The sequence below is a fragment of the Triturus cristatus genome, chromosome 10, assembly GCF_964204655.1.
Source record: "Triturus cristatus chromosome 10, aTriCri1.1, whole genome shotgun sequence".
In the NCBI taxonomy this organism is placed as follows: domain Eukaryota; kingdom Metazoa; phylum Chordata; class Amphibia; order Caudata; family Salamandridae; genus Triturus; species Triturus cristatus.
In genome coordinates, this window is record NC_140593.1 from 144,747,659 (window position 1) to 145,324,374 (window position 576,716).

At 45.7% G+C, this 576,716-nt stretch overlaps 1 long non-coding RNA gene across 2 annotated transcripts; it reads left to right on the forward strand.

The window, feature by feature from the left end:
- The first annotated feature begins 394,351 nt into the window (after positions 1 to 394,351).
- Positions 394,352 to 413,078, forward strand: LOC146789052 (uncharacterized). 2 transcript variants are annotated; one of them, XR_014970021.1, is made up of 4 exons: positions 394,352 to 394,485; positions 407,929 to 408,015; positions 412,611 to 412,692; positions 413,027 to 413,052. It is a non-coding gene; the product is annotated as an uncharacterized LOC146789052 (long non-coding RNA). The 2 variants fall into 2 exon arrangements; XR_014970020.1 differs by lacking the exon at positions 407,929 to 408,015 and having other exon boundaries at positions 413,027 to 413,078.
- The last annotated feature ends 163,638 nt before the right edge of the window (positions 413,079 to 576,716 follow it).

Consider the following 576,716-nt stretch of genomic DNA (forward strand, 5'->3'; position numbering starts at 1 on the left):
CCACATCTCCCAGGTCACCTGGCCTGGCACCTGGACCTCTGGCGCAACAACAGCATCTCATCCAATGGCAGTCTCTGCCACATGGACTTGCTGGTCACAGTCTGACCAATGATGACCAACACTGTGCCCTGGACTCTGATGACTTCCAATGCCAAGGATACCATCTCCCCCTGTGAACTTTGAATTCTATTCCCCCGGTAGAGCACCTTAGCACATCTACCAAAAGACTCACCCCACCAAAAATAAAATCTTATTTGTCTTCACATGAGATGTTGCTGTCATTTGGCATTATTCAACGACATATGTGTGTGGAAATGTCTAACTATGCCTGAGTGTTGAACTAACTCCAGCCATCCATACCCTCGGATCAGAGTCTGATACAGGACACGCATGGGTCAGTCTCAAGGTATCATACAATGTCGGCATGGAGCACAACATTCACCTGTGATGGCCTCTGGCTGCTGAGGGGGTGCTTGCTAAACTGTGCGGAGAGACCTATTTGGGAGATTCCCATCAAGGCGTAGAGGTCATGGCTCATGTGGAGGTACCCGGGGAGGGAGTCCCAGGTATGTCTGGCCAGGTGGGAGAACAATGTCCTGTATGCTGGAGTACGGTGGATGGGAAGAACGGTGGCCAGGGCAAGGTTGGATGCACGGAGATGGCCCAACGGGATCTAGGATGACAGACGTACAAGGTTGGTGTGGGGTCGGGTTTGTGGACTGCCTCCTGAGTGTGGGTGGGGAGTGTGGAGGTCATCCTGCAGCAGACAGTGATCCATTGCAGCTATCTATGGTGGACGGTGAGGTGTCTGGGGCGCAGGGTGTTGAAGCTGAGGTGTGCAGATGGAAGTGGACCAGTTTCCTGGGAGTTTGGATGTACTTTCTCCGTAGAGGGCAGGGCAGTATTTGAGACGGATGTTGTCATGGACCTGGGGGATGGTCTGTCTTTACCTGGAGTGGATCTATCTGTGGATCATGTGCATAATGCAGAGGGTGTTGCAGCATGAGGTACAGATGCTGTGGACTAGCATGGCATATGTGAGCGAGCCAAACATGATGCACACCATCTTGTGTGTGTGTTGCCACTGGGTGCTTGTGCAGGGCTCTTGCGGGTGGGACACAGGCACTTGACCCAGCTGAAAGGGGATAATCCTCAGATGCTCACCTCAGCCCTGTCCAAGTCCAGCCTCAGGTGGCTCGTGTTCAGCCATTCATCAATGGATCTCATGCATACTTGAATGATGGAACTGCCAATGTCTGTGTCTTTGTTGAGGGTGAGGAGCACCTGGCTGTCAATGGCATACGAGCTGATGATGAGGTGCTGTGCGCATGTGATGGTGGAGAGGGGGGTCCTGGACACTCTGTAGATTGACATGCTGAGAGATGATACCTGTGCCATGTCCCAGACGATGACACCATACTACATGCTGAAGCCTTGAGTCCCACTCCCATGCCCTTGCTGGGGTACAGAGCCTGTGGGGAGTATTAGGGACGTGACCTGGTTGGTGTGACAGCGCCTGGAAGGCGGGGCAGCGCAGTGTAGGCAGTTGGAGTTGCACACTCAGCATGCAAAGGTGTCGTGTGTGTGCCCAGTGTATGTCTGACAGCAGGCGTTAGATGTGCGGATGGACATAGCTTGGAGTGTGGCTGATACATCAGACTGTAGTGTGATGTGGGTTATGCAAGGACAGGATCGTGGTGCAATGTGCACCTTGCATGTGCTGATGGTTCAGCCTTTGGCACCGCGTGGCGGCAACAGTGGCATAGACAAGCTGAGGACAGCCAAATGAATGGGTGGAGGGAGGAAGTGAGGAGCATCTTGGAGGCGTGTCTGTTGCCAAATCTGGATACTCCATGGGTCCTTGCTGCAGGGGCTGCAGCAGCAGGCGGCATCTCCTTGCAAAATGACAGATTTTGCACACAAAGACTAGGATGTCAGAAGGACAACTGCAACAGCCGCGTGTGGAAAGTAAGGAGTGTCCATTGTCACATGGCACACCCAGAGACAATGCATGCACAATCACCAAAGAAGCATGACACCGGATCATGAAACAGAAGGCCGATCTGCGCACAGGAGGCACACCCTCAGCAGCTGTTGATGGCCCATTGTGTGGACCAACATGCCAAAATACATACACGACCATGTACTACATGCCCAATAGGGAGCCCAATCCATGAGCTACTGCATGCATGTTGCTAAACTACACATGGACTCCTATGCACAATCTTCCACAACTATGCCAGATATGCCGCATGCAAAGTGGCAAGAGACCTGCATTGACAGAGATGCGGCACCTTGGAGAGTGACGAACACCTTTATTACACAGCCTCACACTAATGCAAATGCATCCATTGGAACAGACTCACAGGTCATTTGGCTGACCATGTGTGACCTACACTGGACACCCCCTTCAACACACAGATGTGGTAAATCCTACTGAGCTGGCACACAAGCGAAGGGGTTGAGCCTAACACCCCTTGCTGCACACGGAGGGTCTGAAATTCCCCATTGAGCCTCATATGGGGATGTCCCACACTATGTCCCCCATTAGCATCCCGTATGTGCCTGAGGGACGTTATACACACATTGATGCCTTCATCAGAATCCACAAACCATGACAGATGACTGTCAGGAAGGGTGACTATCAATTCATGGGAGCCATGCAACACGTCATGTGGCCCATGGTGAGTCGACATGTATGCATGGTAACACTACATGCACAGGAGCAGTTCCCACATATCACCCACAAAATGCCTTGCTGCACTTCTTACCCAAAATGACTTTTCACCATGTCTGTGCATGTATCTTCGATCCAGCACACATTGCAATACTCATGAGGAATAGCAGGAGGGCAATGATGACATGAGCAGACGACAGCCGCAAGAACCTGGGGAGGACAGACACACAACAAGTCAGTGAAGAGCTAGTAATCTGCAGACATGTACATGTACTCTACAGGAATGATGTTGTCACCATGCTCTTAATAAATTTAGTGTCCCAGCTAAAATGTGTGGACTGACATCATCACTTGAATGACACATCAGAACACACCTCCAAGTCACTTAGCACACAGTCAGCTCGACACACACATTGCAACACATGCCACACAAGGCTCAAAGCGTGCACACTCAGACACACGGACTCACCATCATGAGAAGAAGTTGCGGCTAAGCTGACTCCGGATGTCCTCATCCTCATCCTCACTTGCCCCGTGCCCGAGCCCTTCATCCTCCACGAGTGGATGATCCTGCTCATCCGGACCAAGGATGAGTGGCACGGCCTTCTCCACTGCCATGTTGTGCTGCATGCAGCACACAATGAAGATTTTGCAGGCCTTCACCGGGGCATATAGGAGGGCGCCGCCGGTCTTGTGGGGGCACCGGAATCTGCTCTTCAGGAGTCCAAACGTCCTCTCAATCACGCGCCTCGTCTGCCCATGGGTGTCGTTGTACCGGTGTTCTGCGGCTGTTCTGGGGTTGCGGAGAGGCGTCATCAGCCATGGCATGTTGGGATAGCCAGAGTCCCCTACATGGAAACATGTGAAGAAGTGGGTCAGGAGATGCCGTAAGATACAAAGATAGCGCTGAACACAGGACCAACAGAGTATACCCACCAACAAGACATGCTTGTTCCCCGTGCAGCTGCAGCATCATTTCTGGCACCCTGCTATGCCTCATGATGTATGCATCGTGTGCGGACCCTGGAAAATGGGCACAGACATGGGAAATCAGCATGTTAGCAAGACACACCACAAGGGCATTAATGGAGTGGTAATGTTTTCTGTTTCTATAGGCTACCTCCTGTGCCTGTGGTGGTACCAAAGCCACATGTGTCCCATCAATGGCCCCAATTACATGAGGCATCCCTCCCAGGGCATAGAACTCACCCTTGATACCTGTCAACTGCTCACGAGTGGGGAAATGGATGAAGTCATCCAGGTGCACCAACATGGCTTCTATAACATCATGCAGGACACGGCTGAACATTGTCTGGGACATGCCACCGACATCAGCTATGGTCAATTGAAACGTGCCGGTGGCAAAAAAATGTAGGGCTGCCATCACCTTCATCTTGGGGGTCAGAGCTGTAGGATACCTGTCTAGTGGTTGGAGGTGTGGTGCAAGCCGGCGGGTCAAGTCCTCTATCAACTCTTGGGAGAAGCGGTATCTGCGTATGCAGTCATGTTCACGCATGGTATCCAGGTCTGGCATTCGTCTGGGGAGAGGCGGTGCCCTGCAGAGATTTGGAAGGAATAACGAAGAGTGAGTACATTACCACAACAATTTCACTGAGGTGAGCCCATGTTCAACAGCTAATACACATCTGCTTAATACAGAGTCTGTGCTGTGCAATACATCCAGGACACGTAGGCCAGCCAGGTGATACTCCTACGAAGAGCCAGCCACAATAGTTGCATGGCAATGTTGACGTGACATGCCATTAAAATAGCTGTGGGCCAGTGTAAGTGAAAAGCCAGACACATTACATGAGTGACAGACATCCACATATCAGCATTTGAAGGATGTCATCTCATACAGACAGCTGGCGGGAGTCTAGACGCACAGGTCACATGTAATCTTGAAAAGGACAGATGACACACATTTCCATGAAGGGGGACATGTCAAAAACTGATGACGCAGACATTGAGAGAATGCAGATATTGCCTCATGTCAGGAAGTCATCTTCGAACCATCATGACACATGTAACGTGTGAGTCCACATGTGGCATGGTGTGCGTAGATGTGTGTCATGCACATATGCACACAGACACATGTTGGATGCTGCAACAGCAGATGGATTTGACGGAACACCAACGGAAAGCTCATGGGAACACATGACACACACTTGACATAGTCACATCGTGGCACGCTGGGAGTCACATGTCAGGTGTAATTATCCATGTATCTGGCATCAGGGGACAGTTGCGGGTGTTGCTGACTGTGCCATACCAGTGATGCAGTGTTTGACACGTGTGTCCTACATGCACACATGTGCAAAGTGTGAATGGGAAGTGTGCCATGTAGTGCCCCATCACACATGACATGTGTAAACAGCTCATCACACATCTATTGTGCCACAACATGAGGAGACAAGTGCCACATCACTGCCTGACACACCTAGGCCCTGCACATGAAGGACTGCACTGACAATGACTTGATGTACAGCCTTGTGCGAGTCTGACGCCTCCATTCCTTTCGTGTGCGCCTCCTATCACCAGTGTAAGCTGTGAAAGGCAGTACACACGCTCTGAGGGCGTGTGTAGGGCCCGTACTCACATGTGTACGGCCCGCACACGCGTGAGTACGGCCCGTATCACTAGGACCTACGGTAACCCCAACTATAGTGATCGGCACGTACTCACGCACGTACGGCCCGTACACGCGTGAGTACGTGCCGATCACTATAGTTGGGAGTACCGTAGGTCCTAGTGATACGGGCCGTACTCACGTGTGTACGGCCCGTATCACTAGGACCTACGGTAACCCCAACTATAGTGATACGGCCCGTATCACTAGGACCTACGGTACCCCCAACTATAGTGATCGGCACGTACTCACGCGTGTACGGCCCGTACACGCGTGAGTACGGCCCGTATCACTATAGTTGGGGTTACCGTAGGTCCTAGTGATACGGGCCGTACTCACGCGTGTACGGGCCGTACACGCGTGAGTACGGCCCGTATCACTATAGTTGGGGTTACTGTAGGTCCTAGTGATACGGGCCGTACTCACGCGTGTACGGCCCGTACACGCGTGAGTACGGCCCGTATCACTATAGTTGGGGTTACCGTAGGTCCTAGTGATACGGGTCGTACTCACGCGTGTACGGGCCGTACACGCGTGAGTACGGCCCGTATCACTATAGTTGGGGTTACCGTAGGTCCTAGTGATACGGGCCATACTCACGCGTGTAGGGCCCGTACACGCGTGAGTATGGCCCGTATCACTGTAGTGATGGTGCCCTAGGGGTACGTGTGAAACGCGCCGTACCTGTGTGGGGATTTAAGTATTACAATGGGGACACATGAGGGACAAGTATTAGGGCCTAAATGCATGCTGGTTGTCATGGATACCGAGTTTCACATTCAAAATTTAACATCATGTGGTCTGGAAAAATCAGTTGGCCACATTTAACATTGTTGCAAAGTGGTTGTTGACTTGACATGATGCTGCAAAATCGAAAGATGCGAAGGCTGTCACTGGTGTATGTTTAAAGGGATTGGAGGAAACGTAGGATGCAAATGAGTCTGACCAATCACTCTGTCCTCCTGTAAATGAAATAGGCCAGCAAGGCAGATATAAGGCAGCCAGAACCCATGAGAGGGCACTTGCCTGCACAACATGTCAGTCGATACCACTGCTGCTGTATTGTCTCCCTCTGGCACCATGTCAAGGACTGTGGAGAGGGCCCAGCCTTTCACCCAGGAGGAGAACCAGGCCCTGCTGGATGTGATCCTCCCACAGTACCCCATGCTGTATGGTCGACCAGGGGAGCAGGTGAGTGCTGACTCCACTACCTTTGCCTGTGCACCTTTCTTGTGTCTGTCACTTCTGGCATTGTGGCCAGGTGTGACAGACATGCAATGTTGGTTGGAGTGGGTCCCGGGGGGGGGTGGCTTATGTCTCTCATGCAGGGCTTGATGTAGTTCATGTGTGCACTCCTCACTTGCATTGTGCTTACTGTGACATTCACTGCATAGTGCATGGCACATTCCGCCAGCCTAATCCTCTTGGGCATTCTTGTTCTATTGTCCTGCGGTGATTCAGTGGTCACCCCGGTGTGACAGGTGACTGCACCCACAGATGTGTGTGAGAGTTGAGTGGAGCTGTGGTGAGAGTGGTGAGAGTGTCCAAATGATGTGTACGCCCCCTGGACATTGATGTGTGTGAATGTTTCTTGTCATGTGGGTGTGTGTCTATGTGGAGTGTTGCACCACAGCTGCATGGAGGAGGCAACTGCTCAATCCATCTGATGTGTAAAGTAAGCCGTGCTGTGTGTCTGACTTGCTGAGCTAGCCCCACACCTGTGACCCCCCTGGCAAGTGGCACATGTGCAGAGTGAGGTGTGCATCCGCTGTTGGCAATGGCAGGTGATTGATGTGTGCCAGTGTGTGTCTGTGTACTCTGCTGAGGTTTTGTCAGTGGCCTGGGGCATGTGACTGAATTTCGGTGCTGTCCATCAGCTTTGTGTTGCTTGGGATGCATAGTGTGTGCCATGATCAGGGATGATTCTTTCGCACCCCTCATGCCACCTGTGCACTTACTATGCCATGTTGTGCATTGGTGCGCCCACAGTGGAAAAAGTCCCTATGACTAAGGTGCTATTACTTGCCAGCATACTATGCCCTGTTCAACAGATCAAAGATGTTCAAATGTGTGTCTCTGTGACATGGTGCAGGTGTAGTGATGTTGTCCCACTTTGTCATACACACAGGTATCCCCCTACCACAAGGGGAAGATCTGGTAGGATGCCGTCAAGGCCATGCAATCGGTGGAGGGTCGCAGGCGGCGCCTGCCACAAGTGAGGAAGAGATGGCAGGACATCCGGTGCTGGACCCGGAGGATCGCCCGGGTCATGCTGAAGGAGGAGGAGCCTCGCAAGCATGGCGGGCGCCGGCGCCTGACCCACCAGATGCGGCGTGTCCTGGCGGTGGTCTTCCCTGACCTGGATGGGCGGATACGGGAGTTACAGCAGCAGGAAGGGGGTAGGTACCTGTGTGTTTGTTGTGTGTCGCCAGCTTTTGGATCTGCTCAGTCGCCTGGATACACTGCCAGGCCATATATGTGCAGTGCATATCCTGTTCCCCAAAGTCAACCTGTGCTGTTCTTCCTCCCTTCCCCTCCTTGACATGTGTTACCTGGTCTGTGTGCCATCACTATTGCACATGGTCATCTAGGCTGCCAGTTTATCAAGGTGCACACTGCTTTCAGCATCATGTGTGGGGGTGGTCTGCCTGTGCCCTGTCCTGTTCGGTCTTTTGGGGGTGCTTAATTGTTGGCACTGATGCTGAGTCTCAACATAGGAGTGTGAGGGTTCAAATGAACAGACTTGCAGCATGCATTACCAATGTTGTGGCCTCAGACATGATGTGCATGAGTGGGACATATGCTTAGTGCCGGGACGGTTGCTCCTGTAACAGTCAGCTCATTCAAGGACCATGGAGCAGTGTGCACACTACAGTCCCCTGACACAGCCTACCCTCCTACTCATGTGTGTCATCCAACACTGTGCACATTCACTGTGGGTACATCATGGCTCTGCCTCTGTGGTATTGTTCCCTGGCCTAGGTAGTATTTTTCACATGTGTGATAAATTTGTCCACTGGACAGGGATACACCAGTTTGCTTGTGCATACTCACACTGGGCAGTGCCTGTGTGGCTATTCACAACAATCTGTTGATGTTTGTTTGTGACCAATATGTTTTGCCAGCCCTACAAGGTGATGTCGTGCTAATGAAGCTAGTTTTCAAGCAGAGTTATTGTAACCCTGAATAAGAGGTTTAACTTCTTGATCGGTATCAGTCACATTGACTCAGGTATGGGTGGGTGTGTGCCGGAGGGGCGTACATGTTCAACCCTGATGTTTCATTGCCAGTTCTGACTTGTGTGTGATGAGTCGCAGTACAGAAAGTCATCGTGCAGTGCCCCCATGATGTTGGCCAGTGCTTAATGTTCGTGCGTCATTGCCAGTGTCAGTTTTTGACAATCATGTATCCTGGTTGTGCATTTTTGCCACCTGTGTGTGGTTCAGATGCTACACAGTTGTGACTTTGTGTGCTGACATCTGTGGGTACATTCTGGCTTGCCATGAGGGGGAACCCACAGTACAGCTAGGCTTTTTTGCTAAACAATTGCAGGCCCATTAGCTTATGCATTGTCCTGGGTGTGGACATGTGTGCCACTCCAGATGACAGTTAGTAGGTCATATGTGTATCCAACTGTGTGATCAGGTGACGGATAGCCATGTGACAAATGACATTATTCAAGTTGTTACTCAAAGAAAAGGTCCATTGGCACTTACTACACCTGTCAACATGTCTCAATGTTTCATATGCGTGACCTTGTTGTTTTGTTGTGAAGGACAATGATGTGCCTGCATGACAGATGTCTCCCAAGGAAGTGCACAAGACACCACCTTTACACTTTCCAGGGACACGCTGGCACATTTTAAAGTAAGGCACAGTTTGAACAAAACTTGATTGGAGTTCATACATATACATCTTCCCACAGTGTGCTAGCATTTGGGTTAGTCCTTGCTTGTTGCTGATACCAACTTACGAGTGTCAAGTCATCCAGACCACCCTGGTGCCATGTATATGTACTTACTGATACGCCATTTCTGCCTAACAGTGGCTGATTTGAATGAGTCTGGCAGCTCAGACAATGACTGTGTACATGTAGTTTGGTGTGCACCTCCTTGTGTGACTTCTGCTATACAGACACATGTGTGTTGTGTTCACAGAGTGCCACATTCACACATGCTAGACATGTCCATTATGTAAAGGGTTGTGATTCTCCAGGAGTCACAATGTATTGCTTTGGGGTGTCAAAAGTAATCACAGGTCTCTGAGTGTGGGGACACCTTCTGCATTGGCATGTGGTATTCGTCCTTGGTTGCGACAATACTGTTTGTTTCACAGTGAACAAGAGGTGGCATGCCTTGATAGTCTCGCTGTGCTCAACTGATCCCAGACACTAGCTTCTCATGATCTTGTGATTTCAAGTTATTTGCTGTTGTGTCCTAATTTTCTTTTTATCCAAGTGGCATGGTGGGTCAACCACCTGGGGAGTGCAGGGCTTACATATGTGGGGTGTATCCTAGATGTTACTAATGATGCCTTTCCTGATATGCAGTGTTGCCTATTTTGTTTGGACTCATGTGTCAGATGTATACAGGTGACTGATTTTTTCCTATCTCTTCACCTTGCCCACAGCATCATCGGAGGACACCGAGGGAGACACCGGCACGGACGTGGAGGAGGGATCGAGCAGTGGTGCCACCACTGCTGAGGAGTCGGTGGAATCTAGTGGCACGGAGGGCGAGGGGAGTGAGGCGGAGGACCTGCCCAGTACCAACACTGACTACGAGGCTGACAAGTCCGAGGCTGAACTCCCTGAGGGGGCGGAGGCTGCTCCAACAGCTGGCAGCAGCACTTCATCCGTATCCGCCCCCTCCATTCCCATCACCGCCCTCCCACTTGCTCAGGTCCCTTCTGTCCGTGCTAGGCCACACCGTGTCTCCTTCGTGCCAGGCACCGCACCCCCTGCTCCTGTCCCCCCTGCTGCCCTCATTGCAGAGTCTGTGGACATTCAGCGGCAGTTGCAGGTTGGCCAGACATCGATGCTGAATGTCCTCCATGGCCACACCAGACTGCTGACACAGATGGTGTCGTACATGGAGGGCATGTCATCAGCAATTTCTGACCAACGGATGTTGCTGAGGTCCATGGACTCTTCACTGACGGCAGCAGTGAGTCTCCTGCAGCGCTTTGTCCCCCCCACCACTGCACCATCCACACTTCCCACTCCCATGCCTGTCCCAAGCACACCCAGACATTCCCAAGCACGCACCCCACCAGACACAGACAGCACACCAACACATAAGGGCAAGTGCACACCTCCTCGCACGCACACTCAGGGGGAAGAACGCACACTCACTGGGTCTGGGGCACACAGGCATGCACGCAGCCACTGTCCGAGTCGGCATGCCTCACTACCCAGTCCCTCCAATGGCACTCCCCTCGGCTCCCCTGCCACACAATCTGACAAGGAGGGCTACTTGGCTGTGCTGGACCTCAGCCCCACTGTCTCACCAGCCCGCAAACGGGCATGGCACTCCACGGGTAGGGGAGTTGAGTCCCCCCCTGTCCACCCCCTCCCCCAGTAGCGCTGCACCCCAGCCCTCCGACCGCCCCCCTCCTTTGAGCCTGTGGTTTCTTCGGGTGCAGGGGATACGCTGGACGACCTGGCAAAAGTGTGCAGCGCCGAGCTCACTTCCACATTTGGCGCTGCCCCACCCCCTGTGGTGAAGGCGTCCGTCCCTGCACCCACCACACCTACCCTTACACCTCCTGTCCCTGCGGTGCCTGGTCCTTCCCCACATGATGCCCCCCCAGTCGACGAACCTGCGGGTTCTAATTTGCAGGCAAGCTAGGGGAGACGCGTGGCCATGTGTCCCCCCCAAGGACTTCTGATCTGGACTGGCCATTGGCCTTTGTAAATAGTGTCCTTTATTTATTTGTCTTTTAATGCCGAATAAAGCATTTTCTTTTTCGTTTGAACACTATTGCATTTCAGGTATTGATGTGGGTGCTGATGCTCCAGGAGTTGGGGTTGTGGGCATGTGTTATGTTTCAGGGAAATGTTGTAGTCTGATGCTCATGGGGTGGGCCATGTTATCTGCGTGCCATCACAAGATCTCTGCAAAGAATCTTTGGTCGTGTGTGCTATTTGTGTTTGGAGACATTGTCCCAAGGAGTGTTCCTTCCTCTGTGGCACCTGACATCTTCCCTGCAGGGAGTTGCACAATTGTTGTGCTGACCTGTGTCTACATTTCCTTTGTTGGTGACGGATCCCTTCAACTTTGGCCATGCCTGCTCAGCAATGTCTCCGGCTGCATCGTCTGTGCCATCCTTGCTAGTCACTGTACTTGTGTATTGAGTATGTTGCCATGCCATCATGGAGAAATTGTCCCTTTTCCGCACTGTGCATGTGTGTAATCCCAGCCTAGCACACATATGGTACTTGTTCTGCAGGGTATTTGGGCACCTGACTCACAATTGCGGGCATTGTATCTGTGGGAACTCCACCCAATTCCTTCCATGAGAGAAAACATCTTGGTGGCTGTCCCAGCACCTGTACATTCCTATCAGTCATGGGATGTGTGTGACAGTGTGTGTTCCCTTTGGCTCTCTTAGTTTAGTAGGCATTGACCTGACTATACAGTCTTGTGGCATGATCTCTGTGTGTGTATTGTGCTGCATCCACCAGGGGTGGGTATGCATGTGTCGTTTGACTGATTTTTTCCTGTCTCTTCACCTTGCCCACAGCATCATCGGAGGACACCGAGGGAGACACCGGCACGGACGTGGAGGAGGGATCGAGCAGTGGTGCCACCACTGCTGAGGAGTCGATGGAATCTAGTGGCACGGAGGGTGAGGGGAGTGAGGCGGAGGACCTGCCCAGTACCAACATTGACTACGAGGCAGACGGGTCCGAGGCTGAGCTCCCAGAGGGGGCGGAGGCTGCTCCCACAGCTGAAAGCAGCAGTACATCTCTCGTCGCCCCCTCCATTCCCATCACCGCCCTCCCACTTGCTCGGGTCCCTTCTGTCCGTGCTAGGCGACCACATGTCTCCTTCTGCCAGGCACCGCACCCCCTGCCCCTGTCCCCCCTTCTGCCCTCCCTGCCGAGTCTGTGGACATTCAGCGGCAGTTGCAAGTTGGGCAGACATCGATCCTGACTGTCCTCCATGGCCACACCAGACTGCTGACCCAGATGGTGTCGTACATGGAGGGCATGTCATCAGCGATGTCTGACCAACGGAGGTTGCTGAGGTCCCTGTACTCGACACTGACGGCAGTAGCGAATCACCTGCAGCGCTGCGTCCCCCCTACCCCTGCACCATCCACAAGTCCCACAACCATGCCTGTCCCAGGCACACCAAGACATCCACACACAAACACCCCACCAGACAGTAGCAGCACACCACCACATAAGGGCAAGCGCACACCTCCTGACATGCACACTCAGGGGGAAGCAGGCACACCCACTGGGTCTGGGGCACACAGGCAGGCACGCAGCCACAGTCCTCGGCCACATGACTCACTCCCCAGTCCCTCTGATCTCACTCCCCTTGTGCCCCCTGCCCCAGATTTGGAGAAGGAGGCCCACTTTGCTGGGCTGGGCCTCAGCCCCACTAGTTCACCTGGACGCAAACGGTCAAGGCACTCCACGGGTAGGGGAGTTAAGTCCCCCAGCACGTCCACCACCTCCCCCAGTAGTGCTGCAACCCATCCCTCCGACCCCCCCCCTCCTTGGGGCCTGTTGTTTCTCCGGGTGCAGGGGAGACGCTTGAAGAACTGGCAGAAGTGTGCAGCGCCGAGCTCGCCTCCACCTTTGGCGCTGCCCCACCCCCTGTGGTGGAGTCGTCCGTCCCTGCACCCACCACACCTACCCTTCCCCCTCCTGTACCTGCGGTGCCTGGTCCTTCCCCACATGATGCCCCCCCCCAGTCAACAACACAGTCTTGTGATGTGCAGGCAAGCTAGGGGAGACGCAAGGCCATGTGTCCCCCCCCAAGGACTGATGATATGGACTGGCCATTGGCCTTTGTGAATAGTCTCGTTTACACATTCTTATTTTCATGCTGAATAAAGCATTTTCTTTTTCGTTTGTAAAGTCTTGCATTTCAGGTATTGATGTTGATGCTGATGCTACAGGAGTTGGGGTTGTGGGCATGTGTTATGTTTCAGGGACATGTTGTACTCTGCTGCTCATGGGGTGGACCCTGGAATCTGCGTGCCATCACAAGGTCTCTGCAAAGATTCTTTGTCATGTTTGCTCTTTGTGTTTGGAGACATTGTCCCAAGGAGTGTTCTTTCCTCTGTGTCACCTGACATCTCCCCTGCAGAGAGTTGCACAATTGTTGTGTTGCCCTGTGTCTACATGTCCTTTGTTGGTGATGGATCCCTTCAACTCTGGCCATGCCTGCTCAGCAATGTGTCCGGCTGCATAGTCTGTGCCATCCTTGGTACTCACTGTACTTGTGTATAGAGTGTTTTGCCATGCCTTCATGGAGACATTGTCACATTTCCGCACAATGTATGTGTGTAATCCCAGCCTAGTACACATATGGTACTTGTCTTGCTGGGTATTTGAACACCTGACTCACAATTGTGGCCTTTGTATCTGTGGGAACTCCACCAGATTCCTTCCGTGACAGACAACATCTTGGTGGCTAGCCCAGCACCTGAACATTCCTATCAGTCCTGGGATGTGCGTGTCAGTGTGTGTTCTCTTTGGCTTTCTTAGTTTATTAGGCAGTGGCATGACTATACAATCTTATGGCATGATCTCAGTGTGTGTATTGTGCTGCATCCGCCAGGGGTGGTTATGCATGTGTTATTTGTCCTCACACTCACATGTGGTGTGTCATGCAGTGGGGGAAAGACATCCATCCTCCTGGGAGTGGGACACGGCTGTCAGTGATGTGTTGTTATGGCACTATCATCATTGTCCTCAGTTAAGGATACGTACATTCATCTATGGAGCTGTGGTCATCTGATAATGATGTACACCACCCCCCCATATCTGTGTCCACTGCTGGGAGTACTCTGCACCCACACCCATGTCTCTGTCCACTGCTGGGAGTCCTGTGCACCCACCCCCATGGCTCTGTCCAGTGGTGGTATTCCTCTGCACCCACCCCCATGGCTCTGTCCACTGCTGGGAGTCCTCTGCACCCACCCCTCATATGTCTGGGCACTGCTGGGAGTCATAGGATCCCACCCCTCATATGTCTGGGCACTGCTGGGAGTCCTCTGCACCCACCCCTCATATGTCTGGGCACTGCTGGGAGTGATAGGCACCCACCCCTCATATGTCTGGGCACTGCTGGGAGTGATAGGCACCCACCCCTCATATGTCTGGGCACTGCTGGTATTCCTCTGCACCCACCCGCCCTTGCTGTGGTACACTGCTGTCCTGGCCATACACCACACCCAATTTAAGGCTGATGTGCTGCACCAAGCCGTACACCTGCATCCGTGGCGTGTGTACGCCTTGTATCCATCATGTAATGGGGCTGTAGGGGTACGCGTGGTACGGCCCGTACCCATGCTCTGGGGGCGTGGGAACAGTCCGTACACGCGTACCCCTACATCACCACTACAATGGTGGTACGGCCCGTACCCACGCTCTGGGGGGCGTGTGTAAGGTGTTTTTCCCGTGTATGAGTCGGACGGAGAAAACGCTCCGTACGACCATTTGTACCTGGGTTTTACCGGATCGGAATCGGCACCAAAATGTTAATTACATATGAGAAATACCTACAAATATTTTATAAAATAAAAAATAAACTTCAAATAAATATTTTTAACTAGAACATATTTACAAACAAAAACATTAATTATTACACACTTTTATTTATTTTATTTCCTACCCTATAACACCACACAAATAACAATCCTCATCTACATTTAGAAAATGTACTTCCATAATTAACATCATTAATTACCAATTAAAGAAATAGTATTCAAAAAATAAAACTAATAAAAATTAATTATCTTCCCGCACTTTAACCCTATAATCCCCACAACACACAGCTAAAACTAAACTGTAAAAAATTAATTGCACAATTAAAACTTATTTTCAAATTGAAAACTATTCCTACTAAACTAATTCAAAAGTAAGTTACATTTATTTAATACCCACCCTTTACCCCTTTAAAAGTAAAAACCACACAAAAAAACAATTACCCTAAATAAATATCAATTAATTAATTAATATTAATTAACAACTATGTATTAATTAATTAAACACCAATTACTTCCCAACATTTACCACTATAAATCCCACAACAGACACCTAAACGTAATTACACAATTTCCATATTTAATTTGCAATTAATTAATATTAATTACCATCTAATTATTCATTAATTAAACATAAATTACTTCCCACCCTTTACCCCTCTAAACCACACAACCCACACCTAAAATTAATTACACAATTACCATAATTAATTTTAAATAAATTAATTAATATCAAGTAACTATTTATTAATTCATCAAAAATAAATTACTTACCACCTTTTACCCCTATAAACTCCACAACCGCACCTAAACTTAATTACACAATTCCCATAATAATTTTTAAATAAATTAAATAATATCAATTAATAACTAATTATTAATTAATCAAAAATAAATGACTGTACACAATTAACACTATAAAATCTCAATTAAATAAATATTAATAAACAAAAAATAATCATTAATTTAATAAAAATAAATTACTTCCCACCCTATTCCCCTATAAACCCACGACCTGCTACTGAACTAAACAAGCATTTGCGAAATTATAAGCTCTTGGCATTGTAAATGGCAGTACCTTTTATTTATCTGTTTTCAAAACCAACACATAGATAAAAGGTTTGTCATTTACAATGCCAGTAGCTCAATACCACTGCAGGAGAGAGACACGTAGAGCTCCGCCAGTGCGCCTCGATTTTACCCTAGTATTCTTGTACTGGAACGAGCATCTCAGTCCACTCTTGCAACACTCCTACCATTCCATTATTGAAACAAGAACACCGTACTATCCGAGTGCTGAAGACTCACTGTCTGCTCTGTGAGTGTCCCTCAATGCTGAGCCATGCTATTTTACTTCTGAGGATAATTCACAGCTCTACCAGTGTGACTCAATCCTAATCTGCGCCACCCCTGCCATGCCACAAAGACCCACACGCAGCTCCCCCAGTGCATCTCAATCCTGGATTGCAGCCCCCCCATTTGATTCCAGCACTGAGACCACACACTGCTCTTCTAATGCAGCTCCTTCCAAACGTACACCCCTGCCGTTCCCTCACATACAGCTCTCCAAGTGTACCTGCAGCTCTGAACCCACACGCTCCTCTTCCAATACACCCCACTCCTAACTTACACCACCCCCTCCATTCCACCCAGATCACATACAGCTACCCCAGTCTACCTGAAGCTCTGAGACTCACACTGCTCCTCCAATGCACCTCCTTCCTAACTTACACCACACCTGCCATTCCATCACATTCAGAGCCCCAGTGTACCTGGGGCTCTGACCCCAGACACTGCTCTTTCGAGGCACCTCACGCCTAACATAACCCACCCCTGCCATTCCATCACATACAGCTTCCCTAGTGTACCTGTAGCTCTGAGACCACACGTTGCTCTCCAAATGCACCTCCTTCCTAACTTAAACCACCCCCTCCATTCCACCCAGATCACATACAGCTCCCCCAGTCTGCCTGCAGCTCTGAGACCACACTCTGCTCCTCCAATGCACCTCCTTCCTAACTTACACCAGCCCGCCATTCCATAACATACAGCTCCCCTAGTGTACCTGCAGCTCTGACCCCACATGCTGCTCCTCCAATGCACCTCCTTCCTAACTTACACCACACCTGCCATTCCATCACATACAGTGCCCCAGTGTACCTGCGGCTCTGACCCCACACACTGCTCTTTCGAGGCACCTCACTCCTAACTTACCCCACCCCTGCCATTCGATCACATACAGCTCCCCTAGTGTACCTGCAGCTATGAGACCACACGCTGCTCCCCAAATGCACCTCCTTCCTAACTTACACCACCCTCTACATTCCACCTAGATCACATACAGCTCCCCCAGTGTACCTGCATCTCTAAACCCAAACACTGCTCTTCCAAAGCACCTCACGCCTAACTTACACTACCCCCTCCATTCCACCCAGATCACATACAGCTCCCCCAGTCTACCTACAAATCGGACCCCATACGCTGCTCCTCCAATGCACCACCTTCCAAACTTACCCCACCCCGCCATTCCATCACAAAGAGCTCCCCCAGCGTGTTATCTCAAAGTGCAGCTTTGAGATAACATGCTGCTCTTTCGAGGCACCTCCTTCCTAACTTCACCACCCCTGTCATTTCATCACATACAGCTCCCTCAGTGCACCTGCAACTCTGAGACAACACGCTGCTTTTCCAATGCACCTCCTTTCAAACTTACCCCACCCCGCCATTCCATCACATACAGCGCCAATGGTGCCTTTATAAAGCGCCACAAAACATGACCTCACTGTAAGGCACATAGCTGCCTTCCTGCTAAAGGTGTTGTACTTTAAGACACAGTAAAGTAACCGTTCTTAGGACTTAAAATAAGTTCAAATCCTTACCCAGACGAGCCTTACCTGTTCTCCTTGGCGACGATGTGCCTGTCTCTCTGTTACAGGGATTTCTTTGCGCCTGATGCACAGATGTAACTCTTTGGGTGCAGGGGCTCCTCAGTGCCCCGATGCGCAGGTCTATTTCTTAGGGTGCAAGGGCTCCTTGGCAGTCAGTGCTCACAGCTCCGGGGCGGGGGTTGGGCACTCACAAAGCACCTCTCTGCTCCACTGAGCCTCACAGAAGGAGAGGTGCTGCAGCCTGCAGAGAAGCCCGGCCCAGCCCCCGGTTCCTGCTTCTGCCGAAGAAGGAACCAGCCGGAGGTAGTAAGTGCCTACGTCTGTGTCTTGTGAGAACCCACACGGATGAGCCTTGTCACAGAGCGCCTCTCTGCTACACCCAAGGGTGCATGATAAAGTGCTATACAAATAGTCTTAGCGTAACATAATAGATATGGCCGGATGTTAGAGGAGGTCTCTAGCACAGCAGCAGTCTACACTCTTTTGCCATGGGGCCCAGACAGGGCAGGAGGTCTCTAAGAGTGAAGTAGTCTGCACTCTTTTTAGCATGGGGGCCACACAGGGCAGAATGGTAAAAGAGGTATGTAGGGGAGAATCAGCCTGCCCTCTCTTATAGAGCTTAGAGAGTGCAGGGTGGTACAGGAGGTATGTGGCAGTCCTGGCAGCTGAGACAGGGCATGATGTAGAGGGGATCTGTGGGATATGCCACGGTGGCGGGGGGGGGAGTCCATTAGCACGAGATGGAGTGGAAGGGAGGTGTCAAGGAAAGATGTAACCTGCTCTATGCATGGCAAGGGGGTGCAGGAGATCCTGTGAGGCCTCTCCTCTCTTTTACCCGTGGAGTACAGAAAGGGCATGACAAGGGGGTGCAGAAAATCTTGCGGGATCTCTGTTGCTATCTTTTACCCATGGATAACAGACAGGATTTGTCAATAAAGTACACGGGAGATCTACACGGGAGATCTGGCCCCACCTCTCCCCTTTACACACGGCAGACAAACAGACCATGGCAAGAGCTATACGAGGGGGGCTCCCCTCAGTGCGCTGAGCACAGCGCCCCCTCCCCGCACAGACACAGGCTCCCTCAGCCGGCTCACCAGCACTCCCCTCCCTGTGACGAGCACAGCCCCAAAGCTCCTCTTAGTGCGGTGAGCACAGCCCCATAGCTCCCCTCAGTGCGGTGAGCACAGCTCCCTCCCCTCACAGACACAGGCTCCCTCAGCCGGCTCACCACCGCTCCCCCCGGTCACCAGTGCCCTCCCTGCCTGGGGAGAGAGCAGCGTCACACCTGCCCTTCACCTCTCACCTACTTGGCAGAGCTGCCATAACACCGCAGGCAGCGGGGCGGGGCCCTACAGATGGAAACCGGTGCAGAATAAAATGAGGCTTCGAGGGGGTCAGGGAGGGCCTCCTACAGGACACGGCACTGGTGAAACCCCCAGAACCGGACACCGTGCTCCTGGCAGGAGGTCACGAGTCACAATACCTTGTTTGTTGTTCCAGCTCTGCCCGTACCTGCCTGAATCATTACAAATTAAAGACCCGAACCTGAAAACTGCACTGCCCTGGTCGACCGAGGCTGCATTCTGTATACACAACTTCTCCCTTTTCACATGCGTGTGCGAATAGTTTGACTTTCTGTAACTTGTGCGCCCCATGCTCCCAGCTGCTTATTTATGAGACGCAAGTAATGTGCTTCCGAGTTGGGACTCCAGAAGAGACGGTTTTATGACTGAGGCCCTTACAGCTCTGAACACTTCCAATAGTGAACATGGGAGCAGGGCGCTTGTGCTCCGATCTGATGGCACGGGTGAAATGCGGTGTCTTTAGAGGGTGGCTCATGAGTATTGTGCCCGCTCATCCTAGGACTCTAAACATCCCTATCAGCCCCACCCAGAGCCGGAGTGTGGTGATGTGATACAGTCAGAGGCCTGTCGGAATTACATGATGTCATCCAGAGTGTTAGCTAATCCTATGTTCTGATTGTGCTGGCTGTGGCAGTTGCTACCTCTGCCTTGGCTGTATCAGGGACGGCTCTCTTCACTCCCGGATAAACTGCAGCAGAAACCTACAACCGTGTATTTCCTTTTCATTTCACTGGCGACAGAAGATGGGATGCGACTCTGCTCTGCCTAGTGACATTGGACCGGAGGTATTTTCTACTTGTACCCCAGCGGCACGACAGTGAGTACATTTTATTATCATTTTCCTCACCAAGGCATACGTTCAAGAAAAAAGGCACCCGTCCACACAAAAAGAAATTGGGAAAGAAAGAGAGCCATGCCCTTCCATTTACTACTGTGCTTCTTCTATGCCGTGTTTCCTACAACCGTGTATTTCCTCTTCATTTCACTGAGTTTGCTGCGATAGCGCCCTGGCCGGTAAGACATGTTACCCCTCACTGCTACTGGTGAACTGAGCTCTGTGCCTGCCTGCCACCAACCAATCACAGATCCGACTGCAACCACACTGCCTTCATGCTCCAGGCGTGAAGGCAGCGTGGTTGCAGGAAGCCTGGAGCATTGGCTCGTGTGCTTCACGGCTGTTGTGAAGACTTCTTATCTGCATGTTAAAATAAACAAGGAGATAAGAAAAGTCTTCATGACAGCCGCAAAGCAGGCGAGCCAGTCTGGGTGGGCTGGCCAAAAAAGCGAAAAGGAGGCACCCTGGAAACCTTATGTCCAATGGCAGCGCATCGTTTAACATAAACGGTGACGCAAGCCAATGGGAATAAGGAGCGGGGCTTCAAGCCCTTTTCAGAAAGTACTCATCTGCAATAAATCTCGCCGAGCGAGCTGGGCATGTGTGCAGCAATGCTAGGTGAGACCTGAAAAACGCAAAATTCTATTAAAATAAAATTAATAACTACTAAAAATGTAACACATATATGAAAAAATATAAACAATTCTTATACAAAAATAATACATCACATGCATTTAAAATATATACCAAAATACATAACTCTAATTAAACAATCGATATTTTAAACAACTATTTTTTGCAAACGATCTTAATCACTTCTATATTTTTAAAATCGATATTTCTTACCTTAAATGAATATTCTTGGCCATGATGTTCTTGCTGTCAATATTTCTCACTCCAGATATTTAGAACTCAATATTTCTGTAAGTCGACATTTAAAACTCGATTTTTTGTCTGCACACCCCTACAGATTATCACCACGAATTGGAAAGATTCTACAAAAATTTCTTTCATTGGTTGGTGGAATTTATTATGTCATTATCATAGATTGGACCGTGCATACACTACCTATTCCTTTATTAATTCAAAAGGATCTACTTTGGTTACCACTTACGTCTTTCTTATACAGACAAACTTTAACAAGTCAATCGTGTTGCTTTTTTTGGAAATGTTGCTGTTGCTTATCATATGCTTTTCCTTCTTTCCTTCCCTTACCCCTTTCCTTTTCTCCTTCTCCCTTTTTCTTTCTTCTTCTTCCTATAAAAATTAAAATGCATTCACTTAGGTAAATGTCTATTTTTTCAATTCACACTATATGCTTTTAATGGATCAGTTTATGCAAAGTTATCCCTTGCTGATTTTATATTTAGATAATTCTCATTTATTGTTAATAGAGTTATTGACTGATCTTATTCTATTTGTTCATTTCGCTTGAATTGAATGCTTGTCTATTTGGCCTTATTGCTATACTTACACAATCTTAATAAAGTAACCTAAACAACAACAAAAATGATATTCAGAGCCACCTTAACTTTCTACCAGTAACTTCCATACTACCCTCTACCAGCAACACGAAATCTCCATTCATGAACCGATCAGACAACTCTGATCATCTACAGCAGATTACTATCAAAATGGAAGAAGCCACTGAATCTATGCAGACCACACCATTGCCAAAGAACAATGGGTGTATTGGAATTGTCTGACACATCTATCACACTCCATTACTCTCCACTCACTGGCTTGTGCAAATCATGGATTTCTCAGTACCTACCTAGTCATAGGTTTTAGGGACCACAGAGTGGTTGTGAGGCTGTAGCTCTGGAATAGGCTAGTCGTCATGGAATTCCTTTATGCTGGGTTCAGGCATGTCCATCCACAGGAGTCGGAGGTGTAGTTCGTTCAGGGATATAACACATTAGACTGTTGTGAAAAGTGTGGTGAATGTAGAAATAAGGCAATTTTAGTTCGATGATGGCTACTTTTAGGTAAGCCTATCAAATATGTCAAACTCATGTAGGTAGGAGCAATCATAGCACGAGGTAAGGCTGCTACCTTAAGATTACCGCACTAGGTCATGTGAAATTACCAGATCTCAAAACGGCTATCTCATCTCCTTTCATCTTGATGTCAGCCCTCAGTGGTGTCAAATAACAAGAAAAGACCTAAAAACGGCTATTACATCTCACAGTAGATGTCAGCACTAGATGGTGCCAAATTAGGCCAAAAAACAGCTCCTTCATCTCAACATAACATTTTAATATTAAGTGGTGGCAAATTACAGGAAAGGGTATGAAAATATCTATCTTATCTCATCATAGCATAAAATGTCAGCACTAACTGTTGTCAGATAACAGACTGTAACACATCAGCAGTTCACTAATATTACTGTGAATAACATCTGAGACACTGTAATTTCTCATATGTTTGGTCACAATCTGTTTAGTAATTATTTAAGGTCATCACGGCAAGACTATCAGGGGGCTCCCCTGAAAGGCTGTGGCCCTGGACCAAAGCCCACTTTGGCCATGCCTTAAAACGTCTCTGAAGTCTACAAGCATGACATGTGCTGTCAGGTGATTGTGAAAGCACACATCGTGCTTGTAGACTTACTGCATTTCATTTGTTAATAGAGCATGGCACACAATATGCCCCGGTGTGAGCAAGAGGACGGTGTTCCCCGAAACGCATTACTGGAATAAAATCAAAGCCTGAATAAATCTCCTGAGGGAGTATGATTACTCTGTGGATCTAAAAAAACACCTGTGCCCGGTAAGCTTTGCCGGGACTTGCTCCATATACCATGGGATGAGTGGGGCAGAAGAGGCACAGTGTTTGAATTATATATATATATATATATATTCACTGAAAAAACCCTGGGTTTCACACACGTTATAGTTAGGAATTAGCATTTAAAAAACCTTAGAAATTCAGTGAAAAAACCATAGGTTTCACACACGTTATAGTTAGGAATTAGCATTTAAAAAACCTTAGAAATTCAGTGAAAAAACCATAGGTTTCACACATGTTATAGTTAGCTGGACATTTTACTCGTAAAAAACCAATGAAATTCCCCCGTTATAGTTAGTTCAGCTAACTATAACTCGCGCGCCCGCAATGCACTGCTGATGACGTCACATATTACATCACTCATGACATGGTCAGTGACATCACTCATGACATCACTGATGACATCTCAAATGACATCACTGATGACATCACTGATGACATCATCCAGTGAATGTGTGTTTTTCTGAAAATTAAATATGTTTTATATATGTATATCTCAAGGTCGATGGAAGAATAAATGGGTATATTACTGTCTAAATGGATGATTTCTTTTTGAAAAATTTATTGTGTAACTGACTGATTAAGTGTATCATAGTGAATACATGGCTTAGTGAGTAATGTTTAAATATGTAAATATCTGTATCAGTCTCTCACTTTGTGTATAAGTGGCTGCATGAGTTGGTGAGTAGCTACATGGGTGTCTATATAGGTTATTAGTTGGTTTTTTGAGTATTAGTCTGAGTGTCTGCATGGTTCGGTGGGGGGTATGACGTAGTGCATAGGTGCATGAATGAGTGACTCACTGTTTGTATGTGTTGAACAGAGCATGTGTGCAGGACTGCATGGGTGGATGAGTGTGTGTATGGGTGTGTTAGTGAGTGAATGACTGTATCAATAATGTCTTTATGAGTAACTACATATGTTTTAAACTAGTATATGTGACTATTGGTGTATATAAGTGAGTATATGTGAGAGTGAGAGATTGAAAGAGTTCCTGTATGAATAAGTATGTATTTCTATAAGTGATTGTTTAAAAGACTAAGTATGTGTAAGTTTCCGTAGAAGTAAGTGTGGTGGTGTGTGTATAACTGTATATGCAAGTAAATGTATGTTTGATTCTTTATTAGCATGAGTGACTATGTGTGTGAGTAGCTCTATGGATGAGTGGCATTGTGTAACAGGATGTATAGGTGTATGAGTACATATGATAAGTGAGTACATGTATGAGTGACTGTAGAGGGCTGTTGGTGAATGAGTGGATGTGTATGTGGATCTTAGAATTACTGAAGAGGTTGTTGTAACTGTTATTGGTATGTCCATTGTTTTGAAAATTGTAGTCTCTATTTTTGAATGTGTGTATCAAAGGTTATATTAGGGGAAGAGGAGGTCTGCCACTCTTTCACAAGGATGATGTCATCAGTGATGTCATCAGTGATGTCATTTGAGATGTCATCAGTGATGTCATGAGTGATGTCACTGACCATGTCATGAGTGATGTAATATGTGACGTCATCAGCAGTGCATTGCGGGCGCGTGAGTTATAGTTAGCTGAACTAACTATAACGGGGGAATTTCATTGGTTTTTTACGAGTAAAATGTCCAGCTAACTATAACATGTGTGAAACCTATGGTTTTTTCACTGAATTTCTAAGGTTTTTTAAATGCTAATTCCTAACTATAACATGTGTGAAACCTATGGTTTTTTCACTGAATTTCTAAGGTTTTTTAAATGCTAATTCCTAACTATAACGTGTGTGAAACCCATGGTTTTTTCAGTGAATTTGCAAGGTTTTTTAAATGCTAATTTTTTTTTTTCTTCTATTTTTTTTAAACATATATTTTTTTTAATTTTCTTACCTTTTATAAAGACTATGGTTAAATTTTTAAAATTCTTTAATATGTTTTTTTTAAATATATTTTACAAAATAAACAGGTAAAATTTATTAGCAATACATTTTTTCCTTTTATTTTTTTTTTTTTTTTAGTACGCGTACCGTAAGCTTACGGTAAGCGTACGGTTTACGCAACGCCCGTATTTTTTCTACGCTGCTTGCGTATAGTTACGCAATTTGCGTAGCCGCGCGTACTCCGCGTGGGACGCGTGCGCGCGTACGCTACACGCGCACGTTACGCGGAAGTGTCGGGTAGTGACTGTTATGCGCATGCGCGCAAGCGCGTGTCTTTTTTACGCGCATGCGCACTTTTGCCGTAAGCGTACCGTAAGCGTACCGTAAGCGTACGGTAGGTCATGTGATCATGAAACACAACTTTTGATTGGTTGAAACTACTTTCAGTTCTAGAACTCTCCTACACCACACCCATTCCTCTCATTTCTGCTTGTGATCCCTTAGGAGAAGGAGCTGGGTTGTCTTTGTGATACGATGGCAGAACAGCAGAGCTCTTCTGAGAGTGAGGCTAGCACTAGCAGCACTACCTTGAGGCAGAGAGCGAGGAAACAAAAGCCCTCTTATGTATGGGATTATTTTACTTTTCCTGAAGGCCAGCAAAAGGTAAATGCACCTTTAGTTACTTGTAAGCTGTGTAAGCGTGTACTTTCAAGAGGTAATCCTGACAAGAAGTATTCCTTTGAGAATCATACCATGAAGAGACACCTCAAGGATGTACACAGAAGGACACATGCTCGACTTTTTGGAGGTAACTCTTCAGAAAGTCAACCAAGCACATCCACAGCAGCTCAGCCTGGACCATCATCTGCAGGGCTGACTCCTTCTTCTGCAGGTCAGGTGAGCCCTTCATTTGTGGGGGGAGCATCTCCTTTTGCTGGCCCTCTGGAAATTAACCCTCGGTTTGCGAGGGTTGATATTCGATGCGCCTCTTGTCATGATCTAATTTGTCATAGGGAGACCAGTGTTTCCCTAGTGAACAACAAAATAGATCAGCACACTTGTCGCTTTGACTAATTTTCCCAGTCTTTCTTTCCTCTGTCCCTGCATGAACACAACGGCTCTTTTAAGAGCCAACCTTATCTTTCATCTTTTTTTTACATATGTTTTTTAAAAACTTTTTTTTTTTTTTTTTTACCGTACGCGTACGGTACGCGTAATTTTTTTTAATTTTTTTTTTAAAAACACTAAAAATCAATTATCACATTACAAGGTCCTTGAGAGACTACAATTATTATTATTGACTTACCATACCCACTCAAAAAAATATTTATTCATTTGTTTTAAAAAAAAATTGCTTGAAAAATGGTTCTAGTTTTCGAAATTTTTCTATATCAATCTGAAAAAAAAGAAAAAAGTATTAATATTTTTAAAACATTTTATAATACAGTACACATATTTATATATTTTTCAAAAAATATTTTTGCCTTATTTTTGCTGTTTTCAGAATATATTGCATTTCACTATAAATTGTGAAAGCAATTGCATTCATCATTTTACAGCGGGCAAAAAAAAATAACAATCTCAAAGATTGTATTAAAAAAGCCCAGAATCTCTTTTTACTTAAACTTAACATTATAGAAATGCATAATATTCTAAAAAAATATCATCTAATACCAATACTTATTTCTTTAAAATACCGTCTGATATGTTTGTTTCAGAAGTATAATCACAATATTATATCTCAAATAACTTCACAATACATCTGATTCCATTTCCTTTAGGCCAAATAGTAATTTTAAAATTTTTTGGGGAATAAATTTCCAACGGTAATCCAATAAAATTCTAAAGTTTAATTTGCCCAGATCTCACCGATTCTCTGTAACATTTTGGTTCACGAAAATTTTTTGAATAATTTATTAAGTCCACAATAGAATTGGTTACTTTTCCGCATGGCCAAATATTAATTTTTAAAATCATTTTTGAAAAAATTTCCAATGGCACTCCAATAACATTCCAAAATTTAAATTGTACAGATGTTACCGATTATCTCTAAATTATTGGTTTTTGAAAGTTTCATTAAAAATTAAAAAAGTCCACATTACAATTGGTTATCTTTCCATTAGGCCAAATGATAATTTAAAAAATCTTTTTTTTACAAAATTCCAATGGTAATCCAGTAAAATGGTAAAATTATTTTGTCCAGATCTTGCCAAATCTCTCTAAAATTTAGGTTTCAGGAAGATTAGATAGGAATTTGCTAAATCAAAAGGCAAACGTTGTTTGAAAATCAATTGGGAATCATTACACAGTGTCCAGCCTTTTTCACATTTAAGATAAACTGTGTAATGTCCAGAAGTAACAGTAGGTCCATCATGGAAAATTATTGCAAAAGTTACAAAAGTTTTTCCTGAAATTGATAATTGCTGTCCTGTAAACTTCTTTATTAAAGTATCCAATTTTGAACCATCAGCTCTACATCGTTGCATCATTAAAATTACATACTGTCCGTATTCCGTTAAAATTAATGTTGAAAACATGTCAGATTTACACTCACCGCATTTCATGCTATGATTAGCATCTTTAACTAATTTTGCAAAAGTGACTGTTTTACTCTCTGGCAATGTCAAATAAATAAACCTTTCATTATCAACATTAGAGCCACATATATTATAACAGTTTTCACAACTATGTTCCCATTTATAAGAGAGACCAAACATATTTTCAATGGGAACCCCTTCTTCTTCCAGTACCTGAAGAAAATACATCAAAAATTTGTGTGCATCTTGCTGTTCATTTTGAGAAAACTGTGTTCGTCCTGAACATATATCTAAAAGTTTTCTAATTTCAGTAGCACTTTCTATTTGAGTTTTATCTTTACTCAGCTTTTGAAAAAGGAGACTCAGCTCAGAACAGAATCTTTTTCCCTGATTTACTATTATCTGCTCTTGCAAACTTTCCAGATAAAATGCAACATTCAGCACTACATTTGCGTAGCAGTTGACACCAGAGCTATTTTCAAAATGACATCCTACAACCTGTTCTTCATTTTCCTTTTTCTTTTTGCTTGCAATTACATCACTCCTCTTTTTTTTCCTCTTCTCTACATCTTCATTACAGATATTCTCATTTTTTCTTTTACGAGAAACTACACGTTTCTCCAACACAGGATACTGACCTAAATGAGGAGCATAGCTTCTTCTTAATCTATTATACTCCTTTACACAGTTTGTATCAGCACTAACTTTTGAATCATCAAAGTCTATCATGAATAAACCTGATAATGTTTTCACTCGTGACAAAGCAACATATGCCATACCTTCTTTGAACACAGTTGAACCAATGTTCACAAATGCACAATCTACAGTCAATCCTTGAGACTTGTGAATAGTTACAGCATATGCTAGAGAAAACGGAAACTGCTTCCTACGTACATATAAGTCTTTCACAAGCATGAAACGAACTGTACAACGACAAATATCTTTAACTTCTTCTATCTGATCAAATTTTATTTTTAAACATTCAATTCCATCTTTTTTCTGATAATTAATAAAACCCACAACTCTTCCCATAGCTCCATTAACTAAACCTTTTTCAACATCCAAATTTCTTCTTAAAAATACTCTACAGTTCATGCAAACATATAGATTTTTTTCTAATCCAGCTGTTTTGGAGATGTTCTTCTCTAGTGAGTCCAATTTATTTTTCAGTTTGCCTGTTACTGTGACAGTAATTCTTCCATCCTCAATTTTGTCCACTGCTTCCAATTTCCTGATCTCTTCCTTTTCCAATTTCAAAAGCTCCTCATTAAATATTGAGCATTCACGTAGAGTTGGCATTAAGCAGATGACACTTTTGTTTTCTGCAATATTCTTGTATATTTTCTCTGCAACTATTTCTTCCTTTGGAAATAAATTATGTAGCAGCCGACTTTGTAATGCTTTTTTGCCAACTTCTGTGAGTAGTCCAATTCTGATATCTTTCAGAATACTTCCATATTCTTCATCGCTTGCTTGCCTCATATTAGTAGTAAGTTCCTTGTACTCAAAGAAGGACCAAATATTTGTATTTCCGATGCTTCCTAATGACTTCTTCGTGTCTTCATGTGTGACAGTATTAAACACTGGTTGTCCTTTAACTGGAGTAAGTTGCAAAAGATCTCCAAAAACTATGACGTGTTTTCCACCAAATAACATGTCATAGTCTGTCTTCAAAATTTGCTGCATTCTTAAATGCACAAAGGCAAGCATTAAGTTTGATACCATGCTCACCTCATCAATAATGAGAACTTGCATCTTCTTCAATATTCTTGAAACTTCCAAGGATGCTTCTCCAGTTAGCTTGTTGTATTGTATTTTGTTCTCATGCTCCACTGGTAACATTAGCAAACGATGTAAAGTGATTCCTTTTATGTTATATGCTGCTAACCCAGTTGGAGCAGTAACCACACAAGACAAAGTAGAATCTGTTTTTTGCTGTAGGTAGCTTCTGATGACTTTTATAAGGAAACTTTTTCCAGTTCCAGCTTGTCCGCTTACATACATCCTGATTGGATGAAATGATGTGCATGAGCACTCTTTTTTTTCATGTAGAAATCCGTGATCAATTTTGTTTTTGATCTCTTCATAAATTTGTTGCTGCTCTTGATTCAGTTGTCTTTCCAAATTTTCTAAGTCTATAAATTCTTCTTGAGCTTGATTCATAGCCGTTTCCACTTCATTCATGGCTATTGATGCTTCATTTTCAACGATTGGTTGTCCTAGGGGATCTTGACTGAGTGTTCCTGAACTTTGGCTGTCCTGAGAACTGTCTCTAGCTATTTCTGCTGCAATTGTACTTTCCTGTTCAATTTCTTCATTTAACATTTGCAGATAAGTTGAGAATGTACTGCATTGTATGCTGTCTTTGCAAGCATTAAAAGAATCTTCATAGCTTTGAAATTCTCCCAGTAGTTCATCCTCTGTACGCCATGGTTTAAACAACTGTAAAAGAGCCAAGTAGTAAAATTCCTTCTTGTCAGTAGTGTCGCAACTCAGCTTCCTGTGATTTATCAAACTTCCTTTTGTTTGCTTCACCAAACATCCTTCTTCACCAACGACTTTATATTTTCCATTGTTGATGTCGTCTGCGGCTTTCCGTGAATAAATGTAGTTCTGCAGCACTTCATAGAGACACATGTTCTCCAGATGTTGACTTCTCTTGGGATAATAAGTGTCCAACATGTTTGATTTCAAAATATCTGTACTTTCTGGGTCATTCTCGGCCAAATATTCAATTTCTCCTACAGATTTCAGTACCCGATTTCTCATTGCTGCAAGGCCTAAACTTGCCCAAATTATTCTTCTTGACTTCGAGTAGAGACTTGCAGAAGATAACCTATCTGAACATTCGTAGGATCCAATTTCTCGATGCGATAACATCTTCAAACTGAAACTGTACAGCTTCTTACTGACAGTCTTCTCGTGAGAAATCTCTTCCCACATTTCCTTCAATTCTGTTTTTTCTGATTTCGTAATGTAAGACGTTACATATCGAGCAACAGCAATGGAATTGTCAGCTACATACTGTATATCCATGTTAGCGTTCCACATGGATAAAATGACTGGGTTGTAGTCATTTATATTTTTTGATTCTTCTTTTCTTTTAAGGTTGTAGGTATTCTTAGGTGATTTTCTTCTATTAGTATGTCTCACAGCTGACATAAAACTGTTAACTCTTCCATTTGAAAGAACAGGTCTAGGAAATCCAAATCGACATTTAGGTGCCGATCACGATCCGGTAAAAAATGTCCCCGTACGACTCGTATCGGGTCTTTTTACCGTACGAATCGTACAAGTGCCGTACGAACTGGCAATCACGAATTGCATGGTAAAAAGTCCATACGAACCGCACTGGGAATATTTCCCCACACGTCCTCGGGTCGGAAAATGTGTCCGACACGTCCTCGTACGATTCACCGTACAAACGTGAAAGGTGAACTCCGACCGGGGAATCACGATCCATCCCGGGCGTCCGAATGTACAACCGTATGGTGAAAAGACCGTCCGCACCGAACTCCCATAACAACCATGGAGACGTCCAAACAGGTGCCCGGTACGTGCCGTACCCCCCCAGCCCCCGTAGGTACGGGCCGACCCCCCCCCAGCCCCCGTAGGTACGCGCCGACCCCCCCCCCAGCCCCCGTAGGTACGCGCCGACCCCCCCCCCAGCCCCCGTAGGAACGCGCCGACCCCCCCCCAGCCCCCGTAGGTACGGGCCGACCCCCCCCCAGCCCCCGTAGGTACGCGCCGACCCCCCCTGTGTGTACACCCGTGTACGGTGCGTACCCCCCGTGTACGCTCGAGTCGAACCCCCCCATGTACGCTCGAGTCGTACCCCCACCCGTGTATGTACGGTGCGTACCCCCCCGTGTACGCTCGAGTCGGACCCCCCCGTGTACGCTCGAGTCGAACCCCCCCGTGTACGCTCGAGTCGGACCCCCCCGTGTACGCTCGAGTCGAACCCCCCCGTGTACGCTCGAGTCGTACCCCCACCCGTGTATGTACGGTGCGTACCCCCCGTGTACGCTCGAGTCGGACCCCCCTGTGTACGCTCGAGTCGAACCCCCCCGTGTACGCTCGAGTTGGACCCCCCCGTGTACGCTCGAGTCGTACCCCCACCCGTGTATGTACGGTGCGTACCCCCAGCGCGTAGCGCTGGGGGTACGCACCGTACATACACGGGTGGGGGTACGACTCGAGCGTACACGGGGGGGTCCGACTCGAGCGTACACGGGGGGGTTCGACTCGAGCGTACACGGGGGGGTTCGACTTGAGCGTACACGGGGGGTACGCACCGTACACGGGTGTACACACAGGGGGGGTCGGCGCGTACCTACGGGGGCTGGGGGGCGGTCGACCCGTACCTACGGGGGCTGGGGGGGGGGTCGGCGCGTACCTACGGGGGCTGGGGGGGGGTCGGCCCGTACCTACGGGGGCTGGGGGGGGTCGGCGCGTACCAACGGGGGCTGGGGGGGGGTCGGCGCGTACCTACGGGGGCTGGGGGGGGGTCGGCGCGTACCGGGCCACCTACTCTTGTCGGTTCGCGCCGTACTTCGCTTTTGCGGCACTTTTTGGGTGCCGTGAAAATATTGCCGTCCGGACTGCTGTCGGTTCGAATCGTAATTCCTGGTTCGTGAAACGCTGCCTGAAAGCGTCCCGACGTCACGTCGCAGCATTCCCGGATCACATTCGTATGTATATTTTCGTCGGTCGGTGTTTTTTACGATTCGTACGGAAATGGTGTTTCCGTGCGAATCGTAATTCCATGTTTGTAAACTTTTACAACCGGGTACGAGTCGGACGGGGAATTCGCTCCGACCGACGGTTCGTACGCGGTTTTTAACGGATCGTAATCGGCACCTTAGTGTAGTATTTTTCTTTGCTCTTGTATTTCCGTCGACAGTCTTTTCCACACCGATGACTTTGGAAACGTAAAACTTGCTCCTTTAACTTTTTCTCTTCTGTGCTTTTTGGTATAGCACATGTTGCATATTCTTCAATGTAAGATAACACTGCTTCATCAGTATCTGTTCCAAACTTTGGGGCATCCTTGATCCACAACAGCATATGAATATGAGGAGCACCTCTTGCCTGGTACTCTTTTCTCCAAAAGAAATCCACTACTTCTCCAAGAGGTGGATTTTTTTTATTGCAGATGAAGGACATCATAGCCTCAAATCTATGATTGAAATATCTGCAAACATTAACCGGATCCAATGAGCACAGTTCTACTGCTGTCTTGTATTCGATGTTTTTAATGTTTGAATTTGCCTCTCGTAGAAAATCCAGTAAATCATCCCAAGCGTACTCCGCACAGCTTAGGGTAACGAACCATGTTGGTGTTCCTAAATTCCGTAACATGCATTTTAATTCACCATGGCGTCGGTACCAATATTCATTTGTCCCACGCTGACAAGCCATCAGATTGATAAATTGTGTTTCCAAATGATCATCTCGGTGCTGCACTTTCTCCATAAAATCCTTAGCAGACACATTTTGTAAATGTACTCCACTTTTTAAAATGTGATTTACTGCATAAGACAGTGCAGACAAGTCGCTTTCAAATAAAAGATGGAACAAATAAGGAATACTTTGTCGAAATCTGGGATCTTCAGCATATAGTCTTGTAGTCCGATACTCAGAAGCTGGAATCTGTTCTGGACGTTCATCGTATCGTCCTCCTTTTCCTTTAGGAAACAGCTGGGGAAAACATCGAGCTTCCAAGCTCTCCTCCCATACACTCACGGGAGTCCCTTTTGCTTTCTTCATCTGAAAGAGATCGATATTGTCTCCCATAACTTCTTTTGAATGAAGAGGATGTATGCTAAAATGTTCATAAATTTCTTCTTTTTTTGACTTGTCCACTTTTTCAATTTGTCCAGTTGGTGTTTCTGTGTCTTCTTGTAAATCTTCTTCTTCTTCTTCTTCTATATAAATTGATTCATACCATTTGTTATTCCTTTTCAAATACAAATTTGCTCTTTGTACTTTCCGTACATCTACCAGCTCCTGCCAAATCTTCTTATTCTTTGTAGGTACACCATTAACCAGAATAACTAATGGTTCAGTTTCCAAAGTATCCGCATCAATAGTTTCCATATTTTTTTTTAAATCCAAGGGCAAATACACCACTCTACCTTTTAAACCTCTCAGTAAATCAGAAGGAGGTAATTTACCAGTTTTGGGCTCCATACGTACTATGGTCTGGAACGGATGAACACATTGAATAAGTATAGACTCATAAGTATTTAATTCAGAAAGTTCAGCAGGAATAGCATCCAATTCTAAATTATTATGTACAGCTCTGGTCGGCATTCTATTTTCTTCTAACTTGTTGTAACAGTATTTACAAATACGCTGAACTTCACCCAATTCAAAACAATTTTCAAGAAATATATATGTGGCAAAATCCTTCCACTTATAATTATCTTCATTTTCACTCTTTCTGTACAGATCAACATACCTGGTTTGTTTTCTATAATGAGTTCTGCGGCAACAAATACAAGTAATATTTGGTCTTTCATTAGAGATTTTTTCAAATTTTGTTATGTGATCATTAAATGTCTTACTTACAAATGGTTGTACATTCTCTTCCACTTCTTCCTCATTTAGTGTGTCCTTCTCTGCACTGTTTTGTTCAGGACCAAAGTAACAAAACTGAATTTCATCAACAACCTTCTCTACATCTGATACCGTTCCTCGGAACAGAGCCCTATTCAATTCATTTAACTTTATTGCTGGACTTTTAGCAAAATACAACCGTCTCACAAACTTTCTCATTTCAGTATGATGAACAGCCAGCATCCTAAAATGATGGAAAACACTATTGCACACTTTTCTAGATAGACAAGCCAGAGAATGACCCTGCAAACCAGTATTCTCTCTCACTCTGCATGGATCCAGACTTTGAAGCACCTTAATCTTCTGTTTTATACTTTTTTTACTATATTCTCTTAGAAACTCTCGAAATTTGTCAATAGATTCCTGACGCACAGTACAAATACTACTACAATTCCAAGTGTACACTGGGGCTTTAGGACGTCTCCTCATTGCCTCATCTGCCATCACTTGTACCTCATCTCTTGTAACCATTATCTCCTTCTCCATTATGCAACCATTTTTTACTTCGTATGAACGACCTCTGGTGTCAACTGCATGCAGCAAACTATTACTTTGAAAATAGCTTTCTTCATTAAAAAAAGGTTCACTACTTGAACTATGCATCCACTTGCCTAAAAACACTTTACAAAAGTTTGTTCTGTTCACTACTCTTTTCCTTTTGCTATGTGATTTCAGTACATTAACCATTTTGTCTAATGTACGCATCCTATTCAAAATTAATATGAATAGTTTCCTTTTTAATTCTAATGCCTTTGCTGCAATGGCTTCTATTTCTTTTTTTCTTTTATAAAACTTTGTCTTTTTCTTATATTTCTTCACATCCTTCATCAAATTAGACATAACTCTTCTCTGAAACATTTTTCTACGTATCTCTTTAAACGCTGTTTTTCTATTTATATAAATCTTTTCAGTTGCTGAAGGTATATTTGCATTAACTAAATTGTTAATTTTTTCCTCTCCTTTTTTTTTAAAAACATCCTTTCGAGTACAGACATTTTGTACATTTTTCATTCTTTTGAATATATTTTTAAGAAATTGTTTTTTGTGCTTACCAGAAGATTGTTTCTTTTTCCCAACATCAGCATCTTCTACTAACTTTGGTCCTCTAGTTGTCTTCAAATATAGGTTTTTTTTAGCGTTTTTTGAACTCTGGATTTTGTAGGCATCTTAAATTTTGTTCACTGCTCTTCAGCAATACCTGAAAAAAACTAAAAAAAAAATTCCTTTATTTTATTTAAATATATTACTACATTTCTTTTCACAATAGTCACAAAACGAAATTTCTTTGCCAATTTGAATGCACACTTACTGCTCTTTTTTTTTGGCAAGTGAAAATCACTTTTACAGACTGACACATTATGAAACCACTTTTCAGATTTTTTAAAAAGCCCATGTACAGACTGCTACACTCCAGCAAGGGCAACCAGCCTTAGTGATGCTGAATGTATTTGCATTACAGACTGAAACCTCAAAACCCCACTCGCTTCTAAATACTGTGCATGATTATACATGGAAAGGAGCTGGGTGTGTGCTAAGAGTCTGCTTCTGCACCAAAAAAATCGCTCCCCCTTTTTCATACTAATGCAACTGTGAAATCACCAGAGCAAAACGCAATAAATCTCTGCCTGTAATTCCTATTTGCACACAGAGTCATGTTTTCACATTAGTCCCAAAACGAAATTTCTTTTCCAATTTGAATGCACACTTACTACTCTTTTTTTTTGGCAAGTGAAAATCACTTTTACAGACTGACACATTATGAAACCACTTTTCTGTTTTTTTAAAAAGCCCATGTCCAGACTGCTTTTTCAGACCACCACCATGTGTATCCTCGGTGACTACCTACACTCCAGCAAGGGCAACCAGCCTTAGTGATGCTGAATGTATTTGCATTACAGACTGAAACCTGAAAACCCCACTCGCTTCTAAATACTGTGCATGATTATACATGGAAAGGAGCTGGGTGTGTGCTAAGAGTCTGCTTCTTCCCCCAAAAAATCGCTCCCCCTTTTTCCTACTAATGCAACTGTGAAATCACCAGAGCAAAACGCAATAAATCTCTGCCTGTAATTCCTATTTCCACACAGAGTCATGTTTTCACATTAGTCCCAAAACGAAATTTCTTTGCCAATTTGAATGCACACTTACTGCTCTTTTTTTTTGGCAAGTTAAAATCACTTTTACAGACTGACACATTATGAAACCACTTTTCAGTTTTTTTAAAAAGCCCATGTCCAAACTGCTTTTTCAGACCACCACCATGTGTAACCTGGGTGGCTGCCTACATTCCAGCAAGGGCAACCAGCCTTAGTGATGCTGAATGTATTTGCATTACAGACTGAAACCTGAAAACCCCACTCGCTTGTAAATACTGTGCATGATTATACATGGCAAGCAGCTGGGTGTGTGCTAAGAGTCTGCTTCTGCACCAAAAAATCGCTCCCCCTTTTTCCTACTAATGCAACTGTGAAATCACCAGAGCAAAACGCAATAAATCTCTGCCTGTAATTCCTATTTCCACACAGAGTCATGTTGTCACATTAGTCCCAAAACGAAATTTCTTTGCCAATTTGAATGCACACTTACTGCTCTTTTTTTTTGGCAAGTTAAAATCACTTTTACAGACTGACACATTATGAAACCACTTTTCAGTTTTTTTAAAAAGCCCATGTCCAAACTGCTTTTTCAAACCACCACCATGTGTAACCTGGGTGGCTGCCTACATTCCAGCAAGGGCAACCAGCCTTAGTGATGCTGAATGTATTTGCATTACAGACTGAAACCTGAAAACCCCACTCGCTTGTAAATACTGTGCATGATTATACATGGCAAGCAGCTGGGTGTGTGCTAAGAGTCTGCTTCTTCCCCCAAAAAATCGCTCCCCCTTTTTCCTACTAATGCAACTGTGAAATCACCAGAGCAAAACGCAATAAATCTCTGCCTGTAATTCCTATTTCCACACAGAGTCATGTTTTCACATTAGTCCCAAAACGAAATTTCTTTGCCAATTTGAATGCACACTTACTGCTCTTTTTTTTTGGCAAGTTAAAATCACTTTTACAGACTGACACATTATGAAACCACTTTTCAGTTTTTTTAAAAAGCCCATGTCCAGACTGCTTTTTCAGACCACCACCATGTGTATCCTCGGTGACTACCTACACTCCAGCAAGGGCAACCAGCCTTAGTGATGCTGAATGTATTTGCATTACAGACTGAAACCTGAAAACCCCACTCGCTTCTAAATACTGTGCATGATTATACATGGAAAGGAGCTGGGTGTGTGCTAAGAGTCTGCTTCTTCCCCCAAAAAATCGCTCCCCCTTTTTCCTACTAATGCAACTGTGAAATCACCAGAGCAAAACGCAATAAATCTCTGCCTGTAATTCCTATTTCCACACAGAGTCATGTTTTCACATTAGTCCCAAAACGAAATTTCTTTGCCAATTTGAATGCACACTTACTGCTCTTTTTTTTTGGCAAGTTAAAATCACTTTTACAGACTGACACATTATGAAACCACTTTTCAGTTTTTTTAAAAAGCCCATGTCCAAACTGCTTTTTCAGACCACCACCATGTGTAACCTGGGTGGCTGCCTACATTCCAGCAAGGGCAACCAGCCTTAGTGATGCTGAATGTATTTGCATTACAGACTGAAACCTGAAAACCCCACTCGCTTGTAAATACTGTGCATGATTATACATGGCAAGCAGCTGGGTGTGTGCTAAGAGTCTGCTTCTGCACCAAAAAATCGCTCCCCCTTTTTCCTACTAATGCAACTGTGAAATCACCAGAGCAAAACGCAATAAATCTCTGCCTGTAATTCCTATTTCCACACAGAGTCATGTTTTCACATTAGTCCCAAAACGAAATTTCTTTGCCAATTTGAATGCACACTTACTGCTCTTTTTTTTTGGCAAGTTAAAATCACTTTTACAGACTGACACATTATGAAACCACTTTTCAGTTTTTTTAAAAAGCCCATGTCCAAACTGCTTTTTCAAACCACCACCATGTGTAACCTGGGTGGCTGCCTACATTCCAGCAAGGGCAACCAGCCTTAGTGATGCTGAATGTATTTGCATTACAGACTGAAACCTGAAAACCCCACTCGCTTGTAAATACTGTGCATGATTATACATGGCAAGCAGCTGGGTGTGTGCTAAGAGTCTGCTTCTTCCCCCAAAAAATCGCTCCCCCTTTTTCCTACTAATGCAACTGTGAAATCACCAGAGCAAAACGCAATAAATCTCTGCCTGTAATTCCTATTTCCACACAGAGTCATGTTTTCACATTAGTCCCAAAATGAAATTTCTTTGCCAATTTGAATGCACACTTACTGCTCTTTTTTTTTGGCAAGTTAAAATCACTTTTACAGACTGACACATTATGAAACCACTTTTCAGTTTTTTTAAAAAGCCCATGTCCAAACTGCTTTTTCAAACCACCACCATGTGTAACCTGGGTGGCTGCCTACATTCCAGCAAGGGCAACCAGCCTTAGTGATGCTGAATGTATTTGCATTACAGACTGAAACCTGAAAACCCCACTCGCTTGTAAATACTGTGCATGATTATACATGGCAAGCAGCTGGGTGTGTGCTAAGAGTCTGCTTCTTCCCCCAAAAAATCGCTCCCCCTTTTTCCTACTAATGCAACTGTGAAATCACCAGAGAAAAACGCAATAAATCTCTGCCTGTAATTCCTATTTCCACACAGAGTCATGTTTTCACATTAGTCCCAAAACGAAATTTCTTTGCCAATTTGAATGCACACTTACTGCTCTTTTTTTTTGGCAAGTTAAAATCACTTTTACAGACTGACACATTATGAAACCACTTTTCAGTTTTTTTAAAAAGCCCATGTCCAAACTGCTTTTTCAGACCACCACCATGTGTAACCTGGGTGGCTGCCTACATTCCAGCAAGGGCAACCAGCCTTAGTGATGCTGAATGTATTTGCATTACAGACTGAAACCTGAAAACCCCACTCGCTTGTAAATACTGTGCATGATTATACATGGCAAGCAGCTGGGTGTGTGCTAAGAGTCTGCTTCTTCCCCCAAAAAATCGCTCCCCCTTTTTCCTACTAATGCAACTGTGAAATCACCAGAGAAAAACGCAATAAATCTCTGCCTGTAATTCCTATTTCCACACAGAGTCATGTTTTCACATTAGTCCCAAAACGAAATTTCTTTGCCAATTTGAAAGCACACTTACTGCTCTTTTTTTTTGGCAAGTGAAAATCACTTTTACAGACTGACACATTATGAATCCACTTTTTTGATTTTTTTAAATGCACATGTCCAAACTGCTTTTTCAGACCACCACCATGTGTAACCTGGGTGGCTGCCTACATTCCAGCAAGGGCAACCAGCCTTAGTGATGCTGAATGTATTTGCATTACTGAGTCCAACCTCAAACCCTTAAACTATTCTTTTTTTTTCCAGTACACCTTAATTTATCGTGAAAACATAGTCCATATTATTTTACATGTTCCTCACATTAAAATTTCTCCCAAAACAGAAAATGATAAACGCAACTTCAACAAAAGGATTTCCATTTCTATTATTCATTTCTTAATTTACCATATACATCTCCTCTCAAACTCTAACCTCACCTTTAAAATTAGTTAGTTGTGAAAGAAATGTGGCACTCAAACAGCAGATTAGCAGAGCCAGGATCTCAGAGCTATACACCTCTCTCCTCTCAGCAGAACCAGATAATGGCAAACTTTCCCTCTATTTTTCCACACATATACATGTAAGTTTCAAATCTCAGTGCTTCCCCCTTTTTTTCAAATGTAATCACACATTTCTATTGGTTGAAAACCAACCCTTTTCCAAAAGTACCCTGCCCCCAACTTGACTTCTGCCTAGTACCCTTCCCCCAACTTGACTTCTGCCTGCTACCATAGCAACAGCTCATGGAACACTGCTGTGTGGAGTTAGGTCAGAAGTTCGCCACACAATGTTTCAATTCCACAGAACAAGAGTGCTTGACTTTTCAAACCTAACAGCAAATCCATAGTACTGTTCTTTGGTAACACATTTTTTTGTACCAATACAAAACATGCTTCTATTAATTTACACATACAGCCTAGTTTTTATTCTAGAATGGTATGAAACAGCCAATCAGTTCTTTTTGTTTTGAAAAAAATATGTATGCCTCCATTTCCAAACTGTCTTTCTTTTCATATTGCCATTCTACTGAAAGACACCTCCTGAGTGCATCCAGTTCTCCTTTGAAGATGTTCACAGTGTGGATTGTAGGGCACAGCTATGTCTTCTGGAGTAAAAAGTTTGCAGAGAAAACAGGTATGGTGAGAGACCTTGCTTTGCCAAATGTAGACATTAAATGGATTGGTCAGAGAGGGTTAAAGTGGCACCAATTGATGCCATTGGTGAAATCCTTCATGCAAATCCAACACCCTGACCTCATAATAGTGCACTGTGGTGGCAATGACCTAGGCACTTTGACTGGGGTAGGTCTGGAAATGCTTATGAAGGACACCTTTGCACAACTGTTTTCACTTTTCCCTAAAACTGCCTTTGTGTTTTCCAACATATGCCAAAGGCAAAAATGGAACTGGTCCAATCATTTCTGTCCGCAGATTGACAAAGCAAGAAAGCACGTCAACAAATCTGTTTCTGCTTTCCTCCGTGACTATGGTATGGGTGCCATTTACCACAACAACTTGCGTTATGACATGCAAGACATATATAGAGGAGATGGCGTGCACTTCAATGATGAAGGGAACAGAGTCTTCCTCTTGAACCTTAGACTCTGCATCGGTACTTACTTGTAGGTACCACTTAAAAATCACTTCATAAACACAACGGCTCTTTTTAGAGCCCCCTAATATCTAAACACTTAAATCTGCATTTCGTTTCTTTTTTAAATTTTTTTTTTACCGCACGCTTACCGTAAGCTTACCGTACGCGTACCCCGTGATTTTTTTTAAAATCCATAAATGTTTTCTTTGTACTTTTCTGTCCTTCTTTGACCCCCTCACAAATGTAAGGGGGTCTGTAACTCTCCTCCTTGCCCCCTTTTCTTGTTTTCACTCTTTTTTTTCTGAGTGAAACACACAAAATGGCGGCCGCCGCTTCCTGGTTTCGACCGATTCGAATGTTTACTAAGATCCAACAGCCAATCAGAATCGCGCTCGCGCACGCCACCGTACGCATACGGTAAGCTTACGGTACGCGTACCGTAAGCTGGCTCAGATATATATATTGATTTAAAGGCTATTTTCTCAGAATCTACTGAACAGATTTACACCAAACCTACAAAAGGCACTTCCTTGACCTAGGGACTACCTCTCTACCAAATTTCTAGTAATTCTGTTCAGCCGTTCGGGTTGTAGCCCTGTCTAAAGGTCCTATGGAAAAATGCATGGGAAAAACGCGTTTTGGGACCCCCCTTTTATCTCAGCCCCCGCTTGACGAATCCCCCCGAGACTTTCAGGGTAGGAGCGGAGCGTAGCGCCCCACCTATTTTTAGAAATTCGCGAGGATTCATCAACCGGCGCCAAAGTTATTCAAAATAGAATGTTGCGGATTTCCTATGGAAAAGGGGTCCTAACTATAACTACCTACTGGCGACCGCCAGTAGGTAATATATATATATATATATATATATATATATATATGTGTATATATATATATATATATTCACTGAAAAAACCATAGGTTTCACACATGTTATAGTTAGCTGGACATTTTACTGATAAAAAACCAATGAAATTCCCCCGTTATAGTTACTGCAGGCAACTATAACTCACGCGACCGCAATCCTCTGCTGATGCTAATACTGTATTTAGACACTTATTTGCCCATGTCTTCTTCCATTAAATTTTAGCTTTACATATATTACAAATATTTTTTTTTCATAAAGACACATATGTCATCAGCAGAAGATTGCGGTCGCGTGAGTTATAGTTGCCTGCAGTAACTATAACGGGGGAATTTCATTGGTTTTTTATCAGTAAAATGTCCAGCTAACTATAACATGTGTGAAACCTATGGTTTTTTCAGTGAATTTGCAAGGTTTTTTAAATGCTAAGTTACTTTACGCCATTCGTGGCGTGCGCGCCCAGTTAACGCAGTTCGTTCCGTGCACGCACGGTGCGCTTCGCGCACCGTGCGCGCACAGTGAGCACACGGTGCGCTTCGTGCACCGCGCGCCCACTTTACGCAGTTAGTGCCGTGCACGCACAGTGGTCACGCGGTGCGCTGCGCGCACCGCGTGCCCACGTTAAGCGGGATGGGCCATGTACGCACGATGCGCTTCGCGCACCGTGCGCACATGGGGGACATATTTTCCGCATCTTTGTGAAATGTATTCTTTGTTAACTTCTTAGCTGTCATATGCCATGCACAAATGGTGCCCTTCGGGCACAATTTGCACACGGGGTGGGGAGAATGTGGATAATTTTTTTTTTTTTTTAATTTTTACCGTACGCGTACGGTAAGCGTAATCGGCGATTTTCCGAAAAAAAAATATTTTTTTTTTTGGGCTTGGGGGTTGTTTGGGGACCCCTGTATCAATGCTGGGTGGTTAGGATCTCATGAAACTGCCTCTTTACACATTTTTGGGGTTCGTTTTTGCTGCCCAACTCAGGAAGCGAGAGAGAAAATGGCGGCCGCCGCTTCCTGGTTTCGACCGATTCGAATGTTTACTAAGATCTAAGAGCCAATCAGAATCGCGCTCGCGCACGCCACCGTACGCGTACGGTAAGCGTACCGTAAGCGCACCGTAAGCTGGCTCAGATATATATATTGATTTAAAGGCTATTTTCTCAGAATCTACTGAACAGATTTACACCAAACCTACAAAAGGCACTTCCTTGACCTGGGGACTACCTCTCTGCCAAATTTCATTAAATTCTGTTCAGCCGTTCGGGCTGTAGCCCTGTCTAAAGGTCCTATGGAAAAATGCATGGGAAAAACTCGTTTTGGGACCCCCCTTTTATCTCAGCCCCCGCTTGACGAATCCCCCCGAGACTTTCAGGGTAGGAGCGGAGCGTAGCGCCCCACCTATTTTGAAAACTTTGCGAGGATTCGTCGACCGGCGCCAAAGTTATTCAAAATAGAATGTTGCGGATTTCCTATGGAAACGTGGTCCTAACTATAACTACCTACTGGCGACCGCCAGTAGGTAATATATAAACAACAACGCATCCATCACCTTTTGTGACACAAAACAGGCCCACCAACAGTGCTCAGTTTCAAGTTCTTTTTATTGGCACCGCAACAGCAGAACGCGTTTCAACTCTAAGCGAGTCTTAATCATCTGCTCATGAGGAAATCATTGTTAAACGGGACTTTTGCTTGTAACATCGTTGGTACTTGACCTTACCTCTTGTCCTTCTACACTGTTGTTGTAAGAACATTTAAATATTGAATGAGTAACCACCCCCCTCATGAGCAGATGATTAAGACTCGCTTAGAGTTGAAACGCTTTCTGCTGTTGCGGTGCCAATAAAAAGAACTTTAAATTGAGCACTGTTGGTGGGCCTGTTTTGTGTCACAAAAGGTGATGGATGCGTTGTCGTTTGGATATTAAGGGAGTGACGTTCCCTACAGGCCCCGACCCGACCCGACCCGACAGGATGGGCATTTCCTTTCGTCACATATCGTTTGGAATTTATTATGTGAGATGCCCTCCGGCTAAATCTGATTGATGGACGGAGTGTTTCACGGAAGGGCTACACAGCCCGCCTGGCATGATGGAAAGCTTTTGGAGAAAGCCAGGGTTTGCTGAGGCAATTGTGCCTTGCACGCAGTGGTTAACAATTACAGATGGCACAAGCACAAAGGAACTGTGAGTAATTGCAGCCGTTTGAGAGGAGTGGTTATGACGTGAACTTTTTACTTTTTGCCACAAATGGAATTGAATCCTGTGAAGGCATGAAAAAGCATTGAATTACCAAGTGTACTAAAGGTCATATAAACGAGCTATCAGTGACTTTGAAAGGACGTGGTTTACATTTTGCATAACAAAGCATTATGGGCAATGTGGTCCTGTGAGCTTAATAAATCTAAAACAGTGATTTACGAACAAGGATGCAAGTACTATTAAGTATGAATTTATGAAATAGAACATCAAAGTATTTGAAACCAACACTGTTTTCACTTTTGAGTGTGAGGAAAACATTGTTAAACGGGACTTTTGCTTGTAACATCGTAGGTACTTGACCTTACCTCTTATCCTTCTACACTGTTGTTGTAAGAACATTTAAATATTGAATGAGTAACCACCCCCTCATGAGCAGATGATTAAGACTCGCTTAGAGTTGAAACGCGTTCTGCTGTTGCGGTGCCAATAAAAAGAACTTGAAATTGAGCACTGTTGGAGGGCCTGTTTCGTGTCACAAAAGGTGATGGATGCGTTGTCGTTTGGATATTAAGGGAGTGACGTTCCCTACAGGCCCCGACCCGACAGGATGGGCATTTCCTTTCGTCACATATCGTTTGGACTATATATATATATATATATATATATATATATATATATATATATATATACATGTATATATAAAAATATATATTTCACCAACTGTTGCTTCGTTAGGAGCCGGGGACCTGAGCAGGGCGGCCAGTGTTTCGGAACAAAGTTTTCCGATACATAAACACCCACACCTTCTCCTTTGTTCTTGGCAAGAAATACACTGGCTCAGGCTGTGTGTACAAACTGGTTTATTCCATGAAACATACAGGCAAGAGGCTCACACTCCCTACGCGTTTCAGCTCAGCAAGCCTTGGTCACGGGAAAAGTCTCTCTATTTTGAAAATGCCCACATGGTTTTTAAAAGGCAGGCCGTATTTCCTCTTGAGGGCAAGCATGGGAAAAGTAACTTCAGGTGAGTAGCGTTATTCAGAATATTGCTCCAATGTTCTACGCTAAACAACCATGCTTGTAATTATTTCCCATTGCGCAAAATAATGTTCTGTTGGAGCAATATTTTGAATAACGCTACTAGGAACATTTCCATTTGCTGGGTGTTGTGTTAAAACGAAGGTTCAAAATGAAATGTACAAAGCTGAAATTGCATATGGGGCCATTTAAGAGATTTGAGAGCCGGGGATATATGATCGAAGCGTTTGCAGTCCGTGATGAGCCTGGCAGCAAGGTTGAGCACAGCTTTGATTGGCGCTAGGTGTACTTTGGGGATTCCATTAAGGATGGCATTACCATAATCAATACGTGACAGAACAAGCGACTGAACTACGAGTTTGAAATCATCGGTGGGTATGAATGGTTTAATTTTCTTGAGGTAACGGAGAGTGAAGAGGGCTCCTTTGGCAGAGTTTTTGATGTGAACATTAAGGGTTAGGGTGTTGTCGATAGTGATGCCCAGAGATTTGACGGAGTTGGACAGGGTGAGTGAGCAACTGAGTGCATTGAGGTCAGGGATCCATGATTGAACGGGTAGAGGGTTATTTTTGGGGGAGAAGAGAATGATTTCGATTTTGTTAGGGTTGAGTTTGAGATGATTGGAATGGAACCAGGTTTGGATCTTGGTAAGGGTGTTGTTCAGGTGTAAGATGTCAGCATGAGTTTTAATCTTGTAATAGATTTGGGTGTCATCGGCGTAGAGGTGGTAATTTATGCCTCCTTGGTTAAGAATGAGGGTGAGGGGTTCCATAAAGAGGTTAAAGAGGGAGGGAGAGAGAATAGATCCTTGGGGGACTCCAAGGGAGAGAGGAGTGGGGGTAGAGAGACAGTTTTGAATTTTGATTTGCTGAGCACGGTGTTGTAGATAGGAGATGAACCATTTGTAGGCGGTGCCATTAAGGCCGAAACGGGTCCTAAGCACATTAAGTAGGGCTGAATGGTTGACTGTATCGAATGCTGTGGAGAGATCAAGAAGGATAAGAAGGCATGTCTCGCCATTGTCAAGTGATTGATGGATGTCATCTATGACATTGAGCATTGCCGTTTCGGTGCTGCAGCCTTTTCTGAAGCCAGATTGAAAGGGGTCAAGAAGGTTGAAATTTTCTATGTGTTTGTCTAGTTGTAGTAGGACACATTTTTCAAGTACCTTTGAGAGAAGGGGGGGGGGTTAGTGATGGGGCGGAGATTATTTAGGTCATTGGGGTCAGCATTGGGGTTTTTGATTATGGGCGAGATTTGACCAAGCTGAAGGGAGGAGGGGACACAGCCCGTGGAGAGAGAGGTGTTGATGATTTTGGTCCAGAATGGGGTGATGATGTGCTTAAGGGCAGGGACAAGGTTGGAGGGTATTGGGTCTTTTGTGTGGGAGGACGGTTTTAGATTGCCAATTATATTGAGGACTTCAAGCTCAGTGACCGGGAGAAAGTTGAGCAAGGAGGCATTGTTCTTAAGTTGAGATTTAGGGGAGTTGGTTACTGGAGATGTGGTAGGTGAGAGGCCTGTGGAGTGGTGGGGGGTATGGAAATAGGCGGGTGAGGAGTCTCGCAGGGGAGCGGTAGGATAGAGGGCAGAGGAGAGAGTGTGTCGTCTTGAAGGGGGGATGTGGAGTAGGCAATAGAGGTGAGGACCGGATTGGATTGGGAGTTGGAGGATAGTTGTGTGGGAAGGACGGATTGGTCAATTTTGGCAATTTTTTCCCCGGGAAGAAGTGGGCAATTTCTTCACATCTGTCTGATGAGGCTGTCATATTTGGAGGTGCGGGGGAAGTTTGGTTTTGGATGATTTTGAAGAGTTCCCTGGGTCTGTTTTTGGCACAGTCAAGTTGAGTGTGGAAGAAGGATGCCTTTTCCTTGAGGATGTGTTTTTTGTACGTGGATCTGGCATGTCCGAGAAGTGCAAGATGGGAGGGTGAGGGATGGTGTCTACAGGTTCTCTCCGACAGTCTGAGTGCCCGTCTCTCATTATTTATCTCTGTATTAAACCAAGAGTTAGAGGGGGTGTTTCTTTGGTTTTTGAGTTTAGGCGGGGCTAGTTGGTCAAGAATATCTGTAACAGTATTGTTAAATAGTTCAGTGAGCTAATTCGCATTTTGGGAGGGGGGAATGAGAAGAAGTTGAGCTTGGAGTTTCGATTGTAGAACTCCTGGGGGGATGCCTTTTAGGTTTCTGGTCAATTTCTTAGGTCTGGTAGTTTTAGGGGCAGGGAGGTTTGCTGAGGTAGCAATGGTGAAGAGTATAAGGTGATGGTCGGACCAGTCAGTGGGGACGATATTGGTAACGGAAGTCAGATCATCGTTGGACAGAATTACGTCAAGTATGGATCCTTTAGTGTGAGTTGGAGATTGGCAGAGTTGTTTGAGTTCGTTGATTTCAAGTGTAGTGAGGAGGGAGATGGTGGGGTCATTGGTATCATTCCAATGGAGGTTAAGATCCCTAAGAAAGAGATTTTTTGAGTTGGATAATGCTGATTGCGCCAGTAGATCAGATAAGTCCTCAATGAAGGGCGGTGGTGGTCCCGGGGGGCGATAGATGTTGTGTAGACGAATTGGGCGGGAGTTTTGAGTTAACAGTTCTGCTTCCAGGTATTCGCATGAGGAGTAGCCTGGGTTAGTGATAAGGGAAATCTGAAGTTCCTTTTTGAAGATAATGGCTAGCCCATTCCTTCAACTCTGTTAGGTCTGTCTTTTCTAAGAATAGAGTATCCCGGGGGGGAGAGAAGGTCAAGTATGCTCGTTGAGTGGTCATTTAGCCAGGTTTCAGTGAGGAATGCAATATCAATGGATTCACTCAGGATGGTTTCCGAGATTTCCGTGGCGTGTAGGACCTCGGAGCGACAGTTAACTAGCATGCATTTCAGTGGTGTGGGGTTGGGTATGGAGGGTGGGCAAGAGTGGATCAGCGAAAGATGAGGTGGTGGTCTGGGGAAGCGGGGGAGGAGGGGGTTCTATTTGTCCCTATGATAATAGGGATGGGGCAAAAGGGAGTGGAGAGTTGGTGGTTGGCAGATTAGTAAGGTAGGAGTTACATAGGTCGGCATGGTCGGACGGGGAGAGATTGTTCGAGGTGCGGAGAGGTCTATGCTTACGGCATCGGAGAGGGAGTGATCTCCAAAGGTTGTGTTTGTTATTGGGGATGTTTGAGGGAGGGAGGATGGTGGTATTATGGTGAGGGAGGGTTCTGGTGCTGTGGACAAAGAAGTTTTTTCTGAGTTGGGCAAATTCCGTAGTTAAATTAGATAGTTCACATTCAATGTTGTGTAGGATCTGGGCAATTGAGGAGAGGGGAGGTATCGGGAGTGCGTGGTCTGAGTTATTTGCAGAGGGTGGACTAATGTGAGAGGGGGGAGATGTGGTAGATGGTGTGGGGTGAGCGGTGACGGGGCTGGGAGGAGTGAGGGGTTCGGAAGTTGAAGTAGGTAGGACGAGTACAGTGTTGTGTAGGCTTGGGGTAGTCCAGGTACAGGGAAGAGATGAAGGGGTGTGGGAGGTGGGAGGAAACAGGTGTGGGGATAGGGAGTGGTCGTGATTAGTTGCGGATGGAGGCCTACTGTGTGAGGGGGGAGATAGGGTAGTAGGTATGGAGTGATGGCTGGCGGATCTGTTAAGTGAGAGTGGAGGGGTTAGGTTAAACAGGGGGCAGAAATCTGCAGGTGATGTGGTCAGAGAGGATAAAAGGGCATGAAGCGAGTGAGAAACTAATATATTGGTGTGATGGGGATGTGTGATTATTGAGGGTTGGGGTGAGGGGGTGTGAGGGAGATGGGTGTTTATTGGGGGTTGAGGTGGGGGGTTGGGGAGTTGGGTAGGTAGAGCCTGAGGGGGATGGGTAGAGGGGAAGGGGAGGAGCAGAGAGTGTATGGGATTGGTAGGGGTAGGGGGTGAGGAGTTGTGATAGGTGATTGCAGGGAAAAGACGGTGGAGTAAGTGAGTGGTTGGGTCAGGGGGAGGGAGGTTTGGGGGACAGGGGGAGGGCGGGTCATGGGAAGGGAATGATAAGTAGGTGACAGGAGTTTGGGGCTACCGTTATTCAAGGAGGGGTCCGAGGAGTAAGGGTTAGGGGGAGAGAGAGAGATAAGTGGGGGATGAGAAGTAGGTAATTGGGGATGGGGTAGTCGTTATCAATAGAGGGGTCAAGGGAGGGAGATTGTGAGGTCAATTTTTGGAGGTTGAGAGTGGAGGTAGAGTGGGGGGAGGGGGAGGAAGAGGTTTGAGGGGTTCTGTTAATTTGGGGAGGAGGAGTGTTATGCGCTGAATGGTTAAGGAGGAGAGACATAGTGCTAAAGTGGTATTCAAAGATAGAGAGGTGGGAAGGCGAGGCTTGTATAAGGATATTACCTGTTTTGAAGATGGAGATATCAATATCACCTTGAAAGGCTGGAGAGGGAGCGGTGGATATTTTAAATCCATATGGGATATTGATTGATTTAGAGATAGGGAGGTGTTGGAGGAAGATGCTCTTCCATTTGGAAGGGCATTTGGAGTAGAAGATGTAGTTGGTAATAATGGGGTAGGTGAGGCTGAGGTAGTTATCGACAATGAGTGTAAAGGAGGAGGGACTAACAAGCCTCAAACCAATCAGAAGGCAGCATTTAAGACAAAAACCAATGGGCAGAGAGTGGGCGGAGCTTCCACGAAGCTTCCACACTACAGTGTATACTGCATGCCTCGCAAAGCGATAGCAGCACCTCCGTGCTGCATCGCTAGGCGAGACCTAAATAGGCTCCATGGTACATAGACGTAGAAAAGTTTCCAGTGATTTTAGAATACACATATACTTAAACCAAAAACATTGCTATATACAAATGTAACTGCAATTTCAATGTGACATACTTCATCCTGTTGGTTCAATAATAATATCATCGATTAAAATAAACTTATTAATAAACTATCAGGAAGTTACAACTACGGTATGTCAATAAAGTTTAGTCTGCATATCTATCAGTGAACAATCAACTGTAAATTACGTTAAGCCGCTTTTACAGTATAGTAAAACTTATTGCAATTTCATGATCTATTGCAATACATTCCTTGCTGACCATATTAGCGATGATAGTCAGTCACCTTCTCAACCGTGGTAATACATTATTCAGCCATGATAATATGATGTTCACAATAAATGAAAATTATTTTAAATAACGTTTAAATCAACAACGACTTTCATCAGATTCATGTATATACACATTGAATAGAAAGCAAACTGCAATATCCAACACCTAATCCTATGCGGGATGAGTTTAGCGACCATCATGTAACACCATATTTCGTTGGTGCCATGCAATTAGTGACAAGTGCCATATCACACATTCCTACTACAAGAATTACAAATGTTCCTATACAATTCACTCATTAATAGGGATCAACACCTTATCTGGAGTCAATTCAATTGTATTCGGATGGAGACATGAAGCACTATATGTCATGCAAAGAAATTAGTGGGACTGTGGTGAGTGAGCCTCCTTCACAGTGTCTAGAGCAAAGTAGAAAAAAACAGAATGGTCACAAGGTATCACTGAATTATTGAGTGGTACCTATAATGCTTGAGCACTAATATGACACCTTTTAGCAAAGATGCCTGAATAGGAATCTATTGTTCACTGTTACTGGTTTCAACCCAATGCTCCACATTAAAATTGTAATAATATAATGTTAATAAGAAAAATTAAAAAACAGGTGAAAGTTTTAGATGATGCACAGCTCCGCTTTGACATAAGAGGATTTTTAACAACCTATGTGTGTGGCAAGCTCCTCGCCCCCATTCAGACCTTTAGGTGTTTTACAATCCAAATCAATAATGTATTTAGATTCAAGGATCCTGAGATTCTTCTCTCTGTCTCCCCCTCTTATGTGCCTGGGAATTATATCAATACCATAGAATTGGAGACAGCTATTGTTGCTCCTGTGCCTCTCTGCGAAATGTCGGGCCAAAGGATAATTATAATCAAGGTTGGTTATAGCCTGAAGATTTTGTAATATTCTCATCTTTAGTGGTAGTTTTGTGCTGCCCACGTACTGGAGGCCACAAGGGCACTCCAGCACGTAGACAGCAAAGTGAGTGTTGCAGTTCATAGGATGTTTTATCAATTTGATTTCTCCTGCACCTGCCAAAAACTCTTTACAGATTTTACCATTGTGGCACGCTTTACACGTGCCACATGTGATAAACCCAGTCAGCGCTTTGAGCCAATTAGATTTGGTACCGTCTTGGAGATAGCTGTGCACTAACCGGTCTTTCAAGGACTTTGCTAATTTATAAGTCACTTGTGGGCTAAGTCCTACATGTTTCCCTATTATGGGACCTGCTACTAGCAGATTCCAGTGGGTTTTCATTGTTTTTTTGAGTACCCATGCACCCCTGCTGAAACTCGTTATTATTCTTGGGGTGTTCCTACCTTCACATTTATAATTCCTAGTGGACCTGCTGGATGGATCAAATAACAAATCATTCTGATTTTTATCCTGTACTTTTTCTTTCGCTTTCTGTAAGACCTTTTTATACCCTCTATCCTCAAAACGAGTCATGATGATTTGCTGTTCCCCCTGAAAATCCTCATTAGTACTGCAATTGCAGCGAGCCCGCAGCAACTCCCCATAGGGGATACTTTGTACTAGGGGAATAAGGTGATGGCTAGCCGCATGTAGAACGGTATTGCCGGCTGTCTCTTTGCAAAACAGTCGGGTTGTGATCTTTCCCTGTTTGATCTCAACTGCTATGTCTAAGAATTCACAATAGTTGGGGCTTACCGAATGTGTGAATTTGAGTTTTAGATTATTATCTCCCAGCTTTTCAATGAACTCGTTTGTAAGGGTTTCTGGTCCATCCCAAATAAGGAATAAGCCATCTATATACCTGACCCATATAAGTATGTGGTCAGTATATCTTTCAAAGGTTTCTGTCCAGACAGTTTGCTCCTCCCATCAGCCTAGGAATAAGTTTGCTAGACTGGGGGCGAAACAGGTGCCCATTGCGGTGCCTGACCGCTGTCGGTAAACTGATTTCTCAAAAAGAAAAATATTCTGACGTCGGCAGAAAATCATAATTTCCTCAAGCATCTTATTATGCTGCCAGTATTCAATATGTCTGCTCTTCAAGAAATACATACATGCTGCTACACCCAAAGTTTGTTCTATACACGTGTACAGAGAGAAAATATCTAGCGCTATCATATGATACCCCTACTCCCACTGAACATCATGTATTCTGTGCAGAAAGTCAGAGCTGTCCTTACAATATGATCTCAGATTTAGGACAAATTTAGAGAGAAACAAGTCAAAGAAGATTGAGGTGTTCTCCAATAATCCTCCATTTGAGGAGACTATCGGTCGCCCTGGTGGAGAAGTGGCATTCTTCTGGATTTTTGGCAGAAAATATACACACGGCATACGTGGGTTCTCTGTTCTCAGGAATTTGTATTGATCTGCATCCAACAATCCCTGATGGTACCACTTTCGCAAAAAAACTGATATTCCTGTATAGTTCGTCTGTATATTTCCCAGTTGATCAGTTCATAACAGGTTTCATCAGACAGCTGTCTCATTGCCTCTGCTCTGTAGTCGGTTAGGTCCATGACAACAACATTGCCCCCCTTATCGGAGGGCTTGATCACAATGCTGGTATCTTTCTCAAAGCCATTTATTGCTGTCCTTTAACTTTTTGATAGGTTGTCATTTCTGGGCCTACTTGTTACTTTCCGCATCTTTTTCAAGTCAGTTATGACTGCTGAGCTATAGGCTTCGATGTTATCATAAGGTATGTTAGGGTTATACTTTGATTTTAATTTTAATTTGCGATGGTTGATACGACTGGTAGTCACACCACAGGACTCCATTACTAGATGAATATTGTCTTCTTTGCTATTAATTTCCAACTCATATATGTCCTGTAACAACTCTGTATCTTGTACTTGTAGATCAGTATTGTTGGCACTGTTGCATAGGTCAAATTGATAAAACATCCTATCACCTGCAACAGTGACTTTGCTGTCTGCGCGCTGGAGTGCCCTAGTGGCCTCCAGTACGTGGGCAGCACAAAACTACCACTAAAGATGAATACATTACAGCATCTTCGGGTTATAACCAACCGTGATCCAGTAAGCACCACACAGATGGATTGCAGAGAGGTGGTCTGATGCCACGCCCCTTTTTACACCACTCTGCAAGCGCGCCTCTTGACGCACTGCTAGTGGGGCGATGAGGTCCTCTTGTGTCCTAAGGACCTCAGGACACAAGTGGACTTCATCTCCCGAGCAGCAGTGCGCCAGGAGCTGCGTTTGCCTCAGACCACTCTCAGCAATCCAGGTATGTGGGACTTACTGGAGGTACCTGGTGGGCTAGTTGGCCCCCAGGGACCCTCAGTATTCAAGGGGACTTAATCCCCCAACTTAGAACGTGCCAGGAGGGGCATTTGCAGAGGGGTGGAGAAAGGCGGTGGGGCCTGTGTCCAGCATTTAGCAATCACACTATCTGGGACATACTGGAGTTATCAGGTAGGCTAGTTGGACCCTAACCCCCCCCCCAGCATAGAAGGGGACTGTAATCCCCATCCAAGAGCACGCCAGGAAGTGTGTTTGTGGAGTGGTGGGGAAAGGGGGCGTGGCCTGCTATGCCAAGTTAGCAATCCTGCTGTGCAGGACTTACTGGAGGTAATAGGAGGGGTATTTGACCCCCAAGGTTGTCCTTTGGGGCCAACTACCCCTCTTGTTACCTCCAGTAAGTGCCACACAGTAGGATTGCTAAGATGTCATAGCAGGCCATGCCCCCCTTTCTCCACCACTCTGCAAATGTGCCTCCTGGCAGACTACGGGATAGGAGATGAAGTCCAATTTACTCCTGAGGGACTTTGGGGACCTAGAAGCCCTCCTGGTGATGCCATCAGTGATGTCATTTGAGATGTCATCAGTGATGTCATCAGTGATGTCACCGAACATGTCATGAATGATGTAATATGTGATGTCATCAGCAGTGCATTGCGGGGGCGCGAGTTATATTCAGCTGATCTAATTATAACGGCTGAATTTCTCTGGTTTTGTACAAGTGAAATGTCCAACTAACTATAACGTCCCTGAAACCTATGGCTTTTTCTGTGAATTTCAAAAGTCCCTTAAATGCTCATTTCTAACTATAACGTCCCTGAAACCTATTTTTTTCAGTGAATATATATATATGTATATGTGTGTGTATATATATATATATATATATATATATATATATATATATATATATATATTATCTACTAGCGGTCGCCAGTAGATAGTTATAGTTAGGACCCTGTTTCCATAGGAAATCCGCAACATTCTATTTGGAATAACTTTGGCGCCGGTCGATGAATCCTCGCGAAATTTTCAAAATAGGTGGGGCGCTACGCTCCGCTCCTACCCTGAAAGTCTCGGGGGGATTCGTCAAGCGGGGGCTGAGAAAAAAGGGGGGTCCCAAAACGCGTTTTTCCCATGCATTTTTCCATAGGACCTTTAGACACAGCTACAGCCCGAACGGCTGAACAGAGTTACTTGAAATTTGGCAGAGAGGTAGTCCTCAGGTCAAGGAAGTGCCTTTTGTAGGTCTGGTGTAAATCTGTTCAGTAGTTCCTCAGAAAATAGCATTTAAATCAATATATATATGTGGGCGGAGCCTAACCACACATCTCATCCTGAGATCTGATTGGCTGTCAGCACTTCATCCAAGAAGTGTTGGCAGCCATCTTGGGACCAATATACATGATAGCACCTCATTAAAAAGCATTGCAGTTAATAGAAGATTTTAAGACTTTAGTTACATTATAAATCATTTGTTGATGGTACCATACTCATTTTAGGAATTGTGGTATGTTCTAAGGTGATTTCACCATGTGAAAAAGCCTTCTGCTGGGATATCATGATTGAGAGAAAAATATTTTCTCATGCTTTTACCACAGAGGTTTGGAAGGTGATCTATAAGCTAAACTGAGAGCTTATTTTCTGTAAATTCACATTATCTTTCTCAGTCATGTGAGAATGAAGTCTGACATTCTCAGTAAAACATGTACATCCAACAAGGGCAGAGACTGTCAGTTGATTCCTTTGTGTTCTACTGCAGCTTTCCAGAGTGTTCCAAAGAACTACTAGAGCGCTAACCGTCCTACTTATGATAAATGTATGGCACACCTGAAGCCCTCTTGCTTGGATTAAAGTGGTAACTCTTAAAACATTTAATTTAAAAAGGAACAAAATGAGGTGGTTCATTTTTCCATAAAAAGTATGATTAGTGCTGCAGAAAGAAAAATTAGGGCACATTTCGAGTGACTTCTCAAATCCTGGCATGCAGACTGAAACATGCACTTTCAATACCAGCAGCAGTTTTCCCTGGTGAGCAGTAGCTTTACTACAGTGATCTAATGAGCAAAAAGAGTGCTAACATTCTGATTTTATGGCAAATGTGTGACACATTTGAATGCCTTCTTGATGGAATCAAAGTAAAAAACTGAAAGTATTTCCTACTGAGGAGACTGCAGTAAATGAGGAAATTAGGAAACTTCATAACAAATAAGTCTCCCAAGATGGCCACCAGAGACAAAAGAGCCCAAATGTAGCCCAAATATCACCCAGATGTAGCCCAAGTATAGCCCAATGACAGAATGTCCAAGAATGTTCTTAAAAACAACTAGAGCACTTACTGTCTTCATTATGACAAAAGTATGGCACACCTGAAGCCATCTTGATTGGAATAAACTGGTAACACTTAAAACATTTAATTTAAAAAGGAACACAATGAGGGGGTTCATTTTGCCATAGAAATTATGATTAATGCTGAAGAAAGAAAATGAGGGCACATTTTGAGTGACTTCTCAAATCCTCTTCTATTTCATTAAAAAATTCTGACATGCAGACTGAAACATGCACTTTTAATACCAGGAGCAGACTTCCATGGTGAGCAGTAGTTTTACTACAGTGATCTAATGAGCAACTAGAGTGCTAACATTCAGAATTCATGGCAAATGTGTGACATATCTGAATACCTTCATGATGGAATCAAAGTAAAAAACTGAAAGCATTTCCGACTGAGGAGACTGCAGTACATGAGGAAATTAGGAAACTTCATAACAAATAAATCTCCCAAGATGGCCACCGGAGACAAAAGAGCCCAAATGTAGCCCAAAATCACCCAGATATAGCCCAAATATAGCCCAATGACAGAAGTGTGCAAAACACTTATTATTTTGTGTTTTTGCAGTGTTATATAGTGCAGACTTGTCAGGTATTGGAGTGCTTTACATGAGCATTGGTTACATCACACAAGAACAAATTCATTTTGGTTGTAGACATGGGGAGACTAAGTGATTTGACCAGAATCACAGAATGTCGAGCTGAAGCAGAAACTTCAACCTGGTTCCCCAGTTGCAAAGTCTGCAGTTCTGGAAGTAACACCACATCCTCTCCCCTAAGTGCAACATTTAATCAAGTTGTCAACTAGATAAAAAAACATAAAGATAACAAATAATTTAAAAGTGCTTTGTCGCTATTTGAAAACTCAGAAAATATGTCCTTATTTTAGTCTTTTAGAGCACTAACCATAATTGTGATGCCAATAAGACCCTCTCATATATGTAATTTCTAAAGGAATGCTCTAGGTATTACAGTTTTGATTACATCAAGATGATGTCAGGCGCTCCACACTTTTGTAATAAATATAGAATGTTAGCAATCTAGTTGTTCATTAGGATACTGTTGAGAGGCAGAGGCCAGGGGCACGGACTCTGAAAATTGAAGGCAGGTAGGAGGGTGCAAAGGCAACAATTTAACCACACTGAGCAGGCAGGAAGGGCCGTGGAAGCACAACAGACTATGGAGGGCAGTGGAAAGGGGGGCAGGGGCAACAAACCAACAATAAAGGACTTGCAAGAGAGGCTGTTGGAGGGAAGATCTATTACGGGTCAAGGAAGCTAGGGGCGGTCCCCAGAGCCCCGGGAGCCACCACAGAACTGAGCAGGAGAGTGAGTCAGGGACAAAGGGGCACCTTAATTTGAGCCGGGGTGCCTAGGAACGCTTGCTCCAAAAATGAAGAAAACAGACATATGAGACATGGAATTGGAGGCAGAATACAATGGCAGTTTAATGAGAAGATGCAACTTCAAAGAAACCGCAGAATAGAGACCTAAAGTACAAAATACAGAATCCAGATAATCATACAGCTGTCATGATATTCTCTGTATCTCAATTAATGGACTGACAGAGAGAGAGAGAAAACACATCTATAAATGCATCATGAGAAACAAGTTACACCAAGGAAAATGTTACCTAGGGACACTCACATTTACTCTTAGAGCAAGCATTCCTGCAATTACAATACAACATCTTTTAAATGCAAAAGTAAAGAGAACAATGGTTAAACATAACATGACATTTCATATAGGTAAAATAGAATAAGATACTTCAAGCAAAGCTGAGCAAGACATTTTAAGCAAAGGAAGACAAGAGCTCCCAGTTCTTGGGGAAAACCAGCACAGCCTGTTAACCTACATACAGACGGCGAGGTTGTCCGTCGATATCTGTGGGTGCTCCCTTTTTATATCATTTTGTGGGCTCCTTTGCACGCTACATCTACCTACGTATGCTACCCAAAAGCTTCGTCTGCAGATTTTACCAGACATTTCGTCATTTACCCACTTAATGCTGACAATGGACTGGGTGAAAAGGTCAGTCTCTCAGGCCAATCGCTTATCGTAAGTTCCATAGAGCAAGCAGAAAATAATGGGTATTGTACAGGAATTCAATATATTCATGTATAAAATCTCCTCAGTTCTCCTAACTTGACGCTCTGCGGTTGCCACTTCCTTAAAAGCGGGAAACCTGCCCAGGAAGCAAGTACCAGTCCAGGATGCAGCCTACTGTATGTCGACAGCTTCAGGGGGATGTTGAACTTTGATACCGAGCACGGAGCACTCGGGTAGGGTGGGGGCTACTAGTTTGGAGCAGAAGGCCTCGCAGACCTGCCTTCAGACTGCTATACACTAAAATTGCAGAGCTATGGTCAATTTAACAAAGAGGCCTACATATTGAACAGAAGGGCCTACACAGGGGTTTAATGCTGGCTGAGTGGTAAGGATGTCTCAGGATAATTATATAGCAACACAGGACCCGCTGGTCAATTTAATACGGCCTACAAATGCGGCTGGCAGGGCAAGGACAAGGGTCTCATACTTCAGGTGTGGACAGAACGGGCCAGGGGCCCCCTGTGATACAAAATCTACCCTCCTTTAAGGCTGTGGCAATGTAATAGACCATTGTGGGCAGAAGGAAGAGGCAATGGTAGTACAACCATACATGCCAACAGACCCGATTCAGCCAGGAAACGTCCAATGTTTTTAAGCTCAAATGGGCTTTATTTGATCTGTCTCCTGTCTACAATATCCTCTTTTTCAATGTAACTCAAAGGGGAAAATCAATACCCCAGTTTTTTTTCAAAATCTCCCTTTTACCAAGTTCAAAATGTTCGCAAGTATGGTACATTGGATCATGGAAGGAAATGGGATAGGGACATGGACTTGGATAACAGAGGACAGGAGAGACATGGAGAGGTGCACCAAACTGACCCTGCAGGGCAGGCATCAGGGTTTGCAGCAGCACAATACACCACACAGGGCATGCAGGACGGGAGTGCAGCACAACAATCCATAGAAAGCAAGAGGGAGGGGACAGGACCATGCACATGGACAACAGAGAACAGAGGGGCAAGAGGCAATGGTAGCTAGATGACCATAATGGACAGACAGGAGAGAAGGCTGCAGCATAACAGACCATAAAGGGCAGGAGGGACGGATCAGGGGCATTACAATGGAACAGACAAGCCAGGAGGGAGGGAGTAGGGGTCTGCACATGTAAACAGAGGGCTGGGGGCAAGGGGGCAGGGCAGGAGCAGCAAGATGGCCATGGAGGTCAGGCAGGATGGGCACTAGAAGCAAGACACAACATGAAGAGCAACAGTGAGACTGTGATGGCATACACACAGACCATGGAGGGAAGGTGGGAGGGGGTCAGGGGCAGCTAACTGACCACACAGGGAAGGTGGGAGGGGCCATGGCAGCACAGAAGACCATGCATGGCAAGTGGAAGGGTTAGTGGCAGCACAATGACTATGATGGGCAAGAAGGAGGGTGCAGGGGCATGCACAAAGGACGATGGAGGATAGAAGGGAGGGTCAGGACCTGTGCACAGACAAGAAAGTTCAGGGGAAGGGGCCTCACAACAGACCACACGGGGCAGGCAGGAGGAGCAGTTGCAGCACAACAGACCAGGGAGGGCAGAAGGGTGTGGCAGTACAATGGACCATGTAGGACAGGAGGAAGAGGATAGAGGCATGGCATGTGGACAGGCAGGGTGGAGGTGGCAGGGACAGGTTACAGTCATCTGACAATGCTAGGCAGGTGGGAGGGGAGTGGCAGCTCAACAGAACACTCAGAGTAGATAGGAGTGGCAGGTCCATGGGACATGGTGGGCAAAAAGGATGGAGCAGGGGCATGCACAAAGACATCGGAGGGCAGGGGGAAGGAGAATAGGGGCAGCAAGCTAAGCACAGAGTTTAAGCAGGAGGTCAATGATGGGGCATAGAATTGGGCAATGGAGGGCAGGAGGAGTGGACTGGTACATCATACTAAATTGAGGGCAGTGGCAGCACATCAGACCATGCATGGCAGGAGGGAGGAGGCTAGTCCATGGATTCACACAACAGAGGATAGGGAGGAGGGGGATGGGGCAGCAAGCTAACTGTTCAGAGAAGGCGGGTATTAGAAACTTTATTGTTTTTAAAACATTTTGTCTGTGCAAACTACTTAAAATATGAACAAGTATGCAGCATAATCTCACTTTTATTCAGGAAGAAGAAGACGTTAGTGACTGTGACTCCGGGCTCACTTGGCAAAAACACCCCCTGACCCTCCACCCCCTATCGCAAAATGTAATGCCCGTGAAAAGGGTAGGTGAACACAGTGTTATATAGAACATAGTCCTGAGAGCACGATTGAAAATGAAAACTAGATATAGTGTATGGTATAAACTATGCACCTAAAAGTGTGATATAAGATGAACCAGGCGTGAAATATAATATGCAATACATTGTGCGCAATGACAGATTCATTGGAGAGCGCGAGATAGCACAGGCACTAGCGTGTGCTATGCGATATGCGCCTTGGAGTGTAATATGCACAGGGCAGTGTTGTGTAACCTAACTAGTCTCTAAAGTTGTAATATAAAATATGTGCTGGGGAGTGTAACATTGCATATGCACTGTGACAAAGATATGGATCCCAAATTGTAATATGTATGGCATAGCACTGTGCGTTATAACATAGGCATCGAGGAAGGCACGTTAGATGGGGCAATATAACCCGTGCGAAGACAAGTGTGGCATGACATTTTCACGGGGTGGTGTTACAGTGCACATGGGCTAGAGAGTGTCATAGCATATGCACTAGCTAGTGGAATACAATACAGAGAGGTGTGTGGCACTCGGCAGGCAATGGTGGGTGTAACACAGCATTGGGCTCTGTCAGGAGCGCGCTGTGACTCGCAAGTGATGTTCGTCCCCTTTCCAGAGAGTAAAATAAAAAGTATTACACATCCGGCAGTGGATGTGTGTTTTATTAACTGTGAGGGGGGTTTCTTGCATAGTTTTGGTCGAATTTTTGTCGAATCCCCTTTGAATGGCTTGGTGTGCATGTGTATTAAATGTGCCCGTCAATAGCTACCCATGTTTGTATAAATAAACGACAAGGGTGTCTACCGGGATTAGGCACGGTAGAGCATCAGACATGTCAGAGCTTCACTAGTGGTGTAAATACATTCCACGTGGATTAATTGCATGCATAGTCGCCTTTTAATGAATATCACGCAAATCGTCATGGTGATAGGTACGTACGGTTTGTCCAGCATGTCCTAGGTGTGTCTATAAATATATATTTTTTAAAAACAATAAAAAACAGTGGCCGGCCCTGGGGATTGGGGTCAAAAAAATATAATTAGGAGACAGGCCCTGGGGGATGGGGTCATCAGGGCCAATAAATTAGAATAAGAAGGGGAACCACACAGCCCCCCTTCTTAAAAAAATAAAATAAATAAAAGACTGGCATTGTGCCGGAGGCCATGCCCCCTCCATGCAGCACTCTGCAAACGCGCCCCCAACAGGCATCTCCAGTATGCGCCAGGGAGCTGCGCTGCAGACAGGTGTTCTGAGGCCAAGCCCCTTTTTACACCTCTCTGCAACGCAGCTCTGTGGCGCTTACTGGAGGTACCTAGTGGTCTAGTGTGACCCTAGGGACCCTTAGGATACAAGGGGACTTAATCTCTCAATTTAGAACAGCCACAGGGCGCGTTTACACAGTGGTGAAGGGAGGGGACGGGGCCTGAGGTGACGTGTGCAAACACGCACCATGGCACGTTTTAAATTGGGGATATAATTTCCCTTCAATACTGAGGGCCCCTGGGGGCTAACTAGCCCACCAAGTGCTTCCAGTAAGCGCCACTGAGCTGCATTGCAGAGAGGTGGTCCAGGCCGTGCCACTTTTTACACCTCTCTGCAACGCAGCTCTGTGGCACTTACTGGAGGTACCTAGTGGGCTAGTTGGACCCTAGGGACCCTCAGGACTCAAATGAACTTAATCTCCCAACTAAAAACGGACACAGGGCGTGTTTACACAATGGTGAAAGGAGGGGACGGGGCCTGAGTTAACGTGTGCAAAAACGCCCTGTGGCCTGTTTTAAGAGGTAGTTTTAATACCCATGCCCTATTATATACTAGGGGCTTATAGAGGAGGTAAGGCTAATCACAGGGGGACCCCAACGCATAATGTTCCCTAGTGTATGTAGGTGTTTTCACTGTATTCTAAGTGTCTTTTAACATAGCACTGGCTCTAGGACTGGTTAGTCAGACTCAGTTACCACCAGTATCCGTCTGAAAAAGTTGAGGGTACAGGATGATTTTGCAACAAGGCTTCTTTCTGCTCTTCTTTTTGTTCTTTCTGCACGTTATCCTTCTTCCTGCACTTATCTTCGTATTTGAGGACTTCTGTTGCTTCTTTCTGCACTTCTTTTGTTTCTTTCTGTGCATTTTTTCTTCTTTCTTCACATGTCCTATCTCTGTAGGCATAGTTAGAAATTAGCATTTAAAAAACCTTTGAAATTAACAGAAAAAACCATAGGTTTCAGGCACGTTATAGTTAGGAATTAGCATTTAAAAAACCTCAGAAATTCACTGAAAAAACCATAGGTTTCAGGGGTGTTATAGTTAGCTGGACTTTTCACTTGTACAAAACCATTGAAATTCCCCCGTTATAGTTAGTTCAGCTAACTATAACTCGCGCGCCCGCAATGCACTGCTGATGACGTCACATATTACATCACTCATGACATGGTCAGTGACATCACTCATGACATCACTGATGACATCTCAAATGACATCACTGATGACGTCACTGATGACATCATCCTTGTGATAGAGTGGCAGACCTCCTCTCGCCCTAATATAACCTTTGATACACACATTCAAAAATAGAGACTAAAATTTTCAAAACAATGGACATAACAATACCAGTTACAACAACCTCTTCAGTAATTCTAAGATCCACATACACATCCACTCATTCACCAACAGTCCAATACAGTCACTCATACATGTACTCACTCATCATATGTACTCATACACCTATACATCCTGTTACACAATGCCACTCATCCATAGTTACTCACACACATAGTCACTCATGCTAATAAAGAATCAAACATACATTTACTTGCATATACAGTTATACACACACCACCACACTTACTTCTACGGAAACTTACACATACTTAGTCTTTTAAACAATCACTTATAGAAACACATACTTATTCATACAGGAACTCTTTCAATCTCTCACTCTCACATATACTCACATATATACACCAATAGTCACATATACTAGTTTAAAACATATGTAGTTACTCATAAAGACACTATTGAGACAGTCATTCACTCACTAACACACCCATACACACACTCATCCACCCATACAGTCCTGCACACATACTGTGTTCAACACATACAAACAGTGAGTCACTCATTCATGCACCTATGCACTACGTAATACCCCCACCGAACCATGCAGACACTCAGACTGATACTCAAAAAACCAACTAATAACCTATATAGACACCCATGTAGCTACTCACCAACCCATGCAGCCACTTATACACAAAGTGAGAGACTGATACAGATATTTACATATTTAAACATTACTCACTAAGCCATGTATTCACTATGATACACTTAATCAGTCAGTTACACAATCAATTTTTCAAAAACAAATCATCCATTTAGACACTTATATACCCATTTATTCTTCCATCGACCTTGAGATATACATATATGAAACATATTTAATTTTCAGAATAACACACATTCACTGGATGATGTCATCAGTGATGTCATTTGAGATGTCATCAGTGATGTCATGAGTGATGTCACTGACCATGTCATGAGTGATGTAATATGTGACGTCATCAGCAGTGCATTGCGGGCGCGCGAGTTATAGTTAGCTGAACTAACTATAACGGGGGAATTTCAATGGTTTTGTACAAGTGAAAAGTCCAGCTAACTATAACACCCCTGAAACCTATGGTTTTTTCAGTGAATATATATATAGATAGATATATATATTACCTACTGGCGGTCGCCAGTAGGTAGTTATAGCACCTATTTTCCATAGGAAATCCGCAACATTCTATTCCCAATAAGTCGGGCGCCGGTTGATGAATTTTACAAACTTTTGGCCAGCTCCGGTCCGCTTGTATCCTTAAAGTCTTGGGGTGATTCGTCAAGCGGGCGCCGAGAAAAAAGGGGGTCCCAAAACGCGTTTTCCCTATGCATTTTCCCATAGGACCTTTAGCCGCAGCTACAGCCCGAACTGCTGAACGGAATTACACCAAATTTGGCAAAGAGGTAGTCCTCAGTTCAGACTCATGCCTTTTGCTTAAATGGTGTCAATCTGTTGAGTAGTTCCTGAGAAAATTACAGTTAAAAGTACATATATATCTATGGTCTCGGAGGATCCGCGCACCCTATGCGCACCCTGAGCGCACCCTCTGCGCGCACCCTCCCGATCACGCTCTGAATGCTAATTGGCTATCAAGTGATTGTCAACATTCGAAACCAGGACTCCCAGGACCCCTTTTTTTTTAAAAATGGCAAAATGCGCTGGGTGCGCTGATCCCTTTAATAATTAGCCCCCGGGGGGGCCAAATCCCGGGGGCAAAAACCGTAAAATTTAATGGGGTGCCCAGGGGGGCGCCCCAGCCCTGGGGCCCGCTACCCTCCGGGGCTACAAAATAAATGGGTGAGGGGGCTCAACGGACCCCCCAAGCCCCAGGGACCACCACCTGCCAGGGTTTTATTTATTGAGAGAGGGGGCTGTGTGGCCCCCAGGGCCGGCTCCTGCACTGTCCTGGGGTACCCACACCCAGGACACTGTTGTTTGCTATGAGAGGGCAGGAGTCTCCCGCCCTCCCATAGCAAACTTCGTTTGGATTTTGAAAGAGACAGCAGGGAAACCTGCTCTCTCTTTCAAAATCCAAACCATATTGCTTTTCCACACGGGGAGCTGCACGTCAGCAGCTCCCCGTGTGGAAAAGCAATGCCGGCTCCCGAAGGACGCGGGGAGCCGGCTGGGACCGTGGGGGCGTTGGGGCTCCCCCCACGGCCCCCAATGTTTTTTTATAAGCCCCGGGGATGGGGTCCCCGGGGATAATAAAAATTAGTGATAGGGGCTCTTTTTTTTTACGGTAAAATTAGGAGTCGCGCATCCAGCGCGGCTCTCAGTGTGTCCCCCTGGTGTGCACGCGTTGGGTGCACGACTCCTATCGTGTTGGGTGCACGATTCCTCTCGCGTAGGGTGCGCGATTCCTAGCGAGTTGGGTGCGCGACTCCAAGCAAATAAAAAATGAAATTCTTTTGAGATAAACATCAAGCTTATGTGTTTCATTCTTGAGTGGCTCTAAAAAGAGCCGTTGTGTTCATTGAGAGTTGTTGGTACTTATAAGTAAGCACCTATACAGAGTCTAAAGTTGTTTAGGAAGACTCTGTTACCGTCATCAGTAAAATGTACACCATCTCTCCTATAGATGTCTTGCATATGAAAACGCAGATTTTTGTTGTAAATGGACCCCATTCTATAGTCTCGGAGAAAAGCAGAAACAGATTTATTCACATGTTTCCTAGCTTTCTCAATCTGTGGACAAAAATGATTGGACCAGTTCCATTTCTGCCTTTGGCATATGTTAGAATAGACAAAGGCAGTTTGGGGGAAAAGTGAAATCAATTCTGCAAAGGTGTCCTTGATAAGCATTTCCAGACCTACCCTAGTCAAAGTGCCTAGGTCATTGCCACCACAGTGCACAATTATGAGGTCAGGGTGTTGGAGATGCAAAAAGGATTTTACCAATGGCATCAATTGGTGCCACTTTAACCCTCTCTGTCCAATGAAAATATAGCTGTGTCACACAATCCGCACTCTAAGCATCTTGAAGGGAGGTCTGGATGCCCTCAGATGGTCCCTGTAAATGAAATGGCAGTTGGAAAAGTAAGATTTTTCTAAAATGGTGGATAAGGTGCAGTTTTGAAAAAAGAAAAGAAATGATTGGTTTTTTGACAACATTCTACACTGAAAACTAGGGTGCATGTTTTTGTTTTTTAAACGCATGATTCTTATTGGTTAACAAAAACTGATTGAAAGGAACATTATATAGGATAAGCTGATATGTTGAAAAGTCAAGCACACTTGCTGTTTTGATTAGCAACATTGTGTGCTGAACTTGTGACCTGTGTGCTCAGCTAAGTGTTCCATGAACTGTTTCTATGGTAACAGGCAGAAGGCAGATTGGGGGTAGGGTTCAAATTTATGTCATTTGGAAAGGGTTGAAATGTGTAACCAATAGAAATGTGTGTTTGATTTTGAATAAATGTGGGAAGGAATGTGATTTGGTGTTTACATGTATGCAAAATGAGAGGGAAACATTGCCATTCTTTGGTTTTGCTGACAGGTGCACAGTGCAAAGATTCTGGATAAGAAACTCTGGTGTGTGACTGACATACTTCTTAATCTACAAAACAACTTGAAAGGTGAGTTTTTTAATTGTGAGGGGGTATATGTGGTCCATTTTGATTTTAATCACACAAATGTATTTCTCCTGCTAAAGTGCAGGGAGTACTTTTTTGTGTGTAGAATCTTATTGTCAGTGTGTGTGCATTTAGAAACCATCCTGTGATAAGCATTTGTGTTTTTCATGTGTTTGCAGACAGATAACTGTGCTGTTTTCATGTTTTGGTAGAATTAGAAACCATTCATTGTTTATGTATTTGCAAAATGAGTCACGTTTCTACACTAAAATGCAATACTCCTTCTAGATTATGAAATGTGTTTTGGTAAAATGCAAGGGATAATGTTGTTTGTCTAGAATCACACAGTGAGTCTGTGTGCATTTAGGAATCATTTTGAGAGAAACATTTTGGTACTAATGTGTAGTAGAAAACTTTGTGCAATGGGTGCAGTCACCTTACATCTTGTAGACTAGTAAATGTATTTTTGTAAATTGCAAAGGATAGTGTTGTTTGTTTAGAATCACACAGTGAGTCTGTGTGCATCTAGGAATCATTCTGATAGAAGCATTCTATACAAATGTGTAGTAGAAATTTCTGTGGAATGTGTGTAGTCACCTTATGTCTTGTAGACTACTAAATGTGTTTTGGTAAAATGCAAGGGATAGTGTTGCTTGTCTAGAATCACACTGGAGTCTGTGTGCATTTGCGCAACCATTGTGAGAGAAGAATTTGGTTACATCAGGTATTTGCTGAGAGATAACAGTTTTAAAATCGGTTATGTTGTCAAGTTTTAGTAGTATTAGAAGCCAGTCATTGCTTATGCATTCACAAAATGAGTCAGGCTTTCATAGTAGTGTGCAGTATTGAAATATGTAGAATCTCTGCAGTCACTTCAGCCCTTCCACACTAATGAATGTGTTTTGGTAAAGTACAAGGAATAGTGCTGTTTGTCTAGAATCACACTGTGAGTCTGTGTGCATTTGGGAACCAATGTGAGAGAAGCATTTGGGTGTTTCATGTTTTTGCAGACACATAAGTGCTTAAAAACCCATCCTGTTCTTACATTTTGGTAGAAATAGAAACCATTTATTGTTTATGTGTTTGTAAAATGAGTCAGGCTTATACACTAATGAGCAGTAGTAAAATATGTGGAATGTGTGCAGTCACATTACCTCTTCAAGAATAGTAAATGTGTTTTTGTAAAATCCAAGGGATACTGTTTGTTTTCTAGAATCACACTGTGAGTCTGTGTGCATTTAGAAACTGTACTAAGAGAAGGATTTGGGTATTTCATGTGTTTGCAGACACATAACTGCTTAAAAACCTATCCTGTTCTCATACTTTGGTAGAATTAGAAACCAGTCATTAGTTAGGTATTTGTAAAAAGAGTCAATTATGTGCAGTAGTACAATATGTGGATTGTGTGTACTCTGTTTACCAATTCCGGACAAGAAAATGTGATTTGGTAATATGCATGGGATAGTGTTTGCTGTCTAGAATCACACTGAGAGTCTGTATGCTTTTAGGAACCATGTAGAGAGAAGGTTTTGGGTACTTTATGTCTTTGCATACACATAACTGCTTAAAAAACTCTAATCATTTAGTCAGTACCCAAGTACTCATACACTGATCCAGGCCTTAGCACATGGATTGATTCAGACGCCAATCCACTATGCATGTAGGCCTCTACCCCAGTCAGTATTCATACAGTTCCCGCAAACACCCTGTCACTCCCTTTACACTCCTCCAGTGACTCATTCAGCACCATGTACTAATCCATTTACTGCGCCAAAAAACAAACACTTATAAATTCATCCAGGCACTCTCCTTGCAATACTCTAAACATTCAGTCAGTACCCAAGTACTAATGGAGTGAGGCAGGCCTTAGCACATGAATTGATTCAAACGCCTATCCACTATGGATGCAGGCCTCTAACCACCTACACAAGAGAAGTGTGGCTCAATGATTAGAGCGGCAGACCCTGATGCAGAGGTCTAGCCCGGGACCAGGGTTCAATTCCCCGCCTCGGTGGGTCTTGGGCTCAAAAATTCCACGGACCTGATAATTCTCGCCTCGGTGCCATTCCAATCATGGAGTCCCACTCTGCAACTCTGGGCAATAGCTTGCTTAATCTCCACAACGGCCCCCACAACGCTAAGGATGCCTGGCCTCCACCTTGGGTGTGCCCAGGAGTGGACGCCTCACAGGGAAAGCCAGGATGGGTTCCACAGCGGTATTCGTACAAGCGCCTTGAGACCCTTGCGGGTGAGTAGTGTGCTATACAAGTATCAATTTACATTTACATTTACAATTGTCTTTAACACATTCAATTGCCCAGTCAGTATCTATATTCTCCAATAAACACCCTGTCAGTCCCCTTGCACACCTTCAGTGACTCATCCAGCACCTTCTACTAATCTATTCACTGTGCCAAAACCCCAAAACTTAAAAGATTCACCCAGGCACTCTCCTTGCAGTACTCTAATGATTCAGTCAGTACCCAAGTACTCATGCAGTGACCCAGGCCTTAGCCCATGGACTGTTTCAAACATCTATCCACTATGCATGCAGGCTTCTAACCACCTACACACTTGTCTTTCACACCTGCAATACCCCAGACAGTATTCATATAGTTCCTGCAAACACCCTGTCACTCCCCTTACACTCCTCCAGTGACTCATTCAGCACCATGTAGTAATCCATTTACTGCACCAAAACCCAAACACTTAGAAATTCACCCAGGCACTCTCCTTGCAATACTCTAAACATTCAGTTAGTATCCAAGTACTAATGGAGTGAGGCAGGCCTTAGCACATGGATTGACTCAAACGCCTATCCACTATGCATGCAGGCCTCTAACCACCTACACAATTATCTTTAACACCTTCAATTGCCCAGTCAGTATCTATATTCTCCAATAAACACCCTGTCAGTCCCCTTGCACACCTTCAGTGACTCATCCAGCACCTTCTACTAATCTATTCACTGTGCCAAAACCCCAAAACGTAAAAGATTCACCCAGGCACTCTCCTTGCAGTACTCTAATGATTCAGTCAGTACCCAAGTACTCATGCAGTGACCCAGGCCTTAGCCCATGGACTGTTTCAAACATCTATGCACTATGCATGCAGGCTTCTAACCACCTACCCACTTGTCTTTCACACCGTCAATACCCCAGTCAGTATTCATACAGTTCCCGCAAACACCCTGTCACTTCCCTTACACTCCTCCAGTGACTCATTCAGCACCATGTAGTAATCCATTCACTGCGCCAAAACCCAAACACTTATAAATTCACCCAGGCCCTCTCCTTGCAATACTCTAAACATTCAGTCCAATACCCAAGTACTAATGGAGTGAGGCAGGCCTTAGCACATGGATTGATTCAAACGCCTATCCACTATGCATGGAGGCCTCTAACCACCTACACAATTGTCTTTCACTCCTTCAATTGACTAGTCAGTATCTGTATACTTCAATAAACACCCTGTCACTCACCTTGCACACCTCCAGTGACTCATCCAGCACCATGTACTAATCTATTCACTGCGCCAAAACCGAAAAACGTAAAAGTTTCACCCAGGCACTCTCCTAGCAGTACTCTAATGATTCAGTCAGTACCCAGGTACTCATGCCGTAGTATCCAAGTACTAATGGAGTGAGGCAGGCCTTAGCACATGGATTGACTCAAACGCCTATCCACTATGCATGCAGGCCTCTAACCACCTACACAATTATCTTTAACACCTTCAATTGCCCAGTCAGTATCTATATTCTCCAATAAACACCCTGTCAGTCCCCTTGCACACCTTCAGTGACTCATCCAGCACCTTCTACTAATCTATTCACTGTGCCAAAACCCCAAAACGTAAAAGATTCACCCAGGCACTCTCCTTGCAGTACTCTAATGATTCAGTCAGTACCCAAGTACTCATGCAGTGACCCAGGCCTTAGCACATGGACTGCTTCAAACGTCTATCCACTATGCATGCAGGCCTCTAACCACCTACACACTTGTCTTTTACACCATCAATACCCCAGTCAGTATTCATACAGTTCCTGTAAACACCCTGTCACTCCCCTTACACTCCTCCAGTGATTTATTAAGCACCATGTAGTAATCCATTTACTGCACCAAAAAGCAAACACTTATAAATTCATCCAGGCACTCTCCTTGCAATACTCTAAACATTCAGTCAGTACCCAAGAACTAATGAAGTGAGGCAGGCCTTAGCACATGGATTGACTCAAACGCCTATCCACTATGCATGCAGGCCTCTAACCACCTACACAATTGTCTTTAACACCTTCAATTGCCTAGTCAGTATCTATATACTCCAATAAACACCCTGTCAGTCCCCTTGCACACCTTCAGTGACTCATCCAGCACCTTGTACTAATCTATTCACTGTGTCAAAACCCAAAAACTTAAAAGTTTCACCCAGGCAGTCTCCTGGCAGTACTCTAATGATTCAGTCAGTACCCAGGTACTCATGCAGCGAGCCATGCCTTAGCACATGGACTGCTTCAAACGTCTATCCACTATGCATGCAGGCCTCTAACCACCTACACATTTGTCTTTCACACCATCAATTGCCCATTCAGTATTCAGGCAGTTCCCGCAAACACCCTGTCACTCCCCTTACACTTCTCCAGTGATCCATTCAGCACCATGTACTAATCCATTCACTGCGCCAAAACCCAACCAGTAATAAATTCACCCAAGCACTCTCCTTGTAGTACTCTAATGATTCAGTCAGTACTGAGGTACTTATGTAGTGAACCCAGCCTTAGCACATACACTGCTTCAAACGTCTATGCACTATGCATGCAGGCTTCTAACCACCTACACACTTGTCTTTCACACCGTCAATACCCCAGTCAGTATTCATACAGTTCCCGCAAACACCCTGTCACTTCCCTTACACTCCTCCAGTGACTCATTCAGCACCATGTAGTAATCCATTCACTGCGCCAAAACCCAAACACTTATAAATTCACCCAGGCCCTCTCCTTGCAATACTCTAAACATTCAGTAAATACTCAAGTACTAATGGAGTGAGGCAGGCCTTAGCACATGGATTGATTCAAATACCTATCCACTATGCATGGAGGCCTCTAACCACCTACACAATTGTCTTTCACTCCTTCAATTGACTAATCAGTATCTGTATACTTCAATAAACACCCTGTCACTCACCTTGCACTCCTCCAGTGACTCATTCAGCACCATGTAGTAATCCATTCACTGCGCCAAAACCCAAACACTTATAAATTGAGTGAGGCAGACCTTAGCACATGGATTGATTCAAACACCTATCCACTATGCATGCAGGCCTCTAACCACCTACACACTTGTCTTTTACACCATCAATACCCCAGTCAGTATTCATACAGTTCCTGTAAACACCCTGTCACTCCCCTTACACTCCTCCAGTGGTTTATTAAGCACCATGTAGTAATCTATTTACTGCGCCAAAAAGCAAACACTTATAAATTCATCCAGGCACTCTCCTTGCAATACTCTAAACATTCAGTCAGTACCCAAGTACTAATGAAGTGAGGCAGGCCTTAGCACATGGATTGATTCAAACGCCTATCCACCATGCATACAGGCCTCTAACCACCTACACACTTGTCTTTCACACCTTCAATACCCCATTCAGTATTCATACAGTTCCTTCAAACACCCTGTCACTCCCCTTACACTTCTCCAGTGACCCATTCAACATCATGTACTAATCCATTGACTGCACCAAAACCCAACCACTTATAAATTCACCGAGGCACTCTCCTTGTAGTGCTGTAATGATTCAGTCAGTACCCAGGTACTTATGTAGTGAACCCGGCCTTAGCACATTGAGTACTTCGAACGGCTATCCACTATGCATGCAGGCCTCTAACGACCTACACAATTGTCTTTCACACCTTCAATTGCCCAGTCAGTATCTATAAACTCCAATAAACACCCTGCCACTCCCCTTGCACACCTCCAGTGACTCATCCGGCACCATGTACTAATCCATTGACTGCGCCAAAACCCAAACCCTTAAAAGATTCATCCAGGCACTCTCCTTGCAGTACTCTAATGTTTCAGTTAGTACCCAGGTACTCATGCAGTGAACCATGCCTTTCCACAAGGACTGCTTGAAATAACTATCCACTAAGCATGTAGTGGTCTAACCACTTTCACACTTGTGCTTCAGGCCTACAGTTCCACAGTCACTATACATACACTCCAGCAAACACACTGTGACTGCTGTTGCAAACCCATAGTGAGTCTTTCAGTACCATGTAGTAATCTATTCAGTAAAGTAAAACTCAAACAACTATGAATTCACCCAGTGTCTCTCCTTATAGTACTGTAATCATTCAGTCAGTAAGCATGTAACCTTTCAGTGAGGCAGGCTTTAGGGCATGAACTGCTTCAAAGTAGTATGCACTATGCATGTAGTGGTCTAACCACCTTCACACTTGTGCTTCAGGCCTATAATTTCTTAGTCACTATTTATATAAAATGTGTTTGTATAGTAATAGAAAAGTATAATTTATAAAGATATTAATATACATTTATTTGTGATTAATTTTTACAAATACTGTTCATTACCATTAAAATAGAGAAATAATGCCAGACAAAGTAAGAAAAAGAAAAGAACAGAAAAGGGACAGTTACTTGAAGAAAAATCAACCACAAGTATTGAATGAACAACATAATGTGGCTAAAAAGAAAAAATCTTCTGGTAAGATCACAAAGAAATGTATTAAAAATGTTTGTAGGACCAGACAGAATGTACAGAATGCTGAAATCTCTGAGAATGCTTCAACTAGAAAAAATACTCAAAATAATAGGAAAAGCAAAAAAGCAAATGGACAGTCAAAGGACACGAAGTATGGTAAAAGAAGACAAAATCAGTATAAAGAAGTACGCAAAAAATTATTTTACAAAAGAGTAGTACATAATTTGCTGAAAGATACGAAGAAATTAAAAAAGAGAGCTCTATTTTATAAAAAGAAGAAGCATATTGAAACCATTGTTGAAAAGGCTTTTGAAGTAAAAAGGAAACTATTCATTTTAGTATTAAACAGAATGCGATCACTAGATAAACCAATCCATTTAATGAAGGCCAAAAGTAAGAGGAAAAGAGCAATTAACAGAACACATTTTTGTGATGTTTTTTGGGTGAATGGAAACACAGTTCAAGATCAGAGCCTTTCTTTAATGAAGAGAGTTATTTACAGAGCAATAATTTATTGCATGCAGTTGACACCAGTGGTCGAGGTTATGAGGTTAGAAATGGTTGTCCAATTGACAAAGAGAAAATGGGTCAAAGAAATGCAGTAGAAGTGATAGCTGATGAAGTTCTAGGGAGACGTCCTAAAGACCCTGTGTACACTTGGGATTGCAGTAGTATTTGCAGTGAACGACAAGAATCTATTGATAAATTATGCAATTTCTTACGAGCATATAGTAAAAAAAAGTGTTAAACAAAAGTTTAAGGTGTTGCAAGGACTAGACCCTTGCAGAGTGAGAAAAAATACTGGTTTGCAAGGTCATTCTCTGGCTTGTCTTTCTAGGAAAGTTTGTCAAAGTGTTTTTCACCATTTCAGGATGTTGGCAGTACATCAAACTCAAATGCAGAAGTTAGTGAGAAGATTGTATTATGCAAAAAGTCCAGCACTAAAGTTAAATGAGTTGAACAGTGCTCTTTTTCGTGGGTCAGTATCAGATGTGAAGAAGGTTTGTGATGATATTGAGTTTTGTTACTTGGGTCCTCAGCAAGAGAGTGCAGAAACTGACACATAAATAGAACAAAATGTTGAAGACAATGTAGAACCCATGATTACAAAAGATTTTGAAGATCAAATCACAAAGTTTAAGGTGATTTCAGGTGAAAGACGAAATGTTTCTTGTATTTGTTGTCAGCGAACTCACTATAAAAATCAGACTAGGAGTGTCAATCTGTATTTAAAAAGTGAAACAGAAAATAATGATAAGTGGAAGGAATTTGCAACTTATTTGTTGGTAGAGGATTGTTTTGATTTGGTTTCTGACCAGCGCATTTGCAAATATTGTTATACCAAATTAGATGAGAATAAAATGCCTGCTAGAGCTGTTCATAATAATCTAGAGTTGGTTGCTATTCCTCCAGATCTGATAGATTTAAATACCTATGAGTCTATTCTCATTCAATGTGTGCACCCCTTTCAGGCTATTGTTCGTATGGAGCCTAAAACAGGTAAATTGCCTCCATCAGATTTACAAAGAGGATTAAAAGGAAGAGTTGTGTATTTACCGTTAGATTTAAAGAAAAACATTGAAGCTATTGGTGTAGAACGTGCAGAAAATGAACCACTAGTTATTCTAGTTAATGGTGTTCCTACTAAGAATAAGAAAATCTGGCAAGAGTTAGTGGATGTTAGAAAAGTGCAAAAGGCAACATTGTATATGATAAAAAATAATGAGTACTATAGAAATGTGTTTGTAGGAGAAGAAGAAATAGATTTAGCAGAAGATACTGAAACGTCAAGTGGACAAATTGAAAAAGTGGACATGTCCAGATGTGAAGAAATCTATGAACATTACAGTGTACAGCCACTTCATTCCAAAGAAGTGATGGGGAATACGATTGAGGTATTCCAAATGAAAAAAGGCAAAAGGAAGTCCCATGAGTGTATAGGAAGAGAGCTTGGAAGCTCGTTGTTTCCCGCAGTTGTTTCCAACAGGAAAAGGTGGACGATATGATGAACGTCCTGTGCAGATTCCTGCATCTGAATATTGGACAACAAGATTATATGCAGAAGATCCAAGATTTCGAAAATGTATCCCTTATATGTTTCATCTTCTGTTTGAAAGTGACTTGTCTGGACTTTCATATGCAGTAAATCACATTTTAAAAACTGGAATGCATCTGCAAAATGTAACTGTAGAGGATTTTATGGATAAAGTGCATCAGAGAGATGATCATTTAGAATCTCAGTTGATTAATCTGATGGCATGTCAGCGTGGGACTAATGAATATTGGTACCGTCGTCATGGAGAACTGAAATGTATGCTACGGAACTTAGGAACACCTACATGGTTCCTTACGCTAAGCTGTGCTGAGTACGCTTGGGATGATTTACTTGAATTTCTTCGAGAGGCAAATTCCAATATAAAAAATATTGAATACAAGACACCTGGAGAATTGTGCTCGTTGGATCCTGTTAATGTATGCAGATATTTCAATCATAGATTTGAAGCTATGATGTCTTTCATCTGCAATAAAAAGAATCCTCCTCTTGGAGAAGTTGTGGATTTCTTTTGGAGAAAGGAGTATCAAGCAAGAGGTGCTCCTCATATACACATGTTGTTATGGATCAAGGACGCCCCCAAATTTGGAACAGATTCAGATGACGCTGTTTTGTCTTTCATTGAAGAATATGCCACATGTGCTGTACCCAATAGCAGAGAAGATAAAAACTTAAAACAACAAGTCTTACGATTCCAAAGCCATAGATGTGGAAAATACTGTAGACGAAAGTACAAGTCTAAGGATAAGTTCTATACCAAATGTCGTTTTGCATTTCCACGTCCTGTATCATCCAAAGGAAGAGTGAACAGTTTTATGTCAGCTATGCGACATACCATCACAAGAAAGTCTCAGAAAAATACCTACAACTTAAGAAGAAGCGAAGAGTCAAAATACATAAATGACTACAATCCAGTTATTTTATCCATGTGGAACGCTAACATGGATATTCAGTATGTTGCGGACAATTCCATTGCTGTTGCTCGATATGTAACATCCTACATTACTAAATCAGAAAAGATGGAATTGAAAGAAATGTGGGAAGAGATTTCTCACGAGAAGACTCTAAGTAAGAAATTATACAGTTTCAGTTTGAAGATGTTATCGCATCGAGTAATTGGAGCATATGAATGCTCAGATCGGTTATCATCTGCAAGTCTATACTCCAAAAGTAGAAGAATCATTTGGGTGAGTCTAGGTCTTGCAGCAATGCGAAATCGGGTAATGAAATCTGTTCAGGAAATTGAATATTTAGCAGAAAAAGAACCAGAAAGTACAGATATTTTGAAAACGAATATGTTGGACACATATTACCCAAACAGAAGTCATCATCTTGAGAACATGTGTCTCTATGAAGTGCTGCAAAACTACACTTTTAAACGGAATACTACAGAGAACATCAATGATGGAAAATATGAAGTCATTGGTTACGAAGGATGTTTGGTGAAACAAAGGAAAGGAAACTTGATTAATCACAGGAAGCTGAGTTGCGACACTGCTGATAAAAGGGAATTTTACTATTTAGCCCTTTTGCAAATGTTCAAACTGTGGCGTTCAGAACTGGAATTACTTGGAGATTTTCAGAGCTATGAAGATTCATTTAATGCTTGTAAAGATAGCATACAATGCAGTGCTTTTGCAAATTATGTGAAAATGTTGAATGATGAAATTGATCAAGAAGCTAGAATTGCAGCTGAGATTGCTAGAGACAGTTCTCAAGACAGTCAAAGTTCTGCTGCACTGAGTCAAGATCAACTAGGACAACCAGTTGTTAAAAATGAAGCAGCAATTGCCATGAATGAGGTGGAAACAGCAATACATCAAGCTCAAGAAGATGTAATGGAGTTAGGAAACTTGGAAGAACAACTAAACGTTGAACAGAAACAAATATATCAGCAAGTGAGACAACAGATTGACCATGGATTACTTCATGAAAAGAAAGAGTGCTCATGCACATCATTTCAACCTATCCGAATGTATGTGAGTGGACAAGCTGGAACAGGAAAAAGTTTCTTAATTAAAGTAATTACAAGTTATCTACAGAAAACAACTGAGTCGCATTTGTCTTGTGTTGTCGCTGCTCCAACTGGGTTGGCAGCACATAACATTAAAGGAATTACTTTACATCATTTACTAATGCTACCAGTAGAGCATGAGAACAAATTGGAATACCACAAGCTATCTGGAGAAGCTTGTTGTGAAGTTTCAAGAGTCCTGAAGAAAATGAAACTTCTCATTATTGATGAGGTAAGCATGGTCTCAAACTTAATGCTTGCCTTTGTGCATTTAAGAATGCAGCAAATTCTTAAAACAGAGTTTGATGTGTTATTTGGAGGAAAACACGTCATAGTTTTTGGAGATCTACTGCAACTGACTCCTGTAAAAGGACAACCAGTATTTAAAACACTTGTGCATGAGGACACCAGACAGTTTCTGGGTAGTGTTGGAAATGTGAACATTTGGTCATATTTTGAATACAAAGAACTGACGAAAAATATGTGACAGGCAAATGATGCTGAATATGGAAGTATTCTTCAAGATATAAGAATTGGACTTCTGACAGAAGATGGCAAACAAGCTTTGCAGAGTCGATTACTTTCCAATTTGTTTCCAAATGAAAATGTAGTTCCTGAGAAAATATACATGAAAATTGCAGAAAATAAATCTGTAATCTGGTTAATGCCAACACTGCGCGAGTGTTCTATATTCAACGAAGAACTATTGAAACTGGAAAATGAAGAAATTATAAAAATGGAAGCCATCGATAAACTAGAGCATGAAGGAATCACTATTATTTTGATGGGAAAATTGAAAACAAAACTGGATTCTTTAGAAAAAAGATATCTAAAACGGCTGGTTTAGAAAAGAATCTATATGCGGGTAATTTTAAGGTGTCATTTGGATGTAGAAAAAGGTTTAGTTAATGGAGCAATGGGTAAAGTTGTGGATTTTGTTAATTATCAGAAAACAGATGGAATTTAATTTTTAAAAATTAAATTTTATAATATTGAAGAAGTTAAAGAAATTGGTTGTTGTTCAGTTCGTTTTTTGCTTGTTAAAGATTTATATGTCCAAAGGAAACAATTTCCATTTTCTCTGGCATACGCAGTGACTATTCATAAATCTCAAGGATTAAGTGTAGACAGTGCATTGGTGAATATTGGATGTACTGTGTTTAAAGAGGGTATGGCATATGTTGCTTTGTCGCGAGTCAGAACATTATCTGGTTTGTTTTTGATTGATTTTGATGACACAAAGGTTACTGCAGATGCAAACTGTGTAAAAGAGTATAATAGGTTAAGAAGAGCGTATGCTCCCAATTTAGGTCAATATCCTGTATTTGAAAAGCGTGTGGTTGTTCGAAAAAGAAGGTATGAGAATATCTGTATTGACGGTGTAGAGAAGGGAAAAAAACAAGGTCATGTTGTCATTGCAAGCAAAAAGAAAAAGGACACTTTTGAAGAGATTGTTGGTTATCAGTTTGCAAATAGTTCAGGTGTCAACTGCTATGCTAATGTAGTGGTCAATGTTGTTTTTTATCTTGAAGGTTTGCAACAACAAATTATGCAGAATCGGGAAAAAAGATTTTGTTCCTTGTTGCATTCTGTTTATGAAAAATTGAGAACTGATATAAGTAAAATACAAACTGTTTCTGATGTTCGTAATCTTTTGGATGTCTGCTCTGGTTCTACACAATTTACGGAAAATATCCAACAAGATGCTCAGGAATTTCTAATGTATATGCTTACCGTTTTTGAAAATGAAGGTGTAGAAGTAAAAAATATTTTTGGCCTTTGTTACAAATGGGAACATCATTGTGAAAATTGTATGTATACATCTAGCACTAATGTAGACACTGAAAGATTTCTATATTTAACACTACCGGACTGTAAATCAGTGTCTTTCAATAAATTAGTTAAAACTGCAAATCAAAACATGGAGTGTAGCCAATGTAAATCAGAAATGTTATCAACATTATTTTTACAAAGATATGGACAATATATAATTTTAATGATGCAACGTTGTACAGCTGTAGGAAGAAAATTGGACACTTTAATAAAACATTTTGTAGCAACACAACTATCAATATCAGGAAGGACTATTGTAGCAGTTGCAATAATTTTCCATGATGGTCCTTCCACAACATCTGGACATTACACTGCCTATCTAAAATGTGACAAAGGCTGGACACTTTGTAATGATGCCCAGTTGGTTTTCAAACAACGTTTGCCTAGTGAATTATCAAATTCCTACCTAATATTTTTAAAGCCAAAGTTTTAGGAAGATAATTCAGCCTCTGAGGAATTTATTATTAGAATTTAATAGAATTACCATCGGACAATTTACATAAAAAACTGTGCAAAAATACCATTTGGCCTCAAGGAAAGGTATATGTTTGAATTATGGACTTTCTTAGCAGTAAGCATTTTATATATGTGTGATTTGTATTTTCTGGTATTTTACTGAGAATAGATTGTTGTTGTTTTTTAAACAATCTTTTTGATTGGTTTTTTTTTTACCCACTGTTATGTGATGAGTATGATTGAAATCACTATTTCTAGTGAAATTCAATATATTCTGAGAACAGCAAAAAAGGCAAACAAATTACTTTGTTTAAATTATTCTGTGTTGTTAAAAATTTATTATTACATGTTATAACTATTTTTTCTTTTCTATCACAGATCCTAATTCTAAAATAGCAATTTACCCGAATTTACATTACAAAAAACATCTGAAAAAAATGTGTACCATTTTTTATTTCTATTACTGTGAAGGTAAGTTTAAGTATTAATATGCACAATGGGCAGATCTGCAAGAAGCTACAAAGTTTGTATACGTTTTTCAAAACACCCTGTTTATACCTATGTAGTTTTGGAATGTCCCTGTCATAGGATATCATGTGACCTGCAAAAAAGCAGATTTGAGTGGTTCATAATATTTCCCATTGAACCTATTGAAGGACCGCAATGATTTCAATCATTCTTCTTTGAGCATCTTTGCAGACAAAACTCTGTGCTTACCTCCTATCATTCACAAGCAATTTTCCAAACAGAAACATATCACTTTTTGTAACATAGTTATAGCGCAAGACACTCTTTCATATTTACAAAGAGAGGAAAAGGCACTCTGTGTACCTTTTCTTCTCCATGTAAATACGACCTCATCATGCACATCACTTTGCGTTGAAAGGGCGTTCTATAAGTGTTGCTGTGCGTGATTGCACAGAATACTCATAGAACAAGAGACATCTCCAGATTTACCAATAATCATAAATCTGGACGTGTGTGAATGCTGCACCATTCTCCAATTGGTGTAGCAAGGCACAACAAGGAGAATTGTTTTCATTTCTCCTCATTTTTTATCTTTCAATACATGCTACAATGCTCAGCATACATTGAAGGAGAAAAATGCCTTTACTGACTGTTTTTGGGCAGGAAGGTGTGTCTTCCTGCACAAAAACAAACTCCACATGACACAGATATCCTTGCACCATGGTGCAAGGGTGCCTGTGTCACCACATGGCTGCAGTTTAAGCAGCCGTGCAGAGAGAAGCATAAACTGCAACATATTTATGTACATATGTTGCATCCCTGTGCTTCGGAAGTACCACAGCACACTGCAGTTAAAGAGGTTACTGTGTGATGCTGCAGCACTTCCACATAGTTCTGCACTTATACATTCACCATACACTACTAATGCATTTGTTCAGTCAATTATGCACTACACATACATTCATCTAAACTTTCACACACTAACATAGCTCTTTTTTTAAACCAGAAAAGTTAGTTCTGACAATAACTTTTTTCTTTCTTCTTTTTTCCTTTATATTTTTTTTTGTTGATTTTGGTTTTTTTTAAATAAAGGAAAAAACAGAACTGGAGTAACAAAACAATGAACTTCAGGGCAAAAAAGAATTATCTAACAACGATGGTTCTATTGCAACCTGCAAATTAAATCTATAGATTGCTCTCCGTAGCATAGGATTGCATTACACTTCAAGCAGTGCACTTTGAGTGTTGCAAACTGAGGACGTATGTCCAGGTGTTGTTCAGATGGATCCGTGCCAGAAGTACATGGTTGTGATGCTTGTGAAGGTGCTGGAAGAACTCTCATTCTTCGGCACTCTTCACGTGCCAGGTTTACTGGATGCATAGTTTTAAGATGTTTCTTCATGCTGGCTGTACCAAATGAGTACTTCTTTGCCGGATCTCCACGGGACAGCACTCTCTGACATATTTTGCATGTCACTTTGGTGGCATTTGTCTTAGTTTGTCCCTCTGGGAAAGTAAAACATTTCCAAACAACAGATGAATATCTTTCTGGGCGTGGTGGTTCAGCCAAAAATTAATCTTCTGATAAATGTTCAGATGCTGGTGATGCCTGCTGCCCTGAAGTCATTGTTTCTCAAATGAAGTTTGAACTAAGTGTCAACTTAGCCAAAAAAAGTTCTTCTAAGCACAGAGATGCTCCTCCAAAGAAGGTCTAAGAAGAATCATTGAAATGGGTGGGGTCTTTCAATAGTTAGAATAGGAAGTCTAATGAACCAATCAAATCTCTTTTTTTCAGGTCACATGGGATTCGCGCACACTGCGCATAGGCAGCACGCACCGAGTGCGAATTCGCGAAATTGCATTTAAAAGTAATATAGGTTGATTAAAAGTATAAATATATTAATTTTATGAGTAGCTTAGATTATGTCTTGCCTTTATATTTATATGAAATACATATATATATGTTTTTTGACATTTAAAATATTTCGCGGGAATCATGCACCCACCGCGTCAAACACGTATATGACGTTTCGCAGAAGTGCGCAAGTGTTGTGTAACATATTACGTATGTGTCGCGTATGCACTTGGAGCCGCGTACCGGTCTCATAGCAATCGCGCACGAAAATACATACCCAACGCACACCCTATGCGGATCCTACACAACAATCGTAAAATGGCGACTATGTTCCATGCAGGGATCGAGAAAGGTACGCATTGGGTGAGCAACTCCAAAAAATAATTGAAAAAAAAATAAATAATAACAAAATATTAACAATATAGTTTAAAAATATAAAACAATTAATAAAAAAATAGAGTTAAAAAAAATTACAAATATTTTTTTAAAACATTTCATTAAAAACATGCAATATATATATTGTTTTAATATGTAGAAAAAAAACCTTTAAAAAATGATGAAAAACAGTATAAAAAACATAAATAAAGCAATTGATACACTGAAAAATAAAGATTTAGAAATCCTATGAAATTCAGTAAAAAACATTAGGTTAGAGATAAGTTATAGATAGGAATTAGCATTTAAAAAATCTTTGAGATTCACTTAAAAAACCATAGGTTTCAGGTATGTTATAGTTAGGAATTAGCATTTAAAAAACCTTTGAAATTCACTGAAAAAACCATAGGTTTCAGGCACGTTATAGTTAGGAATTAGCATTTAAAAAACCATAGAAATTCACTGAAAAAAACCATAGGTTTCAGGGGCGTTATAGTTAGCTGGACATATCCCTCGTACAAAACCATTGAAATTCCCCCGTTATAGTTAGTTCAGCAAACTATAACTCGCGCCCCCGCAATGCACTGCTGATGACATCACATATTACATCACTCATGACATGGTCAGTGACATCACTGATGACATCACTGATGACATCTCAAATGATATCACTGATGACATCATCCATATGATAATTTGATGCTTCTTCTCACACCTTTGATACACCCACTCTAAATTACATACTGCCATTCTCAAAACCATAGACACTCCAACACCAATAAGTACATACCCACTCACTTATTCTTAGGTCTACACACACATCCACTCACTCACCCGTACAGTCACTCATACTTATGGTCACTCAGTACAGGATTATCATATGCACTCATACACCTATATAGACACTCACACACTGTCACTCATCCATAGAGGTACTCAGACACCTTCTCAGTCATGCAAATAATTAATCACACTGCCATTTACTCAGTTATACACACACTAGCTCAATTACTCATACAAAAACTAGCACATTCTTACGCTCTTATAAAATCAATGATACAAGCATACACTCATCCATATAGCCACTCTCACAATCACACACTCTCGCTTATAGCCATTTATGTACTCCAACACACATACATACTGCCTTTCACATATTTAGCTAATCACACATGTACCACTGAAAAATACATTCACTCAATAACACAACCATACACACACTCACCCACCCATACAGTCCATCACAGATGCACTCTTGAAACCATGCACCCAGTGAATCACCCACTCACATATCTATGCACAGAGTCACACACACCCCACCCACACAAACACTCAGGCACCCATACAGATACTCAGACAACCAATCTATAACCCATATAGACAATCATGTAGCTATTTGCAAACCCATGCAGCCGCTTACACACCAGCAGACAGACTGATACAGACATTCACACAGTTTAGTCACTAACCCATGCATTCAGTAAGATACGTTTAATCACTCACTTATAGAGTCAGTCACGCACCTACAAAATCATCCATTCACACACTTATACACCCACTCATTCTTCAATATGCCTTTCCCTGTATATAATAAACATATTTAAACTTTACAGAAACACACAGACACTGGATGATGTCATCAGTGATGTCATCAGTGATGTTACTGACCATGTCATGAGTGATGTAATATGTGACGTCATCAGCAGTACATTACGGGGGCGCGAGTTATAGTTAGCTGAACTAACTATAACGGGGGAATTTCAATGGTTTTGTACAAGGGAAATGTCCAGCTAACTATAACACCCCTGAAACCTATGGTTTTTTCAGTGAATATAATATATATATACATATACATATATTGTCTGCCAAGGCTCATTTGAGGGCTTAAAATAACAGTTATTGTAAGTGCATCCATTTGTGGACTAATTTTCGGAACCTCATTTCACATAATGCAGTGCACAGTATCATCGGATCTGCCCAACCAGGGGCGTGCCATTTTGCGTCATAGATGGTGGAAAGGAGACCGCAATGCACTTACCTTCGTTCGTCAGCCTCTGAGGAAGAAGTATAAACTTTGAAACGCATCAGGCTTTTAAAGACGAGGCAGCTGTTTTAATGAATCGGCAAACGATACTGCGTCCATACCGATTAAAGGCTAGATACAGCAAGCTGGTGTCTCGAGTGCTGTTTAACTGAGGGGCAACCTTGTGAGCTTTAACATATATACAAATATATATATATGTATATATATATATATATATATATAAATCTCCAGGATGGCTACAGGCGAGGCCGCACTCTACAGACAGTTTGCAGTAACATTTAAGTAGGTCAGGCTGTCCACTGCATTCAAATTAATTATCAGCTCTTTTGTCTTATATATATATATATATTCACTGAAAAAACCATAGGTTTCACACATGTTATAGTTAGCTGGACATTTCACTCGTAAAAAACCATTGAAATTCCCCCGTTATAGTTAGTGCAGGCAACTATAACTCACGCGACCGCAATCCTCTGCTGATGACATATGTGTCTTTATGAAAAAAAAATATTTGTAATATATGTATAGCTAAAATTTAATGGAAGAAGACATGGGCAAATAAGTGTCTAAATACAGTATTAGCATCAGCAGAGGATTGCGGTCGCGTGAGTTATAGTTGCCTGCACTAACTATAACGGGGGAATTTCAATGTTTTTTTACGAGTGAAATGTCCAGCTAACTATAACATGTGTGAAACCTATGGTTTTTTCAGTGAATTTGCAAGGTTTTTTAAATGCTAATTCCTAACTATAACGTGTGTGAAACCTATGGTTTTTTCAGTGAATTTGTACGGTTTTTTAAATGCTAAGTTACTTTACGCCGTTCGTGGCGTGCGCGCCCACTTCACGCAGTTCGTTCCGTGTGCGCACCGCGCGCCCACTTTACGCAGTTAGTGCCGTGCACGCACGGTGGGCACGCGGTGCGCTACGCGCACCGCGTGCCCACGTTACGCTGAATGGGCCATGTACGCACAATGCGCTTCGCGCACCGTCCGCACACGGAGGACATATTATGCGCTTCGTTGTGAAAGGTTATTTATTAAGTGTCCACTCCTTGGTAGCATGGCAAAGCAGTTAGGCTTATCCCAGAGGCAATGTGTAAAGCGTTTGTGCGACACACTCACACCAGAGACACCATAAATACACCACAAAAGAGACACCTCACCGTAGTATATAAAAATACGTATCTGTGTTGCATATAAACATAGTCCAATACCACGTAAATCAATAATCACTTTGCCAAGTGGGCCATTGTCATAAAATCACAGTTAGTGCAATAAGATAAAGACTTATATGGTGCACACGTCCTAAAAACACCATCCCTGGACATCATATGCAGATCCCGGCTTGATACCCGTTATGTTTAAGCAAGGCATCAATCAATCAATCAATCATAGGTTTTTTGAGTGCAGCTACTCACTCAAGAGGGTCTCAAGGTGCTGGGGGGAGGGTGGGAGTGCAGGTCCAGGATGTTCAAGGAGATCCATCGCAGAGCTAGGTCTTAAAGTCTTTTGTGAACTTGGAGAGTGTTGGCGTTTGTCGGAGGTGGAGCGGGAGGGTGTTCCATGCCTTGTACAGGAGAAGGAACGACCTCCTGTTTTAGTTTTCCCGATGCGAGGCACCATAGGTTTTGTGGAGGGCTTTGTGGGTGTGGGTGGGAACCTTGAAGGTGATTCTCTTCTCGATGGGGAGCCAATGTAGTGTATGCAGGTGTTTGGTGATGTGGCAGTGACGTGGTAGGTTGAGGACAAGTCTGGGGGGGCGGCATGTTGGATGTTCCGGAGTTAACGTGTGAGGTTCTTGTTGATTTCTGCATAGAGAGTGATGCCATAGTCGAGTCTGCTGCTGAAAAGCGCATGGGTGACAGTCTTTCTGTGTTCGAGGGGGATCCATTTGAAGGTCTTTCAGAGGAGTCAGAGGATATGAAAACAGGAGGATAAGACAGCGTTGATTTGGCAGTCCATTTTGAGTTCAGAATCCAGCATGATTCCAAAGTTGAATGCATGGTCCGTGGAGGTGGGCGGGTTCCCGAGGGCGGGGAACCACCAGGTGTCATTCCAGGCATCGGGGTGTTGGCATATGATGAGCGCTTTGGTTTTGTACGTGTTGAGTTGTAGACAGCTGCTCTTCATCCACTTGGCGACTGCTTCCATTCCTTCTTGAAAGTTATGTTTGGGTACGTTGGGTTAGTTGGAAAGAGAGAGGATGAGTTATGTGTCATCTGCGTAGGATACAATGTTGAGTCAGTGGGATCAGATGATGGGGCGAGCGGGGCCATGTAGATGTTGAACAGGGTGGGGCTGATTAAGGATCCTTGGGGAACTCCGCAGGTGATTGGTGTGGGCTCCGAGAGCAAGGGAGGGAGTCTGACCCACTACGTCCTGACGGAGTGGAATGAGCAAATCCAGTTGAGGGCCTTGTCCAGGATCCCTGCGTTGTGGAGTCTGCATGCTAGGGTGTGGTGAGAACCTGTGTCGAAGGCTGCAGAGAGGTCCATAAAATGACATAAATCATAACATTTCAATACGGAGACTGACCTTTTGGGGAGTTTCGATGTAGAGTCACTCTACACATGCATCCCGCAAGAAGAAACCTTGGAAGCGATCAGGGGCCTTTTAGACACCAGTGATATTGACACCATTACACCTACTTACTTTATTATGGAATGTGCCAGGCTGGCCATGAGGGAGTATTTTTTCAAATTCGAAGAAAATCTATATCTTCAAACCTCAGGAACATCTATGGGCAGCATTTTTGCACCAAGCCTGGCCAATCTGTATGTTCATCTTTTTGAACAGAAAAGTGTGTTGAACATCTGTAACCCCTTTTTGGAACAAATCCTGGTGTGGAAAAGATACATAGATGACATCTTTGTAGTGTGGCATGGGACAGTGGCAACGCTTTTAGATTTCCATTCCTGGCTCAACTCTCAGAACAATTTCTTAAGGTTCACAGTCATCTATGATAAGACCACACTACCCTGTCTTGACATCTCAATTTGTCCCACATCAGGAAAATTGGGGAGTGACCTGTACAAGAAGCCTCAATCTAAGAACTCATTACTTAGTTTTGAGAGCCATCATCCGAAGTCTCTTCGGGAGAACTTACCTGTTGGATAGTTCTTACGAATTTGGCGCAACTGCTCTGAAAGGGAGAATTTTGAACGCCATTCGGAAGAACTGTCAAAACATCTCAAAGACAGGAAATATCCCAAACATTTGGTTAAACAGGCCTGGAAAAGAGCAGCCAACAATAATCGGGATGCACTTTTGGAACCTCCTCTACCTAAACCGCCGCTCACAAGAATAACTTCGGATAGGTGAGTGAGGCTGACAGTCTTTTATGTATTTTCCTTCAGGTCTGTTTTTGCCATCTGCATCACTCGACATACTTTTGCACTTTAACTATGACCTATATCCAATATACAACACAGTTGTGGGCTGACGCCCGTTTAGTCCTTGCTGACATAAACTGACCTCTAGAATGACCTTTTGACGTTAAGTACAATTGCTCGTTTGAGCTTTAAGTTTGATTCTAAATAGCTTCAATGTCGCGAAGTCACGTCTGTGCCTGACCGATAATAAAGCATTATTTAAATTTCATCTTCACATACTTCTTCAAGGGCACCTGTTACTGTTCTGCTTTGGTTTATAATATGTGCATTATGAGAAATAATGTCATCAAATCCGCATTATTGGTACTTGTGTTCTGACTTTTGACACAATTGTATTGTAGTGCGGTGCCTCATTAACCTGAGCAGATGCCAGGTGAGGCGAGGTGCATACCCGCAGTATATCGGGTAAGTACTTTTACAATAATTATAGAACACAACGCTTTGGTGTTAAGATACATTATGAGTTTGGTGCATAAAGGGTAAAAATTTCCATATGCTTAGTTGATCCTGAAGTGATGTTTTAGTAATCATGAATTGGATTTTCTGTGAGTGCTTTTCTGTTTGATTGCCTCTAGGTTTCTTTCCGGAATCACTCTCTGCTCATTCCCTTCGGGACTTTCAGAAGTGGTCAGGTTGTACCGTTACAAAATTAATTTGTGTTTGTTAAATATATTCACACTTTTTTGCAGTAGCTTATCCCATGGTCCTGACGAAAGCCCGGATTCGAACATCCATGGGCTGAAACATGTAGATCTGTTTTCTTTGCAGCTATTTTTTCAAGCTGTATAAGCGCTGTTTTTACCTTGGCATCGAGGCAGCGTCTTATTAAAATACTTTTGGGCCTTGATAGCCAATTTTAAACAGCACTTTTCCTTTTCACACTATCACCAGCACTGCAAGCATCACCCCATCGAAATAATATATGCTTCTCTCATACAAATGATATGGTTATTTACTCTGGGACTTATCTACAACCACGATCTACAACTCTTAGTAGTAAGTGGTTTACCGACAATTCCCGGTTCCCAGATGATGAAGCAAGCCACACTTGGTGTGGGTGATGGGAATCATTTTCTAATAATTTTGTATCGTTATGTATAACTTAGAAACGTTTATCAGTTAGTCCATTTTGTTTTTCCAGTCACAGGAGGATCATACAGACTTACAGTTTATTTGGTGTATCATAAATCATAACATCACTGCATAAAATGCAGATTATACAAAAAAATAATCACTGCTTTTTTTGAGGAGGACTGCAAAAATTAAGGCCATCCACAAATTAAATATATTCAATACCAGCATTTTTTGTCTATGCAAGACAATATGTTGTATTTGCTCATTTGGGACCGTTTAATTGAGCCATATTAAAAAAACAAGGTACTACCATTAAGACTACATCAGTGATATAATATTCAAGTATGGCCGCCGAAATAACAGTATTCAAACTGAAATGGCTGTAGTCCTTCCTTGTTTGCCATGATTATATTCTTCAATAGGATTAGTTTAAATGATTTTTAAATGCATGTAATTAACATTTCAGTGTTGATTCTACGAGCATTGAGGAAGGCATCTCGCCAAAACGCTTCTTCTCATTGTAATAAATGTCTTATAATACTCCGTGAGTGCTCCGTGATTGATTTGGAGAGAAATGTACATGAGTCCACCCCCTCACGATAATGGAGGCACCCGCCTTAGAATTCAGCAGTTCCTGGTGGCACTCGTTTTGGAAAACAAATATAAACATATATATATATATATATATATATATGACCTCAACTCCTTGAATTATTTTGTGGTGGCAGCTATTCCCAAATCACGCAGAGGGGGCGACCATGAGAAAGCTCTTCGACAGATAGAGTCTAAAATGATCTTGGAGCTAGACAGTAAATTCCTATATGGTTTAAATAAAATGGAGGATCTGCACCATTTCTTATAGCTATCAGTATTCCATATGACTCTAGTATCCGTTGTGTTTTCCAAGTGTTTTTTAAGGATTTTTATGAATAAATTCCAGTTCCGGCAGCGGCTGTCCCTTTTTTAATTGAATTCAATTTAAATTGGATTTTATTCAGTTTTAATTGGATCAAATTAATTAAGGCCCGCAAGTGTTGCGCATATTTTGTAATAGAAAATACGTTTTTATGGTGGTACACGTTTTGCACTGGCACTTTAGCATTGTATGTTATTTGCACATGGCACTACCACTTTAGCACTTAGCACTTTTAGAATTCCTGTCAAAGAAGCCTAGGGGAATTCATCCCAACATATAAGAGGAGGAAAGAGGGCTCTTGTGGATTCATCCAATAACACCAAATGCAGACATAAATGGCAGACAATATAGAAATATTGTATGGTTTCCTTTTTAACAGAGAGTTAATGTTTACAGGATAAGCTATGATAAGCGGCACATATATACTATGGTTCACAAACAATTTTTGTGACATTATATATATGGGGTTTGATTACCCTTCAGGGATGGTTACACATATATTGAAATATATGATCAGTGGATTGCGTTTGCACATAGCAGCAATGAATGTGTATTTTTCAAATGAAAATAACTTACACGTTGCATTTTGTTTTCCTGTTTATTTCAGAGGTGCCATAAACATGCATTTATAATGTCTTTAACTGTGAATAAGCCTCCTCCCAAAACAAGAGGGAAAATATAAAAGAAAAAAAGATTCTGTACCCGATTAAATAAGTTGCTAGTATGTTCACTATGTCTATCAAATGTGTTTCATCACGTGGTTTTTGCATTTAAAAAAGATGGCGTTTTACTCTTATGACTGTGTGATCAAGGGCAAGTGGTGCCTGAAACACGTAATCTGAGGGGAAAAAGTAAATAAATTATTAATTGCCTATATTTTCCGGTGATTCGTGGTCCTTTGTTGGCGTAAAGTGACTGATTCAGTCGACGGAGAACCTTCCAGGTTTATATATATATATATATATATATATAAGAAATAATCCCCAATCAAATCCGATTAAGGCAAGAGCACTCGTCAGCATGGGGGTTCTCTCGTTTATTGCGTAGGTTACATCAGGCTATGGATAAACAGGAACGCGTTTCGGCAGACAAGCTGCCTTTCTCAACCTGAAGTGCGACATATTGGTTGTTGTATTTAAAACAAATATTCATTGAAACAGAATATGCACTACATTGCGCAGCGATTGGGTACAGATAAGCATGTGGGCTGATGACCAAACATTCTCTAAACAAAGCATAATCACAGTTATTTCGAAAACTGCAACAGTGAAAAATCCTTCAAACTAAATTGATTACTGGATTGTTTTCAACCTGTGCTAATCCGTGTTTATGCCCTTCAGTTCATGTTGTTTAGAGAAAGACTCCCAGCATGCCTTATTCAACTGTCAGCAAAACCCGGACTGGATTTCATACACGTCCTTTAGCTGCAGCCAAGGGCATCCTCATAATGACTTTAAAATCCAAAGACACGCATTTGTCAAGTTCACATTATTTCATTTTAAGCACAGTTGCCCACCTTCTTGCTTCATTAACTCCTTACAAGTGCATGCGTCTTCGAGGGCAGCCTGCTTTTTTTCTCAGAGATGCTCTCACATTGTTTAGTGAAAGATTAATGGCGGCAACTTCTTAAAGCTAAAAATCCATATGTCCAATGTAACTGACCTCGATAAGCAACAGTACGGACCCACGAGACCACCGCTCTCTTGGCCAGTGCCATCAGCGGTGTCCAGCTCCACAATACGAGCGGTTATACCTGGGTGATATATATATGACCTACTGGCGGTCGCTAGTAGGTAGATATAGTTAGGACCTATTTTCCATAGGAAATCCGCAACATTCTATTTGGAATAACGTTGGCGCCGATTGACGAATCTTAGCAAAATTTTCCAAACTTTTGGCCAGCTCCCGTCCGCTCCTATCCTGCAAATTCCACGGTGATTCGTCAAGCAGGGGCCGAGAAAAAAGGGGGGTCCCAAAACACGTTTTTCCAATGCATTTTCCCATAGGACCTGTTGACGCAGCTACAGCCCAAACTGCTGAACGGAATTACACAAACTTTGGCAAAGAGGTAGTCCTCAGTTCAGACTTGTGCCTTTTGCTTAAATGGTGTAAATCCGTTCAGTAGTTCCTGAGAAAATCAAAAGTAAAATCAAAGATATATCAATGGCCTCGGAGGATCCGCGCACCCTCCCCGCACCCAGCGCGCACCCTGCCGTGCACGAGCTGTATTCTAATTGGCTGTCAACACTCGAGATCAGGAAGTGTTGGCAGCCATCTTGTGCCTCGGTAGAACCGAGGCACAAGAAACCTAAGAAACAAACGCAAAAAACGCAAAAAGGAGGCAGGGTAGAAACACCCTGACCCCCTAGGCCTGCTCAGGGGGTCCCACAAGGACCCCAGGGCCAAACAAAGAATAAAAAAAAAAAAGAAAAATTGGCGAGATTTGCGCACCCTGCGCGAATTTCGTCCGAAAATAAAAATAAAATTCAGCGCGGGCTCCCGCGCTGAATATTCTAATTTGCTCCCGGGGGCCAAATCCCGGGGGCATAATTAAAAAAAAAAGTGTTGGGGGGTCCCAATCCTCCCCACACTGCCCCGGGGGCCGCCACCCCCGGGGCTCGAAGATTGTATAGCCCCGGGGACCGCTACCCCCGGGGCTTCGTTAACATAGGTGGGGGGGCTCGCACCCCCAGCCCCGGGGACTGCCACCCCCCGGGGCTTAAAAAATTTGATGTGGGGGGGCTCTCAGGCCCCCCCAGCCCCGGGGACCGCCACCCCCCTGGGCCAACTTGTACATGTTGGAGGGGGGCCGTGCGGCCCCCCTCCTGGAGCCTTGTATTGGCCCTGGGGACTGCCACCCCCCAGGGCCGGCTCCTGCAGTGTCCCGGGGTGACCGCCCCCGGGACACTGCTGTTTGCAATGACAGGGCGGGAGCCTCGCGGCTCCCACTCTGCCATTGCAAACTGCTTTGCTTCATTGAAGCGAAAGCAGGGAAACCTGCTCTCACTTCAATGAAGCAAAACCTGCTCTCACCTCAATGAAGCAAAGCAGATTGCTTTTCCACATGGGGAGCAGCATGTTAGCTGCTCCCCATGTGGAAAAGCAATGCCGGCACCCGCAGGAGGCGGGGAGCCGGCTGGGACCGTGGGGGGATTGGGGCCCTAGGGGACCTCTCGATTGAAGAGGACTTAATCCCCAATTTAAAACGTGCTACGGGGCGCGTTTGCACAGTGGTGAAGGCAGGGGGCGGGGCCTGAGGTGATACTGTTCAAACACGCCCTGTGGCGCGTTTTAAGTTGGGGAATTCATTCCTCTTCAATCCAGAGGTCCCCTAGGGGCCAACTAGCCCACCAGGTACCTCCAGGAAGCGCCACGGAGCTGCGTTGCAGAGTGTTGTAAAAAGGGGCGTGGCCTCTGAACATCTCTCTGCAACGCAGCTCCCTGACGCATACTGGAGGTACCTGGTGGGCTTGTTGGCCCCCAGGGGACCGCAGGATTGAAGAGGAATTAATTCCCCAACTCAAAACGCGCCACAGGGCGTCTTTGCACATGTCACCTCAGGCCTCGCCCCCTTCCTTTACCGTTGTACAAATATTCCTCTAAAATCAGCTGAACTACGAATTCCGATTTACTCACCTGTTATCAGGAGAGAACCCAGGGCTGCATCTTTTAGACCAGCACTGACCCTGAAAAGTAATTCTAAGCGTACTTACCAGTAACTTGTATTTCCTTCCATAGGAATCCATTGTGTGGTTTTCACCAGAAAAGTTTCTAAGTGTCTATTTTTGAAACGTACAAAAATTCCTCTAAAATCAGCCGAACTAGGAATTCCAATTTACTCACCTGTTATCGGGAGAGAACCCAGGGCTGCATCTTTTAGCCCAGCACTGACCCTGAAAAGTAATTCTAAGCGTACTTACCAGTAACTTGTATTTCCTTCCATAGGAATCCATTGTGTGGTTTTCACCAGAAAAGTTTCTAAGTGTCTATTTTTGAAACGTACAAAAATTCCTCTAAAATCAGCCGAACTACGAATTCCGATTTACTCACCTGTTTCAGGAGAGAACCCAGGGCTGCATCTTTTAGCCCAGCACTGAACCTGAAAAGTAATTCTAAGCGTACTTACCAATAACTTGTATTTCCTTCCATAGGAATCCATTGTGTGGTTTTCGCCAGAAAATTTTCTAAGTGTCTATTTTCACAAACTAAAAAGATTCCTAAAAAATCGTCTGTATGACTTAAACACATTCTTTCAACTGTTTACAGGAGATTGGCCAGTGCTGGATCCAGGATCCACCACTGAGTAAGAAAAAGTAACAATAACACTACTTACCTACTAAGTGAATTTTTTGCCATAGGATAACATTGGTGATTCTAAGTGTCAACTTTGAAAATACAATAATATTCCTTACAAATCACTACTGTAACCAAAAGGCTTTTACTCAACTGTTTACAGGAGATGTCCAAGGACTGAATCTAGGATCCAGTCCTCTGGTTAAAAAAGTAATCCATAAAGTAACTAATTGCATTTGACTAGAAATTCACATTGAGCTCAATGTTGCATTGTGTTTGAAATTGTGTTGCCCATTGCAACAACTGTAACTTCTGTACTTAAAAGTCTATTGCCTATTTGCAAAGTATTTAAACTAAAGTAATTCATTCTGAGAAAGTATATTTTGTATTGTAATGTATAATGTATAAATATCTAAAAATGAACAGTTTACAAAATGTAGTAAATCAGTATCAAAATAGTCAGTATAACAATTAATACATTAAAAAATTTCATTTACAAAACCTTTGAAATTCACTGAAAAAACCATAGGTTTCAGGCCTGATATAGTTAGGAATTAGCATTAAAAAAACCTTTGAAATTCACTGAAAAAACCATAGGTTTCAGGGGTGTTATAGCTAGCTGGACATTTCACTCGAACAAAATCATTGAAATTCTTCCGATATAGTTAGTTGTACTAACTACATCTCGCGCGCCCGCAATCCACTGCTGAAGAAGTCACATATTACATCATTCATGACATGGTCAGTGACATCACTGATGGCATCTCAAATGACATCACTGATGACATCATCCACGTGACAATCAGATACACCTCATCATACACTAGTATAACCTTTCATCACTCACTGTAAAATACAGAGTGCCAGATTTAAAACCATTGACACACCAATACAAGTTTCTAAACACCCACTCAGTGATTCCTAGATCTATACACACATGTAATCACTTACCTATAGATTCACTCATACATGCTGTCAATGATCAATAGAACACTATCAAATATACTTATACACCTACATCGACATTACACACCAGGACACATCCTAATCACTTATGAAGTCATCCTACTCACTTATGCAAACAATGGATCATACTTACTTTTACTTAACTATACACTTATAAAAACACCACTTCATCTATTCATATAGATAATAACTCATACTTAGGTGCCGATTACGATCCGGTAAAAACCGGGTACGAACCGTCGGTCGGAGCGTTTTCTCCGTCCGACTCGTGCCCGGTTGTACAACTTTACAAACATGGAATTACGATTCGCACGGAAACACTATTTCCGTACGAATCGTAAAAAACACCGACCGACGAAAATATACATACGAATGAGATCCGGGAATGCTGCGACGTGACGTCGGGACGCTGTCAGGCAGCGTTTCACGACCCAGGAAGTACGATTCGAACCGACAGCAGTCCGGACGGCAATATTTTCACGGCACCCAAAAAGTGCCGGAAAAGCAAAGTACGCCGCGAAATGATCAGAGTAGGTGGCCCGGTACGCGCTGTACCCCCCCAGCCCCCGCATGTACGTGCCGACCCCCCCAGCCCCCACATGTACGCGCCGACCCCCCCAGCCCCCGCATGTACGCGCCGACCCCCCCCAGCCCCCGCATGTACGCGCAGACCCCCCCAGCCCCTGCATGTACGCGCCGACCCCCCCCCCAGCCCCCGCATGTACGCGCCGACCCCCCCAGGCCCCGCATGTACGCGCCGACCCCCCCCAGCCCCCATACGTTCGAGTCGTACCCCCCCAGCCCCCGTACATTCGAGTCATACCCCCCCAGCCCCCGTACGTTCGAGTCGTACCCCCACCTGTGTATGTACACCCGTGTACGTGTCGAACCCCCCGTGTATGTACACCCGTGTACATTCGAGTCGTACCCCCCGTGTATGTACACCCGTGTACGTGTCGAACCCCCCCGTGTATGTACACCTGTGTACGTTCGAGTCGTACCCCCACCCGTGCATGTACACCTGTGTACGTGTCAAACTCCCCCTGTGTATGTGCACCCGTTTACATTCGAGTCGTACCCCCTCGTGTATGTACACCCGTGTACGTGTCGAACCCCCGTGTATGTACACCCGTGTATGTGTCGAACCCCCCCGTGTATGTACACCCGTGTGTACATACACATAGCGCTGGGGGTACGCACCGTACATACACGGGTGGGGGTACGACTCGAACGTACACGGGTGTACATACACGGGGGGTTCGACATGTACACGGGTGTACATACATGGGGGGGTTCGACACATACACGGGTGTACATACACGGGGGGTACGACTCAAACGTACACGGGGGTTCGACACGTACACGGGTGTACATACATGGGGGTTCGACATGTACACGGGTGTACATACACGGGGGGTTCGACATGTACACGGGTGTACATACACGGGGGGGGTATGACTCGAACGTACACAGGTGTACATACATGGGGGGTTCGACACGTACACGGGTGTACATACACGGGGGGGTACGACTCGAACGTACACGGGTGTACATACACGGGGGGTTCGACACGTACACTGGTGTACATACACGGGGGGGTTCGACACGTACACGGGTCTACATACATGGGGGGGTACGACTCGAACGTACATGGGTGTACATACACGGGGGTTCGACACGTACACGGGTGTACATACACGGGGGGTACGACTCGAACATACACGGGTGTACATACACGGGGGGTTCGACACGTACACGGGTGTACATACACGGGGGGTACGACTCGTATGTACAGGGGCTGGGGGGGGTCGGCGCGTACATGCGGGGGCTGGGGGGGGTCGGCGCGTACATGCGGGGGCTGGGGGGGGTCGGCACGTATGCGGGCACATGTCTCCATGGTTGCAATGGGAGTTCGGTGCGGACGGTGTTTTTACCATACGTTTGTAACGTCGGACGCACGGGATGGATCGTGATTACGCGGTCGGACTTCACTTTTCACATTTGTACGGTAAATCGTCCGAGGACGTGTCGGACACATTTTCCGACCCGAGGACGTGTGGGGAATGATTCCCAATGCGATTCGTATGGACTTTTTCCCATGCGAATCGTAATTGGCAGTTTGTATGGCACTTGTACGATTCGTACGGTAAAAAGACCGGATACGAGTCGTACGGGGAATTTTTTTACCGGATCGTGATCGGCACCCAAGTGTGTTATAAAAACACTATGACAAGTATACAGTTATCCATACAGTCACTCATACAATCACTGAGTCTTATGTATACTTATTTATATACAACAACTGACACATAGACTGGCTTTTATTTTTCTAGTTTGTTGGACATGTACCATTGAGACATATATTTGCTCATCGCCACACCCATAAAGATATTCACTCACACAAACAACTGTTATAACATGCAGTTTTAACTTCATATACCTACTGAATCAACTATTCACACATCTTTGGGCAGTCACACACCCCCCACCGAACCACACACACATTCACTCTCCCATACAAATTCTCAGTTAACTAATCACTAAATAATATAGACTTTCACGTAGCTAGTAACCAACTAGTGCAGCAGTTTACACAACAACTGATAAAGTGATACAGATATTCACACAGTTTAGTCACTATCCAATATATTTAGTGAGACACTATAAATTAGTCAAGTAAACAGTCAATCACACTGCTACTAAAGCCTCCATCCAGATATTTTTATTTATATATCCACTCATTCTTCAATGCAAATTGCTAGATATATAATACATATTTAAATAACGAACCAAACCACATTCAATGGATGATGTCATCAGTGATGTCATTGGTGATGTCATTTGAGATGTCATCAGTGACGTCACTGACCATGTCATGAATGATGTAATATGTGACATCATCAGCAGTGGATTGCGGGCGCGCGAGATGTAGTTAGTACAACTATATCGGAAGAATTTCAATGGTTTTGTTCGAGTGAAATGTCCAGCTAGCTATAACACCCCTGAAACCTATTGTTTTTTCAGTGAATTTCTAAGGTTTTTTAAATGCTAATTCCTAACTATATCAGGCCTGAAACCTATGTTTTTTTCAGTGAATATATATATAGATATAGATATATATACATATCGTTAGAAACGGGGTCTCTAGTTGGCAGGGGTTTGTACCCTAGCCCAAGTAGGGACCGCCGGTTCCGTCAGGGTGGGTCTCAAAGTACCCTAGACCACCCTCTGGTAGCTAGGCGCAGAGCAGGTAGGCTTAGCTGAAGAAGCAATGTGTAAAGTATTTGTGTAAGCCCCACCCACCATGACACAGTCAAGCACCACAAACAGACACTACACCAGTTGTTTATAAAAATATAATTATCTTTATCTCAATTCTGGCACGGTCAACAATAAAGTAAAATTCAGTTTTTTAGTAAAGATGGTTTTTAAATTGTGTGTTTGAAAATGCCACTTTTAGAAAGTAGGAATTTTCATGTTTAACCATCCTGTTTGCCTCTGCTGGGTTGTCGATTGACTGTCAAAGCCAGTCAAAGGAGTGACAGGGGCTGGGGATGTGTGTTCACTGTAGACAGCTTCTTGGGTGGTTGAGGTGTGTCCTGCCTTTCCTAGATGAGTCGAGGCTGGGCTGAATAGACCTGGGCTGCATTTAGAGTAGTGGGAGGAGATTTCCTTGCACCTGATAGGCCTGGACTACCTTACACAATGCTGTCTCTCCCTCCTGCAAGGAAGCTGGACCAGAGAGGCCAGAACTGGTTTGGCCTAAGCACAGAGACTCTCTGACACAAGAGAACAAAGGAAAAGGCTGTAGCAATATTTGGGCCCAGACCATAGAACTTCAGAACTCTTTTGGACCAAGAAACCTGCCAAGAAGAATATCTGGAGAAGCTGTGAGGAGTAATTACACTTTGCTGTGTGCTTTGCCGTGTTGGTCTGCAGTGGCTGCTTCTGTCTTGGGCAGAGAAAGGACTGGACGGAACTTTCTGCAACTTCTATGAGGTAGAGCTTGCCCCCTGTTCAAGAAGCCTCAGGAACAGCAAAAACTTCAAGTTTATCTACTATCAGCACTGGGAACTGTGTGTTTTGTGCTGCAACAGAAGAAAAATATATATCTATATAAATATATATATACACACATATAATCACACATATATATATGCACACATACACATATACAGGCACACATATATGCTCATATATATGCACACATACAGATATATGCACATATATATGCGCACAAACATAGATCACACATATATGCACACATACACATATATATGCACACAGAAATATATGCATACAGATATAAAAACACATATGTATATGCACACACATATATATGCACATACATATATATATTCACTTAAAAAACCATAGGTTTCACACACGTTATAGTTAGGAATTAGCATTTAAAAAACCTTGCAAATTCACTTAAAAAAACATAGGTTTCACACATGTTATAGTTAGCTGGACATTTCCCTGTAAAAAACAATGAAATTCCCCTGTTATAGTTAGTGCAGGCAACTATAACTCACGCGACCGCAATCCTCTGCTGGTGACGTCAGATATTACATCACTGTATTTAGACTAGGCCTGGGCGAAAATTTCATTCCGTTCGCGGAAATTGCGATAATTTGACATTTTTGCGTTCCGCGGAGAGCGCGAAAATGTCAAAATTTCCGGTTTCCGCAGCTTGGCGATAATTTGTTTCTTGCTCGCGCTGTAAAATAATACATTCTCGAGCGCGCGTGATCGCCTTACCTGAATCCCTGCGTTCGCCGACAAGTTTTCTTGATCCGGTCGCGTTCTCCATGAGATGTTGTATTGTTTTTAGCCATTTGCGCTGTCTCGCGACAGTTCGCGCCCGCAGTGACGTCATGCGTCGCGCGATCACCTCTTTCTTCTCGCGATCATGCACCGCGAGACAACTCAAAACAAGATGGCCGCGCCCGCAAGCAACCACATGGGTAAGTTGGCAACCCGCAACCATGCAGAAAATCTTGCGAACATGCGGGAAAAAAACTTCCGCATCTTCGCGATATTTTCGCTTGTTTGCGATAATTTTAAACATTTTCGCGATAATTTGCAAAAGTTAATTTCGCAAATTCCGCCCACCCCTAATTTAGACACCTATTTACCCATGTCTTCTTCCATTAATCTTTAGCTATACATATATTACAAATATTTATTTTTCAGAAAGACACATATGTAATCAGTGATGTAATATCTGACGTCATCAGCAGAGGATTGCGGTCTCGTGAGTTATAGTTGCCTGCACTAACTATAACGGGGGAATTTCATTGGTTTTTTACGAGGGAAATGTCCAGCTAACTATAACATGTGTGAAACCTATGGTTTTTTAAGTGAATTTGCAAGGTTTTTTAAATGCTAATTCCTAACTATAACGTGTGTGAAACCTGTGGTTTTTTATGTGAATTTTTACGTTTTTGTAAATGCTAAGTTATGTATTTATTAATATATTTTTTTTTTCAGGTTTTTCACCGTGCGCGCACCTTGTGCGCACGGTGCGCTTCGCGCACCGTGCGCGCTCTGTGGGCATTCAGTGCGCTTCGCGCACCGAACACCCACGATGCGTTGTGCGTGCCTTGCGCGTACGGTGCGCGCACCTCGCGCTTTTTCGAAAAAAAAAACCAAAGTTTTTTTCACCCTTGGGGGTCCTTCAGTGACCCCCTGACAAAGGCTAGGGGGTCAGGAACTGTCCACCCTTCCCCCTTTTCACGTTCTCCACCTTTGTTTTTCACTGCCTCAGACTGCGAGAGACAAAATGGCGGCCGACACTTCCTGATTTCGACCGATTCGAATGTTTACTGACATCTAACAACCAATCAGAATTGCGCTCGCGCATGTCACTGTGCGCGTACGGTATGCTTACCGTACGCGCACGGTGCGCGCCTATAGATATTTATGTACTTTTAACTGCAATTTTCTCAGGAACTACTGAACAGATTGACTCCAGATATCCAAAAGGCACATCCCTGACCTGAGGACTACCTCTTTGCCAAATTTCAAGTAATTCTGTTCAGCCGTTCGGGCTGTACCTTGGACTAAAGGTCCCTATGGAAAAATTCATGGGGAAAACGCGTTTTGGGACCCCCCTTTTTTCTCAGCCCCCGCTTGACGAATCCCCCCAAGACTTTCAGGGTAGGAGCTGAGCGGAGCGCCCCACCTATTTCGAAAATTTCACATGGATTCGTCAACCGGCGCCAAAGTTATTCAAAATAGAATTTTCAGATTTCCAATGGAAACACGGTCCTAACTATAACTATCTACTGGCGACCGCCAGTAGATAATATGCACACACATATATGCACACACACATATCCACACAGATATATATATATGCACACATATATGCACACATACATATATGCATAGATATGCACAAATACATATATATCTGCACACACATATATATGCACACATATATATACACATACATATATATGCACATATATATGCAGTTATATATGCACACATACATATAATCACATATATATATGCACACATATAAAGGCACACATATATGCACACACATATATATGCACACATATATGCACACATGCATTCATATACACAAACACATATATTGGCACACATATATGCACACACATATATATGCACATATATATGCACACATATATATGCACACATATATATGCACATATATGTGCTCACAAACATATAATCACACATATATATGCACACAGACATATATGCACACATATATGCAAACACACATGTATAGGCACACATATATGCCCATGCATATATATGCCCACACATATATATGCACACATATATAGCCACACATACATATATATGTGCATATATTCGCACAAACATATAATCACACATATATATGCATACATATACATATATCCTTGACTTCCACCTCGCCACTGGATTCTCCACACAACGAAAACGGACCATGGTAATTTGTGCTTCAATGTTTATTTAGTGCACAGTCGCCATTACGCGTTTCAGCTCCACCTGAGCCTTGATCACATGACATAGAACAGTTGTACGATTGGTGTTTATAAAGTGACGAGGGCTGATGTGGCGTACCATGTGTGCAAAATCGCAATGGACATAGAAAACATTCAAAACATGGATATCTTGCTGTTATTCTACTCAATGTATATTAGACCAAGAGAAATAAAAGGAATACAAGTTCATATTAGCTTAGAATACATAAAATAGCAACAAAATTGATTATAAATATAAATACATTATTTGGAGTCACTACCTCTGAGATTTAAACACATAATACTACCTTCGGTTCAGAAAACTTCTGAAAACACACCTATTCCCCTGATCCCCGTTTTTTTTTTTCTCTTCTCTCCCTCACACTTCACCCTCTCGACTGTCCTGGTCTTAGCGCTGGGATACTTACGGGTTACTATGCGCTCTACAAAACCCTATTAATAATAATAATAATAAGTATCTGGTCATAGGTGATCGTACTACCTCTTAATATAGTGTAATCTCAGTCCATGTTACTTTTATAATTTCTGTATAATACATCAGTTTGCAGCACATGGTCACAATAGACTTTTATCCTTTGTCAGTCTTACATTGTTACACATTTTGTCCTGAATGTCAACATTGCTAGTCAAAAAAGTGCTATAGTGCAAAGTGTGAAATTGTGTATAAAGTTATGCACACATATATGCACACATACATATGTATGCACACACACATACATATATATGCACATATTTATCTGCACACAAACATATAATCACACATATATATGCACACATACACATATATATGCACAAATTTATGAACACATACACATATGTACACATTTTCACATATACATATACATGCACACACACATATAGATGCACACATACATATATATGCATATGTATGCAGACATATACATGCACATACATATGCACACACACATATATATGCACACATACACATATGTAAGCACAAATATATATGCACGCATACACATTTATAAGCACACATTTATGCACACACACGTATATATGCCCATATATATATATGCACAAATAAATATGCACACATATATGTGTGCTTCCAACAACGAAGATAAATATTAACTGCCTCATGTCAGCCGACGTGGTACGAGCACGGGAGGCGGCGGCCATGGAGATGTTCTCCGACAACCTCCCAGTGATTAGGGGTGCAAAAGACAATACACATTACAGCCCACATGATACTAATTCTGTAAAGGAAATATTTTAAGAAACTTGAGAAAAAAATGAAATCTGAGCAAAATAAGTGGTGGGAGTCAAGGTCACTACAACGCTATAACGTTGTGGGAAGAATCCCTAGGGGGCTAAGAATTCTTACAGCCCCTAGTTATGATGAACCCAATCCAGATCTAAGGCGTGAATGGGCTGAATGTAATCTCGATTCATCAAGAAAATTAACATTCATTCTAATCAAATATGCAGACATCGATAGGGCGAGAATACTCACGGAAATTGATTAAATCAATGAAGAGTTAGATAAATTAAATCAAAAGGAGGAACAAACAAAATTACGTAACGAGATGATGGTCTGACTCAGGAAGAAGGAAGATAAAATTAAAGAAAGAAAGGCGTTCAAGTTTCAGAGGAATAAGAATGATTATGAACTGCGTCAGATTTTCACATTTGCTAAACGATATGATGCCATAAGAGAATCCAAATTCCAACCCACTGAGGGGTCGACAGCCATGTCAATAAGACACAGTGGACAACACCTAATACATCGCAATCGGATGCAAGCTCGGCGGGTAGCAGCAAATCAGATTCAGAGATGCGCAATATGGGAAGTACAAAACAGCAACCAAAACCGTCACTGGGGGAAGAGCTTAATTTTTTATGCTACGAAGAAGGCAAACACTTCGACCGAGGCCTCCAAAAAAGAACGGAGAACAATCAACAACCACAGGCGGAGGCAAAGGCGTAAGGCAAGCACAAGGCGATCCAGAACAAAACAGGAAAAGAGGCAGGGGATACTGGCAGAACAAATAAAGGATGGTGAAAAAATAAACAACACAATAGTGAACATTGCCAATATTAAGCTGTCCAAAGAGGAGACAAACATATTGAGCCTGGGACTTTCATACGTCCCAGGGACAAATTTTGATTATGCTGCCGCCAGACTAGATGTGTATCAGGGAGTAAGGAAATTGAAGCTAAAATAACATCATATGGTAACCAAATCACAAACAGAACAAAGTCAACAAATACCGTTTGATGGACATTTACACCCAAATCTATCCCAATCTGATACACCATTACTTAGGGCGATGCAAGAACTATGTGATGAGAATGTAGGTCAACAAAGTGGTGATGATACAACATCCAGTAGCAGAGGAATTGGCAATATACCTATACCAAGGCAACATACTCCATTTAAACCCAAGTCCTCATTCAACCCTATCACTGTTCGTGGTTCAATATATATTCTTCATGAGACTGTCATCTCTCAAATAAAAATATTAAACAAAACTGTACAATCAACGGACAAAAGTAACAAAAAGAACAATCAACAGTACAGGAACTTAATCACTAAATTACAAAATAACAATAGTATTGTCATTCGTAACAGTGACAAAGGGGGAAACATCGTGATTTGGCCACAGGAAAACTACAAAAAATAAGCTTTTAACCAGCTAAATGATCGAACATGTTACAGTCGTAGCAGCGCATCCAGTCTAAAAGCCACATACAAACAATTTTACATTAAACTCTCTATGTGGAAAAGTGCAAATTTGATCAATGTGGATGAATATAAATATCTAAAAAAGGAAAATCCGGCAACTCTCCCTCTGTATTCCATCCTGAAAATTCACAAAGATGCAAAGAACCCTCCTGGGCGGCCCATCATTTCAGCCCGAGAGGGGCTACTGGAACATACCACAAAATACGTGGACTATTATTTACAAGATTTTGTTAAGGACCTAACATCATATGTTAAGGACACTAGTGACTTTTTTAAGGAAAATCTCAAACTTTGTCTGGCAGGAGAACTTTCTACTCATGGCTCTAGACGTGACATCGCTATCTACCAGTATTGAACATACCGATGGTATCAGAGCAGTGGAATATTATTTGGCTCGTAGACCCTGCCAGTACAGGGAACATAGCGAGATGCTCATTGAGATGATTACATTTTGTTTATATAACAATATCTTTATGTTCAACAGTCAATTGTACCAACAAACCAGGGGAGTAGCCATGGGGGCCAGCTTCTCACCCAGTTATGCCTGCCTGCATATGGGCAGGTGGGAGGAGCTGGTCCTCATGGAATCGCACAATCAATATATGAACAACAAAGTTAAAATGTGGCTACGCTACATTGAATATTTTGTTTGTAGTGCGGCAAGGGACAGCAGAGCAAGCGACTGAATTTGTCAATGCCATTAATACCAACACTATTAATCTACACTTTACAGCAACCATCAGTCAAACTAGTGTCGAGTTCTTGGATACCCAAGTTTATATTAACAACAACAAAATAGAAACCCGGTTATTTAGGAAAAAAACTGGGGAAATTCTACTCTCCGCGCAAGTAGTTCACACCCAAAGCATCTAATCAACAGCATTCCCAAGGGGAGATGCTACTTCTTAGATGCATATGCAGCAACAATGATGATCTAATAGCGCAAGAGGAGAGTAGAATTAGATTTGAACAAAGAGGTTATTCTACAAAGGTTCTCAAGAAAGCAATAACTAAATCCATGTTGCCAACTAGGGAAGAAGCACTTAGGGAAAAACAAAAAGACACACTAACTGATATAAATAACAGCAATATTGAGAGAGACCTAGATAGTAATGAATTCAGATTTATAATGAGATATAATAAACAACAGAAGTCCCTACACAGGATCATCCAACAAAATTGGCCATTGGTACTAAATGACCCGTTGATTGGAGCCCTGCTACCGCAGAGGGTGTCCATCACCTATAGCAAAGCACCCTCTATGAGAGACAGATTAGTCAAGACCAGTCCAGAAGTCATTGAAAACAGTAGCTGGCTTCAAACTAACAAAGGGTTTTACAAGTGTAAAACTTTGCAAGGCATGTTCCCATGGTGTCAATTAAAGCACTTACAGCACGCCCTTTAGTGATAAGGAATTCAAGATCTCCAAATTATTAACCTGCAAGACAGAATTTGCTGTCTACGTGCTGTTGTGCCCATGTGGCCTACAGTAAATAGCCAGCACTAAATTGCAGGTACACAAGCGGGTTTTGAAGCACTTACGTGCCACCACTAACCAGGATAACACATATCCAGTGGAGCGCCATTTCAGGGAGAGACACAATTCCAACAATTCCAACCTGAAATATTATGTGATAGATGTGGTCCCCCCAAGTAGAAGAGGATGTGATAGGGAAAACAAGCTGAGAAAACTGGAAACAAGATACATCTTACAGCTGTATTCCAAACCCCACGGGGGTTAAACGCAACAGAGGACTTGCACACCTGCTTAACTTAATTGATGGCATAACAGAAAAATATGACCAATAGATCGTTATTTAGGGTCATGCCAATGTTTTATCTCTTGAGTAGTGATTTTAGCAATCTATTTATTCAGTGGTAATTTTAGAGCGTTTTAATTGCGCAAAATATAATTGGTGTATGTATTTATTTATTGATTGTTATATATTTTTTAGTCTTACTGATATTTATTTGATATATTTATTTATTTATGCATACATGCATCATCTTGCACATAACGCCTATTACCAAATCGATTTATCAAATTATTATAATGTTGGATTCTTCAATCACACCAAAGGTACAATACTTTGATGCCAGACACTCTTATTACCCTATCAACAGTGTAACAAATGTTCTTCCTCAGAATGACATCTAACTTAAGCTACTTCTAAAACTAAATAACAGAATTGGTAGAAATGAGACACTGTCATTACCACACAAGTTTTTTATGAGTATTTATTTTTAAGCACTATTTCACTTTTTCTGCACTTAGCACTTTATTATGCATCATGCACGGACATTGAACTCAGAAATGCATGAGTAATGAGATTTTGTTCACTTGCAAGGATTGATCCCAATATTTTGCAGGATTTCATGTACACAGTAGAGAATTATAGGGTATGTAACCTACATTATCTACAGATTCTAGCCAAAGTGAACATTAAAAAGAAGGGTGATGAGCCTTAATACATGTAAACAATTACATCTCATGCTAAAAAGTCAATTGAATACAGCTATTTCAGTTACTAAACTTCAATGAAATATATATATATATATCGTTTCAATGACAGCAGTTTACAAATTGTGAATTATCTATGTTCATGCTTTTCTGTCACATGATGCAATTAACGATGCACCGGTCACTTTAAATTTTGCACATTTCGATCTTGCCACTGGCATGTGATTAAGGCTCAGACGAGCTGAAACGCGTAATAGCGACAAAGGAGGAATAAAATAATCTGATAGCACTAATTTGGGTCTGTGTCCGTACTTGGATGTATCCTGTTTGTGGCGGAGAAGCAACTAATATATATGCGCTTATATATATATATGCACTTATATGTATGTGTGCATATATATGTATGTGTGCATATGTGGGCATTTGTCCATATATGTGTGCATATATAGATATGTATATGTGTGCATATGTATGTATGTATATGTGTGTATATATATATATGTATGTGGGCATTTATATGTGCATATATATGTGTGCATAGATATGTATGTGTCTGTATATATATATGTGTATGTGTGTGTGTCTGCATATATAAGCACATACATATATATGCACACACATATATGCAAACATACATGCACACATATATATGCAGACTTACTTATATATGCACACATATATATATACACACACATCTATTGGCGAACACACATATATGCACACATACATATACACCTATATCTGTGCACATATACACATATGAATGCACACGTATATGCACACATTTATGCACACATACACATAAAAGCATACATATACACACATACATATATATGCACATTTACATATACATACACACACATATATATGTGAACACACACATATGCACACATATATATATATGCACACATATATGTACACATACATATGTGCACATATATGAACACATACATTTATATATGCACACGCTTATATATGCACACATATATGCACACATAAATATATATGCACACATATATATATATACAAACACAAATATGTATGTAAACAAACATATATGTGCATATACATATTTTCTTGGATTCCCTCACCTCCTTCGTTTTCACGGCGAAAGTCACGCCACCACAGCAGGGTGAGTTTCAAATTTCATTTATTTAAACACCATTGTGCAATTGTGCAAGAATTAGGACGGCCTTCGCGTTTCGGCTACCATTAGCCTTCTACTGGACCATAGAGTCCCCAACGTCTAGACAATATTTAAAGTGCTATGTGCTATTACCCTTGTTTGCGTTTACTATAGTTAAAACACTAGACTGTTAACCTCAACATGATAACATGGTACTAGTCTGTCGCCATTTATCCTCTTTCACTGTGAAGTACATTCAAAGAGTATAAAGTGCTAGTGCAATATATTCACCTGAAATATTTGAATCGCCATTTTTACATTTTTACATTCTTATAATATGCATCCAACTAATAATTAATCAAGGTACTGGTAAGAAAAAGTTTAAAAAGTGTAAGAAAATTACAAAAATTACAATTTCTTAAAAACTTCGTCCAATCGTGCCATTATTTGACATTCTTTTTCCCCTTAGCTCCACTTTAGTTATTTTCGGTGTGTCAATCATGCAACTTTATCGACCTACGTTGTTGTAAAGTACCTTCAAAAAGACAGTGCATTTTGACATTTCTCTCTCTTATATGGAGCAATTTTAGATGGACGCATTTTACTAGTCCCAATATTCACAGTTCAATTTACAATACCTGAATTAGCAATGACTCTAATATCGTACTTTCAATGGTTACCCTAATTTTGAAGTTCTTACTGTATATCCAAGTTTCTCACAACCATCATTTAGATCTTAATAAGTTCCTACATTTTATCTAGTTATCATAATGGATAATAAATAATGTATCCTCTTCTTTGTAAAGTACATACCCAGATCTGTAGGTAGGGAACTTGAAAATCCATTGCTTAATATCTATATATTAGTTGTTCCACAATTTCATTTAACAATACCGGAAGTATACATTCAATAATTCTTTACATAAGGGTACAGTTCATTAAATTCATGCTACACGTTGTTCTTAAAATATTTTCTACATGATCTTAATAATCCACTTATTAATCTGTCATGTCCAATGTCCAAGTTAAACAAGGAAATTCATTGATGTATATTTACAAGAAAATTCGTCCAGCAGAAAGGAGTTATTTCATATTAAAATCCAAAACAGATCAGATGCAGTTTTTCTCGACTTTCTAATATTTACAGATGTACAAATAATTCTGCATCAAGATTGTGTCCGTGTGGATATTCCGTACCCATCGCTAGTATTAATCTAGATTCCATTTTACGCAATTTTAGGGTTCGGTCACCACCTCTCTCTGCAGGTTTCACAATTCTGATTCCAGAATATTTCAGTTGACTACTATTACTTTGATGGTATTCGTTAAAGTGTTTTGCCATTGGATAGTTCGGATCTTTATTTTTTATGGCATGTAGATGTTGCAAAATCCGTAACTTTAGTTTATTGATTGTGCTACCCACATAGTATTTACAAGGACACACTAATCTATAGACCACATATATTTTGACTCACATGTAATGTGATCAAAGATTTTTTCTGTTTTGCCATTTTGTAGTTCATAGTTCGTTATATTGGAGCCATGTTCACATGCGCGACATTTTGCACACTTCCAGAACCCCGGTGTATTTAGCCATGAGATCTTTTTTGGCTCTCTTTTCTCAAGATGGTTTTGAGTTAAGATGTCTCTTAAAGAAGCTGTTTTCCGATAGGTTATACTGGGATGAGGTGTTAAGCTCTCTTTCAGGGTGTCATCTAGTCGGAAAATTTCCCAATTCCTGCTTATCACTTTTTTGAGATCTCCACTTTGATCATTAAAATCCATGATTAGACGTGTTGTACTGTCTATTGTATCCTCTTTACCATCTGGTTTCCTTTTTAAAGGTACTAGGAGATCAGTTTGTATTTTCAATTTGACCCTGGATTTTGCATTCATGATCACTTCCAGCAGATACCCTCTCTCAAAGAAACGACAACTCATCTCTTCAATTTCAAGCTCTAGATCTTTAATTTCTGAGCAATTTCTTTTCGCCCTTAGCATCTCACCATAGGTTATGCTCCATTTCAAGTTCGATGGATGCCCACTATTGGCATGTAATATACTATTACATGAAGTCGGTTTTCGATGCATTTTGGTGCATATCCTGTCGTTCTTGACTTCCACATCCAGAAAGATGATGCTGGTGTCACTTATTGCAGATGTGAAGTTTAAGTTGTAGTCATTTACTTCGAGAGAGTCAATGAAAGCTTGCATGTATGCACTAGGCCTGGGCAAAAATTTCGTTCCGTTCGCGGAAATTGCGATAATTTGACATTTTCGCGTTCCGCGGAGAGCGCGAAAATGTCAAAATTTCCGCTTTCCGCAGCTTGGCGATAATTTGTTTCTTGCTCGCGCTGTAAAATAATACATTCTCGCGCGCGATCGCCTTACCTGAATCCCTGCGTTCGCCGACAAGTTTTCTTGATCCGGTCGCGTTCTCCATGAGATGTTGGATTGTTTTTAGCCATTTGCGCTGTCTCGCGACAGTTCGCGCCCGCAGTGACGTCATGCATCACGCGATCACGTCTTTCTTCTCGCGATCATGCACCGCGAGACAACTCAAAACAAGATGGCCGCGCCCGCGAGCAACCACATGGGTAAGTTGGCGACCCGCAACCATGCAGAAAATCTCGCGAACATGCGGGAAAAAAAATTCCGCATCTTCGCGATATTTCCGCTTGTTTGCGATAATTTTAAACATTTTCGAAAGTGGATTTCGCAAATTCCGCCCACCCCTAGTATGCACGGTTCCCGTCCCATTTGACGAAAAGATCGTCAATGAAACAACACCAAGTTTTATTTTGGAATGTTTTTTCCTTTCTTTTTCCAAAGTCTCTGTTTCCCATACGGCCATTAGGTTGGGGCAAAAGATGTCCCCATTGCCGTGCCTTGTTTCTGCAAATAAAGGTCACCCAGGAAGAGGAAGACATTGTGTTGCAAACAATAGGTTAACATGTCTACTAACATGGCAGTGTGTTCCGGATGATTGATCGATCGCAGTTGTAGGAATTGTTTTACAGATTTTATTCCATCCTCATGCCTTATTGAGGTATATAACAAAGAGACATCTATCGTTGCCATTAATAGTCCTGTTTTCCATACAATTGTACTGATTTTGTTTAGGAAGTTCATGGTATCTCTTAAATAAGAGGGCAGACTGGTCACATAGTTTATCAGGAAGATATCCACGAATCTAGATGTTGTTTCTAAAAGTAATCCTATAGAGCTGACTATTGGCCTTCCAGGTGGCTTGTGGATTGCTTTATGCACTTTCGGCAGAAAGTAAATAGTCGCTTTAATGGGGTGATCTGTTTTTAAGTAGAGATATTCGTCAAAATCAATTAAGCCCCTTTACTTCCATCCAAGTAACATTGAATTATATTCATTCATCCAGGGGAGGAGCCTAGCGCGTGACCAAGATGGCCGCGTGAGCCCGGAGCTCCTGAGACCCGCGCTCCCTCCGGCAAATATCCTGTGACGAATCCTGTCTTTCACACCCGGAATATTGAAGGCGAACCGTTGCTGAGGTGATTGTCGCTGTCCGGACTGAAATCGCCCACCGGACGCCGAAGTTGTGCCACACGGAAGGTCGCGGCCTGCTCCCCGGAAGATGCCCGGGGCTTGCGCTGGCACGGTGCCCGAACACTAATTGAACAACAGCGGCTGAGTGTGGGGCGAGCCATCGGAAGGACGGTGTCATCACTTTCACTTTCACTTTCCTGATTTCATCGCGCCCTGGCTTGGGAGTGCGCCGCGCCGGCCATTTGTCGCACTGTCTTCTCTGGATGGGCAAGGGTATTGCTCTCGGCTGCGGATCACGATGTCAACCAAATCGGAAGCCGAAAAACAGAAGCCCAAGAGCACCAGGCGGGGAGGGTACACCCAAACCAACAACATGGACCGTTATGCCCATCAGAAGGAGTCGCCGGGCGGCTCGGGTCGGCCACTGGAAGCCCTGAAGGACGGTCTACCCCCCGCTACGGAACCAACCCTCCAGGACGTTATGGGTGCCATTGAGGGGATGCAGGCCTCTATCGGGCGGCAATTCGAGACCTTGGCACACAAAGTGGACACCATCTCGATCGACGTTAACTTGATTCGGGCAGACCTGGGGAAAACCAATGAACGGGTTCAATCCCTGGACCTTAAAACTTCTGGCCTCCTGGGTGATGTCTCCGACCTGCAGCTGGAAGTCCGCAACTTGAGGTCCGCGAACGACCTCTTTGCCCGACGGTTGGAGGACTTTGAAGGCCGGGCACGGCGCAATAACGTGCGCATTCTTTGGGTCCCGGAAAACTCGGAGGAACAGTCTGTGGACCTGTTCGTGGAGGACTTGGTGGTTAACCATCTGGCGCCCAAAGGCCTCAGTAAGTTCTTTACTGTTGAACGGGCCCACAGAGTCCCTGGTGGGAGGCCCAAGGTGGGGGCCCCTCCGAGACCGATTGTCGCAAGGATCTTTAATTTCAGGGACCGGGACGCCATTCTACAAGCATCAAGAGTGTCCGGCCCGACGGCCTTCCAGAACACCACTGTGAACTTTTACCCCGACTTTACTCAGGCGGTGCAGAAGCAGAGGCAGAGCTTCCTGGCGGTTAAGAGAAGGCTTAGAGGGATGGAATTGAAGTACGCCATGCTCTTCCCAGCCAGACTGCGCGTGGTGTATGAAGAGCGGACTTTCTTTTTTGATTCACCGGACATGGCTGGAGAATGGCTGGACACATTGCCCCAGCGACGGGCCGGCGGGGAGCATGCTGGTGGAGCAGAAGGTGGTGGTGTGGATCAGGAATGAGGACTCTGGTGCAAGATTATTTTGACTTTGCCCCGGACAGTGACTCGCAGTTTTTGGTTTCTCCGGGAGTGTAGTAACCCGGGGGGTGGCGGGGGTATGAAGGGAGCTTTCACCTCCTCTGGGTTTCTTTTTGTAGATTAGTCTTAGAATAGGGCGACAGGCACACTGCAAGTTGGGGGGGCTTTTCAAGCTTACGCAGGGGTGCAGGGTGGGGGGTGGACTGGGACTGTTGGGATGGTTGTTGTTGGGTTTTGTTTTGCAAGGCGTAGTGATGCAAGCTTCTGTAGCTCAAGTGCGGTTCTTCGGGGGGGGTGGCGGTCTCCTTACATTTCGGGATGGGGGGTAGGGGCTTAAAGGTACTCAGTTGGAATGTTAATGGCTTAGGGGATCGCATTAAGCGAGGGATCGTTCTGCAATTCTTGAAGCGATGTTCCCCTGATATAGTTCTACTGCAAGAGACGCACTTGATAGGCAACATGTGCTACGCGCTCAACAGGAAGGGCTATGAATTTGTCGCGCACTCGGGGTTCTCCTCGGGCTCCAGAGGGGCTGGAATACTTGTCAGGGCCTCACTGCCATTTGAGGTTGATTCCACCATTGTTGATGAAAGGGGGCGATTTGCGGCTGTGGCGGGGAGGTGGGAGGGCAGGACGCTGGTCCTGGTCTCTGTGTATGTCCCTCCTGGGCTGCAGCCCTCCACGTTTGAGGACCTGGGGAGGGCTCTGCTGGATCTTCCAGAAGGGATGTTGGTGGTGGGTGGAGATTTTAATGCGGTTGGCTCCGGATTGCTTGATAGACACCCACCTAGGAGCACTGGGGGGGCGCAGAAATGGCTTACGGATTTCGTGGATACTCTTGGTCTGGTTGACTGTTGGAGACTGCTGCATCCCACTCAGCGACAATACACCTTTCACTCAGGGGCGCACGGCAGTCTCTCCAGAATTGATTATGTACTTACTTTGGCTGCACACGCCTCCTTTGTGTCTGAGGCTAGGCACATGGCTAGGGGTATTTCGGACCATTCGCCGGTGTGGATCTGTATGGATGTTGGTCGAGAGATGGGGGTAGGGTGGCCCCGATTAACCCCTGGTATCTCCGTGACCCTAGGACTCGTAGCGCTGTACTGAAGGCGGTCGATCGCTACTTCCAGGAAAACCTAGGCTCGGTCGCGTCTGCGGTGTCCTTGTGGGAAGCGTTCAAAACTGTGCTGAGGGGAGAGGCCCTTTCCTTGATAACGGCGGCCAAGCGTCGGAGGGATGCGGAGGTTGTACAGCTCGAGGCGGAGATAGCGGCACTAGAGTTGGCCTTGGAGGGGGAAGTTCTGGCAACAACGCTGCACAAATTGAGCCTTAAGCAGTCGGAGTATAAGGCCCTGGTGACGGACGCGGCCAAAGCCCTGAGTAGGGAGCAGCAGGGGCGACTGTACGATGTTGGGGACAAGGCCGGGAAATTAAAAGCGTGGCTGGATAAAAAAGAGCGGGCTAACCGTGTTGTGCCAGAACTGGTGCATTCCGTTCACTGCGCCCGGGCAAGTCCTCGGGCCCGAACGGTCTGCCAATTGAGTTCTATAAACTCAGTCCGGACAAGATTGCTCCGCATCTGCGAGCTATGTTTGTGGAGGCGCGAGAAATGGGATGCCTTCCCTTTGACCAACGTCTGGCGACAATTGTGGTCATACACAAAGACGGCAAGCCCAGAAATAAATGCAGCTCCTATAGGCCGATTTTGCTACTTAATGCCGAGCCGAAAATCCTTGCTAAAATACTGGCCAACCGCTTGATTAGGGTGATTGGGGACCTGATCCACCCGGACCAATCCGGTTTCATCCCGCATCGTAACACTGCGTTGAACCTTAGGCGCATCCACGGCGTGCTCGCGCGGACGGGGACGCTGCAGGAGTCGACCGTTGTGGCTGCACTCGACGCCACGATGGCCTTTGACATGGTAGAGTGGGCATATCTGTGGGAGGCACTTGCAAAATTCGGCTTTGGGCCTGGCTTTGTTGGCTGGGTGAGATTACTATATGAAGGACCCTTGGCCAAAGTCGCGGTCAATGGTAGGGCGTCCTGTCCGTTCGAGCTGGGGAGGGGCACCAGGCAGGGTTGTCCCCTGTCGCCGTTGTTGTTTGCTCTTGCCCTTGAACCGCTGGCGGCATGGATAAGATGGCACCCGGACATAAGGGGGATCCGATGGTCACCAGATCATGAGGACCGCATCTCTCTTTATGCCGACGACATTTTGCTATACCTCACCTCCCCTAGGAAGTCTCTCATGGTAGTCTGTGACGTTTTGGCCTCTTTTGGTAGGAACTCGGGTCTCACCATTAACTGGGGTAAGTCGTACCTGTATGCCCTGTATGGAGACGTCCCTGTTCTCCCGCGGAATTGTTCGATCCAGATCGCCCGGGATGGCTTTTTGTATCTAGGGATCTATATCTCCGCCGATCCGATTGTTCGGTATGAGAGAAACCTGCTCCCTCCATTGACGCGCTTGCGGCGGGATGTGGCGGGTTGGCGGCGGCTGCCGCTTTCCCTCCTGGGCCGGGACGCGCTGTTCAAAATGATGTCTCTTCCCCGCTTTCTTTATGCCCTGCAGAATACTCTGGAGCTGGTCCCGGCCAGCTATTTTCGGGAGGTTGAGAGCCTCCAGTGCTCGCTGCTGTGGGAGGGCCGACCGCGTATAGCTATCGCAAAACTGACCCTTCCGTGGTACGATGGGGGTATCGCGCTTCCTGACATCAGGCGATACTACTGGGCCACCCAGTTAAGTGCTATCAACCACGGCGTCTACGGACCGGCGCTGAGCCCCGGCTTTGCTATGGACCGATGGTTGCTGCGCGGGGGTAATTACTTTAGAGCACTCTACTCCAGGTCGATGGATGGGTCCCTCACGGGACCGACCAAGACAGCGGTACACGTGTGGAAGGCTGTTACGAACTCGCTGGGTTGGAAGGATAGGCTTACCCGCGCCACTCCGTTGTTTGATTCCGATGTGTTGGGGAAACTTTGGCACACGAAGGGGTTTGAGAAATGGGATCTGATTGGGATTTCCAGAGTGGGGGATCTTCTTGTTAAGGGACGAGTGAAATCGTTTGATGAGCTACGGACGGAGTACGATCTGGAGGCTACGGAATATTTCCGGTACGCACAGGTGCGCCACGCTCTGTGGTCCGTCCTCGTCGAGGGGGAGGCTGTGCCCGAGTCCTCTCCTTTTGAGGATCGGATTCTGGATGGCCATATGCCGGAGAGTACAATCTCCTTAATCTATAAGAAGCTTGTTAACGTCCGGACCGACCTCCTCCTCGGGGTGCGTGATCAGTGGACTAGGGACGGTCTTGAACTGGATGATGAGGACTGGCAGTATGCCATTTCCTCTCCTAAGGAGGTCGCGATCCCGGCACGGCTAAGGCTAGTGCAGCTTAAGATACTTCATAGAGTCTATGTCACGGGCCCCCGACTGATTCATATGGGTTTCTCCGAGGATGGTTTGTGTAAGAGGGGCTGCAGGATGGTGGGCACTTTCTTACATATCATATGGGAATGTGGTGTGATTGCGGAGTTCTGGAAGTGAATTCATGTAGTGATGCAGGAGATCACGGGATTTGCACTGTTGCCAGAGGCACGGCGCTGTCTTTTGAATGTCTGGGGTCCTACTGACTATGATGCTGCGCAGACTCAATGGGTGACCCTGGGAAATATGGTGGCGAAGCGTGATATTGCGCGACTGTGGGGCTCTCAGAGACCTCCCGCTGTGGAAGCATGGATGGAAAATATGGACTGGAGCATGTTTAGGGAGAAGACGGCGTACTGTGCCCGGGGGCGGCCTAAGAAATGGCATAAGATATGGGGGCGATGGAACCAGTATAGGGGGGATATATGTCTGCCCCCGGCCACTGAACCGTTGGAGGAGCACCTTTCCCCCTAGCCTTCCTTCCAACTTGGGATTACTATGAGGATATTACGTTAGATTGCTAGTGCCTCTGCTTCTCCCTCATCCGCCCGATCGGTGGTTATGTTCTGTGTTTGAGAATGGGGCTGCGCTCCCACCGGGAACTTGCACATGTTTATTGGGTACACTGCCTTGCTTGTGTTATTTATTTTAGGTTGTTCTAAAAAAAGGAACCTTTGTCTTTTCCTGCACCAGAGCTATGGACACTTCCATGTGTTGTCCTTACTTGGCTGCCGAACTTCCGGGATGTCGGCTGAATAGCTGTGTTCCAGACTGATATAAATAAAGGTTTTTAAAAAAAAAAAATATTCATTCATCCAGATTTCAGTTGGATCATATTGAAGTATCTCATAATGGTCGTTTGTCTCTCCTCTCGGCTACTAACTCCTAGTGGTTGATACAATAGCAGGTTACGGCGTGCCCCTGCTTCTCTCACGCTGCTTCCGCCGCTTTAATATATATGCGCATATAATTGCACACCCAAATATATATGCACACATACGTATATATGCACATATATATATGCAGACATACCTATATATGCACATATATATATACCAGTATATATGCACAAATACACATACATAAGCATATATATGCACACATACATATATATGCACACATATATACACACAAACATATATATGCACACACATGCATGCACACACACATATACAAACACATATATACGCATACATGCATATATATGCTAACACATATATATGCACACATATATATGCACACACATATACATACACATATGCACACACACATATACAAACACATATATAGGCACACATACATATATATGCTAACACATATATATGTAGACACATATATATGCATATATATATGCACCCATATATGCACACATACAAATATATCCAAATATATGACCAAAACCATTCGTAGCAGGATCTCCACAGTTGTGGAGGGTTCTCCATACTGTAGCTTCCCATTATATAGATCAAGCCACGACTGCGGAGCCTCCAACTCGAGTGCATAGGCTCTTTGTGAATCGGGGCATTAATTTCTATGCCAACCAATACATGCAAGAGAGAAACTGTTATTATGCTTGGTGACCAGAAAGTGAGAAAGTTTGCCAACTAGATAACAGTTAATCATTGTGAGGTACGGAAAACTATTCTTAAAAATATATGGAAATTTTAAAAATGATAAAAATAAATAATATTTATAAATCATAAAAACTTTACATAACCTAATTTAGAAATTGAAATTTCATAATTTCAGTTCGAAAGAGCCTGTCGGCATTGAACCCTAACAGCCAGAGTGTAAACCCTACATAGAAGTTGCAAATAGATGCTACTAGTTTGCAAGATGTCCTCAACATCTATCCATCTTTGTGGTGTGTCTGAAATTCCAATCTGTTTTCAGCCTGTGTAAGTAGGTCCTGAAGTGTACTTCCTGTACTCTGCTCCCAGACCCAGGAGGATCAAAGAGACACTTGTGCATCATGTAAAGCTGACATTATGTAGGTCAGAACCCCAGTGAAATGTCTAGGAACATTTTCACAAATATGTCTGCCAGATAAATAAGTAAAGCGAATGTCAGTACAGCAGACTGCATTACAAATCAGAGATTTGGATGTGTTTCTAAACAATTAGGGTGCTTGTCGAAGAAGATTCAGAAAACCAAATATCAATTGTATTTGTGTCATCAGGGTCATGTAAGGTTTGAGTCAGTTTGTACTGAAAATATAAACAATGTCACACAAACACCATAGTTAGAGTGTGTGTTATGTAAAACTATGCAGTTCTATGGAATTAATGAAGTGTACAATTAAACTTAAAACAAATTCCAGGTTAGGGTTTGCACATTGTCCGCTGAGAGGTTGAATGAAATGTCTGTTATTATCATCAAAACTGATTTGCATCATGATGTAACAGAAATGGGGAAATGTGATTACATTTTAAGAACAATTTCTATTTTTGTGCAGTTGAGACTCAACTCACTTAGATACGTTTGGACTCAGCAAAAATCTTGTTTATTCAATTGAAGCTTATGCCAATCAGTCAATTATTTTAGGATATTGCTATCTGTGGAACATTATGACAAATATTGACAATATAAAAATGCATTAGACATTTTAGAAAAATTGATAAAAGCTGTTAACACATTTAAACATTGAAGAACACCACATAACCAATAGAAGTGCTTCGCCAATGTGTCTTAGCTGATCAATGACAATGATAGGAAGTTGACAAGTGGAAAATATATAAGGGGACAGATTGCATCAAATAGCCTATAGATCTGCCCTGCAATTTATTATCTACTGATAGTTATAGTTAGGACCGTGTTTCCATAGGAAATCTCAAAATTCTATTTTGAATAACTTTGGCGCCGGTTGACGAATCTTCGTGAAATTTTCAAAACTAATGGGGCGCTCCGCTCGACTCCTACCCTGAAAGTCTCAGGGGGATTCGTCAAGCGGGGGCCGAGAAAGAAGGGGGGTCCCAAAACGCATTTCCCCATGCATTTTCTCATAGGACCTTTAGTCGAAGGTACAGCCCGAACGGCTGAACAGAATTACTTGAAATTTGTCAGAGAGGTAGTCCTCAGGTCAGGGATGTGCCTTTTGTATATATGGAGTCAATCTGTTCAGTAGTTCCAGAGAAAATTGCAGTAAAAAGCACATACATATCTATAGCCACGCACCGTGCGCGCACGGTGCGCGCGCCCTAACGTGCGCGAGGGTAATTCTGATTGGTTGTTACATGTCAGTCAATGTTCGAATCGGTCGAAATCAGGAAGTGTCGGCCGCCATTTTGTTTGTTTTCAGTGCGAGAGTGGAAAAGGAAGGTGGCGAACATGAAAAGGGGGCAGGGTAGAGAGTTCCTGACCCCTAGCCTTTGTCAGGGGGTCCCTGAAGGACCCCGAAGGCAGAAAAAAACATTTACATTTTTTTTTATTAATCTCGGGGGTGCGCGCACCGTGCGCGCACGGTGAAAAACCATTAAAAAAAAATACGTAGTTTATTGAAAAATAAATATATAAAAAAAAAAATAATACATACAGAACTTAGCATTTAAAAAACCATACGCATTCACTGAAAAAACCATAGGTTTCACACACGTTATAGTTAGGTGGATATTTCACTCGTAAAAAACCAATGAAATTACCCCGTTATAGTTAGTTCAGATAACTATAACTCGCGCGACCGCCACTCTATCGCAAGGATGATGTCATCAGTGATGTCGAGAGTGATGCCACTGACCATGTCATGAGTGATGTAATATGTGACGTCAAGAGCAGAGGATTGAGGGCGCGCGAGTTATAGTTATCTGAACTAACTATAACGGGGGAATTTCATTGGTTTTTTACGAGTGAAATATCCACCTAACTATAACATGTGTGAAACCTATGGTTTTTTTAAGTGAATATATGTATATATATATATATATATAAATATATAAATATATATATATACATCGTGTGAGCAAGACACATTGGGTGTCGAAACGCGTATTTTGAAGAAAATAAAGAGCTGACCTCTGAGCGTGCGTTATCTTTGGTTTTTTGGATACTTACGCAACCGGCTTTGGGTTCGCCGGTAAACGCACCACCTGGCAAGGGACTGATCCCGGAAGGACCCGAGTTTGTTTATTTATATATATATATATATATATATATACCTGTTGTTGCATACTCTGGTAAATCTCTTTCTCCAAGTAATCCATATTCACTTTTATCTAGCTATGAGAGCGGGATAATAGTGTTAGGACAAAATAAAGTGGTACCCGAAGGTGGCCCATTCAATAAATTTATTTTAAAAAGTGTAAGTAATTTGAAGCAACTGTTAGAAAAAACAGTTTCGAAAATACTTCAAAAACGTTTTTCAGAAAAATGAAATTTTAAAGGAATAATATTCTTTTCAATACATATTACTAAATGTATTTAGGAATCATATATAACATTATAGGTCACAATTTGCGTAATAAAGTGATATGCCGAAAGTATAGAGACGGAAATACAAGAACAAAACAAAAAATATTTAAACAGAGCGAAAAAATCATGTAAATCTCACACAATGCGCATAGAAACTAAACATATGCGTCACAAAAGGAACACATTTTGCAGTCGTTAATAGAACTCCCCAAATTCACTGATAATATAGCCGAGGGTAGGAAATATACTCAGTCAAAATAATTTAACATACTGAGATTAATCAGAACTGTTTAAATGGAGTCTAATTATTTCTCTTTGGCCAAAAGGGCTTTCACTACTGGTATTTACCTACCACTGGCCTTGTTTCTGCTGGTCCAGAGCTTATCCCAAAGATCCTTGAACGATCTGCAGATTTAAAGCAGGCACCAATGACTTGGCAAGAGAATCAGTCAATCTTTGGAGTCCTTCAATTCACTGGCAGAGTTCCTGCTCCACCAAACGCGTCAAACTTTAGATGCATGGAAGCTGCTGGGTTTCTGCCACTGGTGGTCATTTTTCACCAGGGGTCCATCTGCCATGCGGCTACTGTGCCACAGTAGCAGAGCTCTGCCCTTTTGTTCGAGGCTACCATCACTGATGTTTCCTAGCCAGAACTGCCGTGCGAGTCATCCTGGTTCCAGGCAGGAAATTGGATAAATGTCCCTGACGAGCAGAAAGAAAACTACTGGCGCATCAGGAATATTTCATTTTTGGTCTGCAGAACGAAATGCCTGCTAGTGTGAGACAGGAACACGTTTTTGTGGGTATTTTCAGCATACAACATTACCTGCAAATTCGAGTAACTGTAATTGCTGCTGTGGAAATTCCACCATGCTGCAGAATTTCATAGTGATACAATTTCAGTTGTATGGATACATTCTACTATTCACAATTGTGTGAAACAAGAATTAGATTGTGTCTGCATAGATTATATTTTGCACACACAAGGAGCACCGAGATGAAAAAAAATATTTAGGAGTTTGGCCTGTAGTTTCAGATGGAAAACATAAAGGTGTGTCATGTTTTAGATGCAGTCTACTGAGTTTGATTGTTTGTTAGGCAAACATTTAGTAAAATCCAACAGTTGTCTTTGTGTTTAGCAGAAGTTTCTGCAGACTATCACAGCAAATAGAAATCCACTCAGTGTGACACAGGAGAATACTTTGTTGAGGAATATTTACTAAAATGTAAAATATGGTCATATCAAAAATCTGAATAATTAGAGAATCCGTGTGGGAATTGCTCTGTAGAATGTTTTTGTGAGATTAGCTTTAAAAATTAATGAACATTCTAATTTGTGGTATATTGGCAGAAAAATATATGTACGTCTACTGGTGGAGAGTGACATACAAGCACACATTGGCTAAAGGCAAAAATATTTTCAGTTTAAAAAAAACATGCATTTCTATAGTATTTCTTGACACTGAAGGGAACTACTTTGTGTATGGATGTGCTCTTTGTGAAAGCGCAGCATGACATAACTCACTCACAGTAAACTCAGCCAAATGCCGGAGTGGGATGACCCATCGCCCCATGATGCAAGCTGTAGTGGATGGGAGAAAAATGTGACTGACACAACAATAGAATAATGGATGAAGTCTGGCTGAACACATCACATAGAGACTTCGCGAGCCAAGCGGCGATAAATACAGCATTTATTTACTGAAGTACAAAGTAATACACGAGGACCCCACACACTGCCTGTCCTCATGTATCAGACGACCAATGAAGTCTGGGCACCCGGTGTGGGACAGCATCGCGGGCCATAAGGCAGTAACATAAAAGGAAACATAGCAATTAGAATTCATTTACTTTTGACAAGTGAGTTAACTCTGCAAAGCTGGAGCTCGCTCGCTCATACCAAGTTCTTAAAGGTACTGCGCGTGCCATACATTACTGCAATGTCTTATGGTAAAAAACCTATCCCTTTTTGAAAAAAACAAAGCTAAATATTTTGTATTAAAAATATATATATATAACATAAAAATATCTAAAATAAACATAATAACACAATATTTACATCTCTATATCTATTATTTTCTTTGGTAAGATGTAAAGTAATCCTTAAATTTAGAAGGCATAGTAGTATTACGTCAAGCACTGGTGTTACTGGATGTAATTCAATCATTAGATTGTTCAGGAACAATGTCTGTACCAGGTTGCCTTTGTGTAAGTAACAAGTCATTTGCATTATCAATCTGAGATGACTCTAGACTGTCAGTTAAGTGCTCTTGAGTTGATTCTCACCAAGTGCTTTCAAGAGAGTAATTGTTGTCATCATAGCCTTGCACAGCTTGAATTTTGGTTGCCTGCCCCTGGGTAATCTTGACCTTTATAAATAGTGAGCTTTAAGACCCTCTTTCAAAACAAACTGATTATGAAAATTTCGATAAATCCTTCTTGGCCTTAGTGGATTTTTTTTACCAAAACCAAATCCCCTGCTTTCAATGTTAATTCTTTGACATGGTGTGTTTTGTCAAAATGTTTTGTAACCTGACTCTGCAGTGCTTCAACTCTGGATACAAAAGTCTGAAAGTTAGGAGTGCTCTTTTCTCTCACCCAGTCAGGACAAACTGAAGCCCTCAGAATGCTTTTGCGTAACATCATAAATGGGGACATACCTGTTGTAATGTGTGGAGTTACTAGATATGGCCAAACTTTCTCCCTGAGAAAAGGTTCGACCTCCTTCATGCGTGCTGATGTAAAATGGGTGTGTTGTCTGTAACAATTTCTATGGGTGCTCCTTCTAAATCAAAAATTATTTTCAAAACTTGATTATAGCATCATAGTTGGGAACACAGTTAAAACGAAAGTACACCCTTTTTGAAAAATAATCATTTAAAATTATCATGTAGCTTTTGCTGATAGGCAATAACTCAAATGAACCCACATAATCAAGTGCCACTTTTTGCCAAGCTTCCTCCGGAAGAAGGACCATATGAATAGGTGACTCATTTACCTTCCAGTGCTTATTAGATACCAAGCAGGTGGTGCAAATATCAATAAACTTAGAAATTGAGCTTCCAATGCAGGCCACCAATAATTATTTTTTATATATTTGCATGTGCGACTGACTCCTAACTGGCCCTTGTGTGCCTCCTTAATAATATAATCTCTGATACTGACAGGATGCTCACACACTAGGACCCCTTCAACAACCAATAGATCCTCTGAAAACTGTACAAACGGTCTCAAAGAGGCCTCAACATTTCTTTCCTTTGGCCAACCTTCTTTCATGAATTTGAAAACAGATTGTAACATGGCATCCTGTTTAACATTTTTCTAACCACTGTTTATGTGTAATCACTCTTTTGTTATGCAATATATCCTCCACAAAAGCAATCACATTTTCATTATCTTGAAGTGTGTTGGATTTTCCACTTCTGATGGGTAACCTGGAGAGACAGTCTGCTCTTGTGTTTTCGACCCAAGATATGTATTTCACCATAAAATTACATTCTTGCAGCTTTGAAAACAATCTGACCAATCGTGATGATGCTTCCCTGAACCATTGCCGATCAACAAGTAGAGCAATGGTTGATGGTCTGTACATAGATCAAAATGGGATCATCAAATGAATTCTTGAATCTTTCCACTGCCCAACAGCATGCCAGTGCCTCTTGCTCAATAGTGCTATAATTGGCTTCTGCTCTACTGAGAGAGCGAGAGACTAAGGCAATGGTGTGTTCTTTGTCCTGACATAACTGTGAAAACACACCCCCCAAACCAACTAGACTGGCATAAACAGTTAAGATACACTTCCTACAAATGGAGTTAAATCTGGCACTGAATTAATGAGATTCTTCACTTTCTGAAAAGCTTCTTGCACCTCATCAGACCATCTTTCTTGATTAAATTCCTCAAGGGCTGCACAATAAAAGCATAACCTTGCCCAAACATTAAATAGTATTCACTTAGCCCGATAAAGGAGCGAAGTGTGTCTTTGTCACAGGGAGGATGTGAAACTTCAATAGTTTTAATCAATGACAATTTTGGAGAAATACCATTGAGAATGTGATAAAGTGTCATAAGTAGTCAATGTTTTCTGCTAAAAATGTGCATTTATCTGTGCAAAGAGTGACATCAGACTCTTTAAATTTAGTGAAAACTGTTTCAAGAGTGTGATTATGTTCAGGTGAAGAGTTTGCAAAAATCTGCACATTGTATTGTATTGTATGGAATTCTTGTATAGCGCAGCTGTCACCCAACGGGTATCCTGGCGCTTAAAGACCATGATGAAATTAGGACAGTGAGAACCGACTGAGCTCTTAATCAGGAGACTTACTTCCTATTCCTGGCAAATAGCCAGGTCTTAAGGCTCTTCCTGAAGCCCATCAGGGAGTCGGCTTGACTGATGTTTTGATGTAACTCATTCCAGAGACATGCTGCTGCTGTACCGAAGGCCCTGCCTCCCATCCTGGCCATCTTAACCCTAGCAATAGAAACCAGGCTTTGACTGGTAGATCGAAGAGGTCTTTTGGGCTCATACCAAGAGAATATCTCTCGCAGGGCTATCGGGCCTATATTATGTAAAGCCCTATATACCATGCATAGAGACTTAAAGCTAATTCTGTCTCTGATGGGCAACAAGTGAAGGTCCCTAAGAGCCAGTGTAGCAGAAGAGCAGCGCTGTCTATCAAGAGCCAATTTGGCCGCCATAGACTGGACTCTTTGCAGCCCCTGCAGGATGTATTGAGGGGCACCCAAATACAGGGAGTTGCAGTAGTCCAGTCTGCTCAGGATTATACTTCTAACCACTAAGGGTCCAGCCACTCTGGGTAGAAGAGGGAGAATTTGCTGAAGGGCTCTTAACAAGACAAAGCATATGCTGATTATTTTATTGGCCTGAGATTGCATCTGAAGGTCCTCATCCACCATAACACCCAGGTTGCGAACCGTTTTTGTTGCCACTATAGGATCCTCCTCCGGCCTGAGCCTAAATTCGCCCAATAGGGGTTTGGACCTTCTTGCTGCGGAATAATACAGCAGCTCTGTCTTCCCCTCATTGAACTGTAAGGAGTTAGCCTTCAGCCAATTCGAAACCTGGCCCATACACGCCTGGAAGATGTTCATAGGCACCGCGTGCTTTCCTTCCAAGGAGAAAAGCAGTTGAGTGTCATCGGCGTAATTGACCAGGTCGATCCCATAAGATTTTATAATAGGGATCAGAGGGCGTAGATAGACATTAAAGAGGATCGGACTGATTGTCGAACCCTGAGGCACTCCATAACAGACCGGAGACCTCGGGGAGGCAAATGGCGCCATGGTTACCACCTGTTGTCTATTTGACAGATAGGATTGCAGCCACTTCAGAGCACAGACACTCACCCCCAGCCTTTCCAGTCTTGTGATCAGTACTGCGTGATTTACTGTGTCGAAGGCGGCCGACATATCCAGTAACACCAACACAGGGATATAGGTCGAAAGTTGGCTGGTATTGATGGATCTAGAGATGGCTTCTTCAACAGGGTGGTTACCACTGCCTGCTTCCAAACCTCAGGAACTACTCCTTCGCTCAGGGATTGGCAGCATATTTGTCGCAACCATGGAAATAACTCAGGACCATACTCACATCATCTTGAAACGTTTGTCCTCCACACACACCCTGCAATAGGTTATCCATGAGGAGGTGAAAGAGAGTAGCTGCTGAACCCAATCCAAAAGGGAGTCTGCAAAACTTAAATGCTGCAAAAGGAGTTACAAAGGTAGTTAACTCTTGGAACCTTTCATCTAATAGGATCTGGTGGTAAGCTGATTTGAGATCCAAAAGCCTGAAAGAAGTATAGAGTCTCCAATGTTTGCAAGTAAGTCTTTTTTCTCTGTCCTCATAAATGACATAGGCAGGAGGCAGAGACACTGGGAGCGACATGAAAGTGCAGAACAAAAGCCGATGATGGAAATTGTCTCCTTGTATCACCTCCTTCAAACCATTGTAGGGGACTTTATGACACACGTCACTATCCTCCTCGACTGTTGAAGCCTGTCTTAATCCTTGAACTTTATGGGTGCGCTAGTACCATATGTTTACAGAACTGGCCACCAGGGACTTCAAATAAACCTGCAGTGTTACATTTAACTTGTCTCAGTATTAGAAAGTTGGGTTCAGACATTTTCTTTTTTTTAATGAACCATTAAAGCAGTCCAACCTCCCAATATGTTTAGCATAAGAAGGTGGAATAGCAGAAAATCACTTTGTACAAATTTCTCTTCGTGTGATATTTATCAGAATAAAAATCAGTCGGACACAGGATTTCCCTAATTTGCGAGAGAGCCTCCCATCATCTAAAATCCCCCAAATAATAAAGTCCAGGCTTACAGGTAAGTAAGTTTTGAACTTTGGGCAGAAGATGGCAATCAACCACAATGTTCATGTTGAGAGTGCACAGATCACCGCACAAGTGAATCTCTGCATTCTTTTTGCGCTCAATTACAATGGGATTTACCCATTTAAAGAAGTCAGTAGGTTTGAGAATGTCATCTACAAATAACTTCTCGAATAGCTTTTTCAAATCAGCTCTAACACTTAAGGGAACAGTTCCTGCTTTGTGTGTAATAGGTATAGCATGCCTCTTTAACTTAATTTTGTGCACATATTTCTAAATGAGCCCAATCTTACCAGAAAACATTTCAGGAAATCTTTTAATATTATCTCCAGTGGGATTAAAAACATCAGTAGTGAGTAAAGATACATTTTCTACCCTGACAGATGGATTAGCACCAGGCACAAGCATAAGACCAAGGGCCATATTCACAACGACTTATCTCCGATTTATCACCACCTTAACGCAACAAAAGAAGAGATAAATTTAAAACCCCATTCACAAGCAGGTGCAAACCGCAGACAACGCCAGCATTCCCACGATAACTGACCCAAAATCTAACACCACGGCGGACACCACCAACTAACACTAATGAGATGCAGAGTAAGCATTCCCGTGCAAAAACACATGAAAAAACAACAACACCACTTTCACAACGAACTGACAAAACTGCGAAGCGAACCAAAAACTGGCGATAACCCGTGTTGTCCGCAGGTTTTTAACACCTGCCTCAAGCAGGTGTAAAAACAGACGCCTACCTGCAGTAGGCAACGGAGCCATACCCAAGGACCAAATGACGCCATGGAGCTACTCTACATGCAGCTCAGAGCCCCAAGAGGGCCACAACACCCACAGCCACCAACCCCTGGACCACCACCACCCCCAGGACCCACTGCCCCCCCGGACCACCACAGAGGCAGTGCAGAGTTAGACAGCGGACCTACCGAAAACGCACCACTCTCACAGACCTAACGCCAGCGGAAGTCATTGCCCACTGCCCACTACAGGCTCAAAAGGTCAACCATCCTCCGCATCATCAATCAATCAATCATAGGCATTTATAGAGCGCTCTACTCACCCGGAGGGTCTCAAGGCGCTGCATCATGACCCATATCGCCCCCAGGCTGACGGTCCCAACACAGCGGAGAACCAACATCCCACCTCAGACAAAGCTGCTGGCTGTGCTGCACCTGTTGGCCTCTGGGACATTACAACCAACAACTGCCAGAGACGGAGGGGTCTCACAGCCAGCCCTATCAAAGTTCATCACACATGTCCTGGATGCCATCATCAGCTTCATACCTCAGTACCTTCACTTCCCCAACACTGCGCAGGAACAGCTGGAGATAAAGCTGGAGATAAAGAAAGGCTTATACGCCCGGCTGTGTTGGGTGCAATTGACTGCACACATGTCCCACTTGTGCCCCCTGCGGATACTGCACAGCACTACCGCAACAGAAAGCACATGCATTCCATCAATGTGCAGGCAATAGTGGACCACCAGGGACTCTTCACCAATGTCGTCGCCAACTACCCAGGCAGTGTGCACGATTCCTTCATCTTCCGACAGTCCTTCATCAACCAGCGCTTCCAGGATGGCACATATGGAACGGGACTGCTCATTGGTAAGTACCAAATCAACACAACTCACATCCCACAGCCACCAACACACAAAGCACATCAGTGTAGATGCACACGTGCCCAAGCCACATTCGACATATCAGACTACACGACCACCTACAAGACATGACTACACCACTCCATGGTAATCCAGGGCTACACCCTGAGGGCTGGCTTATGCTTACCCAACACACAGCCAGCACATGCGTCACTGAATTTGTGGGCCTGCCATCACATCCTGACGAACAAAGTATTGACTCTTTTCTCCCTGCACTGTCACAGGAGATCAAGGATATTCACTTTGCCGTTGGATGATGACACTCCTCCAAGACCCGAACACACCCGCCCAGAGGCAGTACAATGCTGCCCACATGCACACCAGGGGCATCGTGGAACGCCCATTTGGCATGTTGAAGTCACGTTTCAGGTGCCTGGACGGCACAGGTGGCAAGCTCCTGTACAGCCCGGACATCGTGTGCAAGATGATCGTTGCATGTTGTATGTTGCACAACATCTGTGTTCGCACCAGGGTCCATAGATCCCAGTTCCAGAGGTACCGAACGATGATGATGGTGAGGGGGAAGGTGAGCCACATCCCACTGCAGCTGCTGCTGGAATGGCCCGTAGGAGCTCCATCATTGACACCTACCTCTCATGAGCACGTCACATTGTGTCGGGCCTTTGGCAATCATGGGACTGTAGTAGCTGTCCAATTGCACTGCATGTGTGGATTAAACATTTTTGCAGGTTAACGTTTGGAATTGTGCATTGTCATGTTACATATCCCTGGGGTGACAGATGTGATTTGCCTGGTTGTGCACATTTTGCGGTCCAGGTGTGTCCTGTGTTCAGTTGTGGAGGGGTTGCTGTTTGTACCATGATGTTGTTAATGTCAAGGTGCACTTCTGCTTATGTGCGTATGCTGCACGCTGGGTGTGTTGCTCCAGTGGGTCAAATTTGCCTGCCACTGGTCTCTTTCATGCGGTGTGCCTGCTGGTTCTGTCCTTCCACGGTGCTTGGATGTTGTGGTGTGCATGTTGTCCTCTGCAGTTGGCCAGGGTGCATCCGTGGTACTCCACTGTTGCTGTATTTTGTTCAGTGGCATTTTCAGTATGATGTTCTTGTGCTTGTTCACGCATTGCACGTGAGTATTGCTGCCCTCGCACTGCTTATCCCTGCTTTCCTCATCGCGGAAGGGCTCATCGCAGGTTTTCTGGTGTTATGGTTTTTGTTTTTATATCCGTCGGGGTGGTCGTATTGCGGACATTGTCCACGCTATCTGGTGCCTATCACATGGTACTGCCTTGTTGTGAATTCCACGTTAACACAGGGTTATTTTCCCACGATAGGCTGCGATATCGAAAGTTGTGTTACGCTACTCTTCCGGTAGTTATCACACGTTCTTGTGAATATGGCCCCAAGTTTTGCAAGGTCTTGCAATATTTCTACCCTTGGCTGCAAAGTAGATTTTAATTGACGTTGACCTGCCAAGACAAGACACGGTGTCTATGGAAAACCCAACCATATCGACATCCAGATCACCAGAAGCTTTAGGATGCCTGGTGTGCTTAGGATAACATTACACCCCCACTGTTGGTAGAATATGTGCCCCTGAGTCACAGATCATGTTAAGAGTTAATTTTGAACCTAGAGTTACCTGACATAAAGGTTCCTTAATTTAGTTAGTAGACAAGGAGTCAATGTCCTGGAAATATCGTCGCCCTTTTCTGAGCTCCGTCGTGGCTGCAGGAGAAAGTCAGCCCGACACCAGTTAAATGCGGACACCAGCCATCAACTTAATGGAGAAGGACTTCTGATCGTACCGCTTTATGCAGGTTTAATCAGCTAAGCGCCGCAAAACATTTTCTCTCCTGACAGGAATGTTACACCCGACATTTTAAATAATCCCTGCACGATTCTGACTGTAAACAGCTGCTAAAAACAAGCGGTTTACAATAGCATGACACTAAATAGCCAAATATTTTAATATTGTTTCTGCTATTTTACATGTGCTCAGGAACAAAAATGTTTATTTGTTAAAAAGTTCCAAATTCTCATTGTTATGTTTCCTCATGATTTCAACTTAGTGTCAATTAAATTGCAGCTTCCATATAATGCATGTTATAAAGCTCCTACTTCTTTCCCTTTTGCATATGGGAAGAACAAGAGGTTTGAGACACCTCTCCTCAAATATTACTACCCCCTCGGATAATTTTTCACTTGATACTGACAATCCATTCTCTGTGCTTGCAAACAGTATAGAGAGTCATACTCAAGACTATGCTACTTCATCCACCCCATCACCCATTGGAACTATTATTGCTATCAATAAAATGGCTCCCAAACAAAACCCCACTTCTACACCGGCTACCAAGAGAGTTTAAAAAGACCCTCGATCTCCCATCAAACCATCCAATGTTATTTGAATGGAGCTCTTGTTTGAGGGATCAGTGCCCTTAAACCCTATATGGAAGAAACCAACAATAAAAGTGCAAATATTAAATTATAACTGGTCACTTATGGATCATAGAGGTTCTGATGTGGAGCAAAGAGTTAGTGACCTTGAAGATACTGTACATACTCTTCACAAGTTACAATCTGAGGTGTCACAGTTGCAAAAACACACTGAGGAGCTAGAAAAATAGGTAGAAGGAACAATCTTCTTATCTATGGATTCACAGAGGGGGTCGAAGGCACAGACCCCATTTCATTGTTCCAAACCCTTCTACCTAAACTTTTGAACCTTCCTGATTCTCCATTATTGAATATACAACGTGCACACAGATTGGGTCATTGTTCTCGGCCTCTTCCTCATCACACAAATATAGAGGAGTTATCATCTACTTCTTAGAATAAGTTATCAAGGCTGCTAAAGCCAAGGGTCAAATTCCCTGGTCTGGATTGCAATTGTTCTGAGCACAAGACTTTGCTAAAGCCACAGTAGATCAAAGAATATGATTTTTAGACATGAGACCAGCTCTTTGATCCTTAAACACTTGATTCGGTCTTTTTCATCCCGGATTGTTTAAAGTAACTTATAGGAATAAAATTACAACATATGAGGGTCACTCCCTGTTACAACTTTTTATTGATGGCTGCAGAATAGAAGTGATGGATATCTCAAAATTTGCTCCAACCTGATATTTAATGTTTTATTATTTAATATGATTCCTTTTGATAAATCTCTTCTGATAAATTAATTACATTTCATTATCTATTGTGTCTCATGTTTCCATCTTTATTATGTACATTGTTTCTGCTAATTTTTACTTTTATCCTCTCATTTCTAGTACTATGTTTCATATCTGCCCGGAAGATTAGGTCATTATTGTTTTATGTGATTTGATCCTCCCCTTGTTGACTGTGTCGTGGTTCCAATCGCATCATCTTCCTTATGTAGCATCACCACCCTCATTTTTTTGTATGTTTAATAGGTATGCTCTTTTTGTTATTCTTTTATGTTTTCTGTCCCTCTCTTATCCTTCTTCTTTCCAGTTCTCACTGTATCAGCCTTTCTTTGTCTGTGTATACTTCCAATATCTTAATCTTTTACTCTTATTGTTACTTACCTTCCTGTCTCAAGGTTCACTTATTCTTTTCTTTCTTCATTCTATTAATGGTAAAGTTGATCATTGAGTTGCATCGCTTTACATCAAAAATCATATTTATATTAATATTCATTATTTTTCAATGGAAATGTTTCATGTCCGATCTTATCTCCTAGTCCTAATTTTCTGTCTTACAAATTTATTGTTATCTTTCTTATTTACATAACTGCACTATATGCATATAAAAGTCATTTTGGAGAATTTTTTATAACTTATTTCAACAATTTTTATTACTTTAAATATAGTCACTTGTAATGTTAAGGGGCTTGGCTCACCAATTAAACGACAAAGAGTACTTACACACTTAGCCCAATTAGATGTAGATGTTGCTTTATTACAGGATTCGCATGTTGTAGATAAAGAGGTACAAAAATGTGTTTGTACTTGGGTGGGATATGCTTTCTCATTACCAGGGACAGTTAAATGCAATGGTGTGGTTATCTTATCCTTGTAAAAAAAAAACCTTAGCCCTTAATGTGTTACCACAAGAACTAGACACTGAAGGTTGATGACTTCTGTTAAATATAACCATCAATAACATTCCAATTACAATTTTTTATGTTTATACTCCCACCCATCGACAAATCATTATGGCCCATCATTACTAATACATTGATGTCTAGAACAGATGAAAATTCAATTTTTGGAGGAGACTGTAATCTGGTAATGGACCCTTTTTTAGATCGATCTTCTAAAAGTACTTTTGTTCCTACTTCCATACATAAACAATTAATTGCAGCCATCAAACAAAGGGGCCATATAGACTCATGGCGCCTCAGCAATCCATGCCTTCAGGAATTTGCCTTCTTTTCCCCAGTTCCTTCCTCACAATCAGGTTAGATTTGTGTCCAAAATTCTTTCTCAACACATGTTATCTGCAAACATTGGAACCATCTTAATTTCAGATCATGACACAGTCACTTTAGACTTGGATTTCGTTCCTGTCACTCCCAAAGGAAAGCGTTGGCATTTTAATACTTCCCTTCTATGAGATGCACTCAGTGTTTTCAAGATTTTTATGAATTCTTCCTCTGGTATGAATCCCTGTAAATCTCTTTTAAAACAGTTTGGGTCTCCTTTAAAACTGCTTCAAGAGATTTCATTCTTTCCTATGTTTCCACCAAAATGAAAGCGGCTATGAAGAAGGTCTTAGACATTGGGAAAAAATATTACATCATTTGAACAATCCTATTTCTCATCCAAGTCCAAGTCAAGTTTAGATAAATTAATCAAAGTTAAATTCCAATGTAACAAAATATCTTCAGACCATGCTGCTTCTTATCTACTTAATTCAAGTGCCAAATATTATGGGGGTCAGAATAAAGCAGGCAATCATTTAGTAAATTAGCTCAAAGTAAAACAAGAATGAACTAAAATTAAAACAATATTGTGTAATGGCAAGTCTCCAGTATTTAAAGAGAATGATATTTTAGCAGAATTTTCTGAATATTACTTAACTCTGTTTAATCCAGAAAATCATCCCTCGTATTTGGAAATTGAATGTTACCTAACCTCTATTCATAAAGAATTTGATCCTAATATAGACTTGTCCTCTCTTTGTAATGATATTCCTCTTTAAGATATTCACACAGCAATCAATTCTAATAAAAAGGTAAGGATTCTGGTCCAGATGGCTTCCCTATTGAATATTATATACATTTCTCTGAAAATGTTAATCCCTAAATTACATAGAATTTTTACATTATTTTCTATTTCGGAATCAGCTTTGGACACCTTTCAAGATGCTTTAATTTATCTCTATCCTAAAGAGAATAAAGACCCTAAATTATGTAAAATTCGACTATAAAATGTTTACCAAAATCTTTGCTCTCCATTTAGATTCCTTCCTACTAAATATATTGGTAAAGAACAAACTGGTTTTGGTAAAGGCAGACATCTCTCCGATAACACTAGAGTCCTTTTAAACATTTTAAGTAAATCCAAAACCTTTTTGCGCTCATTAGCAGCCATAACTCTAGATGCAGAGAAACCTTTTGATCCGATCCAAGGGAGCTTTCTATTTTTCACTCTTTCTTGGTTTGTATTTTGACAAATGTTAATTAAACTAATCTCTCCTCTATATTTCTCTCCTAAAACATCAGTTTTTGTTAATTGTTTTATTTCTTCTTCTTTTTCTTTAAATGGAGGAGTCAGACAGGGCTGTCCTTTTTCCCCACTTCTCTTCATTCTTGTATTTGAACCTTTTTTGGCCAAAATTAGTCAAAATGAGAACATACAGGGTTTTAAATATAAAAATGTGCACATCAAATGTTTACGCTGATGATATTATTTGCATATGTCTTCTCCTCTTTCCTCATTGAAACCTCTTTTAGACACATTATATGATTTTGCAATACTTTCGGGTTATAAACTCAATGCTGACAAATGTGAAATTCTTCCACTTAATAAATTGTGTTTTACGCATGATATTTTATCCTCAAATACTTTTGGGAATCTGAAAAAAATAAAATATTTACGTCTATCATTCACTACTTCAGTTAAAGACACTGTCTAAATCAATGCTACTAGTCGTATTTTAACCCTAAATATCCTTACATCATGATGGAATCCATTATTCCTTCCATGGTCGGGTAGGCTGGGTTCTACGAAGATGATATTGGTTTCCAATAATCCTTTTTTATCTCTCTACAATCCCAATCCAAATCCCATTTCAGCTTTCAAAAAAATATACTCTATTTTAATGTTTTTCTTATGGAATAATAAAAAACCTTTTATGTCTCTCAATCAACTTCAGAGTAAAAAACAAACAACAGGTGTAAACTTCCCAAATTTTCAAGCTTATCACAAGCCATCTTTTTAAAGCACTCAATCCATCACTACAATAGACACTGTACACATGAACAGCCCTTATGGGAACAATTACAATTGGCATTCAGTAAACCATTTTCTTGTTCAGAGTTTTTGTCGTTTATCCAAAGATCTCAATCCAGGACAATCGCTATCTTAAAAAATGCATGTAGACTATTGCTACCCATCTTTATTTCTAACCTTTATACCCTAGATCAATTTCTTCAGTCTTCTATCTGGCACAATATACATGGTAAAATTAATAATAAGCTGATCTTTTGGAAATCTTGGAGAGAAAGGTTTGTTATGGATTCAACAATTAATGCATAACCATTTCCCTATCACTTTCGCACAGGATCAATCTTTATTTAAGTTTGCTTATTCATATAAACTCAAACATTAAATTGTAAGCTCAACAATCTCCGGAGCCTATACTTCCCTGCATCTCATCAATATCTAACCTTTCATCTCTACAAACTTTGTTACTAACATCTCCCTCCAAAATATAATCTCAGTTTACCTCCATTTTGGAACCTACACAAAAGACACCACTGGAATTACTCTGGGAAGCAGACTTACAAACTTCATTTTTGATTTCCTTCTGGAATAAAATATGGCTAAAGATCCGCACAACCTGTCATGCTGCTAATGCTACACAAACATTGTTTTTCATCTACAACTGATTAATTACCCCAAATGCTTTGCATACATTTAATACCATCATTCCATCAGCATGTTGAGCATGTCACCTCTTCAACTTCACTTTAAAACATATGATTTATCAGTGCTTGCATACCTATCAGTTCTGGCTTCAAGTCTGGTCACCAATTAATTATATTTTTCATACACATATTCCTTTCTCCTTAACAAACTCCTTTTTAGGTAGCCTTTGGGAAACTTGGAACAATTGTGATTTTAATATACAAATTGTAGACTTTTTAATGCTGTTGCAATTCAACAAATAGCAAAACAATGAACAAATGCAATGAATATCTCCTATCACGAAAAGTGGTATGGCATTTGTTACAATCATAGATTGGATAGAAGCTATGTCACCCCAATATCCATGGCAATTATGAGAGAAACTCTTTGGTCACCAGTAACAAAATTTTGAATTCCTCTGCCTCAATGTTAATTTACAACATCCCCTTACTGTAAAAGTTTCAAAACCCTTTAGCTTTTCCTTTTATTTAGCTGAGTTCATATTAAATGTAATCCTTTGTTTCATTCATTTATTTGTACCATTATTTTACATATTTTGTGCTACCCTTAATTCAGTGGTATTATACTGTTTATTCAAAATGACAAACTTGTTCTAAATGTTCCACCTCTCTCCCCACTTCCTGATTTCTTTCCATAAGTTTCATATAATGTTATACAACCTTGTAGGATATTTCAATGTATTTAATACATAATTGCTTTGTTGTGCTGTAATGGTTATTAATATCTTATCTGATTTACCTCTCTTTAAAAAAAAAATGTATTTTATAAACTTAAAAAAACACTGTGTACTATAACTTTTACCAAATCAGCAAACACTGTGAAAGTGACCTAATTTCTTTCACTTATTGCATCATTTACCTACTGTTGAACATTGCATATAATTGCTTAAATGGGATTTAGATCCTCACTTGAAACAAAAAGTGTTAGTATTATGTTGAATAATCTTAAAGATGTTGCCCTTAATTTGTACAGTATCAACATGTACAGAATACCCCACAGCATTAACAATTGGAGAAGATGTCCTGAGCCATCATGCGACTGGAGATTCTTGAATATTCAATGCTTTTGGCCTGATCAACAACCTCTAAAAATAGAGAATCTCTGCGTCTGAGTAGTCTTTCTTGTATCTCTTTTGAACAACAGCTATACGCAAACTTATCTCGAATGTATTAGTCAATGGACACGCCAAAATTGCATGTAGCAGCTAATGCTCTTAATGTTAATATGAATTCTTCACAAGTTTCATCAGTTGTTTGTTTCTTATTGAAAAAATTAAATAATTCCAACAGAATGCTAAGTTGTTCTGAGAATTCACCCTAAGTCTTGTAACTGCTTCTGAGTACTCGTTATAATCTGCAGATTATCAAGATGTGGCATCAGCTGAAGGAAATTTATCAAAAACTTGCTGCCCCTCTTTTCACAAATGACTAAATAAAATAGCAGCCTGTCTTTTTTAGGATCAAAGCCATCTGCGCCAACTGCATATAACTAGTTCTCAAAAGATCTTAACCAAGCATTTGACTTAATCAAAGGCTTGCCAGGAAGTTGAATCAGTGGTGGCTGGTGTCTTTTGAAAGTGGTGAGTGTAAAAGTTCAAGATAAGTGTTCTGTGGTGAGCGACCTTAGTGGGCCCAACCGTAATAAGGGGGACACAGGGAGGTTTCTCCCCAGGAAATATTTTAAACTGAGTGACCAAATGGTGCATTTTCAAGCCAATTTGAGAAAGCAAGAAGGTTAATAAAGCAAATGTAGTTTGGACATCATTAGGGCACAAGAGAATATGGGGCCAGATTTATCAAAAAAGCATTTTGCGATTCCCAAATAGCGATTTTTACCGAATCGCTATCTGGTAAATAAAAGAAAGGGACATGACAGCAGCGATTAAAGATCTCTATACCACCATGCAGAGGGAGTATGCCTCCAAACGACGCAAAAAGCACCACCTATTTAGCCGTTTGGATGGATACACAAAGACAGTTAACCGTCTGAGCAATGCCACAGCTGTCCTGTCCAGACGCACTGTGTGCATGCAGGTGGAAATGGCCCACTGCAGTCATGATGTTGCCAGGAGATTGGTGCAGGGCACCACTGCTGTTGAATAGCTACAGACAGCTACTATAGCTGGGACAAGTATACTGGGTGCAGGGGACAGTGAGGAGGCATCCAGCCTCAGCAGCATTACTGCACCAGTGACTGAGCCCAGACGGCGGAGTGCAAGGCAAGTTACGGCATCCGAGGCCTCATCAAAGGAGGCCAGTGTACACAATAACTGCTCTAGTGCTGTGCGTGGCCGTAAAAAGTAGCCAGTGGTGTGACACAGGCATGCCAATGGGTGAGGTAACCCATTGCATATGATGATCAGTGCTGAATGTTGTGCATGGTCAGTATTAATGCCATGTTGAACACACAAGAAATTGACGGCTGTGTGCACACAGTTTACCTGATGTCAAGGTGAATAAAAACAGAGTTGAACAAAAGTCATGTGGTGCATTGTCTCATCTTTACTCACCTAGAAATTGTTGCGTGTTATTTCATCACGTCTCTGTCTGCCATCTGCTGCACCTACCCCACCTGCTGCTCTACGAGGTGGATGTGGTTCATCCTCTTCATCAGACTCTGAATCTGTGAGGTCCAATGGTATGCCATTGGTTGTTGCTAGGCTGTGCAGCATGGCACAAGTGGCCTCAATTTTGCAACAGATCTCTAGCCTATACTACAGTGCACCTCCACTTTTGTGTAGGCAGCTGAACCTTCTCTTCAGTAGGCCGAATGTCGGCTCTATGACATTGCCCATCGACTTATGTGCAGCATTGTATCTCCTTTCACTCTGAGTTGCAGGATTAAGGTATGGTGCGAGTATGAAGGAGCGCACAGCATATGCACTGTCACCTACAGGATGAAAAAAAGGAACAAAGAACAGGAGTTCACCCGTTTTCCCAGCAGAGACCGGGCAATAGTTATAACAGAACAACAACGTCTCAGCTGGATATCATTTTTAGAAGGAACAAATATTTTAGTGATATAAATCACAGAGGGAAGGGCAAAAAGGAAAGGGAGACCTAGCCCTCTCCTGACTAATGGCGCGTCTACTCAAGAATTATTTAAACCCTACTTCCTCTTTCCTCTTTGCCCTTACAGCACACTTTAAAACTATGACCATAGTCCTGATGATGGCCTGAAACCAACCAGGCTGAAACGCCGTCGACAAAACCCAGCAAAGAACTTTTTGGCTTATTTGTGGTCATTGAGAAAAAAATGTGTTCATAACAGATTGTATATTATTATCCCTTCGACCACATTGTTATTATCTTAATTTGCGCCGTTCACGCTGTTTTTTCACTCATTGTATCACTGCGCCGTTCACTATCACTAGCACGCTCAGTGTTCACCTATGTGTGTTTTTGGTCATTTGTACTTTTATTGTACTGTAGTGCTGTAAAAACTACCTACAATATACATTTCTTTTCTATTTTCCTTTGGTCTCCCTTTCCTTTTTGCCCTTCCCTCTGTGATTTATATCACTAAAATATTTGTTCCTTCTAAAAATGACCTACAGGATGAAAGGCAAGAGATTATTCACAGTCCTATTTCTACAGATCCAAGGAGTCTATCAGAGTGTTACATGCATTTACCTAGCAGATGTCCTTCGCCAAATTCACCCCCAGTGAGAAATTTCTATATTCCACTGTGTCTGAAAATGAATGAATCGTGCGTACTACCAGGATATTTGGCTACTATGTCAGTTATTATGTGTGAGGCATTACAAATGACCTGAATGTTGAGTGAATGAAAAGATTTCCTGTTCCTAAACACAGACTCATTAGCTGAGGGTAGACAGATGGCTACATGTGTCCCATCAATGCACCCAATTACATGTGGGAATTGGGCTATCTGGTAGTAATGCAATTTGGTTTGCTGCAATACCTGATGTGTAGTGGGAAATCTGTTGGAATGGTGTATCCTCTGGATCATTGCATCCAAGAAAGCATTTAAGAAGCGTGAAACGCAACTTTGCTCCTACTGTAGCTATCACCCCCTGGTAGCTCTCTGATGCTTGTAGGTGCAGTGAACCTAGGACCTGCACATGTGTGGGAATGGCTTGGGTCCTGCGGGTCTGATGCTCCAGTATTAGATGTAGATCAGCTATCAGGTCTAGAATTGCTGCTACTATATTTGTAATGGATTTCTTCCTCTGTCTGCTGAAACAGGGTTATGTGTACTCTGTAAATGCGTTCCTGTCTCCTCCTTCTCTGTGCTGCTGCTTGAATATGCATCCTCATCGCTACGACATGCAGCGCTGCCATTGTGAAACATTCTGAGGCCCTCTGGGCCGGTTTAAATAGTTTGCACCTGGTTACCACCTGACTTGAGTTGGTGGTAATTTGCACGTGCAAAATTGCGAATTTTGGTTCATTCGCAATAGCTTTCATACATTGGATAAGGCCATTTGACGTTCGCAAACGGACGATTTTTGCAAATCGCACTGTTTGCGATCGCAAAATAGCTTATCTGCCCCATGACCCTGTAACGCGTGACACAGGCTGATACTACTTTACATATTATGGAGCCTCTGGTTGTGTTTTAATAAGAACACCTCTGTATTCCGAGAGCATCCACTGTCCTATCATAAGGTAGCATACGAAACCCATGTAACGGAGGTTCAAATGGCAGCCGGCCGTGCAGGTGGGACCATAGGGAGAAAACATTTACTAGGCTGCACTGTGAGCGAGAGAGAATGGCCTTCTGGCATGGTTTCCTTCAGAAAAGTCTTGAAAACCCTCCTCTTCAAGCAATGATGCATCAAAGGTGCCATGCATCTTCTAACTTGTCACCTAGGAGTGGGTGTGCGGGGAGGATACATGAGAGAGTGAGAGGGAGGGAGTTAGAGAGAGGGGCAGGCAGATAGACAGTGAGACAGAGGAGCAGTGTGAGTGTGAGAGAGGGAGAGAAAAAAGAGAACGAGATAATGATAGAAGAGAGAAAGCAGAGGGAGGACAGAGGAGGGGGGTAACTGGTGGGAGAGAGGAGGGTCTGGACTCAGAGATAAATACAGAAGTAGAGAGGGACACACAGAAAGAGAACGTCTGAGCGAGGGAGGGAGAGTGGAAGAGAGAGTGTGAGAGAGGGAGAGAGAGAGAGGGAGAGAGTTGGAGAGTGGAAGAGAGGGAAAGTGGAAGAGAGAGAGAGAGAGAGAGAGTGGAAGATAGTGTGAGAGAGGGAAGGAGTAGAAGAGATTCTGAGCGAGGGAGGGAGAGTGGAAGAGAGAGTGTGAGAGAGGGAGAGTGTTGGAGAGTGGAAGAGAGAGAGAGAGAGAGAGTGGAAGATAGTGTGAGAGAGTGAAGGAGTAGAAGAGATTCTGAGCGAGGGAGGGAGAGTGGAAGCAATTGTGTGAGAGAGGGAGAGAATGGGTCAGAGCCCGAGACATTAAGCACTGTTCTCCTGGCCACAATGCTTACTTTAGCTCAAGGACAAGTGCGTTGACAGCAGGAAGACTTCCTTGATCACAGGGTGAGATGTTGTTCTCTGCTCGTGTCTTTGTGCACAGAGCCTCTTGTATGGGAAGGTTAGAAGCGCTGTAATGCCGCAGTGCGAGTGTAAGAGCTCTCCTGATGAGTGGAAGCAGCGCTCTAAAAGCTGCTATCACGAGGCCACACAGCCCCTCCCTGTCCGGAGATGTGAAGCAGCACTGAGGGGGCTCTGCAGCGTGTGCTGTGTCCTTCAGCTGCACAGTGTGGCTTGTCCAGGATAACAATGCGCTGTGTCTCCATCGCCTGCCGTTTAAATACTCGGTGGTGGTTCCATACAATTATGGCCGCGACATCTAACATTCCGAGCTGTTGCTGTCTTTGCACAGCTGTGCGTTGCAGGGCAGTCTTTGTACTGCTCTGGGACTGCTGTACTAACGCGCTGCAGTGCAAGGTGCCCATTCAGTGGTATTTGCAATAATAGCGCCTCATGTCTACTACCGAGGCAGGACCCCCTCTGCGAACCCCTTCGGATGTCTGTGAGTGCATTGGGGACCAGCACTTATTTTGCTCATCAACTCTGACTGCGAGCAAGAGAGGGGAAAGCAACAAAGGGGGAAGAAGTGGGAAGAGAAAGACAGGAAAATAGTTGCAAGGGTAGAAAATAGGAACCTGAAAGTGGCACGGAGATTCTGATAGCGGATGGAAGAGCCATAAGGTACATTTAGGTCTACCCCGCCTTGGTATGGGGTGTGCCAACATTTCAAAGCACGAACCGCGGGTGCCAATATCCCTAAGCTGTTTGTTTACTAAAGATGTAGGGGCAGATTTACAAGCCCTTTGCGCCACTATTGCGTCACTTTTAACATGGGGAAAGTGACGCAAAAGTGGCGCAAGGGGCTTGTAAAATCTGCCCCGTAGGATCTATAGAGTTACAGAGCCTCAATTTGCAATCATGGAACCCATAAATTCTAGCTCGGTCCACCCGTCTCTCTGGCTTTCCTTTCTGAGTATGAGTTCAGCGCTATGAGACCTACGGGTGAAATATACGCTTAATAAATACCAAATACATACATACATAAATGGGGAAATGCAATAATTACTATTCGTGGAAGAGAACATAACTACATTTTACAACCACGGAGTAGAACTTGTTGCACTAATCGTGCCTGGGGGTATTGTAAGTCTTCACAGGAGGTGGAAGTAGTGCGCACTATACTGAATTTTATGATGACACATCACAAGAGAAGTTACAATTATTAGTGCATTTTAAAATAAACATTACGAGGATTAGTGAATTTAAAATGAGAAAACCTTCAATAACGGGGATACTATTAAGGAAACCTCGTAAAACATGCACTTCAGACCTTTGCTTAATCTGTGTGTTTTATATTAAACGACAATTGCATTTTATATGTGATACATTAAAAAGCTCTGGGTGCAATTTCTCAAGGCTACATTTTTTACATTTAATGTGAGACTGATAATAGGCAATTTTAATATCTTTAATTGTTTTAGACAGTGCATTGTTTTATGTATTTTATTAATAAAAATGCAATTTAAAGATATACTGGTCAAAATGAAAAATAAAGTAAATTGATTGGTTGATTTGTAAGCCACTTTGGAATCATGAGCAAACTCACATTCCAGAAAAGAATGTCATGGAGAGTCTGTGCAATGAACAAAGAGTAAACGGCTATTGACCACCAGCCAGTCAGCACGTGGTCACAGTTACTTTTAATTCTCCATGCACAGTCACTGCGCATGTCATGTTCAGCTTTCCCAATAGCCGGAAAAGCTGTGTAAAGAATGTCACAGTTTCTTAGAAAATATAAATGTGCAACATGTGCTTAATTCTGGGAAATGTAACCTTACCGAGTCAAACAGGCCAGTGTTGAATAGGACGTGGAAATAAATGGATTTGCTGGGGCAGATTTACAAGAAACTAACGCAGCGCGGTGCTGCAAGTCATTTGGCTGCGCTGCATTAGTTTTGAAGCACAGGGTTGCGACATATTTACAACAATATGTCCCATCTCTGTGCTTCCCCCTGAGGTGGCGCACAAAATGCTGCCATGCGCCGGCGCCGGCACCCTTGCTCCATGGTGCAAAGATGCCTGCGTCGTGGGGAGATTGTTTTTGTTCAGGAAGGGGCACCTTCCTGCACAAAAACAATCATTTCAGGTGATTTCCTCTTCCAATGTGTGCTGTAGAATGCAGCACGCATTGAAAGAGGAAAAAAACTTGGAGAAATTAAAATATTTCTCCTTGTTGCACTTCGCTAGGCCACCCCTAGGGTAGCGTAGCATTCTGACGCATTTTCCAGATTTACGTTTTCTCGTAAATCTGGAAATGCAGCAGTGGACATGGGTGTTGCGTGGGAACACCCGCAGCAACACCCATGTCACGCCCCTAACACACAAAGTGTTGCGTGAAAAGGGGCGATATTTACAAGCACAGGTAAAGTCACGCAGGGTGACTTTACCTGTGTTTGTAAATATCACTCAGCAGGCTGCACCACTGGTGCATCACACAACGTGATACACCGCGGGTGCAAGGGGCTTGTAAATCTGACCCCATGTTTTCAAATCACTGTTGCTATGCTGCTGTCAGAAAACCGAGCTGCTGTTTTCAGGTTAGTGCAGCAGAAAGCGCCCCTGTGGCTTTCTTTCTGCTGCCTCTGGAGCACATCGAGAACTTATTGCGATATATTACAATGAAATAAGAGAAACTGCATGCTGGAATTAGAGTCTGTTAATACAGACCACACCTCAGTTGGATCGACCAAAGACCTGTAGACATCGGTTCAGAGCCCAGTGGAGCTTGAAGTATGAGAGAGAATATTGTGTTATCATACAGTTCTTCGTAACGCACTCAGTCATGCAAACTCGACCGACAGGTCATCGCATATTTTAATAGTGAGAGTGGAACTCTCTGAGGCATCTGTAGTGTCCTCATGTGGGAGTGCATCATTACATCTCCCCCCCTGCAAACAAAAAAAAATAGAAACAACAAAAGAAAAGACAGTTTCAACCTTACAGTTCTTCAACCAGGCGAGATGGTTTCTTAATGGTCCGCTTGGGGCGTGATTGATGATCAGTACTGCCTCGCTCATGTTCGCCAGTGATTTCCATCAGCGCCTGACTGCAGCGGGGCAGTGTCTCTGGTTCTCTTTTCTCAACTCGCAGTTCAGTCATTAGTTCCTTGACATTCGGGCTGCACTTCTTGAAGTATATCACATTCCTGGTAACTCGTCTTCCGTCAGTTTCCGCAGTGATCATAGTTCCTCTCTGTTGCACCACTTTCAGTGGAGTTTCGTGATATCTGCAGTCAGTCTTTCGGTGTTGCTCTTGTCGCGCGAACACCCAATCTCCTTCTCGGATCTCAGTGGGAGAGGCATGTCGCCGTTCATCCGCGTAGTCCTTCATTTTCTCTTTCTTCAGCCTGTCTGTGGCTGCAATCTCCTCATGGTCAGAGTCGGGGTATTGTTCACTCTCGGGGACACCTATCATTGGTAGTCTAGTGCGCGCGGGCCGTCCTAGCATGAAGGTGGCTGGACACTTGCCCGTGGTGGAGTGGGGTGTGTTTCGATAGGCTCTTAGTACCTCGTTCAGTGCTGTCTGGATGCTCTTTAGAGTGAGTTCCGCCTGTTGTATTGCTTTCTTGATCGTGGACATGAAACGTTCAATCATTCCGTTCGCCTGGGGCCATAGTGGTGTGATCTTCTGGTGTTTAAAGTTGAGGTGTTGGGCAAAGTCGGCGAAGTCGTGGCTGTTGAATGGGGGCCCGTTGTCGGATTTCACCACTTGAGGAATGCCCCACGCAGCAAAGACTTCCAAGGTATTGATATGGCGCTGGATGCTTTCGTGGATGTGCATAGTTGTGCAATGGGGAATCTGGGATATTCGTCCATGATGACCAACACATATTGGCCTGACTTGAATGGCCCAAAGAAATCAATGGCAACGTGTTGCCAGACGCCCTCCGGTAGTGGAGACATTTGTAGCGGTGCAGGGGGATCTGGACGGCTCACCAGTTGACATTATGGGCAGTCCTTCAGTGTTGTTTCCACCATTTGGTCCAGTGTTGGAAACCAGACTCTTTCGCGGAGTGCTCTTTTCATTGCTACTATGTTCCGGTGTCCTTCATGTGCTAGGTTTATGACCCCTTGTCTTAGTTGGGGCATGGGCGTTCCCGTGCAACCAACCATGTATTTTGAAACAGACCCAGATTTAATAAAGACAGGACTAGAGACCAGAAAATGCGGGGTTTGAGTCAAAATGGTGCGCCCGACCTATGAGAGGCGTAACAAGGAGTGATATCTTAATTTCTCTGTGGTTCGTCCTCATTGTGTTGAATGAAAAGTTAGTAAATCCAGGCCTGGAACTCCAAGGTCTAAACCCCCCTGCATAATCATAATTTACACCTTTTCGGGGTTAAATTTGAGGCAACTGTGCCCCATCTATTCTCACACTGCCACCATTACTTGTTGGAAACATACTGCAACAACCTCCAGATCCTCAAATTATTTAGAATAGCATTGGTTTCCTCCACATGTATAGAAAAGTGCACTCCATTGAGAAGATGAGCCAAGGCAGCTGCTCAGTGTCGATGACGCAAATGCTGTGGGCAAGAGAGAGAAGATTGTGCAACACCTCGTGCAACTGTGCAAATCTCTGAAATACGGAAGAAAAAATGTATGGCATTTTTTGACAAAGTCATATTCAATGAAACCATACAGCATCCCAGTCCCCTGTAGACAGCTAACTATGGGGCTGGTTAGGATGGTGGGCGGACTTTCATCCGCCCACCATTCTATCCTAAATGGGACTGCCCGACAGGCTGTCGGCGGTCTCGCCAGAGGCATTACAATGCGACCGCCACCACGGCAATGCCTATGTTCTGCATTGCGGCGGGTGCTGATGGCTGCAAAAAGGGGACACTTAACATATTCCATTCAGTGCCTGCCACATGGTGCAGGGATATGTAGGGGTGCCCCCCAAAACCCATGCTGAGGGCCAGGTGGGAAGACAGGCGGGTTAACCACCATGAAAAGGCGGGCGGATAGGGACATTGTAATCCCTAAGGTGGTGCCATTGTAGGGAATACAACCCCCTCCGCATCAACCAGCCGCCCACCATTGTAATATGGCGGGAGGAGGAACATGGTTTCCGATGGCGATGAGACTGCCACTGACGGGCTGTGGGTGGCAGTCCGACCGTCATTGTAATCAGCCTCTAAGATTTGCCTGCAGAAATCATCATTGACCGGGTAAGACAGGGCACTCTAGGGCTGGGTTGACCTGGAAAGTATGGAAACACCCATGTGAATTTGTGGATTTCCCAACATTTTTTCAGAAAAATTTCCACCCTGGAAAGGATTACAGACTTTAAAAATAAAAAATCTTTATTTTGGTTGTTGTGTGATTGCATATAACAAACTGCAATGGGGGCGCAATCTCGCACCTAAAATAAATACACAATAATGGAGAAGGTGAGTGTACACATACACAATAATGGAGAAGGTGAGTGTACACAGGCAACCTTGAACAAAGGGCAAGCTTATGGCAACAATGCATTGTTTCAGCAGGAATGATTACAGAATTAATCCTATCAAGGGCAGGATTCTGGGCCAGATGTACTACGTTTTTTTGCATTCGCAATGGGCCGATTTACATAAGTTTGCGACAAAATACCGATTCGATATTTGGAAGAGGTATGTTTAGGGCATCCTTTCCAAACACCGAATTGGAATGGTATGTATTAATGTTTTGTGACATAATTCCATTTGCAAAACATTCATACTTTAACGACTACAAATATGTGGTGATAGCCCATTTGCAAACAGGAAAGGGTTACAAGGAATTGCCTTTGGGACCCCCTTCCCATTTGTGAATGCAAATAAAAGTTTGCTTAAGAAGAGGGACTATTGCATCATCTTAAACAAACAAAACCAAGGGAACATACACTAGGATTGCACAAATCTCCCATTTCAACAGCCTGTAACACAATCCTGACGGCACTCCAAGTAGCAATAACTCCGGACGACCCCCCTGACATTCCCAATACCAACTAACTTAGCCCACACGTAGGTCATAATACGACCTGAAAACAGTGTTGTCTGGAACATGTAGCACACATCACACACCTTAGACCTGCATGTAGTATTATGATAACATGTTTGGCCAATCTAAACTTGTGAAAATGGCAGTTTTGTTGCAGACACGGACCGCCTCTCCCCACCCCAGCCCACCCTGCTTTCCCCTCCTTCTTCACCATTTGTTGTTATAAGTTCTGCTGTTATATAAACGGTTGTTTGATCACCAACCTTGACAATATAGCATGGCCGAAAGGAGTCATTAGAAATATATCTAATGAAAAAAGATATGTCCAAATAAAACACCTGTAATATGTTTATAATTGAGATGATATCATGTCGTGATAAATATTATCTGTGTGCTGTATTGTATGTCAGATATTATGATGTATGGATCTGGATTGTGTATATGCTATCTGCTTACATACCAGTGTACTGCCAAACATAATCTGACTCCTGAAAATGCCAACTGGGTCTGCAAGTATTGCGTATGCTTGCAACATATACAAATTATATCAAAAATCTAATAAACAGATCAAACAAAAAGCAACAAAAACAAACAAAGAAACTTTTCTTTTCGAATGTAGCCTCTTTTCCATCCAGGGAAATGGGCTGCATTTTAAAAAAAATCGCTTTATTAAAAAGCAATCACAGACAAGGTGGTCTGCTGACCCCAGGAGGCCACCATTCCTGTGATGGCTGCGATTCATAGTGGGTCGCAATTTGCGACCTACAGCATTAATACTCATGAGGTACGTCAAATTACAACCCACTAGGAATTGGTAATTTTCAAACTGACATATTAGTACATAGGTCAGTTTGCAAATTACTACACTGGTCGCAAAAATACTGATCGCAAAGTTCTTAGTACATCTGGAACTATATCTCTTTCCTGGTGGGTATGGGTACTGGATACCCCAAAAGCCAATCGCTGAAAGGAAAATATGTTAAACTATGACGAGCCTGCAATTACAAACATGGAAAGGCTTTTTCTGTTTGTACACTTTCACACTCTGTACCATTACACATGTAGAAAGCCCTTCAAATGATTAGAATTCGGAATTCATAAATCTTTTCTAGGAAGCCTGTGCTGTTGCAGGTTTCCGAGGGAGTTCGTGGAAAATTGCATGATTTCTAGCAATCCATTAATGCGCACCCAAGAGAGCTAGCAAACCTGGAGTGCAGATTTACAACCTGCTTTGAAAGTCAGCACCACAGAGAGTAATTAGCTCTGCTCATATTAAGTTAGTACACTTCAATGGCCCTCATTCATGTCACAGAGCATAGAAACCTTACGTCTCAGAAGTTCAGTTTATTGGATTTCGAAATGGCACTTGTAAAGGGCCTGTAAATTATATGCTATTAGTGGGCTTGCAGCACTAATTGTGGCAACCACTACAGAAGCACTTTAAAACATCTCTGAGGTCTGCCATTGCAGACTATAGTTCAGTTTTAAAATTCCATTTTGACCTGGCAAAACAACCCTTTTGGCAAGCCTAAACCTTCCTTCTTAATACTTATGTCACCCTTAAGGTAGGCCCTAGCAAGTCATAGGGCAGGGTGCATGGTATTTAAAAAGTAGGACATGTGGGTTTAAGATTTGCATGTCCTGGTACTAAAACTCATTACTTTGAGGCCAGTCTTCCTATTGGCTAACACTAGGTTACCTTCTTACAGTTAATAAGTGCTAACTTTGTATTCGGAGTAGTTAGAGATATGCTAGTTAGACTAAAATTAGTTGCAAATTAACTTTACATCCTTTTTGATGATAAAGTCACAATTCTAAAAATTCCACTTTTAGAAAATTGGAATTTTCGTACCCTAACCACTTGTGCCTTCTGCCAGTGTCCTTGGTCACATGATTGTAAATGGCTCCAGCACACACAAAATGTTAATGTTAGTATGTATTTATAAAGCGCTCGTACGCCGGGTTGGCTTCATGGCTCTGGCAGACATCATGACAAGGCAGCAGAAGCTAAACCTGAGTAAACAGCCAGGTTTTTAGGAGTTTCCTAAATGGAAGAAGATCAGTGCACGTGCGAAGCTCAAGAGGGAGGGAATTCCACAACTTGGGTGCAAGAGTGGCAAACCTGCGGCCTCCAAGACGGGCCCTCTTGAAGTTCGGACTAGTAAGAAACGAGAGGTGAGAGGATCTTAAGTCACGAGTGGGGGAGTACCTGAGTATAATGTTGTTGATAAATTCCGGACTGGTACCGTGTAGAGCCTTGAAAATAAGGCAGCCGGTTTTGAAAACACAGCGACGTGACACCGGAAGCCAGTGTAATTTCCTCAGCAGAGGAGAGGCAGGTTGCCATTTAGGTTGGTGGTAAATCAAACGGGCCGCCTGATTTTGGACCAACTGAAGGCGTTTGAACAGATAATGGGCATTCCCAGGTAGACCGAGTTGGAATAGTCTAAGTGAGATAGCACAGTAGAGATCATAGCTTGGACCAAGGCTTCATGAGTAAGAAAGCGATGAATTTTCCTAATTTTTCGCAGTTGGTAAAAGCACTTGGACACCACTGCTCCAACCTGGGCTTTTAAGGATAGACCACTTATCCAGAAGTACCCCCAGAGTCTTGGCGGAGCTAGAGGGGATGGGAGCTGGGCCGAGTACAGGAGGCCAATATTGGGGGCCCCAGTGTTTAAGGCTGTCCCCGGTAAGGACCACTTCCGTTTTTCCTGGGTTTAGTTTCAGGTGACTCAGATCCATCCAAGTTTGGATGAACAACATAGTCTCCTGGAACTCCGTGACGGAGTCATTAGACCCGTCAACCCTGAGAAGAAGCTGCAGGTCATCAGCATAGTTGAGAACTAGTACCTTTCTTTTTTTCAAAGATTTAATCAGAGGGGACATATAGATGTTAAACAAGTGAGGGGAAAGGGCCGAGCCCCGAGGCACCCCACAAGTAGTGGCGTGAAAGTCAGAAGAGAATTGGCCGAGGCGCACTGCTTGAGAGCGGTCCCTCAGAAAAGAGGAAATCCATTGGGCCGCTGTACCTGAGACTCCCATCCCCCGACACGGTCGACCAAGATGTTATGGTCGACCGTGTCAAAGGCCGCAGACAGGTCCAGCAGGACCAAAGCACCAGGACACCCTTTATCTGCGAAATCCCGTAGGCTATCCATGGCTGACAGGATCATGGCTTCGGTAGAATGTGCGGGACGAAAACCTGCCTGATGGGAGTCCAGATGTTTATACATCACTAAAAAATTGGAAAGACATTTTGCTACGTAACTCTCCAAACTTTGGCCAAAAAAGGCAACAGAGATATAGGACGATAATTGGCGAGGAGTGCCGGATCGGCACCCAGCTTTTTCAAGAGGGGGACCACTGTGGCTTTTTTAAAAGCTAGTGGAACTATGCCCGATGTAATGGATTTGTTCAATAAGGCAAGGGCCGGGCCAGGATGGATCGCAAGGCACTCTTTCAAAATATGGGGTGAGCAACAGTCTGCGGGAGCACCTGACTTAATATCCATTAAAAGAGACTGAAAGGTCTCTTCACTGATCGGAGGGAAACTATTGAGGGTGTTGTTGTCACACAACTGAGCCGGGGCATTCTGCTGAGGGGGATGAGAAGGTATACTGGTTTTTATTAGGATTATCTTATCAATAAAATAATCATTCAGGGAGTCACATAATTCCTGGGAAGGTGCGGTCTTTCTTAGTGTGCGTTCAGGATTGAAGAGTTCATCTATAACCGAAAATATAATTTTAGAGTTATGATTGGATTTTAGGATGCGATCAGAAAAAAAGGTAGTTTTAGCTGTCAAAATGTTTTTCCTGTAGTCTTTATGCGCCATAATATACTGGGATCTTTTTTCAGGGGAGTATTGGTGGCGCAATTGTCTCTCCAATTGACGTAAAGTCAATTTCTGAGCTTTAAGATCATCCGTAAACCATCTGTTGGTTTCCGTCCGACGCAGTAATTTGACTCTCTTAAAAGGAGCGTGTTTATCACTGGCCTCAGTAAGCCACCTAGATACCTTATTTTCCAGAATATTAACATCAGAATGATGTAGAACTGGAATTGAGTCTGCTAATGTATTGTAAAATTCTTCTTTTTTAATAAGGTTCCATTTCCTGACCATGCCCCCTCCCTGTGCTTTAATTAACGGAGGGGCAGATCTTATGATTTGAAATTTCAGTAGATGGTGATCAGACCAAATACAAGGTAACACAGAAGGGATGGTGATGTTCAAATTGGTAGCCCAGATTTGGTCCAAGATTCGGCCCTTGGCATGAGTTGGAGATGGGACATACTGAGATAAATTGAGGTTTTTAAGTAAGTCAGACATCTCTGCAGAATGCGGTCCTTCATTAGCGTCTCCATACCAGTAATTAAAGTCTCCGATCAGGAGAACCCTGGCATGTTCAGTGACTAGCGTAGCTATCTGTTCACTAAGAGCCAGTGGGAAGGAAGGCATCGGTTTAGGTAGTCTATACAATAGGACACAGGCCAAGGAATCATTAGCTGATTCCAGCTTAATCACTATGTTATCGGGGGGCGTGGCCGAGCCGAGCCGCAAGACGGCCGCCATGTAACGGCGCTCTGCCGGCCGAACTAATCATCCGTAAACCCATCCGTGTGCTGCTTCCTTTCCTGTGTGGCAGAGCTGCGGCGGGAACTGCCTGAGTGCTGAGGACCCGGCGACAGCTTTCGCGGGCGCAATCGGCGGCGGCGTTCCGAGACTGCGGCCCTCGTCGTATCGGCGACCTGTGCATGTCGCGCTGGGCGGCCGCACACACTATGCGAGTTCCCGGTCGCGGGCCGCAGATCTGGCGGGCGAGGAGGCGCTGCTGCGGAGCGTGACGGGGGCAGGACTGTGCCGCCGTGAACTGCCGGAGTGGTGCGGCGGGACCCCTGGTGGACTGTGAACTGGCCAACTCGCACCGGTGGCGGAGAAGAGTGGCGGAGAGCGCTGCGGGCTGTTGAGGCCTGGAGAGCGGAGACGCGCCCTGACCTGCTGCACTGGCTGACTCGCTGAGTGGTGCATGCTGAGCCCCTGAGGTGAGAGCCGGACAACTCCTGATGGTGTGTGGCGCCAGATTGCAAGTAAAATTGTGGCCCTCCTGGGGAGTGTCGGACTGAGTGAGGCGGTGAAGGTGAGGTGGCTGCAACAAGGGGTCGGAGAGACGTGCCCGTGGAAAGTGCCCAGATGCCACAGAATCAACGCGTAACTGCCTAGGTCGACGGAGCCGGCCCCTGCCTGCAGGCGGAGCGCGCTGGTGTCCTGGTGGGCCTGGCTGTCTCGGAGCGGCCTGTACCCACGGCGGGGGCTGCGGTGGCGGCCCGGAGCGGGGGGGCTCAGGAACCTGCCAGTCCTGCGGATCCAAACGCGGGCCAGATATTAAATTGTCTCATCGGTGCCCCCCCCTGGGGCCCCCACCGTGTCTCCCCCATAGAACAATGGGGAAACCGGATGCCAAGCAGCCGAAGCTGCATTTCGAGCGACGCAGTGCCCGGAACATGGAGGTGGAGACAACGTCCCAGACGGTGGTCCCCGAAACACAGATGGACCCCACGCAAGAGGACGACATAAAGAATATGTTTCGCGATCTAAAAGGCTGCCTCAAGGAAATAGACAACAAACTGGATTCCATGGCTCTGCGCATATCTCACACAAAGTTGACCAACATGAGGAGCGGCTGGCGGCAGCGGAGACGCGGATTGCTGAGTGTGAGGAGGGCAACAGTGACACCCGGGAAAAACTGTTGCGCATGGATAAGGTCCTGGAAGTAATACGTGGACGTAACGAAGATTTGGAAGCCCGCTCCCGCAGAAATAACATACGTATTATTGGAATTGCGGAGTCCACAAATATTGGAGCAGTTCGTGGAGGGCATGTTCCGTGACTTGTTTGGTGCGGACCTGTCGGCCATGTTTTTGGTCGAGCGCGCACACCGTACGCTGGGCCCGCGCCCGGTGCCGGGGGCGCCGCCACGCCCGATACTTGCCCGAGTTCTAAATTATAGGGACCGAGACACTATACTGAGGCTATCCCGGGAAAAAGGCGAACTCACCTTCCAAAACATGGCTATCTCCTTATACCCTGACTTTACACAAGCTGTGCAATCTGCAAGACGTAAATTCATGCCGGCCAAAAAGATCTTTCAAAAAGTGGGGACCAAGTACGCCATGTTATACCCTGCCAAGTTGAGGATTCAGTTTAAGGGGAAGCCGATGATCTTCACAGAGGCGAAAGAGGCGCTGAAATTTGCACGACAGGCAGAGCGGTCGCACCGGGAGCCGCGTGATGGCCGAGGGACCCCCCCGGCTAGCCAGCTGAGTGACAATGAGTAGAACAGTAAACCATTCTGAGGGCTATGACTGTCTGCGACGCCCAAAAGACGCCCTACGGCTTTGTTGTTAAGTATACACCATTTCATTCTTGATAATGTCTTGGGGCCTGAGATGGGTAGGGGGCACAAAGCTGGGCCAATGGAGGAGGTTAGCCACGGGGCAGAGACTATTTTTGACTTGTTGCTGACTACCCATACCGAGCTGGCCGGGGCGTTGGGCATGTCCTGCTGCAATCAGGCATTTTGCAACTACAGGAGCCAGGTAATGTTCGGCCACCCTGTCACTTTAAGACAGGGGAGGGTGCCGGTGACCCCACGCCCTCGAAGGGATGATTCCCACGATATTGTTTAAGGAGGATTGTTGTTTGTGTTGTTTGGGGGGGGGTGATGGATCTCAACCTGATTGGGGGGTTGGAGTGGGAGGAGGGGGGGTACGTTTTTTGTTGTTTTGTATTTATGTACTGCGGCACTCTATCACACAACTCATTGATAGGACATCACTGTCCCCGACCGTCTATATGCTGCTGCTGGGGGCGGGCCATGCTGCAATAGGGCTCCCACCACATGCCCCACCTGCTGAGCTAAAGGTAGACATACAGCCGCGTAGGACACATCTTCATACGTCTCTCTGACTGCGCTGCGCTGCCTGACATGGAATATTCGCGGTTTAAATGACCACCGCAAGATCCGGCTGACCCACGCACACTTGACCAGACACCACATTGACATATGTCTCTTACAGGAGACCCACCTGCTGCGGAGGGCGGGGGAGAGTCTCAGACATGCCCGATGGGGTGAAATCCACACTTCTGGCTACTCCAGCTATTCCCGGGGAGTGGCCATATTGATTCGTAAGGGCCTACCATGGCAAACATTGAAGGTGCACGACGACCCCGAGGGGCGATTTATATTATTGTTGGGGCGCTTATTTCACACGCAGGTGATAATTATCAACACTTATGGCCCTAACACGGACGACCCAGGTTTTTTCCGGAATGTTTGGCTTAAAGCACAGTCATTGGGCGAGGGGGCATACATCTGGGGCGGAGATTTCAATGCTGTGCTTTCGCTGGAATTAGACAGGGAGGGGGCTGCCCGCACACACCACCCACAAACGGCAGGTCTTCTTCGAGGCCTGATGGAGGAATATAATCTGCTGGATTCGTGGCGGATATTGCACCCCGCGGTGAGGGAGGGCACCTGTTTCACACCGCACAGAGGAGCCTGGTCCAGATTGGACTTTTGGCTATTGACCCCATATGTGCATGCCTGGGTGTCTGAGGTTTATCACCGGGCGCGCACCCTCTCAGACCACTCCCCGGTTGTGTTGGTGCTGCAGGTCCCCAAACCCTACATTCCACCCTTCACATGGAGACTGCCGGCGCAAGCCTTGTTAGACCAGGTGTTCCGGGAGGATATACACCAGCACATCCTCGATTATTTCGAAATTAACATGAACTCGGTGCCATCGCTGGGCACCTTGTGGGACCCGTTCAAGGTGGTTATCAGGGGCCACTGTATTGCGGGGCAAGCCCGAGTACTGAAGGATATTAGGAACACGCTCCAGGGGCTGGAGAAACGCCTACACACCCTGGAAGTGCAATATTGCTCTGACCCCTCGGCGGCCACGCTAGCTGAGACGCGTACCAAGCTGACGGAATACCAAACAGAGGCGGATAGGGAGCTTAAATGTTTACATAAACATGCGGCGGCCCGCCGGTATGGTGAGGGGGATCGCCCGGGCAGAACACTCGCAAATTTGTTACGATCGCAAAGAAATTCCTCCTATATCTCCTCAGTCGAAACGGCGCAAGGCAGCCTTGCACACACCCCCCCAGAAATTTTGGGAACGTTTCGGACATTCTATAAAGACCTGTACAGATCTCAGGGAGTTCCTACATCGGAGGACCTGTCCGACTACCTGGACACGGTACAATTGATCTGGTTTGATGCGCACCAAAAAGGATATTTCGATCTCCCTTTTACGGTAGAAGATGTCAAGCAAGCAATAGTGTCCTTGGCAGCCGGAAAAGCGCCAGGACCAGATGTCCTACCAGCGCAATTCTATAAGGAATACGCTGACCTCCTGGCACCCAGGCTGTTGGCCGTGTACGCGGAGGCAGTGGAGGCGGGATTGCTCCCAGCGACAATGAGAGAGGCAATCGTCATTACTCTTTTAAAGCCAGACAAGAATGCCCAAAAATGCGACTCCTATAGGCCACTGTTCCTAATCAACACGGATGCGAAAATATTCGCCAAAATGCTCGCCACACGGTTGCAGACGGTGCTGCCATTCATGACACGCCCAGATCAGTCGGGATTCGTGCCGGGCCGCTCCACGTCCCACAACCTCCAAACCCTGTTTGGGGTACTGCACTATTTGGCCCCGCATGTAAAAGCCGCTGCGGTGCTACTGGACGCCACAAAAGCGTTTGATTCCCTGGAGTGGGGATTCCTGTTCCCGCTACTGCAACGCATGGGGATAAGTGAATCCTTTATTCGCTATATCAGATTACTCTACACTACAATTTCTGCCAGAGTACGGGTAAACGGGCTTATCTCTGAGCCCTTTGACATTGGCACAGGCACGCGGCAGGGTTGCCCCCTGTCGCCCCTGCTCTTTGCGATCGCCACCGAGCCACTGGCTGCACGGTTCAGACAGCACCACGCGGCCAGGGGCATCGGGTTCTCGTCCCGGGCGCTGACCATCTCTATGTATGCTGATGACATCACACTCTATGTGGTTGATCCACATGAAAATCTCTCCCCCATGACGAGAGAGTTGATGCGCTATGGCCTGCTGTCGGGGGTAACTATCAACTGGGAGAAATTGGTCATTTTGCCCCTGACGACTGGGACGCACCGCTTTACTCCGGACTGCCCGCTGGAGTGGGCGAACGGTCCGGTGCGCTACCTAGGGATATGGGTTAGCACTGACATGCAGGAATTGTGGACCGAAAACTATGGGCGAGCTGAGATGGGTTGAGGAAAAGGTGAGCCGCTGGAAGCAATTGCCCCTTTCTCTAGCTGGGCGAATAGCTGTGGCCAAAATTGTCATACTGCCCAAGCTACTGTATCTATTTGCCAATATCCCACTGCCCCTGACCGCACATTTTCTGAACCAAGTGCGCTCGCAGATGATAGAACTGGCGTGGGGCATGGGGGGCATGGGCATGTGGGGCGTGGGGGGCAGCCGAGGGTGGCCTGGGAGACCCTTACTCTTCAACAGCGACAGGGTGGAATGGCGGCGCCGGACTTCACGCTATATGCCTACTGCGCACAGGCGCAGTTTTTACACTACTGCGTACACCCCACGCCATTTCAGCCGCATGTGGCGATAGAGATGGATAGGGTTGCCCCGCTACCGCTAAACACGGCCCTGTACGCACCACACAAGAGGAGATGCAAAGACATTGACACTGTACACGCAATTAAGTGGGCCTGGGACGGGCTGCGTCGCCGAGCCAAGTTGGACCTTCTTTATACCAAGTCGGTGCCACTGCGCGGGAATCCCATGTGACCCCCGCTGCAAACCATGAAAACCGGGGAACGCGCAACGACACATGGCCTTAATACTGGGGGGGACCTCTTCCCGGGCGATACCCTTATCACGCCGGAACAGATGTGTGGTGCGGAGGCTCCGACGATGCTCGACACATTGCTCTATTATCAGCTTCGCCACACATGTCAAAAGCTGTTTCCTACTTTTCCGGTGCCGCCACCGGACCTGTTGGCCCTTGAAAATGTGCTCCGAGTGGAATCGGGGCGTAAACTGGTGTCCCCATTGTACAGTAGCATGCAGAGTAATCACCCAATAGTGGTCCCAACGGCGCGATGTCTGTGGGGGGCGGAACTGGGCGCCAAACTCGCTGACGATCATTGGGATATGTGCTGTAGACTGCTTGAGACCCTTTACCCTAACTATAGACTCTGGCTGATACATTTTAAATACATACATATGGTGTACCGTACTCCGAGCCGCCTCCATCCGATGGGCTTGAGGGACACAGACAATTGCTGGTGTTGTAGTGCGCCTGGCGCCGCATTCTTACATAGGGCGTGGGAGTGTCCCACGTTGGCCTCATTCTGGGCCAGGGTAATGGAGCTGGTGTGTGCAATCACTGGCCTACTGATCCCATGCACTCCGCAGACTACACTACTGGGGATCTTGCACATGGTCAAGCCTAAACACCGTAAACTGCCGGCCATACTAATTTTGCATGCCAAAAGGCAGGTTGCGATGCACTGGGGAGCGCATACATCACCTACTGTTAGGGATGGATTAAAAGCGTGGTATACTGACAGACACAACTTGCTTTATATTGGGAGCTCTTGCCAATGCGCTCACGGCCAAAGGACATATGGGAACCATTCACACACTGGTTGGCTCAAACTACGATTCAAGCATTGTAAAACAGTGATGTACACTGATGATAGCCGGGGAGGGACGGGAGCCGGGTAGATCATGGGGTGTTGAGGTCATCGACTGTGGTGGGATTGGTTTGCGGGGTGGGGGGGGCAGAGATGGGGGGACCATGCAGGACTTACCGAGCAATGACGGGTTGGCCCTTAGTCCTCCTATTGCTATTGTTGTATTGGTGGGTGACTGTGTTGTCACTAAAATATTTTATTCATACTGCAGAGGATTGTATTCATTTTGTTGTTGAAAATGCAAATAAAAAGAATATTAAAAAAAAAATCACTATGTTATCCGTGTCTGCAAGAGGTAGACAAGTCAGAGAGCAGAAAGTGAGGTCAGAGTGGATAATGGCAGCCACACCACCACCTGACTTGCCTGGGCCTCTATTGGCCGAGATAATGTAGTAGTCAGGGGGGAGTGCTGCCAGTATATCCGGGGCAGAATCATCGGTGAGCCATGTCTCGGTCAAAAGCAGGACATCAGGTTTGTCCATAATCAGGAGAGAAAGATATCCAGCTGATGTTTCACCAAAGAACGAGTGTTAAGGTAATAAAATGACAAAGGAATGGCTCTATGCGTAGTCTGAGTAAGGGAGTACAGATTACAGTGCGTGGTAGGCAGAAGCTCCGGAAAACTATTACGTGCAATGAATAAATTGTTAGCAATTAGGATAGAAGAAACCTTACTAGCAAATTGGCCGTACATGTTATGCATCGCCTTCAATGTCTCAGGCGGATAAGTTATGGTCCGACCGGAGTGGCTGGCCCCTGGGTCCGGAGGGGCGCGGATGGGCGCAGACGGGCTTGCCTTTAGCGCGCCTACGGCGCGCTATCAGCGCGCCCGCTGCGCGAGCGCGAAGACATCCACAATTTATCCCCCCGTCGTGAGTGCGTCTACAACGCTGTCCGGGCCCTCACCCAATATGGCTGCCAAGTTAACGTAGGCGTCTGCCTCCGTCTCTGCCTCCGTCTCCAGAACACCGCGACGAGCGATGCAGGATCCGACAGTGAGGCAGGGCAGCGAATGCTGCGTGAGGTAAGCCCCGGTGAGTGCAGGTTTAAAAACAAAGTAAGCAGAACAGAATTCAGAGAATAACAGTGTATTAAAAAGCAAACTCCCGGCTTCCGCCTCAGGAGTCAGTCTGGGTGCTCCTGACATCAGCCTTTTGTCACCACAGACAATTTGGAGCCTTGACAGTGGAAGGAAAGACTTTCTAGAACCAGATTGGGGAGTGACCAAGGTGCCCCCCCACACACAAAGGCAATAAATATTGGACCCTCAGAACCACTCCAGTAAACTCATGGACCTGTGGAAGATTCAGAAGAACTCCCCTTCTGCCAGAAGCACTGCCCTGCTGCCCTGCTGCTGAAAGGACTGCTTCACTGCTGTCTGAAGAAAGAAGACTGGACCTGCACCTTGAAGCCGGGATCACCAGAGTGACTGCGATAGGTGGATAGCCACCTGTGTGAGCTACAGTGGCATAACAAGCTCATGAGACCTTAAACCCTTCTTCTTTTCCCTTCTGGACTTAGTCCTAACCCACCAAGTGGTGCCCTCCAGGACCTGGACCCTTGGGTGTGGTGTTGGTAGCACTCCTCCTGCCTAACCCTAAAAGTTGGGTCTCTGTATTTTTTCCCCAAAAACCTACCTTGAGAACAGACAGAAGATTGGTACATACCTGCCAGCAGATTTACCCAATGTGTATCTCTGGTCACCTGACTTTGCGGTAGCTCCCACTATGTTCTTCTCTGAAGCACCAACTCCTTTTCAGCAGGACCTCTTGACAAAGGTATCTGGCCTTGTGATGCCCTCTCCAGCGACAGCCTGTAGCTTCACCCTGCTGAAGGAATCCGACATCCAAAAAATCATCTAAGTCCAAAGGTAAAAATATCAAGAGAGGCCTCATATAGCAGCTTCCGACAACAACTCCTCCTCTTCAAACATCGTCTGCGGCCTTGAACTACTGAAGACTCTATCCCCTCCAAGAATTTTTAAAGAATTTTTCTAAGCCTGAAGGTTAGCCAAGATCAAGCCCATCCATCAAGTGTAGCTGACCAACATACTACCACGGTGGTGGCATTTTGACCTTTTAGATGCTAGATTTCCCCCCCAAAAAATATTGATTCATACCTCCTGTTCTACTGATTTAGTTTGTTTTGAGATAATTTGATCTATAAAAATGTACTCTAGTTTTCTAAATTAGTTTGGGATTTTTCTTGCAATGTGTTTTCACTTCATCACTGTTTGTTTAAAATACTTTACACATTGCCTTTAAGTTCATCTTGACTGCTTTTCTGCAAAGCTACTAGTGAGTTAAGCACAGGTTAATTTACTGTTTTTGGGGTTCACTCTGACAAGGATTGTGGTTGTTTCTTGAAAAGTGCTAGCAATCCCCTCCACCAATAACGCATTTAAGTATTTCATTTAATTTTATTTATTTCATGACTCAGTTAATTAAAACTATACATGAAGGTTAGGAACACATCAAATAACCCAGCATATGGTTAGGAAGTTAGAAAATATTAGATCCAAATCGCTACAATTAATGCACAGTTTGAATCACTCCTAGCAAACTGCTATAAAAAGATGGTACAGTCCGAGTGTCATCTCTTTGAAAGTGCAAGTGGTAACTAACAAAGTTGTTAGAGTACAATTTATAGATTTGAGGCAACATAATATAAAGGAATCCATACCAGCTTCCACCCCCAAAATTTCCTACACAGCCTTCCATTCATCCTTTTACCCACTCATGTATCCTTCCTTTTATCCACCCATCCTTTCACCCACTCATCCATCCATCCATCCTTTCACCCACTCAGGCATCGATGCCTCCATTCTTCTATCCCTATTATATCAGCCCATCTTTCTTTCCTCTTTTTAGAATTAATTATGAGCTTGTTTCTGCCCAGTTGCAGACGGAGATGCTCATAAAGAGCCCCACCCCCTGCTCTAGCTCTTAAAGTGGGGGTTCACAACACCCTTACAGGTAAATGAGCATTAAGGAGACGGTACAATTGAGAGTGGTATAAGAATACTAAGAAGAGAGTACCATGAGAGATGTGCATGGACATCAAGGCCAAAGTACAAATGAGAGTAAAATAAACATGAAGGAGAGAGTGAGTACAAATGACAGGTAAATGTACATCAAGGAGAGAGTACAAATAGGAGAGGTTCATGCATATCAAGGGGAAGGTGCAATTAGAGAGGCACATGAACATCAAGGAGATGGTACAAATGAGAGAGGTATATGAATATCAGTGAGAGACTACAATTGGGAGAGGTACATGAACATCAAGGGGAAGGTGCAATGAGAGAGGTACATGACCAGCAAGGGCATAGTCCAAATGGGAGAGTACAAGGCGAAAGGTACATAAAAATCAAGAACAGAGTACAAATGACAGGTATATGGGGATTACTGACACAATATCAAATCCATAAATATTGTGATACCAAAATATTGTGTCAAAATATTGATCACAAAAATATCTACAAAAAAACATCTTTTCACACTAATATCGAAAACTATATACACAAATATTGTTTTGAACAATATATGTAGTTTGGATAAGTAACACTTAAATATTTTAAAATATAACATTATTATAATGTAAATTAAATATATGTAAATAATATTTATAAATATATATAAATATTTACTAAATTACCCAAACCCACACACATATATAAAAAAGTGTGTATGTTTATATACACATATACAGTAGAAAACTATTTAAAAAAATATGAATTGTAATTTATATTTTTATAATGGTGTTTAAATTTACCAATATAACAACTATATATATATCCATTCATATTATGACTAAGGCGTAAATGCGTAATGGCGGATGACTAAACAAGCATAACTAAATATTGCACAAAGTGTCTACTTCAATCCTTTGGAGTTACAAGATTGCAGGAGAATATATATATATATATGACCTTATGACACATTGTTTCACGCACCTAGCACTTTAAAAGTTGTCCTTCCTGAAAGCGTCATGTGATCAAGGCCTCTTGCAGGCTGAAACGTGTCATGGTGAACAGACGGGTCCAAAAATAAAGAAGTAATTTCTGCACAGATTCTGGGTCTGCATCGTCAATACACTGAGGACTGCAGTGGCGAGAACTCTTATATTTTATTTTTTTGACTTTCCAATACATATGGGAAATTGTATTCTTATAAAATGTATAAACAATGTAGAAATGTATTCATACAAACACCAGTATGTCTTTCATGTCTATCAATGAATATGTTGCACTTGCACTTTAAAAATGGGTAATTCCGTGACGTATGATCAGGTGATCAAGGCCGCTTGGACGACCGAAACGCGTCCTGACACAGAGAAAATAAAATAATGCTGTACACAGTTGGTCTACGCTGGTGATTTCCGCGTGCTAAGCGGGTGAATATCGCGAGTTGCTGATATATATATATATATATATATATATATATATATATATATATATATATATTTTTTTTTTTTGCAACAAATGACACTCGCACTCAGGAACCTTGCAAGTGTTTTATTCTTCACAGAGTACCCTTCTGTTACACCGACGCGTTTCAGCCATGTCGGCCTTGTTCACGGTAGGTGACACCATATCCTGTTGCAATTTAAAGCATTTCCTATGCAACGTAATACGCCCCATAGACTTCTGGGAGCTGTAGTTTACACATTTTATAAGTTTTTTTAAGTTTTTTTAACACGAATAAGGTTTTATGATGAACACCTTGTAACAGTAAAAATCAAATCAATTCAATTTCCCAAATCAACAATAAAGCATTTGGACATTTGTTAATTTCTACAATAATTGTTTGAAAAAGAGTAGATTGCCCAATGTCAATTGAAGTAAACGATATGACTTAAGGAATGGTATTTACAATGTATACTGTCTGGATGTTCCTGTTCTATAGTAGCAAGATTCTAGAACATGTAAAAATGGCAACAGGATATGGTGTCACCTACCGTGAACAAGGCCGACATGGCTGAAACGCGTCGGTGTAACAGAAGGGTACTCTGTGAAGAATAAAACACTTGCAAGGTTCCTGAGTGCGAGTGTCATTTGTTGCAAAATTGATTCTTGGCCGCTGGCTTGGCCCAACACTCGCACCCGCTGCTGAGCGATCCGAATTCAAGCCGCATTGCAGTATATATATATATATATATATATATATATATATATATATATATATATATATATATATATATATATATATATATATATAAATTGACAAAGACTTTTTGCTGAAACTCGTCATTTATTAGCACAATAAACCAATGTGCTATCCTCTGGTGCGCCGCATCCTTTATTTCTTAATTGGAATTGGATTTATACATCATATATACAGATATATATATATATATTTATTTGTATATATATATATATATATATATATCATGCCAAGGTGCCTCTGAACATAAGGACGCCACTCCGCTGGTGAAAGTTTGCAAAACCATTTATTTTCAGAAGCTGCACATTATGTCTGGTTTCTTAAAGCCTCCCCCGACGCGTTTCAAAGCTCCTGCTTCTTCCTCATGGGGCAATAGGCAGCACGTGACGGATTTAACCACAGCTGTCATTTATAGTCCGTTAATTGCGTACTCTCTCCGGTGAGGTATGCTGGGGGCTGTAGTCCAATTTTCACCCTTCAGTGGGGTCCGTGCATGTGCCATAATTGGTGCCTTTAAACTCTTTTTGCAGCCCTCCAGTGGGCTCCAGGCATCATCTGCAGCAACCCAATTTAAAATTCACCAGCGCTGTAAACAGGCAGAGCAATCCCCGCCATACAGTCCCGTTGCGGTAATTCCTGCCGGGTGGTGCATCCTCCGCGGCTGAGGCCGCCGCGTCAAACATCATGCCAAGGTGCCTCTGAACATAAGGACGCCACTCCGCTGGTGAAAGTTTGCAAAACCATTTATTTTCAGAAGCTGCACATTATGTCTGGTTTCTTAAAGCCTCCCCCGACGCGTTTCAAAGCTCCTGCTTCTTCCTCATGGGGCAATAGGCAGCACGTGACGGATTTAACCACAGCTGTCATTTATAGTCCGTTAATTGCGTACTCTCTCCGGTGAGGTATGCTGGGGGCTGTAGTCCAATTTTCACCCTTCAGTGGGGTCCGTGCATGTGCCATAATTGGTGCCTTTAAACTCTTTTTGCAGCCCTCCAGTGGGCTCCAGGCATCATCTGCAGCAACCCAATTTAAAATTCACCAGCGCTGTAAACAGGCAGAGCAATCCCCGCCATACAGTCCCGTTGCGGTAATTCCTGCCGGGTGGTGCATCCTCCGCGGCTGAGGCCGCCGCGTCAAACATCATGCCAAGGTGCCTCTGAACATAAGGACGCCACTCCGCTGGTGAAAGTTTGCAAAACCATTTATTTTCAGAAGCTGCACATTATGTCTGGTTTCTTAAAGCCTCCCCCGACGCGTTTCAAAGCTCCTGCTTCTTCCTCATGGGGCAATAGGCAGCACGTGACGGATTTAACCACAGCTGTCATTTATAGTCCGTTAATTGCGTACTCTCTCCGGTGAGGTATGCTGGGGGCTGTAGTCCAATTTTCACCCTTCAGTGGGGTCCGTGCATGTGCCATAATTGGTGCCTTTAAACTCTTTTTGCAGCCCTCCAGTGGGCTCCAGGCATCATCTGCAGCAACCCAATTTAAAATTCACCAGCGCTGTAAACAGGCAGAGCAATCCCCGCCATACAGTCCCGTTGCGGTAATTCCTGCCGGGTGGTGCATCCTCCGCGGCTGAGGCCGCCGCGTCAAACATCATGCCAAGGTGCCTCTGAACATAAGGACGCCACTCCGCTGGTGAAAGTTTGCAAAACCATTTATTTTCAGAAGCTGCACATTATGTCTGGTTTCTTAAAGCCTCCCCCGACGCGTTTCAAAGCTCCTGCTTCTTCCTCATGGGGCAATAGGCAGCACATGACGGATTTAACCACAGCTGTCATTTATAGTCCGTTAATTGCGTACTCTCTCCGGTGAGGTATGCTGGGGGCTGTAGTCCAATTTTCACCCTTCAGTGGGGTCCGTGCATGTGCCATAATTGGTGCCTTTAAACTTTTTTTGCAGCCCTCCAGTGGGCTCCAGGCATCATCTGCAGCAACCCAATTTAAAATTCACCAGCGCTGTAAACAGGCAGAGCAATCCCCGCCATACAGTCCCGTTGCGGTAATTCCTGCCGGGTGGTGCATCCTCCGCGGCTGAGGCCGCCGCGTCAAACATCATGCCAAGGTGCCTCTGAACATAAGGACGCCACTCCGCTGGTGAAAGTTTGCAAAACCATTTATTTTCAGAAGCTGCACATTATGTCATTAAAGAGTTTAAAGGCACCAATTATGGCACATGCACGGACCCCACTGAAGGGTGAAAATTGGACTACAGCCCCCAGCATACCTCACCGGAGAGAGTACGCAATTAACGGACTATAAATGACAGCTGTGGTTAAATCCGTCACGTGCTGCCTATTGCCCCATGAGGAAGAAGCAGGAGCTTTGAAACGCGTCGGGGGAGGCTTTAAGAAACCAGACATAATGTGCAGCTTCTGAAAATAAATGGTTTTGCAAACTTTCACCAGCGGAGTGGCGTCCTTATGTTCAGAGGCACCTTGGCATGATGTTTGACGCGGCGGCCTCAGCCGCGGAGGGTGCACCACCCGGCAGGAATTACCGCAACGGGACTGTATGGCGGGGATTGCTCTGCCTGTTTACAGCGCTGGTGAATTTTAAATTGGGTTGCTGCAGATGATGCCTGGAGCCCACTGGAGGGCTGCAAAAAGAGTTTAAAGGCACCAATTATGGCACATGCACGGACCCCACTGAAGGGTGAAAATTGGACTACAGCCCCCAGCATACCTCACCGGAGAGAGTACGCAATTAACGGACTATAAATGACAGCTGTGGTTAAATCCGTCACGTGCTGCCTATTGCCCCATGAGGAAGAAGCAGGAGCTTTGAAACGCGTCGGGGGAGGCTTTAAGAAACCAGACATAATGTGCAGCTTCTGAAAATAAATGGTTTTGCAAACTTTCACCAGCGGAGTGGCGTCCTTATGTTCAGAGGCACCTTGGCATGATATATATATATATATATATATATATATATATAGCGAGAGAGAGAGAGAGAGAGAGAGAGAGATAGATAGATAGATAGATAGATAGATAGATAGATAGATAGATAGATAGATAGATAGATAGATAGATAGATAGATAGATAGATAGATAGATAGATAGATAGATAGATAGATAGATAGATAGATAGATAGATAGATAGATAGATAGATATTTAATCAATAATAATAAAAAATACAACTCTATAAATAATACATAAACTGTTCCCACTCCAATGTATGCAACAGTACAGAAAGTGTTAGACTCAGGAGGGGTGAAATGTACTATTTCTTCTCCAGCCTGTGCAACTGTAGGGAAAGCGTTGGACTCAGGAGGAGTTAAATTTACTATTCTCACTCCAGTCTGTGCAACAGTAGGGAAAGCATTGGGCTCAGAAGGGTGAACATTACTGTTCCCACTCCAGTCAGTGCAGCAGTAGGGAAAGTGTTGGACTCAGGAGTGGTAAAATGGTAAAATGTACTATTTCCACTCCAGTCTGTGCAACTTTAGGAATTGGGTTGGTCTCAGAAGGGGTAAAAATTATTATTCCCACTTCTGTTGGTGCAACAGTGGGGAAAGCGTTAGATTGCAGAGGGGTACAATTTACTATTCTCACTCTAGTCTGTGCAACAGTAGGGAAAGCGTTGGACGAAGAAGGAGTAAAATTTACTATGCCCACTCCAGACTGTGCAACAGTAGAGAGAGAGTAGTTCACTTCAAACAAATAACAAATTTTAGCAACTCTATTAAATAACAAAAAATGTAAATATTTAAATGTAAAAATGATGGGCCCGATTAAGATGTCGTGCAGACTGCCACCAACAGGCTGTCAGTAGCGGGCCGCCCGACATCCAGGGCTGCAGTCCGGCTGTCGGATTACGATGCCGGCAGTCGGAGTGCTGCGGGTGGGGGGAAAGACCCCCAGAGATCCTGTCGGGGTGGCAGTTGGATAAGTAATCCCTGAATGGTGGTGGTGCCTGCACAAGCACTGACATCAGGATTGATGTCCCTTTCCCTTTGCCTTTTCATGGCGGTCAAACCGCTATGAAAAATGGCAGATGCTAAGTGAGTTTGGGGGCCCCTATCAGGGCCCCCGTCGCCCCTGGGCCTCCGCTATGGGGCCCAAGGGGCACCCGTGGTGCCCCCAAACATCCATTTACCCTGTGTCAGGCACCATATGGTGCCTGGCACACGGTACAGGGATGTTTCTAAACATGCCTTTTTGAATTGAGGCTTGTGCTGCAGACCTTTACTGGGCTGCAGCACAAGCCTAAATGCAAAAGAGCATGCTTCTGACCGCCTACACGGCGGTCGAATCATTATTCGGAGGTCAGGACTGCCGCCTACTTGTCGGGCGGTCCTGACCCTGAAAAATGGCGGTCTGACATCATAATCAGCCCCTATATATCTAAATTTTAACAAAAGTTAAAAAAATTACATATTTATTACAATGTTTAACAATTATTATAAATTAAAACAAATAATACTAATGTAATTAAAATACCAGAATATGGGACCGCATTCTCCAGCCCCGTTGGATGTGGTTGGATCGCCAAAGGTCTCATCAGAAGCGGTCGGTCAGACCGCCGTATTATGATGCATCCAGCATGTACTCTGACCAACCGCTGTTAGACCACTGACTTCGACAGCCTTTCTCTGACTGCCCAGTTGGCAGTCGTTGAGAAACAGCAGCCAAGGGAGATCCGACTGCCATCTGGATTACGATGTGGGTTTCCAACGGCCCGACCGAGGCAGTCCAACCATCTGCCTTGAATCATCAGAAAGATAGGAAAAGGGTTGAACACTCCACGATTCCCCTTCTCCCTGGTGGTCTCTGGCGTGTATCCCACCCTCCAAGTCCCGCCCTTCACCTCAGAAGCTGGACCTTGAAGTAGACGGTCCAGTGGGTGGCATTATCTACATAAGTCTGCATGTGGCATGTATCCCATTTGACTGGACCATGTACATATCACCAGACTCCAGCATGAGGGTACATGGTGCACAAAGTATGTCCCCACATGTTTCACACAAGTGTGTACAACTGCCCATTTCCTGTTCATTTGTACCCACTTGCAGCCACGAGTCCGGGGAGTGGGGCACCGCTGATGATTAGACCTCCACGGTAGCAGTGGCTGCATCGTTATATAGCAGTTGGAACTGTCCCCGCCTCGGCGGTCAAGATTGGAGGGCAGTTTGGCGGTCAGATGGGAGGTCCAACCTACATCCTAATCAGGACCTATATTCTCACAATAATACCAACCAATAAATAAAATGTAATTGTAATTAAAAAGGATAAGACAATTAACATATAACATAATAAATAACACAATTTGTAACAAACAAATACATATTTTTACATTTATTATTACTTAAATAACTTCCCACCCTATACCTCTACAAACTAAACAAAACACACCTAAAATATAACTTAACAAATATGATAATCTCACAATTTACATAATTATCAATTGAATAATGAATAGAAAATTAATAAGTACTTATCAATAAATTATTTTTTAATTAACTTCCCAACCTGTGCCCCTGAAAACCCAACAATTCACACCCAAAATATATCGTACATTTCGATACCTGGGGGTCTATATTACGCTGGACCCGGTGGCCTGCTACGAGCGAAATTTGCTTCCCCCCCTCCAGCGCTTGAAGGAGGACGTCGCGCGCTGGCGGCGCTTGCCGCTTTCGCCGCTCGGCCGGGCGGCATTGTTCAAGATGATGTCATTGCCGCGCTTTCTGTACGCTCTCCAGAACACTATGGACTTGGTCCCGGCGCGCTACTTCCGTGAGGTGGAAAGCTTACAGCGCCGTCTGTTTTGGGACGGGAGGCCGCGTATAGCCCTGGCAAAATTGACGCTCCCGTGGTACGACGGAGGGATTGCCCTCCCGGATATTAAGCGGTATTACTGGGCCTCCCAGTTAGCTGCAATTAATCACGGCTTCTATGGGCCCGCCCTAAACCCGGCATTTGAAATGGACAAAATGCTCCTGCCCGGTGGCGACTACAATCGAGCGCTCTACACTAGCGTGCCCGATTCCCGCTTGACGGGACCCACGCGTGTCATGGTGCGAGTATGGCACGCGGCTAATGCAGCTATGGGATGGAAGGACCGTTTGACCCGGGCGTCACCGTTGTATGCGTCGGAGAGGCTGGGCTCTTTGTGGACCTCGAAGGGCTTCGAGAGGTGGGACATGATAGGCATCAGTACAGTGGGAGATCTCTGGACGAGGGGAGGATTCAAAACATTCGAGACGCTGCAGGCGGAGTTTCAGCTGTAGGGCAGTGAATACTTTCGCTACCTGCAGGTCCGTCACGCACTGGGTTCCGTCTTCCCAGACGTGGCCTCCATCCCGGAGTCCTGCTAGATGGCCACGTTCCGGACAGCACGATCTCCCTCATTTACAAGAAATTGATAAATGACCGCTCGGGCTTACTGACTGGCCTCCGCGAGGCTTGGGTTGCCGATGGGCTGGAGTTGGACGACGAGGACTGGATTTCCGCGGTGGCCTCTCCGAAGGAGGTGGCCATCCCGGCTCGCCTTCGCTTCGTCCAGCTTAAGATACTCCACCGGGTGTATATGACGGGGCCAAGGCTTCTGCGTATGGGCTATGCCGAGGATGGATTGTGTAAGCGTGGGTGTGGTGCTTTGGCGACTTTTTTGCACATTCTGTGGGAATGTCCGAGGGTGGAGCGATTCTGGCGTGGTGTGCATGAGGTCCTGCGAGCGGTTACGCATGTCGCGCTGTTGCCTGAAGCGAGGAGATGCTTGCTGAATGTGTGGGAACCGACCGATTACTCGGTTCCGCAGACGCGATGGGTGACTCTGGGATATATGATAGCTAAACGTGACATCGCTCAACTGTGGGGATCCCAGAGGCCCCCGGCGGTGTCGGCCTGGAAAGAACACATGGATTGGTGCATGTTCCGAGAAAAGGTGGTGTATGTGGCGCGGGGTAAGCCTGGGGCATGGGTGAAGATATGGGGCTCCTGGAACGCCTACCGCGGGGGTATTTGCGAGCCGCCGTTGTTGCCTCCCACTTCACCAGCTCCATCCCCCTAGTTGACCCCCTCCCTCAGCCCCGGGCACATTGTTCTCCCAGTCCCGGATCTGTTTCCCTTCCCCTCTCTGGATTTCTTTGGATGGTTGGGGTCCCCCACTTGAGGAGCACGTGTCGTCATTTTCGATCGCGGGTTGCCTTGCGGGTGTGGTTTTATGTTGTTGTGTTGTATAAAACGAAACCGTATTGTGGGCTCAGAGTCATGTGGCCTACGTTGTTGATACCTCCTGCTTTATCGTCTCTGCAAAGTCAAGTGCCTTATTGTATGTATGTCATTTGCTTCTGTCACTTTAGCGGCCGGCCGGAAGGTTGTAGGCCCATACCTGTATATATTTGAGATTGCAATAAACGGTTTCAAAAAAAAAAAAAAAAAAAAATATATCGTACAAATTATAACAATTACACAATTTACAAATGTATCAATTAAATAATTAATAATAATCAACGAAGAAAATATTCATTATATTTAATTAACTTCCCACCCTTTACCCCTACAAACCTAACAACCTGCACCTGACATATAACTTACAAAATATCTTAATTTAAAACAAATCTTAGTTACTCAATTTAAATAATTAGATACCAATTAATAATAATTAACTCATAATTAAGTAATCATATTTTAATAACTTCCCACCCTGTACCCCTACAAAAACAACAACCTGCACTTGATATATAACTTACAAAATATCTTAATTACACCAATCTACATAATTAACTATCAATTAAATAATTGTTATCAGTTTAACATTAATTATTATAATTATTTACCTTCTCACCCTTTATGCCTACAAACCCCACAACCTGCACTAAAAATATAAATTACAAGTGTAATCAATTACACAATTTACAAAATTACTTATCCAGTAAACAATCAATAATAAGTCAAAATTGATTATTAATTCATTAGAATTAATTTACTTCCCACCCTGTACCCCGACAAATCCCACAACCCGCTACAACACTAAAAATTACAATAAACAATTACATTAAATGTAAAAACAACTACAAACTTACAATCCATATTTAAAAACATTCACAATAATTATACAAACAATTCATCTCATATACAATTAAAATATGAACTAAAATACATCAAAGTAATTAAAAAACAATATTAACAATGATATTTTTGCAAATAATATATACAACATAAATATTTTTGACAATGATATTAACAACAGATATTTTTGTAAATGATATTAACAACATAGATATTTTTGACAATGATATTTCTTACCTTCGAAAATCGAAATTCATGTCAACTATATTCCTGCATCACAATATTTGTGGATCACGATATTAAACACTTTTGATATTTCTACATCTCAATATTTTGTCCCAATACTGTAAATGAACATCAAGGAGAGAGTACAAATGGGAGAGGTCCATCAACATCATGAACAGAGTGCAAATGAGAAAGTTACATGAACATCATTGAGAGTACAAACGACAGGTAAATGAACATCGACGAGAGTACAAATGAAGATTAGTTTACATAAATATTGATAGAAAAGGAGTTGGAGAGTAGCAAAATGTTTAAGGACAATATATTAGTATTTAGTGTGATTACAATTCGGGTATTTAGACTAGAAATATTCTGTCACATATTATAAGTGAGGAGTATGGTCTTTTTTGATGTGTGGAGTAGAATTGCAGACTCCTGGTTCGTTACCAGAGATGGGTCTGGCATTTATGCTTTAGTTTTTTGAGAAGGTGGGGTCTAGCAAAACTTATGCGTGGATGTGATGTTTCAGGGGCTTCTTTCTTATCTCCTGCGTTTCAGTGCTAGACCAATGGTTTTTTTTAACTTTATACTTTGTAGGTGAGGCATGCTTTTTTAAAGGAGTAGCAATGCATGCTTTAATGTGCAGCCACTGATGAGAGGATTTGGGTTGATGTGATCAGCTGCTTGTAGGATAACTCGTGACGAAATAAGCTAGACATTTTGCAGTCCCATCAAGAGAGATGTAAATCAGTACAGGAGATGACTCAGCTTCAGCATCTGTTCTAAAGTCACAGCCAGAAAGGACCCATCTGAGGTTTATGATTTTTGACAAGTGCAATCTCACCTTCTTAGCCATGGTTTGGATACGGATCTTAAGATCAATGTTCATATCTAGGTTGAAACCAATGGAGTTTGCTGAAGTGTAGTTTTAGGAGGAGTAGTACTGACATCAATTAGTATATTTTGCCAGAAAACCTTTGAGTTATTAGGATTTCGAATGAGAAGGAATTCTGCCTTGGGTGCATTGAATTCGAGGTGATTTTGATTTGTCCAGTTTTCTAATTGTTGTAAGCAATATTTGAGAGGGAGCATGAAGTCATGGGGGACAACATCGTGGTCTGGCATTAGCCAAGAATATTTGAGGTCATCAGAATCACACATACCACATACATATACGAACTTTCCAGCCAGTCTTCTTCATCCATTTGTTGTTATTGTGGCATTCACATTCTTCTTCTGCTGAATACAACATACAGCATGGGTCAATGGGTCAGCCCACGTCAGCCACTGGCTAACTTCACTGTGAGTGACAGAAATCTGTCCTTTCACAAGAAGCACATTCACATACAAAGTAGCTCCCTTAAGTGACAGAAAGTAACTATGGCAATATGCGTGTTTTGAGATGAAAAAAAATCTTGATTCTGTCCAATTTCTTGAAATTGTTGAGATCCCAGCAGTAAACATTACAAAACAAAATAAGAATTGAAAAAACGAAAAAGTATCCAACTCCGGATGTATCGGCTTTACCAGTGCTTGCTAGATTTACCTGGAAGTTGACCACATAATGATGCAAACAGACACAGTGTTTGGACAGTATTTCTTGCCCACCCCTCAAATCTCAACATGTAGGTTAAAAAGAATTACATTTACGTGGCTTAACTCAGAGCAACATAAAAGTAAGCTTTCTTTTAAAAAAGTCACATGATTGAATGCAGAGAGAGTGCTTCCGTCACTGACACAAATTCACAAGTAATTATCCTTACTTACATTTACTGTTAACAAAGATCTGCTGCCTAATAGCAATTTAGCCACTACCAAAATGACTAAATGGTTTAATAGCTAACAAGGTCTCTCAGTAGTGGAGAGAGATATATTTCATATAAGGGAATATGGCTACACAGTGTGCGCTTATTGAGTGCACCCTTGAAAATCTAGCTTGGGAAAATGGAATTCAATAAACCCTTTGGAATGGTCAGCGAACATCAAAGCCATTATGCAAAACATTTTCAGGAGAAGCGCATATTAAGATGTGCAAGGAGAATTTACATTCAAACAAATAAAAATAACTTTAAGACCAATATTTTGTGCAAAATGATCACTGGTCAAGATTTGTATCTCGACTGGAGGTACCCAACCTTCACGAGACCATTCTTTGCCACACATAAGGTAAGGGGTTGTTGTATTGTCCTGTGGGAGAATGCTGTTCAACATTCTCCAGGGAATGTTGGGGAGCATTCCCAGGCTCGTGGTGGGAGCCGGCAGGGTTGGGTGACTGTTGGGTGCTGGCCGGCAGCTCCCTCTTTGTTCGCTGTATCTTAACAAACATAAAAGTGATTTTACACACCTACCTCGTGCGGAGACAGATCATTTCAGGGGTCTTACCACTGGGTCGATACTCAAGTAGGTGGAGTGATTTGCAATTTTGCTCATAAGTCATGGAAAGAGGTGAATCTCGTTTCCATTTTCTGGCCTTAAGCTCTTGAAGTCAGTTTTCTGTTGGCCGCTAAGCACAAACGGGTATTTAATTGACTGCCTTAATCACACTGGCCTCAACTTAGTCAAGAGTTTTAACCAACTGGTGCAGTGTGGATTTTATTGTATTGTGAGTTAAATGCAATATTTTGGTCTAGAGCAGATGAACAATATCCTAAGTTTCTAATACTGCTACATTAAACTTTCCATCAGCTGTGACTTTTAGGTGTTGACTGATTGACATTTGATCCCAAAAAAACATAGACAAAGATAAATATTCAATCAAATATAGCATGCTACAACGCATGCTTTTACATCGCGTTCCATAACAACAAGGTTGTTACAATGCCCCGTTGTTATAACGCCTTGCCATTGCATCGCAAGTCATTAGATCGACTTGCACTAGATGGTGCTCCAACATTAGGAATGGTATAATTTACTAATCCAAATCCACCCGGCGCAACAGTAGGGAAGGCGTTGGAGCGCCATCTAGTGCAACAACGGGTCATTGTAACAACCACAGGGCATATCAACAAGGCCCGGCGTTAAAATTATCGCCGCTTTTGTGCCCGCTTTCGGGCGAAAAAGCAGCAATAATTCTAACGCCCTATCAGCATGGACACGCTATCGCTAACAAATGTTCTCCCTATCAACAAGGGATTCGCTAACCCGCCTAGCGACATTAAAAGCAGCGCTAACCGGCATATCGCCGGTTTCTTACACCTGCTAATTTTCCGACTTAGCCATCTTCATCATGGTAGGTGGATTGTCATGCTAAATCCACATCTCCCTTATCTACAATGTTTTTCCTAACGCTCATTATTATCGCTGGTATTCCTGCGATATCGTCTCTTTTCGCTGCTTTTGCCGGTATTTCTATTGCCTTGGCATTGCGCGTTGCTGATAGTGCGCTAACCGGGTGATAGAATCTGACGATAGACGGCGTTAGGATTTTGCACGCTAAACGCGGCCAGCGATAATTATCGCTGCAGCTTGATGATATGCCCCCACGTTGTTACGGAACGCGATGTAAGTTCGTTTGAAAGTTTGGTAAAGGTTACTTTTCAAACTCTTCTAGCAAAACCATACAGCTTGTAAGAACTACTCAAAAGGGCAAATGTGTGGAAAACGGCTAAAAGTACCCAATGGTTAATCAAAATGTAAATTGATTAGACGTATTACTTTTACCATAACTTGACCTGGTGGTCAGGTTGGAATGTTCTTCGCAGTTGTTTTGGTTTTGTTTGTGGTTTTCTTCTGCTTTTATGGTGATTTTTCCTGCCTGACGTGTGTGAATTGCAGGCCTGGCGCAGCTTATTGCTGATTTTTTCATCGCGGTTGGGTCCATCAACACTTTTTTCACTTTCGGCTTTAGATTTTTATCGCCGCCCGGTAATTTTATCGTGGACATTTGACGCATTATCGGGAAACTATAGCATGTTACCGCAGTGTTGAGAATACGACGTTAACACGGAGATATTTTCCCGCGATAGAAAGCGATATGAAAAATTGCGTTAACCTATTTTGGCGATGATAATTGCACGTTCTTGAGAATATCCCCCATAGTTTCTTTTTGGTGTGGCCACTAGCGGATAGGGAACAGGCGGGCCACAGACATACGCAGACCTTTTCCTCACTATGAGGCCAGCTTGCTGAAACTCATGACCTATGGGTGTGGAGGACAAAGCTGATAGTGTCCCTCCGTTCCATAAACATAAGAGGGACATTTGAAAATATGAGTTTATGTTTTAATATATATGTTCCTGCATCAGCAGAAGTGCACCAACTGTAGCTGGGTTTTCATGTGAGCTGCTGTAATTGTTGGCTATCTGAGGGGTGATTGTTAGTCTACTGCCTGTCAGTAGTGTCAAAACTGTTGTCTGTCTTCCACTCGAAATCCTGAGCCAGTTAGGCATGGGTACAGTGGTGGCATGGACCGACCAGATGCCTGGTCTACTGAGAACATCCCCTTCATCTATTCATTTTCACTGCTCAGGATTGCTTGTCGATTTCTCTCAATGGTCTCCATGTGGACATGTGGCAGCGGCTCACAGCCAATGAGTCAGAAAGGGGTGGCAAGAGATTCCCATGACTTTGGGTACGTTTACCTGTGACACAGACCCAGTGCTGTCTCAGAGCACATCATTCGTGGGAGAATCCACTTCATCTTCATTCTACAATCCCTTGCAGCGTGCCATCGGGTCCTTCCCTGGGCAGACTCTAAAGCTGGTAACTCTTTGCTCATAGACAGCGGTTTCTGTAAAGTGCAGCACATAAGAGCATCCTGAGCTCTTCTTTATGAAGTTGCATGCTGCCGCCAATGTGTAAATGCTTATACTCTGTGAACCTTGTTTAAAGTCTGGCCCCATTATCCCTTTGTTTGGTATTTTTTTTTAAAACAAACATAACTGAGGTGACTAAAGCCTCTCAGCCCCACTGGTCCCAGTCCCACTGCAGCTGCTGAGTTTTTAATAGCTGCACTCCTGTACTAATCTGAAAGAATTGGCTTTCTAAGGGCCAGCTGTACGACGCCCAAAATATCGCCTTGCAAATTGCGAGTATTTTGCGACTCACTATTTGCGAGGCACTATTTTGGATGTTCAACAGTGTGTAACACACTGTTAGCAATTCCCAATAGGGTCGCAAATTGAGAGGCTCATGAATATTAATGAGCCTCTCGCAATTTGTGACCCCATTGGGAATGGCAAGCTCTCCCATGTTTGGTGGCCTGCTGCGCTCAGCAGACCACCATGTCTGGGACTGCTTTTAAATAAAGCAGTTTTTTTTTAAACTGCAGACCGTTCTCCTTAAAGGAAAACGGGATGCATTAAAAAAAAAAAATGAAACGCTATTTTAGTATGGTACACACCCCTATTGGTTTTTGCATGGGCAAACGGGTTCGCAAACCCGTTTGCGCATCCAAAAACCGTTGCACATCTGGCCCTAAGTGTTTCCCGTTGTTGGCACATAACATGGGCCAACTCTCTTGGCATTGGCGGCAGTGGCTCAACTGAGGACTAGTGGTGAGCTCATGAGCACGGTTTGGGGTAGCGCTGAGTTGGTACTGCCACTGTCCCCAGAGGTGGTGATGAGACTGTGGTAAGTTTGAATGTCCCCAGAGCGGGTTTGCAGCACCACCTGGTTGGAGGGAACCAAGAACTGTTGCCCATCCAAGGTCTGTGCATACAATAGGATAGTGGTGCCAGCACCGCCCAGGTGCTGGTGCAGCTCCCCTCCAGTGCTCATGCTCAGGATCTGCAAACCCTGCACTGTGTCCATGGGCGGGGAAGCAAACTGGTTTGATGGCGGCTGCCATGCATGCAGCAAGGGCAGTGGAGGCAACCGCACTCTCCTGCTCCTTCTGCCAGTACTGCGACTGCTCCTCATCACCGCACTCGCCACAGGACAACTCCCTCAGGATTTCAGCCGACACAGTGATCGAGTGTGTTGTCTCTGAGCTGTCGTCCCTGTCTAAAGCAGCTTCCATGAGTGCGGCAGCAAAATGGTCTCATGCACACAAGGGAGGGAATGAGGAAGTCTGGGTGCGGACTTCTCTGTTAGTGGATGGTTACAATATGGTGATGGGAGTATGTTTCCTCTGAGCCGCCGTCCCTGTCCTAAGCATCGTTCATGACTGCTGTATCGGAATGGGCTAGCGCACACCAGGAGATGAATGCAGAAGCCTGGGTGTGGGCATCTGTGTCTGTGGACTTTTAATAAAGGTTTGCGGGCACCACAGCCTGATTTTAAGACAGGCAGTGTAAGAGGTGGTAAGGACAGAAACCAAACAAAAAATTAAATATTAACTCAGGGCAGCTGCCCAAGTATCCCAGCCAAACAAAGAAAGAGACTTACAGCTATTGGCATTGCAAGCGGGTGCTATGCTGAAACAAAGCACGGTGCCAGTGAATATTAACTCGGGACAGCTGCCCGAGTAGCGCAGCCAAACAAAGAACGAGACTTACAGCTATTAGAGTGCAAGCGGCGCCCTGCTGAAACAAAGTGCGGTGCCATTGTTCTAAACATGAAAGTGGGCTTCATGCTGAAGCATAAAGTGCTGTGTCAGTGTATATAAAAGTTATGCATTATGCGCTGCGGCTCGTGAAGCTAGTGCAGTGTTGATAACATATCACTATCAGGAAATAACAGAAGTAGTCCCTAAAGGAACACATAAACACCTAAGTGTAAGTAAACTGTAGTTGGCCAGTGCTCCTCGGCATAAAACAGAAACGATGTATCAGAGCACCAACCAATCAGGAGCCAGGAAAAAAGTGCAACACAGGAGTGAACCAATAGCAAGCAGCAGATGGGATTCACTCAGTAGAGTGATTACAGCAAGTCTTCCAGCCTAGGCTCGGCCTAAGAACGGCATTAGACAGGCACTGACATGAGTCAGAAGGGCACAGTGAGACAGCAGGTCTTCCAGCCAAAGTTGAACCGAAGCAGAAGGGAGATGCCTGGGCACCTACTGGGCATGCTTGGGGCAATTCCCATAACACGGCCCTGATGCCTAAACATCCTGACACGGTCCTTCACAATATTCTGTGTTGAGAATCTTATAGTCCTCTGGATAAATATATGTTTTCTTTGCCTGTATGAGATTTTGTAGAGTCACTGGTAGCCTGCAGATGAGGTGAGTGGGGTGGATTAGGAATGAGCTACAGGCGTATACCTTTTGGCTACTGTAGTGGAGTTCACTTCACTAATTCAGCAAACAAATACAATTTGCATGATATATCACTTGAGGCGCCTTCCACGTTTTTCAGTGACACCCTTCTGCTCTAGATCATGCCCCACGAGGTTCAGCACATGTGTAGTGACGTTTGCATTTGCAATTAGCATTTGCGTTGTTACTGATTCATGAAAACCCAGGCCCAGATTTATGAGCTTTGGCGCAGGGCATCGCAGCAGGTCACCTTGCTGCGCTGTGTCACAAGGAAAGGGCAGGGATGTGCCATATCTATGCAATACAGCGTATTCCTGTCCTTTCCCACTGCACTGGCACCGTTTTGGCTGCCTAGCACCAATGCAGGCATCCTTGCACCATGGTGCAAGAGCGTCTGAGTTGAAGGCTGGATTGTTTTATTGCAGGAAGGACACCTTCCTGCACAAAAACAATCCTGGAAGGCTTTTTCCTCTTTCTATGTGTGCTGCAGAATGTATGAGAGGCGTTTTTCAATGTGTGATGCAGAATGCAGCACACATTGAAATAAGAAAAAACACCTCTCATAAATATGCCCCCAACACGGTAATTCTAACACTATTAGTAAACCTGATAGTTATGTTTCCGCCTACTCACCCGTGAAAACATACCGGTGCTGATTCTTTACAGGCCACTGAGGTGGTAGTGGCATTACTGCTGACATGTTTTGGAAGAAATTACCACAGTATTCTTAATCGGTGTTATACTTGGCCAGGCAACCAAGCAAACTCAACACAAGACAGTCATAAAATGAACATTCAGACAAAAACTTTCCATCAGAAAAGCCAAACTGCTACAGTCTTCACTTAGGAGGCCCTCCCTGCTTCCTGACTCTTATGATAAATATGTGAATTCGTTAATTTATTTCTGAGAAAATTGACAGAATGTGTGAACGCCTTAAATAATTTTCTTGCATGCTGAGATATGTTCCAGAATGTTTTTTTTCTCTAGTTCTCCCCCTTGAATCTCATTGCCTAATCCTTTCATCACATCCACTCTAACTGATAAAGCGGTTTCTACTTCAACTTTAAATCTCCAGCCACCTCTTATCTCTTCCCTTTCCTAAAACAGATCTGTAGATTTGCTTGAATTCAGAGACAATCACCCAAGCTGCACCTTTTAGGTAATCTACTAGAAAAGGCGCCGCTTTCCACTCCCAAAATCACACTGCGTCTCATAATCTCCTGCGTCGCTGTCAATCATGTTTCCGACCCGGATGTGACGTGGGGACCGCAGATCTTCAGGTAGTAGATGACGTTCTAAGCCTACATAGGGTGACTGCATAAGTCAGCCAAGGAGCATTTGAAAGGACCTTATGCACGTCAATCCCATCAGCCTGCACCGGTTTTATCAGTATAGTCCTGGACTGGTTCAGCCCTTTTATAACAGACAAATGACAGTTCATTCATCACTCTGTCTTTGCAACCCTGTCTGTCTCAGTCCTTCTTTCTGCCCTTCTCTAATTCTTTCTTTCTTTCTTTCTTTCTTTCTTTCTTTCTTTCTTTCTTTCTTTCTTTCTTTCTTTCTTTCTTTCTTTTCCTCCTTCCTTTCTTTCGTGTCTTCCTCTTTCTTATACTTACTTGTTTCCCTCTTTTGTTCATTTTTTCTTGTCTTCCTCTTTCGTTCTGTTAGTGTCCAGTCTTACTTTACTGCGAGCCTTGTTCTGCAATGTTACTCATGCAATTATCTATTTCTTAGAACCCTTTCTTGCCTTTCCCTGTGTCTTGTCCCTTTATTCTGCTACTCTGGCTCTATACCCTCTTTCTTATAACTTGGCCATGCTTTACACTGATTCCTGCACCTGTATTATGTTGCTCTTGCTCCGGTCGTTTTATCCTCTTTAGGGCCCGATTCACAAACTACATTTTGTAGTACATAAAGTAATACTACGGAGATGCTAGTCATGTACTACAAAAAGCAATTCACTAACCTATGGCTGGAGACCACCAACCTTTTTCTGTGCAGAGAACTAGTAGAAAATGTGGAAGGGACGGGGAAGTGGTGGAAAAATGGGGAATAATTGCTAATAAATGTGAGAGGTTTAGGGAAATTTAAAGAAGGGTTTGGGATGGACCAGGTTTGGTCAGTATACCGCCCACCAAAGTCTACCCCGCTTTTCTACGACCTTTTCGGACCCATCATGTCGGACCTGTGTACCCGATACACGAAAATCTTGGTGACAGGAGATTTTAATTTGCATTGGGATAACCCCCACCGGGACTTGGCCACACGACAATTGGATATTATGATGACCGCCCTGAGTTTTACACAATTTGTCGACACTCCCACACACATTAAAGGCCATATTCTTGACCTTGTGTGGACGACAGACACAAATGTCACTCTTAAAGATGTTACTCACTGCATATGGTCAGATCACCATCTAGTCTCTTGTAAGATACCCATTGATGGCCATATACATATTACATCATCAGAAACCAGGAGTACCCGTAAATGGACCGATGTTGATTTAATGGCCTTAACTAAGGTACTACTGCCATTGATTCAATCCTCAAATTTGAATCAATCCTCAAATTTGGAACGTAGTCTGGACCAAGAATATACGGGTCTAATACAGAGCCTGGCCCAGGCCATCGACCAAATAGCGCCAGTAAAAACACAGCTGATAAGGGGTGCTGGTAAGGGGGCTCCCTGGTTCACGCCTTTATTAAGGGAACATAAAAGAAAGCTCAGAGCCTTGGAAAGGGGTTGGAGGAAAACCAAGCAAGACACAGCTAGAAACCTCTACAAAGCCTCCCTTAATTCTTATAAAAAGCTTACCGCTCTAGCTAAAGCGGAATATTATGAGTCCCGGCTAAATAAGGCAGCCAACATTCAGAAAGAGACTTTTAAAATCCTGTCAGAGCTAAGCAAAAAATCTGACAATTCCAAGTCCCCTATAGACTGTAACTCCTTTCAGGCGTACTTTCTAGAAAAAGTGAAGGCCATCATCACGGAAATAAAGAGTGGGTTGTTAAACGGAACTGCCACAACTTCAACCTCGCATAATCTAGCTGGCTGTACTATTACAGCATTTCCAGAGCTGGATGAGTTGAGTCTGGAGAAACTGATGGGAAAAACTAAATCTGGCTCTCCAGCGGATCCGTGCCCACCCAGCGTCTTTCGTGTAGCCCGTCCTCTATTGGAGAAATGTATCATGTCTCTCCTCAATAGATCTCTGGAAACAGGGTATATACCGGTGGAATTCAAGGAGGCACGTGTAAGGCCACTGCTGAAGAAACCCGGTGCGGATCCTGCAGTGCTAAAGAACTACAGGCCTATTTCCCAACTGCCTTTCCTCTCCAAAATACTTGAACAACATGTATTAAAATCCCTGTCCCTGTATCTGGAATCTCACCACCTACTCCATGAGCGGCAGGCAGGATTTCGAGCTCATCACAGCACCGAGTTGGTGATGCTCTCGGTGCTGGATGAATTAAGAGGCATGGCTGACCATAAGAAACCGAGCGCCCTGATTCTGTTAGATCTATCAGCGGCGTTCGATACGGTCAGTCATGCCTTGCTTTTGGAGAGATTGAGAGACTTTGGGATCAAAGGTCTGGCCTTTAAGTGGTTGCAATCCTTCCTTTTGGGAAGAACGCAAAGGATACAACTGGGGGAACACACATCTGAGGTGGGGACCCTGGAATGTGGGGTGCCACAGGGCTCTGCCCTATCCCCACTGTTATTTAATATCTACCTACAACCGCTGATTGCATCACTGGCCAGTAGGGGCTGCAGAGTCTTTAACTACGCGGACGACACTCAGCTGTTGCTGAGTGTCGATAATTCAAGTACCGCACAACTCAATGCTCAGAACATATTGAGGTACACTGTGCAATGGATGACTGGAAACCTATTAAAGATCAATCCAGACAAGACCGAGGTATTGGTGATTCCTTCTACCGCCTCACCCTGGAGTGACCTCTATTGGCCAGCTGAGTTGGGCCCTGCTCCAAAACCAAGCATGAACGTAAAGAGTTTGGGGATCAAACTGGATTGCGACTTGTCAATGGCCAGTCAAATTTCATCTGTGGTGGGGAGCTGTACAAACATCATCCGACAGCTACGAAAGTTAACCCCGGTCCTCTCCCAGTCAATGATGCGCTCAATTGTAGCAGCAACTGTCATCTCAAGGATAGACTACGGAAACGCTCTCTACCTTGGCCTACCCAAAACTCTTACTAACAGGCTGCAGGTCGTGATGAATGATGCTGCACGACTAATTTTTAGACTCCCAAGGAGAACTAAGGCCTCTCCCCTGTTACACAGCTTGCATTGGCTCCCCATTAAAGAGCGCGTGGAATTTAAAAACTTATGCACAGCTCATAAGGCAATCTATGGTCAGGCACCAGCTTACATCACTGAGCGTCTGGCGGTGTACAGTCCAGTGAGAACACTTAGATCCTCAGACTCTCAGCTTTTGGTCTGCCCCCGTTACAAACTTGTAACTAAGGGAGGAAGAGCCTTCTCTGTATTAGTCCCTCAGCTATGGAACACACTGCCTGAGGTGATGCGCAGGGAGGGGAATCTTCTGCGATTTAGAAGGACGCTAAAAACATTGCTGTTTAAAAGAACCCTGGAAGTAAATTAGATCAAAAAGTGCCTCTCATTCTGTGTTTGCCGAGTTTGTTGTCTGTCACCATCAATTTCCGCGCGCCTAGAGACCTGTAGGTGATTGGGTGCGATATAAACCCAAAATAACAATAACAATAACAATAACAATAACTGCACAAATGGCTTGTCTGATAGGTCAGTGAATGGACCAGTTTTTTTTAGGTTTGTGGGCCTGTTTTATGGTCTGCTCAGCTGGTTTGTACTACTGATTTCCCTGATATTCCCTCAAACATTCTCTGCAGCATGCAAACTCCCATACCGTGCAAAACTCCTATTCAACATGTCTTTGTGAGTTCAAAACTGCCTTATTTGCAAATGTGGACCATCGTTTCAGCTATCTCGTTCACTAATTGTAACCACTTTTATTTTGGTGCCCGGGCCTATTTATTGTCCCAGTCCAACCCAATGAGAGACATAATAATACAAAACACACACCAACTAAAGAGTAAGACCATTCCCATTCACACAATACGCATCTAAAATTACTACATCCCTAAAAGAGTCAAAGCAGGCTCAAATGTACTCCAGTCAAGCACCATGGATGGTCATCCACTGGTACTGCAGCATACTCAATATCGATAACGGTGGCAAGGGATTAAAGAGCACACCACAGGAACTAATGTTAACAAGATTACATTATTTTGACATTTAACATTTTTAATCTATATTTAATACATACTATACATGCACACACACACACGTAAAATATTCACTGAAGAAACCGAAGGGTAAAGTGACATTATAGTGAGGGAAAAATGTTACTTAAAACGTCACATTTTAAACTCTAAAAACAATTGAAATTCACCAGATATATTTAACTCAAGGAACTATACCTCGCACCCCCACCATGCACAGCGCTGTCATCTATGATGTCATTTCAGATGTCATCAGTGATGTTGGAAATTATATGATAGAACATGTCATGAGTGATGTAATATTCAAGGTCATAAGCGGTGGATGGTAAAGTCCTACAAAACTATATTTGTGTGTGTGTGTGTGTGTGTGTGCATATACATATATATATTCAATAAAAAAATACAAAAGTTAAAGCTTATTTATTGTAGGAAAACTTAAAGACACCAACCTCCAAATGAAGAAAGCTCTCACTCAGGATTTAAGATTGCGGAAGGAATAATTATTTAATGTGCAAACAAAACTGATGCGTTTCGGCTGTCAGACGGCCTTGTTCACATGGCCCCGAACAGGGCCATCTGATGGCTGAAACGCATCAGTTTAGTTAGCAAATTAATATTTTTCTTTTTATTATATATATATATATATATATATATATATATATAATATACATATATATATATATCCAAATCTCAAAACCAAAATTACGTGCGCTCTCAGTAGAAATCGGTAAACACACAGATATTGGTTCAAAGTGTTTATTTCACACAACGCGTTTCGGCGGACAGCCTTGTTCACGTGTGAATGTGTAACCAATAGCAGTCTTTAAATATCATTTACACCATTCTCATGTACATAGTCAAAATAGACAAAGGGATTACACAGGCTAATACAATTCGTTCTCATTTGGCGGCCATCTTAAAGAAGAGACTTTCAACCAAAGACTTATACCTAAATGGATGGAAGTTGTAATATGTTGTATTCTATACAGTGTAATATATAGATATTGGTAAATGTCTCATCCTTTCTGCGCTAGGAAAATTGCCCGTTGCGCATAAAATATATGTTACCAGCTGAGAAAATCCGGCCGCCATCTTGGAATGGTTACGGTCCTCATAAATGGTGTGCATTTCTCTATTTTTATGTCAACATGCATATATTTTGTAAACTACAATATGAGCACATACCATAAAAGTCATCCCAAGGAAAACGATATTGACCCAAAACAACTGAAAGCATAAATGTAGTGCGATCATTGTATGTCGTAATCCCATGTACCATATTTGAAATTTAGTACATGTCCCATATGAGATACAATATCTGTACACTAACCATTTTATATCTGTTACCCAAATTACACAAAAACAACTGCAGACCGCCAGGACGCCCTATTGTTTCTTCAATAGGAAGTGTTAGTGAACATATTTCCAAATATGTTGATCACTTCCTGGGAGAATTTGTGTTACAACTACCCAGCTATTTGAGAGACACCAAAGATTTTCTCTGTAAAATCGAAAATCTGGTGTGGGAGCCAAATTTTCTTCTCGTTGTCCTGGATGTGCAGTCCTTGTACACAATAATTGATCATGCACAAGGACTAGAAGCATGTGAATATTTCCTGCAACTGAGACCTTTGAGATATTGAGATCATAGTCGCATGATAATGGAGATGATTAATTTCTGTTTACAAAATAACATCTTTTCCATGGCGCCCTCTACAGGCAGGTGAATGGTACTGCCATGGGTTCTTGCTTTGCTCCCAGTTTTGCCAATCTGTTCATGGGCTACTGGGAGCAAAAAATCTTTACTAGTATCACCCTTAAAGATGATCTTCAGAAAGTCATCATGTGGCGTCGCTACATTGATGACTTATTTATCATCTTGAATGGCCATAGGGCGGATAGACAAACTTAATGCTAACAACTGTAAGGTTGTTTTAACAGGCAGCATCAGTGCCACGAAAATTGATTTTCTTGATGTGGGTCTTGAAGTGCAATATGGGAAGGTGTGTACCACTCTCTTTCGTAAAGCCACAGCACGAAACAGTGTCCTACATGCCCTCAGCAGCCACCCGGAAGCACTCAAGTGGAGTATACCTTATGGGGAGCTGCTGAGGGCTAAAAGGAATTGCAACTGTCCGGAAACTTACTCTAAGGAGAGAGATAACATCATTGACAGATTTCTGATTAGAGGCTACCCCACATGGGTCCTTAAGAAAGCAAGGGATCGTGCAGAAGGGGTGGCTAGAGTTGATACCTTACGAGATAAAACTGAAGGTGATGATGATGAGGCAAAGACAGGGACTCGTATGATCCTCACGTACAACTCAGACATATTGTTTCCAGACATTGGAATATTCTAAAATCAGATAACATACTGGGTACTTTGATTACAGAGAGACCTTCTATAACTTATAGGAGGGGCAGGAACATTAGAGATTTGGTTGTGAGAAATTATATTACTGACTATCCCACTGTTGCTGATCATGGCCTCAAGGGATTTTTTCCTTGCGGCCATTGTAAAGCATGCAGATATAGCAAATTCAAGGGTACTCTTGAATACAGAGTTATATCCCAAAAAATTACTCAGTTTCTAACATGCAGTACTAGTTTTGTCATCTATGCTATTGAGTGTACGTGCAAACTCTGGTATATTGGTAGCACGACCTGGGTCTTAGAACATCTAAGAGCGATAACTAATAATGACCCCAAATATCCGGTCGCTCGACATTTCAATGAACGTCACTTTTCTAATGTGGCGGACATGAGTTATTTGATCCGTGAACACATCCCAAAAAACCCTAGAGTTGGTGACAGGGTATTAGTTTTAAGACAACGTGAATCTAAGTATATCATAGATTTCCAAACTAAGACCCCGGGAGGGCTGAATATGGATGAGGAACTGTCGATACATCTCAGATTGGGATCTTAGCTACACAATAAAACTATGATACTGTTCTATTACTTAATCTTGTAACAGTATATTGGAATCAGATTTTCTAGGTATGGATATGTGGCTATCTTGTCAAGAGAAAGAGAAGCATTGTTTTTAATTTATGCAATTTTTCTGCCTCCTCATTAGATGTACTGTAGATTTGTTTTACATTTCACGGTTTTAATGCTATTTTATGTCTCACATTTTTTACAGGAGAGAAGGAAGGGGCCCCTTCACATGTTTGCATCGGCACGGGCATCCTACCCTTTTTCTCCGATTTGCTTCGCACCTCTACACATCTCTTCACTTCATGTATCTTTTTTTAGCAGTTTGCTTTATTATATACTACACCAGCCATATATTTGTTTGATATCTGTGATGGTCTTTAACCCGATCAGAGATAGACTGTTTTTTACTTAAATCAGCGTATTTTCTAAATATTGTGTCTAATGTTGATTGAAATAGGAGCATTTGCTCCCCCAGTCTGCCAAAGCACATAGTTTTAATATGCTGCATGCTGATTGGGTTTATGTGACAAGCCTATTTTAGGCAGCATCATATGCTCCGATCATCACCTGGAGATAGAAAAGATACAATGGAAATGTTATTGCTTCATTTCGTCTTTAATGGGATGCATATTGGATGATTTCAATTGAGTAGGGTTAATACCATTGGTCATATGGCAAAATCAAATCTTTTGATATGTACAGATATTGTATCTCATATGGGACATGAACTAAATTTCAAATAAGGTACATGGGATTACCACATACAATGATCGCACTACATTTAGGCTTTCAGTTGTTTTGGGTCAATATCGTTTTTCTTGGGATGACTTTTATGGTATGTGCTCATATTGTAGTTTACAAAATATATGCATGTTGATATAAAAATAGAGAAATGCACACCATTTATGAGGACCGTAACCATTCCAAGATGGCGGCCGGATTTTTTCAGCTGGTAACATATATTTTATGCGCAACGGGCAATTTTCCTAGCGCAGAAAGGATGAAACATTTACCAATATCTATATATTACACTGTATAGAATACAACATATTACAACTTCCATCCATTTAGGTGTAAGTCTTTGGTTGAAAGTCTCTTCTTTAAGATGGCCGCCACATGAGAACGAGTTGTATTAGCCTGTGTAAGCCCTTTGTCTATTTTGACTATGTACATGAGAATGGTGTAAATGATATTTAAAGACTGCTATTGGTTACACATTCACACGTGAACAAGGCTGTCCGCCGAAACGCGTTGTGTGAAATCAATCAATCAATCAATCAATTAGAGATGCTCTGATAGGTGCTAAAAAGAGTTTCGGCAGACCGCAAATAGTTGCACTGCCGTATTCTAGTCTGGAGATGACAAGTGCTTGCACCGCCAATTTAAAGTCATCTTGGGGAAGGAAGGGTTTGAGTTTTCTTAGGATGCTAAGTTGGAAGTTTGCTCCTTTGGTCGATGATATAGGGGCATATGTATCATCATCTCCATTTGCGATTCTCAAGTAGCGATTTTTTGAGAATCGCTATTTGAGAATTGCAAAACGGGATGTATTTAAAAAATCGCACAAATGTTGCGATTTCTTAAAATTCCTTAATTGCGATTAGCAAATTGCGAAATCGCAATTAAGGAATACCTTCCCATTCATTCCTATGGGCCAGGAGGCCCATAGCAAAGAATGGGAAGTCCTTCTCAATTTGTGATTCGCTATTTGCTAATCGCAAATTGAGAATATTTTCAAAGGTGCAAGGGTGTCACGATGACACCCTGATGCACCCCTGAAATCGGCATGTGTGCACATATGGCGCACATACATGCCCTAAGGGCATGTATGTGCACCACATGGCACTTTGAAATATGCAAAAAAGTGCATATTTCAAAGAAATCGCAACTTACCACCAACTTGAAGTTGGTGGTAATTTGCGATTTCTTAAGGAGAAATCGCACAACTTGGGTGCGTGTTACATTGCAATTAAGAAATCGCAATTTGCGATTTCTTGAATGCTTACGCAAACTTAAGAAATCGCAAATTTAGCGATTCCTTAAGATTGCGAGGCTGGAATGCCTCATACAGCTCCTTTTGCGATTTTGTATTCGCAAACGCTGTTCTTTTGCGATTCGCAGCGTTTGCGAATACAAAATCCTTTGATACATATGCCCCCTGATGTGGTCTTGCATGTTTAGGTTTTTTTCTAGCACAACTCCCAGTGATTTAGTGGAGTCCACGATGTGAGGTGTGCAGTTGAGGGCGGTGAGGTGACAGAGAAATGTCACCACAGTGGAGGTTTGCCTAGCGGGTGCAATGAGGAGGAATTCCACCTTGAGGGCATTTAATTTGAGATGGTTGGAGGTTAGCCTGTTCAGGGTTTTAAGAAGGTTTCCGTTGAGAGATTTGATAAGATAAAAATATTATTGAGCGTTATTATTTAAAAACAATCAATATTTATGAATTTAAAAATATATCTTCATTATTTTCCTATTTAATATACATTTCATTTAATGGGTTAATAAGCTGTAAAATGCTATTTTGTTATTTACTGGTCAATAATGGATTTAGTAAATAATTTACATTTACAATATACGTTAAAATGTCTGTAATTATTTAAAAAAATAACAATACAATTTCCTTAACTTCCCTATACTTTCCCATAGAGGGAGCTCCACTAAAAGGTGAAAGGTTAAAAGTAGTAACTGTACACTCATAAATTCTGTTGTAGGAGGCTCCTCCGCTTCAAGAGTGAATCCCCACATAATTGAATAACAAACATGTGGAAAGTTACACCTATACTGAGTAATTACACACTTGCGTAAATAAACATATGCATCTTCACCTTTGTGAGTCAGGCCCTTTCAGTTTGTGTTAAACCTTTTATGATTACCAGAGGGTGCCAGTGACGAGCATTCATTTCCCCACTTCAAAAATGTTTTTTAGATTTCTCCTTGGGCTCTGTGACAATACTTGTTACTTACCTCCTTTTTATCTCTTTTAGTTATGGGCAGAACCATGGAGTGTGCAAACTATCATTTTGGAATATCTTTGGGAAAGAGAGACAGCAATGAGATATAAAAGCAGGAATGATTTACACCTACAAGCCAAAAGTGCCTCAAAATGGACCTCACATTGCTAAAGTCAAAGCAACCTTTTTTGAAAGAACACAGAACAATGATGGCTGCTTGTTGACAATGCAACATCTCACTTGTGCAGTAAATCAAAGGAAGCTCGGCATAATGTTCATACCAGACCCCCACTAGGTGAGGCAACAAATAGAATTTTGACAAGGGCTATTCCTGGTAGGGTGTGGTTAGCCCACCCAATAAATTCAAGCAGCCCATTAGCATACAGGCTACTGGGGAAAAGCAAGTACTGATCTATCTATATATACCGACATACTCAATTGATGATTCCCATTTGGCATGTATTTAATGGCCTGTTTAGCAGATAACCCAGTCATATGGTTTTTCAACTTCAATATTCTGTGAGATTCTTGGGACGGTCACCTTGTGTGGTCTGAAAGAATAGCAAGCTTTTCAGAGCCTTAACAAGCTGGAAAATGCTGCCCTTAACAACTGTAATGACAGGTTCACTTTGTAAAGTATGCCTGGCCTCTTTCCTTGCTATTCTGCTTTGGTGTTGGACTATTCTTAAGGTTCTGGGCTACCCAAGAAGATCTCTTCTGCGTTGGCACCAGCCAGCACCCAGATCTATGTATAGACACTATTAGATTGAGAAATGTTTCCTTCATCCAGGAGTAAATAAGGTCCAGGCCCTTTGTGATGTTTTTCAGGGCTTTAGATTGACTTCCCAGTCAGAAGTAATACTGGGTATTGCTAGAATTCATCTGGGATTAGAAGTGATATTTCTCAATGATCAGTGGCAGCGGGTTCCTCAGACTTTGAACAGTACCTGATGGAGCAACTAGCAGTGCGCTGAATTTGACAATAAGAACTCTTACTGTTAAAAATACATCGCATATGGGGGCGTGGCTTGCGCGCCGCTACGGGATGGCGGTTTGCGCTTGAGCTCCGTGACGAGTGAGGGCCGTAGGAGGATTTTATGCTGCTTCGCAGTGCCCCACACCTGCTGAACGTTGGACTCATGCTTTTGAAGTTGTAGTGTGCTGCTTGAGAGACTTTTCTGCTCTCTGTCACTGCCGGTGACTATATTTATGTCGTTTTATGGTGGTGCTCGGTGTTTACACGAGCGGCCGCCATTTTGTTTTTTCTTTTTTCCTCACTGAAGTAGCTGGCTGTTCTCCATAACACGACGGCGTTTTTCACATGACCTGGCCAGGAATGAGGATAAACAGGTGCTGGTGACTATTTCCTTATTTATAAAGTGTATTTTGGATTTCTCTCTTTCCTCATTTACATTGCTGCCTACGGTGAGAGCAGTTTGGATTTTACTCTACCATACCTCTCTTCAGAGCACCTTCAATTCCGTTGTATGGCGCTTCTATGATTGATGATACCCTGCTTCTTGATTTTACTTTTTTTCGGATGACGTCTTTTTGATATCTGCAGGGCATGGTATTTTTGTGATGGATATTCTCTGCTTTGTCATGTAAGCCCGCCATTATTATTATCCTGGATTGATTGCTGACAGTGCGCTTTCCACTTTTTGCGCATTTCTGTTTTACATATAGTGTATACTAGTTTCCTCTGGCTTTTTCCTTCCCTTCATTTCTCTGAAGTAGGGTATTTTGCTCCCGCTGTGGCTGTGGGCTCTATGGCTGCGAATATGGGCTTGTCACCAAATGCTAAAGACGCCAAAGATTCTAAAGCTTCTCTTAAAAGGTCCAAACAAGTGTCGCCTACACCTGAGGCTGCTCAAAAAGACACCAATTCCACTCTTGAGACTATTCTGACACGCCTTAATGATGTTCATGCAATTGCGCAGTCTACTAAGACTAACACAGATTTGTTGCAAGTGGAGGTGTCAGCCATCAGGAATGATTTCAAAGCTTTGTCCCTTCGTGTTTCAGCCACAGAAACACGTATTAGTGGTGCAGAAGACACTATGTAAAGCAATCTAGGTCTCTTTGCCAGTTTGAGCGCTCAATGGCGGCATTGCGGAGGGATCTCACTGAACAAGAAGATCGTAATCGCAGATCCAATATGCGCATTTTTGGTCTTCCAGAGGAAGCTGAGAAAGATGCACCCTCTATGATTGATTTCTTATATAAATGGATTCCTTCTACGCTGCAAATTTCTTTCCAAAGAGACTTTGAGTTGGAACGGGCACACCGGGTTCCCACCTTTCGATCTAAATCAGCCACGCAACCAAGAGCGATAATTTTTAAGCCACTGCACCATCAACATACGAAACAAATTCTGGCTCATATGCGAAAGGTTAAAGTTGTCTCATGGAATGGCCATCGCATTTCAATTTCTCAGGACTTTGCCAGAGACACGGTAATAAGGAGGAAAGGTTTTCTTAATCTCCAGAAGCGTCTCTCTGAGATGAATATCCCCTTCTCTTTTTCTGGTCCTTCAAAATTCCGCATTACTTTCAAAGGTCGCTCTAGAATTTTCGATGAACCTGCGGATTTGGCCTCGTTTTTGGATAATCAGATGGAACTGCAGATGGATCTTCAAATGGAAGCCTCGCGTGATCCTGGTCCCTCTGGCACCTGATGTGGTTTCATATAACTGCAATGAATTTTCTCTTTTCCAGATCTATTAAGTCTGTCTTTTTTAGATCTGCATGGTGGTCTTACTGTCCACTGTTGTTGGTGTGCTTTTGCTGTGTTTTTGTGCGTGGCTTTGTAAGCTTTGTAAGCTATGTGATGGGCTGTGTTCTTTTCTCCTTTTCCTTATCTGTTCTACCTTCATATCTTTATGTTGTAGTGGACCATTATCTCCGATATCTCTCCTTTTTGTATTTTCTATTATTTCGTAGTATTATTGCTTCATAGGTTTTCCTCACTCTTGCTTGTTGTTTTGTTGTCCATGTCAGGTTTCGGATCTTTTTATCTCACTTTATGACTTCTTTTATTTCCTTAGAATTTTTGTGTAGACTTGGTCTTCCTTTCTCTCTGACTCCAATTATTGTTACTTCCATTGCCGTATTTTTATTTGGTCTGTTCGCGTGTTGTTTTTCTCTGGTGTTCTGTTTCCATGGAGTACGTCATTGAGTATTAAATGTTAATATTTTCTGGATAGGTTATATAATCTGCTCATAGATACTTATTAATTGCTATATATAGAGTTCATTTTAATTGCTGTACAGAAATTTTTATATCTATTTTATTGATATATCACTGATTGGTTTGCTTACTTATTATTATTAATTGCCTCTCTTTACTAGTTCTAATTATTTATGTATATTGCATTTTAGAATCTCATGTTTTTTGCTTCTATGGTTATATGTTTACGATATTCTTATCTCTTTAAGTTAAACTAGTATAACAAGTTTTATATATTTGTGGATGGTCAACTAGATGTCTGTCCTTAGATTTTACATATTTAAATATTTATTTGTTTCTTATATTTATCTTCCATAAGAGCTTCATTGATTATTTTTTATGGATTACTTACATAAATGGCCTCATAGATACTTATTAATTGTTGTATATAGAGTTAATTCTAATTTCTGTATTGTTATCTTTTATATCTATTTTATTGCTATATCATTGATTGATTTCTGTATTTATTATTATTAACTGCCTCTCTTTACTAGTTCTAAATTCATATTGGTATATTGCACTTTATAGTCTCAGGTTTTTTACTTCTATGGTTCTATATTTATGATATTCTTCCTCTTTGAATTACATTAGTATAACAGGTTTTATATATTTACGGACAGTCAACTAGATGTCTATCTTTAGATTTTATATATTTAAATATATACTTGTTTCTTCTATTTCTCTGCCAGAGGGCTTCCTTGATTGTTATAACGGTTCAGTTATTTCATGCCTTCCTGCTTTGATTTCTTTTCTCATTGGTATATACATGTCGCCTTTATAGTCTTATATGATGAATTATTTTTAGAATGCTATAATTAATGCTAGTTCATATTTCAGACATTTCTCTTTCTTAAATAAGTATAATCAGTTATGTATTGTATTGGGGCCTTTTATGCTGATTGCATTAATTCCTCGTGATGGTCTCCTTGCTCATCTTCCCATGTTCCCCCTAGTATGAATTTGGTCTCTTTCAGACCTTTCTTGTTGGTTCTTCTCTTTCCTCTTCTTTCTACTTTCCTTCTTTCTTTTTTCTCTTCTTTCTCTTTTTCTCTTCGGATTTCCTCTTTGGATTCTCCCTGTTTCGTGTTGTTGGCTAGTGTGTGGGGGTGCATTTCTATGGTTGTTGTACATTCTCTATCATTTTTGGAGCTTCATTTTTCCCTATTATTGGTTCTATGTCTGGATTGAATATACTTTCCCTTAATATGAAAGGATTAAATCACCCAGTTAAAAGGTCAAAGATATTAGACTACTGCAAATCTCTTTCTTCGGATCTAGTCCTTTTTCAAGAGACGAAGGTCTCTGCCAGAGAGGCGCTTTTTTTGAAGAAAGATTGGGTTGCTGATGTCGCTTGTTCAGATGCTTGTGGCAAAAGAAATGGGGTAATTACTTTAGTTTCTAAACATTCTGGTTTGTCTATTGTTTCCTCTGAACAGGATACGGAGGGCCGTTGGTTATTATCTAAGTTGTCTGATGGTAATATTGATCTCTTTGTCATGAATATTTATGCCCCTAACAAGGGTGATCCGTCTTTTTGGAAAGCAATCACCAAAAAGCTAAATGACACACCTCATTCTGGTAATCTGATTGTAGGTGGGGACTTTAATCTACCAATGGATCCCATTTTAGATAGGAATTCTGCCTTTCATTTTCGTCCTCCTAAATCACATCAACGAATGATTAATATGTGCTCTATTATCCATCTGCAGGATGTCTGGCGTCTTCATAATCCCACTGGCAGTGATTTCTCCTTTTTTTCTTCCCCCCATTCGTCTTTTTCGCGCATTGATTATCTTTTGGTTCATTCATCTCTTGTTCAATCTTCTTCATCTCTGCTTATTCATCCTATTTTGATTTCAGACCATGCAGCGGTGACTTTCACACTTTTGTCTTTTGCCCCTAGAGCGAGATCTCGATCTTAGAGACTCAACACAGAAATCCTACATGATGTTTCCCAGGTTCGAGAGTTTTCCAATGATATTGAGACGTTTCTCCTTGAGAATATCGGTTCAGTCGACTCCCCTGTTGTTCTCTGGTACTCTTTTAAATGCACTTTCCGTGGTCAGATCATCAAATGTATGTCAAGGAGGAACGCTGCCATTAGAAAGGAACTCACTGACTTAGCAGCTGAGATTAAAAGTCAGGAATCTCTTTTTCGACAATCCAAAGATAAATCTTGCCTACAATCTATTAAGAATTTAAAATATACATACAATACTATAGTCACTAAGAGAGCTCATATAGGTCTTCAGGCTCAGAAATCTAAGAAGTTGTTGTTAAAAAACCGTGCTATCAAGATGCTTGCAGCTACATTAAAGTTCCAGGAATCTTCTTATAAATCTTCCCAAATTTCTTCTATTAATGACCATTTTGGTAAGAAAAAGTTTCAGACTGAAGAAATTCTTGAGGTCTTTCGAGATTTTTATAATAATTTATATACCCCCTCTAATCAATCTTCTTTTGAACAATGCCAAGAGTTCTTAAAAACAGTTCCTGTGAAAACTGTATCGGAGGATGATAATAACTCTTTGAATGGCCCGATTACCTCTGATGAAATTATTTCTGCAATTAAAGCTACTCGCTCCGGTAAAGCTCCAGGTCCTGATGGATATCCTATTTTGTTTTATAAAACCTTTTTATCTGTGATTGTGCCGCATCTTCAATCTGTCTTTGATGCTTTTATTAAAGATGCTTCTGTGGCTGGTTCTGCTGCTGATGCTACTTTTGTAGTAATCCCCAAAGAAGGAAAAGATCATTCGGACCCCAAAAATGTTCACCCTATTTCCCTTCTTAACATGGAAGCTAAGATTTTTGCTAAAATCTTAGCTAAACGCTTAGAATCCTTTATTCCGCAATTGGTTCATCCTTCCCAAACAGGGTTTGTAAAGGGTCGTCTTGCACGTGATAATATTCGGACTTTTTGTCACATTCTTGGTTCAGCCAAGCGATCCAATCTTCCGGCGGCGGCCTTGTCCCTTGATGCTGAAAAGGCCTTTGATAAGGTCTCTTGGCCTTTTTTACGAGCGGTTTTATGTGCTCACAATCTTGGTGATTCCTTTTTTCGTATGGCTATGTCTCTTTATTCCCGTCCTAGAGCTAACATAAGAGTAAATGGAGCTACGTCGTCCTTTTTCAATCTTCGCCAGGGTACTAGGCAAGGGTGCCCCTTGTCTCCTCTTTTATTTTTGTTATCCATTGATCCTCTTCTCAGAATGATTGATTTACATCCAGACATTAAGGGGTTCTCTTTTGGGTCTCATCAGATAAAAACAGCTGCGTATGCGGATGATGTTCTTATTTTCTCTGATGATATTGCACTGGCCATCCCTGTTGTCTCTGATACGATTTCTCTCTTCTCGAAGGTTTCAGGATATACCCTGAACAAAGATAAGACAGAGATGTTCCCCTTAAATGCTTATTGTTTTTCTTCTCATATGGGTTCGGCGGGTTTTAAGTGGCAATCTAAGCAACTAAAATATCTGGGTATTTATTTTTGTTCCACCCTTTATGCTACGGCTACTTATAATGAATCTCAAACTATTCTTAAGGTGCGACGTCTTTTAGAAACTTGGTCTCCGAAACATATTTCATGGTGGGGTCGATTGCAGACTCTTAAAATGATGATAAAACCTATTATTAATTTTGTTTCCTCTATGCTTCCGGTAAAGCTCTCTGATTCCTTTTTTCACGAGCTTGACATACTTACTTCCAAATTTTTATGGAATGATAAAAGAGCTAGAATTGCTTATAAATTCTTACGGAAATCTTTTGATCTGCGAGGCTGTAATCTTCCTGATTGGGGGAAATATCAAACTGCTTTCCTGGCGTCTCAAGGTGCTCTTTGGTTTTCTTCTCCCTCTACTCATGTTCCATCTTGGTTGCTAATTGAACAAGAATTGGCCTCCCCTCTGCCGACGGCTTCTTTTTTTAACCGCGAGTACCCTTTCTATTCCATTCTCTTGATCTATTATTTTAGACACTATTGCTGCGATTCGCAAGGTTGATTAGAAAGTGGCAACTCCACTGCATAAAACTAGATGGTCGTCTATTTGGCACAATTCTAGAATCAAAATTAATATTGAGCCACAGTTGATGTCTTATTGGACTGGGAAAGGTATCTCGCTTGTTAAACATCTCTATGACTCCAATAATGATCCTTTCCCTTTCTCTTCCCTAGCTCAACAATTTGCTTTATCAAATTTAGACTTCTATACCTTTCTTAAGATTAAGGTAGCTTGCTAAAATGCACCTTCACCCCTCGTCCCCTACGATTACGCTTTTTCAATTATGGATCAGGTCTGGTCATGTAGCGTCCAGGATTTACAAATTCTTATCGTCCTCTACACTTCTTTCCCAAACGGTCGCACAGCAAAAATGGCTACATCATTTTGATCATAGTGTTACCGATCATATTTCTTCAGAAACATGGCAAGACATTGGTAAACTTTCTCTTCGTAGCAAAATTGCCCCTTCATTAATGCAGTCTAAGTTTTTCTCTATTAATCTTCTTCATTGGACTCCCATTCGTTTGTATTCGTTGAATCTCAAAGAGGATAATTTATGTTGGAGTTGTAGGCTTTTACCAGGTGATTTTCAGCATATGTTCTTTGATTGTTCCCTTCTCCAACCCTTTTGGAATTTAATACACAAACACCTCATGATTATCTTTAACATTGAGTTTCAACTCTCTTTTCCATTAATTATATTAGGACCGTTGGCGGCCCCGGTCCCTTTGCCTTTAGACTCCATGGAATTACAATTGTTGGATCTGTTATTGACTGTTGCAGTCAAAGTTATTCTCATGGAGTGGAAATCCTTTTCTTCTGTCTCTTACCATACTTGGTGGGCTTGGGTTTCCTTTTTACGAAGTGCTCATACGTCAGTTGATCATGCTCATCTCTCTCCGTCTATATCTGCTGGTGTTTGGAAAGCCTTGGATACGTACATGGACCTGGTTTCAGAGGGGTTGGTGGATCAATATCCTTTTGATTTGTCTGGTTAATGCTGTCTGGTTACTGTTGTCTTCTGTGTCGGATGAATTCTTTGGAAATCTTCTCCTCTTCCTTCACTCCTCCCTGTCTTTCTTTCTCTTTCTTCATCTCTTTCCTACTTTCTCCGTCTTTTCTTCCTTCCTTTCTTTCTTCCTCTTATCTCTATTTTGCTATCTGATGGTGATACTCTTTATAATAATGATTGCTAATGGTGTATTTCTTCTGATTTAATTTCATTTTATCATATTGTTTATCCTTGTCTGATATCAATTGTGTCACTTTGGCTTGTATCTTATGTCCTTATTTACTCCTTTAAATTAATAAAATTCTTTTGAAATCAAAAAAAAAAAATCCATTGCATATTACTGCTGAAAATAGGCCTTGTTTACCTGTAGACAAATATACAAAATGTAAAAAACTGTTAAAAGTGAATATATTCGAAGGTTGATATTTAAACATTAGATTAGTCAATACACAGAGATTCTTCTCAGAGCTGGGTCCAGAACCTGCTTCTTGGTTTTCAGTGTAATGTAGATGATAATAAAACATGTGCCCAAAATGCAAAGAAATAAGCACTGGCTGCTCCATTTTAAGATTTACACTTCTTACTCGAGTTACAGAAAGTTTCTGGATCTGCATTTACTAGAGTGCCGTGGGGAATTGTTGCTGACATGCCAGCAGTACGTTCCCACACTAGTAGAGAAAACTAAGCAGGAGTGGGAAGATAAAACACATTTTTTAGTTAGATTGGCCACATTTTTAAAAATAACACTAGCACAGATTAATAGCCGCAGTTAAAAAGCCCTGGATCTTATGTATGGTTTGGGAGAGTGGGACCTCCAGCCCTGCAAAACTCAACACCCCCCACCGCGTTCATTGGTGGGGAAATACTGGGTTACCGTCAGTGGAGCCTCAACTGGCTCCGCCCAAAGATATTCGTGCGCGGTCCATCTGCCATAGGACCATAGCGCGGTCACCACTCCCTCGTTAGGGCATGGCGACTATGACTGAATTTTCCTGCCCATGACTGTCATGCAAGGCAGTGAAAATGCGAAATGGCCAGAGCGCTCAAGGAAAACCCTTCCTACATGATGGGCATGTTTGTTTTTTTGGTGTGCCGTTAGCCAAGGTTTATTGTTTTACCCCAAAAAATCTGAATAAAATATACATACATATAAATGATGTATAGTGAGGCTTTCAGTCAGTTCTCTTCCACCATTGGTCTGGTGCAGTGTCCTTCACATGTCACTCAACTCTCTACGAAATTTACAGCATAGGGAAATTGGTCAGCCTCCTTCAGCCATTGGCTCACCTCACGGTGAGTGACAGCGTTTGTGCCTATGCACAGTGTAGTCATCCCCACAATAAGTAGTGCCCTTCAGTGCTAGAGCTGCTGTGGCATAATTTCCCTTTGTTAACATTTAATGCTGTCACAGACTCATATTAACTGCATCAGTGAAGCCTCAGCTGTGGAAGCAGCTAGGCTGACTTTTTCCCACCAATGCAGTTTGTTTGTCAGCGCTTCTGAAACAGCGATGATTCCTTTTTCAGTTATCTTCTTGGTAGAGTCCCTTAGGGCACCGAGCATATGTTTGCAGTGTACCAACACAGCCGGATTTGTAAGTCTAGTCCCATTGAGTCCCCCTTGGGTACTGAAATACTGATCTCTTATAATAATACCATGTTTGTCCTTCTTTTGTCTTTACACAATCCTGCCCATCTGGTATTCATATATCCCACCATAGCCTCGGATGCTTTTGTTCATTGCACCACCAGGTAGAACATCCCAATGATCCTGTGTAATTAGATTTACCTTGTTATATTTTAATTAGGTGTTTTTCATATTCATTTCATGGGCTTTGGTTCATGCTTTGCATTTTACATGACGCTTTATATTTTGAGCACCGCAATCATGACTCTTAGCTTCTCTGTGGCCAGCACCCTCTGAAATCCTGCCTACGAGCTATTCAGGATGCATTGAACCAGAAAGTAAAGTTGATCCTAGACATTTTTAGCCATGGGCAAAGTGGCCAACTGCCCAGGGCTCCCACCTTCCAAGAGCTCTCTTGGGAAAATGAACTTACTCTCTATTTGACCACTCTCTATTCTATTCCTCTAATTTAAAGTCTCTCCCTCTCTCCCTCTCCACATGTCTCTACATCTGACTCCGTCTCTCTTTACCCAGTGCTATTAGAAGGATTTTAAGGGTTCTGGGCAAGACATATTACAACTGTTTTTGTGTGAACCTGTTAAACTTTAGCATGTTATTTAGAATTATTTGCCATCATGCGGGCTTGAATTAGAATGCAATAGGTAAAAAAATGCAAATTAGTTCCATACAAAGGCCCCCAAAATATGCCTTGCCCGGAATCTCCCAGATCCTTACAATGACAATTAATCTGATATGGCTCTGTTTAAAGATATACTCAATCAGATCTCTTGCAGAGATACAGCCCTGCTAAATATGTTTTATTAGAACATTGGAACGTTGGAAGCTTCATTGAAAACAATGGAGTAGCTCTGGTCTTATATTGGCTGGTATAAGCCCGGAGCTCCAACATTCAAATGCTTCTTTGTGGCTGTGAACAAAGGCTTCAGGGAGCCTGAGGGGATTTCAATCCCCTCGCGCTCCCTGAAGCCTTTGTTTAATTTGTTAGAACATTCTGACCTCTAGTGGCAGAATGTTCTCATAGCCTTGTAGTCCTTCGTAGCAGGGCTATACCGGCTACTAAAGTCCCGCTGCCTTGTTAAAGTCCTAAGCCGGCTGCAGCGGGCCTTTAATAGCCGGTATAGCCCGCTACGGCGGGGTATATTATAGCCTTACAGCACGCTGCTGAGGGCTATACCGATTGTTAAAGGCCCTGAACCGGAGATGTAATGAGGGAGAGGGCCTTTAAGAACCAGTATAGCCCGAGGCAGAAGGGCTATAAGGTTATTAGAACATTCACCCACTGAGGGTAGAATGTTTTAAATTAAAAAGGGAGAGAACATGAAGACAGCATTGGAATGTTGAAGCTCAGGCCTTCTACCAGCCAACATAAGCCCGAAGCCACTTCATTGTCTTCAATGGAGCTCTCAACCTTCCAATGTTCTAATGCTGATTGCACCACTGTGCGGCCCTCTATGCTTTTGTGATGAATCCATTGCTGTCCTTCGCGGAAGCGTGTGATGTTGTGTGATGTTCAGCAAGCTTCCTTTACTCAGAGTCTGATGCTCAAGAGTATGTTAGTCAGAGTATGTTGTGCAGTGGAGACAGAAAAACATTTCCTCGAAGTCTTCACAGCATTGACAGTTTCATAATGTTACTTCGAAAACTACTCCTCACCCATATTGTGATGATGTGTGAGGCTGAATGAAGCCAAATGAGCCGTCTAGAAGTTGAGTTAACGCTGTTGTTAGGGGTTTGCTGTTATTTACTTATTTATTTGAAACTTTACGTAGCGCAAACCCACTCAAGTCAGCATGTGGGCACTTTACATTTGGGTTTGGAACAAAACTACAAACTTTGCAAGAGCTACACCAAGGACAGTCTTTATGCATATTTACATTATCAAGTAGGACTTTACAATGCTTGATTGTCATTTTTGACAAGATTTTATATGTGCATTGGACCAAGAACACATACACATTTCATCATAGTAAATATGGAAGTCACCTGAGCCTGGTTTGAATTATTTGACTCCAACAGTTTACAGACACCTGTGAATTTGCAGAAGATAGCGTCACCATCGCCTGCTTAAGGGACGGTTCACTATTAACTTAAGGGGCTTGCTTTATCAATTAGTTAATAATTCAGCCATTTGTGTAAAATAGAGCAGAAGAGGAAGGTGCACCAGTAAAAAGTCCAAGTTCAAACAATATTTTTGAAGTATTCTTTTAATTTTCTTGTAAAAGGGACTCGCAGCCAACGCGTTTCGTTCCACACTGGAACTTCTTCAAGGCTGAAAACATGCAACATAACCACATTTAAATAACAGCAACACCACAGAACATCACATAACACAACAATATATTCTATCTGGTAGTTGATTAGTTCAGATCTACCAGAGACGAAAGAGTACATCAATTGATAAAAGTTGCTGAAAAAAGAGAAGACAAAACAGAAAAGAAGTCCAATTTAACAAAAATAACAACATTACAACATTTATATCATAACAAAATATACAGTACAAGACAATATTTATTTCACATATATCATATACCATAAAAATACTGCATACACGTATATATACAAAAAGTTGGGACATCGTCAGCACCGGTATTAAGGTACCTATCCCTAATGTGTGACTGTGAGGAATTGATTTATATATAAGGCAAGAAATCATTCCCCAAAAAGTGACCATGAACTAATATACAAGTAGTGAGAGAGAAAGAAAAGAAAAGGGGGGGAGGGAAGAGAGAAATAAAAAAGGGGAGGAAAAAGAGAAAAAATGGATGAAAAGAAAAAAGGAGAAAAAAGAAGAAAGAAAAAATGAAAGAAAGACCAAAGAAAAGGAGGGGAAAGAGGTGGGACGCAACGGGGAAAGACGGGGAAGGAAAGCGAACGAATGTGTGTGGGAAAGAGTTAAAACCCAGTAAAAGTAGTCATCTGATAAGAAAAAATATAAGAAAAAAAGGAAAAACATTGACAAACTGGCTACTGTAGGAACAAACCATATAATAAACAAAGCAGTGTGAAGGTATCCCACATGTGTGGGGTAATAAATATGAATTATGACAAAAACGAAAACAACCCAATATCACAAATATCACAAATACGACGTACTAGTAGTGTCTCACAGTAATAGGCGTGGACTTACCAAAGGTAAAAAAACAATGTGGCTTCGTCTAAAATTCGAGTTGGAAACAGGAGAGAACACCGCGACAGCGTGGGTAGCTGTAAATGGTGACCAAAATGATCAGAATAACGGCTCCGTGATAAGAGCACACAAGTTTCAATGGGTTCCAATACTCTAAATAGAAAAGTATAACATGAATTAAAACGCTGTTTGCACCTATGGGCTAACACCAGTTATTTTAATATATATATGGTGCAAGTAACCGATAATAGATTAAATATGTAAACAAAAACTTCAAGGGGGTCCGCCCACACAAATCTTATCGAACCGTGCCACAGTAATAAGACACATTTATGAATGTATAATACAAAAAGGTACACAAAGTCTCAAGTGCTGGAGAGCAAGTAGCATGCCGAAAGTAAAGAGTTTTATTTAATTCATTTTGCTGTTCCCTCTTTTCATCGTCATTATGGCATACGTTGTGCCGCTTTGAGATGTATGTTGGATATGTTCTCCTAACTGGCATTGCGTGGTGCACACAGCAGGCGCTTGGGTGCTTATTTTGTATAAAACTCTTTACTTTCGGCATGCTACTTGCTCTCCAGCAATTGACCTGAGAGCACAGTTGGAACTCCGTTTTTTTGCAAAAAAAAAAAATATATATATATATATATATATATATATATATATATATATATATATATGTATATATATGTATATATATTATCTACTGGCGGTCGCCAGTAGATAGTTATAGTTAGGACCCTGTTTCCATAGGAAATCCGCAACATTCTATTTGGAATAACTTTGGCGCCGGTTGACGAATCCTCGCGAAATTTTCAAAATAGGTGGGGCGCTACGCTCCGCTCCTACCCTGAAAGTCTCGGGGGGATTCGTCAAGCGGGGGCTGAGATAAAAGGGGGGTCCCAAAACGCATTTTTCCCATGCATTTTTCCATAGGACCTTTAGACACAGCTACAGCCCGAACGGCTGAGCAGAGTTACTTGAAATTTGGCAGAGAGGTAGTCCTCATGTCAAGGAAGTGCCTTTTGTAGGTCTGGTGTAAATCTGTTCAGTAGTTCCTGAGAAAATAGCATTTAAATCAATATATATATCTGTGGCAGCTTACGGTGCGCTTACCGTGCGCTTACGGTAAGCTTACCGTACGCGTACGGTGACGTGCGCGAGCGCGATTCTGATTGGCCGTTAGATCTTACTAAACATTCGAATCGGTCGAAACCAGGAAGCGGCGGCCGCCATTTTCTCTCTCACACTCTGAGCGGGGGAGGAAAAGCAAAGGCAAAAAACATGTAAAGGGACTGTTTAGACAGCTCCTAACCACCTAACCTTGATGAATGTGTCCCCAAAGAACCCCCAAGGCCAAAAATTCATTTTTTATTTTTTATGAAAAATCGCCGATTACGCTTACCGTACGCGTACGGTAAAAAAACTTTTTTTAAAAACTAAATATCCACACTTTCCCCACCCCGTGTGCTAATGGTGCCCGCAGGGCACCATTTATGCATGGCTTACATTATACCAGAAAATAAAAAAACTTACCTTTCACAACGAAGCGCATAATATGTCCTCCGTGTGCGCACGGTGCACGAAGCGCATCGTGCGTACATGGCCCACTCACGGGACTAACTGCGTAAAGTGGGCGCGCGGTGCGCGAAGCGCACCGTGCGCGCACGGAACGAACTGCGTTAAATGGGCGCGCACGCCACGAATGGCGTAAAGTAACTTAGCATTTAAAAAACCGTACAAATTCACTGAAAAAACCATAGGTTTCACACACGTTATAGTTAGGAATTAGCATTTAAAAAACCTTGCAAATTCAGTGAAAAAACCATAGGTTTCACACATGTTATAGTTAGCTGGACATTTTACTGATAAAAAACCAATGAAATTCCCCCGTTATAGTTAGTGCAGGCAACTATAACTCACGCGACTGCAATCCTCTGCTGATGACATATGTGTCTTTATGAAAAAAAAATATTTGTAATATATGTATAGCTAAAATTTAATGGAAGAAGACATGGGCAAATAATTGTCTAAATACAGTATTAGCATCAGCAGAGGATTGCGGTCGCGTGAGTTATAGTTGCCTGCACTAACTATAACGGGGGAATTTCATTGGTTTTTTATCAGTAAAATGTCCAGCTAACTATAACATGTGTGAAACCTATGGTTTTTTCACTGAATATATATATATATATATATATATATATTCAATGAAAAAACCATAGGTTTCACAAATGTTATAGTTAGCTGGACATTTCGCTCGTAAAAAACCAATGAAATTCCCCCGTTATAGTTAGTTCAGCTAACTATAACTCGCGCGCCCGCAATGCACTGCTGATGACGTCACATATTACATCACTCATGACATGGTCAGTGACATCACTCATGACATCACTGATGACATCTCAAATGACATCACTGATGACATCATCCAGTGAATGTGTGTTTTTCTGAAAATTACATATGTTTTATATATGTATATCTCAAGGTTGATGGAAGAATAAATGGGTACATAAGTGTCTAAATGGATGATTTGTTTTTGAAAAATTGATTGTATAACTAACTGATTAAGTGTATCTTAGTGAATACATGGCTTAGTGAGTAATGTTTAAATATGTAAATATCTGTATCAGTCTCTCACTTTGTGTATAAGTGGCTGCATGGGTTGGTGAGTAGCTACATGAGTGTCTATATCGGTTATTAGTTGGTTTTTGAGTATCAGTATAAGTGTCTGATGTCTGTATGGTTTGGTGGGGGGTATTACGTAGTGCATAGGTGCATGAATGAGTGACTCACTGTTTGTATGTGTTGAAGACAGCATGTGTGCAGGACTGTGTGGGTGGATGAGTGTGTGTATGGGTGTGTTAGTGAGTGAATGACTGTCTCAATAGTGCCTTTATGAGTAACTACATATGTTTTAAACTAGTATATGTGACTATTGGTGTATATAAGTGAGTATATGTGAGAGTGAGAGATTGAAAGAGTTCCTGTATGAATAAGTATGTGTTTCTATAAGTGATTGTTTAAAAGACTAAGTAAGTGTAAGTTTCCGTAGAAGTAAGTGTGGTGGTGTGTGTATAACTGTATATGCAAGTAAATGGATGTTTGATTCTTTATTAGCATGAGTGACTATGTGTGTGAGTAACTCTATGGATGAGTGGCGTTGTGTAACAGGATGTATAGGTGTATGAGTACATATGATGAGTGAGTACATGTATGAGTGACTGTATAGGACTGTTGGTGAATGAGTGGATGTGTATGTGGATCTTAGAATTACTGAATAGGTTGTTGTAACTGGTATTGGTATGTCCATTGTTTTGAAAATTTTAGTTTCTATTTTTGAATGTGTGTATCAAAGGTTATATTAAGGTGAGAGGAGGTCTGCCAATCTATCACAAGGATGATGTCATCAGTGATGTCATTTGAGATGTCATCAGTGATGTCATGAGTGATGTCACTGACCATGTCATGAGTGATGTAATATGTGACGTCATCAGCAGTGTATTGCGGGCGCGCGAGTTATAGTTAGTTGAACTAACTATAACGGGGTAATTTCATTGGTTTTTTACGAGCGAAATGTCCAGCTAACTATAACATTTGTGAAACCTATGGTTTTTTCATTGAATTTCCAAGGTTTTTTAAATGCTAATTCCTAACTATAACGTGTGTGAAACCTATGGTTTTTTCAGTGAATTTGCAAGGTTTTTTAAAAGCTCATTTCTAAATATAACGCGTGTGAAAGCTATATTTTTTTGTGTTTTTGCATGGTTTTTTGAATTTTATTTCCTAACTATAATGTGTGTGAAACGTATGATTTTTTATTGATTTTTTTTCTTTTTTACATCATTTTTTTCCATTTAATTTTTCCCTTTAAACACTATTCTACCTATGTATATATTCATGGTTTTAATTCATTCTTCAATTTATAAAGATTCACCTTTTTTAAATTATTGGATATAGTTGTATAACATGGTTAATATCTTCAACAAACCTTTTTTTTTTATGTCTTTCCCCAAAAAATGTTTACCGTGCGCGTACGGTAAGCTTACCGTAAGCGCACGGTTCGCTTTATGTACGGTGAGCGTACGTAATATTTCTACTCTGTTTGCGTATGCTTACGCAATTTGCGTAGGCGTCCGTACTTCCTACGCGATGCATAAGCGCATGCTTTACACACGCACGCGCGCGCGCACGTTACGCAGAAGTGTTCGAGCGTGCCTGTAATGCGCATGCGCGCGTGCGCGTGTCTTTCTTACGCGCATGCGTACTTTTACTGTACGCGCTCGGTAAGCTTAACGTGCGCGTACGGTTGGTCATGTGATCAAGAAACAACACTTTTGATTGGTTTAAACTACTTTCAGTTCTAGAATCTTCCTACACCACACCCATTCCCATCATTACTGCTTGTGATTTCTTAGGAGAAGGAGCTGAATTGTCTTTGGGATACAATGGCAGAGCAGCAGACCTCTTCTGAGAGTGAGCAGGGCAGCAGCATCATCAGGCAGAGAAGGAGGAAACAAAATAATTCTTTTGTTTTGGAGTATTTTACTTTTCCAGAGGGGAAGAAAAAGGTAAATGCTCCATTAGTCACCTGCTCACTTTGTGAGCGTGTCTTATCTAGAGGTAACCCAAGGAAGAAGTATTCCTTTGGTAACCACACTATGGTGAGACACATTAGGGATAAACATCCCAGGACGTTTGCTCGACATTCTGAAGCAAAAATCCTTCAGAAAGTCACCCGAGCACACCCGCAGAAGCTCAGCCGAGTACATCTTCGGCAGCTCAGCTGAGCCCTTCCTCTGCGGTGGGAGTATCACCCTCTTCTGCTCGTCTGGAAATGAACCCTCGATTTCTGAGAGTTCAAATGAGGTGCACCAGATGTTATGGTCTAATTGTTCATGGGGAGACCAGTGTTTCCCTAATAAACAATAAGATAGACCAGCACATCTGTAGTACTTATTAATATTCCCATTCTTTCTTTCCTCTGTCCCTGTATTAACACAACGGCTCTTTTAAGAGCCAACCTTACCTCACAACTTTTTTTTAAATTTATTTTCTTTTTATTTATTTTTTTACTGTGCGCGTACGGTACGCGCATTTTTTTTTTTTAAACAAAAAAAAATTTTTTTTTACCCTACAAGGTCCTTGAGGGAGTACAACGGAAATGAGAAAAGCAGAGAGAGGAGAAGTGAAAAAAAGGGAGCATGAAAATAAATGTGTAATAAATACAGAAATTTCACACTTACCTGACCCAAAAAATAAAATATTTATTATAAATGCTTCATTTAAATTGCTAGAAAAAACGTTTTTAAAAAAAAAAAAAAATTATTCTCAATCTGAAAAAAAGGAAAAAGTATTAATATTTAATAATACATTTTAGAATACACTACACATAATTTCCTTTTTGAAATTTTTTTTGCTGTTTTCAGAATATATTGAATTTCACTGTGAATCAACAGAGTCTTCCTCTTGAACTTTAGACTCTGCATCGGTACTTACTTGTAGGTACCGAAAAACACTTCATAAACACAACGGCTCTTTTTAGAGCCCCCTAATATCTAAACACTTAAATTTGTTTTTTACTTCTATTTTTTTAATGTATTTCTTTCTGCCATACCGTACGCGCACCCCGCGATTTAAAAAAAAAAAAATTAAATGTATTTTTCTTACTTTTGTGACCTTCTTGGACCCCCTGACAAACGCTAGGGGGTCTGCAACTCTCTTCGTTGCCCCCTTTCCACGTTCTCCTCCTTTGTTTATCAGTGTGAGACACACAAAATGGCGGCCGACACTTCCTGATTTCGACCGATTCGAATGTTTACAGTCATGTAACCACCAATCAGAATTAAGCTCGCGCACGGCACCGTGCGCGTACGGTAAGCTTACCGTACGCGCTTGGAGCGCGCTTATAGATATATATATTGATTTAAATGCTATTTTCTCAGGAAATACTGACCAGATTTACACCAGACCTGCAAAAGGCACATCCCTGACCTGAGGACTACCTCTCTGCCAAATTTCATGTAATTCTGTTCAGCCGTTCGGGCTGTTGCTTGGACTAAAGGTCCTATGGAAAAATGCATGGGGAAAACGCGTTTTGGGACCCCCCCTTTTTCTCAGCCCCCGCTTGATGAATCCCCCCGAGACTTTCAGGGAAGGAGCGGAGCGCCCCACCTATTTTGAAAATTTCGCCAGGATTCGTCAACCGGCGCCAAAGTTATTCAAAATAGAATGTTGCGGATTTCCTATGGAAACACGGTCCTAACTATAACTATCTACTGGCGACCGCCAGTAGATAATATATATATATGTATATATATATATATATATATATATATATACATATATATAGATATATATATGTATATATATATGTATATTCATATTGCAGATGTTTGCAAAAAATAAATAATAAAAAAATGAACTCCAGACAAGGCCAAACCAATTGGCCTTGCCAATGCTTGTTTTTTTCTTTAGAGAAAACAAACTCCCCTTTGAGAGGTTGTTTTCTCTAAACAAAGAAGGTTTCCAAGCAGGTGCTTTAAGCATTACATCCCTCGCTAAACCTGATGTGTTTTGAGGCGTGTCACGGTGGCTCGCTTAATGTCTTTTATGTGTGTAGGTGTATTAATTGGATCTTGAATGCAATGGTCCACACATTCTTTTTTCTCACCATTATAAAGGAGCATAATTTATAAAGCATTAAATATTTGCAAAATGTCTGTGGATAACTTCTGTGCTTTAACCATGAATTTGAGCTGGTAAAGATTTGTTTGCAATCTGAGCCATTGATATCCACACATCAAATTGAAAATGCAAGGAGTGAAAACTACAGAATACAAGTATGATAGCAGATCTTAAAGCCCTCTTTACTCTCTCTTCCTGATTCTATCTCCATACCCCTGACACGCGACGTGGTAAGGGCAGAGTCAATGATACTAGAGAGTAAGCCAGGGACATCAGCTGCTACCCCTGGCTGCCCTCGATGGACGCTCACGCCTTGATGCCTTCCACTTATCGAGATGTAAATATGTTCCCAGATGACTTTGTCTCATCATTAACAGCAGATTCTAGTTCTTGGATTTAATACTGCAACCACATGAATTCTGGATGCCGTTGTCATGGTTCTCCTCAAACGATTTATTTGGATGAAATTTTTTGACTATTAAAAGTTTTTAAAAGGCAGTGCTTAATTTGAGCCAGTGGTTTGCAGGGCTCAGCACCGGCACTTAATTGTCAACACAAAAGCTTGTGACAGTCTGCCACATGGGGGCGATGTCTTGCTAATTTTGAGATGACTACAACAACAGCTAATTATTATTAAATATACATTAAAATTAAAATTACTATTACCTGCCCCCAAGTCATTCTTATGGCTTTGGAAGCCTGAAATAGACCGAATTGCCACACTTGTAGGAGTGCGATGGTTAGAAGTTGTGTCGTTTCTATAATTGGCAGCATGGCAGCAATGTGTGTTGCAAGCTGCAGTGGCCGCCTGACGAGAGCACCTGCATTAATTTATTTTACAAATTAAGCACTGGAAAGGGTACACTCGGCTGGGATATGGTGTCCTGAATGACATTGTGTGATATGGGAAATAACATGCCCAAATGGAACAGCGTAGAAGCTTTAGAATTCACAGGTATTCCTCCTACATTAGGGACATTTTAAGTCACATTGATCTGCATTTTTTACACACTCAGCAAAACTTTGCATAAATACTTTTTAACTGTAATTGGAATTTATGCATTGTGCTTTATTGGCATTTTATTTACAATTGGCCCAAGTAGTTGATCAAGAACTGGAGTAGCAACATATGGATTTAGGTTTTTTGGTGCATGCTACTGATGCAGTTTTACACAGTTTGGGACTGTATTTGATGTACATGTGTTGCTGAGTCAGACAATGTTTAAAATTCAGAAGTTTCAAATTGCGTAAAAGGCACTGAATCAGAGCAGTGGCTCTTACCCTGGGGTCCACCGACCCTCGTGGGTCCACTGCACCTTTTCGGAGGATCTTTGACTGTTTAGAAAATTAAAAAATATTAGCAGGTTAATAAAGGTTATATATAAGAAACAAAAGGATCCACCCTTTAGTAGATGTATGATCGTGTTCTCCCAGACTAAATGTGTTTCCTACAATGGTGGGAAAACACACAGCTTTGTTTAAATACCCCTCACACTCCAAAAAGACCCTTGGTGTCATGCTTCATCATTGGGGTCTTCCCGCCCGCTGCGGGACGGGTCGAGCTAGGACCTACGACTACGCGGGATCACTGATTTTTTTTTTAACACTATGGGGTCTATTAGGATGGCGGTCGGTAAAGCACTCCAACCGCCATGGTAGCGGGAAAGTATGCTCGGCTGGCGAAATTTTAACACCGCTGCGATGTCCAAAAAGGCACGTCCAGCATATCCCTGCACTGCGTGACAAGCACTGCACAGTGCCTGCCACCTGGTACAGGGACATGTAGGGGGGTATCATGGGTATCCCCCCAGTGCACCCACACCCCCCCAAACTCATTGTGGGCCCGCAATGGGCCCCAGGAGACATTCTCCGCATGCCTTTCCATGGCTGTTCCACCGCCGTGGAAATGCTGGCTACCGCCGGCATCATAGTCATGCCGGCGGAGCCTGGCCCTGCACGGCCCCATTTTAGCTCCGCACGCCAGGCAAGCGTGCTGACTGCTACTGGCGGAAAAGTGCCGGGTGGAAAATTTCACCGCCGTGGTCATCACCGCCATGCTAATGGGACCGGCGGTTTTCTGGGTTGCAATCGCGGGCGGATGACAGCCGCCGGCCTTGCGGTTGCCACTGCTGGCTCAGCGGTGGCCATCAGACCGACATCCTAATAGACCCCAATGTGTGGTGTAGGAATGTGAGTGGAAGGGTCAGAAGTGAGTGAAAGAGTGATTATAAGTTAAAAAACGGTTCGACTGAGCCGCGGGGAGGCAGTATCCAGGAGAGGCAGTGAGCTTGCCATTTGTGTGACTATAGGCACTCCTTCCCACCCGTTCAAAGGCTCATGGGGTATAACCTCTTTTCAGGGAACATTTAGTCATGTAGTATACCTAATGGGGTATTGTATACTGTGCATGTTTAATTGGCATGTGCACCACGTAGGTTTGACTACATGTATATACACTTCTTTTGACATTTTCCTTATATTACATTTGAGTGTAGAAGGGATCCTTTTGGACCTGATGAAGAAGCCAGGGGAGGGCTTCGAAACATATTGACATAGGAGAGACTGCTAATCATAGCAAAGTACCTCCAACTCATTCCCCACTTTTAACAATACCAGCTCAAAGGAACATTAAAGTTTTTTTTTCCATACAGCCAGGTATTTTTTAACTTATAATCACTCTTTCACTCACTCCAGACCCTTCAACTCACATTCCTACACCACACATACGGGTCCATTAGGATGGCGGGTGGACTTCAGTCCACCCGCCACCCTAGCGGTGCTGGGACCGGCCGCCAGTGGTGTGGCGGTCCCGCACCGCTAATTAGGTTGCGACCACCACCGTGGCGGTCGCATCCCGCATATACATTGTGGCAGGCGGTACTGTGAGCAGCACCCGCCACAATGTTGTAAAGGCATGTTGTGCATTGGCATGCACAACGTGACAGGCACCGCGCGGTGCCTGCCACCTTGTGTATGCCAATGTAGGGGGGTACCATGGCTACCCCCAAGTGCATCCCCCCACCCCCTGCCCCCTGAGGGCCCACAACGGGCCCTCAAAGCGATTCCCTCATGCCTTTCCACGGCGGAGTCTCCACCATGGAAAGGCATGAAACCGCCAATATCCTAATATGGAAGCACCGCCACCATATTATGGGCCGTTTCCGCCCGATAGACAATTGTGACGATTATGATGTAGGTCTGAGTAGCCTCCGACGAACATGATCACGGAATCGGGACCGACCAATCTCTGGTCGGTAGTCCCAACCGATCTCTGGTCGGCAGTCCCAACCACATAATTACGATGCGACTGCACAAGGTGTGGTTGCATACTCCCATTTCCCTATGGGAGCCTGGCCATAAACCGGGCGTAGCACAATCTCCCATAGAGAAATGGGAGATTGTGTTTATCCCTGCACCATGGGGGGCCTGCCACGCGGTGCAGGAATGAACCGGGGGGCACCACAGATACCTGCTAGGCCCAAACCGGAGGCCGCAAGGAGAAGGCGGCCCTGCTAGGGGCCCCAAAACTTACTTTCTGACAGGCTTTCCATTTCGGAAAGCACAGCATGGAAAGCCTGTTGGAAACCGAGCATCGTAATCCCAACGGCGGATTACGGGCCGGTCTCCGACTGGCCGACGGACTCAAGGAGCCCCTCGGAATCCAGCCAAAATGACCGGCCAGTTTCAATTCAAAACGTCCAGATTGCAAATTAGGAGGTTGAAATTGAAACCGTCGATGTCGATTGGAAAGCCTCTGACCACAGGTCGGAGGCTCTCTGACCGACTTAGAAATAGGCCCCAGTATGTACAACTTGCCTCACTGGCAAACCAAAATTCTGCAAGCAAACCTCATAAGCAGCCTCAAGGACCCTCTCCATGAGGTAGTAAGGATTCTTGGAATGTAACAGGGACATGTACAGTGAACGTGAGTAAAAACCTGGAGCTATGTAATGTCTGCATTTCTTAGACTGCATAGCTGCAAACCACCCACTGTCATGTGTGACACTTTCCGCTAGTCCTGGCATTTTGGCCAACATTGCATTAGAAAAAAGCCCCAAACATGAGTTAATAGCAACCAGCGTACAAAGAACGGTTGACTGAAATCCATCAGGTTGTGTGCAGCTAGAGGACCTCCCATACATAAACAGCAGCAAGGTATGGGTGCATGTCCACAACTTCACGATAATTGAGAGGTTTATCCCAAAAACTTACGTAGATGGGGTTTTGCAAGAAGGAAATCCAACTTAAGTTGGATTTCTTTCTTGCAAAAACCCATCTTTGTAACTATATGCTTTTGTATTTTTTTGCTAAAAATAAAAAATACAAAGGTCCTCATTTAAAAAATGTTTATGCATGGCAGCGCAGCAAGGCTTCCTGCTGCGCTGCCCTGCGTCAAAATAAAAGGGCAGGAATGCGCCGTATGTACAAGATACGTTGCATTCCTGTCTTTCTCCCATGCACCGGTGCACAAGATCAGCAATGCGCCAGCACAGACACCCTTGCGTCATTTTGCAAGGGTGCCTGCACTGAGGGGGTAATTGTTTTTGTGCAGGAAGGGGCACCTTCCTGCACAAAAACAATAAACTAAAGGCATTTCCTCTTTCTATGAGTGCTGCAGAACGCAGCAAGCGTAGAAGAAGGAAAAAATGAGGAGAAATAAAAGTATTTCGGGGCATATCGGCAGCAACCGGCGATAAATATCGTTAAGCCCTCTTAGCGCTAGGATAATTATTGACGGCTAGCGTGGATTTTTATCGCTGAGATAGCGTGCTATTAGCAACGCTTATCTCAAAAGCGCTAAAAATCCTAGCGCTAACTGCCAAACGTGAGATTATCGCTGGAAACCCAGAGATAATCCCACGAAGTTTGGCGATAGCTTGCTGATAGGCGTCACATACTTAGCCATGATATCCACCTTACATAGGATATCATGGCTAAGTCAGTTTCAAAGCAGGGTTTAAAGAAAGTAGCGATAACAGAGGTTATCGCTACTTTTCTAGTCGCTATGCCGCTTTGCGTGAGGCTTGATAATAGGAGAAATGTCGCTTAGTGACATTTCTCCCGTTATCCTGGGGAGGAACGCCCACTTTGCATCTCATTAGAGATGCAAAGATGGGCATTAGGAATTCAGGCGCTAAGGCAAGGTTTCACGCGATAGCGTGGCCTTGTAATATAGCGATAAAATTATCGCCCCTTTTCGGCCGAAAACGGCCGCAAAAGCGGCGATAATTTTATATCGCCTCCTTGTAGATATGCCCCTTCTCCTTTTTGTGCTCTCACCCTGGGGAGGTGTAGGATTGCGACGCATTCCCATTCTCACAAAATATAGTACATCTGGGAATGCATCAAGTTCCATGGATGTTGCGAGGGAACACCCACATCAACATCCATGAAACACCCCTTGCGTGAAAAGGATACATATTTACAAGGCCATGAAAAGTCACGCAGGGTGGTTTTACGTGACCTTGTCAAATAATAGCAGGCGCACTGCGCCGCCGGCGCGTCAATACAAGTGACGTACCGGCGGCGCACTGGGCTACTGTCTTTGCAATTGGATTTACCAGCAAAAAATGTTTTGGAATAAAAACTAATCTAGACCCATAACTAGACATCGAGTCAAAACTTTGCAATTGCACAATTGATGGACTTCGCCTAGATCAGCCAGTGGGATCAAAGTGTTGCCTGTCCGTGGTCATTTGCCTTCCTTCCTTTGCCCTGACCAGTCTGAAGTGAGAAACCCCCATTGCAAGAATAGATAGAGCTGACAGTCCCTATAAATGCCAGACTCTGCAGCTGCGCTGCTAACTTTAATGGGATTCTGTTCTCCGAGGGGATAAACACAAGTGCTTAATTTGGCTGCCAGTGATTCTTGTCGCCCACCGGAGAGTCACAGGTGTTTGGAATTGACTCCGAGTGGTGCAAAGATTGCTTATCTCACAGGAAAGGACACAGAGTTTGGTAGCAGACCTGGCCTAGCGGTCATCACCATGCATCTCCCAGACATACCACCTGGCAGGCCGATTCACAAAATATCACTGGTACATGTCCTTGGTGGTAAGTAAGGCTGTATTCGTGGTGCAAACACCTTTTTACCACGGTTTCTGCAAAGCTGGTTTGTGAGGGTTGCAGTTTGTGACAAGAACATGAGAGCATATTCAAGCAGACAGACCCAGCTGCAGCAGAACAACATAACACCATATTGCAACTACAGACCAATAACAGGTATGTTCACATCGATCCAGTACAAAATAACAACAGAATGAAACAATGGCAAAAAACCAAATACACACCAAAATAGCATAACACATAGAACCAAAGAAATGCAACCGAACAACAAGATGACAGCACAAACGCAATTCAATAATGCAACATAATACTACTCAATAGAACAAATGTGCAATTATGCTGTTAGTTTGTGTTGTATTGCAGTGTGGTGTTATTGTGTTGTGCTGTGGTTTTGCTTTTGTTCTGTTTTGTTGAGTTTTGTTTCTTTGTGTCACTTTGCTACACAGTTGTGAACGTCTGTTTTTGTATTTATATATTCTAATGGTGATATTTTGGGTCATAACGATGCGTTTCTGTGCTGCCCTCTTGTGTTCTGTTTTTAGGTTGGTTTTCTGTGGTGTTCTGTTACCTGTTGCAGTTTGTAGTGTTGGTGTGCTTTTATGTTGCTGATGATATGTTTTTGTGTTGCAATAATGAATTATTGTACTTTGATAGTTGTGTCGCATTCAGTTCTGTGTTGCTGTGTTGTGACTCGTTATGCTTTTGAAGTGTTTTTATTGAGGTTTATGTTGTGTCATTGTGCTTTGTTGTGTTCTACTATGCTCTTACTTTTAAGACATCCATAAATGCTGCTACATTTCCTGACAAAAGCAACAGATTAATGTAAAGTTCGAGTGACACACAACTATTTGCCACTGTCTAATGTGATAAACTTTTGCTGCTCCTGTTCTTCAACTATTTAAGTCACCAGTCTTCCCAAATCGACGGCAAAGTCCAAAGGATGTGGCCCTAAATGTTTTCTGTACCTTTATTTCTCTGTACGTTTTGTCCTGCCTCTCATACTCAGACTGTTTGAAACTATAGGGCCTGATTACGATGTCGGTCGGAGTTGCCTCCGACCAACATCATTGCGGATGTGTAACCGACTGGCGTCAGGTTTGCGGCACCGACACCGCAATTAGGAAGCGACCGCACATGGTGCGGTCGCAAACTTCCATTTTTGCGCAGTGGGCCGAAACCGCCCGCAGCACAAGCTCCCATTGAGAAATTGAAGTTTTGAAACATCCCTGCACCGTGTGGCACCCCTTCACAGGCATGTGAATGGGGGCACTATAGGTTCCCCCCAGGGCCACAAGCAGAGGGCCAGGAGGGCCCTGCTAGAGGCCCCCAAAGGCACTTTGTGACAGCAGCTCCATGTGATTATGATGCCTTTCCGACTGGCCATCAGACTCCTTGAGCCCGTCGGAACCGAGTCAGATTCCCCGGCCGGTTTAAACTCCGACCGCCGTCATTGTAACATGGTGTTCGGAGTTTAAACCTACAATGTCGGTCCTAAAGCCTCCGACTAGAGGTCGAACGCTTTCTGACCTTTCTGACCGACATTATAATTAGGCTTATTGTGTGCTTGTATAACGCAACTCTGCTGTGCAGTAAGAGAAGAAGGTTGGAAGTCCAAGATATAGTTCACCTAAGATGACTCAGTGAGTTAACACTCACTGCTGACATCACAAGTGGTCTGTAGGTCAAACATTTGAATACCGACAAGGCCCACTCATCATTCCACCCATTTTTCGAGGTTGCTAAATTGATTTCTGTAACATTGTACCTTTAAAGTGCTTAGGAACATATGAAATAATGTATGAAAAACAAGTTATTACTAATGCACCCAGGCCAACAAAAATACAAATAGAACAATACGTATGTAATCAAATATGCCCTCAGAAACATCCCTTAATCAACAAATAAGTCACGTTCGGCCATCCACAGATACGCAGACAGCTAAAACCGGCACACAAACAATACATATGCAACCAAACGTACAGACATAGACAACACACAGTCAGGCACACATGCATGGGACAGTAGAGGACTTCACACAGTGGGATGATGGACAGATGGATAAGACATCTGTAGGCAGCCATGTCCACAAAAACCAGCACACCTACGGACACCCATCCACATAGAGCAAAAGAAATGCAGGCACCTATAGAAGCAGACTAACAGGTATACAGGTGCACACTTTCACAGGCAATGTTCAAAGGTATGGCTTTAAAGGAAAGCTGTATAGTAATGTGAAGAATTACAAGTAAATAGCATTGGAATAGAAATGTAGTTGTGTAAAAGCAAAGAACTGTAGCATACTCTTGGTATAGGTTAAAAAGTCAGGTAACGGTTGCACTGTCAGGCCAGACCTAAAAATCCATATAAATTAATCACTGCCCTCCTCCCATCTGTGCTGCTGCCAGAGAAAAACGACATAAATTATCTAGTTATCTAAGACACTTTACTATCATTCCAATGCCATGTGTGTGCCCCTGAAAGTTCGAGCTCAGGCAACTGGATAGATAAATAAAATGATAACAGCTGTGTGGAGGACAAGCACTTTTTTGTGGATGCACACAACCTCTGCCCTATAAAAAAATGTACTCCTGGCTTCCAACATGTGGGCGGGACTAAAGCCCCTCTGTAGGGTTGGGCACATAATTACCTGGTGACAGCTTCACTGTCAAGCCAGGCCATAATAATAGACATGCAGCCACACATGTACAGAAACTAAAAGGTATACAATTATCCATATATGCAGATATAAAAGCACCAATGCACAGCGGCCAATCAGTTCACAGATAAATCTGCGTACAGAAATAAACGTAGTCATGTTCAAAGAATAACAACTTACAATTACGGACCAGTGCTCAGTATCAGAGGCTAAAAGACCAGGATGGGCTGAAATTCACCATATGACTAGTTGAGAATTATGAATCTATATCTTCTGTACTTAGGTGTTATCTGTGCTTAATTTGAGGGGGGGGGGTCCCCCCCAAAAAAACCTTGATACACAGTAAGAGAGAGAAAAACATTAAAGCAGGAAAGAAGGAGAAATAGGCTGAAAAAGAGTGACGAAAGGAGAAAGCAAGGATAAAAAAAGAACCTACAAAAGTGGTATAAAGAGGCAGATAGTGTCTGGTAGTGGATAAATGAGGCACGAGGTGGAATCAAGACTGCACAGCCTTGGTGATCAGCACCCCAATCTTCGATAGTGCCAGCCACCGGTCTTTGAGCAAATCTCTGGGCCTTAGCAATGTTCTTTTACAAATTAAGCAAAGGGTGTTGTACCTCCCAGGTATTGCCTCTCTTGTGAGTTACATGCAGATTGTTTGTTGTTGTGAGGACTTTTACAAAACTCGTTCATTGAAACATTCAATGTTCAAGGCATACTTTGGATCAGAGCTTGTAAATGTATTTTTGAGCTGGTGCAGCAACAACCAGTATGTAGTGTCTGTGTCATGGGCACTCAAAATGTATTTGATAATGTTAGGATGATTGCAGACCTTGGTGCACATTATTAGGACTATATGTGTCCGCTGTATTGTGTATTATATGTGTTAACATAGGCATGCTAGACCTGACAATCAAGCTTTCAAATACATCTGAGTTTCCTTGCTTTAGTCTATGCAATCCAGCATAATGTTTGTGTGTGCAACACTGCCACATATCTTCTCTTCTACATTGATGGAGCCAAATGAGAATGTTCTATATTCCAGCTAAATGTTGCAAGGTGATGCTTTAAAGCAGGACTTCTGTTTTCGTGCTAATGGGGGTTTAAAAAAATGTAATAACAACTAACGATTCAGACCTTACTTTATATGAACACATTGGGGCATATTTAGAAGCCCCTATCACCACCGGAGCGTCATCCTTTTTCGAACGCTCTGGTGGCGTAGCACCATTTTCAATATTTACAAGGTGGCGCAAAGCCACTTAGCATGGTTCAACGTCACCTGTATATATGCCCCTTTCCGCCACAGTCCTCTGCGGCAAAGGGGCGTGCAATGGGTTTTTTCTATGGGTGTTCCACCGCAATACCCTTTGATTTTTGATGCTGCCCCAGGTTTATAAGGAGGTGTAAATCTGTGGCAGCGCCAAAAACTGACGTCATGCACGATCAGGCTTTAGGATGGCACGCAATGCGAAATGCCTTTATTTCTCCTTATGGTACAAGGGTGCCTGCATTGGCGCTAGGCAGCTAATTTTAGCACCAGTGCTACGGAAAACACATGGGCATGCCGTATTGTAGTACATATGGTGCATCCCTGCGTTTTGAAAATGTCGGGCCGCTGCGCAGCCCGGTTTGGCGCAGCGCCACGCTCTGACATTTTCTAGTAAAAATGCCTCATTGTTATCAGCTTGATGTTGAAAGCACAAGTCTCCTAGTGAGGAAGGGCCCACCTGCTATATAGAAACACTAACAAGAAAAAGGTGTAGGAACTCTCTCTAGTTTGAGAGGGACAGACAAAAATCATTTGTTGGGTAGCACTTTGTCAAGGCTGCCAAATGAGGACATACATGTCTGCTGGCATGAGGTCATATGACTCTGGAACAAACTGCAAAATAAAAATAATATGATCCCAAAAGGCAACTATGGAGATTTAGATTAACCATATTTAGCATTTATATTTTATTCCCTCTAATAATACGACTTGTGTTTAGTTATTCATTATTTTGGTGATACTTTTTATTCACATGATTTCCATAGGGTAAGCACCAATTCATTCTAATTATTTAAAACACCACTTTTTCTGTGTGTAATGAGTCTGAGGATTCAGGGTGGGGTCCCTATTGTTACCCCAGAAGACTAAAAGGTCTGTTGGACTCTAAGCACAATCGCTTCTCTGTAACCACAACTCAGAGAATAGGGATGAAAATATCTGCCCATTTTCCATTTGTCTGTGGAGACAAAATCTGCTTTTGAAGGCTAAGGAAACTAGGTGTGCGGCCCCAAAAGCGAGGAGTTCATGATAGTTGTTTTCTGGGATGATCATTCAAGTGGCTCATGTGATGGCCTTGCCTGGGGCGCAATCCCTTCCATGTCACAATGCATTCTCATACGCTTCCTTCCTCGCCATATTTCCTCAATGTGGTGGTCATTGTAGCATCTTTCCCAGCCCTGGAGCATACAAGTAGATTTATGCCACACGGGAGCTGTGGTTAAGCATTACTTTATTCTTCGGCATTCACTCATATACTGAGCATTACATCACACTTACCGTAACTGCACCTTAACATCTCCCAGCATATCAGGTAGTTCTTGTTCAGGGTTTACCCCAGAACCACGAAGGTCCTAGTGCATATAAAAATATGCTACATCTCCTCTTTTGTTAAATAGAAAGTGGCAGACATCATTAAAAACCACATCTCCTCAATGAGTCTGTGAGGTGCTCACACTTGTCTGCTGTCTCGGGTGATTAGAGGTGATCAAGGTCCACTTTGATCGGGCAATGGCAACACAGGCTCAGACGCTTGATCCATACCTGTGGGCGGGGTCGCCTCAATCTTGGTTTCAGGAGTTGACAAGTGTCAAGATAGGTGTTTAAAGTGCAATGAGTCCCGCGTGATGGATTTTCCAGGACGATGGGCTGTCACTATGTTAAACATAACATCTCTTCACTGAGTTTGTGAGGTGCTCGCACGTGTCTGCTGGCTCGTACAATCCGAGGTGCTCGAGGTCCACTTTGATCGGGCAACAGTGACACAGGCTCAGATTCTTGAGCCATACCTGTGGGCGGGGTCGACTCACTCATGGTTTCAGGAGTCGACAAGTGTCAAGGTAGGTGTTTAAAGTGTAATGTGTCCTGATTGATGGATTTTCCAGGACGATGGACTGTCACTATGTGTCCCATGCACGCCACAACCTGCAGAGGGTCAGAGCAGCAGTTTTCCTCTTTTGTCTCTGTTTGATCAGTACCCAGTGTCTTTTGTCAAAGACTGTCTCCTGGGCATCTGCGTACGTTTTCATTTTTCTTTACCGAGTCGCTTCGGTGGCTCAAACATTTTCAGTATTCTCTGATCGACCCGGGGTCCATTGAGGTAGTTTTGTTCTAATGGCTCTTCCAAATAGCAAGGTAGATGGACTTTCACAAGTTGTGGAGTGAGGAGTTGATCAATAGGCCCAGAGGGCCTGGCACATGTCTTAGTTCAGTTTGATTCCCTGCATGAATGCTCTTTGAATGACCCTCCTGAGGATGCCCATGTATCGCTCAAGTAGACCATTGACTGGGGGCCAGAGAGATGTACTCTTTTGGTGTTTGATGTTGAGTCGGAAAAGAAATTCTTTCAACTCTTTGCTAATAAAGGGCGGGACATTATAAGATTTGAAGATCTCTGGGATACCCCAGGTTTCAAACATGTGATCAAGCCATTCTATGACTTTTTCATGGATTGTTGAAAACAAGGTTTCCACCTAAGAAAAGCACGAATATTCATTGATGACCACCATGAGATGGTTTCCATTTGCTAAAGGCCCAAAGAGGTCAGCTGCAACTCTCTCCCAGTCATGGGCAGGAAGGTCAGACATTGTCACTCAGTGCTACATCAGCTTGGGCGACAAACGATTGCAAATGTAGCACGCTTTCAGCTTTCTCGCATCACTCATCTAGTCGAGGGAACCTCACTCGATCTCTTAAGGCTCTTTTAGTGGCTACAATACCATGATGTCCTTCATAGGCCAGCTCAATGACCAGCTGCCTTAGGCTCTCAGGTATGATGATTCTTGAGTCTCTTAATATTTCACCTTCTTGGGTTACTGCTAACTCTTCCTGTACATTTTTGAACTTTTTGGAATTTAACATCATCGTCAAGGGGCTGGGTACTTTTCGCCATTATTACATTGTAATCAGGTCTTTGATGATGGTAATGTCTTTGTCTCTTTTGGTAGCAGCAATGATTTGTTCCACAGGCAGAGCCAACGGTGTGCTGGACCGCAGAATAAAATTGAGATATTCCTCGGCCGTCCTGGATGTCGAACTGTGACGATGTAGCTGCACTCATGAAAAGTAATTTGTCAGGTTGTAATCCTTCCAAGGTTTGAGTACAATCACCTAGTCATACTCTTGCAGTCTTAACCCCCAACTCTCAATGTGAGAGGACATCATAGCCTTGGGGTTTCGAAAGATGGTGAGCAACACCTAGTGATCCGTGATGATGGTGAATCATTTTCCACAGAGAATACATGAAAAGGTTTGCAGTCCTACACCACAGCCAGACTCTCCTTCTCTGGCTGAGAATAGACACGTTCTGTTTCAGACAGACTTCGACTGGCATAAGCCACAATGAATCTCTAAGCATTCGGGTGGCCGTTGTGTTGAACGGGAATTCGCCCCAGCCTCACTGGGCTCGCAACAACTGTTATGTCGGTATGTAACTTGGGGTTGAAGTAGGCCATTTCAGGTGCATTCTCAATTGTATATTTTATTTCTTTGAAACTTTGGTCACATTCAGGAGACCACTGAAACAGGACATTTCACATTAGAAAGTCTCTTAAAGGGGTACTCACTGTAGCAAAGTTGCAAATCCATCTTGAGCAATAGCTGACCATGCCTAGAAAGGATTGCAGCATGGTAAGATCCTGAAGGGGCAAGTGGATGACAGTGCTTGCATCTTGTCGGGTCTGGAGTCATTCCTTCATCAGAGAATTGGTGCCCAAAAAACGTGTGTTTGGTTTTGTGAAAATCACACTTTGCTGCATTCAGAGTGAGACCTACATCAGTAAGTAACTGACACACTTGTAAGGGCTTTGCTGTGTTCTTTCTGTATTTTCCCAATTTTCACTGCAATTGAAGCAAGTGTAACAGCTTGGACAACTCAGTAAATAACATCCTCAAATAGCTCAGTAGCCAAAGATACTCCAAAACTCAGTCTCTTCTAAAAGTAGTAATATAACTGCAGTTCTTTTCCAGCTGTAGTTAATGATATCAACATATTCAAGTCAAGCCGGACAAAAGACTTTGGCTCCGTTCAATTGCATGATCATGTCCGCTATGTGTGGACTAGGTTGTCTCTCTCTCTGAATTGCTTTGTTTGATTTTCTTGAGTTTTCCAAGTTCCATGGATAGCAACGATAATCGGCTTGTGATCTCAGTCCGAGTACAGAGGTTGTGGTTGTGACATGATATTGATCGACACACCATTGGTTGACCATTCACCTTCAATGTGATTTTCCGACAGTGTCGAAATGAAGTTTGTCGCTTTGTTTGGTGAGTTTTCTGTGAGCTGTGATCTTCTTTACAGGCAGCTAACCTCACATGTGTAGACTGTCCTTTGGTAGATATCCTCAGCGCACACCCATCTTCTTCACTGGTACTCGGTAGTGACGTTGCAGAACCTTTGTATGAAGGACTTGATGACGATTGATTTTGCTTGGTTTCTACTTCTCATAGCTGATATTTCTTTTTGGTTTTGTAGGCATGGTGAGAGTGCTTCTGGAAAGTTCTCATGTCCATCTTCTCTGTCTGTCACTCATGACACACTCGATTTTTCCTTGGCTCGGCACACAGTTATGAAAAAGCTCTTTTTCCCACAACCTTTGTAGACTTGTCCTAGGGCTGGACATTTACCTTCATGGGGAAATGAAAACCCACTTCAGGAGGATAGCGTTCCTTTATTTGAAGAAGTCGGCTTACATGCATCTTGTTTATGCTTGTGCTTGCTTTTCATTATCAGTGCTGATTCATTGTGTGCTGTTCCTGCTTCCATGTCAGCAGCTTGTCGTTGCTAGTTCTTCTGCTCTCACAGCCATCAGCGTTTTCTCTAAATGTGTGTTTCCCGCAACATGCTCTCTCCCTAAAAAAATCTAAAAGCAGCCATCGATGACTGAAGCACATGGCTTCTTCGTCAGTGAAGTCACAGAACTTACAATGTTTAATGAGTGCATCAAGTCTTTCAACAAACTCATACATTTATTCACCAACCTATTTTCGTGCTTAGTTGAAAATGTACCATTCATAATTGGCATACGGCATTGGATTAAACTTGGCTTCGAGCACTTCTTTTAATTTTCGATATGATGTTGCATCAGTCTGTGAAGCTTTGTTCAGCACTTCTTTTACTTTATCACCTGCAAGTTTTTTCAAATATTTGTCTATCTTCTTGTCATCTTTTTCCTCTAGCACATCTATGAAGTCATCTAATGTCTTGATCCACGCATCACACCTGGTGCCAGAGTTCTGCTCCTTAGAAGTGTCGAAAGGTGACAGTGGCTTTCGGAACACAGCTGCATGGTATTTCCCTTTTGCTGCCATTGTGTTTGCACGTGCCATTATGGTGATCGCAGTGCGGCATCTGTCTCAACCACCTCACCGGTGGTTTTGGCAGGCATCTGAATATGGTCCTCTGCAGGGTCTTTGATTCTTTCTGCAGCCATGTATGCACTGGAGCAGTGCTTTGACTCCACATGTGCTGGTCGCAGACTTTATTGCATCGATTCTGGGCATATGTGGCATGCTCGAGTATATTGCAAACTCTGGAAGAGCAGTCTTGTTTTTCAGGAACGTATCCCCTACTCGTTGCCATTTGTAGCATCTTCTCTAGCCCTGGAGTATGCACATAGATTACACCACACAGGAGTTGCGGTTAAGGATTACTTTATTCTCCAACATCCACTTGTACACTGCGCATTACATCATACTTCCCATTACCACACCCTAACATCTCCCTGCATATCATATAGTTCCTGTTCAGGGTCCACCCCAGAACCACGAGGGTCCTTGAGCGCATTACATTAATATACTACAGACACCAAACGTTGACTAACGGGAAAGGTTTTCTGGGTAAATGGCATCTCCCATTTCATATTCCCCATATTCGCTCATCTGAATTCACGTTATGCCCGTTAGGTATTTCGAAAAATAACACTCACAAGAGACCTACAAGGTAAACAAGGCAATACATTGCCCAAAGTGTCCTCAAAACAAAACAAGCTCCTTAAATGGTGATGTGTCTGTGGGGGACAGGTTGATGGAAGAGGAGAATAACAAGATGTAATGGCTAGCTCTTGGTAAAGACTTGCATCTTTAGCCCTCCTATCCTGTCCCACCAATCTTGAAGCAAACTGAGAAAAGTCGCGAAAATATAAAAATACCAATGACTGGCCAAAATTACTGGTAATGAACTATTGCACATCCCTGGATTATTCAGTGCTGATATGTATCGTGAGAGCATATTGCCTGTTGAGCATATCTCAAGAGGGCCTCATTTACAGGTTTTTGATAAAGGGTCACTCTGTTGCACTGCCCTGCGTCAAAAGGAAAGGGCATATTTCTATTTCTATGTGTGCCGCACAATGCAGCGCACAGAGAAAGAGGAAAAAACGAAGAGAAATAAAGTTATTTCTCCTTGTTACGCCAATCCTCGGGAGGCGCACGGTTTTGACACATTCCTAGATTTAGCTATATTGCAAATCTGGGAATGTGTCAAAATCCATGGGTGATGCATGGGAACACCCACTGCAATGACCACAGCACGCCTCCCTGACTCAGTATGAGGCAACGCAGTGACTTGCACTGCGTTACCTTATACCAAATCTACGAGGTTATGAAAAGTCACGCAGGGTGGATTTGTGTGGCCTCGTAGATATGACTGAGAGGCCTGCGCCACTGGAGCGTCATAAACAGTGATGCTCTGGTGGCCCAGTCCTCTTGTAAATGAAGCCGTAAATATGTTTGCCCAGATCTTGTGTTTTTAACCAGAAAAGAGATGCAAAAACGTCCAAACAGGGCTGATCCTAGTGCGTGATACTATGCAATGGGGAAAAGCTATCCAGACACAGAATTGTGTTATTCTTCATTATAGACCTGGCTTAGCAGTTTGGGCTGGACTGTTCCCATGAGACACAGGGTCAAGACTTATTTTCATATGGCTGGGTCTGAACTGGGGTGGCGAAGTGAGCTAAAGAACAAGGATGGATTCAACCCAGATCTGTGACTGGGGGTGAGTATCTGAAACGTTTCAGTGCTCCGTCCATCATCTCCTTGTGTTACCATTCTTTATTGTAGTCCCTATTCCGAGAGGTTTAACACACGCATTCACCACCTGCTTTGAAGATGTGGTAAATATGAGTGGGGCTTCTGTGCGAAGGATAGTCCTGTGATGTGTTGCACCCCTTTGCCCGAGAAGAATGTTGGCAAGGACTGGGGAACCAGGGTGGGGGATTGGTGCAGTCCAGGCATCATGTGATTTTACTGGCCTGAACTACCAGCGGGTAAAATCAGGTCTAGTGTTCCCGCACCCGGGTGTGGGAACACCAGGCCAGTTATTGAGATGCTCTCTCAGTGCCATGAAACTTTGTCCACAATTGCTGTCACAATGCATTAGAACATTTACATGGTAAACGACTGTACAAGTGGCTAACTACTGACAGGAACAGAAGGTAACCTTGAAATGCTTTATACCTGCTTGAGGGAACTCAAACAACTGACACATTTCATTGTGATTTGCAGGATGAGGGAGAACTGCCCTGTACCACCTCCTCTTCTTTGCGAAGAATCTCAATGTTGACATTGTGAGCTGCAATAGCATTTGAAACTCGCAATTTGCTTTTGATGAATTGGGTTATGTCTGTTTTTAACCCTCGCACTTTGCCGACATTGGGCTTTGTACGGATGAAAATCATGTAATACAGAGAGGAAACTGTTCCTTTACCAATTATTTGCTCACAGCAACTGTTGTTTACTTTGGTTTGGTGCTTATCTTGAGCTTATCATAATGAACAAAACAACACTGGTGGAATGTGTCAATTTCACTGCATCACATCCTGGTCCGGCTTCCTCGTCCCAGCCCTTTCTGTCAGAGAATCTGTTTCTACCTTCAAACATTGCTTATCTATTCAAGTATAAACACAAACAAACTACAAAGATGGTTTCCTTCCACTTCCTGTTCTTGTATACAATGGAATGATTAATCACTAACTTCCTGTTTCATTTTCAGCTCGTCGCATTTGTATGCCTATCCTATGAGAACACATAATATATGAAATCATCATATTACGATGACTATGGTCTTGTTTTTGCAGGCCATGGTTTGGTAAATTTTATATTTGGTAAGGTCTTGCTGAGAAAACTGGAGCATTTATAAAACACAATGCTATTTTGGCCCTTCTGTAGAAGGCCTTCAGGATCTTAATCCTCAGTGATCAAGCCTGGAACCTGCATCTTCGGTTCTCCTCTCTAGATAGTGTATTTACAAAGGACTTTGACTCTCGGTCTGCAGGTTAAGTCTCCAGGTACTGCTGTTGGTACGGCGGGCGGTGCTAGCCTGATGCTAGAGTGTCAATTACCTTTTATCGTGGTGCGCCCCAGCGTGTGAAACAGCTGGAGCTCGACTTGGTGGTTTCATTCGTGACCATGCTCTGTACTAAGCACATAGCTCAGCAGTGGAATTGATCTACCACAGTGATTCACAGGTATGAGCAGGGCCACTGAAAATATGTGGCAGAGAAGGAACAAATTATGTGGCACAGTTGACTAAATTATGCAGCAAGAAAAGTCGAATTGTGCAGCGTAATGCAGCACATTTTGTGATAGTATTACTTCATTGTTTTGTCATTTTTACTTTTTGCCTTCACAGAGCTTGCGCTGTGCTTGTGTAATCTATTGTATTAAATATAACTTAAAAGGAGCTTACATCCTGCCTTCCCTTCGCTTCTTATTGGTCTATGTGCTTGTCATTTTTAGGTCTCGCCTAGGCAGCGCATTCGCTGTCTCTCTGAGAAATCAAGTAATCTATATGTTGGGTGAAACTCCGCCTATTGCCGGGTAATATCTCCTGCTGCTCGCCATTTGTTTAACGTTGGCATACCTCTTGTTAGCTGGGTTTTTACTGGCTGTTGATCCGATAATGACTGCTGTTTAGTCCGAAAGCAGCAGCACCTAACTACTGTTTTCGTCCGCTTTTGTGTTTGATGTGTGTTTGAGGGGAACTTTCTTTTACGTTTTTTGCAGCCCCGCATGCTGAGTTGCAGTTAATATAGGTGGTAAACAACAGCAGCCATGCGCATTTATATTCTTTATGCGCGTGTCAATATTGCAGCTTTATTTACAGCAGCGCGTCAGCGGGACTTGCAATGCTTAATCGTGCTCAATGACAGCTGTGTGCATTTTTTTTTATTCAACACACGGCTCGCCCCACCCCACCGCCCATGCGCTGCTTCTTGTTTTGAATTACCAACAGCCAGAGGGAGCAGCATGCCATGCTATTTAGTTTTAACATCAACAATCCATTACAGAGGTACACGGAGAGATTAAGAGATTTGGCAAGCAATATGGTATATTATGCCTACCTCCAAAAAATGAACCCTATTTGCCAGCTTCAAGGGCTACCGCTCTTGCCACATCCTCTCCTCTCAAGAAGAATATAGAAGATGGCTGGCACTCCTTTGAAACACACAAGTATAATACATTTCCATTATGCGTTCCAAAGCAGCGCCGGCCATCTTGTTTTCGGCTGCTGCACCCGAATTCTATAAGCGCTTGCAGATGGTGCCTGAAAACGGCGGGTGCAATTTTGAGCTCAGCACACATTTCATTGATGCAAACAGCATGACGCTTACAAACACTAGTCATGCTTGTTTCTGGTTTGAGTAGTAGTGGCATGTTCTTGTTTGGTCAGCATTGTAGCAGGAAGGTGGAATCATTTTCTCATCCCTGCCGGCCCCATTCACACTGCCCGTTTTTTGTCACCCGGTGAGCACCTTTTCAGGAAGCATGCATTCTAACAGTATCCTCGCCGTGCTTTAATCATGTCCGTTTCAGTTCAGTGCACAGAGGGTTTTTTATTCTTGGGTAATACCGATCTTTTCTAAATGATGCCAGGTGAACCCACAAGAGGCTGGAATGTTTCTCAGGGAGCTGACACACACACACACACCGCCATTACATTCGGAGGCACAGATTTTGAAACGTTAAGTATGAGCGCTGCAATACTGTACATCTAGTTAGTTCATTCTTATACACCAATGGGACATCACGTTACATTTCTTATTTAAGATCTTGACATAGCATTCATGTGAGGATCTTAAGCACAGAGTGGCAGGACGCCTAACAACAAAGAAATAACAGTGAACAAACAAATATCTCATAAGAACAGGAGTTTAGTCTCTAGAAAGATATTAGTATCTTTTTAGTGCAGACAGAGAAAGACCCAATCAACAGGGAAGCAAGGAGATACGCATGTGTCTGTATACAACTGTATTGTACATGGCAGCGTTTACTCAAGGAAGCTGCTGAGTGTATTGTTTGATTGGGATTAAACTGTACCGGGGAAGAGCTGAGACAGCTAGGGCACAGTTTTAATAATTAGTGTTTACTAAGTCCCAAATCGTGCCATATCCACACTTCACTACTGCTTTGGTTTTTTTCTTTTCATTTCAACCAAACGTTCCTCACATTATTCTTGTTGAAGTTACTTTAGCTGGTCCCATAAATCCCACAGTTTACAATAAATTTAGGGTATCATTTGTAGAAAACCCTCACATCCTGGATACTTCTATTGCAGTTTTTGCAAACTGTCCAATTGCAATACACAAATCATCATAAGGTGCCTCATGCAGCCTAAAATAGTACATATAAAGCTCCTCACTGCAAATAAAGTTAACAATTTCAACCTAGCAGCTAAATATATCTATATATAAACTGAGTCTCGGCTTAACCTATTGTAATAAAATATGTCTTGTCATTTGATAGCTGCAAAGTTGAAAGGGCCCTTATTTTCTGAAGACAAACATAGAAAGGTATATAAGCATAATCCATCATGTTGAGCTTATTTTTACTTTTTTTTAAAAGAGAAACTCTTTTCATTACTGCACTACTAGTAACTTTACTCAACTTAACTCATGTTATCGCTCCGGGGTAGCTTGCTCCATATTCCTGCATATAGGTTGATTATTAATGGGTGCCTTTGCGTGCAAGGAGTTTATTTATTGTTGCAAATAAAAAAGCAAAAGTAAAAAGCATAGTCATTTTCAACGCCAACAGCTCTACCTTTAACAAATGCGAGACCTATTGCATTGCAAATCCTTGTTTATTTTCCTCCTTTCTATTGGTTGTAGGCTTCTTTTCCTGTGTTCCTTCTGTGTGTTTTTTCTTACCAGACTCCTGTGGCCCAAGTACTCATTCTCATCCACCCCTTATCCGTTCAATGGGTGAAACTTCTTTAAATGGATTGCTGCACAGCATTTATTGCTGTCGGGGACAGTTGAGAGCCAGATCCTCCAGCTTGTTCATCCTCATCCAATCAGCACTTTGCCCCGCCCCTCCACTCTCTATGGTTGTGGAACCTTTCTTGTGTCCCACATCATTGCTTCTCCCCTACCCCATTGTTCTCTGGTCCCGTACCACACCATTCATTGCTTGTTTATAACACGTTGGTAAACATCGGGGCACATATTTTCACATTAGCATTATTGACTATGGTTTGGCCATATGGAGTCTGTTGTTTAGTTTCATGGTTCCATCGTGCACCAGCACTATAAATACATCAAGTATGCACATTAGCTCACTACTCGTTTAGCAGCAATCTGAACATTACAGGTAATTGCTGTCATTCTGGTCATGCCAGCATTTAAAGTTACTCAAACTCGTAGTCAGACGTATGTTTTATAGGGTTCATTCATTTGTTGTCTCCAGGTATCACCTGGGTTATTGTTGGTTTCCATGGGGGTTTAAGCGTGTACTGGGCAAAATTGGCTGTGTCCATTTTCCACGCTGCACTGTTGGCAGCAAAGGTGTTTCAAATGTTTTGCTTGGTTACTCTCGGTATTCTTGTCTGCCGGTTTATTTATCACAACTCAGGTGTTTATGTATTATGTTGTAGCGAGCATCATATAATTTCTTCGCTGTTTTATTTCTTGCATCATTGTTCATTACGTGAGTATGGTAGTTTTTTTAGCCACTACTGTTGCATGCTGGTACTTGTAGTATGTTATTGTGTACAAGTCAGCACTGATGGGGGTCTTGCCCACGCCACTGTTGTAGACTTACTGGTTTGAAAATGTAATGAATATGGGACTCGATATCTGACATGCATGTTTGGTTGGTACACTGGTGGCACTTTTCTTTTCAGTTTCTTAGCTTTTTCCATTCTGTTAAGCACTGTACGTCATACGAATTTGGCATACACTCACACTTGCACATTTTAAATTCGCATGTATCACTGGTTTGCCCATGGTGGCTTTTGCATATATCTCAATCTGCACTTTTTGTATGATTTTTACTCCACATTGGCATCAATAGGATGTGTATGCTGATGTTTAAACTCTGCCTCCCTTCACTCATGTTAGCCACGAACACCACTTATGTTGAAAGGTTGCCTTAACGCTGAAGATGTCCAGACACCAAAGTGTGTGACTTTGTTGTTCTCGATACCACAACCACACCAGGTGCCTTAAGGCTCTGTATTCTATGGTGGAATTAAAATTAGTTGAATAAAAAGCATGTTACGGCACTGCTATGTTACATGTTTTTTATTTAATTTATTTTTGGGGCACTTTTATATAGCTCCCAGATTAACCAAAGGTACAGAAGCGCTGTTTATTACCACCTGTTACTTCATACAAGCTCACAGGTAACTAATCACCTCCACATTTAAACCTGCTTTTCACAATTTTATTTTAGGGTCAGTTTACATAGCGGCATCATCACCCGAAGGTAGATACAGGAGCTCTTTATATTACCACCAGTTACTGCACAATATATTGCCTTTCTCAATAAACAAGACATAACACTTATACAGAGTTTCTTTAACTTATATTGCACAACTGCTCAACAAACCAAAGCTGTTTATTTTAGCATCTCTGATTTGCCACTTACTATGTTTGTTTTAGCAGCTGCAGGGCGCTGCACACCTCTTATGATTTGTCAGCAGTGTGGGGAGTCTTTATTTTCTTCATCGCATGTACGGATAGAATTAAAGCTTAGTGTGGATTTAATGGCGCCAAATCAGAATAAATTATACTCAAAAGAGATGGTGCAGAGTGTCTAAGTTAAATACTGATTTAGCTTCTCTTACTTGCTTGACCCCTGCATGCCCGGTCAGCCTGTCGAGAAAGGCAGGGGCCGGCATCGGACATGCCACTGATATGGCGGTCGAGCCAGCCCCTGATGACGCCACCGTGAGGTGGGCCAGGCCGCCCACGGTTGTGACGTGGCGGGCTCGCCTCCCTTACCCATTGGCTGGTCAGCGCGTGCCCCTGAAGTGAAAGGAATCACTTCCGGGTCACGCATTGCCGAAACGCCAGCGTGCTGGTTAGAACCGGCTCCCGGCGCAAAAAATGAATAAAATGCTGGGGAGCGGCGAGGACGGCCTCTTTTCTCGCTGCCCCCACAGCTGCTAGGAAGCGTAGCTCCTCGGGCCTTGCTAGGAGGCCCTAATCAATTTCACCCACCCACCATCCCCTAAAGCAGAGGTTTTTTGAATTTTTGTATGTTTATAGTGGTTTTCATTTTGACAGGTAATTGTTTTATAGTGCTATCCCTTGGTTGGCGGTAAAGTCATGATAGGTTAGCTTAAATTTAAGGTCCTTAATGGGCTGCGCCATTCTTTAATGGGGATTCCCGAGGGGGAGGGACAAGTGGTCTCTCATAGAACTCCAGGGGCAGTTACAGCCGGTTGGCTGGAAGGGTGTGGGGGGAAGGGAGTTACGCTTTCCGATAGGCTGGTTGGCCACCCTGAACGCACACAAGGGCGCAAGTAAACTGTGCATAACTGCAAGGACCCCTTATGGAGATAATCGGTGGGGCGTAGGGGGTGCTCGGCGGGGAAGTACCCTCCCGGTCAGTGAACAGGTGCCCTTGCGCATGGGCACTCCGGTTGGAGTGCGGGCATAGTTTGTTCAGGATCTGGGGCCAGTCTTTGACCTTGCCGTAGTCTCAAACAGGGATACGCAGAAAGACAATTGTAGTGATCAAGTCCACGCAGGTAGGTGTGGTTCAAGAGGATTTATTCAGGTTAGTTACAAGATCAGTAATACAGTCCCACCAGGAGCAGCCAGCACGGTGCTCAGCCCTTCTCCAACTGTGGTTTCCAGAGACCAACATTCTATATTACATTATTCTTACAGTGTTCCACTGGTGGAGCAATGGATGACATAAACTACAATATAGCTAGAATATAACATATCCTCTTTTCTTCCAAAAGAGAAAACAGAAAAGAACAGCATAGTAGACTAGAAAGCAAACAGAAGCTAGATGAACAGAAAAGCGTAGAGAGAACCAGAGAGAGACAAGAAGAGCCATAAAGGAAACAATGGAAATATGAAAAACAGATAAAGATAATCCATTAACCATCCTCCCTTCTCTATATAACAGAAGAAAAGAAAAATAAAGAGAGAACTAGAGAGAGACAGGAAGAGCAATAAAGGAAACAATGGAAAAATGAAAAACAGATAAAGATAATCCATTAACCATCCTCCCTTCTCTATATAACAGAAGAAACGAAAAATAAAGAGAGAAACCATCAATGACTAACTTCTGCACACCCACTGGCCAGGTAAGTATGCGAGAGGGCAACCCACATCAGGAGGAAACAAGACGACAGAGAAGAAGAGGGATGTACTCATACTTCTCCATAAACTTTAGAAGAAAGAATCAAAAAAAGAGAACACCACAGGGCTATAGTGTTGAAAACGAAGCAAGAAGCAATAAAAAAACAAACGCCCAGTGTAACGTAACCCATGCACAATGGTGACTGAAACCATACACCCACCAAGGGTAAACATTTGCTTGTGCATGGGCAACATCGAGTGGAGGTAAAGCAATGTGCACTGTTACAATAAAAAAAACATAACCCACACTAGACACCTTAAGAAAGGTAAGAACATGCACTGTAGTGTCGGTATAAGTCATGTAATGTAATGTCCATGTAAGTACGCACCTCGACTGGAGGTCATATGTTATGCACAAGAGAATGGGAGAGACCCAACAGACACACCTCCGGGGAGGTCAAGAGATTGTGCATTGTAGATGCGGGACAACAGTCCGCACAACACCTCGTGTAATTGAAGATTAGGAATGCGGGTCAGCAGCCTTGCATCGTGCGAACCTTGAGGTAAAAGTGTGCACCGAAACAAAAGAGACAAACCTCGTGAAGAGGTCAATGTTGTGCACAAGAGTAGCGGGAATACAATCCACGTGAAACACCCCGTAAAGAGGTAAAAACATTGTGCACTGTTACGAATGGGTGAAGGACCCATAAACAAAACCCTAGCCACCCTACATAGGGTGACAAAACAAAAAAAAACAACGACCCTGGATGAGTGTCTGTTGTTGTGCACTGTAGTGATAGGGAGAATATGAGGACTGAAACCTAGATGCAAAAAAAACAATGTGCACAGTAACAAGCGGAACAAAACCCCAACCCCTTATGAAGGTACAGAAATTGTGCACGCGGTGATAGAGACTGTGGCCCATCACCAAACCTTATAAAATACAGAACTAGGAAAGAGGGACTAAAACCCAAATTCCAGCTCCTGAAACAAAGGACGGAGCGTATGCTCCCATGTACGGAGTAAACCCATAACGGAAAATGAAACCTCAGCATACATAAACGTGTAGAAGGCATGTTATACAATACATGCCCTGTGTAGGTTTTACAAAACAAAATGTCACTGGTGTGCCTGTCACCGTGGTAGGAACAGGCAGACAAAACCGGACCCATCAGGACAACTTTGGGATGATGAAACTGATCCACAACGGAACCACTGGCAGCAATATACCAACATCTCCTTTCTATGTAAATATCCTCTATATCGACAATATTGTTCCTGGGGCATTATGACCGCTTGCCGATCTCAAGGCAGCACTGCTGACAGTAATCCTCAAATGTACGTAGACAGCAAAGAGTATCTTCAAAAGTTGAACGTTTCCCAGGAAGAGAGTGAAAGTCCATACTTCACCATGTTGCTGCGTCACGACGTGACCGGAGGATCATGTTGTTGAAACTTTATTGACATGGTTGAAAAACAACATGGTTGAAACGGGCGGCTACTTGGTTGGCAACATGAAGCTTCGACAAACTAAAAATTGCAGGACGCAATAAAGAGACTGCGCCGGATGACTAGTGGCAACTGCGTGCGCCAAACGTTCTCCAGAACATGAAACGAGAAGAGTTTGCATGCGGCATGACGGAGGCATAGCAGGTGAGGAGAGACCGTGCTCGTTGAATGAGTGTGTGCGATGGGGCTCGTGCGATGCTCGTGCAGTGATGTTCAAATGGCAGTGGTTCAACTGCCATGTCGCAGTGCCAACCCCAAAGAGGCATCCAAAAAAACCAAAAATGCCACTGCTCACCTGATAGCATGTAGTCTCAGTCACTCCCACAGTAACACATGCCAGTTTACAAAAGACGTTGCACCACACACGACAGGTCACTCCAGTAAATCCTTTGGGGAAGCAGATAGGCTCACGTGTGGTGCAGCTTCCTCCAGATTAAGTTGAATTATTCAAGATCAAACAGCCAAACTGTCGACAATTTTGGAAAAGCACACCCTGTTGTGACCGTGGGAAGTATTTACATCCCACAGGAGACACTGTAGAAATAGTTGAGATGCAGTAGGGATAGCAGACCAGTTCAAGTAACAGAAATGTTTCTTGGTGACTGCCCAGGCACTCCCCAGGCAGATGCTCTTAAGACAGCTGAGGCAGGCAGTTGAAACTGAGTTCTTTAAACACTGTAGGGACAGGAAGAACAGACCTTTTGAAATGCTGTGGGAACAGCATGCAGAGACTTGACGTGCGTAGAGACTGGAACTGGCACTGTTGCGTAGAGGGCGACCGATGGGAGGTCACTGGTGGGGCTGATGTGTGCCAGAAGTTGAGTAAATGCAGCTGTAGACAGAGGAGTTGGTGTAGCTTGAAAGTAGGTACTCCAGACTTTAAATTGAAGGCCTCAGAGGTAGCAGACGCAGATTCTTTGGTTCAACTCGTCACCATAAAATTGTAGGGCTCAAGTCCACGCAGGTAGGTGTGGTTCAAGAGATTCTATATTACATCATTCTACAGTGTTCCACTGGTGGAGCAAGGGATGACATAAACTACAATATAGCTAGGATATAACAATAATGTATTTGTGTTGAATGCTTAGCTTAGAATAGGAATGTCTATGTATTAGAAATATGTTAAGGATACCAAACAAGACATATGTACCTATCAATGTAACAGACTGGACTTTCTGCATATTGTGTACATAATGTATATAAAAATGTTATGATTATTAAATGTTTAATAAATACGGCTGGGGTTAACGACCCCTAATCCAAACCCCTTGTGATAATTGAGTTGTTGCTGTAGGGGAAGATGGGAGGTGAGCAACTTTGGAACCAGGAAGTGGGCCATCAACTAGGGGAGTATGTCAAAGCAAGAGGGGGTCTAGGCCGTAACTGGCCATAATGGTGGTGTGCTTACAGAGCTCCTTCCAAATGTTCTTTTTAAGATGTAGGAAATGGGTCTTTCACTGCCTGCATTTTTTTATTTTTCTTACAAAGGTAAGGGGGTTAATAAGTGGTATCCTATTCCTCGTGGGAGAGGGCATGTTTTGCACCACCCAAAATATTGTCCAGACCAGACATATTGTGTTCTGCACAATCTACTGCCTGTCTCAATAAACAAGTCAAAGCACGTTAACGGAGTTTCAGTAACTGTTCTTGTACAAATGCTCACCAAGCTACAACTTACAATAAAAAACAGCTTATTATTAATCACATAGGCGAAACCTAATGCATTTACCAATGCTTGTTACACTTGTTAACACTGTCTGAGCATTGATTGCACCTCATTAGTACCAGTTTAACACCCAAATATAGCATTAAGCAACATATAGCTGACCAGTCGTACTTTGCAAAGGGACCTCCACTGTGTGGCAACACATGTTGCTGCGTTTTTTGTAACTTTTGAACCATTTGTGCTAGAAATATTCTTTGTTAACATATGCAAATTATGCAGCATATGATGGATTATGTGGAAAATGCAGCAAATCTACAACTGTGCGAGAAGCGTCGGGCCGCACAATCACATAATTCCAGTGGTCCTAAGTTACCTGTGCTGTTGCAGAGCCTGTGCTGTTTCAGCTGTGTGCCCAGAAGAGCAGCGAGAGTGCTGTTTTCATGCTGGTCATTTTCTCCCGCCTTTGTCCACGGCTTTCTATATTGCTTATAAGTATCTGATGATTCTCATCCAGCTTAACCCTACCTTTACTGGGATTTCCTAAGGTCCCATTGCTTGGGACTTGCTGTCTTAGTTCCACTTGTACTACACATAAGAGGGAGAGAAGAGGGAGAATAGAAGGGGACTAATCCTCCTCAAACTCAAGCTATACCCAAATTAGACCCAACGTTGTTCCTTTTCCAGGAGTCTTCACACTTCATATTCTCGGGTATATGTTCATATGGTGGGTTTCAACGACAACATAACTTGGAGGCAATTTACACTTTAGGCTGTAGATAACACCTTTCGTCATATAGAACATCTCATATTATGCTCAACAATTTCCTGAAATACAGTGCTTGTAAGGGTCTAATCAACAATCTTTTTACTCATCACAATATGATGTACATTTAATTGTTTACACATCATGATCATGAATATTTGATTTCAATTATCAGATTTACCCCCTTTTAACGTTTTATGAGGGATCACTACTTAAAACTCTCTGACAACAACCACCTAGCAGAATATTGTAATTAACATCAAGTAGACTAGCTATACAAATGGGAATACACTCTAGGAAGTGGTCCCATAGAGATCCACCATCTTTGCTGGATACGCGATCTAGTAGTCCAGTTCCCGGCATCCGTCGTGGTATGCGCTCACGCACAGTGTTTGGAAACCCAGAAACGATTGCTTAAATGGTCAGGGATCGAGCAAGTGCATTAAGACGCAGGCACGGATGACGGTAATCTCAGGTTAATGGGCAAGGTGGGGACTTTAATGATGTAAAGCCGGCATAGCCACATAGACCTACATTTTGCAAGCATGAGAGAAGGACTCTATTGCTAAAATGCTTTCCTCTTTGTTTATATGCACATACAGAGTGTGACTACAGGCTCACCTCACATCTGTGGACCTATGGAGCACTATAAAGTGTTTCTACATAAATGTATTGTGCAGCATGTGTGTGGACTGATGTATGTGAGTGGTTGATCACAAGGGCAATGTTCTATGTGAATCTTAGAAGTGCTCACTTGTTTACTGAATATAGCGCCTACTGGACGATCCCGCCATTATACCTAAACGAGCACGTGCTGGATACCGCATGGTGCTTAAGCCAATAGCTAGAATCAATATTTAAAATTATGGCGTTTTATTTCCACACCTGCCATGGGGCACACATCAATCTTCCCAGTGTCCTGGGACTATTGGGACTAAACCTTCTCTATATTGTTTACAAATACAATGGAATAAGTACCAGAAACTGATAGCCCTTGATGAAGACGTATGTACTCCTTGGCTAAATATAAGGGAAGTCTCAGTTAAAATAGGAATGGGTGAATTATGGACGTCACCAGCACAGATAACTAAAGTAGATTCTCAGAAAGTGAAACAAATGTACTGGGTGGAAGTGATGCAACAAACTTGGAGAGTTCACCTGGAGGGGAGTATATCTGGATTGTTTTTTAACTTTCAAATGCACACCAAGGTTGGAGCCCTCTATGGATGGAATCTACCCCTACCAGGCAAAATGTTTATATGTGCAATATAGATGTGGTCTGAGAGTTCATACCTCAAAGTGTTCTAACATACCTTCCAAGTCTAAATATTGCCCAAGCTGTGCACAGGTTGTTGAGACGGAAGTACATTTTCTGTTCTATTGTCCTCTTTATATGAGAGCATGTAAGAAATGGATAATTGCTATCTGAAGACTTATGGGGGTGAGGCACTATTTGGAGGCTGCAAGGATTTTAAAAAGTGATTCAAGAGAACAAATAGTCTTTACGGTCTCCATGTTTCTCTATTGTGTTTGGAACCAAAGAAACTAGGCCCTAATTAACTCAAAACTCTGATTATTGATTAAGCTAGTCATGTCAATAACACCTAATAGTTGGATGTTCTCATGTACACTATATGGAACTGTTTGTCTATTCCATTTGTCAACCAATCAATTAGTTGAGATGAAATTAGTACTTTTGTAGAAATCAATTTACTTGATGCATATGTATGATTGTTTTATTTGATGTTAAATTTGACAGTATTGATTTGAGATGCTAATAGACTTATCCTCAGTTTTTTATTGAAATTCTAGTTTTTAATACTTGCTAACTGGAGGATTTTTTAAACATTTATCACATGTAATCGCTATGAAATTTTAAAACTTTTATGACTCGATAGCCAAAATAAAGGGTATGTGTAAATTTGGAACATTGGTTGGAACATGTTTTGCTATGGGTACGGTACATAGACGACATCTTCGTGCTGTGGCAGGGCACGGAGAATGAAGTCGAGCGGTTTATGAAAGATATAAATGACAACGCACTGAACCTAACTTTCACCGGAAATTATAGCAAAACATGTATAGACTTTCTGGATATCAGGGTAAAGGTGAATAAAGGGAAATTGGAGACAACAATTTTCCGGAAAACGACCGCAGGGAATACAATCCTACACGCAGATAGTGCCCATCCAGCCCCACTTATTAGGAGCATTCCTTTTGGAGAGTTCTACCGAGCTCGCCGAGCATGCAGTAATGATGAAGAATATCTAATCATTGAAGGGGAGATGACTGAAAGATTTGTACAAAGAGGGTACTTATCGAGTGTGATTAAGAAGGCCGCTTTAAAAGCAAGAAAAATAAATAGGAGAAATGCATTATTTGAAGCCTCGAAAACAAGTAGGAGATTGAATAGTAAAGATGGTACGAACAATTGTAGGTTTATAACCACATTTAATACAAGCCATGTAGAAGTTCGGAAAATTCTGAGCAAACATTGGCATCTGATCAAATGTGACTCCGTACTAGGCCCTATGATGAAGAAACATCCAGATATTACATTTCGCAAGTCTAAGTCATTGAAGAACAGAATAGTTAACAGTGAATTCACAGAACGAAAGAAACAGGGACAAACAAGCTGGTTAAGTAAAGTGGGGTTTTTTAAATGTTTTAAATGTAAGGCGTGTCAACACGGAGTGAATTGCACGCAATTTGAAACTAGCTTTGGTAAAATTATAAAAATCAAAGGATATCTAACATGTAGATCAAGTTTTGTAGTATATCAACTTCAGTGCCCTTGCAAAAAGATTTATATAGGGAGCACCACTTTACCAGTTTTTAAACGAGTCCTTCAGCATAGAAGAGCAATAGTAAATAAGGATAGAACATATCCTATTGCTAGACACTTTGAGAGATATCATCAGAGTAATCCTGAGGGACTGAAGTACAGTTGTATAGCAGAAATCCCTAGGAAGAAACGAGGAGGAGACAGGGAAAGGGACCTCAGAAAATTAGAAACCTACTATATACTGGAATTCGACTGAAAAGAACCCTATGGACTCAATGTGGATGAGGATCTGTTTACGTGTCTCTGAGAAAGAGGAATGAAGAATGAGAAATGTAAATTGTTAAATGAATAATGAATTGATATCTACTGTAGTGAGAAGTTAGTCATTGCCTGTGGAAGAAAGTGCCGTAAAAGCAAGATTCGTTTTTAATTTTTGAGAAAGGAAAGGGTAGAACAGAGAAAAAATTTTATCCATCCTTTTCTTAAAAAACATTTTTTTAAAGGAAGCTCAATGAGGGACTGAGGAAAAGGAGTGGAATTAGATTATAGTTGTGGAAATAAAACCCCCCCCTTTTTTTGAAAAATAAACCCTTTTTTGTTTACATAAGCACTTGCACTTTGTAGCCAGAAGGAATATAAAAGGTTACGTGATTAAAACGGTGGCTGCCTTAGTAGTGTTTAAATTCTGAAATCTTTTGCATAAGCACTTGCATAGTGTAATGATTTCAGAATACTGGCTTATATAAGCACCTGCACTTTGTAACCAAGAGATATGTGAATGGTTTAAACAAAGGTTGCTTTAGTACTGTTTGAATTCAGGAATTGTTTACATATGCACTTGCACTTTGTAACGATTATAGAAAGTCTAGTTTACAGAAGCACTTGCACTTTATAACTAAAAGAAGTATATTAATAATGGTTTGTTATTGAAATTTAACATTGGCCAAAAAATCTTTTAATAATAGTTTTATTTCTCAACTAGCCCTTGGTCTTTTGTAAATAATGCACTTGCACTTTATAATAGAAATAATTAAGTGTTTATCACTTTCAAGGGAGAGTTTGAGATACTATAAAACTAAAAGGTATTATTTATGTAACAAATGATTGTTTTTTAGCACTTGCATAAAGCAAAACACAACATTTAAGCCACTCCAAAATGGCGCTGCATTCGATTATGAAACAAAGGTGAATGCACATACCATGTGAATCAGTCCCTTGTCGCTGTCTAAATGTTTTTTTAAAACCAATCGCAAACGAAAAAGCAATGTCGTGAGCAAGGTAGCGTGAGGCTACCGAAACGCTTTGACAAAGCGTCTCGTTGGAATAAAGGAGACCCGTTTGAAAAGAATCCTTTGGTGTGCTGCGTGATTTCTTTGGAAAGAAGCAATCAGATATCTAATATATATATATATATATATATATATATATATATATATATATATATATATATATATATTCACTGAAAAAACCATAGGTTTCGGGGGCATTATAGTTAGCTGGACATTTCCCTCGTACAAAACCCTAGAAATTCCCCCGTTATAGTTAGTTCAGCTAACTATAACTCGCACCCCCGCAATGCACTGCTGATGACGTCACATATTACATCACTCATGACATGGTCAGTGACATCACTCATGACATCACTGATGACATCTCAAATGACATCACTGATGACATCACTGATGACGTCATTAATGTGATAAATTAGTGCATCTTCCCACCAGGGCCGGACTGGGAACCAAAACCGGCCCTGGCAAAGTGCTCGCCCCCCCCCTCCCGGGGCTGGGGGGGTGCCACCGAGCTCTTTGCCAGGGCCGGTTTTCGGCCGATTTAGTTACAGGGCCGATTTTGCAGCATTGCTGCAAAAACGGCCCTCTAACAAAAACGGCCCCCAGGGGCCCAAAACCGGCCCCCACCGGTGCGGCGCACCGGGGAATTGCCCGGTGCCCGCTACGGCCTGTCCGGGCCTGCTTCCCACACCCTTTGATATACTCAATCAAAATTTCAGACGTCCATTCTCAAAACCATAGATACTCCAATACCAATAACTACATACCCACTCATTGACTCTTAGATCTACACACACATCCACTCACTCACCTGTACAGTCACTCATACTTACAGTCACTCAGTACAGGACTATCATATGCATTTATACACCTACATAGATACTCACACACCACTAATCATCCATAGAGGTACTCTCACACCTAGTCAGTCATGCAAATAATTAATCACACTCCCATTTACTCACCTATGCAGTAATACACACACAAGTTCACTTACTCATAAAAATAGTACCACATTCTTACGCTCTTATACAATCACTGATACAAACACACACTCATCCATACAGCCACTCTCACAATCACACACTCTCACATATACCCACTTATATACTCTCACACACATATATACTGCCTTTCACATATGTAGTTAGTCACACATGTACCACTGAGATATACATTCAATCACTAACACACCCATACATACACTCACCCAACCAACCAGTCCATCACAGATGCACTCTTAAAACCATGCACCCATAGAATCACCCACTCACACATGTATGCACAGAGTCACACACACCCCACCCACACAAACACTCAGAGACCCATACAGATACTCAGACAACCAATCAATAACCCATAGAGACACTCATTTAGCTATTCACAAAACCATGCAGCCGCTTATACACCAACAGACAAACAGATACAGACATTCACACAGTTTACTCACTAGTCTGCAGTAAGATACGTTTAATGACTCACTTATAGAGTCAGTCATGCACCTACTAAATCATCCATTCATACACTTATACACCCACTCATTCTTCCATAGGTTTTTCCCTATATATATATTAAACATATTTTAACTTTACAGAAACACACACTCACTGGATGACGTCATCAGTGATGTCATCAGTGATGTCATTTGAGATGTCATCAATGATGTCATGAGTGATGTCACTGACCATGTCATGAGTGATGTAATATGTGACGTCATCAGCAGTGCATTGCGGGGGCGCGAGTTATAATTAGCTAAATAACTATAATGGGGGAATTTCTAGGGTTTTGTACGAGGGAAATGTCCAGCTTACTATATCGCCCCTGAAACCTATGGTTTTTTCAGTGAATTTCTAAGGTTTTTTAAATGCCAATTCCTAACTATAACGCCCCTGAAACCTTTGGTTTTTTCAGTGAATTTCAAAGGTTTTTTAAATGCCAATTCCTAACTATAACGCCCCTGAAACCTTTGGTTTTTTCAGTGAATTTCAAAGGTTTTTTAAATGCCAATTCCTAACTATAACGCCCCTGAAACCTTTGGTTTTTTCAGTGAATTTCAAAGGTTTTTTAAATGCTAATTCCTAACTATATCAGGCCTGAAACCTATGGTTTTTTCTGTGAATTTCAAAGATTTTTAAATGCTAATTCCTATCTTTAACTTATCTCTGAAGATATCATGTTTAATGATTTTGATTGGATTTCTATATTTTTCAAATTCAGTGTGTCAATTTCATTAATTTTTTTTTTAAAATACTTTTTTATCACCATTTTTTAAACTTATTTTTCAATTAATTCTTTTAAAAATTAAAAAATATTATTTGAATTTAATGGGTTTTTCAAACATATTTGTTTATATTTTTCAAAATATTTTTTTAACTATATGTTCAAAACTTTATTTTATATATTTTTTTCCATGTTTTTGGATCCGCGCACCCTATGCGTTAGCATCCGCGCATGGTATGCGTTGGGTACATGTTTAGTGCGCGATCGCAATGCGACCGGTACGCGACTCCCAGCCTCTATGCGACACGTTCGATGTACGTAACGCGACGTTTACACGCTTCCGCGATGCGTCATCTGCGTCTATGACGTGGTAGGTGCGCGGATCCCGCGAAATATTTAACATTTTAAAAAACATATATATATGTATTTCATGTGAATATTAATTGAAGACAAACTCTAAAGTAGTCTTAAAACTAATATATTTTTACATCTAATCCTATAATGTTTTTTAATTCAATTTCGCGGATGCGCGCTGGTTGCTGGTTGCGGGCTGCGTCAGCGCAGGGTGCGCGGATCCCATGTGACCTGCAAAAAAAGAGATTTGATTGGTTCATTACACTTCCTATTCTAACTATTGAAAGACCCCACCCATTTCAATCATTCTTTGAGCTTCTTTGGAGGAACATCTCACACCTTAGAACTAGAAGAAACTTTTTGGGGAAGATTTCCACAGCTGCAATTTTTCTGAAGACAATGGCTTCTGCACAGCAGCCACCATCAGAATCAGACCATTCGTCCGATGAGGAATTTGTTGTGGAACCTCCAAGCCCAGAAAGATACACCTCTGTGGTGTGGAATTTTTTTTCCTTACCAGAAGGACAAAATAAAACTAATTCAACGAAAGTGACATGTAAAATATGTCAAAGAGTGCTTTCCAGAGGAGATCCAACAAAAAAATACTCTTGTGGGACTGCAAGTATGTTAAAACACCTGAAGACTCTGCATCCCGTGAACCTGGCCAAGCAGGAATGCAGAAGACTCCGACAGCAGCCTCAGTCAGCAGTGGCAAGCACTTCTGCAGCATCACCATCAAGCACTCACCCGGACATACGTCCAGAATTTGGAAAACTAAAAATTAGTTGCATTAAATGCAACAAACTACTATGTTACGGCGAGCAGTCAATTGAACTAATTTTTTGCAGAAGTTGACTGTTTTCTTCCTGTTGTCTTTTTTTTCCTTTTGAAAAAAACAAAAAAATAACAAAATTGTTCCAAAAAGTACAAATAAATTAAAAAAGAAAAAAGAAGAAAAAAAAAGTTCTTGTAAGAACTAACTTTCCTGGTTTAAAAAAGAGCTAAATTTCTTTGTTAGTGTGTGAAAGTTTAGATGAATGTATGTGTAGTACGTAATTGACTGAATGAATGCATTAGTAGTGTATGGTGAATGTATGAGTGCAGAACTAGGAGGAAGTGCTGCAGCATCACACAGTAACCTCTTTAACTGCAGTGTGCTGCAGTACTTCCGAAGCACAGGGATGCAACATATGTACATAAATATGTTGCAAATCTATGCTTCTCTCTGCACAGCTGCTTAAACAGCAGCCATGTGGTGACACAGGCACCCTTGCACCATAGTGCAAGGATATCTGTGTCATGTGCTGTTTGTTTTTTCTACAGGAAGACACACCTTCCTGCACAAAAACAATGAGAAAATGCATTTTTCTCCTTCAATGTATGCTGAACATTTCAGCATGCATTGAAGATATAAAAATGTGGAGAAATTAAAACAATTCTCCTTGTTGTGCTTTCCTACACCAACTTTAGAATGGTGCACCATTCACACACATATCGAGATTTATGATTTCTGATAAATCTAGACATGTGTCTTGTTCTATGAGTATTAAGTGCAATCATGCACAACAACACTTATAGAACACCCTTTCAACACAAAGTGGTCTGCATGATGAGGTTGTATTTACATGGAGTATAAAAAGTGCACAGAGTGCCTTTTCCTCTCTTTGTAAATATGAAAGAGTATCTTACACATTAACTATGTTACAAAAAGTGACATATTTCCGCTTTTAAAATTCCTTGCGAATGATAAAAGGTAAGCACAGAGTTTTGTCTGCAAAGATGTTCAAAGAAGAATGATTGAAATAATTGCGGTCCTTCAATAGCTAAAATGGGAAATATTATGAACCCCTCAAATCTCTTTTTTTGCAGGTCACATGATATCTGATTATGGTCTGATTTCAAAACTACATAGGTATAAACAGAGTGTTTTTAGAAACATGTTTCAACTTTGTAGCTTCTTGCAGACCTCCTCATTTTGCATATTGAGACTTAGTTAAACTTACCTTCACAGTAATAGGAATAAAAAATGGTATACATTTTTTTCACAATGTCATTCCAATCTGAATTCATAAAAATTGCTTATTTTAAAATTTGGATCTGTGAAAGAAAAGGGAAAAAAAATTATAACATGTAAGAATACTTTTTTACAACACAGCATAATTTCCACAAAGTAATTTTTTTGCCTTTTTTGTTGTTCTCAGAATATATTATATTTCACTAAAGATAGTGATTTCAATCGTACTCATCACTTAACAGCGGGCAAAAAAAAACAATCTCAAAGATTGTTAAAAAAAAAAACAACATGCTATTCTCAACAAAATAAAACAAGATACAAATCACAGATATATAAAATGCAGACAGCTAACAAAATTGTATAAGTTTAACTTATAAAAACTGTAAATGTTGTCGCTTTAAAATATTCACCGAATCTAAGGATGAATTTTTGGAGGATGCACCACATCCACAACGTTTTCCTTCAGTGGTGTGAAAATGTTTTACTTTTCACGAGGGGCAAACAAAGACCAATGCCACCTTCGTCACGTACAAGATTTGCAAAAGAGTTCTGTTGTGCGGGGATCCTAACAAAAAATACTCCTGCGGCACGGCAAGTATGATGAAACACCTAAGGACCCTTCATCCAAACAATCTTGTACGAGAAGAGTGCAAACAGATGAGAAACACTCCTGTTCTGTATCTGTAAAAAAGAATCACAAATAAATGTATATTAATAACTTTCAAATTTATACTATTCCATTACTGTACAAACACATTTTATATAAAAACTGACTAAGAAACTATAGCCCTGAACCACAAGAGTGACGATCGTTAAAACTAGGGGTGGGAGGAATTTGCGAAATTCACTTCCGCAAATTATCGCGAAAAAGTTAAAAATCTCCGCAAACACGCGGAAATATCGCGAAGATGCGGAAGTTTTTTTCCCGCCCGTTCGTGGTATTTTCTGCGTGGTCGCGGCTCGCCAACTTACCCATGCGGTTGCTCGCGGGCGCGGCCATCTTGTTTTCACTTGTCTCGCGGTGCATGATCGCGAGAAGAAAGACGTGATCGCGCGACGCATGACGTTACTGCGGGCGCGAACTGTCACGAGACAGCGCAAATGGCTACCAACAATCCAACATCTCGTGGAGAACGCGACCGGATCGGGAAAACTTGTCGGCGAGCGCGGGGATTCAGGTAAGGCGATCGCGCGCACGAGAGAATGTATTATTTTACAGCACGGGCAAGAAACAAATTATCGCTCAGCTGCGGAATGCGGAATTTTTGACATTTTCGCGCTTTCCGCGGAACGCGAAAATGGCAAATTATCGCAATTTCTGCGAACGGAACGGAATTTTGGCGCAGGCCTAGTTAAAACACTACATGCATAGTGCATACTACTTTGAAGCAGTTCATGCCCTAAAGCCTACCTCACTAAAAGACTACATGCTAACTGACTAAATGATTACAGTACTATAAGGAGACACACTGGGTGAGTGACAGGGTGTTTGCTAGAAGTGTATGAATACTAACTAGGGAATTGAAGGTGTGAAAGACAACTGTGTAGGTGGTTAGAGGACTGCATCCATACTGGATAGGCATTTAAAGCAGTCCCTGTGCTAAGGCCTGGCTCACTGCATGAGTACTTGGGTACTGACTGAATGATTAGAGTACAGCAAGGAGAGTGCCTAGGTGAATTTATAAGTGGTAGGCTTTTCGCACAGGGAATGGATTAGTGCTTGGTACTGAATGGGTCACTAGAGGAGTGCAAAGGGAGTGACAGGATGTTTGCTGGACTGTGTGGATACTGACTAGGGAATTGAAAGTGTTAAAGACAAGTGTCTAGGTGGTTAGAAGGCTGCATACATAGTGGCTAGGGGTTTGAAGCAGTCCATGTGCTAAGGCCTGGCTCAGTGCATGAATACTTAGGCACTGACTGAATGATTAGAGTACTGCAAAGATAGTATCTTGGTGAATTTATAAGTGTTTGGGTTTTGGCACAGTGAATAGATTAGTACATGGTGCTGAATGGTTCACTAGAGGACTGCAAAGGGAGTTACAGGGTGTTTCCTGGAAGTGTATGGATACAAACTAGCGAATTGAAAATGTGAAAGACAAGTGTATAGTATGTTAGAAGACTGCATGCATACTACATAGACATTTGAAGCAATCTATGTGGTAATGTATGGTTCACAACATGAGTACTTGGAAACTGACTAAATCATCAGACTACTGCTAGGTTAGTGCCTGGGTAAAACGTTTAAATTTTCAGTTCTGGCACAGTGAAGAGAATAGTACATGGTACTGCACTTTAGTGTCAAACCCTGACTCATTTTATCAATGCATAAGCAAAGAATAGCTTCTACAGCTACTAAAACTTGACAACATGACCGATTTTAAAACAGTTATCTGTCATCAAATACACTATGTTACCAAATGCTTCTCTCACAATCCTTACCCAAATGTACACAGACTCACAGTGTAATTTTAGACAAGCAACACTATCCCTAGCAGTTTACCAAAACTCATTCACTAGTCTAGAAGAGGTAATGGTACTGCACACAATCTACATATTTAAGTACAGCACATTAGTGTCAAAGCATGACTCATTTAATCAACGCATAAGCAAAGACTGGCTTCTAATGCTACTAAAACTTGACAACATTACAGGTTTTAAAAGAGTTATTTGCTAAAAAATACACGATGTTACCCAATGCTTCTCTCACAGTGGTTCCCAAATGCACACAGACTCACAGTGTGATTCTAGACAACAACCACTATACCTAGGAGTTTACCAAAAATCATTCACTACTGTGGAACTGATAAGGGAACTGCACACAATCTACATATTTCAGGACTGCACTTTTGTGTCAAAGCCTGACTCATTTAATCAAAGCATAAGCAAAAACTGGCTTCTAATTCTACTAAAACTTGACAACATGACAGGTTTTAAAACAATTATCTGTCAGCAAATACACAACGTTACCAAATGCTTCTCTCACAGTGGTTCCCAAATGCACACAGACTCACAGTGTGATTCTAGACAAGCAACACTATCCCTAGCAGCTTACCAAAACTCATTCACTACTGTGGAAGGGGTAAGGGGACTGCACACAATCTCTATATCTCAGTACTGCACTTTAGTGTCAATGCCTGACTCATTTTATCAATGCATAAGCAAAGACTGGCTTCTAATGCTACTAAAACTTGACAACATGACAGGTTTTAAAAGAGTTATCTGTCAGCAAATACATGATGTTACCAAATGCTTCTCTCACAGTGGTTCCCAAATGCACAAATACTCACTGTGTGATTCTAGACAAACAACACTATCCCTTCCACTATACCAAAACACATTTCTTCATCTAGAAGGAGTACTACATTTTAGTATAGAAACATAACTCATTTCACAAATTCATAAACAATTCTAATTCTACCAAAATATAAAAACAGCACATTATCTGTCTGCAAACACATGAAAAACACAAATGCTTATCACAGAATGGTTTCTACATGCACACACACTGTCAATAAGATTGTAGAGAAAAAAAGTACTCCCTACACTTTAGCAGCAGAAACACATTAGTCTGATTAAAATCAAAATAGTCTACATACATCCCCTCACAATTAAATAACTCACCTTTCAAGTTGTTTTGTAGATTAAGAAGTATATCAGTCACACACCAGATTTTCTTTTACAGAATCTCTGCACTGTGCACCTCTCAGCAAAAACAAAGAATGGAAACGTTTTCCTTTCATTTTCCACACATATACATGTAAACATCAAATCACAATCCTTCACACATAAACTCAAAAGCAAACACACATTTCTATTGGTTAAACATTTCAACCCTTTCCAACTGAAATACATTTCAACCCTTCCCCCAATCTGCCTTCTGCCTGTTACCATAGAAACAGGTCATGAAACACTGCACTGAGCACACAGGTCACAAGTTCAGCACACAATGTTGCTAAACAAGACAGGAAGTGTGCTTGACTTTTCAACACATCAGCTTATCATATATAATGTTCCTTACAATCTGTTTTTCTTAACCAATAAGAATCATACCTTTAAAAAACTGAAATATACACCCTACCTTTCAGTGTAGAAAGTAGTCATACAACCAATGATTTCTTGTCTTTTAAAAAAAAAAAAATCCGTGGATCCGCGCACCCAACGCGAGAGAATCCAAGCACCCAACGTGATAGGATGCGCGCACCGTGCGCGCATTACGCCGTTTTTTTAAAAAAGGGGGCCCCAGGGGGTCCTTCTAGGACCCCCTAAGCACCTCTAGAGGGTCAGAGTATTTCCACTCTGCCCCCTTTATATGTTTTACACACTTATTCCCCTTGCTTCTTCAGCCTCGCTTCTACCGAGGCAGAAAATGGCCGCCAACAGTTCCTGGTTTCGAATGTAGACAGACACTCGACAGCCAATTAGCATTCAGCGCGCGATCGGGAGGGTGCGCACTCGGTTCGGGGAGGGTGCGCTTACGGTGTGGGTAGGGTCCGCGGATCCTCCCCGGCCATAGATATTTATGTACTTTTAACTCTATATTTTCTCAGTTACTACTGAACGGATTCACACCATTTATGCAAAAGGCACGAGTCTGAACTGAGGACTACCTCTTTGCCAAATTTGGTGTCATTGCGTTCAGCAGTTCGGGCTGTAGCTGCGTCAACAGGTCCTATGGGCAATTGCATGGGGAAAATGCGTTTTGGGACCCCCCATTTTTCTCGGCCCCGGCTTTACGAATCACCACAAAACTTTCAGGGTAGGAGCGGAGCGGAGCTGGCCAAAAGTTTGGAAAATTTCGTGAGGATTTATCAACCAGCACCAGACTTATTGGGAATAGAATGTTGCAGATTTCCTATGGAAAATAGGTCCTAACTATAACTATCTACTGGCGACCCATTAGCTGCTGAGTTGGAAGTGATGATAGATGAAATCATCTGAGTTGAGCCACAGTTATTTGGCACCATGGTCCAACAGACCTCACAGTCACAGAGAGCAAAAATGTGGGAGCGGATTGTCAAAAAGGTGAATGCCCATTCACCTACCTTGCGCAGAAAGGAGGATATCCGGAACCGGTATTATGACGTTCGCAGGAGGGTAAAGAGGCTCATTGCCAGAGAACATGCCCTGAGCACCAAGAGTGGCGGGGACGTCATAAACCGGTGCATTTCACCACCTGGGAGGTGAAGGTGCGGGACCTCCTCCCACAGGAGGCCATAACTGGATTAGCTGGAATACCAGAAACTGGTGAGTACATGTGTAAATAGTCTAAAATTAACTAAAATACACAAACACAGACATCACTGCAAGACATCTTGAATGTAACTTTGTACTCACTGTCATGGAACCCTGGAACATGCTTGCCTATTTGTTCTGGGTGGGAGGAGGAGTGGAAGCAATGACTACTGCCACCAGCACACACTAGTCACATACACACCCCCAGTCCCAAAAGAACACACCTGTCACTATGCTGTCCCTGAGAGTGAATGTAAATTCCATGTCAAGATGGCTACACAGGGCCATCATGTACGAAATTCATAAAAATTTACCGCCAGTCCTTGGCCTACCCACACAACTACAGACCATAACCTTAACTGTACATTACACACACTAACAAGTAAAGATCAGTCACATGTGCTCTCAATGTGCATGCTACAAATGTGTGTGGAGGACAGGACACACTCTAATTAGCAGTCACACCACATAACACAAAACACACACAGATAAACACACATCAGGGACAATGCCCACGGACAGTAGATGTGAGGTGTAATGCAAGATGGCTGACACTCATGCGTTGTGTCATGTGCACAAGGCATTGTTGTGTCTTGCATTGTAATTCAACCTCAGTCAGCGGTGTCAGCATACTTGTAAACTACCACCCTCACTGTCATTGATCACCTGACAAAGATGAGTAAGCTGGTCTGTTTGCCATTAGAAAGTGGGGTAGAACTCAACACAGCCTAACTCAAGCACTAAACACACTGTACCTTACAGCTCTGACCATGAAAAGGCAAATGACCATCCCTGGGAAACCTCTCTGTCCATGGAGAACAAGTAGAATTACATGAAGTGATCATGTGCAAAAGTATGCAGTAACAAAATGTACTACAGCAAGATATTCACATGTGTGCAAAGTGATGAGAAATATCAACACAAACATGTCTCCTCACATTGCATACGTTCACAAACAATGCAAAAACAACACAAGCATAACAACAACCATGTTGTGACATAGCAGAACTTCACAATGCAAAGCATCACACAAACTCGCTGTAGGCTCTGCACAGGAGTACAAACCTCATACTATTTACAAGTCCAGTGTGGGCAACATTAGGGAATGTCAGATCATACTTTTATCACATAATACAACAACTCATGTTAGTGACTCCCCTACTGCATGTCAATGTAATGACCTGTGTTTCAATGGACTGCCATGTAACAATGCATTTGTCAGAAGAAATGCGTTGCTATTGCATTCGAGGTTACACATGTGATGTCATTGATTGTTCACATCAACACATACATCCCAGCAAATTCATCAAATGCTGACACATATCCAGGAGAGTGAGTTTGCATGTCACCTCAGCAATGTAACAGTGACAAACATTCACAAAGGCAAGCACAGATGCCCAATCCCTGCTAAACATTAGATTTGTTACAGTATGTATGTCATAGTGAAAACACTGATGTGTGAAATAACAACACACCTGGCTCATGCACAGTGTGACACTTGCCAATCAATTGCTACCAAAAGTCAAGGATGACAATACATGCGCATTGATGCTGGACATGCTCAGTAAAGTACATGTCTCCAAAATCACAATGTTCGATTAACAAATATCTCAGTGTCTGTGACGATTGATGAGTAGAAAAAAGAAGGAAATGCTACATTATCCACAATATCTTTACATTTGTCTGCGTATGACACCATAACATCAGAAAATAGACAACTAACATTGTGTCTCTCTACTACCCACAGGTACTCCAGAACAGAGGGCATCATCTGGAGAAGATTTTGAGTACACCAGAAGCTCCAGCACAACGTCAGACACTGGGACCTCCAGTGGGGATGACTCTCACAGCTGTGTGATGGGAACCAACCTGGCACCTCCGGTGTGGGTCAGCATGTGGCACCAGTATGATCAGCAGTTCCAGCAACCACTCCTGCAAAATCCATTAACATCCAGATGGCCCAGATCCCCACGGACACACCCAGGCAACAAAACCCTGGTAGCACAGCAAGACAGCCCTATCTGGATTTGGCAGGAGATAAAAGCCCTGTCAACAATGAAGGAGGACAGGAGCTGTCAGTGCGGCAACGCCAGGCAATGTCTGTGCGGGTAGGGTAAGGCGTGGTGTGAGGGTGCGTGGTGGGAATTCATGTCCCACAGCTGGTGTCGGAGGTCAAGCTGACCCCGAGTTAGAACGCATTTTTGACGTATATCGCGAATGCATCGGAGACTTTGGCCAAGTTGTCAGGTTCCTCAGGGACATAAAACATCAGCAGGCTGCACATTTCGACCAGATGGACAACCATATTGATCGTGTGGACCAACACATGGACCATGTGGAACAGCACAGGGACCGTATGCACCAACACATGGACCGTATGGAGTCCAACCGGTCTCACTGTGGTCGGAAGAATTTTCATCAGACAACATTTCCAACTCCTCTATGAACTGTGATTTCAAATTTTGGAATGCAATCACCTTTAACTGTTAGATTTGTTCACATGCACATTAATACATTCATATTCACACAATCCCTGTGTCATCTGTGAATTATACACTGTATCCACTTTTCAAATCATGATCAGTATCACCTGGCACTGTCTCCCAATGAGGTGCAAGGGTTCTGTGGGAGGGATTCTTCTCATACAGAAGTATGCACAACAAAATAGGCCGTTGTTGAAGGATGGTTGGACATCAGTTGCACATCAGAACACACAATCCAAAGACCCACTACCTCTAGTGTCTCCAGTGTCTCATTAGCTCAACAAAACATACAGAAGATACTCAATGATTCTACCACCCACTACCCAGTACTACCAACATATCAGAGCCAAGGTAGCAATGCACACATTCACGCTCACTCACTCAAGTTCAAGAATTTACGTTTGAGAAAGAACAGTCTATGTCTGTTGTCCTACAATGCAGTATACGAGCACGCACCCGCTGCAGAATACATGATTCTCAAACAATATACATTTTCATATTTGAATAGAATACTAAAGGAGAAATGTGTTTACATCATCAGTGTGGAAATCACCACCCTCCCTGTGATGGTGACATGTTCATCAAACTATTGTAGAACTCTGTGGAAATACAGGTTAACCGCTCACCTCCGAAAAAAAGGAGCACTGGTTACCGCATACGCACAGCACAGCACTGGTGCGTAGATGTAAATCTTCCATCTGTGTAGATGATTCCCCAGTGTGTCAATGCAATGCAAGTATTCCACTTATGTGTTAAAAAGTGTAGCATTTCATGGCTAAACTATACGTGCTGACTAGATCTTCCATTACAAAGAGTTTGTTCTCTAACCTTGTGACACAGCGCTTCAACAGTACCAAAATGATCTCATGTGGACTCAAAGGCATCTTGCTCACCAATCATAGAAAGAATGTGTGCTAAAATGTCAGACACAAAGCTAAAATGTAAGCTTGGCTCCGGTTAATTTAGCATAATCCAGCATGATCCTAGGGACCAACTAACAATTCAACTCCCGTCTTATGAAGAAATGTCACATGACACATACCAGAGATCGACACGCAAGGTCACCACAACACACATAGCACATACAACATTCAAACATTGCACACACTGTTGTCAAATTAAACCATTGATCCGCACAAAGACCTTTGTTTAATGAAATGAACACCATGGCATAAAAACAGGATATAAACGATTGCAACATTTGTGGAAACAGACATGGCAAACATCAATGAGTGTAACAGGTATATTACACAGGCAAAAGCTCTGCTCAACCCAAAAGCAAACTGATTACAGTTCCAAGTATTCAAATAAACAAAACAAATGAAAAATCTGACCAAAATGATTGTCTGTCATAGAGTACTGGTCCAAATTGAAATTCCATTGTGGAACAGCATTGTGTGTACCCACACAACAGCCAAAGGAGCCTGTGAAGGAGAGACATAGTACAAGCTAGGAGTAATTTCAAAAATGTAGTGGTGACCATCATAACTAAACATACACAGTACAACAACAATGACCATGTAAATTGGCATACACACGCACGTATCACAACATATTGTCCTACATACACACATAACGCTTCGGGAAAGGCATTATCAAATATATTTGCATACTTACACTCATGTAAAAAAGTTGTAAATGCGATGTCTCCTGACATCCACCTCCTCTCCCTCCTCCTCCTCGTCACTGGCAACGTGCCCCAGGCCTGGATCCTCCCATGATGGAGGCCGTTGGTCCCTGTCAGACTGGATGAGTGGTAGCTTATTCCTCACAGCCTTGTTGTGAAGCATGCAGCACACTATTATGATCTTGCACACCTTATCTGGGGAATATTGAATGGCACCTCCTGTCCGGTCCAGGCAGCGAAATCTGGTCTTCAACAGCCCAAATGTGCGCTCAATCACACGCCTGGTCTGCCCATGTGCCCCGTTGTAACGGACATCAGCTGGTGTGACCGGGTTCCTGAGTGGTGTCCGCAAACAGGGCATGTCGGGGTCTCCAGATTCTCCTACAGGTTAACAATTATAAATGATCATCAGAGCAAACACTGGGTACAACATGACAGACAATGAACACACAACTGAAAATGACAACATGACTCACCGACAAGCCATGCACGCTCATTCCTGAGCTGGGACATCAGCTGGGGTATCCGCCTCATCCTCATTATGTATGCCTCGTGTGCGGATCCCGGGAAACGCACACATACATGGGAGATGATCTGGTCCGCCAGACATACCACAAGGGCATTGATTGAAAGTGTTTACGATTTCTGTAAACCTGTTCATGGAACTTCAACATGGCCTCACACACATCCCGAAGCACTCTACTAAACATCGTCTGTGATATCCCACCAGCATCAGCGACAGTAAACTGGAACAATCCAGTGGCAAAAAAATGTAGTGCCGCCACCACCTTCACCCTGGGGGTCAGGGCAAAGGGATATGTGCGTCCAGGTTGAAAGTGTGGTCTGTCAATTCCAAAATGAATGCCCTTGTGAACCTGTATTTCCTCATGCACTCACACTCCACCATGGTTGCAAGATCCAGGAAGGGTCTGTGGACATTTTGTCCCCTGCGGAACACATGACAGAGTATGTTCACATATTACTCTCTAATTTAGACATCAAGTAATTCTGATTCAAAATATCGCTTTACACTTAAAATGATGACACAGTGAAGTCAGATGTCTGAGGTTGAGATAATCCAAAAATTACAGCTATGTGAGCATGAACAGGCACTCAATTATGTCATGTATGATCAAAGAATACAGTTTTGTACGACACGGGTGACTATTGCATGGACGCGTGAGCCAAATCCTGACCGAGCCGGAGTGACCGATTGCATGCCCAATACAGTGTTGTATGACGCGGGTGACTATTGCATGGACCCAAGAGCCAAATCCTGTCTGAGCCGGACTGACAGATTACATGCCAAATACAGTGTTGTACGACGCGGGGGACTATTGCATGGACACGTGAGCCAAATCCTGACCGAGCCAGACTGACAGATTGCATGCCCAATACAGTGTTGTACGACGTGGTTGAGTTTCCGAAGTACGCCTCTGCAACATCCTGACCGATCCAGACGCACTTATTGTATGTTGGTCGTCATGGTGACAGACGCGCATTTTGCATTGTGCACGATTCGCGTTTGGTACGAGTCGGTTCTGTTTTGAAACAAATGTATCAAAAACATAGTTATTTTGAACGTTGCGGTAGGCGTGTCCGATTCGTGCTATCTCATGGATTGGTCTAATTCATAGTATACGAACGACTCTGACCTATCGGTTTTGACACATGGGACAGAATAGGCCCCCGCAGCACATATATAAGGTTGTCTCTTCCCCTGAGAGATCACTTGCCTGCTCTACATGCTCCAGCTTGACCTCTCTCTGCTACCACTGCTGCTGTCGGTCTGTATCCTCTGTCACCAATTATGGCACATACTGTGGAGAGGGCCCCAGCCTTCACAGAGGAGGAGAACCAAGCCCTGCTGGACAGCCTCCTTCCACAGTACAGCAAGCTGTATGGGAAACCAGGGGCGCAGGTGAGTGTGCAGTCCACATCCTCTCTCATTGTGCATGTTGTCTGACTAGCACTAATGGCATTGTGTGCACCAGTGGATAGCATGCTCACTGAGTAGTTGTTACCCACAAAGTGTGTAGCTACCTGTAGTGAACAGGTACTGTGCTTGAAAAGTGTTGTTTGAAAAGGTGAAAATACACAGGCACTAGGTCTATGTTGTTTATGCATGAGAAGTGTCCATCACCATAGTTTCACAACCTGTGTAAATTTGATGCCCTTGTGAAGACTACATGTATATTTAACTGTGTGATGCACAAACAGGTTGCATGTGTGGTTATGGCATTTTCACTTTGTCATCCTCACAGGTTGATGCCCATCAGAAACAGGAAATCTGGCCGACCATTGCCCGGGCAGTTAAATCTGTGGGGGTCCACAGGCGGCGCATCCACAACTGCCAGAAGAGGTGGCAGGACCTACGTGGCTGAACCATTGCTAGAGTCCAGCTGAAGCTGTCACCTCCTCGCAGGAGGGGCGGACACCGGACCCTGACCCCCACATGCGCAGGATTCTGACAGTGGTCTTCCCAGACCTGGATGGGCTGTTAAAGACCAGACAGCAGCAAGGAGGGGGTAAGTGCATGCCTTGTCTGCGAACTGTGTCTAACATGATCTTTGCATTCCTTCAGCCTGGTTACGCTACCACAGTTTGTCTGTCTGCTTGAACTAGAATCATGTGCATTAATTCTGTAATGGCCCTTCCTCATCTGATACACAGGTGTGTCCCTTTCAGTCAGTGACATGTCTCACTTGGGGGGAGGGTTCTGTTGTCCAAGGTTGATGTGGGTACCGGCATCTGCTACCGGCAGAATGTATTTGCCTTCATGAGTGAGGGAATTTATTGACATGTATCTGCACATTGACAGATTTATGACATGCACTCTGTGGGGGCCATAAATACGTGCCCTAGTTGATGCTCTGCCTCGCTATATGTGTCTGGGGTGTATCCCAAACACGCATGCAGCAGGTGGGACAATGTTGTGGGCTCTGAAGTATGAACATCAAGTGTGTCACACATGCATGGACACATGCCTACTGTTCAGGCTAAGCCCATGTTGCACATGGACCAGGTCAGGTATGCCTACTCGGGACATGGATTACACTCAGTTCTCCTAATCATGTGTGTAAAAGTAAATTTAATGCATTGTGCTATGTGCAATCAGGTGTCAGCCTCTGTCTCATTGTGGAGTTGGCTAGCTTTTTAAACTCCTGGGGTGTCAAATATGTTAGGGTGGGCAGCCAGCTGACATGTGGCTGTTGGATCTTCACAATGGGGTCAAACATAGGTGTGTAATCACTTGACTGTGCCTTATGGTGTATCCGAATTTTAAGTGCAGGCTGCTATACTTCATTGTCATCAGACTGTGATGGGATCATGTTGATAGATTTGTGCTTGCTGTCACTCTACTGTGGCATTTGTATGACGTGGGATCATCAGTAGCCTCAAGATGTGGGTAGCAGTGGGGCAACATGTGCACTTGAAAGATGCAGTGCTTATATTTCCCACAGATACATGATTGAGATACAGTGCATACTGTTGATTTTGGGATGCACTGCCCCTGTGACAGAAGGCAGCAATGACTGATTACTCGGACTGCGCTGTAGCATGGTATTTCATTTGCAATAGTGTATCCTGCAGTGATGGAAGTTGTCCTGGATCCACTCAATTGTGGCATCGTCCAGCAATACATGAGCACATCAAGGTGTCTCGTGATGGAAGCATATCCATATTACTGAAAATGTCATTGGCCATCCCTTATCCTGACACATGTACAAAGTCAGTGGCAGGAGATGGTATATGTGTATACTGACACATTTCCATCACAAATCCTGCAGTCCAGACAACTGTCTATGTGGTGCTTGTGTGCACATATGAGTAGTGTCTGGCTACATGCACCAGACTGATGTCTCCATGGACAGGTAGGATATGAGGGGCATGGTTTACTGGCAGACTGACATGTGTGTTTTACAAATATGTGTCAGCACTTAACATGATATACTGCAAATGATGCACAAACGTGTGCTGTAATGTGCTGTACTGACTGTGATGTGTGATGTCAATACAGGTGACTGATGTTTATCTGTTTACCCTGTTGATTTGCAGTTACACCTACGGACACTGGAGGAGACAGTTCCACGGACCATGAGGATCTGCAGACACAGACAGGGTCCGCTGCAGAGGATTTGGAAGGAGCCAGTGGCATGGAGGGTGAGGAGAGCCACACCGAGGAGACCGCAGCTGCAACCACCTCGGATGAGGAACACAGCTGCTTCAGTGTTGACTCTGTTGTGGATGCAGGTGTCATCAGACCCAAGACAACAACTAGCAAGTCTGGCCCCACCACCATCTCCACCCTCCCATCTGCTCCCATCCCAGATGTCCGTGGAGGCTCCCATGTAAGGGAGCATGTCTCCGTCGTGCCAGGCACCGCACCCCCTGCCCCTGTCTCCACTGCTGTCCTGAGTGTGGAGTCTGTAGACTTACTTACACAGATCCATGTAGGGCAGACATCAATACTGAGTGTCCTCCATTCTCACACCAGCCTGTTGACCCAACTGGTGGCCTACATGGAGGGCATCTCAGCTAACATGTCTGCCCTACATTGGACCATTCAGTCCATGGCCTCGAGACAGATGGCAGCAGTGTCCCTCCTCCAACAGGCCCACACCATTGCTACCCCTGCCACATCCACAGTCATCACTCCCCTGCCTGGCCAATAGACACACACCCGCACATGCAGGCACCGCTTCAGCCAAAAGCAGCACACAGACATGCAAGCCAAAATCTAGATCCACAAGCACGCACACTCGGGGGACTGATGGCACACACACAGGGGATGGGCCAAAGACACACATACAGGCATCCACAAGCACTCCGCATTCCTCAGGTGCCTCTCCCTCCAAAACACCTTCCCTTGCCTCACCTACTACCCCCACTTCCAAGCAGCTCTTCCTCTGTGACCATGGCCTCTTCCCCATAGACTCATCTGCTCCAAATTACATGGGGAAGAGGAAGTCACCACAAACAGAAGGGAGTTCCCCTGCCAAACGGACACCCTCCCTCAGGCGCACAAACACTGAGGACCCCATCTGCAAGTCTCCCCGGACCAGGAAGGGAAAGACACCACCTAAAACACAAACTTCCACCTCACACTCTCCATTCTGCAGCCCCCATGACACCAATACATAGGTCCTACAGCCATTCCCTGCACCAGGTTCCCCCACACACACATACCACATCCCCAAGATGCTTAGGCCCTCCCCCCTTCCACATGCACTTCCACCCCCACCTCACATGCTCAGCCTGTTCCTGCCACTGGTGTGGAGACCGTGTCTCCCCCCTCTGTCCTGCCCACCTCATCTGAACCCCATTTCACTCCTCTTGATGTTGGCACTGCAGTAGGAGGCACATCCCCCCGTCTGACTTGGGCACTGCAGTTGAGAGCCCGTCCACCACATCTGTCCTGCACACTGCAGTGGTGCAGGAAAACACCACATCTGACATGTGCCCAGCAGTGGTGACGGCGCACACTGTGTCAAACCCCTCCACTGCAGTTGCTGGTGTCACTCCTGCACCCACCACACCTCCCCTGCCCCATTCTCCTGTCCCCTGATCCTGTCCCTATGGTGCCTGGCCTGCCACTATGTAAGCCCCTCCAAGGGGTGAGATGTCCCTGGTCCATAGCAGTGCAGGTAATCAATGGGTGACATGTTGTCACATGTCACCCTAGTAGGACTCTTTGAAGGACTGGCCATTGGCCTTTTTGCATCGTGGCATGAACATTTATAAATATTTTATAGCTAAATAAAGCCATCTTTTGTTATCCAGTAGTGTTGCATCTAATGTACATGATGTTGATGATGTGTATCATGAACTTGCTGTTGTAATGGTGTCTGTGTTTGTGCATCTGCATCTGCACCACTGCACTCTTATATCTTTTCTGGGCCATTGGCAGTATGTTTATTGAAGGTTTTACCCTTGTGTCCCTGCGTCTCCTGGCTCTTCAACCTGCACATTCATCATGTTTGGTATCGCCCATTGCTGACATGGTATGGAACTAATTCACTTAACATCTGCAGTCTCCACAGTATTCCTTAGTATGTGTGTATGTTGGTGTAGATATGTGTGTATACATCATGGTGCTCACTTTGCGCATCGTCTAACTGTACACTGGAGTCATTGTCAGGGATCATGGCCATTGCTTGTCTGCACATGGCATAGGGTGTTCTTGTGGTCCAAGGCAATATTTGCCTCACAAAATCAATGTTTGTATGTGACACAACCACTACATTCCCACAACATTGCGTGTGCAATTTGGACACAGAATCATGCATGCTGTTTTGAAGATGCTGCTATTTTGATGTACACAATGACCTTTTGGTCACTGTGGTGCTGGGGGGTTTCTGTACCTTTACCACAAATGTCATTAGATGCTGGATTTTTGAACGACACAATCACCTTTCGCTCACTGTAGTGATGGGGGGTTTAGATCCCATTACCACAATGATCATGAGATGCAGGAATTTCGAGCCCCACAAGCACCTTTTGCTCAATGTAGTGATGGGAGGTTTAGACCCCATTACCACAATGATCAGTGGATGCAGGAATTTTGAACCCCACAATCATCCTTTTGATCACTGTAGTGATGGAGGGTTTAGACTCCATTACCACAATGATCAGTAGATGCAGGATATTAGTGACACACATTGACATTTTGGGCACACATGTGTTGTGAGTCACATTGTATGTTCACTGCCACAATCTGTTTTGTGAGCATTTTTCACATACAAACATGCAATGTTGCAGAGATGGTAGAGGAGGTGGTTTGCTTAGTCACCCTATGTGTGTGTATCCTGGTGTTTATGGGCATCCTGCCCCCTATAAGTGTGGATGGTCATATTGATAGGCATCCACCCCCCTATGAGGTGGACAATACTGGGAGTGATAGGCATCCACCCCCATATGGGGTGGACAATACTGGGTGTGATAGGCATCCCCCCTGTGGGGTGGACAATACTGGGAGTGATAGGCATCCACCCCCCTGTGGGGTGGACAATACTGGGTGTGATAGGCATCCACCCCCCTGTGGGCTGGACAATACTGGCAGTGATAGGCATACACCCCCCTGTGGGCTGGACAATACTGGGAATGATAAGCATCCACCCCCCTGTGGGGTGGACAATACTGGGAGTGATAGGCATCCACCCCCCTGTGGGGTGGACAATACTGGGAGTGATAGGCATCCACCCCCCTATGGTGGTGTTTCATTTTGTGTACTCGTGACATGTTGGGGTGTGGTAGGTGTCTGACTTACCTTCTGCATCGTGCGCGTCGGTAACGATGGACGTACAGTATAGGGAAGACATGCGCAATTGGATACATGGCTGCTCCGTCTCGTACCCGTTGATCGTGTTCTGGCGTGACTCGGAACTTTCATACGCCTCATCCGGATGCTGTTACGTGCTGGAGGTGGCGCCCTGTACAACACGTATTGTAAACGCATCGTATTTGTGTATCCGGAAACTGGTTAGGATGAGCCTCCGTACGACTCGATTTCTGTGTTTCCTGAGCCTGTTCGCTACTGACATAGTGCACTAATCGGAGCGAACGATTCGGTCGGGCATTTGCCTGTTATACGCATCGTACTTGCTCGTTTGTAGAAAAAAGCTCCGGATACAAATTTTTAGCGACATCGGAATCGACCCCTTAGTTGTTGCTCTCCGTTCCTGTATAAAACATGACTGCAAGGCATTATGGTTTTCGACAGGAGAAGAGCACTGAAACTGCTCTGATCAATGCCACTGAGGAAATCAGAACGGTGATGGACAAAGGGGGGACAGCAACACTGGTCCTCCTCGATTCATCAGCCGCATTTGACACTGTGGACCATAATTTGTTGCAACAGCGGCTGGAATCGATGGGGGTCCAGGGAATGGCCTACTTTCTGAAGGAAAGGAGATTAACAGTCACAATAGACAGTTTTCAATCAGAGCCATATGTTTTACCCTGTGGAGTCCCTCAGGGATTTTCCTTGAGTCGAACTCTTTTTAATATATATGTCGCGGAACTCGCCCCTTTGATTCAAAAATTTGGTTTCAGTCTGAAGTCCAATGCTGGCGACACCCAGATAGTCGTGGCAGCATATAGGAAACAAGCTTCGCCCACCCTATAGTTTCAGAACTGTATGAGAGAAGTAAACAGATTGATGGGAATGCATTGTATGAAGCTCAACTCTGAAAAGACCAAGGTCATAATCTTCGGTAATCTTCGACCTAGATGGGACAATCTTTGGTGGCTGGCAGAGAAGGGTGAGGCACCCAATCCTATGCAAAAGGCCAAAAATGTAGGGGTGTGGATTGATGCCACACTAGCACTATCACATCAGACTAACGCTATCATCTCCGCCTCCCACTTCCTGATAAAAAAACTGAAGAAAATCCTGCCATACATTCCTACGGATTCCAGAAAGTTGGTGGTTACTGCACTGGTTCAATCAAAACTGAACTATTGCAATGGTCTCTACCTTGGTATGCAAAAGCAATATCAAAAACAACTTCAGAGGATTCAAAATACAGCTGCTTGACTGCTGGGAAACATCTCCAAATATGGCTCAATGTTCAAGGAGATTCGCAGACTTCACTGGCTCCCGGTGACTCAGCGAATTAGGTTTAAATCTCTCTGTTTAGCATACAAGGCTCTGAACAACACAGGACCTTTTTCTCTTAGAAATCCCCTTGTCTGGTATCAACCATCCAGACAGTTGTGGTCCACAGGCGCAAGACTGATGAAAGTGCCAAGAATACGAACCACAGATTAGGGCGGCCGTAGTTTATCTTCTGGTACCGCAAAACTGTGGAATACGCTACCGGTCGAGTTCAGAGGGGCTGCCTCCCTCACCATTTTCAGAAAAAAGTTAAAAACATGGCTATTCCAGAACTGATCCCCTGGTGGTGAATACTGCATTCATAGCGCCAAGACACCTTTGGGTATTCGCGCGCTCAACAAGTCTCATTAACATTAATATTAACATTAACATTACTTTAACTAGCTTTTTGATCGTGAATCCCCTACTATGGCACCCCACTCCCTGCACCAATTAACACTTCTCGGGCAGTCCCACGGCAGGGCTAATTTACAGAATCATTTCCCCATTAGAGGGCATGGGTTGAGGGGCTTGCTTAGTGATTCTACCCATGCATATTGAATATCATAAAGGCAAAACCTAAGTGAGATGACTTTGGTTTTCTAGCACTTGCCAACTCATCAAGATGTATGATTGGCAAACATTCTTCAAATTTGAATGCACCTATGTCAATCACGATATCTACAAGACCTTATTAGTAGAGGGAGCTGTATTCAATATATAGTAGTCCCGCTATTCACAATATTCTGTGACCAACACGATGCCATGTGACTAATTTTACTATGCCTTCAGCATGACTTCTGAACCACCCGAATATAGTGTAAGAAGTGTGCAACTGTGTTTTTCCACATGTTCTCCTTTAATGTGTTCTGTGCTTGCACGTGTTTCGTTTTGCAGTGGTTTGACGTGCCTTACTTTATAGCTTTGGTGTGCTGTGCAGCATGACTACATATGTGTAAAAAAAAAGTCATTAAAAACAAATACCAGTCAGATATAGTAGAGGAGCTGTCTTGCCAGTCGGTTACTCCCACTGATTCCTCCCACTGGCTAAATGACTTTCTAATTTGCTATTTGAAAATAATACTGTTATTGCCATTCACAGTCCTCCACCTATCAACCTCGTGGTACACTCGTTATGTTTTTAGGTTCTTGAAATAAAGTACTCTTACTCAAGGTTAGAGCCGTAGGTCTCATTTTTTCGCATGGCATGACTGCTTACACAAGCAGGGACGCTTACAACCCTGCTGAAGGCCCCAGACCCATGTGGGCCGAAACATGTTGACCTTACAAAGGGTTTTTTGAGACATAGATATTCAACTTTAAACCTACATTCTGATTTTAGTTATGTCTAGGATACCCTCCTATTATTCATGGGGTATACCTCAAAACATTTTTATCTCTCACCCTTTTGATCACTGCCACAAATCCAACTACGATTTGATAAGAACTCCCACTATTTTTTCTTGTTTGAGTCGTTCCTGGTTGTACCATCATACCAGGGTGTGGATATGTGCCAATGATGTAGCATGCCACTATTAAGTGGGTGAGACATCTATTCCAAAGTCTTTGGCTCTACCCCGTGACCGTCTGTACTGGTAAGTTTTTCCTAACTGCCATTGTGTGATTGCGATAGTTTTCTTTCACTGCCATACACAGCTCTAAACATGACAATTGGCACCGAAGGTGAAACTCGCCCAGCCATCACCACGCTCACTGTACATTGGAACGTGCATCCCTGTCTGCCAGCTATGATCCTGCAGAGTGCTTCAGGAGCACTTCCTGAGGCCCGCCCGCCACCAAGCTGGTTTCTCAGGCAGGCGAGAGTTCACTTCTGCTGAGAAGTGTTCGACTGCTGTTGAGTGCTTCCTGACCAGGCAGCCTCCCTGGACTACTCCTTGATGTGCCACTCCCTCATGTATGCTCCCTCATGCCGCCTTGCATGTCCAGAAGCCAGACGTCAGTGTGAGGTGGATCCCCAGAGGTGTATCAAGGGGCAATCAATGTGTATTCCCAGGGACACATGCCAAAGGGAGCCGTACGCATGCTGGCAAAATACAACTCTGTAGCGGTGAGGGCAGTAAGAAAAAGTGTGCACTGGTGTACAGTCCCAGAAATGTGGTAATTGCTCTAGTTACGCTCTACTCTCTGTGGTCCCACCACCCCAGGGCCACTTACAACAAAGCTGCAATATATACAAAAGGAACGTGCAGTTCATAGATACTTCAAAAGCAAGATGCTTGTTAATTGTCCAGTTTCAAATCACTCACAAAGAAAGTCTTCAGGGAGTCTTTTGTTGTATTTTCAATTCCTTGCTTATTTTGTAGCCCATTATTTCATCCAGAAAAAATCAATCAATACAATACAGCCAACGTGTTTTCTCCTAAGTAGACATCATCAGGGCTGCACCTTGCCGCGTCTCCTTTTACGCATATCTGTCTTCGGCCGATCTGCCTGTTCCCAACTACAAAATAAACAAAGAATTGAGAATACAACAATAAGACTCCCTGAAGACTTTCTTTGTGCATGAATTGAAACTGGACATTGAACAAGCATCTCGCTGTTGAAGTATCTATGAACTGCACGCTCCTTTTGTATATGTTGTAGCACGCTGGCAAGACTTCACATTGCCCTGCAGTGCCTTTCAAATTACGTGAGTGATTGCCACACTGTTTCCTTTGTTTAGTTGCTTTCCTCCCACCTCCCAGTTGAACACTTTTTCTACAGTACCCAGCCAGGCAAGTCACACCTTGAGCTTTATTGACACCACTTGCCCAGGTATCCATCTGCGGTATCAGCGTCCTGCGAGTTTGTGTCCAGCAGCGCACGGTCCAGCAGCATGGCTCAGGAGAGAGGGGTTAAATACAACACAACAGTCTTCCTAAAACCGCTGCCTTCTTTTGACACAACAAAAAATCTGAATATTGATGCTAGATGGGCTGCATGGCTTGAAACATTTGATGACTTTATTCATTAGCTAGAAGAAAAGAATGATGGGAAAATAATCAGGTATCTCAAGAACCTGACTGGGGACAGGGTCAAGGATATCTTAAACAAACTCACAGGAGGGGATACAACCTCTTACCTAAAAGTCAAAGAAGCACTTGCCAAAAAGGTCGATTCTACGTCAAATGTTGACTATGAGTTCTCCATCTTCCATTAAGCTCGTCAGCAGATGGATGAAACGATGGATGAGTTTGTGGAAAGACTTTAAATCCTCATCAAACATTGCAAATTTAGTGACTTAAATGATGAAGAAGCCATGCACCAAAGAATGATAGATGGGTGTCTGTCTGACTCATTCCAAATACACATGCTCCATGAAACTCTCAGCCTTGACAAGATTCTAGTAGCCACCAGGGCAGAAGAGGGAGCAGAGTGTTAAGGAACTGCCATGGGAGCAGGGTCCACTCACTATGAAATGATCCTTGCAATGAGGAGCCACCCCAAGAATGGTTCTGACAAACACAAGGTTCTACCCAATAAAATGAAGAAATCACGTTACTGATGTAGGCTCTCGTTTCCCCATGATGGCCAATGTCCAGCACTAGAATACATTTGCAAAGCATGTGGAAAAGAGAATAATTTCAAAGTGGTATGTCAGGCTTGTGAGAATTAAAGCAAGCTTGAAATGCAAAAGGAAGCACAAACAAAGGACGTCCGGAGATCTTGCAGCAATTTTAATGAGAAATGAGAACATGTGCGGCAAGTCGAGTATAACTTCGGCCAAAAGTCTTCCACATCTTCGTATAGCGTATCGTTGGTGCCCCTTTCAAGTGAGAGTGAGAAATTTGATTTTTATTGTTTTATATAGTGCGAACAAGACCCTTTCAGGTGACAGAACGCTTTACCTGAAAGAACAAAGGAAATTATTATACAAATAGTGGCAATGCATAAACATGGTATAGAGCATGAAGAACAATAATTACAAGCGCAAATGGTAGAAGTGGGGATGAGAACAAAATGATTGGACATAATACTAGGTCGGGCAAAGACCGATAGGTAAGAGAGAGGTGTATAGATGTCAGCTAGACGCAGGAGAAAAAGTAGTGCTATATTCAAGGTGATGGGTAATGATGTCACCAGAGTCAATGACAAAACAGGCAGGGAAGAGTCACTCCTACAGAAAGGAAGGTAAGACCTCAGAGTGAGAGGACATTGGTGGATAGTAGAATCTTTACTTCATTTATGAAGAGGGTTGTGAATGGGTTGCTTCTGATCTCAGGAGGGAGAGAGTCCCAGAAGTTGGGGGCAATTCCGGAGTAGAATCTGTTGTAGGTTTTTTTTCTTAACTTTTTGTGGCTTCAGCAGTGAAGAGATTGTGTTTCTTGAAGGTCTGTTTCCATCCGATAGTGTCAATTTCTGGGTTAGATAGGAGAAAGTATTGTGGTGCAGCACTTTATGGGTTATACGTGCAATTTTAAGATGAATCCTAGCCTCGTAGGGTATCCATTCAGTGTTTGAAGGTCAACAGTGATATGATCAAGTTTTTCTGATCCAGTGATGAGCCTAATTGCTGCATTCAGGGTAGCCTTCAGAGGTGCAAGTTAGATTTTCGGTAGGCCCAGGAGGGCAGCGCTACCATAATCTAATTTCAATAATAAAGAGTTTGAACCACTGTTTCGAGGTCTGACAAGGGGAGGAAAGGTTAGCTCCTCTGGTGGTGGCACTGAGGTGTTTTTGCATGGAGAGGACTTTGTCCAAGGTTATACCTAGGGATTTAGTAGAGTCAATGATTTGTGGGGTACAGTTTAAGGCCATAAGTTGTGAGAGCCAGTCCTTGATATTAGGGGTGTTGGTGGGTGGTGAGATCAGTAAGAACTCCGTTTTGAGGGCATTGAGTTTAAGGTGGCTAAGAGTCAGCCAATTCTGAGTTTCTGCCACGGTGTTAAAGAGGATATTGATATCATCAGGAGAGGCGATTTTCACGTAGAGTTGCATATCTTCCACATACATGTGGTAGGAAAAACAGGCGAGTTTGAGGATTTCAGTTAGAGACTCCAAATGTGGATTAAACAATGTCGAGGAGAGAGTAGAGCCTTGGGGTAAGCCCAACAACACTGGTGACTTTTCGTAAAAAGAGTGGTTGATTAAGATGTGCTGAAATCTGTGGTGAAGGAAAGAGGAGAACCATTTTAGCACAGTACCAGAAAGACCTATCCTGTGTTCTAGAAGGTTCAAAAAGGCATTATGATTAACAGAGTCAATTGCCGCTGACAGATGAAGTAGGATAAGTAGGCAAGATTCATGATGGTCGAGTGAGTGAAGGGCATCATGGACAATGTGGACCAGGGCAGTTTTGGTGCTATGACCCGGACGGAAACCAGATTGAAATTCATTGAGGAGTTGGAATTGCTCAATATGATTGCAAAGCTGTAAGTGCACACATTTTTCTAAGAAAACAAAAATTGAAGCATAAACACAGTCTATTCAGTCCATGAGGTATGGTCATGTTCATCTGTACAATTAGTCTTTTTACCGGTGCTTGCTTCAGAAAAACAGCTGACACGTGTTTCATCACAAACGTGACTTTTTCAAGGCTTGCAGGTATAGGGTACTCTCCATACGGAATGTGTCCCAGTCCAAAGAATTATTTCCTAGAGCCTGTTGAGGTTCTTGTTGAACCTCAACAGACTCTAGGAAGTCTTTGCCAGACAGGAGCTTATTAAGGACTCCGTCCACCGACTATTGTACTTGGGGATGCTGTCTACATTATTTCAGTATTGGCACCGGAATTGGAATCACTTCTACTGTTTATCGACTACCACATTTCTGCAGCACGGAACAAATAGTGATTCTGGCTATATTTAATAAGAATTCCTAAATTACATTGTTCTAGCTACTAGACTGGAGAAGAATAAACATTGCCCTGTCTATATGGAGCATCTGAAATAATTTGTTGGACTGAGACACATACCGTATGGAGAGTACCCTATACCTGAAAGCTTTGAAAAAGTCATGTTTGTGACTAAACACATATCGGCTGTTTTTCTGACGCAAGCACCTGTAAAAAAGATGGATTGTACAGATGAACATGACCATACCTTATGTGCTGTATAAACCGTGTTTCTATTTGAATTTTGGTTGTGTTTGAACTACACAATTGTTTAAGTACATAGTGAGTGCTTGGGTTGCCAATCATAATAATACTGTAGACGGTTGGGGTCTCTGGCCCATAACTGTAATAAACACCTTTGGTAGTAGAGTATTGCCAAAGCCATGAACACCATAATCAACAAACTTAATGATAATTTTACCAATACCCACCATTTACATTGTGTGTTTTATGAGGTGCGAATAATAAACCACTACACCTTGTATTTAGTGCTAAAAGAATTCTAAGAGTTTAGCGAAGGTTGGGATTATGGAGAGATGGCGGTAATTGTTGGGGTCAGACTGTTCAGAGTTGGGTTTTTTTTTAGAATAGGATTAACCTGACCACTTTTGAGGCAATCATGTAAGGAGCCTTGAGTGAGTGAGGCACTGAAGATCGTGGTCCATAATGGCAGTAGGAGGTGGATGGACTTTTTAAGGAAATTGAATGGAAGGGGGTCATTGAAGTGGTTGGAGTATTTCAAAGAGATCAATAGATTTAGAATGTCATTTTCATCGAAGATTTTAAAGCTGGACCAGGCAGTGTTGTTTTTGGATGAGCAAGGTGGATGTCTTGAGCATCCTTCCTGATCGTGTGGGGGGGATGTACGGAGGGTTCAGATAGTAGGAGCTGAATAGCCTTCTGGATATCATTGGTGATAAGCCTGGTTTTCTCAGCAAAAAAGGAGGCATAGGTCTCACAGTTAGGTAGTGTTTTATTGTCTGAGGAAGGGGGATTGCTTTTGCAGTTCATCTGGTGTCTGATGTTTGATGTTGCTGTGTGTAGTTGATTTTGGAATAAAGCTGCTTTGGAGTTCCTGATGTGCCTATTGTAGGCACTCCATCTTTGTCGTAGCAGTTTGAGGTTGGACAGGGATGGGGTATGTATCCATGCTCTTTCTGCGAGTCTGAGGTGTCAGGGGTCCTCTTCAGTAGATGTTTATTGATGATGATGACAAATGCACCAGATTCGAATGAACTCAACACAGTAGAGCAGCTATGAGCAACCAGCATCAATGTTGATATCGAAGATGTAAGACACATGAGACAAAAGAAAGCTACAAACAAATATCCCCTGCTTTAATTGAAATTAAACAATCAATCCATACCCTTTATTATCGACAGCGGAGCCTCCATTAACATCATTTCAGTAGACAAATTCAGAGAAATCACTCCAACCCCGACCCTCACTCCCTCGGACATACAAATATACACTTGGGCTTGGTCCAAGCTATTGCAGAGTCAAGAATCCTTCAGAGCAGCACAAGAAAATGTCAGCTCAAGTGACAAGTCATGTTTTGGAGGGAGCAACATCAAGTGTCTGCCTCCTCAGCTTTGCAGCAACAGCTGAAATGGGAACAATTTTTATTAACTATCACATTCACACTGATCCAGACAACGCTCACAAACTCCCATCAGTGAAAACTGAAAGGTATCAAAGTACAACGGCACATTAATTAGAACGTTTTCCCAGTCCCAGTCCCCATTGATGAGTTGGTTTTCATCTACAAAAGACATGAGAAAAGGAAATAACAACCCTTCTAAAACTTGACATCAGGACCCACTCCGTGGGTCTTGCCAATAGTTGCAGTGCTGAAACAACACAACAAAGCAGAGGTGTGTATTTGTGTTGACATGCATCAACCGAATCGAGCAATAGAATGTGAAAGGCACCCAAGGCCTCAGTTAGCTGGCATGATAGCACAGCTCAATGGCGCCAGAGAATTTTCTAAGCCTAACTTGAACAAGGGATATCATCTTCTGGAACTAGAATTGAATTGTAGGTACATCACCACATTCTTGACATGTAGATCTAGTCAGGTGCAAAAGACTGAGTTTTGGTGTCTCCTCAGCAGCTGGAATCTTTCAAGATGTTATTCGCAGTGTCATCCAACCTGTACCAAAGGCATTTAATTACAGCAATAACATTCTAATATTTGGGAGCATCAGATGGGAACATGTCAAGGTGCTTCTAAAGGTATGTCAGCTGCTCACCAATGTAGGCCTCGCATTAAATATCAACAAATGGGAGTTCTGTATGACGAGACTCAAGTTCTTCGGACATATATTCTTGGGGAGTTGCATGACCCCAAACCCTGACAAAGGGAAGGTGCTTTCGGAAACCTAGCCGCCATAAGATGTGAGCATGCTGCGATCTTTTCTGGGCATGGCCCACACTGAATGCCCCATTACGTGAACTAACAAAACAAAACGTGAAATTTCATCAAAACAGCCATTGAAAAGATAACCGTGGGTGCACACCCGGTATGATTAGGAGACATTTTAAGGAATTCCTGACTCCCTTGGGAGTCGAGCATCAATGAAGCACACCATAATGGCCTCTTACCAACTGCGTTGCTGAACGTTTCATGGGCACTCTCAAAAGAACAGTGCACAGAGCTGCAGCGGAGGGGAAGGACCTAAGCCATGCACTGTGTCAAGTCCTCAGAGCCTCTCACTCGACTCCTCATTCGACGACAGGAGAAAGTCCTGCCACACTCATGTTCGGCTGAGCATATCAAACAAATATTCCTGAATGGATTGAAAACAAGCATTGGCATAGCCAATAGGTCTCGCCTTTGGGACCTTATAAGTGTTTAGCCATGCAACAGTTGCATAACTAAATACTTATAAGGTCCCAAAAGCTAGAGCTATTGGCTATGCGATCAAACAACAAAGGGGCCGTGCAGCCGCGAAAGTGAAAGTAATCGCGATCAAGCACGGCGCGCGCGCCGGCGCACATGCACTGTAGCTCTAGGCAGGCCTGGTAGCACTTTTTGGAGCCCTCTCAAAAAGTCTTGCCAGACGAGACCTAAAAAGCCAGTGGATGTGAAAAGACTTTATAACACTGATGCTCGTAATGCAGTGAAGATGAAGATATATTGCATTGGCAAAGGAGACTCTGTGCTTCTCAGGCAAAGACAGAAGACAAACACCCCTTTTGCAGAAGATCCGCTGCATGTAGTGGGGAGAAAAGGACACATGGTCACAGCAGCAAAGACCGTAAAATCCGTCATTTGAGATGTGTGTCATTTCAAGCTGATAGGATACTCTGTTCTGTGGAGCCATCTGGGTCCTCCAAGAGAAAGTCCACCTCAAGCACTCACGCCTCCTGTCCACGTGCCAGTGGACCCCCACGAGGCCAAGACCTCATCAAATAATCACCATGTGGTCTGGACGGCATGTGCGCTCACCTTGTAGACGGATTGAAGAAATGTGATTGCTCGTGCTTTAGTTGTTCTGCTACTTAGATAACTCAGGGGGAGGGGGGGGGGGGGTGTAATATCCGAGTGTTAGGACCCTGCAGAGCAGACTCACCCAGCTCAGGATGGGAAGGAGGTCCCAGCTGGATGTGGTCAGGCCGGGGGAAAAGCAAAGTGGTGTAGAGGGATAGAAAACAGGAACGCTGGGATACATGTAGATGGCAGTAAAAAGTGTCCCCACCTGACCCGTTGTGTCTAGTTTTCTTTCACTGCCACACACCACTCTCGATAGCACACCTGTGGCAGGCACTGTGAGCGCCTTGCACTACCCTCAGCCTCCACTCCAGGGCTCGCAGTCATCTCCCCTTATAAACACCTCCAGGTGACTTGTATGCCGTATACAAGAGTAATATGCTACACACAAAAAATACAAAATCACAACATCCTGGAAATAGCTAACACTCTAATGGAGTGTGAAATTAAGTAAAACATGAAATATTAACAGGAACTAAATCCCTGACATGGATTACCATCAGGGCCGGACTAGACCGCACGCAGAGACGTTGTAAGGCATGGCCAAAGTAGGTTCCGGCCCAGGGACCAAAGCCTTTCAGGGGGGCCCCTGGTTGAGCCAGCTCTGTTCCTCACAGAATCTTGCCGTAATGACCTTGAATAATCCTTAAACAGACTGTTTTGAATACCAGTTTCTGTTCATTTATTTTCACCGTGGGTGATGAGTGAGAATCGATTACAGACGTTGCGGAAAAATGTTTCATGCAACATCCATACAAAAAGTTTCTTTTAGATCAAACAGGCCATCACTTGTGTGAAATGGGAGGGAGTCACAGAGATTATTTGCAGCAATATTGGTGAGCTGCTGCTACGTTACAATAGTGATAAACACACGTCACTGTCCCTGAATATTAGATGTAGACACATTAAGAATTTGGACAAGTGTGCCAGTAAACTGACCAGGCCAAAGAGCACATGAAAGAGCTGAAATTGGATCATATATTCAAATCTATTCAGAACAAAGGCCCCCAAAATAAGTTTGGTCAGGACCCACAAAATCCTTAAGAGGTCCCTGTCTAGAGGGCTCTTTGGCAGTGCCCAAGGGGCTGGTCTGACAGATCAGTGTGTGGGCCACTTTTTTTTAGCAGTTTGTGGCCCTGTGTTATGCCTGCTGGGTCGGATTTTGCTGTTGATTTCCCTGATATTACCACAAACATTGCCTGCAGCAAACACACATGTATGCAGTCTCCCATACCTTGCAGAGAACTCATACAGTGAGTCTCTACCATTTAAAAACTGGCCTGATTTGCAAATGCGGGCCACTTTTTTAGCTATCTGGTTCGCTGAGGGGTGGCACTTTTATTTTGGTGCCCAGGCCTGTTTTTGTTCCGGTCTGACCATGATTACAATAACGTTTTTTACAATAATTGCTCAGAAATTGTCAGTGTTTTTACAAACAAACTTAAGGACATGAATGTAGGGCCCGATAGGGACCAGTTTTAATGTCCGTTTTAAATTACTACCAGGTCTGAAACCAGGAGGGACACGGCCCACCTAAAGCCCTTACGTCCACTCTCTGTCTAATTTGGTCATAAACAATCTTAGTAATGCTAATGTTCTGCTTAACTTCAACACTTACACTTAGCAAGTTCACAAAGCAAGTTACAGTCCTTGCCAGGAGTTGTAATCTATTAGTTTGAGTGTGGACAGCTTTCATCCTGCTCTCCGGCCTGTAACATGTTCTATACCGCCTAGTATCTCGCCTCAAGGCGCTCGTGGACCGGTGGTTACGGCCTTCTCCAAAGCTCTAGAGAAGTGCTGCACATTTCAGTCTGGTGGCCAAGACTTCCTGTCAGTCAGGACCCAGTGTGTGGTAAAAGTTGTTTGATCACAAGGTGCATCAAAGGTCTCTGACCTGGAAAGGCAAGGATGTTTCCCATTCCTGCTTTTTAGTGTATTCACCAAGAAGTGGAGTGCCTCAACTCAGATGTGCTAGTTCAATGCTGCTGTTTGCAGGACTCTGTTGGCCTCAGGGAATTCATTCTTGCTTTTACAATGCTTTCTTTGGGACTGAAGGTCTGTATATAGATTTTTTCAGTGTCCTTATTGGATCTAGGCAGGTCTGACTTTCATCCTTCCAAGGCCACTTTTCAAGGCCTATCTGTGGGTTGTTATTTTCCACATGTGGTTGGCACCTTGTAACTGTAGTGACGTGAGAGTATGTGAGTTAGGACTCATGCGGTTCCGGGTGGACAAGGTGTGGTTATTAACGGTTATGACGTAATCAAGAGAGCAGAGTGTGATTGTGTGCTGAGCCATAAAGATGTACAATCCAGAGTTTACTTTGTATGCTACTGGGCTGGGGAGGATGCTGCACAGTGGCGGCCACCACAAAACTCAAGTGGGGGGGTGAGGGAGAGTGGGACGGGACGGCGGATTAGGGAAATAAATATAATTTATTTTTAAAACGAACCTGTTCTGACGCTTCCGGCCATCTCGGTGCTCCTCTTCTCACCAGATGGTGTGCCAGCAGTCCCTTGGACATCAGCAGAGGCTCCCCACTCAATCCCACCGCTGCTCTCAATAGCATGAGAGCAACACCAGGATTGGTCTGAGCTGCTTGGTTTGCATCTCAGACAGTGCCTGGGAGTCCGTGCTGTTTCTCTAACCCAGCTGTGCAACACAGCTGAGTTGGAGAAACCGAAGTGCGCATGACAGTTTGGCTGGCCAAACCGTCATGCGCACTTAGTGTGCACTACTCCTCCCCTGCTGGATGTGTTGACACCCAATCCATGCCACGCTACGCCCTGACTTGGCTGGCACTAGAGTGAAATGGGGAAAATAAAATGAAAATGAAACCAATTTAACATCATTTTATTTTTTTCCCATTTCCCTCAGCTGGCTCTCAGTGGAGGGGGGAGGAGGGGTGCTCGTCCACCATTGTTCTTCACACATCCCTGGCTCAGACTTTGGCCTATATTTTCTCTGGAGAGATTCCCATTTGTGGTCCGCACCTCATACCTGCAAAGTGCCACTTCAATGGTGCCCCACGCTCTTTGGTGAGTCAGCTGTTTTGCCTGCTTCTGACCAGCCTCTGCATCACTGAGGGCCCAGTGGTTAATGTCTCAGACACTCAGCCTTGAGGATACGGGTTCAGGATACGCTGTTGCTACAGTCATATGTCTGTTGACTGGCTCTTCATGCACAAAATCCTTCAGTGTTTTACAATACCCTCTCCTTTCTTTACCTTGTTCCTGTCCCTTGCTGGTCCAGGGTCTCTCTTGCACTGCATGCAGTTGTTGATTGTGCTTTGTTCTCTGGAACACCGTATAGTTACATCTCTTATCTCCCTGGCCTTAAATTGTACATATGTAAGAACTGTAATGCATTTGAGTATTGTAAATGCAGTTGTTTACTTTCTAATTGATATACAGCTTCTGGTTACTACCCAACTGGCTACGCCCTTTAAATACCTATTCATACATAAGTGATTAAAATATAGCACCACCATCCCTGACATGAACTTCAGTTCCATCAGGTTGAACATGATAGCGCTCACAAGTTGGTGTTGCTCCTTTTCTTCAGATCTTTGGGAGATTCATCTTCTGTGTTGTCTCCTAGGTCTTGTGATTATGCAGTGGTGTTATCCTGGTCTTCTGTCCCTTGCTGGTGGCTGGTGTGGTTCTCCTATGGTCTGTGTGTATGGGATAGTCTTGTCACTGGTTCCGCTGCTTGCCGGCTTTTGCTGCTGTTATTCCACAGAGCCAGGTTTTGGGGGGTTTCTGGCTTTGGCTTGGTTCCTCCTATCTTAGAGCATAGGATGGTCTGATCATTTGGAGCCATTCTACCATGCCTGGAGCAGTTTTTTCTCTGCTGTCTCCCTACAATTAGCATCTCAATGGTTCAACTGAACGTTGGTTTTTGTTGCAATTTAAGTGTTGGGGGTACTGGGTACTGTATTCTGCATTCTTCGTTGGATTGGCTGCAGGTACCTGGGACTGGCTCTCTGAATTCCATAATGAGGGCTAGCATTGGCTGCCTTTTGGAATATTTTACCTCCTAATGAACTGTTAGATTCAGGTGACCTAAAATAGTTCTTGATAAAGGTTCTTTTCTTTGTAGCTATTTTCTCAAGCAGAAGAATTGGAAAGTTAAGTTCTCTTTAATGTACAGAACTTTTTCTACGATTTCTTTCAGATAAAGTGATTCTGAGAAAAACCCCACGTTTTTGCCTAATATTCTTTGAACATTTCACTTTTTGCAAGATTTAGTCCTGCCCATGCGCTAATCTTCTCCCTCCTCTCCAGAGGAGGTGTCCATGCATTCCTTGAACACGCATAGGACACTGACAAATTCATTGGCCAGGACTACCACCTTTAGGAAGGTGGCGCTGTTGTTTGTGGCTTTTGGTTTGGCAAGTAAAGGTCTATGTCCTTCAACTATTGACCTTAAGTAGATGGCTGAAACAGACAATCTTGATGGCCAATGAGAAGGAGGGCAAGGAACTGTAAGGTTCAGTACAAGGGAGGTCCATCAGGGGTACAGCTGCTTCCTTGGCGAAAGTGCAAGGAGACACTATGAAAGATATTTGTTTACCCACTGCTTGGCTAACCCCACATGTATGTATGACTCTATTACCTTTAGGTGAGAGGTGGTGTGTCTGTGAACTTTGGCCAAGGAGTTCTTTATTCAATGGTGGTTGACAGTTAATAGTTGTAAAAAGAACAATTGATGGGCAGAATGCAGAACAATGTCATACATTCACCCCAATACTGAGAACAGGGCCTAAATCCATCATTTGTTTGCTCCCCATGCCATTCTAGTGTGAATCCAGCCTTATGCAAATCAGTCCTGACACTGTGCCCAATGTTAACAGTCCAGCCCGAACTGCCAGGACAGGTCCTCGTTGGACTAGAAACAAGCATCCTAGGACTGGTTTCGGGGTTTCACCCATCATCTGCCAGGATAGCTTGACTCCAGTGGCATGGAAAGCAGGGGACCCAGGTCTGGGCATACCCGTCCCACTCGGGGTGACAAATGCAAAAAGAACAATTGATGGACAATATGCAGCACAATGTCATACATTCACCCCAGTACAGAGATCTGGGCCTAAATCCATCGTTTTTTTGATCCCCATGCAAGTCCAGTTTGAAGCCAACCACATGCAAATCAGTTTTGACCCTGCGCCTAATGGGGTTAATAGTTGACTTTACGAATTAAACTTGGGTGGTGCAGGACCTACGATAGAGTTTTGTTTGATTTTTTTTTTTTCGCTTCCTCATTACAGCGTGTGTACGTTCTTGAAGTTCTTCTGAAGAAAGGATTGGGAAAAGGAAGCCAGACAAGGAGGTACTGACCTGGTTACTTACTACGAATCTTCATTACTCTGAATTCAAGTCCTCCTCCTCCCAGTCCAAGGCTGGCCAACCATTCCTATCCTTAGGCCAGTCTGGCTGCAACAAAACATTATTTATAGATATGGTATTTGACATAATAATGTCAGGGAGATGAATCCTCCCCATCTCTTTATACAGGAAGGGAAAGAAGCCAGGTTTGCTTTTCTTCGGTGTATTTACTTGGATACATGAACAATGTCTGCCAGTAGAGACAGAGGGCCTCACTTCAAGGTCCTTGCGTCGCAGGGACGTCACTTTTAGTGATGGTCCAGTAGAGCACACTGCAGGGACATATCTACATGGCCATATAAAGCCACCCTGCGTGGCTTTTCCTGCCTTTGGAGATATGGACTAAGGCAACGCAGCACAAGTCGCTGCGTTGCCTCACCCTGCATTTGGCACATTCCCAGATTTACGAGATTCCATACACTTGGGAATGCGTCAAAAGACTACGCCTCCCTGGGGTGGCGTAGGAGAGGTGCAACAAGGAGAAATAACATTCTTTTTCGTTCCTCTTTCTATGCGTGCTGCATTTTACAGCATAAATAGAGGAAATCGCCTCCATTGACTGTTTTGTGCAGGAAGGTGTCCCTTCCAGTGCAAATCACCCCTAAAACGCAGACACCCTTGAACCTTGGCGCAAGCGTGCCTGCTTTTGTGCATGGCAGCCATTTGCGCGGCAGCGCTGGGGGAAAGCACAGGAATGCACCTGTCTGACATATACAGCGCATTCCTGCCCTTTTCTTTAGGGCAGGGTAAGCTGTAAATGGAGCCCAGACTCTCTGGCAGGAAGGAGTGGGAGGAGGGAGGCTTGAACTCTGAGTAATGATGATTAGAAGTAGGCAACCGGGTCAATTTGACTCCCTCGCGCACACATTGCACTGGAACCAAGTGTAAAATATCTTTTTAGCACTGATGAGTCACCGCAAATGTTATTTTAGCACGTGTCAGGCAGTACAAAGGTACATCAACACCACCGCAATCTGAAAATGCAGAAATACAGGTGAAAAACTACAAAAGCACTGTTGCAAGCCTTACAATCTGTTACTTGGCAGCGTCGATTTCCGAAAAGAAACCAGAACTCCTTCTGTACCAATGAAATATGACATTTGGTCATTTTAAACAACTTCTCATGAGGCATATCAACAACAACCGGCGATAATTATCGCTCAGCGCTCTTAGCGTGAGGATATATCGCCGGCTAGCGTGGATTTTTATCGCTGAGATAGCCTGCTATTAGCAACGCTTATCTCCTCAGCGATAAAAATCTTAGCGCTAACTACCTAACGTGAGATTATCGCTGGAAACCCAGCGATAATCTCACGCAATGTGGCGTTAGCTTGCTGATAGGGACTCACAAACTTAGCTATTATATCCACCTTCCATAGGATATCATGGCTAAGTCAGTCCTGAAGCAGGCGTAATGAAAGTAGCGATAACAGGGGTTATCGCTACTTTTCCTGCCGCTATGCTTCATAGCGTGGGGCTTGATGATAGGAGAAATGTCACTTAGCGGCATTTCTCCAGTCATGTCAGGTCAGGAACGCCCACTTTGCATCTCATTAGAGATGCAAAACTGGGCGTTAGGAATCCCCACGCTAAAGCAAGGTTTCACGCGTTAGCTAATTAGGCGATAAAATTATCGCCGCTTTTCGGCCGAAAACGGCCGCAAAAGCGGCGATCGTTTTTTATCGCCAGCTTGTAAATATGCCCCTAAGTGTTTAGTGAATGACGATGAAACATTTAAATAAAAACAGCAATTCAGAACGAAAACACAATTAGGGAAAGAAAATATTACAAATAAAAATCCGATTGGAGAGATCCTTTTGTAAAACACCATCAATCTGGAATAAGGTGTTTGTTTGCAGCGCCCTTGTGCCAGGAACCAATAATGAATGCTTTCCCAGAGGATGGGAGATGGTTATTGACCAGGCCCAGAGTTCTGCTATCTGTGCGCATAAATGGAGGTTATGCGGAAAATACAATTCCGATGCAAAGCGATGGCGCGGCGCTCGCGGATGAACTCGCACGGAAACAGCAGCCAGCTGTGAATATTGTATCAATAAACGTAGCTGAAGGGCAGCCAAGGGCAATGAGGCCTGAGTAATCAGATGGGGGGGGGGGGGGAGGGGGGGGCGTGCTTTCAATAGCAGCAAGGCTACCTGCATGGACGAGGCTCCAGCTGGCACTGCCAGCATCTGGGTATAGAAAACGTGCATCACTGCCATTCATTGCGCTCAGTCAAATATAATCATGGCACCGATAATCAATTCAATGAAACGGAGAGCTTGTTTACTCTGAAAATAAACCAATTAATTATAGTAACACATAAAACCCAGATTAAAAGATTGCACCAACAACATACCTGCAAAATCAGTAGAGCAAATTACAGTGTGATATATTCAGGGGCGTTCCTTCGGGGTGGTGAGGGGGGTGGGTTGGGGTGTTACACCCACCTAATAAATGTATTTTCTGGTTAATTGTTGGGCACAGGTGCTTTCAGTTGGGTATGGTGAGGTCTCTGTCGGATTTCAGCAAGACCTTTTACACACACAGACAAAAAAGTGCACACACACTCCCCCTCTCTGTTTTGAAAGTCTTCAAAAATGTTGGTTATTTTGCAAAATATTAAATATTGTGTTTTCTCTCACTTAGTACTCCCACCAACCCACAGTCGTCTCCCTTTCCACTGCTCCTTTAGCCCCTTTTATGCACCCTGCTTGTCATACAGTGTATTTTAGCATTATATGCCAGCGTGATAGTTGGAAAATCTGAAGCTCACCCATCAACACACCTCCAAACTTATTGACCAAGCTACAACCCTGGATATGGTCTGTAATAACACAATCTGTAAGAATGCACAATACACCAAGTATCCTTGATCGTGTTATAATCTTAAATCGAAAAGGTGGCAATACAAAATAGAGCACAAAGATGCAAGAATAATACCTAGGAATTACCTTTTAATATTCAGGATCAACATTTGCAAAGGTATAATCGCCCATCTACATACATTAAACGTAAACACTTCACATTAAAAAAACCCCAATTTTCCATAAAAGTATTTTCTATGATAAATAATACATGCATATATATCCAGAAAGCCATATTCTTCTCCATAAATCAACTTGTTATACAAATGCAGTCACAAAATGAACTACTGTGCATGCATCTATCGATAAGATCTGTACCTCTACTCAGAAACAGGCAAATATTCATAAATACCATATTAACAGAGAGCTTATGTATGGCCTAAAATCACAAAATGGTTTATCTAAGAATATTGCGCCATTCTCCCCCTTCATTTAGACCTGGAGTATATGTCTGAAATGTATGCATATAATATTATTCTCTCATGTTTCATCTACCAACAATATTTCCTCGTCATTAGTTTTATCTTTTGTGAAATAAACCATTTCAAATCCTTTCCTGTCGGACCAACTTTCATAAAATATTTCACTGATGATGCATTAATTTTTTCACTCTAGTTGCGGATTTATGTTGAGCGAGCCAATGCTTGCGACACAATTCAACAAGCAGTAGAGCGAATGGTGATGAAAGATGGAGGACGGCAGCAGGGCCAGAGCCAGGGATAGCAACACCAAAGAGCGTGAGAAACATAAAAGTATATTGCAAAAATGCTTTTTGCGTTCATAAAACACTGCCTTGGGGAGTCTAATTAAAGCTTCATGAGACAAGCAGATGACAAATAGCACAGGGAGGCATTTACCCTTCCACAAAATGCCTTGGGGCTGATTTACAAGAAGTGAAGCATCGCTGCCGCAACGCAACGATGCATCAAAAAGTAATGCGCTCCCCCAGTCCCTGATCTACTCCCGTCCCCCTCTTCAGAGTTTTGCTGCTGTTTGGATCCCCCACTTATGGAGCACGTGTTGTCACTTTGGATCGAGGGTTGCCTTGCGGTTGTGGTTTGTTGATGTTGTTTTGTTTTAAGAAAATGGAACCGTATTGTGGGCATGGAGCTATGTGGCCTGCACCATTGATTACCCCTGTTTTCCTACTGTGCACCGCTGAGAGACTTTTTGCTGTATGTATGTAATATGCTTCTGATGCTCTAGCGGCCGGCCGTGTGGTTGTAGGCCCATACCTGTAACTTCTATAAACTGTAATAAACGGTTTAAAAAAAAAAAAAAAAAAAAAGTAATGCGCTGCCATGCAACAACGCAAAAAGCCATGGTTGTGCCATATTCACAATCTGGCAGACTGTGCCGCAGCGCGACATCCTGCGCCAGAAATAATGACAGAGGTGCTGCAAAATAGCCGCAAGTCAACGTGATGCAACCTGATGCAACTGCAGTCAAAGTGACGGAGGGCAGAACTGCGTCACGTAATGTGAGTATGAATACCCTGCGACCGTCTCCACTGCATCGAAAGGCAAAAATTACCCTAAAAAACGACGCATCACCCCAAAAAACCAGTTGGGGGACCATAGAGTAGTCTGCAATGGAGCAGGGAGCCCACTGCAGTAGTCAGGAGACCCAACCAACCAAGCCCAACAACAGTCCAGCTGCACAAGCAGACAGCCAGGTAAAGAGGAAGAGGAAGTCAAACTTCAGTGAGGAGGAAAATGAGATACTAGTCCTGAGGTGACCAATCATCAGCATCAGCTGTTTGTGAGCTCAAAGCTGCCACTATGGTGAAAAGAGGCAATATGGCAGACTATCATGCCGAAAATAAACGCTGTTGGCCAAGTTAAAAAGGATAGTCAACGACTGCAAAAAATGCTGGCACGATTACAAGCGCAAAACAAAGGCCAAATTAGCGTTGAACCTCAAGGCAGCATTGCAGACTGGAGAACGAAGACAAGCAGAACAGGACAAGTTGGATGCCCTGGAGGAGCAGGTGACAGCGGTCATCCCAGAGGAGTAGGTGACTGGAATCCCAGGACAGTGCAACACATGAGAACCAACAACAGTCATTGGGTAATTTACAACAAGCGCAAAGATGGGGTTTATTACAGCCAGATATGTATCTGTGCCCCAGTGTGCTGTGTGTATCTTGATGTAATGCTTTCAGGGCCTTGTTTCATGTATTCATACCTAAAGTAAATGACAAAGTCCAATTACACATTGCACAGGCCAAATCAGCTCCGTCATGCCCCTAACTGCCATGTCTAAAGTTCAACACCAGTCCACATCCCACGTCCGCAACGGACTCCTGTCGTTAAATGTACAACATGGTAACCAGATTTACAAGTTACTTAATTTAACATACTGCGTGGTATATTTACAAGACCCTTGCGCCACAGGTGTGTCACTTTTTTGTGATGCACGGGTGGCACAACCTGCTGCCCCATATTTACAAGGACACGAAAGGCCACCCTGCGTGGCATTTCTGACCTTGCAAATACCATCCCTTTAGACGCAGCACTTGGCTTGAAAGGGGCGTTCCATGGCTGTTGTTGCAGGTGCAAGGGTGTCTGCATTGCGCATGGCAGATAATTGTGCATAGAGGTGAATCTCACAAACGTATAATATCACAGAGATATGGTGCAGTCCTTCCCTTTTCTCATGCCGTAGGGCAGTACAGGAGGAAGGCGTGTGGCAATATCCCACGACAAAAACTCATAAATGAGGCCCATTCAAAATATGAGATAACAAAGTATCACTCCTCATTGCGCAAAGGTTGGTCGCACACTGCTCGTCACACCAGCAAGTTGCCCCAAAGGACTGTGGTAAATGTAGTGGCGACGGCGGGTACGCCTATGCCACGATGTATAAAAGAACAGTATGTGTTGCGTTAGCCATCCCTGGACACGTGTTTCGAGGTAGTTGCCTCTCGTCAGCAGGGAGCAGGTAAATGTAAAGGGGTGCCGTGTGGACTGCCAAAATGTAATTAAAACAGGTCAAGTACCTCTCATGGCGCGCAGGTGCAGATCCAAGGCTCGTCAGCCCGTTGGCTCAAGGGAGCCGTAATAAATTGTGCAAAGGTTGGTCGCACACTGCTCGTCACACCAGCAAGTTGCCCCAAAGGACTGTGGTAAATGTAGTGGCGACGGCGGGTACGCCTATGCCACGATGTATAAAAGAACAGTATGTGTTGCGTTAGCCATCCCTGGACACGTGTTTCGAGGTAGTTGCCTCTCGTCAGCAGGGAGCAGGTCAATGTAAAGGGGTGCCGTGTGGACTGCCAAAATGTAATTAAAACAGGTCAAGTACCTCTCATGGCGCGCAGGTGCAGATCCAAGGCTCGTCAGCCCGTTGGCTCAAGGGAGCCGTAATAAATTGTGCAAAGGTTGGTCGCACACTGCTCGTCACACCAGCAAGTTGCCCCAAAGGACTGTGGTAAATGTAGTGGCGACGGCGGGTACGCCTATGCCACGATGTATAAAAGAACAGTATGTGTTGCGTTAGCCATCCCTGGACACGTGTTTCGAGGTAGTTGCCTCTCGTCAGCAGGGAGCAGGTCAATGTAAAGGGGTGCCGTGTGGACTGCCAAAATGTAATTAAAACAGGTCAAGTACCTCTCATGGCGCGCAGGTGCAGATCCAAGGCTCGTCAGCCCGTTGGCTCAAGGGAGCCGTAATAAATTGTGCAAAGGTTGGTCGCACACTGCTCGTCACACCAGCAAGTTGCCCCAAAGGACTGTGGTAAATGTAGTGGCGACGGCGGGTACGCCTATGCCACGATGTATAAAAGAACAGTATGTGTTGCGTTAGCCATCCCTGGACACGTGTTTCGAGGTAGTTGCCTCTCGTCAGCAGGGAGCAGGTCAATGTAAAGGGGTGCCGTGTGGACTGCCAAAATGTAATTAAAACAGGTCAAGTACCTCTCATGGCGCGCAGGTGCAGATCCAAGGCTCGTCAGCCCGTTGGCTCAAGGGAGCCGTAATAAATTGTGCAAAGGTTGGTCGCACACTGCTCGTCACACCAGCAAGTTGCCCCAAAGGACTGTGGTAAATGTAGTGGCGACGGCGGGTACGCCTACGCCACAATGTATAAAAGAACAGTATGTGTTGCGTTAGCCATCCCTGGACACGTGTTTCGAGGTAGTTGCCTCTCGTCAGCAGGGAGCAGGTCAATGTAAAGGGGTGCCGTGTGGACTGCCAAAATGTAATTAAAACAGGTCAAGTACCTCTCATGGCGCGCAGGTGCAGATCCAAGGCTCGTCAGCCCGTTGGCTCAAGGGAGCCGTAATAAATTGTGCAAAGGTTGGTCGCACACTGCTCGTCACACCAGCAAGTTGCCCCAAAGGACTGTGGTAAATGTAGTGGCGACGGCGGGTACGCCTATGCCACGATGTATAAAAGAACAGTATGTGTTGCGTTAGCCATCCCTGGACACGTGTTTCGAGGTAGTTGCCTCTCGTCAGCAGGGAGCAGGTCAATGTAAAGGGGTGCCGTGTGGACTGCCAAAATGTAATTAAAACAGGTCAAGTACCTCTCATGGCGCGCAGGTGCAGATCCAAGGCTCGTCAGCCCGTTGGCTCAAGGGAGCCGTAATAAATTGTGCAAAGGTTGGTCGCACACTGCTCGTCACACCAGCAAGTTGCCCCAAAGGACTGTGGTAAATGTAGTGGCGACGGCGGGTACGCCTATGCCACGATGTATAAAAGAACAGTATGTGTTGCGTTAGCCATCCCTGGACACGTGTTTCGAGGTAGTTGCCTCTCGTCCCGCATACGGTCCTGCTCCCTGCTGACGAGAGGCAATTACCTCGAAACACGTGTCCAGGGATGGCATTTTAAACTTTACACTCGTGGCATAGGTGTACCCGCCGCTGTCACTACATTCTCCAGAATCCTATGGGGCTATTTACTAGTATGACGAGCGGTGTGCGACCCACTTCGCATTTTGTATTTAAAGCTCCCTGAGCTATTGGGTTGACGAGCCCGGATCCCGCACCCGCGCGCCTTGAGAGGTACTATACCTGATTTTATTTTTTGGCAGTCTACTTGGCACCCCGCATACGGTCCTGCTCCCTGCTGACGAGAGGCAATTACCTCGAAACACGTGTCCAGGGATGGCATTTTAAACTTTACACTCGTGGCATAGGTGTACCCGCCGCTGTCACTACATTCTCCAGAATCCTATGGGGCTATTTGCTAGTATGACGAGCGGTGTGCGACCCACTTCGCATTTTGTATTTAAAGCTCCCTGAGCTATTGGGTTGACGAGCCCGGATCCCGCACCCGCGCGCCTTGAGAGGTACTATACCTGATTTTATTTTTTGGCAGTCTACTTGGCACCCCGCATACGGTCCTGCTCCCTGCTGACGAGAGGCAATTACCTCGAAACACGTGTCCAGGGATGGCATTTTAAACTTTACACTCGTGGCATAGGTGTACCCGCCGCTGTCACTACATTCTCCAGAATCCTATGGGGCTATTTGCTAGTATGACGAGCGGTGTGCGACCCACTTCGCATTTTGTATTTAAAGCTCCCTGAGCTATTGGGTTGACGAGCCCGGATCCCTCACCCGCGCGCCTTGAGAGGTACTATACCTGATTTTATTTTTTGGCAGTCTACTTGGCACCCCGCATACGGTCCTGCTCCCTGCTGACGAGAGGCAATTACCTCGAAACACGTGTCCAGGGATGGCATTTTAAACTTTACACTCGTGGCATAGGTGTACCCGCCGCTGTCACTACATTCTCCAGAATCCTATGGGGCTATTTGCTAGTATGACGAGCGGTGTGCGACCCACTTCGCATTTTGTATTTAAAGCTCCCTGAGCTATTGGGTTGACGAGCCCGGATCCCGCACCCGCGCGCCTTGAGAGGTACTATACCTGATTTTATTTTTTGGCAGTCTACTTGGCACCCCGCATACGGTCCTGCTCCCTGCTGACGAGAGGCAATTACCTCGAAACACGTGTCCAGGGATGGCATTTTAAACTTTACACTTGTGGCATAGGTGTACCCGCCGCTGTCACTACATTCTCCAGAATCCTATGGGGCTATTTGCTAGTATGACGAGCGGTGTGCGACCCACTTCGCATTTTATCACTCCTCATTGCGCCTCCTCACACCTCCCTTGTGTAGGTTCATGATGTGGACAGTATCCAATGTACATGGTGCAAGGGTGCCTGTGTTGCAGGACTGATTGATTTTGTGTATGAAGGGGCACCTTCCTGCACAATAAAACTCACAAGAGGTGTTTCTCTGCATTGGAAGAGGAAAAAGATTGTCGAAATGCAAATTAATCTTTTAGTTGTGTAGCCTACTGATGCATTTCCAGCTTTAGGATTCCTTTTAAATCTGTAAATGCGACAGAAGCCATCGCTGTTGCATGGGAAAACCTACAGCAACACCCATGGCACGTCCCTTTCATGCAAAGTGTTGCCTGTAAAGGGGATATGTTGTCAAGGACATAAGAAACCACACAGTGTGGCTTTGTGTCCTTGGAAATATGGGGCACCACACTGCACCACAAAAAGTGATGCACTGCTGGTGCATGGGTTTCGGAGTCTTGCCCCTAGGTCAGCACAACAATAATGATTTCTGGGCTGGCCCACAGCACTCACATTTGGAAATACCAATGTGAAGTAGTAGAGCAAACTGTAGCCCAAATTACTTTACAAACAGCAGTAACGCATCTCTGTCTCTCTGCAGAGGATCCACATACACCATCTCCCCAGGTGGATGATCCACTGTAATTTCCAGACATGGATGAGAGTCTATCCACCATTGATCGGTATACTCTCCACCCATTTCTGGTCTCCATACAGTCACCTTCTCCGCATGCTGTGAGGGACACCAATGTAGTGGATTCTCAAGATGATCCCCAACCAAGTACATCCACTGCATCTGGAAGCACACATTCACCCCCACCCCCAGACTCTGAGGATATCCAACTTTTTTCCAACAGAGTGCTGTTGGACTCCAGCGAGAGCTTGTGCAAGATGTGCATGTGTGGATGGATCCCATGGTAGGTAGCCTACAGGCCATCCATAGATTCCTCAACTCAGATGATGATAACCTTCAGGATGAAAAAGGCAACTACCATCCACACCCTAGCCTTGTTCAATCCCTGACCACCATTTCTGGTGTCATGAGGCACAGGCATGAGCAAATGTCCTGCCAAAGTGGCACCAGAGAGGTGGGGAAACGCCTTGTTGAAATTGTTGACATTCTCAGGACAATGCAGTGGAAGCAGGATACCTACCTCACCACAATAACTGTCTACCACTGGGATGTAGTAGCTGTCCTGACAAACCAGCAGAATCTCCAAAATGCTCTGATGCCTCACCTGTTGTTATCGGGAAATGCTACTGCAGCCATGGCTTCAACATTATCTGTCCCTGCAGTCGGTGTAACTCGTCCAACCCAGTCAGCTACTACAGCCCCCACAGAGCAGCCAACAGACACATCTGAGGTTCCGTGTGGGACGGAACGACACTTTTGAGTTTGAGTGGTGACGAATATGGATGAGTTGGGTATCTACGAACCGCAAATGACGAGTATAGTGGGTGTACGCAGTTTCGCTACGCAACCACGTATGGTTCGTCTTATTTTTGGGTTTGTTCATTTGAACCCTCGGGTTCCATTTTAGATACGGCATCCATTTTGTTTCTTGCCCTCAAGTAGCCAGCGAACGGACTTTTGTCCGCTTCGTGACCCTGGGACTCTCAAGCTTACACGAGGGACACGTGTTCCTTTTAGTGTGACTTTTATGACGAGGGAAATGACACGACGAAGGCAGATGGCCCCGCTCAAGGCTCATCTTGCCGTGCCGGTCTATTGTTTCAGTCATGCATACATTAGACACGGTGTCTTTGATCCCGTTATCAAGTTTCCTTCATTACTCCTAACACTCTTCTTTAATCTGTTGTGCATCCTTGTCCTTTCTTTGCATCTGTTTTCGTCCCTTCTCCTAATGTGTTTATGGGCAGGATGAAATGTGTTTTATTACAGAGAAGGTATGTTTTTACAGTTGGGAACTGACAATACTGTGGTAATTATGTTCCGGCCTCCTGAAACATGAACGCGACCCTTTTGAAGTTTATTGTGGGAACTGAGTTGTAATCTTTGTTCACCATACTGTTCTATGGGAAAAACGTGTATAAAAGGAGCGATCCACTTTTGCAAATTGAAGCAGTCTCCGAGAACCTACACGCTGTGTACTTCTTGTGACCTCTGTATCCCTGCAGTAAAATAAACGCTGATCTCTGACGTCGCTGGAAGTGTCCCGTGTCTCTGTGTTTGGTACGCCAGAACAGGTAATCCACGAAGGTTTCAGGTGTTGTTCCCTGGCACCGCTGGGTCTTAGAAAAACCCAGTCCTTCAGTTGGCGCCCAACGTCGGGCGACATCAGCGGTACCGGTCCAAAGCCCGACGATCGTGAGGAACTTCGTGTGAAATCTCCGAGGGAAGGTGCACCCCGCTTCATCGATCCAGTTGTCGAAATAAGTGGCCCGACGTCTTTTCCCGCGAAGATCCCCGCCTCCTGACGGCTGCAACGGACTGATGCCCTGACTGTCGACCGGTTTTGGTGCCTGGCGTAGTCCTTTGTACGGCGAGACGATAGACGGGCCTTCCTGGTGACGCCATTGTTCTTTCAGTTAAGTATTTGTGGGTCGCTCCCTGTGTTCCTTTGTTGTTTGCATGGTACCATAGCATTTGTGGTTCTTAGTTGTTGGGTTTTTATTTGACGATTGCAATTGCCAAAAACCGAGGGTCTCGAAAACTTTTTGCGAGGATATCATAAATTTGATAGCCCTTGAAGTTTGTAAACTCGGTTAGTGTGCGCGATGCCTAGCCGTAGTACTTTGTTTGGGTTTCTCAAATGTTGCAGAATGGATTCCCGGCTGGAGGATTCATGTCCGATACCTCCGGTTGGAACTCCAATTTACGAGCTCTATAGTCGCCATGGCGTGGGTCCTATCGTGTATAATGAATATTGGGTCCGCTACACTAAAAATGATGGCGTTCTTAGTTGGCCATCTCATGGTAGTTTCGAAACTGCCGTTTTAGATAATTTGGAAGCTAAACTGTTTAAAAAGAAGGCTAGGCCGGCCATGTTTGATTCCTTCCGGTTGTGGCGGAAAGAGGCCAAGCAGAAAGAAATCAAGCAGAGTAAGAAAAATAAAAGAGAAGGCGTTATTGCGGTGATGCAAGATGCTGAACAGTATCAGCGAGACAAAGATGAGAAAGAGCAGGAAGTTAGTGCTCGACTCCATCATATGGCGGTGGATAAATGTTATCCGGTGCTTCCGTCTAACGTTGATAAGTCGGGAGAAGAAGCGGTAGAGGATTCGCTATTGTCTTATCTGTTGAAATCACCACCTCCCTACGCTCCCGATACTCTGGGTCCCGTGATTCTACCTCTTCCTCCACCTGCTGTTTTGGCGGCTGCTGGTCAGCCCGCTGTTCCTCCCGCTCTCCCGAATCCCCTTGTGCCACAGATCGTTCCTCCTCTTTTACCGGCTTCTCTTCCTACTGCGCCTTTTCAAGTCCCTCCTCAGTCTGTTGTTCCTGCTACTCCCGGTGCCGCGTCTACTTCTATTGTCTCCACCCCTACTGTCGCCGCGCCTGGATCTTCTTCCTCTTCTCCTTCTGTTCGTAGTCGTCTCCTGACTGCTGTTGCTTCTCTTTATTCTCCGCTTTTTGGGCCAATACTCGGCTCGACTCTTTCAGACGTCGCTCAGAGGCGCAGTCAGCTTCCTGATGATAGAGAACGTGAATCGCTGGTAAAAATGGCACGTAAATGGATTCGTAATCCAGTTAAATATCCTTCGCGTGTAGTGTTTGACACATTTTCTCAGTTTAATGCGCCCACTCAACGATTCGTGTTTGAGGAATTGTGTAACTCGTTGAAGGAGGAGTGGGATCATGATGTGGTAGATACTGTACCGTCTGAGGTTTCTGAGCTCCAGCATCGGTTCACAACTGGTGTGATTGTAGGTGACAAGGTTCGAGAAGCTCTAGAACGTCTGTTATCATTTCGATGTACAGTGCAACCTCGAGCATTGTTTAAGGAGGAGACGGCAGCATGGATGGCACAACCTGGTCAATATCCGATGCGGGAAGTTCCCCCAGTATGGATGCCAGGTGATCCTAATGCTAACCCTGCTGTCCCAGGCCGTTTTCAGAGAGTGTGGATACACCTCCCTTGGAAACGATCGGAAGTCTTACAGGTGAAGCAAACTTTGCCTGATCCCCGTAAAAATCCAGCAGGTTATTATAAGGAGCTGTCCCAATTGGTGGATGCTACTGTTATGAATCTAGCTGATATTGATATGTTATTTGGCAATGTAGTGCCTCAGCCGATTTGGGCGAAAATTCGTCACCAGAATCACGCGGCCGAGTTAGGCGGTGACTGGGCTGCCCTTACAGCGGCAGACGCTCAGCAAGTCGGTGGGGCTAAGCCTGAGCAGCTTATCGTGGATTTGCCCCAGAGGATTATTACCCTTATGAAAACGCTTATGCCGGCGATGCGCGTTAATTGGGACAAGCTGTCCGCGTGCAAGCAAAAGAGGGATGAAAGCGTTTCCGATTTCTTTACGAGATTCGAGGAAGCATTTGTCGATCATAGTGGCCAGGACATGGGCTCAGAGGGTGGTCAGCGGCTGTTTGTCGATAAGTTTGTATCGAACCTGCTGCCCGACCTTGGCAATAAGTTGAAAAATTCTGAGAGTTCATGGGCTGTTTCTACCACTGCTCAAATACTGGCTACGGCCCAATATTACGAAAATAGGGAAAAGGAGGAAAGTGAACGTGCAGATAAGAAAACAAAGGATCTTAAAACCAAGGTCTTATTGCAGCAAGCGTATCCTCCGCGCTCAAATTTCAGTGATTCGCAACAGCCAAATCGGTCGCAATCACAGTTCTCTAGATCGCAGACGCGAAATGACTCTCCCGCACCTCGTTTTGTGTTGGGATATAATCAATGTGCGTATTGTCGAGGGGAGGGCCATTTGAAGTTTAATTGTCCGGTTCTCCGTGATAGGAATAATGGTGTGTCCGCTCGAGGAGGTCGTGGTGGTCCTCAACAAGCTTCACGTGGTAGAGGTCGTGGAGTTACTCAGAATCAGGCCGAGCGTTTTGCCACTTCCTTAGACTCACAGAATTGTTTCGATCGACGTGAACCATCGTCCGGTAGATCTGCACAGTATCATGTGGATGACCATTACGTTGAGCATGATGTTGATACGGATGGTATCTACTAGGACAGCCATAGACGAAGGAAGGGAGAAGTATCAGTTCCGGTTGATCAGAGAGGGCCTTATGTTGAAGTAGCTACATTGGGCATCGTTGAGCCTTTTCTGTTGGACACTGGTGCAGCAAAAAGTTCCATTATGCATTCGAAACTCCCTGGCGCGCCTTTGTCTGGCTTAACGAATGTTTCCGTTGGATTCTCTGGCGCCCCCGTTAGCAATCCAGTTTCTAGCCCCTTGCCCCTTACGATTGGGTCTCATGAGTTAGAAGCTCCTTTGATTTTGACTACTGGTTGTGGTGAGAATCTTTTGGGTTTGGATTTGTTGAAGAGGTTACATGCGACTTTGCACTGCTCTCCTACGGGTGTGGAGCTTACGTTGGGTGAGCATGTGATTTCCCCTATGTATTTATCGATCGATAAGCTCCCACCGGAATTGTGTTCTCTTCCGGTTTCTTTGTGGGCGACAGGTCCCAATGATGTGGGCCTGTTGGATATCCCACCTTATGTTGTTCAATTGAAAGTTGATGCGCGCTTACCACGCATACCACAGTATCGTATTTCCCTTGATGGTGAACGGGCACTATTAGCGATCATTTATGATCTGATCGGTAAAGATGTTATCGAGGAGACACGAGGTAACGTGTGTAATAGTCCCGTGTTGCCTATTCTGAAACGAACTGATCCGTCCAAGCCTCCCGTGTACCGTCTAGTTATTGACTTACGGGAAGTCAATAAAATTGTTGTCCCGCAGTTTCCTGTGGTTCCAGACATTACAGCTTTACTGACTCTGATTCCAGCCTCTGCATCATGGTTCTCGGTAATCAATCTGAAGAATGCGTTCTTTAGCATTCCGATTGCTGAGGAAAGTCGTGATTTGTTCGGATTTTCGTTAGGAGGTCGCAGTTTCCGGTTCAAACGCGCACCTCAAGGCTATTGTGAGAGCCCATCGATATACAGCCAAGCTCTTAAAAGTCAATTAGATGCATTTGTGCTGCCGACTGGTGCGGCTTTGATTCAGTACGTCGACGATCTGTTGGTAGCTGCAGATACTGAACAAATTTGCAAGACTGCTACTGTGTCACTGTTACAGCATCTCTGTGACTTACACCACAAAGTGTCACCTTCTAAATTGCAATATTGTTGTCAAGAAGTTACCTATTTAGGTCACTTATTGTCAAAGGCGGGAAGAAGGTTGACCCCTGAAAGAATCGCAGCAATTGCTCGAATGACTGTGCCAACAACTCAGAGAGATGTGCGTGCCTTTTTAGGTATCACGTCATACTGTAGACAGTGGATTCCGAATTTTTCACTGTTAGCGAAGCCATTGATAGCTCTCACGTGCAAGGATGTTTCGACTCCTTTGCCGTGGACGGAGGAATGTCAGAAAAGTTTTTCTGAACTACGTGATGCGCTGTGTTCGGCTCCTGTGTTAGGTACTCCTGATTACAGCAAGCCATTCACATTATACGTTCACGAGAGGGAAGGTTGTGCGTTGAGTGTTTTAACGCAACAATTTGGCGACAAGCAGCGCCCGTGTGCATATTTTTCCTCGACTTTAGACCCGGTAGCTAGAGCTTTGCCAAGTTGCTTGAGGGCGACAGCGGCAGCAGCGGCGTCAATTCGACAGTCCGCAGGTCTCGTTATGGATAATATGCTCATGGTGATGGTTCCGCATGCGGTTGATACTCTCTTGAATCGGACAAAGACTCAACATCTGACGAGTGCGAGGTTGTCTGGGTACGAGTTGACCCTTTTGGCAAGTCATATACAGATCAAACGTTGTAATGTACTGAATCCAGCGACATTGTTGCCGATTAATATGGAATCAGATGATGTGCCACCACATGATTGTTATTTACGAACTGAGGAGGAAACAAAAGGTCGTGTGGACCTGAAAAACACTCCCTTGACAGATCCCGATGGTACTTTGTATGTGGATGGCTCGTGCTTTAAATTGCCGAATGGTGATGTGACGACTGCGTATGCTGTAGTGACGTTGAGCACGGTTGTGGAAACTGCGAGATTGAATCAGAATTCAGCACAAGCTGCAGAGTTGATCGCATTGACAAGAGCGTGTGTTTTGTCTAAAGGAAAGCGAGTGAATGTGTTTACCGACAGTCAGTATGCATTCGGTGTTGCGCATAACTTTGGAAGACTGTGGAGAGAAAGAGGATTTATGACATCGCATGGTACGAAGATCCAGCATGGACAGCTCGTGAATGACCTTTTGGATGCACTTACACTGCCTAAACAAGTGGCGATTGTTAAATGTAGTGCACATCGGAAAGTGACGGATGATGTCGGTCGTGGTAATGCATTTGCGGATGAGATTGCTAAGGAAACGGCTAAGGATCTTGCGACCCGAATGTATGTCACGAGTTCAGTAAGGTGGCCGACAGAGACTGGTATGTGTGAAAATACTATTGAGAGTGTGAAAGCAATTCAGAACGAAGCTACTAAAGCTGAGAAGACTAAGTGGAAAGAAAGTACGGGAAAGTTGGATATGCATGGATGTTGGGTTGACCTGACGGAATGTCAGAGGTGGATGTTACCAGATGCGTATGTATTAGCTGTTGTGACGATGGCTCATGGGTTGTCACATATCAGTGCGAAAGGAATATGTAGGTTCTTGTCCCCTGTATGGAGAAATGAGGGTATTGCTAAATGTGCCGAGAGAGTGGTTAAGAATTGTATGGTGTGTTTGATGCACAATCCTGGCAAGGGCACCCCCACTCCACCTGGTCATTTTGCTCCTCCTGTTTGTCCCTTTGAGGTTATCCAGCTGGACTTTATCCATATGGAGAGATGCAATAACCTAAAGTATGTTTTGGTTGTGGTTTGTGCGTTCTCCAGATGGATTGAGGCCTATCCTCTTAAGGATAACACAGCCCTGTCCACAGCAAAAATCCTGCTGAAGGAATACTTTCCTCGGTACGGAATGCCACGGATTGTATGGTCGGATAATGGGAGTGAGTTTGTGGGAAGTGTAATGCAGAGTGTGTGTAAGGGCCTTGGAATTCGTCAGAAATTCCATAGTGCTAATCATCCTCAGGCAGCGGGTTTGGTTGAAGGGTACAATGGTACCCTGAAACTGAAACTCGCCAAGATTCAAGCTACGACTGGTCTATCATGGCCTGATGCCTTGCCTCTGGCTCTCCTATCGACCAGAGCGACCGTACACTCTCGAGTAGGGCTTAGCCCATATGAGATTGTATTTGGCCGCCCTGCGAATATTTGGGGGGTCCCGAGACCAAGGGCCTTTGATAGTCTTGAGTATCCAATGTTAATTGATTACTTGCATGATTTGACCACTAAACTACGGTTAATCCATCAACAGGTCTTTGAAGCTCTACCGGCGCAGACAGAGGGTCCTGGACACCAGCTCCGGCCAGGGGACTGGGTTGTTACCCGAAATTTTGGTCGGAAGCGTAACTTGGAGCTAAGATTTGTAGGACCCTTCCAAGTCTTATTGACAACGAGGACTGCGGTTCGACTGGAGGGCAGGAAGAACTGGGTACACGCCAGCCACACGAAGAAGGTACCGATCCCCTTTCCGACGGATGGATGGGTGAGGACTGGGATTTCGGCAACAGAAACTGAGACTCCTTTGCACTTTGTGCCGTTTAGCGACGCTCAACCTGTGGGGAATGATTTGTCATTGCCAAACCCACCTGTGGAGTTATCGGTAGCAGAAAGCCCAAGGTCTGACTCGTTGTCTATTTCATCGAACACTGTTGTGCCAGCTGAACAATTGTTTGTAGAGCAAACTCGACCTGGAAGAAGCCGATATTTTCTTCGTTCAAGGACTAATAAAAATTAGTTGTATATTTGTTTTTTTGATGTTATGAACATTATGGACAATTATATCCTTTCTTTTTGAGTTTTTATGTGTTGTCCCGCGGCTAAGAGATTTGTGATCTGAACTTTTCGAGGAAACCTCTCCATCCGGGTTACCGTAGGGTCGTGCGGGTACTCCTTTCTGTTTAGCAGGTTTCTGACGCTAGGTCGGTTACTTTTGTCGATTCCTGGGAACTCCTGGGGATTGATAATCGCTTCTCAGAACGAAGTGCGTCAAGTACGTCACGGACGGTTTGTAGAGGATGGCATTCTCTAAGCTGTTGGAAGTAGAAAGGATGACGGCGCAGAGATCAGAATTAAGAAGAGTTGTATGTACAAAATGTTTTTTGTTCCAGGTGGTCCTACTGTTCCTGACCGTATCTATGTTATTGGTGGGTGGAGTATATTTTGGAGTACAGTTGTTGTTACCTTCTGTTTCACCTACCCTTTCTCCTAAACTAAGCTCCCTCACCACTGTTTCCCCACATTCTTTTCATCCTCTGCCTCAACATGAACAGGTTAGACGTGCGGAGTTTATGAATAATTCCTTCGTTCAACTTCTACATCAGCATCAGTTGGTGATGAACACTACCAATTGTTGGGTGTGTGGGTTAATGCCACATACCACGGATAGGGGTATTCCATATTTGGTCCTTCCTTACAGTTCCCAGGGTTCGGCTCGAGCATTCCAAACTATGTTCCGTAGTGCACTAGATTCCTACCCCAGTCGAGAGCCACGTTCTGCCAATTTTGGTCCTGGGCTGTATCACAAACCTTTGGCGATAGCAATAGCGGATTTAGATCGAGATGTTTTTGATGTATCGCTTATCCCAAGTGAAGAGGTACAGGCTTATAGGGATCTGAGCGAGGCTGAGTATAGTACGTCAGTGGGTGATAGACAGCTTAAGAGCTCGTCCCCAATATGGATTGTACCACACCTTGGTAATTTCTGCTTGAAAGGTTTGGGTCGAAATCCGAGAGCACAACTTGGGAACAGTGCTTGCACTGACACGTATGTTCTGCCGATGCTCTCTTCCCCTGTTTTTCTGACCGCTAAGGGCACTTATTTTGTATGTTATGAACGCGCATATACATGGTTACCCCGTGATTTTTCGGGTACCTGTTATATTGCGAATCTTTTACCACCGACTTTCACTGTCGCCTCAGACTATCACAAGACTAGAGTTGTGAGAGGCGTTATTAGCAAAGAGGATACTGCCGGTCAAGAAGCAGGAGACTTCTTTAAGGGTTTCTTGCCGTTTTGGGGACCTATGGTTAATAGTAGGAACCTAAGACAACTGACACGTGTAGTAGAGTCGACTGCTAATATTACTGCAAGTGCCCTTGGTAATCTCACAGCTGAACTTCAGGCGGATAGACTCATGACGTTGCAGAACCGTATGGTTCTAGATGTTGTTCTCGCAGATAGAGGTGGTGTGTGTAAAGTTATCCATTCGAGTTGTTGCATTTTTATTCCTGACAATGCTCCAACTGTCTACCAAGCCATCTCGAAGTTGCACAAGATTTCCGAGTCCATACACGTGGACGAAGGTAATTGGACGCTTCTAGGATGGTTTTGGGGCCTGATGTCAACTTGGGGTTGGAAGATTCTGATGATTGTAGGGATTGTTGTAACGTTTCTGTTCACGTGTTGTCTTTGTGTACAGTGTGGTCCTGCCTTATGTGGCCTATGTGCTACAACGTGTATGAGACGACCATCTGTTACCAAGGAGACGTTGATGAATAGAATGATGTTCCAGCAGCAACTGAACGATCTGATGAATATTGAAGTAGATTCTGATCTTGACTAGTGCTTGCCTACATGAGGGCAAAAGGAGCGTCTGAGGTTCCGTGTGGGACGGAACGACACTTTTGAGTTTGAGTGGTGACGAATATGGATGAGTTGGGTATCTACGAACCGCAAATGACGAGTATAGTGGGTGTACGCAGTTTCGCTACGCAACCACGTATGGTTCGTCTTATTTTTGGGTTTGTTCATTTGAACCCTCGGGTTCCATTTGGGATACGGCATCCATTTTGTTTCTTGCCCTCAAGTAGCCAGCGAACGGACTTTTGTCCGCTTCGTGACCCTGGGACTCTCAAGCTTACACGAGGGACACGTGTTCCTTTTAGTGTGACTTTTATGACGAGGGAAATGACACGACGAAGGCAGATGGCCCCGCTCAAGGCTCATCTTGCCGTGCCGGTCTATTGTTTCAGTCATGCATACATTAGACACGGTGTCTTTGATCCCGTTATCAAGTTTCCTTCATTACTCCTAACACTCTTCTTTAATCTGTTGTGCATCCTTGTCCTTTCTTTGCATCTGTTTTCGTCCCTTCTCCTAATGTGTTTATGGGCAGGATGAAATGTGTTTTATTACAGAGAAGGTATGTTTTTACAGTTGGGAACTGACAATACTGTGGTAATTATGTTCCGGCCTCCTGAAACATGAACGCGACCCTTTTGAAGTTTATTGTGGGAACTGAGTTGTAATCTTTGTTCACCATACTGTTCTATGGGAAAAACGTGTATAAAAGGAGCGATCCCCTTTTGCAAATTGAAGCAGTCTCCGAGAACCTACACGCTGTGTACTTCTTGTGACCTCTGTATCCCTGCAGTAAAATAAACGCTGATCTCTGACGTCGCTGGAAGTGTCCCGTGTCTCTGTGTTTGGTACGCCAGAACAGGTAACCCACGAAGGTTTCAGGTGTTGTTCCCTGGCACCGCTGGGTCTTAGAAAAACCCAGTCCTTCACATCTGAGGAAGAGGATTTGTCTGAGACACAATTACAGTGTATGATTGCCCACTAACATTTCCCTGTGTCACATGTAATGTGCAACATTTGAAGTTTGACCACAAATGTGCAAATCAGGAGATGCTGTCCTCCTCTTGCTTTGTTCACATGTAACACTCCACCATTGCTGTACCGTTTGTTTAAAAGAAAACCACATGGTGCCACTGTCATTCACATCCTCACTAGAACACTACATGACCAAATGGGTCGTCACATATCTCCCCCCTAGAAACATGACTGCACATCCAAAGTCTAGCTCCCAGATTAATGTATGCCTCTTATCCTTTTCTTTCTGTGAGACGAGTAAATAAATCTTAACACCTGTGCCAGTGTGTGGAATGAATCTACATGTGTCTTGAATGGATTACAATGTGCATGCGGCAACACCATGTACAACAACAAATATCTTACCATGTACATTTAGCAACATAGCCACAGTGAGAGTAAGCAGTCATATCAGAACCCACAATGCATGCTAAGTTGTTCAGTTGAACACCAGGTTCCAGTTCCGCTAGGCAACATGTTTTCTTCCCAGATATTGTGATGATCAGTGGCATAAATTGAGGATTTTTTGTACAATATCATGTTGACCATGCACCAAAATAAGGTTAAACAACACATAACGTGCCAATGAGGAGTGTGTATGTGCTTGCCATCTGTGTATGAACCAATACCTAATGATACGAATGTAATAGCCACCAACATTAATATCCCTAAATCTATTGGCAACACATGCCCATGCACCAGAATTGCAAGGTGTCAAATGATATGATCAGTTAGGAGAACTCCGACCAGTGTATGTGCTAAACTCTTGTGCCACAAGTGTGGAAATCACATGTCAAATGTCAGACAAGTGACAATGGTCAATAACAAATGTGCTATACACACAATTAAAATGGCATTGCATGGGCACAAACATCCAAACGTATTCATGTGAACTGTAATGCTGCCCAACAATGAACAAGAGTATATATGACACAACTATTATTTTTATTAAGAATAAAAGTATAAAGATGAACTTCCTGAAAAATCTATAAAACTTACTTATCCTTAACAAAATAACCTGCACCTAAAATATCTATCAAAAAATTAACCTATCCTAATAACTAATTAACTTCGTAACTAACCTTAACTTATTCTATGCTGCACATGTATTACGTTAGACCACTAAAACATCTGCCCCCACCCCGTTAACACATCAAGGCACAATGGACATACATGTACTTAATCTGTACACAAACGAACTAAACATTTAAGTCTACACACATAAATCTTTTTGTAATTAAAAAAACAAAATTAGGGGGGAGGAGCCTAGCGCTTGACCAAGATGGCCGCGTGAGCCTTGAGCTCCCGCTACCCTCGCGCCCTCCTGCAATCATCCTGTCCTAAATCCTGATTTTCATGCACGGCATCCTGCAGATGAGTCACAGCTGGGGCGACTGACGATGTCCGGGCTAAGATCGCCCACCGGGGACCGAAGTTGTGCGTGGCGGAAGATTGCGGCCTACCTCCGAAGGATGCCAGGGGCTTGCGGTGGCAGGATGCCCGGCCACTAATTGAACAACAGCGGCCTTGGGAGGAGTGAACTGACGGACGGACGCCGCTGCACTTTCACTTTCGCTTTCTCGCCCTTTGTTTGCTCAGGGTTGGGAGTGCTCCGTGCAGGCCCTCTATTGTCTGGAAGACCTCCACTCGGTCCTGACTAGCTGCTGAAGTCCTAGTTGACCCTGTTTCCTCTAGCGGAGTGAGGGACGTCCTTTTGCGACGGACCGTCCTGCTATTCGAGATGTCGACCAAATCAGAGGCGGACAGGTCGAAGTCTAAGACTACCAGGCGAGGCGGCTATACCCAATCCAATAATATGGATCGTTATGCCCAGCAGAAGGGGTCGCCTGGTGGATCGGGACAGTCGCTGGAAGCACAGAAGGCCGATTCATCCCCGGCCTCGGAGTTATCATTGCAGGATATCAAGGGGGCGATCGATGGGATGCAATCTTCGATTGGCCGGCAGTTCGAGACCCTGGCGCACAAGGTGGATATGATCTTGGTTGATGTCAACTTGATTCGCACGGACCTGGGCAAAACCAACGAGCGGGTCAAGTCCCTGGACCTCCAGACCACTGGCCTCGCGGATGATGTCTCGGAGCTTCAGGGCGAGGTTCGCAAGTTACGAACCGCGAATGACCTCTCCGCCCGCCGGCTCGAAGACTTTGAAGGTCGGGCCCGGCGCAACAATGTGCGCCTTATTGGGGTCCCGGAAACTTCAGAGGAGCTCTCCGTGGATTTACTCGTCGAGGATTTGGTGGTGAACCATCTTGCGCCTAAGGGCCTCGGCAAGTTTTTTGCGGTGGAGCGGGCTCACCGAGTGCCTGGCGGACGGCCTAAGGTGGGAGCCCCCCCGCGGCCGATTGTCGCCCGGATCTTCCATTTTCGGGATCGGGACGCTATCCTGTAAGCATCGAGGGTGACAGGCCCGGTGCCTTTTCAGAATGCCTCTGTGAGCTTTTACCCTGACTTCACCCAGATGGTGCAGAAACAGAGGCAAAGTTTCCTGGGGGTGAAGCGGCGGCTTAGGGATATGGACCTGAAGTATGCCATGCTTTTCCCCGCCAGGCTACGTGTGGTATATGAGGATCGGACTTTCTTCTTCGAATCACCGGACATGGCAGGGGACTGGTTGGATGCACTCCCTCGGCGACAGCCCGGCCGGGACAGCGTGGATGGGGCGGAAGGCGACCGGGATGGACAGAAGTGATACCTCTGGTGTCGGCCTGTTTTGACTCAGCCCCGGACAGTGACTCGCACCTTATTGCAGTAATGGGAGGGCGGCGGGGGGAAGATAGGGGCTCTTTCCTCCCTTGGGGTACATTTTGTAGATTTGTTTTTGATAGGGCGACAGGCACACTGCAAGTTGGGGGGGCTTTGTAAGCTGACGCAGGGGTGCAGGGAGGGGGGGGGATTCAGGATGTTGGGGTTGTTGTTTGGGGTTGTTTTTTTCTTGCAAGGCGTAGCAATGGTTGTCAGAATTGTCCGATCGTGGTTCTCCGGGGGGGGTGGAGGTCTCTTTGTGTTCAGGGATGGGGGATAGGGGCTTAAACATAATTAGCTGGAATGTTAATGGCTTAGGGGATCATATTAAACGGGGGATAGTCCTGCAATTTTTGAAACGGACCTCGCCAGATGTGGTCCTCCTGCAGGAGACCCACCTTATAGGGAATATGTGTTATGCACTTAACAGAAAGGGCTATAAATTCATTGCTCACTCGGGGTTTTCCTCGGGATCCAGGGGTGCGGGCATACTTGTTAGAGCTTCCCTACCATTCGAGGTTGACTCCACCATTGCTGATGACAGGGGGCGCTTTGTGGCTGTGGCGGGGAGGTGGGAGGGCAGAACGTTGGTATTGGTTTCTGTTTATGTCCCTCCTGCCCTGCAGGCCTCCACGTTTGCTGATCTGGGCAAGGCCTTGTTGGAACTCCCCGAAGGGATGCTAGTGGTGGGAGGAGACTTCAATGCGGTTGGTTTTGGAATGCTCGATAGGTACCCGCCCAGAGACACCGGGGGTGCTCAGAAGTGGCTTCCCGACTTTATTGATACTTTTGGTCTGGTAGATTGTTGGAGGCTGCGGCACCCCACTCAGAGACAATATACCTTTCATTCCGGGGCCCACGGTAGTCTCTCTCGGATTGATTATTTGCTCACTCTGGCGGCGCACGCCTCTTTGGTATCTGAGGCTAGACACATGGCACGGGGCATATCTGATCATTCACCGGTGTGGGCCTGTCTGGACATTGGCCGGGTGGTGGGGGGCAGGGTGGCTCCCATTAACCCCTGGTACTTTCGTGACCCCAAGCTGCGCAGCGCGTTGCTGAAGACAGTTGACCACTATTTTCGAGATAATCAGGGCTCAGTTGAATCCGCGGTGTCCTTGTGGGAAGCTTCTAAGACTGTACTGAGAGGGGAGGCTTTGTCCTTGGTAGTAGCCGCCAAGCGGCGGAGAGACGCCGAGGTGATACAAGTAGAGGACGAGATAGCGGCTTTAGAAGTGGCCTTGGAGGGGGATGTTGCAACGTCCACACTGCATAATTTGAGCCTGAAGCAATTGGAATATAGGGATCTGGTGACGAACGCCGCCAAGACCCTCAATAGGGAGCAGCAGGGTCGATTGTATGACGTTGGTGATAAGGCCGGGAAATTGCTGGCATGGCTGGATAAAAAAGAGCGTGTTAATCGAGTGGTGCCGGAGTTGTTGACGGATGGGGAGAGGTTGTCACTGATCCCGACGGTATAGTTCGGTGTTTCTCGGACTATTTTCGTACGGTATACACCTCGGTCTCGGATAGGCCGACTGAGGACTCGTGTGATCTTCTGCGTGACATCGCTCTGCCCTGCCTTTCTGCCATTGATAGGGATGACCTCGATGGCGATATCACTGTAGACGAAGTGGCGTGTGCTATCCGTGCGTTGCGCTCCGGTAAGGCTTCGGGCCCAAATGGTTTGCCGATAGAGCTGTACAAGCTTTGTCCGGATAAGTTGGCTCCTCACCTGCGCGCCATGTTCGTGGAGGCGCGGGGGAATGGGTTTCTTCCGCTCGATCAACGGCTGGCGACGATTGTGGTAATACATAAAGACGGAAAGCCCCGGGATAAGTGTGGCTCCTATCGGCCGATATCACTTCTCAACGCCGAGCCGAAAATCCTTGCTAAGATCCTCGCTAACCGCCTGGTCCGGGTGCTTGGCGACTTGGTCCACCCGGATCAGTCGGGCTTCATCCTGCACCGTAACACTGCACTGAATCTTCGACCCCTCCATGGAGTGATTGCTAGGACGGGCACGATGCGAGAGCCAGCTATTGTGGCGTCCCTCGATGCCACGATGGCCTTTGACACGGTGGAGTGGGCATACCTGTGGGCTGTGCTAGCCAAGTTCGGCTTCAGGCCTGGATTTGTGGGATGGGTGAGGTTGCTCTATGAGGGGCCTCTTGCAAGCGTCGTGGTGAACGGGCGGGCGTCGGCACCGTTCGAGCTCGGGAGAGGCACCCGGCAGGGTTGTCCCCTGTCGCCGTTGTTGTTCGCCCTTGCTCTTGAGCCGTTGGCGGCGTGGATACGATGGCACCCGGACATACGTGGGATTCGTTGGTCGCCTGACCACGAAGACCGTATTTCACTCTACGCCGACGATATTCTGCTATACCTTGCCTCGCCCAAGAAATCTCTGATAGTGGTTTGTGACGTCTTGACCTCTTTCGGTAGAAACTCTGGCCTAGTCATTAATTGGGGGAAGTCATACTTGTATGTCCTGTGTGGGGATGTCCCGCCTGTCCCGCGCAACTGCTCGATCCAGATAGCCCAGCAGGGCTTTGTGTATTTGGGGATCTATATTTCCACCGACCCCATTTTACGCTACGAGAAGAACTTGCTCCCTCCCTTGGCGCGTCTGCTGCGGGATGTGGCGGGCTGGCGGCGGTTGCCGCTTTCCCTCCTTGGCCGTGCCGCACTGTTCAAAATGATGTCTCTTCCCCGTTTCCTCTATGCTCTGCAGAATACCCTTGACTTGGTCCCGGCCAGCTACTTCCGTGAGGTCGAAAGCCACCAGCGCGCGCTCTTGTGGGACGGGCGTCCGCGTATAGCGATCGCTAAGTTGACGCTTCCGTGGTACCACGGTGGTATCGCGCTTCCAGACATTCGACGTTATTACTGGGCCACCCAGTTGAGCGCGATTAACCATGGTGTATATGGTCCGGCGCTGAGCCCCGGCTTCGCCATGGACCGATGGTTGCTCCGTGGGGGTAATTACCACAGAGCGTTGTACTCGAAGTCGTCGGACTTCACCCTTACGGGGCCCACCAGAGTGGCCGTTCATGTATGGAAGGTGGCGACGGACTCACTGGGTTGGAAGGGTAAGCTTACCCTTGCCACCCCTCTGTTTGACTCCGATATTCTGGGAAAGCTTTGGCATACAAAAGGGTTTGAGAAATGGGACCTGATCGGCATATCCAGGGTTGGAGACCTTTTGGTTAAGGGTAGGATAAAGTCATTCGAGGAGTTGCAGAAGGAATACGAGCTGGGGAGCACGGAGTTCTTCCGATATGCTCAAGTGCGCCACGCCTTGCGGTCAGTCCTTGTAGAAGGGGAGAAGGTGCCCGAGTCCTCTCCGTTGGAGGACCGTATCCTGGATGGCCATATGCCAGAGAGCACGATTTCGCTCATTTATAAGAAACTTATTAATGTTTGGGCGGATCTTCTTCTAGGGTTGCGCGATCAATGGACCAGGGATGGCCTTGAACTTGATGATGAGGATTGGCAGTATGCAGTTTCTTCTCCCAAAGAGGTCGCTATCCCCGCGCGCCTGCGGCTGGTGCAGCTTAAAATACTCCATAGGGTCTATGTGACGGGGCCCAGGTTGGTCCACATGGGTTTCTCTGAGGAGGGCTTATGTAAGAGAGGCTGTGGTATGGTGGGCACCTTCCTACATATTATTTGGGAATGCGGTGCGATTATGGAGTTTTGGAGGCGAGTCCACGAGGTGATGGGGGAGGTGACGGGAATTGTTATGCAGCCTGAGACGCGATGTTGTCTCCTGAATGTCTGGAGTCCTACTGACCACAACGCGGCACAGACTCAGTGGGTGACCCTAGGGAACATGGTAGCCAAGCGCGACATTGCTCGGCTGTGGGGCTCTAATAGGCCTCCTACATTGACAGCGTGGATGGAAAACATGGATTGGAGCATGTTTAGGGAGAAGACAGTGTATTGTGCTCGAGGGCGCCCTCGGAAATGGCACTCTGTATGGGGGCCATGGAACCAGTATAGAGGGGACATATGCCTGCCCCCAGACCCGGACCCGCCTGAGGAGCAGCTTTCCCCTTAGCTTTCTTTCCGGCTTTGAATTCCTTGCTGGTATGTGTTTGTCTTCTTGAGTCTCTGCCTTTCCCTCCTTTCCCTTACTATAGACCTGTGTCTGTTGGACGAAATGGGGCTTGTCCCCCCTGATGGGAACCTCCTTTGGTGCTTACAGTACTTATCGCCTTGTTTGTGTTTAGGGTTGGATTTATGTTTATTTAAAACAGAACCTTTGACTCTCCTGTCAGTAAAATGTGGACGCAAGCATGTGTTGTGTCTCTAAAGCTGCCGTACCTCCGGGTTGTCGGCTGAATAGCTGTGTCACTGATTTTAAAATAAAGGTTTTATAAAAAAAAAAAAAAAAAAAAAAAAAATTATACAAATATGATGCATATAAAACTGAGAACCCCCTCCCTCCCGAAGTCTAATAATAACGAAATACAACAATAAAACTACCTACATACCTGTTAAAACTATGACTAGCTCAACCTACCTATCCTAACGTACACTATACTTACACTATAACTATCACTAAACCTAAAATAGAATGTAATAAACTGTTTGAAACAACTGTTAACTACAGCTGAGCCAGGATGCGGTCCACTGATTGCTGCAGCGTGTCCATGTTTTTCTGCATTGTGGCCATCTGCAGCTCCAGTCCGGCCAACTCCAGTTTAAAAAATCCAACAACTTGTGTGGCCACCCCAGGACCATCTGATTGCCCTGCACTGGACTGTGTATCTTGTCCTGGCCCCGGTGTTCCTGCCGATGAAGGGCCTGCCTGCTGATCCTGCCCATCGTCATTGCCCATTCCCTTGGAGGCCCTGGTTTCCTGTTTGTTAGTTGGGACTTTTGTAGTGACATAAGAAATCCAGGTCTTTGCTGCCTTCTCCATGTCATATCTCCTAGACATTTTGCGGAAACCCTTGGCAATGGGGCAGATGTGGCTGTAGCTTGTTTTTCGGATCCTAACCACCCGTTCCTCCTCAGCAGTCATGTTGTCTGTTGGAGAAGAATGACATGTGTCAGACATTGTGTTCATATCTGACACTCTCTGCTGTCCAATGTATGAGAACATAGTAGATGCTGACTGCTAAACTAGTGCCAAACATCTGATTACTGTGGGAGAAATACGCTACAACTGTACATATCCAGTTTGTCTGTCACACCCTGTGGCATCACATGAACAGGCTTGAAATTGGATTGTGATTAAATGAAATGGAAGTGACTGTCAAAAGTCACACTGAGCCATTAGAAACTCTAAACCAGAATTTAGTGTTTGCAATAGTATGCAGAAACATGTACATGCTATGCCCATCTAAGAACCATCTAGGTACTCAATGGGGCAGGACATGCTGCATGCAAGATTTTACCAGCAAGGGGAAACAACCTATGTGTTAAGGATGTAGTCACACATGACACTACCTGGGACACAATATCCATGTGCATAGTGTTGATCGCTCACCATTCAATACATCCTATTTGTTCACCTGTTAGGGCAATTGTGTCCTATCCATACACATCTTCTGTGCCAGTTGTTCTTTGGACAATACAATAGGCCTCAGGCTAATGCTCTATTCGATCACTTGCTCCACACAATCACATGTTACCTGTAGGCAGGACTCAGAAGGCTGTGCAGGCAACCCTGATGTAGTGTGATGTCAGCAATACACATGTTGCATACGTTCCCAAAAATGCACACAAATGAGATTATTACATGGCTCAGTGGTGTCAGGCATTCACAGATATCTGTGGTGTACTAGTCGTGCTAGGCTTATTTGTTAGTATCAGGAATGAATGATTAGTACAATGGCACATCAGCTTAACAAATGAGATTTCCAGGATGTACCAGACCATAATTTTCACCGTGTGAACTTGCTTACATATGATTATGAAGATGTTGTACAAAACATGTCATGGATGCTTACATTCAGTGCAATGACAGCTCATGGTAAGTCATGAATGTACAGATGAACAAAACTTCTGATAATAAATCAAATGCTCCAAATCTAACTACATGTTTGGGGTTGACATACTAACTAAGCAGCCATTGCCTTGATAGTCAGTCCACACCCAGCAAGCAAGATGCATGGAAATCGGCTCAGCACACCGCTACAGATGACTCCCCAGATACCTTTGTCAAAGGAAAGTAGGTTTAGGGTTGGTACTCGCACAGCTTTCAGCCCTGGCCAAAGCTACATACATGAATTGTCCTCAAATACTGATCATGTTAAGTCCTAGCCATTTACATCAAAAAGCAGTCTGACATGAGACCTCATACATGGTGACTCTCTCATGCGCCACATGAGTCTATTAAATGTAAACTTGCTCATGTTACGGTGGAGCAAGATTTTGCCTTGTGGCAATGCTGCCAAGTGTGCACGATGTTGTAAGGGTGTCTGCATTGTAGTCAGCTTTGTGTTAGTGTGAGTAGGTACCCCCTCCAGCTCAGCCAAATTGTGCGATGTGTTTTTTCATCATGCTATGTGTGCTGCACATGTGATTGTGAACATGCCATACAAATTATCATTAGTATCCTCTAGGATCAAACACATTGAGACTTAAACACCATGAGACTTGATACTCACTGGTAGCATTTGGGTCCTGGAACAAGTCCACCTCCCCTCTTGTGTATGGCTGGGGTCCACCTAGGAGACACAAACAGGTACATTGACCTGTGAAAGCTGGACTTGTATACAGTGAATGCACTGGCTTTGGCACTACTGGAAGCACACTTTTTTATGATGTTCTGTCGGGCAGGAGAATGCTTAATATTTACAAAGGAGCCCTAGGGAACTTTTATATTGGTTTAATGCTGCGTTGTAAATATTGATCCCTTTACCACTGTTTTCTGCTTCCAAGGGGCGTGCAATGGGTGTTGCAGGTGGCGTTCACAGCGGCATCCATGGTATTTTGACAGTGCCCCAGATTTACGTGCAATCATTTATCTGATGCAGTGCATAAAACGTACACCTCCCCATGGGATGCATTAAACAGGCACAACCATTAGAAATATCTTTATTTCACATTGTTTTACATTGTTATCTGTGTGCTGAATTTGGCAACACATATAGTACTAGCAATAACCCTCTTGTGATTCTATCTATATAAAGTTTTCTTTCCTGCACCAAGGCAAACATCCATGCAACGCAGGCACACTAGCACCATGATGCAAGTATGCCTGCGTTGGAGCATGGCAGACAATTGTACGGCAGCACAGGGGTGAGCAATGGCATCTATCATATAGGTGTAAATGTGACATCTGAATGTGCTCTGAAAGTAATGCTGCATATCTCATACATAAGTCTTGTGGCACCACACTGTGTTAGTTTCAAGTACATATTGGTAATGGTTCTCTGCACCACTCATACCTACACTCTGTTTCAATCCTTATGCACGCTTCAAGCAGGTGTAATGGTAACATAGGGATTCACAAATGTGAATTGCCCTTGTCTAATAACACATTACTGGAGTTGCAAATGTTGCTCTAGACACTACATCAATGCTTGATCGTTGTGCTAACAAATTAGTCAGGGTTATAGCCGTATCTGTTGAGTCACTGTGCCATAGAGCTCCATGAAATAAATACAGTTCCACCAAGGTGTTTAAAGCTTTGTGCTGTTGAAAGATTTTCATTGCAGTTTTTCACTCGAAAAGCACCACTTCTCGCACATGAGGCCCATAGTGACTCACTGACTGTACAGGGCACTAGTCCACACAATGCATATGTATGTGTGAGTATAGCTATGGGTGTGTAGGTAGGCATTCACTTACCAAGAGGACCACCAACTTCCAGTCCCAGATGGTCCAGCAAATCTGCCTCTCTGCTGACGACATTGCCGGCGGTGCTTCAACTGGTGGACCGTTCTGTCCATGTCGTAGATCCTGGCCTTCTGCTGCTGGACCATTTCCCACCTTTCCCAGTGTTCCCGTGGTGGGTAGCCCTTGCTCACACAGCCACTGGTGCCAATCATCCTTGGCAAAAAATGTAAAATCGCCTAAATTTGGCCCCCAAACTCATTGGGTAACAGGTTTTTGGACCTGTCTGACATCTCTATGAATGTATATTTCTGAACGAAAAAAATTACAACAGAAACTTAGAACCCAACCTTAACCCTAACCCACAACTATTGACCCCAAAAAAGCACACACATCCCACAAGACAACAATTTGTACAAGACAATTTATTAGACAGGACAATAAACAGACAAATTATACAATAATTTAACAAAACAAAGACAAAAAAACTGTACAATTTGGCTCTATGCACTCAGCTGCACACAATAGACTCCACCAACAAGCACACTCCTAGGAATAGTAAGTGAAAGAGAAAGTAACTGTGTACTTCCTGATTTGCAGCATGACTGAGTCATTGCATCATTCCTTGTACAGATGCAACATGTTTTTACATTTTGCGTCATATTTTGGGTCTCTGCGCCGTTATTCTTTTTTTTAATTAATCTTTTTATTAACTTTGCTCATGATCTCATTCAATATACAGCAGTGTTCGTATGGCATGAAGGAGAACAACATTTCATCATACAATCCTAGGCAAAAAAGGTGATACATTGGACTGATTACCCTTATACCCCATGCCCAACCCCCCATGTGGCTCGGTATTTCCACCAAGGCCCCCATATTTTCTTCCATTTCTTGGCACAGCCCCTGGACTTGTAGATGGTTTCCTCTGCTCTCTGACACCAGTCTGGGTCCCGCAGCCATTGGTCCCACTGTGGGGGCGCCTGCGCCCCCCAACAACTGGCTATGTTGCGTTTCGCCACCCCGGCTGCCATTGCCAGCCATATCTCGTTATATCTGGACCAGTCCATGGCTCCTTTGATCATGAGTAGTAGCCATCTGGGCTCCACTGGGATCGGCGATCCCACCACTGTTGCCATTGTGTGTGCTACCCTGGTCCAGAAGGGCACTATCTCCGGACACTCCCATAGGATATGGTAAAATGTGCCTTCCCCCTGGCATCCCCTCACACACAGGGGGATAGACTCTTTCCCCAGGAGAACAGGTGGGTTCGAGGATAATACACCCGGTGTAGGATTTTTAATTGTACGAGGCGGAACCTAGTTCGAATTGCGATTTTGCGAGCGATTTGCAGGGCGTCCTGCCAATCCTCGTCTTCCAGGACCCCGATGTCTCCCTCCCATCTCTCCCGCAGGGACACCAGTGGATCAGGCATGTTATTTATGAGCTTGCGGTAAATAGTGGACTTGGGTTTCTCTAGAATGGGATCCAGGAGGAGCCTGTCTTCCATAGGGGAGTATTCCGGGATCAAGGTAATCGGTGTGTATGTGAGAGCGCAGGGCATGTGTAAGGCGCAAGTAATGATAGTGTTGGGAGTCGTGTAGTTGGTACTCTTTTTTAAGATAATCAAAGGATCTAGGGGCACTCCCTTTCCATACATCGCCCAAGTACTTAATCCCAATTAGTTTCCATCCCTTGAAGCCAGTTAATCATGTCACCTCCGTTAGCTGATCCCCAAGCCAGAGTGGGGTCCTACCCGTCAGGGAGCCCGCCCACCCAAGGAATATATTGGCCTCCCTCCAGCACTGAAGCACGACCCCTGTGTGCGAAGGTAGATCCCTGCGCTGTGTCTGAGTGTATAGAAGTGGTTCGCAGTTGCCTCCCGGAATGACGTACCTATCTACTCTATAAGCTGGTTCCGAACCCGCCGTGTACACCCAATCGTTGACCACCTGCAGCTGGGACGCCCAGTAATACAGTTGGACATCTGGGAGGGCCAGCCCCCCATCATACACCCCCCTTGTGAACTTCCACAACACTATCCTCTGGTTACCACTCTCCCAAAGCAGCGGCCGCAATGCCTGGGACATGCGCCTGACCACCCCGCCCGGGACCGGGTATGGTGTGTTTTGTAGGATATATAGCAGTCGTGGCAGTGCCAGCATCTTGAACAACGCAGCACATCCCATAAGGGAGAGAGGCAGGGACCTCCAGTGGTTCACGTCCGATCCCAGTCGTGCCAGGTGGGGCTCGAGATTTTTGGCGAAGAACTCTGCCTTATCTCTGGTGATGTAAACCCCCAGGTATTTGAACCCATCACTCACGACGAGGCAGGACACCTTGTCAGAATCCGTGGGGGGGGCCCGAGAGAGGGTAAATCAATGACTTGGCCAAGTTAATTGTGTATCCTGAATAGCTGCCAAACAGTTCAAAGAGATGGAGCGCCTGCGCTATTGAGTGGTAGGGTCTGGCCATATAAAGTACAATGTCGTCCGCGTATAAAGATATACGCTCCTCCCATTCATCATTAAGTGCCAAGCCCCAGAAAGACCTATCCCTCCGAATCCAGTAAGCCAGCGGCTCTAGGGCCAGGGCGCAGAGGAGGGGGGACAAGGGGCACCCTTGCCTGGTATCCCTGCGCAGGGGGAATACTCTAGACATCGCTCCATTAACTCTCACCCTCGCAACCGGCTGTTCGTACAGCAGTCGTACCCAGCCACAAAATACCGGACCAAAGCCCAGTCGCTGAAGAACCATAAACAAATAAGGCCATTCGATGCTGTCAAAGGCCATTGAGGCGTCCAGCGCCATCAATGCTGTTTGAGTGCTGCCCACATCTTCCGTCATATAAAGGACCCCGTAAAGCCGTCGTAGGTTGTGTCGAGTGCTCCTGTGCATCATGAACCCTGACTGATCAACATGTATCAGGTCCGGCAGAACAGAAAGCAGTCTCGTCACCAAGGCCTTAGCCAGGACCTTGGCCTCCACGTTGAGAAGCGCGATGGGCCGATAGGATAAGCATTGGTCAGCCGGTTTCCCAGCCTTGTGAATTACCACCATCGTGGCCTCCCGCTGATCAGGCGGGAGCTTCCCCACCTTTTGTGCTTCGAGGAACATCTGTCTTAGAGGGTCAATGACAATGTTTGCCTGCCTCTTGTATATTTCCACTGGGAGCCCATTAGGCCCCTGTGTCTTACCGGCCTGGAGAGAGTCAAGGGCTTCCCCAAGTTCCAATCCCGTGAGTTCAGCCTCTAGGCGATCTTTTTGCTCCTCGGACAGTGTGGGCAGCGCAAAGTCCCACAGGAAGTCCGCACAATCCTGCTCCGTCCTGGTGCATACTGGGGTGTAGACCTTCTCATAGTATGACGCAAAGGCCTCTGCTATATTGAGGTTCTGAAATTTATCGTTTCTCGATCGCACCCAGACTCCATCTTGTGTTTTCCGCCATCTTAGGTTGCCCTCACTCAGGCAGCTGGTAAACGAGATGTTTTTGTCATTTCTGCCCTTGCGTGTCAGGTAGCCTTTCGTCCCGTGTTTATTAACTAGTGTCAGGGTCTGGCCGAATACACTAATTCATGTCTGAACTGGATAACCCCCGCCCAAACTATCTGTTAGCTCACACCATTCTTTCCTCTCGCTTATCTTATCTACTGCCCTTCACTACACATCTCATGCATTCTCTGGCTTCACGACTGTCCTTCTAGAACATACAACCATGTTTTCTCTCCTTGTAAACTGTATCATGTGGATTCTCTTTGCAATTTGCTTAAAGGGGCCAGCAACAAACATCACCTGGAACCCAAGTCAGTTTTTAGCTTAAACCACTGTTGGTGACATTTGTCGATGTCGCAAATTCTATATGTGTTTGGTTATCCATTGTATCCATTGTATTTCACTGTATAAAAGCTTGTGCTCCACGGAGGTCAGAGAGCAGTCTCTTGTGAACCCATCCCTGTGTGACTTCACGGACAACTGTCCTAGCTGCTGCTAATAAAACTCGATCTTTTACGCCAGACGGAGTGTCCAGTGTCTCTGTATTGCAAGGCAGGAGAACTAGAGGATTTCAGGCGTACTCTGCGCCGCTTGGCCCTTAATGGTCAGGTTCCTCAATATCCGTACCGGTGGATGCCAGGGCCTATCTCATCCCATACCTCGGTCACCCAGGATCGCTCCCTATCCCTGCGTTCGAGCCACGCCAATAGTTTCATGCTTTTGTCCCCCGCGTCGTATATCCGATGTTGCGTGGCAAGGGAGTAGACCCGCGCTTTGCCCTCCGCTAACAAACGGAGTTCCTTTTGTTTGAGGGCTTATTCATGGCTGCGGTCTAGCGAGGACGTCTCACCGGCCCCCCGCTCTAGGGACTCAATTTCTTTTTCTAACTGCTTGATCTGCATTGACTCTTCCTTTTTCTTGGTATCAATCAATGCTTGGGCCTGACCTCTCAGGACCTTCTTATAGGCTTCCCACAAAGTAAGTTGGGAATCGACCGAGCCCCGGTTCTCGGCAAAATATTGCTGGGAGCCCTCCCTTAGCTTATCGCTTAGTGAGTCGTCTTTGAGGCGCCATGGATCTATCCTAGGGAAGGCCGCCCTGGTGGTCACCGCACCCTTAAGGATGACGCTGACCGGGAAATGATCGGAGATTTCCCGGGCCATAATACAGGGTACCACGAAATTGACCAGCTGGTCTACCCGTGTGAAAAAGTGATCTAACCTTGAGAAGGACCCATGTCTAGCTGAGTAGAAAGTGCATTGCCTATGGGAGGGGTGATGTGTGCGCCATAGGTCATAGGTCATAGTTGCGCCTAAGTTAAGCCCGTCTGCGCCCGTCCGCGACGGGCCGGGACCAGGGGCCACACACCCTGCTCCTCACTTGGTCTATTCCTCCGCTCAACTTATAGCACTATCTGCCTCTCTTTCTCCCCCCCTTTTTCCCTTACATCATCTACACTCACTTGGTATTCTTTCCTCTCCCTTGCCTTACTCGATACCAACCTCTTTCAATTCTTCCTTTTGTCCCACTACATTATCTCCGGTTTCTCGTCCCCCCCCCTGTTCCCACTGTGGCTTCTGCCTACTTACTTAATACCCGGTCTGCAGTCAAACATCAGACAGCTCTCATTAATCTTTTGACCACTGACTCTCCTGACTTTTTATTTCTGACTGAAACCTGGTTCTCTGCCAACTCTCTCCCTGATCTTTTAGCCATCCTCCCCGACACCTACTATGCCCTCCGAGCTGATCGCTCGGATGGTAGGGCCGGTGGAGGAGTGGCGATGATCATCCGGTCGGCACTTAAATTTCAACTCCTCCCTCACTCCCTTATATCCAACGTGGACTACCTTGTGGCCCGTTCCCTTAATCTCCCCTCTCCTCTTACTGTTGTTCTTGTTTACCGTCCCCCCCAATCGATGCCTTCTTTCGTAGCGTCTATTCAGGATCTTCTAGCCACCTTGGTGGTTAACAACTCCTCCGTTCTATTTCTCGGAGATTTCAACTTTTGGCCAGGAGATCCAAAGGAAGATCTCCCTTCCAAAGACTTTTCTGCCACTCTCCACTGCTTGAATCTCACTTCCTATGTCACAGCCTCTACTCACGTTCAAGGACATATCCTTGACCAAATCTGGTCTTCTCGCCCCCTTGCCTCTCCTCCCTCTATCTCCCCTTGTGTTTGGTCGGATCACCATATTATCTCCTTTTCTATTCACTTGGGTGTGGTTGACAAGCCCTCTTTTCCCAAAAATCTCCTCGCTCGTAACTGGAATCAGACCGACCTTGATTCTCTTTCACTTTCTTTGGTTTCCTCCGCTCCTGATCTTACCAACCTCCCCCTTGAGTCCCAGGCCAACGCCATCAGTACATGGCTTTCCTCTTCGTGCGATCGAGTGGCCCCGCTAAAAAAGGTCAAGGCGGTTCGCCCTCACGATGCGCACAAATGGTTTTCTCCAGAGCTTAAAGCTTTAAAACTCGACCTCAGGCGGTCGGAACGTCTCTGGAGACGGCAGTACTCTCCCTCTTTGCGCGCTAAATATAAATCACTCCTCACTGATTACAAACAAGCTATCCTTGTGGCCAAAACCTCCTATTTCACTGAGAGAGTAGCTCTCTCTGCAAACAAATCCCGTGAAATCTTTTCCCTGGTTCACAATCTTGCCACCTCTGATCGTTCTTCCCTCGGTTTGGTCCCCTCTCAGTCCCTTTGTTTGTCACTCAATTACTTTTTTACAGACAAGATCGTGAAGATTAAAGCTAACATTCCGACTGTGCCCCAACCTACCCCTATGTGCTTTGTCACGTCCCCGCCTTCTTCCCTCGCCACTTTCCCCCCTATTTCTCTTGATCTATTTTACAACTACCTGCTCAAAGTTAAATCTGGTTCCCCTGCAGACTGTGCCCCGGCGCGCATCCTAAAAACTCTTTTCACCGTCTCTCCTGTTCCCCCGCTCTCTCTACTTAATTCTTCTTTGGCCTCTGGTTCTGTTCCTTTATCATTTAAATCCGCCGTCGTTCTCCCCATTCTAAAAAAACCCGGTCTGGATCCCTCCCTCCCTGCTCATTTCGGACCCATCTCCCTTCTCCCCTATTTAGCTAAGATCCTCGAGACCCATGTCACCTCTTGCCTCTCCTCGTATATCGAGGATAATGGCCTTCTCGCTTCCCATCAGGCGGGCTTTCGCTCAGGTCACTCAACGGAGGCAGTGGTTCTCGCGGTTCTGGATGAACTCAAGGGGAAGGCCGATTCCAACCTCCCCCAAGCCCTGGTCCTCCTCGATTTGTCCGCTGCGTTTGACACGGTTGACCATTCCATTCTTCTTGCCCGTGTCAGCGCAGCGGACATTCGGGGCGCGGCCTTCTCCTGGCTCGCATCCTTCCTTCGGGATAGGTACCAGGCGGTTCATCTCTCCGGCTTCTCTGCCCCCCCCCGTCCGGTCACCTGTGGTGTTCCCCAGGGTTCTTCTCTTTCCCCCCTTCTCTTTAATCTTTACATCTGTCCCCTTGTCACCTCTCTTCTTGAGCTGGGGGTCTCTGTGTATAACTACGCAGATGACCTCCAGCTCGTCTTTGATCTTTCCTCCTCTCCGGACTCTCTTCCTAAGTTCAGTTCCACCTTAATCTTCATTTCCGAGTGGATGAGCACTAACCATCTTAAGCTCAACCCCGATAAGACGGAACTTGTCCTCACGGGTGGTTCATCTAACCCCTGGTCCCCAGCACACTGGCCCCTTTCTTTTGGTCCCCCTCCTACGCCTTCTCCCTCTGTTCGTACCCTCGGCATCAAAGTTAGTTCTGACTTAACAATGCATAGTCAGATTAGCTCTGTTGTGTCTTCCTGCTTTCTTTCCCTCCGTCTCATCCGGAAAATCTCACGCTTTTTCACCACTGATGCACTCAAAACCATAGTCCTGGCTTTAGTCATCTCTCGCCTCGACTATGGGAATGGCCTGTACGTGGGCATTCCTGCCTACGAGTCCCGACGTCTACAGGCCATTCAAAATCAAGCTGCCCGCCTCATTCTCTCCCTTCCCAAATTCTCTCACATTACTCCTGTTCTTAAATCTCTTCACTGGCTCCCTATCCGTTTCAGATCTCTTTTCAAACTAGCCTGCTTCGCTTTTCGAGCTTACTCCCGCTCTGCCCCTGCCTACATCACCTCCCTTATTTCATCCCACGCCCCTAGTCGAACCCTTCGTTCTTCTTCTCTCTCTCTTTTGCACATCCCCCGTTTCCGCAAACACAGAACTGGTGGCACTCGCCTCTCCGTTTTGGCCCCCCAGTTCTGGAACAGCCTTCCACTTCATATTCGCTCCATCCCCATTTACACCCACTTTCGAAAATCCCTCAAAACTTTTCTTTTCATTCAGGCTTTTTCTTCATAGGTCCCTCGGATCCCTTTTGTGAGCTCTGACCAGGTCCCCAGCGCCAGGAAGCCGCTTGGCCGCAGTGCGCTTTATTAAATATTTTTTCATTCATTCATTCATTCATAAGACCCATTGCTGTAACAAAGCCCTGCAAACCAAGTTCCCCCCTGTTACTCTCCCTCTCTCACTTGAGCGAGTCAGCATCCATGACCGCATTGGTGACCCCCCAGTACGATAATTCCCCGAAGAAGGTCCGCCAAGAAGGTTCCCAGTTTTAAATACGTTGGGGCATGGGGGCCAGGTGGGATTTAGCACGAACTCATGACTATCATTCGCCCCTCCCATCTGGCCGCCACTGCCTTCATACACCCAGAGTCTTCTGTCCATGTGCCTGTGATTACCATCGGCAGGGTATTTCGGACCAAGATCCCTACTCCCCTAGAGCCAAATGTGAACCCAGAATGGGCCACCATTTTGTAGCCACAGCGGTCAAGGGCCTTACATCTGTTACCACGTAAATGTGTCTCCTGTAGGAGAACTATGTCAGGGGAGTGTCGTTTCATGTGCTGCAGCACTAGTGTCCGCTTGATTTTGTTGCCCAGTCCATTAACGTTCCACGTCCATATCTTTATTTGTGCCTGTTCACCCATTCGTGTACAGGGGCCTGCACTTCCTCGGATCCTTCATGCCCCACTGCCTGTCTTTGAGACCAGATAGCCAACCATCTGAATTAGAATCACTATGAGCCAAACATAAACTTCCCCTAGAACCAATCCCCCCCACCCCAGCCCTCACCCCCCTCCCTGCCTCCCTGCTAAGTGGGCCCCCAACCACCCACCTTCCAAACTCACAGAGTGCCTGTCGCCCCATCATCCCCAAATCAACTGAAAGAGGGAGAATAAGCTTGTAGTCTGCAGAAAGAGTCATACATTGCTACCGGAGTGATCACCCAGTGGATGAATAGTTTAGAAGAACCCTACCCCACCTCCCCGAGCCCCCCCCTCAGTTCTGTTGGTCAATGCTACGGCCCTCGTATAGTCACAACTAGTAACAATAAAACCCGAAACTTACAACATCAGAGTAGGCCACAGTCCTGAAGCATCGTACCCAATTCCCATTGAGACTCAAGGTCCCAGAAAGCATGGCGCTCCCCCCATCCTCATAGGCAGAAATCACCCCAGACAGCCACTACCGCCATAGTCACTTAAGTGTTGTCTGCTCGGTTTCTCTGTTCTCCCGTGGTGATCTGTCCTTATTCTGAGCATCATGGCCAGAAGAGCTGTGGGGCGATCGCCGCGAACCACCATGTCTGTCCATAGTCCGCCAGCCCTCTAGCCAGTCATTTGCCTCTACCGGTGAGTCAAAGAAGTACACTTTTCACCATCCAGAATTTTGAGTCGCGCTGGGTACAACATCATGTACTTCACTCCTTGTTCTCTGAGGACTCTCTTGACTCCTTCAAAGGATCTGCGCTGGCGCTGTACATTTAGCGTAAAGTCCAGAAAGAATCAAATCGTGGCGTTCTCCAACCGTAAGTCCCCGGACACCCGCGATGCCTGCAGGATGGCGTACCGATCCCTATAGTACAGGATCTGGGCGATGGTGGTGTGTGGAGGGGCCCCAGGCTTGAGCCTCCCCCCCCAACACGCGATGAGCCCTCTCCACCGAGAAGAAATTTGATAGGCGCTTCGGCTTGAGGAGGTTAAGTATCCGGTCCTCCACGAACCAGTCTGTGGACGGCCCTTCCATGCCCTCCGGGCCTCCCACGATGCGGATATTATTGCGCCGCGCCCGGCCTTCCTGATCTTCCAGGTCTACGCCATTATTCTTGACGCAACATCCATTACAAGATCACTTTATCTGCAGGTGTGATGTTTGTCAATGATGCGTCTTTTTACCATATGGTGCGTTATGCTTAGTGTAGAATGAGTCATTTGTTCGGGGGATGCAAGAATGTAATATTTGATGCATCATTTTTCTGAGCATCGCAACACATTTTGTATGCCGAAATCCCTCATCTAATGGTATCGTTGAAATATGAGGTGATGCGTGACTTTTTGCAAGTGATACATCACATATTGCTTAGGCTATGTTAATATAAAACCAAATGTATGAGATTTACAGTGAGGTAGTCATTTTTGGGACAGGCATTCACATACCGGTAAGGGATATGTCACCATTATTTCTTATGCATCAATATTGTTGAGTTGGTGTGCTTACTAAGGACACTTTGCATGGGAGATGTGTAGAGCACTGATGTGACGCATCAAATTATAGCATACTATGCACTGTTGATTATGCTTTCACCTTGTCTATTAGCGTACTGTTTCACTACATGGATTATTATTGTATATAGGCCGCTTTTTATCTGTTTGTGCCAGGAACTTCTTGAGAAAGGTGCACCTGCAGCAAAAGGCAAATTGAACAATATTACATGAAATTCCCAGAACCCATTGTTGCCACATTCGTTGCCAGCACTGGGAAGCAATACATTCCTGTGAAGGACACAGTGGCTGCTTAGAAGCAGCACCATTATTGCAGACAGCAACACAACAGTAATTCGACGAGGGAATGTGAATGCCCTTGCGGGTGTGTGCAGTGAGTGACCTCACCCACATGAAAGGGGAGTGGGGGATTGCAAGCCCATTACCCACCGCCCCAGGGTTGCCATCATGGTGCACTATGACAGTGCCACATATGTAGTTTTGCAGACTGTCATTTTTTTACACAAATACTTATTTGCCTCTACACCCACGTCTGTTGTATGGCACAGGCGAAAAGGTGTGTACCCATTTTCATGGGGCCATGCACACATGGTAAAATGTGTGCCACATGTTGCTAGCGTTATGAGTGCACCTAGCCGATCGGAATCGAGGAGTGTGCACACAAGCAGCTGCAGCACCTTCTGTTTTATGGTATTTTTCAGGGGCAGCAAAGGCGTGTGGAGACACATGTTGCCCACCCAGGGCATTTGGATGATACGGTACCAGTTTTTTTTTGTTTGTTTTTTAAGTATTTGTCTTTTGATATCTCATGACCTGTGAACAAAAGAAACACACCTGCAACTCTTTAATGAGTATTTGTAATTTTATTGTGTACCATAGTGCTATTTTGGACATGTGGAAACTCTAAAGTTTATTGGATAAAGTGATTGACAATGTGTGTGCGTCGTTTGATCCCAGCAGCAGTGTTGAGGATGTCTCTGCCATCTGCTTCAGCTTCATCCTCATCATCGTCCATTGTCTCCAGGGGCTGTTGTTCTTCCTCCCCGGGCATATTAGTTTTCACACATATGTTGTGGCGTATTGCACAAACCATGATAATCTTACACACCATGTTAGGTGAATACAGCAGCCTGACACCAGATAAATCCAAACAATGAAACCTGCCCTTGAGCAGGCCAAAGCTTCCCTTGATAATGTTTCGGCAATAGGCATGGTTGTAGGCCTTTTTTAGGGTCTGTCTGGGGGTATCCAAATTGTTATCAGCCACGTCTGTAGGCCATATCCTTGATCAGCTGTAGGTGAAATGTAAGAAAACTGTATTAACTGTTGTTCATGCTTGACAATACATGACATGTGGTGTGTGTCATGTATGCTGATATTTTCCGTAATATTACAGATTTTGTGATTAGGTGGAGTGTTCAACATACAGTTGCACATTGCTTGCGACACGTGTTGCTTAATTTGCTGTGTGTCATTTCAAAGGCATGGCGGGGGATGGCTCGTTGCTGGCCTTGAGTTGCTGAATGAATGTATATTGTTTTGTATTCTGTAATAGATACCTGGGTCCTTATTATGTATAGTGCACACTTTCCTTGTTTGCGCATGGCACACCTAGAAGTCGGTGCACTGGACGCAAACATGGAAAGTGGGACCTATTACATAGATTGCGCTGAACCCATAGCTGCCACGTACTCATGCTGCCATGAGGCCACCATATTCAATTGATATGCATTGCACCTTTCAATCAGCTAATCTGTGTTTCACTGTGCATACGGAAATCAACATGCAATTTGAGAGGGTATTTCATGTTCCCTTGGGATGGGAAATAGCCAGGAATTGAAAAGCTGCGGGGAGGGGGGGCCAGAGTAGAGGTGTGGGAGAATCAATGCTTAATTTGTAAAATATTAAGTGCAGGTGCTCAAATTTGTTTAGGAGACCACACCCCTTCCCCCCGGCTCCACCCACTTCCTCCATTGGCTCCACCCACTTGTCTCCACCCACATCCTAAACTGCCACTGCTGAAAGCCAGATGTAATACTGCATCTGAATTTTCACTAATGGAGCTTTCCTTAAGTAAGGGTTTGATAGTAGGTTCCCGCAGCCCAAGAACTTTTGGAAAAAAATGAAATCAAAAAGTGCACTTAAAGCACAGTTTTGGAATAAATTGGCTGAAATGACTAATGCACTGAAAGGGGACACCTATAATTACTACCTTATGGGCTCCCATCTTCCTATTGCTTATGCCTACCTCCTAAATAAAATGCCATGCCATAGCTAACAGGGACGGTTAAGTGCTGGCAGTGAAGCAATAGGAATATAGCACATATAGACAGAGGCAGAGAAAGGATGAAAACTGTGAACAAAGGAGAGAGAGCGTCAGGCAGATGGTACAGGGCAGTAATGTTGGAGTCACCGATGGTGCTAATTTTCAACAAAAGAAATCCAGGAGTTTTGTCACAACATTGTTGTGATGCGCAGGGGTTGTTCTTCTGGGTATCTGGGTTAGACAGTTCTTGAAAGATGCTGAAGATTTCTCTTATTCAGTCAGACCTGCTAGATGCATTTTGGCTCTCCTTATGGCACTATGGAGGCCTTACAGGTATCTTTTAGAGAGGGGCTATCTTCAGTTAAAATAGTCTTGTGCAACTTGCATTACAGGTTGAGACTGGTTTGTTTCAGTTCCACTGGTACCACATGGAACCATTTTTAGTGGATTTTATGCCAAATTTAGTGTTTCTTGTTTTGGTTGGTACCAACTCGCAGAGTGTAGTGATGTATTGTGGCATAGATTGTCCAGTAAGGCTTCAGTGACATCCTAGTTGAGAAAGTTAGTTGTAACAACATTCTATGTTACCTCAAGCTCGTCTGTGCTGACATATCTAACACCTGGATGGCATAATTGCATATCTCTTCCTTTCAAACAAATGCAAGCAATTCTACAAACCTGTGTCCTAGTCCATTTGTGTATATCATATGGAAACATCTGTCATGAATGGTGCAGGTGTCATCAAGCCAAACCTAAAAGGTAGCTGACTTAAGATGTGCTGAATGCTAATCATTGTGAATGTGACATTTATGTTTTGGAAAAGCATCACGGAGGTTGGTGGTTTGAGGTGACAAATGTAACAAAATATGCACTTACTGGCTCCCTCCAGGGTCATTATTTGCAGCCCAACACAAGACATGTATTGTTTACTCGGTATCAAAGTTCGATTGCCATTAAATATATAATACAATTTAACTTCAACACTTAGGTGCCGATTCCGATCCTGTAAAACAAATGGTCGTACGGAGCGTTTTTTCCGTATGACTCGTACCCGGGAATTCCACCGTACAAACCAGCAAGTACGATTCGTACAGAAATACCATTTCCGTACGAATCGTAAAAAACACTGTACCGCTAAAAAATACATACAATTCCGATCCTGGACAGCGCGTACGCGACGTCCGCACGGAGTAAGGCAGCGTTTTACGGACCAGCAAGTACGATTCGTACCCACAGCACTCCGCACGGCTATATTTTTACGGGAGCCAAAAGGTGCCGGAAAAGCTAAGTATGCCGTGATGCATGAGGAAAAGGGGGCCCGGTACGCACCGTACACGCCATCACCCACATCCTACGTGTCATCATGTACGGTGCGTACCCCAACATTGCATATGTACGGACCGTACCCCCACCCCACCCGTGTATGTACGCGCCATACCCCCAGCCCCCCCGTATGTACACGCCGTACCCCCAGCCCCGTATGTACGCGCCGTACCCCCACCCCAACCGCGTATGTACGCGCCGTACCCCCAACCGCGTATGTACGTGCCGTACCCCCAGCCCCGTATGTACGCACTGTACCCCCGGGGCTGGGGGAATGGCACGTACATACGCGGGTGGGTTGGGGGTACGGCGCGTACATACGGGGCTGGGGGTACGGTCGGTACATAAGGGGTGGGGGGTACAGTCCGTACATACGGGGGTGGGGTGGGGGGCCGTACGACTCGTACCCCGGGCACAAGTGTACCCGGGGTAGGGGTCGTACACAGTTCGCTCCGTACGGGACGTTTTCCATACGCTTGTGCATTCGGAACGCCGGTACGGATCGGACTTGTGCGCTCGGACTTCAGTTTTACGACTTGTACGTAAAACTGTCCGGGGACGTCTCGTAGACTTTTCCCGAGGCGATTCGTATGTATTTTTCCTGTACGAATCGTACTTCACCGTTTGTACGGTACTTGTACAATTCGTACGTAATAAAATACAGATACGAGTCGTACGGGGAAAAAAAATACAGGATCGGAATCGGCCCCTCAGTGTTTGAAAAAACTGAATATTTGAATTGAGGACTGGAAATGTTCCCTGGCGTTGCATCGGGTGTTATACTGTCAGCATTCGTTTTTATTAGCACTCCAGACTTTACATTTACCCACATAAGGCTGATTTTGAAAGAGTTTTGCGGCCACAAAGGCTGGAATTTTCAAAAAGAAAACAAAAAGTATAGTGGTGAGAAAAGGAAAAAAAACATTAATGATAGGAAAAGTGGAGAAAGGGTGACAAAAGGCAAGAAACCCCAACAGTCAGCCTCAGCAAACTGGAAATATGTTATTTATTTTTTCATGGGCAAGCATTCAGAAGCCATTTTTGTGTTTGGAGAATTTCTTTAAAACCCTATTTTATCATTAGCTACAAACAAAGGTTTCTTAAGCACAAACTCCCCTGAAAATCTCAAGGGACGGTGGGGTCCCTCTTTGCTCACCGGCGCTTTACAGGGATGGTCAAAGAAGGAGGTATTTTCATTTTCGGGATAATCCCTTGTCTGGCATTGATAAGCAGTGTGACAAGCTGGCACCTGAGGGTATCACAAGGAGCTTGCACCAGGGAAGTGCGAGGACCCGTCCTCATCCTACACTTCCCATCGCTGTTTATATCTCCCTTTATCGGGCTCGTGGCCTGACTGCCGGAGACCATTAATTTGCACATAAATTCAAAATCTCGCTCCAGCATTAGACCACTTAAATCCTTTGTCTTTGCAACTAATTGGCCCGTGACAGTCACACTGTGCAAAACGAACTTGCATCACGGAGCGCCAGCTGCACACTGAAGCTTGCAGGACAAACCAATTAAACCTTTTATTGACTTGTACAGACATGGCAGACACTTAACATTGCAAAATAAACAGATGCCACATTTCAGGTGCCCGTGAAGAAACTGCGGTCAGAAAACATTTAAGAACAAGCAGATTCCAACGTTCAATGACCTATGTGGCACGCTCAGGTAAAAGCAGAGTTAGTTACTAACTTGATTACTGCCTTTTTCAAGATGCTTGCTGCTGCACGCTGCACGGCATGCTGCTTCTTCAGTTAATTGTGCCGGACTGTTGGCTAGTGTGTAGTGCGTGTGTGCGTGCCTCATGACGATATGCATAGCTGCCAAGGTTTCATTTTGCTATGTGTGACATTTTCAAAATTTCAGTGTAATTATGAGTGACATTCCAACAAATATGAGTGACACTTTCTGGTGAGGAAAATCAAGCAATGAAGACAAGGGAATCATATAGATATCAGAAATTGCACCCATTTGAGTATAGCTGCTAATGTTTCAGATTGCTTATGAGTGAACTTTTCATAGACTAAATGTGTGGCACTTTCTTGCGACCAAAATCATATAATGAAGTCTATGGAAATAGGCAATTATCAGAAATCCAAATTATTTGAGCAAGAAGAAAGTCGAACTCTGCAGCAGGTGCAGTTAAAGCTATTATTTAATTTATTTAATTTCAAAATAGCTATTATTTAATTTTTAAATAATCAGCACTCTCCACCCCAACCTCCGCTCCAGTTAGCGGCTGAACCATATGTAACAAAGAGATCTCTGTGACAAATGCAGCAACCCACTGAGTTATCCACATCCAATGCAGTTCAATACAATACAATATGCTGGTAGACTTTCTTTGCAGTAGGCATATTAACCCTCTGCGCTGCTTTATGGTCAGAGTGAAAACTGCCAGTAGACAAAACTCTGACCTCTCTCGAGGGGGAACATTAATCACCTGACATCTCTAACTTAGCAAGTCTCACTGCGCTGGGAAAATAAAGGCTGCTGCTTCACAGTGCCACTGTCAAGCACGGATATTAAACACTGTTCACTAATAAATCAAGAAAACTGCTAGTTGAGACAAAACTTTCACCTAAGATGGCCCTTCATTTACAGCACAGACAGACAAGTTAGTGTGCCCATTTCCAAGGCGCGCGGCTATTCCAAGCTGGAGTCTCCTCTCCATTCTTGTAACACAAACGTTTTAAATGTCAGCAGTAGCAGATTAATAAATGAGTATCTGACTTACCTGAATCTCTTTACAGCTGTCAGAATGATCTACCGAGAGGAGCTGCAGGCGTGGCTCCGGATCACTAGCCTGTTTCGTGTTCAGAGTCAGACAGCGAGCCATGCTGCAGTGCAGCCGCAGCTTGTGCCACCTGCTCCCACTACGAGACTCACGCTGGCGTGGTGAGTCCAGGGCATAAGTTGGGCCCTGCCTGGGCAGGGCACGCACGGCAACAGCACAGGTCCAGGTCAGGAGGAAGTGAGCAGGTGGTTAATCCGTAAACACCGGCTTCCCCCTTTAACTCTATGCCTTGCTGTTGGGGATGGATTACCTTGGTGCTTTTGGGCCCCTCTGGCAGGCAGGAAATTCAACATCCTGCCACAGAATGCGCGCCGACCGGACACGGCTCCTTCGCAACAATGTGTGACCTGACGTGACCCGGGGAGCTGTAACAGAAAGCAGGTTTGGCGGCGCTAATTTAAAGAGCTTCTTGGTATAATTTAAGTAAGCCTTCAATGCCACAAAAACAGTCCGGGTAATTGATGCGTTTCGTTAGGAAGATAGGTGCCTTTGCAGAGTTAGTATTGTCCGGTCACCGACCCTCCCGAAAAGTACAGGAAGTGTGTGAATCCTCCCCTGCTTGCCCCTGATAACATTTATATAATGAAAGCAATAGCCTGCACTGACTCTCCACTCAATACCTGGGAGTGCTGCGCCTTTTCAAATCACACGAGTGCACTAAAGCAGGCACAATTCATCTTACAAGAGCAGCAGTTTTAACCCCGTGATAAGGATCTGTGTCTGTGTCACTAAGGTTACACACGCTCCTGAGGCTGCACAGGACTAAATCCAGCCCAAACAGTGGTCCGCCTACCGGCAAAACAGACGGAAGGCATGGATTTATTATCAGTTCAGCTCTTCACCAGAAAGACAGAGTTTCTTTCAACAGTCGTTTATATTGGCTGACACTACACACGTTGTGCAGCCCTTGATGTGAGTTGTAACTTGGCCCTGACTTCTAGGCCCGGCCCTAATAAATAAGTGCCGGAGCTAAGCACCGGAAAGCACCGGCACAAATTAAGCACTGGGGAGAAGCAACTGATCAGATGGGCAGGTTACGTGGGAGCAGTGCGGCTACAAGAGGCAAGGAGTGGATAGGCTCATTGGAGGACCTGGGAGACACTGGTGGAAGTGCTGCAGCACCCTGATCTCCCTTCACGGGAGGACAGACTAGATACTCCCTGCTACCTCCACAAGGGGTTCAATCCTAACTTCGAACACCTTGAACTGGTCTACGCTTTACATTACAAACTCTTAGAGTCCCGAGATGACACACAGGCGTGCATGACATGACATGCCATGAAGTTTTACTCTGAGGAATTACCCGCACTCCTATCATGTCCAATGATTAGAAGAGCCAAAGCACGCATGTGGGTGGGGGAGGAATAAGAGGGTGGGATGGCTGGCTTTGCTGGGTACTGCATATGGTCATCAGCCTACTGCATGATGTGGTTGTATGCACGACTCCTCAGTCCACTTATGTTGTTTAGCCCTGGCAATTTACTGTTATGGGCCAAAGTTTTATTCGTGAGGCACTACATGAACGAGAGGTGGAACAAATGGGAACAAACTCTGTATTGTCTCAGATATGGCTACATGACTCATTGTTTGTATTTGTGTCCTCTTTTTTGTTTCTGCAAATGCAATGAAATTTGTTGGGGAAAAAAAGATAGAGTTGTTTTCTGCAAACTCCAGTCCAGACATTGAGCAAGCTTAAAGAGCTGCAAGATGAAGCACCAGAAGATGTAATGAGAAAATGGGAAACAGATGGTTGTACAAAAGATCACGAGTAAGCTGAAAAACAGCAAGTCTTTCTTAGTTTAGTGTTGGTACCAATATCCAGATTGATACAAGGTCCGACTCATGTGGGTCATGATGTGGCTCTTTAATAAACACAAAACACAAAGATCCCCCAAAGGAACTATTATGTTATGTTATGGTAGAGAAGAACAAGAAATAATCCAAAGCGGGCATAAAGTGACCACCTGGCTACAGAAGAAGAGAAGTACTAGGTTGTGCGTGTGCACAGCCCTGAATAATGAGAAACACTAGTACATGGGACAGAAAACCCTGGCCAACAACCTATCCAAGGCTGGTGCATCAAGAGGCACTCAAAGTACAGGACTCTAATTTTGAAGCATTATCAAGGGGAGTAAATCAAAATGTTCATACCAAACTTTGTCTTGTACGTTTCCAAAAGTTTAAAACATACTTAAAGTAACTATTAACCTAGTTCCCAGACTCCTTTGATTTATGCATAAATATTTTACAAAAATTCTGCTGAAGAAAATTTACACCCCACTGAATTCAACTCTTGGTCTTTCCTTGGGTTATTTGCTTTATCCTTGGATGCACTCCATTGTTCACATCCTAACTAACATTAATCAAGTACAAAATGTAGGTCAGTAGGTGGTAGAGTGTGCCTGTAGACCATGCTGACATGGCACTGTGGAGGCAGATGGCATGACCAGTGTGTCACTTCATAATGATGAGGAATGCCATTCAAAGTGTTGAATCTGGTGAGATCCAGGTCATACTATTGACAACGAACAGCATATACAAGTACACACATGACACTGTGCTAGAGGCCAGTGGTCCATCCCCATACCCCCATCTATAGTTTGTATGTGTAGCCAGAAAGGCACTGATACAGCAGCCAGAGTAGAACCTAGGATGCTTACACCTAAAATCTAAATGGGAGTCATGGTGTAGGATGTCCAAACAGTGATGTATCTAGGACTGCCAAAGGGTCATGTAATTGCAGTCAACATCGAATTATAGAGGGTGAAAGATGAGAAGAAAGTACCACACTAGGCTATGCTTGAAATAGTAAATTAGGGATGCAGAGACTTAGGGCCTGATTTTGATAGTGGGTGGTTGGACCACTGCCCACTATCGCGGTGGTCAGGGGACTGCCTGACAAGCGTGCATCGGTTCGACCGTCGCATTACGATGTCTCCTATTACGATGTCTCCTATTACAAGTATTGTGCCTCTGTTGATGAATGCAGGTACTATTCCTATGAAATGAAAGGATTGCAGGTAATCAGTACCTACCCGTTTACAGCACTGACCCTAGGAGATATGTGACAAATTCAGATGTGTAATGAAGGGTTTCAAAGTCATTTTACCAGGTTCTTAGGAATAATGTAATTGTTTTAGACATACCTATTAAGAGTTTGAGAATATCTTTGGCAAATTCTGATCTAATATATTTCTCCTATTTCAGTGTTAAGAGAATCACAGTCTAAAGAAAATTATTTTTCAGTGGTGAAGGGTTCTCACCAAACATATTTTGTAAGGATTCTGTAATCCTTCAGCCACGCAGCTAGTTATAGGTGCCATTTAACCACAAAGTATGCTGCTCCACTGTTTTTGCTAAAGAACATGGACCATCTATACTGCACAGGTGCAACCTTCCTTTGACACCTGCTAACATCACAAGTAAATAAAATAACTGTAGGAAAGTAGGTTTCTGTAGCAGTAACACCCACACTTTTTGCCTGACACAATGCACTTTCACTTGATGTGCCCTGGGTCCCTGCCAATCGGATTCCCAGCGCCTGGGTTCTTTCTCAAAACTGTACCTTTGTACCCACAATTGGCACATCTCTGGCCACAGGTAAGCCCCATGTAAAAGGTACCGTGGGTACCAAGGGCACTGTGATCAGGGAAGATCTCTAAGGGCTAAGTCCCTGTTGTGCCACCCTTAGAGACCCTGCACCTTAACACCACACGCTGCCATTGCAGGCTGCGTGTTTTGGTGCAGAGAAAAGTGAAGAGACGACATGGCACACATCCCTCCGTGCCATGTCTGCAACCCACTGCTTGGGGCCTAGGTAAGTCACCCCTCTAGAAGGGACCACTAGCCCACAGGTGAGGGTACAGTTGCATGAGCACTGTACCCCTACAATGTCTAATCACATTCTCAGACACTGTAAGTGCAGTAAAGCCATAAAGAGTATATGGTCTGGGAGTTGGTCATTACAAACTCCACAGCTCCACAATAGCTTTACTAAAACCTGGGAAGTTTACTAGCAAACCTCTCAGCACATTAAACCCACAATGATGCCAGTGTGGGATTTAATGTAAAATGCACTCAGAGGGTATCTTAGAGATGTCCCCTGAAAAACGACCAGGCCTTCTGTGTTCCTGAATGGCTACCCGCCATTTGCCAACATTAGACAGGTTTCTGGACCCCTGGGTAGAGGGCCTCCACTCTCAGGGTCCAGAAACAAAGCCCCTCCTGGGCAGAGGTGTCATGCCTCCTCACCCAGGATGGGCTCTAGCATGGCTCCTAAGGTCAGCGCTCAACACGCGCTCCTGACCTGGGATCCAGGCATCTTTCTTCGTAGGCACCAACAGGGGATCGGCCACACACTGATCCCTCTGCCAAACACAAAACTCACCATGCGCTTCTGAGCACAACAAAATGAAGCGCTCAGCATGCGCTTCTGAGCACAACAAAATGAATCGCTCAGCATGCACTTCTGAGCAGAGCAAAATTAAGCGTTCACCATGCGCTTCTGAGCACAACCACAGGGAAAGCAATGCCCTCACTCTATGCTTTGTGGTATTCTTTTTTCTTCTTGGCACTTCCTCAAGTTGAGACAGCAAGTCAAGCGCTCCACTCACACTTGGTGAGGAAGGGATCAATAAAGCTCTCTTACAGGTATTTTTTTTTTGTTTAGACAAAAACAAAAGGTGAAGAACAATACAGTCCTTCTCCTGCTCCAGGCAGGGACAGCAACTGCAGGCCGTCCCACCCCACCCACATCAGGGGCATCTCTTCAGCTCACCCACTAGGCATGTCACCTTTAGACCCAGAAAGTGTATTTTTCCATGAAATCTTTTGTATCCCTGAGACTTTCAACAGGCCAGCGCACACAAGCCCTTGGAGATTCTTCTCAAGCAGGATACCACAGCCGGGCAAAAAGAGTCAGTCCTTTTCCTCCACCACAGACGGAAACAGCAATTTCAGGCCAACCCACCCCTCACACAGAAAAGGCAGAGCTCCTCACACAGCTCTTCCACTCTTCTTCTTGGCAGGGTCCCCTTGTTCCTTGAAGTAATCTGAGGTCCAGGGGTTTTAGGTGTAAAACTTATACCCCAAAATGTCATTGTTCTCTTTGTGGAAAGGATCTCTAAACCCAGTCCAAACCAGTCCTGTCCTCCCTGGTGCAATATGACCACAGAGGGTGGAGACAGCATTGTGATTAATGAGACACAGTCTATTCAGGTGCAAGCGAAACTCCTCCCACCACTCTAAATGCAGACCAGGTCTATTGAGCCCTGCAATGAGTCACCCAGGCAAGGCAGGACACACCTCAACCCCTACACTGACTGTCTAGAGTGAAGGCACATACCCAACTCCTGTAACTCAAACACCAGATGCTGAATACGCAAACAGCCAGAGGCACACAGAATGGTAAAGTGAGAAAATGCCCACTTTCTAAAAGTGACATTTTCAAACACAGAATTAAAAACCACATTTACCAGAAGGTATGTTAATAAATTCAGAGTTCAGAGTCCTTAAACTCAATTTTTCTATCTTGTCCCTATTGCAAGTAACGCATGTAAAAATGTTACAGTGCAACCCCAATGATGATCCTATGGAACAGATAGCCTTTCAATAGTGAAAACCGAAATACACAGTATTTCACTATCAGGACATTTCATACACACCAGTACATGTCCTACCTTTCACACACACTGCACCCTGCCCATGGAGGTACCTTGGGCCTACCTTACATGTAGGGAAAGGGAAGGTTTGGGCCTGGAAATTTGATTCACTTGCCAGGACAACATGGCAGTTTGCAACTGCGCACGCAGACACCACAGTGGTAGGCCTGAGACACATTTACAGCACTACTCTTATGGGCGACACGACCAGTGCTGCAAGCCCACTAGTAGCATTTGATATACAAGCCTTGGCACACACTGTGTACTTTACTAGGGACTTACCAGTAAATCAAATATGCCAATCATGGATAATCACGGATAACCAATCATTGTCAATATTTATGCAGAGAGCTTATGCACTCTAGCACTGATCAGCAGTGGTAAAGTGCCCAGAATCCACTAGGCAATAAAAACAGGGTCAAAAAAATAGGAGGCAAAAGTCAAAAGGTTTGGGGGTAAACCTGTAAAAGGGGCCAGGTCTAACACTGCAAAATTATCAAATTAAGAAAATAACACAAATGTTAGGATAAGATAAAGTGGTTGTGTTTGCAAATAAACACATCTGATACAAAACAACAGGTAAGTTGCAGCCTAATATGCACAAGTACATCAAACCTTCCACTTATGGCCATTGCATACCTTGTGCAACAATGCAAAGTCTTAAAGATACAATTTGATAATTTACAAATAACTACATTGAACATCACTGGTCCTCTGTCTAGTGTCTCACTGCCACTACATTGAATTTACAACATCGATGCAATTACATCAAAAGCACTTAATACTACTGAAAACCCCATTACACAGGGTAAGTACACTGTCAGGGTGGTCAGTCTCAATATCGAATTTTAAATATCGACCTACTTTAATATATCGAGTTTTTAATAATGTAGGGACAGAATATCGAAGTCAAGAATATCGTTGACCAGAATATCGACCCCAAGGTAAGTATTATCGTTTTTTTAAATATCGAAGTAAGTAATATCATAAGCAAAAATATTGTTGTCAATAATATCGGAAAAAAATTATATTATGTATTTTAGTATGTATTTGATATGTATGTTAAACATTTTTTTAATGTATTTTCATACATTATAAAATAAATGTTTAGAAATTAGTAATTTTGTTCAAGTAAATTTAGCATTTTAGTATCAGAGCGGGTTGTGGGTTTATAGGGGAATAGGGTGGGAAGTAATTTAATTAGAATTAATGTATTAATATTTTTATTAATTGGTATTGATTATTAATTAATTGTTAATTATTAAGTGGTAATTATTTTTTGTTAATTATATTGATTATACTTAATTTAATATTATTAATGTATTATTATTATTTATTTATTGTTAATTATTTATTGTTAATTAATAATTAATTGGTGATCAATTTTTATTATTAAGTGATTAATTGATAATTAAATTAATTATGTGATTTTTTATGTGTCGTGGGTTTATAGGGGAATAGGGTGAGAAGTAATTAAATTAAATTAATTAATGAGATTGTTTTTATTTATTGGTATTTACTATTAATTAATTGTTAATTATTAATTAGTATTTAATTGTTATTAATTAGTTAATTATATTAATTATAATTAATTTATTAATATTGTTATGTATTGTTATTTTTTTATTAATGTATTGTTAATTAATAATTAATTGGTGATTACTTCTTATTTGGTTATTAATATGTATTCATTGGTTAATTTATAATTAAGTTAATTATAAATTAATTGTTATTAATTGATGAATTGATAGTTAAATTAATTGTGTTTTTTCCAATGTGTAGTGTGTTGTGTGTTAAAGGGGGAATAGTGTGCGATGTCATTTAATGGTATTTAATTAAATATTTTTTTTTATTGGTATTTATTAATAATTCTTTTGTACATTAATTATTAATATGTTATTTTCTTATTTTAAAAAATGTAATTGATAAGAATGTTAATTTAACCCCTACGCTATCCAGCGTTTTCCCTACTGTTGCACTCTCTGGAGTTGGAATAGCAATTTTTACCCCTACGATATCCAACGCTTTCCCTACTATTGCACTCACTAGAGTAGGAATAGTAATTTTTACCCCTACGCTATCCAGCACTTTCCCTACTGTTGCACTCCCTGGAGTGGGAATAGTAATTTTTACCCCTACGCTATCCAGCGCTTTCCCTGCTGTTGCACTCCCTGGAGTGGGAATAGTAATTTGGACCCCTACGCTATCCAGCACTTTCCCTACTGTTGCACTCTCTGGAGTTGGAATAGCAATTGTTACCCCTACGCTATCCAACGCTTTCCCTACTGTTGCACTCACTGGAGTGGGAATAGTAATTTTTACCCCTATGCTATCCAACGCTTTCCCTACTGTTGCACTCACTGGAGAGGGAATAGTAATTTTTACCCCTACGCTATCCAGCGCTTTCCCTACTGTTGCACTCTCTGGAGTTGGAATAGTAATTTTTCCCCAACGCTATCCAACGCTTTCCCTACTGTTGCACTCTGTGGAGTTGGAATAGTGATTTTTACCCCTACGCTATCCAACGCTTTCCCTAATGTTACAATATGTGGAGTAGGTACATATATTAATTTATATGTAGATTTTTAATTAATTTTATCATTAAGGGGCCGATTCCGATCCTGTATTTTTTTTTCCCGTACGACTCGTATCCGTATTTTTTTCCGTACGAATCGTACAAGTCACGTCCGACCCGTGAAGTAGGATTCGTACGGGAAAAAGTATATACGGATCGGTCCGATCCGTACGAGTTGTAGCGGGAAAAGTTGTACGAGACGGACCCGGACACTTTTCCGTACGAAGCGTAAAAAGACAGTCCGAGCATACAAGTACGATCCGGACCGGCTTTCCGATTAACGATTCGTACGGAAAACGTCCCGTACACGGGGAATGACTTGTACAAATGCAATGTCGGTGTACGCACCGTACATACGCAATGTCGGTGTACGCACCGTACATAGCAATGGCGGGGTACGTACCGTACATACGCAATGGCGGTGTACGCACCGTACATAGCAATGGCGGTGTATGCACCGTACATAAGCAATGGCGGTGTACGCACCGTATATAGCAATGGCGGTGTACGCACCGTACATATGCAATGGCGGTGTACGCACAGTACATAGCAATGGCTGTGTACGCACCGTACATACACAACGCATGGGGGGGTGCCTGTGCGACTCGTACCCCTGTACCTTACTGAACCACGGACACTGTAAAACAGCACAAGGAGGGTCTATTCGACTCACACAACACCACAAAACACGTCTACAGTGCACTAAAAATGGAAATGACTGACCTGGACACATCCAAACAGGCAAACAGAGGGGCAAACTCACAACCACCCCTTATAACACACCCACCAAAAATTCAAACTGAGGCCCACCCACAAATGGACCAATAAAAAGGGCCCACACACACAAACCATGAGCCTTTGCAACAGACTCACTGCAGCTAGAGAGCACACACCAACAACTGCACCCATCCTCCTTAACATATACACCGTCACACAACCTCCTTCACACATACCCCCTCTACACGTTCACACCCAGACAGTCACATTCAGACCCACACACCCACAACCATCCACACCCTCACCCCACACCATGCCCACAGACAAGAATCCAAAGCTCACAGGGGAGGAGCTTGAGATCCTTGTCCATGAAGTCATCAGAGTCGAGCCACAGCTGTTTGGAACATTGGTCAGACAGACCAGCATAGCTGAAAAATCATGCCTGTGGCAGAGGATCGTCAATAGGGTGAATGCTGTTGCACCCATCAGAAGGACCAGGAATGAATGCCAAGCCAGGTGGTACGATCTGCGGAGGGCGGTCAAGCGCAAAATGAATGATGACTACGCCCAGAGCAACATCACTGGAGGTGGTGCGCCCCGCAGACCAGTACATTACCATCCCTGGGAGGAGAAGGTGATGGCCCTGCTTCCGCCAGTGGGAGTACATGGACTGCAAGGACTTCCAGAGCCTGGTGAGTACACAAATAACTTACATAACATGGGGGTAATGGCATCCACAACCCAACTTCACAAAATGCACGCAACTACCCCCAAGCCCTCACCGGCCAGAAGCACAGTCAAAATAACGCTAATGCCACTAACATGTGTATGCTCCATTGAGAAAGCAAGGCCATGCCATGTCCCATGCTACATGAAGCAGCAACCCAAGAATGGATGTCCCGTATGCTGGGAGGGTGGGTGGCACAAAATACATTGTTGAACTCCAAATCAGACACAATTGCCCTCATCTCATATGGCCCAGGTACATACCCATTCACCATGCACAATGCACAGGGATTGGGAAAGTACTGACAAGATAGCTCACACTCGGCCCGGGTGTAGGCAGCACAAGGCCCTCCTGTGACCAGTGCAAACACAAACACCAAGACAACAAGGTCAGATATCTAGGACAGGAACTCACACTCACTGTCATGGCAGCATGCTCCATGGGGGGACAGCTACATCACCTGGGAGCCCCACTGCCAAATCACACTACACCCACCAGCAGGCCCTGTCACACACACCCCTTACACAAGCAGACACCCCCGGGACAGGCAATGGATTTACACACTGTCACAATGGACATGTAACACAACAACACCAATACATAGCCAAAGAAGCTTCCAAGCCAAAAATCTACTTGTCAAAGACTCAGGAGAACATATCAATCTGTCCCCCGCAACATACCCATCCACAAGTGGACATTGAGGAGAATGCTAGGCACATACAACTACCTGGAGGAACAGTGCCAACTTGAATGTGTATGATACATGCATGTTGCATGAAACAGCATTAACATTGTCTGTCTCTCACACACAGGGCAACGTGATGCATCTACCCCCAACAATGGGGGTGAAGATTCACAGTCCCTGGCCTGGAAGGAACCTGATCCCACCGGCAGCTACGCCTCTCAACATTCCGCGGATGACCCCGACCGACCTGGACCCTCTGGTGTCCATGCCCCTGCAGAACCTGGTTCAGGACCATCTGTGCCAACCACCACCCCCATTCCTGCCACATCCCAGGAGACACCGAGGAGCCCTGCCCACAGTGAACAACTGAGCCAGTCTGACCAGGAGGGACAAGGAGCGCCGGGCACCCAGGAGGAGGCAGACAACACTGCCACTGCCATCCCTCAGGGGTCCCGTAGACCCGATGTGCCCACAACGGCAGGCCAGGCTCGTGTGGGCAGGGGTGGTGGGAGTGGAGGCAGGCGGAGGCGAGAACCTGACCAGCTAGCTGAAGGGACCGGTATGTCACACATACACAATATCATGGAGGCATACCGGCGTGACACCAGGGAGTTCAGCCAGGTAGTGCTGACCCTCACAGAGATCAACAACCAGCAGGCCGAGCAACACGCCAGTCAACAAGAACACCAAGGACGGATGGAGGCAAGACTGGCTGAGCTCCTGGCGGTGCAAAGGGACATAAGCCATTCACTCCGTCGGATCGCCGACAACATGGGCAACCCTCCCTGTGCCACCAGGCGAAAACCACCGCCAGCCACAGGGTGGGAGGAGGAGGAGGAGGAGGAGGAGGATTCGTCTGACGGAGCGTCCCAAGCATCGTCAAGGCCTGCATCTGAGGGTCCCCAGAGGTAGGTGGGTCGTCCACGGAAAAGACCGTGAGAGGCAGCTGACCATCCACATCTCCCAGGTCACCTGGCCTGGCACCTGGCCTTCATGTGCGACAGCATCACCTCATTGACTGACATCATCTGCCACATGGACATGCTGGTCACAGTCTGACTAATGATGCCAAACACTGTGGTCTGGACTCTGATGACTTCAAATGGCAAGGATCCCATCTCCCCCTGTGAACTTTGGATTCTATGGTCCCTGCAATGCACCTTTTTCAGTGCACAAATCATGCCCCAGACCTATAATTAAATAAATAATATGTGAAATTTGATGTTGCAGTCATTTAGCATGAGTCCACAACATACGTGTGGGGATATGCCAAAGTATGCCTGAGTGTGGAACTAACTCCAGCCATCCATATACTTGGATCTGAGTCTGGTCGAGGACACACGTGTCTCAATGTATCACCAAATACAGACATGGAGCCCAATACTCACCCGTGATGGCCTCAAGCTGCTGAGGGGGGGCTTGCAATACTGCTCAGACAGACCATTTTGGAAGAGTATCATGAAGGTGTAGAGGTCATAGGTCATGGGTCATTTTGATGTGCCCGGGGAGGGAGTCCCAGGTCTGTTTGGCGAGGTGGGAGAACTATCTCCTGCATGCAGTGTTTATGTGGATGTGATGAATGGTGCCCAGGGCAAGGTGGGCTGCACGGAGTTGGGCCAACGAGGTGTTGGATGACAAATGTCCAAGGTTTGTTTTGGGTCTGGGGTTGTGGACTGCCTCCTGAGTGTGGTTGAGGAGTCTGAAGGTGATCCTGCAGCAGACAGTGAGCCATTCTAGCTATCTCAGGTGGACGGTCATATGGCTGGGGCTGGGGATGTTGAAGATGAGGTGTGCGGATGCACCCTGGATGTGGACAACTTCTCCTGCAGTTTTGCTGTTGTTCTACGTAGAGGCCGGTGCTGTAGTTGAGCCAGCTGGTGTCGTTGACCTGGGGGGCGGTCTGTCTTGCCTTGTAGTGGATCTATCTGTGGATCATTTGCAGCATGCGGAGGGTGTTGCAGCATGAGGTACAGATGGTGGTGAGTTGCATGGTAATTGTCAGCGATGGGTACATGATGAACACCAGCTTGCGTGCGTGGCCACTGAGTGCTGGTGCGGTGCCCAGACCAGTGGGACACAAGGAGTTGACACAGCCATAAGGGGACAATCCTCAGATGATGACCTCAGTCCTGTCCAAGTCCAGCCTCAGGTGGCTGATGTTCAGCCATTCGTCAACGGATCTCATGCCTTCTTGAAGTTTGGATCTGGCAATGGCTGGCTCTTTGGTGAGTTTGAGGAGCAGCTGGGTGTCAATGGCATACGAGATGATGATGAGGTCATGTGCGCATGTGATGGTGGAGAGGGGGGTCATGGAGACATTGAAGATCGTCACGCTGAGAGAAGAGCCCTGAGGCATGTGCCACATGACCCCAGTGTACTACATGCTGCAGGGTGGAGGCAGACTCCCTGGGCCTTGCTGGTGAGCTACTTTCTGATTGAATCCTGGGCCCTCCTCTGGATACCAGTGTTGGAGATGTGTGAGCTGACAGTGTGGTAGCACATGGTGTACAATGCCGTTGAGAGGTCAAGGGGTGTGGGCTCACCATTGTTGAGCAGGGCAAAGTTGTCGTTGGTGGTGGCAATGATGACGGTTGCAGTGGTGTGATTACTGTGGAATATGTTCTGGTGCCGGTTGCCTTGAGCTGGTTGCGTGGAGGAAATATGTCAGTTGCTTGTTGAGTGTCTTCCAGATGACATTTGCTGGGTAGGGAAGCAGGGTGATGTACCAGGAGATCCTGCGGTACTGCCGTCCGTTGTTTAAGAAGGGCCTGGGTCTCTGCATGCCTCCAGCACCCATGGAATGTGGCCAACTCAAAGGAGACATTCAGGACCCGCTGGACGTGGGCTTCAAGGATGGGGAATGATGTGGTTGAGATGTTGTGTGGGAAGGGGCCTGATGGAGAGCCAGAGTGGATGGTGCACATGAGCCAGGTGGTGTACTTGCTGCTGACGGGAGTCCAGAACCTGAGCGGGGTTTGTCCTGCGCATAATAGTGCTGTCTGCCTCTGTGTGCCAAGGCTGTTGTGTATGGCCATGAGCTAGCAGTGGTAGAAAGTTGCAAGGGATGTGATCTGCCTTGTAAGGGTGGGGTGTCTTGGATGGAGATCTGCTGTCAGTTCACTCACAATGCTGATGAGCTCCTTGATGTTGTGTGTTTTGGTGTCTCAGCACTATCTGAAGGATCTCCACTTGTCCTTGCTGATGATATGGTGATGGCTGTGTGTGGTCTTTTCCAGGCCTGTAAGGTAAATGATGGCTCTTTGTGTTGCAAGGTGTGCACAAGAGTCCGGCTACGTCTGTAGGAGTCCAGTAGGTCTGCCTTGTCCCAGGTGCCTTAACTATTGTTGTGCTTCACAGGAAAGTCCGTCAATGTGGAAAGATTGTTGGATCAGTTGCTGATCCAGTGCGTGAGGTTTCAGGGTGTTGCGTTGGTGTTGTTTTGAGTGTCCCACACAGCTTGTCTGTGGTGATTTACATCAAGCATCTTTGGGGGATCGTTAGCAGGGTGTGGAGCAGTGTGTTGCTTGTCGGAGACATCGATTAAAATGTTAATGGACCAATGATGGATGGTGGTGTGGTTCTCCTCCAGCCAGAAGTTACTGGCCCCCAGCCACATGTAGCCTGTGGAGGTAAGGGCGTGCGTGCAGATGTACGTGTTGATGGCTTAGCGCAGTTGTGGATGTAGGCCTGGATATCTGTAGATTAGTGTTACTCTGAGGGTTGCCAGAGAGTTGCTGAAAACCCGGATCTGTGACTCTGAGGGTGTACTTGTGAATCAATTGCAATTCATCCTCTGGGATTGTTGGTGCCATCCCTGCGGGTGCTCTTGTATACGTCTGAGATGGCAATGAAGAAGTCGTGTGCTGAGGATGCTTATGTCCAGGTTACTGTCATGAAGGTGATGTGTGGCCCTGTTGTGTTGAGGAGGTAACAGAGTCCAATGGCGTGCTGGTGGACGGAGCGGGTGTGGAGTAGGAGGCACATGACCTGGTTGTTCTGACAGGGTCTGGTAGGCCGGGCAGCGCTGTGTAGGCAGTTGGAGTTGCACACTCAGCATGCGAAGGTGTCGTGCGTGCGCTTAGGGGTTGCCTGATAGCAGGCGGATGATTGTGTGGAGGACATTGCTTGGAGGTTTACTGCAGCATGAGCCTGTTGTGTGATGTGGGTCATGCAAAGACCAGAGGCTCGGGCACTGTGCACGTTGCAGGCGCACACAGTCCTGCCTTTGGCACAGCGTTGGCGCAACAGTGGCACAGACAAGCTGCTGGCTGCATTAAGAATGGGTGGAGGGGGGAAGGGAGGAGCATTTTGGAGGCATGTGGGTTGCAGAATCATGGCACTCGGCGGGGCGGTGCCGCAGGTGAGGCAGCAGCAGGTGGAAGGGGTGAGAAACTAGACAAAAAGTAGCACACAAAGACAAGGAGGTCAGAAAGGCACAGTGCAACAGGTGTATGTAAAGGAAGGAGTGTCAGGTAACTCAAGGGTCACTATGAGAAAATGTATGACCAATCACCAAAAATGACGGTCACAGGGTCAGGCAACAAAATGCGGAGCTGCGCACAGGAGACACACCATCAGCATGTGTTCACGTCCCGTTGTGTGGAGCAACCTGCACAAATACATACACAACCAGGGACTTCATGCACAATAGATATTATTAGCCATGAAGAACTGCATGCATGTTGCCGAAGTAGACATACGCATATGCTCAATATTTGACAAGTATGCCATAGATGACGCATGCAAACTGGCAAGAGAGCTGCAGTGACAGAGATGAGGCACTTTGGATTGTGCTGAACACCTTTATTCCACATACAAACACAAAGGGAAATGCATCCATGTGAACAGACTCACAGGTCAGTTGACAGAACATGTGGGACATACGCTGGACCCCCCCTTCACGACACGGAGGATGTCAATCCCAATGAACTGGCACAAAAGTCAAGGGTATGAGCCAAACAAATCCTGCTGCACACGGAGAGGCTGCAACTCCCCATAGAGCCTGTTGTTGTGATGTCCCACACTATATCCACCCGTAGCATCCGCAATGTTTCAGAGGCAAGGTTTACACACATTGATGCCTTCATCAGACGCCACACTCCACTACAGATTACAGTCAAGAAGGGTGACTATCATGTCATGGGAGTGATGCTACATTTTTATATGCTCCATGGTGAGAAGACATGTAAGCATGGTACCACAACATGCACAGAAGCAGGCCCACACATTCCCAACCCGAACCACCACCAAAAAGCCTTGCTGCTATCCTTACCCAAACTGACATTTCCACATGTCCGTGCATGGAACGCTGATTCAGCAGAAGTTGCAATCCTTATGAGGAATAGCAGGAGGACAAAGATGACACGAGCAGACAACAGGCGCAAAAACCTGGGAATGACAGACACACAAGAAGTCACCTAAAAGAATTCTCGCCGCGCACAGGGACATTTACAAAACATGAACAATGTTGGACACATGTAAATTTCAAAGAAAGTCTCTCCGCAAAACTGTGTGGCATGACATCATCACTCGAGTGACACATCAGAACACACATCAAAGTCACTTTGCATTCAGTAAGCTGAACACACACATTGCAACACATGCCACTCAATGCTACAAGCTTGCACACTCATACCCAGTGACTCACCATTATGAGAAGAAGTTGCGTATGAGCTGACTCTGGATATCATCCTCCTCCTCCTCCTCATCACTAGCCTCTTGAGCAAGCCCTTGATCCTCCACGGGTGGATGTTCCTGCTCATCCGGATCCAGGATGAGTGGCACTGCCTTCTCAACTGCCATGTTGTGCAGCATGCAGCACATGAGGAAGATTCGGCAGACCTTCTCCGGGGCATAAGGGTGGGACCCGCCTGTCTTGTCCAGGTACTGGAATCGACTCTTCAGGAGGCCAAACGTCTTCTCAATCACTCGCCTGGTCTGCCCGTGTGCATTGTTGTACCTGTGATCTGCAGATGTTCTTGGATTGCGGAGAGGTGTCATTAGCCATGGCATGTTGGGATATCCAGAGTCCCCTACATGGAAACATCATGTAAAAAAGTGGGTCAGGAGATGCTGTAAGAGCCAAAGATACCGCAACACACAGGACAAACAGAGTATACCCACCAACAAGACATGCTCGTTCGTTGTGCAGCCGCAGCATCATTTGTGGCACCCTGCTACGCCTCGTGATGTAGGCATCGTGTCCTGATCCTGGAAAACGTGCACAGACATGGGAAATCAGCATGTTAGCAGGACACACCACAAGGGCATTTATCGAGTGGTAATGTTTTCTATTGTGATAGGCTTGTTCCTGTGCCTGTGGTGGTACCAAAGCCACATGTGTACCATCAATGGATCCAATGACATGGGGCATACCTCCCAGGGCATAGAAATCACCCTTGACATCTGTCAACTCCTCAGGAGTAGGAAAAGTGATGAATTCATCAAGGTGCTCCAACTTGGCTGCTAAAACATCACGCAGGACACGGATGAACATTGTCTGACATGCCACCAACATCAGCTATGGTGAATTGAAATGTACCTGTGGCAAAAAAATGTAGGGCTGCCATCACCTTCATCTTTGGGGTCAGCGCAGTAGGATACCTGTGTCGCGGTTGGAGTTGTGGTGCCAGCCTGTCGGTCAAGTCCTCAATCAACTGTTGAGTGAACCTGTAACATCGGATGCAGGCACGTTCCCTCATGGCACCCAAGTCTGGCATTGGTCTTGGGACAGGCGGTGCCCTGCAAGACATTGTTTGTAAGAATGAAGATTGAGAGTCTGCCAATATCAATGTCAATGAACATAGCACATGCTACACTGCTAATACACATCAGGTAACTATGGAGTCGGGTGTGTTCAATACATCCAGGACACATATGCCAGCTTGCTGGCACTCCTACAAAAAGCCAGATACACCTGTTGATTGTCAAGTCTACATGACATGCCCTGAAATTAGTTGGTGGCCAGTCTGAGTGAAGAGCCACAGATATCACCGGAGTGACACACAACCACATAGCTGCATAGGAAGGATGTCATCTCATCCACACAGCTCACTGCAAGGCACACGCACAGGTCACAAGGAATGTCAAATGTACATATCAAACACATTGCGATGAAGGGGTACACGTGACAAGAGAAAGACACAGCTATTGAGACAACGCAGACATGTATGACTGGGAAAATATGATATCCGATGCACACAGACTCTACAGCGGTGGGAATCCACATATGGCATGGTGTGCGTAGATGTGTCCCATGCCCATCTCCACACAGACCCATGTTGGATGCACCAACAGCAGATGCAGTTGACGGAACACTGACATCAAGCTCATGGGAACACATGACACACACCTGACATAGTCACAAAGGGGCACACAGATCGTGACATGTCAGTTGATTGAGTGTCCCTGTCCCTGGCATCAGGAGACAGGTGCGGGTGGTGATGACTGTGCCATCCCACTGCTGCTTTGCATGACACAGTTGGACTACAGACACACATGTGGCAAGTGTCAAGGTGATGTGTGCCACATAGTGCCCCATCACACATGACATGTGTACACAGGTCATCACACATCAATTGTGCAACTAGATGAGATGACCTGTGCAATATCACTGCCTGCCACACCTAGGGCCTGCACATAACAGTATGCAATGGCAAGTACTTGATGGACATCCTTGTGCGACTCGTAGCCCTCCATTCCTGGCATGTGTGTGCCTGTATTACCATTGTAAGCGTGTGAAATGCGTACCCGTAGGTGTCTAACGCACTGTACTACTAGTGCGTACCCATACGCGTGAACTAGTGCGTACCCGTAGGTGTCTAACGCACTGTACTACTAGTGCGTACCCGTACGTGTGAACTAGTGCGTACCCGTAGGTGTTTAACGCACTGTATTACTAGTGTGTACCCGTACGTGTGAACTAGTGCGTACCAGTAGGTGTCTAACGCACCATACACCCGCTATCATCGCGTGTGTATGCTTCGTTTCACCATTGTACTTGTGCCGTAGGGGTACGTGTGAAACGCACCATACACCCGCTATCATCGCCTGTGTACGCTTCGTTTCAGCATTGTACTTGTGCCGTAGGGGTATGTGTGAAACGCACCGTACACCCGCTATCATCGCGTGTATACGCTTCGTTTCACCATTGTAATTGTGCCGTAGGGGTACGTGTGAAACGCACCGTACACCCGCTATCATCGCGTGTGTACGCTTCGTTTCACCATTGTACTTGTGCCATAGGGGTACGTGTGAAACGCACCGTACACCCGCTATCATCGCGTGTGTACGCTTCATTTCACCATTGTACTTGTGCCATAGGGGTACGTGTGAAACGCACCGTACCTGTGTGTGGATTTCAAAATTACATAGGGGACACATAAGGGACAAGTATTAGGCCCTAAATGCATGCTGGTTGTCATGGAGACAGAGTTTTCAGTTGAAAAGTGTCGATCATGTGTCCTGGAACAGTCAGTTGGCCACAAAATACAATGTTGCAAAGTGGTTGTTGACTTGACATGATGCTCAGAATTTGAACGATGCGAATGCTGTCATTGGTGTATGTTTAAAGTCATTGGTGTATGTTTAAAGGGATTGGAGTAAACGTAGGATTCGAATGAGTCTGACCAATCACTATGTACTCCTCTAAATGAATGCCCCTCAGCAAGACAGATATAAGGCAGCCAGAACCCATGAGAGGACACTTGCCTGCACAACTTTCCAGTCGACCACACTGCTGCTGTCTCTGCTTCCTCTGGACCATGTCACGTACTGTGGAGAGGGCCCAGCCATTCACCCAGGAGGAGAATGAAGCCTTGCCTGATGTCCTCCTCCCACAGTACACCAAGCTGTATGGGAGACCAGGGGAGCAGGTGAGTGCTGAGTCCACTAAATTTGCCTATGCACCTGTTGTGTGACTGTCAATATTGTGTCCAGGTGGGACAGACATGCAATGTTGTTTAGAGTGTGTCCCGGGGGGGGCATGCTGATGTCTCTCATGCAGAGCATGATGTAGTTCCTGTGTGCACTCCTCACTTGCATTGTGCTTAGTGTGACTTTCACTGCATAGTACATTACACTTTCAGCCTGGCAAATCCTTGTTGGGTTTTTTTCCTATTGTCCTGAGGTGATTCAGTGGTCCCCCCGGTGTGACAGGTGACTGTACCCACAGATGTGTATGAGTTGAGTGGCCCTGTGGTGAGAGTGTCCAAATGATGTGTACGACCTCATGGACAGTGATGTGTGTGAATGTTCCTTGTCATGTGGGTGAGTGTCTATGTGAAGTGTTACACCACAGCTGCATGGAGGAGGCAACACCCATCTGATGTGACAAGTAAGCCGTGCTGTGTGTCTGACTTGCAGAGCTAGCACGACACCTGTGACACCCCACTGGCAAGTGGCACATGTGCTGAGTGAGGGTTGTATCCGCTGTTGTCAATGACAGGCGAGTGATCTGTGCTTGGGTGTGTCTGTCTAGTATGCTGAGGGTGCGTCAGTGGAGTGGGACATGTGACTGCTTGGCACGTGCTGGCCTTCAGCCTGCTGTTGCATGTGCTGCACAGTGTGTGGCATGATCAGTGAGTGTGTCGCACCCCTCATGCCAACCTGTTGACTTTCAATGCCATGTAGTGCATTGGGGCTTGCACACAGGCCAATTTCTTATTGTGTATGATGTAATTCCTGTCTGCATCCTATGCTCCGTTCAACATTTCAATGATGTTCAAATGTGTGTCTCTGGGACATGGAGCAGGTGTATTGATGTTGTGTCACTTTGTCATCCTGACAGGTAACTGCCTACGAGAAGGGCGTGATCTGGAAAGACATCGTCAGGGCCGTGAGATCTGAGGAGGAACGTAGTCGGCAGCTGCCACAGGTCTGCAAGAGGTGGCAGGACATCCGGTGCTAGACCCGGCGGATCGCCCGGGTCCAGCTGGGGCTCGACAGTCCTCGCCCCCACGGCGGCTGCTGCCGCCTGACCCCCCACATGAAACGTGTCCTGGCGATGGTATTCCCTGAGCTCGATAGGCAGTTACAGGAGAGACTGCAGCAAGGAGGGGGTAGGTACATGGCTGTTTGTCGTGTTATGTGTCGCCAGCTTTTGGATGTGCTCTGTAGCCTGGATACACTCCCAGAGTTAATATGTGCAGTGCATTTTCTGTTCCACAATGTCACCTGGTGCTCTTTTTCATCCCTTCCCCATCTTGACATGTGTCCCCTGGTCTGTGTGTAATCACATTTGCACATGGTCATCTAGGGTGCCAGTAAATCTAAGTGCACATTGCTTTCGGCATCATGTGGGATGGTGGTCTGTGACTTGTGTTGGTACCTTGCCTGTGCCATGACCTCTTCACTATGTTGGGGGTCCATATTTGTTGGCACTGATGATAATTCTCAACATAGGAGTGTGAGCTTTCAACTGAACACCCTTGCAGCATGCATGACCAATGTTGTGGCCTCAGACATGATGTGCATGAGTGAGAGATATGCATATTGCCATGACGGTTGAACATGGTACAGTCAGCTCATTCCAGGACCACGGAGCAGTGTGCCCACTACAGTCCCCTGAGACACCCTGGCCTCCTAATCATGTGTGTCATCCAACACTGTGCACATTCTCTGTGTGTTCAGCATAGGTCTGCCTCTGTGGCATTGTTTCCTGGCCTAGTTAGTATTTTGCAAATGTGTGCTACATGTGTCCACTGGACAGGGATGCACCATTTTGCTTGTGCATACTCACACTGGGCAGTGCCTGTATGGCTATTCAAAACAATCTGTTGATGGTTGTTTGTCACAAATATGTGTTGCCAGCCCCATGAGTTGATGTTGTGTAAATGAAGCTATTTTTCCTGCACAGTTATTGTAACCCTGAATAAAAGGTGTCACTTCTTGATCTGTATCAATCACATTGACTCAGGCATGGGGCGGGGTGTGCGGGAGAGGCATACATGTGCAACCCTGTTTTTTCATTACCAGATCTGACTTGTGTGTGAGACTTGGCTGTACAAAGAATCACCGTGCAGTGCCCCTGTGATGCTGGCCAGTGCTTAATTTACCTGCTTTGCAGCATGTGTCAGTTTTTTAAAAACATGAGTCCTGCTCATAAAATTTTAGCACCTGTGTGTGGTTCAGATGCAACGCTGTTTGGACTTTGTGTGCTGACATCTGTGTGTACATTCTGGCTTGCCATGAGGGTGTCCCCACAGTACAGCTAGGCTTTTTTCCTACGCAATTGCAGGCCCATTAGCTTATGCATTGTCCTTGGTGTGGACATGTCTGCCACTCAAGATGACAGGCAGTAGGTCATATGTGTGGCCAACAGTGTAATCAGGTGACGGATGGCCATGTGACAACTGACATAATTCAAGTTGTTACTCTCAAAAATTGTACGTTGGCACTCACAGCACTTGTCAACAGTTCTTCAGGTTTTAAAAGTGGAAATTTGATGATTTGTGTTAAGAACACTTATGTGCCTGCATGAAAAAAGTCGCCCAAGGAAGTGCTCACCAAACGACATTTCCACTTTCATGGAACACACTGGCACATTTTCTAAGAACCCACTGTTAGAATAGATTCTCCATATACATGTTCCCACAGTGCTCTTGATTTTGTGAGACTATTTGTTGTTGGTGATACAAACTGACGAATCTCAAGACTCAATGCCATCCTTGCTAGTCACTGTACTTGTGTTTTGGGTATGTAGGAATGCCTTCAGGGGCAAATTGGCCCTTTTTAGCACTATGCATGTGTGTAATCACGGCCTACCACATAAATGGTACTTGTTATGCAGGGTATTTGGGCACCTGACTCACAATTGTGGGCATTGTATCTGGTGGAATTGAACCCTATTCCTTCCAGGAGAGACAACATCTTGGTGGCTGGACCAGCACCTGTACATTCCTAACACTCCTGGGATGTGCATGACAGTGTGTGTTCACTTTGGCTATCATAGTTTTGTATGCAGTTACATGACAATACAGTCTGTTGACATGAAATCAGGATGTGTATTGTGCTGCATCTGCCATGGGTGGGTATGCATGTGTTATATGTCCTCACACCCACATGTGGTGTGTCATGCAGTGTGTGACAGACATCCATCGTCCTGGGAGTGGGACCCTGCTGTCAGTGATGTGTTGTAATAGCACTAAAATCATAGTCCAAAGTTAGGGATGCGTCCATAACACCATGTAGGTGTGGTCATCTGATGATGATGTACACCCCCCATATCTCTGTCCACTGCTGGGAGTCCTCTGCACCCACCCCGCATAGGTCTGGACACTGCTGGAAGTCATATGCACCCACCCCTCATATTGCAGGCCACTGCTAGGAGTCATATGCACCCACCCCTCATATTTCTGGACACTGCTGGTAGTCATATGCACCCACCCCTCATATCGCAGGCCACTGCTAGGAGTCATATGCACCCACCCCTCATATTTCAGGACACTGCTGGTAGTCATATGCACCCACCCCTCATATCTCTGTCCACTGCTGGGAGTCATATGCACCCACCCCTCATATCTCTGTCCGCTGCAAGGAGTCATATGCACCCACCCCTCATATCTCTGTCCGCTGCTAGGAGTCATATGCACCCACCCCTCATATCTCTGTCCACTGCTAGGAGTCATATGCACCCACCCCTCATATCTCTGTCCACTGCTAGGAGTCATATGCACCCACCCCTCATATTGCAGGCCACTGCTGGGAGTCATATGCACCCACACCTCATATTGCAGGCCACTGATGGGAGTCCTCTGCACCCACCCACGCACCCCCTTGGAGCAGTACACTGCTGGCCTGGACCTACACACACACCAATATGAAGGTAACATGCTGGGCCAGTCCTCTAAGCCCACATTCCTGGCGTGTGTACGCCTCGTATCCCAAATGTACTGGTGCCATAATGGGGTACGTGTGACACGTACCGTACCCATGCATTCATTGCGTGTGTACGGTCTGTATCACTGTTCTAATGGTGCCGTAGGGGTACGTGTGGTATGCACCGTACCCACGCATTCATTGCGTGTGTACGGTCCGTATCACAGTTCTACTGTGCCGTAGGGGTACGTGTGGTACGCACCGTACCCACGCATTCATTGCGTGTGTACGGTCCGTACCACTGTTCTACTGTGCCATAGGGGTACGTGTGGTACGCACCGTACCCACGCATTCATTGCGTGCGTGTGTACGGTCCGTACCACTGTTCTACTGTGCCATAGGGGTACGTGTGGTACGCACCATACCCACGCATTCATTGCGTGTGTACGGTCCGTATAACTGTTCTAATGGTGCCATAGGGGTACGTGTGAAACGCACCGTACCCACGCATTCATTGCGTGTCTATGGTCCGTATCACAGTTCTACTGTGCCGTAGGGGTACGTGTGGTATGCACCGTACCCACGCATTCATTGCGTGTGTACGGTCCGTATCACTGTTCTAATGGTGCTGTAGGGGTACGTGTGACACGCACCGTACGCATGCATTCATTGCGTGTGTACGGTCCGTATCACTGTTCTACTGTGCCGTAGGGGTACGTGTTGTACGCACCGTACCCACGCATTCATTGCGTGTGTACGGTCCGTATCACTGTTCTAATGGTGCCGTAGGGGTACGTGTGACACGCACTGTACCCACGCATTGATTGCGTGTGTACGGTCCGTATCACAGTTCTACTGTGCCGTAGGGGTACGTGTGGTACGCACCGTACCCACGCATTCATTGCGTGTGTACGGTCCGTATCACTGTTCTACTGTGCCGTAGGGGTAAGTGTGGTACGCACCGTACCCACGCATTCACACATTTTTTACGAAACGTACGGAAATAGGCTTTCTGTACGAATCGTACTTCCTAGGTTGTACGGAAAGTTTACCGGGTACGAGTCGTACGGGGTATACGCTCCGTACAACGATTCGTACAGCCTTTTTACAGGATCGGAATCGGCCCCTAAATGTATTAGTTATTATTTTTTAAATATGTTTAGTATTTATATATATAATTTTTTTAATAATATGTAATTTTTATTTATTTTTACATTATTATTAATACATTTAAAAAAACAATATTTTTAACATCGATATTTTTGACAACGATATTTTTTTCCCGATATTTTTGTACTTACCTTTATGTAGATAGGACTTCGATATTTTTGACTTCAATATTTCCGTGTCGATATTTTTGTAGGTCGAATTTCTGTCTGTCGATATTTAGTCAGACATTCCACTGTCAGTGTCTGTATTGAGGTTAAGGTGAGGAGTGTGTTTTAGGTTTAGAGTTAGAGGTAGGATATGGGGTAGGCATTTATGCTTAGTTTTAGAGCAAAGATTTATGCTTAGTTTTAGAGCAAAGTATAGATTAAGCTTAGTTTAAGTCCTACCTCAGAGTTAGGCAGTACTAACTTTAGAGATCATTACGATGTCGGGCAGAATCACTTCTGCCCAACACTGCATCGGTCATGGGACCGACCGACACCTGGTCAGCGGTCCCAACCACCTCATTAGGATGCGACCAAACACTGTTTGGTCGCATTTCTACATTTTAGTATGGCAGCATGCCTTTCCAACATAAACCGGCAGTAATGCATACTCCCATAGTGAAATGGGAGGTGCGGTTCATCCCTGCACCCCGTGGCAGGCACCTCAAGGTGCCAGCCACAAGGTGCAGGGATCAACGGGGGTCATGCGCTCAAGGGGGACCTGCTGGGGGCCCCCAAAGATGCTTTCCAACATGGTTTCCCTGTCGGACAGGCGGCAGGGAAACCATGTCTGAAACCGTCATCGTAATCTCAAGGGGGAAACGGTCTACGCTTGAGATTACCGGCCGGATTCAGACAGACGGACGAGCTCTCCAAGTCCGTCGGAAGCCAGCCGGAATGTTTGGCCGGTTTCCTCTCCGACTGCCTCCATTAATGAGGCGGTCGGAAAGGAAACCGAACGGCCCATTCCAAAGGGGCTAACGAGCAGCTTCGTAATTGGCCCCTTTGTGTCAGTGGATCCAGGAGCTGTGCACTGTTACCCATTTTGGAGACAGAATTATTTTCCGTCATCAGACTTTGACCCAGAGTAACAGAGAGGGAGGTGATAGAGGAAGAAAGAAAGAGGAAGAGAAGATAGGAAGACGGTGATAAAGAGAGACGATGGAGAACCTTCAAAGGTAAGATAAAAAGACAAGAATTGTAGGGTGGTACATGAAAAGCATGAGGTGGTTTGAAGACTATGTTGCATTGATTTTCAGCAGCACTAGTATTATGCAGTTTCGGCTGTTAGCGCCAAGAAAGACTTTGGAGACTTGTCTTATTTTATTTACAAACTAAGGCATGGGGTTAGGATCAGAATAGAGTTGATATGATGATGGTTAGGATAAGGTTATGGTTGAGGCTTAGTCTATGGTTAGGTTTATCAATAGGGTATGGCTAAATTTAGGGTTACGGTAAGGATTCCAGTAAGGACAAGGGTTAGGGCTAGTTTACGGATGCGCGTAAGTGTTAGGGGCATGATCCAATCATGGTCCGGGTAGCTGGAATTGCTAAAACGAAGTTATGGTTGAAGTAATCATTACAATTATGTTTAGGTCTAGGGTCTATAACAATGCTCTGTGGATTCAGTGATGTCGATGTAGTCGATAATCAATGAGATACATAACTCAAATGTACCCCTATGTAGATGTAGCGCCTCTGGGTAGTGCTGGTTCGACGTGATGGTATTCTATATAGTTAGGTGCAGCCCCCGAGCATCAACGGCCCATCAGACCGCAGGGACTGGTACCCTGTCTGAAGCTCACCTGTCTTTGACAGCTTCCATCCTCACCCGGAATTCTCTGGGCTGACATAATTAAGCGCATAGAGATGTCCCCCATAAATAATTAATATTTCCAGCCTCTAATAATTCTCCTTTTCTGGTTCTGACATCCCTTTCTAAATGTTTTCACAGAGCAGGCTGACAGAGCCGGCAGGAGACAAGTGTTAAGAACAGGGCACTCGCATCCGAGCCTCGCTGCCTGGTCTCTGGTCTTGTTAAAAATAAGTGTGTTCTCTCCTGCCTCCGGGGCTATACATAGCAATATCCCAAACCGTGTGAAGCTATGGAAACCAGCAGATGATAACGCCATGAAAACATAAATGCACATTGCAGGAGTGCGGAAGTTTATTTTAGATCTGTAATGGCTGAGGTGATTGAATGCAGGTGTTGGAACCGGTTCAGAAACTGTCTTTGAAGTGTTGTCTCTCGCTGTGATGAATTCTGGTAATAGAAAGTGCATGCTAGTTTTTGTAAAAATGTTTTGGAACGTTTCTTTTATTATTAGTTTAATTTTTATAGCATTTTATAGCTAAAAAATATTCTTCGTTTACAGTGTTGTATTGTCTTTCCTGTTGCATCTTTAGGCGGTGCTAGTTTCTATTTGTGCATCAATTCGTCAACGAATTGATACACTAATTAAGTATTTTGCTTTACAAAAAATCACATCTGATTGCGAAATTGCAGTAATTCAAATATCATCACCGTGTGCAGTAGTCTTCAGGAACCGAAAAGACACCAGTTTCTAGAAGGAGGGTTTTTACAACTGTAGTGGCACAGCACAAAACTGAAAGCATTGTATCGAACATAAAGACAAAACACGCTAACAAACTTTTTTTAAAATAAATTAATCACCCCCAAGGAAAATACGCAGGTTGTGATTTGTGGAATGAGAGAAACCGGATCTTCTTACCAAGGACTGGCCATATAACTCCGGCTATCTAGTGATGGTATAACACAGGCCGAGTTTAACAACTTCGCCTTCATATCGATTTCACTTTTGCTCAGATTTCCCAACTTCTCCCAACTTTGCTTGCTGGCGAATTTTTCCCAAAATATTTAACATAAGCTATTGTTATTTGAAGAGTTTGGGGTTTCATCTGTAAAATCTACTCATTTAGCAGATGTACTCCCTGGGTATTTTTTTTTTTTTTAAACGTACTAATTTGTTTACATGCACGTTAGTTGCAACATTTAAAAATAACCTTTCTGAAATTGTGGAGGGTTAAAATCTTTGGAACTTCACATACACCTGGATCTTTTTGCAATGATTGCATCAGTGGCTACCTGAGTGTGAATCAGTACCTTATCTAACCCTGAAACTTGTCATAAATTGTTAAATCCCACTTTGGGGCAGTATTTAATTTGTAAATAAATAAAAGTTAGGGCCCTTGTGGGGTAACCACAACTGATTGCACCACACGTTACGCTACTCGTGACAATTCAGACTTTTTATACATTAAAAATGAGTAATATCTGCCACCCAAGCTATTTTGTATTGCTTTGGGTGGCAGATATTAAGTCATTTTAATGTATATAGAATTATTTAAAAGCTGTTGTGTTCATCATAAATTTGGAAAACGGCGCCACCATGTGGCAGGCAGTCATGAGTTCCAGTGTTGACAATTAAGTAGTGGTACCCAGCACCGGAAACCACTGGTTCAAATTAAGCACAGCTTTGGGGTACAATTAATACCATTTGGGCACTTTCGGTAATCTGACACCAGGCTTTACGAAAAAGTTGGCTATTCCTAGATTTATTTTCACGGCCACTTCCAGAGCAAAATATCCTACTACTTATTCAAGTACATCCTGCCCCCACTGTGGTGTACATGGACAATGGTCTTTAACACAGATAATGTGCAGATCCTTGCACACTGGTTTGTGAATGTGATAAATTCCATATGGACTGTAATAAGGGTGGAAATGAAATAATGAGTGGTGCTTTGCGAGATCAGGCCTGATTCCCATTCCGATGGTATGGCGAAAGTTTGACCGCCTAAGTGCAATGCATCATGGCGTTAATCGGACAATGCATATGGTTATCTGGGGGACACAGCTTTCTAAAGTCTTCAGATAGGATCTCTTTACCTAGGAAATTTAGAGTCATACGACCAAAAAACTAGAAGACAAGAATAATAAAGAGAGAAGCAAACTAATTATTAGTATATGCCATATCAAGGGGTGTCGGTTACAGTGGGTGGTGACTTGAGATAACTAGGTGAGCCCCATGTTTGACACTGAGAAATGAATAAAACCATACATCATCTCTCCATAGTTGAAGATCTCCTAGGATAGAACAAAATCAGAAGTGTACTGTCAGTTACAGGGAAAATGTATGAGTTTGGTAATATATGGCAGTCTTTTCCTTCATAGTGTTCTATAACTTACCACTTGTACTCACATTTCCTACCCTTTGGCAGAATTCACCTTTTAAATGTCAGTCTTCGACTGATGGATTTTGCTCTTCCTTAGTATTTGATATCTTACTCACATTATAACAAATTACACTACACGGTAACTCCGTTCTATAAAAGTCTCCTTCCAAAGTTCTTTCCTCTTATGCAGTAGGGCCTGGTAAGCACTGTATAAAATCCAAACTAAATTAAGCAAGCACTGTCAAAGCCAATAGATCTGTGTTGGTTGTCAGATGTTTAGATTTGTCGATACTTGTTATTTTTCATGGTTTTGGCAAAACGTTATTGTTGAAAAGATGCCGGGCCTTTATTCAATTTAGAGAAAACATTGTCTAAAAGCAAAAATATATTTTTGGTCTCAAAAAGCACTCCTGCCTATATTAGTCCTTGTTAATTACTTTGTGTGAGGAAGTGATCCTTGTGAAAGGCACAATGTTCACAATGAATTTAACCAATGGCAGAATTGGGCTCCCCCCATGCAGTATGTTGTAGTGGGCTAAAAAGAAATGTGAATGACAGAATAAAAGACCAATGGATGTCGACGGATAGTTGAAAGCCCCTTTAAGTATGTGCATTATACATATAATTTCAGGAAAGTCAAATGCCCCTGGCTAATGACAGACCTAAAAATAAGGTATCAACGTTTGAAATTGTTAGACTTGGCCCTTCTGCAGGGTCATCCACAAAGATATTTCCTTCACTCTCTGTGTTTTCTGAACCAGTTTGGTTGGCTTTTAGAACTCAGTGCACTTTACCACTGCTAACCAGAATTAAAGTGCTTTTGCTTTCTCCTTTAAACATGGTAAAATTGGTTCACACCTAATTGGCCCATTTAATTTACTTGTAAGTCCCTAGTAAAGTGTTACTACATGTACCCATAACCTGTAAATTAAATGTTACTAGTGGGATTGCTAGGGTAGGCCCTTAATACCCCGGTGCAGTGTATTTAAAATGTTGGACTTGTACATTTAACTTTTACATATCCTAGTAGTGAAAAGTCTTAAATTCGTTGTTTACTACTACAAGGCTTACCTCTCCCATAGAATAACATTGGGTTATCTTACTATATTTAATAAGTGATTACATTCAATTGGGAGTAAGTACGAATGTCAAGTTTTGTGTCTAAAGAACTGTAATTTGAAACCCTCTCTAACCTCTTCTGTGCCCATGACGAGATGGTCTCGTCATGGAGCACAGTCGCACTGTGCCCATGACGAGACTATCTCGTAATGACACCCACCCACTAGGGAAACGCCAGGCACAGGAGGGGAAAAGGCCTGGCACCCAAGGGGTTAATGGTCAAGTTAGATTTTAAGTGGCAATTCTGAAAGTGACACTTTTAGAGAGTTGGCTTTTTCTTGTCCCAACTATATGATGCCTGCATGCTGTACCCTGGGTCACATGACTAGATGCAGCTGGCAGTTGGTCTTTGTGTATTGCTCCCAGACAGTGAGACATAGGAGAATAGGTGTTGGTAGGATAGGCAGTCTCTGACTTGAAAGGGGGCGGAGCTGTCACCTACCACACTTGCACATCACAAAGACTCTGCACGAGCGCACTCACAAATGGTTTGACATTAGTCTTTTGTGCTCCCATACAAGCTGGCACCAGGGTAGGGAGGCAGGAAATTCCAAACACCTCTGGGGTGGAAACCTCCTGAACCTTCTACTTCAGACCTGGTGCCAAGTATACATATTGGACCCACAGAGCCAACTCTTCAGAACACCTCTGAACCTGTTGATACTACAAAAGGAATGCTGTGCTGCTCTTCTGCCCTGCTACTGTGCTGCCCTACTGCCTGTTACCCTGCTTGCCGAGAATGATGGCTGGACCTGCACCCTTCAACCCAGGCAGAAGTGACTCCAGGGGCAAGCTGACTGACCTCCTGTTCGGAGCTACGGGGACATAACAAGCTCCAGAGGCCCCCTTACATCTGCCCTGCTGACCTGCTACCTGCAACTGGAACTGCCTGAGCCCTGCTGGAGTGAGTATTGATCTCCAAGAGGTGCCCCTCAGATCTTGGACTCTTTGTGTGGCATCCGTTGAGCTCCCTCTCCAAGAAAAGGAAACATTCTGAAGTTTTGAGCTCTTCGCATCTGCGAACAGGCCTATTTTTGCCAAGATCTTGCTGCCCGCACTGTTCACCAATGCTATGCTCTAGTAAACCCGGCTCTTCTGGCTAATCATAGAGAGAAAATTGCTGCAGGTGTGTGCCAGAAGCACATCGATTCGAAAATATTTATGTTAAAAACACAATTCCCCATTGTAGTGCTTGTGAGTCAATCTTATTTCTCTACAACCAACCTGCACAGCTTTATTATTCTAATTCAACTTTTTGAATTGATCACGTTAACATGTGGTTTAATGATTGATGTTGTCCCACCTGAAAGAAACTTCTAGAAAATATCATTACAACTCCTTGAGCATCTCAATGGTCCTAGTATGTGACTGCATTCATCACCTTGTGATAAGCAACTTTTACTGGACGTCTGCCTGGACTTGCTCAATGGTGATTCCTTGATGCCCCCATCACCAACCATGTCCTCAGGCTTGCCTTCCTCTCTCCACATATCCACCTCGGTCTGTTTATCCTTGTAGGTTATATTACATAGACCACTGTCAGTGGTGTCTGTCTCTTGCCCATATCATGATGATGTGGCTTCCGGTATATTTAATTACTTCTGAAGGCCTATTTGTCTGAGTTCATTCACCTGTTGCAGCATGCTGCTAGAGGAAGCGAGGGAGTTTTCCCCAATTTGGAGGGGTCCCATTGAAGAGCTATGTATATTGGGATTCTCTCCAGAGAAGCAACATTCACTCCTGCCTTGGAAAATTCTTGGCAAGTGCCGCTGAGATTGTGCCATCTTGTGAACCTGGCAGGACAAGAACTTTCCCCCACAGTCACCAGTACATGTGGGACCATTAGGGATTCTGGATTGTGAGCCTTGGGCATCAAAAACATTGAGTCAAGTTTAGAGGACATTAGGGCTCTGCGTAGAGAGAAGAGATGACTATGGGTAAACAGCAGAAGAGTCAACCTATGGCGACAACTGTAACTTCAACTAAGAAAACTACAGGGTTCCCTTCTGTAGAGAACTTTTTTCCAGCCACACCCCCCAACCATGAGGAGTGAATCGAGATTGAATTTTCAGATGGAGGGACACCAACTGATCAGTTCAGGGGCAAGAGAGTGTTAATGGTGTCTGTTGGAAGCCGGAGTCCCAGTCCAGCATTACTGTCACTAAATGTGTGACCCGGGACTCCCCACTCATCGTTAGGCCAAGTAAGGACACCATTTGAGATAGCCCTGCTCACCCCCTTAGTAGCTTGGCACGAGCAGCCAGGCCTATCTCCAAGGCACGAGAGTATAGTATGTGCAACCACGCCCACAGCAACCCACTGGTGGCAACACAAATGGACTCCACACGAGTTTGATAAAACAAGTATAAACTTTATATCAAAAGATATACGATCAGACCACACAATACAAAAGCCAACATATAAAAAAAAGGTAATATTCATTCCGGCTGGCTGGTAGGTTCAAATCCCAGCCACCGCTTTCACAATACTATGCTGGTCGCAATGCTAGAATCACACATGTTGCAATGAACAAATAATAATGCGCTGCGTAATGATACAATCCTGTGCTGGGCAAAGGAGAAATAATGCAATGCGTAACAATACACCCCGGTAGCTTGCAATGGGAGAAATAATGCACTGTGTACCGCTACAATCATGTACTGTGCAATGAAGGAATAAGGCAATGCGTCACACCCCAATCCCGTACTATGCAAGGGAGAAACAATGCAATGCGCACCGCTACAATCATGTACTTTGCAAATAAGGAATAATGCAATGCGTAGCTACAATCATGTACTTTGCAATGAAGAAATAATGCAACGCGGGCTGCTGCAATCCTGTACTTTGCAAGGGAGAAATAATGCAATGTGTAGCGCTCCAATCATGTACTTCATTACGCAGAAATACTGTCAGGCATCATAAGACAGTCCGGCAGTTCGTTGGCAGCAATATTGGCAATGTGTATTACGACAGTCAGCCTCTTCGATAACAGTTGCCCACCACACGGTTCACAATGACACAAATCACAGCTTTTCACTCTGGCCCCAGTACTGCCACTCCTTTGGTCAGTACGGGCCCCACTCGGAGACGAAGCAAAGGCTCACATCACCAGAAGGACTGAGAGGCCAAGAGAATGTCCCTCCGAGCCCGCACCCCGCCCAGGCAGTGATCCACGATACCTGGGGGTGCACCCCACTCTCCTCTCCTCCTTCAACAGACTGGGCCTTCTGTGTAGAACTTCCTCAATGGGCCGCAGCCGCTCGGCATGGCAGTTCAGCTCCTCCGGGGCTGCCGATCCGGGCCGCGACTGTTAGGAAGGTCTCAGGCGGATGCGGGCCACACGTACCCCACGCCCCTAAGATTACGTTACTCCGGGTGCACGTTCACCACAGCACCCTCCGGGTCTCCTCTGGCACAAAGCCACACACACAACACAGATGAGTCTTTACGCCGACTCAGAGTGCACGTTCACCAGGCACTCCTTCCTGCGGTCTCAGTTGGCACCAAGACACGCACACACCGCTGCAGAGACTCACTTTCTTCCGGTGCACACAATGATTAGCCAATCACCTCCAGAGTCCCAGGTTGCACCAAAGCACGCACACTGCTTCACTGAGACTTACTCCAACTCTGGTGCTCCGATCCCCGGCGCTCTTCACTAACGCCTCCAGCCGCACCTCGACACGCTCACTGTGTCTGAGCCTCACTTCTCCTCCGGTGCACTCGATGACCAGGTGCTCTTCCCCAGCACCTCCGGTGCACCCCGACACGCTCACCGTGTCCGAGACTCACTTCTCCTCCGATGCACACGCTGACCAGGCGCTCCTCACCAACGCCTGCGGTGCACCACGACATGCACCCAGAGCGTCTGAGTCTCATTTTTATTCCGTGTGTCCAAAATCACAGGGCACACCTTCCGAGGGTCTCCTGCTTCCACAACACGTGCCCACCGCGTCGCTTGAAACTTCTCCGGAAACTTTTATGTTCCTGTGTTTCCAAACAGGGAACCAGCTCACCTCGGGCCCTTGGGGTTACAAGACACAGCACAAAGCACAGTCTTCTTCAAGCAGGGGGACCCAGCGCACACAGCACAGTCCCAACAGCCTCTTCCTTGGTAAAAACAGCAAACTACAGACCAGCCCCAGATCACAAAGCAAGGGTCAGTTCTTCCCCAGCAGTCTCTTCAGTTGTTCCTTCCTCTTGACCACGAAATGGGTCTAAGCCTTTTCAGTCTCAATCCATTTCTATTCCAACATTCAGGGGCCTCAGCTCTCATAGTTATGCCCCTAAATGTCTTTGAAGTTTGTATGTGCTAAGGGGTCCCTGACCCCTACCTAAATCAGTTCTGGGTGTCTCCCTCCCAGTGTCACCTTTCTCCCTTTGATACTGGGGATCTGGATCCTTAATCACACAGCAGGAGATGGGTCAATTGGTTTATAGCACCAGCCCAGGCATTTTCACCTCCCGGGCTTCTCCTCCCCCTACTCTCCAGATGCAGGGCACCCTGGTGCCATCTCAACCCCCTCCCTGGGTCAAGACCTCTCCCAGATCCTCGCACCTCTCAGATCCAGACACGCAATCCACATTCAGCAGAGACACACAGAAATGCTTAAAGCACAAAACTCAGCCACTTTCTAAAAGAGTGGTTTCTGAACAGACAGTGACAAAACCACTTTCATAGAAAGATGTGTTATGACACTGAGTTCATACATACTAAACTTCACCTCTCCATTTTAAAATTATAGGAAACTAGGCTAACAAAACAAAATCCCCAGCCTCTCCCATTCTGTCCTATGGGCAGGCTGGCCTTTCACCAGTGAAAAACGAAATAGAGGGTTTTTCACTGTCAGAACATAGCACATACCTCAGTATATGTTCTGCCTTTTACTTACACTGCACCCTGCCCAGGGGTTACCTGGGACCTACCACAGGGGTGCCCACTGTGTACGCAAAAGGGAAAGTCAGGCCTGACAAGTGGTTGCACTTTTCATGACAACATGCTAACTTAGCACACTGCGCACAGGCCCTACACTGAAGGCCTGAGTTCCCTTCTCTGTGCGCCTTTGCGTTACTGGCCCTTGCACACACAGTGCACATCACTAGGGACTTTACTAGAAAGGCAAACATACAATCATGGCCAACCAATTACCATCACACTTTACACAGGGAACACTTGTACTTTGACACTGATCAGCAGTGGCAAAGTACCCAAAGCATCTAAATTGGCAACTCTATGTCAGGGAGACGGTCTAGGGGGAAAGCAAAAGGTTTTAGGGAACTTTAGCCATAAAGGCCAAGTCCTACAGTGTCCCTGGAGTGTTTACACATAAAGGTGCAAAACTAATAAACCAGTTTTGACAGCAACAATAATGGTTTGTAGTTTCGCAACTGGATTCAGTCTCTTTTGTTGTGCGGTGACGATCACCTTGAGAGGTTAAAAGGCAGATGTGATGAGGAAGGTGATCAGTTGGACAGTTTATGAACTGGAACAGAACCTCAAGAAAGCAATCAAAATATTTACACATGAGGCTTGTCCTCACACAGAGGACCAACAACCTACCGAGTCATGGAGTGCCATAAGGCTGACAACTAGGGGGAGACGAGTGGATAATGGCGGTAAAGGCTCAATTTTCGAATCACTTAAAGAGATTGCTCATTTGGTGTTTGTACGTAAATGGGCATTAGAAACAAGGGAGGTCTGATGTATACATCTGGAACAGCAAAGCCTCCTCTTCCTCTCTTCCCTCACAGCCTGAAGGTGGAATGTTCTTCAGGAGTTGAAAATAACTTTGTTGACTAGAAGGCACAGGCTAACATCCAACAGCTGGTCACTCTGAGAAAACTCCCAGCTGTAGCAGTATTCGAGGGGGTGTGGCCCCACTAAAGGATGTTAGAAACCCCCCAGCCTCCAGCACATCCTCTCCCATTGGTTTTTCTGCTGTGTGGGGTATCTGACAGTCACCATGCTGCAGAAGCACTGATAATGCAAAGTCCTCTGGGGCTGCTACCAGGGTTGGATTGGGATCAGAAATCGGCCTGGGCACACCAAAAAAAGTAGCCCACATTTGCATATTCACTTTCCGCAAAACACTGCTTCAGCGAAGTTGTATGAAAAGAAAGGGGGTGGGGCATGTTTTATTAACTTCACTTAGATTTTTAAAAAATGCACGGAGTTGTTCACACTGCTGAGCCACAAATGAATGCAAGTGAGACCACTTCTGGTAAGGCTCCCTGCGAGCGCTCAATCAGCATACATTAATGGGCCGGCCCAGCGAGAGAAAGGGAGTGATACCTCCGCCCATCTGCCTCTAGAAAGGCCACTCAGACACCCACTGGGCCGCTGGCGGCATCCTAACAGCACAGACAGCCCCCAGGCTGCCCAAAAAAGTGTTCGGCACCTAGAACTCGGCTATCGTCCCTTTGGCCATTTCCCGAGTGCCCGCCTTACCAATCCGACCCTGGCTGCTACAGGCAAGGTGTTGGTGTGACGCGTATGGTCACACTGTTTGCTATGGAAGCTGTGTGATGGCGGCCTCGTCTGCCCTGGTCAGCGAGTAGGAAGTTGTGCCTGGGCTCTTGCATACGGCTCTGTCATCCTTCTGTGTTTATTGTGCATCTTCTGTTTATCTGTAGGGTTGTCCAAAGCTGAAAGATGGCTGTGCCAATTGTGAAATGCTCGAATTTTCACTTTATCTCTCTGAGCTGAAGTTCTTTTTGAGAATTAAGGTTCTCCTACATACTGGCATGCACTGGATATCAGAGAGGAAGGAGGGTACTTATTGGGAAAGGAGGAAAGGAAAAGCAAGTGAATGGTGAACCCTTCCAGAAAAAAGCAATGGGCATAAGATTGTTATGTTAAATTTATTTTTAAAGCGCATGAATATCCAGAGGTGTTATGGCGCTGACTTTACTGAACAGACTGAAATAAAAAGCTTACTGAAAACCAAATTGCCAAGTTTTTAAAGTTTTCCAAATTTAGAGCAGAGTGGTCATGGATTTGATATAGAGAGTAAGGGTGTTCCATATTTTGGATGTGCTGAATAGAAGGCTTCTTCCCCCATCCCCCAGGAGGAGCGCTTGAATTTAGGAACTATAGTATTTTTGGCCAAGGAGTACGATTTGAAACTATTTTTCAAATAGTCTGGTCAAAAACCGTGGAGAGCTATGTAGACAACGCAGAGGGCCTTAAAGACAAATCTTTGCCTGACGGGAAGCCAATGAAGTTTTTGGATGGCGGTGGACTTAAATGTAGAGATTCCTAACAGCAATCGTACCCCTACATTTTGCAGGGTTTGGTGTTCGTTCACGAATTGCAATTGCATGTTTACATAAATGTCATTGTAGCAGTCTATTTTAGAATGTACCAGGAATGTGACTACTTGTTTATGTAAGTCCGAAAGGAATGTAAGGAAGAGTCTTTTTTATTACCCCTGATGTATGAGAGGAGGAGGATGTGACTGCTTTGACCTGGGGAATAAATGTTAGACTGTCAGCAACTTGCACTTCTAGATTTCGAGCCTTCATGACTGGTGATGGTAGGGTACACAACTCTTGTGGCCACCAAGAGGGGGACCAAAGGGAAACCGGGTTTCCAAACAGAATAACCTCTGTTTTACCAATGTTTAATTTCAGACAGTTGTTAGTCATCCAATTACTGACTGCGCGCATACAGTCATGGAATCTAATACCAGTGTCCTGATCACTATTGGAAAGGGAGACGGCAATCTGTGTATCATCAACGTACAATGTGATTGAGAAGCCAAAGAATCTGATTAGACCAGTCAGGGTTGTGAGATACACGTTAAACAACGTGGGGCTCAGCGAGGACCCCTGAGAGACCTTGCAAGGTAGTGAAAAATGTTCAGACACAAATTTATTGAGTGACACTGATTGTGCTTGTCTAAGAAGAAAGGATTTCAGAAGGGCCAGTGCAGCCCCTCTGATTCAAATGTTGAAGAGGCGGTCTAACCGCAGCTCATTGACCGTATCGAATGCTGCTGATAGATCGAGTAGAATGAGGGCAGCTCTCCCTCCCTGATCTAATGTTGTCCTAATTTCCTCAGTTGTCATGATTAAGGCCATCTCGGTGCTGTGGTCACTTCTGAATCCAAACTGAGCAGGATCCAGCAGATGGCTGTTTAGAATGAAAGTGGCCAATTGTTGGTTCATGGCCTTCTCTACTATCTTGGCTGGTACTGGAAGGCAGGATATAGGACGATAGTTGTTGAGATCTGTTTGTTTGAGATTACTTTTTTTTTTAGATACAATCAATTGCAGAGCACTGTTCACTAAAGTTTAGTTTGTCTTCTCACAAAAGGTCCTTATACAGACCCTTGCACTTCAATACCTCGATTACAAGTAAATTTCAAATTCTGTTCAAACCAGTTTGCAATGGTGTTGGACTTATGAGTTTGCCGCATTTTAATGCATCCAGTGATTACAGGGCGAAATTAAATCTGACAGTCAGTAGTTTCCCCTGGTAAGTCCTTGATTAAGATCACCTCTTTAAATTCTAAAACCTGTGCAAACCCTAGTTTACAGAGGTGTTAAATTATGAGTTGGTCGCATTTGATCAGACCCGGTAATTAGCGGGTGCAATAAAATCCAACAGTTGGAATTTTCTCCAAGTCAAACCTGCCAATACTTACAGGGACAGAAAGGCCAGAAAATACCACGACATATTGATTTTGATACACAAAGTGTCAAATCTGCATGTTATGCCCCATTTGAACGGACAATGGTTTTGGTAATCTTCATAGCACCTGATACATAACAATCCCCAGGGCATCATTATTTATTGGGTGCAATAAGTATGGCACCAACACCAAGGGAACTGGGAATCGAGGCCTCTGTATCGTACATGTCGAGCGGAAGAATTAAAACATTTTAAGCCAAAAATAGCAAATTTTGGGTGTCTCCTGCCTGAAATTGCCTCTCCTTCTATAGAAGTCAATGGGGGAATTACATCCTCTCGATTAAGTTTTTTTAAATCTCCCACTTTCCGCTTCTAAAATGTTGGCATGTGTAACTGGCCAATACTATTTGGGAAAAATGGTGAAGCAGGTGTTGGCCAGATGTTTTGCATCTGGTTAATAAGCATCCACTGGGTATGCTTATTTGTCTGCTGTGATCAATAATACACCAACACCAGGGCACTGTAATCGAGTAGGACTAACTAAACACCGATGCACACCAAAAATAATCAACAGTGTAAGGGTAACGCACAACACCATTTTGTCTTCTACACTAGAGCCCCTCTATTCACCTGCAAGGTGTGTGTCCTGTTATAGTTAATGGCGGAAAAGTTATTAACTTCCCTAACTCAAATGGGGCAATCATGTAGCATAAGCTGTAGGGGTTGTCTCCTCAGAGCACTACAACAGCAATCTTACATCTCTCACTGCTGTGACAGTGTTTTTTCTGGCTGATGTTGCATCCTCGTGCAAGGAAGGCTATGCTAGATGTCTCCTGGGTATATATGGTCCTGGATGTGAGAACTGTCGTGGTTGTCTTTTCCAGACATTTTGGTTACCGCCAGCATGTGATAATGAATCGGATTGAGTTTTTTTTTTTTTTTTAGAGTTTTATATAGCACGAACAAGACCCGAAGATATCAGGTATCAGAGCGCTTTACATGAGCACCAGTTTCGTTACAGATGCACACATTCATTTTTGTTAGGCACGTGGAGATTAAGTAATTTGCACAGAATACAGGATGTGGAGCATTGTTGCCGAGACTCGAACCCAGCTCCCCAGCTTCGAGGTCGACCGTTCTAGCCATAAGGCTACAACCTCTGTTGTTTAATCTATGCCCCCTCCTTCATGAGGTAACTTATTGTGTCCTCATCCTGCAGTCCAGGATTGAGGCCATTATCTCCAGTGGTGGGATGTGCTTTTCATAGACCGCTGTGTATTAAAGTGGTTGTTTTTTGGGATGGAGGTTATGTAGGACAATTGAGAAGAATGGGTTCCTCTGAACTCGAGATCAGATAGTATTGTTCTATGTGGGGAGGCCTTAACTGGTTGTCTCCTCTGGGAGTTTAATGTATTCCTTTTGGGGATGAAGTCAGCCAATGTCATCTGTTTGGATGTTGTGGTCTTCGAGTACTGAGCATTGAAGTGATTTTCTACTGTCGGGGTATAGACAAAGATTGGAAACAGGGAATAGCAGGGATGTTGTTGACTGAGATCTTCCGAGTGCCTTCAAGTAGATAACAATAGTGAAGCATGAGGTGTCTAGGATGTCTCTCAGAAACCCAAAATCTAAAACTCCTTTATTTAGTTTTTATGCTTTTATAATGTTATGTTATACATCCCCCCAAATCATCTGCCCCTGCTTTCAAGAGCCTCACAGGAGAAGAGGAGTAATGGTGGAGCCATGCATAATATGGCCTCATATGAAAAAAGAAATGCATGCCTCTGGCCATCTGTACTTGCCCTCCCTAACAAAAATGTAACTATAACCTGTTGTCCTACCACTCTACCACACCACCCGCTCGTTAATTCCACCAAATATAAAAAAAAAGTCTGGCCTCTTGCCATCTGTCTCTACCACCTGCTGCATATTATACCTTCCCTCCAGGCCCAATTGCAAAAATAAATACTTGGCCTCTTGCCACCCATTTCCACCACCCACTGCTGCATATCTCCACCCACACTGAAAAGTTCTGTACTCCAATCACCCACTCACAAATCCTTCGGTACCTTCCTTCCACCTGCCTGCCCAAAGTGATGCTCTTCACTCTCACAGTAACATGGAAGAGATGGTGCCACGCTGACGGAGACTCAAAGAGCCGCTGGTCAGTCCTGCGAGTTTTCTCCTGTTAGTGAAGGAATGAGGAGGTTAACACTGTCAACATTCTCTGAGCTCCCTTGGGTCTTTGCAGACTTGGGAGAGGCAGAGGAAAGTAGGTAAGAGAACTGCCATTGTGTGGTCTCACTTGAGCCTTCCCAGACTTGGGCGAAGCAGAGGAGCACAGGGGGAGCCAGGGGTATCCCTAGCGACATAGAAACAGTGTGAAACAACTTTTGGTTCCCACACTTGTTATGTATTCATAGTAGTGAACAACCAGATTTTGATCCAGTTATTAACAATAAAGGCTCTCCATGACAGCCAAAATAAAATAACGTTCTTCTATGGGAGAGGACTGAACCAGGTGATCTCTAGATGATTTAGCATTTTTCCTACAGTATTGGATGGATTATGTTTGCTGAAATGTAGTTAAGTTCTTTCCTTGATGTGTCACCCCTGTATCAGGACTGGGTGTCACCACCAACAAGGGACCAATCTGCACTTCAGCTGGGGCATCAATAACCTGGAAATGAAACTCAAGGATGAACAGTCTAGGCTGCCATGTCTAAGACCATCTATTGATATTCTTTTACGTATTTAGGCATTTAAGGAAGTAATCTGTCTAAATCAGAAAAGTGCCTTCAGAGGCACACAAACTATTACGGCTACTTACACTATGGTCAATCTATTCTATTACCACAGGGGATCCAGAACACAAAGGCCTGTTCTTCGGCTTCTTATTCCTCACTGATCAATACCACTGCAGATGGTCAACCCATCTCCACCACCTCTCAGAATTTCAAGTTTCGAGTCACATTTCAGGGTTTCCTTGAATGAGTGCAGAGATAAAGTGCCTGTTTAACTTGTCTTAGCACCCATACTTATTCTATAAAATGCACGGCCCATTCCCAGTGCATACCTATGTTTCATAGATACAATCAAAACAAAAGGAACGTGTAGTTCATATGTGCTTCAAAAGCAAAATGCTATCAAATTGGAGTGTCACAAATAAAGAAAGTCTTTAGGGAGTCCCATATAATTTTCTCAATTTCCTAGTTTTTATTCAATAGTCCATTAATACATCCAAATGAATCAATACAATCCAGCCGACGGGGGTCGCATAACTATCAATCAATCAATTGTATTTATTAATTTAGATGCAGGGGATTCTGGGTAGGGAAACGTTTGGGGATCCACGCAAGCCATACCTCCCTGGACTTCCCCGGGTCTCTAGTTTTCAGAAATGTGTGGGTTATGTAGGTTTTCCTAGATGGCCACCAAGCCCGGAACCAAAAACTCATGTGACCCCCCTTGCAAAAGCAGATGGTTTTGTGATAGGTAATTTTGATGTCTCCACAATACGTTTTGGCCCATTGACTGTCGCGGGTACTTACCCACCCACATGAGTGAGGTACCATTTTTATCGGGAGACCTGGGGGAACGCTGGGTGGTAGGAAATTTGTCAGCCCGGTGATCCTACAATTTTTCCACACAGACATTTGAGAAAAATTTGATTTTCTTCATCAAAAATGTAGGTTTGCTGGGGATTCTGGGTAGGGAAAATTTGTGGATCCACACAAACCATACCTCACTGGACTCCTCCGGGTCTCTAGTTTTCAGAAAAGTGTGGGTTTGGTAGGTTTCCCTAGATGGCTGCCGACCCCGTGACCAAAAACGCAGATGCCCCCTATGTAGCTAAAAACGATCTGATTTTGCAAGGGGGGTCACATAAGTATTTGGTCCCGGGCTTGCACCCATCTAAAAAAAAACACACATTTCTGAAAACTAGAGACCCGGGGGAGTCTATGGAGGTATGGGTTGCATGGATCCCCCGACGTTTCACTGGGTAGGAAAAAGTTGGGGGATTCACACAAGCCATACCTCACTGCACTCCCCAGGATGTCTAGTTTTCAGAAATGTGTGGGTTTGGTAGGTTTCCCTAGATGGCCGGAAGCCCGGGGTCAAAAAACCTGGAGTCCCCCATGCAAAACCAGGTAGTTTTATTATAGGGAATTTTTGGGTCATTTCCTTTTTCAGCCACTATGCCTACCCACACATGTGAGGTACCATTTTTATCAGAAGACCTGGGGGAATGCTAGGTGGTAGGAAATTTGTGTCAGCCGGGTGATCCCACAACATTGCCACACCGAAAAGGGAGGAAAATTTGATTTTTTCAGCTGAATTTGAGGTTTGAAGGGGATTCTGGTTAGGGAAACGTTGGGGGAACCACGCAAGCCATACCTCACTGGACTCCCCAGGGTGTCTAATTTTCAGAAATGTGTGGGTTTGGTAGGTTTCCCTAGATTTCCGCGAGCCAGGGGCCAAAAAATCAGGTGCCACCCCTTGCAAAACCAGGTCATTTTGTGATAAGTGATTTTGGGTACTTGACCCACCCACAAGAGTGAAGTATCATCTCTATTGGAAGACTTTGGGGAATGCGGGGTGGGTGGAATTTTGTGGATCCATACAGATTCCAGAACTTTCCATTACAGAAATGTGAGGAAATGTGTTTTTTTACACAGTTTGAGGTTTGCAAGGGATTCTGGGTAAGAGAACCTGGTGAGAGCCACACAGGTCACCCCATCCTGGATTCCTCTGGGTGTCTAGTTTTTGAAAATGTATAGGTTTGCTAGGTTTCCCTAGGTGGCGGAAGAGCTAGGGTTAAATATCTACAGCTAGGCACTTTGCAAAAAAAGGGTCTGTTTTCACTGTAAAAATGTGGTGTGTCCACATTCAATCAATCATATCATTTGTAAAGTGCACTTCTTACCCGTGAGGGTCTCAAGGCGCAGGGGGTTGGGGAATACTGCTACTGCTCGAAAAGCCAGGTCTTGAGGAGTCTTCTGAAGGCCAGCAGGTCTTGGGTCTGCCGTAGGTGGATGGGGTGGGTGTTCCAGGTCTTGGCGGCGAGGTGGGATAACGATCTGCCGCTGGAGGTCGCTCTTCGGATGCGGAGACTGTGGCGAGGTCGGCGGAGCCGAGCTGGTGGGTGGGGGTGTAGAAGCTGAGTTGTCTGTTGAGGTACGCTGGTCCGGTGTTGTAGAGTGCCTTGTGTGCGTGGGTGAGGAACTTGAAGGTTTTCCTCTTGTTGTCGGGGAGCCAGTGCAGGTCTATCAGGTGGGGTGTGATGTGGCTGTGGCGAGGGATGTCGAGGGTCAGGCGTGCAGAGGCGTTCTGGATGAGTTGAAGCTGTCTCAGGAGTTTGGCCGTGGCTCCTGCATAGAAGGCGTTTCCGTAGTCCAACCTGCTGCTGACGAGGGCCTGGGTGACCGTTCTTCTCATTTTGGTGGGGATCCACTTGTAGATCCCGCGGAGCATGCGGAGGGTGTTGAAGCAGGAGGAAGAGACGACGTTGATCTGCTTAGTCATGGAAAGGGTGGAGTCGAGGATGACTCCTAGGTTGCGTGTGTGGTCGGTGGGTGTTGGAGCTGCTCCCAGTGCAGTCGGCCACCAGGAGTCGTCCCAGGCCGAGGGGGTGGATCCGAGGATGAGGACCTCCGTCTTGTCCGAGTTCAGCTTCAAAGTCAGCTGTTCATCATCCATTCGGCGACGGCCTTCATTACTTCGTGGAGGTTGGTTTTGGCGGTGTGGGGGTCCTTGGTGAGTGAGAGGATCAGCTGGGTGTCATCAGCGTAGGAGATGATGTTGAGGTCGTGCAGTCGGGCGATGTGGGTGAGCGGTGCCATGTAGATGTTAAACAGCATTGGGCTGAGGGATGAGCCCTGGGGTACGACGCAGATGATCTCGGTGGCTTCGGAGCGGAAGGGGGGAAGGCGGACGCTCTGTGTTCTGCCAGAGAGGAAGGAGGTGGTCCAGTCCAGGGCGTTCTCTTGGATCCCGGCGTCGTGGAGGCATCTTTGTAGTGTGTGGTGGTGGACTGTGTCGAAGGTGGCTGACATGTCCAGGAGGATGAGGGCTGCTGTTTCTCCATTGTCCAGCAGGGTCCTGATGTCATCGGTGGCGGCGATGAGGGCAGTCTCGGTGCTGTGGTTGCTGCGGAACCCGGACTGGGAAGGGTCCAGGATGCTGTTCTCCTCGAGGTAGCTGGTCAGTTGTTTGTTGACGGTCTTCTCGATGACCTTTGCCGGGAACGGGAGCAGGGAGATGGGCCGGAAGTTCTTGAGGTCCTTGGGGTCCGCCTTGGGTTTCTTGAGCAAGGCGTTGATCTCGGCATGCTTCCAGCTCTCCGGGAAGGTTGCTGTCTCGAAGGAGATGTTGATGACTTTCTGGAGATGGGGTGCGATGGCTGTGCTGGCTTTGTTGAAGATATGGTGTGGGCATGGGTCTGACGGAGATCCGAAGTGGTTGGTGTTCATGATCTTGATGGTGTTGCGTTGTTGATGTTGGTCCAGGAGAGCAGGCAGTTGGCTTCGGATGGTGGTTGTGGGGGCGGAGGTCTCAGTGGTTGTCAGGGCAGTCGTGGCGTTGAAGCTGTTGTAGATGTCTGCGATCTTGCGTGGAAGAAGGTGGCCAGTGAGTCGCACAGGTCTTGTGAAGGTGGGATGTCGTTGGTGTTGGAGCTGGGGTTGGAGAGTTCCTTCACGATGTTGAAGAGCTCTTTGCTGTTGTGCGCGTTGTTGTCTAGGTGGTCTTTGAAGGAGGCTCTTTTGGCGGATCTGATGAGGTGATGGTGTCTGCGGGTGGCGTTCTTGTGGGCTGCGTAGCTGTCCGGAGTTCGTTCACGGAGCCAGTTCTTCTCCAGTTTTCGGCAGGTTTGCTTGGAGGCCTGGAGGTTTTCAGTGAACCAGCTGGCTGTCTTGCTGCAGTGACTGTTGGAGGGCTTCTTGAACGGGGCGAGGATGTTAGCGCAGTCGTTGATCCACTGTCTGAGGTTGCGGGCGGCGGTGTCGGGTTCGGTGGGTGGGCTCTGGGCGAGGGTGGTTGTTAGCTGGTCTTCGGTGACTTTGCTCCAGCAGTGGCGAGGCACCTGTTGGGTGCGGTGGTGCGTGGTGGGCTTCTTGAAGGTGATTTGGATGCAGCGATGGTCGGTCCAGTGGAGTTCGGTGGTGTGGTTGAAAGAGACATGGGGGCTTGTGGAGAAGATGGGGTCAAGCGTGTGGCCGGCGGAGTGGGTGGGTGTTGTGACGAGTTGTCCGAGGTTGGCTAGGTTGTCGATCAGGGTGGTGGATTTGGTGGTGTTGTTGTTCTCTAGGTGGAAGTTCAGCTCCCCGAGGAGGATGTAGTCCGTGGAGGTGAGGGCGTGTGTGCTGACGAAGTCGGCGATGGAGTCGCTGAACTGTGGTCAGGGTCCGGGGGGGTCTGTAGATGAGAGTTCCTCTGAGGGTGGCGTTTGGATCGCAGGGGACGCAGCGACGGGAAAGAAACGGGAGAGGCGAGGGGTAACAGAAGGCAAAAAGGGTCACGGGGGATGCGAGGGAAACAATGTATGTGGGCAGAAGCAGAACACAGTACACAGGGATACAGTAAACAGTGAACAAAATAAAGGCAGTGAAAAATAAAGCAAAATGCAACGAGAGTCAGCAGGGCCTGCCTACCTAGGCAGAGAGGAGCCTCGAACCTGCGGCGGCAGTGGTGAGCGCAGCAGGGACACACCGTCCCACTGGTGAAGCTGAGCGGTGAGGGGGAGCGACCTGCCTGAAGATTTGCGCTGTTTCCTGTCGCCGGCACTAGTCCTACCCACACAATTGAGGTACCATTTTTATTGGAAGACGTTGGGGAATGCGGTGTGGTTGGAATGTTGTGGATCCACGCAGATTCCAGAACTTTCCATTACAGAAATGTGAGGAAAATGTGTTTTTCTTTACAAAGTTTGAGGTTTGCAAGTGAATCTGGGTAACAGAACCTGGTGAGAGCCATACAAGTCACCCCATCCTGGATTCCCCTGGGTGTCTAATTTTAAAAAGTGTTTAGGTTTACTAGGTTTCCCTAGGTGCCGGCGGAGCTAGGGTTTAAAATCTAGAGTTAGGCACTTTGCAAAAAAAGGGTCCGTTTTCACTGTAAAAATGTGGTGTGTCCACTTTGCGTTTTGGGCCATTTTATGTCATGGGCACTAGGTCTACCCACTCAAGTGAGGTACTATTTTTATTGGAAGTCTTTGGGGAATGCTAGGTGGATGCAAGTTTGTGGATCTGTGCAGATTCCAGAACTTTCCATCACTAAAACGTGAGGAAAATGTGTTTTTTTACAAGGTTTGCAAGGGATTCTGGGTAACAGAACCTAGCGAGAGCCACACAAGTCACCCCATACTGGATTTCCCTTGGTGTCTAGTTTTCAAAAATATACAGGTTTGCTATGTTTCCCTAGGTGCCGGCTGCGCTAGGACCCAAAATCAACAGGTAGGCACATTCCTAAAAAAGTCAGTGCCTAGTGGGCTTTCTGCCGCCCTGGGGAGGGGGAAAATCCAAGGCTATTGCCCCGATATGCCCTCACGAGGGGCAGAAAGACTGTGGCTATTCTTTTGGGCAGCCCCCACCCCACGTATAAAAAAGCCAGCGTAACCACTGGCGCCTATTGGGCTCTCTGCCTTCCCGGGGGGCAGATCAGGGGCTACTACCCCCATCTGGCTCCTGGGGGGGACAGAAAGACTGTGGCATCTTTTTTAGAGGGATGGGTGCACTGGCATGCCCATTCTGGGCAGCCCCCACTCCGAACTTTGAAAAATAAAATCCCTGGTGGCTAGTGGGCTTTCTGCCCTCAAGGGGGGTAGATAAGGGGCTATTGCCCCATCTGCCACCCAGGGGGGGGCAGAGAGACTGTAGCATTTTTTGGGGGGTGGGGGCATTGACATGCCCATTCTGGGCAGCCCCACCCGTGCGTATATAAAAAAAAATCCCTGGCACTCAGTGGGCTTTCTGCCGCCCCCCCCGGGGGTGCAGATCAGTGGCTATTGCCCCGATATGCTTCCTGGGGGGGCAGAAAGTCTTTTGTTTTCTTTGGGGGGTAGGGTGGGGGCATTTGTATGCGCATTCTGGAGAGCCCCCACCCCGGGCCTATAAAAAAAGAATCCCTGGCGTCTAGGGTGCTATCTGCCCCCTGGGCTGCAGATTTGGGGCTAGTGCCCCCATCTTCCCACCAGGAAGAGCAGAAAGACTGGAATTTTGTGGGGGGAGGGGTAGGGGCATTGGCATGGCCCTCGTGAGCAGCCCCCACCCCTAAATTCATCGGGGGCAAAACCCTGATGTCTAGTGGGCTTTCTGCCCCGGGTGGGGCAGATTGGGGCTTCTGACCCATCTGCCCCCCAGGAGGGGCGGAAATCCTGGAATTTCACTGAGGGTCATGCCCATCTTGGGCAGCCCCCAGCCCTATAGTATTACAAAAAAAATATCTGTATCTAGTGGGCTTTCTGTCCCCCGAGGGAGCAGATTGGGGGCCACTGCCCCTATCTGTCCCCCAGGGGGGCAGAAAGACTGTTTATGCACATTATCAATTGGGGGGAGCAAAGGCCCTTGCCCAAGTGTCAGCTCCCCCGGTGGCTAGTGGGTGGATCCCTGCTTGGGATCACCCTCCTGGGGCGATCCCAAGCAGGGATCCACTAGGGAGGGATTCCATTGGAAAGGGGAGATTTTCCTTTCCAACGATACCTCTCCCAACTTTCTACGTGCTCAGGGAGCTGAGATAGCCCACTGAGCACTTAGAAAGTGAAACTGAAATGAGCCTCTTGGCTCATTTCAGTTTTGGTTTCACTGATTTGACATCAGCGTGTCGTCCTCGCGGATTGTCATTTCAGGGAAACCAAAGAAACAGCCTTGGCAGCTGGGAAAGCTCTGCCCCAGAGCCCGAGGCTGTTGGGAGGGAAAGGCAATCCCTCTGGTGCCCGCACCAGAGGGATTCCCTGTGCCATGTGATCCGACGGCCGAGGGCCGTCCAAAGCACTGGTGCATTGGATGGCCCCCGGCCGTCCGACACACCAAAGGAGTTAAATTAAAAACAATAACATTGTCCCCCTAAAAGATTAAGACGTGTGAAATGCATAAGAAAAGAGAAAAGGTACAACCATGTTAAGAACTAAGATACAGTAAAAGAAAAAGTTCACGTTTTCCCAAGATCCATCTCCTCACCCTTATGTTGAAAAATACATTTCCTCTGGTCCTCTGGTCAGTCAAATCAGCAAGTCCTATCTTTGTAGGGGACTTTGGAGGAGCCTGGATGCACAAGACGACATCTCGCATTAATGGAACGTAGAGCTGGGCGAAAGGACAGAAACTCCTTTTGATGAATGGTAATTGCATGACCCGCCATCATGAGAGAAAAAGACCCTCTGACCAGACCATAACATTTGCTTCCTTTGCTTGGCCGCAGATAAAACCATCAGCTGTTCAGTATATCCTAAAAAAAGAAGAATTATTCCTCTAAGACAACCAGAAGATGAAGCTCCAATTGATTTAGGGCCAATTTGAAGTGCACGTTGTAAATTAGGAGTTGATCCCTTCTTAAGACCAACTATCTTAGGAATGTGTACCCTGAGAAAGGCAAACATGTCAGAAGCCTCCGCCCCTTTCGGAATACCATGAATTCGGAGATTGTTGCGTATGTTAGGGTTTTCAAATCCTCTGTTTGATGCTTAAGGAGCGTTACCTCCTTAGACATACCATCAATCTTGGATGCCACTGCTTGTATTTCACTAATACTTTGCTCAGCATCCGACACTCTAGATTCTAGGTTAGACCATTTCTCTTCTATACGTTGAAGTGTAGCATTAGTTTCCATGACAAAAGGTTTCAGGAGCTTTATGTTCCCCATAAGGTCATCAATAGTCAAAGGTAATGGAGACTTTGTAGGAGAACCAGGATCTTTCTTTTGTCGCTTTATAGCTGTGTTGGATCTTAGCAGACAGAAGACATATTTGCCAATGAGGTGGCAGCCTATTGACAAGAAGATGAGGCGGACCCGATATGTATTGATAGAACTAAGCCCAAAGTCACAGAAGAAGAGGCAGACAATTTAAAATCCCGTAAATAAGCAGTGGAAATAGAGCAGAAGGGAGAACGCTGCCCAAAAGCCCCTAACGTAATCCAGTAGGCAAGAGTTAATAAAATACAAGGTGTCAAGGAGGGAGAGAACCACTCAGTGTAGCCTTAATATGCAGTCAGCTTGTAGACAACTAACTAAGGCAAACTGCCAAGCGAATCAACAAAATTCTTCCTTGAAATACAAATGCCTTACAATAATTATGTGTATGCATAGGTTACTAAGCACTAACATTGCAGAAGGAGCCGAATTGTAGAAGAAGAGGGTGAGTCAAGCTCTCAGCATTTTTATTAAACTGTACTTATTTGGCAGGTAAACCGGCATTAAAGGCAGTCTAAAATAACTCACCAATGTGAAAAAATAACTGAAAATGCCCAGGAACAAATGTTTATAAGTAGCATGACGTCGCAGGGAAAACAAGCATTGGCATAGCCAATAGGTCTCGCCTTTGGGACCTTATAAGTGTTTAGCCATGCAACACTTGATGTTGTTGCACCAAGTATATTATGCTGGATAACTAAACACTTATAAGGACCCAAAGGCGAGACCTATTGGCTATGCCAATGCTTGTTATGGGGAGCCTTCAGTGCGCACATCTCGGCTGGGAGAGGAGGGGTAGGCGGCTTAGAGCTGCTATTTTTTCACAACCATGTTGGCGATGAAAGCGGGGGCCCCCCAGCGCGAGCTGTGCGTCGATTCTCAGTATGACCATTTATTCTGTGCCCTAATACATGATGCAATGATAGTGTTGCTGTGGGAAAAGCGTGTATGTTTGATAAAGGGGAGGGCAAGGGAGAGGGTAAGGAATCAAATAGCGGGAGCTGTCCCTGGAAATGCCCATGTCTTGCATGTACAGATGAGATGCGCTTCACTTCAGCACAAAGGCCAGCAACTTTTGGTGAAGCAGACAGCATCGTTTGGTGGAAGGCCCAGAATAGCACTACAGAAATGATATGCACCAACAGTGCAGGGTGGTTTGGCAGTTCCGAACATGGAACTCTATTACCTAGCAGCCCAGCTACAATGGGTCATGAAATGGATGAGTGGCAAAAACCTGTCGGACATGGCAGCCGAGTCGCCCCCGTGGACACAGTTCAAATTATATGGTCTGCCTCAGATACATATAGGCCTGGCCCATTGATGTTACCGGAGAAGCCTACAACTCACCAAAGGCACGGTCCCTTATGCCCCGACACTGCCGCTTATTGGAACACCCAGAGGCGGAGGCACTGTGACAGAAACAGCACTGACACCTTGGCATGAAGCAGGCATAGAAACATTAGGAGACCTGTATGTAGAGGATACTCTCTCACCCTTTGAAACCTTGGCAACAGATAGTGGCATTCCAGTGGCCAATTCCTCCTACACACGGCTATAACTCGGACTTTGACGCTGGCATGGGGAGATGTGACAGTTGAGCCGCCGACACACCTACTGCAGCGGCGTCACTAGGGGGGTGCGGGGGGTGCGGACCGCACCGGGTGACACCCTCACATGGGGGGTGACACCAAAGGGCGGGTGTGTCACGTGTGTGCAGAGCAACGCAACCGCGCAACGCAACCTAACCTGCATTCAGGAGGAGGAGGTGCCTGTGCACAGTGCGCACTGTCTCCTCCTCCACCGCGTCTGCGCGCCTCGGCAGTGGCATCGTCACTAGGGGTGCAGTGATGTAGTTTTAAATCCGGGCCGGGAATCCCGCATGCGCATTGGGCCCTAAGTGCGCGTGATAATATTTATTTCACTTTCAATTGCTGATTTATCCTATGTCACACTTGCAAGCAACCAGCAAGGAGCCAGATTTAGGAAATGCACGGACCAATACTGAGTTTCCTGTTTACATGATTTTCCAGCAAGGAAAGGGTTACTGGTAAGTGTCTTCTTTTACTTAGAGCATGGGACGTCCCTGGAGGTCTGCTGTACATTTGTAACTTCAGTCAGCGCTTGCTGGCGGTAACAAATCACCAGTGATAAATGTCCGCATAAACCTAAGCAAAACAACATCTCGCTTCCTTTTTCCTGCACACACAATTATAAGTAATAATGGGCAAATGGAAGAACCCATGCAGAGGAAGTTTTCTGAAATAGCAAAAAGCACTCTTTTTATAACCCTGTGTCAGTGCTGATCAGGAGGGACAGATGGGCAGGGGATGGTTCCTTGTATGTAAAAGAAAAAATCGTTATAAAAATGTGTTTAAATAGGCGCAACATCTTTAATTTCCTACCTGGGTGTGGAAGGCTGTTTCATACCATGCCCACCTTAAAAACCATTATGCTGAAATAGGTAAATCAAGGATCGCAATTTAAGAAAACGATTCTTTTGTGGTTTAACTGTATACCTGATCCCTGTAAAGGGAGTGCAAAATGAAAAACAACTGTTTAAAAGTTTCCCATAATGGGATAAAATAAGGGCGATCGACATTAGTGTAAAATAATTCACTTAATGTATTTGGTGTCACATCCGAATTGTTTTTATTGTAAATGTCTTTATGCTAAAAATAATGGAAGATAAAACATTAAAAAAACATTAAATTGTATGATTAAAAATGTACTAAGATATATAAGAAATTGTGGGATATCATGAGATGGATGACGGAGGTGTGTGCCTCACATTCGTCAGCAGTCGATCCAGGGGTCCTCGAACCCATCCATCAATGCCAAGTGACAACCAACCACCCCTTTCAGACAATAGCTGCCAGTGTAGGGTGCTTCTGCCAAAAACGTTTAGCAAACAGAAAGGGGGAATAATGAAAAAGCTAAGAGACAAGGTAGAGAAGAGAGATAAGGGACTAACAGGGACAGAGCAGCAGGGAGTGCCCCATGCAGCACTGACTGGAGGGCAAAGGGCGCCCGAGCTGGCAGCAACAGGAGAAAGGTGGGAAATGCAGGAAATGACTGAGGCATGACAGGTTTTCTTTTGTCAGTGCATTCCGGGGGTAAACAGGGCTGATAACAGTGCACTGCCGAATCCAAATCAACCGAGGTGTTAGCCTGAGGCACTCAGTGGAGGCATCATTTTTGCAAGTCTATTATGGTTTTAAAAGTGCTTGCTGCCTCCTTCCTGGCCTCCAGTAATTTTCGGTAACAATAAAAATGTCATGATGACTCTGGTGATTAATGTTCTACGTAGAGAGAGATCGGAATTTTGTCTAATGAAAAATTTGACTCATGGAAAGGTAGCTCAGAGGGTTAATGTATCTGCTGCAAAGAACATATACCATGCAGATCACAAGGTGCACATAATGTAAATAGGCCAGTGGGCTACTGCTTTTGTCAGAGAGATCCTTTTGTTACTTGCTGTTTATAAGTTAAAATCCTAACATAGAACAGTGAGCTATTAACTGTCATTTACTCCGCAGCAACACAAGTCACATTTTTTATTAACTTTTGATACGTTTGATCTACAAACAATTTATTCGTTTAAATGGTCAGATCATGCTGCAGATCTTGCATTATGAGGCAAATATGGCAGAGCCATTATTATTTAGAAAACATTTGCAAACTAGGATTTTTAGCCCTTCATGTTTGAACTGCTGTTGTGGAAAAGGGAGAAGTGCTGATGACAGAAACTCCATGGCTCGGAGACAAATGGCTTGTGCTTTTTATCGTATTTGGGGACATTCTGTGATTAGAAGTATATCCCACTTTGTGAATACATTTTACCGTCAATAACTCATTATAACCTTAAATAATCATGTGTATCCATTGGTTGATTAAACTGGGCAGTCAAACCAAATAAAAAAAATAGGGATGTTTGCGCATTCTGGCCACACCTCTGGCTCCGCCCACTGATCCAATCCTTGGGTTATTCCCGCCCTCTGATTCTCCACCCACAGTTCCCCTACTTTTTTCCCCCCACTTCGACCACTGATATATCATGTTGCCGGATAGTGGGAACACCACACCAGTATAAAGTACCATACCTATGATATTATAAATTCCAATAAACTGTTGACTAGCAGGTAGCCCACTGTACAACCTGATTAATGAGTCATTATCACACTGTTGTTAACAGGCATAGGGGTCTCTGTCTGCTGAGGCACGGCTGGGCGCTCACTGTCTACACAGATTTGGGTGGTAGAAGAATAAATTGGTTATATTTAAATTCATGTTTCATGCTCGACATTTCATTTTTTAGTGTTCTCTGTAGGAATGTCTATGATTTATGACTGGATATCCTGGTGCTCTATAAGGTAATCATTTACTATGCTTTAAAAGTTAATACAATCTAATATGTAATGATCAATGTGTTGAAAAATGCTTTGTTTTGGCCTTTCTGTCTTCCAAATTTTCTTGGGGTGGAGAAGTTCAACCCCCCAAACTCCCCCTAGTAGTGGTTGCTCACTGCGCTTGCTCGCTACACACCATGTGGGGGCTGGTCTCACTTTTGCTTTGTTCCCTCTGATTCACTACTTGTGTCTATTTTTGGTGCTCTCTGAAAGAATGTCTATGGGTACATATGACTGGGTGGGTAACCTGGTGCTCTTTAAGGTCATCATCTACTATTTACTGTGCTTTGAAAGTTGATACAATTTGAATATGTAATGAAAAATGTGCTGTAAAATTCACTATCATGTGACCTGGCAGCCATCTGTAATTTAAAATGTGAAGACGACACAAGGGGTGAATCTGTGGCGCTATCATTTTTCAGACCAACCATTTACTTCTGTCACTCCAATAAGAGTACAGGAAGGGGGGCGGGGGCTATATTTGGCTGCCCTTTATTGGGCATTTATGTGCTATTGAACTGAGACCTTTATTTGGAATGGCTTGTAGGAGCACCTCCCCCCGATGTCCATGCCTGGGTGGGAGGCTCAACTACGGTGTCATTGTCACACGACTCCACCATGGTGGAGAGCTGCCTGGCAGAAACGCATCCACCTATTAAATCTGGTTAAACCGCCAGGCACGCCCTGAAATGAGGGGGAAGCCGGACTCGGAGCGGAGGAGGTCCATGCGGTAAGTCGTGAGGGGGTGACACCATGAGTTACCCGCACCGGGTGACACCAACCCTAGTGACGCCACTGACCTACTGATACAGTATTTGCATGTTATGGGGAAGGGATTACATGTAATTCACTGGCTAGTAAAAGCTTTGCTCATACACGTATTAAAGTCATTAATGAGTCAACGTGCACATTGGGCTGCAGACAGAGGCCAACCCTGGACTGATAAGGAATGGGAACGCACACTAGCCTGCTCTACATACATACCGCGTGGCTCCAGGTTTAAACTTATACAAATGTATATTCTGCACAGAGCGTACCTCTCACCGGATAAAATAAACAAGTATTTCAATATCAACACCTCCAGTTGCCCGCGGTGTCAGCTCAATGGCGCTGACTTGCTGCATATGTTGTGGTCCTGCCCCTCACTTCTGGCATACTGGTACATGATCACGGAGACACTCACGAAGTGCACCAAAGTACAGGTACCCAACACATGGGAGGTCTGTATCCTGGGGTTTTATACTCGCACTAAGGAAAATAGGGTGAGCTCTAGATTCCGTGATCTGGGCCTAATAACTGCAAAAAGACTGATTACCAAAGGATGGAAGCATAGGGACCCCCCTGCAACGACTAGTTGGATGAAGTCCCTTGGGGTGTGGGCACAGGCAGAGAGTACCGTCCTCCACAGGGAAGAAACGGCGGGGCTACGTAAATATCCAATAGCGCAGTCCTGGGATGACATCCTCAAAGCATTTACACATCCTAACGCTGTAGTACACACACCTCCTACACAGCAGGCAGGCGATGATGCTGGAATTAGTGCCCAGTGAGTTCACCATACTGTACGTGTTGATGAAGCCTGGAGTATCTGCCGAGACAAGACCCGTACTTGCATGCCTGAGAAACATTCCACGAAAGAAAATGTTGACATACACCGCTCTGACATCCATTCGGTCGTGGGCTGAACAATGCGACTTAGTAACAGCATATCCTAATCTGCGCATTGCACAATGTTCTCATTACTGGTATCATATTTGTTCTTTTTTCTCATTATTATTTAAGTTTTCAGTTTTCATGTTAAAACAATAATATCTATCACTTTCAAAGATGCTCATGGATATCACGTATGTGTTATTATCCGCAATGCTCCGACATGTGTTATATACGTAAAAAGTACCTGTAAGTTTACGGGTGAGCTTGAAGTCTTAACGCAATTGGCAGAAATATGCACTTTTGGCATGCAAACACTGTTTGTTAATGGAGATAACAACGTACGCATGTAACAAAGAAAGTAATATTCTATACATGCTTACAAGCACACATGCTATCGCTGTATATACTGCTATGATCGTATGTTGGAAATGTCCGTCTTTATGTATACAGGACTGTAAAAGCGTCTCTTTTGACATGTATGATACGTATGCAACTTTATGTTTAAATTGCATAAAAAATCAATAAAAGATATTTTTTTAAAAATGAGTGGTTAAGGCATATGCGTGATTAAGGCAGGCTTGGTAGCGCTTGAGTAGTCGGAACACACGTGGCTGAGGCCGCTGTGTTCCGACTGCTTCCCCCCCTGTTCAACGTTAGAGCTGAAATCAATGATTCGTTCAATGTAGCTGTTGTATTAAAGACAAGGTTGTATTTTTACAGTATTTTTCACTAGAGCACATTTTTTTCTTTGTTAATGTAGTTGCACGTTTATACAAACACTAGTTTAATACACATCAGTGGTTGAGAATCAGTATTAATCTATTGGCAAATCAAGATATAAAAAAAAAATCTTGTACAAGTGATCCTATCATAGGAATTTGAGAGAACACAACACATATCATTAACTTGAACTGTAAAATGTGGCAAAATCTCTTATGTGTTTTATACTGCATTTCGGGAGGACAAAATACATCTGACCAGCCCGAACTCCAAAGGTAAGATCATACACCACAAAAGTCCCGCCGTGATATGCTAATTAAAACTGCATGCTGGGAAAGAAAGACTGGCTTTTATTGTTACAGGTGGATATTTTATTAGAGCTCATTCGGGGCCAGGGCCTGGGCTAGCATAGAAGGGCATTAGACTAGAGTTTTCTAATAAATGCACAACTGGAAACGTTCACAATAAACAACATGCAGTGATTTTCGTAAAACAGGTACAAGTGCTCAACACCAGCTCCAGTGACACAAATAAAGACTCCTACATCCTTAGACATATTTGGGACAAAGGGCCAGATGTACAACCATTGTGATTAATGTACAACAGTGTCTCAGACACTGTTTGCGATTCCCAATGGGTTTGCAAATTGCATGCCTCATGAATATTAATGAGGCACTCGCAATTTGCGACCCCATTGGGAATGGCTGGGCCTCCCAGGTATGGTGGCCCGCTGGGCTCAGCAGACCTCCATGTCTGGGACTGCTTTTAAATAAAGCAGTTTTTTGTTTTAAATGCAGCCCGTCTTCCTTCAAAAAAGAAAAATGAAGCGTTTTTGTTTCATTTTTTAAGGGCAGGTAGTGGTCCCTGGGACCACTGCCTACCATAAAAAATATTTTCTCCTGCATTCACAAAGGGTAACGGGTCCCATGGCGACCCCTTCCCATTTGCAATTGCATTAACTGCGACTGTTTTGTGACCTCAATTGTGGTTGCAAAACAGTGTTACATAGGGCTCAGACTCGCTATTTGGAAGGGACGCCCTTGGAACGCCCCTTCCTAATAGCGAGTCACTAATCCTATTAGGCGAGTTGCTAAAAAATGTTGACTCGCTAAATAGAATTAGTACATTACCCATATGTATTTTGCATGCGCAAAAGGGTCGCAAACCCTTTTACACATGCAAAATAGGGTCGTACATCTGGCCCAAAGAGCTTTGAAAGTGCCATTCAAGCTTGCAGCCCTTTGCACCCAGCAACTCGTAGAAGTGCATTTGGTTTCGACCCTGCTAATTGGCCAAATAGAATTTATCAGCATCATACAAAAAGCAAAGGTGAAAGGGAGATCAAGAGGGGGCTTCCCGACCTACATTGCAGCAGACCTAGCTATAAAAACCCAGTCCAATCTGTGTTGAAGTATCATGGGTTTTAGCAACAAAATTGGAAAACTGTCACAGGATCAATCAATCATAGCATTTGTAAAGCGCACTACATACCCGTGAGGGTCTCAAGGCGCTAAGTGGGGGGGGGTGGGGGGGGGGGGGAGAGTGCTGCTACTGTTTGAAGAGCCAGGTCTTGAGGAGTCTTCTGAAGGTCAGTAGGTCTTGGATCGTCAGGCACTGAGCGAATGAAGCTTGCCTGACGTGTATCTCACCTGGAACTCTACGGCATAGCACAATCTTCACAAGTGTGTTTCATACCATATGCCATTTTTAGAGAACACAACAGGCGAGGGTCACTCGAACTATCAGATATATCCACATTCTTGCCATCATTCATAGAAAAAAAATCCTCCATGATATTAAAATTAACATGAAATGCAGGGGAATAAAATCTGACACTTAAGCTTGAAAACCAACAATCTAGCACTTGTCTGCATCACACGTGTTTCTAATGAAAGAGTTGGTTATTTAACGGTAATCCTCGTTACACTGAAAACCCTTTTATGGTACGAATGCTTACTATGTGAAGTGCCCCCTCACCAATCCAGACACCACTTGACCCAGCTTCAGACAGTCAAAAACGAACCCTTCCTTTCTTTCCTCCCAATTGCTACTCCTATATGTAAACAACCAGAACAGAAATTTTCTCCAAATCGAAATTAACAAAACCATGTTTATAATGTACGTAAATCATATGCCAGATCAGTAAATTCCTTATATTTGATTCATTTTCAATACAAAAGATTTATATATATTCTATTTTTAATACATATAAAATCAGAATTCATAGTAGCTGTACATGCTTGGGATTCAAAATAGGTGAGCAACACAACAAGAAGAAAAAGAACAAATAATACAATAATTAAATTTAAGTACAGAACAAACATTCAACATATAACTTATAACAATACAGTGATACCAAAAAAGCATACATCAAATAGGCTATTCATCACAGTATTTACATGAACAAAACATTGTGAAACATGAAAATCAAAAGAAGGAATACAAATTGTTGCTCATAACTTATTGTAGTGTAATGAGGCCAATATTTGCATCAACATGTGTGGAACCATATATACAGAATTGCGCCCACGCGAGGAAAAATGTGATCCCCTTGAGGGTGTCTCCCTGGATCCTGATGTGGTATAGTCTCTCAATAAGGGTGTGGTAATATTGGTGTCACAATCTGCTGAGAGGTAGAGGAGAATCAGGGCTGCTGTTTTGGGGAGGGTTCTGATATTGTCGGTGGCGGCAATGAGGGCGGTCTTGGTGCTGTGGTTGCCAAGAGAGCCGGTCTGGGAGGAGTCAAGCAGGTTGTTCATTTATAGTTGTTGTGTGAGTTTTCCGTTGATGGCCTTCTGAAGGACTTTGGTGGAGAAGAGGAGCAGAGAGATGGAGCAGTATTTCGTGACTTCGCTGGGGTAGGTGGCGGGTTTCTAGAGGAGGGGTCTGACCTCTGCATGCTTCCATTGCTCAGGGAAGGTGGCCATGGTGATGGGTGTGTTGAGAATGGAGGTGAATTTGCTGCTTATTTCCTTGCTTCTGATGTTGAAGAAGTGGTTGTGGCTTGGGTCCGTGGGTGCTCCAGAGTGGATGGGGTTCATGATGGCTGTGGTGCTCTGTGTGGTGAGCTGTTCCTATGTGGTGAGCAGAGGGCTGTGGGTGGCCTCAGTTGGAGTGATGAGTCTGTAAAGGTTGGTGGGTTGGGGTTTGAAGTTGCTGTAAATGGTGGATATCATGTTGTGTAAGTAGTCCACCAGGATGTTGCAGAGTTCCTGGGATGGGGAGATTGTGTTCTCAGTGGCTCAACTTCCAACTCCAAACCGATAGCACAACAACCATCAGAGGCACTCTCACATACAGATCCCCAGGCCCACAGCCTGACTTCTGCACCACCAGTCCCGGATTCACCGCCCCACTCGCCAATGATCCAAACATTACATCCTCCTTGATTACCTCAATTTCACCTCAACAACCCCTAAGACACTTACACCACTAACCTCCCAGAAAACATGAGCAACATTGGCCTCACCCAACTTGTCATCGACCCCACACACAGGACAGGACCACGCTTGAGCCAATCTTCGCTGCCATTGACAGGGTCAAGTATAGCCATGTCACTGAACTCACCTCCACTGATCACTCAATCTTTCACTTTACCATTGCAGGAACACCTTGCACCACCACCAACACCCCAAGCTCCTCCCACCACAGCTAGAACAAAGTGACATAGACCCAATGGATAGACGCCCTCAATCTCATCCATCCTGACTCCACAACCACCCTTGAAATAGTCATCAGGAGCCTGAATCACCACATGCACCACAGAGTCGCGCCTATCAACCCCTCCAAGACCAGCAGATCCACCAAACAAGCCAAGTGGTACACAGCAGAACTCAGAACCACTAAACACAACTGCAAGCACCTAGAGAGACGATGGTGCACCAGCAACGATCTCACATACCGAGCCACCTTCAAATCAGCCCTCAACAAATACCACCAAGATTTAAAAGACATGAAAAAACTTGTCTTAGTTGACCACATTGAAGCCTGATCCAATCACAGAAAGGAACTCTTCAACATTGTTTAAGAGTTCTCTTGCCCGTCAGCCATTGAGAACACCATGCAACGTGCTGCATGCACGACACAACCCCAATTTATCAAGCCACGCAAGACCACTTTGGGTGGACCTGAGTGGCTTAATAAATCCACATTAACCTCTTCGACGCCGATGACGGAACGGTTCCGTCATGCACGTCGGTTGGGCTGTGCTTATGACGGAACCGTTCCGTCATGGCCCCGCCCGCGCTCGGAACTTTCAGCATCGCGCGGGAATCCGCGCAGCGCTGAAGAGGTTAACGCAGCGCAAATCACTGTGTTGCGTTACTCAGCCCCAGGGATGCGTTGCACTGGTTTTGGTGCATTCCCAAATTTGTCATTACTGGTAGACCTGGGAATGCGTCAAAATGCTACGCCTTGCGAGGGGAGTCATAACGAGGAGAAATATCTTTACTTCTCCTTGTCACTTTCTCTGTGTGCCGCATTGTGCAGCACAAATAGAGGAAAATGCCTCAGGGGATTATTTTTATGCAGATAAACAATCCTGCTTACAACACAGGCACCCTTGCACCATGGTGAAAGGGTGCCTGCGGTGACGCATGGCAGCCCACTGTGCACCAGCGCTGGGAAACGGCTGGAATGCACTGTATTGTGATAAATCGACGCATTCCTGCCCTATCTCTGCAACGCAGCGCAGCAACTTTTTGATAAATATGTCCCTTTGTGTGGGAAAATAACCAAAAGGTCTCAATATTTGTTGCACTGCTGGACTCGTCTGGAAGCCCTTGTGAGTACAGCACACTTACACTGAACACTTGTGTAACTGAGTAGAAGCGCTCGCTTCATTTCCTTTGACAGGAAAGATTATATCCGCGCCTCGCCAACCCCAAGACTTGGGTTTCAGCTTCACAGAGCAAAATGGTGTTCATTAGAGGACTGAAACTAGACGCACAGCGTTGGAGCAGCCAGAGCACGAATCAGGTGATGCCACAAGATCACGGCTGAATAATTTATGGAAATGCCTGCAAAAAACGCGGCACTTCTAGAGCATGCAATTAAAGGGCGCATTTCAGAAGGTAATTGTTGACTGATTTCCGATGTAAATACATGTTAATAGGGACCATGCGGAAAAATATATTATCATGACTCAATAGTTCTCGTGCTGAAGTCAGGTGGCAACCCGGAAAATTCCCCAATCACATTTTCCACATGAAACGAAATTTGAAAAATATGTCAATCCGCTGTCAAAATGCTGATTAATTGCTCTTGTGGTAATCACGGGGGTTCCAGATATATTTAGACGCCAGCGCAATCAGTTACACTGAAAGGGAAATTGCATAACTTGTTTGCCAATCAGATGTTCGCGCCACTTAAATGTTTGGCAAAACTTGGTAGAGATGCATTTGAAACATTTGCAAACTTTGTGTCACTTTAAAAGTTGGATCTGTAGACGTCGATTCACAAAAAATCCAGGGAAAGCGAACAAGACATCGAGCACGCCTTAGATGGCAACAGAAAGCTACCCTTAGTGCCAGACCTAAACCCCAGAACAGCATGGAGTTTGCTGCTGACTCACTAGAAGCAGTGATTTGAATAGAAAACATAAGGGCAGGTAGGTATGCAGCCGTGGACCAGGGGTGGAGTTGGGACTATCATATGGGCAGTGCTGGGGGAGGGACAAGAGGCGGGCCGGGGCTTTAAGTGGAATGAAAAAGCCCTCCCCTGCTCCTAGAGCAGAGAAGACCCGCACACCCGCCCGCCGCAAACAGCAGGACACAAAGCATTAAATGATGATAACGCTAATTTCTTATCATTTTATGTTTCTACTGGGCACTGCTTCAAAGCAGTGGGGCGACGCTCCTCCGCCATAGCGGAGGAGCCGCCACTGGAAAAGGTGCTTGGTCAAAGAAGCGTAACTACGCATCCTTTCCAAGAGGAAGGGCCTATTGTAATTACCAGCTGGGCTTCAAATACATAACATGAAACTCTTTGCTTTACACACAGTGCCAATGGACTATCATTTCAGTACCGCTCTGGGAGCTTTCTCTTATTGCATCCAAACATATTACACATTGACCAATTACTGTGGCCCTCTAAGTACCTTAGCCTTAAATCTTTTATATTTTCAAAGGCCAATCCAATCATCATAGGAGGCGATTTCAACATCCATCTAAACATCAAACCAGATAGACCCATGAGTAGGCAGACAACTGGTACTCGGAAACCTCAGAGATATTTCCTCTCTATGATTTAGGCATGCCCACCTGTCTGTTCGGGCTGGATCGAGGTGTAGAAGCATATCTGCATCGCTGTGTATGTTACCATTGATATAAGAGATGCGCAAGTTCCATTATGAAAAATATGGTGGGAATCCAAACAAAAAAGTTCTATTTTCCTGTTTGAACGGCAGCGCTCAAGTCATTAATCCAAGAAAGAAGCCTTTGTCTGGTTGTATCCCGGTTTGAACTTGGCAGCAGGAGCCTGCCATCCAATACTCATAAGACGGTACGATATCGCCATATATGGTCCAGCGCTTTATTATTGCCATATCATCAGTGTCTATTAGCCCCGTAGAAGCAGCTTTTGGCTGTGAGGCATGTGCTGGCTGTGTTCTAAAGGAATTTCTACAGAACTAATTCAGGAATTTGTCAATGGCAATGGATTTGAAGAACAGCTATTCGTTTAGACAATATTGGGACACCGCTTTTCTTCTGTCTTATAACTCCCATGAAACTGTTCTTAAAGAATATTTGTGTAACAGTCTATGTTCCTACACATTTTGGAATATTGTTCTATTTTCTAATATACAAGGTGAAATATAATAATTTCACATGTAAAGAATGATCAATAAATAAAGCTGTAAGATTTCATATGTTCTGTAGTATATATTTTTTCTTTTGTGTTCCCCATTGGAAAACAATGTTTACATTTTTAAACGTATATGTCGGTTAGACCGGGAAGGGTTCTGACGCAAATGCTCAGACCCCCATATAGTAAAGCCTACATTACCGAGCTACGGACGCCAACGGGCCAGCCACTTTTGAGCACTACCGAGATCGGGGACGAATTTCTGTCATACTTCAAAACATTATACACCTCAGAATAGGGACTGACCATGCCGCCCTGGAATCCTACTTATCCGAGATAGCGTTGGTCTACCTCGAGACAGATATGCAGGACTCCCTAGCTGAACCCATCTCTGAAAATTATGTTCTAGGGGCCATTGACTCCCTGCGGTCATCCCCTGCCCCTGGGCTGGATGGGTTCTCCGGCAACTTTTACAAGGCCTTTAAAGACCTACTAGCCCCACAACTCATCGAAGTATATGCAGAGGCCCTAGAGAGGCAGATTTTACCGCCTACCCTACGATAAGCAGTCATTATTCTGCTCCCAAAACGGGGAAAAGATCTGCAGCTCTGCGGCTCCTATAAGCCCTTGTCTTTATTAAACTTAGACTATAATATTTTCACCAAAATTATTGCTGGACGTCTAACTCAATTACTGGAATTTATTGTCTCCCCTGCACAATCTGGCTTTATTCCTCACCACTCCACTTTATTGAATCTCAGAACACTTTTTTCAGCGCTGCACAGGATAAACCCGGATACACCGGCGGCCGCAATTCTTCTTGACACGGAAAAAGCTTTTGATTCACTAGAATGGCCCTTTTTCATGTCATTCATGCGTTGCATGGGTATGCCAATGGGCTTCATGGCCACCACGGCGCTCCTTTACCGCCTACTGACTGCTCACCTTCGGTTAAACGGTATGCTTTCCCAACCCTTCTCGCTGTCGCGGGGCACAAGGCAAGGCTGCCCGCTGTCACCCTTGCTTTTCATCCTCGCTATGGATCCATTGATCAGGCATTTTCAAGAAAAACACCTGCAGAGACGCTTACCATTCAATACAGGCCCCCTCCCAGTTTCTTTATATGCAGACAACACTATCCTATAATTCCGCGAGCCACAAATCAACTTAGATCCCCTCATACGTGAAATACTTCGCTTTGGCCAGCACTCTGGCCTGGGCATCAATTGGCACAAGTCCGTCATTTTCCCCCTCACGTGCAGCACGGCCCCCTGGGAGATGGAGTTCCCGCTAGAGTGGTGTGCTGACTCTGCTAAATATTTGGGCATGCAGATACCTAGATATGGAAAAGATAATGCGCCGAATCTACGGGCAAGCGATTTCTGCACTGGAGTCATAAATAGATAAATGGCTAAAGGTACCACTATCGATAGCGGGGAGGGTAGCCCTAATCAAGATGGTGGTTCTACCCAAATTCCTATACCTCTTCAACAATATCGCCATCCCCCTCCCCAATAGCTTTTTTGCGACACTCAGATCACACCTGATATGATTGGTATGGGGAAACACACGGGCCCGAGTGCTCTGGCAAGTACTAACTCTCCCCTATTACCGAGGTGTCTACGGAGTACCCGATCTCCATTTAAATTATCTAGTAGCACTGTGTAGCTACGCCTACACTTGGTACCACCCTGACGCCAGGATTCCATACCTCCGCCCAGAAGCTTTTTTAAAACAAACAAAAAAAAAAAACGTATATGTCGGTTGGGTTAATAAATAACAGTGGGTTTGAGCCAGTGCGGTGCTTTATACATCCCTAACCTATTCAAGTTGTAAGATGATTCAGACCTTGTGGAGTTCAGGGTGTGGAGAGAACATATGGGGGAGCAAAGAGGATACATAAATATTTTTCCCAAAAATATCTGTACTTCTCAATGTTCAATTTCTTTCTGGCAGATACTCTTTTATTGAGATATGATATTAGGGTCACACATTTACAGATACACCTCTCTGAGAATGCAGCAGATCGACTCAATTTAAAAATTCATACCCAGCAGACCTATATTAAGTGGACCATGGACTGTAAGTGAATATTCAAAGCCCATATCATAGAGGAAATCAAGAATAAGACTACAGAATACTTTGAATTCAATCTTGGCTCGTCCCCTTTAGAGGTTGCGTGGGATGTCTATAAATACAATATGAGAGGAGTAGTTACATACGTCTCTATGTAAAGTTAAAGTTTGTAGATTTATAAAGCGCAGCTTGTCACCAGTGATAGTATACAGGCCCTTCCATGGGCACGGGGATATTAAGTGATTTGCCCAGAAACACAGGATGTTGCGCTGACGCCTTGACTCGAACCCGTATCCCCAGCTCCTGAGTCAGCAGCTGTGCCTGCTGCACCACTTCCCCTCCCTTAACACGTTAATGTGAAGTGATGATTATGGGCTATAGTATCTCCAGATGTCAAAAGTATTTGCAACTCAATTCTAGTAGATGGTCATAAAAGGTGCTTGAGTTTTAAAATGAAACCACGATCATTCTCATCCTAAAGCAAAACAATGGTCCAGGAAGATGTGAGCCCTTTAAACCTATATCACTCTTGAACAATGGCTATAAAATCTTCTCTGGGATTCTGGCTCATTGGCAATGCAGAATTGCAGGGCAAGAGATACATGAGGATCAAAGGGGGTCATTGAAGGGAGACAAATACCGGAATCGATGCAGATGTTAGTCGAGTCAATAGACTGTGGAGAAGAAACTCACCGGCTGCTGCAATAATTACACTCACCACAGCTAAATCCATATTTATGGGCAGTGCTCAACCAACTTGGAATCAAAGGAGACTTTACCAGAACAATACAGGCTCTATATAATGCCCCTTTAGCTAAGCTAGGATATTAATTAACTGCAATTTGACATATAAATTCGGTATTCGAAGGCGAACTAGGAAAGACGGCCCTCTGTCATCGCTTCTTTTTGATTTTTATATTGAATCCTTAGTGCAGGCTATCAGACTAGATGAGATTATTGTCCTACTTATGTCTGGTCAATTTAGTAATAAGGTTGCATTGTATGCACCGAGGTGATTCGAATGCAGCAGACCAGGCGAGACGAAAAGTTAGAGTACGACGTGCAGGCTTGGAGGGCAATGGTGAGAGAGTTGACAATCGGTGGGGTTGAAAACAAAGCACACGAGGAGGTTGGGGGGAGCGCACAGTCAGGTGATAGGCCAGATGGCAGCCAGGAGCCAGTGGTGACCGGCCCTTAAAAACTTACCGGGCCTTGAAGTGGTACGGACTGGGGATGTATACCAGACATGGCGGAGGGGGACATTCTAGTTGAGGGTGGGGGGGGCGTGGTAGGGGTTTAGTAAACACTGGTTGGTTTCCAAAGTTTGGAGGCATGGTCCAATGCAGACACCCTTGGGGTTGGAATCCGACGAGGCAGCACGCATGACAATAGGCATGATATCTGTGTAGGTTTGATTGTTGTACATATCTGGAGTGTAATCAGATCATTGCTCCTCTGTCTATGATAATCTACTATTCCTCTGTAAATGGCTACGAAATGCTGCATGTCGACTCTCTAAGGCTTGTTACAAATGTCAATAAAGATATATTACACTAGGTTGCATTGTATGAAGATTATTTAATATTTTATACAAGTAAGATAGAAAAAAGAATGCAGAAAATAAATGAGATAACCTAGGCCTTGGAGGAACTTTCAGGATATAAAGCCAATAAAGAGATTATGAAATGGAACATGCATTGTAATGATGGTCAATCTGACAGGTGATCAGATATCTTGGTATCACTATAACATAGAAATTCACCAGTGTTCCAGGAGAGAATCTGCTAGAGTGGCGAAGGAGATTGGGAAAACCATCAAACGATGGGAGAACATTCCACTGGCTATGCGTGAGTGAATTTAGTTTAAAAATAAATTTGACCAAAAGTAAACTATATTTTCAACACTACCCACCTTAATTTCAAGAAAAAATTATTAGAAAAAATACAAAGCGAGGTTAACGGTTTTATCTGGAATTCCAATGGGGCAAGGCTGTCTTGGAAACAATTAGGAAGAAACTGGTAGACGTGCAAGGTCATCCAGATATCCATTTATACTGCGGGTCCTTTCAATTTAACACCTTTAGAATATTAATCATATACGCAGGGAATTCAAAACTGGGAATAATGTTCCAACTGATGCTAGAAGGATTTTGTGGAACCAATTTTCTTTACAAAAGTGGCACTCCTAAATATTTGAAAAAGGTTAGATTAAAAGTTCTGAATACAGCAAGGCTCAGGTACTGAGGCAGGAACATCCTGAAGAGCTCTTATTGGGGAAAAGTGGCACCAATCTGGGACTCACCTAAAACTCCTGAAATCCTGAAAAAATACCTGAGGGTCCCTCTTAGAAAAGTAGAACATTCAGGTGAGGCCAATTTATAGAGAATGGAAGGTACTTCTTTGGGAGGAATAACATGAGTAGACTAAGGGATCTTGAACAATATTAGGTTATTTGCAACTCACCTCGTGGTGCTCTCTACAAGAGTGGAATTCAGGTACTTCATCAGTAATGGAGCTCACACTTCAACATCAGGTCCAAATAGGAAAGGAAGAGGCTGGTATGCTGGATTACGTTAAGGAGACAATAAAATGCAGTATGAACAACATGAAATTTGGGAAGGAGACTTGCCTATTCTGAGGATCTAAAACATATGTGAAGTATTTGTGTGCACATTATACAAACACTAAAATCTGCATCACTGCTTTTTTACTACCCACAGAATATATTTGACTTAGAACAAGATTGCCAAGCTATCGAACCAAGAGAAATGAAGAAGCAAGAAATGTTACTGAATACAAGCCGATGGCATCTACATGTTTGTTAGTTGCCTAATTTGAATGAGTTTTGGAATTAAATAGGTAAGACTATTTTCGAAATTTATCAGCAAGAAGTAAAGGAAAGCCCAGTTGTAATAATGTTTGGCATAATGGATGAAGTCAATTATGTAATTCTTGTAAGAAATTCTGTTACTGGTTGACTGGGGTGTGAATCCTGTTCAAGCAACAACTGCAATCCTTGTATGCGTAAGGCACAAGCAAACTCAAATTAACCTGTGCTCAACTCCTTGGTAGCTTGGTACAGAGCAGTCAGTATTAACTGAAAGGCAAAGTATAACATGTTTCTGCTGCACTTCAAACAGTAAAACAGTGAAAACACACCACAAAAGGAGCCCACAATAGGATTTGCAAATCAGAGTGAGTTTTAATAAGTAAAACAAGACCAGACGTCAAAAATCCAATTAACAGAATCAGCGATATTGCATTTTCAAGCTTTTTAGAGAAAATAGCACCAAAAGGTGTAAAGTGCCAACTGTGGATAACTGGTTAAGTGGGACAAAGTCTCAAGTCCAGGCCGACCATGATGGAGCGGAGGCGGCTTCATGGACCCAGTTAGGCCCCCTGAACTAAAGTACCTCAAATCCTTGGTTGCGGAGCGTTATGGGGATCTGCGTCGAAGATGAGTTGCCCAGCCGAGGGGATGAGTCGGTTGCGAGATGCAGCGAGGCTGCTGTGCAAAGTCCTGTTGCATTGTTGCTGAAGATCCCATCGACTGGGCTTTTGATGCAAAGTGTGGGGTCAGAGATGCGACGCACAGTCGCGGGAATGCCGCGGATCCGAAGAGCTACGAGGCTGTGAAGTGGAGTCCGGCGTCATCAACGAGGCTGCCGTAGATTAGAGATGCCAGGGCTTGCGCTGAGGATCCATCACGCACTGGCAATTCTGAAGGCAATGCGGGCTGCGGCAGCAATGCGAGTCTTTCCGATGGGCCTAATCCACGCAGCAGTGGAGATGCATCAGTTCTGCTTGGGGTTCTGCCGCGCAGCACAGGTGATGCATTGGTTCCGCTGGATCCACAGAGGCTGACAAAGCACCTTAGGCCCACTTGCAAGAGTCCAGAACAGGGGTGGCACCTCTTGGCAAGGTAGACTCACAGATGCCGGAGTCCAGGTGCAGATGCAAAGTTGTTGGAAGCCTGTTATATCCCTGAGGCTTCAAATCAGGAGGCCAGCCAAGTAGCCCCTGGAGTACTTTGAGTTCTGGGTTCAAGATGCAAGTTCAGTCCTTCTCACCTAGGCAAGGAGGCAGCAGGCAGCAGGTCAGCACAGCAAAGCAGGAGTCCAGCAGAGTGCAGTCCATCAGAGTAGCAGTCCTTCAGCAGCACAGCAGTCCTTCTTTCCGACAGAGTATCCACAGGTCCAGAAGTGTACAGAAGAGTTGGTGTCTGAGGTTCAGAATTTATACCTAGTTGTGCCTTTGAAGAGGGTGAGAAGCTTCTAGAGGTCACGGGCACCCTGTCTTCCCTGCCCTGGCTCCTGACTGACTACAGTGGGTATGCAGCCCTTTACGTGGAGGCAGACCACAGTCCATTCAGTTGTAAGGGGGGCTGTGCCCAGCTCCTCCCTCCCATCTTGCCAGTGATGGCCCATCCAGACACACCTAAGCTCCCTATTGTCTTTGGATGTCTAAGAGGAATACACAAAGCCCAACTGTCAGCTACACCCACTCATGTGACCAGAAACAGGCTACAGGCACTAAATGGATAAGGCCAGAAAATGCCAACTTTCAAAAAATGGCATTTTCAGAATTGCAATTTAAAATCCAACTTCACCATGAGTTAGGATTTTAAATTGTGATTCCAGAGACACCAAACATGAACTGGGTACCTCTTCCAGTTTGGAAATTACACTTATAACATGTAATAAGGCAACTCCAGTGTTATCCTATGGGAGAGATAGGCCTTGTAGTAGTGAAAAACAAATGTAAGAGTATATTCACAACTAGGCCAAGTAAAACTTAAAAGTACATGTCTTACATTTTAAATACTCTGCACCTGGCCCTATGGGCTGTCCAGGGCCTACCCTAGGGGTGACTTATATGTATAAAAAGCGAAGTTTGGGATTGTTTTGCCAGGTCAAAATGTTTGAAACTGCACATACAGGCTCTGCAATGGCAGCCTGAGACATGTTTAAAGGGCTACTTAAGTGGGTGGCACAATCAGTGCTTCCGTCCCACTACTAACATTTAATTTACAGGCCCGAGCGCAGGTAGTGCCACTTGACTGGGGACCTGTACGTAAATGTAATATGCCAAATGGGGATAAGCTAATATTACCATGTTTGGAGGAGAGAGCACAAGTACTTTGCCACTGGTTAGCCGTAGTAAAGTGTGCAGAATCCTAATGCCAGCAAAAATGAGGTCAGAAAAGATGGCAGAGGAGGGTAAAAAGTTGGGGGGGGAGACCACGCAAAGGCTGACAGGTCTAACACTTCTGAGCAAGGCCAATAAGAAAATTTTGTTTGCGTAGTACTCCTGGCCAAGTAGAGATACGTCAGAACTGGATCTTCCCTGAGCGACCATCTTATCAAGAATGGTTATCAAGAATCAAGTGTGTCTCTGAACTTGATAAGAAATATAAATATAAAAGCAAATTAGCACTTTGGACACACACAGAGATTGGTCCAATGATTACCCCTGATTTATTACTTTGGACCAGTGAGATGGTTTTAAAGCAAGTCAGACCTCAGGTTGGTCAGGACAAAATATAAATAAGACCTGGCAAAAGGGTAAACTATGTCTTGTTTGAGCCAGCATAATGCAAGTCTTTTTGGTGAACAATAATTGATCTGCACCAAAAACAAGCCAGAACCATTGGCTTTGTCAATGCTTGTTAGCCGTATCAGATATATCAATAACACTAATGATATTGTTGTGAATAATTAGTATTGAATTAAACATTACAGATGTAAAGGGGTGGTGGTCCTAAGTGTCACAAACAATCTTGTTCCCCATTCACACCACTTCCCTATGCACCCTCTTTGTGAGACACTTAATCCTTTTCCGCCTCTCATCTTTCTGAAATCCTCCATATGCATATGTCACACCTAATTTCTTTCCTTTTCCACACCCTCTTTCCACTCTCTCCTTTAGCATGTAATTCCCTGCATTTCCTTCACTCCACCATTCCCCCTCACCCACACAAACAAGGCACACATTTCTTTTACTTCCGCCCTGTCAATATTTCAACAGCTTTGTACCTCCTTCACATAGTTTCGCGTATAATCACAATTGTAATTGGTAATATCACCATTGCTCTGTGTGCTCTACAGAGGATTGGATGATCATTTATTCTGAACCAGTGCTTAATTTGTGCCGGTGCTTTCCGGTGCTTAGCACCGGGACCTAATTATCAGGGCCGGGTCTACAAGCAGTGGATCACATAATTGATTTATAGTAATTTACTTTGCTATCGCTATGGGACTTGGCAGTACTGTTGAAAGTTGTTGTGTTCAAAGTGTTCAACTGACAACTACTTCTCATCCGGAGACTCGGCCAGTATATATGACTTCTTCTCAATGATTTTCTGAGAACTCACTGCTCTAAGTTGATAATAAAATAAATGTAATGTAGATTGTTGATGCAGTGTTGCCGCCGCTGGCCCAGTGGGCGGGACACGGAGTTGGGCTGGAATTTGGTTCTCTTCTCTGCGGGGGTTGGCTGGGGCTATGCATGGCAGCGTGCGCAGATTTTTTCAGATTGTTTATTGGCAGGATTGCGCACGCATTCGCCTTACTGCCACACCCCAGCATACTTGAACGGCCGCACCGTCAGCATGGTTCGTTCACTTCAACGGCCATTCACTTGCTGTCTCAATTAAGTACTGAGCGGTGCAACCAGGACGACTTTGCCCGGCAGCGTTGAGCCTTGAAGTTGAGTAGCCAGTACTGGCAACAGCTGCACCCGGTGAGACAGGGCCTCCTGGCTGGCATGCCTAATCAGTTAAACTGCTGCTGCCATGTTTGTGGTGTCGCAGACACATAGCTCACATTTGACCACGTTGTTTCACACAATTAGTCAAGTTGGAACACCTCTTCCAGGACCCCTGGAGATGTCTGGGCTCGCAAGCTTGAGGCTAAGGGCCTTTTATGAGGGTGGAGGCTGCAGGGGAACGAAGAATACAATAGATGCGAGGTGGGGGGCTGCAAGGAAAGAAAGAGGGCACAGTGTGGGGGTGGGGGCCTCATTTCCATTTGATTATCTCTCACTTTCAGGTGTGAGGTGGGAGGGGTGCCTCCGCCTGGCGTTCCTGGCTGCCTGACATTCCTCGCACGAGGCCTCACGACTCAAGGTGTTAGGAAAAACAGATTCACACCAAAAAAGAGAGCGGAAAAAACGACTTCTGCGCAATAAAACGAATCCAAAAAGCGGTAGAGAGTAAAAAAAAAAAAACTGAACAGGCTGGCTGATCTTTAATTGGTTCCGCATGGCCTGTCTCACCGAGCCCTTGATACAAACATTTATCATTCCTTCCAGAACCTTCCATCCGCGGCCCGCCCTCCATGGGAGGTCAGTGAAGCTGCTGCAGCACCCCCCCCCCCCCCAACAACGAATGAACCGGGCTGCTGCCGGTAACTTAAGTTTTACTAAACAGTAACACAGTACTGATTTGAAGAAGTTAAATTATAGCAGCAGGTCACGTCACCCGGTCACCATGTAGTAGTGTAGTAGCAATGTAACCAGTATTGACACTAACGGGCTCCTACTTATCCGGTAGTCTATGATACTTTCTAGTGTCTAGCACTAAGAACCGAAATGCCGCTACTCTGGGACAACTCCATGCTAGGTGCAGAAAGTCTGCATCTGGCGTCCCACAGCATGCATAACAAATATCGTGACATAGTGCGATGGGGGTGCAAAACTTTTTATGGTGGAGATATTTAACGTGTACCAACCATAGTCGATAGTTCGGGATAGCAGACTGGTTATATAGTGCAGCAATATATACCCATTGTTCATCTGTGTGTTCAGTTTCTAGATCTCGCTGCTTGAGGTCTTGAGCTCTTTGTTTGCAAAGTGGCACCTTGACTTGCATATAATAACAGATTGCAATACGTTGCAGTGTGAAGGATTGATCAATAGAGTTTCAAGGGCATGTAGCTCCGGTGCACCATCAGGAAACGATTGAAACGTCTCTCAGCATGTGGTGCAGAATCTGTGTATCAAAAATGCGCCTAGTGGAGTGCTGTTAGGATCTGCTATTATGTCTTGTGTTGTGTGGTTATAAAGGTGCCCCCTGGGAATAGACGCCCCACCTTCATCAAATGCAGCTGTTGTAGTCGAGTAGATGCCCTGCGATCTGAAATCAGCGGCAAGATCAAGTTATGTAATGTGGGGTTCCAGCTAGCATAGATAACATCTAGGGGCACTCGCCACCTGAGATGGTGCCATGCCCAGACTGTACAGTTTACCGTGTCCACCTCAGATGTAGGCACAACACCGTCAACAACGGGATGGACGCAATGTTGTCTCACTCAACAGCGAGGTGCTTATCTACCTTTGGGAGCTTTCAAGAGATTTTTCAGGAGCTTGGGGTGTGAGCACCTGCTCAAAATATTGTCTTCCTCTGGCCTAGCAGAAGAGGGGGAGTCGAGGCTTTGTAAAGATTACCTAGTTTATGCTCAGGGTGGGAGAGTAATTGCTCTTTCTCTTTCATGATGTTGAAGACAATGCCCTGAATGAAAAATAGGAAATAAAATTGAAAAAAAGGTACACGACTACTGCTCATGTCACCAATTTGAATTATTTCCTTTTTTCCCATCCTTTTATTTGTTTGACATTATCTCTGCCTGGCACATACTGGCATCTAGGGTTCTGTATTTCTCTAACCCCCCGCTTTATTTTGGTGGCATGCACACAGCATTTTGCTGCCTCTATAGCCAGGGTAATGCTGCGTAACTGCCTACATTGTTAATCCTTATTTAACCTTACTATGAAGAAGGCAGGCTCCCTTGCTGAAATTCATCTGACTTTTTGCAGTGCCACTTGAGAATGTGGGTGGAGCTCATAGAGGAAGTGGGTGGAGCCAGTGGAGGAAGTGGGTGGAGCTGGAGAAAAGTAGGTGTGGCCTCCGACACAGATTTGAGCACCTGCACTTCATATTTTACAAATTAAGCACTGTTCTGAACACCTTTACGGCCCACTGACTGCTCACCTCCTACAGCCTCAACTCTGGAGCTTTTAGTCGTGGCCCTTCAGAAGCAGCCACTGATAACCTGAGTTCACACAGACACCAACAGGCGGCCCAGTTCTCAGCAAGCACAATATAATATTAAAATGCAGAGTGAAAAAAAGTATAGAAAAATAACATGGTAGAAACGGTTAATTCTCGTAGGAAAGTAATTTAAGTAAAACGTGAAATGTAAATAGGAGCGACCTCACTGACATAGACGAACTTAATAGCTTTTATAGTTATTCCTGAGACACCGAGTTTGAGAAATCGATCTGTGCTTTCACCTGTAACATTAGGGCCGTTAATATAGCAATAGGGACCAGTTTCAAAGTCAGTTTTTAATTACTGCTGGGTCTTCCAACAGCCCTGTAGCAGAGTAGTTTTTTGACTTTTACAAGATTTGTATGCAAGAAATCTGAATGCACCGTAAGAATGTCGGATGTATATGTTTATGAGATATACTAATAAACATTAATATGCATTTACTAATAATTGTGTATTACTATCCAAAGTTACTGTTTTATCAACTTTAGAATGACAGAAGACTGAAGAAAAAATAGTATGATTATAAACATATGCCTTGCGGTTTGCATGCAACTCCTTGACGCAGAGTTATAACTCATTAAGCTAGATTACAAGGATTTTAACTTGTGACCTGCAGGTAACAAAAGGATCCCTGCAAAACCAGTAGCAAATGGAGGTGTCTACATTAAAAAACAAATCTGTGATCTGCATGTTGCATGCTTTGTTTTACACCAGGGACATTGACCCTCTGTGTTATTTTATAAGGAGTCAAACCTGTGACTGAACTGCAAACAAATCTCTCCAGCACGTGCATTAACCACTGTGCCTGTCTGGGTGCACAAAGATCTCTGTAGCAGGTGCCTGAAGACCATAGGATATTTTAAAATGCCGCCTGTTGTGACAAATTAAGCAAGCCAGAAAAGAGGCCCCGATTTTTATTTCGGAGGACTGCCAGTTGTTCCACCAGGGGGACAGAGTAGATTACTCCATCCCCCTGGTGGAGGGACTGCCTGTCGAATTTATAGATGCACACTAAACTGGCGGTAATGTATGAACCATTGGCAGAAGCCGCCATCACAGCAGTTCCTGTCAATGCTCTTCGCTGTTTGGTCCAGGGCTTCAGCTACATGACAGAGCCCTGCACCAAACAGTTTTCTCATTTTTTATTTTAAAAAAGAAAATCCAATTTTGGGATTTTCTTTTGGAAAATAAAATGTCCCCCTCACCATGACAGTCATCTTCCATGGCAAGGGGGTCATTATTTCTTTTTTACTGTAACTTACCGCCAGTGTTTTCCCTGTGGTAACGGACAGTAAAGAAATGTCTGTCTTCCCACCCTAATTGGGACATATAGATACTTCTCCGATGGCCCTTAATCCGTCGGGGTGTTGTAGAGGTTTGGCTATGGCGATGAAGGAGTAGTCACCTTCATAGATAAATGTATGGTCCCACCCACATCTAAATTGGGTGGGTGGACCATTATTTTGGCAATAAGCATTCTCTGTCGCAGTTGTGGCAGAGTATACTTACAGCCAAGATAAAAGCAGGCCCAGAGTTACCATCACATTCGTCTTGTTATTATTTTTGAGGCACAGTTTTAAGTTCAGAATTTGCTCTTTTTAACTCCATCCACTTTCTACTGCCAGCCCGTTTGTACTTTCCCAATGAATAAAACTGGTATTGACCTCAGGAGTACCCATCTTCAAAATAGATTTACTACTGTAGTGTTGGCCCCTATGACGTAATAGGGGCGACCTGAGTTGGGTCCACTGCCTGGAGCAGTCCGGGGTTGGAGTTTAGTGCATGCCCTGAGACTCAGTGGATCAATGGTTTAGTCGGGGGGGGGGGTCACATGACCACTGTAATAAAGACGAGCCCGCGCGGATGTGACGCCAGTGGTGCGCATATGCGTGAGCTCAGGTTTACTGTACTACTGCCTCTGTGTGCTTATTTGCAACGGCCTGCTGCACCGAGCCCCAATCCGCACGCCAACCTTCTGGCTGAAGTGCCCGCTGCAAGGCAAGCAGCGGGGACACAACATTGTCGACGAGTGGTGGGCGGCCGCTTCCCACATTCGCTCAGTGGCGCCGGTGGTGCTGCCTCGCATACGGTGCTTGTGCCTGGAGCGTGAGCGCGCGGGTGCGCGTCAGCCCCTATGTGCACAAATAAATAAAAAACACATCGGTGAGTCCCGGTTTGCCATGTGACCTGCTCCCTGTGACGGCGGAGCCGGTAACCTGCTCACTAGTACCTTGTGAAGGTTGGGGACACCACGTGACACACAGCCACTGAGACGCTGCCCAAGAAGTGGGGGGAGGTGCACGTCCCCATTGTCAGGGAGCCAGGAGCCAGCAATGAGGTGAGCCTCCACGAAGGACACTAGGCCCGGAGAGACTAGTCTATGTGGTTGCTCTTCCCACTGGAGATAAAGCCAAGCTGTCAGCTGTGGAGAGGACAGGCCCTGATAGTATACCTCCACAGGAAGATAGAACAGCTCCTCTTTTAGCACTGGTTCTGTAAGAGTGTGAGTGATCCTCTGTCCACTGTCAAATATTGCCTGCACCATGTCTGCAATTCCACCCATCGAACCCTTCATAGTGGAGGGGCCTCCCTCTGCCCAGGCGCCCAAATGGAAGGAGTGGGTGAGGAGGCTGCTCTTGTTCTTTGAAGCCACAGGGGTGCAAGATGACCAGAAGAGGGCCATGCTCCTGCATTTAGGGGGGAAAGACATCTACAGGATCACCAAGTCGCTGCATGAACCAGCCCCCAAAACTCACTCACGCTAATTGGTGCCCTGTCGGCGCATTTTGAGCCCATGGCGAATCAAGACTATGAACGTTTTGTATTCCGGAAGGCGCGCCAACAGGCAGATGAGTCTATTGACACATTCCATGCCCGGCTCAAGGACTTAGCAAGCACCTGTGGGTTCACGGATGAGGTAGAAGAAATTAGAGGCCAAATTATACAGGGTTGCTCCTCCTCAAAATTCAGGGAGAGAATACTGGAGGAATCGGGGAAGTCCCTGGCCGACATCCTAACCCTAGGGAGAACCAAGGAACTGTCGCGGGCCCAAGCAGCCACATGGTGGCGGCCCTACATGCACCGGTAAAGGTGGAACCCGTCAACGCGGTAATAACACGCCCAGCAGCAACATCAAGCTGGAAAGAGTTGGGGAAGCCCACAAGCTGCGGATACTGTGGCGGAAGCCCACACCGGGCACTGGACTGTCCGGCACAAGGAAAGAAGTGTACAGAGTGTGGAAAGTTTAATAATATTGAACGAATGTGCAAGTCGAGAAAGAACAGACGACCCCGGCCAACTGTCAATCTGATCCCAGAAGCGCAAAGTGGGAATAGTGACATGGAAGATGATGACAGAGATGAGCAAGAGGTCCATACTGCGTATATCATCGGAACAGCGACTCAGATGTCTCGCTGCTGCAATGTCAAATACGGGTGCAAGAGCAGGACATCACCGCCGTCATCGTTACGGGGGCCACCATCAACATTATGTCATTGGAACTCTACAAGATGATGAAGCCGGCTCCAGTGCTGGACACCACGGCGATCGAAGTCTTCGTGTATAGACAACACAAACCCCTGGTGATGAGCGGAAAATTCAAGGCAATGATCTCGCATGGCTCCAAAGTCATAAAGTCACAAGTCTACATAGCAGAAGATGGACAGGGCATGCTAGTAGGCTGCCGGGCTGCCGAAGATCTAGGGGTTGTGACATTCGCTTTTGGGATTCACCAAGAGACAGTGCAACACATCCTAGCCGAATTCCCAGATGTATTCAATGGAATTGGGAAGTTGCGAGGAAAAGAGGTACATCTACACACTGACCCTACGGTTCAGCCAGTCGCCCTCCGCCACAGGCGAGTTGCCTTTCACCTAAGGCCACTGGTAGTGAAGGAACTGTCCAAGCTGGAAGCAGCTGGCATCATCGAGAAGGTAACAGGTCCCACCCCCTGGGTGTTACCTATCATGGTCACTTGAAAGCCCAAGCAACCGGGTGAGGTGCGGATCTGCGTGGACATGAGGCTACCCAATGCAGTAATAAAAAGAGAAAGACACCTCACTCCCACGAATGATGACCTGATTGGGGAACTGAGCAGAACGTGCTGGTTCTCTAAGCTTGATCTTCGGTAGGGATATCACCAGTTGGTGCTAGATAAAGAGTCATGCTACATCACAACCTTTTCTACCCATTTAAGTACTTCAGAGGATACAGGAATCGGGTCTCACTCTTCATCGAGACAAGTGTAAATTCCTCAAACAACAAATCCAATTTTTTGGCTACATATTCTCAGCCTCAGGTGTGAATCCCAATCCGGACAAGGTGCGTGACATCAAGTTAGCCCCTTCCCTCACCAGCGTCACGGAAGTACGAAACTTCTTGGGTATGGTCAACTACTGTGGCAGATTTATCGGGGACCTGACCACCCTCTCCCAGCCGCTCCGAGAGCTTACCAAAGGCTTTGTCCCCTGGGTCTGGGATCATGAGCAGGAAACAGCATTCCAAGCGGTTAAGGATGCCCTGTCTGCCAACACAACCCGTCCTTTCTTTGACCCTAGGAAGCCGACTATGGTCGCGGTCGATGCAGAAGAAGACTGGGCCGCGGGGGCTTTCGCTAGTCGGTCATTGACAGACACCGAGCAGCGATATTCCCAGATCGAAAAAGAAGCCATAGCCATCAACTGGGGTGTCGCCACTCCCATTTGTACGTATATCGACACCCTTTCATTGCGGCCACTGACCATAAGCCGCTTCTTTCACTATTTGCTGCAAGCGCATCCAAACCGCCCCACGCATAGAAAGGTGGATGCTGCAGCTGCAAGGGTACAATTGCCGTGTGGAATATCATCCAGGGGCGCAGAACCCAGCTGACTATCTCTCCCATCACCCCAGGGCAGCTACCCCAGAAGAGAAGGAGGACGCAGAGGACACTGAAGGATGTGTCCGATACATTACGCCTAGATCGTGACCCATGCCATTGTCCATGAAGGTGTTAGGGGAAGAAACCAGACGGGATGAGTGCATCCAGCGGGCAATAGAGATCCTGAAGTATGGCCGATAGCAAAGTGCGAGGAGTGACTGGAAAGTCCTCACTATGGAGGCGAGAAGGATCATGGAAAGTTTGTACACTGTCCAGCAGGAGCTCAATGAGGATGCCTATTTCGATGTCACCGCCTGGTGATACCCTCGGCCCTGACCAACCAGGTGATCCAACTGGCGCATGTGGGTCACCAAGGGATGGTGAAAACCAAGACCCACCTGAGGAAAAAAGTGTGGTTTCCCCAGATGGACGAGAAAGTAGAGGAGGCGGTGTGGTCATGCCAATGGTGCCAGGCCACCGGGGAAAATAGCTCACTAGCTCCAATAGTCACAGAACCTCGACCGGACAGCCCCTGGGCATGCGTCAGTTTGGACTTTGGGATAGGAGACACACCTTTATGCCGATCGATGACCACTCAAAATATCCTGAGGTGGAAATATTGCAGTCGCTGATGGCGAGCAAGGTTATCCCAAAATTGGAGAAGGTGATGGCCACTCACGGGCTCAGCGATACCAAAGGGGATGATGGACGGAGCATTTGAGCAAATCAAACACTCACCCGCAGTCAACTGATCTGGGTTTAATCCATCATCATTCTTTAGCTCACTCCACCACCCCAGTTCAGACATGGCCATATGCAAATCAGTCTGACCCTGTGCCTCATGGGTACAGTCGAGCCCGAACTGCCAAGCCATGTCTTCCCTGGACCAGAAACAAGCATCCTGGGACCGGTTTCGGGTTAATAACCCTCATCAGCCTGGCTATCTTGAATCCAGTGGCAAAGTGAGCAAGGGACCCACGTCTGGGCATACCCTGCCAATTTAGGGCGAACAAAGCGATACCAAAGGGGCTCATACAAGAGATACGGACCGACAATGGCCCTCTGTTCCAGGGACATGAAATAGCCAATTACCTGGCGTCTCTAGGCATCACCCACAAAAAGACAACCCCATGATGGCCACAAGCGAACGGCGAAGCAGAAAGGTTTAAGTGCACGCCAAACAAAGTCATTTGTATTGCCCATGACCGTCAACAGTGCTTGGAATTGGCCATCTTCTCATTCCCACGAGTGTACCGACAAATACCACACTCCACGACCGGAGTGGCTCCAGGGCATCTCTCCAAGGGCATGGTGGTTGCAGACTCTATTCCCCATCATTCGAAGTGCCATCAAGAGTCACCAAATGAACTGCAGATTCAAACACGTCGTCAACATCGAAACAATCATGCCAGCCAGCGGCGGCGATCACGACTGCTTAGTCTCAAAGTGGGAGATTCCGTTCTTCTAAAAAATCAAGTTGTCAACAGCAAGTTTGGCCTGCGATATGAAAAGTTGCCATGGACTGTCACCCATGTGAATGGCACCCGAGTCACGGCCCAGAAGGGTGTGGAAATGGTCACCAGTAATGTGTCCTTCTTCAAGCTTTTTCATCTAGCCGGAGATGTCCCTCTTGAGGTGAGCCCACCTGAGTCTGGTCGGGCCGTGTCTCTGGATATTGATGAGTGGGATGCAACTGAAAAGGACTGCCCGGCAGTGGACAAAGCTGATCCTGAGGTGTCTCCAACCGGTGGGTGCACTCCAGGGGGCGCCCTGGAGCTCAATCTGCCCAGCCTATCGGGAGGACAGGGAAATTCTCAGTAATGTCTACGGAAGAACCCAGCCCTATCCTGCCGGCTAAAGAACCATGTCATGTGAGCCTGTTCCAGTAATATATCTATTGTAGTTGTATTTTTGTTGCTATAATGGGTGTGGTTTTGATACTGTTTGGGGAGGAATGTAGTGTTGGCCCCTATGACGTAATAGATGCGACCTGAGTTGGGTCCACTGCCTGGAACAGTCCGGGGTTGGAGTTTAGTGCATGACTGGAGACTCTGTGGATCAGTGGTTTAGTCGGGGGGGGTCACATGACCAATGTAATAAAGACGAGCCCGTGCTTGATGTGACGCCAGTGGCGCGCACACACGTGAGCTCAGGTTTACTGCACTACTGCCTCTGTGTGCTTATTTGCAACGGCCTGCTCTGCCGAGCCTCAATCCGCACGCCATCCTTCTGGCTGAAGTGCCCACTGCAAGGCAAGCAGCGTGGACACAACAACTACATCAAGATAAACCTGCTTCATCATTTGTTCACAAAACTGATGATATTTTGTTAAGAAATTGACATAATAAAATGTCAACAATTTCTGAACAGTCAATTCAATTTTCTTGGCTAGATAATGAAAAACACTTCCAACCCCCAGTGTCAGAGGTTTCTGGAATCTGAAGTGCTGCAAACATCTAATTTGTAACCTGCCGAATAGGTAAAGACTGAAACTTGCAGTGGTGTTATGCAAAATGGTGAGTACCCCTGCAGAATGTGTTCAGAGGCCCAAGTATCCAATATTTCACAAATATTCATTGACTTGGGGCTGGGTGGGAGCCCCTTGAAGGGTTGGGGGGCCCCTGCACCACAGAACCGTGTGTGACACTCCTGGAAACGTGGATGGCCTAGAAATTACAGGGAAGGGTTGAACAAATGCTCAGAGCCCTAAATACAGTTGCAAGCTCACAACTCCTCCCACCCCCAACTCATGTTTCTTAGCTTAGGCTGCTGCAGCTTCCAGGACACATGCAATTCTTTAGCTGATGTGGGCTGGGCTGCACTGGAGAAGGGACCTCAATGACACCCTCTTACAAAGTATTTTCCAGGTCATCCAGAAGTTCTAGTGCAAACACCAATATCGGAAGTGTGATCCTGAGAGTGAGGGTAGAAAGAACAAAATAACTGGCAACTATTTAGTAGGCCTTTCACCTTCAGATAAATACATATTACACACCTAATAAGAAAAATAAATTCAACTTAAAGAAATCAGTAAGAAATGTAGTTTAGTATGAAAGCTTAATTGGTTAAAGCAATTACTCCCGAACCATCCTGTTTGGTGCACTGGGGAACAGTTAGGTGTATTTACAGTACTACAAGGTTGCAGCCTGCAACTAAAAAGCCTGTGAATATGCAAGTCATTATTTCAAAATTGTCATACACACAGTATGATAGGCTGTTGCAAACTATGCAAAGAGATTTAGGGGCATATTCGCAAGAACGTGTGATAACCATCGCAAAAGTTACTTAACGCAACCCACAACATCGCAGTCCATCACAGGAATTTGACGCCGTGTTAACCAGGTATTCACAACACGGCGGTACCATGCGATAGTCACCAGATAGCGCGTCAACTGACCGCGATAAAATCAACGCCACGCTGCAAAAATGCGAAACGCTAATGCAAAAAAAGCTATGATGAGGCTAATTGCGATGCAAAAATCAGCCAAAACCAGCTACAGGCCTGCACTTCACACGTGTCAGGCGGGAACAATCACCATAAAAGTAGAAAAAAAACTGACAAACAAATGCCAAACCACAGCCAAGCAATGGATGTTGCCGGAGCAAGTACGGAGGAGAACCAGAACCCCACAACACCCCCCCCCCCCCCCCCGGAGGACCTGCCTGGGACCTCGGGGTCAGGGAAGGGCAAGGACAAGAAGAGTAGGAAGAAGCGCTTCAGTCCGCAGGAAAACAAGATCCTGATAACGGAGATGGTCGAACACCATCAACTACTGTTCGTCACCTCCACTGTGTCATTGGCAACTAAAAATGGACTATGGCAGTACATCGTGGACAAGGTGAATGCAGTCGGAGTGCTGAAGAGGACAATGGAAGATGTCAAGAGGCGCTGGAAGGACGTCAAGCGCAAAACAAAGCTGAAACTTGCCAACAACCGGAAGGCAGCAATGCAGACTGGAGGTGGCAGTCCTGCGCCACAGGAGGAGCTGGACGACATGGAGGAAATGGTGTCCACAGTCATCAGTGGGGAGACGGTGGCTGGAGTCGGGGAACCTGACACTGCTCAACAGGACCGGACACAGCAGCACCAGGGTGAGTGACAACCAGAGCCTGGGGGGCGGGGGGAGATGGGAACAATGGCACACATGCACAAGTAAGCACTGCACATCTGCAGACAAACCATGCCCCAGACCACAACTCCCACCAAGAGAACAATGTACCCAAGTATGCTACATGTCAGCACTGTACAAGCACAGAAGTCAAAGGCACACCGCATGAAAGGGATAAGGGGCAGCAAAACAGAGCAGCAGGGGCCAACCCCCTCCCCCAATGCAGCACACACACATAACATGCAGAGCACATCAACACTGACAACAAAGTGGCACAAACCCCAACACGTCCACACCTGAACACAGGACACAACTAGTGCCGCCTGGGTGTAGACACTGGCCAATCACAAGTGGCATTGCAGGGAAATCTGAGTTGATATTGTACAAGTACAAACACACATCCGTGATGTTGTCGAAATGTCCACTGTCCCGCAGCAAATGGGCAGCCCTTCTGAAACAGCCACAATGTACACAGTCATGCAGTCTGTATGTAAACCTGTACAATGCGACAACACACATGTGAACACATTGTTAAACTGCATCTCCCTTCACATTGCAGAGGGACAATCAACACCTCCTGCAGAGCAGCCCCAACCTCTCTTCTCTGACAATGAAGAGGACCACCACAGCATCGACTCCGATGCCCTCCAAGAGGTCATTAACAGTCTCCGCAGGCCACCTCCAGGAGCAGGGCAGCTCAGCTGCAACGGGAACACCCCACCCCCTGCACAGACCACACAGCAGGCAGCACCCACCACCACGGCTGCCTCCCAGGACCCCCACGAAGAACATGTGGCCTTCCAACGCCATGTGTTGTGATGCCAGGAGCAGCTGGCTGAACAGGTGCAGGTGGGCTTCGACCGCATGGCAGACAAACTAGATGCCATACGTGGGTGTCTAAGTCCCATCAAGGACCACTCACAGTCCCTAACAGACACCGACAGTCTGCTCCATGCCCTCCAACGAACCATGGCTGACATCGCCAGAGTCCTGACTGTGCGACAAGAACGACTGTCTAGTCAGGATGGCTCCAGCGAGCTCGCCCGGGAGTTGGGACTCATGCGGAGGCTCATGGAGAACATGGAGCGGGCCAATGCGGAAAGAGTGGCTGCCACGGCTGCACACCAGCGAGAGGTAGCTGGGTTCCACAATAACCTCAAAACCATCCTCAAGGCATTGCTGCCACAAGGCCTGGCACCGATGCATGCTGCTGCTACCACTACATCCACATCTCCGCCCCCTGAAGTGTCAGTGCCACACAGTGTAGCAGACATCCCACCTCCGGCCCCTGAGGTGTCACTGCCACACAGTGCTGGAGAAAGGCCAGCACCACCCACACGTAAGGCACATGAAACAGCAGAGGACGAAGATGCGGATAAAACTGCCTTACTGGTACGGAGAAAACTGTAGCATTCATCTCTGCCATATGACCGGTTTCAGCTTAGTTCTGCCCTCTGCATCATCACCTTCCATCGTCCCCCGATACACTCTGCGACACTCACCTTGGACCTCGCAATGGACTGCCATATTCTGTTTGATCACCAATGACACAGCGAACAGACTGTGGACTGAACTCTTCCACTTCCTTTGGACTTGTCATTCCCTGAATTACTCTGGCTGGCCCTCCACGGGCCAACATTTGAAAGTGGGGTTTGCATGGCCCTGTACTGCTCCAGATGCAAACTCCACTGAATGTGCATTAAACATTCAGAATCACACAGATGTGTCATCTCTATGGTGTTTCAAGTGTGGTAGTATGGATGAATATAGGGTCAGTGATTTCCTCTTACGTCCATGTGGCTCATGTCGTTGGACTTGGGTCGCAGGGTGACACATTGTCGATTGTCGTCCGGGTGACGCCGACGCAACAACAGCGACACACACATTTGTTACTTCCTTGTCCAGCCCCGTACGGAACCACGCCCAGTGCTCCGGGGTCATTGTTCAAACCCTTCCGCTGGACTGGCATACGCCAGGCCAGCCCACTACACTTACGCTCCAGGGGGGGACAACAACGCCACATGTGCCAGGACTCCCCTGTAGTGATCTGCTGCTCACAAGTCTAGTTGTCAGCATGCCACGGCCACTCCCTCACAGCTGATTTACACCCACACCACACCCTTCCAGCACACGCGTCACAGCACATGTGACCCTACCAATAAATAGGGCCGGGCGCACGTGCACGACGCCATTTACAACCTCTCTCGGGGTGTATCCGCGTGGTTTGCATGTAGGCATGTGGGCCCAGGGGCCTGTGACATCACATCCCGCAGGCCCGGAGGTGACATATTGCCCTCCGCCCCACAATACCCAATCATAGAGGGTCCATGACTAGCGGGGCTCAGACTTGGTGGCACCAGATACCCTGTGGCCGGCACAGGCACACCACCACGGGATGGTGACTTTGGGTGCACTGAGGTAGGGACACCTTAAGTGCTGAGCGAGTGTGCAGCCTGCGATGATGCCCTGTCCCGGCGGACCAGACGGCTCAGGTTTTGTGTGCCCTGCTGGACCGCAGTGTAGGCCTGAGCCAGCGGGCAGTGCGGGCCTACCGCCACGTGGCGTCGCCTCCTAGATCACAGAGTTAGTGGCACCTATGAGGCTGAGCAAGTGTGCAGCCTGCGATGATGTTGGGTGCACTGGTATGTCCTCTGCCATGGAGTAATCAAGACCCACCAACAAATGTGAGACCTGGTGGCCTGTGGAGTGGGGCTGCATGATGTGGAGGGTGCCATGCCTGCGGGCCCCGGGCTTGTGGCTTGCAGTGGCACGTGGTGGGCCGTGTTTTCTACACGCAGATGGCAGAAGGTGAGCAGTGAGGCCTGGGTGCGCAGGGGCGGGCATGCACCGCTGGGCGGCGGGAGGGGCTAGGGTGCAGCTGACTGGGTGTGCAGGGGCGGACAGGCGATGGTGTCGCATGCAATTGTATGTACTTTGCCATTCAGGTATCTGGACTCTGTTTCAGATGACGGGTCTGTCTCAGATGTGGGACCTGGTGAACTGCACTACATACCGGCACGTGGTTGGAGACACACCGGTGACAGCAGGTGAGCAGTGCGGCCTGGGTGTGCAGTGTCGGCACTCTCTCTCCCTGTCCCTCTCTTCTTTTCTCTCTCTCTCTCTCCCCCTCTCGGTCCGTCTGTCTCCCTCTCCCCCTCTCTGTCCGTCTTTCTCTCTCTCACACCCTCTCGGTCTGTCTATCTCTCTCTCCCCTTCTCGGTCTGTCTATCTCTCTCTCCCCCTCTCGGTCCGTCTGTATCTCTCTCCCCCTGTCTGTCCATCTATCTCTCTCTTTCTTTCTTTCTCTCTCTCTCCTTCGCGCTCTCTCTGTTCCTTGATGTGCGCAGGACACACCTTCTCATCATGATTTTCGTTTTGCAGGATGTGACCTATGGATTGTCTTGAGGGGAGCAGCCATGTGTCTTCATTTCTGTTCTGTGTTTAATTTAATAAATTATCATTTGTTGATTCGAAGGTGAATGTGTGATGCTCATTTTTGTGATGACACATGCATGTCACCAGATGTGATTGTGCGACATTATGCGGGTTATTGGGTACATAATTCTGTGTAGTTGATGTGGCATGTCTTTGGCCGGGGGGGGGGGTTGCTGGAGAGGGGTGTCCTGGGGGTGGTGGCGGTGGGTGTTGTGGCCCTCTTGGGTGTCCGGCACACATGTTCAGTGGCTCCATGGCATCTGTTGTTCTTCAGGTGTGGCTGTGGGCTGGGCTCCCTTTTATGTTGCAGGTTGTAGTCAGACTTTGCACCAGGTCCGAGAAGGTGTTAGTTTCCTGGTGCTAACGCGCCTTATCGCCTGTTTTGTGATCTTACCGCAGATCAGACTGGTCGTTAAGTATGTTGGGGTGTGGTGTTGTCACGGCTTTTTGCAAGGGAATGCCTACTCTGCATCTCATTAGCGATAGTTGCCGGGGTCATCTGTGGCGATGTTTTTTGCGGCTGTCTTGTGAAATGGGCTGTTAGCACCAGCTTGTGAATGGGGCGGTAAATTTATCGCAACTTTGGCTGCGCTAAAGTGGCGTTAACTCGGCAATAGCTCTTTGAGAATATGACCCTTAGTGTTTTTAAAATGAAACAAGCGTATTAAAAATGTTTAGTATTTGTAATATTCAGTCAAACAGCTGGGCAGCTGTCATGGCTTCAGAGTACTGCGGGCTTGCGGAGCGGGTACCATTTTTAGACGACCTACTTGGCAAACTTCTTTGTATTGAGAAAATACACTCTCAGAATGGAATTTGTTTTCTCAATAGAAAACACAAATGGTCTGACATGCAGTGAAATTTCTTCCTGCCTGTAGGGGTCATTCTACATTTTCTCTGCCCATATCCACCATGTTATGGCTCTGTTATGTTCTTGTCTTTTATTTGTTTCCTCTATTTAGAATGCACCGCTCCATAACGTGTACAAAATAGAGGACCATTCTATATTTAGGGAGGCTTTTAAAATTCTTCTATTTTATTATCTTCATATCTTTTGTGATGTTGGGAGTCAGTTAAGCACACAAAAACCTTAGGGCATTCGTTGCACCTTATAAGTAACAACTCAACTCATATCTTAGTGGGTGCCCTCAGGCACTGAGCACAGGGCTGTTGGCAATTTTTAAAGAAATCAAGCAGAAATGATGTGTTGTGGCTGCTGTCCTTTGATGATGTAGCAGTGTCCCCTGAGGCATACCTCAGGTGCCTGGGGCCTGACCTAAGGTTAGACTCAGAAATAGCACAGCAATTTGAAGATTGAACGTATAATGTATTTCTCACCAGAGATATAGCTGTGCCGCCTAAAGCAAACGCTTCTGGGATCATTTTCTCGGAGTGCATTGCATGACCGGTGTAGAATTTTGCTTTATGGTATCCCTTGTGTGTTTTTTACTTCGGGATAGTGTCTCTATGTTGGACCCGGCCTCGCAGAACGGCCCTCCGTGCACCCGCACCACCGAAACCTGGTACCTGCAGCCCCAACCACCCGGCCCAGCCGGCCCTTCCTACCAGAACACCCGCACCCGGCCCGGACATCCTCGTCCATGGCCTCTCTCCTTTCGGCCACCCCGGGCCCGCATGCCCACTTCATGCGTCAAGATGGCCGCCCGGCCCCAGCGCGACCCTGGCCTAGAGGCGCCACTCCGGCTGGAGGACATCACACTTCCAGGGGGATGAGAGAGGGAGGAGCAGTTTCTATCGCACCTCTGGACTCCCCTGGGACGATGGGTTTCGATCGGCCCTCCGGCCTCCCTGAGAGCTGGCTCCACGCCTGCTGGGTGTCTGGGACTCCTCCCGCCCCGGCCCTGAACGAGATCAAAAGACAATAGCAGGAAACCCCGACAAGCGACCCCCAGGTGACAAGACCCCTGCCTCCACCGACCCCGGACATCAAAGAGGGGTCGACCTATAACAAGGGGTGCTCTGGGTCGGTCCGGCAGATTCGACGCTGGAACAACGTAAGCCTGCTGAGTGACTCGCGGCTCCTGGAAGATCGTACACCTCTGAACTTGTGTCTAAGCCTGCTGAGTGACTCGCGGCTCCTGGAAGATCGTAACATCTCCGAACTTGTGCCTAAGCCTGCTGAGTGACTCGCGGCTCCTGGAAGATCGTAACACCTCTGAACTTGTGCCTAAGCCTGCTGAGTGACTCGCGGCTCCTGGAAGATCGTAACATCTCCGAACTTGTGCCTAAGCCTGCTGAGAGACTCGCGGCTCCTTGAAGATCGTACACCTCTGAACCTGTACCTGAGCCCGCTGAGTGACTCGCGGCTCCCCCAGACTCTCACGGTCCCGCCGGACCCCGACTACGACCCCGTATCCCCCGGCTCGAGGATTGTGAGCTGTGCGCCGGATACGTCCCTGCTTGAACTTTTGCCAAAGACTGTCCCGCTACCCCCCTACCTTTCCGAGACTCTTGAGCCTGTGTACCCCTTGTACATATTTGCCGTGATAACCTACTTGATAAAGATTGTTTCTGCGAATAACCGGTGTGGTTACTCTGTGTCGTGTGGTGCCAGAAGTACGATCCTAGCTGCGAGATTCCTCCCCCTGGGGAGTCTCCCGCCAGTGCCCGGCTACGATACTTCGAGGGTGGGTCTCAGGGTAGTCAGGACCCCCTTCCGGGCTCCTCTGAGGTCACCGTCTAACATTGGTGGCAAGCGACGGGATTCGGGCCCATCACCTAGAGATCGTACCGTGAACAACAGACGCACTACCGACAGGGATGGCAGAAGGAAGCGCCATGAGCCCCGCAGAAACCAACGCCAACAGGGTGTTCCAGGTGGAGCATCTAGAAGAATATACACACAAGGAGCTGAAGCAATTTTGCAAAGAACTTAAAATCGCTACCACTGGTCTCAACACGAAGGAAGATTTGCAGAAAGCACTGAAAACTTGGGTGGAGACCGGGGCCTCCCGCCCGGAAGGCACGGGGGAGCGCCCCGACGAAACCGAACCTCCCCAAAGTGAAAGCAGCAGCAATCAGGTGCGAGGAGGCGTACCAGACGGGGGCTTCTCCCCAGAAGAACTCGCGGACAGAGAGAGAAGCCGCAATCATGAACTAGAGCTGGCCAAACTCAAAATTGAGGGCGAATTGAAGTTAGCGGAAAAAAAGCTAGCGGTAGAACAAATGCGTGTACAAGGCGAACTGGAGGAGAAAAAGCTCCAACGGGAGCACGAAGGAAGGAAGCTCCAGCTGGAGCACGAACGCAGCTTAAAGGAACTCGAGCTCAAGGCCCGAAACGAGGAAGGGAGGCCCCCAAGTAACCAAGAGACGGCCTCCCCAGCGGAACAGAAGGTCCACATCCCGAAGGATGTGGTCAAGGAATATTATAAAAACGATGACATTCAGCAATGGTTTCGGGCCTACGAGGTCGCCATGACCTCCCATCGGATCCCGCAGAAGGACTGGGGGGCGGGGCTGTGGGGGCGGTTTCTGAGCGAAGGAAGGGACACCCTGCTCGACCTACCCCTCTCCCTGCAGACCTCCTACAGCCACATGAAAGAGGCTCTACTCACGAGATACGGCCTCACCCCAGAAATGTACCGTCAACGGTTCCGGGACTGCAGGAAGATCCCGGGCACCACCTGGGTGGAATATGTAAACTTTTTCAGTCGGGCCTTCGATGGGTGGACCAAGGGCAGCAAGGTCACCACCCTGGCCGAACTCACTGATCTCATGTTGTGGGAACATCTAGCTGCGAACTGCTTCGTAGAACTACGTCAGCATCTGCTGGACAGTAAGCTCACAGATCCCCGGAAGCTGGCTGTGGAGGCCGACCGCTGGACCAACACCCGGGTCTCCCGGGGCATGGTAGGAGAGTACCCCCGAACCAGTCAGGGACCACCCCGCCAGAGAGGAGGAGGGAACCAGGGAGGGCCGAGAGAGTCCCAGCCTAGCCCCCCGAAGACACCACCTCCACCTTTCCCGGCGCCCCCTCCACCAGTAACCGGGCCCCCTGGGAAACGGGGACACCGGGTGACCGTCACATGTTTTCGCTGCCAGAAACCCGGGCACTACGCCAATGACCCAGAGTGCCCCATGGCCACCCAAGTCCCCCCGACGAGACAGATAGCCAACGTAGCCCTGGGGGAGGGGGTGGAGGAAGCCGAAGAGTGGGAACCCGCAGCAATGGCCCTAGTATCCCTGGGAGATAGGGAGATGATCCCTGGTAGCCTCCTCCCCTCCAACACCCAGAAGTATGGGCAGCTTGTCAAAATCAATGGCCACCAGGTAGAGGCCCTGCGAGACACCGGGGCCAGTATCACCGGTGTCCTCAGGCACCTAGTCCCCGAAGAGCAGATCCTCCCCAACGTCTTTTGCCCTGTAATATCCGCAGACAATAGAGAGAGCATGTGCCAGGTAGCCCTGGTGCCATTTGAGTGGGGAGGGGTGATAGGCAAACTCAAGGTGGCCGTAAGAACCTCCCAGCCGGTCGACTGCCTTTTAGGGAACGACCTAGAGAGTTCCCCATGGAAGCACGTAGAGCGTAAGGCCCACCTGGGAATGATGGGACTCCCCGAGTGGGTGTGCGCCACCACCCGATCTATGTCCGCCCGACTCACTCCCCAGAGGGAAGTCGAGAGCACCCCGATCGAAGAGATCAGAACAGTCCCCGCCGAGGGTCCTTCCGTCCCCCCATCCGAAGGGTCCGTCGCTAGCGATGAACCCACACCATCCGACCCTGACCCGGTCCCTGAGTTAGGCGATCTACCCGAGTTGGCCCAATGGCGCCACGAGGGCGGACCCACTCGGGAGGAGTTTTGCAGGGAGCAAGCCACTTGTCCTTCCCTGGTCGGGCTGGGGCGCCAAGCCGAGGGCCAAGCCGCAGGTGACCAGACCGGGACGCACCGAATCTATTGGGAGAATAGCATCCTGTACAGTGAGCAGAAGTCGGTGGAGCTGGGATCTGGACGGGTACTGGTGGTACCCCTCCGCTTCCGAGATTTCCTCCTGGGTTTAGCCCACGACGTCCCCCTCGCCGGTCACCTGGGACAGGACAAGACTTACAACCGTCTTGTGACCCATTTTTACTGGCCTAAGATGAGAGCAGCAGTAGAGGCCCATTGCAAGTCCTGCCCCACGTGCCAGGCTAGTGGAAAGAGTGGAGGGAAACTCAAGGCTCCCCTCCAACCCTTCCCGGTCGTCAGTACCCCCTTCGAACGGGTCGGGATCGACATCGTGGGACCACTGGACCCCCCCACCTCCCAAGGCCACCGTTTTATCTTGGTCCTAGTGGACCACGCCACCCGCTATCCGGAGGCTATCCCCCTGCGCACCATTACGGCCCCTGTGGTGGGCCGGGCCCTGATGGGGATCTTTTCCAGGGTGGGGTTTCCCCGCGAGGTCGTGAGCGATCGCGGCACCAATTTTATCTCAAGGTATATGACGTCCCTGTGGCAACAATGTGGGGTGTCCTATAAGTTCACCACCCCGTACCATCCCCAAGGAAACGGCCTAGTAGAAAGGTTTAATAGGACTTTGAAAGGGATGATCGCTGGCCTGGAAGAACCCCTCCGGCGGAAGTGGGACGTCCTGCTCCCTTGCCTATTGTTCGCGTATAGAGAGGTCCCCCAGAAGTCCCTAGGATTCAGCCCGTTTGAGTTACTCTATGGGCACCCCGTCCGAGGTCCCCTCAGTTTGGTAAAGGAAGAGTGGGAGGCGGCACCCCAGACCACCCCCCGAGATGTGTTCCAATACGTCTTGGCCCTCCGGAACCAGACCAGGAAGTTCCGAGAACTGGCCAAGGCCAACCTGGAGGCGAGTCAAGAAGAGATGAAACGCTGGTACGACCAGAATGCCACTCTGGTTGAGTTCCAGCCGGGCCAGCAGGTGTGGGTCATGGCCCCCGTGAAGCCTGGCGCCCTCCAGGACCGATGGACTGGGCCTTACAAGGTGGTTGAGCGAAAGAGTCCAGTTACGTACTTGGTGGACGTCCAGTCGCCCCGGAACCCCCTCCGGGTCCTGCATGTGAACCGACTCAAGCCTCACTTCGTGCGGACAGAACTGAGCCTCCTGCTGGCCACCGATGACGGGGCCGAAGATGAGTCGGATCCCCTCCCGGACCTCCTGTGTGTCAAGGAGCAGGATGGCTCCGTGGAGGGAGTGAACCTTTCCCCAGCCCTCACTGCCCAGCAACAAGCGGACTGCCGCCAGCTCCTAAGACAATTTGCCGACCTCTTCTCTCTGACCCCCCGGGTCACCAACTGGTGTGTTCATGACGTGGACACCGGGGACAGCCCGCCGGTGAGACACCGAGCCTACCGGGTTCCTGACCGGGTCCGGTCCTGCATTCAAGATGAAGTCTCGAAGATGCTGACCCTGGGGGTGATTGAGCCCTCTGACAGTCCCTGGGCCAGCCCCGTGGTCCTGGTCCCGAAGGCAGCGGCCCCCGGTGTCGCCCCCGAGCTCCGATTCTGCGTGGATTACCGGGGGCTCAATGACGTTACCCGAGCCGATGCCCACCCCATTCCACGAGCCGACGAACTCATTGACCGACTAGGGGCAGCCCGGTTCCTCAGCACATTCGACCTCACCTGCGGATACTGGCAGATTGCGCTCACCGAAGGGGCCAAGGAGCGGTCCGCTTTCTCCACCCCCGACGGGCACTACCGCTTCCGCGTGATGCCCTTCGGGATGAAAAATGCCCCGGCCACTTTCCAGCGACTGGTGAATAAGGTCCTGGCCGGGTTGGAACAGTTCAGCGCGGCATATCTAGACGATATCGCCGTCTTCAGTTCAGAGTGGAGTGAGCACCTCCAGCACCTCCGGAGGGTGCTAACCGCCCTGCGCCAGGCAGGCCTCACAGTAAAAGCTAGCAAGTGCCAGATCGGGCAAGGCTCCGTAGTCTACCTGGGGCACCGGGTCGGGAGCGGCCAGGTAGCCCCTCTACAGCCAAAGATCGACGCCATCCTGGCCTGGGAACCACCCATCACCCAGACGGAGGTCCGAGCCTTCCTGGGACTCACAGGATACTACCGACGCTTCATTCGGGGATATGGCAGCCTGGTCAGCCCTCTCACCGAACTCACATCTAAAAAACAGCCAAAGAAGGTGCAGTGGACGGCTGCCTGCCAGGAGGCTTTCGATGCTCTAAAAAAGGCCATGTGCACTGCTCCCGTCCTCCAGGCTCCCGACTATGCCAAGGAGTTCCTAGTCCAGACCGATGCCTCCGAACATGGCATTGGGGCCGTCCTGTCCCAAGTGAATGACCAAGGCCTAGACCAGCCCGTCGCCTTCCTCAGTCGGCGGCTGCTGCCCCGAGAGCAGAGGTGGAGCACCATAGAGCGCGAAGCCTTTGCCGTGGTCTGGGCCCTCAAAAAGCTACGACCCTACCTGTTCGGCACGCATTTCAGAGTCCAAACTGATCATCGGCCCATGCGGTGGCTCATGCAGATGCGAGGGGAAAACCCCAAGCTACTGCGGTGGTCAATCTCCCTCCAGGGGATGGATTTCACCGTAGAACACCGCCCTGGTACGGACCACGCCAACGCTGACGGCCTCTCCCGGTTCTTCCGCCTCAGCGAAGAGAACCCCCCAAGATGATGGGCAGTTCTCTCCGGCTTTCAGCTGGGGGGGGACGCGTGTTGGACCCGGCCTCGCAGAACGGCCCTCCGTGCACCCGCACCACCGAAACCTGGTACCTGCAGCCCCAACCACCCGGCCCAGCCGGCCCTTCCTACCAGAACACCCGCACCCGGCCCGGACATCCTCGTCCATGGCCTCTCTCCTTTCGGCCACCCCGGGCCCGCATGCCCACTTCATGCGTCAAGATGGCCGCCCGGCCCCAGCGCGACCCTGGCCTAGAGGCGCCACTCCGGCTGGAGGACATCACACTTCCAGGGGGATGAGAGAGGGAGGAGCAGTTTCTATCGCACCTCTGGACTCCCCTGGGACGATGGGTTTCGATCGGCCCTCCGGCCTCCCTGAGAGCTGGCTCCACGCCTGCTGGGTGTCTGGGACTCCTCCCGCCCCGGCCCTGAACGAGATCAAAAGACAATAGCAGGAAACCCCGACAAGCGACCCCCAGGTGACAAGACCCCTGCCTCCACCGACCCCGGACATCAAAGAGGGGTCGACCTATAACAAGGGGTGCTCTGGGTCGGTCCGGCAGATTCGACGCTGGAACAACGTAAGCCTGCTGAGTGACTCGCGGCTCCTGGAAGATCGTAACATCTCCGAACTTGTGCCTAAGCCTGCTGAGTGACTCGCGGCTCCTGGAAGATCGTAACACCTCTGAACTTGTGCCTAAGCCTGCTGAGTGACTCGCGGCTCCTGGAAGATCGTAACATCTCCGAACTTGTGCCTAAGCCTGCTGAGAGACTCGCGGCTCCTTGAAGATCGTACACCTCTGAACCTGTACCTGAGCCCGCTGAGTGACTCGCGGCTCCCCCAGACTCTCACGGTCCCGCCGGACCCCGACTACGACCCCGTATCCCCCGGCTCGAGGATTGTGAGCTGTGCGCCGGATACGTCCCTGCTTGAACTTTTGCCAAAGACTGTCCCGCTACCCCCCTACCTTTCCGAGACTCTTGAGCCTGTGTACCCCTTGTACATATTTGCCGTGATAACCTACTTGATAAAGATTGTTTCTGCGAATAACCGGTGTGGTTACTCTGTGTCGTGTGGTGCCAGAAGTACGATCCTAGCTGCGAGATTCCTCCCCCTGGGGAGTCTCCCGCCAGTGCCCGGCTACGATACTTCGAGGGTGGGTCTCAGGGTAGTCAGGACCCCCTTCCGGGCTCCTCTGAGGTCACCGTCTAACACTCTACATAGGAAGTACGCTAGAACCCATGTATGTACAGCATCCCTGTGTCCTGCCTCGTCATATTAATGTACTCTGGCAGCAAAATGACAACGAACCTGCATTCTGATGTCAAAAGAAGCTTGAGTCTGTCAAAAGCAGCATAACTCTGATATTGGGTATAATAGGTTACCAATGCAAAAGCATTTCAGAATGAAAATTCTGCTTTGTGTAGTACTTGTTCCAGCGTTACAATGACATACTGGTGACCAAGTTGTCTACCTCATGTCTCTTTTATGCCCCATTCAAAGCCATGCTTTCTTCTACTCAGGCCAGGTTAATTCTTATAATTATAAACATCTGCAATGGAGCGCACACCGCTAGCTCCTCCTCCGGGTTGCCCCATGGGAAGCTGGTACATGAAGTTCTTGAGTGGTTCACCCCAGTGGGTGCAAGTAAGTACTTGTTAAACAGCAAATCTCTAGACCCGATACATGTCCCGGGTTTTAAAATATCGCCCGAGACATGGCTCGGGTTTCGGGATAACTTCCCTCCTCAGTAGAGAAAATAGTCAGGGGTGGAAGAGAGGGCCGCCAAGCAACCGTCAAGGGCCTCAGTGCCTGCACAGGCACGCAGGTGCGTCGTCCAGGAGCTCGTCAGCTCAAAAGCTCAAGGGAGCCATTTCTATAAACATCCGCAATGGAGCGCACACCGCTAGCTCCTCCTCCGGGTTGCCCCATGGGAAGCTGGTACATGAAGTTCTTGAGTAGTTCACCCCAGTGGGTGCAAGTAAGTACTTGTTAAACAGCAAATCTCTAGACCCGATACATGTCCCGGGTTTTAAAATATCGCCCGAGACATGGCTCGGGTTTCGGGATAACTTCCCTCCTCAGTAGAGAAAATAGTTAGGGGTGGAAGAGAGGGCCGCCAAGCAACCGTCAAGGGCCTCAGTGCCCGCACAGGCACGCAGGTGCGTCGTCCAGGAGCTCATCAGCTCAAAAGCTCAAGGGAGCCATTTATATAAACATCCGCAATGGAGCGCACACCGCTAGCTCCTCCTCCGGGTTGCCCCATGGGAAGCTGGTACATGAAGTTCTTGAGTGGTTCACCCCAGTGGGTGCAAGTAAGTACTTGTTAAACAGCAAATCTCTAGACCCGATACAGGTCCCGGGTTTTAAAATATCGCCCAAGACATGGCTCGGGTTTCGGGATAACTTCCCTCCTCAGTAGAGAAAATAGTTAGGGGTGGAAGAGAGGGCCGCCAAGCAACCGTCAAGGGCCTCAGTGCCCGCACAGGCACGCAGGTGCGTCGTCCAGGAGCTCGTCAGCTCAAAAGCTCAAGGGAGCCATTTCTATAAACATCCGCAATGGAGCGCACACCGCTAGCTCCTCCTCCGGGTTGCCCCATGGGAAGCTGGTACACGAAGTTCTTGAGTGGTTCACCCCAGTGGGTGCAAGTAAGTACTTGTTAAACAGCAAATCTCTAGACCCGATACATGTCCCGGGTTTTAAAATATCGCTCGAGACATGGCTCGGGTTTCGGGATAACTTCCCTCCTCAGTAGAGAAAATGGTTAGGGGTGGAAGAGAGGGCCGCCAAGCAACCGTCAAGGGCCTCAGTGCCCACACAGGCACGCAGGTGCGTCGTCCAGAAGCTCGTCAGCTCAAAAGCTCAAGGGAGCCATTTATATAAACATCCGCAATGGAGCGCACACCGCTAGCTCCTCCTCCGGGTTGCCCCATGGGAAGCTGGTACATGAAGTTCTTGAGTGGTTCACCCCAGTGGGTGCAAGTAAGTACTTGTTAAACAGCATATCTCTAGACCCGATACATGTCCCGGGTTTTAAAATATCGCCCGAGACATGGCTCGGGTTTCGGGATAACTTCCCTCCTCAGTAGAGAAAATAGTTAGGGGTGGAAGAGAGGGCCGCCAAGCAACCGTCAAGGGCCTCAGTGCCCGCACAGGCACGCAGGTGCGTCGTCCAGGAGCTCGTCAGCTCAAAAGCTCAAGGGAGCCATTTATATAAACATCCGCAATGGAGCGCACACCGCTAGCTCCTCCTCCGGGTTGCCCCATGGGAAGCTGGTACATGAAGTTCTTGAGTGGTAAGTGTTTGATGTAGGTAGGTGCATAAATACTAGCAGGAAGAGCAGGAAAACACTCCCTTGGTGTTGTGTGTTGCGAAGAGGCAGCAGCTTGTGGAGGAGATGCCAGGGCCTGCAGCTGCCATTCAGTAGGTCCTTTGGGGGGTAGGGGGCAGTGATGTCACTTCTTGCGCAAATGGATGATGGCAAATCAATTGATGTCACTCCTTGTGAGGATGGATGTTGGGGAATCCAGTGATATTTTCCTGTGCAGATAGATGATGGAAATGAGTCCTCTTGGTTTGCTTCTTTTACAGACACTTTTGTCTGGAAACCAGTGTTGTCACTACCTGTGCAGATGAATGATCGGAAATTCAGTAATGTCACTTCTTGTGAAAGTGGATTTGACCATCAGCCACACATTAAATATATTCAAGTTTAAAGAAATTATTGTATCCTTTGCAAGCTAGAACACCAATCATTGCAAAGTTCTTTCAAGGCAGCGTCCTTTTTTGTCATGAACAATGTGGGTGCTACCAATAACAATGACAATTTTATTTGATTTAGAACAGGTGGTAATATTGCCAATTGATTGGCCCTCATTTATTGAATCTCAGGAGGAAAGGAAGATGCATTAATTAGCAAACCTGCGGTTTGCAAGACCCACATCCCGAATTCAGATGTGTTAAACCACTAAGCTCAATATTCTGAGACATGTGCATGTGTACAGCCTCAAACATCCAGATAAGCAGGCTGAAAACATACCTTTGGTCAACAATTTGATAGACACTGAATTAAGAAGGAAAAATCATCAAGAATTGTATGTGTAACAACTTTTTCAACAGCATCAAATTTTGTGAGAAAATGTATTTAAAAAAACACTGGAAAGTGCTGACAGCTGTGAACTAGAGTTGCCACCTTTCCATGAGAAAAATATATGCCATTTGTTCTTGTTTTAAGAACCTGAAAATAACCCGGACTTGCGGTGATGGTGGCCAAAATGCTGGCAACGCTAACGTATGCCAGTACCGCTCTACATGGCAAAGATTCAGACCTTTTAAACCGACTGATAGTCTCTACATATAAAAATGTCTTCCAGATACATCGGTCGGCTTCATCGGCCCAGGTCCAACTTGAATTATAGGGAGAATGTACAACACAATAAAGCTTTGGTATCGGTTGAAACAGAACGCGGTTACCTCTCCAATTAACAAAGCCCTTTGGACAAAAGTGGATGAGGATAAAAAATCACCATACAACCAATATCTAAATAAATCCTTGCTAACAACCTGCACGACCGAGTTATGGACAAAAAACTTGCCATATCAGTCCTTCAAACAAGCAATAAACAAGTCAGCAAAATTCCATTCACTACTGTCCGACAAAAACATCTTCAGCTCAAGGTCGCATACCTGGGTGGTGATTAATAACTATAAGACCCTTGCACCAGCATCTTATTTGAGCATAACATTCTCAATCATTTTGAAGAAACAATTAATGGCTTTACGTTTCGGAAAACTGCTGTCGATAGCGGACCAGCCAACCTGGGTGCACATAGGGCCTAAATCATGTTGACTTTGCGGCAACTACGAAGAAGATTTTATCCATATAATCTGCACGTGTACCAACCTTCACAATGTATGTCACTTTACTTAGAAAAACTTTTAATGCCAGAGGTATCAGGACCTGCCGAGCTGCAATAATTTCAGGGCTAGACCCATCCGACCCACAATTGAATTCCAAATTGATTAAATTCCTTAATGTCTTCGAACAGGCCCTGAAAACTGACTTAAAAACAATCCAGCTAGAAGATGGTAATGTCTGACCCTCTGAAGTAAAGCACAGGACCCAAATTTTTTAAACAATAAATCAAGTCCGTTGAAATGGTTGGAACTTTGCCAGTGCAAATAGACTGGGATCTGGACTAATAATTAGAGCATGTCTAATTAATATTGTGTAATATTTTATCAGCAACATACTGATGTCAAGTGTTAAAAATTGGCAAATGTTATTGATGTTTTAAATGTCTTTTATATTGTTAAGGTTTTAACTGACCAAACAATAAAACTTACTTTGATTTTGACTTTGTATTGTAACCATATCGGGTTTGACCAGTATGACCAAAACTCATACTTTATCACTCTATTTTCTTGCATTGGCTCTAAACATTGTGATGCCCTAATGTTTTTTCTGTTAGCCCTGTGCCTGTTGGTTGACCTGTTAGCCTGCCTCCCCTCTGAAGTTCAGGTCTAGTTGTACAGCCGCCACCTTTCACACACATCCGCTCACACACACATCACCTCACACACTAAAAAGCTCATTTCATACTCTCTGACAAACATTGTTTCACAAACGCACACATGTACTACTTGTCATTCTCACAGCTTTGCATGTATTTGTACACTCAAGTACTTTCTGCTTTCACTTTCCATCTCTCAAATGCTCTCTTACACACGTCCTCCCGGTGGTAGGAGTTGTTGAGCACAGCATCCCCTTCAACAGTGCTAGGCCCCTTTAAGTACCGGTACTCTCCTTGTCCCTCCCAGTTCTCAATACCGCTGAGTAACGGCCCATTTAAAGCACTGGTTAGAAGGTCACAGACTGTGCCCACTAAGCATAGGACAAGGGACGGCCCTCTACATGTGGGAGACATTGGAGAGAGCTTGCTGGCCCACTGGCTGGTGACTTAGCAGACGTTAGACTGCTGTGCCTTCACACTTCGTAGCCCCGCGCCCCTGTTCTGCATGCCAAGCATTGCAATTCCCTCATGTGACACAGTTGCCGAGATGCTGGACAGCAGCAATACTCTGTCATTGAAAACCGTCTAAGAGGCCTCTTGGGTCTGGCGAGCTGCTGGATGATGCAGGGCAAGTCTGGTAGGTGAAAAAGTACAGTATTTATGGGGATGTCCATGGTGGTTATGACCCAACCAATGACGGAGAGGAGCACGGGAAGGTGTGAGAAAGTGGATTGTTTGTTGGGGTGGGTGGCAGTCCACCACAAGTAAAAATGGCACTATTCTGGTCAAGTCTAGTAAAGGTTTTAGAAATTTAAATCTGAGCTCAACTCCTGGTAGCTATGGCACAGAGCAGACATGCTTAACTTAAGAAAATGGGTAAAGCCTTTCAAAGTATCAAAACAGTTAAAAACACAACACTATAAAAATCCTACTAAATTTAAAAAGTAAGGGAATATTTGAATGAGCAAAATGACACCAAAATTAAAAAGATTGAATAAGGGGAACCAGAGTTTTCATATTTGAAAAGTTTTAAATTAAAATAGCACCAAAAAAAGCAAAGCGCCAACTGTGAGCAACTGGTCACGCTGGATAAGGGCAAAGCTGAATGTTAAGGTTGTGATCAATCGCGGGTCAGATATAGGGACTGGGTTCATCCCGGTCTCAGAGATACCTTCTTTTATTTGAAACAGTTTCTGACATCAACGGGTCGTTGATGGGTTTGAATGCTATAGGCAGAAGTCGTAGCCAACCTTAAAAGCAGCAGGTTGCAGGTGGATTGGGTCTCAATGTGTCCGACTACGAAGGCAGGAAGGCTCCAAGTCAGTCGGTCCGCATTGGTTCAGGTGAAGTCGTCGGTGGTCAGTCTTTGATGATTCCCTCGGCGGAGCAAGGCTGCAGCCTTGAGGCAGGGAGGGGTTCAACATCCTCGGATGCAACCTCAAAGTGGGTCCTCTTGAACAAATGTCCCAACTTTTAGGGTTAGGTAGGAGGAGTAGATTCTGAAATGAGCCAGGGCTTCCAGGAGCTCTGGAACAGCACTCCAGAGGAAGCCACCAGCAAGGTCCAGTTGAAGCTGGCCAGCTGGGCTCCTCCAGAAAGTGCGCTTTATGCAGTTTTCGTGTCCATGCAGCTCAACAGGAAGTCAGCCAACTGACTCTTGAAGTCCACTTCTTTGTCTTGGGTACATGTGGGATCCAGTCATCCCTTAGGGTTCTCCTCACAGGACTCAAGAGAAGGTGCAGTCCTTCTTCTGTCTTCCACAGGTCCAGTAGTGTCCTGAGCTAGGTATCCAGGGAGGTATATTTGTGCCTGTCACTAGTTTGTGGGTAGAGGAAACTCCTTGCCCCGCCCTAAACAATAAGAGGAAAGTTCCCTGGGGCACCTCTTCACAATTTTGCAGCAGTTTCTGTTAGATTATAGTGCACTTCTCTACCCAAAACCAGTGTGGTAGAACTTTACTTCCCCTGTACAGAGCTCCCTGTGTCCACCCAGTGGTGTGGCTATAGAATAAGGGAAATTCTCCAACAGGTCACTCTAAACCGGTTCTGGAGCAGCCTGAATAAGAAGTCAAAAGCAATATAGGTCCAGGTGTGAGATACATATGCCAGTGACAGTGTAGGCATCCTTTGAACGTATGGACAGGACTGGGCACACCCCCAGGCTATCCTGTCAAGGAAGGACAACCTCTTCTCACACCCACAGCCCATGGGCTGCTGTCTGAGAGTAATCCATATCTCACTCCAGGGGATCCATCAGCGGTCAGTAACATTTGTGCACTGTTAGGAAAGCCTCATTGTTCTGGGCAGGAAACAGATAACTTTTTTAAAGTGTCTGTTCCTTAATAGTAATATAAAATCAACTTTACCATTAAATTGAATTTGAAATTTCTATTAAAACCAGTCCTTGAACCATCTTTCCAGCTATTTTCCAAACTGAATTTAACACTTATTATATGTATTACTGTAAACCAGTGCTAGACTATAGAGGAGCTCGCCTTACCACTGTGAAAAACAACTTTGGAGGTTTTCACTGCCAGACAGTAGCGGCTCCTGGAGGGAGTGCTGCCGGGCGGTGACGCAGGGCGGGGGAGGGGCAGGGTGGGGATTAGTAAACTCCGGATTATGGCCAAACGGAGGTAAGTATACAAATAAATAAATAAAACGAAATTCATTGCGCGTGCTGCATCGCCAAATGCGATGCAGCACGCGCAATGAAATTTGTTTTATTTATTTATTTGTATACTTACCTCCGTTCGGCCATAATCCAGAGTTTACTACCCCACACCCTGCCCCTCCCCCGCCCTGCGTCACCGCCCGGCAGCACTCCCTCCAGGAGCCGCTCCTGCGGCCAGAGCATGTAAAACATTAACCATACATGTGCTACTTCTAAATATGATGGGCTCTGCCCTATGGGCATTTAAGCCCTCCCATAGGGGTGCGCTACAAGTATTAAAAAGGTAGGGTTAGGCCTGTTAATTGCGGTTGCATGGGCAGGCCTGGAGCCACGTTTTACATTGTCACTGTAGTTGTGGCACAATCAGTGCTGCAGTCCATTAGTGATATTTAACTTACTAGCCCTGGGTACACTTGGCACCATATAGGACTTATGGCTAAGTTAAATATGTCAATTGGGGTTTATAGCAAATTTGACATGTTTTTAGGAGTCAGAGCACCTGCACTGGGGCCTTGCTAGCAGGTTATCAGTGCACAGAGTCAAAAAGCCAGCAACATCAGTGCAAAAAAAATGGGGCTGAACATGCAAAAAGCGGCATATTCTTACAGAAGTGTAGGGTTGTTTATGAGGGGAAAGTAGAGGGGGGGGTGGTTGAGAGATGAGGTCAAATGGATAAACAACAAGTGAGAGTGGGGACACAGGGATGGCTGTTTAGGGTGTCACTCCAAGCCAGGGGTCATGGCAAGGGCAGCAAGGGAACAGGTGTCACCACGCAGTGAAGTGCCCACAACTAAAGATGGAGCAACGGGAAATGATACTATTGGCCAACACGGCACAAGCAAAATAATGAAGAATGATGCAGAATGGGAGAAAGGATGGATTGGAGAGTCCTGAATGCATAGTGCTGGGTTCTGGAAATGGAGAGTCTGCAGAGCGTCACTCATTAACTGAGTCAAAGAGAGGAGACAGAGTGGAGGATGACTATTGACTTTAAGATGAGTCGATTCGCAATGGGGAGCTAATGGAGGGGCAAATATGTTTTGATTTTGATTTATTAGGTATGTCGGAATTCTGAATCATTGTAGGCAGTTCAGTATTTTTGAGGGAAAAGGTGATAAAAGCCATTTCCAAAATCCAGCCGAGATTGGACCAAAGCATTAATGATAGAAACATGACATTTCTTATCTATAAAAGGAGAGTATGGCATAGGGCCTTCAATTTATAGAAGTAAGAATCAGCAACCCTGGGGACCTGTTACTCGAGAGACAAATTCAAGTCAATCCAGTTGCCAAGGTTCCATACTGTTTTTAGAAGTTTTTGGGCAAGGGCTCTAAATATCAGGTCAATGTAAGAGCTCTGGTGTGATGCTGCTCTCAGGAGTAATTGGAAGTACAGTTTAAAATGGATTTAATTTAATAAAATTAGACAACATCAAAATTAGACAACATCCATCTAGGTTCCAATGGAGGCTGTGGACCATACAGGAGACCTCTGTTTTTTTTCCATGCAAGCCCAAAAATTAGTTGTGTGTCCATAAAGGCAGTCTCATCCCAGTACATGTGCAAAAACATGCATGTAGATATAGCAAGGAGGTCAAGATAGAACCCCAGGTAACTCCACAATGCAGATATTTAGATTTAAATGTAAACATAACTAGTTGTTGGCGATCTGTCAAGAAGGAAATCAGCCAATCTAGCAGAAAGCTCATGATCCCTGTGAATCCTAACCTAATACACAGGGCAGCGTAGTCAATGGTTGGTTCAAAAGGCTCCTGAGAGGTCTAAAAGTACAAGATCACTACCTCACTCATGCCCACTAGACTACGGAGATCATCAAGGTATTGTTCAGGTCCGCTGCACCACCGATTGACCTTCACTTATTCTGGACCTCCATTGCTAATCATAATGTAGCCGTTCTACTTCCCTAAACCTTGTCTATATCTTTTAATGAAAGTATTCTTCACTTTGGGATCATCACACAGTAAAGACTTATGTGAATCAGGAAAGGCGCAGTCCAGGTTATTTTGTTAGTGGACACCCTCAGTTGCCTGGTAAGTGGCCACTTCACTTCCTTAGACCCTCCTCTGTACGGTATCTCCCTGTGTATTAGCTCAAAAGTGTCCCCCCCTGCACCTTTTCGTAAATGTCTGAGCCAAAATAAAATAAAATTGTATGGAAGCTGGTCACTCCTGGCCAAACCCCCACAGAATGCTAGGGATAGATTTTTTACTTTTTTTAAGGCATGGGGACATCCTACCCTGACATTGCGCTACACCCCCAGCTCTAAAACTTGCAACTGTCTTTCTGCCCCAATGGGGTCTAAGAACCTGAATATTGCAGTCATTCTCATGGCAAATGAGAGGAAATTGGGATTCTTGTGGGTGGAATTTTGGCGTATGGGTCAGCAGAAAAGTGTAAACCCCCCTCCATTCTGCTTCCATTCTCTACCCTCCTTCCCAAGTGGTAGAAAAACGGGTACCCAAGGGTAAGGGCCACATAACACTGCCAGGAATTGTAAGCCCCACACCCCATTCTGTTTCTCACTTTTTTCTGTGGTGATCTGGTGGCCTGCTTGAGATGGGCAGATAGGTGCAAAATACCCCAGTCTGCCCATGAAAGTGGCCTGTAAACACACCAGTCTACCTAGGGAAACAAGTGGCAAAAGAAATGGGTGGGGGGCTGAAACATCTTGGCATCAGGCCACGCCTCTGGTCACCAGACTGTATGTCTTTCCTCAGGGGGAGGCAAAATGGGAGGGTTTACCCCCACCGTGCCAGTCCATATGTCAAAACCATGCCCTAAGAAATCTCAATTTCCTCTCACTTGCCATGGTGAATGGGATCTGGGTAATCTGGCAACCAGCGAAAACCTACCAACCCTGGGTAGTTCGGAAATCTTGACCCCAGGATAATACCGTGTGGTGCCGCATGTGTCAATCATAGCATTCTTTCTTACCCAGAATATCCTTTAAACATCGAATCTTTGATGAAATCACAGGTTTTCCTCTGGATATTGCATGAATTTGGATAACTATCAAAAACTATTTATACATGCTGTAAGAAAGTAGGATCTGCTTCTATAGTTACCCCCACTTTTTGCCTGGTGCTGAGCTGTATTTAACCAGTCTGACTGGGATCCTGCTAATCAGGACCCCAGTCTATCTGCATTTCCCTAAGTTGTGTTGTTTAGTACTTAGGTACACCCCACAGATTGGATACTGGGGGACCCTTCTAAGTCCCTAGTATATGGTACCCATGTACCCAGGGCATAGGTACCCCAGAGGTCTCCCACGGGCTTAAGCATGTATTATGCCACCCATGAGAGACCATTCAATATGGAACTACAGGCCTGCCATTGCAGCCTGTGTCAGTTGGTGCTAGCACCACTTACTAAAGATATAGGTTTTCCCTATATCTAAAGTCACTGCACTTAAAACCTATAAGTCACACCTCTAGCAGGCCTTTGCAATCCTGAAGGCAGGGTGCTTGGTTCTAAGTGAGAGGGTGCCCCTGCATGAGCAGGATACCCCTGCAGCCTACGGAGTCCATTCTCCTGGGTTGTCAGTGAAGCAGCAATATACTATATAGAGGTTGCACCGTGTAATTAAGCAATGACCATCTCGAAACTGACTGCAACGAATCCTATCATGTTTGGTATCAAACAAGTTGGAATCATACCCCCACACCGTAAGCGGTGTGGGAGATATGATTCCAAGCACTGGAAGAGCCCTCCGTTAGGATCTCAGTGTTCCCGGTATCTGCCTTCTTGACCCGGACAGCTTAAAATGGTTGCTGCTGACCAGAGCCAAGTTCGAGGAGGGGAAGGCAGAACAATAGGCATGCTGTCACAGGGAGGTGTGACCACCTCCCAGACAGGATTTAGTGTATTGGAATGGGGTGGGTGCTCTTGCCAGCACCACTCAGTCTGCATGAGGGGCACATTTTGTGTCCCTGTGCATAGTCCAGTTCAAACCAGTCCTGGGAGCCATTGGCTCCGGCTCTGGCCGAAACTGGATAAAGGACATGGGAGTAACCTCTCCCCTGTCCAGACCCTCCCTTGCGAGGGTCCCCTGAATCTTCCCAACCCTTTCCTTAGGGCACTCAAGGGCTTACCTGGGTGTAGGTCCCTAGATTTGTCGTGGGATAAGATTCAGATCAGACACCCCTTCTACTTCTGCTCTCTGGGCACTATGGACTTCGCTGGACTTAGTTTGGGCCTGACTTTGTCTCCCTTCCAGTCTGCTGCATCATCTGTGCCTGTGCATCATACAGGAACCTTCCAAGGCCGTGAAGCATCAAAGACGCTTGAAGGAATCTCCCTTGGAGTGAAGGAGTCCCTCCCCTGCATTCGCAGGCACCACAACTAAGTCGACCGGCCTGCTGATCCTGAGCTCCTCCAGACTCCAAAGGCTCTGCAACACAGGTGGTGGTTTCCCACAGCTCCTGAGGCCTGCCCTGAACTCTCATCAAGTTTGAGACCAGTATCCCTCATGGGGGTTGCAATAACCGAACCCTTGTTCACCGCATCAACTTGCAGTTGCAAAGGCTTTTTGACTTCTTTCCAAGGAGATCTTCAGGCTCCCAGTAGCCCCCACCTTGAGCACCCTCAGTGCCAGAATCTTCAGCCACACCACATTGTGTGCAACATGGCTTGCATCTTTTGGTGAGCTGCTTGAGGTACTCTCATGACTTCAGTGCCTACGGCCTGTGGGTCCACTTGAGGGTCACACTTGTTTCTTTTAGACTTCCCTGATTGCTTGGGGCCTGCCCTGACTTCCCTGCTCTTGGTGAATCCCCTGGACCTTGTTGGTCCCGACGTTGCTCCTTCTTTGATTCCTGCATTTGTTGCATTTGCCAAGGCTTGTTGGTAGTCCTGCCGGACGCCGACCCCTCAGCACTCAACATCCTTCGTGGGACAGCTCGTGCATGGCTCCTGGTCCTCCTCAGCATCGCCTGGTCCTCACAGCTGCAGAGTCTAGGTCATCGTCATCCATCCAACAACACCCGACATCAGAGTGCATTCGTCTTCCAAGCCTCCTGGTCACTCCCGAGTGACATAGACTCTGTCCCCTCTGCTTGCAGGTACCTCTCGTCTGGAATCCACCTTTGGATTCCACCGGACACTTTCTCCTTCTACAACAGCGGCACTTTCCTGAAGTCCTCCATTGGGTTCGACGGTGGATTCTGACACCACATTACACGTATGCACCCGGCTTCCCTGGTGTAGGTAACGTGGGTACTAGGGTATACACGGGGGAGTGGATCTCCAACCTTCTGTCTTCTACAGGGTTTCTTCAGGGTCCACTGGGAAGGGTACTTAATCTTTAAACATCCAACCGAGACTTACACGTGGAGTTGTACGGAGCCCGCGGTTGTGTTCCCACACTGCACACACTCTCCGTGGGGTCCCAATCTACACACCTTGGGTGGTTCCTTGGGGTCCCAGCACTTCTACGTCCTCTCAACCTTGTCTTGACCTTAATCATGGTTCTTAAACCACTTTCTTAGTATATGGTTTGGTCCCCCCCTGGGTCCACTGTGTATTTCCTGCTATTTACTGTGTTTCTTTGCTAAATTATTGTGTGCATTGTGTTTATCTCTGTGTAGGAGATATTTGAACGTACTAGAGAGTATTATATAATAAATACATATTTCTATAAATACTTGGTGTTGTTATTTTCACTTAATCTATACTATAAGATTGCATTCTGGTAAAACAAGCTGCTTTACACTCCTTCTGGACTACGCCTTAAGGCCGCTCTCCACAGCTACCACTTAGAGAGCTTTCTAAGGTTGTCTATGACCTCTTAAATCACCATAAGGGTTGACTGGACTGGTGCAAGGTGCTCACTTACATTAGTGGACATCATATACCAGGCCAGCTTCTCAGACCTGCCATCAGAAGAGTCTGATGTATACACCAGTATATTACTTTTGTAGGCTGGCAATCAGGGAAAAAGGTAGATAGAAATCACAAAAAAGGAAAGGTTGACCACCACTTTGAAAATTGCAAAAACTGTGGTTATGTTTTTTATAGCTCTACCTGTTTCTAAAAGTCAGGAAAGGGGTGATCTTAGTGCAGCAAACCCACAAAAAATATGCTTTTTTGCATAGCACATTAAAAAAAAATAACCCACATTTTGAGAAGTTTGGGCTATTTTACCAGTTCCATATAGGGGACACTATAAACTCTAGAATCCCGAAACCGTGGGGGTAAACTGGAAACTGACTGAACTGGATGCCTTTTGTGGGAAAATGTCATGAAGGCTTAAAACAAACTGCCTACAAAAATGTGCTCAAAACTGGGTGGAAAAAGGTTCAGCAGCCAAGTGGTTAAAGTCAACCTAATGCAACCATAAGAGAATGTCTGTGTGCTCTTCTGTTCTGCTGCAAAATAAACATGTCCTAAAAGCAATCCTATTGGAAATTGGGTTAGTAGTAGTGGTAAATATACATCTACCACTGGTAATAATACCACTAACACAATATAGGGCTCAGAATAGGTCTTAGAAAGTATTCCCATGCTCTACCCTTGGTAGCTTGGATGTGAGCAGACAGACTTAACTTCAAAGACAGGTATATAAAGCATTTAAAAAGACCAATTCAGTAAATAATTAAGGCACAACACATCTGACACCAATTTATAAAAATAGGAAATATTTGTATCTTTGAAATGACACCAAAACGAAAAAATTCCAATGTAGGAAACTGGAGATATGAATTTTTAAACATTTAGCACTATATAGCACATAGAAACCTATAGCGCCTACTGGGACATCTGGTCATACTAGAACATAACAAAGTAAAATTTCAGGCTGACCACGATGGAGCCCTGTGCGGCTACCCCTCGCAGGAGGTCTCGGTCAAAGTGTTTACCTTCTGACTTAGAAACTTCATCTGGAGCTCTTCTTCCTGGGGTCCCTTGAAGCTCTCAGCCAGTCAGGATTTGGTGAGGGTTCACTGGCTTGCCTTGTGACAAGCTCCTGGCCCAACTCGTGGAAGTCCGACCTCTGCAGCTTTCCAGTGGGACGAACCAGAGATCCAGGCCAGCTCGCTGTTGAAGGTGGGCACCTTGACTCTCTCGGTTGGTCCCTGTTACCTCTTCTACGATTGGACTTAGAAACTTTTAAAAAGATTTTTCTCGCGGGGTCCCTCAAGGTTCTTCACCAGGCCAGAATCGGTGAGGGATCGCCAGCTTGGGTTTCCTCCAACTCCCAGGAAAACTCTGGAAACCGGACCTCCGGAGCTTTTCAGTGGGACAAACCTGGACGGCAGGCCAGCCTGCGGTTGAGGTTCACTGGCTTAGCTGGCCAGGTTGAGTCAGTCCACTTATGGAACTTTTTTCCAAAGTTGCTCCAAACTTCTTCAAACTTCTGGAACTTCTTCCTGAAGTTCCTTTGAGGGTCCAGCAGAGTCCAAAGCTTACTCCAGTGTCGAAGCTGCAAGATGGTCCTTGAATGTTTGGGACTTCAATTCCCACAATCCACTTGGACAAAACCCTTACAAATCCACTGGTAGTACTCCAGGCTGGGGATTCTTGGTGGTGATGGTCCAGGTGAGCTCTGTTAACCTGTAGCTAACCTAACCTATTAGCTGCCACAGGAGCAGAAAGGAGATTGATGAAAATCCGATCACATTACCAGCAACAAATCAAAGCTCTTAAACAGACAAAGTTGGACTATCATCAATAATTGAGTATTCCCAGGAGTGCAGAAGTATTTACCTTACCTCTTTATTCTGCATAACCTTCCAGCTTTGGAACTGTCGGTGATTGCCACCCACTGTTGGATCAGTAAGGATAGGGAGGTGAAGTTGAGCCTTAGGACTCCTGAATCGGCCAGGGTGCTAATCAGAAGCTCCAAAGCGAAGGAATAACTCAACTCATATGAAGCTCATTCACATTTTTGTTTTGAGAATTTGGTACACTTAATTGCTGCTAATAAACTATCCTTGTAGTAAGACAAACTTCTTATCTCCACCTCTTAGATTAATTCTTTGGTATTCTGGTTTCAGACCATTACCCGTAAGTACTGGAGAGGAAATCAAGACATATCCAGTTCCTGGAGACTCTTTGTTGACTACTAAGTTGACTACTCAGGTAATGTTAAATAACAGGTATTGCCTGTGAGACCTTGGTGAAGTAACAAACACAGAACTTTGCTTCCTTGGGTAAATTGTCTAAACAATGTTATCAGATTTGCAGCTGGTATTCCTCACTGTGGGAATTAATCTGCCTCAGTATAATCCAAGGAGCCTGCATTGCTACAAATTTACTTGGACACTCATGACAGTTTTATATTGTCCTTTATACAAACCCAAGTTGAATGTGACTTCTTATATCACCCCCGGCATTTCAGAGATATCTATACAATGACTTAGAAAGGTAAGGATGCCTGTGAGTTTCTAAAACAGAGAATAGAAGGAAGACCATCCGTGTGCCTCTGAAAGATGAGAATTTCCTATAACCTCTACACAGAGGAAGATAGGAAACACATTCTAAAGCAGATTCTGGAAGCTGACAATTGTTTGGGATCTTATGAATCAATTCAGTGAGCCTTCGTTAGGATAAAAATCAATATGATGTCTAGGTTTTATGTCACAGGTGGGACGGAGGGCTATCTCAGCACTTTATCGTATTAATCGACTGGGGAGTATGCTACTATTAAACTTTAATGATATGCTGAACTTTTCTATTAAACGCTGCATCTGCAGATTGCCCGTGACCAGAAACCTATTGGGATGGGGTTCTTCTCTCTAAAGGTTAACGCTCTTGCTCATACTGAGGACACTGATCCTGTTCTTTCTCCTGAACATAAGCACAAGCTGACAATGCTCTTGATTCTCTGTGAGAGCCATGCAATGTATTGCCAGTTTGCGAAAGTGAATTCCAACATGAAAAACAAATGTAAAAGGTAAAGCAATCTGTCAGTTTATAAAATGCATTGTTAGTGACCTTATCTTTTTTGGCTTAAAGGCCTTTAGAGAGGCAATGATGCAAAGCAAAGAGGCAAATTTCAAGTAAACAATAATCAAGAGTGGGTAGTTTCAAAAGAATAGAAACGTTAAGGTCACAGAATATCAAGAAGAGCAGGGTCTGGACTCATGAACCAAATGATGGAAATGGCCGGCGACTGCGGTCACAGTCAATTGAGCAGAGCAAGAAGATGCAGATAGGAGGAGAGATCTCCATGATAGGGATGGATTCTTGGTAGTGGCGTGTGCGTTCATTTCCCTAACATGCACAGCAAAGTGCAGATCAAGGAAGTAATCACACCATTCTGCCAATTTTGAATACACCACTGGCTACTCAACACTCTCAAGCAGCTCGTTTCACCACCCTCTGCAACACCACTGCTAACTCAGTATTCACTGTTTCTCTATTATACACATCTGTTGGGAAGGTGTTCTGTGAATTCACTACTCCTTCCAGTCTCCTATCCTACTCTGCCGGCTAGGTCTTGGTAATCTCTGGATCCAGAATGGCATGGAAACAGGAATCAGCCTGGGCAGAGATGGTGTAGGTGGGATCATGATGACACACAGCAAGACACACTGGACATTAAGTATAGGTGAGCAACTCCCTTCCCACAAAAACCTATCCCACATCTAGAAAAGGATCCAAGCTGCTGATACTGATGTGGCATTTCTTATTCTGTATTTTGAATATCATTCCTTAGGGGTTTACTGAATCCTAAATCAATCCATGAATGTCAATTAGGAGGACCTAGGGTTAGTAGTAGCTACAATGGACTTGCGCCTGAGCAATAGGCATAAGTGCAACATATCAACATCCAATGCATGTAGTAATCTACTAGCTCATTCTATTTTTGATGTGGGATGGCACACTGTCACCGCCAATTCTTTTTTGACATGTTTCATTCATTAATGGAAACAGACGACATATTGTGGGCTGGCGGAGGCCCTATTTTGGGCTGAGGGACAAATTTACAAAGAAGAAACACAATGCAGCATAGCATGTAAAGTTGCTGCTCTGTGTTGCATGAACAGGAGAGAGCAGAACAGTGCCATACCTACTAATATGTGGAGCTATTCTGCTCTCTCCCTATGCTGGTGCACTTTTAGCTTCCACGGGCCAATGCAGACACCCTTGCTCCATCATAGACGGTTATCTGCATTGTGGTAAAATAGTTTTTGCAGAGGAAGAGGTCTCTTCTTCAACAAAAAATATACTTCAACTCATTTTCCTCTGTGTACGTGTGCTGTACAATGCCGCACATGTGCAATTAAGGAAAAACAAGTCGAAATTAAAACAGGGAGGTGCAGGATTATGGAACAAATCCTTGTCTACAATTTGCATCAAAACCCAGTGGTGGTTGCATGGGAACGCCCCCTTGATGCAAACTAAAGAAAGGCAGCAAATTGTGCTACATTGCATCCCTTTTCGTTTCAATCCAAAAGTAATCTAGAGTTGCATTGGATTGCAAATCCCAGCAGGAGACTTTGTGTCAGGTTTGATTAAAAAAGTAATGGAAACCCGACGAGAAGTCTTGGTAAGTCTGGGCCTATATATGTTGTAGAAATTGTTCATTGTAAGATATTTATAAATAATATGGAGTCCAGCTCTCATGAAATGTAAAGATTTGCACTAGAAAAGCAACAACACATTTCAGAGTTTTGAAAGGTGCGTTTGTAGGTTCCAGCGAGTCGGCCTTAAAAGTATAACTTTGATTCAAGAGTTGTACATTCTATAAAAACAAAAAAAAATAAGTGTTTTTCCAAAGTGATCGCCTAAATACTTCACCTATTCTTTTGTATGTTGTTTTGATATTAGGACAACAAGGGTCTACATTTATTGTCAGTCATTCTTTTTGGGTGTCATCCATTCCCAGGAGTGAACTCCACATCAGTCATGTAGTTACTCTCAAACATTAACCCACACAGAGTCCCTGGCCTCAGCATGTCTCACTACCTTCCAAACTCCAGGGCACTCCCCGCCAAGCCCTTGGCATCACATACAAAGCATATAACATATGAAAACTTGAATCCCCTCTTAACAAACTAAGGGGAATATTTACAAGGAGCAGTGTCATTTTGTTTTAGACGCAGCGGCAGCGCTTTCTTTACTCCATATTTGCACGGTTATGCATCTAGGCAGATGTGTCACCTTTCGTCGGCCTGTGTCGGTTTTAACCTTTGTCGGAATATATGCAAGGTAGGCATTTCCTCCTAAAATCCCCCGTAAAACTGATGCAGTGGTATTTATCGTATTTTGCAAAAGTGACACATCTTTGGGAAGCAGGCCATTGAGCTTGAGATGCGTCAACATTCCTACAACTCTAAAACCCAGGTGTAGGAATGATGCATTGGCTGCGGCATAGGTATTGGACCAGCTGAAGTGACTTGAAACAGAGTAATCTGCAATCCAGTCATATCCCCTCAACAGGTAAGTACATAGATCAGGCAGGTACCACAGCAAATATCACATCATATACAACCACAGACTTGTATGCGCTCACATTGTACTTTCACATAATATGTCACACATAAGTAGGCATATTGCTACGCTTAAGTACACTATGCCCACTTGTATGCGTCACATCAGGGACCAATGTAATAGAGTACAAGGTGAGATTTTCACCTTTTCACACTCTATTACATTGATTCCCACACATGAGGGTACTTTTGTGCGTCAAAACTGACGCATCACCTCTGGTTTATGATGTATAGCTGTAGTTGCGTCAGTCTTATGTCTAACTAAAGCAATGTTCCACTTTTGGGCCAGATGCCTTGCGGCATCCTTCCCACGGATGTGTCAGAAAATGTTAAATACGGTGCATCCATGCATTATAAGGTTTTTTGATGTAGGCACAAAAACTTTTAACACATCACTGCTTTAGCGCAGAGATGCATCAGTTCTTGTTAATAAGGCCCCATGTGTGAATAGCACACTGTATAAAAGTTGCAGTTAAAAAGCATATCCTCACTGTATGCAATGACTATAAAAACTCCATGGTAGTCCTGCATTGTTTAAAATTAGCCTGTTTTAGAAAAGGTAGAAAAAGCACACCTTTCTTAGTGAGGCATACAATTTGCAAAAAAGAATAAAGTGCAGCATGCTTTGCGCAGTATGTCCATCGCATGGGCAGACAAATCAGTTAGCAACAAACATGTCTTGTGTGGAGTATGCTGCAAGGAATTGCATAGTGTTCAGCTATAATCTAATTAACAGGAACCAATAGTGTGTGGTATTAACTCATGTTAAATAAGGCTAACTGCCAAAGCAAGTACAGATTTGAGCATGGGCAGCAGCACTGGTCTTTCCTGCGCTTTTACACATTCCCTCTTCCGTCCATTTGGCTAAAAATGATTTGCTCAATGATCTAGAAATTCTAGCAGAGAAGGTACCCATATTCTTAAACAGTTCACTTAGATCCAGCCAATTGCAAATCTCATTTAAATATGAGATCCAGGGTATTTGTAGGCCCTTTTCTAGTTTGAGACAATCAGCTAAAATTGATTGATTCAGTGAGGTTTGCTCCTCAGTCCATATTTCCAGCCATAGCAGAAGAGGTTGCAACTTCATAGCATCATTTATGTACCCTAGCCCTGTTTCAGTGTGGCATATATAGTTACTAGTGGATTTGGGTACAGCAGCCTTTTTATTAATCAATGTTCCACCTTCTCCAACCTCGGTTGGTCACAAAAGGCCCATACACCAGCTACATATATGGTGCCTGGGCAGCACTTAGCCGTATAGATTGTTATCAGTTCGTTGATCCGCTTGCTGCCCAGTCTGGTCACAAAACCTAGAACTGCGTGTGTACTCCTTGCCAGCGTTGGCTACTCTGCCAGCTTTCAAAGTGCCCCAGGTAAGTCTATCGTCAAAGTGTATTCCCAGGTAGCGGCACGAAGAGAACTTGCTTATTTTCGTATTGTTTAAATTAAATAACTTATTTATCTTATCTCTGGATCCAAAGACCATTATATGTATTGTTTTTGTTTGGTTAACCATTAGGTTCAGGCTATTCATAAAAACACAGAACTGATCTAATAGTCGCTACTGGCCGATCACAGTTCTGGCCAATGAAACCGTATCATTTGCATTGATCAAAACGGGTAGTCGACGATTGCCTACCCTAGATCAGTAAGTGTTAAAATTCAACAAATGACTCTGCAATCCATTATCATACAATGAAAAAGCAAGGTGGCCAAAACACAACCCTGGAGCACCCTCTGTCAAGCTTCAAGGCTTCAATAGCTCCCCCAGGAAATTAACTACAGGGGGCTCAATCCCTAGGTTCATTATGATTGCCCAGAGTTTTGACCAATTGACAGAGTCAAAGGTCGAGCCCAAGACCATGAAGGCTAGATACACTTCACCTTCCTTTGACACTGTATACTTATTAATTAAAAGGCATAAATTGAGGCACTGATCGACCGTCCAAAGGCCTGTGCGGAAACTAAACTGGAGCTTCAAGATCACATTGTTATCAGTCACCCAGGTTTGCAAGTGTCCAGCAAAATCCTGCCCATTATTTTGGCTGGAGAGTTTATTAAGTAGATGGGCCAATAGCATTGCATATCTCCCTTGGATCCTTTTTTTAAAAATAGAGACTATTGTCATGTAACCTAGCCTTAGGGGGGCCCAAAAATAAGGAAACCTTGAAAACATTGGTCAAGAGAGGGGCTCCCAGGGGTAAATTTGCCCTGAAAAGATCCACGTGTATCCCATCCGGCTCTGGGGCATTCCCTATGGGGCATCTATTATTGACTTCTAGTACATCTTACAAATCAATATCTAGACCACAAAAGGGCTGGGTGGAAACTGTGGAGGCTACAGATGGTATTGTCTGTCTCTTGCTCAAAACATGGTCCTCCTGCAATACTGGGTCTGAATATAATTGGGTTAAATGTCTAACCCAGACCTCCGGGGGATCACTGTATCAAGGCCAGTTTCATGAGGTTTCTCTTGATAATTGCAGATCACCGGTTGCCAGAAACGTTTGCTGTTTTTAAATTCACTGGCCATTATAAGGCTATGATTAACTTCCTCACTTATTGTGCTTTTCCGGACCAGTAAGGCCTACCTATACATCTTTCTACTAATGCGCATCCATTCCGGATCCCTTGGTGCCACTTTAAGAGTTGACCACAGCTGACTGTGAGCCATGGTACAGTTCAAGTCAAATCATCTCCCTCATATGCTTTTATGAATGCTATTTGTAACACTGAGTACTTACAATGCATTTCCACAAATTCTGTTGAAACTATTAATTGTTTCAGACCCCCCCCCCCCTTTATCTCCACAAGACATGTCAAAACATCAGAATATGTTGAGGCCATAAAGTTCGATAGAAAAATATCATTATCAACTCTACTCCAACTCATAGTGACCCCTTATTAATTGTATGTGCCAGTGGTAGCAGATGGGTCATCATCTGTCTCTTTGTGAAAAAGGCATTACTTATCAAGACAGCAGAAAGCCTATGGTCACTCAGAGGACAATCTAATAGCATATATTCTCCAAGCCTTGCCCTAAAGTTTTGTAAAAATAAAATAAAATGAATTAAACTAGAACAGCCACGCCCAACAAAAGTGGAGGTAACAACTGGACCACGGTTTAAAGAGTCAAAGCAAACACCAAGTTATATGTTATTAATAACAAGTTGAGTTAATCTCCATTCGGACTGTGTCCAAAGTGCGTAACAGGATCCCCATCAGTACTCAACAAGCCGCAGGACATTGCTGAAGACAATTAACAATATTTTGCACCAAAATCCCCCAGCCATATAATCACATTGCTATCGTTGAATCAGCTTGGAATTCGCTCAATATCCTCATGCAATGCTTTTTCTATAGCAGAGTTGCTGACATCAAAAATATTATAAGAAAAATTGATCAGTAGCATGTGTTCAACTTTTTTCTTCATTCCCTTAAGAAGATCAAACACTTTTAATCTCTGGCCTACAGAAAAGTGTTGCCCAGACCTTAATTGCCTTAGAGTGGATGGCGGCAGTGCCATTTTAGCTAGAGGCCCTCAGTCAAGGCGATTTCCAATGCCACCGCAGCTCGCTTCATCTCCACTAACAGGAAGATCGCATTTCTCCATTTATGATAGATCTTCAATGGCTGCCAATTGAAGCCAGAATTGACTTTAAAATGTATTACCCCCTATCCAAACCACCAACTAGATAAAGCACCTTATCTGAGCAAAATTGGGTCCATTTCTGGTGGAGAACTAGGCCTCAGGAGCAAGGACACTCTGTCTATGAGAACTTACCTTATCAGTACTACATGGGTGCTGAAACCAACCCCTGGAACTCCCTTCTTCCGATATTAATAACTAATGTGAATCTTCTGCCCTACAGGAGAATGCTGAACACACCCCCTCAGACTCCACCTGAACTATCTCCTGAGAAAGACAATTTATGTTTCACCCATACTATATGTCTCACAATCCATGTTTAGCTTAGTCATAATTCTTCATCACCTATTATACTACAACCAACTCTACTTTTTTACTATACTCTTCAGATTTTCAATATTTTTCCATAATCCTTTTGTTACATGAAAAGAATACTACTTTCTTTCAACTAAGCCATACTACAGAAGTATATAAAATAAATAAATATAAAATGACTTTGATTTATTACTCAGCCATGTATAAACAGCTTCTGCTACTGTCTGCTAAATTGAAGAACAGTAATACCCATTAGAGAGTGTAAGACCTGGGCTCTCCAGGCCCTAAGGGGGTAACGTGACACAAGCGGCTGGGCACCCAAAGGCCTATGTATTAAGCGACCATACAACACACACATCCTCTGAAGCAGTAAACGCACACAATAATGGACGCCACACAGTAAGGTGTATGCAAATTAATCAGATTTATCTAATCACAGGAGCACACACGGGAATCTTGTAGGGCAATGTATCTTAACTTGTACACATGAACATTTGCATTGCAACATCTCATTACCTGTACCCTTAAACATTTGCATTACAGCATCTCATTACGTTTACCTCAGCAATCCCTGCAGTATGAACTAACCTAGTGCTGCGGGCCGGGGCCTGCACACGTGGCGCTACTGGTGTCTACGAAGAAACAAAGGCACATGAGCATAACTTGAGGTTGAATAATGTTTGCCTAATCCCATGAGCACTTCCAAGCCTACCCTAAGGATAAAGCGTTATTGGCACACGGAGCGCACTGCCCTGCTGGACATCCTTTAGAGATGGGGCGCCGCTCATACACGGAGCGCCTGGCACTTGGGAATACAACCTGTGGGGTCAGCGCTCCTTAGGCGTAGAACGCATAGAATACGGATGCATACAAATGACGGATCAGCGTTACTTAGACATAGAACGCATTGAGCACTGGTAAATACAATTGAATGATTAGCGCTACTCCAACATAGAACGCGTTGAGCACTGGTGAATACAATTGAATGATTAGCGCTACTCCAACATAGAACGCATTGAGCTTAGCGCACTACTCGCACAGGGAGCGCGTCGCATTAAGGAACACAACTTTCAGGTGAAGCATTACTCGGACACGGAGCGCATTGCAGGTAGGATTACAGCTTTCAAATAGAGCGCTACTCGTACACGGAGCGCATGGCATTTAAGATTACAGCTTCAGTTAGACGGCAGTCCCCAGGTAAGGGCAATCCCACGGAGGGGGAATTCGAGTCCCAGATAGGAGGGGAATCTCCCTCGGAGGGGGGAAAGTCAAGTCTCTCCACGCGGTGTCGCTCCCGCTCGGCAGGGGGCGCACCGGGGCCTTCCCAAGTCTCTCGGGGAGCAGGGGGGGCAAGTCCTGGGCCTTCCCTCGGCCACGCTACCTCCCAGCCCCCGGGGGTTTTACCTCTGTCTCGTCGTCCGGCTCCGCTCCGGGCCCTTCACTTCATACGCGCAACGGCGCGGGACACGTCACGGCGAACAGCTCTTCCTCAAAACGCTGCAATGACAGCGACGGGGCCCCGGGCTTCTCCGCGGGCCCCGACCTCGAGTTGACACTACCCTGAGGCCTCCGGGCCGCGGCGGTGATCGCGCTGCTGGTCCTGGCACCAGGGGGGGGGTCCAAATTAAGCAGGAGCTCTGCCAGCTCCGTGCTCGACAGTAAATCGACGTAGGGGGTCCCGGGTCGGGTTCGGAAGCGCAGGGAACAAAGCGCTCAGACCGTGGCGATCCCCAGCAGTCAGGCAATCCGCCTCTTGCAGGAAGTTTCAGTATTCAGTTCTTGTCACGACGTTTCAGCATTCAGTTTTTGTCATGACGTCTCAGCATTCAGTTCTTGCAGCGCAGATGAGACTGGCGCCCTTGGGGTTCTGTTCCTTGGGGGGTAGGGGATGAGTTGGCTACTAGGTCCTTCCTAGCCAGGCTGGGCTGAGGTACCCTGGGTCCTCCTACTGCTGGGCAAGATCAGTGGGTTTCACAGGATCCCTCACTCACTTAAGAGGCAGCACCTAAGCCCTGTCATTCTCAGAGGCATAAGTCCCTGGCTAGGCCCTACAGCCTAAAACTCCTGCATGGATTCTCCAGCTCTGCTTCACCCCAACTGGCCAACTAACTGGAAAAAGTTCCCTCCCTCGCTTAAGTAGCCCTAGGTCAGGTGACCTCTAGCCAAGGCGGCAAAAGTAAAAACCACACCTCCCTTCTAGAAGGTTCCAGCACATTCCAGGAGCTTCCCCATTCTACCTATGGGACAAAAAAGGCGGGCTGGTGTCGCAACATTGTTGTGGGGTTCCAGCCAGCTCCTGGCAGCTAGGGTGCTACTAATAAAGACCACTCTGCAGTAGCAGGGGCCTGTGGCAGCCATCTTGGGAGAAGGGAGCACCTGCACCTTAAGACTCATTGGCAATGAAAAGGCGCCCGAAGACCTAGTCCAACATAAAAATGAGGGTGGAAAAAATGAGGCACGATCAAAAATAAATGAGGAGACCACCCTAGGGCTGACAGGTCTAACACGCGTCCCCCCCAGCCGAAAGAGGGGAGAGCTACCCAACCTCTAGGGAGTTCTCATCGCTAAGGCGGAAAAACCTGGAGAGACCGTCAGCATTGGCGTGGTCAACTCCGGGCCGATGTTCCACCCGAAAATCCATCCCCTGTAGGGAAATGGACCACCTCAACAACTTGGGGTTTTCGCCTCTCATCTGCATGAGCCAGCGAAGGGGGCGGTGGTCGGTCTGGATAAGGAAGTGAGTTCCAAAGAGGTATGGCCTCAACTTCTTCAGAGCCCAGACCACCGCGAAGGCTTCTCTCTCAATGGTGCTCCATCGCCGTTCCCGAGGGAGGAGTCTCCTGGGTATGAAGGCCACTGGTTGATCCTGAACCTCAGTGTTGAGTTGCGAGAGCACCGCACCTATGCCGTGCTCTGAGGCGTCTGTCTGCACAATGAATTCCTTGCTGAAATCCGGTGTTGCTAGTACTGGAGCGGTACACATCGCATGTTTCAGCGTGTCAAAGGCTTCTTGGCAAGCAGCTGTCCATATGACCTTGCGAGGTTGCTTCTTCGAGGTCAATTCCGTCAAGGGGGTTACAATGGTACCATATCCCTTGACGAACCGGCGGTAATACCCAGTGAGGCCGAGGAAAGCTCGGACCTCTGTTTGGGTCTTTGGGGGCTCCCAAGCCAAGATGGTCTCTATTTTGGCCTGGAGGGGTTGCACCTTACCTCCGCCCACCAGGTGTCCCAGGTACACAACAGATCCCTGTCCAATCTGGCACTTGCTGGCTTTAATGGTTAGGCCAGCGCGTTGCAGCGCCTGCAATACCTCCTGGAGGTGTTGCAGATGGTCCTCCCAGGTGCTACTGAAGACAGCTATGTCATCCAGGAAGGCCGCTGAGAAGGACTCCAGACCAGATAGTACCTGATTCACTAACCGCTGGAATGTGGCCGGAGCATTTTTGAGCCCAAAGGGCATCACTCGGAACTGGTAGTGGCCCTCGGGGGTGGAGAACGATGTCTTCTCCCTTGCTCCTTCGGCCATGGCAATCTGCCAACATCCGGATGTCAGATCAATGGTGCTGAGGTACCGGGCTGCTCCCAGCCGGTCCACCAGCTCGTCTGCACGTGGGATGGGGTGAGCATCTGTCTTCGTGACAGAGTTCAACCCCCGGTAGTCCACACAGAACTGAAGCTCCGGCTTCGTACCCGGTGGGGCCGCTTTCGGCACCAACATCACTGGACTAGCCCACGGGCTGCTGGAAGGTTCTATCACCCCCAGCTCCAGCATCTTTGCTACCTCACGCTGGATGCTATCTTTCACTCGGTCAGAGAGCCGGTAAGACTTGTTCTTCACCGGGGGGCTGCCCCCTGTGTCCACATCATGGGTACACAGATGAGTGATTCCAGGCGTGAGGGAGAACAACGAGGCGAACCGTCTCAGGACATGGCGACAGTCCCTCTGTTGCTCTGGTGTCAAGGATGGGGAGAGGACTACACCTTCCACTGAACCATCCTTCTCTTGTACCGCTAGAAGGTCAGGAAGAGCTTCACTCTCTTCCTCTTCGCTCCCATCCGTCACCATAAGGAGAGCAAGTTCTGATCGCTCATGGTGCGGTTTCAGGCAGTTGACGTGGAACACCCTGAGGGGCTGTCGGGGGGTCTTCAAATCCACTACGTAGGTGGTCTGGCCTCGTCGCTCCACAATGTCATACGGGCCAGTCCACCGGTCCTGGAGGGCACAAAGCTCCCCAGGTTCCATGACCCACACCTTCTGTCCAACGTCCAACTCGACCGTCCGAGCGTTGCGGTCATACCACTCCTTCATCACGGTCTGGCTAGCCTCTAGGTTCTCTGAGGCCGCCTTCCACAGCTTGGCCATCTGGCTGCGGAACCCCAGCATGTAGCTGACAATGTCACGGGGAAGCTTCTGCGAAGTCTTCTCCCACCCCTCCTTAACCAAGCTGAGGGGCCCCCTAACGGGATGGCCATAGAGCAACTCAAACGGGCTGAACCCGACTCCCTTCTGCGGTACCTCCCGGTAGGAGAATAACAAGCAGTGGAGGAGGACGTCCCATTTACGCCTCAAGCCTTCTGGCAGGCTTCGGATCATACCCTTCAATGTCTTATTGAAGCGCTCTACAAGTCCGTTAGTCTGGGTTGGTAAGGAGTGGAGAACTGGTAGGTCACCCCACACTCCTTCCACATGGCCTGCATGTAGGCCGACATAAAATTCGTGCCCCTGTCCAACACCACGACCTTGGGGAATCCCACTCGGGTAAAAATCCCCAATAGTGCCCGCGCCACCACCGGTGCAGTGATGGTCCTCAGAGGAATAGCCTCTGGGTACCTAGTGGTGTGGTCCACCAAAACCAGAATGAACCGATGTCCCGCTGAGGTCGGAGGGTCCAAGGGCCCAACAATATCAATACCGACCCTCTCAAAAGGGGTCCCGACCACGGGGAGTGGTTCCAAAGGGACATTCAATTTAGTCCCAGTCTTGCCACTTGCCTGACAAGACTTACAGGTCTTGCAAAAGGTGTCTGAGGCAATGCTCATCCTGGGCCAATAAAAATGAGGAACCAACCATGCAAAGGTTTTGTCCTGGCCCAGGTGTCCGGCTAAGGGAATCTCGTGCGCTAACTCCAGCAGGAAGGCCCGGTAACATTGGGGGACCACTATGGCCCTCGAAGATCCATGTACCGGCACCCTGGGCTCACTGTATAGGAGACCATCCTCCCAAGACACATGATATCCTCCCATCTCCTGACTGGCCACTTGGGCTTCGGCCTGTCGCCGCATGCCTTCGAGCGTGGGGCACGCCCTTTGTGCCTGACAAAATTCCTCCCGGGTAGGCCCTCCTTCCACATGCCAGTCAGCAAGGGTCGGCAAGTCCTCCATGGGAACGACATCCACCTCCGCGGACTCCGGGGGCACCTCTGCGGCCTCCCCATCCATCTCACGGGGCGTGTCCTCTACCACCTTCTTCTTTCCTCTTCTGGCGTTGGGTTGGGCCATGATTCCAGGCTCCAACCCAGGGTGAGTTCCATGCTGGGCAGCCATGGACCGCGTGACTACGCAAGTCCACCCTGGTAATCCCAGCATCTCTGTGTGAGCTCGAAACTCGACATCTTTCCACTTGGTGTGCTCCAGGTCGTTCCCTAGCAAGCACCCCACAGGCAAGGCAGGGCTCACCGCAACTCTTAGTAGGCCTTTAACTCCTCTCCACTCAAATGGAACACGAGCCACTGGATAGTGACTCACACTGCCGTCAGCCAATACGGCCGGATGGAACTCCTCGGGGACTACTTGGTCTGGGGACACCAGCCGCCTCACTACGGTGGTCATGCTGGCACCTGTGTCCCTCAGAGCCTCCACCTCCTCCCCGTTAACTCTCACCCTCTGCTGATATTTAGCAGTGTTCGGGGGCAGGGACACTACGGGGACCACCTCTCTATCCCCGAGTGAAACCAGGGTCAGGCCTGTCCACTCCCCTTCCCTGTCTAAGGGCAGCTCCACCCCAAGTGCTATACTACTCACCCCGGGACTTTTCCCGCCCGTTGGGGCTGGGGGTCGCTTGCGACACTTGGGATCTCCCTTGTAGTGTCCAATCTCCCCACATTCGTAGCACCGCACAATCCTTGGCTGCTGACTCCTGTCAGGGTAAGTGGGTCTTGTGGAATTGGACTGGGGTGGGGTTCCTACTCCCTTCCCAAACTTATTTTGGGGGCCTTTAGAGAACTCCACTTTTTTTATCTCCCCCCTCTTTCTTCTGGGGGAAACCCTGTCCGCCTTTCGAGCCATCTCCCCCGGGGCCCTTGTGAGACACCCGGGTGCTCACCCAAATATCCGCCTCCTCCGCAAGCTCACGGGGATCCATCAACTTGCGGTCCACCAGATGTTGGCGCAGCTCCGGAAAGCACTTATCCAAGAGGTGCTCCCGTAAAAAAAGATTGTACATCCCTTGATAGTCCTGCACCTCGCTGCCACGCACCCAACCATCTAGTGCCTTGCGGGCATAGTCAAAAAAATCCACCCACGTCTGTGTGGACAGCTTATGGCTGCCACGGAACTTCTGCCTGTACCTCTCGGGGTTAAGACCAAATTTCTTCAGTAAGGCCTCTTTCATGGGGGCATACCTGACCTGATCCGCCTTGGCCAAATATAACAGGGTGTCCCTGACATTGGGAGGTATGTAACGATATAGGCCACCTCCCCAATTACTCTCGGGTACCCCATGGGCAGTCAAGGCTACCTCGTATGCCTCTAACCATTTAGCAATGTCGTCCCCCACTGTGTAGTTGGCAATGACTTCCTTGGGTAGGTAAAATTTTGACTCGTGAGACTCTTTAGGTATGCTGCCACCATTGTCCTTATTGGACGCATTTAATTGGAGGGCGCGTAACTCCAACTCCTTCAGCTGAAGCTCGTGCGCCAGTTTCTTTTCCTCCATTGCCCATCTCTTGTTTTCTCTTTCTCTCTCTCTCTCTCATGTTTCAATTTTGCTAACTCCCACTTTAATTGCCTCTCTTCCCTCCTGTCCTCGTACTCCTCTGGAGACGCGCTCCTCCTAGATCCTGTCCTACTACTGGCCTCAGAACGTCTCCCTGGGGGCACATTTTCAGACATATCCACGTTAAGTATTTCTAGTACTTCTTGGGCGCTCTCCTCCTGAGGTGCATCTGGCGCCTCCTGTCCCTCATCCTCTCTCCCTTCTGGGTGGGCCTCTACCCATGCCCTAATGGCGGTACGGAGTTCCGGTCCTTTGGCCTTCCGCACCCCAGGCACCCCCATCCCCTGCCCGAACTCTCTCAGTTGCTTTACAGTGTACCCCTCGAGGTCAGCTAACCGGAATTCCATCGTGACAGGTGGGGACCTAGATACTAAGGAAGAAATTCCTAGGATATGGGCGACAGTTACCAGCTAACCAGGATTCTTTTACACTCTCAGCCTGGACGTGGAATCAATAAATACAGCAAATAATAGTTGCAGAGCTTTGAAACAACAGGCGTTTAATTGTGGCGCCCTCCGCTTCACGGAAGGGTGCTGTATGGTCACAGGTCCTAATATCCCACCGCTCGCCAACAATGTAAGACCTGGGGTCTCCAGGCCCTAAGGGGGTAACGTGGCACGAGCGGCTGGGCACCCAAAGGCCTATGTGTTAAGCGACCATACAACAGACACATCCTCTGAAGCAGTAAACGCACACAATAATGGACGCCACACAGTAAGGTGTATGCAAATTAATCAGATTTATCTAATCAAAGGAGCACACACGGGAATCTTGTAGGGCAAAGTATCTTAACTTGTATACATGAACATTTGCATTGCAACATCTCATTACCTGTACCCTTTAACATTTGCATTACAGCATCTCATTACGGTTACCTCAGCAATCCCTGCAGTATGAACTTCCCTAGTGCTGCGGGCCGGGGCCTGCACACGTGGCGCTACTGGTGTCTACGAAGAAACAAAGGCACATGAGCATAACTTGAGGTTGAATAATGTTTGCCTAATCCCATGAGCACTTCCAAGCCTACCCTAAGGATAAAGCGTTATTGGCACACGGAGCGCACTGCCCTGCTGGACATCCTTTAGAGATGGGGCGCCGCTCATACACGGAGCGCCTGGCACTTGGGAATACAACCTGTGGGGTCAGCGCTCCTTAGGCATAGAACGCATAGAATACGGATGCATACAAATGACGGATCAGCGTTACTTAGACATAGAACGCATTGAGCACTGGTAAATACAATTGAATGATTAGCGCTACTCCAACATAGAACGCATTGAGCACTGGTGAATACAATTGAATGATTAGCGCTACTCCAACATAGAACGCATTGAGCACTGGTGAATACAATTGAATGATTAGCGCTACTCCAACATAGAACGCATTGAGCACTGGTGAATACAATTGAATGATTAGCGCTACTCCAACATAGAACGCATTGAGCTTAGCGCGCTACTTGCACAGGGAGCGCATCGCATTAAGGAACACAACTTTCAGGTGAAGCGCTACTCGGACACGGAGCGCATTGCAGGTAGGATTACAGCTTTCAAATAGAGCGCTACTCGTACACGGAGCGCATGGCATTTAAGATTACAGCTTCAGTTAGACGGTAGTCCCCAGGTAAGGGCAATCCCACGGAGGGGGAATTCGAGTCCCAGATAGGAGGGGAATCTCCCTCGGAGGGGGGAAAGTCAAGTCTCTCCACGCGGTGTCGCTCCCGCTCGGCAGGTGGCGCACCGGGGCCTTCCCAAGTCTCTCGGGGAGCAGGGGGGGGCGAGTCCTGGGACTTCCCTCGGCCACGCTACCTCCCAGACCCCGGGGGTTTTACCTCTGTCTCGTCGTCTGGCTCCGCTCCGGGCCCTTCACTTCATACGCGCAACGGCGCGGGACACGTCACGGCGAACAGCTCTTCCTCACAACGCTGCAACGGCAGCGACGGGGCCCCGGGCTTCTCCGCGGGCCCGACCTCGAGTTGACACTACCCTGAGGTCTCCGGGCCGCGGCGGTGATCGCGCTGCTGGTCCTGGCGCCAGGGGGGGAGGCCAAATTAAGCAGGAGCTCTGCCAGCTCCGTGCACGACAGTAAATCGACGTAGGGGGTCCCAGGTCGGGTTCGGAAGCGCAGGGAACAAAGCGCTCAGACCGGGGCGATCCCCAGCAGTCAGGCAATCCGCCTCTTGCTGGAAGTTTCAGTATTCAGTTCTTGTCACGACGTTTCAGCATTCAGTTTTTATCATGACGTCTCAGCATTCAGTTCTTGCGGCGCAGATGATACTGGCGCCCTTGGGGTTCTGTTCATTGGGGGGTAGGGGATGAGTTGGCGACTAGGTCCTTCCTAGTCAGGCTGGGCAGAGGTTCCCTGGGTCCTCCTACTGCTGGGCAAGATCCGTGGGTTTCACAGGATCCCTCACTCACTTAAGAGGCAGCACCTAAGCCCTGTCACTCTCAGAGGCATATGTCCCTGGCTAGGCCCTACTGCCTAAAACTCCTGCATGGATTCTCCAGCTCTGCTTCACCCCAACTGGCCAACTAACTGGAAAAAGTTCCCTCCCTCACTTAAGTAGCACTAGGTCAGGTGACCTCTAGCCAAGGCGGCAAAAGTAAGAACCACACCTCCCTTCTAGAAGGTTCCAGCACATTCCAGGAGCTTCCCCATTCTACCTATGGGACAAAAAAAAGGCGGGCTGGTGTCGCAACATTGTTGTGGGGTTCCAGCCAGCTCCTGGCAGCTAGGGTGCTACTAATAAAGACCACTCTGCAGTAGCAGGGGCCTATGGCAGCCATCTTGGGAGAAGGGAGCACCTGCACCTTAACACTGATTGGCAATGAAAAGGCGCCCGAAGACCTAGTCCAACATAAAAATGAGGGTGGAAAAAATGAGGCACGATCAAAAATAAATGGGGTGTCCACCCTAGGGCTGACAGGTCTAACAGAGAGCTAAAGTGATTGATGCATAATGCCCTTCCCCTTAAAGATGCTAGCAGCAGAAAGATGACAGCTGGGAGATCGTTTACTGAAAACAAAAGTTCCTTATGTCCAGCTACTATTTAATTACAAATGTACCAAGATCAAAGTATATTTCCAAAGGTATTTAAAGTAGAGAAAGAAGTAAGTGTAGCCTTGCTAAAATAAACACTGTGGTTGAACACTATGGGCCCGATTCACAGAACTGACTTAAGACAAAATCCTAAACTTACTACCATTTTCGTATTCACAGAAGGCACTTACTCATTTTGGTATTCACAGAAGACACTTACTCACTTCGGTATTCACAGAAGTTAGGAGTCCTAACTTTAGGACTCCTAAATGCCTTCTGTGAATACCGAAAGTCTTAAAATTAGGATTTTTCTCAGTTTAGGAGTCCTAAAGTTAGGAGTCCTAACTTTACTACTACTAAATTGAGAAAAATACAAATTTTAAGACTTTCGGTATTCACAGAAGGCATTTAGGAGTCCTAAAGTTAGGAGTCCTAACTATACTACTACTAAACTGAGAAAAATCCTTATTTTAAGACTTTCGGTATTCACAGAAGGCATTTAGGAGTCCTAAAGTTAAGCCCTTTTCTTTAATATTCTTAAATATTCTGGAAACTGAGATTTTAAACAGAATTCAAACAAGTGAAGACACTTACTTGGTATTGCTTAAATTATCAATATTCACAGAAATGCGATTTCCACATATTATTATTTGTGTGCTATATAGTTATATCAGCAAAACTGTATGTCTGTGCAAATTCAGTGGCCATTTCAATAGAAAATGTGCCATCTGTAAATGACAAAGCACTATCATGAAATGCTTTAGTTACATTAAAAAATCGCCCACCTTATGTCCATTAAAGGTAGTGGGTTGCGAAAGTTTGTTCTAAAAAGTGGGTTGTGGGTCTAGAAAGGTTGGGAAACACTGCCCTAAAGTAAAGTATGCCACATAAATACACTATTGCTATTTCTATATCTGATGAATATATTTAATTATAATAAAGGTCAGTAAGGCTTCCAATCTTAGCAGGATGGATAGTTTAAAAGTGTAGAAACCCAGAGCTCAAAGTTAAAGAAACACTTTGCAGAGCCATTTATCCTAGGCAAAACTTAGAAATATGCTGTGTGCTTGATTCTCAGATATCTGTTGTCAATGCAGTAGTACATAACTTTATTGGCAGCCATTTTGATGTGTCTAGAGATTGTGTAAATAGTTTACACAAGGAGTACATACCACGCAGAATAGTTGTCAGGGATTAAGATTATAGTTTGTTTAATTATCAGGTTAATGTGTTCTTATTCTAACTATACCATTTAATGTTCTGATTTTTGTACCGTCTCAATGGCGGAACCCTTATCAGTCGTAAGGATCATAGTGTAGAGGGGTGGAATAAATGATTCAATATATTACCTTTTTGGGTAAGTTGGGTTTGCATGCAGCGGTACCACATGGCTAAGAGTTTCTCAAAAACTCAAGACCACCATTCTTCTAGGAGAAATATGGACAGCTACTTCCTTTGCCGAAAACTGAGGTGCAAACCACAGTGATGCACAAAGATAAGCTTCTTGGTACCTTAAACTGCAATGACATTCTGAATACGTTAGCAGATGTGGAGATAGGAATAGAAAATATAGGCTTGCCTATGTAATTGATCTGCTGATATATTGGTAGTTGACATTCTGGAGTAGACAGTGTTAAATGTTGATGTTAAAAACTCAATATTGTCATAAAACAGCTCCTCATGATTTTCATGTGAACGTCCATGGCCATGTTTGTAAACCCCTACTCTAGGATATTCATACAAAACGGGTCGTCTCTCGGTTCACGATATGTGGCAGAACTGCAGCAGCCCCACAGCAATGGATTCTTCCCGCACCAATTTCCAAAAGCAGCAGCTCCGCAGCAATGGATTCTTCTCATGCCAATTTCCAACAGCAGCAGCCCCACAGCAGCAGCCCCGCAGCAATGGATTCTTCCCATGCCAATTTTCAACAGCAGCAGCCCCACAGCAGCAGCCCCGCAGCAATGGATTCTTCCCAAGCCAATTTCCAACAGCAGCAGCAGCCCCGCAGCAATGGATTCTTCTCATGACAATTTTCAACAGCAGCAGCCCCACAGCAGCAGCCCCGCAGCAATGGATTCTTCCCAAGCCAATTTTCAACAGTTAAGACTTGAGTCCAACAGCTCCCCTCACTCAAGACATGCTGAATATATCACAGGCAACTGCCCGCCAGGCAGTCACCAGTACAGTAGCGGCCTTTAGGCAATGGTGATGGGTGGTGGGGGAGGTGGATAGAAAATAAAGAAATTAAAAAATGAAAACTCACCTCCTCCTCACGTCCCTAGGTGCTCCCTCTCTGCCACCTCTCCTCCATCGCAGCACGAAGCACCCGGGCACCCCGCCAATCCCAACACTGAAATGCAGCGTTCTGAATGGTCCCCCTAAGCCAATCACACTGCAATGCGGCATTATGATTGGTCTGTGCGCCGTGGTTTGGCGCTCAGAATGGCACAGGGAGCCTGGGCATGTTCCCCAACAGGCTGTGTAATGCAGCCTGGTGCGGAAGATGTAAAATGTGCAGGACTGTTTGGCCGGGCCAAGACGGTGGGCCAAGCAGTCATGCCTGCTAAAAGTGTGCTCACCACTCCGCCCCCTGGCTCCTGCTCTGGCCAGCCCCGCCCTCCTTTCACCTAGGAACAGGAAAAATAAAATGATAAGAATGACCAGCTATTATCATTTTATTTTTCCTCTGTACTGCTCTGAAAGCAGTGGGGCAACGCTCCTCCACCTAGGCGGAGGAGCCCCCCCTGCACCAGTAGCTTCCAGCACACACATATTCACATTGCCAAACACTCCCAGGGCCGGACTTGCCGTAGCGGGCATTTAGGAGTCCTAACGTTAGGAGTCCTAACTATACTACTACTAAACTGAGAAAAATCCTTATTTTAAGACTTTCGGTATTCACAGAAGGCATTTAGGAGTCCTAAAGTTAGGACTACTAACTTCTGTGAATACCGAAATGGGTAAGTTCCTTCTGTGAATACCAAAATGAGTAAGTGGCTTCTGTGAATACCACAATGGTATTAAGTTTAGGATTTTGTCTTAAGTTAGTTCTGTGAATCGGGCCCTATCTGTCCCCAAAGTGTGGGTTGGTCACAAGATGATTTTTGGTGGGTCAGGAAAGACAGAGCAATAAATAACGATGCCTTTAAATTCTGTGTTTAACTTGTCACAGTTGCCCGTGATTTAACAGAGCTCAAATGTCAGACTGCTTAGTTCTTTTAACATGAGGATTGGTGTTTACTTTTCTTTATCTGACTGCAAAGCGAGAAGGGTTTTTAAAGTGAATTATGTGACAATGTAGGATGTTGTTTTTGTAATACAAAATGTAAACCTGTAAATGAACTGTTTGCATCCAGCGGTTAGGAAAGCAAAAATTAAGCCCTTTTCTTTAATATTCTTAAATATTCTGGAAACTGAGATTTTAAACAGAATTCAAACAAGTGAAGACACTTACTTGGTGTTGCTTAAATTATCCATATTCACAGAAATGCGATTTCCACACATTATTATTTGTGTGCTATATAGTTATATCAGCAAAACTGTATGTCTGTGCAAATTCAGTGGCCATTTCAATAGAAAATGTGCCATCTGTAAATGACAAAGCACTATCATGAAATGCTTTAGTTACATAAAAAAATCGCCCACCTTATGTCCATTAAAGGTAGTGGGTTGCGAAAGTTTGTTCTAAAAAGTGGGTTGTGGGTCTAGAAAGGTTGGGAAACACTGCCCTAAAGTAAAGTATGCCACATAAATACACTATTGCTATTTCTATATCTGATGAATATATTTAATTATAATAAAGGTCAGTAAGGCTTCCAATCTTAGCAGGATGGATAGTTTAAAAGTGTAGAAACCCAGAGCTCAGGGTTAAAGAAACACTTTGCAGAGCCATTTATCCTAGGCAAAACTTAGAAATATGCTGTGTGCTTGATTCTCAGATATCTGTTGTCAATGCAGTAGTACATAACTTTATTGGCAGCCATTTTGATGTGTCTAGAGATTGTGTAAATAGTTTACGCAAGGAGTACATACCACGCAGAATAGTTGTCAGGGATTAAGATTATAGTTTGTTTAATTATCAGGTTAATGTGTTCTTATTCTAACTATACTATTTAATGTTCTGATTTTTGTACCGTCTCAATGGCGGAACCCTTATCAGTCGTAAGGATCAAAGTGTAGAGGGGTGGAATAACTGATTCAATATATTACCTTTTTGGGTAAGTTGGGTTTGCATGCAGCGGTACCACATGGCTAAGAGTTTCTCAAAAACTCAAGACCACCATTCTTCTAGGAGAACTATGGACAGCTACTTCCTTTGCCGAAAACTGAGGTGCAAACCACAGTGATACACAAAGATAAGCTTCTTGGTACCTTAAACTGCAATGACATTCTGTATACGTTAGCAGATGTGGAGATAGGCATAGAAAATCTAGGCTTGCCTATGTAATTGATCTGCTGATATATTGGTAGTTGACATTCTGGAGTAGACAGTGTTAAATGTTGATGTTAAAAACTCAATATTGTCATAAAACAGCTCCTCGTGATTTTCATGTGAACGTCCTTGGCCACGTTTGTAAACCCCTACTCTAGGATATTCATACAAAACGGGTCGTCTCTCGCTTCACGATATGTGGCAGAACTGCAGCAGCCCCACAGCAATGGATTCTTCCCGCGCCAATTGCCAAAAGCAGCAGCTCCGCAGCAATGGATTCTTCCCAAGCCAATTTCCAACAGCAGCAGCCCCACAGCAGCAGCCCCGCAGCAGCAGCCCTGTAGCAATGGATTCTTCTCATGCCAATTTTCGACAGCAGCAGCCCCACAGCAGCAGCCCCGCAGCAATGGATTCTTCCCAAGCCAATTTCCAACAGTTAAGACTTGAGTCCAACAGCTCCCCTCACTCAAGACATGCTGAATATATCAAAGGCAACTGCTCGCCAGGCTGTCACCAGTACAGTTGCGGCCTTTAGGCAATGGTGATGGGTGGTGGGGGAGGTGGATAGAAAATAAAGAAATAAAAAAATGAAAACTCACCTCCTCCTCACGTCCCTAGGTGCTCCCTCTCTGCCACCTCTCCTCCATCGCAGCAGGAAGCACCCGGGCTCCCCGCCAGTCACAACGCTGAAATGCAGCGTTTTGAATGGTCCCCCTAAGCCAATCACACTGCAATGCGGCATTATGATTGGTCTGTGTGCCGTGGTTCGGCGCTCAGAATGGCACAGGGAACCTGGGCATGTTCCCAACAGGCTGTGTAATGCAGCCTGGTGCGGAAGATGTAAAATGTGCAGGACTGTTTGGCCGGGCCAAGTCGGCGGGCCAAGCAGTCATGCCCGCTAAAAGTGTGCTCACCACTCCGCCCCCTGGCTCCTGCTCTGGCCAGCCCCGCCCTCCTTGCACCTAGGAACAGGAAAAATAAAATGATAATAACGACCAGCTATTATCATTTTATTTTTCATCTGTACTGCTCTGAAAGCAGTGGGGCAACGCTCCTCCACCTAGGCGGAGGAGTCCCCCCTGCACCAGTAGCTTCCAGCACACACATATTCACATTGCCAAACACTCCCAGGGCCGGACTGGCCATAGCGGGCACCGGGCAATCCCCTGGTGCGCTTCATGGGTGGGGGACGGTTTTGGGCCCCTGGGGGCCGTTTTTGTTACAGGGCCGTTTTTGCAGCATAGCTGCAATATCGGCCCTGTAACAAAATCGGTCGAAAACCGGCCCTGTCAAAGAGCTTGGCAGCACCCCCAAGCCCCGGGGGGGGGGGGGGGGGGGGCGGCCGAGCACTTTGCCAGGGCCTGTTTTGGTTCCCAGTCCAGCCCTGAACACTTCCCAATGAAATGCTGTGCCATAAACAAGCCTCATTGCTGAAACTGCCTAAAAGCAAACCCAGACAATACAAACAATAGGGACGTCTAATTGTAAGTTCTAAAACAACATCTCTGGAAGTTGTTTCATTCATAGTAACTCTGTATGACAAGGTTCATAGAGTTACATTAAAATACGAATTGGGGGACTTAAGAAATTCGAGAAGATCTGGGCACTGTATTTTGACTGTGATCTCTAAAGTCAGTATATAATCTGCTGTATCCCTTTAATCTGTCCTTCTCTTTATGAATCTTAGAACCTGGTATTTTGACATGGATAGAACACTTCATGTTACTTGATCAGTTTTGTTGGCAGCAGTGGATATAAGCCTCGAGATTCTAGGTGTTCTTTCTAGCTTACGGTTTGAGAATGGGTTTTTTAAAGATCCCCCTGCTTATCAATTATTAACTATTAGATCTGTTGTATACTGATTAATTGGTGTTATTTATTACCCCTTCAAATGTTATGGATGGATTTTAAAGGATGTATATTTGGATTTAATTCTAAGTATTTTATATGGTTTTCAATAAAAAAAAATATTTTTAAAAAAATGGTTACAGTAAAATAGTTCTGAAACAAAGTAAACATAGATGTCAAACAACCAAACACCAACCTACACACCTTGGACCCAATTACTAGACTCCACAGTCAAAAATATGGCAAGTATTTATACCTACAGGAGCACCTGCACCAGTATCACCAACCACAACAACATCACAACAGTCTAAATGCCTACACCAGTACCTGTAACACCCTCAGCTACACTCACCTTGCACCATTCCATTTGCCAAATCATACACCAACATATGAACCAACACTGCATCAAGGGATGGGAATAAACAAATGCTGCAACATAGAAACAGACAAAGGAACAGGGAAGTGGATGCTGGGAAAACAAAACATGGACACTGAAAGTGGGACACAGGGACAGTTCAATAGATATGCAAAGGGCCGGATTCACAAAAGTAAACTTAATCTTTTGTATAAGTGTATTCTTTTTTGATATTCACAAATTATGAGTTAATAGTAAGTTTACAATTGTGGAGACTTCACAGTCAGGGCAGAGATCTCCATGCATAAAAGGTAGGCCAGTCCTGTCTTTTTCTGAGCTGAGTTTTCCTACCCTTACTACGCACATAAAAAGATAGGCTGTCCTATGTTTTTATGTGCGGAGTTCTCCGCCCTGACTGCGGAGTCTCCACAGTCGTAACCTGTCTAAGTCATAGACAGGTTAAGACTTACATAAAAGTAGGTTTGCCTTTGTGAATCAGGCCCAATCACTGTGACAGTCAAACTCAGACACTGGGAAACACAGCACTTAAATAGGGAAACACAAACACCAAGATAGGAAAACAGAAACACTGGGACTGGAAAATATCGACGAAGGTATAGGGAAACATAGACCTAGAACAGGGAAACAAACACCCTTGGAAGACGCTTTTCATCTTCTATGTTTTGGGCTGTACTGTGTTTGCCCCCAGTGACTTTCAGTAACCAAAGAAGTGAGTTCTCTGCATACCCAAAGCAAAGAGCAAAACAGCAGCCAAGCCTGTTCCCCAGCTTTGCCTACTGAGCATAGGTGAACACCACTAAAGGTATTTAAACCCCTGCCCACTACGAGTTTAACTCAAGGTGGCCACCACACTCTTGTTATAGCAGTCATTCTCCCCAGGCCTGAACTTTTCACCGACAAATCATTGATTTCAGGTCTATTAGTCTACTGAGGTCAATGGCCCAAACAAAACTACGACCCCCAGAATGCATTACGTTCATACATAATAGTCCGGGACTGGAACCAGCGTCCATAATGACCTGAAGGGAGGTGATCACCCCTGTTAAATTTGAAAGTTCAATGTACTTGGAATGCAGGTGAACGGGCCCCACATCATCCTGCAGTGGTTTTGCACTTGAAAAGCTGGTGCAGTTCTTAATTTGTAGAACAAAAAAAAGAAAGTGAAGAGACCCAAAGATGTTCTCGGAAGCCTGCAGCCAGTGCTATTGAAGGGCAGGGGTACCGGATACTCATGCTGCATAATATTCATTGCACCTTATGCCTCTTCACTATGCCACCTGTCTCTATCTCACTCTAGTAGGTTCTATTATTTTATCCCTGCTTTCTCTCGTAATTCACTATGTGTTTGTCTTTATATTCCTCCTGTTTTGTTTTTCTCTCTCTTGCTCCGGGGGAAAACCCCCTTAAACGAGTGCCGGTGGACCGCACCTGCAGCCACCGGCTCAGATTAACCGTTGGGTCGATAAACTGGGAAACGTGGACATGAAAACACAGGTACCAGAACAAGGTAGCAGGAAAAAAATAAACACAGGGGCAGGGAATCACAGACACAGGGTCATGGCAAGACAGAAATAAAGGCAGGAGCACACAGCCTCTGGGACAAAGCAGCAGGGACACTGTGGCTGCGGTCGCCACCTGACCAGTGTTTTACCAGCATGAGTAGTACTTTTCTGTCAAGGCCTGCAAAAAATGGAAAAATTGAAAAAATACGCAATTTTATACCCTTTAAAATAAAGCTTAAAACAGAAAATACAAGAAGAAATCATCTCTAAAGTATTTTAGAACTAACTACACTATATTACCTTACGAATATTAGAGGCATCATTGTTGGGTTAAAAAACGAATAAAGACTTTTTTAATAAACAAGTTTGTGGCCCTTACAGAATCACATAACATGAACCAATGGCCGGTATTTTAAACTAAGGAGGGTGCTACGGCGACTATAATGTGACAAACACACTAGGATATGGAAACGCGGAATCAAAGAAAGAGAAACACTAGCACCGAATTCGATAAGTGCGGGTCAATGACAGGAGGGGAAACAAGGGAACCAGGACAATAGAAAAGCACCCAAGGAAACATGAACACCAGAGAAAGGAAACAGCGGGAGGTGAAAACAGAAACCATGAAAAGGGGTGCACTGGGATTGTAAATTATGGGGAGGGAATGAGAATCACGGGCACTGCCCAGGGTAGGACCGGGGCATCCACACAAGCCTTGGCAGGGATGCTGCAACCAGCCCCCGAGCCCTTCATCTCCTTGAGCAGCCCCTCTCTCTCCACCCTGCCATTGTCTCTCTTTCCCTCTCTCCTCTCCGCCTTTCTGATCTCTTTCTCTCTACCTTCCCTACCTCTCGTTCTCTCTCTCTTGAAGTCCCCCCTGTCTGCTGCATTTAACCTCGGAGAGCTGAGGATAGAAACAGAGGCATTGCTGGGGCACCGGCCCACTAGGGAGATGCCCGGTGGAATAAATGGCCTGCCCGGCCCTGACACAGCTGTAGATAAATACGGAGACCAGGGCATTCATACCACAATCTAGAATAGGAAAACACAGACACTGGCACAGAGAAGCAGGGATGCCAGGGAAGGAAGACACGGATACACCAGACATCAGAACAGGACAACATGGGCACCAGAGCTGGGAAAACCCTCATGCCATGACGGGGATTCATGCACACTGCTGGGCCTGGAGGAACAGTGGTCTTACATGTCAACTTCAGAGATCTATTAGAACGCCTCCGTTATGGACGAATCCTGATGGGTCCACTCCCCATTTCATCTTTTGAGTGTTATAAAATGAGTACCATGTTTTGGGTAACAATAAACATCCATTATATGCCAATAGACTTCCTTGCGATAAGGAGGTACATTCTACAGATATGGTCGGGGTGGCTTCCATTTTCAGAAGGCACGCACCGTCTGGAACAAGGGTGTAGCTATCAGTAGTGCAGCAGGTGCAGTGGTATTGGAGCCCAGAGGTCCTAGGGTCATTCGGCTCCTCAATTATGGGTGGAATTCGGTCACTAGCCTGGACACGGGGCCCATTTTATTTGTTTGCTATAGGGCTGGCATCCTTGCTAGGCCACTGGCCTGGATTGGTTTTAAGTGAGTTCTCTTCGCACTTTCTATATGTAGTAATTTGTCGGCGTGCCCTAGTTGCCACCAACTTTCTTTAGAGCCTGGCAGTTCTGTTCCCTGACACTGAGGCAATTAATGAGTGCATTAGCACCTGCAGCAGGAGACTCTCAGAGTGCAATTGATCAAACCTGGGAGTAAGGGACATATTGACCTCTTTAATATCTGCCGGAATATTAGCAGCAGCGGTTTTATGGTTCCTCTCAGCTTCATCCCAGCTGGAGCCTTCAGTGACTTCTTAGCACTTTAATGCTGAGGTCACTTTCTTTCCGGGTCAGTTCCAATAGCCCTACATCTGGAAGGTACTTAGGGTGCTTGGCTCTGTTCTTCTGCTGGAATTAGCAAACCACATCACCGTTCTTTACCTGTGGCCGTCCATGAGGCCAACTCCCATTGGTCGGCAGTTAAATGAAATAAAAGAGAGCTCAGAGGGTAAGCAGGACCAGGTCAATACGCGTTTACCCTCCATTTACCTCTAAGTAACTCCTCATCTCATGGTATAGCTTCTGCAGTGCACAGAGCAAACTCAGCCTCTTAAGAGCAGTCAATGAGGCCCTAATGGGTGAGTAGCCGTGCTCTATAAACCCCTGATTGATTGATTGTTTGTAAACAACAAAACCTGGACAGTAGACCAATTCGCCTGCAAGGGAACCAACTTCAGAAATTGTACCAAAGCTTTATATGTTGCTTAACAAATTGGTGTGCAAGCCTCAAAAGTACCCTCTGTCCAAGAGCACCACCCTAAACCTCAGGGTAAATCATAGATTTAAACAATATTAAAGCTGCACCACATATCAAATTGTAAGCAAGACAAATCAAATTGTTCAGTCTGTATTGTGAGAATATAATGTTGCTTCTTTATTGTTTCCTTTTTAGAGACCACAGCCAACGCGTTTCGTTCTGTAAACAGAACTTCTTCAGGGTAATTATAGTATCGGCAACTGTATTGGCAGTTGTATGGATGTATAATCGCAATTCAAAATATTCCTTAGAGATGGTACTCAAGCGTCTCTCTTGTATGCTTACGTCGTTATTCAATTCACCTTGTAATATTAAATTTGTTCATCTTTCATGATTGTACAAAATTCTTTTTCTATTATTGAAAGGTAGGTATCAGAGGAGTGATATGATAATCACGTGGAACAGTCCCAATATAAGTATATGATGGGACTTCCACCGGTCCTAAGAATACGGTCCAATAATCCTTACTCCTTTTCCGAAACTCTGGTTCCCGCCCGTGGTTCGACTGATTGATTGATCGATGAGAAGTCTTAGAAGACCTCTTCAGTCTGCTACAGGGGGTTTACATCCTGCTTGTTGACCACCTGACACCTCTTTTGCCAATAGTGAAACCCAACTATGGAAACAGTAGGCACCACCAAATCATCTACTGAGTCAGCCGTTTTCTGATTTAATTTGTCTGATGGTGAGTTGTGTTAATGCGAAGAGATATCACTCCCTATTCAGTGCCAGATGTGCTGAGAGCCCCATGGAACCCATTCAAGACACTACTCGCCATCTTGATCTCAGACAATTAACGGAGGCGCGAGTGAGGAGGAGTGATTGAGAGAATGTACAGGCATCTACCACAGACTTTCCCAACGCACCAAAAAACACCCTTAAAAAGTTATTTGTTGCTACTACCCCTCGGTGTGACTCATGAGCCAGATTTACCAGTTGCCTCCTGAGTAAACTTGGCATCACTATTCTTGTCCCTCTCATCATTATTCCTGTGTCTGTCTCTGACAGTTCTTCATTGATCTTCTTTAGAGCTAGCACTTCCTCCTTGCATATTCCTGCTCCCCAGGTGCAATTATTGTTAACGTGCCTCCATCTCTGCCTTCTCGTTATCTCCATGGCCACTTGCAGCGTGGCATCTTCCTTGGTCTCTCTTGCTAGCTCTGCTAGTGTTATCGGTGCTGGGGTGTTTTGCTTTAGTACGAAATTGAGGTATTCTTCTGCTATTGATGTCGTCTCGTGGGCCTGCGGTAATGGGTTTCTTGACATGTAGTCTGCCGGGTTGTGTTCTTTCCCTGGCTTGTGCACAATTGTGAAGTCATAGTCCATTAACCTTATGCCCCAGCGTTCAATCCTGGGTGTCATTTTGGCTGACGGGCTGCCATAGATCGTTACCAGCGCCTGGTCGTCAGTTATGATGGTGAATGACTTTCCGTAGATAAACATGTGGTAGTGTTCACATGCCCACACCACTGCTAGGCTCTCCTTTTCTGGTTGCGAGTATGCCTTTTCAATGTCTGTTAAGCTTTTGCTTGCATACGCAACAATTTTTCTTTGTGAATCTCTCCCTGGCAGATGCTGCGCTAGTATTGCTCCTAGTCCTACTGGGCTGGCATCGACAGTCAGTTCAGTGCAGAGCAGGGGGTCAAATGGGCCAGGTGTTCCACAGTCACCACTGCTTTTCTTATTTCCTCAAATGCCTTGTTGCATTCCTGAGACCAGATGAACTTCTGTCCTTGTTTGGTCAGTTCTCTTAGTGGTGTGCTCACTGTGGCGAAGTCCTGTATGTACCGCACACAGTAGCTGGCGAGGCCTAGAAATGATCTTACTTCTGCAACATCCGTCGGGCGATTTGCGTTCTTCAGTGTTTCAACTTTGCTGGGATCTGGCCTCATCCCGTGCTTTGAGAAGATGTGTCCGAAGAACACAAGTTCCCCTCTCCCCAGCTCGTATTTCTCCCCATTCAATGTTAGACCCGCTTGCTCCAGTTGTGTGCACACTTGACGCAACGCTGTGTCATGTTCTTTGTCTGTTTTTCCAAATACCAAGATGTCATCACTATAATTTAGGCTGTTCTGTACCGGCCTTATCACTTGCCGTATTGTCTCCTGGAATATCTCCGCTGCCGATGAGATTCCGAAACTCAGTCGCTTGTACCTGAACAGACCCATGTGGGTGGAGAATGTTGTGATGTACCTGGACTGGTGGTCCAGTTCTAATTGATGGTACCCTTTGCACAAATCCAGCTTTGAGAACCGGCCCCAGTGAGGCAGCTGATCATGTCGTTTAGGTGTGGCCCCGGGTGACGTTCCCTTGTGATTGCGGTATTTGGGATCCTCATATCCACGCAGATGCAGATCTTTGCGGTGTTCTTCTTAGGAACTGCCACGATCGGAGACACCCAAGGCGTTGGTCCTTCAGCAGGTTCAATTATGTCTTGTGCCAGTAAGCTGGTTATTTCCTCTTCAACTTGTGGTTGTAGGTGTTTTGGTACTCGTCTATGATGCTGGGCCACCGGCTTGATTGCTTCATTGATATGTAATGTTATCTGTTTTCCTTTCAGCTTGCCAAGACCTTTCAGTATGGCAGGGTATTCTTGTAGGATGTTTTCCGTTTCCGACATGTGGTATATCATCGCTAGTAGCCCCATCACCTGTACCGTCACATTGCTTTCCATATGTCGTGCGTACCTGTTGCTGGTCATCCGTGGCCTCATTGTTCTGCCTCTTTCACTTCTAAATTGTCTGGTCATGCACGTGCTTGAAAAATGATTGTCCCTGTTGCACTTCCTGCACTTCTGACCCATTGCTGGGCAGGCACCAATATGTGGGAATTCGAGGCCACATCGGTAGCATGTTTGTTCGCCCTTCTTTGGTAGGGCCGGCGCCTGGAATTCTTTCTTTTTGAAGTTCCCAATGACGCGATGTGCTAGCGCCACTTTCTTCTCTTTTCCCGCATCCATCTGCTTGGCGTGCTCTGTTGCCCGTGCTTCCGTGTGAGCAATCGTCAATATCTTTTCCAGCGTCGTTGGTTCCTTCAGAATGCGTGCTCGGAACTCCACCGACTGACAACCTTCGATGATGCGCAATCTTGTTGCTTGCTTATTGTCAAATTTGTCAAACTCGCAGTATGTAACCAGTTTTCTCAGTCTCGTTGCAAAGTCATCTAGGCTCTCTTCTCCTTGCTGGCATGCAGTGTTGAATGTATATCTCTCAAAGTCAACATTTCGTTGGGGGTCAAATTTCTGCGTGAGACATTTTATCACTCCCTTGTAATCCGCTGTTTGATCGGCGGGGAATGTTAACAACAGATCCACTATTTCATCCCCTGCGAGATTCAGAAGCAGGTGCAGTTGCTTGCTATCCGGGACATCCGTGGCGCTCATGTAGCGCTCAAATTTCCTAATCCATCTTTCCCACCGGATGCCCGCTTGCGGCTCCGGTAGGCTGAACGGTAGAGGCTTGCGGAATATTGCTTGCGTGCTCTGCTTCTCATCATTGTCGCTCATTTTCCTTCTCTGGTCCTCCTACCCTTTTTCTTTTTTTTTTTCCTTTAAATTCTTTATTTGTCCCTTTGTTTCCACTGTATCCTGCTTTGTTTTGCTGTTTTTGTCTTCATTTGTGTCTTTTTTACTCTCTTTCTGTGTTTTCCTATTTGTTTCAAAATGGCCGCCGTAGTCTCGCGAGGTTTCTATCTTCTCTCGGTTTTCCTGACCTCTCAAAATGGCTGCCGCTTCTTTCTTGCTCCCGATTGGTCCTGTTTGCCTGGCTTTAAGATGGCCGCCGCTCTCGCCATAGTTCCTTTGAACTATGCGCGTTTTTCTCTTTTAATTCTATTTAGGCATGCTCCGGTGCTGGCGCTTCCTTCTCTTCGCCTTGCGGGTGGACGCCGAATTTCCCTCCTTGCCTGCAGCCTCAATGCAGCCTCAACGCTCTTACTGCTTTTCCGCGGCCGGGGTGGGCTCCCACGTCGCTGCTTACTTTGCTTCTTCTCTCGGACCAGGGTGGGCTCCTGGCTCCTTTCTTCTTTCCCCAGTCACACAGGTCGCCGCGATGGTTCTCCTGTCGGCCAGCGGACCAGGGTGGGCTCCTGGTTCGTTGCGCTGGTTTCAGGGAAGACGACGATCCGATTTACTTCTGCTCTTCTCTGTGGGTGAATCCCGCCTTCGATCACCAGATGTCGTGTCCCGAGGCCCCACAGATGTACAGGAGACAGGTAAGGGTTATCTGCTTCTTTACTCTTTCGCTGCGCCGAGCTGCTTACAGTCACCTCTGCCCGTGCTCCCTCGTCCCCTCTACTGTACCCTGCCCACACCCTTGACCGGATGTGGTGTCCCGTTACCTTGGGGTCCCCATGGTCCACTGCAGGGTCCTAGTGCCCTGCCCCAGGTCAGTAGAGAGCTTTAATAACAGTACAGCAAATTTTGAATTTGATCCGCTTCCGCACTGGGAGCCAATGTAGTTGTTGCAGGAGGGGAACGGAAGCCTTTCTGGGAGGGGAATTTCCTACAAGGTGGGCCGCAGTATTCTGGACCACCTGCAATGACTATGATTTATGACAGCAAGGTCAGGGAGAAGGCCTGTGTGCAGTCGCGGCTGGCATGACTCGCGGGTGGGGGGTGAGGGGATTCGCGCGGGGAGGGGAGAGGTTTAATTTTAATTAAATATATTTTTAAATTACCTTAGCCGGCCCGATCCGGTCCCACGTTGGCTCTGCTTCGCTGCTCCTCGTAGGAAGCAGGCAGCCTCCCTCCCCTCCACTAACCCAATCACAACGCTGTAATGGCAGCTTTGTGATTGGTGGGGACAGCGCCCTGCCAGGCGCCTATGGGGAGACCTGTTTTCTCCATGTAGGCTGCACGCAGCCTACATGGAGAAAATGGCAGAGTGTGCATGACTGGTTTGGTCAGGGCCCACAACAGTGGGCTAGCCACTCCTTACCTGCCCTGTTTCAGTACCGCCCACCCACCTGCCCGCCCCCAACAAACCCTTCTGCTTTCTCGCACTGCGAGAAGCAGTCACATAAAATGGTATTTATACCATTTCATGTTACTGCTTCTCGCACTGCGAGAAAGCAGTAGGGTGACGCTCTTCCGCCCATATGGAGGAGCTGCCCCTGCCTGTCTATAAAGTGGAGCCTGGCGACCAGATGAAGTCAGGAGAAACACACCCACCACCTGCAATGTCTGGTGAGTGGATCAATCTGTTTTGTTTAATAAAACTTTAGATGGATTCAACACTGCACGGGTATTGTGACGCACAATACTGTTTGACTTGGGCCTGTATGTAGGCTGAATGTGGTGCCCTGTTGGCTGGACTAGATGTTATCGATTGTATAGCCTGCAAAACATGGTAAGAAAAGGGGAAAGGGAGGAGGAGCCTAGCGCGCAACCAAGATGGCCGCGTAGGTGCGAGGCTCCCGAGGACCTCCGCAACCTCCTACGTTTATCCTGTCTTCATCCTGAATCGGTTGAGGGGACTGTGTCGGTGAACCTGAGCCAAGGTGGTACCCGTTTTCCGTTTTTGAATCGGACCCCGGGTGCCGTGATGAGCATCGACTGAAGTTTGCGGCCTGCTCCTCTCCTGACCCCGGACTTGAGTTTGGGGGTGATCTAGTGGAGAAGTGAATAACAACGGCGGGACGAGCCTGGCGAGCCGCGTACCCCACACTTTCACTTTCGCTTTTGAGTCCCCTTGCCGTCATCGCGAGTGGGATCACGGCGCTTCTTTGTGTGGTGGTTGCCTCGCTGGGGGATCCTGCCTGCCTGCGGGGACCTGCTCCGCCTTCCTGAGGTGACCTCCGGGGTCCTCGGCCTCGATTGCTCATTCTCCGCTGCATGACTCGTGGGGGTGCGAGATACAAGAAGATGGCCACGAAGCAGGATGGAGATCAGCTGAAGGCCAAATCGACCCGGCGTGGCGCCGCACTTCAAGTCAACATCATGGATCGCTACACCCTACCAAAAGGTTCTCCCGGCGGGTCGCATAAGTCTTCCGAGTGCCCTCCAGATGCCCCGGATTTGCCAACGGATCTGACTTTGCAGGACGTCATGGGCGCCATAGCTGAGATGAAGACCTCGGTGGGTCAACAATTCGACACCCTGGCGCACAAACTTGACGCGGTCCTCATCGATGTCAACCTTATTAGAGCAGATCTATCCAAGACAAATGACCGGGTTGACTCTTTGGCACATACCGCGTCGGGCCTCACGACTGAAGTGGCGGCCCTCCAGACGGAGGTGCGCCGGCTCCGGCAGGCCAGTGCGCTCACGGATCGGCGACTGGAGGACTCCGAGAGCAGGGCCCGGAGGAATAACGTTCGCATTATCGGAGTGCCTGAGGGACTGGAGGATTCGGCGGCGGATCTCTTTGTGGAGGATCTGATTTCTACTCATCTCCAGCCCCGAGGACTGAGTAAATTCTTTGCGGTGGAAAGGGCCCATAGAGTTCCTGGCGGCAAGCCGAAGGTCGGAGCTCCCCCGCGGCCTCTCATTGCCCGTATCTTCAACTTTCGGGACAGGGATGCGATTCTACAAGCTTCCAGACTGCGGGGGCCGCTTAAGCTGGAGAACATGGAGGTGAACTTTTATCCTGATTTCACGCAGGCGGTCCAGAAGCAGAGACTGAGTTTCATGGGCGTCAAGCGGCGGCTTCGAGATATGAACTTAAAATACGCAATGCTTTTCCCGGCCAGGCTGCGTGTGGAGTCTGATGGTCGCACTCACTTTTTTGACCGTCCTGAGACGGCCGGGGACTGGTTGGACACTTTGTCTGGGGGACATGATCGGGATGGGATGGGGGCAGCGGGAGGAGAGTGCCCACCGGACCGGGTATGAGGTATTGACACTGGGGCTCATTCCTGATGAGGCCACTTTTCGGCCAAGCTCTGGGTTCCTTGACTGTTGTGTCTCGTTCCCCCTCCATTGGAGGTTGTGCGGTGTCTCGAGGGGGTTCTCTTTCCTCCTCTAGGGGGTCTTTGTAGTTTAGTTCACACAGGGGCGACAGGCACACTGCAAGTTGGGGGGGCTGTCTGGGCTCATGCAGGGGTGCAGGGAGGGGGGAGTTTTGTTTGGGATGTTGGGTTGGGGTTGGGTATTGTTTGTTTGTACCACAAGGCAGAAGTATTGTTGTGCTATATCTAAAGTGCTCTCTGGGGGGAGACTGATCGGTTTTGGCTGTGATGGGGGGTAGGGGACTGAGACTTCTGTCCTGGAATGTTAATGGATTGGGGGACAGGATAAAACGGGGGGTGGTCCTGCAGTTCTTAAAACGGATTTCACCTGATATTGTATTTCTGCAGGAAACACACCTTATTGGCAATTCCTTTCGTGCCATGAACAGGTGGGGCTATCGCCTTGTAGCCCATTCGGGCTTCACCTCTGGTTCGAGGGGTGTGGGCATTATGGTTAGAACCTTGCTCCCGTTGGAGGTCGATGAGGTGCTCCATGATGATAGGGGACGGTATACGGCTCTAGTGGGCAGATTGGAGGGTAAAGTGATTGTTTTGGTTTCTGTTTATGTCCCGCCGGGGTTGCAGACGACTACTTTCGCTGATTTGGGGCTCCTTCTTCTTGGACTGCCGGAGGGGACTCTAGTGGTTGGGGGGGATTTTAACGCTGTAATTTCCGGAACTGAGGATCGTCACCCACCCAGGGATCTCCCCCGCGCCCAAGCTTGGTTGTCTGGCCTCTTGGATACCCTGGGACTGGTGGATTGTTGGCGGCTGAAACACCCTACGAAGGTACAATACACCTTTCATTCCGGGGCTCATGGCAGTCTTTCGAGGCTTGACTATGTTCTGATGCCAGCAGCACAGGCGGGGAGGGTTGGGGAGGTGCGGCATCTAGCTCGGGGTATTTCCGACCACTCCCCGCTCTTGTTGCACTTCGATATTGTCCCGAGGGGGGAAGGGAGGGTGGTCCCGATCAACCCCTGGTACCTGCGTAACCCCACAATCCGCTCAGATTTGGTTAAATCCCTTGAGCAATATTTTGGAGATAATGTGGGATCTGTGTCGTCTGCTGTTTCTCTGTGGGAGGCGTTCAAGACGGTAATCCGGGGGGAGGCCCTATCCCTCATTTCCCATTCCAGGAGGCGCGAGCGGGAGGAGGTGACCCGTATCGAATCTGAGATAACTGAGTTGGAGGGTGATCTGGACTGTGGTGTCACAGACGACAAACTGCATGGTCTCAGACTCAAACAGGCGGACTACAAGGCCCTAGTCACAGAGGCGGCCAGGGGCCTGAGTAGAGAGCAACAGGGGCGACTGTATGATGTGGGTGATAAGGCTGGTAAACTGATTGCGTGGCTGGATAAAAAGGAGAGAGCGAGTCGAGTTGTCCCGTCGGTTGAGAGACCGGATGGTGTGTGTGTCACTGAGCCGGAGGAAATTGTTGATTGCTTCGCTGAGTATTTTCGTGGGGTGTATTCCCCGGTATCTTCCCGCTCGGAAGAGGATTCCCACGCCCTGCTTAAAGATATTGCGCTGCCTTCCCTTTCGGAGGAGGATAAATTGTTGATGGACGCGGCTCCGACATCTGAGGAGATTGCCCTCGCCATACGTTCGGTCGCCTCTGGCAAGGCCATGGGTCCTAATGGCCTTCCCATCGAATTGTACAAATTGCGGCCGGATACACTGGCTCCGCATCTCCATGATATGTTCCTCGCGGCCCGTTCGGCGGGTACCCTCCCGCTGGACCAGCGTCTTGCCACTATTGTGGTTATTCACAAGGAGGGGAGGCCGCGGGATCGGGTCACGTCTTACAGGCCCATTTCGTTGTTGAATGCGGAGCCGAAAATTCTGGCCAAGGTGCTGGCTAATCGGCTGGTCAGCGTGGTGTGCGATCTGATCCATCAGGACCAGTCCGGCTTTATCCCTCATCGCAACACCGCGCTTAACTTGCGGCGTCTGCATGGGGTGCTCGCGAGGGTCCCGTTCATACGTGAGCCAGCCATTTTGGCGTCCTTGGACGCCACTATGGGGTTCGACACGCTCGAGTGGCCGTATATCTGGGCGACGCTGGCGAAGTTTGGGTTTGGCCCGGGATTCATTGGCTGGGTGAAATTGTTGTATTCCGGACCGCTGGCGCGGGTGGTGGTGAATGGTAGAGTATCGGCTCCTTTTGAATTGGGCAGGGGCACGCGGCAGGGCTGCCCGCTGTCGCCGCTCCTCTTTGCGCTCGCCTTGGAGCCCCTGGCGGAGTGGCTGCGGTGGCACCCTTCGATTCGTGGTCTCCGATGGACTCCTGAGTATGAGGATCGCGTCTCCCTTTACGCAGACGATATTCTTTTGTACCTTGCTTCCCCGCGTGAATCGTTGATTGTGTTAGTTGATGTATTGTGTTCATTTGGCCGCAACTCCGGCCTAGTCATCAACTGGGCTAAATCCTGTGTATATGTCCTCTCAGGGGAGGCTCCTCTCCTTCCGCGGGGTTGTCCTATCCAGGTTGCTCCGCAGGGATTTAAGTATCTGGGTATCTTTATTACCCTGGACTCTGCGGCCCGATATAAACAGAACCTACTCCCCCCCTCCAGCGCCTGAAGGAGGATGTGGCACGTTGGAGGCGCTTGCCGCTCTCGCCGCTCGGCCGTGCGGCGCTGTTTAAGATGATGTCGTTGCCACGTTTGATACGCTTTACAAAACACGATGGACGTCGTCCCAGCTCGTTACTTTCGGGAGGTGGAGGGTCTGCAGCGCCAACTGTTTTGGGATGGGAGGCCGAGTATCGCCCTCGCGAAGCTGACGCTCCCATGGTATGACGGGGGGTCGCCCTCCCAGACATCAAACGGTATTACTGGGGCTCCCAGCTGGCTGCGATAAACCACGGGCTTTATGGGCCCGCCCTTAACCCGGCTTTTGAAATGGACAAATTGTTGTTGCCGGGTGGCGACTACAATCGTGCGCTCTACTCTAGGATCGCTCGACGCACGTTTGACGGGTCCTACACGGGTCGCAGTACGGGTGTGGCACGCGGCAAACTTGGCGATGGGGTGGAAGGATCGGTTGACCCGGGCGACGCCATTGTATGCATCTGAGCGATTGGGCTGCTTGTGGACCACGAAAGGCTTTGATAAGTGGGACACGATTGGCATCAGCAGGGTGGGCGATCTCTGGACGAGGGGGGGATTTAAAACGTTTGATGTGCTGCAGACGGAATTCCAGTTGCAGGACAGGGAGTACTTCCGGTATATACAGGTTCGTCACGCGCTGTGTTCTGTATTCCCGGATGTGGCGTCCATCCCGGAGTGCTCCCCTCTGGAGGATAGAGTGCTAGACGGGCATGTACCGGATGGCACTATCTCGTTGATTTATAAAAAGCTCATCAACGATCGCTCGGGACTGCTGACTGGCCTTCGTGAGGCATGGGTTGCCAATGGATTGGAGCTGGATGACGAGGACTGGGTATCTGCGGTGGCCTCCCCGAAAGAGGTGGCCATACCGGCCCGCCTTCGTTTCGTCCAGCTCAAAATACTCCACAGGGTATACGTTACGGGGCCGGGTCTGATGCGTATGGGATATGCCGTGGATGGGATGTGTAAGCGTGGGTGTGGTTTGTTAGGGACCTTCTTCCATACTTTGTGGGAATGCCCGGAGGTGGCACGGTTCTGGCGTGGTGTGCATGCGGTATTGCAAGCGGTCACGCATGTGACGCTGTTTCCCGAGGCTAGGAGATGTCTGTTGAATGTGTGGGAACCGACTGATTACACGGTGCCGCAAACGTGGTGGGTGACACTGGGATATATGGTGGCCAAGCGTGACATAGCACAATTGTGGGGCTCCCAGAGGTCACCAATGGTTTCGGTATGGAAGGACAACATGGATTGGTGTATGTTTCGGGAGAAGGTAGTGTATGTGGCGAGAGGTAAGCCTGGGAAATGGGTGAAGGTGTGGGGCCCCTGGAACTCCTATCATGGCGGGATTTGTACCCCGCCACTGACGCCTGACTTGGCAGCGGCCCAGTCTCCCTAGTCTGCTTGTTACCTTGATTCTGTGTCGTCATGCCCACTTTGTTTCTGTCCCGGCCCGTCCCCCCCCCTATTCCTGTGGATCGGTGGGGTCCTCCCGAGGGGAGCACATAATGCTGCTTAGACTTCTGCTGCCTTGTGGGTTTGTTTGTAGTTTTTCATTAAAAAATGGAACCGCCATTTGGGGGGTCTGGACGGTGTGGCCGCGAATGCTTCCTTCGACTTCTGGGACCTTTACCACTTGCCGCTTGTGTTTTATAACTGTGTTTTATGGTCCCACTGCTTGCTAGCGGCCGGCCTGAAGGTTGTAGGCCCATACTTGTATATCTATTGCATTCTGTAATAAAGGTTTCAAAAAAAAAAAAAAAAAAGAAAAGGGGAAAGACAATGCATTGCAGCGGAGTGGGTTGTGGGAAGTTTAAAATAATATTACTGACATTTCAGATATATTTACTTTAAACTTCTGACGTTTCACCAAGTCAGGGTAAGTGCTATATGAAAAGGTTGCAGTTTTAGCAGGAGGGACATTTAACACGTTTGACCAGACAGGTGAAAATATCAAACAAGCATTTGCAATGCAATCGGTCTCGCATTACTAAAAGTTTGAGCTATTGGCGTTGCAAATAATAATGCAACACCAATAGCTCAAACATCCTGTAATGCAAGACCAGTTCCATTGTAAATGCTTGTTATAGACTACTATTGTGTGTAAAGTCAGAGTGGAGCCTAAATGAAGCATGCATATTTGCAGGCCTGTCAATAGTTTCTGAGGAGCTTGGGTCAAAAAAAAAATGAATGCAGGTTCCGCATAGTTCTTCTGTTTATTCCAGGTGCCCTGAGCACTTGCTTCGAAGTTTTAAAAAATGTAAACAGAGCACCTCCAGCATCTGGTGCTTCTATTGATATGCACATGTTTAGCTGCCTCCTCATTAATGAACAAGAAGGCTTTTTAAAATATATATAAAAATGAATTCTGCAGTAAGGGGCGTGGGCCCTGAAAAGGGGGGGTGCGGGTTGTGGCGTAATGCCCCTTCTCTCCTAGCCTTGTTATGGTCCTGCATATGGCTTTGAAGGATGGCCATCCTTTGTTTACTCCAGCGAGGGATCAGGTGCAGTGCAGAAGGAAAAATGCAGAGCACAACTTTAGAAACAAATTTTTCTTTTGATGAGCTTCATCAAGACTGTGTTCACATGCAATGAAGCTGCCATAAACCAGGGGGAAGAGCAGTCCTCACACCCTTTGTACCGCTGCCAAAGCAGGCACTATCCTGTGATGTTAATGGGGACCACCTACCTGTCAGGGTGCTTAACTAATGCCTTTCCTAAGAAAGTTCCTCCGGCATAGGTACATGGATTAGAAGTACAGGTGGCTGTGCCAGGTCTCTGCGATGCTAATCTCCTGCGGTGGTGAGTTTTACTGTTGTTGGCAATTGCTATAACAATTCACAGTTAAAATAATGACACTAGAAAAGTATTTCAGAGTGCAGATGATTGTATTAAAAACAATTATGTAGTAAAAATATTCCATAATTCAGAGCATAGTGATAACAACCAATACGAACAAGGCATTATAATAAAATTAATGGATTAGACATCAAACTTGTTGCCGGAAGATCAGCTAGTGTTTGCTTGTTGTCCGTGCCATAACGTAATTGTCAACACCGGCTCTTATGATATCACATGGTGGTGCTCTTTATTTATTTTTGATGTAAGCTCATCAACAGATTGTTTAAAAATTCAATATGTTAAAAATGTATAATACCAGTCGCCCAGGCTATTCTTATAGATAATCTTAGAACTGCTGCAAGCACCAGAAATGGTAGTGCACTAACCGATATGACACACATGCTCTCCACTTTGGGACCCAACTATAACCAAACTGAAACAGCATGTGAGAGAGGCCTCAGCACCCGGTTCAGCTGCCTCTGCCTGCTAATAAATGATAATTACTAGTCACAAATGTATTATGGAGTGACTCCGTAGTGTGCGGCTGCCCATCCCGCCATTGCACTGGGCTCTCTGTCCATTTGTTTCCTCGTCCACATCGAGCTTTGTGACATGAAAATGCATAGTTCTTGTATGAAAAGCATGTCGGATGAGAGGTACTTTGTTAAGGAAAAAAGTGTTTATTGCAGACCAGCATCCTTATAATAATACTACGGACAGTTGCTGGCACAAAAACACACCCGTCTCCCTACAGCCCACTGAAAACACTCCTTCTCTGTGTTTGTCCAAAATGTTTACTACGCTCATCGAAGATGAGGGAGAAGTTTTTATAAGAGGTAAATTAGGAAATCCTAGGAAATTAGTTGGTGCATAAAACATATTCCTTCAATACAATGCAGCATGACGTCACCCCAGCAACCATTCAAACTTTTGGAGATTTGTGTGGAACAATGGCAGATAGGTGAAAGGGCTGGGGTGGGGGAAGAAAGAGAGGGCAGAGGAAGACTGAAAGAGGGAGAGATGAAGGAGAGGAAAGACAGAGAGAGGCCCCAAGTAGCAAACTGCGGCTTGCCATTTTATTAGCATGCAAATTGCTGCATGCCACAATGCCAGGCAAGGCATTACGTGTTAACTGAAGTGCAAGTGTCTGATATTTTGTAAACTCCACAGTAACTCGGCTCCAGGACGAGCGTGAGCTACTGCAGTAGGAGTTAGCTGTAAACTGCTTTTCGGATACTGGGTCCTGTCTCGTGAGTATGGTGAGACAGAACAACGAAGGCGATCTTGCGAAGCAGGCTTTGTTAAAGTCGGAGAAATCAATGCTAAAACCCGGTGCTGCCCACCCAACACAACAGACCCTCAAACAGCCCAAAAATATTAGCTAAGGCTAACAATCTTACCTTTCAGATCTTCCCCCTTAACTGCAAAACGAAAGCTGCCGGCCGCTTCTTTAACATCTCTGGAGCAATCAGCACGTGACTGGGGTGGCGGCTTCCTAAACAAGCGCTGCTGGAAAGGCAACGGTTGCGCGCGCATGTAATGCGCACTATTTAAAAAAAAAACAATTACGCTGTGTTACGGTAAGGACACTGAAGTTCGGCGGTGCTGCTTCCGGAATAAACGTAAGTGACACAACGGAAGCACAGCCAGTAATAAGCACGCTAACAAAAGAAATGCCTGAGTTAACGAATGCCAAGTGGCAGGACAAATTACCCAGCAATAGGCGGAGTTTCACCCATGATATAGATTACTTTATGTCTCGAAGAGAAAGCGCACGCGCTCTGCCTAGGCAGACCTAAAATGGCCTTTAGCTTGCATTTCACAAGACAGGCCCATCTTTGTCCCCCACTCCTTGCTGAGGAAACTGGGGTCTGTACTATGAACATTGTACATCTGGAAAATACTTGGTATGTGTATCAAATGTCTTACCATATGCTCAAAACAGGAACTTCTTCATAAAATGTGCACCATCTGAAGAAAAATGTAATATATGGATGTGTAATAATCAAGATAGGTCATGTAGCTTTAACAATAGTTAGGTATGTCATTAATAGAAATACAAATGCGGCTGTGCAAATGGGGTTCGGCAAACCAATTTTTGTTTAGGCACAAGTTATCTGTGGTACTGCCTCAGAGTATTAGTGGCAGAGGAAGGTTATGTATTCAGGAAATTTGGCCACATTAATGCAGTGGCATATGTTTTTTATTATTTTGACTTACAATGTGGCAGAGTTGTGCTTGCAATGAAAAATATGCACAAAATGAAATACAGCACTGAGTAGCATTAGCAAGAGGCAGCAACCTCTAGTCTGCTCCCCATGGGAAACAACCTTTACAACCCAGTCATTACAATGCACTACTTTTAAAATGCAGTCATTACAACGCAGCATCCTTTACATCGCATGCCATTACAACGCAGCCATTACAACATATGTCACTACAAAGCATGTCATTATAATGCATGTCACTACAATGCATGCCATTACAACGCATTAGAAGGTAAGTAATGGGGAATAGTAATTTTTAACCCTAAACTATCCACCACTTACCCTACTGTTGCACTCACTGGAGTGGGAATAGTAATTTTTACACCTACACTATCCAACACTTACCCTACTGATGCACTCACTGGAATGGGAATAGTAATTTTTACCCCAACACTATCCAACCCTTACCCTACTGTTGCACTCAGTGGAATGGGAATAGTAATTTTTAGCCCTACACTATCCAACACTTACCCTACTGTTATCCTAAAAGTAATATGCGTTGTAATGGTATGCGTTGTAATGGATGTTGTGATGTAAAAACTGCGTTGTAAAGGCATGTGTTGTAAATGTTTGCGTTGTAACATCATACATTTGCTCCCCATTGTTGGTGGCACTGTAAACAAACAGTGCTTCTTAACTTCAAGGCACTTGCTGCTGCACGCTTCACCACTTCTAAAGCTCACCAGCCGCCACTTCCCATGGATCCTGGGGCCTGCCTTCTTGAAGTCCCAAAACTGGAACTCAAGTAACCCTCTTAGCACTTCACTCTCAGAATAGCAAGGCAGAAGAGTCCAAGACGGTGTAGAGCAGCCTTTAGGCTTAGTCCAGAAGAAGTGTTAAGCAGCTTGTTTTACCAGAACTAATCATATAGTGTAGGTTGAATGAAAAAAAAACACACAATGTAATTATGAAAATAAGTATATTTATTATATACACTAACACATTGGAATAGCTCTTACCCGGAGAGATCAACACAATACACACAATACTTCAATTGTAAACAGTAAGCACGAATACACAGTGGTCTCCAAGGGGAGACCAAACTATATACTTAAGAAGTGGAAGGCGAACTGCAGCTGAAGTCAGGACTTTGACCAGGAAACTCAGAAGAGCTGGGGACCCAAGTAACCAACCGAGTTAAGTACCCAGGAAGCCCAGGGAGTCTGTGTGCAGAGTGGAACACAGCGTACTTAATGCAAGTCAATAGGAAAGTCACGTTGCAGTTTTCAAGAAGGACCCTTCTCAGTGGACTCAGAAGAAACCCAGGAGAAGACAGAAGGTTGGAGAGTCACCCCACCCGTGGATACCCCAGGAACCAGGATACCTATACTAGGAAAGTGACGTCAGAAATCGCCATAGACCACAATGGAGGACTTCAGGAAAGATGCCGCTGGCAAAGAGGGAGAAGAACCTGCAAGCAGAGGAGACAGAGTCTATGCCACTCGAAGGTGATCAGGAGGCACAGAAGAGCCCTGACCACCGATGACGGAAGATGCAGGAGTTATGAGGGTTACATTTTCACTGCAGCTGTGAGGACCAAGTGACACTATGGAATACCAGGAGCCATTCAAGAGCTGTCCAACTTCGTAAGTCCAGAACCAGGGAGTCAGACTCTGGCAGGAGCAACAGACGTGGTAAATGAAAAAGGAGCAACGATGGGACTAGGAAGGTCCAAGAGACTCACCAGTTTCAGGAGTCTGAGCAGGCCTGAGCAAGCAGGGAAGCCCACTGAAGCCAAAGATGTCTTTCAAGAGGACCCACAGGCTGAAAGCACAGGAGTCGCAAGAGGACCTCGAGCAGCTCCCAAAGATGCAGTCCCACGGTGCAGACGATGTGGTGAGGATGAAGATCTTGGCTGGAAGAGATGCTGGAAGCTGGAGCTTCTTGTAACCTGAACATCTCTGGAACGTGTTCCAGAAATTCTGACGAGGGATACCAACCACAAACTTGCAGAGAGGACAGGTCAGGCCTCAGGGGTAGTTGAAGAACAACCACTTGTATTGCTGAGCCTTTTGTAGTCCTTTTGTAGTCCTGCAGATGTAAGGAAGTGACTCCTTCACTCCAAGGGAGATTCCTTTACGTGACTTTGATGCCCACAGGACTGGAGAGGAACCTGGATGAAGCACAGGCACAGACAATTAAGACAACTTGCAGAACAGTGAGACCAGGAGTAGCAGGAGTTTTCCTTGCTGCAGTCTAGATTCCAGGCGAAGTTCAAGGTGCCCAGACAATCGAAATTGAAATGGTTTCGTGTTTGAATCTTGTCCCATGACGAATCTGAATAGCCACCCATAGGTAAGATCTTAAGTACCCGAGGGAAAGGGTTGGAATGATACAGGATTTCCTCTTAGAGGAGGGGCTGAACAGAAGGGAGGATACTCCCATGTCCTTTGTACAGTTTCACCCCAGAACGGGAGCCAAGGTCTCCCTCAACTGGCTCAAACTGGAGCATGCAAGGAACCCTATTGTTCTACCTTCCGCTGCTCGAGCTCAGTTCAGCAGCAGGAGGATAGAATCATGCCTGGGGTCTGTAGCAGCCCTAGCTTGCTAGCAGATCCCGGAAGGCTGTTTCCGGGAGCGCTGGGGGCTTCCCAGAGGAGGCCTCTGTTGCATGCATCCATACCTCCAACACTGATAATGATGTTAGGGTAAAATAACACCATGTTTGATACCAAACATGCACAGGTTCGGCACAGCCATAGTATAGTTAGCCATCGGGTAATGACGCAGGCCACTATATGTATTAAAATGGCTGACCACACTCACAAAGCCTGGAGAATTGACTCTGGGGTTTGTACTGGGTATCCAGCTTGTGCAGGGTACCCTCACACTTATAACCTAGCAGCCAGCCTCCGGATTGAAAGGCCTACATTTTAATCCTGGTAGACTTATAGGTTGACTTCTAGGTTTAAGTGCAGTGACCTCGGCTATAAGAAAACAGAGGGGCAGATTTACGAGAAAGTGACTCAGTGCATTCCGCAAGCCATTTGGATGCGCCGCACTGAGTCACTTTCAGAGCACAGGAATGCAATATTTTTACAATGATATGTCATATTCCTGTGCTCTCCCCTGCGCTGGTGCACAAACAGCTGCCATGTGCCGGCGCAGGCATCCTTGCACCATGATGCAAGGATGACTGTGTCATGGGGAGATTGTTTTCATGGGGCAATCACTACAGGCATTTTACTCTTTCAATGCGTGCTGTAGAATGCAGCACACATTGAAAGAGGAAAAAACGAGGAGAAACGAAAACTTTCTCCATTTTGCGCCTTCCTACGCCTCCCCTGAGGAGGCGTAGCATTCACACGCATTTCCAGATTTACGATTCCTCGTAAATCTGGAAATGTGTCTGGTTCCATGGATGTTGCATGGGAACACCCACAGCAACACCCATGGAACGCCCCTTTCACGCAAAGTGCTGCGTGTAAAGGTGCCGTATTTACAAGGACAGGAAAAGCTGCGCAGTTTGGCTTTTCCTGTCCTTGTAAATATGGAGCAGTAAAATACGCCACCAGTACGTCACAAAAAGTGACGTACTGGTGGCGCAGGGGGCTTGCAAATCTGCCCCTTAATCTGTCGTAAGTGGTCTCTCATGGGTGGCATAAGACATGCTTCAGCCCATGGGAGAACCCTGTATACCTATGTCCTGGGTACCTTAGAACCATATACTATGGACTTACATGGGTACACCAGGAGCCAAATGGGAAGGTACCAAAGTACTTACCACAGTCCAATTTAGGGAGAAAGCACAGTGACTGGGGTCCTAATTAGCAAGATCCCAGTCACACTAGTCAGAAAACAGAATAACACCAGCAAAGATCGGGGGTAACCATGAAAGCAGATACTATTTTGCTACAGTATGTTTATCCACACACAGCTAAATATTATCACAAATTACAAATAGGAACACAGTCCAGGTGTGTTGTGTTTGATATGGTTGTATAACAAGACAACAACCAAGCCGTTGGAAGTTATCACCACATTTTCATAATGCACTCACCTCAGGTCTTCGGCTTTTGTCATATCATGTACGTCTTATTAACCCCTTGTATGCCCTTGACGAGCTGGACTCGTCATGTAGCACAGTCGCGCTGTGCCCATGACGAGTCCAGCTCGTCATGAGGCATACCCTAGGGAATTCCCCAGCACCCGAGGCCCCCCCCACTTTCACTGCAATGACGATCGGCGCGCACGTCGCGCCGACGTCATTACAGTGAAAGTGAAACTGAAATGAGCCAAGAGGCTCATTTCAGATTTCACTTTGTACGTGCTCAGGGGGCTATCTCAGCCCCCTGAGCACGTACAAAGACGGGAGAGGTATCGTTGGAAAGGGGAGAATCTCCCCTTTCAAATGGTACCTCCCCAGTGGATCCCTGCTTGGGGATCGCCACAGGAGGGCGATCCCCAAGCAGGGATCCACCCACTAGACACCAGGGAGGGGGGAGCGGCCCCTTGGGCAAGGGCCTTTGCTCCCCCCTGTGTATTTTTGGGCATTTCAGTCTTTTTGCCCCCCCTGGGGGGCAGATGGGGGCATTAGCCCCCAATCTGCCCCCCCGGGGGGGTAAAAAGCCCACTACACACCAGGGAAGTTGCGTAAAAAATTAAATAGGGGTGGGGGCTGCCCAAAACAGGCAGGCCCATGCCCCCCCACCCCTAATTACTACAGTCTTTCTGCCCCCCCCCGGGGGGCAGATGGGGCATTGGCCCCTAATCTGCCCCTCCGGGGGGGCAGAAAGCCCACTAAACACCAGGGATTCGTTTTTAGTTTTATTTTTAGGGTGGGGGCTGCCCACAATGGGCGCGCCAATGCCCCCACCCACCCGCCACCATTACAGCCTTTCTGCCCCCCCCCTGGGGGGCAGATGGGGCATTGGCCCTCATTCTGCCCCCCCAGGGGGGCAAAAAGCCCACTAGACACCAGGGAATTGTTAGAAAAAAAAAACCCACCCCACCCCCCAATTATTACAGTCTTTCTGCCCCCCCCGGGGGGCAGATGGGGCATTGGCCCCTAATCTGCCCCTTCGGGGGGGGGCAGAAAGCCCACTAAACACCAGGGATTTTTTTGGCGCAATTGTTTCTAGGGTGTGGGCTGCCCGAAACGGGCACGCCAATGCCCACACTCTCCCCCCCCCCACAAAAATGTCAGTCTTTCTGCCCCCCAGGAGGCAGATGGGAGCTGTAGCCCCCAATCTGGCCCCCCCCCCTGGGGGCGCAGAATGCCGACTAGAAACCATGGATTTTTTTGTTTTATTAGTGTAGGGGTAGGGGCTCCCCAAAATGGGCATGACAATACCCCACCCCACCCCCAGAGAAATTCCAGTCTTTCTGCCCCCCGGGAGGGCAGATGGTGGCAGTGGCCCCTGATCTGCCCCCTGGGGGGGCAGAAAGCCCAGTAGGCGCCAGCGAGTATGCAGGCTTTTTTTATGCGTGGGGGTGGGGGCTACCCGAAATGGTCATACCAATGCCCCCACCCCCACAAAAAATAGCCACAGTCTTTCTGCCCCTTTAGGGGCATATCAGGATTTTTTTTTTTAGCAATGTGCATACCTGTGGATTTTGGGCCCTAGCGCAGTTGGCACGTAGGCAAACCTAGCAAAACTGTACATTCTTTAAAACTAGACACCGAGGAGAATCCTGGATGGGGTGACTTCACTGGCTCTCACCAGGTTCTGTTACCCAGAATCCATTGCAAACCTAAAAATGTGTTCATTCTGGGTAAGGAAACGTTGGGGGATCCATGCAAGCCATACCTCCCTGGAATCCCCCGGGTGTCTAGTTTTCAGAAATGTGTGGGTTTGGTAGGTTCCCCTAGGTGGCCGCTGAGCACCGGGCCAAAAACCCAGTTTACCCCCCTTGCAAAACCAGGTCGTTTTGAGGTAGGCAATTTTCATGTCGCCTCAATACGTTTTGGGGCCTTGCCTGTCGCGGGTACTTGGGCCTCCCCACGAGTGAGGCACCGTTTTTATCGGGAGACCCGGGGGAACGCTGGGTGGTAGGAAATTTGTGTCAGCCCGGTGATGCCACAGCTTTCCCACACAAAAATGTGTGAAAAAGGTGATTTTTTTCAGCTAAATTTGAGGTTTGCAGGGCATTCTGGGTAAGGAAACGTTGCGGGATCCACGCAAGCCATACCTCCCTGGAATCCCCCGGGTGTCTAGTTTTCAGAAATGTGTGGGTTTGGTAGGTTCCCCTAGGTGGCCGCTGAGCACCGGGCCAAAAACCCAGTTGACCCCCCTTGCAAAACCAGGTTGTTTTGAGGTAGGCAATTTTCATGTCGCCTCAATACGTTTTGGGGCCTTGCCTGTCGCGGTTACTTGGGCCTCCCACACGAGTGAGGCACCGTTTTTATCGGGAGACCCGGGGGAACGCTGGGTGGTAGGAAATTTGTGTCAGCCCGGTGATGCCTCAACTTTCCAACACAAAAATGTGTGAAAAAGGTGATGTTTTCAGCTAAATTTGAGGTTTGCAGGGCATACTGGGTAAGGAAACGTTGGGGGATCCATGCAAGCCATACCTCCCTGGAATCCCCCGGGTGTCTAGTTTTCAGAAATGTGTGGGTTTGGTGGGTTCCCCTAGGTGGCCGCTGAGCACCGGGCCAAAAACCCAGGTGACCCCCCTTGCAAAACCAGGTCGTTTTGAGGTAGGCAATTTTCATGTTGCCTCAATGCGTTTTGGGCCCTTGCCTGTCGCGGGTACTTGGGCCTCCCACACGAGTGAGGCACCGTTTTTATCGGGAGACCCGGGGGAACGCTGGGTGGTAGGAAATTTGTGTCAGCCCGGTGATGCCTCAACTTTCCCACACAAAAATGTGTGAAAAAGGTGATGTTTTCAGCTAAATTTGAGGTTTGCAGGGCATTCTGGGTAAGGAAACGGGGGATCCACGCAAGCCATACCTCCCTGGAATCCCCCGGGTGTCTAGTTTTCAGAAATGTGTGGGTTTGGTAGGTTCCCCTAGGTGGCCGCTGAGCACCGGGCCAAAAACCCAGGTGACCCCCCTTGCAAAACCAGGTCATTTTGAGGTAGGCAATTTTCATGTCGCCTCAATACGTTTTGGGGCCTTGCCTGTCGCGGGTACTTGGGCCTCCCACACGAGTGAGGCACCGTTTTTATCGGGAGACCCGGGGGAACGCTGGGTGGTAGGAAATTTGTGTCAGCCCGGTGATGCCTCAACTTTCCAACACAAAAATGTGTGAAAAAGGTGATGTTTTCAGCTAAATTTGAGGTTTGCAGGGCATTCTGGGTAAGGAAACGTTGGGGGATCCACGCAAGCCATACCTCCCTGGAATCCCCCGGGTGTCTAGTTTTCAGAAATGTGTGGGTTTGGTAGGCTCCCCTAGGTGGCCGCTGAGCACTGGGCCAAAAACCCAGGTGACCCCCCTTGCAAAACCAGGTCGTTTTGAGGTAGCCAATTTTCATGTTGCCTCAATACGTTTTGGGGCCTTGCCTGTCGCGGGTACTTGGGCCTCCCACACGAGTGAGGCACCGTTTTTATCGGGAGACCCGGGGGAACGCTGGGTGGTAGGAAATTTGTGTCAGCCCGGTGATGCCACAACTTTCCCACACAAAAATGTGTGAAAAAGGTGATTTTTTCAGCTAAATTTGAGGTTTGCAGGGCATTCTGGGTAAGGAAACGTTGGGGGATCCACGCAAGCCATACCTCCCTGGAATCCCCCGGGTGTCTAGTTTTCAGAAATGTGTGGGTTTGGTAGGTTCCCCTAGGTGGCCGCCGAGCACAGGGCCAAAAACCCAGGTGACCCCCCTTGCAAAACCAGGTCGTTCTGAGGTAGGCAATTTTCATGTCGCCTCAATACGTTTTGGGGCCTTGCCTGTCGCGGGTACTTGGGCCTCCCACACGAGTGATGCACCGTTTTTATCGGGAGACCCGGGGGAACACTGGGTGGTAGGAAATTTGTGTCAGCCCAGTGATGCCACAACTTTCCCACACAAAAATGTGTGAAAAAGGTGATTTTTTCAGCTAAATTTGAGGTTTGCAGGGCATTCTGGGTACGGAAACGTTGGGGGATCCACGCAAACCATACCTCCCTGGAATCCCCGGATGTCTAGTTTTCAGAAATGTGTGGGTTTGGTAGGTTCCCCTAGGTGGCCGCCGAGCACCGGGCCAAAAACCCAGGTGACCCCCCTTGCAAAACCAGGTCGTTTTGAGGTAGGCAATTTTCATGTCGCCTCAATACGTTGTGGGCCCTTGCCTGTCGCGGGTACTTGGGCCTCCCACACGAGTGAGGCACCGTTTTTATTGGGAGACCCGGGGGAACGCTGGGTGGTAGGAAATTTGTGTCAGCCCGGTGATGCCACAACTTTCCCACACAGAAATGTGTGAAAAAGGTGATTTTTTCAGCTAAATTTGAGGTTTGCAGGGCATTCTGGGTAAGGAAACGTTGGGGGATCCACGCAAGCCATACCTCCCTGGAATCCCCCTGGTGTCTAGTTTTCAGAAATGTGTGGGTTTGGTAGGTTCCCCTAGGTGGCCGCCGAGTACCGGGCCAAAAACCCAGGTGACCCCCCTTGCGAAACCAGGTCGTTTTGAGGTAGGCAATTTTCTTGTCGCCTCAATACGTTTTGGGGTCTTGCCAGTCGCGGGTGCTTGGGCCTCCCACACGAGTGATGCACCATTTTTATCGGGAGATCCGGGGGAACGCTGGGTGGTAGGAAATTTGTGTCAGCCCGGTGATGCCTAAACTTTCCCACACAAAAATGTGTGAAAAATGTGATTTTTTCAGCTAAAATCGAGGTTTGCAGGGGATTCTGGGTAAGGAAACGTTGGGGGATCCACGCAAGCCATGCCTCCCTGGAAGCACACGGGTGTCTAGTTTTCAAAAATGTATAGGTTTGCTAGGTTTCCCAAGGTGCCCGCAGAGCTAGGGCTCAAAAACGACAGCTAGACATTTTGCCAAAAAAGGGTCATTTTTCACTGCGAAATTGAGGTGTGACCACGTTGCGTTTTGCGCCGTTTCCTGTCGCGGGCACTAGGCCGACCCACACAAGTGAGGTACTGTTTTTCTCGTAAGACTTTGGGGAACGCGGGGTGGGTGGAAATTTGTGGATCCACGCAGATTCCGGAACTTTCCACCACAGAAAATGTGTTTTCTGTGTGGAAAATGTGTTTTTTTTGTCAATTTGCTAGGTTTGCAAGGGATTCTGGGTAACAGACCCTGGTGGGAGGCAGTCAAGTCACCCCATCCTGGATTCCCCTGGGTGTCTAGTTTTCAAAAATGTATAGGGTTGCTAGGTTTCCCAAGGTGCCCGCAGAGCTAGGGTTCAAAAACTACAGCTAGACATTTTGCCAAAAAAGGGTCATTTTTCACTGCGAAATTGAGGTGTGACCACGTTGCGTTTTGCGCCGTTTCCTGTCGCGGGCACTAGGCCGACCCACACAAGTGAGGTACCGTTTTTCTCGTAAGACTTTGGGGAACGCGGGGTGGGTGGAAATTTGTGGATCCACGCAGATTATGGAACTTTCCACCACAGAAATGTGTGGAAAATGTGGTTTTTTTGTACATTTGTTAGGTTTGCAAGGGATTCTGGGTAACATACCCTGGTGGGAGGCAGTCAAGTCACCCCATCCTGGATTCCCCTGGGTGTCTAGTTTTCAAAAATGTATAGGTTTGTTAGGTTTCCCAAGGTGCCCGCAGAGCTAGGGTTCAAAAACTACAGCTAGACATTTTGCCAAAAAAGGGTCATTTTTCACTGCTGAATTGAGGTGTGACCACGTTGCGTTTTGCGCCGTTTCCTGTCGCGGGCACTAGGCCGACCCACACAAGTGAGGTACCGTTTTTCTCGTAAGACTTTGGGGAACGCGGGGTGGGTGGAAATTTGTGGATCCACGCAGATTCCGGAACTTTCCACCACAGAAATGTGTGGAAAATGTGTTTTTTTTGTCAATTTTTTAGGTTTGCAAGGGATTCTGGGTAGCAGACCCTGGTGGGAGGCAGTCAAGTCACCCCATCCTGGATTTCCCTGGGTGTCTAGTTTTCAAAAATGTATAGGTTTGCTAGGTTTCCCAAGGTGCCCGCAGAGCTAGGGTTCAAAATCTAGAGCTAGGCACTTTGCCAAAAAAGGGTAAATTATCACTGCGATATTGAGTTGTGACCACGTTGCGTTTTGCGCCGTTTCCTGTCGCGGGCACTATGCCTACCCACACAAGTGAGGTACCATTTTTATCGGGAGACTTAGGGTAATTCAGTTTTGTAAAGGAACTGTTATTATCCATTGACTTTCGATGCATTTCTGCCTTCCAAATGAAAGATATTGTGTAAAAAAGAAGTAATTCTAAAAAATGACTGATAATTCTCATGCTAGTATGAGTATTTCCAATTTCAGAAATGTGCAAATATCTACTGTTTCTAAACTCTATATTTTGTTCCCATTTCAGAAATACATAGGTGTCTTTCATACCGATTTTTCCATGTACACATTTTTACAGAATAATTACTATATACCCGGTACATAATAAAAAACCATTGCAAGTTGCTGCTCAGTTTTTGGCTCTGGGTTCGTCGGGTTCTTGGTGAACCTACAAGTCCTATATATCCCCACAACCAGTAATGTCCAGCGGATGTAATGGTATATTGCATTCAAAGAGCTGTCATAATTAGAAGAAGTTACAGGTGAAAACGTTGACACGAAAGGCTTTTTTTTCAACTTATTTTCAATTTATCCTATATTTAACTGTTAGTTTCTATAAAAAAACCTTCATGGATCTACACAAATGACCCCTTGCTGAATTCAGAATTTTGTCTTCTTCTCGAAAATGTATAGCTTTCCAGGATCCATTATTGCTTTTGTACCCATTTCTGCCATTAACTGGAAGGAGGTCAAAAGCACAAAAAATAGTAAAATTAGGCTATGTCCCAGAAAAATGCCAAAACTGTGTAAAAAATGTTGGGTTTCTGACAAAAGTCTGGTATCCCCGAAAAGCTAGGAAAATGGTGATTTCAACCCCACAAACCCTTTTTTGATAACATTTGCAGGGAAAAACCCAGATCCCTTCATTTGCAGCCCGTTTTTCCAATTTTTCCCAAAAAAAACAAAGTTTTTCTGTATTTTGGCTCATTTCTGTGACCCCTCTGGGAAAATCCACAAACAGTGAGTACCTTTAGAATCCCCATGATGTTGGAAGAAAAGGACGCAAATTTGGCGTGGATACCTTATGTGGTCAAAAAGTTACAGGGGTCTAAGCGCGCACTACCCCAAATAGCCAAAAAAGGGCGTGGCACAGGAGTGGAAAAGGCCTGGCAGCGAAGGGGTTAATAAACCAGTCATATATACTGCTGGTGCCATCATGTTTTCATAGTGACAACAACTTGGTCTATTCACTTTGGCATATGTTACAATTAAAAGCCCTTTTGCCAATATGCCTTGCTTTCCAAAATGTCACCTCCTAGAGATATCAGGACACGCTCAGCCAACTCAATGTTAGCAAAAGTACTCAAACATTCAAGCAAATCTCTGGCCAGACCTAAGTTTTATAACTGAAGGTCTCCCAAAGAGGTACAAATTAGCATTCTGACCAGAACTCATTTTTCTAACATGACTCTAACTGAAATAAGTGCAAAAACAACAATTGATGGACAGAATGCAGAACAATGTCATACATTCACCCCAGTACAGAGATCTGGGCCTAAATCCATCGTTTTTTTGCTCACCATGCCATTCCAGTTTGAACCCAGCCATATGCAAATCAGTCTTGACCCTGTGCCTCATGGGAACAGTCCAGCCCGAACTGCCAAGCCAGGTCCTCCCTGGACTGGAACCAAGCATCCTAGGACCGGTTTCGGGGTTTCACCCCTCTTCAGCCAGGATAGCTTGATTCCAGTGGCATGGAGAGCACGGGACTCACGTCTGAGCATACCCGTCCCACTCGGGGTGACAAATGCAAAAACAACAATTGATGGACAGAATGCAGAACAATGTCATACATTCACCCCAGTACAGAGATCGGGGCCTAAATCCATCGTTTTTTTGCTCACCATGCCATTCCAGTTTGAACCCAGCCATATGCAAATCAGTCTTGACCCTGTGCCTCATGGGAACAGTCCAGCCTGAACTGCCAAGCCAGGTCCTCCCTGGACTGGAAGCAAGCATCCTAGGACCGTTTTCGGGGTTTCACCCCTCTTCAGCCAGGATAGCTTGATTCCAGTGGCATGGAGTGCACGGGACTCACGTCTGAGCATACCCGTCCCACTCGGGGTGACAAATGCAAAAACAACAATTGATGGACAGAATGCAGAACAATGTCATACATTCACCCCAGTACAGAGATCTGGGCCTAAATCCATCGTTTTTTTGCTCACCATGCCATTCCAGTTTGAACCCAGCCATATGCAAATCAGTCTTGACCCTGTGCCGCATGGGAACAGTCCAGCCCGAACTGCCAAGCCAGGTCCTCCCTGGACTGGAACCAAGCATCCTAGGACCGGTTTCGGGGTTTCACCCCTCTTCAGCCAGGATAGCTTGATTCCAGTGGCATAGAGAGCACGGGACTCACGTCTGAGCATACCCGTCCCACTCGGGGTGACAAATGCAAAAACAACAATTGATGGACAGAATGCAGAACAATGTCATACATTCACCCCAGTACAGAGATCTGGGCCTAAATCCATCGTTTTTTTGCTCACCATGCCATTCCAGTTTGAACCCAACCATATGCAAATCAGTCTTGACCTTGTGCCTCATGGGAACAGTCCAGCCCGAACTGCCAAGCCAGGTCCTCCCTGGACTGGAACCAAGCATCCTAGGACCGGTGTCGGGGTTTCACCCCTCTTCAGCCAGGATAGCTTGATTCCAGTGGCATGGAGAGCACAGGACTCACGTCTGAGCATACCAGTCCCACTCGGGGTGACAAATGCAAAAACAACAATTGATGGACAGAATGCAGAACAATGTCATACATTCACCCCAGTACAGAGATCTGGGCCTAAATCCATCGTTTTTTTGCTCACCATGCCATTCCAGTTTGAACCCAGCCATATGCAAATCAGTCTTGACCCTGTGCCTCATGGAACAGTCCAGCCCGAACTGCCAAGCCAGGTGCTCCCTGGACTGGAACCAAGCATCCTCGGACCGGTTTCGGGGTTTCACCCCTCTTCAGCCAGGATAGCTTGATTCCAGTGGCATGGAGAGCACGGGACTCATGTCTGAGCATACCCGTCCCACTCGGGGTGACAAATGCAAAAACAACAATTGATGGACAGAATGCAGAACAATGTCATACATTCACCCCAGTACAGAGATCGGGGCCTAAATCCATCGTTTTTTTGCTCACCATGCCATTCCAGTTTGAACCCAGCCATATGCAAATCAGTCTTGACCCTGTGCCTCATGGGAACAGTCCAGCCTGAACTGCCAAGCCAGGTCCTCCCTGGACTGGAACCAAGCATCCTAGGACCGGTTTCGGGGTTTCACCCCTCTTCAGCCAGGATAGCTTGATTCCAGTGGCATGGAGAGCACGGGACTCACGTCTGAGCATACCCGTCCCACTCGGGGTGACAAATGCAAAAACAACAATTGATGGACAGAATGCAGAACAATGTCATACATTCACCCCAGTACAGAGATCTGGGCCTAAATCCATCGTTTTTTTGCTCACCATGCCATTCCAGTTTGAACCCAGCCATATGCAAATCAGTCTTGACCCTGTGCCTCATGGGAACAGTCCAGCCCGAACTGCCAAGCCAGGTCCTCCCTGGACTGGAACCAAGCATCCTAGGACCGGTTTCGGGGTTTCACCCCTCTTCAGCCAGGATAGCTTGATTCCAGTGGCATAGAGAGCACGGGACTCACGTCTGAGCATACCCGTCCCACTCGGGGTGACAAATGCAAAAACAACAATTGATGGACAGAATGCAGAACAATGTCATACATTCACCCCAGTACAGAGATCTGGGCCTAAATCCATCGTTTTTTTGCTCACCATGCCATTCCAGTTTGAACCCAACCATATGCAAATCAGTCTTGACCTTGTGCCTCATGGGAACAGTCCAGCCCGAACTGCCAAGCCAGGTCCTCCCTGGACTGGAACCAAGCATCCTAGGACCGGTGTCGGGGTTTCACCCCTCTTCAGCCAGGATAGCTTGATTCCAGTGGCATGGAGAGCACGGGACTCACGTCTGAGCATACCAGTCCCACTCGGGGTGACAAATGCAAAAACAACAATTGATGGACAGAATGCAGAACAATGTCATACATTCACCCCAGTACAGAGATCTGGGCCTAAATCCATCGTTTTTTTGCTCACCATGCCATTCCGGTTTGAACCTAGCCATATGCAAATCAGTCTTGACCCTGTGCCTCATGGAACAGTCCAGCCCGAACTGCCAAGCCAGGTGCTCCCTGGACTGGAACCAAGCATCCTCGGACCGGTTTCGGGGTTTCACCCCTCTTCAGCCAGGATAGCTTGATTCCAGTGGCATGGAGAGCACGGGACTCACGTCTGAGCATACCAGTCCCACTCGGGGTGACAAATGCAAAAACAACAATTGATGGACAGAATGCAGAACAATGTCATACATTCACCCCAGTACAGAGATCTGGGCCTAAATCCATCGTTTTTTTGCTCACCATGCCATTCCAGTTTGAACCCAGCCATATGCAAATCAGTCTTGACCCTGTGCCTCATGGAACAGTCCAGCCCGAACTGCCAAGCCAGGTGCTCCCTGGACTGGAACCAAGCATCCTCGGACCGGTTTTGGGGTTTCACCCCTCTTCAGCCAGGATAGCTTGATTCCAGTGGCATGGAGAGCACGGGACTCATGTCTGAGCATACCCGTCCCACTCGGGGTGACAAATGCAAAAACAACAATTGATGGACAGAATGCAGAACAATGTCATACATTCACCCCAGTACAGAGATCGGGGCCTAAATCCATCGTTTTTTTGCTCACCATGCCATTCCAGTTTGAACCCAGCCATATGCAAATCAGTCTTGACCCTGTGCCTCATGGGAACAGTCCAGCCTGAACTGCCAAGCCAGGTCCTCCCTGGACTGGAACCAAGCATCCTAGGACCGGTTTCGGGGTTTCACCCCTCTTCAGCCAGGATAGCTTCATTCCAGTGGCATGGAGAGCACGGGACTCACGTCTGAGCATACCCGTCCCACTCGGGGTGACAAATGCAAAAACAACAATTGATGGACAGAATGCAGAACAATGTCATACATTCACCCCAGTACAGAGATCTGGGCCTAAATCCATCGTTTTTTTGCTCACCATGCCATTCCAGTTTGAACCCAGCCATATGCAAATCAGTCTTGACCCTGTGCCTCATGGGAACAGTCCAGCCCGAACTGCCAAGCCAGGTCCTCCCTGGACTGGAACCAAGCATCCGAGGACCGGTTTCGGGGTTTCACCCCTCTTCAGCCAGGATAGCTTGATTCCAGTGGCATAGAGAGCACGGGACTCACGTCTGAGCATACCCGTCCCACTCGGGGTGACAAATGCAAAAACAACAATTGATGGACAGAATGCAGAACAATGTCATACATTCACCCTAGTACAGAGATCTGGGCCTAAATCCATCGTTTTTTTGCTCACCATGCCATTCCAGTTTGAACCCAACCATATGCAAATCAGTCTTGACCTTGTGCCTCATGGGAACAGTCCAGCCCGAACTGCCAAGCCAGGTCCTCCCTGGACTGGAACCAAGCATCCTAGGACCGGTGTCGGGGTTTCACCCCTCTTCAGCCAGGATAGCTTGATTCCAGTGGCATGGAGAGCACGGGACTCACGTCTGAGCATACCAGTCCCACTCGGGGTGACAAATGCAAAAACAACAATTGATGGACAGAATGCAGAACAATGTCATACATTCACCCCAGTACAGAGATCTGGGCCTAAATCCATCGTTTTTTTGCTCACCATGCCATTCCAGTTTGAACCCAGCCATATGCAAATCAGTCTTGACCCTGTGCCTCATGGAACAGTCCAGCCCGAACTGCCAAGCCAGGTGCTCCCTGGACTGGAACCAAGCATCCTCGGACCGGTTTCGGGGTTTCACCACTCTTCAGCCAGGATAGCTTGATTCCAGTGGCATGGAGAGCACGGGACTCATGTCTGAGCATACCCGTCCCACTCGGGGTGACAAATGCAAAAACAACAATTGATGGACAGAATGCAGAACAATGTCATACATTCACCCCAGTACCGAGATCTGGACCTAAATCCATCGTTTTTTTGCTCACCATGCCATTCCAGTTTGAACCCAGCCATATGCAAATCAGTCTTGACCCTATGCCTCATGGGAACAGTCCAGCCCGAACTGCCAAGCCAGGTCCTCCCTGGACTGGAACCAAGCATCCTAGGACCGGTTTCGGGGTTTCACCCCTCTTCAGCCAGGATAACTTGATTCCAGTGGCATGGAGAGCACGGGACTCACGTCTGAGCATACCCGTCCCACTCGGGGTGACAAATGCAAAAACAACAATTGATGGACAGAATGCAGAACAATGTCATACATTCACCCCAGTACAGAGATCTGGGCCTAAATCCATCGTTTTTTTGCTCACCATGCCATTTCAGTTTGAACCCAGCCATATGCAAATCAGTCTTGACTCTGTGCCTCATGGGAACAGTCCAGCCCGAACTGCCAAGCCAGGTCCTCCCTGGACTGGAACCAAGCATCCTAGGACCGGTTTCGGGGTTTCACCCCTCTTCAGCCAGGATAGCTTGATTCCAGTGGCATGGAGAGCACGGGACTCACGTCTGAGCATACCCGTCCCACTCGGGGTGACAAATGCAAAAACAACAATTGATGGACAGAATGCAGAACAATGTCATACATTCACCCCAGTATAGAGATCTGGGCCTAAATCCATCGTTTTTTTGCTCACCATGCCATTCCAGTTTGAACCCAGCCATATGCAAATCAGTCTTGACCCTGTGCCTCATGGGAACAGTCCAGCCCGAACTGCCAAGCCAGGTTCTCCCTGGACTGGAACCAAGCATCCTAGGACCGGTTTCGGGGTTTCACCCCTCTTCAGCCAGGATAGCTTGATTCCAGTGGCATGGAGAGCACGGGACTCACGTCTGAGCATACCCGTCCCACTCGGGGTGACAAATGCAAAAACAACAATTGATGGACAGAATGCAGAACAATGTCATACATTCACCCCAGTACAGAGATCTGGGCCTAAATCCATCGTTTTTTTGCTCACCATGCCATTTCAGTTTGAACCCAGCCATATGCAAATCAGTCTTGACCCTGTGCCTCATGGGAACAGTCCAGCCCGAACTGCCAAGCCAGGTCCTCCCTGGACTGGAACCAAGCATCCTAGGACCGGTTTCGGGGTTTCACCCCTCTTCAGCCAGGATAGCTAGATTCCAGTGGCATGGAGAGCACGGGACTCACGTCTGAGCATACCCGTCCCACTCGGGTTGACAAATGCAAAAACAACAATTGATGGACAGAATGCAGAACAATGTCATACATTCACCCCAGTACAGAGATCTGGGCCTAAATCCATCGTTTTTTTGCTCACCATGCCATTCCAGTTTGAACCCAGCCATATGCAAATCAGTCTTGACCCTGTGCCTCATGGGAACAGTCCAGCCCGAACTGTCAAGCCGCAGTCCAGCCCGAACTGCCAAGCCAGGTCCTCCCTGGACTGGAACCAAGCATCCTAGGACCGGTTTCGGGGTTTCACCTCTCTTCAGCCAGGATAGCTTGATTCCAGTGGCATGGAGAGCACGGGACTCACGTCTGAGCATACCCGTCCCACTCGGGGTGACAAAGGCAAAAACAACAATTGATGGACAGAATGCAGAACAATGTCATACATTCACCCCAGTACAGAGATCTGGGCCTAAATCCATCGTTTTTTTGCTCACCATGCCATTCCAGTTTGAACCAAGCCATATGCAAATCAGTCTTGACCCTGTGCCTCATGGGAACAGTCCAGCCTGAACTGCCAAGCCAGGTCCTCCCTGGACTGGAACCAAGCATCCTAGGACCGGTTTCGGGGTTTCACCCCTCTTCAGCCAGGATAGCTTGATTCCAGTGGCATGGAGAGCACGGGACTCACGTCTGAGCATACCCGTCCCACTCGGGGTGACAAATGCAAAAACAACAATTGATGGACAGAATGCAGAACAATGTCATACATTCACCCCAGTACAGAGATCTGGGCCTAAATCCATCGTTTTTTTGCTCACCATGCCATTTCAGTTTGAACCCAGCCATATGCAAATCAGTCTTGACCCTGTGCCTCATGGGAACAGTCCAGCCCGAACTGCCAAGCCAGGTCCTCCCTGGACTGGAACCAAGCATCCTAGGACCGGTTTCGGGGTTTCACCCCTCTTCAGCCAGGATAGCTTGATTCCAGTGGCATGGAGAGCACGGGACTCATGTCTGAGCATACCCGTCCCACTCGGGGTGACAAATGCAAAAACAACAATTGTTACATATTAAATGTTAAATGTTTTAATGTGTTTAAATATTGTGGTATGAATGAGTGTTCATTATTGTGTTTATTGTATTAAGACAGAATGCAGAACAATGTCATACATTCACCCCAGTACAGAGATCTGGGCCTAAATCCATAGTTTTTTTGCTCACCATGCCATTCCAGTTTGAACCCATTCATATGCAAATCAGTCTTGACCCTGTGCCTCATGGGAACAGTCCAGCCCGAACTGCCAAGCCAGGTCCTCCCTGGACTGGAACCAAGCATCCTAGGACCGGTTTCGGGGTTTCACCCCTCTTCAGCCACGATAGCTTGATTCCAGTGGCATGGAGAGCACGGGACTCACGTCTGAGCATACCCGTCCCACTCGGGGTGACAAATGCAAAAACAACAATTGATGGACAGAATGCAGAACAATGTCATACATTCACCCCAGTACAGAGATCTGGGCCTAAATCCATAGTTTTTTTGCTCACCATGCCATTCCAGTTTGAACCCAGCCATATGCAAATCAGTCTTGACCCTGTGCCTCATGGGAACAGTCCAGCCCGAACTGCCAAGCCAGGTCCTCCCTGGACTGGAACCAAGCATCCTAGGACCGGTTTCGGGGTTTCACCCCTCTTCAGCCAGGATAGCTTGATTCCAGTGGCATGGAGAGCACGGGACTCACGTCTGAGCATACCCGTCCCACTCGGGGTGACAAATGCAAAAACAACAGTTGATGGACAAAATGCAGAACAATGTCATACATTCACCCCAGTACAGAGATCTGGGCCTAAATCCATCGTTTTTTTGCTCACCATGCCATTCCAGTTTGAACCCAGCCATATGCAAATCAGTCTGGACCCTGTGCCTCATGGAACAGTCCAGCCCGAACTGCCAAGCCAGGTGCTCCCTGGACTGGAACCAAGCATCCTCGGACCGGTTTCGGGGTTTCACCCCTCTTCAGCCAGGATAGCTTGATTCCAGTGGCATGGAGAGCACGGGACTCATGTCTGAGCATACCCGTCCCACTCGGGGTGACAAATGCAAAAACAACAATTGATGGACAGAATGCAGAACAATGTCATACATTCACCCCAGTACCGAGATCTGGACCTAAATCCATCGTTTTTTTGCTCACCATGCCATTCCAGTTTGAACCCAGCCATATGCAAATCAGTCTTGACCCTGTGCCTCATGGGAACAGTCCAGCCCGAACTGCCAAGCCAGGTCCTCCCTGGACTGGAACCAAGCATCCTAGGACCGGTTTCGGGGTTTCACCCCTCTTCAGCCAGGATAGCTTGATTCCAGTGGCATGGAGAGCACGGGACTCACGTCTGAGCATACCCGTCCCACTCGGGGTGACAAATGCAAAAACAACAATTGATGGACAGAATGCAGAACAATGTCATACATTCACCCCAGTACAGAGATCTGGGCCTAAATCCATCGTTTTTTTGCTCACCATGCCATTTCAGTTTGAACCCAGCCATATGCAAATCAGTCTTGACCCTGTGCCTCATGGGAACAGTCCAGCCCGAACTGCCAAGCCAGGTCCTCCCTGGACTGGAACCAAGCATCCTAGGACCGGTTTCGGGGTTTCACCCCTCTTCAGCCAGGATAGCTTGATTCCAGTGGCATGGAGAGCACGGGACTCACGTCTGAGCATACCCGTCCCACTCGGGGTGACAAATGCAAAAACAACAATTGATGGACAGAATGCAGAACAATGTCATACAATCACCCCAGTACAGAGATCTGGGCCTAAATCCATAGTTTTTTTGCTCACCATGCCATTCCAGTTTGAACCCATTCATATGCAAATCAGTCTTGACCCTGTGCCTCATGGGAACAGTCCAGCCCGAACTGCCAAGCCAGGTCCTCCCTGGACTGGAACTAAGCATCCTAGGACCGGTTTCGGGGTTTCACCCCTCTTCAGCCACGATAGCTTGATTCCAGTGGCATGGAGAGCACGGGACTCACGTCTGAGCATACCCGTCCCACTCGGGGTGACAAATGCAAAAACAACAATTGATGGACAGAATGCAGAACAATGTCATACATTCACCCCAGTACAGAGATCTGGGCCTAAATCCATAGTTGTTTTGCTCACCATGCCATTCCAGTTTGAACCCAGCCATATGCAAATCAGTCTTGACCCTGTGCCTCATGGGAACAGTCCAGCCCGAACTGTCAAGCCGCAGTCCAGCCCGAACTGCCAAGCCAGGTCCTCCCTGGACTGGAACCAAGCATCCTAGGACCGGTGTCGGGGTTTCACCCCTCTTCAGCCAGGATAGCTTGATTCCAGTGGCATGGAGAGCACGGGACTCACGTCTGAGCATACCAGTCCCACTCGGGGTGACAAATGCAAAAACAACAATTGATGGACAGAATGCAGAACAATGTCATACATTCACCCCAGTACAGAGATCTGGGCCTAAATCCATCGTTTTTTTGCTCACCATGCCATTCCAGTTTGAACCCAGCCATATGCAAATCAGTCTTGACCCTGTGCCTCATGAAATAAGGCCCTCACCAATTTTAAAACTAAAGGGTTCCACTTGGCTTCATTTACATTCGATTTGCTAGCAAGCCTGGAGCTAATAGATGGAGTGAGACTATCCAAGGGCTTAAACCATTCATGTTTACTCTTACTCAATACTTTCACAGATGCCCACTTTGGAAAACAACCTATGCCACTGTTTGTAGCATTGCAGACAGCCTCTTGCTGCCCTGCTTGCTCCTCTTGGTTCCAACCACAATGCATGCTGATGCTCACTCCGTAGTGCATGCTCCAGTGCACAAGCACACGCTCTTCCACTCTATCAGAGGTCGCATGGCCACCGGTGGTGGGCAGCGGGTGGGAGGTTGAGTTGCAATGAAGTCTGCACACTGTCCGCATCACCACAAAGATGATTCTGCTGCATCTTCCCATCAGAAGCCATTCTTACCCACAGCTGTCCAGCCACCCAAATGGAATAGAAGAGCCATCCACACTGACATTCCTTGGGCGAGGTAGATCACAGGAGCATAGGGGCACAAGAAACGTTCTGTGGGGAATTGAAAGGTGTCCCCTAGTGTCTGCACACTAGAATTCCACAGAGTAGAGAGAGCAAAAGCGGCCCTAACATTTTTAAACCACAGTTACGTTGTGGTTTCCTCACATCTGGCGCATCGAGGTGCTCCCCTTATAAACCACTGATTGTGATAAAGTTTCCCCCCGCCCTACAGAGGGTGCACACAGCCTCATGATATAGGCAAGAAAAAGAAAATAATGTTTGCATGTGAAGAAGGTTCTAAGGCATCTATTGCTACAACTGCAGTTCAGTTTGAATGTGGTTTAGGGGATCTGCTCCTTTATGCCCCTTCATCTCACCTTTAGGGAAGACAAGTGGTTCAGGGTGCTGGGAATACAGGGGCTCCCCACTGTCAAGCACTGCTCCTTCTCCTATGTCCAACCCAGTTGACGGTGCGCCTTTGTCCTGTGCAGCTCTTCAGTGGCCTCTGCTACTGGCACCAGTTGGACCTCAGGTGGCCCCTAACAACAGCTGGGCTGCAGAGTCTTTGTATAGGAAGGCATTTACTCGCAAAAGGTAGACCTTTCTTCGGGTAAGACAAACTACACCTTTTGGATATATATACTCTTGAAATCATCTGGGTGACCACCTTTCCTGTGAAACTGCAGGTTCACAGTAGAACCCCCAGGTCCACAACCACAAGTCTTTCTCAAGGCACCCTGCAGAGAGCCTCATCCAGGGTGTCAATACTCATAAGTATGAAATGTGAGGAAATATGAATTTTCATGGTCAATTGTGTCCCCTATCTTAGACCCCAACGGCTCCATGTACATGCTACAAGTACATGTATGTTCCCTCCAGTTCCAGCTATGAAGACGCAAATACATGTGCGTCCAACGTCAACATGTCCTCTTTCAGATCCGCCATGAATGGGTCGAATATTCCATTCCTAAGTATGATTGGCCACCGACTTTATATGGTTCACCTTTCATGTTTTTCAGTTCAGGCGAGTAGGCCCTGAATTCTGCCATCAAGCCTTTTCCTGCTTCTGCCTCTGAAATGCTCCAGCTTGGATCTGCATCCGTATCCATGAACTTTGTCCTACTCCCTGCACGGCTAACGGTGCCTGACGCGGCCTGTTGCCTGCCAAAAACCGTATTCAGCCTTCAAGTTATCTGCTCCGCTCCTCATCCAATGCATTCCTGTCTAGTAGTTTAGGTAAACATCCTTCCAGCTACCGAGCAAAGGGCCCGGCCTCGCTGTCTTTATGCAAGTAATTCATAGCCCCTGTTACCATGGAAGATTCCTGCCCCCTCGCATCTCATGTAGACACATAGACGCTTGTACATGCACTAACAGTCAGTATAGAATAGATTCCGTCCGAGAGACCTTTCCTTTTGGATAAAACAGTTCCTTAAACAAAGATATTAGATACGATTTGGGATTAGGTTGACCTGACCCCCCAGACTTCTGTCTCCACATGTAGAGCTAAATGTCAATTCCCCTTCACCCTCTAGTTGCACGTCAATCACACGTCATGAGGCTGCGCGCGCATCTCTGCCAAATATTTCTGCTGACACTGCAGGATTCTCTTATGGATCCACCCACTTGTGACATCATCTTAAATGACGTTTCTAGTATACGCCCATTACTACGCCTATTTTCATTACGTATGTGTATTCTTATCTGTATTATCAGCTGTTACGCCTCCTGCATCTGTCTTAATGCAATGCTTTTCATATATATATTGTTACTTGTCAATAATGTATTGCCTATCCCTTCCTGAACCTTCGTGGTGATGGAATAAGATTGCCTGGTTCGAACCATAATTTCTTTGTAAGGAATAAAGCCCTTTTCAGAACCTCTAATACCACGGATTCTGCCTCTTATTTTGACTGAGTTATTCTTACTAGACTTTACCGCATAAAAAATAGTACAGGTAATTTAAATATTTACCACATAAATTGGCGCCCGAACAGGGACACTTTCTCATCTCACGCGCCGGAGGTGCGTTGCAGGCCCGGTCCCCTGACACAGCTGAACGGACAAAAACGCGTACCCGCAGGATTTCCTGTATCTCCCTCCGGCCAAGCGGGGGTGACTGAGGCTGCGATCAACACCCAGACGAGGCGGTGAGAAGTGCGAAGTATCCCGACCAGAGCCTAGCTGAGAGAGCAAGATCCGAGGTATACAGAGGCCCACCAGGTTCCGAAGTTCCGAGTCGAGTCCAGTCCAGTCCAGTCCAGTTCAGTTCAGTTCCGAGGCCTTCCGTTCCGTGCTACCCGGTGAGTACCGTTGCTGGGGAGGCAGTTAGACGTGCACATTAATTTGTGCCGGTCCTGACGGGTTTGGGTACACAGATCCGGTCTGCACTGTTTTAGCAGTGTATCTGTACTGTTTAGCAGTATATCCAGTATGTTCATGTATATAATTCAGTATTATCTAGTATTAGTATTATGTCAGTAACTAGTTTTCTTCTAATTATCATTGTTCGTTAAATGTTACATATTAAATGTTAAATGTTTTAATGTGTTTAAATATTGTGGTATGAATGAGTGTTCATTATTGTGTTTATTGTATTAATTGTGTTCAAGTCCAGTTCAAGTAAGAATCAAGTAGCAAGGTTTAAAGATGCCGTTCTTTTCAAAATTAAGACAGATCAAAACTAGAAAAGGAGTACTCGAAGAAGCTGTTCCCATTCCACCTAGGGACACTCCAGGGTACTTTATGTATCATAAACATGGCCTAGATGCCGTATTATATCTTGACTTATGGGTGGACTACACCAAGGATCTAGCAGAAAGTCAGAGGTGGCCCGCAGCTGGGAAATGGGATGCAGATTGCATCATGAGAGTAGAAGAAGAATTATGGAAAAAGAAAGCCAGACAGTCACAGAAAGATGCTATTGAGTTATGGCGTAAAGAATCGCATAGGCGCACAGAGAAAGCGCTCAGACAGGAAGAGAAAAGTAGGGAGAACTCAAATAAAGCCCGAGAAAATATATTAATTGAGGAAGGTATCCGAGTAAAAACAGAACAAGTAGACAGACAACGAAACACTCTTATGAATGGTATGTACCCTCTTTTGGCCGAAGGTTTACCTAAGGCCACCCCGGAAATACCGAAAGATTTGCCACCCCCATTACTCCCGATTAAAGCACATCCCAAGACCGCAAAAGATATTTTCCTTTCCTCCTATTTAGACGATGTAGCTCCCGAATATGTTAATGTTCCACCACACACGCCACCTGTCGATGGTGCTCAACCCCGAGATCATCCGCCCCCAACTCCGCAACCACAAACTCCTCCGCACAATCCAACAGGTCCATTTGTTTCCACCACTTTTCCTGCATCCACAGTTTCTACCTTACATCCCACAAATCCTTTCGTGCCTAGCACCTCAGAAGGTGCGACAGGGGGTGCGGCAGCAATTTTTGCCACGCCACCATCACGAAGTAAATCGTCTCTTAGAGATTTAGCAAACCAACGTACACCCCAAATAGCAACGTCCGACATGTTTAAGGAACATCTTGTAGATTGTAGATATGATCCGGTGCCCGGTAAAAATGACAGAATGCTGCTATCATCACTACGTATACGACGAGCTTCAATGTATTTAACGACACTACCAGGAATGATTACACATTTAGACAATATATATCGCTTTGTCCAAACAGGGCAAGGCCCTGAAAGTATTGACGAAGCCATGGAATACCAGAAAGTGGATATACAGAGACTACTGTTACGCTTCTTCATAAACTGCTTGATCAGAGACAGAGATAGGTCCGAGGTAGATCAGGATGAAATGCAAGTACTTACCAGATGGGGTCAGAATATATCAGAGGGAAAACATGATAAACAGACGTGTATAGTAGCTATGTGCCGAAAGATCCGCAAAGAAGTAGAACGAATACATAAAGCCAGATTGGAGGCAGACAAAACTGAATCAGAGGGAGAGGAGGAGGAAGAATCAGAAATGCCCACAGGACAATTAGAAACGATAGCTTATGTAGGTAGGGGAAGACCTTGTAACAATACCAGATACTTTAATGATCCAATACGTCCGATACGTCCAGAATGCAACAGACATTTTCAAGCCCCTATGTTAAATGCAAGGTCCCCTGAACACCTATTCCAAGCTGCTGATAAATTACTCCGAGACCAAAGGGGGTATCATATGCTCGATTCTATGGATGAACAAGAATTAGCCAGGTCAGCAGTACAATGGGCTGACAGTTCTGAAAAATACAGTGATGATGCGTTAGCACACACGTTTTTGAATCTTACCCCAGACGAACAGCGTTTAGCTGGTATATACATGATACAACACCTCGTTATATTATATAGAAGCCAACACTCTGATCCTGGTCCCCTACCTGATATACTGATAGAATTACTCACGAACAAATGGAGAAGTTCAGGTACTGATTTAATTAAAGAAATTCTAGAATATCGACACCAGTACATTGTCTTCGTATGCCCAGAACATGTTTCAGTTCCCCCCAAGTTGGAAAGAAAAACGTATCACGTAGACAGACAGAATCCCTTACGCGAAGTACACCCAATCAGAGGTGAGGACAATATTTTTAAACGCGTGTTTGTGTACGCGCCCATAACTAAAATTGAATTATTAGAAATGAAGAAAGTAGTACCTAGCCATGACAAAGACCCAGCAGGTTTCCACCGTGAGATAAAAGACATGTTACTCATGGGAGAGTATACTTATCCTGACATCATGAAAATATTGAAAGTTTTATTGCCTGCCAGTATTTACGAGAAACTCAAAGAAAAGGAATGGGAGGTGGGAGACCAAAAGATAGATTGGACAGCATTAGAAAATGAAGAAAAGGCCCGAGCTGCAGGTTCAGGGCTTGGGGAAAAGACTACAGCATTACCAGGATTATTAGGGCAGGTACTACCACGTTTATTAACTACGAAAAAGGAAGACTGGGGTGCAATTTCAGCCTGTAAACAAAAACAAGATGAAGATACTAGTGATTTCTATTCCCGATTTGAAAAATGTTTTGGTATTAATAGTGGCATAAAAGCAAGTAGTGAGTCGTATCCACATCTGTTTGTGACAAAATTAGTTGAAAATTCCCTGCCCCAAGTTAAGAGTAGAGTATTAAAATTCGAGAGTACTTGGCAAGGTAACACACCATCACAGATGTTACAAATGTTACAATATCATCACAACAGAATTAGAGAAGAACAAGAACATGAACAAAGACGTATGAAAGACACGAAAATGAAAATGCTTGTTGCTCAGTCAGTTCCAGCTGACGGTCATAAAAAGGGTACGACACAGTCCAATGATTCAGTAGGTCCTGTTAGAGGGACATGCAACTATTGTAAACAGCCAGGTCATTATATACACGATTGCGCAGTTCTGAAACATAATATCTCTACGGGTATAACGAAAGAGAGACCACGTCCGCCTAGACAGGATCAGATCCAACAACAAGTACCTCAGAATATACAGCCTATGCCAGCTGTACAACAGACCGCACCACAACCACAACAACAGCCACAGCCTATTGCTGCAACACAAAACACGACACAACAAATGTACCAGTATGCACAAAATGACTATCCAGAGTATCAGCGCTACACATGAAATAGCCTAGAGAGGGAAGTTGGCCTACCCCTTATTGAGGTTCCCGTAGATCAAGAGGGTCCTTATGTACAGAGTCAAGTATTAGGGAAAGACAGAAAGTTTCTACTCAATACAGGGGCAAGCAGAACCACTATCAGTCACAGCGAAGTCCCAGGGGCACCCCTCTCAGGCTCACAAAATATTTCCCTTGGTTTTTCAGGAAAGCCCACTATTAACGAAGTATCGCAACCACTTGCATTCACAGTCGGTCCATTAACACGGACTACAGATATATTGCTTACTAAATCATGTCCAGAAAACTTGTTAGGTATAAAAACATTGAAGGCTCTAGGAGCTGTAATATGTTGTTCTCCGGAAGGAGTACGACTATTTTTGCGTGACTTTAAAGGTCACTATGTGTCTAGAGACATGGATCACCGGTTACAGAATCTACCTGCACATTTATGGGCACAAGGCCCCACTGATGTAGGTTGTATGCACATTACACCATATCGAGTCACACTCAAAACAGGAGTAGTACTACCACGAATGCGACAATACAAATTACCACCAGATGCTGTAGTGGCTTTACTGCAAATCATTGACGAGCTCATTGCACAAGGAGTGGTTGTGGAAACCGACTCCAATGTATGTAATTCCCCGATAATTCCGATTCTTAAACGAACTGATCCAAAAGCACCACCAGTATATCGATTAGTTATTGATCTGCGAGAATTAAATAAATGCATTGTACCACAATACCCCGTGGTCCCAGATATCTCTTCATTGCTAACAGCCATAGATTCAGAAGCAACGTTCTTTACTGTAATTGATCTCAAGAACGCTTTCTTTAGCGTCCCAATCGATCCGGAAAGCCAATATTTGTTCGGATTCAGTTTAAATGGACGAAGTTTTAAATTCGCACGCGCACCTCAAGGATTCACAGAAAGCCCCAGCATCTATAGCCAAGCACTGAAAAGAGAACTTGACAGTATCCACATGCCAGCTAACACTGCCCTGCTTCAATACGTCGATGATCTGCTGATCACCGCCCGAAGCGAACCTGAATGTGAAAAAGCATCACTGACGGTTTTACATTTCTTAGCCGACAAGGGGCACAAAGTGTCCCCTTCAAAGCTGCAATTCTGTGTCCAGCAAGTTGTGTACCTTGGGCACTTGCTGTCCAAGGGGGGAAGACAGCTTACACCCGACCGTATCCAGTTAATTGTTAACATGCCGCCACCCAAGACACAAAAGGAGGTGCGAGCATTCATAGGCCTCACTTCGTACTGTAGGCAGTGGATCCCTCAATATGCATTTCTAGCAAAACCACTCATTCAGTTGACAACACAGGAGGCAGCGACACCGACTGTCCTCCCTTGGACTCAGGAACATACGCAAGCTTTTGAAAGCTTAAAGAAAGCTTTATGCCAAGCACCTGTTTTAGCAACACCATGTTACAGCAAACGTTTTACACCTTTTGTTACAGAACGTGAAGGTACTGCTTTGTCAGTACTCACGCAGGAACAAGCAGGATCACACAAGCCATGTGCTTATTTTTCCAGTACATTAGATCCCGTAGCCCAGGCTCTTCCTGCGTGCCTGAAATCAGTCGCAGCAACAGCTTTAGCAATCAGACAAAGCGATGCCATAGTGTTAGGACATCAATTGACAGTACAAGTACCACACGCAGTAGAGGTTCTCTTGAACCGGACCCAAACACAACACTTGACTATAGCAAGACTGACGGGTTATGAATTGACATTGTTCCAGCCACACATAGAAATCAGACGTTGTAGTACATTAAATCCTGCCACACTTTTGCCATTAAGTGGAACAGACCCATTGGCACATGATTGTATTGAAGTTATTACTATTACGACGAAACCCAGACAAGACTTGAAAGATATTCCATTATCAGATCCAGACCTAACATTGTATGTAGATGGTTCATGCATGAGAACAAATACAGGAGAGTTAGTGGCCGCTTATGCAGTCACAACAGACACTGAAGTTATTGAAACAAATTGTATCGATACCTTGTCAGCTCAAGCAGCAGAGCTCATCGCTCTGACACAAGCCTGTATTCAAGCCAAAAATAAGAAAGTCAACATATACACAGATTCACGTTATGCATTCGGAGTCGTCCATGACTTCGGTGTGCTGTGGCGAGAGAGAGGTTATTTAACTTCTCACGGTGCCCACATCCAGCACGGTCCCCTTATTCAAGCTCTGTTAGATGCAATACATCTGCCTACTGCAATATCGATTATGAAGTGCAAGGCCCATACGAAAGTGACTGACATTATTTCTCAGGGTAACGACCTAGCTGACAGAACAGCTAAACAAACTGCTCAGAATCAGACTCATACAACTGACACGACAAAGACAATAGTTCCGACACCAACACACTGCATGACAGTTAAGGATCCCGCCCTTGATGTAATTGACATACAGACACATGCTACACCAGAAGAAATAAAGAGATGGACTGAATTAGGAGGGATCCAAACGGATCAAGGGTGTCAATACTCATAAGTATGAAATGTGAGGAAATATGAATTTTCATGGTCAATTGTGTCCCCTATCTTAGACCCCAACGGCTCCATGTACATGCTACAAGTACATGTATGTTCCCTCCAGTTCCAGCTATGAAGACGCAAATACATGTGCGTCCAACGTCAACATGTCCTCTTTCAGATCCGCCATGAATGGGTCGAATATTCCATTCCTAAGTATGATTGGCCACCGACTTTATATGGTTCACCTTTCATGTTTTTCAGTTCAGGCGAGTAGGCCCTGAATTCTGCCATCAAGCCTTTTCCTGCTTCTGCCTCTGAAATGCTCCAGCTTGGATCTGCATCCGTATCCTTGAACTTTGTCCTACTCCCTGCACGGCTAACGGTGCCTGACGCGGCCTGTTGCCTGCCAAAAACCGTATTCAGCCTTCAAGTTATCTGCTCCGCTCCTCATCCAATGCATTCCTGTCTAGTAGTTTAGGTAAACATCCTTCCAGCTACCGAGCAAAGGGCCCGGCCTCGCTGTCTTTATGCAAGTAATTCATAGCCCCTGTTACCATGGAAGATTCCTGCCCCCTCGCATCTCATGTAGACACATAGACGCTTGTACATGCACTAACAGTCAGTATAGAATAGATTCCGTCCGAGAGACCTTTCCTTTTGGATAAAACAGTTCCTTAAACAAAGATATTAGATACGATTTGGGATTAGGTTGACCTGACCCCCCAGACTTCTGTCTCCACATGTAGAGCTAAATGTCAATTCCCCTTCACCCTCTAGTTGCACGTCAATCACACGTCATGAGGCTGCGCGCGCATCTCTGCCAAATATTTCTGCTGACACTGCAGGATTCTCTTATGGATCCACCCACTTGTGACATCATCTTAAATGACGTTTCTAGTATACGCCCATTACTACGCCTATTTTCATTACGTATGTGTATTCTTATCTGTATTATCAGCTGTTACGCCTCCTGCATCTGTCTTAATGCAATGCTTTTCATATATATATTGTTACTTGTCAATAATGTATTGCCTATCCCTTCCTGAACCTTCGTGGTGATGGAATAAGATTGCCTGGTTCGAACCATAATTCCTTTGTAAGGAATAAAGCCCTTTTCAGAACCTCTAATACCACGGATTCTGCCTCTTATTTTGACTGAGTTATTCTTACTAGACTTTACCGCATAAAAAATAGTACAGGTAATTTAAATATTTACCACATAAATTGGCGCCCGAACAGGGACACTTTCTCATCTCACGCGCCGGAGGTGCGTTGCAGGCCCGGTCCCCTGACACAGCTGAACGGACAAAAACGCGTACCCGCAGGATTTCCTGTATCTCCCTCCGGCCAAGCGGGGGTGACTGAGGCTGCGATCAACACCCAGACGAGGCGGTGAGAAGTGCGAAGTATCCCGACCAGAGCCTAGCTGAGAGAGCAAGATCCGAGGTATACAGAGGCCCACCAGGTTCCGAAGTTCCGAGTCGAGTCCAGTCCAGTCCAGTCCAGTTCAGTTCAGTTCCGAGGCCTTCCGTTCCGTGCTACCCGGTGAGTACCGTTGCTGGGGAGGCAGTTAGACGTGCACATTAATTTGTGCCGGTCCTGACGGGTTTGGGTACACAGATCCGGTCTGCACTGTTTTAGCAGTGTATCTGTACTGTTTAGCAGTATATCCAGTATGTTCATGTATATAATTCAGTATTATCTAGTATTAGTATTATGTCAGTAACTAGTTTTCTTCTAATTATCATTGTTCGTTAAATGTTACATATTAAATGTTAAATGTTTTAATGTGTTTAAATATTGTGATATGAATGAGTGTTCATTATTGTGTTTATTGTATTAATTGTGTTCAAGTCCAGTTCAAGTAAGAATCAAGTAGCAAGGTTTAAAGATGCCGTTCTTTTCAAAATTAAGACAGATCAAAACTAGAAAAGGAGTACTCGAAGAAGCTGTTCCCATTCCACCTAGGGACACTCCAGGGTACTTTATGTATCATAAACATGGCCTAGATGCCGTATTATATCTTGACTTATGGGTGGACTACACCAAGGATCTAGCAGAAAGTCAGAGGTGGCCCGCAGCTGGGAAATGGGATGCAGATTGCATCATGAGAGTAGAAGAAGAATTATGGAAAAAGAAAGCCAGACAGTCACAGAAAGATGCTATTGAGTTATGGCGTAAAGAATCGCATAGGCGCACAGAGAAAGCGCTCAGACAGGAAGAGAAAAGTAGGGAGAACTCAAATAAAGCCCGAGAAAATATATTAATTGAGGAAGGTATCCGAGTAAAAACAGAACAAGTAGACAGACAACGAAACACTCTTATGAATGGTATGTACCCTCTTTTGGCCGAAGGTTTACCTAAGGCCACCCCGGAAATACCGAAAGATTTGCCACCCCCATTACTCCCGATTAAAGCACATCCCAAGACCGCAAAAGATATTTTCCTTTCCTCCTATTTAGACGATGTAGCTCCCGAATATGTTAATGTTCCACCACACACGCCACCTGTCGATGGTGCTCAACCCCGAGATCATCCGCCCCCAACTCCGCAACCACAAACTCCTCCGCACAATCCAACAGGTCCATTTGTTTCCACCACTTTTCCTGCATCCACAGTTTCTACCTTACATCCCACAAATCCTTTCGTGCCTAGCACCTCAGAAGGTGCGACAGGGGGTGCGGCAGCAATTTTTGCCACGCCACCATCACGAAGTAAATCGTCTCTTAGAGATTTAGCAAACCAACGTACACCCCAAATAGCAACGTCCGACATGTTTAAGGAACATCTTGTAGATTGTAGATATGATCCGGTGCCCGGTAAAAATGACAGAATGCTGCTATCATCACTACGTATACGACGAGCTTCAATGTATTTAACGACACTACCAGGAATGATTACACATTTAGACAATATATATCGCTTTGTCCAAACAGGGCAAGGCCCTGAAAGTATTGACGAAGCCATGGAATACCAGAAAGTGGATATACAGAGACTACTGTTACGCTTCTTCATAAACTGCTTGATCAGAGACAGAGATAGGTCCGAGGTAGATCAGGATGAAATGCAAGTACTTACCAGATGGGGTCAGAATATATCAGAGGGAAAACATGATAAACAGACGTGTATAGTAGCTATGTGCCGAAAGATCCGCAAAGAAGTAGAACGAATACATAAAGCCAGATTGGAGGCAGACAAAACTGAATCAGAGGGAGAGGAGGAGGAAGAATCAGAAATGCCCACAGGACAATTAGAAACGATAGCTTATGTAGGTAGGGGAAGACCTTGTAACAATACCAGATACTTTAATGATCCAATACGTCCGATACGTCCAGAATGCAACAGACATTTTCAAGCCCCTATGTTAAATGCAAGGTCCCCTGAACACCTATTCCAAGCTGCTGATAAATTACTCCGAGACCGAAGGGGGTATCATATGCTCGATTCTATGGATGAACAAGAATTAGCCAGGTCAGCAGTACAATGGGCTGACAGTTCTGAAAAATACAGTGATGATGCGTTAGCACACACGTTTTTGAATCTTACCCCAGACGAACAGCGTTTAGCTGGTATATACATGATACAACACCTCGTTATATTATATAGAAGCCAACACTCTGATCCTGGTCCCCTACCTGATATACTGATAGAATTACTCACGAACAAATGGAGAAGTTCAGGTACTGATTTAATTAAAGAAATTCTAGAATATCGACACCAGTACATTGTCTTCGTATGCCCAGAACATGTTTCAGTTCCCCCCAAGTTGGAAAGAAAAACGTATCACGTAGACAGACAGAATCCCTTACGCGAAGTACACCCAATCAGAGGTGAGGACAATATTTTTAAACGCGTGTTTGTGTACGCGCCCATAACTAAAATTGAATTATTAGAAATGAAGAAAGTAGTACCTAGCCATGACAAAGACCCAGCAGGTTTCCACCGTGAGATAAAAGACATGTTACTCATGGGAGAGTATACTTATCCTGACATCATGAAAATATTGAAAGTTTTATTGCCTGCCAGTATTTACGAGAAACTCAAAGAAAAGGAATGGGAGGTGGGAGACCAAAAGATAGATTGGACAGCATTAGAAAATGAAGAAAAGGCCCGAGCTGCAGGTTCAGGGCTTGGGGAAAAGACTACAGCATTACCAGGATTATTAGGGCAGGTACTACCACGTTTATTAACTACGAAAAAGGAAGACTGGGGTGCAATTTCAGCCTGTAAACAAAAACAAGATGAAGATACTAGTGATTTCTATTCCCGATTTGAAAAATGTTTTGGTATTAATAGTGGCATAAAAGCAAGTAGTGAGTCGTATCCACATCTGTTTGTGACAAAATTAGTTGAAAATTCCCTGCCCCAAGTTAAGAGTAGAGTATTAAAATTCGAGAGTACTTGGCAAGGTAACACACCATCACAGATGTTACAAATGTTACAATATCATCACAACAGAATTAGAGAAGAACAAGAACATGAACAAAGACGTATGAAAGACACGAAAATGAAAATGCTTGTTGCTCAGTCAGTTCCAGCTGACGGTCATAAAAAGGGTACGACACAGTCCAATGATTCAGTAGGTCCTGTTAGAGGGACATGCAACTATTGTAAACAGCCAGGTCATTATATACACGATTGCGCAGTTCTGAAACATAATATCTCTACGGGTATAACGAAAGAGAGACCACGTCCGCCTAGACAGGATCAGATCCAACAACAAGTACCTCAGAATATACAGCCTATGCCAGCTGTACAACAGACCGCACCACAACCACAACAACAGCCACAGCCTATTGCTGCAACACAAAACACGACACAACAAATGTACCAGTATGCACAAAATGACTATCCAGAGTATCAGCGCTACACATGAAATAGCCTAGAGAGGGAAGTTGGCCTACCCCTTATTGAGGTTCCCGTAGATCAAGAGGGTCCTTATGTACAGAGTCAAGTATTAGGGAAAGACAGAAAGTTTCTACTCAATACAGGGGCAAGCAGAACCACTATCAGTCACAGCGAAGTCCCAGGGGCACCCCTCTCAGGCTCACAAAATATTTCCCTTGGTTTTTCAGGAAAGCCCACTATTAACGAAGTATCGCAACCACTTGCATTCACAGTCGGTCCATTAACACGGACTACAGATATATTGCTTACTAAATCATGTCCAGAAAACTTGTTAGGTATAAAAACATTGAAGGCTCTAGGAGCTGTAATATGTTGTTCTCCGGAAGGAGTACGACTATTTTTGCGTGACTTTAAAGGTCACTATGTGTCTAGAGACATGGATCACCGGTTACAGAATCTACCTGCACATTTATGGGCACAAGGCCCCACTGATGTAGGTTGTATGCACATTACACCATATCGAGTCACACTCAAAACAGGAGTAGTACTACCACGAATGCGACAATACAAATTACCACCAGATGCTGTAGTGGCTTTACTGCAAATCATTGACGAGCTCATTGCACAAGGAGTGGTTGTGGAAACCGACTCCAATGTATGTAATTCCCCGATAATTCCGATTCTTAAACGAACTGATCCAAAAGCACCACCAGTATATCGATTAGTTATTGATCTGCGAGAATTAAATAAATGCATTGTACCACAATACCCCGTGGTCCCAGATATCTCTTCATTGCTAACAGCCATAGATTCAGAAGCAACGTTCTTTACTGTAATTGATCTCAAGAACGCTTTCTTTAGCGTCCCAATCGATCCGGAAAGCCAATATTTGTTCGGATTCAGTTTAAATGGACGAAGTTTTAAATTCGCACGCGCACCTCAAGGATTCACAGAAAGCCCCAGCATCTATAGCCAAGCACTGAAAAGAGAACTTGACAGTATCCACATGCCAGCTAACACTGCCCTGCTTCAATACGTCGATGATCTGCTGATCACCGCCCGAAGCGAACCTGAATGTGAAAAAGCATCACTGACGGTTTTACATTTCTTAGCCGACAAGGGGCACAAAGTGTCCCCTTCAAAGCTGCAATTCTGTGTCCAGCAAGTTGTGTACCTTGGGCACTTGCTGTCCAAGGGGGGAAGACAGCTTACACCCGACCGTATCCAGTTAATTGTTAACATGCCGCCACCCAAGACACAAAAGGAGGTGCGAGCATTCATAGGCCTCACTTCGTACTGTAGGCAGTGGATCCCTCAATATGCATTTCTAGCAAAACCACTCATTCAGTTGACAACACAGGAGGCAGCGACACCGACTGTCCTCCCTTGGACTCAGGAACATACGCAAGCTTTTGAAAGCTTAAAGAAAGCTTTATGCCAAGCACCTGTTTTAGCAACACCATGTTACAGCAAACGTTTTACACCTTTTGTTACAGAACGTGAAGGTACTGCTTTGTCAGTACTCACGCAGGAACAAGCAGGATCACACAAGCCATGTGCTTATTTTTCCAGTACATTAGATCCCGTAGCCCAGGCTCTTCCTGCGTGCCTGAAATCAGTCGCAGCAACAGCTTTAGCAATCAGACAAAGCGATGCCATAGTGTTAGGACATCAATTGACAGTACAAGTACCACACGCAGTAGAGGTTCTCTTGAACCGGACCCAAACACAACACTTGACTATAGCAAGACTGACGGGTTATGAATTGACATTGTTCCAGCCACACATAGAAATCAGACGTTGTAGTACATTAAATCCTGCCACACTTTTGCCATTAAGTGGAACAGACCCATTGGCACATGATTGTATTGAAGTTATTACTATTACGACGAAACCCAGACAAGACTTGAAAGATATTCCATTATCAGATCCAGACCTAACATTGTATGTAGATGGTTCATGCATGAGAACAAATACAGGAGAGTTAGTGGCCGCTTATGCAGTCACAACAGACACTGAAGTTATTGAAACAAATTGTATCGATACCTTGTCAGCTCAAGCAGCAGAGCTCATCGCTCTGACACAAGCCTGTATTCAAGCCAAAAATAAGAAAGTCAACATATACACAGATTCACGTTATGCATTCGGAGTCGTCCATGACTTCGGTGTGCTGTGGCGAGAGAGAGGTTATTTAACTTCTCACGGTGCCCACATCCAGCACGGTCCCCTTATTCAAGCTCTGTTAGATGCAATACATCTGCCTACTGCAATATCGATTATGAAGTGCAAGGCCCATACGAAAGTGACTGACATTATTTCTCAGGGTAACGACCTAGCTGACAGAACAGCTAAACAAACTGCTCAGAATCAGACTCATACAACTGACACGACAAAGACAATAGTTCCGACACCAACACACTGCATGACAGTTAAGGATCCCGCCCTTGATGTAATTGACATACAGACACATGCTACACCAGAAGAAATAAAGAGATGGACTGAATTAGGAGGGATCCAAACGGATCAAGGATGGATGACGAAGGGAAAATCTATATGGTTTCTTCCTGACTCCATGGTTCAAGTCATCATTAACACAATACATAGTCCAGCGCACCTAGGAGAGAAAGCTATGCTAGACAGTATTCAACACATTTGGTTCAATAAACACTTGCGAGCAGCAGCTAAACAGAAAGTACGTACCTGTATGATTTGTTGTCAGTTCAATCCAGGAAAAGGCGTACCTGTAGAACAGGGTGGATTTCAACCCCCCGATCACCCTTTTGAAGTCCTCCAGATGGATTATATCCAGATGGAACGTTGTCGAGGATTCAAATATGTCCTCGTAGTTGTATGCGCTCTTTCCCGGTGGACAGAGGCGTATCCCGTCTCAGATTACACTGCCCCGACTACTGCCAAACAGTTAGTTCGAGAATTCTTCCCACGGTATGGTTTGCCCCGTGTCGTGTACTCAGATAATGGCCAGCCATTCTCATCCGAGCTAATGAAACATGTTTCACTTCTGTTAGGCTATCAATGGAAATTCCACTGTGTCCGACATCCCGAGGCAGCAGGTCTCGTGGAGCGGCATAATCAAACTTTGAAAATTAGACTGTCCAAAGTATGTAGAGAAAAAGGTGTCGACTGGATAGTAGCTTTACCAGTTGCGCTCTTTTACATGAGAATGGTAGCACACTCTCGAACAGGGCTATCCCCGTATGAGGTGATCTTCGGTAGACCACCAAATATGTGGGGGACGCCTATACCTCGTAAAATCACTGATGTTGATTGTAATATGCTGACAGATTACCTGGCTTCCTTGATGTCTGCACTACAATCTTGTCGTTCACAGGTAGCTGCAGCTTTTCCCGATAACACTGAGGTGAAGCCCCATGACGTGGTTCCGGGAGACCTTGTACTTGTAAGGAACTTCGACAGAAGGAACCCGCTGGAGCCTCGCTGGCAGTCGCCTAAACTCGTCTTATTGACCACAAGGACAGCTGTGAAGATTGAGGGACGTAAAGGGTGGTTGCACTCGAGCCATATCAAAAAGTTTCATGGACTATCATCCGACTTGAATTTTCAGCCCTGCATTCCCTCACAGACTGACTCAAAACTCCCCCTGGTTGACAAGCCAGAAAAGGAAAACTATAAACTGAAACTAAGGTCTAGCAAGTCAGACAATTTGATTGTTTAAGTCCTCTCCAAGGTGAATCGGTTGAATTTGTCTCTGACATGTATCCTCTAGACCGAAATAGAGAGAGAAATAGACAGAAACAGCTCAAGAAACATGCGTACTGTAAATCACTTCGTAGTCACTGCATAGTGACATTGTTAATTATGTTTTTTCTAAGTCTTCTGATTATTATTACCAGTATATTATTACACATGTATTACCCTATTTCCAAGCGTGCTTTCAATGCTACTGCCGAACATTCTTTTAGCGAATTACCCCCGCATGAGTTGTCCTATAGATTTGCGCTGCGCAACAACACATTCATTAGTATGTTACATCATTCTCATCAGACCAGCAATGCTACAAATTGTTGGATATGTGGCCGACTCCCTCCCTATCAGAAATACAAGGGAGTTCTGCCCCTCTTTCCGTATCCATTCACACACAATGGCTCCTGTGGAGCATGGTTTAGTTTGATTAATTCCCTAGATTCAAATTCAGTAGTTTATCAAGACAACTGGGTATGGGGAAACCTGAACCTAGTTTTACTTAAAGTCTGCTACCCTAACAAGGAGGGACTTCCCAAAAGAACAGGAACTGATCTAGAAAATGAAGTATATGGATTAGGTAACTTTACACTTAATCTCATGATCCTGAATGTTGAATCCGAAGCTACACCAATCTTGCCCGCTATGTCAGTATTTCCAGTTAGAGGCGAATTATGTGTAAGAAAGAATGGTTCAATACACATGGGCCATAGTAAATGTACCACTGTAATAGAATTCAGTGATAAAGGCAAGTCTACATTTAGAGCTTCTCGTCACTCCTACTTCATTTGTGGTCACACCGCATACATACGCCTACCCCTAGATTGGGATGGTACCTGTTACATTGCATTCCTTCTGCCACCTGTTTTCCTAGCCCCGCCTGATTACCATAGGAATACCCATTTAGTACACAATAGACAGCAGAGAGATCTCCCGATTGTCGACTACACTGAAACAGCATGGGAGCAATACACAGATTTCAATAAAGGTTTCTTTCCCTACATAGGTACAGTCACTAATAGTAAGTTGATACGTAGATTAACTAGAACCCTTGAAGCAGTAGTGAATGAAACTACTTCCGCCTTAGGCAATTTAACAGAGGAGCAGTCTGCGATGCGGATTGTTGTTCTTCAAAATCGTCTTGTCCTTGACGTCATTCTGGCCGATAGGGGCGGAGCCTGTAGGGTCATCGGATCAAGTTGCTGTGTTTTCATACCAGAAAACGCGCCGTCAGTATATAAAGCCATAACTCGACTTCATAAGATCGTAAGCCAGATACACCAGAATCCAGGCACCTGGACTTGGTCCGGTTGGTTCTGGAGCGTGTTGTCAGCCTGGGGATGGAGGATCCTATCCTTCCTAGGTATTGGCTTTCTCATTCTATTCAGTTGCTGCTTGTGTCTACAATGTGGGCCAGCGATTTGTGGTCTGTGCGCCACATCGTGTATCCCGCCTTCAAATTTTCATTCAAGATCCCGGAAGAAGAAAGAAGAACAAATGATGCTATATGAACAGATTGATGGATTGATGAAGATGGATATTTCATGAGGGTCCGTAGGGGACAAGGAGGGAATGAGGAAATATGAATTTTCATGGTCAATTGTGTCCCCTATCTTAGACCCCAACGGCTCCATGTACATGCTACAAGTACATGTATGTTCCCTCCAGTTCCAGCTATGAAGACGCAAATACATGTGCGTCCAACGTCAACATGTCCTCTTTCAGATCCGCCATGAATGGGCCGAAAATTCCATTCCTAAGTATGATTGGCCACCGACTTTATATGGTTCACCTTTCATGTTTTTCAGTTCAGGCGAGTAGGCCCTGAATTCTGCCATCAAGCCTTTTCCTGCTTCTGCCTCTGAAATGCTCCAGCTTGGATCTGCATCCGTATCCATGAACTTTGTCCTACTCCCTGCGCGGCTAACGGTGCCTGACGCGGCCTGTTGCCTGCCAAAAACCGTATTCAGCCTTCAAGTTATCTGCTCCGCTCCTCATCCAATGCATTCCTGTCTAGTAGTTTAGGTAAACATCCTTCCAGCTACCGAGCAAAGGGCCCGGCCTCGCTGTCTTTATGCAAGTAATTCATAGCCCCTGTTACCATGGAAGATTCCTGCCCCCTCGCATCTCATGTAGACACATAGACGCTTGTACATGCACTAACAGTCAGTATAGAATAGATTCCGTCCGAGAGACCTTTCCTTTTGGATAAAACAGTTCCTTAAACAAAGATATTAGATACGATTTGGGATTAGGTTGACCTGACCCCCCAGACTTCTGTCTCCACATGTAGAGCTAAATGTCAATTCCCCTTCACCCTCTAGTTGCACGTCAATCACACGTCATGCGGCTGCGCGCGCATCTCTGCCAAATATTTCTGCTGACACTGCAGGATTCTCTTATGGATCCACCCACTTGTGACATCATCTTAAATGACGTTTCTAGTATACGCCCATTACTACGCCTATTTTCATTACGTATGTGTATTCTTATCTGTATTATCAGCTGTTACGCCTCCTGCATCTGTCTTAATGCAATGCTTTTCATATATATATTGTTACTTGTCAATAATGTTTTGCCTATCCCTTCCTGAACCTTCGTGGTGATGGAATAAGATTGCCTGGTTCGAACCATAATTCCTTTGTAAGGAATAAAGCCCTTTTCAGAACCTCTAATACCACGGATTCTGCCTCTTATTTTGACTGAGTTATTCTTACTAGACTTTACCGCATAAAAAATAGTACAGGTAATTTAAATATTTACCACAAATGTCCCAAATAATTCACTCTTTCAGGGCTCTGTACAGCCGGGCTACCTAAAGGAACAGCAGCAAGTTCACTCACTACTAGTCCAGAAAAAGAAGATAGGGGTCTGGTGCCACTGGGGCCCATGGATCCTTTGCTACATCACTGCTTCTACAACCTAGCAATACACAGCCACTCTTAGTTGACCTTATTCTAAAAGATGGACACAGGAGGTTCTAACTCAAAAAGCAATTATTGTGGGCATTACAGTGGGCAAGCCTCTATTTGGAGTCTCTCACTGTATCAGAGGTGAAAAAACCAAAGGTCTTACATGCACAGAAAAAGCTGCGGTTTAACAAGGAAAACTCACATCCCTACTACAACATTGAAATGTTGAGAGCTCCATTGAAGACAATGGATTAGCTCCAGGCTTCTAATGGCTGGTATAAAACTTCTGCACGAGCATTCCAATGCTTGTCTTTATGTTTCTCCCCTTTTAATTGATAACATCCTACCAGTAGTGGGTGGAATATTTTATTAGCCTTATAGCCTCAGGCTATATGGGTTGTTAAAGCCCCTCTCCATTGTTATAGGCCCTCGTCTGAGACTCAGGTCTATAACTCGGGTTCAGGACCTTTATCAAATGGTGTAGCCCTCAGCAGCAGGCTATAGGGCTATTAAGCTACCTACTTACAAATTATTTTTCATCAATTGCTTTTATTAAGAAAAAAGCATTAAAAAAAACAATCAGCCAACATTTCCGAAAGACCTGGAAAGGGACTATCAAATTCCTCCTAGACACAACTGGTTGCTAGGAGATTGAAGGGCAATCTCTGGTTTGGGTGCACTTAACAGATATTGTTTACTTCTAAACGTGTAGTAGCCTGTAATTAGAGCATTGGAATGCTGAGAATTTTCCCTGAACACAATGGAGTGGCCCAGGGCCAATAATGGCTGGTATGGGCCTTCTGTTCCAATGGTGCTGTTCTTTTCTCCCTTTGTAATTTAAAACATACATTCTACCCTCAGTGAATAGACTGATGTGATATCCTTATAACCTATGTGCCTTGGTCTATACCTGCATAACAGGCCTATAAATTAGGCTCAGGTGAATACCTTCAGCTCGGGCCCACAGCTTGATTTCAGGGCTTTTAACAACTGATACGGCCTCGGCAGCGGGCTAAAATAATGCTATATTAGAAATTATTTTAACTTCTCCTCGGAAAAATCAGTAATTGATAGTAAGCAAAGATGTGTTAGAAACCAATAGAAAAACAATGTCATAGATAATTTCCTTTACTCCTAACCAACAACAATTTTCTTGGGATCGGTAAAATAATTTTGATCTGGATGGAGTTAATTCCAGGGTATAAAATGCAGATTCAGGTAGTTTATCCTCTAAACACAGGCATGCAATTGTTTATGCAATCTAGGAAACTAATTAACATCAGCATATGTTTGCCTTAAGTTATATACTTTGAGGCACCTGTGAATTAAATTCTTGATTGAAAATCAATTTCTTCCTACAAGAAAATCTGTAAGTTGTTAATTTTTCCAAGCATTAAAATAATTAACTATTCATGACTTATTCCTGGAAGCCAATTATACATTACTCTGTGAATCATATTTTAATCCATATCTCTTAGTTACATATTTATTGATTTATAAGTGTGCACAATTTTAGTCAGAAGTCGATTCGTTATTCAAACATCTTCTGAGATCTGATGTAGGGAAGCATTGTGGTGATGTGCACCAGTTTCATTGTGATGTGTTGAAGAACTTATTTGGTGTGTTGAAGCTCTGCTATATTTGAGATCTTTATGTATATGCTATGTCTCAGAAGCACAGTTGTAATGCATAGTTTGCTCTACTGTGGTGCATGGAAGAACTGCTGTCATGCATCCTCTGGTCACATCTAAACCTCTTACTGGTAGTCATGGACATTATTTGGGGGCACCAGGAGTTGCAGCCGCTTGAGACCCCTTGCACTGTCCTTGCAACCCCTGCCATCTGAGTGGCCAAAGAAGTGCCAGGAACAGAAAGTAAACAGGGGCATCACGAGCGCTGTTTTCTTTCTGTCACTCCCACTACAATGCAATGCACACTCTTTAGAATACATCATAAGAAAGGTATTTTAGAAAATATACACATTTTCAACTTGTTTCCATGTGCCATTATTGCAATGGAATATATGCAAAATGATGTGAGATAGGGCCCCACAAAACAAAACGAATTAACAATGATAAGGAGTAATTGCAGGCAATTAATTAATATAAATGGACATTACCATTATTGCTAATTCAATTCTCTTATTTTGTTCATACCTTTGTAATTTATCATGTTTCTCTTTGAAGCACTGAACATCAGGTGATGCCAATTATTGTGATATCAGGATCAAAGTCATGTGGCACTGCTTCCTGGGATTCATGGTCAAAGGTAATATAATGTCACTTCCTGTGATGTCACCGGGGTCAAAGGGTGTCACTTCTGCTACCCCTGGCATTTTCAATTGGATATTTCGATTGGGGGATTTCATATTTAGCTGGTAGCAGATGTCTACCAATTCCATTAAAAGCCTTTCCAAATGTGTTCTTGTTTGCGTGTAGCAAATTACGTAGTCTACCCCTGTGCTACATAAAAATACATGGTGAGTGTTACAGGCATGCACATTATATAAATGTCTCAATTAGTATATGTTTGTGTCTGTATGTGACACTCTAGTTCTCAAACAGGTATGCTCTTAATAATGGAATATTTCTTGCATATGTAGTGAACTTGTTGTGTTTCATTGGAGCTACCTGCCTGGTCCAGTTTGACGCTAACACGCTATGTTTTTGCACAAGCAACACCGTGTGAAAATCTTCTGTGCATGAGAGCACAGGTAGTGGCTCAAGAGCAGGATGTCAGAATATTTAGTACAGAAATATTGTGCTACAAGAATACTGTAGTAAAAATATCAGCAACCAAAATATTGTGTAAGTATTGGTAAGTATTGATTTACTATTCTTGACTCCACATCTACATACATTACAGATATAGATCTTGTCAAGGTACAGATCTGTGAAGTTAATTATAGTAAACCTACACTTACCTACACATACTCACATGGTCAACATTTTTGTTGCCGATATTTTTGTGTGCGATATTAAAAATTCGGTCAGACAGGCTTTAGAATGACTGCCACTGGTAAGATATTTACCCATCCTTTGCATACTAGCGTTCACCTCCTTGTATGGACTTGGTAAAATAGTGGGAGAATCAAGACTGTGCATAAAGCATGCTGGCCATCCCATGGGAACCCCTTCTGGAAATACAAACTTAAGACAGACTTAAGACAAACTTAAGACAAAATCCTAACTTAAGTCTGTCTTAAGACTGTCTTAAGTCTGTCTTAATACTGTCTTAAGTCTGTCTTAAGACTGTCTTAAGTCTGTCTTAAGACTGTCTTAAGTCTGTCTTAAGACTGTCTTAAGTCTGTCTTAAGTTTGTTTTAAGACAAACTTAAGACAAAATCCTAACTTCTGTGAATACCAAAAGTAGTAAGTTTAGGATTTTGTCTTAAGTTAGTTCTGTGAATCGGGCCCTCCATGATTGGGTGACCCATACTCCTTGTTCATTGTCCACAGAAGGATCCTTCAATATTTCTGCCAGAAATGTGTCTTCTACACTTGCATCACATATTCAGCTGAAATGGCTGCACCATGTGCTATTTGTTTGCTTTGTATTTTATAGCAAAGTCTGAATTTGATGGCTAAGGACGCTAACATATTCTACCTTTGGGGCTCTTTGCCATCTACTTTGTGGAGATTCAATTACATACACCATGTTTCTCGGGTTCTTACTTTTAGCATGTGGAAAAACGGATTCACCAGGGGTTTATTACTTATATCTTTCTTCTGCCCTTCCTATGATATCACACAATCATCTGGAAAACCCTCTGAGCCATTATAATATTTTTTTTGTTTTCATATTTGAAGCAGAATATCTATGAGTACTTTTTAGTCAACTAAATATTTGCCAGACCACTGAACCTCCATTTCATTATTATTATTATTAATGACATTTATTAAGCGCATGGTTGCACAAGGAACAGTGCGTCCCCGCGCTGACAATACCACTAACAACTCTTCGGCTAGCTCACGGAGGAGGAGCACTAGGGCCAGGGGAAACTGTACTGAATTATGTCTTGGGGAAAAGATGGGTTTTCAACCTTTGTCTGAACCTAGTTTCAGACGGTTCCATCCTCAATTCGATGGGTAGGTCATTCCAGCCTTTACTGGCAAGGTGTCTGAAGGAACGTCCTCCCATCCTTGCTCTGTAAATCCGAGGAGCTACTAATAGCATGCTGCCCATCGACCTAAGAGGGCGTGAGGGATGATAGATGGGAAGCAAAACCTGGAGATATGAAGGTGCTTTTAAATGAGCTATGCGATGTGTAATGCACAACGTTTTGAATTTAATTCGCTCCTTTATTGGAAGCCAATGCAGGGAACGCAAAGCATGTTTCCCAGAGGCCCTCCTAGGGAGGTTCAGGACAAGCCTTGCAGCTGCATTCTGGACGCGTTGCAACTGCATTAGACCTTTTTTACTGAGTCCGCATAGGAGGGAATTCCCATAGTCTAAATGGGAGGTGACCAAGGCATGTACCATTGTTTTCCTGGTGTTAGGAGGCAGTAGGTCCAGGATTTTCCTCAGGAACTTCAGAATGCCATAGCATTTACCGGCAACATTTCCCACATGATTAGTGTAGGCTAGATTAGAATCAAGAAGTATGCCGAGATTTTTGACTGTGTCCACCGCGACAGGGACAGAGCCCAGTTCTATGGGCCACCAAGCAGATGTCCAGATGGAAGGACAGGGACCAACAATAAGAACTTCCGTCTTATTACCATTGAGGCAGAGATAATTCTGCTTCATCCACCCATCAAGTGCCACCAAGCAGGCCGAGAATTTCTCAGCATCCACAACTGGATCACGGGACAGGTTGATCACCAGTTGTGTATCGTCTGCGTAAGAGACTATGGCAACACCAAATGACTCCACCAGTTTGGCAAGGGGTTCCATGTACAGATTGAATAACGTGGGGCTCAAAATCGAGCCCTGTGGAACCCCTTGTCTAAGACATCTTATACTGGATTTGCATGGTTGACAATGCACTTGAAATCTCCTGTTTTTAAGGAAGGAAACCAACCACTTATAGGCAGGCCCAGTTATTCCCTTCTCACTCAGACGGTCCAGTAATACGGAGTGTGATACGGTGTCAAACGCCGCACTTAAGTCCAATAGGACCAGTGTGGCCGTGTGACCCTCATCCGCCTGACACCGCAACAGTTCCGTAGAAAGTTTGGCTCTGAATCCCGACTGAGACAAGTGGAGGAGCTTATTTTCCTCCACAAGCTCACCAGCTGTCGGTTAACCAATTTCTCTACAACCTTCGCACAGTAGGGGAGGAGGGAGATTGGTCTAAGGTTGTCTAGTTGTGTTATGCTAATATGGGCTTTCTTTTTTATCGGGACAACTTGGGCCAATTTCCAGACGTCCGGAACTAGACATTCTTGGAAGGAAAGAGAGGCCATGTTACCTATGTGTTCCGCTACCTGGGGAAGATGACTGCGAAGAATCCTCGCTGGGACCGCATCTAAGGGAGAGCCAGAGTGAATGTCCGATAAGATGTTAATTAGCTCCTCTGTTTGGGGGACCACAAACTTCCTAAGTTTGTTCATAACCTGATTTTCACAGTTAGGGTTAGGCAGATATGTGGGTTCTGTGTTAATCTGAAAAGATGCATAGATCTTTTCTACCTTCCCTATAAAGAAGTCTGCAATCTCATTGCATGACTCTGTCGAGGGGGGGACTTCCCCTGAACTTGCTAGCGGGGCGGAGAGTTCCTTCAAAATCATAAATAGCTCTTTAGATGTGTTCTCTGAGCAGTCAATCCTCTTATTATAGTAGTCTCTTTTAGATTTCCTAATCTGTCTATAATAAGACTTTAATTCACTCTTGTAGACTTCACGTAGTGAGGGGGCGTATTCCACTCTCCATCTACACTCCAGAGTCTTACATTTGGTTTTGGCGGCTCGCAGCTCGGCGGTAAACCACGGAGTGGATTTCGTGCTCCGAGCCATGGCTTTCTGAGTCCAGGGGGCAACTTTATTCAGTGCATTCTCAACCCATTCATCATACATCCTGCACGCCTCAACCAAGTTGTCGCTGAGCTTTGGGGATTCCTGTCCTAGGGCTTGACTGAAGACATCGTGACTAAATTTCCTCCAGTCCCTGCGCCTAATAGCGGGGGGTTTCTGTAAAGGCCTCCTGTTGGGCAATCTTCTAAGTTTAAAAGGGATCAAATAATGATCTGACCACAAGATCTTAATCGGGGCAGATACACTTATATCTTCCCAATTTACAAAGATTGGATCCAGCAAATGCCCTGCTTGGTGGGTGGCTCAGTTATCGGCCAACACAAACATAAGAGCTCTCAGTGACTTACTCAGGGATACAGCCTCTCTGCAGTTGACATCATCCAAATGCACGTTAAGGTCTCCTAAAATCATGAGCTTATTATGGCATAAAGCAGATTGCGTTAGAGCCTCCAAGAGGCTCTCAATGAACGCGGTCGCCACACCAGGAGGGCGATAGATAAGGTAGCCCTTAATGGTGCAATTAGGGCCAACCGAGATGGAAAATAGTCCAGCTTCACAGTTATTGATGGCAGTCGGTTCGAGAGAGCATGGAAGCTCGATTTTAAGGACAATAGCTATCCCCCCCCCCCCTCTGACTCCCTCTGTTAATTTGGAGAATGTTATAGCCGGAGGGAAGGGCCTCTATAATATCAGGGAGGGATTGCTCATCCAACCATGTTTCTGTCAAGAAGACCAAGTCAGGGTTGTCATCTATCAGCATGTCATAAATGTTCAAACTATGACGTTTCAATGAGCGACAGTTCAGTAGGAAGGCAGAAAGTTCGTTACCTTCCTTACTCATCTCTTGGTCTCTGAAGATAGTATAGCCACAACCCTCACACTTCAGAGGCCATTGCTCCACGCGCAGCTTATGTGCGCATTTCGGCGGCAGCACCTTGCGCAGATGTAGTAACGCCTGCCTCGTATAGGCTACCATCCCACACCGGTCTGAGGAGATATGGCCAGGGGGACGGGCCCTGGGCCGCGTCTGGTCGCGGACGGGCGCAGACGGGCTTGCCTTTGGCGCGCCTTTGGCGCGCCTCTGCTGCGCGGTCGCTTCAGGATGACGCTTAAGTAGGCGCCGGCACAGAAAGACTGGAACGCTACCCTCCAGTAAAAAGCGCTGGTTCCGGTAGGCTCGAGTGTGCAAAAATTCAATTCTACGAGAGTTTTGTGCAAAGAGCAATCAGCAGCAATAAGGTTTTAAAAGCAATGTGGGTCAACATCAAAATCAGGCAACAGGTAAAACACAGTTCCCAATTCGTTACTCCACCCCCGAAGCGTCACTCCCAAACAATGTCAGTTAGTGCGCGGTCGCTTCAGGATGACGCTTAAGTAGGCGCCGGCACAGAAAGACTGGAACGCTACCCTCCAGTAAAAAGCGCTGGTTCCGGTAGGCTTAGAAAATCAATTATGCTCTCTTTGCACCTATGTACACATTCAACAACAGAACACAGCTATCCAGGTGCTAAGAATAAATATAGATTGATCTTAGTAGATAGACTCATACAGATCTGGGATTCCTGGATGCATGAGATGAACTCCAGCACCATCACACCCATATTCTCTGGTCCTGATGGCCATAGGCCCTCTGCCAGTTGTTTTCCTACTCTCTTGGACCTCTGGAATCCTGGAACACACCTGGTTCTTTGGCTCTCTGGGACCTCTGGAATCCTGGAGCTCACATGGGACTCTGGCTATCTGGGACCTTTGGAATTATGGAGAACACATGAGACTCTGGCTCTCTGTCGCCTGAAACCTGGACCTCCCTTGAGACTCTGGCTCTCTGGAGCTTTGGAATCCTGGAGTTCACCTGTGACTCCGACTCTCTGGACCTTTGGAATCCTGGACCTCACCTGGGACTCTGACTCTCTGTGGCCTTTGAAATGCTGGAGCTCACTGGGACGTTGGCTGTCTGGGACCTCTGGAATCCTGGACCTCACATGGGACTCTGGCTATCTGGGACCTTTGGAATTATGGAGATCAGATGAGACTCTGGTTCTCTGCCGCCTGAAATCAAGACCTCCTCTGAGACTCTGGCTCTCTGGAGCTTTGGAATCCCGAGGCTCACCTGGGACTCTGACTCTCTAGGCCTTTGGAATCCTGGAGCTCACCTGGGACGCTGTCTCTCTGGACCTTTGGACTCCTGGAGCTCACCTGGGACTCTATCTCTCTGGTCCGTTGGAATCCTGGAGCTGACCATGGACTTTTGCTCTCTAGACCTTTGGAGTCCTGGAGCTCACCAGGGACTCTGGCTCACTGGACCTTTGGAATCCTGGAGCTCACCTGGGACTCTGGTTCTCTGGTCCTTTGGAATCCTGGAGCTCACCTGGGACACTGGCTCTCTGAACCTTTGGAATCCTGGAGCTCACCTGGGACTCTGGCTCTCTGGTCCTTTGGAATCCTGGAGCTCACCTGGGACTCTGGCTGTCTGGTACTTTGGAATCCTGGAGCTCACCTGGGACTCTGGCTGTCTGGTACTTTGGAATCCTGGAGCTCACCAGGGACTCTGGCTCGCTGGACCTTTGGAATCCTGGAGCTCACCTGGGACTCTGGCTCTCTGGTCCTTTGGAATCCTGGAGCTCACCTGGGACTCTGGCTCTCTGGTACTTTGGAATCCTGGAGCTCACCTGGAATTCTAGCTCTCTGGACCGTTGGAATCCTGGAGCTCACCTGGGACTCCAACTCTCAGACCTTTGGAATCCTGGACTTCACCTGAGACTCTAGCTCTCTGGACCTTTGGAATCCTGGAGCTCACCTGGGACTCTAGCTCTCTAGTCCTTTGGAATCCTGGAGCTCACCTGGGACTCTGGCTCTCTGAACCTTTGGAATCCTGGAGCTCACCTGGGACTCTGGCTCTCTGGTACTTGGAATCCTGGAGCTCACCTGGGACTCTAGCTCTCTGGACCTTTGGAATCCTGGAGCTCACCTGGGACTCCAACTCTCAGACCTTTGGAATCCTGGACTTCACCTGAGACTCTAGCTCTCTGGACCTTTGGAATCCTGGAGCTCACCTGGGACTCTGGCTCTCTGTGACCATTGGAACCATGGAGATCACCTGGGACCCTGTTATTTGATGGTCTACCCCTTATCCATGCAAAAAATGGAAACTGGGGGTCCTCTCCGCAGGTAGCAGGGAGAGAGCACCCCCAATGCAGCCCCTGATGTAATCAACCCAGGCTTTGGACAATATAAATAATTGCCAGCCTCGAGGAAACATATGTCAGGGCACTTTTCTCGTTCCCTCTCTGTTCTGAAATACAACTGCACGTCAACAACTTCCTCATCTAGTTGCAAATTGCTTTCGATCTGAGCAGATACAGAGCAGCCAATCACAATGTGCACATATTAAAGTCAAAACACGTCCTTTCAACTCATGAGCAGCCTAGCCTGCACACTTTTCTGAAAAATGCATTTTCTCTGGTCCTGTCGGCCATAGGCCCTCTGCCAGTTGTTTTCCTACTCTCTTGGACCTCTGGAATCCTGGAACACACCTGGTTCTTTGGCTCTCTGGGACCTCTGGAATCCTGGAGCTCAAATGGGACTCTGGCTATCTGGGACCTTTGGAATTATGGAGAACACATGAGACTCTGGCTCTCTGTCGCCTGAAAGCTGGACCTCCCTTGAGACTCTGGCTCTCTGGAGCTTTGGAATCCTGGAGTTCATCTGTGACTCCGACTCTCTGGACCTTTGGAATCCTGGGCCTCACCTGGGACTCTGACTCTCTGTGGCCTTTGAAATGCTGGAGCTCACTGGTGGGACGTTGGCTGTCTGGGACCTCTGGAATCCTGGACCTCACATGGGACTCTGGCTATCTGGGACCTTTGGAATTATGGAGATCAGATGAGACTCTGGTTCTCTGCCGCCTGAAATCTAGACCTCCTATGAGACTCTGGCTCTCTGGAGCTTTGGAATCCCGAGGCTCACCTGGGACTCTGACTCTCTAGGCCTTTGGAATCATGGAGCTCACCTGGGACGCTGTCTCTCTGGACCTTTGGAATCCTGGAGCTCACCTGGGACTCTATCTCTCTGGTCCTTTGGAATCCTGAAGCTGACCAGGGACTTTTGCTCTCTAGACCTTTGGAGTCCTGGAGCTCACCAGGGACTCTGGCTCACTGGACCTTTGGAATCCTGGAGCTCACCTGGGACTCTGGTTCTCTGGTCCTTTGGAATCCTGGAGCTCACCTGGGACAATGTCAGTTAGTGCGCGGTCGCTTCAGGATGACGCTTAAGTAGGCGCCGGCACAGAAAGACTGGAACGCTACCCTCCAGTAAAAAGCGCTGGTTCCGGTAGGCTTAGAAAATCAATTATGCTCTCTTTGCACCTATGTACACATTCAACAACAGAACACAGCTATCCAGGTGCTAAGAATAAATATAGATTGATCTTAGTAGATAGACTCATACAGATCTGGGATTCCTGGATGCATGAGATGAACTCCAGCACCATCACACCCATATTCTCTGGTCCTGATGGCCATAGGCCCTCTGCCAGTTGTTTTCCTACTCTCTTGGACCTCTGGAATCCTGGAACACACCTGGTTCTTTGGCTCTCTGGGACCTCTGGAATCCTGGAGCTCACATGGGACTCTGGCTATCTGGGACCTTTGGAATTATGGAGAACACATGAGACTCTGGCTCTCTGTCGCCTGAAACCTGGACCTCCCTTGAGACTCTGGCTCTCTGGAGCTTTGGAATCCTGGAGTTCACCTGTGACTCCGACTCTCTGGACCTTTGGAATCCTGGACCTCACCTGGGACTCTGACTCTCTGTGGCCTTTGAAATGCTGGAGCTCACTGGGACGTTGGCTGTCTGGGACCTCTGGAATCCTGGACCTCACATGGGACTCTGGCTATCTGGGACCTTTGGAATTATGGAGATCAGATGAGACTCTGGTTCTCTGCCGCCTGAAATCTAGACCTCCTCTGAGACTCTGGCTCTCTGGAGCTTTGGAATCCCGAGGCTCACCTGGGACTCTGACTCTCTAGGCCTTTGGAATCCTGGAGCTCACCTGGGACGCTGTCTCTCTGGACCTTTGGAATCCTGGAGCTCACCTGGGACTCTATCTCTCTGGTCCTTTGGAATCCTGGAGCTGACCAGGGACTTTTGCTCTCTAGACCTTTGGAGTCCTGGAGCTCACCAGGGACTCTGGCTCACTGGACCTTTGGAATCCTGGAGCTCACCTGGGACTCTGGTTCTCTGGTCCTTTGGAATCCTGGAGCTCACCTGGGACACTGGCTCTCTGAACCTTTGGAATCCTGGAGCTCACCTGGGACTCTGGCTCTCTGGTCCTTTGGAATCCTGGAGCTCACCTGGGACTCTGGCTGTCTGGTACTTTGGAATCCTGGAGCTCACCTGGGACTCTGGCTGTCTGGTACTTTGGAATCCTGGAGCTCACCAGGGACTCTGGCTCGCTGGACCTTTGGAATCCTGGAGCTCACCTGGGACTCTGGCTCTCTGGTCCTTTGGAATCCTGGAGCTCACCTGGGACTCTGGCTCTCTGGTACTTTGGAATCCTGGAGCTCACCTGGAATTCTAGCTCTCTGGACCGTTGGAATCCTGGAGCTCACCTGGGACTCCAACTCTCAGACCTTTGGAATCCTGGACTTCACCTGAGACTCTAGCTCTCTGGACCTTTGGAATCCTGGAGCTCACCTGGGACTCTAGCTCTCTAGTCCTTTGGAATCCTGGAGCTCACCTGGGACTCTGGCTCTCTGAACCTTTGGAATCCTGGAGCTCACCTGGGACTCTGGCTCTCTGGTACTTGGAATCCTGGAGCTCACCTGGGACTCTAGCTCTCTGGACCTTTGGAATCCTGGAGCTCACCTGGGACTCCAACTCTCAGACCTTTGGAATTCTGGACTTCACCTGAGACTCTAGCTCTCTGGACCTTTGGAATCCTGGAGCTCACCTGGGACTCTGGCTCTCTGTGACCATTGGAACCATGGAGATCACCTGGGACCCTGTTATTTGATGGTCTACCCCTTATCCATGCAAAAAATGGAAACTGGGGGTCCTCTCCGCAGGTAGCAGGGAGAGAGCACCCCCAATGCAGCCCCTGATGTAATCAACCCAGGCTTTGGACAATATAAATAATTGCCAGCCTCGAGGAAACATATGTCAGGGCACTTTTCTCGTTCCCTCTCTGTTCTGAAATACAACTGCACGTCAACAACTTCCTCATCTAGTTGCAAATTGCTTTCGATCTGAGCAGATACAGAGCAGCCAATCACAATGTGCACATATTAAAGTCAAAACACGTCCTTTCAACTCATGAGCAGCCTAGCCTGCACACTTTTCTGAAAAATGCATTTTCTCTGGTCCTGTCGGCCATAGGCCCTCTGCCAGTTGTTTTCCTACTCTCTTGGACCTCTGGAATCCTGGAACACACCTGGTTCTTTGGCTCTCTGGGACCTCTGGAATCCTGGAGCTCAAATGGGACTCTGGCTATCTGGGACCTTTGGAATTATGGAGAACACATGAGACTCTGGCTCTCTGTCGCCTGAAAGCTGGACCTCCCTTGAGACTCTGGCTCTCTGGAGCTTTGGAATCCTGGAGTTCACCTGTGACTCCGACTCTCTGGACCTTTGGAATCCTGGACCTCACCTGGGACTCTGACTCTCTGTGGCCTTTGAAATGCTGGAGCTCACTGGGACGTTGGCTGTCTGGGACCTCTGGAATCCTGGACCTCACATGGGACTCTGGCTATCTGGGACCTTTGGAATTATGGAGATCAGATGAGACTCTGGTTCTCTGACGCCTGAAATCTAGACCTCCTCTGAGACTCTGGCTCTCTGGAGCTTTGGAATCCCGAGGCTCACCTGGGACTCTGACTCTCTGGACCTTTGGAATCCTGGAGCTCACCTGGGACGCTGTCTCTCTGGACATTTGGAATCCTGGAGCTCACCTGGGACTCTATCTCTCTGGTCCTTTGGAATCCTGGAGCTGACCAGGGACTTTTGTTCTCTAGACCTTTGGAGTCCTGGAGCTCACCAGGGACTCTGGCTCGCTGGACCTTTGGAATCCTGGAGCTCACCTGGGACTCTGGCTCTCTGGTCCTTTGGAATCCTGGAGCTCACCTGGGACTCTGGCTGTCTAGTACTTTGGAATCCTGGAGCTCACCAGGGACTCTGGCTCGCTGGACCTTTGGAATCCTGGAGCTCACCTGGGACTCTGGCTTTCTGGTCCTTTGGAATCCTGGAGCTCACCTGGGACTCTGGCTCTCTGAACCTTTGGAATCCTGGAGCTCACCTGGGACTCTGGCTCTCTGGTACTTTGGAATCCTGGAGCTCACCTGGAACTGTAGCTCTCTAGACCTTTGGAATCCTGGAGCTCACCTGGGACTCCAACTCACAGACCTTTGGAATCCTGGACTTCACCTGAGACTCTAGCTCTCTGAACCTTTGGAATCCTGGAGCTCACCTGGGACTCTAGCTCTCTAGTCCTTTGGAATCCTGGAGCTCACCTGGGACTCTGGCTCTCTGAACCTTTGGAATCCTGGAGCTCACCTGGGACTCTGGCTCTCTGGTACTTTGGAATCCTGGAGCTCACCTGGGACTCTAGCTCTCTGGACCTTTGGAATCCTGGAGCTCACCTGGGACTCCAACTCTCAGACCATTGGAATCCTGGACTTCACCTGAGACTCTAGCTCTCTGGACCTTTGGAATCCTGGAGCTCACCTGGGACTCTGGCTCTCTGTGACCATTGGAACCATGGTGATCACCTGGGACACTGTTATTTGATGGTCTACCCCTTATCCATGCAAAAAATGGAAACTGGGGGTCCTCTCCGCAGGTAGCAGGGAGAGAGCACCCCCAATGCAGCCCCTGATGTAATCAACCCAGGCTTTGGACAATATAGGTAATTTCCAGCCTCGAGGAAACATATGTCAGGGCACTGTTCTCGTTCTCTCTCTGTTCTGAAATACAACTGCACGTCAACAACTTCCTCATCTAGTTGCAAATTGCTTTCGATCTGAGCAGATACAGAGCAGCCAATCACAATGTGCACATATTAAAGTCGAAACACATCCTTTCAACTCATGAGCAGCCTAGCCTGCACACTTTTCTGAAAAATGCAGTTTCCCTTGCCTTTGCCATGACATGGAGGGCATTTTCTGTAAGGGGACCATAGGGCCAAGAACATGCCCAGGGCAGACCTTTCTCACCTTCCGCAAAAATAATGCTGCTACACCATCCAAGAGCGGTCATAAAAACTGATTCCATACTGGCATGTGCTCAAACATTCTATAATACATGCCCTGTTAGTCCTCACCGACACAAATTCGGTTAGAATTCAGGCCACACCATCAGCAACTGCACAGAAGATATGTAACAATAAAAACCTGGTATAAAGTTTGGTGCAACCATGAAAATCAGCGCAATAACTCGCTTTGGAATGCAATACAAGGTGATTCCCATTCCGCCTGTACCAAGTATCTAACTTCATCATTAAAGCTTACAAATATGGTTGATCTTTGGCAGCAGAATCTACCATTTACTGCCTTTTAACAACTACTAAAGAAGACGTCAAAGCAGCATTCACTGAGAGGACAAAGCCAGGCTAAGTAAACGAGCACATGCATGGATGGTTTTGCAACCATATACAAACTGCAACCAGCAACATACGTGGGTCTGTCATTTTCTCCCATTAAAAGACTAAGCTGCTGGCAATACGATTTGGAATGCTACCGTCTAATGCAGACCAGCCAGGCTGGATGTATCAGGGTCCAAAGTCATGCAGCCTCTGTGGATCCCTAAAGCAGGACTTTGTTCACTTAATATGCATCTGCCCAGCTCTAAGTTTATACCGTCGACAACAACTAAAGAATCTGTTTAATGCAAGAGGCATTCGTACATGTCGAACAGCTATACTAAGATGTCTCGACCCGAATGACCCTCAGCTTAATTATCATTTAGTAAACTTTTTAACAAATCATGAGAAAGTTTTAAAAACATAGTTGGAGGCGAAGTACAAATGCACTTTAGAGGCTACGCCTGATGTCTCCTCACTATACCACACGTACAATCTATGGGTAAAGCGGTAGAGGTGTGGCGCCGCGGAGGAAGAGGTGTTGTGCCGCGGCCAGGGCGACTGACTCCGGAATCTGGGGATCACAGTTCGATCTCCGGCGCCGGCGGCAGATTAGCCCAGCACCATGTGACTCTGGGCAATAGTTTACTTAATCTTCCCGACAGCCCCCAGCGCCTAGAGACCCTTACGGGTGATTGTTCGCGCTTTACAAATGTGGATTATTATTATTATTATTATTATAAAGCGCACCAGCACTCAAGGGACAGCTCTCATGACTCTCTTTGCTACTGCATGCATCGCATAGTTTCCGTCCTCTCACTCAATGACATGCTTCAGGTCCTGCCGCAATTCATAACTTTTATTAGGCACATTCTTTTTTATGCATATTTTAATGGTGTTTTGTATTAAATCTTGTTGATATATTGCAATGGTTTTAGAGACTATGCGTGATGTCTCCTCTGCATACCATATGCACAATAAATGGGTAAAGCACAACAGCACCTGAGAGACTTGTTCTCATGCCTTTCTCTGTTTCCTTATGCATCGCATAATGTCGTTAGTCCTCACACTCAAATGATGTGCCCCAGGTCCTGCTTCAACTCGTAATCTTAATAGGCTCATTTCTGTTTTTTATGTACATTTTAATGGTGTTTTGTATTACATGTTGTTGGTAAATTGTTATGGTTTTAATTAACTAAACAATAAAATATATTCTGATTCTGATAATAGTTGGATACATGCATTTATTTTGCCCTTTTGAGATAAAATCGAGCCAATGTTATTATCACCATGAGTCTTTTATGTAACACTGCAAAGTGGCATCTGCAGTTTAAAAAGCACTTCAGGGCTGAGCCATGTGAGAAAGAATATCCCCTTGAAAACCTTCCATTTTCCTTCTTAGGAAATGACATCACCTCCAGCGGATTATGAATGCCGGTGAAAGAGAATCTCTTCGGCTCTGGGACCTAATCTCATTTGCTGATAATTCCATGTCAAAGCACTTTTGCTCGAGCACATTACAGACTTTTAGTGACTTAACGAGTGCTAACGTGGCGGTAATCAGCTCCTGTGTTTCCCCTGGCCGTATTTTGGATCAGGTTGGGCAGAGTGAACGCCAGAACCACCATGAAGTGCTCATCACTTAGAAACACATGCTCTTCCAGGCTGGTTTGCAGCACAGGCTGAACTCCCCACAGAGTAGAGTGATGGTTCCTATTTCATGCAACCTAAGAGCACAGAGAGAAGTGTGGCTCAATGATTAGAGCGGCAGACCCTGATGCAGAGGGTTCAATTCCCCACCTCGTCGGGTCTTGGGCTAAAAAATTACACGGACCTGATAATTCTCGCCTCGGTGCCTATTCCAATCATGGAGTCCCACTCTGCAACTCTGGGCAATAGCTTGCTTAATCTCCACAACGGCCCCCACAACGCTAACGATGCCTGGCCTCCACCTTAGGGGTGCCCAGGAGTGGACGCCTCACAGGGAAAGCCAGGATGGGTTCCACAGCGGTATTTGTACAAGCGCCTTGAGACCCTTGCGGGTGAGTAGTGCGCTATACAAGTATCACATTTACAGACAGGGTAGATAGATGTCGGCTAAGTAAGGCCAATTTAAAGAAAAGTCCCTTTGTACCGACAGAAAATACAATGGTGTAATTTGACCCAAATTGAAAAATGCAAATGACAGACCATGCTCTAATGTCCCTTTGCCTCGCAGGTTCTCACAGGCCGTGTAGTCTTTCTTCCATGAACTCTTCAACATGAGTCTAACATCAGATCATTTCACAAACAGCTGGAAGCCCACGTCTTCTACCAAGAATTCGGGTTTCAAGTACTTTTCAAATGCCTGCCATGTTTCATTCCCACATTTCCTAGACATCTTGGCTTTGTGGTGTCCATTGGTTTATCAGGAGAATATTAAAAGACAACAGCAACATAAAACAGCATTTGACTCTTGACAGTGTGTTTTTAATCAATATTTATTTGCAATGTATTAATGCTGGATGACAGGTACAAGCATCCGGCTATAAAAACTAGAAAAAAACTGAAAGCATACTCACTTTAAAAGGTTTATAAATTCAGAGTTCTTCACAGCTGCAAGCAGTAGGACAGGGGAAGCAATTGCTCATCTGATCTGTAGGTTTTCTCTACTTGGTACCCGAGAGAATTATTACGTGTCGTGTAAAGAAATAAACATGGCATTTGTGTTTTGAATAATGTGATCCTTAGCGTTTGTCTGCAATTAATAGTTTAAATGTGCACCAGATTAAAGTTGCACATGGAATTGGCAACTCGAGTTTAAATGTGTAGAAATCATAGGCTGCTTATAATGACTTGATCATTTAATGTATTTACGTAACATGAGATGCTTAAGTAAAACCGTTCATTTTTAGGTCTCGCCTGACCCACTGCATGCGCTGATCTGGCGAGACTTTTAGTGAGGGCTCAAAAAATGCTACCATGGCCAGCCGAGAGCCACAGTGCATGTGCGCGGTCGCCCGCTTAGGAGCAGAGGCACCATATGGCAAACCTCATCATGCTCGCGATCACTTTCACTTTTGCCCGCGATCACTTTCACTTTTCCCCGCAATCACTTTTGTGGCGCCCGTTTGATGTTCTCGTTCAAAGAACATCAAACATAAAAGAGCATGTTGTTGTGTTAATGCTTTGCTGCGTCCGTTTGACTTACAATGTGCTTTCTCTTTCCACAAACTCGATGTTTGTGTTCCTTTATTTTGATATGCTTTTAGTAATATTGTCAAACACACAACCACAACCACACACACAACCACACACACAACCACACACACACACAACCACACATATACAACCACACATACAACCACACACACACAACCACACACATGCACACACACAACCACATACACAACCACACACACACAACCACACAAACAACCGCAACCACACACACACAACCACACAAACAACCACACACACACAACCACACACACAACCACACACATACACAACCACAACCACACACAACCACACACACAACCCACACAACCACACACAACCACACACACACAACCAACACACACAACCACACACACACACAACAACCACACAACCACACACAACCCCACACACAACCCCACACACAACCACACTCACAACCACAACCACACACACAACCACACACAACCACACACACAACCACAAACACAACCACACACACACAACCACAACCACAAACACACACAACCACACACACAACCACAACCACACACACAACCACACACACAACACACAAAACCACACACAACCACGCACACAAAACCACACACACAACCACAACCACACACACAACACACACAACCACACACACACAACCACACACACAACCACACACACAACCACATACACACACAACCACAACCACACACAACCATAACCACACACACACAACCACAACCACAGACACAACCACACACACCACCACACGCATACACAACCACAACCACACAACCACAACCACACAACCACAATCACACACACAACCACACAACCACACCCACAACCACACACACACCCACAACCACACAACCACAACCACACACACAACCAACCACACACACAACGACAACCACACACACAACAACACACACACACAACCAACCACACACACAACCACACACAACCACAACCACACATACAACCACACACTCAACCACAACCACACACAACCACACCCAACCACACATCCACACACACACAACCACACCCGTACCCACAACCGCACCCACCCACACACAAGCACACACAAGCACACACAACCACAACCATACACACAACCACACACACAACCACAACCACACACACAACCGCACACATACAACCACACACACAACCACACACACAACACACACAACCACACACACAACCACAACCACACAAACAACCACACACACAACCACACACAACCACACACAACCACACACACACAACCACACACACACAACCACACACACAACCACACACAAACACACACACAACCACACACACACACAACCACACACGCACACACACCCACACACAAGCACACACACAACCATAACCACAAACACACGCAACCACACACACAACCACAACCACACACACAACACACACAACCACACACAACCACACACACAACCACACACACAACCACAACCACACACACAACCACACACACACAACCACACACACAATCACAACCACACCCAACCACACACACACCCACACCACACACAAAACCACACACACAACCACACACACAACCACATACACACACAACCACAACCACACACAACCACAACCACACACACACACAACCACAACCACAGACACAACCACACACACAACCACACACACACAACCACAACCACACAACCACAACCACACAACCACAATCACACACACAACCACACAACTACACCCACAACCACACACACACCCACAACCACACACACACAACCACAACCACACACACAACCACACACAACCACAACCACACATACAACCACACACTCAACCACAACCACACACAACCACACCCAACCACACATCCACACACACACAACCACACCCGTACCCACAACCGCACCCACCCACACACAAGCACACACAAGCACACACAACCACAACCATACACACAACCACACACACAACCACAACCACACACACAACCGCACACATACAACCACACACACAACCACACACACAACACACACAACCACACACACAACCACAACCACACAAACAACCACACACACAACCACACACAACCACACACACACAACCACACACACACAACCACACACACAACCACACACAAACACACACACAACCACACACACACACAACCACACACACCCACACACAAGCACACACACAACCACAACCACAAACACACGCAACCACACACACAACCACAACCACACACACAACACACACAACCACACACAACCACACACACAACCACACACACAACCACAACCACACACACAACCACACACACACAACCACACACACAATCACAACCACACCCAACCACACACACACCCACACCACACACAAAACCACACACACAACCACACACACAACCACATATACACACAACCACAACCACACACAACCACAACCACACACACACACAACCACAACCACAGACACAACCACACACACAACCACACACACACAACCACAACCACACAACCACAACCACACACACAACCACAACCACACACACAACCACAAACACACACAACCAACCACACACACAACCACACACAACCACAATCACACACACAACCACACAACTACACCCACAACCACACACACACCCACAACCACACACACACAACCACAACCACACACACAACCAACCACAAACACAACCACAACCACACACACACAACAACACACACACACAACCAACCACACAACCACACACAACCACAACCACACATAAAACCACACACTCAACCACAACCACAAACAACCACACCCAACCACACATCCACACACACACAACCACACCTGTACCCACAACCGCACCCACCCACACACAACCACACACAAGCACACACAACCATACACACAACCACACACATAACCACACACATACAACCACACACACAACCACACACACAACACACACAACCACAACCACACACAAAAACACACACAACCACAACCACACAAACAACCACACACACAACCACACACAACCACACACAACCACACACACAACCACACACACAACCACACACAACCACATACAAGCACACACACAACCACACACAAGCACAACCACACACACACAACCACACACACAACCACAACCACACACACAACCACACACAAGCACACACACAACCACACACAACCACACACACAACCACAACCATACACACAACAACACACACACATAAAACCGCACACATACAATCACACACACAACCACACATACAACACACACAACCACAACCACACACACAGAAACACATGCAACCACAACCACACAAACAACCACACAAACAACCACACACACAACCACAGACAACCACACACAACCACACACAAACTCACACACAACCACTCACACAATCACACACAACCACAAATGCACACAACCACACACACAACCACAACCACACACAACCACACACACAACCACAACCACACACAACCACACACACAACCACACACACACAACTACACACAACCACACACACACACAACCACACAGATAACCACACACACACAACAACCACACAACCACACACACACACAACCACACACAACACCACACAACCACACACAACCACACACACAACCACACACAACCACACACACAACCACAAACACACAACCACAACCACACAACCACAAACACACACAACCACACACACAACCACACACACACACACACAACCACACACACATTACACACACAACCACACACACAACCACAACCACACAACCACATACACACACAACCACAACCACACACAACCACAACCACACACACACACAACCACAACCACAGACACAACCACACACAACCACACACACACAACCACAACCACACAACCACAACCACACAACCACAATCACACACACAACCACACAACCACACCCACAACCACACACACACACCCACAACCACACACACACACACACAACCACAACCACACACACAACCACAACCACACAACCAACCACACACACAACCACAACCACACACACAACCACAAACACACACAACCAACCACACACACAACCACACACAACCACAACCACACATACAACCACACACTCAACCACAACCACACACACAACCACACCCAAACACACATCCACACACACATAACCACACCCGTACCCACAACCGCACCCACCCACACACAACCACACACAAGCACACACAACCACAACCATAAACACAACCACACACACAACCGCAACCACACGCACAACCACACACAAGCACACACACAACCACACACAACCACACACAACCACAACCATACACACAACACACACAACCACATACAACCGCACACATATAACCACACACACAACCACACACACAACACACACAACCACACACACACAACCACAACCACACACACAAAAACACACACAACCACAACCACACAAACAACCACACACAACCACACACAACCACACACACACAACCACAACCACACACACACAACCGCAACCACACACACAAAAACACACACAACCACAACCACACACACAACCACACACACAACACACAAAACCACACACAACCACGCACACAAAACCACACACCCACCACAACCACACACACAACACACACAACCACACACACAACCACACACACAACCACATACACACACAACCACAACCACACACAACCATAACCACACACACACACAACCACAACCACAGACACAACCACACACACCACCACACACACACACAACCAAAACCACACAACCACAACCACACAACCACAATCACACACACAACCACAAAACCACACCCACAACCACACCCACAACCACACAACCACACACACAACCAACCACACACACAACCACAACCACACACACACAACAACACACACAACCAACCACACACACAACCACACACAACCACAACCACACATACAACCACACACTCAACCACAACCACACACAACCACACCCAACCACACATCCACACACACACAACCACACCCGTACCCACAACCGCACCCACCCACACACAAGCACACACAAGCACACACAACCACAACCATACACACAACCACACACACAACCACAACCACACACACAACCGCACACATACAACCACACACACAACCACACACACAACACACACAACCACACACACAACCACAACCACACAAACAACCACACACACAACCACACACAACCACACACAACCACACACACACAACCACACACACACAACCACACACACAACCACACACAAACACACACACAACCACACACACACACAACCACACACGCACACACACCCACACACAAGCACACACACAACCACAACCACAAACACACGCAACCACACACACAACCACAACCACACACACAACACACACAACCACACACAACCACACACACAACCACACACACAACCACAACCACACACACAACCACACACACACAACCACACACACAATCACAACCACACCCAACCACACACACACCCACACCACACACAAAACCACACACACAACCACACACACAACCACATACACACACAACCACAACCACACACAACCACAACCACACACACACACAACCACAACCACAGACACAACCACAGACACAACCACACACACACAACCACAACCACACAACCACAACCACACAACCACAATCACACACACAACCACACAACTACACCCACAACCACACACACACCCACAACCACACACACACAACCACAACCACACACACAACCAACCACAAACACAACCACAACCACACACACACAACAACACACACACACAACCAACCACACAACCACACACAACCACAACCACACATAAAACCACACACTCAACCACAACCACACACAACCACACCCAACCACACATCCACACACACACAACCACACCTGTACCCACAACCGCACCCACCCACACACAACCACACACAAGCACACACAACCATACACACAACCACACACACAACCACAACCACACACATAACCACACACATACAACCACACACACAACCACACACACAACACACACAACCACAACCAACACAAAAACACACACAACCACAACCACACAAACAACCACACACACAACCACACACAACCACACACACACAACCACACACACACAACCACACACACAACCACACACAAACACACACACAACCACACACACACACAACCACACACGCACACACACCCACACACAAGCACACACACAACCACACACACAAACACAACCATACACACAACCACACACAAACACACACACAACCACACACACAACCACACACAACCACATACAAGCACACACACAACCACACACAAGCACAACCACACACACACAACCACACACACAACCACAACCACACACACAACCACACACAAGCACACACAACCACACACAACCACACACACAACCACAACCATACACACAACAACACACACACATACAACCGCACACATACAATCACACACACAACCACACATACAACACTCACAACCACAACCACACACACAGAAACACATGCAACCACAACCACACAAACAACCACACAAACAACCACACACACAACCACAGACAACCACACACAACCACACACAAACTCACACACAACCACTCACACAATCACACACAACCACAAATGCACACAACCACACACACAACCACAACCACACACAACCACACACAACCACACACACAACCACAAACACACACCCACAACCACACAACCACAACCACAAACACACACAACCACACACACAACCACACACACACACACACAACCACACACACATTACACACACAACCACACACACAACCACAACCACACAACCACATACACACACAACCACAACCACACACAACCACAACCACACACACACACAACCACAACCACAGACACAACCACACACAACCACACACACACAACCACAACCACACAACCACAACCACACAACCACAATCACACACACAACCACTCAACCACACCCACAACCACACACACACACCCACAACCACACACACACACACACACAACCACAACCACACACACAACCACAACCACACAACCAACCACACACACAACCACAACCACACACACAACCACAAACACACACAACCAACCACACACACAACCACACACAACCACAACCACACATACAACCACACACTCAACCACAACCACACACACAACCACACCCAAACACACATCCACACACACACAACCACACCCGTACCCACAACCGCACCCACCCACACACAACCACACATAAGCACACACAACCACAACCATACACACAACCACACACACAACCGCAACCACACGCACAACCACACACAAGCACACACACAACCACACACAACCACACACAACCACAACCATACACACAACCACATACAACCGCACACATATAACCACACACACAACCACACACACAACACACACAACCACAACCACACACACACAACCATAACCACACACACAAAAACACACACAACCACAACCACACAAACAACCACACACAACCACACACAACCACACACACACAACCACACACAAACACACACACACACACAACCACACACGCACACACAACCACACACACAACTACACACACAACTACACACACAACCACACACTACCACACACTACCAAACCCAACCACACATCCACACACACACCCACAACCACACCCGCACCCACAACCGCACCCACACACAACCACAACCACACACACAACCACAGCCACACCCACACCCACAACCGCACCCACACACAACCACACACACAACCACACACACAACTACACGCACAACCACACACAACCACACACAACCACACATACAACCACACACACACAACCACACACACACACACAACCACACACACAACCACACACAACCACAACCACACACACAACCACACATACAACCACACACACACAACCACACACATAACCACACACACACACAACCACACACACACAACCACACACACAACCACACACACAACCACCCACACAACCACACAACCACACACACACAACCACACACACCCACACATCCACACACACCCACAACTGTACCCGCACCCACAACCGCACCCACAACCACACAAACAACCACACACACAACCACACAACCACACAAAACCACACACACACACACAAACGCACACACAACGACAACCACACACACACACACAACCACACACACAACCACACACACACACACAACCACACCAAGCATTGGCTTAGCCAATAGGTCTCGCCTTTGGGACCTTATAAGTGTTTAGCCACGCAACAGTTCATGTGGTTGCACCAAGGATATTGTGCTGCATAACTAAATACTTAGAAGGTCCCAAAAGTGAGACCTATTGGCTATGCCAATGCTTGTTATGTATTTGCGTGGGGCCTATGTGCTTCCGTCTTATGTTGGCTGATTTCTGTAGGCCTGAAATGTATTCTCCCTGACGTCTCTCTTAGTGGGGTAAAAAGATTAATTTCATGTGCATGTTGGATTTGTTCTGTTCTCACGTTTCTGTTGCAGGTGGAGAAAGTCGACTTAGTTAGAATAACGCCTTTTGGTTTAGGAGTTAGGCCTGGAGAGGAGAGAATACTTTTATGCAAGAATGCTGATAATTGGCAGACGTGTTCTTTCTCACTGAAGGAGGCCTGGGAATCAAGATCATCGAGCCAGGAGCTGGGAGTATCGAAACTAAATGGAAAATCACCTATGAGAAGTGCCCAGCGGGATGAGGCGTGTTTTGTGTTTTGAATTAGGGGAGGTGCCCGGGTGGTTGAGTTAGGAGAGGAGATGAGGAGATCGATGGAGAGGGAAGGAGCATCTTAGAATGAGCTCTGTCCTCGGGGGATCTTAAGCACTACAACCAACGTTTCCCAAGCTCTTTCTGCTTCCAGCGCTCTCTCACTCCCCGTTCTTTTTGCTATCTGCATCTTAATCGCACCTTCACATTCAGCCTACTTAATGAGTTCCGCTTTCCATCTTGCTATGCTATGACCCTGCTTCGCTTTCCAGTGCATGGTGATGTCTCTTTTCGCCAGCAGGAGCCCCATGTCCAAAAACTTACTCGGAATTTTATTTTTGGACTTGTGAGGGAACCAGTGTAGTATGCAATATTTCTGAGCCGGTTCTATTTCTCTGTCAGTGATGTCAGTCAGCAACACCGTCACCACCCCCCCAAAATTTCCCAGGTGCGGGCAGTCCCAGACCATATGCCTAAAGTTTGCTCCTTCTCTAATGCAGCTTGGGCAAGCTGCTGCTTGAGTCGGGAAATACTTATTAATCTTTTCCGGGGTGAGGTATGCTTTATGTAGGATATAAAAATGCACCAACTGGAATCTGGCATTTCTGGTGCTCTTCCAAGCTCTCTTCACTAATTCCCCCCAGGTTTTCTCTGGGATAGCCTCTTGGAGGTCAGCCTCCCACATGAGTTTCAACCCCGATAAGGGCAGTAATGTTTCCCGCCTTGAATGTAGCCACGCCAACACCACATATTGGCAGCACAATGATGTTTTTGGTTCAGTGAGTGCCCCATCCCAGCATTTCCGTATGGCTGCAGTGAGGGCTGAGTACAACAGGAAATCCCCCCGGGTAGATCATAGCGGGCCTGCAGGTCATTGAACAGGATCATGGCCTCCTCCTCGTACAGGTCTCCTATGGTAACCAACACTTGTTCCGCCCAGGTCGTCAAGCGCTGCCAGTTGCCCCCATGTGGCAAGACCGTACACATAAGTAACGGGATTTCCGGGGAATAAGGGCGTCTAATTTTGGTCCGTGCAGGCTCCTGTTCCAGCACCGTCGAGCTGTGTCGAGCTCCGTGGTGAAGCTTGGGATTCAAAAACGGAGCCGCAGTATAATTTGGGATAACAGTCTTGTTGGAAGGCGTTCCCCGGGGAGGCTGCGGAATGCGTTCCCGACCACCCGGAGGCCCACCTTACCAAGAGATAGGCCGAGCAAGAGCAGGGAGGCCCTTCCTGGAAGGGTCTCGTACCTAGGATCGCACACGCTGCACTTACACTCTTCTTCGGATAGAGGGACACCACAAAGTAATTCGTGGTAAGATAATATGCTTTTATCGGTGGTTGTCAGGGATCTTTATGATCCGGCAGGCAGGTGCAGAATTAATGCCACAAGCGGCAGCGATCTCGTGAAGAGGGGAAAAGGGGTAGCGGGACAGTCTTTGAATCAGTGTCTCTGCGAGGTATCCGGCGCACAGCTCTCAATCCTCGAGCTGAGGGGACGTTGCTTCTCTCGGCAATCTCTGCCGATTCTCTTGGAGGAGCGGGCCGCGAGTCACTCAGCAGGCACCGGAGGTTCGTAGTTCGGGGAGCCGCGACGGCGTCAGCAGGGCTCAGATGGTTCAGAGTTCGGGGAGCCGCGATGGCGTCAGCAGGGCTCAGATGGTTCAGAGTTCGGGGAGCCACGATGGCGTCAGCAGGGCTCAGATGGTTCAGAGTTCGGGGAGCCGCGACAGCGTCAGCAGGGCTCAGATGGTTCAGAGTTCGGGGAGCCGCGACAGCGTCAGCAGGGCTCAGATGGTTCAGAGTTCGGGGAGCCGCGACAGCGTCCGCAGGGCTCAGGTGGTTCAGAGTTCGGGTAGCGTTCTTCTGTTCGGGGAGCGATCGAGCCGCGACCAAGTCAGCAGGCTCTCGTCAGTCCAGGTCTTCTCTGCCCCCGTCCCGTCAGCACCCCTTGTTATACTCCCCCTCCTCTTTGAAGTCCGGAGTCCTCGCGGAGAGGGGTCTGGTGCCTGGGGGGCGGTGTGATGGGGTTTCCTGTCGCTCGGCCCCTTGATCTGTTCAGGTGGGTCTGGGAGGGACTCCAGACGCCCAGCAGGCGAGGCGCCTGCTCACCGGGGGCCTGGTGGTCGATCGAAACCTCCCTCGGGGAAGAGACCAGAGGTGTGACCGGGTCGGCGCCTCTCGGTCTGGCTTGGGGGGTTCCTCTCTCCCTCGGCCGGGCATGCGTGTTGGGGATCTGGTCGGCCCTCGGGATGTTGGCCCACAGGAGCCGGAAGGCCGTGTCCACGAGGTGAGGCGTGGTTGTAGGGTAACTTGCTGGTCGGGAGGGCCCACGCCACGAGGCCAGTCTCACACGTGCCCCCCCCAGCTGAAAGGCGGGGAGAACTACCCATCCACTTGGGGGTTCTACTCGCTGAAGCGGAAGAATCGGGACAGGCCGTCCGCGTTGGCATGGTCCGTCCCGGGGCGATGTTCCACAGTGAAATCCATCCCTTGGAGGGAGATGGACCAGCGTAGCAGCTTGGGGTTTTCCCCTCGCATCTGCATCAACCACCGCAGGGGTCGATGATCTGTTTGCACTCGGAAGTGTGTTCCGAACAGGTAGGGCCGTAGCTTTTTGAGGGCCCAGACCACTGCGAAGGTCTCTCTTTCAATTGTGCTCCACCGCTGTTCCCGGGGCAGCAACCTTCGACTGATGAAGGCTATGGGCCGATCTACGCCTTTGTCGTCGAACTGGGAGAGGACTGCCCCGATGCCGTGTTCCGAGGCGTCCGTCTGGACCACAAACTCCTGGGCGTAGTCGGGTGCTTTGAGCACTGGGGCCGCGCACATGGCGGCCTTTAGGGTGTCGAACGCCTTCTGGCAGGAGGGAGTCCAGTGTACTTTCTTGGGGTGTTTTTTGGAGGTTAGTTCTGTGAGGGGGCCTGCGATGCTGCCATAGTTCTTAATAAACCTTCGGTAGTAGCCGGTGAGGCCCAGGAAGGCCCGGACTTCCGTTTGGGTTGCGGGGGGTTCCCAGGACAAGATGGCGTTGATCTTCGGCTGGAGAGGGGCGACCTGCCCACTTCCCACCTGGTGCCCCAGATATGTTACAGAGCCGTGCCCAATTTGACATTTACTGGCTTTGATGGTGAGGCCGGCCCGGCGCAGAGCCAGCAGGACTTGACGGAGGTGCTGGAGATGCTCGGTCCATTGGGAGCTGAAGACCGCGATGTCGTCGAGGTATGCTGCGCTGAACCCCTCTAGTCCGGACAGGACCCTGTTCACCAGCCGCTGGAAGGTGGCCGGGGCATTCTTCATTCCAAACGGCATCACCCTAAAGTGGTAGTGCCCATCCGGGGTGGAGAAGGCGGAGCGCTCCTTGGCTCCCTCGGTGAGGGCAATCTGCCAGTATCCACTAGTCAGGTCGAAGGTGCTGAGGTAGCGAGCGGCCCCAAGGCGGTCAATGAGCTCGTCGGCACGGGGGATAGGGTGAGCGTCCGCTCGGGTGACCGCATTGAGTCCTCGGTAGTCCACGCAAAACCTCAGCTCGGGGGCAACACCCGGGGTAGTCGCTTTCGGAACCAGGACTACCGGGCTGGCCCAATGGCTGTCGGAGGGTTCACTCACCCCGAGGTCTAGCATCTTCGCCACCTCGGTCTGGATGCAGGTTCGGACCCGATCAGGGACCCGGTAGGCCCGATGTCTCACTGGCAGGCTGTCGCCGGTGTTCACGTCATGGACACACCAGTTGGTGACCCCAGGGGTCAGGGAGAAGAGGTCCGCGAACTGCCCTAGTAGCTGGCGGCAGTCGTCGGACTGTTGGGCTGTGAGGGCGGTTGACAGTCTCACTCCCTCCACAGACCCATCGGTCTCCTTTGCCCCCAGGGGGTCTGGAAGGGGCTCGGTGTCTTCTTCGGCCCCATCGTCGGTGGCCAGGAGTAAACTCAATTCGGTCCGTACAAAGTGAGGTTTGAGGCGGTTCACGTGGAGAACCCGGAGGGGGTTCCGCAGGGACTGCACATCGACGAGATAGGTGACCTGGCTCTTCCGCTCGACCACCTTGAAGGGCCCAGTCCATTTATCTTGGAGAGCACAGGGTGTCACCGGGGCCATGACCCAGACTTGTTGGCCCGGCTGAAACTCGACCAGCGTGGCATTCTGGTCATACCAGCGCTTCATTTCTTCTTGACTAGCCTCGAGGTTCGCTTCTGCGAGTTCTCTGAATTTCCGGGTCTGGTTGCGGAGCGCCAAGATGTATCGGAACACATCCGGAGGGGTCCCCCGGGGGGTTGTTTCCCACCCCTCCTTGACCAGGCTCAGGGGTCCTCGGACGGGATGTCCATATAGTAGTTCGAATGGGCTGAATCCCAGGGATTTTTGGGGAACCTCCCGGTAGGCGAACAGGAGACATGGGAGGAGGATGTCCCACCTCCGGCGTAGGGGTTCCTCGAGGCCCATGATCATTCCTTTCAGTGTTTTGTTAAAGTGCTCGACGAGGCCGTTTCCTTGGGGGTGGTACGGGGTGGTGAATTTGTACGATACTCCGCACTGCTGCCAGAGGGACTTCATATATCGGGAGATAAAGTTCGTACCCCGGTCACTCACGACTTTGCGGGGGAACCCCATGCGGGAGAAGATTCCCATCAAGGCTCGGCCTACCACGGGGGCCGTCACGGTGCGGAGAGGGATGGCTTCGGGGTAACGGGTGGCATGATCCACCAGGACGAGGATGAACCGGTGGCCCTGGGCGGTCTTGGGATCCAGCGGTCCCACAATGTCGATTCCTACCCGCTCAAAAGGGGTACTGACGACGGGGAAGGGCTGTAGCGGAGCCTTGCGCTTGCCCCCACTCTTTCCGCTGGCCTGGCACGTGGGGCAGGACTTGCAGTGGGCCTCCACATTTGCTCGCATCTTGGGCCAATAGAAGTGGGTGACGAGCCGTTGGTAGGTCTTATCTTGGCCTAAGTGTCCGGCCAGGGGTACATCATGGGCCAGGCCCAGGAGGAGACTTCGGAAGCGTAGGGGTACCACTAGTACCCGGGCCGATCCCAACTCGGCCGACTTCTGTTCGCTGTACAGGAGGCCGTCCTCCCAGTATACCCAGTGGGTGCCAGTCTGGTCGCCTGCTGCTTGTGCCTCGGCCTGTTGTCGGGGTCCAATGAAGGACGGGCAGGTGGATTGTTCTCGGAAGAACTCTTCACGGGAGGGGCCCCCTTCGCAGGGCCACTGGGCCAGTTCTGGCAAGTCCTCGAGTTTGGTCAGGGTTTCGGGGTCGGAAGGCACTGACCCTTCGTCGGGAGCGGTCGGTTCGTCCAGAAGGGGGTCGTTGGCCTCTGGTGGTGTATTCTGCATCTCGGGGATGGTGGTGGTGTTTAGCGGCATGGCCTCTCCCCCCTCGGAGGAAGGCGCCCGGAGAGTCATTGAGCACGTGGTGGCGCATACCCACTCGGGTAGGCCCATCATCTCGAGGTGGGCTCTTCGTTCCACTTGTCCCCACGGGGAATTCTCAAGGTCGTTGCCCAGGAGGCAGTCCACGGGCTGGGAGGTTCGGACTGCCACCTTTAACTTGCCGGTGACTCCCCCCCATTCGAAGGGGACTAGGGCCATCCGGCAGAGGCTCTCGGAATTGTCTGAAGATATGACGGGGCAAAATGCGCCAGGCAGGATCTGATCTTCGGAGACCAGGTGACAATGAACCGCCGTGACACTCGCCCCCGTGTCCCGGAGGCCCTCGATGCGGTGACCGTTGACCGTTACCTGCTGTCGGTACTTCTTTGTGTTGGCGGGCAGGGACGTTCCGGGGATCATCTCCCGGTCCCCTAGGGAGACCAAGGCCATGGCGGCTGGTTCCCATTCTTTGGAGTCTTCCATCTCTTCCCCCAGGGCTACGGAGGCCATCTGTCGAGCCGGCGGGGTTGTTGTGGCGGTCCGCTGGTACAGGGGACATTGAGGGTCGCTGGCATAGTGTCCGGTCTGTTGGCAGCGGAAACAGGTGATCCTCACTCGGGGCCCCGGCCTCCCTGGTGGCCCGGTGCTGGCCGGAGGTGGAGCTGGAAAGGGCGGAGATTGTCCTCTGGGAGGGCTGAGCGGGGATCCCCCCGGGAGCTCCATTTGCCGGCCTTGATTCCCTTCGCCCCTCTGGCGGGGGGGTCCCTGACTGTGGCGACCGTAGTCTCCCACGGGGCCCCGGGAGGTCCGGGTGTTCACCCACCGGTCAGCCTCGACGGCCAGTTTTCGAGGGTCTGTGAGTTTGCTGTCCAGGAGGTGCTGGCGCAGCTCTACGGAGCAATTAGCGGCCAAGTGTTCCCAAGCGATCAGGTCGAATAGCTCCTCAAAGGTGGAGACCTTGCTGCCCTTGATCCAACCGTCCAAGGCCCAGCTGTAAAAGTTCACGTACTCCACCCAGGTGGTACCGGGTATCTTTTTGCCGTCTCTAAATCGTTGCCGGTACATTTCAGGTGTGAGCCCATACCTGGCTACTAGGGCCTCTTTCATGTGACTGTAGGAGTTCATCACCGTGGAAGGCAGGTCCAGCAGGGTATCTCTCCCCTCGCTCAGGAACCGGCCCCACAGCCCAGCCCCCCAGTCTTTCTGCGGGACTCGGTGGGAGGTCATGGCGACTTCGTAGGCCTTGAACCATTGCTGAATATCGTCGTTCTTATAATATTCTTTTACCACATCCTTGGGGATGTGGACCTTTGGTTCCACGGTGGAGGAGATGGGTTGGGTTTCCGAGGGTCGGGCCTCCGCCTTCTTAGCCTTGAGCTCGATTTCTTTTAGGCTACGTTCGTGCTCTAGTTGGAGTTTTTCCTCTTCGTGTTCTCTCTGTCGTTTCTTTTCCTCTAGTTCTCCTTGTAGGCGTAATTGTTCCACCGCCAGTTTTTTTTCAGCTAGTTTTAGCTCTCCTTCGATTTTTAATTTTGCTAGTTCTAGTTCGTGGTTGCGACCTCTTTCTCGGTCCGCTAGTTCCTCTGGGGATATGCCCCCCTCGGGGGCGCCGTTCCTCCCCAGGGTGCTTCGTGGTTCGTTGGGAGGCTCTCTTTCTGTTTGTGTCCGGGGAGTTTCCGCCTCGACCCAGGTTTTTAATGCCCCCTGGAAGTCCTCTTTCGTGCTTAGTCCGGTGGTAGCGATTCCAAAGTCTTTGCAAAATTGTTTCAGTTCTCGGTGCGTATAAGATTCTAACTGGTCCTTTTGGAATGCCGTGCTCGGGTTGGTGCCTGCGGCACCTAGGGAAGTTTCTCCTTCCATTCTTCTTGGTAGTGCGTAAGCCGTCTACTGCACGATCTCTAGGTGTTGGCTCGGATCCCGTCGCCTGCCACCAAATGTTGGAAGGCGTTCCCCGGGGAGGCTGCGGAATGCATTCCCGACCACCCGGAGGCCCACCTTACCAGGAGATAGGCCGAGCAAGAGCAGGGAGGCCCTTCCTGGAAGGGTCTCGTACCTAGGATCGCACACGCTGCACTTACACTCTTCTTCGGATAGAGGGACACCACACAGTAATTCGTGGTATGATAATATGCTTTTATCGGTGGTTGTCAGGGATCTTTATGATCCGGCAGGCAGGTGCACAATTAATGCCACAAGCGGCAGCGATCTCGTGAAGAGGGGAAAAGGGGTAGCGGGACAGTCTTTGAATCAGTGTCTCTGCGAGGTATCCGGCGCACAGCTCTCAATCCTCGAGCTGAGGGGACGTTGCTTCTCTCGGCAATCTCTGCCGATTCTCTTGGAGGAGCTGGCCGCGAGTCACTCAGCAGGCACCGGAGGTTCGTAGTTCGGGGAGCCGCGACGGCGTCAGCAGGGCTCAGATGGTTCAGAGTTCGGGGAGCCGTGACGGCGTCAGCAGGGCTCAGATGGTTCAGAGTTCGGGGAGCCGCGACGGCATCAGCAGGGCTCAGATGGTTCAGAGTTCGGGGAGCCGCAACAGCGTCAGCAGGGCTCAGATGGTTCAGAGTTCGGGGAGCCGCGACAGCGTCCGCAGGGCTCAGGTGGTTCAGAGTTCGGGTAGCGTTCTTCTGTTCGGGGAGCGATCGAGCCGCGACCAAGTCAGCAGGCTCTCGTCAGTCCAGGTCTTCTCTGCCCCCGTCCCGTCAGCACCCCTTGTTATACTCCCCCTCCTCTTTGAAGTCCGGAGTCCTCGCGGAGAGGGGTCTGGTGCCTGGGGGGCGGTGTGATGGGGTTTCCTGTCGCTCGGCCCCTTGATCTGTTCAGGTGGGTCTGGGAGGGACTCCAGACGCCCAGCAGGCGAGGCGCCTGCTCACCGGGGGCCTGGTGGTCAATCGAAACCTCCCTCGGGGAAGAGACCAGAGGTGTGACCGGGTCGGCGCCTCTCGGTCTGGCTTGGGGGGTTCCTCTCTCCCTCGGCCGGGCCTGCGTGTTGAGGATCTGGTCGGCCCTCGGGATGTTGGCCCACGGGAGCCGGAAGGCCGTGTCCACGAGGTGCGGCGTGGTTGTAGGGTAACTTGCTGGTCGGGAGGGCCCACGCCACGAGGCCGGTCTCACAAGTCTTTAAGTCACAAAGTCTTCTCTCCGCTCTTTCTCCCCCCTAACACAGTTCGCTACCCACTACGTGAGCCACTGAAATTGCACCACTAAATAGCAGGCCTCAAAACCCAGCACCGCCAGTCCTCCCTCCGCTCTTGGTTGCATGAGGACAGCAAGCACCACCCCGCATCTGCCATTGCCGCACAGGAAACCCGTGACCATCGACCGGAGCTGGACAAGGTACTTCGTCGGTATCCAGATCGGCAAGGTCACGAAGTAATATAATAACCTCTGCAGGTTCCCCATTTTAAGCAAAGCTACTCAGCCGGCTACAGATAGTGGCAAGGAGCCTCAGAAGTCGAAGTTGCTTTTTGCTCCCCTGATGGCCTTCCCTATATTACCCTCTAGCATGTCTTCCTGAGTGTGGTATATTTGAGTACCCAGGTATGACAGGCATCTATCTTCCCATCTCACCCCCTCAAGATTTTGCCCAATTCACTTTTAGCCCTGCGACCCTGCTAAGGCCCTGTAGCAATTCTTTTGCACCCTGAAGAGCCTCCCCTGAATCAGCCAGAATCAACAAAAGGTCGTCAGCATAGAATGTGGTGGACCTGCCCATGGACATTAAGACCCTGATAAGATTGCCCTGACCTAGCTTTCGCTGCCAGTGGCTTCACCGCCAGAGCAAACAGCAGGGTGAAAGGTGGCCCCCCTGACACGTTCCCCTTCCCACTTTGCAGGTGTCTGAGATTAGCCCTCCAGTCTTAACCCTGGCAGTGAAGTTGTATTATAGGAGAGCAATCCAGCGCACAAAGTCATCTCACAGCCCAAACTTCCACATCACATGGAACAAGTAAGGCTATTCCAGGCTGTCAAACAACTTTTCTATATCCACTGTGAAAATTGTTAAATGCATCAGCCAGTCTGCCCCGGACCAGCTATGTGTGGCCTTTGTTACTGTGGTACCGATGGTCAATTCTTTGAAATCTCCCCCAAGTACAAATGTATACCGTGTCCCTGAGGTCCATAGTGTGAATTGCCGCCTCATGTTCGTCACACAAAATTGTCCGCAGTCTGGGGTGTGACCTTAGGTAAGTCAGTTTCCGAGGTGTCGTTGACAGTGAGATCCGGTGAAGTTTCTGATCTTTCGGCCTGCAGTCCACTCTTACTCAAAGTAGGGCTGGAGCTTTTTTAGCTATGTTTCGCCACAGCCTGCAGTGCTGAACGACATTTTAGGCTGAGCTCTCTGGGAGATGGGGCCCTGGTCTCATTTTTATTGCTGCGGGGGCTCTGCTGCAGAGAGTTCGGAGAGGAATTACCATGGCCCAGAGGCTGCAGCGTGTCCAGCCATTCCCAGGTCTCTTGAGGTGTTGCGAAGAATTAAGGTACCGCAGGGTCTGCCACTCTAAGCCGTGCAGGGAACAACATCGCATACGGCAGTTGTAGTTGGCGTAGCTTTTTTTTTTACAGCCAAGAAGAACGCTCTGTTGCACTGGACCTCCCTTGCGAAGTCCAGAAAGATCATTATAGTACTATTGTTGATTTGCAACCCCTGCTTTTGGCGGGCTTGCTGCAAGATATAGTCTCTATCTCTAAAATGTAAAAGGCATGCCACTATTGGTCGTGGTGGGGCTCAGGGCCTCGGAGGTCTTACTGGAACCCTGTGAGCTCATTCCAGTGCATAGAAGGGTGACAGCCCTTCCGGAGCTATTTCTGCTCGGATCCAGTTTTCTAAGAAGTGCACCATATCCGCCCCTTCTGCCTTTTCGGGCACTCCAATGATTCGGATATTATTTCTGCGCGACCTACCCTCACTGTCTTCGACCAGCACTTTCAGCACTTTTATTTTAGCTTCGTGGTCCGTGACCAACTTCTCCATCCTGGTCATCTTCTCTGGGAGGCCACCCAGTTCGTTTTCAGTAGTTGTCACCCTTTCCTTGAGCTTTCGATGGTCGTTCTTTAATAGGCTGAAATCCGTGCCTATTGCGTCTATTTTCCCCTCCAGTACCTCTCTGGAGGCTGTGATTGCTTGCATGATTTCGGACAGTGTTGGTCTTCTGGTAGCCGGGTCCTTCTCCAGTTACATTACCTTCCTCATCATCTGTCTGGGTACCAGGAGCTTCTACACTAAGGAAGTTAAATCCTCTCTTCTTTTGGGTTCTCCCCATCTTTCTGGGCAGTGACTGAGTTCTCCTTGCCAGGACCTGGTGCATTCTGCAATGCCGGGGGCAGTTTCATTGAATTACAGCTGGTTATTGATTGTGGCGCAGCTTCCGAGATCCGCACGCCCTCTGCGCTCCTACGAATGCAGTGATCACTGCAGAAGTCTGCCTCCTCGTTTACATCCACACCCATCTCCGCAGAAGGCACTTATCCTGTGCCCTTTGTTGTGGGTGCAGGATGGCTGCTTTCTGGGCGCCACTGGTCACGGAAGAGACCCCACCGGATCCCGCAAAAGGAGCCACTTGGGGTCTTATGCCGCTTGGGTGAATCTTCCGGGCGTGCTGAGGGCGCCCTCCCTCACAGGTCGTGCTGCCCTGCTTGCTCTTCTGTCACTGTCTGTATTGGCCGACCCCCAACTGGCCACTGCTCCCTTTATACTGCAGCCAGGGCTCAATGAAAGAGTGGGGCGCTCCCAGCCGCCAGGCCGCGACGTCCAAGTGACGGCCCACCCCAGCGACGCCGTGTATGCTGCGGCACGGGACCACTGACACGTTTCTGGTGGTAGTGTTCCCCGCTACAGGCCCCAGAGTTCGGATCCGCCTTCTGCATGTGGAATCATCGCATTCACTCCCAGGTAGCTCCCCAGTTGCCGTGCAGCAAGGAGAATCACCGCCAATTTTCAGCCCCACTTGCCCGCTCCACTGGGGTCCCACCTCCTATTGCAGGTGAGACCTGCACCAGGTTATGTAGCCTGCGACCGCCGTGTGCGCCTCGCTATCGTGCCAATGGCTTCCTGTTTCAGTGAGTGGGGGCAGTTCACTAGCAAAATTGGTGCCTCACGCTTGGCTCCTCGATAGTGTCCAGTGCCCCCCCGCAGGGTAAGATGAATGTCTTTCGCTGACGCCGTCCTGTCTGGTGCTTTGTCCCTGCTACTTAGGGTCTTCTTTCATGCAGTCGTCCGCCAGGGCTTCCTTTCAGGGGCCTGCCCGCCTGCAGCTGCAGAAGTTCAGGGGATCTCTCTGGGGTAGCCTAGGCCCCCCACAAATGCCTTAGATTGCCCCAGCCACCTACCAACATTCATGTGGCCCAGGTTCCTTCACGGGGCGTGGAACGCTTCTCCGCCTGGCCTCGCTGCCTCACCAGCACAGCAGGCAGCCACTCAGACCTCTCCTCGTTGCAGCCGCCATTTTGCCTACTCTCCCGCAGCGTACCGCGCCTCTCCCAGCAGGGTCACCCTGTGAGCCTATGATTTCCCTGGCCCTCCTGGACTTATGTGCCATGCTGAAGGACCCTCCACTAGGTAGGCTGCATCTCTCTCCCGGGCTCCACCTCACTTTCAGCGGTCCGTGGCAGTTGCCCGCTGCCCTTCACAGCGCGGGCGCCATCTTGGAGCCGTCATCTCCGATTTCTCCGAAACCTGTCGCAGTTGTTACGGGCCGCTCTGGGGTCATATGGGGCTTGCCTCTGCCCGCCCTCAGGTTCACAGGGCCTCCGGTCTGTGAATTGGAGCCCCCAGCTGCGTCCGGCGTTCAGGATAACTGTTTATTGGGGAAGCGGCGGTCAGCGCTCCTCAATCCGCATCTGCTCCCATCGGCTGCAAGCCACGCCCCCCTTCCCAACAGGTCTGTTGTTAATAATTGAAATCTGCATTCTGTTAACTGTGCGAATGTGGAAGTAGCAATACATTGCAGATTAACTGAATATAAATCTAAGAAATTGTAACAGAAACATGCAGAAGTCCATGGATTTGCTCATTTTCAAAATGTACTCTCAAATTGTGAATAATAACTGTATCAGAAAAATATGCAATGTTTATGCAGTATTTATGCAAATTAGTGAGAAATATAGACAGTGTAGAGATGCAACACAATGTCGCTGCTTTATTCTTATATAATATGCGGGATCCTGCAATCTCTGTATAAAATTCTGTTTTTAATTTCCTTATTACAGGCGGCTTCTGACGTCTCTAATCACACATTACAATGAAATGAAGCAGCTGCTCAAATATAATAACTTATTTATTTTCAGCAGCTCAGGTGCAAGTCATGGATCTTAATAGCAGTTGTAGTTTAAACAAGGCATAAACATTCAAAACTGGCATTTCATTCTTGTGGTCTGTTTCCTCTAAAACAAACAGTGAAGAGAAGAAAGGAGATCTTTAACCCCTTCAGTGCCCATGACGAGATAGTCTCGTCATGGAGCGCGGTTGCACTGTGCCCATGATGAGACTATCTCGTCATGAACCCCGCCCGCTAATGCAACGGCCGGCACAGGGCGGGGAAAGGGCGGGGCACTGAAGGGGTTAAAGCAACATGTTAACTTTTGAATTCTGAAGGTCATTTCAGGAAAATAGAATCTATTTGCCTTTCTCTACGTATTCTGAGCCTCAGGACATTTTAAATCTGATTTACATTAGACAGATTCTGATATTCGTTTGCCACAAAATACTAGCTGTTTTTTATGTGCTTAATTTAACATTTGAGTCTAGTTCTATTCTTCATATCAGGAACCATAATTCCTCTTTCATATGCAAGAGCAAGCCGCAAGGATTTAAGTGGTTTGCAGGAATAATGATTGTGTAATCATATATTATAAGAAATAAAATACCCTCTGCTGTACATTCTAAGGATATTGTAAGTCATCTCAGAGTTCCATTACCTTATAAAGGATCTCAGCCTTCTACCTTGTTCCTCTATATGGTCATGGAACTCCTCAATGGATTGAAGCAGGATGAATTTTAGTCCCGCTCTTTTCTGCCGCTTCATATATGAGCTACTTGATACATTAGACCATTGTAGGTCCTTGTCTGCCAAGGCTGGTAGGAGAGAGGTAGTACATTTTTGCAGTGCGAATTACTTTGGCCCTCTATACAAGTTACCGGCCCCATTGCTATTATGAGATCCGCTGGAACACTACAAACCTATTTGGTTTCACACAAAAACTTTGGCTACTGAAAGCAGATGAATCTCCATAAGAAACACCATTGAGAAATGATGATTTACTGTGAGAATGCAGCTCTGAATTACCAATTTCCCTGGTAATTCCTCATATCTAAGTGGATCCTCATGGTCCCACTTGCAATCCTCCACTAATTTAAGTCCTCTGGAGATATCAGTATATCCAGTATTGGCACTCTGGGGGAAGCGGGCGGATTAACAGACAACCTATATTAGGGGCATTAGCGATCATAGAGCCCACTCCTATAGGGCTCCAGAGGAACATTGAAGCTCTGCAAGAGTTCTGCTCAGTGAATACGTTAGTTATTAATAGTGATAAAGGCTAAAGTTTTAGTCTTCGGTAAGAAGATGAAGAACTACCTGCAACGGGTTAAGTGGTGGCAAGCAGAAAGTGATGGATAAATGTACATATTTTTTAATACTATTCACCAGATTTTTGCCTTGGCTTTCCCTTTGGAAAGGAGTTAAACATTAAGCCTTAAGTGACTTAGTACAATTTAAGGTATTAAATGAGGGATTTTCTGTTCCCCATTAGTCACAGCACTTCACGCAGTTCACTTGGCTGCGACATGCTGCTGTTGCTGGTACAGAAGAACATTTTGCATCTGCCCAGCTTTGTGATGGTGCAAGATATTCACCCAGGGATGAACTTATGTTCTTGGGATTTCTTGGCTAAATCCCTGAATCATCAAAAAAAACATGCTGTGATTAAATTGTCCTCCAAATATTTAAAGGTAAGTGCAATGATTGATTAAAGTGACAAAATCATCAATATAATAGAACGTCTAGGACCCTTCTTACACATGGCCCATCATCCGATTCAACAATTGCTGCATCAGTAACATCTGACACCGGAGGAGTTTGGAATTTGTTGGGTGAAATACACATCAACTATTATGAGTTTTGGGGGAATAACATTCAGGATTTGCTGCTTACAGCACAAAAACCTACATGTTCCTGTAAGTGGCATTTTTACTAAGGTAACTTACAGGAGGTTTATGGACGCGTTTTACCTCGGGAAGATTGAGGGGTTGTGGTGTTAGCCACAAAACTCATAATTATGATGTTTGTGGTGGTGATCGGCGTTACCACACTTACCAGGAGTTAATGTCCTTCTCATAGTGAGTGACTAAGTGCATTTAGATCAGTGTTTCCCAAACTGTGGGTAGCTGCCCACTGCTGGGTTGTGAGTCGTTTTTTGTTGGGTTGAGAAAGTCAAAGCAATAAATAAATATCTTAAAATGTTGTATTTGTGTTGTCACATTTGCTGCCCTTCAAAGACAGAGGTCAAAGTGAGGCTATGTCTTCAGACAAATTGCTGCTTATTATTTTAACATGGGGATTGGTGTTTACAAACTCCTCACCTTGCAGTCAGAGAAAGAAAAGTAAAGTGGATTATATAACAGTCTTCCTGTGAGTGTGAAAAGAAAAGCTGTGGGATGTATGTTTTGTAACACAATCCAAAATGTAAATAAGTGTAAATGAACTGTACACATTCAACAGTTAGGAAAACAAAAATGAAGCCTATCTTTTTGTAATTCTAAGGTGTGATGGAAACCAATATTTTATTGGAAACAGAAAAATCAAGACACTTCACCTGGTGAGACACAAATTATAAATGTTCACTGAAACCCGATTTCCACACATTATCATTTGTGTGCAATATAATTTTATCACCGAAACTGTATGTCTTTCTAAATTTAGTGGGCATTTCAATGGAAAATGTGCTGTCTGTAAATGACAGTGGGCTACCCTACCACACAATGCTTTAGTTACATTAAATAATCGGCCGCCTCATGTCAATTAAAGTTAGGTGGGTCGCAAAAGGCGAAAGTTTGTCATTCTAAAAATTGGGTCGCGTCTCTAAAAAGTTTAGGAAGCGCTGATATAGATTAAACTATGTAAATATTTTTAGGTTTTTGATTAAAAAGGGAGATAAAGAAATGATCGACGGAATGTTTCTTTGACGCCAAGCTTCTTACCTCGTATTTTTTTTAAATATCTGGATCGATTCCCAGACCCAAGGCTGTGGACTGAAGTGCAGAAATGAAATCTGGGTTTTTATCACCCCTGGTATCTGAAAGATTTTATGACAACTGCTAAATTGTGTGAATTGAAGGAAATTGAAGCCCCTGAGTGCAAGCTTTAATATTGTTAGCACAAATGAAAAATGTTGATGTTTGCCGTAGGAAAATCTTACAATACTGGAAACTGCAAACAGGAAAACATGTAATGTAATGATTTTATTGAAGATTTTTGTTTTTTACTTTTTACTTTCTTAAATTGTTTTATGGACAAATGCCTGTATAATCCTAGATTTGAAATGTAATTATCAACATATTTGAATGACATACCCAGAATCCAAGTATGCTTAGGGGTCCAGCCTGCCCCATTATCTTCAAGAAATGTTTAATCACACAAAAAACTCTACCCCCTTTCTATGTGCGGTGTTTATACATGAATGGTCGAGGTAGTGTTTTGCTGATATAATAGGCAACACTTTGTCGATGATGCAGTCGAAGGTGTGTACTTTACTCTTACACTCCAGCATGGAGTGTAAGAGAGTATGGTAGGACCACCTAGCATGGTAGGTGGAAGTGGGAAGGTAATAAACAACACGGAAGAGAAATGCTGAGAAGGGAGAGGACCTCCCCATTCTCCATTTTTATTTAACAAAGAATAATATATGTGAACCCAAAAAAAGAAAAAGAACAAGTCTTGGCAAGTTGGCGCGATGGTTACATTTGTTTTTCATTTTTATTGCAAGGATCTGTCCCCCCAAAAGAAATGCTGCACCATAAATGTGGTGGCCATGCGCTTGCAACAAACAATGTAAATTTGAAAAAACATTAACTATTCTATATAAATTTAATAGTTTGGGTGCTTCCTACCAGGCTGGTGAAGAGAAACTCTGTAGTTTGAATGTGTATCGCAGGAAATATGATTCTTATTGGCACAAAGTATAGTTACTATTGGCTTTGAAATATTGTAACCTGAAGACATGGTTTAAACACACAAGGATGACTAAAAAAATAAACAGGATCAGTAAGGGAAAGAAGACAGCATTGGCAGTAAAAGTAAAATATTGGCCTTTTTATGCGGCTGTGCAGGTGTGATCAGCAAAAAATGCTGTCACTTCCAGTGCAATAGAGCCAATGGCTGAAGTGATTGGCCCATTGCCGCATGCTGTGTGTTGTGGTGGGAGAATATGAATGACAGGCGAACAGAGCAAAAGACGAAGATGGCTGAACCAAAGCCCCTCTGTGTATGAACAGAAGAATGTATTTTTTAATACATGAACCAGGCAATGCAACAGTAGTTGTCTCTAGTCCAGTCCTCTAAATAGGTGGGCCACAGTATGGAGGCATGGGGGCATATTATCAAGAAACGGCGTTACAATTATCGCCGCTTTAGCGGCAAAAAACTGCAGCTAAAGCGGCGATAATGGCCTTGATAATATGCCGCAGAGAATTCCCATAGAAGCCCATGTTGACACCAGAACATGGGCTTCTATGGGAATTCTCAAGGGCATATAATCAAGCTCATTATCGCCGCTTTAGAGGCAGTTTTCTGCCGCTAAAGCGGCGATAATTGTAACGCCGTGCTTGATAATATGCCCCTTAGTGCATAAGCCACATCGCCGATCTTGGCTTTCCAATTCATTTTGCAGGCCACGCCACTGAGTCGCTCTACCTGGGCTGCCTTCCGCCGACAGTGGACTGGAGGGGAGCAGCCCACATAGTAGAAGTATGCAGGGGTGCCTGAGGTGGGATTCAAACACTAAGAAGAGACTTTCACCACTGGGCAGTCGCTGGTGCTTTACACAATTCAGTGACCTATACGCTGTACGCAGTGCTTAATTTGTAAAAACAATAAGTGCCAGGGTTCTTGTCAGGAGGCCATTGCAGCTTGCACCACCCATTGCCTCTGCCAGCGCTGCCAATGACAGTAACAACGCAGCTACTAACCATCACTCTCCTGCAAGTGTAACAATTCAGACTATTTCGGGCCCCCAAAGCTATAAGAATGGCTTGGGCGGCAGGTAATAGTCATTTTTACTGTATATTGAATTAATAATTACCTGTTGTTCTGGTTATCTCTAAATTAGCCAGACAGCGCCACCTTATACATCCAGGATTTGTAAAGCACGGCAAATCACCCATGAGGGTCTCAAGGCGCTGAATTGCAGGCTCGGGGAGCTTAAGTGATTTGCCCAGAATCACAGAAGTTGATGCCGACATCAAGACTCGAACCTGGCTGCCACCAGTGCCAAAGTCAGCAGGTCAGGCTGTTACCACATCCTCTCCCCTCTCATCCTTGTGGCACTGTCACAAGAGCCAATGTTGACAATGAAGTGCCGGTGCCGAGCACCGGAAACCACCGGCTTAAATTCAACACTGCCTATACCTCTACTCTAGATACAATAAAAACTGTTTATTATGAGCAGTACTCCATTTTGTGGTGCCAGACTGAACCGACACTACACCTCACCATGTTTGTCTGGTCTTAATAGCTGCTTCCTTGAATTCTATGCACCACAAATTCTCGCACCACCGTGTAAATGGAGCTCATTCCCACACCAACACTTTGTCTAAGACAGACTCAACTACCCCTTAGAATCAATCCGGAAGGAGGATTCAGAAAGCATCATCCCAACACTTGCATTAATGCACCACTCAGTAAAGATGCCAGACCAATTTAATTAAATCCCTCTATTGGAAGACATGACAAATGAAGCAAAGCTGACCATTTGCAGGAAAATATTTAAATATTTTTTTTCAAGCAACATTTAAATGCCGAAATGTCAGTGTCTGGAACGTTTTTTGGCAGATTAGTTGTTCAGCTCCCTTTAACTCTGCAGGCCCTCTCCATGCCATGTTTTCCCCCAGGATTGCCTCCCTCGTGGAGATGACTGTTGTTTAATCTGTCAATTGTACACCTGCTCCTTCTGGTAAAGTTGTATGTGTAAAGAGCTCTAATCCACCGCCTCATTGGGGACTCTAAGCATTATGAATTGGTGCAGAACTGACGTCACATGTGCATAAAAATATGTGTGTATCCCTGGGGTGCCTGCACAAAGAGCATAAAGGTGAGGTCGGATACAGCGGGGCCCGGTGAATTGTTGCAGAACACTTCTTTAGACTCTTCCTTCCATTTTCTTCTCTTATGCTTCCAGCATACTGTGCACAAAGAACAGGCTGATATACTTTGTAGGTGGTACATGCAAATGTGGCCACGACCTGAACCCACTAAGCCATCTGCCTGGTCTGACTTATGCAGCACGCAGTTTTCCACACTGGTCAAGCGGGATACACTGCAAGGACCCCTGCCTTATGCAGCAGGCTGTCTGCCACACTGGTCAAGCAGGGGTCACCTCAAGGAGCTCTGTCTTATGCAGCAGGCTAAGGTCCACACTGGTCAAGCAGGGGTCCACTGCAAGGATCCCTGCCTTATGCAGAAGGCTGTCTCCCACACCGGTCAAGCAGGGATACACTGCAGGGAGCTCTGACTTATGCAGCAGGCTGTCTTCCACACTGGTCAAGCGGGATACACTGCCAGGACCCCTGCCTTATGGAGCAGGCTGTCTTTCGCATTGGTCAGGCAGGGGTCCACTGCAAGGAGCTCTGCCTTATGCAGCAGGCTGTCTCTCACACTGATCAAGCAGGGGTCCACTGCAAGGAGCTCTGCCTTATGCAGCAGGCTGTCTGCCACAGTGGTCAAGCAGGGATCCACCGCAAGGAGCTCTGCCTTATGCAGCAGGCTGTCTCTCACACTGATCAAGCAGGGGTCCACCGCAAGGAACTCTGCCTTAAGCAGCAGGCTGTCTCTCACACTGGTCAAGCAGGGGTCCACCGCAAGGAGCTCTGCCTTATGCAGCAGGCTGTCTCTCACACTGGTCAAGCAGGGGTCCACCGCAAGGAGCTCTGCCTTAAGCAGCAGGCTGTCTCTCACACTGGTCAACCAGGGGTCCACTGCAAGGAGCTCTGCCTTAAGCAGCAGGCTGTCTCTTACACTGGTCAAGCAGGGGTCCACCGCAAGGATCTCTGCCTAAAGCAGCAGGCTGTCTCTCACACTGAATAAGCAGGGGTCCACCACAAGGATCTCTACCTTAAGCAGCAGGCTGTCTCTCACACTGATCAAGCAGGGGTCCACCGCAAGGAGCTCTGCCTTATGCAGCAGGCTGTCTCTCACACTGGTCAAGCAGGGGTCCACCGCAAGGAGCTCTGCCTTAAACAGCAGGCTGTCTCTCACACTGGTCAAGCAAGGGTCCACCGCAAGGAGCTCTGCCTTAAGCAGCAGGCTGTCTCTCACACTGGTCAAGCAGGGATACACCGCAAGGAACTATGCTTTATGCAGAAGGCTGTCTTCACATTGGTCAAGCAGGGGTCCACCTCAATGAGCTCTGCCTTATGCAGCAGACTGTCTCTCACACTGGTCAAGCAGGGATCCACGGCAAGGAGCTCTGCCTTATGCAGCAGGCTGTCTTCCACACTGGTCAAGCGGGATACACTGCCAGGACCCCTGCCTTATGGAGCAGGCTGTCTTTCGCATTGGTCAGGCAGGGGTCCACTGCAAGGAGCTCTGCCTTATGCAGCAGGCTGTCTCTCACACTGATCAAGCAGGGGTCCACTGCAAGGAGCTCTGCCTTATGCAGCAGGCTGTCTGCCACAGTGGTCAAGCAGGGGTCCACCGCAAGGAGCTCTGCCTTATGCAGCAGGCTCTCTCTCACACTGATCAAGCAGGGGTCCACCGCAGGGAACTCTGCCTTAAGCAGCAGGCTGTCTCTCACACTGGTCAAGCAGGGGTCCACCGCAAGGAGCTCTGCCTTATGCAGCATGCTGTCTCTCACACTGGTCAAGCAGGGGTCCACCGCAAGGAGCTCTGCCTTAAGCAGCAGGCTGTCTCTCACACTGGTCAACCAGGGGTCCACTGCAATGAGCTCTGCCTTAAGCAGCAGGCTGTCTCTTACACTGGTCAAGCAGGGGTCCACCGCAAGGATCTCTGCCTAAAGCAGCAGGCTGTCTCTCACACTGAATAAGCAGGGGTCCACCGCAAGGAGCTCTGCCTTAAGCAGCAGGCTGTCTCTCACACTGATCAAGCAGGGGTCCACCGCAAGGAGCTCTGCCTTATGCAGCAGGCTGTCTCTCACACTGGTCAAGCAGGGGTCCACCGCAAGGAGCTCTGCCTTAAACAGCAGGCTGTCTCTCACACTGGTCAAGCAAGGGTCCACCGCAAGGAGCTCTGCCTTAAGCAGCAGGCTGTCTCTCACACTGGTCAAGCAGGGATACACCGCAAGGAACTATGCTTTATGCAGAAGGCTGTCTTCATATTGGTCAAGCAGGGGTCCACCTCAATGAGCTCTGCCTTATGCAGAAGACTGTCTCTCACACTGGTCAAGCAGGGATCCACGGCAAGGAGCTCTGCCTTATGCAGCAGGCTGTCTCTCACACTGGTCAAGCAGGGGTCCACCCCAGGGAGCTTTGCCTTTTGCAGCAGGCTGTCTCTCACACTGATCAAGCAGGGGTCCACCGCAAGGAGCTCTGCCTTATGCAGCAGGCTGTCTCTCACACTGGTCAAGCTGGGATACACTGCAAGGAGCTCTGTCTTTTGCAGCAGGCTGTCTTCCGCACTGGTCAAGCAGGGATACACCACAAGGAGTTCTGCCTTATTCAGCAGGCTGTCTTTCACCCTGCACTGGTCAAGCAGGGATACACTCAAGGAGCTCTGCCTTATGCAGCTGGCTGTCTTTCGCACTGGTCAAGCAGGGATACACCGCAAGGAGCTCTGCCTTATGTAGCAGGCTGTCTTTCACCCTGCACTGGTCAAGCAAGGATACACTGCAAGGACCCCTGGTTTATGCAGCAGGCTGTCGTTCACCAATGTGACATGGTGCCTGGTGCTGGAGCCCTGCTGTGCCCGCCGGACACTCGATTACTGTGGTCTGCATGATATCACAAAGGAACCACTTGCTCTGCTCCAAAAAGGTGCTTCCTGCAGAGGTCTCGCCTGACCCTTTGGTGCCCTGTGGCACTCTCTACTCCTGTTCATCATAGTACTACCTGCAGAGGTACTGTCCTGCCCTTTGTCCAAACACTGTGGTTCTATCTATCCTAGGGCTTCTTGCAGAGCTCCACCGTTTGTTCACACCATCTCTGTGGTTCTCCCTACTCCTGTCCATTGTAGGGCTTTCTGTAGAAGTATTGCCTATGCTTTTCTGCAGAGGTCTCGCTCTACCCTAAGGTGACGCTCACCCTGTGGTCCTCCTTACTCCTATCCCTCATATGGCTTTTTTTTGGGGGGGGGAGGGGCGAGTTCTATATAGCATGAATTAGACCCGAAGGTATTGGAGCACTTTACATGAGCACCAGTTGCATTACAGACTGACACATTCATTTTTTTTAAGATACTGGAGATTGTTATTTGCCCAGAATCAGAGGATGTTGAGCATCCCTGCCGAGACTCAAACCTGATTCCCCCCCTTCGAGGTCGACCGCTCTAGCTGTTAGCCCACATCCTCTCCCTTCCTGCGGAGCTCTTGCCCTACTCTTTGGTCACACTCTCCCTGTAGTTCTCCCTACTCCTGTCTCTTTATTCACATGCTCCTTGTGGGCTTCCCTACACCTGTCCTTCATAGTGCTTCCTGCAGAGCTCTCAGCCTTCACATGGTCACGCTCTCCCTGTGGTCTTCCCTACTCCTGTCCACCATGAGGCTTCCTCCAGAGGTCTCGTCCTACCCTTTGGTCACTCTATCCCTGTGGTCCTCAACACTTTCTATAGAGCTCTTGCACTACTCTTTGGTCACGCTCTCCATGTGGCCCTCCTTACTCCTGTCCATTGTATGGACTCCTGCAGAGGTCTCTCCCTACCCTTTGTCACATCCTCACGGTGGTCATCCCTACTCTTGTTCATTATAGAGCTTACTGCAGAGGTCTCAATCTACTCTTTGGTCACGCTCTCACTGTGCCCACCTACTCTTGTCCATTTTAGGGCTTCCTCCAGAGGTCTCGTCCGACCCTTCGGTCACCCACTCCCTGTGGCCCTCCCTACTCCTGTTTATTGTACGGACTCCTGTTGAGGTCTCACCCTACCCTTTATCACACCTTCACTGTGGTCATCCCTACTCCTGTCCATTATAGGGCTTCTTGCAGAGGTCTCAATCTCCCTACTCCTGTTTATAGTAAGGCTTCCTTAAGAGGTCTTGCCCTATCCTTTGGTCACGCTTTCCCTGTGGCCCTCCCTAGTCCTGTCCATTGTAGGGCTTCTGGCAGAGGTCTCAATCTACTCTTTGGTCACACTCTCCCTCTGGTCCTCCCTACTCCTGTCCACCATGGGTCTTCCTCCAGAGGTCTCATCCCATCATTTGGTCACTCTATCCCTGTGGTCCTCCCTACTTCCTACAGAGCTCTTGCACTACCAATTGGTCATGCTCTACCCGTGGTCCTCCTTACTGCCTACAGAGCTCTTGAACTGCCCTTCGATTAAACTGAGTGCTTCATTTGAGCAGGTGGTTTCCGCTGCTTAGCACTGGCACTTGATTGTCAGCACCGGCACTTATGACATCCTACCACATACTGGCGCTGTTTTTCTGAATTTGTGATGAGCACAACAGTTCTTTAAATATTCAATATACAATTAAAAAAATGACTAATACCAGTCACCCCAAAGCTATAAAAACTGCTTGGGTAGCAGGTATTAGTCACTTTTAGTATATATTAATAGTCTGAATAGTCACACTGCTCTAATAGAAACAGTGCAGCCTGAACTGCCATATCAGGTCTTCCCTGAACCAAAACACAAGCAACCCAGGACCGGTCCCACCCTAAATAGGGCTTATAAGCCAGGTAAAGCTTGGTTCCAGTGACACAATGAGCACGGGCTGGACTATTCCCATTGGAGACGGGTCAAGCCTCATTTGCATATGGCTGGGTCCAAACTTAGGTGCCATTTTGTGCAAAATAGTGATAGATTGGGATGCAGCCCGAGTGATTAGCAGTGGCTGAGATTAATTCACGCAATCCATCCATCACTTGTTTGTATACTTTAGTGGGTTCCCTTAAGAGGGACGGGTATGCCCAAATATAGACACCATGCACACTGTCTCAATGGAACCACACTATACCTGGTTAATAATCCCTAATTAGGCAGTGCACTACTATCTGAAATGTACTTTCAGAATTCTACCTTAATATCAACACCAGAATATCATGCTGCTAGAATATCATGGACAAACTGTTGAGGTCAAAATATAAAAAAGTAATTATATCTAGGTAATTAAAGGCTTGCTTTATTTACTTCCATATATATGTTCCTGGATGGTATATGTATCTTGAAAGTATGCAGATGTGAAGTTAAGTATAATAAATCTATACTTACCTATATGCACAACAATGTTTTGGGTTCCTAATGTTTCTGTAGTGGATTTTTCAAGATAGATCTGTACTGTCAGTGTGTTGTTTGATTCATTGTTAGTTAACCGGAAGAACCCAGAGAGTCCGCCTTCCCCCCTTCAGATCCACTACTATGGAGATCATCTGCGGCGTCCCCCAAGGATCCTCCCTCAGCCCAACCCTCTTCAACATCTACATGACCCCCCTGGCGAACATCACACGAAAACACGGACTCAACCTCATATCCTACGCCGACGACACCCAGCTCATCCTCTCCCACACCAACAACCCCGCCTCAGCAAGAACCAGACTACACAAAGGCATGAAGGAAGTAGCGCACTGGATGACAGACAGCCGGCTCAAACTTAACACAGAGAAGACGGAGGTCCTCATCCTCGGTCCTACTCCCACCGCCTGGGACGACTCCTGGTGGCCCCCCGCCCTAGGCAGCACTCCCCAACCCACCGACCACGCACGCAACCTCGGCTTCATCCTGGACTCATCCCTCTGCATGACCAGACAGGTCAACTCAGTGACCTCGGCATGCTTTAACACCCTCCGCATGCTCCGCAAGATCTTCCGCTGGATCCCCACCGACACCAGGAAGACCATCACCCACGCCCTCGTCACCAGTCGCTTGGACTATGGAAACGCTCTGTACGCCGGCATCACTACCAAGCTACAGAAGGATCTACAACGAATCCAGAACGCAGCCGCACGACTCATCCTGAACATACCTCGCCACCACCACATCTCCGGACACCTGAAGAAACTTCACTGGCTTCCAGTCAGCAAGAGGATCACCTTCAGACTCCTCACCCACGCACAAAAAAGCTCTGCACAATATCGGACCAAAACTCATCAACCACCGCGTCTCCTTCTACACCGCTCCTCGCACCCTACGCTCGACCGGACAAGCCCTGGCAGCCGTGCCTCGCATCCGCAAAGCCACCGCCGGATGCAGGTCCTTCTCCTACCTGGCAGCAAAGACCTGGAACTCTCTTCCCAGCCACCTGCGTGCCACACAGGACCACCTCTCCTTCAGAAGGCAGCTCAAGACCTGGCTCTTTGAGCACTGACCCCCCCCCAGCGCCTTGAGACCCCTACGGGTGAGTAGCGCGCTTTATAAATGCAAATGATTGAACTTTACCACTTCTCTAAGTAAACTTTCCACCACTAATGACCTAATGCGCTGCACACAACAATTTACCATAGTTCCACTCCAAATTCTGCATTCAGAAGTAAATGCAAATGTGTGGATGGAAGAGCTCCACAAAACACATGTGTACTGCTATACGTTTTTCTAGCCATGGATTTGTCATAGTACGTTCAAATGTATTTTAAGATTACTCATTAGCACAGGCCACTTTTGTGTTATATAAATAAATTTAGCAGTGGTAACACAGGCACTTGTAGAGAGCGGAGCTTGGGCATACAGTCCCGGCTGCTTCCCCGTTGTGACGGCCATGCAATCACATTGCAAACATTCAGCAAAGACAGAGTTATCGAAAGATATTCAAAATTATGACCAACACATGATAACGTATATCTGTCTTATCCAATGTAATGTGTTGAGAACTAATTAGTTATGTAATGGATTGTTATATGATTTTTGTAAATAAAAAATCTTCATTCCTTAATAATAATTTAAATATTTTTTGAAAATTGTCTGTGGGCACTCTTACCTTGTTTTATTTTTCATTATTTTCATTTATGATTTGTTGCAATCTATGCAAACAATTTTTTTTTGGACTGGCCTTTTAAATAGAAAAAGGTTAATTCCCTGGAACCACTGTTGTTTATGTAACTTTCTAAAAGTGGAATTTTCAAAACTGTCATTTAAAATCCAGCGTTACCATAAAAGAGGATTTTTCATTACAATTCCAAAGACACCAAACATGAACTGGTTACCTGTTTACATTTGGAAGTTACAGCTTTTCAAATGTAATAAGGCCACTCCAATGTTTTACTATGGGAGAGGTAGGCCTTGCACTTGTGAGAAATTAATTTGAGTTTTTTTTTACACCACCAGGACATGTAGAACATAAAAGTACATGTCCAACGTGTTACAAACTATGCACCCTGCACTCTGGGCTGTCCAGGGCCTACCTTAGGGGTGACATATGTATTAAAAAGAAAGTTTGGGCCTGGAAAAGTTTTTTTTTTGCCAGGTCGAAATGGCAGTTTAAAAACTGATCACACAGGCTGCAATGGCAGACCTGAGATGTGTATAGGGCTACTTCGGTGGATGGCACAACGAGTGCTGTAGGCCAACTAGCAGCATTTAATTTACAGACCCTGCGTGCATGTAGTACCACTTTACTAGAGACTTACAAACAAATTAAATATGCCAATTACATGTAAGCCAATTCTACCAAGTTTAAAGTAGAGAGTACAAGCACTTTAGCACTGATGTGCAGTGGTAAAGTGTGCAGGGTCCTAAAAGCCAACAGCATGGGTTTAGAAAACAGGAGGGTGAAAGCAAAAGGTCTGGGATTAGCCTTCAGAACGGGCTAAGTCCAACATTACTCTGGCCAATGTAGGTTTTCACTTTCATTCTCAGATTCTGAGATTCTTTGTGCATTGCCTGTTTCTAGTTCTTCAATTGTAAAAGAATACGTGCTGGGGCCCAAAGTTTGTCTCTGAAGCCCACCACCATTATCCTGAAAGTCTAGGTTAATGAATACCAAACCTGTCTAGTATTGATGCCACCTAATCCTTCTTTCATTCACCAACATACACACCACCCTTTTATCTTACTGTTGCAGGTATTTCTTTTATCCCTCCTCTCTGCCCGTTTTCACTGTTCTTCCATCTTTCTCTTCCTCCTTCTATCCTCTTGTGCCAGGGTAGACCTACCTGTTCTAAGTCACATCGAGAATCCACTTTGCTGGGGTAGGCTATGCAGGGAAACAAACAAACCAAACTCAGGGGAAAACAAAAAGGGAAGTAAAACTACAGAGAGACAGGAAGGGAGAAGACAGACTAACTGGAGGAAGGACTAATTGGTTACTGGCAGACAGTAGGAGCGGGATGGGGACTGCAGATCACCAATTGGAAGCACAACCTTTGCCAGGAGCCAAGTTGAATCTGCAAATCCTGACCCAGTACAACAAAAAGTAAGGGGAAGTCAAGGAAGGGCTTTTATGATCAGGTCCAGCATACATGCCCAGAAGACTATATTCAAACACTGAGTATGAAGTTCCTATCGTGAAACGAAAAGAGGAAAGAAATGCTAACTGTGTGGTTGAAACCGATGGAAATTCGGAGAGTGATCTCCTTATTGGAATAAGACCCTCACACACCTGACAAGTAGGTGTCTTGCTTCATCATCGGGTCTGCTCCTACTCGGGCCGGCGCTGCAATGCCCGATCAGGCACCCATTGAGGGGCCTACTTCTCGGAGATCTTTTTTCCAGAGCCGATGGGTGAAGTGCAAGTGAGGATCCTAGTGTCAGTATACGTGAAGGTGTTGTGTGCGTTAAAATAGGGAAAAATAATCCAATTCAAAAGAATTTTTAATGAGTATGGTTACTCCCCTAATTAAAATGAGAATAGCGCGTATCGTCACTACAATGTTGTGTTGTGATACGCTAAAAAGAGGTCGACATGTTTCTTGCCTATTTATCAAAGTTGATGGCAATTCCTCAGGACCTAATGTTATACTACCTCCACATTTTTTGGTGGTGGTCACCCAGAGCGAATAGTGAAGGAGCGGCCACCATTACAGCACCCTAAAAAATGTGTAGGGGTGGTTGGTACCTTGGTGTCAACCGGGGTAAGCAATGCTTAACCCTCGTTCAATCCGTGCCGGGCCATATTGGTACCGGTCTCCGCCAGCACTGCTGTGGTTTTGCAGTTGGATTATATCGTTAACCCTACCCCTGCGGAACGGCCGTAGGGGTAAAATGTGGAGGTAGTATAACATTAGGTCCTGAGGAATTGCCATCAACTTTGATAAATAGGCAAGAAACATGTCGACCTCTTTTTAGCGTATCACAACACAACATTGTAGTGACGATACGCGCTATTCTCATTTTAATTAGGGGAGTAACCATACTCATTAAAAATTCTTTTGAATTGGATTATTTTTCCCTATTTTAACGCACACAACACCTTCACGTATACTGACACTAGGATCCTCACTTGCACTTCACCCATCGGCTCTGGAAAAAAGATCTCCGAGAAGTAGGCCCCTCAATGGGTGCCTGATCGGGCATTGCAGCGCCGGCCCGAGTAGGAGCAGACCCGATGATAAAGCAAGACACCTACTTGTCAGGTGTGTGAGGGTCTTATTCCAATAAGGAGATCACTCTCCGAATTTCCATCGGTTTCAACCACACAGTTAGCATTTCTTTCCTCTTTTCGTTTCACGATAGGAACTTCATACTCAGTGTTTGAATATAATCCTGACCCAGTCCCAGTAAGAGGAGAGAACTCCAGCAGAGAGGATGCAGAAGAGACTTTGAATGAGGAGCGATGGGGTGCTTTCCCCACTGAATTGACGTGCTAACCTGCCACTGTTCAGGAAAAGTGTGGCTATACCAGGTTAATTGCTGGTGGGGAAGGATGTTTTATCTCAGAAGAACCAGCCAGTGCTGAGGAGTAAAGAAGAAAAAGGATTGTGTGAAGAGCAGGGCCAGACTGGACACCAAACTATCCCTGGCAAAAATGTTCAAATCAGCCCTGCTCCCTTCCTTCTCACTCTCTCATTCCTCTTACCCCTCCTCTATCTTCTGAAGACTTACTATGATTGCTGTAAATCTGTAATCAGCTGTGGAAGCTGGAGAAAGTGAAAGAGCCACCAGCACCGTGCCCCTGCCCTAAAAACTGAGATCCAAAGGCTCCAGCCCCCTTCTGCCCCTCCCCTCCATCTCTCCCCCCCAACCTCCCCAGGGGAAATACCCAGTCAATAAACACGGCAGTCCGGGCTTGCACTCATAGATTCTTTCTTTGGATTATAACTTTCTTTTGTGTGCAAAAATAAAAGAAGACTACAAAATTTGTGAATCCGTATCCTATATGAGCTATTCTGTATAAGCCCATGTTTCAGCTCCCTTTTCAGCGTTTCTCTCTCTTCTTCTGGGCCAAGTCTGATGATTAAAAATTGTTCCCAGTCCCCAAAATGAGAGCTGGTGGGTCCCACTTGCAACCACTTGCTCAAAATGAGCACTGCCTTTGCTACCGCCTTCTTTCCAGAAGCAAAAAGAACTACGGATGGACAGAATGCAGAACAATGTCGTACAGAGATCTGGGCCTAAAACCATCGTTTTTTTGCTCACCATGTCAATCCAGTTTGAACCCAGCCATATTCAAATCAGTCTTGACCCTGTGCCCTATGGACACAGTCCAGCATGAACTGCCAGGCCAGGTCCTCCCTGGACTGGAAACAAGCATCCTAGGACCGGTTTCGGGGTTTCACCCCTCTTCAACCAGGATAGCTTGATTCCAGTGGCATGGAGAACACGGGACCCATGTCTGAGCATACCCATCCCACTCGGGTGACAAGTGCAAAAAGAACTATTGATGGACAGAATTCAGAACAATGTCATACATTCACCCCAGTACAGAGATCTGGGCCTAAATCCATCGTTTTTTTACTCGCTATGCCATTCCAGTTTGAACCCAGCCATATACA